Genomic DNA, 576,716 nt, shown 5'->3' with positions numbered 1-576,716 from the left:
TATTCAAACAAAAATAGCAGAACAAACTTGAACAGTTTGAAACAAACTTCGTACCTGGAATTTCGTAAAGCCTGTAAAATTTAAACCGTCCGGGATCACATTATCATAAGTTTGATCCGGTTTTATCAAGTAATCCCCGGTTAATCCGATCGCTAGACCCGGTTAAGACGTTTTGGCATAGAAATGTACTGTTTAGGTCTCCGAATTAATTCTTGGGAGTAGCAAGTTTTCTTGCGCGACCTTCGAGTTTTTCTTTTCACATAATTTGTTGTTCTTATCTGCACTGGATTAATATTAAACAGTCCGATGCTGTTCTTATTTAAATATTGAAAAAAGATGTATGTATGTATCACAATTTTAAGATAATTACAATTTATTAACGAGTGATTCAAATACCCATTTACACAAAGTAGCTGTTAATTATGTCCTAGGGCAAAATAGGAGTAATCGGATAGTATTAATTATCATTGAATTTCCATGATAGAATAAAGATTGATAAATATTTCATCCTTACTCTGTCTCAAGGAAAACCTTTTCTTTAAATCTTCTAGCGTCCTTGTAAAGTCGAGAGGAAAAGCGTACCTAAATCCACTTACGGTGTTCAATGCAATCACTGCGTACCGCCCCTTAGACGAAGCATTTGCATTTTTATAGATAGAAAACTTCTATTATTAGGGAACTGTATTTTATTTAAGCACCCACCTTCCGAAATTGCTTCTCTAAACAGCAATTATATATGCATTCAGATTCTCGAAAAATCAACAATATTGTAGACGAAATACTTTATTTTCCTTTCAAATAATACCCCAAGAACAGCTATATCGTGAGACTGAATTGCTAAGCGCAGGCGAATTTCCATACGTACACAGATCACAGCCAGAGTTATTGGCGGTCCCACGAGTCTTCAATACATTCGACTATTTTTATTTACTCGGAGAAAGCTCTCGACCGTCCCATCGCCTGGCCTGCGGACGACTGAGGAATACGTTATTTGTCACTTCTATTTTTGAATTTGGTTCACTTTTTACAACTGGCCAGCAATATTCGATTTTCGAAGAAGGTTGTATTGGTAAAAGTTTTATTTTTCTTTATCGTATCCGGCCAGTACGGCCAATGCTCGACAACGAATTATTTTTTATATTTAGCTTTTATTATTCCCGTGCGTGTCGCAACAAATTCACATCAGCAGTTTAATCTAAATTCAGTTACCTGTTGTTCGATAAAAATGACACGTAATATCCGTATTAAAACAACAGGTTCTGTTTCGCGAAATTGCTAACCATTAAATCCGACGCAAACATTAAGATAACTTTTAAAACAATTGCGTTGGGGGAAAAAAGCGCGGGAGTTTTAATTAATAAAAATGGCAGCACGAAATGTCTGCAATTCAAACATGGCGGAGTCGGCCAATGAACGGGTCCCTTTATGTACATATGCTAATGAGTGACAGGCCTCTGAATGGGATTGTCGTGTTAGTGCTGTCATTACAGCGAGGTTACAGTGTAGAGAATTGTTATTTTTGCTTTTCATTTGAATTTGTCCATAGACAATGTAGCTTTTTGAATTAGGCGCGAGGTTCCCATTTTTCGCGCGCTTATGTGCTGTTTACTTGGACGTGTTAACCCAGTTATGCTGAATAGATTTTTAATTTAATTTTATGTGTAATTATGCTAAATTCATTCGTTACTCGTGTTAAAATTAAATAACGCGTGTAATTGGGTAATTAAATGTGTTGTTCCGTGTAAGTAATTATAAATTATTAGATCATACTATCTCATACAAAAAATGTAATCTTTTTAAGCTATCTTCTTAAATAAGCTTCTCATTATACCTACACGAAGTTTTTTTTTAATTTAGCATTTTGTTAATAGATTTTACGAAATAACTTAATATGCTTCCTACAGCTACTTAACGTAAGATTTTATAAGGGATTAGATTGCAAAGTAACCTTTTTTTATTGTGGAGAAAAGAATCTTCAAAAACAGTAAATTATCGAAACATTTAAGAGTAAGAAAGTAATGAAAGCCGCCCAAATCGAGTTTGCATTTTGAAAGCTTATTTATAAAGCAAATTGTTTTCCACAAAAAAAATCCATCTAAATGTTAAGACTGGGCTTCTTTAGCTCGAAGTAGGTATATTAAAGATTCTGGTATAAAATACTATTTTAATACTTTATTAAGTTGTTAATCAATTCAATTAAGTATCAAACTATCAACTACGTAGAGTATCAATACTATAAAGTATTTGCAATGATTATAATAATAAAATAATTTCATTTACCCAACTAAATACCAACAAAATGTTTAAACGCATAGATTTTATCTCAAATAATTAAATGTTTTAGCTAATTGCAATTCTAACCGTATGCGCCCAGCAACCGGCCGCCATATTTAATTTTATTCGGATCTAGCGCTTGTAAACTAAACGAACAGGGTTAGGCTACCTGTATCCAGTCAATAAATAAACCTAGCCGTACATTCCTTGAGGATGCATGCGTTGAACTGCAACATGAGATAGTTTATGAGAGCTGAATTTAATATAAATTACGTGTTTACCGACTCCTAAACTATTGAACCGATTTTAATAAAATTGTGCACACTGTGAAATGTGCTAATTTAAAGATATGGTAATTTAAATCTCAATAACGATACCTACCTTAATAAGAATTGGACAGGGTGAGCAGCTAGTTGTTTTAAAAATTCGTTGTTTTAAAAAGTCACTTGTTTTAAAAATTTGCGTTTGTCCCTCTATTATGCTAAAGCAGTGTGTTTAAATATTTTTCAGTTATGGAATACTATAATTGTTTGATATTAACAGCTACAGCTGTATTTTTCAGCAATATTGTAAAAGAATTGCATCAACGTTATAAAACTAAAAAAAGCTATTATACAAATATACAATACAACGAAATCTATTAGTTGGCTCTCAGACTATATGTACAATATATAGTGGAATAAACAAACTCGTTCAAGCAGTGCAAGATATACGATGCGATTATAGCCCATAACTCTTGGGAATAAGAACGACATTCCCGTGAACGATTACCCTCAAATTGGGTTTCGATTGTTATCTCAGTGAAGGTATCGTTTTGTTTTGTCTTAAACGAATGCTTTTTATCTTTAAATGTAAGCTCTTCAAATGCATTGGATGTAGATCGAAGTTGTCGAGGGTTCGATTCTTGGTGGAGGCATAAAAACTGTAAATTGAAGAAAAATAGAAGATTTAGAATCGTCTTGATAAATTTCTGAATTTTAAAATAAACCTATAGGAATAAATTTAAAGTGTTTTAATATTAATTGCATCCATATTATTTTTATCAGATTTCCATAAATCTCCACAAGATTGAACTCTTAATACATTATTGCTTAATAAATGACAAAAACGTTTAAAACATATTCGAATGAATATAAAAACCTTTGAGTACAATATCACTTCCAAACAACACACATATTACACGAACTTGGCAAAAGTATTAAACTTTTGTTTTTTTCCAACTCGAAGCTACTAAATAAACCAATTTGTATTAATTCAGTACCTTATTACATAAGCCGATCCAATTTTCTTTGTTTTTTCGTACAAACAAACAATCGTATTTTTACGAATATAATATTCCTTCCAGTTTATTGAGCCTCAATAATAATGATAAAGATTGTGTCCTAACTGTTGGTGAATAGTATAAACTACGGAGTACGGAACCAATTTGGTTAGATATCCATACTTAATATTATAAATGCGAAAGTAACTCTGTCTGTCTGTCTGTCTGTTACTCAATCACGCCTTAACTACTGAACCAATTTGCATGAAATTTGGTATAGAGATATTTTGATACCCGAGAAAGGACATAGGATAGGTTTTATCCCGGAAATCCTACGGGAACGGGTTTTTCTTTGAAAACGCGGGCGAAGCCGCGGGCGGAAAGCTAGTTGCTTAATAAATGACAAAAACGTTTAAAACATATTCGAATGAATATAAAAACCTTTGAGTACAATATCACTTCCAAACAACATACATATTACACGAACTTGGCAAAAGTATTAAACTTTTGTTTTTTTTCCAACTCGAAGCTACTTAATAAACCAATTTGTATTAATTCAGTACCTTATTACATAAGCCGATCCAATTTTCTTTGTTTTTTCGTACAAACAAACAATCGTATTTTTACGTGTATAATATTCCTTCCAATTTATTGAGCCTCAATAATATTAAATGATGTTTTATGATTGTGTCCTAACTGTTGGTGTATAGTATAAACTTGATTTGTTTGGTACTTAGTAATAGTTACGTTATACAGATTATGTAAAATAAGATAATATGACCTTTTACCCAATCATAATATTTAATTAAGGACCCCACCATTTAAGGTCACACGAGCAAACCCGACCAAAGTTAGTTATATGTAATATCTGTATGACTGTTTATATGATATAAAACACATTATAAGTATTTATTTAAGTAGGTAGTGTTTTTATATAATTTCTTGTGTGAACTACTGCTTTTCCTTCAACATCAAAACGTCTATCATTCCCTAATCGAAAATAAAATTCAGTATAATGACTCCAAATTCTACGTCTTCAGATTTACCCTAACTGTAGTATGAATTAGGTGATTCTCGTTATGGTTGGATTATCTCTCCCTAACAGTAAGAAATACTTGTGTACAAGGGTGGTACTTTAATTTGTACATTATCTTCAATCCCTAAGTGACTGAGATCCTATTTGAGATTAGTACGCGTAAGTGTGGAGGTAAACAAATTATTGGGTTTTAATTTAACGGGTGTAAATCGAGATTTATTTTAATTACATACTATATTTAGATATAAGTATTTAAATCGTGTTCGTTAAGAAACTATAATTTTTATATTCAAGTAGATAATTCACGTGAAATCAACATATTGCTTGATTTAGCTTTGCAACATAGCTTTTCAAGACAAATAATTTGTCCTGAAAAACTGATTTCTAATGACTTCATATAGTTCATCATGATGTGTCCATAAACAACACCAATGATCAATCTGTTTAGGTTATTCTTTATATTTACCTTTACTTTTATTAGTTATTACTATTTATAGACCACATTCACAAACCAAACTCATCCAGTTTAATACAACAGCTATATTAATAATCGAAATAAAATATTCCACTAATTTTAATTGAAGCCAACGTACATCGGGATTTAAACCGTGAAAATGTAATAAAGCATCCGATTCGAGCAGACAGCTCAATATTTCATAAACATAGTCGAGTGCAAACGCTAAGCGGATTACTATGGGTTTTATTTCATAAATATATTAGCTTTCCGAACGTATTAGGTAAATGTTTTTTACACTACGTTTTACAACGAAAATGTTTGTGAAATTTGTGAAAATAGTTTGATTTTTAAACGTTTTTAAAAGTGTTTTGTTTTGATTCTTGTTAGCTTTGATATTTCATTAAGTTTTGTTTCAGAATGTGTGGCTGCTACATTCATTGTTTACTAACAAATATGATTATAATACCAAGGTGTACTTAGATTTCTATTACAAATATATTTTACTGTAGTGATATGAGAATAATTCTATTCTATATATTTAAATAAACACAAATAAGAATTCACCAAAACACACCAACCTTACACAAAATACAATACAAAAACACACGTAACAAAACTATTAAAACAATCGCGTCATAAATAACTCTTGCCAAGAATAGACAAAAGCGAGCGTTTTGTCAAACATTTCCATTATCCCGCAAGTAATTCGCGAGGGACATCTACAAATGACCGACCAAGTTAGCTTTAACTTTGTTCTAGCCGGTACCCAGGTGCTTCTGCCCACATTTCTCTACGTCAGAGCACAATCTAGTTTTTACTAAACAACACGCTTTTACGCTCGTACCTATCTGTGAATATGTGATGAAATATACGACGCTGTATTTCGCCAACGCCCGCTGCGAAGTCGCGTGTCTAGCTGCAATAAATATCGCCAGGATTAACACGGAATATCTCTGAAGGTAAATGTTTGTGAGAATAAAACAGCGATAAATAAAAGGGTATGAAAATGACAAATTATTGCGATATCTGTTGTTTATTTAAGCTGTAATGTAAATAAACATCGCGTTGCTATTTAATGTTTTGTTTTAAAAGTCGTTTCAATAATTTATAGCGTAGGCACAGCCTTTTATAGTTAGTTATACAACTATAAAAAGCTGTGCCTGGGTTAATTGAGAAAGTATTTCAAAAACGATACACGACTCTTGTAATTCATTACCGGAATTTTATAAGTCAAACTATAGCAATTAACTTTAAAATGTTTTAACTGAAAGTATTACGACAATGATTTAATATTTGTTGTAGAAAAGAATGACATCACATCACTTAGAAAAAGCGCATGAAAAGCTTTTAAATTTTTACTCCCAAACCGAACTGTCCAATGTCCATGTTTAGACGTAGCAATATGACCGGTCTAAAAATGTTCAAGTTTAATTCCAGTCATTTTGCGCTCCAATAACGTAGCGACATAAGTGGAGACTACCGTCCGTATGTCTCCTAAAATTTTAGTGGAACAACGGTTTAGTGTGATGCCAGGGCATAAATTCTAGTTTTTATCTTCGTAATATCTCGTCGCAGAACTTTATGCTGTGACTACGAGGAAAATATTGAATCTGCAGACTGGATTCGTATTCATTTTGCTGGTGGATAAAAACGTTTTTATGATTACGGTGTTTGGGTAGTGTTAGTTCTATATGTTAGTTGTAATGTACGAGGTATATGCTTTTTTGTGTTATATATAATAAATAATAGCAATAATTTAATCACTATCATTGCCTATTACCTAAAAGTGGATTAATGAAATCTTGTCATAATACAAATTATCATAAAGAATTGTTTAAATTTGTATAATTGGTATAATTTGCGTTTATCATGTTGCACAATGTACAATAATAAAACGTAAGCAAAAATAAGTTTACTATGCGTTGGTACATAATTCATTCGTCTACACAAATAAACATTCCACATAAGTACATACTTTCCAATAATTGCAAAAGCCTTTTTCATTAGAAGCACACGAGCGCTATACGTCAACAATTACAACTAGGTTTCAAAACAATTGCGCTGAGTTATGTACTTACTCTGACATAATTTATGTCAATAAGTTCCCTGAAAATAGGGCGAAATGAAAACCGAGGGCTGTCACCAGTTAAAAAAGTAGAGATTGCAATTTGGAAAATAGTGCCAAATTACTAAAGACTTTCGATTTGACGTTCGTTACAATAAAATAAGACAAATATACTTTGCATGCATCGACAACAGTTTGCATGATAGAAGACATTTTTTTCGATGTATATTATTATACTTAAGTTAATAAAAAAACATCAAGTAATGTCTTTATTATATATTTTCATGTAGGTACCTATGCATTAAGTGTGAAATATTGAAAAGTAGCAAGTTGGCAACCCTACTGGTAAGCAGCTTAACTTCAAGTTTCTCAAAACTTGAGATCACCGCTAATGGTTCCAAATTATAATAAGACTGTATAATATTGAAGTACAAACTCATATAAGTACCTATGAGATTTTTTGTTTGTTTTGATTTGGATATAAAAGTATAATTATATTAAGTATAGTAACTACCTACTTTCAATGGAGAGTCTAGTTCTTTCGATATAATATGTCAGATTTATTACTTAATATTTTATGTGATGTTCACGAATTGGAAGCTTAGAACTTTATAAGTTATTTTTCAGCATACAATTGAATCATAAACGAAAATGGTAAACAATAATATTGATAAAAAAAAATTTGTGAATTAAATAACTTTACCTTTTTAAATATAAGATACTGTTGAAATGTTGTACGATTTAATTTTTCGGAAATTTAAAATCAAAATTAGAGGCTAAGGATTATAAAAAATAAAAAGAGTGTAAAGTAGATACTCTAATTAAATCACACTTAAAATACGACCCACACATAAACTTAGCATACCGTACAAGCAAACAGCTCTTAAAATATTCCTTTTGTTCATTCTGTTCAAAGACAAGGCGTTTGCTTAACAAGTTACCAAAAAGGGACTCAAACTGAAAATTTTCACATGCATTTTATTCGACCGGCGATTTTCCGAGAGAAATTCGATAAATTCACTTTGAGAGGTAAAACATGAGTATTTTTATATGTAGATAACGTTTATCGTGTTTGTTTTAAAAATTTCAAAATGCATTTTAAATTGACGATAAGTTACGGTGCATGGAATAAATTATTTCGCTTTTTGCGATATCGGTTTCGTTCGATTATCTTTAAAAATACTAAGCTTCGTGTCTTATTACCTATATTGAGGTTGGTACCTATATTACTTCTACTTTTATTTTTATAGGAGTCTAAAAATATATTGTTAACAAATTTAAATTCATTTTTTAAAGTATATTTCTTTGAAGTATATAAATGAAATATACCTTAGTATGAAGATGAATGTATATATTACTTTTATTCATAGTTTAAATTATCAGTAAAAATAAGTCAATACCGCATAAATGAGTGGTTGCTTCGCTTATATCTTTTATAAAATACTCCACAAAGGCATAAGGAAATGGTCCAGAATATTCTAGTACTTATCGCATTTATGGAAATCATGCATTCCCACGTAATACTGCCATTTGGATTATTTCGATAGAGATTTGTGAGCGAAGATTTTTACGGCGTCAAATGCTTTGCACCTTTGTATTGCACTATTGCATTATTTTATGCACAAAAGTATTTTTAAGTTGTTTTGTTATTTGTACTAAGGGCTGATTTTTCAATCCTTGGTTAAAACTTATTCGTCGAATAATGTATAAAACTACCATTTTAAAAACGTATTCTTATTGCCCGTATTTGACAGTTTACGTGGCATTTTAATATTATCGTGTAATACTTTATTGGACGGATAAGTTTTATCCAAGCATTGAAAAATCGGCCCTAAATGTATTTGGGAATATTTAATCATGAAAAGATAATAACGCAGTCTCTCGATTCACGGGGTAAAAAGTATTTTACATTTAAATCTCTACCCGACGAAATATGTATGTACATTTAATACATTTAGGGCCGATTTTTCAATGCTTGGTTAAAATTTATTCGTCCAATAAAGTATTACACGAACATATTAAAATGTCACCTGTATACTGTCAAATACGGACAATTACAATATATTATTTAAATGGTAATTTAATACGTTATTCGATGAATAAGTTTTAACCGAGGATTGAAAAATCAGCCCTAAAAAAGGTTAAATGCAAAAAAAGGATACCTATAATGGAGAACTGGACAGTCTATTATTCAAAATCACTATTATACATCCAAATCAATCCCACAGTTTTGTATAAGAGCTCGATCCTCACATAATTTCCTATACGTACCTAAAACTACATAAAATTACATGTCAACGAACAAACAAAAAAACATCTACACAACGGTTCAATAAAATACCTCACCATGTTCTATATAAGTCGAAATACATACAACTATCGGAGGAAAGGTAAAGAAATAAATATTCCCTGGTAGTTAATAAAAAACAACTCGCCACTCGGCTCTAATAACACGGGTAGGTATATGACTCTAGCGCCATTTACGTCTATGAAATTTTAACCTAGCCTCCGGTGTGGGGTTTTGCGTGGTACTTGTTAAACACTGAAGCGATTTAATTTTTATAAATTACCTACTAGCTTTTGAGAATTGGAATGTTAATCGAAGTAGGAACACAATCAGTTAATTTGTATATAAGTATAAGTATTATGTAATTCGGTCCGTGATATGCTTTTTTTCGCCGAAGCGGGGGCGATTACATTTTGAATAATAATTAATTTGATGAAGATAGATCTTGATATGCTTTATTTTTAAATGATTTTTACGCTTTATTGTTAGATATATTAATATAAAAAAAAGCTTTTAAAATATTTGTTGATAAATCACGCTATTCTAAATCAAATTGTATATATAAACATTTTACCGATTCTTGTAAGGTATTTAAAAGCACTTGATAATTATATTACCTATATTCAATGTTGAAATTGCAAAATTACAGACGCCCTATACGTTTTATTAGTTCGTATTAAAACATCAACGTATAAAACTTCTGCAGATCGCATATTTGCCTTCCTGAAATCGCTAAATATTCAGTCACTACTTTGTACTTAACAGCCTTTGATCTTCTATATTATTTTTACAACACATCGCTTATAACTTGTCCCACACCATAATCGGGAATGCAGAGGTATAGTCGCTAAATTTAGCCAGGCTCCCTTTTACAGATTATGTGCTGGTTACCAACAGCATTAGTTATTACCTCTTTTTGTTAACATATCATATCTATAACTGTTACTATTTAATGCGTGACTTGTAATAAATTTATGTTCTGGAGAAGTTAGTTTCTTGTAAGAAAACTGTGGTTTAATGATTTATGTATTCTGTCCCGCGGCTTCGCTCGTTTTTCTTTCTGCACATGCCATCATCTTCTATTACAAATTTTGCGTTCACATTTCGTTTTTGCAAGATTTGCTTTCGTAAAATAGTAGTCCAGAAGTAAAAGTGTAAGGTTTCATTTTCAACAAATTAAAACACTATCCAAATCCATTCCATTGTTTAGTTGTAAAAAACCTTCTACTAATCACTTCGTAGTTTACAATTCATAATTGAAATGAACATATTAAAATTAAAACAGACAAAAGAAAATATGGTATCCTATTTATACCTACTTGTATTACATTTCTCAAAAAGGCAAATAATAAAATACGAAATTCACCCTTAAAAAGTAGCAATTCATACACAAAGTGATTTAGTTTCAGTAAATTGAGTGAAAACTGAAGCTTTTTGTACTGCAAGTGCAAACGGAATAAAACCAGAGTGGGGGCGATCCTCCAAGACACCTGCGTCCCGGGGGCATGGGCCACGATAAATGACTGTTTATATTTCAGCTCAACTAAGACTTCACCCGTTTATATAATTCGAAAGATATATTATCTTTAAGATATTGTACGAAGTTATTGTGAGAGCAATTATAAGAGATATTAAGTTTTACGTGGAAAGTACGAAGAATTTATTAAAATATTGTTGAAATCGTATCATTATTATTTGAAAAAATCTTTATCAGAATCTACTAATGCAACTTTATTCATTGTTAATTAACCACGCAATTTATGACAGAATATTATTTGATAATTTATTATTAGAATGCTTATAATTATACTCTTATTTTTTATTTATGATAGGTATATTTAGAATCTAGTAGGTAGTAGGTACTCTCTACTATTATAGGTTTATCTTTCTATTGCGCTATTTCTCACCATTTACTTTCTAAATTCCAATCATCGATATAAAAGTACCAAACCGTTCCGAACAAAACACCCCACACAATTTGTCACCCAGCAAATATGAGATATGACACCATTTAAACAGACCCATAGCATTTCTGCGAAATAAAGTTCACGCGTAATAAAACCGGTGCAATGGCCCCATATATCACGCCACCTGCAGGATCCCAGGTCCAAACGGTCCCCGGGGACACAAACAATTTTCAGGACCCTTGGCAACCTTGACAGCCTGTCGTTAGTAGGAAAATATTGGTAAGACACGTCGTAGTAGAAATTTAAGGCGACATCACGAGGTGCGATGGACTTAAATATCTAGTTATGACAATGGTAGCTGTGGTAATAAATACCATACTTACATAAGTAAGTTAAAGATATCAGTATTATTTAAAAGAGTCGCATAAAATCCTATTAAAAATAAGTATTATGTATCTAGAATAGTGCAGGATAACATCATGGAAACGCTAGCCACTACCTTCACAGTGCAAATCACTACGACATTTTCCTTGACAATTTTTTGAGAATTGAATCGAATCGAATTATATCCGGCTTTAAATTGGCCCTTAAGCTAATCTATCTCTATACCTTTTTCTATGCTTGCATGAAAGACATTCTGCAAACTTTCGTCTATCACTAAAATAGGATAAACACTAACAATCTTCATCCCACAAGTAGAAATACGATTAATAACAAGAAGCGTACACCTGGTCGTGATAGCTAGCAGTTGAGCCAGCGATGCATTTGAGGCGGTAAAAACATAATGAAAAATAGATCCAATATGTTTGAAGAGAACTATATTTTAAGTTCTTTGTCACTTCTGGAGTAAATTGTAAAGGACGTCTGGTGTGTTTTATGTTTCATTACGAATGTTTATTGTGCTTTCATTGATTGATCTAAGAAGATAGAAGCTTTCGGGTTGGACAATATAATTTTATTAAACTTATATCAAATGTTTGGATAAAGAAGACATTAATCATTTGTAATCAAATGTATAAGTATAATTTAAGCAATTATAGAGCTCATTGATATGTTAAATATTGTATTCGATAAGTTTTTAGTGTTCAAAAAACAGTATTCGCTGGTTCATCATATCCTTTACCAATAATCATGTCGACCAAACATTATCACGTGGACATAAAGCAAACTAATAAAGTTTCCTCATCTTAATAAGAATTAAAGAAATTACATATATTAGTCTATATCCACAATACGCTATACAAGAGCAAATAAACGATACCCTCAATTACCTCAATTAAGGCGTTCAATTGCTTCTCGGAACGGACAAGATCGTCAAAATCCAAGTGATGCTCGTTCCCGACACTTTATCGATCAAAAATAATGAGCAAAACCTTGTTAACTCAGTCTAGACCTGATCGTTACGGCTTAGTCCTGGGCTTTTTACCCACCTGGTGTAGAGCTATCGAAGAATAAGTCTTTAGTATTGTTGTTCCTATTCCTTTACAATATGACTTTTTTACATTTTTCTAAAAATCTTTTATAAATTTTCAAGACTTATAAAATGTTTTCAAGATGCAAATCCAGTCAATTAATTAAAAAATGGCACAAATAGAAATTTGAACGCTTAAATAGCTTAACTGCATTATTATTATTTCATAATTCACGAATATTTCTATTAAATTATTTCATACAGTATATACGTATGTACCTGTGAATATTTGAACAGTTTACAATCCTTATAAATAGTTAAATATTTAACAAACAGTTAACTAGTAAACCAGTTAACAGGGAGCGTGTAGCGAGCTTGCAAATCCGTTGATAAGATCTGTTATTTTACATTCTTCGACAGCCATTTACAGTTTAGTCACTTAACACCAGTTTAAATCCGCAATTTCAATATAAATTCTAACGAATTCTAGTTTATAACAGACAGACAAGCGATTTCTTCCCACGTTGTTTTAATATAAGGGAAATCCGAAGTTAAGTACCTACTAGAATTAAGAAGGTAGGTAGGTAGGTATCATTTGTTTCAGACGAAAGTACATATATTAAATGAAAAGAGGTGTAAAAATGTAAAAATGAACAGTATTATTGAACTTACTGGAGTTGTCATTTTATTCAAATGTAAGTACGTAAAAGTGAAAAGAAGCACAGTAATGTGGGAATTACTGTGGTATGTGTATATTTCCGTGAAAAATGTAGACCCTCTAATGTTAACAAGCATTTTATTAGCCCCCGTTTTTAAATTATCGTGTAAACTATACCAAATAGACAGTTAATATAGACCTTAACCACTAAGCAACAACGATATGGTAAGAAGAATTCTGCGACATTAATTTTCGCTCCCAAGAAAGAGAAATCTTTATGGCTAAAACGAATTAAGAAATCTTTCCTCGGTACGATACTTTTACCTTCATTATTTTAGATTTCTTTATGGAAAAACATTATTAAGCATACCTTTGCCTTTCAGTATAAATTACTTAATCTTCATGATTATATTTACCAGTTGTAAACATTATATTATTAATTAATATTATTATTAATTAATAACCATTATAATGAAAAACACATCAACTAAGAACGTGTAACATGTAAACATTGTCTTGTCAAAAACAGATTACTATACGACATATAAGATCTTGTAACAACCCCGGTCCCAGCTGATGAATGGACCCTCCCTGTCCCTCCCTGTCCCTCCCTGTCCCTCCCATGGCCCTCCCAATCTCCCATCCCGCTCTCACAATGTGTTTATTTCATTAGGTTTTTGTCGGAGAACGATAATTCTCGATAACTGTCAATTTACTAAGTGCTGTTTATAGGTTTTTCTCGCTATAGTGAATAGATATTCTGTTGTTACAATGCGATCAAATAACAAGGATTTTTTGATATATATATATATATTGGATTAGAGTGGGCTTATGAATAAATAATTGGTGTTATTCTTGCGAGGGATGTTATAAAGAAATTGTATTGATTTGTTGACAGTATCTATTTTTAATAGAGTCAATTTTAGCTATGATATCTTTATCCTAAAAACATTTTCCAAATCTCACAACTCCTTCGTCAAGGGTTCCCTATTGGCTATTGTACCAAAACGCCTTGAGTTTCCCATACTTTTTATTTTTTAATAAAGTTTACTGAAATTAATTTCCTTTCTTTTTTTACAGATGCTGTCACACGATGCGACGATTTGACCAAAGGACAAATGAATCATTGTAGCACTAACAACCAACCAGCCATGCCTGCAAGCCAAGAGGCGTTACAGCCTCTAGAGAACAGAATATGCAGCAGAAACAGCCTTCTAGAACTAAAGAATCTTCTAGAAGACAGAGGCGGCCACGTGAACCACGAGAGGCGAAAGAAAAGTGTTATAAATAGTAGTGTTTTTAAATTAGACAGTTTTAGTGAATCTAGGCATCAGTGTAGAACCTCGAGGGGACTGTGGAGGTTTAAGACTTTGTTGTTAATATTTTTAGTGTATGTTTTGGTGGATACGAGGCTGCTAGTGGAGGCAAGAAGTTCAGGTATGATCTGTTTATTACTTTATTTTATTGTATATAAAAATGTAATGTTGTGTACCTACGCTTTAAAAGCTTCAATGTCGATTGAGCTCTAACGACACTAAAATATACCTTCGACCGGATAATTTTTACGATATTTTTTCTATTTATTTACTCAATTTTCGTGAATGCAATTGTAATCGGTTATTTTACAGTTAATTTTCCCCACTTCAATAGAATGGTAAAAATGTTGACATTCGAAAGTTAAGCTTCGATACTAAAAATGTTGAACCAATGTTATTTAGCATAGAAATAACGATAATACAGACATTATTTCAAAATTCACCTGAGTCTACTTTTAAAGTTGAATTTTCATTTCATTTTATTGATGTTTACAAAAAGATTTTACGTAGAGAATTCATTTTATTACTTTAGTTAGATTCAGTGCAGTATATTGTAGAATTCGGTTGGCTGAGACCTAAATAAACGCTCGTATTTTGATCGGAATTAGGTCATTGTACATTATTGCTAGAATACTAAGTACTCATAACAAATGTTTCGTGATTGTAAGAAATTCTTATTTAAAACAATACAAGTCTTGGTGTACCTACTTCAAATAATTAAAGTCACATAAAGCAAAATAAATATAAGTGTACATATAGGTATATAAGATGATAGATTGTGCAAGACCTTCTTGTAATTGTTTTTAGGTTCATATAAGGTATTTATAATATTGTGTTTGAAGCACGTTTCTGAGAATTGATCCTGAAATTTATAATTCGGTTTCTTCATAGTAGGTACAGTAAAGATAGATAAAATACGAAATTTTAATTTTAATCGTACAGCCGCGGCCGTACAAATGAAAACACTTATACAATTTTGAGTAATATTTTTTGCAATGGGTTTGACGTAAAACGACTGATTCGATTTTTATGAAATTTTATTAATTAAATCTACTGATTTAATTAATAAAATTAGCCTTACTAGGCATGGAATAGTATACCCATCGTATTTTTGTTTAAACCTAACCAGATGAAATATACTATAGTAATCTATACGCAGATTAACTTTCCTACAATATGAATAGGTATATAACATACATTCAAGCAAAGCTACCGACAAAAAGCTAGCTATATTATATGTATGTTTACATTATACTCCGAAATGGAATGTTCAAATTGCATCACTGAATGCGATTGAAACTGTACACAAATAGTTGAACGGATTTTAACTGCAAATGTTAAACAGCGAAAACGTTTGAAAGTTTTACTGTTTAGTATTAGTTTGAGGTATTTTTGGGGTGATATTAATTATTCAATATAATAATTAGGAAAAGTTAGTTAATATAGTAGTTAGTACATAATAATTTACCTTCGAGTTTTAACACTAAAAAATGTTACTGTAACAAAATGTTATATCTACATGTCAGTTTGTCTGTGGATACGTTCGCTGTAAGTTTTTTATATACCTGTCGCGTTTAAAATTCGTCTTTAATTTTATTTATTTTTTTATTTTTTAAGATCAAATCAAAAGTTCAAACTTAGATGGTAAGGTTTTTAATTATTTACTGGAAATAGAATCATTCAAAGGTATTGTTATAAGATGCTTCTCCAAATACTGTTTTTAATTGTTTTGAAGAAATAGAATCATTGAAAGGTCTTCTATTGAACTGTTTCGCTAAATTACACAGCTAACTAATCGAAGTTTAATAATTGAACTGTTTTAAGGAGCGGTTTCTCAAAAGCGCTTATACTATTTTAAGTTTTATAATTGAACTAGCTGTGCTCCGCGGTTTAGTCCGCATTGCTCTGCTCCTGTTGGTCTTAGCGTGATAATATATAGCCTAAAGCCTTCCTGGATAAATGGGCTATCTAACACTGAACGAATTTTTCAAATCGGACCAGTAGTTCCTGAGATTGGCGCGTTCAAACAAACAAACTCTTCAGCTTTATAATAGTTTAGATTGAAAAGTAATGTATATGATTTCTAACAACATATATGATATAAGTTCACACAATGAATAACAAGAATTCATTAAAATTCGCAAGAAACGAAACTTAGTGACAATGGTGCCAAGTGGTGCCGCTTGATTCTCATAAACCTCATTTATCCAACTGAATCATCAGCTCACGTTTATTTAGTAATTCCAGGTATTTCTTAACGAAATTAACATGATCGTGACTAATCGTATTTTAACAAAAACGTCGTATATCCATTCACTATGGATTTTTTACTGGTATGCTAATTTGTGACTAATTTGAATTGTTTTGTTACTAATATTATAAATTTAAAATTTCGATGATGGGTTTATCCGTTGTCCTTATGAATATTTTGTCATTTATTATATTTGAAATACTGGTAGTTTTTGAACTAGTTTAAAAAATAACGTTTGAAAGTATGTTTATTCATAAATTACTTAATCAAAGTGAAACCGACAAGGTGCAAGTTGAAAATACATAGAAATTAGAAAGCATCGACACATGTTATAATTTAGAAAATTTGTTTTGATAAACACATTTGAATAAATTAACAAAATTTATAGACAGATGCATAAATTCTGTAATCATATATTACATACCTTTCTTAAGCGTAAATTGCACATGTACCTAGTTATATAACCAATGCAATATATTTAGAAACTAGCTTTGTCCCGCGGTTTTACCCGCATTGCTCCGCTCCTGTTGGTCTTAACGTGATGTTATAATAGTCTATTGCTTTTCTCGATAAATGGGCTATCTAACACCGAAAGAATTTTTCAAATCGGACCTAGTTCCTGAGATTAGCGCGTTCAAACTAACAAACTCTTCAGCTTTATAATATTAAATTTTTGTCTATTTTCTATATCTATTCTTTTCTCCTTAATTTTGGAATTTATCTTTCACCCTTTTTCCGACAACGCTACTTATTCCGGACCATAAGCTATCTCTACGAAATGTACGACTCAGCAATTTCGCGTGAATAACCTACATACATCCAATCTTCTGTAATGTTACTAAAATATAAGGATATTGTAATACTTAGTAACTTACAAGAAAATACTTAGTTTCATAATCGGTTTTCTGGGTACGTGAAGGGAAAAAATATATTTGTGAGTATTTTTTCCCTTCACATACCCTGAAAATCTATGTATTCTTCTTTGAATCATTAATTAGGATAAACATATTATGCTTTAATCGTTTTAAGTAATTTATAGTTGTTTATGTGTTGCATAAGTTAAATGTTTTCAAAATTTACTTTTACTTAATCAGGCATGAAAATCCCCCAAGAATTTTTATTGTTGTGGTGTGTGTAAGCCTAGCTGTAAGGCTTTATATTTAGTGTTGTGTTACATTGATAAGATTACAAAAGAAAAGATAACACCGGGACAATGAACTCTTTGTAGAATTACTCAAGATAATTGTATTACGACTAATGGAGTGTTACTTTTCTTACAAAAATAATATTATTTATACCTACTATAGTTCCTTTGGTTATCAAATATTTTATTAGACCCTACATATAGACATATCAGCCAAATTAGTTGTCTTCATATAAAAGTAATCCTTTTTCCAGTGCATTCATAATATGACGTTAAAAGTTGTAGTGAATCTTAACGTCATTATATAAATGTACAACAAAAATAGTATATGTACCTACTTCTTTCCACCTTGCATCAGTAAATTCTTGTGCCAACATTCAATTCACATGTCATATCATAAAAGATATCTACTCGATATATCATACCTTTAAAGCATTCTGCTTACACCTGCACGGCCCATTTCATCCAACAATGTGAAAACCACGAAGCAATCACTTAAAAGTGCTCCCACAAAGTGGAACGCATAAGCGATCGCTATAAACGGCGTGTTCATAAAAAATAATCGTTGTTTTTCCTAATTGCCAATACCCCAGGCTTCGGAGACAATTGAAAAGTGTAAAGTATAAGCTGGAGTGGTCCAATCAAAGCATAATCCATTAAGATTTCGCAACGCTCCGCCGAACACTTCCAAACTCCCGCGAGGTAAATATTTCAACCTTTACCCCCCGACCCATCTAGTATAATGTATTCTACCCCCTCAGACCTCATCTTTTCGCCCCTATTTTGCATGAAGGGGGAATTTAAATTGTGTAATCTAACTTTGAATTCATTCATACATTCAGCGCCATCTCTCGATGATAAATTGAAACTTGACTGACGCATTTAGTTGCATTTAGCGAACTTGCTATCGGATTTTGAAAGTTGAATGTATTGTGAATTTACGTGAGCTATTTCACGGTTGCGGTTGACACACTGGCTTAATGCTGGGTTTTGGAATAATTGCGACACGCCTTGCATCTGCATATAATTGAATGCTATTACTTCTTGGTTCTTGGTTATAATTGAAGTTGTATATTGCTTAGAATAATAATTGTTAGAGAAAGAACAGAACTTGAGAGTAATGTATCATTAAACAGCTTGTTTTAATGACTATACCAACAACTTCTCTAGTTTTTGCGCTCTACGTACACAAATCTTATTTCGCATCATTTACAGATTACAAAATCCTAGTAGCTACATTTGTAAAACATTTAAACGATATTTTAAAAGCTCATGTTATTAAGACATAGCATACCTATGTATAATCTATACTAATATTATAAAGCTGAAGAGTTTGTTTGTTTGAACGCGCTAATCTCAGGAACTATTGGTCCAATTTGAAAAATTCTTTCGGTGTTGAATAGCCCATTTCTGGAGGAAGGCTCATTCTCTATATATCATTACGTTAAGATCAACAGGGGCGGAGCAATGCGGGTAAAACCGCAGGGCACAGCTAGTTTATAAGATGTTTGATTCAAATTAAACCAATTTGATAGTTAGGGCTAATAATGTATTTATCCTAGAAGACGTAATGATCCCTTTAAAATTAATAAGAAACAAGGTTCATTTAGGTATTTACAGTTCTTTATAACAAACAGTAAATGATAGTCTTGATAACATTCTACATTTTCCATGAAAGTCCTTTCAAGTAAATTCTTTACACAAATGGATACATTATGTAACTCAACCTTCATTTAGGTGTCTCGTTTTAATATTTTTATTTCCTTGTTATCTCCATACATAACTGGATACATTGAAAGCGAGTTGTAAACATCCATTTGGAAAATTAACACGTCATATGATAGGGTTTTGGCGACTGCTTTGGGGATTTGTATTGAGGTATAAGTGTAGCTCTGTAAGACATGTATTGCATGCTTTATCTTTGTATTGGATAGATTTAAAAATCGATTTAAACCAGTACATTTAACATCAAAAGAGAATTTTTTTTTACTGACATATGTACACATAGGTTCTACAACTAATTCCACCTACAAAAAGTTGGTATTGGTTACAATAATTCATCATACAGCTTTGTATCCTCTTCTTCACTATATTGTATATGATATATATTTAACCCTATATGTTTGACTATGTCCTTACAAAATGTGACGAATAAAAAGTGGCATAACCGACAAAATATAACATAAACGTTCATAATATTAATTCATCCTAATTATAATAATAGGAAATGATAACTTAGGTTTAGAAACAAACACTCCCTTCTATTCAATAAAATCCCTTGCACCTGAATTCAGTTTTTTTTCCAAAAGCATCACATGTAACAGACAATTTGCAATCAGCCCTAATGAAAGGGATGTTGATTCAGCATTAGATTAGCCTTTGAATCATACTGAGTAAACCCTGTATTCTTATATGTATGTGGGAAGTAAAGGGATGCTGTGCTAAAAGGAGATTTTAGCTAAAATAATAGCTATAGTTTCGTAAACTTTGCTGGTTGTATGTTTTAATAAACAAAATCAAGTCTTCTTTTGCTTACAATATAAACATGTACAATTTCACAAAACAAACTTTAAAAGCAAAAAAAAATAAAACCTCGGCACTCTTATTAGGTAAATATCGCTATAGTTCTGTTATTATTGTGTCATTAAGGAAGGTGGACCCCAAAATACAGGCTGTCCTAGTTTGGGGTCCAAATGTTACATGTTTGTACCTAACCCACAAATTGATCAATAAATGATTTTTATTTTTATTTTTTTATTTTTAATATCCAGCTATTTCAGGCATTTATATAATAACATAAAAATTTAAGAAATACAAAACAAATCAGATATCAATTATACTAATAGCGCGCAAGTCATCAATATCTAATATCAACTTCGAACATTACTGAACTAAATAAAAATAATCCAAAGCAACAGTAACCGTTACATCAAAATATAGGTACATTAATATTCAGTAAATTGTCTTATTTCATTTGTAACCGAAATGAAAAAAGCCAATTCAATTTGTGAAGGTAAAAATTGTAATGCCTATGATTCGCAACCTAATTCTAAAACGAAATTCGGCGAGCTGCCAAAAGATTTGGACTTCAAGCATTTTAGCCTATTGACCTGTAACTGCTGGTTTCACCTGGCTTTGTTTGTGTTATATGATCACATGAATATGATAGGTAGAACTAAACTGTTATGGAGGTAGAATGTATCTACATGTTAGTTATGTTTTTATGTAGGTTAAAACAGAAAATATTAATATGTTCTTACTTCCGTAATTGTAAGAGTTTTTACTTAGATTACTTTTAAATGGTTTAAAGTTTTAGGTTCTAGTTCTAATAACGTTTATAATTTAGCAATACGTATTAATAATGATTCTGAAGTTCATTATTTACGCGTATTGCCAAATAAACGTTTCCCCTGAAATAAAGGGATATTACTGTATTTTACTTGAATAACATACTTGTCATCTGTATACAATAAACGCACATACACACATCTCTATACATAAAACGTAGCAGTTCGATACATAAAATATATTCAAAATAAAATTAAAAATATATCAAATATCAGGGAACGTACGTTTTGTTTCCGCTAACCTGATTTTTGGCGCGTGTCACTTGCTTCAAATATTAACAACAATAGCTATGTAAAACAATATGTTTGTGGGTCACGATACATGTTGAATTCGGGCTTTTGCCAAACTTTTTTGTATAAAAAACTAGAACTCACAATACATAGCGATGCACTAAAAAATGTATGTATAAATAACGGAATATATGTACAATGTACATAGCTATATGTAGGTATTTACTCTACCAATAAACAAGTGACATTGTTTTGTATCTTTTTAATTCATAATATCGGAATATAATAAAATAAATTTTGTTCATTGGACATAGAAGCATTAATAAATGGTCTCTTTAAAATAAAAATACCCAAGCGAAGTCGATTTTACCTTTAATATTTTATGCTAGGATCCTTTGTTTGGTATTCCAAAATCTACAAAGAAAAGATAATAAAGTATAAAACAGACGGATACCCGTGCTATAACTAGTATAAACTATAACTATTTCGAACCACTCCCAAACAAAGCTTTGTTACCTTACTTTTAAAATACTTTGAAAGCTAAGGAGATATAATTTCAAGAGCCTCTTCAGGCGCCTGTAATTGAAAATTGCTAGTAATGACCACTTTATTTCGCTCGAAAATAAACCTTTATCCATTGGAATAGAGTGTAAATTAGTGTATAGCTGCGTGATGTACAGGACAATGGGGAAAGGGGATCTTTTGACAAAGGTAACGATGATGAATAGTTTTACAATATAGATAGGTTATATAGGCTACATTAAGGTATTACGAGTTCGAGTATTGCTTAATTTAGCCAATATAAAGAGTATGAGGTAGATTTATCTTACTTGTAGAGCCTATTACTTTAGAGGCTAGCCTATTAATTTAATACAGTTAATTTGAAAACTTTAGCTTTTAATTTATTAGAAGCAGAATGGTATATACTTAAGCGATTATGTTCACGTTATATATGTTACTTTTTGCGTAATAAAAAACTATTATAACAATCCCTAAATAATACCTTTAAAGTACTTACATTGTTAAGAAATTTCCGTTCAATATTTAATACTATATTTATAGTTCACTTACTCGGAATAAAAGCGAATTCGTTAACAAAAAGGAAATTGAAAAACAATCCATTTCATTTAACCGTTTACAGAACCTTCGGGAATATTAAGAAAACAAATGTAACGCGAAAATATAATGAGGGATGAGCAAAAAATGGACAGAGACAATCACATTAAAATCTCACGAACGGCTTTCTTAAGGAAAAACATTTAAATCGCTAACAAAACAAGCTGAGAGTAAGATGTACTTGGGACGAACATAAATTTTTCAAGGGAATTCCGGGAAAGTGCGAATCGGCCTGCATTCCCCGGATTCCGTACGTTTTAGAGGTTACAAGTTACTTGTCGAATTTAAATGGGCCAGTGATGTGGCGAATTGTGGATATGTATAGGTTTATTAAATGAAATAAATAATTTTGGTGACACATTTTATTTGGCTGTGTTTGAAATATTAAGGCCGATTTTTCAATGCTTGAATAAAACTTATCCGTCATAAAATGGAACTAAGTAATAAGTACATTTTACGGCATTTTTGTTATATGAACGACAAAAATAAAAGTAGATATTTTACGTATTCGTGCGTTTTCTTCGATATTTTTACATAGATACAAATATATACTAATAAAACATTTTAATTATATATTCATACCATATTTTATATTCTAGAACCATCTAAAAGCATTCAATTATAAAAATCATAAATTAGGAGCTTTCAACAAAAATAGTACGAAAAATATTTTCTTCCTAAATTCCATTGTGGGTCGCCACGTTGAAGGTAGAAACGTTTTTTCATTTGAACATAACTAATGTAATGAGTATTTTTGACTTTTCCAATAATTTTTCATCCTAACGTAATATTCTTGGCGTTAAGAAGTGATTTATCACGTATTTTTAATGTAAGGACATTCGCTATTCATCTCTTGGTGTTTTATTATATATTAATAAATGAAACAAACTTCTTCATGAGGGAATTTCGAGGAAAATGTTCTGTTTGTTTAATAAAGCGATCCACATAGCTTTACTACGAAATAGCAATATAATAGACTCGATATTCCATTATATTTTTTTTAATATCTCCAAGAATATTTTATTGCGTAGATTGTATACAAAACAATTGAAAGTTATCATAAACAATAATTATTTATATATATGAAAATAAAACGACACTTCATTAGTCAAAAACCGTCCAGTGATTGGGGCTGTACGGCGCAGGCGTGCCAATGAAATATACATACATACGTACATACACTCGAAAAACATAACCATCTTTTCGCAGTCGGGTAAAATAGCTACATTTCACAAAAATATTCGCAGACAAAGTTTATTTCGCACCGCACTAAAGAGTTGAAATTAAGTCGAAAACTTTTTATGCGTTCGATAGACTCGTGGAGCTATTCTTATATATGTATTCGAACATTATTGTATTTTTGAACTGAACATTTAATGTTGTTGTAGGGCGATTCTGTTGTAATGAGAGTGAAAAATAATATTTTTTGAAATGTTGATAAAAGGTTTTCTTTCTTTATGTATACGAAAAAGATGGTGGCTCTACTTAGGTATTTATTTTACATCTGTTTAGTAACAATACGAAAAACTGCAAAAATGTTGCCTTTATTTATGTCAAAACTACTTAACACCTGAATTTCGTGTCTACATTCAAGTAGGCTACAATATTAAAAAGGTGACTCCTCACAAAATACATCGCTATCTCAATTTATTCAGACTTCATTCTGGGATAATGCAATAGTTTTTCTGTCTATCCGTCTGTCAATTACGCGGTTCGAGATGTTTCGTTGGGTAATGCAAAAAGTTTTAATGCATTAGTTTAACTATTGTAAAATGTTCAACGATTTTGAGGTTAGATACTGTTAGATTTATAGATAGACTTAAGTAATGAATGGATGTAATTTGTTTCATTAAAATGCTATTAATTAATAATACACGTTTAATTAGCGGTTTTATGAATGGTTTCGTTTTTTGCAAACCTCTAAAAAATTCAAATTAATCAATTAATATTCAGAAATAGATGTTACATACTTATGTATAAAACAAGGCAACGAAAATACAAAATTAGTTGATAATACTCTGAAGTTTTAAATTTTATAGACATAGGTGTTAGGTGTTCCGTAGGAACGGAAGCAAGTGAAACCGCGGCACTTACATATAGGTAGAGTAAGCTCCTATTAAGTATTATGTGATATAGGTACAACATGAATAACCTTTTAATAACCGTTATATACCTAATATAATTATATAACTATTAAAAATAAAACTTAATAGTTAATTTCGCTTCACATTAACCCTAATGCCTGTTTCATTGTACGATTTTACTTTATTTTTGTGCCGAGTCAGCACATTTGGAGGTTCCCACGGTCGATGTTTTGACCCGATGTTCGTGAACTTAATTCAGGTAACAGAGTACGCGCGTTGCAGACGCTGAGACAGACAGACAAAATTATATTAAAATATTGCAATATACAATATAGCTGTCCGCCCGCGGATTCGACCGTTTTATCTAAACCTAGTAAAATTTAAATTATAGACTTAAATCTCGAGCATCCAACTATTTTAAAAAACGCATCAAAATCCGTGGTATAGTTAAAAATCTATACATACATTCAGACATTATTGCAGACGCGGAAAGCGACTTTGCTTTATACTATGTAGTAATATCCTAACAATAATAAAATTAAAGCTTTCTACTTGGGTGGTAGATATTTAGCTACGTTAGTTAATATATTTTAACTACGTTTGATTCCTTCGGAATATTATTAATTAATTTCACCGTTAGATATAAACAATACTGTTAAAATAATATAATTTTGAATAAATTCGCTACCGTCGTATCAAAGTTGCCGACATTTTATTGTTCTTAAGTTAATTATAAATTGAATATTAAATTCCAATTTAATACCGTATACAATTTTAAATAATTTTCTATGCAAATTAATCGCAAATGTTCAAGGTTAAGATTGGTTTTAGTATAAAGTTACGGAAGTTATTCTGCTGTTGTTTTAATATTTCTTGAGTTAGTTACTACTGAAATTATAGATCAGTTTAGGAATATTATTGGCATTTGTTATGTACATAAAATTTATTACTATTAAAATAGTTCCTGAACGCTTTAGTGCTCAAGTCTGTTAAAATGCGAATGAAACATGTTAATACATTTTTTTTATTATTATTAATTGATAAAAATAGCCTACTTTAGTGACGAAAGAGGGGGTAGAAAATAATCTTTAAGCTGTTTATTTGTATCAATATGTAATTTACAACTTTTTCAAGATACCTATTGCCAAGACATATCAGGAGTAGGTGAGGGAAATAAATTTGTACCTATAGACGATATAACATACTTTTAAGCTATTGCATAGCTTCTATCGCGGGCCTTGAGCGCGGGGACCGAATCGAGAAATTCCGTAACGAAAAAACCTCACGCTCCCCACTCCGACGGACACGGTGGTGTGGCTTGAAGGCATGCTATGCAATAGCTTTACCGCGGCAGTCCCCGAGTGCCACACGTCTTTTTTTTGCATTTTCAATAAATTAACTCAATTATTATTCACAATCTACGGAAAACTACTCTGTGCAATGCGTAGGAACGGGTTGGTACCAAAATAAAAGGCTTTCTGAGTTAAACGGTGCCCTTAGATATTATAATGTGATTCCTTTGTTAGAGCCTAAACTTATGGTCATTAGTCAACCATTAGCGAGGAAACCGAATTACGGAAAAATATTTTTACGAGTTTGAATAATATTTTTGAGCTTGAAGCGTTTTTTCAATGATGTACCTTTGTTTGGGATATTTGAAGGAATTGTAAGGTGATAAATTATTGTTTAATGATTATCCCACGAATATTATAAATGCGAAAGTGAGGATGTATGGATGTTTGTTCTTCTTTCACGCAAATACTACTTAAGCGATTACAATTAAATGTGGTATTTAAGTTGCTGAACCAGATATGATACAGGCTACTTTTTATCCCGGAAATCCCACAGGAACGGGAACTATGCGCGAAAATGCGGGCGAAGCCGCGGGTGGAAATCTAGTGTAAAGATATATCCTTGGTGATTAATATTTTAACTAATAACATAAGAACAACTTTAAATAATGAATAATTCGTATTCTAAAAGGCTTGTACGCAATAAAAGCTAACTTGCATAATTAAATTAATAAACTTAATGAAAAACCTATAAATATTACGAAATAAGACAACATAAAAAGGTTATAAAATTATTAATTATACCAACACTGCGTATTATGTTTCAACCAGTTATTAAAATGTTATTATTATGGAAAAACCACAATATTAAAAGTAAAACAAATACTGTGGGGGACCACCCGCGTTCAAAATTGATATTCTCAAAACATACGTTATTACTCATTAGTGGAATATAATTTATTCGTGACAACCTTGGGATGGGATTGGGTGGGTTTTTAGTGGGATTGTAATATTTTTGTATTCAACAATGTGAAATGGGGATCGGGAACTTTTATTTTAAGATATAATGAAAACTAAAATGTTTTTTTTTTTTTAAGTTGTTTCAGCTCTATTTTATTCGAAGTTGTAATACTTCGAAGTACCTATTCTTTAGGTCTATAATGCTTCCACTAGTACATACATGGCTTTCATTGTAAGTTAAAAAATATTGTGTAGGCATTTATATCATAGTTATTTATATACTACTAGCTTTCCGACCGCGGCTTCGCCTGCGTTTTCAAAGAAAACCCGTATAGTCCCCTTCCCGTGGGATTTACGGGATAAAACCTATCCTATGTGTTAGTCCAAGTTACCTTCTCTAAGTGTGTTAAATTTCATTGTAATCGGTTCAGTAGTATTTGCGTAAAAGAGTAACAAACACACACATACACATCCTCACAAACTTTCGCATTTATAATATTAGTAGGGCTTATTTATATACTATTGAAATCGAAGGTATTCATTCATACAATGAAAATATCCTAATATAATATAATTATGAACACAAAGGTTATTTACAAGCTAAATTAACTTTATTTGAATTCCTGTTATTAACGTTCGAGTTCAAAACATATTTATGAAATGTTTTGTATGATTTAATTAATTGACTACTCGACTAAGTATTATATGCGACTTTGTTTATGTTTCAATAGTAATTTAAAATAAAAAGTAAAGACGTAAGATTGTATGTATACTCATTGTCTTGATTTCTTAGTAGGTATAATAATTTTCTGCTGGTACATCCATGATCCATATTCTATTAAAAGATGTTGTGTGATGTCAATGGTATTAAATTCCAATGATCCAGATAAATAATATTTCTATAGGAATAGTAATAGTAATAAAGATTTTCATAGAATCACCAATCGGTAGTAGCCAAGGTACGTACGTAAAAGATTTCCAGTGTCGCTATCTAAAAAGAAAAGTGTAAAATAAAAAACAGCACAAACAACGGAGAAAATAAAATAATACAAAGGAATTTGCATTCCTATCAGCATTCTGGAACGATTTTAATCGTCTCTCATTAAGCACATTGCTCTGCGTAACCACGCAGTTTTACGGCTGCCATTTTGAATTATTTTCATGAAAAAACAAAATGGCGATGCATCGAGCAATAAAAAATATTAATCGCTTGTGATATTGCGGTGGTGGGGACATAATTGTCTTTTTCTGTTATGCATAATTTAATTTCTTATGCAATTTACTGCAGAATTTGTAATACTTAGACACAGGGATAATTTTAATATTATTTTTTTGCAAACGTTATACATGCATCCTATTAACAAATAATTAATTTTACACTGAACAATTGAAAGGTGTTCTAAATACGATTTATTTTTGGTGAAATCCAGCATTTTTTATAGTGACGTACAAAAAAACAATTACATAGTTGTCTTGTAAAGAAATTTCCCTATAACAAGAAAAAGCACGCCATTTAAAGTTTTACTAAAAATAGATACATGGATTTCCAATAGACTTTTCTACCACAAACAACGGCGAGCAGCGAAGACGGTGCTACTAAAATATTAAGCAGTCTATTCCTTCACTGACAGTGATCGTTTTTAGTATTTATAGAACTGTTTTCCGGATTACATAAAGGTAATTATTTGGTAGGGTTGATTTTGTATGCGGGGAATTACCTTTTGGCATACGTTTAATATATCTATTGATAAGCGATTAATTGTAGATTGTAGGTGAAGTAATGTAAAGATGATCTTGGCCTGACCAAGTTAGTTTTAGCCGGGAAGTCATCTATCATTTTTAACTTATACTTATACTTAACTTAAATATGAACTTACATTGATAACATAATTATGAATTCATCAATAGGCAAAAGTAAATGAGTGTATTCAGACAGTTAAGAAAATTATCAAAATAAGATTATTTTTATTTAACTAAGTATGACTTTAATACCTAATGTGTGCAAAGAGAATATTTTATTCTTCCCGTGTTCTCACTATGATATAAATTGCAACAAAAACATAAAATATAATTCAACTGTGTCACATATCATGTCCCTTGTTAAAAAGTATTTACATAATAAAAAAGTATTTTCCGTTTAAACACATTTGTTTCATATAATATTCTTAAAGACGGACAGACCGTGGAAAAGCACAAATGTGAACATGAAGGTGTAATAAAAGTGTCCACTGCGTTTGTATTAGATGTCAACACTGACGGACAGGGAAACTTTTATCTGTATATACTTTGTGTAGGATTATTATTAAGTACGGAAAAACTACTTTAACGTTGTTTCTTGGTAGAATTTATATAATGTGAAAGTGTGGAGTTTTTATAGAGTTAGAACTAAACCATTTTTTTTTTGGATTTTGATATAAAAATAATACTTTCGTCTATTCAAGATATTTTTACTTCTGTCGTATATTTACCCATAACATTATGTTTATTAGACGTTTAGTAGGTATAAGTATTGAAAATATATCAATTAGATAGTCTCCCACAATTATCTAAGTATTCGGAAACATATCAACTTATTTTGTTAAAACTACAAGTTTCGTCTAAAATCTACCCTAAATTTTGTATCCAAACATTATTCTTAGGACATATGCCTCGAAATCATAACGAACTCGTATGTACCACTTGTACAAGTTTTCAGACTGCTATTAAAGATGGAGGTCGTGGAATAATTAATAAACAATTGTCTAGTACGTGCCGGCGGCTGCGTTAATTGAGTTGTGAGGACTGCATCTTCCACTTTAACTTTTGAGACTATTCCAATTTTATTGTTTACTAGCTTTCCTCCCGCGGCTTCGTCCGCTTTGTCTAAAACCTAATAAATCACATACAAAAACCATCCTTGAATCACTCTATTTATTAAAAAAAACATCAATATCCTTTTTGTAGTTTTAAAAATATTAACACACAGAAAAACGCGGGAAGCGACTTTGTTTTATACTATGTAGTGACAATGACTCCCCATGTGTAGAAATTAGGTTATAATGCGTACAAAAGGTTGTATAATAGAGCTAGTAGAAGTTAGGTAGTAATAATAATAATAATAATAAAAGCCTTTATTTGTTCCTTTTCTTACATCTAATTACATATTATTTTTTGTTAGTATTGTTAGTATTTACATTATTCTTATTTCTATTACAATTCTATTTTTAAATATTAAATGAAGTGTTAGTAAATAATAAAACAGTATGCAATTAAATATATTATAAAGGACCGCTTTTTGCGGTAAAAGCCTCCTCCAATTTTTTCCACTCATCTCTGTTTTTGGCTACTCTTGTCCATAGGGCACCTGCGTGGTTTTTCAAATCATCACTCCATCTTGCAATTGGTCTCCCTCTTTTCCGCTTTTTATAATAAGGTGTCCAATTAATAACTGTGTGTGACCATCTGTCATCTCTCAATCTGCACAGGTGACCTGCCCACTTCCACTTCATTTTACAGACATACCTTGCTACATCTCGAGCATTCGTTCTTTTTCTTATAACAGTATGTCTTATTCTATCTCTCAGTTTGATATTCATAAAGCTTCGTTCCATACCTCTTTGACAGATGCTAATTCTATTCACATGTTTTTTTGTTAGAGTCCATGTTTGGCATGCATATGTGAGACATGGTGTTAGACATATATCCATCGCTTTGGCTTTTAATGGGATTGGTAACTGACCTTTGAAAATTTCTTTCATAGCCCAATATTTGTTCCATGTTTGTTTGACTCTTCTTTCAATTTCTTTTTCGTTGCATAATTTAAATGAGATGAGATGTCCAAGATAGATATAGTCTTCAACATACTCAATGGGAGATTCATTCAATGTGACAAGTAGTTGGGAGCTGTTAGTTATAATTTTTGTTTTTTCCTCATTTATATTCAAGCCAGCTATTTTGCTATATTTATTGAGTGACTCTATCATTATTTGTAATTCCTTAACATTTTCTGACAACAAAACTATATCATCTGCAAATCTGAGATGTGATAAATATCTTCCATTGATTTTGAGACCATATGACTCCCAGTTTAGTTGGCTGAAGATATATTCCAGTACTGATATAAAGATTTTCGCTGAAAGTGGATCTCCTTGTTTGACACCTCGGTTAATCTTAAATGTTGGTCCCTGAATGTCTAGTTTTACTCTCGCATAGCTGTTTTCATATATAGTTTTTATTATTGATATATATGTCTCATTGACACCTTGAGATTTTAATGCTTGCCATATAGCACTATGTAAAATAGAGTCAAATGCCTTTGCATAGTCAATAAAGCATATGTATAAGGGTTTATTGTATTCGTTATATTTTTCTATTAACTGTTTTACAGTATGTATATGGTCAATTGTAGACATTCCTTTCATAAAGCCCGCTTGTTCAATTGGTTGCTTGTCATCTAAGATATATGACAGTCTTCTTAGTAGAGTTGAGGTAAATACTTTATATATGCATGGAATTAAGCTAATCGGTCTGTAATTACTTATAAATTTTGGATCTCCTTTTTTGTACAATAGTATTATATCCGAGCATAGCCATTGTTTTGGGAGCTTTATTTCTTTTAATACGAGGTTAAATAAATGTGTCAGAGGTTTTATTATATGAGATTTGCTCGCAATGATCATCTCGTTTGTTATACCATCGGGGCCGGGACTTTTCCCTGTCTTGAGATTTTTAATAGAATGCTCTACTTCACATTCCAAGAAGGGTGGGACATCTTCAAACTGTTCATTATTATGTGTGCTGATGGTCTTAAAATTTTTAAACACGTTACTTTGCTCTTGATTAATATCGTTGTATAGGTTTTTGTAAAACGTTGTGGCAATATCCAGTAATTGTTTTCTGTGTGTGGTAACAGAGCCTGTAGGAGTGGTCAGATGTGTCATTAATTGTTTTGTTTTCTCTAAAACCTTGTTTGCTTTTTTTATGCCACCTGTTTGTTTTAAATGATTTTCAAATATTTGTAATCGATAATTTTTTAAATTCTCCTTTATTTTTTTATTAATTGTTCTATATAGATATGTTAGTTTATATTTTTCTTCACGAGTTTTATTAGTTTTATTTCTTAATATATGTTTCTGTTGTTTTAACTTAATAATCTCCTCAGTAATTATATGACATTTTCGTGTAGTTTTAGAATTTACGCTTGGTTTTTTCAAACATTGAAGCATGTTTTTTTCGATATCGTCGTAGAGGTGCTGTACCGTATCATATTCTTGCAGACATAGTTTAAATGGGCTTTTTAATGTATCATATTCAATATGTTTTGTTGTAGATTGCGAATAGCGTGAACGCGATATTTTTCTTGATTTGGTACATAGGGTCATTCTTACCATGCGGTGGTCACTCGGGTGTATAACTCGACTTAATACACTCAAATCGCTCACATTTTTGTGTATATTAGTAATAATAAAGTCGATTTCATTTTTTACTTTATTATTGGGTGCCATCCATGTCCATTTTAAACTATTCGGTTTTTTATAGATTGTATTTAATATTTTAAATTTATATTGAAAACAAAAATCTATTAGACGTTGGCCTCTACTATTCCTTGTGCCATAGCCATATATACCTCTAACCATTTCCTCGTTATCTTCTGTTTGTCCAATTTTTGCGTTAAAATCGCCCATAATTATAACTTTCTTGCTACATTGAGATATTGCGTTTTCTAAGTCAGTATAAAAAGTTTGGAGCTCTTCTTCACTTGAGTTTTCCGTAGGCGCGTACACTTGTATGATAGTATATAAGGTAGATAATATTTTAATTTGCAGTAATGCTATTCTATCAGATATCCCAATGAAGTTTATAGTTTCTAAGTAACTTTGTTTTTTAACTAGGAATCCTACTCCTCTTTCGCCTTTTGTTTTTCCGTAGTAATATAATATGTAGCGACCTCTATTTTCAATTTTAAATCCGTTTCTTCTTACTTCCGAAATACCAATTATATCCCATTTTATTGGTGACAATGCATACTCTAACTCTAAGAGCCTGACTTCACTTGCTAAGGAACGTACGTTAAACGTGGATATGTATATATTTTTTATTTTCATGTAATTTGGAGGGTTGCAGTCTACTGCCCCCGCGGTGACTAACCGTTGTGGGGGAGGTGTATAATTATTAATATGTTGAGGTAAATCTTTACTATTTGAGGGGGTGAATGATGTTTTTGTCAAATTGGGGGGCTTTATTAATTGTTATTCCGAATCTGATGAGATAGAAGTTGTTGGTTTGATTTGGGGTGAGTTTTTATTTTTGTTAATTATATAATTTTTCATAGAATACTGGTTACTCTGAGATGGATAGGATCGAATCTTGTTCTTCTTGGCGATTTGATGTTTCTTATTATTATCATGTCCGCCTGAAAGGTAAGGTGGTGTAACTTCTAGCTCTCTCTTTTTTGTATTGTTCCCGCTGTGTTTAAAGTTAACTTTGTCTTGATTGTTTCTGTTACTTGGTTCTTTCACAATTAATTTATCATAACGAATGTATGCTATTTTACCGTTTTCTCTCTCTTTATGAAGTTGTTCCTGTAATTTTTTTCTTATTTCTAATATTTTTGGTGGGAAATCCTCCTTTATGTAAATATTTTTTTCTTTTAGATTGTGTTTCATTTTCATTATGCTTATTTTTTTTCCATATGTGCTGAAAGTAACAATTACAGGTCTTATTTTATTTTCAGTTCTTTTTCCTAATCTCTTAATGAATTGCAGTTCTGTCTTGTTACAATTTATGTTAATGTCCGACGTAATTAAGCTTAAAATAATATTTTCTAATTCTTCGTAACTTTTTTCTTGCTCTTCTACCCCAAAAAATATTAGATTTCTAATTCTTATACATTTTTCTATTTCTAAAAATCTATGCTCATTTTCAGCATGTGATTTCTTCAATTTTTCGATGTCTTCCTGAATACTTTTAAATTTTGAGTCTATGTTTTCATTAATTTTATTCGTAATCCTTTGTTCTACTTTTTTTAAGGACTCTTCGGAGTCGTTTTTAATATCAATTCGCAATTCTTTTATCAGCTGTTCTATATTCGACATCTTAACGCCCTCTCTTAGAAGTTCTCAGTACCCGTATTTAGTTACGTATGGACTTTGTTCCGTAGTTAAGGATTAATACGTTAGATGTCGCTATTTTGATATCGAAAAGTTAATGATTTTTTCGATAGATGGCGTTAATAGTTGAATATATTATTATTCTAAATGCGAATGATTATGCATATTTTCTAATAATGTCTTAAATATCTAGGATTATATACTTATTGGAGTTTGCTTGCACTTTATAACATATTATAACGATTTTTTACGATTTCACTGTTCTTTTAACGCAATTGCACTTAATGTTTTGAAGAGTTAACTGTCATTTTGAACATCAGCTGTTATTTTCACATTAGATAATGTGATAAGTAATAGTTTATTCACTTTCCACGGGTTTTCACACTTTTATTTGACTTATGCCAATTAGTTCTGTCCAATACACAAACTTTTCACTTTTAAACGCAGCGATAATATTTATAAATAATTTTTAATTACGGAGCACAATTTCAGTTGTGTTTACTTCACCGCGCCCTCTAGCGATAGAAGTTAGGTAGTAGTACCTATAAAAAAATAAATGATTTATTTATTTATTTAATTCGAGCTTCATTTAGGAAAGTATTTAGTATGATAACTATTTATGAATAGTTTTGTGTATTTCATTCTTTATTTTTTGACTCTCAAACGAATAGGCAGATTAAAAACAAACCTATTCATTTTAATATACCTAATAAGATACCTATTACAATATAAATTAAGAGAGCAGATATTATACAAAAAATTTAGCCTTTCTACGAATAGGTTAGATTTTCTTTTATTTTGCCCAAGTAAGTCGTAAGGAAAAATATGATAATAATATAAAAACCCCCGTCAACACCTCCGATTAGATTCTGTCAAATTTCGGTCCACTAGGAGGTTTTATCCGATCAAAGTAAATTGAATTGGATGTATTTCAAACTGTATTGTGTTGTGAATTAGTAATAAGATGTTGACATTGCTTGAGATTATGTGGTATGTGGGTTCGATGATTAGTCCTAAAAAATATTAGATTTCGATTTAGAAGTCTGTATACATACTACTAGAAGTATTAATTTTATAGAAGTAAAATTAATTACGATACTGCTTCGAGCTTAGTTATTAGTTTAATTGGATATCGAATACATTTAAATTAATCTATAAACAGTAGTTTATTTTAAATTTATACAAGTTAAGTAGTTGCATAAAATACTTATGAGTATTGTACAACATCCGAACTGCTACTATTCTACCGCAATAGCTTTTTATTATATTAAAAAAAACACAAACAAAGTCACAGCAAAACCCAGTTCAGTATAATAAATCCTCACACGCAATACCCTAGATATAGTGATATATCGTGGAATACCTCGCACTCGTATATGATTTACGATATTCAGAGTGGGCGGAATCGGGTGTACCAAGGAAATGTGAGCTTTTTTCAAGCATATATTACAAGTTTTTCGCAATTAGTGGATGCGGCGGTGTCGTAGCTCGGTGGTTTTTGTTTGTTTGGTTGTATAGATGGATTTATTGAACTGTTTTAGGTTTAGTGTGTCTCAAATATTGGGAATATAGCTATATTGAATCGTTTTTTTTTGTTTCAGGTAAATCAATGTGCATACTCGTACAAAGCTTCTTCGTTTTATTATGTAAGTGATATTAGGTAAATACGGTGTTGTCTGTCGCCTTGATATGTAAGTACCTGGACATTTAAACTGAATATAATGATGAACTGAATGAAATATTTAATTAAAAATACTAAAAATAGCTTCAAAAATTTTACCATTTCAAAAAATTTGATAGCTCCCCAATTAAATTGAAATAAATCAATTATAATAACCGGAGTTTTAAATTAACTCAATTTATTTGCACATTGTTACCAAATAACACAGCTTCAATCGTGGGTTTAACCAAAATTAGTTAAACAAATCTAATTAAGTTGTATCTCACGAGGTATCAAGTCTTATTGAGATTTGTGATACTAGTTGTTGCCTGCGACGTGGATTGCGAATATTCCGAAAGTAAACTGTTATTAATGTAAGGTATAAATAATTATTGTCTATATATATAAAAATGAAACCCGTTTTCCTTGGTCACGATATCACGCGTGAACGGGTGGACCGATTTCGATAATTCATTTTTTATTATATTCCTTGTAGTACGAGGATGGTTCTTTTTTAGAGAAAACGTAAATACGTATCACGGGCGAAGCCGGGGCGGACCGCTAGTACATTATATATTTTAATGAATACCATATTAAGCAGTTAGATATGAAATTGTAAAACAACATTTAATAGAATCATTTACCAGTTGAATTCTCGCAATTACGTACTTCAATTAAACTAACTTTCAAGTAATTAAATCCGTTGGTGTAACGAAATAATTCTTGTAGAAAAAAAGCCTAATAACCGCTTCAGCCATGTTTTTGAAAACGCAAACGCAAAAATGGAAATTAAAAAAAAAGCATCAGATAAATAATAACTAATTCCCGACGTTCTAATTACAGACCGGGCAATCTACAAAACGTCTAGATTAGTCATTTCGCAAACATAACTCAATTAGCCTAACGTGAAACATAGGGTTGGCAACGGCAGGTTATAACAGAAAAAAATTGTATTTTAGCATACCAAAATTAAGTTATGGAATTAAAAATCACTGAAATGATTTACGTCTAAGAAATAAAATGTACTAATTTACTAACATAGTTACACACTCATACTTTTATTCATTTATATAGCTTAAGTTTTTACATTCTAACACTTAAAGAGATAAGTGTGAATCCTTTTTCTGCATACCGGTGTCAGTGTCTTACCTCGAATCTTCTACTTTTTAAGTACAGTCGAAAGCCTTCACTAGCGAGTCCTCACGTTTTCTTATTCAACATTCATTGCACATAATATTTACTTATGTATTTATAAGTAAAAATCGATTTTAAAACTAACATTGTGACAACCCTAGCGGTCGCTACCCGTCACAGAGCTTAGATAAATGGTTGTTTTAAATTATTTTACTTTAATATTCTGTTGTAAAAGCTGTAATCTAAACTAGCGTTTTTCAAGCACATCGAGTATTTGCATATGATTTATTACTCTCTTCAGTTGGAACGATTTGAAATATCTATTGTGTTTTTGGTTATTTGTTATGTGCGAAACTATGACAATTTTAATGTATTCCTGAAATAATATGTGCTCTACATATGTGTAATAATAATCATACATAATTATTGAATTGTGTCAATATAATACCTGATAAAATAACGGAATAGTTTTCTGTAATAAGTTTATCTAATAATAGTGCCTACTATTTAATCGTAATATTTATGTAGGTACACAATTTAATTCAAAATCCATAGGAACATAATTTTACTCATTGTCATGAATGATTGAAAATATAATATCTTTCATTCATAATTTAATTATAATTTCTATAGAATACAATGAAACCACCCTTACCCTACTGCTTGTGTATAAAACAACGTTCAATACAAAAGCTGATTTGGAAGTAACACTTCTCATTATGACTATACTGTATACACGTCAAAGACTCATTTGAGATTAATTGAATTTGATATTAGAAACCAATGTCAAAGGGTTCCAATTTGAATGTCACATAGTGTCGGTTATCAAAACAAGATTCTAAGGGTTAATTAAAATTCGCATTATCGCTTCAGGCCACGAACTTAATCTTAAGAAAATGGATTCTGATGACGGGTTAATGTACTGAAATTGTGATTTTATCTGGTAACCCCGGATTGATTACAATTGCCAATTGACGTTTTAGAATAGCGTTGTGATTGGTTGAATTTATGTAGTATTGGGATGATTGATTATTGTCAATCGTATACAGTAATATTTCCTTCTCTTACTGTATAATATTACGGAAATTCAATTATTTCTTTCTACATTAGTTAAAGCTTGTAATCATTTCTTCAATGAGAATTAATCAATGACGTCTTTTCAAATAGCTCAACGAATTAAATGTCCTAGTTATGTACCTACTCTATGTCGTTTTCTTATTAATTTATTCAATAAATATTTATTATTTCTGCTATTTCATCCTAATGACAAAACAAATAAACAAAAAAATCATTAGGTACTTCGTATAAATTGCTAATTTCTCACAATTTGGCCACACCCTAATAAATATTTCTTCTACATTAAACAATAATTAGATGTCGTCCCGTACAATAATAGTTTTGTTTATTACACTTGTTTCTATCCAAGTTCATGAAATACACTAATATGTTATATTTATGTAAGTTTGTACTTAATCTCTGTAACTGGGCTACCGTCGCACGCTAAATGCACATTAATAATAAATACAGTAAAGAAGTTTTTGCTCGGTCCAAGTTATAAGAATTAGCCGGATTTTAATAGTCACTTAAAACACAAATTTAACTGAATTAAGGGCTTTTTGTTAATTAATTAATTAAGGTCTATAGGAATCATTGATTCCTAAAGACCAATATTTTATTGATGAAGTCGATGTAAATCTGACACCAATGCAATTATAGTTACCATGACTAAAATGCTGATTTTCATATGTCCTAACTTCGGCCTGAAATTGTATGTTAGAATTATTGTAGCCTGTTTACATATTATGTAAGTGACCATGTAAAGTCAGTATTAGTTTTGTTTCTTTATCATCACAACATTTTACTTCCAAATAAAATTACTCTCGTTGTCTGTCATGCGTGCTTTAAAACTTCGCAACGGATTATGATGCGTTATTCATTGATAGAGTAGTTTTCAGGGAATATTTTAGCACTTATTTCATTTGTTAAGTTTTAGACAAAGTGGTCAAAGCCGTGGGGAAAAGCTAGTAAATATTGAAATCGCTACAGCTTATGACTTATACATGTCAGACGCAGTAATTAGGTTAAATGATCGCTGGTACGGCGCGGGCGATTTGCCTAGACGCAATCAATGTTAAACTTACTAACGAGTATTTTTCTTCACTTCCACGGAAATTGCCCGCCATTAATTTTGTTTTTATGTCACATTTAAAGTTTTAATAGTGCTGAAATTATAATGGAATTCCCCTTTTCAGTTTTTGTATATTGATTGCACCCGTGATGTGTTTTAAGAAGCTTATGTTTAGTTTGCATTAGGTTGTAGTTCTATAATTTAAAAGCTTACAGCGTTTGTTGCAAAGGGTTCGCAATAAGATTTTTACTACCGTAATGAAAAAAAAATTGATTGACTTTATTTTTGACTGCGCTTCAGTATGCATGTAGGAAGCTCTGAATTCGATGCCTAGGTATTAATTATTATTTTTCACTAAGTATTTCATCTCCGACCAGTTAGATAAGTACCTACTCAGATAAATTGCTCACCATGTTCATAAACACATTACGAACAACTCAATATTTTATTAACTGTACAACTTGTTTTTACAGTTAAATCTCTGATTTACCCTAAGGGGTATTTATTAATTTATAAACAATCACTCACCATCACATTCATCGGACTTTTAATGAATACAATTAAGTCATAATCGATACAGCAGTTTTGACTGTCACAAATAGTTATCACGGTATAATATCACGGCAATTTGCTTATCAGTTAAAACAAGTGTTATTAATAATTGTTATTTTAAACTTTATATCGGTAACTGTTAGCCGTTTATTTTATTGCGTCGATTTGAACTTTACCGATTTATTTGCGAATAAATCGTATTGCAGTTTTTCTTTTATTTCCATGTTACAAATGATTCGAATAAATAAAACAGTAGTATTAATCATGAAGGAAGAAAGTTATAGGTTAATAAAATACGCATTTGAAATATTTATGGTAAATAGCTTTTAAAAACGATTTATGTCTATTATTTTGAGAAGTGTGAGTGCAATAGGTAGGTATCTAATCTAATCTGCGCGAAGATGATGAACTGATTTTGAATTTAGACGAAAAAAGTAAAAATGTGTATTGTGTCATGATATTAAAGTTTATTTTTCAGTGGTTTAGCAAAATGTTATTTTCATTTATATAGACAGATAAAGTGATTTATCATCACATCCAAATTCTGTATCATTTACATACAAGCTTAACCTAATAACTTGCTTTTGTACGAAGGAATTGAATATCAAATATAGAATTTACATGATTTATTACATTATTTATACGATGTAAGCTTGAGACTCGTATTAGATTTACTTGGACCAATGGCGGCAATGTGTTGAAGATATACGAAATTTTGATGCGCTTTAATAATATGTATTTAAATGGATATTTAACTATAGGTAGGTACTATAACTATACTATTTTCCGTATTAATATAGTTCGTAATAATTACCTCGAATTCCTGTTACATTAGAAAAGTAAAATCAATCGTAAAGTTTTCTTATATTTTCCTAATTTTCGCGCAACCGTTTTAACTTTTGATTTCATTAGAAACTTTTTCACTATAATACACATCAGAAAAGGATTAACGAAATTGGTCTAGCAGTTCACGTGTGTTGTTATATTATTGTTATAATCATTGATATAATAACAAAATTCAAGCCTCATAGGGCAAAGAATGACCTTAAACCTTTGAAGGTAATTTGGGTCGTTATTTTAGGAATTACGATTTTTTACCACAATATCAATTATTAAGGGAACAATAACTTGACATTCACTTGAGTAACTTAACTTTGACTTTTGTTTCAAAGTCATGGTCTGTATTAATCGATTATTCTACTTTGATAATATTAGTAAGTTGAAAACTTAATTATTATTGTATTGTAGTTTTTAAGCATTATTTTTTGAATTCCAAAAAAAAGAGCGTGTGTGCCGAGCACACGTGTCAGATGTGAAACTACTTTAGCAAGATTCAAAGACACCAAAATCGGCGTCCTCCATGACGTGACGGTATTGTTATGACGCGACCTTGAAATTTTACTCTCAACGCGCCTAAAGAATTTTCACTTAAAAAATAGATACCTAAGCTTGACACTTAGTCGACATCTTATAAATTTAATTAAATCTAACGATACACGAAACATATATTTTAAACACATTTTACTCTATTTTGAAGCCCATTATGATATATTGTTCTTTTAAGCATAATACGAATACCGTTTTCGTATTTAAACATACGCCTACCACATGCGAGAATCTCACTCATTATAGCTCATTATTTGGAACATTAAACTATCCGATCCATTAATTAAGATTTAGTTACTGTCTTGTAATAGACTACCATATGATATTTATTAATGTACCTTATATAGGTCAACATGAATATATGTATAGGTATAGCTAGTACAAATTATATACGAATTCGATCTGTCTATTAGATCTATGTTTAATTATTAGGAATTCTTAATAATAGATCTTTATATTGCAATAACTTTTAGAATTAATCTAGAAATAACTTTTGAGGAACTCTGCTTTAGTAAAATGTCCATTGTGAGAAATGTTATTAAATCAAAAGCTAAAATAGCCTCTTCTCTTTATTCAGAAAGTTTTTTTTATTTATTTACACTAAGATGTGCAAAACGCATTTGGATACAAAGCGGATGATAATATACCGAAAAAATACCGATTTCTAAAATATATTTTGTACTTTATAGAGTGCTAAGTGTTAAGAGTTAAGACTACATCTTATCGTTAGCACATAGGCACATTACAGCTCAGAAATGCGTTCGATTTCCAGAAATCATTCCTAAATATGTAAAAGTCAAATCAAATCAAATCAAATAATTTATTGCCTACTAATACATTTCACATATTAGAAACCTTATGCAGGTATTGCAATACAATATTATATTTAAATTACATTAATATTGTCACATACATTTCAATTTTCCAATTTTGAAAAAAAGTAAAAGGTATGTAAGGTTATGTTACAGGTAAATAAAATCTTAACGGAAATACAATGTAAAACAAAAAGTATACCATATCATATCCTCAGCCGGCCACCGTCAGATAATGAAGTGCATTTGATTGCAGCCGCTCAATGCAAATTACAAGGTATGAACCAATTAGTTCACATTGCAATACGACGCAAAGTTGCGATGATTATAGTCCCCCGGTGTAGCTAACACTTGCCACGGTGCGTTTAACTGAACAATTGTTTATGGATAAAAATATGGCGGTGAGAAACTGGGGAAGTTCTTATCACTACTTGGTATAAAACAAAGTCGCTTTCTCTGTCCCTGTATGCTTAAATCTTTAAACTACGCAACGGATTTTGATGCTTTTTTAATAGATAGAGTGATTCGCATTCGGTTATAGTATAATATAATTTATTAGGTTTTAGAAAAAGCGGGCGAAGCCAGATGTTTATAATTTGACACTAGCTGGAACCCGCGGTCACTCTCGTGGTCTTCATTCTATGTGCTAAGGTAGACAATGATATATCTCTGTGCCAAATTTAATACAGATCAGATTAGCTATATTGCATGAAAGAGTAACAAACATGCAAACATTATTACAAACTTTTGCGTTCATAATATTAGTATGATCAAATGCTCAACGCCTCCTAGTCTTAAATGTAGGTATACGATATATTATTACAAGTGAAAAATGTAACATTTTATTCTTTACAATAATATATATATTCAACCCAACATTCAATTCATACAGGTAACGTGATAAAAACGTGGGTTAATAAATAGCCAGAACTCAAATGTAAAGCATACATTATTTTTTATTTACCTCCAATAATTCAGAATTCGCAGAACTGTCACTGAAAAGGTAGGTATTATCAGTATTCAGTAAGCACAAATTTCATTATCTCAAATCCAGGTGAAATTTCATTAAATAATTCCATGAAAGTTGCTGTTAAAATCCTTACATGAGAATGTTTTTTCCGAATTAACAAAGGTGTGACTAGAAAGTTTTTGTTGTTACCACAAAAAGTAACAAATCCAACTAGTAAAATACATAAAACAATTCCCTGAAAAATAATGTTCAAACTCCCATAGAAAATGCAGTTCTGTGAACCAAATGAACACGTATTTCCTATAACAAGCTTCAAATGAAGCTACATTACACGTAGGTAGTAATTTCAGCAGCCAACTGATTCTATACTTGACTGTAGTAGTTTTAACATCTAACTAATAGTTCAAGTGTTAACGGTATCGCTTTCATTGTAACTTCTAATAAGTGGCCATCTTACATAATTGGAAGCAATTTTCTTCGTCTCAACACATTAAGAGGTGTTTTAATGATATAATGGCAGTTCAATGCTATGTTTCGCAAGATTGATCTTTCGGGTAATCATTTTTGGCGGGCATTTTAGGTTTCATGTTTTTTGAAGATGTAATTTATTACCCTTTTTAAATTTAATGTGAATTGAGATGTACACGAGACCAAGTACAAGACCAAGTACATTAATCACAATAAAATTGAATGCATTAAAATCAATCTAGACAGTCTTAAATTTAATATTTAACTAAAATAACAAACAAGAAGTCCGCAAAGCAAGTTGTATCCCCCTACTGCGGCGAAACAGTAAAGCGTAGCTCATCGCTTATAATTTCAAATCAGATATAACCGGCTAAAACTGGACTGGACCGCCTCTAACCGCCCCGAACTGGATTACAACCGGGACGTTCTGGTATAGAAACTGGATTAATCCGGTAAAGTTGTGCGCATGGTTACGCTGATTTGGAAACTTGTTCTTGTTTGTTTCTTGAGATACCGATGTTGTATTGAGTGGTCTAGAATTATATTCGCTGATAGCAGTAATTTGTAGTAGCTATATGCACTCACTCACGTAAACTGTAAAAAGAGTGTATGCTGCAGTAATTTTTACATCTATGGTATCAAGACAAAAATAATAAGAATGATAATCAGTTCCAATTTAATAACTACAAAAATGGTAGTGAATGTTTTAATCAGGCTTTAGTTATGACACACTAATATTAGAATCCATAACTATTCCGCAATATCCGATACCCTTTTGATGTAACCATTTTAGCAGTATATCAATTAGTGTTGGACATTCCATAATACCAATTCAATTAAAAATACCAAGCGAATAAGGTTCAGCGAATAATGCAATACGTTTCAGCTTATATTTAAGGAACGTATAATATTTGTATGTGTTTTATGTGTAAATGTTAACAGTATCGTTGCACACAGTTATTGCAGCAAGAGAATATTTATTCAAATATAAAGAAAATATTCCGAGTTGTATTCTTGGCTAAAATGATATTTCCATTTGAAAGAATGGCAAATGCAACGTTTTAAACTATTGAATTTTTGATATCTTGTTTGCGACAATCTTAATTTATCGCTTTGTTCATTTTATGTGAATGGCTTTTATGTTAAATATTAAGCACATTTTATGCAAACTTTTATCCGTAGTTTTGAGGATTGTTATAGTTTTTGTCGATTGGCTTGCGCTCCAGATCTTTTTTCATAGAAACTTTGTTTATTTATTCGTTATTCAGCCTACAGGCACTCCTTACACAAATAACAACATAAACAATTCATCGTGTTTTCATTTCGTTTTGCGAATACAATTTATTTTTTATATTTACAAATAAATCTTATAAATAGGTCAGCATCTTCTTATATATAAAAATGAATCGCAAAATGTGTTGGTAAGCGCATAACTCGAGAACGGCTGAACCGATTTCGATAATTCTTTTTTTATTATATTCCTTGAAGTACGAGGATGGTTTTTATGTAGAGAAAACGTAAACATATAACACGGGCGAAGCCGGGGCGGACCGCTAGTCTTATATATAAAAATGAATCGCAAAATGTGTTGGTAAGCGCATAACTCGAGAACGGCTGAACCGATTTCGATAATTCTTTTTTTATTATATTCCTTGAAGTACGAGGATGGTTTTTATGTAGAGAAAACGTAAATATGTACCACGGGCGAAGCCGGGGCGGACCGCTAGTTTGTAATAAAAACATTGCGTTTTAAATCCTTTAAAGATTTAACTTTATTATTATTATTCAAAGAAGCAATTAGCCATCTGTTAAACTTTCCTACCTCCATTCCTTTAAATCTACATCTGTATGAAAACACGTGTTCTTATCTAGATCAAACAAAATTGACGAACTTTCTTCATTATTACAATCACAAGACTTATTAGCTCCTCCGGTTTCTCATTACACACTATCAAACATACCATCTTAATATAAGTTTGCCAAAATTTGCAGAGAGGTAAATATAGCCGTTCCTAAGTTTATCTTGTGGTCTAGGCTTTATGAAGTCACCTGAGGATAGGGGATCCACGACTTTCTGGGGATTTTCTTCGTTGAATATTTTCACTCAATATAAGCAATAGTTTTGGATATATGAGTGTTACGTATTTTGCTGAATGTTTAAAGTGAGAATTCAGAATTATTTATTAAATTTTTATTTTATTGTATACCGCTTGTAAAAGTCAAGGACTGTGTAGTTAAGATGTATCTTAAAAAAAAGCGGTCTTCTAACTCTGCCATTGATCTATCAGGCAAGCAGAAAGCAAGAGCAATAACTTTAATTTGATTAGGTAGTAATATCTTACTTATGATTTCACATATTTTACAATATGGTAAGATATCGCTACCTAGCGATAAGGCCGCCCTTTGCTGTTTTTGTACTATTGTCTTTGTTATGTGTATTTATGTATTTTCAATGCAATAAAGTATAATAAATAAATAAATAAAATAAATAAATCTATACATATAATAAATCTGTAGAAGGGTCAATTCTGTACATTGAAAATATTGAAAAAATAAATAGCAGGGGGTGTTACTGGATCGATACCAAGCCCAAATATGTGATTAAAAAAATTGTTGTCTGTCTGTCTGTCTGTCTGTCTGTCTGTCTGTATGTTCAGGCATCACGTGAAAACTAACGGTTCGATTTCGATGAAACTTGGTATAATTATACCTTATTATCCTGGGCATAAAATAGGATACTTTTTATCCCGGAAAAATACGTAGAAAAAAAAATTCTATTCTATATCTATACATATAATAAATCTGTAGAAGGGTCAATTCTGTACATTGAAAATATTGAAAAAATAAATAGCAGGGGGTGTTACTGGATCGATACCAAGCCCAAATATGTGATTAAAAAAATTGTTGTCTGTCTGTCTGTCTGTCTGTCTGTCTGTCTGTCTGTATGTTCAGGCATCACGTGAAAACTAACGGTTCGATTTCGATGAAACTTGGTATAATTATACCTTATTATCCTGGGCATAAAATAGGATACTTTTTATCCCGGAAAAATACGTAGAAAAAAAAATTCTATTCTATACATATAATAAATCTGTAGAAGGGTCAATTCTGTACATTGAAAATATTGAAAAAATAAATAGCAGGGGGTGTTACTGGATCGATACCAAGCCCAAATATGTGATAAAAAAAATTTTGTCTGTCTGTCTGTCTGTATGTTCAGGCATCACGTGAAAACTAACGGTTCGATATCGATGAAATTTGGTATACCTTATTATCCTGGGCATAAAATAGGATACTTTTTATCCCGGAAAAATACGTAGAAAAAAAATCTTAATTTTTCTTAATTTTTCCGCGCGGACGGAGTCGCGGGCGGAAGCTAGTTCTTAATAAAAATTCTGTCATCGCGTGCGCTGCGGAATCTATTCCTTGAAGTACGAGGATGGTTCTTATGAAAAAAAAAACCGTAAACATGTAGGTACCACGGGCGAAGCCGGGGCGGACCGCTAGTAAATAAATTTTTTTACAGTTATTGTTACTCTACTGATCTACTTCAAGAGCTAGATTAAATGGTTTTCGAATCGAAACCAAATGTGAATATATTTTGTCTCATATTTAGGTTTCGTGTCATTATGAATAAGTGAATGCGCGTGAAACATTTACCTTAAATTACATATCTAGTTGAATCTCATATATTTAACATAATTTCTACCAATGTCTGAATTTGTAGTTCACTTTACGAACGGGTTTTGATCTAAATCTACACAAAATTGATCTAAATCAATGTTAACATTTTTGTACATTTTTTTATTGATAGGTATGCTTAAAAACTACTTCGATATACGATATTCTATCAGAAACTAATAATTCTTTCAGATACTTTTTTTTTTAGATTTATTATTAATCCTTAGTTTAAATCTCGCGGATTCGGGGCGAACAGCTAGTTACGTATATAGCAGTATCCACATATGTTTTGATGTTAAAGCTTCAACGACACCAATAAAAAGAGCACTTGTTCTAAAACCTATATAATCTAAACATACCCAGATGTTGTTCGCATGAATTCACAGACCAAGTTTCCACAGAAGCCACCGGTGCGTAAATTAATTACTATACATTAATTAGACGTGTGATCTTCAAAGGACTCATATAATGTACTTAATGTTCTTATGTAAATATACAAATGAGTTGGAGCCTCTGATGCATGGACATGTTTCAATGTTATGCCACTTTTATTCTGTTCAAAAATCTCTTCTCGGCAATTACATATTTTGTACAATATTTATTGAGTAAGATCTTATTTGGTTGATTGATTTGATGTGAAATTTATATGTTTAATTTGTATTTTATTGCATAAAAGGATCAAGAAACTAATTTTCTTCCTGCATTCCTAAGTTGTTATAACTAAACTTTTGTGTTAGCTTATTCAGCGAACGTGTACGGTGTCTATTTGCATCTCATATCGGATTCCAAAAGTTTTTCGTTTTCGGAATCATATAAAACCATATTCATGCTTTCACGCTGTTCTCACGCGAACAATTTTACAACATAAAACTTTGATTGCAGTCCTAACTTTACCTTATTAAAGATTAAATGATCATTACCAAAAATATGCCATTTCAAATTAGTTAAGTTTGATTTAATTATTTTTCAATGTCAAACGTCTAAACTGACAGTTGAACGTTTACGTGAATACGAAAGAGCAGTAGTCCAAATATAACTCCCTGTGAAACACCTAAAATCACTATACGTCCTTTAGCCCGCCAACAACCGTTGCCAATGCGGTTCTGAGACACATACCTTGGGATATATTCTCTGCGATTAAATTACCGTCAGCAACGGCATCGAGACGTGAGCACACTGAAATGACAGCACAAAGTCTTATAACCACATTATCATACGCTTTCTTACGAACGTTTTTGAAAATTTTACAAGGAAATGTTTTACAAAGTAAGTAATGTAACCGAATTTTTATTATTACATTAAAAATGAATCTTCTGAAGTAAAAACCTCGCTCATAAATAATGGAATCCCATCGTCATCCACAATAAATGTATTTTTTATTAATGGCAAAATAAACTTCAACGCTTTACATCGTTTATAACTGCCAAAGTATTGAAGCGTCGGAAGTAGAAATGTAAACAATAAACACAAAGAAATATATAAACCCCCGAAGATATATTACGATGTAAGAGCGGAGTGGAATTATGAAATTTAACCGAGTCTGGTACCGGTCGAACGGATCCGAATATCGGAGTTTACGAGTAACTTCAGCAAAGTTCCCAAGTCGCGCCAACTCTACCGCGATCGCTTTGAAAAATGAATTGTCTGCACTTCAAATATATGGTTTAAGTTGAGAAGCTGCGAGAAATATGAAGAATATTTCTTGTGAATCTTTACGTCTCTTTGTTATCATTTTGGAGTTACTTGCGCTTTTAAATTCTGTACTTTGTGGTGTGTGCTCTTTTAATATTGAAGCTTGAAATATAAAGAAACATTATATCAAAAAATCAAAACATGGAACTTTTAAAATCTGTCACGTAAGATACTTTAAGAAAAGGATTACTATTGTTTTTGTTTCTAATTGCTGTAGCTTTAACTTCAGGATTATATGCATCACCTTACTTCATCTCGCTTAGATCCCAAGGTAAGTTGCATAGCTCGGCATCTTAGATGGATACAATAATCATATGCAAAGTGATCATTAAGTATGCGGGCTGCATCTTGCTGCATGCGACGTTGAATCTAGCTGTGACATTTGAATATTCTGTATAATAAATAGCACTCCATGTGTCCCACTTTTTGTTGTGACATTGAAAGATATATTCAATGTGAATGTCATTATAATTGGAGAGGTTTCAACATTGAGAGAATTATTACGTGTGCCTTCGTTGAGCTCGCATTTGTGTTTTATCCGAGGTTTTCTCTTACCATTCTATTGAACATCGTTAGTGTATTTTTAGTAAGAATTCTGCAGAAGCTACATTTAATGCTACACTAAAATTTATATTGGTTCACGTTTTGATTCGATTGTATTGCTTGCTGCTGCTTGGTACAAACTTTATCTATACCGTAATAGTTTTTACAGATGTTCAAAAGTAATCTAGCGTCAAATTGCTATAATATTATTGCAGACCGTTTCGTCATAATCCCATAATCAATTTGACATGAATAATTCGAATTACTCATCCCAAAATTGAAATGCGAATATAATTCATGTTTTCATTATTGACGTTAAGTGTGGCATGATTTAATTTAGTTAGTTGTTTTAAATTTAAATTTATTTAGTTAGACTGTTAAGTATTTTGGTGGTTATTAGTGTGGGTTCGAATCCGGGCTCGCTCGTGACGATACAATTGTTTGTCTGGTTTTATGTCTGTTAACTGCCATTTAATAAAACCTGCGTTGTGTAGAACTTTTGTGTGAGTGTTTTTTTATATAGCTTATTTGGCTGAACCTTTCAAAGTAAATTATTTTGGACGTTTAAAAAATTATCAAAATGTTCTCCGGATTCACTTAGGCATGTTTTTTTTTCCTTTTTATAAAAGATGATTCTATCACTAATTACATTAAAAGCATTTAATATCCATAGGGGTTTCGTCCTTGCCTTTTGTATTATAAACTATTAGAGGTCTAGGAAATGCACGACGGATAACAGGTTTAGAGGAAGATGAATGTTCACAGTAGACGAGTTTGATTGATGCGCCAATGTATTGTGCTGTTAAGGTAATCTGATAAGGTATTTATGCCTAACTAAAGCTAGAATTTCAGGCATATCTGTGTTGAATTATATGCATGTATTTGCACAACCAGTTAGGCTTGTATAATGTTATATTGCAAGTGAATAATCATAACGTCTATTAGCCTAACCACATTTCAAATTTTGTTCCGGTTTTTTTGCAGAAAAAGCTTATCTATATTACTGATATTATAAACTGAAGAGTGTGTTTGTTTGAACGCTAATCTCAGGTACTACTGGGCCGATTTGAAAAATTCTTACGGTGATAGATAACCCATTTATCAAGGAAGGCTATAGGCTATATATCATCATGCTACGAACAACAGAAGCGGAGCGATTCGGATAAAACCACGGAGCACAGCTAGTAATACCATATGTATCATTTGTACCTCTCTCAAGCGTGCAATCAATCCGTAACTGCGTCCAATGTCCATAGTACATCAAAAAGTGCTCTGCCTCTATAAATGGCCTGTGCCATATTCGACCCTGCATTCCCTATAGACCTTGACCACAAACTCTGTCGCAAGCCAGAGATCAATTTAGAATTCCACAGTTTCGTTTTTCTGTCTGTCCCTTAACGGAAACGGTACGGGGCACGCATAAATGAATAATCCCGTTTATTGTTTTATTTTCGCCAGTCTAAATTTCGCGGTATGGCTTTTTGCGGTTGTCTACCGATTTAGCCTTTAATTCCGTTTTTATTTTATGTCCACGCTTTTTGTTATAAAGCGTTTACGGTGATACATTTGAATCCTTTTGCTTATTTTGATACATCGGTAAGGTAATGTTTATAGCGACCATAATGTTCATGTAAAATATAAAATTGAGCTTTTGTTCCTTTGGGGATGACATGTTCAGATTATGAACAAATCCTCTTTTTAAAAAATAAAGTTTAAAAAAAATTGAGCTTTGCAATATGAAAGAGCTTTTACAAAACAGTATTATCAAGCCGAATTCTATATCTTCCATATATTTATTTTCTGAATGTAATAATTCTAAAATACCTATTATAGGAATAGTTTTTTGGAAGTATTACTTTCATAACATAAATAGGCAAGGTCTAGTTTCTAAAAGTACACTGAAATTGCATTTTACTATAGGCATGTTTTGTTTATTGTACGATAATTCGAGCTGTATCATTTAACCCTTATATAATTCTTTTTTATGTGTCATCAGTTACGAAAACCTTGTGCAATTTTGGATCAGTTTAACAGTTATATACAGCTATTTAATTCAGCGCTCTAAGGGGTAGCTTATAAAGATGTCCACAGCGAACCGTTTTAGGGAAATGGTCATGTTTTATTTATTTCTACCTCCTGTCCGGTGTAAGGCTGGGTTTATGGGATAGAGGGGTAATATTTCATAGCTCTAAGATACGGTGTTATGATTGAGTGACGGAAATGTCAGTTAATGTGTTTTTTGACTATTCACTTATTCAGTACTAGCCGTGCCCTGCGGTTTTACCCGTAGTGCTCCACTCCTGTTGACCTTAGCGTGATGATATATAGCCTATAGCCTTCCTCGATAAATGGGCTATCTAACACCGAGAGAATTTTTCAAATCGGACTAGTAGTTCCTGAGATTAGCGCGTTCAAACAAACTCTTCAGCTTTATAATATTAGTAAGTATAGATTGATGTTGGTAAAAGTGAGATGCCTTGTCTCTAGGCTTTCTTGTTCTTATGTGATGCTTTGAATATTTATTATGTATTATATAATATAGTATTTTAGTTTTGTGCAGTTCAATGGTTAAATATAGTAATCCATATCTAATACATCCATCTTCATGGAGAGGAAATTACGGGAAGTAGTTATCAGGTGTCATTCTTAAGTAATCGAAGGACACGTACTCTGAATATAGGAGTACGAAACCAATTTAACTCCCATCTGCATGAATTTCGCCATCATATCCTTGTACAGAAACTTGATCGATTCTCGTTAAAAATTTTGTGTAGGTACAAATATATTTGCGTGTACCTACTACAATATTTGTAATGTAAGTACTGTTTTATTCATTACAAATTGCTATTTTTACGTGTTGAATGGATAAATAAAAACCGAATTACCGTCATCGCTAATTGAAAAACCTCCTTACACCAATAACTAACTTGCTTCACACATATTTTCTCGCTACGCAAATATAGTTTATATCTCCAAAACAATAATGTTCATTTTCGCTTGAATGGGTTTACATTTCTCATTTTAATGTATGGCTTCAGAGATAAATCGAGAGACAGTGGGTATGATTGATTAGAGCACATTTAAAGCGGTATTGGTCGCTCTTCTAATGGGTTGTGTATAATTTGAGTTCTTGCTCTTTTTGTATGTTTTAATGTGTTGTGAACACGGTGCAATCAATTCAATAGTTTTTTTCTTAAGTTTTCGTGCGCTAATAATGTACTTAGTTTATGTTTAAAGTTGAAATTATAGTTTTGCAAGTGCAAATGATATTATACTTTAAAAAAAAGAAAAGGTTTATGAAATCACTTCTAAGTCATATTAAGTAGTTCTAGGCAAGAAAATATTTGGAAAATAAAAAAGTAGATTATCAAATTTATTATTATTATATAATACCATTATCAAATATATACCTGGACTTATCTATATATTTTATTAAAATGATTTTCCGAAGTTGTTTATTTTATTTTCATGATATAAAATATGAACTGGGAATTCGATTCAGAATGTTGTCACATCATAAAAGCCAAATAAAGAAAAATATATCATTCAAAACAGCGGGAACGCCGCGAAAATAATAATCTTTTTTTTAGAATATCGTGACATTTATGTCTTGTCTATTTCGAATGTCTGCCGTTCAATTTCCGTGCAAATAAAATATATGTCAAGTGCAGGGGAAATAGAGGGATCTCCAAGCGTTTTCTATTTAGCAAGCAAATGTACTAAACTGATTTATCACGTATATAACTGTAGTTTAGGTTATGTACTGGGGGCAAAATTTTATCGAAATGTGTATAGTAGTTTTTGGGATGAGTTAATCAGTCTCGCAAAGTGAGCGTACGTATTATAATAAATACAAAGTACCTACATCTTAATACTATTATAAAGGCGAAAGTTTGTAAGGATGTATGGATGTATGGATGTATGGATGTATGGATGTATGGATGTTTGTTACTCTTTCACGTAAAAACTACTGAACCGATTACAATGAAATTTAGCACACATAGAGAGGGTAACTTGGATTAACACATAGGATAGGTTTCATCCCGGAAATCCCACGGGAACGGGAACTATGCGGGTTTTCCTTTGAAAACGCGGGCGAAGCCGCGGGCGGAAATCTAGTTGGAAAATAAGTTAAAGGACCTTGTTAATTGCTATATTATTTAAATGATTATTTACTGCTAATTTTATATTAGCACTAAGGTGTATTCTTGCTCGAAGCAGAATACATAAATGTGGCCACTACTCCTCGCAGGGGTTAGCCAGGTCAAATCCACCCTCGCAGGGTGTCTCTTAAGCATTTTTTGGCAGGCCCTACTTATTTCTAGTATTATAATAAGGCATTCCAGACGTAGCAAATTGAAACTATTATAATAGTTAAAACTTAAGAAGTAGGTACACTAATTTTATAGTAAAGATTACCTTTAAGAAATCTCATTACGTGTTGTTAAGTACAGAAAATCCTTTTCTAATACGTTTAATTAAAATTATTGTTTCTTTAATAAAGACTTGTTGTTACGTTGGTAAACTTCTAAATATAAGGGTAATAGGTAAAATTCCTTTTACCTGCCTTTCAAATAAAACCGAGGCCCAATTTCACAATCTTAATAAACGTTGTTCAAATATAAACGGTCGTTTATCGCGACGTTTAATATGACAGAATCCACATAAGGGTGCACTCACACACATCAGTCACCGTCACGGCACGTCACCGGACAGGATTAAAAAAAAATATGTATCAATAGTTCTAGTATGACTCTGTTCCCACACGACAGTCGCCGGCACGAAATCTATCAGTGACGTCACCGGTCAGGCACGTCAAATAATCTTTCCATACATGTATCATACTTTTATCCCCACTCACCCGGTGCCGTCACGTCTCAGTTCAGTCAGCGTCGTGCTACCGTCAATAATTGCTACATGTTCTCTAGCGTGACACACGTCTAATCACTGACTAACCTGATGTATGTGTTCAATGATTCAGTCAAACCGGCGACGTGACTGACGGACAACATGACGGTGACTGGTGTTTGTGGATACGTACACAAACCGTCACCGATCAGTCATCGGTGACTTGACGGTGACTGATGTGTGTGAGTGCACCCTAAACAACTCGTTATATTTTAACTGGTGATTTTGTTGGTGAAATCACGTTTTTATTTGAGTTAAGTAGGTCTTGCGGTAAAAAAAAATATTTTACACAATTTTCCAATTTACCACAAATAAGTGGGTAAAAATATATGTAATTTATGATGTTTTCCTGTTACATTGGTTATTATTGAATAACTAGGTACAGGGGAAGTTATTAAAATTTGGTCACTATTAAAAAACCCGCACAAATCCAGAGAAAGTGGCTAGTTTAACAATATCATATTACCACCCTCATATCTTGGTACCTAATCACTCAAGATTAATAACAAAATACTTGATTATAAAAGTATTAAGTAAAGTATTAAGAATCGTGATAAAATGTTCATTGCGGGGATCTTAGTTCGTCGAATGTGTATTAATATAAGTCCCCCTAATGACAAAAAATTTATGAGATACGAATATTTTAATGTTTTTACCTTCTTTACTGAAGATTCCTTCATTTCATCATATTGTTAAATTTCCTCTGATTGTTGGGTTGCCTGGTAGATATCGCTACCTAGCGATAAGGCCGCCCTTTGCTGTTTCTGTAGTATTGTCTTTGTTATGTGTATTTATGTATTTTCAATGCAATAAAGTATAATAAATAAATAAATTCCTTGAAATGTCGTTTATGGGGGACTGTAAGCTATTTTAAATTTTTCTGGGGGCTTTTTGAAAACAATGTTATTTTCGTATGACCGAAACTAGTTCTCTTCCTCATCTTTATTTTATAGGTGCACAATGCACATATGTAATTCCAAGTTCAATCGCTATCTGCTTATGAATCACATCGAAATAAGTCCAAACTGTAGTAGAGTTTATCGACTAAATAGACGAACAAAAATTTTACATTGTTCTAACTAGAAATAACTCCAAATAGTGTAAATAAATGTCTAGAGTCTAGACAGGCACTTTTGGACAATAAAGTGGAAACACCAATGATAATATTATATTTAGAAGTGTACTTAATAATTCCAATTAACTTAACTAGGTGCTTAAATAGTGAATAACAATAATATTCACATTCACAAAATGTCTTGTACAATTCAATCCCATACATTATGTACGAAATGTTCCGCATAACTCTGTTCGCATTAAGTGCGTTTAATATCTAATTATTTCCATTACAAATATTATTTCGTTCGATTTTCGAGCTTATTGCAATAGTGTAAAGGCGTTTATGTCGTGAAGGGATTTTCATGTAAATTCGTTTCGCACATGGCGCGGGGTGCGCTCACATGTGTTACGTTTGTGCTTAAGGGAATTAAATATTATTATCCGTGATATTGTTTCAGTGTGTTTGTGCGTATATTGACTACTGTACTTCCAAGACGGAAGTAATTTTTATATAAGTAGAAAAATAATTAGATAAAGGTCAATATTTTCGTTAAGTTTATTTTTATTTCCATATTGTTATAGGCAACTTTCAATGTTTATTAAATGACCAGAATTTCAATAAATAAATAACCCTTTTAATCCTACATCTTAAAATTTCCAATAACATTTGCAAACAAACAATTAAAACCATCTAGAATCTAGAAATACATTCGAATCTTATAATACTATTAAAATTAAAATCTTCCTACAAAGTCCATCTTAAAATGCATATTGAACCCAATCTTTCAATCAGGATCAAAAACTACAATCAAGAAAGAAGCTAAGAAATCAAACATATCATCAGAAACGGAACGCAAACCATAATTAATGTTAAAAATAGATTCGCAAAAGCAATCTCAGCACAAACAAACCAACAGATTACACGAAGTAATTGATAGAAGAGAAAGTTGGTGCATTTTTATATCTTCAATTTTACTACGGAGCATACCTTTCATATTCTGGCGGATTTTGTAGGATTTCGAGATCATGTTATTGTTGAAATTATAATTGAATTAACTTATTTTGTTTAAATGTAGTTCTCGTTTCGTTTAAAAATAGCACGTGGCTTCGTTTTTGTGTTCTTAGTTAGCCAAAAGTGGTTGTTGGCCATAATCTAGAATAATCTATCAAGAAATGTTGATCATTAACTCAAAGATTATGAAAGAAAGATTGTAATATAAGTAAACGTCTTAACACAATGAATAAATAACGTTACAATCTCTGTATAATACAACTTTATATGTTATAATAATAATATCCTATCTTATCCAAGAACAAAAGTACTATAATAAACACCATTTACATAATTATATAAATGCCGAGATAACAACATAAAATATCTTCCGTTAACAATATTATCTCGCAATTAGCAAGTCAAGAGAAATGGAGCACAAAAACCAAAGAATATTCCAGTCTAGCAAAGTCGAAAAATAGAAGTTAAAGCCGATCTCCACAATGACTCTCAGAGGTCATTAGCACCATCTTTTCATAGGATTCACGACAGTTCCCTTATATAATGACCCTTGACAACGCTACGCCGATGTTTTTGCTTGTTCACTCCAATTTAAAAATTTGGTCCGCTGAAATTAGTTTCAGTTCATATTTTGGTCAAATATTTTTTGTTGCTTTATTCGCGTACAAAGTTGCCTTTCAATTTTTTTATACAAATACAAGTGGAACGAACAGTGAGTTTTTTGCTTCTTTTTGTAAACATTAGAAAGCAATTAACGTAATTGTATTTTTCGTAATCTTCCTACGCAACCTTGACACTAAATCCTGAAAGCTAGACATCTAGACATCATTTTTTTCCACCCATTTAATATCGATACATTCTTACTAGAATACGATTGGAACAATTCAGCTGAAATATTAAATTCATTCCCAAAACTCAATGTCAGAGTGATAAATCAATTAAAGCAAAATAAACCTTTCAACAAGAACATAGAATGTAAATTGTGAAAACCGTGCGCGATGGTCCGAAACTTGCAAAAGATAATTAAGGGGGATAAAAAATCGAATATTTGGAGTCCTCTCGAATATCCGCCGTTCGACCGGAAGTATCGCCATTTTATACTGTCCTGTTTGAGTTAGGATTTTTGGCGGAATTGCTGGTTGTGTAGTGTGAAAGGATAAGTTGATTTAATGGTTCTCTATTGTATTTGTTTTAATTGGATTTTTGTTTGGTAGAAAGCTATAGTCGCTTTTTTTATCATATATTATCTACATATATATCTATCATACGGTCTGTCATGTTTATTAAGCTGTCTATTATGAAAATCGTTTTTTTTTTCAAGAACTATTTTTTATGTTATAATTTTAAACTAATTTATTTATTAACCAAGTGTTTCTACTTTCTTCATATAATGTAAATTATAATAAACCTAACCAATTTTTCTTCTTTCATTACAGGTACGTGCAAAATAGTCTGGTCATAGGTTAAGGTAACAACAGAATCGTACATCAACAATTTCTGGTGGAGTCGTGATTGCACTGCGGGCCAACATTAATGGCTAACTTAATTACGTACAGCTCTCGATAGTGACAAGTGGTCCTTTGGGATGTTGCTTTTATTTTGGCCCGCCTTGTAGCTTTGTTTGGGGTAGGATATACCTACGAGATTACTGTATTGTAAGGCTTGATTATTTAGTTAGAATTGTAGCCATGAATTGAACGTTTGGTTAGGAAGTTATAAGTGTTTGTATATTTTTAAGGGAATGTTAAAAAGGTCCCAAAACAAAAATAAGACAAACTATGAAGTCAAAATATTCATATATTTATGTAAATATATGAATATTTTGACTTCATAGTTTGTGTTCATATTTATGTAAATATATGAATATTTTGACTTCATAGTTTGTGTAATTTATTTTATAACCTTAATTCGTACATTGCAGTAATATAGTATGTTTATATTTTAATTAATAGCATCCAGAATTACACAAAAAAACAGTCATTAAATTATACTCAAGAATTCTAAATCATGGTCACCCAAAATTCTGATAGATGAGTGGAATAAATCACTCCTACCCGTAGGGTGACAATTCCGTCTTGTAATTAGGGGAATTTGAAAACTGTATAATCCGGTGTGGGCGGGGTCCATTAATATTGGGCCATATGATGTGTATTGCGCACATGGTCACCCTAGTAGCACAGATGGTACTTAGAGTTATAAAGGAAGTTAGTAATTATATGTGAATACATTAATAATTTAAGTGTTAGATAATAAGATAATATAAAGTGCATACATTCGAAAAAAATTCCTTCAATCTAAATAATACTAAAATAGTGGTTAAAGTGGTTATAGTTCGCGTATAATTCGTAAGAAATTTCAAAACCCTAATGATGATGATGTAAATAATAATATCGATTCACTATTTCAAACAGACATATTTTCTGTCAGAATTAACTCTAAAGTTCTTTTCACATTATAATAGATTTTCACATAAATAAATTCCCAATCAAGAATAAACTTAAATAAACTACAAAGTTATAATAAGTTACTTCGCTGTTATATAATGGAAGGCATTAAAACCACCTCTACCTGAATATAATCTGAATTATACCATAAAAGTGATGTATTGTTATATGATTGTTATTATTAAAACATTGTTTAATATTTATAAAACGTAACAATACACATTTATCATGCCATTCCCGTAGCTATGAAAAGGAAATTACATCTGCATTTTTACACACGATATTTTTAAAATTTCATATTTTACGAACTTTGAATTGTGTTAAGTTTAATAAAATAGTTTTTTATTTATCATATTGTTTTATAGTTCTGGATTCTGTGAAATAAGGCTTCAGAGGTTTTTTATAGGTTCTACAAGTACTTAATACTTAACTTTTCAATAATTTGCAATCTCGAATATAATGTAAATCTATACTAATATTATAAAGCTGAAGAGTTTGTTTGTTTCTTTCTTTGTTTGAACGCGCTAATCTCGGAAACTACTGGTCCGATTTTAAAAATTCTTTCAGTGTTAGATAGCCCATTTATCGAGGAAGGCTATATATAATCACGCTAAGACCATCAGGAGGAGCAATGCGGGTGAAACCGCGGGGAACAGCTAGTATTCTATAAAGTATTTATAAAGATAAAACTTTACTTCTTATATTTCTATTAATTAACATAAAATACTTCGGCGTTTTATACATCATACATATAAAATAACGAAGTATTTTTCCACGAAAATCGCAAAATTAATTTACCTATATTATACGATACATCTAAAAATATAGAATTTGAAAAGGCTTCAGTAAAGACCTGTACAAGTTATCTACAAAAATAGTACTCCATTAATAGTTCTGTACCAATTATTAAAAGAAACCTAACAAAATATTTAAACTATGAACTTCCTGTTATTTCAAAAAGCTTCAAACATTAGTGCCTAAATTCAAATCCATTCGTAGTAGCGCCTGAAACTCCGAAAATTGATAAAACACTATCAAACGTAAGCTAAGCTTGCAGTGCAATTAAGCATGATTCATAGCAGCTAACCGTAAAGCATTGTCCATTACTTACTATTAATCAAATATCCCTTATTCGATACAGGAACAAAGGACCGCCCCCCATAATTAGTTGCTATAAATGCATTGCCTCTAATGCCCGCTTGCTACCCTAACCTGCTTCGAACATTTCAAGAGAGATTGATGTATTGCAAGGAAATGTACAACTGATTTGTTTTGCCTGTAAATGATACATTGAGGCCCCGTCTGGAAATTAGAATCTTTTAATTTAGCTTCTAATTGATTAGACCTGTAAGATAGTAAACGTAAAGCTTAAAAAGCGTGCAAAATTTAAATCATTTGCAATATATTTTGTTGAACCTATATTATTATTGATTCAAAAAATACGTTGAGTAATTGAATGGTCTAAAAAATATTTTTTTTCAGGCATTTAGAACCTATCTATCCAACTTCATTTGTTATCAAGAATTAGTTAATCAATCACCCTTATAATTGTACCTAAGAGTCTTTCATTGTTAAAGCCTAACCATAAGGGGGAATATTAATACACCGATGATGACAAACCATAAAAAGCACTCTTAAGTACTTTTAAAAAATTCAATAAAACCAAAATCCTTATTCTCCCGCCATCTTTAGCACATTATTTACGTGGAAATATCGTCAAGGCGCCTCGACGTTTATTAATTTACAATTCATAAGTTATTCAGCGCTGTGTATAATAAAGATTCTATATAAAGTTGTCCTGTGTAATGAACAGGGATGGATCTGGGGCCACAGCGTTTGAAATACGTTACATAACATTTTTACCTCAACTAAAAAGAACGTGTACAACAAAACATTTTTAAACGATGATGCTTACCTCGTTTATAGGAAAATTTAATATCAAAACATCACAGTGGTCCTATTGAGACTTATATAAACAGATAGTTTTCGGCAATTACTTTTCTCTCAGAATACCTATATCTATGCTACGATCTTGTACCTGTTTTGAGTTACATCGTATACACGTCATGTCTTATGAACCTCTTATGCATTTACAAAAACCATACCATTTCTGTTTGTTTTTCCTATACATTGAGATACGTTATGAATATTTAATCTGGGGCCCAAAAAGTTCTAAGTTCGGTCCTGTAACCATGCCAGTGATCGGCTGTGTCGCTCATACATATTAATACAGCTGACTCGGTGATGCCGTGAATGACTCTCGGCTCGCACCCTGTATGTTCACGCTCAATAGACTACGTTGATTGTCCTAGTGTAAATTGTTTTTCATTTAATAGACAAGCTTTCGATATTACAGGGCCGAATTGTAAATAGATTTTTATTGGTGTTCAGTTAAAGTTCGGATTACGTTGTCTGATGGGTATGCATTTTTATTTGGATGAGAGTCTATGCAAATACATATAGGTTTATTTGTGAGTGTAAGCATGATTTAAAAGGTAGTTGACGCTTTTAAATAAATAGCTAGCAATTAACAGAATCACAGATCTGATTTCAAAGTACTTCACGAATAATAAGCTAGTATACTCGCAGATAGGCTTTTTTCGTTAACCAAATCTAATTCTTCTCTTTTTTAAAGTATCAGCTATTTCTAATATTACACCCATTAGTAGAAATTGGCCGAGAGTGGCATTAAAAAGAAATGAAACCTCACTAAATGGTGAAAAATGAAAATTAATTTCCGGGCACAACGTTGCTTGTCTAAATATAAATAAGAAAAGCTCAAGGCTTATGTCTGTCGTCGTCCTGTCGCTTCATAATATCACTGTATTGTTGACACCGCGCGCACCATTCATCCGCCATTTTCGCCCGCCATTTTAGAAGCGAAAGCGCGGGAAGCTTCTGTCATGGCGCCGAAAATAATTAGATTTCTCTCGTGAATTCTACGTTTCGTATATGTTTTAATAATTATTTCTTGGTCGCTTTTATGATACTAAAAACTTTAAATAAAATACATGTTCTTATTTAGTCCCCACGGTAAATATTTTGAGCCCCTTGCGAGGGCAAATTGATATTAATTATATTAGAGCGGACTAACCCCGTATGTTTTTCTTTCCAATCAAGTGTTGTTGGTTCTTTGCCACCGCATTCTTTACTCTATGACACTGTGTTACAATCTGTTTTCATATTTTATCTGTGCAAAAAATAATTTGTCAAATGTCGGCTAATTCTATTTTCAAATTAATTTAAATTTTGTGGCTCTGAAGGTACCTATTTAATTCAATTACCTACATTTAAATTTGTAACGTTAATACATTTCTATAGGTATAATATATGTTTTCAGTTTGATATATTATAGGTACCTACAAGAAATACTTATTAAATAACAATATACTTATTAAAGTAATAGGTATTATATATAGATTATGTGGATGTAAAATTTAGCGTAAGTAACGTGATCCAAATCGCGCCTAAAAGTTAGTAGGTATCTACATACTATTACGAAAATGTGATGAGAAAACTTTTCCAATTATTATAGATATGGACAGGAAAAACGTATCAAACCCAATAAATGTTGTTACTTGTAACTAAAGCGTTTATTTATATATTTTCCACTTCATTTATTATTGAAGAAGTATTTCATTTTTCGTGTTAAATATATAGGTACATTCGTTTTAAATATATGTTCGTGATTTATCGTGTTCTATAAGAAAATATGCATATTTTCTTATGTAATGTGTAAATGTGTAGATAGTTATTATTTATAACCTTTGACTATTTGTTGTTTGTTTCATTTTTACCTACCTATAATACTTATATCACGTACGTTATATAATATGCATAATTGATCAACTTTCAGACAGTTTCCAATATTCAAAAATAAATAAAACTTTGCAAAATTTTCTTGTTATGCCGGTGACTTTTACACTTTATAACATTTTATACACATTGTATCTCTATTGAATCAGGCTACTTTATAAATTGATTTAGTTCATCGACGATTATATTATACCAAATTTAGCACAGTTTGTTTAAAGCTTTCATATTTGACTCCATAAGTAGACATCAATACGAAGCGATCCTCCACGGAATCCTTTTGAATTTTGATAATTTATCTTTTCATTACGACAACTAATTAAGGTAAATACGTTTAAATTATTCATTAATTTTATGTCATTAATGATGAAAATTTTAAAGCCAATGGAACATTTTCAGCTTAAATCTAAATGTTATATGGAATACATTCATGAACATTGAATAAGTAGGTATGCAGTTTAAACTCTTTTATCATATTCCTTTGAGTAATTTACTAGGAGCAGGAGGTTAGCTGGTTTAGGTTGTGAAGTTCCTGATATATGTGGATATTTAGTTGACTTATGATATTTGTATTAACGGAAATGGGATTATTAGATAAATGATATAATATTTTGGTTGTAATAGGTATGGCATAAGCCATATGAAAAAGAAGTTTCTTCTACTATAATAAATATCACAATGCACACAAGAATTATAAAATAAATAGACAACAAAATAATTTAAACAAAATCACCAAATCGCTGAACACGAGCTATTTTTTAAGTGTATGATAAAAAATAAATATGAAACAAGCATTTATAACATTTTAAAAATATCAACAAACGATACTACCAACATCAAAACCGATTTCGTAAAATAATCCTGTATTAGTTTAATTAATTGACGCATCTGTGAAACCTGTCTTACAACCAAAGGTACCGGGACCAGGCTATATGACCTCCCCCCCTCCCGCTCCACCGCCGGTATAAGACGAGAGAGGGGGTGATGAATGAACATTCAGGGGTCTCGTCTGTTTGGACAGCTATATTTCCGACTGGCGGTTGGAGATGATTTTGGTGTTTGGTGTGAAAGAAAAGTTTGTGTCGATTTTAATGGGATAAGTTGATATTTGGAAATGTGTTAAGCGATCTAAAGAATGCTTTAAAAAAAGGCAACGAAACGAACATTTGGTTTTCTCTTGGTGTATGTTTTTAGCAATATTCAAAATTTTAATCCAGGTAGATAATGCTTCTTTTCTAAAGAAATCAAGAAGCTTAAAAAAATAGGAAAACGCTCGTTTACTTTCAATATAAAAAGAATTATTATTTAATTCTGAAACGAACAATTAATAACTTCTCTTTTATTATGAACACAATTAACTACAATTAAAATTAGTGTTATAAAACAATTAATAAATATAAAGTCGATAAAATCGCTATCGCTTATGACTTGTCACTTATAGATGTAACCAAGTGATACGACGTGAAAATCCGATCGCGGTTGAGACTAGCAGCTAATTAGTAAAGTCAAGATCCACTTGTCACACGCTACATCTTATGGATTAAACATTTTGTATGTCTGAGCAGAATGTCGGAATTGCTTGTCCGTTAATGATGAGATTGTTTGGTAAAATAGTTGTGATTTAACTCATTTATGATTTGTATCACTGTTTGCCTATGCGTCACAAGATTAATTTGTAGATCAGAGTTGTGTACAAACACTTACTATTATGAGTTTTATGAACCATCCTAATCGTTATATAATATTTTATACGTTTTTGTGACATTGTTTACGTAATTCAGAAGTTTCTAATCCTTTTTCTGTCCTTACCACCCTTACTACTGAACCCAAAACTAGGCCACGCTAAAACCCTTTTAAAAAAGACGCTCATCCAGAAATAATAACCAATGTTAAGCACATAGTAAGTTCTCTTCTATGTTAAGCACAAAGTTACGCAATGCCCTGTTAAGCAATAACAAGTGACCGTTGACCCGAAGGACACTCCACTATGAAAATAACTTCAAACGGCATGGGACAGAATCTGGGGCATGAATAATTTTGCGTTAAAAATATCCTTAAAATTATGGAACCCTCTTAGAACAGGAATTTTGCTATGTTTATTTTCCAAAAAAAAAACATAGACTTTTCGGAATACGTATGTACGATATTTATTGCATCACGTCAAGATTCATTTTTGAAAAGGACATAATATAATTATCATGTACTATTTCTTATGTTTTAATCTGTAACAGTCGTTTGGAAATAAAATGCAATAGGTACTTATAAATACAGAGACAAAATGTCAGGTTTGGGTAACACATTGTGTTTTTTTTTGCAATATTTTAATATTAAATAAATCAGAAATATATCAATCCCTTTATCCATTTAAAATAAACCAACAGTCACTTCGACTTAAATAACCCACACTCTTTTATAAACTACTAGCTTTCCGCCCGCGGCTTCGCCCGCGTTTTCAAAAAAAAACCCGCATAGTTCCCGTTCCCGTGGGATTTCCGGGATAAAACCTAGCCTATGTCACTCAGAAATGATGTAGCTTTCCAACAGTGAAAGAATTTTTCAAATCTGCCAAGTAGTTTCGGAGCCTATTCAATTCATACAAACAAACAAACAAACAAAAAATCAAACCTTTCCTCTTTATAATATTTGTATAGATTAAACACGTAAACCTAAAAATACCAAATCGAAAGCCAATAACACTCAATACAAGGGATTAACAGCGAATTTTCAAACCCTTTTCGTATCTTCATTAATTGTTAAAGTCCGGGAAAGCCATAAATCTAACACCTGAACATTGTCCCGTGCTATAAATTACCCACCATGATACTAGATAGACCTGTTCAAACTTTAAATTGAAAACTTTAGCTCTAACTTGGTATTATGTGCTAATACTCTCTTATGGACCATTATCGTGGTAGTTTTTTGTAGGAATCGATTAGATTACGTTTGATTTAAATAATAATTACCTTGATGATGTTTAATTAACAGTTTAAATATTTAAGCACTTTCCGAAAAATACTAAACTAAGTAGAGTATATTTTTTTATAAAGAATTTTTGAAACGTGGAAGACGTGCCAATGATAAAAAAATTATCACTGGCACGTCCACTTACCATCGCAAAATTGTAGTATATTTTGCAGTCTACACAATTTCTCATATATACCCTAAAAATATTCTAAAATTGTACCTATATCTGCGCAATTGAATAGAGATATTAATTTTAAAATATTCATAATTATAGGTACCACGCAGACCTATACATGGAGCTACATCTGCCAACAAACTGTTTTACAGTTTGGCAGAGTATTGTGATAATATGTATATATGTCTTTGGTTCTGAAATGAAAAATAAATAAATAAATAAATAAATAAATTACATTTACCCAGATTAATTATACACCAGAGGACAAAAAGAATAATTCCTTTGTAAAATCCCGAATTATACATATTTGGCAAAACGTAGCCAAGGTAAGGTAATCAATCAGCCACCGTCCCCTAATGATGATCTCCTGGGAACACTCCCTAATTGTTGATGCAAGTCTTGTTGCTACTCGTTTATTTTGTTGCTAACGATGTTGTCAAATTATCTACTTGGTTGATGGTAAGCAGTGTTACGTCAAGTGAGGAAAAGCGACGGCAATAGTCTTTTTTCTCACTGGAATAAATACTGCTATACATCATAGACATCATGTTAACGTTGCAGTTGTGTATAATATGTTTGAAGGGAATTTTTCAAATCTTCATTTAATTTGTAGGTATATGGGACTGTTTGTGAAATAGTAGGTACATGTAATTTATTCACTAATGAGATTTCTTTAGTTTTTTTAACGTAGATTTTACTCTACATTTTTTCGTAGCTTAGCTACGCCTATTCGTAGCGCTTCTTAAGTATTCTACTATAGAGGTCGAACGTTAAATAACTTGATTCTTTTAAACTTGTTATGAAAGGTATATCATTATGATAATCCACACATTGACATAATTCATGCATTGAATTTAAAATGTGCAATCAGAAATCGTCATACTACATAGGAGAGAACAGGCACAGGTTAGTGAATAGTTATTACCATGTGCCTCGGATTTAAAGTCTTTAATCATCCTACTAAAATATAAATGCGAAAGTTTGTGAGGATGGATGTATGTGTATGTATATTTGTTACAATGAAACAATGATTACAATGAAATTTAGCACACATATAGATGGTTACTTGGATTAACACATAGAATAGGTTTTATCCCGGATATCCCACGGGAACGGGAACTATGCGGGTTTTTTCTTTGAAAACGCGGGCGGAAAGCTAGTACATTATAATTTAAATTTTACGACTACCACTTATAATGAGCTAAAGGCATTCATTCAGCAATTTAAATAGTAATAAGTGGAACAATATATAATAACAAACCAAATCAAAGCCTCAGGAAGTCTTTGTGTATCCGCCATAAATCCTGTTGCCTCTCGCACACCGCTAGGCGCTAATTGTGCAAGTTTTCTCAACCTACCCTCAAAGGGTTGGCTTTTGTCTCCTTTGTATAGTCTGTGGACTATTAAGTACAGGTGATAGAGATTCGCTTATAACGTAGTACGGGGAGGAGATTATGAAAATTGATTTATTTAGAAAAATAGGAATAAAAATAACATCTACTTATTTTAAGATATTTAGATATTATTAAAGATATGTCCTATTAAAAAAAACTCTTAATTTTATATCATTGATATTGTAATAGGAAATTATTTATTTTGTTGATTATCTTACCATTATTTATCTACCATTCTAATGGAAAGATATATCATTCCAAGTAATTTATTGTATGTCACTCAATTACACTAAACGGATGCACGGATTTAGATAAAATTAATTGCAAATCACAGTTTCCTCTTTATACGTTAAACATAAAGTTTTTATACGTCGGTAAAAATCGCAATCGTCAGCTTTAGTACATACGAGCATTTTATCCATCTAAAGCCATTTTATTAGCTAGTTATGTTAGAATGAGAATAAAATTACCTCTATACTAGTTGGAAACCGTGGATTTGCTCATGGTCTACGCAGAAGCTTAAGTTATAGTTTATGTTATTTAATAAAACGTCATAAAAGTATACACATGCAAACTACAATTAAAAACTTAAACAATACACAGCAAATAATATATAACAAGAAACAACAACTTATATAAAATAACTTAATAAGTTAAAAACTATCCTTTAACAAGAATCCACAGCTAATCTTATATATAAAAATGAATCGCAAAATGTGTTGGTAATCGCATAACTCGAGAACGGCTCAACCGATTTCGATAATTCTTTTTTTATTATATTCCTTGAAGTACGAGGATGGTTCATATGTAGAGAAAACGTAAATATGTACCACGGGCTAAGCCGGGGCGGACCGCTAGTAATAAATATAACAAGAAAATACAGCTTATATAAAATAAGTATAGAGTAAAAACTAACGTTTTACAAAAACGACCGCTTACCGCCCTTTTGTAGACCCAGTGGTCGAGTGGTTAGTGACCCTGACCTGAACTATATTGTAACATCAATCTTAACTACTTGAAAAACGTTCTATGATGCACATTGTTTTATATTTTTATTAACTGGCTGTATAAAAATATGTACCTAATACCTATGCATTAAAAAAATAAATTTAAAAAAGTTTTTTTTTTTAAATCGGTTACCTATTCTCCAAGGTTCCGAATATAAATTTTGAATTTGACAGAAGTACACTTCGAAGTGTCGACAACAAGGTCGACAACCTCCGATTTTTTTTTTCAATTATTTCAATGAGCGAAGACTTCTTGCCAGTGTCAAAAAACCTCAAGCATCAATTAAAAAAATGAAACTATTCCAACTGGCCAGTACTTGACATGAGTTTATTATCCAAAGAGTATCATCGCTCATCTATTACAATGATATATATAAGCGTGTTTATGTAAATCACTAACTACTGAACTGAGTGTCGTATTACGATTTAAATTATGATGGATGGTGGATTCGTGTGCTGTAGCCATGGTTTCTAGAGCAAGAGATAATTTATTCCTGGGTTATAAATTATAGTAGTGATATTGACTTATAATATCGAAAGTAAAATAGAACGGTAACGCAGTAGGTGTATATATTCTTTGTTCTTTAACACAAACTGAAATTATTCTAGGTACGTATAGTTATTTATCGGTTGTATAATATAATATACTAGCGACCCGCCCCGGCTTCGCACGGGTGCAATGCTGATACTAAATACACTACAGAAAAACTGTGAACGTTGTACATATGTATATAAAAAAACATTTTTCTGTGATCTGTGATAAAAAATTACGAACATAGCGGCCCGCTCCGGCTTCGCACGGGTATAAAATATATAGCCGGGCGGCCGGCCGGTACCGCCGCAATCCCTACGTCCCGCAATTTTTAAATCTGTAATATCTTCGAAAATATTCACTTAAATCATACGGTGTAAAGGGCTATATAGATCTATATTAAATGAACAATGTATTCAAGGTATTTAATTGGTTAAGGATTAATGCTGTATTGGTTAAAATCGCTTCGAAAATTAACCATTAGGTATTTGTCGTAAAAAGTAAATGACAAAAAAAAGTAATTGTGGGTTATCCATAAGAGATAGACATATACCACCGCGGACTTTTCTGTAGACCTTTTCAATGTGTATAATACTTAGTACATTATTTTGATAAAACTCGTAGGGTTTAGCCTGCGTTTGCAATGTAAGCGGAAAAAATGTAATTTTTTACTACATCACATTAGAAATCTCGAAAATAACAGTACTTCTCCACTATTTAATGGATGTTATTATACATATAAACCTTCCTCTTGAATCACTCTATCTATTAAAAAAAACCGCATCAAAATTCGTTGCGTAGTTTTAAAGATTTAAGCGTACAAAGGGACATAGGGACATAGGGACATAGGGACAGGGAAAGCGACTTTGTTTTATACTATGTAGTGATTACGTATTATTTATTGTTGTGAATATATTATACGTCTATGGGAAAAAATACCATATTTAAACAAAATTGTGTATAGGTAGTATAAAATTTTAAAATAAATTGTTGTAGATTGGTATCAAAACTTAGATAGCAATCCCGTGATTTAATTACCAACATCATTTTTATAAAGAAACCACATGTATTTCTCCAGCACCTTATACCAAACAAAAAACTTAAAAATTAAATATAGCTTCGAACCTGCATCTCATCCTCCAGTAAGTACTAACCACTGCACCACGTAATACAAAACGATTCATACATCCATAGTCCATACGATACCTATTTTTAGTGACGCGCAGATATACATTCAATTCCCTTAAAAGCTAAATCGGATCTCATATCATTTGATTCTATTCATCAGTCAGCGAGTGAAGATGATAGATTATTATTTATAAATAAAAGAGTATTGCTGTTTTACTTTACTTTTTAAACTGCGATGGGGTTGTTTTATGTGTCTGTTTGTCATTTTGATAGGTTAAAGGAATACTCGCGTAAATTCAAACACTAGAAAATACTAGGTTAAAAAGGAAGCTATGAAAAAATAGGTAGTGTTTATTGGATGTCGTTGGAATTGGCATAGATCTAGGATAAAAGTGTATAAGTACATCTTAATACTATTATAAAGGCGAAAGTTTGTAAGGATGTATGGATGTATGGATGTTTGTTACTCTTTCACGTAAAAACTACTGAACCGATTACAATGAAATTTAGCACACATATAGAGGGTAACTTGGATTAACACATAGGATAGGTTTTATCCCGGAAATCCCACGGGAACGGGAATTATGCGGGTTTTCCTTTGAAAACGCGGGCGAAGCCGCGGGCGGAAATCTAGTAACTAAATATGTTCTGTAGACAAGACAGATTCAGTAGTTATAATTTAGCTTGTTTTGTATATGGATACACACTCCACACTTTCACACTTTTACAACTGTAGGATGGAATTTAAATGTCTTACAGTCTACTATTAATAACTATGTTTATAGCACTTTATATGTCTTGTTTTTGCACAACTTTTAATAATTTTCATCAAAAATTAGGTTCATTCGAACCCGCAACCCAAAGTCACAACTCAACACATGTAATAAATATTTATAGCTACAATTAAAACTATGTAATTCATTTACACAGTAATTCACAATTACACCGTAGAACCGTGAATTTGAATTAACGTGGACATTTCATTCACTTTTGACTAATGAACCGGAAAGAATAGCGTTTTATTGTATAATTTTATAGCTAAGTTAAACACTATTTTTGGTTGCAATTTTTTTCTTTTAATTAATAGAATATTTTGAAATTATGAGTATTTTCTTAAGGTAAGTAAGTAGTACGGTCTACTAATTTTTGAAACAGATATTTCCCATGAAATTAGAACGAAGTAATTCGAAATTACTTAGACTTTTCTTTATTCCTATAATCTGTACATGTAGGTATACCTATATTATAAATCTAGAATCTAGATAATAATAAAAAAAATATCTACAAAACAAGATTTCAGCAATAAGAAAAATCATGCCCAAATATTAAAAATATTTAATACACGAAGAACATATATTTTTACCTTATAATCATCAAAATAGTACGAAAAACAAATTACAGTCAAAGAATTAAGAGCACTAAAGCAAGCATCGTCTAAATAAGTGAAATAAAACCGAGAGATTAATCGTAAAATTTCATATTTCAGGATAATATTATCATTTGAAGAGACGTATGGTACATTAACGTAGCAGAATGCTGTAAAAATTTCATTAAAATAATGTTTTGGGTAATTATAAGTTTATTCTAGTCGTAAAACGGTCCGTTTGATGGAAGAGTACAATGCCCTGTGTATTTGTGTTTAAACGTATTTATTTTAGGTGTTTGCAGAAATATATTTAAGAATACAATACTTATTTACTATGCTCTACAATCTACATATTTATTAAATTGTATTTTTTGTTTGTTTCAGGTAAATTCGCGAAACGATTCAAAAACTTAACTGGTCTGGTATATCCTATTATTCTCCTACATCGGCGCTGAAAACCTTAAAGTGGTGACATAAATCAGAAACGGCGGCAAAGCACAGATAATGCAGCGGTCCTTATCTCTGCACAGACTGCATAAACGACTGTCATCGAGCAAAAAGCCTTTAAGCTGTCAAACGCCACACCCAGCGATCATTACTGTTTTCCCCGGATCCGCCCGGATTGCCTGCGTTGCGGTTAGACCACGCCATTAATTCACTAAACTCGACGGTACAAATTATCGCAATCTGATACGTAAAAATAATGGGAATATTAAGCGAAACATCGGAAATATACAGCAATTTCACGGAATAAAAATATTTAAAATACACCCGGCCCGCCCACTACGTAATATAGTGGTCACATTAAACGAGTTCCTTCTACTATAAACAACGCGCATATAATAATTATGGCGGACGAAATTTCTCTTATCACGCTCGTATTTCACCAAAGAGCCTAGAATTACTCATGAATAGAAAATACTTTCGCCTCAAACAAAAAGAGAAAGATTTATTTCTTTCGACACGATTAAGTAATAATTACACGGTTAGATGTTGTATTATTTATGACAGTCGGGAAATAATCTTCAGTTACGTTCCTTTAAAATACCGGCTTGATGTTTTCGCCATTTTAACAATTAGAAAATATTTTTCGTAAACAAATTTCTTATAATTGATTCTAAGAACTGCTATACAATGTTGTTTAAATAACATTTTTACGAACGATGTTAAAGTTAGGAGGAAAGTGTAAAAGAATCTTCGAAGAAAAGCGTAGAGCACATAATTCGGTTATAAGAATCGAAAACATTGAAACAGATGTTCCGCTGCTAATTTCTGAACGATCTTACTCGACTCGATACAAAATCGAGTTTGTTAGGTTTTATTGCTGTAGTGATCGTGTTCTTTCTTCAATGAAATGAATTTTGATTCGTATGGTTTAGATGTAACAATATTTTTATTATTAAAATACACAGACGAAGCTATTTATTAACACTATCCTTATTGTGGTATGAAATGAATTTTAACTATTAATAACGTTAATTTCTCTTGAAATATGTAATTATCATACATCTATAAGATTGAAGTAAGAAATTAAAGTACTCATAGCAAATACAATATTTCAAAGCCAAGCTAGCCCACCTTACAACCTGTACTCACCCTAATAAAACACGTATATTTTGTGTAACGTGGGTACGTAGCTCCTCTATCCATTGAAAATTTCATTTTATTTTTGTATCATAAAGTACGAACCCCTCGCACGCTGAAAGGATTGGAAATAAATCCTTATTGACAGACGGGTTGAGTGTATTTTTCTTTGCGCTGACGCTGCGTCTCGCTAATGTGTGAAATAATATTTTGAGATAGAGCCTACGGCGAGTGTCGCGTGTACGTTGGGGTAGCAATCCTACGATACTGTAATTCAATTCAGTGTACCCCAGGGTAGGAAGGTAAGCGTTGATGTATAATTTATAACGCACATGTAGACGAGACAAGGAAAATTGTTGGCTTATCAGGTTGGCTCAAATTACGCGTTGTTTTTGCGTAGTTTTGTGTTCGGCAATTGGAGGGGACTCATTCATACCAGTAACTCTGGAAATGATTCATATTAACTCAAAAGGTTAGGTTTGTTTGAATTTTTACAATAATAAAAATTATTATCGTCGCTTCTTAGACAATGTTAATTCTTTTACATTTAAAGTGTAGCTATAATAAACTTATTTATTCTTGATTTTTGATTAGACTTGATTGTGGAAGTGTCGGTTTCATAAAAATCATGAGAAGTCCGTCAATTAGTTTGAAAGCTAGTTGACAAGCGCCATATTTCATTCGTTAGCTGTATTAAACAGATCATTAGGGCCGTAACGAGGCGCCAAGACAAAAGATAAAGCCTCAATAGAAATCGATCGGCCATAAAGCGACCATAAACAAGACGACAGCGGCATCAACGTCCATAGATAAGAGAACGATTTGAAACGAATGAAAATTTTTCTTCACTTTCCTAGTGTAAAATTTATAGTACAATTCCTTACAATGATAGCGAGATTAGCTTGTCCTTTCAAATAAGATTGGAATACGAATTCTTGAAGATATATCCGTACTGGCACAAAAGAATTGGTGCGATATCGCGCGCTGTCATGTGTCGGCCATGTTGGTTCCCACCAAACGTTCTGAAATCGAACATCACTCGAGGGACGTCTTCGATTCGTGCAATTCAAAATTCAACTTCGAACATTTGTATTCTATTATCGTTTAGGAATACGGCTGTATTTTAAAATGTGTAAATAATATGGCCGTGCTGCACTGCAGGTGTTCGATTTATTTTTCTATTTTTACCAGTAGCAATTTCTTTGTATTATTTATAATATATTGTATTATTCTTATATATAAAAATGAATCGCAAAATGTGTTGGTAAGCGCATAACTCGAGAACGGCTGTACCGATTTCGATAATTCTTTTTTTATTATATTCCTTGAAGTACGAGGATGGTTCTTATGTAGAGAAAACGTAAACATGTACCACGGGCGAAGCCGGGGCGGACCGCTAGTTTATAATACAAATATTACAAAATAAATAATTACCTACATAAAGTTATCAATAAAACTGTAAAAACATGAAACTTATCGCACTAACGCGCGACCTACGAAGCCTACATTATTCAAATAACCTCGAACAAGCAAAAAGTATAAAAACAGTAATCAAGTTACATTCCTACCACATGTAAGTTTGTAACCACGCTCGCGTGACACAAAGGTATAAAAAAATTACCGAATTTGATACGTTTACCATCTCTATCTAAATTGCTGTAAAATTTTACATTTACACACACAGTTAGTAATTAATATATTTTATATTTTGTAATGAATTAAAATTTAGCTTTTAAATTATACATGTATTTTGAAATCCTATAAAAATAATGTAATAAATATAGGACTTTTCAATGAAAATCCGTTCAGTCAGTTTTAATCTAGGTTTAAATGATATTAAGAATATTAAAAACAAAAGAGAAAGCGTTTCCCATTGTCCCCTTTCTTATGCTAAATAATGATTTGTGAAGCTGCGCAATATTTCCTTTTGTATCTTTATTAATCCACCGTTTTAAAATTAAAATTTAAGAAATAATGACAAGAAAAAAAATTACATAATTACTGATAGGTGTGACAACTTAATCTAAGATTATTTTAAAATTATCGGAATATTTGTTAATTTCAGGAATTTGGGAACTAAGAAAATGTATGAGGATCTTTCCAAAATTACTTACATAAACTCTTATACTCATTTGAATACAAAGAATATTCTTTGTATATATTATTATATATATATAGATATAGATATAGATCTAAATACAATTTCCAGTACATAAAATAAAATCATTATTTCACGAAACAAGCATGAATCGTACATTGAGACAGTTTAACTGATATCTATCAAAATCAAGGGCTGGAATACATTAGCAAGGTTCAAAGCTTCCAGATTGTTCTCTGACCCAGAATGATATTAACTTTTATATTTCTAGTTTCATGTAATTTTCCCTTTTGATACAATTATTTGCTATTTATGTAGATCACTAATTTATGTATATTTCTCTATTAAGTTTTTTTTTTACTAATTTAACTTTACTGAATAGAAACATAACACGAAGGAATAAGCATTTTTATTTTTTTAATAATATCAACTAAAATAGTAGATTAATAATAGCTTGGTGGAAAACTTTCAGACTATGAAATATAAGGCCTAAGTTGGGATCTAATTGTAAATTAAATTATGAATATTCCTAAGACTTAGTTCTAAATTTAGGCTCTTGTGACAAAAAATTAAAACAATTAAAAGTTTGTGCAAAGGGTAAAATAATTAGTTTATTACTCTTTAATTTGTTCAAAGACAACTTTTATTAACTGAAAAAAAATTAAATGCTCGCTTCATATATAGCAACAGATAAAATACTGGATACTCCAAACATCTCAGTGCGCCGTTAAACCTTTTTACGTGAAATTCTTTTGAATCTGTGCACAAAATGGCGTCTCACATTCCCGCCATTTCGCGCGCTTGTCGCCGGTCACGACATCGCCGAGACTGCACACGCTGGTGTGAAAATGGGATATAATTTCGGTGAAATAATCAAAAACCGGTTCGCGTGCCCAACGGGCATTAGCGGAGCCCTACCTACCTGGAGCATGTTAATGTTGCCAGGTACAAGGTAATGAGCCGGGGAAAATTGTGCTGCCATAAAAATAATTGTGTTCTACCCTCAGGTTCTTGTGGTGTTCGATTAGTAGGACTACATTATGGGGCTGCTAAAGTGTTTCCCTTTTGTATTGAATAGCGTAGGTACCATAATAATACGGCCTATTCGCTGTTATGGTATCGTGTTGTCTGCAATTTTACATTGTGTTCATCATGTGGATAAAATATAATAGGATCGAAATAGCTGCATTTATACCCTGGTGCTTTACAAGTATTAACATTAATTGAATACCGCGTGTAATGTGTAGGTATACTTTGGGTTTATCAATGAAAATGATAACATAGATGTTTTAACCTAGAGGTGCATTAGAACAATGCTTTATATTTTTTGTATTATCATGTTTTAAAATAGTCCACAAATAAATTGTACTGTTTATTTAGATGAAGCAAACTAGAGCATTTCCATTATTCCCACTGAAACTAACCATTCACAGTATTGAAATAAAATGATTTACAATATCGTAAACGCCATAAAAATCATTTGGTCCGTGTCGGTCTCACATCCGACGAACGATAATAAACAGAGCTGCGCCCCATCAAGCGAACAGTAAATTCAGAAAACAATCAACCAAATAAACAACCGAAAATAACTTAAGGAACGTTCTCGAAAGACTAAGTATTGGAACGTAAAAGTCAACTCGGTAAGCAAACACATAAATCGAAGTCCAACTTTAACGGTGCTTTGCTGAGTCGCTACTTACTAAACTCGATGCTAAGTCGACTCTGTTGAAATTATGTAACGCTAATTTCGGATAAATACATTCATCAATCGTTTAAACGCTGTAAGAGCAGAATTTCATTCAATATATTATCTCACATATAAAACTATATTTAGTAATATACAATCTTAATATATAATAGAACAGAAAAATGGTTTGCCATAAGGAGTTATAATACCTTATAATGCCTTTTCCGACTGTATCTGTCATGTAAGGATCTATTACTTTTTCATAGCAAGACAAGGGATGGAGTCTACTATTTAAAAATATTATGTATTATTAAATAATTCTCCTATAACTCTAATTTCAATAACCAGCAACATTAAGGTAAATTAATTAATCACATAGATCTCGACAGCAACTCGATTGAAAATAGCAAACTTATAGTAATCCCATTTCGAACAAACCACGCCAATATTTTACTTTAGCACATTTTCCAACTTGTTTAATACGATTAACATAAAAATACACTAGTTGAATAAGAAAACACTAATTTAATTAGCAAATGCAGTGAAAGGAATTTATTGGAAAGCAATTTGTATTATTTTAAGAAGATCAACTTTTTTATATTCAAAAGTAACCATAGGTTATATAAAGATGAATTTACTTTTAAGATAAAAACTGTTCCAATCCTGAGTAAATTTAACTCCCACCTCTTTAAATCCCACCATGGGATTAATAAACATCCAAACATACATAATAATAGCTAAATATACGATATATCCCAACATCATTATCAATTTGTATTCATTAATTAAAATATAACTGAAATGTTCAATGTTCGTCATTAATTTTACCTTATACACATAAAGTAATTATAAAATTAAATCACAATATAATATAATTTGCTTACCAAGTAAGGGATTTGATTAAAATTCTAATAACTCATGCGAAATTTGTCTTAATTACCGTGCATTAAGATTTAATTTACGGGAAGCGACGGCAGAACGAATATGACAAATGATGGCTGTAATTTATTTGATGTAACTTTGACGGGGAGATAATTAAGTTGAGGAAAGTTAAGATTATGACAAGCGTGCCGGCCGTGTATGACCATCGCATGAAACAGGGATTCGTTATTTTATAACAAATTTAATTTGAATGATAATACTGTTGGTATCCCGTATCACCATTTATTTCTGCTGTATATTATTTCCAAATATCTCAGTTTTTTTTTAAAAACCACTCTAATACTTATTTTAACCAAAAGCATAAAATATTATTTCCCACTCAATCGACGTTACCTACAATATTAAAACCCCCTCACAATGACACTGTAACATTTTTCATACAACTCCTGTCGGGGGTTGATTATTCCCCGCCAATCAGAGCCTGTGATTCATTAATCACAATACTTGATATTAATTGAACGAGACTACAGGAATTACTGGCCCGAAAAGTATTGAACTTAATGAAATTAAAAGATCGAGTGTTCTTTATTAGACGGAGCCTGCGACTTGTGAAATTACAAATTAAGAGTTCATAACGCGACTTATGTTATTAATAACGAATTACTTTATTAAATATTAATTTATGTTTACCAAAATTTTTACTCTTGGAACATACTAAGTGCTTTTTACTGTAAGAGATACTTTTTATCGTTATTACGCGATAAGATTAAAAGCATTTTAGTGACCCATTCGTATAATAAAAAGCCTGCTATCAACGATTTTAAATTATAATTTAACAATCGGAAAACAATTAACATAAACACAGGACACGGTAAAAACTCGTAATTAATTCCAAAGTTAATTCGCACGATGGATTGCTATTATTAAATCTGAAATTATAATCAAATTCAGAATAACCCAACAACAATTGAAACTAAATCCCAACCGTGTAATGCCGACATGGTCTTAACGACCCGTCTACCAAAATTTGCAATAACCGTAATAAATTACAACCCAATCCAAGTTAGTCTAATAAGACGCGCTGAGGCTTTTGGCGCCGATTCGGAATCCAGATTCCACAGTACACAGGATAATCATTAATTTAATCGAGTTTGGGTACACTTTCGGTTATATTAAATGGAAATGTCAAGTTATATTAATACAAATTTATACAGATATTGAAGAAACCGCACTAGAGAAACATCTTTGATTTTTGTTAGCGCGAGTATATTCGTATTCACAAAGTCATCGCTCGGTTTTCCTCACTTAAAATTGTTTCCATAATGAAACGATACGAACAAACAGTCAATTGTGTCGCTTTGATACAAGCACTCGTACAAATGTCCACAAATTCGCAAAGCTAAAAGACAATTAAAACATTTCACGCACAATTTCGCCGCTGAAGCATCCACTCGGTTCGAACAATGGAACATCTCAAAAGTACAATTAAGCAAAAAATTATTCACGAAAAAGTCCATCAGACGAAAAATTATAGCTCTAAAACCATTACAACACATACTGCGGTGCATTCAAGCGGTGAAGAGTAGGGGAGTCGAGTGGGAGGGGGCTCAGACGAGGGAGTAATCCCATAATTATCGGCTTAACTCGAGACGACGTTCGCAGGTGGGTACTGCAAATGCTCAGGTGTGCTTTACGTATTTCAGGGTTATGTTGACAAATGCTAGATGATAATTGATTTATGTGGGATTTGGCCGAGCGCCGTCTGTTTGGAAAAAGGAGGGTCAAGTTTAGGGTTAAGTGCTAATGACATGATTTTATCGGTGTCTGGATTTGTGTGATTGAATAAGATTACACATACGCTTAAAAATAGTACATGTACGTATAAATCTTTATTTCAAAGGCAAATTTTGTTGAACGCAAAAAAGCTAATTTTTAAAATATTTGCGACATGTAAATTATACAGTTACCTACATAGATATTGAATGCATTCATTTGGCTTTCATTTTTTCGTTATCAATAAAATTACAGTACGTATTTAGTATTTACCCGATATCAATGATATTAATGAACACAAAGAAGAGATAGACTAATGTTATTTCAGTTGCCATGGCAACAAAACTAATAGGAACATCAAAAGTTATAAAACATCGACGGTTTTATTGTATTCGTGATCGCGGCATTCAACCAAAGCTCATTACGCGAAAATATTTCTGTAGCTACGTAGGTACATATAAACGAAATAATATTCAAATATTTAGATTAGTGCATGATAAATGGAACCTGTAATTTTAACCCGTACTATCCCCGGGCCTTTCAAACTTCGTTCTGAAAGCCTTTTGTTTTGGTTATGTTAATGGAAACTTAGTAAATTCAACGTGGTTTAAATGACCCGAGAATTTTATTATATTTATTGCTAAGGCACAAATGAGGGTTAAGTACCTTTCGTAAACATTTGAAATATTTAGTTTTATGTCGGAATGAATTTGCTCAACTTTTATTCCATTTAATTAATGTCTGTATTATCAACTTTAATTAAAAAGTAGTTGATGTTTTTGTCTAAACTAATTGTCTTTGAAATTTCAGAAATCGAAGGTTAATAGAGTTCGTCTGATATAAAAGGCTAAAACTGGTTCATTGGGATCAATATTACTGCTAATACAAAATTCTATTTGTTTGTCTTATTGTACGTATAATGAAAAGAATTACTGACCCGTTTTTAATGTTATTATTTAATATAATACATAGCGGTAGAAAATTGACAAGCATGTAAGGTTTACAGTTTAGTTTTTATGTAGGTAAGTACATGTATGGCACATGTAGACTGACTGAAAGTTTTATCTTTATTTTAATACGGTAATAATTTTCATCTGCTTAAGAAGTTTTATTTCATTTTCCTGTAACACAATTATTTGTACAACTAGGATGTATTGATTCAATCGACAGTCAAACTTTTATTTTATTAGCGAGCAATCGAACTGTGTGTGCATGTGTGAACAGTAGGTAAATCTAACCAAACAATAAACTAATTAGCATAAAACAATTTCAAATGGAATAAGTTGAAATAATCCGTGACTTATACTATCGATTTGAACCGGATCATTACTAGGCACAGCTTAAAACGATTCCCGTGTAGCGACCGGGATAACGTATGGTCTATCGAATTTTAATACCGGATTTGCCTACTCTATGGCAATATCAATCTGCGAATTAGGCAAGCGATTTTAAGCTCTCAATCGATCGTGAAAGGTTCTATATTGGTTTGGTCGTAGAGCTATAAGTGTGATAGACCAGTATGGATTGTAGAATATGGATAAGATAGTATTAAGATGTGATAGTGCGCTAATTTCGTGCACGTCTTTTTGTTTTGGCTACTGCATTTCGCTTTTAGAATATCTTGCATTACAATAGTATTGAATCGGATAAAAAATATATTTATCTACGAACTATCTTTATTTAACATAACAGCCATAGTTAACATAGATAGATACGTTTTTCGATAAAAAACAGCTTTCACTTACTTGTATTGTTCATGTGTAAACTCTACACCTATTCGCGGTCACCCATCCATTTCCAAACCTGTCGCACCGGTGCTTAACCAGCGTTATCGAGGAAACAAGGCTATAAGAGTAATTTCACACTGCCCGAATATCGGTTTACATGTAGTGAATCCGTACATACGACCACAACATTCCGGTCCGTCTGAGGTGCGTTATACCACATGAAATTTGATAATCTGTGGCGATTTTAAAAAACGAAAACATTGTTCAGGCCGTTACCGCGTGGAATTGCTGTTTTATGCTGGTATTTTAACAGAGTAAGTGTAAGCTCTATATATTTATTGATATTGAGCAGACTCGTGTACATATTTAAGAACAATTTCAACAAAAACTTTAAACACATTAAATATTAATTATTAATTAACAGTGATGCCTATTTTTAATAAGATAATAATATGATTGCTGAAAATTAAAAGCTCATAGGTGTAATAGCTTTTAAGCTCTATAAATTTTATTACAATAAAAGGTAATAAAATTTATTCCATTAATGTAAACAACAAATTTACTAGTACCACAATTTTTTTACGTGTTTATAAATATTTAGGTATTGCAAAAGGAAATCTACCTATTACGGAAATTCCATCACATTCCGTACAGCTTTAACCGTCACCGTCTGAACAAGTGCAACTAAGTTCTTAAGTTACAAGCACGTCACTTGGCACTAGACACTTAGAACATTCTAGCTTTCAATGCTTTGGAAAGTGCTTAAGTTACATTGTTAAATAGTTGTTGCAGTGAAAGTGTTGAATATAGACATTTTATAAAAGTCACACGCAATGTTATTATTTATTATTAATTTTTTTGTTTTTTTTTTATAAATTATTTCAGTTAAAGGAAGGAATTGAACTGAAAATATAAATAACATGAAGTATTGTAGAAGGATTAAATTGAAGATATGAAGTTTATGAAACATTTTAATTCAATTTGTTGTGTTTTGTAAGATAGAGTAAAATGAACAATATAATTTTATTGGTGTACTTATCTCTGTCTATAATATTTTTATTTAAAAAAATCACATCATAAAAAGACCAACCATTTTTCCTTAAACCAATAAAAAGTCATCAATACAAATTCGCTACCCTCGATCACAAAATGATACAACCAAACTTGTGAAATATCGTTTTATATCATATAAGTGGGATATTTATGAACCCCACGGTGGTCCCAAGCTATTTAGCACTTAAAAAATAATTCAACGTCGTCACCAAATAAGTTTTTCGAGGGTTGAAACCACAATGTACTTGAAGTTCTCCCCTGACATTATCGTAGGAATTTTTAATTAGACTGTCCATAAAAAAGATGAACTGAAAATGTGATCTATACATTTTGAAATGGAGGCATTTAAGCGAAAAGCGTTTTAATTAATAAACAGAATAATATTTAGGTAAATAAGATAACATTTTATAAATAACAAATGGATATAATAATATAGAAAATGTATTGTTGTGTACGAACTACAAATCTATATGATACGAATCATTGATAAAACCTTGTACATATGTTCAGCCGGTTTTACGAAACAGTAGTTTTTTTCAATTTACATCAAATTTCAAGAACATGCGATTAGATTTCTTCATACTTTATTAGTTGGCTTGTTATTTTCAAATTTATCTTATTTCTGTGCGCCTTTCTTTCATAAACTTTAATCAGCATATAAATAACTGATTTTATGTCCACCTACAGTCTAAGATTATAAAATATATCTAAATTTGAAATGTCGATAAGGTATACTAAAACATATCTTAAGTAATGTCCGGTGATCTATTATCATTTCTAGGTGAGATAACACAAATATTAAGGGCCTTTAACGATTACTATCGGTCTCATAAGTAACTGACACCGTTGAAACAAGCTTTAAATAATAGGCTATGTGTTATCTTTTATATAGTTAACAAATGTTCGTTGAACTCTTCTTCTTCTTCTTATATATAAAAATGAATCGCAAAATGTGTTGGTAAGCGCATAACTCGAGAACGGCCGAACCGATTTCGATAAGTCTTTTTTTATTATATTCCTTGAAGTACGAGGATGGTTCTTATGTAGAAAAAACGTAAATATTATGTAGGTACCACGGGCGAAGCCGGGGCGGACCGCTAGTATAATATAAAATAATGAATTCACGAAAATTTAACTGGCTTTCTTATGCATTCATAGAATTGACACCGCTTTATATTCTTCATAAAGCTGTAAATAGCATACCATTTTGCAATTGCCAATGTTTTTCAACACATAATACATACCGTAACCTAATCTAACCTCTCACCAGAAAACAGGCAATTGAATGGTTTCAAAGTGCACTCGTATCCAAGCCATCCACGTTAGACCCCGATTGAGGAAAAAATCTTATTTGACGGACCCCTGCAATTCGCACCGTCCCCTTTTCACGCTTGTATCACGTCACACGTTGGATTTGTGAGGACTTTCTTAAACTAAATAAAAACAAAAGCACGATATTCCAATTTAAACATTCGAATTTCGGAAAAACGTTCCAAATTCAAATATAATTAAAGTTAAAAAGTACACATTTGACTACTGTCAAATGGCCTTCTAATTTAAACATTACACATTGTTCCATAAGTAAATATTCTTTTTAATTTGAAAAATGGACAACAGTGATTATCAATTCGAATTTGGAAGAAGCGTTCCAAGTTCAAATATTTCAATTGGAACGTTAAAAACATTTGACAGTCCCCTTCACACACGCTTGTAAGTCGCGTGAGATGTTGGATTAGCGTGGATCGTGCGGGATTATCAGCTTTTCTTAATACTAGTATTATTGATTGGAGTACGGCTACTTCGTTTGAAATGAAAGCGGTTCGTTTTGGTTTTTAAGTGTATGTTTTATTGTTTTATCAAATACATTTATTACTTGAAGGGGTTTCGTAATGCTAACTGAATAAAGTAAATACAATGAATGAACACTAAACCAAACTATGGAAGAATAACTTAAAAACGAACCTTTTACTGACTATTCACGAAATTTGAACCTTAAAATTGGAAAAGAAAAAAAATACACAGAGTCGCAAAGGACGTCCTGAACCAATTGTCACATCGTATTCATGCCTCGAATCCCCCATTCAATCCAGAATCACCAAAAATCCGGATAATCAAAGAAATGGAAAAGAAAAACGAGTGTTCTTATGCAGGAAGCTACTTCATACAAAACGTGACCAGGGGTGCATATACGTAACTGTTAAAAAAGCCCCCAAGGGCCACATATATCCTTTATCGAACCTTACCTATTTCTTATTATAAAACGATCCGTTTTACACCTTATTCTTGACAGGCTAACGTTTAAAGTTAAATGTAAGATTCACGTCTTAATAAATTGAAGGTGCATTGTAGCGATATAATCACATTTGATAAGAGATTTGATGTGTTTATGAAAAGGCTATTATGATTTTCATTTTCATAAATCTCACGTACTGGCAACATGAGGAAGTTAATCGATTTTTTTACAGTTTCATCGTATAAAAAACACACTTAACTTGTATGATTTGTTCAATTATTATTTTAAAACATCATATCTATGTACGTACCTATAACTGTAGGTAATCCATACTATAATATTATAAATGCTAATTATGCTTAATGTAACTCTGTATGTCTGTCTGTTACTCAATCACGCCTAAACTACTGAACCGATTTGCATGAAATTTGGTATGGAGATGTTTTGATACCCGAGAAAGGACATAGGCTACCTTTTATTGCGAAATAATAATATATACCACGGGCGAAGCCGGGGCGGACCTCTAGTATATAATGATATATGTAAATATATGACTTGTTAATAAATCGATACTTTACGTTTCTAATAACTTTATCGAAATGAAAACTCGGCACATCACTATCCCGTCGTATTTCTAAATCGATGGATTTTAGCGTTAGCGCTCCGGACAAGGCAGATTTACTAGCTGCCTGGGTTCTTTTAAATTTCTAATGTCCGTTACATACGGTGAGATCGGTGATACGTTAGCGTGTCGGTAGAATATGTTTGCAGTTGGTAAAATGCGAGTTAAAAACAATTCGAATAATGGTTTATTTTTTAATAGGATTTACAGTTTTATAAGCCTGTTGTGATAGGAACTTACGTACTTGCATTTAAAATAATATATAATGTTTATGTAAGTGTGTGTGTGCTTTTTAATTATTAACGTAATCAATTAACAGTCTATTGCTTTATATTTTGAATACGTATGCACTATGTACCTATAGAGGCCAGAGGTTGTGGGTTCGATTCCCACCCGGGGCAAATATTTGTGTGATGAACATAGATGTTTGATCTGTGTCTGGTTGTTAATTATCTATATAACTATTAAAATTATATATGTATATGTATATATGTATCAGTCATCTGATTTCCATAACACAAGCGAAAGCTTAGTATGGAATCAGATCGTGCCGTGTGTGAAAATTGTCCTGAAATATTTATTTATTTATAGATATGCATTTATAAAGTTCCATTTTTCTATTCTTATAAAATACTAAAACAGTTTGACTTCAGTTTATCCAGACAAACTTCCTTTTCATTCTATCGTCGTTTGAACAAAGTCTGTTCACAACGCAATCTCACATACGTTTGTCCCGAACGAAAGCGTTTTAAATCGACGAATCAAAATTCGGCGCATCACTAGTTCAATAGAATCGATTGGTTGTGGCGTCAGAGCGGCTCATAGTGGATTTACAGGCGCACTGGGATCTTTTGAAATTCGAATGTTCCCGTGACGTATAGATAGCGAATTTTTACAGATAATATTAAAAAAAAAATGACAGCGTTTGTCTATGGCGTGACACGTTCGAAAACTTTTTTAAAGGTGTGTACAGATTACAGATGTTCGTTTTTTTTATTGTGATTTAAATAACATTACGCTCAAGTTTCAAAATAAATGTATTCGTAATATTTCTATACAACGTCTAATCAATTTAAACCTTAGCTCTATTTTAGCACAGAAACGATTAAACCTGACTTCATAATTATAAAGCTAATATATTAAGAAAGCAGAGTTCAAAGCCAAGCTATAATTACAAAGCTTTTATTCTAGACTTTCCACAACAGCTCTAGGTAACTAGACAAACTTTTAGTTAAACAAGAAAGTAACTATTATATAAACGATACCTTAAGTTTCGACAACTTTACGGACACTTTGAGAATATGTACACTCTTCTGAAGGGCCATAAACTATCACCTGCTGAAAATGCTATAGAATCTTATAGTGACATCCAGTAATACGTATAAAATCTATATAAAAAAGATTTTCCCTTGGCTACGCGTGAACGGCTGAACTGATATTGCTTATTCTTTTTTGTTGTTTTTGTTGCCAGACCAAGGTTCCTATTATGACAAAAAAAATGTATAATATAGTCCGGGATACATCGCCCATTTTTGCAAGTGATTACTATCAAGCTAATTTTTCGTGAGTAGCTTTATTTTGATGAGATGCCCAATAATTTCATGTACGAAACTCTCGATTGTGGTAGCTTACAGAGGTAACAAGGATAAAAATTTTTGATTTGACGGTTCTCAAATATTTATTGCAATTTGTAGGACAATATATCTGTTGAATTATATAAGTATTAAATAAGTGAAAATAAAAAAATCTGCTGGTTAGTAATCATTTATGATGACTTCGTTATCGATACACATTGGAAAGGGGGACTCTTTGATCAAACCATAGATTTTGTAGGACAAATATTTTTTCGAATAATTTAGATAATTATCTTGAGATTGAACAAAAAAAAAACATTCAGTTAGTAATTAATATTTGAGAACCATCAAATCAAAATATTTTATCCTTGTTTCCTCTGGTAGCTACCACAATCGAGAGTTTTGTACTTACATGAAATTATTGGGCATCTCATCAAAATAAAGCTACTCACGAAAAATTAGCTTGATAGTAATCACTTGCAAAAATGGGCGATGTATCCCGGACTAATATACATATTGGCGCGCGGGAAATTTTAAAATTTAAGAAAACTTTAAACATCCCACATTTGACAGTTCGCGCGAAGACGGGGTCTGTCGGTTCAAATAGTAAAATAAAAAATACTTTTCAATTTCTTTACGTTAAAAAGGATTGAAGGGTAATTTATGAGAAAATGTGGGATTATTTGACGATATTTAGACCGGGAGATACTGACACAAAATTTCGAGTCATTTGTAACAGGATGGCGGTTCTACAGGGTTCTTAGTACGCAATGACAAAAAGAAAAATGATGGTGTGAACGCTGGTACCGGCGGCTTAGTCGCGTGGGCGTTAGTCGAACTCATCGGAAAATAGCGAAAGTCAAACGATTTGTAACAGTATGGCACTTATTTTTCCTGTAAGTTTGCGGATCAACGAATATAAATACAAAATTTCAAAGATCTAGGTGTTGGAAATCTTCACTTATATAAATTAATAATAAATTTATTTTTCAAGTATGACAGCACTTTTTCCCCCTACTAGAAGTATGGCAAATATATTAATGGTCACATTTTATCAAATACTCTCCAAAAAGCCAAATGCAATACTGGTACAAAAAGATAGGCGAAATAAAAAAATTTTGCAGATTTTCGGCGGTATGGCGACCATTTGGAATCGTCCGAAAAGTATGGCATGGCGATTTTCGTAAATGGCTGCACGACGATGGTTACCTGTGCAAAAGTTAGCTTGGTACAAATGGTTGAATAATTGTTTTTTTTAAATCAACACATTTGCGTCGGTATGGCGGGCTGTAAGTCATACCGGAAAAGTATGGCATCACACTACCGCCTACTTCTTTTTTATGGGCTATCGGTAAATTCTAAAATTTTTGTGTTACAAATCGTTTGACTTTCGCTATTTTTCCGACGAGTTCGACTAACGCCCACGCGACTAACCCACCGGTACCAGCGTTCCCACCATCATTTTTCTTTTTGTCATTGCGTACTAAGACCCCTGTAGAACCGCCATCCTGTTACAAATGACTCGAAATTTTGTGTCAGTATCTCCCGGTCTAATTGATAAAGGTGTGAAGGACGTTTTGCAATTGAATTTTCTGATCTCTATTCTGTGTTTCTTTTTCACATATATTGTGTGGTTATGTGTTAGGTATATCATTTATATGTACCTACCTATACAAGTTTCAAATTGTTTGTCCGCTATAGACACCTAAACTACTGAACCCATTTTAATAAAATTCTACGTACTCACTGTTTTATTAGACTTGAAAGGTAGAATATTTTGTATCTCAATTACGATTGAAATAATAATAATAGTTTATTTATGTTTAACAAGTAGAGCTATCTATATTATTTAGGTACACAATTTATTTATCTGTAAAATATTTGATGATATTAGTTAATACAAAATATTTTCATATAATCTGCATAAGAGCCATTCAGTTTGTGTAACCAATGATTTGATGTTATTAAAATATTCCTATTTTCATTATATGGAATAACATCAACATTCCTGTTTGTTTTGTGTTATTGTTAAATTTGCGTTTCGTATTTTATAGTACAATCATGTTATTTATTAATTATTACGATAATATTTATGATCGTCTATTTTGATTCTAAATTATATTATAATGTAGAGAAAGGACTCTACGAGTCCTTGATGATGAAAAATAAGTACATGAAACAATAGCACATGCATAACTTGTAATATAATTTTAGGTAAAAGCACCATCTGCGCAAAATGAACATCCCCTACTTTTATTAGCTCTCACTAACGATTCGATTCAAATTCACGAATGCACAATGCGAATTAAACTAGAGACATAAACCCACGCCATACCACATGACACCATAACGATCATAATAAAATTTACCCTAATCCCATAGGCCCGTGACGACGCCGATTAATGGCTCGCAAAATTAAATTCGCACAGTCCACAGTTACGGCTTATCCTTATGAAATAACTGAAATTCAAACCTATTACTTATGCATAGTATTTATTTTCGTATGGCCGCTCGCGCTGCGAGGCGTCCGTTCACTTCGGTAGTTGGATATCAAATGACATCACATGTATTCGCTAACGAGATTCCATGATAGGGGCTTATTAACCGTTTGCAGTTATGCCGAGTGATTGTGAACTTAATCCCGTTGGAATAGAGTTGAAAAAGAATAATTTTAAAGTTTGCATTGGTAAGGAAATAGGGAGTAATGTTTGGAAAGGAATTGTTTTGTAAAACACAAGTGTAATTACAATTTTACGTGTGCGAAAGTGGTCACTAGGGATTAATGAATGACATTAGAACGGCAGTAGTGTTAGTAATTTACGCATAGATGGAAGTTAGGAGTATTGATAATTGAATTTGTTGGCAGCTCTTTATGCTTTCCGTTATTACTAATTGGCTGGATTAAATGATCTATGTAGGAAATAAAAATTTGATTAGTGTGAAATAAATTGATTTACATACACTCTGTTACGAGGAACGAAAACTTTTATACAATTAAGGAAAACTATTTTTTTTTTGTTGCAATAACTCTATTAAGAGAGAAATTTTCAACATTTAACAAAACTGAAATAAATGGAATTTCTAAAGACAGACAACATCGAGGACAGCAACTAGTATAACTAGCTACTTAACACACTTGTTCTGGGAGGCTGTGATAACTTGAATGCGAGGCTGACCTAATTTATAGCAGGCATTGCTGTTCTCACACTTAGAATGGAGAATAGAGCCTTTATAAGTGACATACTTTGATTACCTACGTCTTCATTTTTTTAAGAAGAAACTTAATGTTCTATTAAAAAAATTGGAAAGGTCAATCCGTAGATACTGCTTTGCGAATCGGTGGTAAATGTTAAAAATATGTACCTAATGACGTTTCAAAATTGCTTCTAGAAGAAGTCTAATTGAATAAATCATTTAAAATTAATATCTAGCTATAATTAACTATCTATTACAAAAAATATGAAATTCTATCAACTAATTTCGCAAAAAAAAGTTCTGCAAGAATATATCCCAACTGAGGTTCTCTTATGAGTTGAAATTACATAAATTTAAATTAATATTTTGTCAATAGGTACATGCTTAATGAGAAGGTGTTTTATTCTTCCGTTGATGAAATGATGAATGATGAAAATCAAACAATCCCTTATAATGAAATGACTATTAGCAAAACCCCAAAAATATACACTTTACGAAAATTCCCATCGCTTGAAATAATTACCCTATCCCTTTATACCTCGTAAATTGTTTTCGACCCTTCCTAACAAGCATTGGACTCTTGTAATAAATCATTTTTATATCCACCCTCCAATGGAGGGGGTTAGGTGTTATTTTCGAAAGGTTTAAAATAGTTTCGTCCATCGATCTTATCTCATATCGATACAAACTGCAGTTTCGCGTGCATTGTAGTGTTGTGCGGATTATCGATGAATTTTGATTTATCGTTATATGTTGCGTGCTGCTTAAGTGATTGTCAAGATAATGTGTCGTTTCTTTTTGCTGTGGGTGTAGGCTTTTTATGTATTGTATGTATGTATTTTATGTATTTTTATTGTATTATTGTTGGAACATTAACGTTTAGTAAAGTAACATGTTTGTATTTCTAAATCAAATCATTGAATACCACATTACACATAATCATGATAATTTAATTACACCACTTAAATAAAAATAGAGACAACATTCTTTTATAGTTATGAAATCAACATAATACGTATTTCATTACGACAATTATAAACCTATTAACGTTGAAACATAACGAATCCATACACTATCATTAAAGCATACGAATATGAAATTGTTCTTGTATTAAATGTATAATTGGTAGGGTATTTAATAATACAACGTTGACATGTTGTGTCGCCGAGACAATATTATTTATTTGTGGACGGAGGTACAGACGATCCGTCGTAATTATAGCAATTAATATCGTATATTGGATTTGTATCGAGGAGAACATCTGTCGCGCGTGATTGTCGATATTATTCATTCACATCCCTAGCAATTTATACGTGAAATGTGTCGTTATTTATTTCATTTTTTTTTATTGTGGCCGATTTGTTTGGTATACACGTGTCGTGTTGGTGCAAAAACTAATAATTGTTCTATATTAGCCCACTCATAACCTTCTTAATATTTTCGCGTAATTACATTAGGCCTGTTACATTTTTATTTATTTATTTGTGATTTGTGTAAGTCTTTTGTTATAATTAACGATCTAGTGTTTGAATCGTGCTAATTAATTCTATCGATAAATTTAAATTACGATCACATCACTACTTTACAATTTGTATTGTCATTTGTCATGCCGACTAATATACAAGCGTTTGAATCAAATCAAAGCATAAATGTACATTGTACTTATCACTCCAAATTACTGACAATGAAACAAGGTGATTATTAATTTGTAATACCTATGTATAAACTATATTGAAATAATTTGTTTGTACACATATATGCATTATATTAGAAGATAATAATTTGAATATAATATGTATTATGTACATTCTAACAGAACTTAAAAAGGTTAAATGTTGATGAATGATATGCTTATTTCAGAAAATATTTATAATTAATTATAATGAGAACTGGAATAACCTTAGGCTTTAGGACATTTTAAAAGGCCTATTCAATATATGGAGTGGATTACTGATGCCAGAACCATTTTTACTGCAGTATTAAGATATCACATGTTGTTATGAATAAACTTTACGCCTACCTAATTTCAACTGTGATTCCATGATACAGTATTACCTCAACATAAACGTGTAGAAATCTAGCCTAGAATTGAATATCGATAGTACCGCAAACATCACTAAAACGAGGGTATATTTAATATTGTTGAAGCCCTCATTTCGCAGTATGACGTAGCGAGAACGCGCATCGTCCGAGCTACCATTAATTTAAATCTTCAATATATCAGCCCAGCATTTCCTATACTTTTAGAACCATCCATACATCTTGTGATTTGCATCAAACTTGTAAACAAGATATTGGAAATTGAATTTTCATTAACATTGCAGTTATCGTTAAATGGTCAGAAATGCAATGAAATAACATGGCAGTTATTTAGCTATATATCTACAGATAGTAATAAACATTTTGGATTTGATTTTATGCGGTTAGACTCTATCTACAAATTGATTGATAAGTTTCATGATAAGTTCAGTAAGTTTCATTGTGGAATAATTTATTTGCTTTGTGAATTGAAATTGTAATGAAGTATCAAGATATATTCTAATATTAGAAAAAAACATACCTACTTTAAATACCTATTATGGGTAAAAGAAGATATTGCCATAAATTCTTTCTCAATTAAGATCTGCCATAATTAACTGAAATCAAAATATTTACCTTTTACCTCACAGTTCAAGCTCGATACATTACGAATATTCCCACACAATTGATTCTCAATACAGAATTTAGAACACTAAAACTTCGAAAACAGCAAAAACTAACATTAATTAATTATCTGCGATATTGTAAACGACATCAGGCCAATCGGTGGGCTGCAGACCGAAAAACAACGCCGCAAATAAATCCAATTAAACGATCCGATATCGTGCCCGTCGTTAGATGTAGCAATTGGTCGGAAAATATAAAGAATTGTCGATTGCAGCTATGCTGTTATTTGTCGATTTTGTTTAATTGTTGAGTTCAAATATTGGCCGGTTATGGTCAATATTGGAGTGTTTTTAATGGTTTTGTAGAGAGGGTATGTTAGGGTTATTTTTGATAAGAAGGCCTAACGATAGTGTTACCTATTAATATAATATATTTATTGATATAATTTGCAGTCAAAACGGATTGTATTTAAATACTACAGATCATTATACAGTCTTATACACATTTTTTGAAGATCAATATTTTATTATTCTCTATCTTTTAATCCTATCCATATACATAGAGAAATAATAACACATAAGTTAATTCGATCAACACTGGTTTACGCAAAATTAAAACAATTAAAACTACTAAGCAGGCGGATATATCAATGGTTTATTTTAGCAATTGACCAATTAAACCGCAATTAATTCTAATTAAATAGAGCGTTTTACGCTTGCTTTGAAATGGTAGAAATGCTGACTCAGCGTGCTACTATTAATTCTTGACATGAGTACAAAATGGTTGCTTATGACAGTGTTATTTATTATAGAAACTTAGAGTTTCTTATCGATTTAAAATTATATTTTCTACTAGCTGTGTCCCGTGGTTTTACCTACATTACACTGCTCCTGTTGGTCTTACCGTAATGATGTAGCCTTTAAAATGGACTATCTAACAGTGAAATATTTTTTCAAATCGGGTTAGTGGTTCCTGAGATGAGCGCGTGCAAGCAAACAAACAAACTGTTCAGCTTTATAATAGTTTAGATTTAAGAAATGATAGAAAATATATTTTTATATCCAGAACTATTTCTTAACTTAATATATTGCTACAATTAATTCAAAATATCGAGACGTTTTCTTATCAAGAAATATATCTCGTTTGTCCTTTTTTCCTTTCAATTAGCCGGTTGTTTTTAGGCTGTTATTTATTTATTTGTATTACTATTATTTAATGACTATTTTTTCATTATTTCTAACAAAATAATAAAATTGTAATTAATAACTTATTATTTTGAATAATAATATTATTGATTGGGCACTGCAATTGCCATCTACACCATAAATAAACTTTATCCAAATATCGTCATCGTTTTGAAATACTTATTAAACTAGATGCTAGTTAAAGTGAGCTTCGTATCTGTGTGTCAATTCAATATGTACATATTTTAAGTTTTCACTAAAAACTATATTAATTTATTATTATATGTTCACAGAACCACGGTACGAAACAGCGTACGCGTGCGAAGGGAAAACGCTCAAAATCGGGTGCGGAGAGGGCTCCGTGATCCACCTCATCAGAGCGAACTATGGAAGGTTCTCGATCACCATCTGCAACGACCATGGCAATACCGACTGGAGCGTCAACTGCATGTCCACACGGAGTTTACGGGTTTTACATAGCAGGTAAATTACTCTAAGTTACTTACTATTAATTACTTTATTAGAGCAGTGGTGAGGCCTCGGACTTCGAATCGAAATGGGGTTCGAGACCAGGCGAGTGCGCAGGAAATAATTTGATTTTCCAATTTATGTGCGCATGTTATAACATCACCACTGCTCGAGCGGTGAAGGAAAACGTCGTGAGGAAATCGACATGTCGAAGAATCAAAAATTCGACGACATGTGAGGCCCCTGTCCCAGCAGTGGGACTGAATGGGCTAATGACTATGAATATATGGGCTGATGATGATGATGATGAATTACTTTATTTAAATAATATAAATTTACATTGGTATTGGGAAAATCTGCAGGTTACACCTTTATTTATGTAAATAAAGGTTTCAGGTGAAAGGAAACTAAATCACTACATAGTATAAAACAAAGTCGCTTTCCCTGTCCCTATGTCCCTATGTCCCTATGTCCCTTTGTACGCTTAAATCTTTGAAACTACGCAACGGATTTTGATGCGGTTTTTTTTAATAGATAGAGTGATTCAAGAGGAAGGTTTATATGTATAATAATATCCATTAAATAGTGGAGAAGTACTGTTATTTTTGAGGTTTCTAATGTGATGTCGTAAAAAATTACATTTTTTCCGCTTACATTGCAAACGCAGGCTGATAATGTACTAAGTATTATACACATTGAAAAGGTCTACAGAAAAGTCCGCGATGGTATATGTCTATCTCTTATAGATAACCCACAATAACTTTTTTTTGTCATTTACTTTTTACGACAAATAATGGCTAATTTTCGAAGCGATTTTAACCAATACAGCATTAATCCTTAACCAATTAAATACCTTGAATACATTGTTCATTTAATATAGATATATATGGCCCTTTACACCGTATGATTTAAGTGAATATTTTCGAAGATATTACAGATTTAAAAATTGCGGGACGTACCGTTTGCGGCGGTACCGGCCAGCCGCCCGGCTATCTATCGGAGCGGGCCGCTATGTTTTTATATATGTACAACTTATTTATCTGTTCCGTGTGTACAACGTTCACAGTTTTTCTGTAGTGTATTTAGTATCAGCATTGCACCCGTGCGAAGCCGGGGCGGGTCGCTAGTAATAAATAACGCTTTCAAAGCGGAAAATCTAAAACCATATATTATCCCATTTACTCTGTAAAATTAAATATTCCGAACCCAATTTGATCGTGTTAGGGCGAAATTGCCAATAAAGGTCTGAAACTAACTCATGTAAATAACATTTAAAATGTTTACATCGTGTAATGAAGGAAAGCTAGTTTAACGGCAAATGGCCAGGAATTTGTAAGTGTTAAACTTGATGTTACATTGTTAACTAATGATATATTTTTAATGGTCTTTATTTTAACGCGAAGACAATCGTATCTGGTTATTGATAAATTCAGCCCTGAATCCTTTATAGGTTTTACCTTATTAAATAGAAAATAAAAATATATTACTTAATTCAACGGGTATTTGTTTTTCGTTTGTAATTATGTTTTAACTTCTATCTGTTCTGCGTAATGTAACACACCTAGTCTTAATCTTCAAAACCAGAGCGTAGTCTTTCCATCTTCGATTAATATAATATTATAAACTAAGTATTAACAAGTTAATTAATATTTTCCAGGTGTAGTATGCACCAGAACTGCAGTATATTGGCGAGTACGAACATGTTTGGAGACCCGTGTCCGAATACATTGAAATATCTCGAAGCGCACTATCAATGTGTACCTGGTAAGTTATCTAAACTAATATTATAAATGCGAAAGTTTGTATGTATGGATTTTTGTTACTCTTTCACGCAAACGCTGCTGAACCGATTTTCATGAAATTTTGCACACATGTAGAGGGTAACTTAGACTAACATATGAATAGTTTTTATCCTGGAAATACAAAAGGAACGGGAACTATGCGGATGCCCGTTCTTCTTTGAAAACGTTTTTCTTGAAAACCAGGGAGAAGCCGCGGGCGTGAGCTAGTATATTACAAATTCAAATTAAAAACATAATCGCGAAAGAATGGAAACTTAATGATCAAAGATTCTTATTTTTTCGCGTAAAAAATCTCAAATCCATGTTTGATAAACAAAAGCTTCATTTGAATGCAGCAAAGCTTTCTTGCTTACATAATATATCCTGTTTAAAATGTTTATGTTTACCTTTTGGCGGTAAAGTCGTTTTTATTATAATATGGCGTCATTTTGCTCGCGTTTTAAATGTATTCATTGTCATAAAGTAGAGTATTCTTCATTTGGAAAAGGATTTCCTTCACGATAATATACGTTTATAACCTTTTGATAGTTTCCAATATAGGCTATTAAACCCAGAAAATAAGTTAAAAATGAACCAAAACACTATTTATTATTTATTTAACAATTTTATGTATCATTACAAATTTTACAATCATATCATAATATTAAAAGAAAGGGAAAACAACTACTAAACAACACTAAATAAATACGTTCTGTCATTCGTCAGTTATGTGTTGTATCGTTGGTTATTTTATTTCAATGAAAACAAATTTCAATCAAAACATTACGTGAACTAACATACTCTAAACCCTATTCCAGCATCAACAACCAGCACGACAAGCAGACCATCACCACCCTGGCTGATCACCTCCCAACCAACAGTCTGGAGGTCTACCGCTGCCCCCGTACCCAAGAACCCAGTACAAACCCAGCAGGAGAAGAAGAAGCCGACAGTCATCACGCCACCCACCTTCAGACCTCATATTACTCTGCCACCTGAAGTACAAATGGGCAATATTGGGACTAAGGTATTTATTTTATTTATAAATCGTTTAAAAATAAAATCTTATCTTACGTAAAGAAAGAGACACATGGAAAAAGAAATGTGGCAAATAGATGCGGAGTAAAACTTTTAGCAATGCTAGATGGAATGGAATATCTTCTGAAAAATAGTCTTTCTGCAAATATTTTAATAAATAATACAATGCTCTAATGAGCATTGTATTAATTTTTCCATCGTGATAAATATAAATTTGATATTGTTTGTACAACTATACTAAAATCATATTATTGTAGCAATTAGGTACAACAAGAAGATTTAAAATTAACACACATTCGTGTTTCTGTTGCATTACATAAAATATCATTTTTTTTTTCCAGAAAACAACAACGAAAACGCCAGAGCCATCATCAGAAAAAGAACCACCTCAAGTACCTTTGGACAAAGTGCCGGTTATCAAGGAAGAGGTGCCGAAAGTAGCTGATGAGAACACCAAAGTTGAGAAGCCTAAGGAGAAATTTGACGAACCTGGTAAGAATGAAATTTTTAATAGATGTTTATTTATATTAGAGGTATAATATTATGATATGAATGAAAGAGAAGGTAGGGTAGTTATTAATAACTCTAGAAGAATTGAAATGATATTTATATTCATTTCTATAGTTTAACTAACAGTTGTTGAAACAGAGCTATTATTCGATATTCATCTAACAATATTTGCCTTCGTTTTACCTACTGAGAGGATATTTTTTTTTCAGTTCCCTTCATTTTAGAGCAATAACAGACATAGCTATCTATAACTTATTAATATTTAATAGTGGTATATCAATTATATCTATTTTGTATATAAATAAGTATGATTTTTATTTTCAGTGGCAGTAACTGACGAGACCCTGCAATGGGCGCCAAAAGACGAAGACTCAGATTCCACGCCGTCCCTCCACGGACCTCCCAAAGACAACCGACCGGACACTCCTGAAGATGATTATGATAAAGTTTACTGTACGTTGATTTTTATTTCTCTTAAATTATAACAAAGTAACGTGTTCATAATATGACAGATATTACCTTAAGGAATTACATCCTGAACAAAAAAACAGTTAAATTTGATTCGGAATTACTACCTAGTAATTTATACCTAGGTAATATTTATTTATCGACTACGTTTAATAATTAAAATCCGCGTTGCAATCAGCCTTGTATATAATATACTGTTTATTTAAATCACCTTAATACAATCAGTTAACGTCTAGAATGAAATAACATAAGAAAAATAGTGGATATTAACATACCTTCTTAAAATGATAATTCTACTGATCTATATCTTACTGATTTTCTCAATTATAATTTATTTATAATCAAGTTTTTCTCGCACACATATTTACTTAACATCATGCATTATGTACTTATCAAGATCAAATGACCAAATAAACTATATTATTATACTAGCTTACCGCCCGCGGCTTCACCCGCTTTCTTTAAAACGATTTGAGATTTAATCTATCCTATCAAGTTGGATCAAACTGCACATGGTGTGCGAATTTTATCATAATCGGTTAAGTGGTTTAGGAGTCCATTGAGGACAAACATTGTGACACGAGATTTATATATATTAAGACATTTTATAATATATTTACAGCAACAAGCGCGACACCATCGCTCGGTCGACGTGCGTACTGCCCGCAAGTGAACGCACGCGGCCTCCATTGGAACTGGACGCTCGCGGGCACGTACGCTGTGCAACCTTGCCCGGGGGGTGCCACGGGATTGGCTAGATGGAAGTTAGTATTAGTACTTGGTTTTTGAAGTGAAAACTTCTTTAGCGGCGTTGAGCACTTTTTCTGTAATGGGTATAAAATCTTAAACTCGCGTCAGGACACGTGACCTGATCGAAAAAGCGTAAGACGGATACCATTCCAAAATATCAAACATGCTCAACGTTAATAATCAAGTTTTCACTTCTGCCGGCACTCCCCCAGTGCAACCCGTCTTTTTTTATATTAAATCTATATTGTGTTTTTTATTGGTACTGATTTTGAATTTAATTGTGTATATCTGTGCATATCTGTTAAAGTAGTAATGTTAAGTGACTGTTTCGTGAATGTTACTTATACCGAATATTAATACATTCCAATTGAAGTATGTATTATAGCCGATATTCAATCAAACTTTCTTTCAACTGAATAAAAATGACAAATGTTATTTTGACTGAAAAGATTGCTCAAAGTATTTGTATTATTTGCCAAAAGTATTTTAAAGATTGTTTTAACATCGTTTTGAAAAGCGAAACGGTAATTTTTACTCAACAAGTTGTTAAAAGTGTACAATTATGTTTTAAAAGTTGTATAATGACGTTCTGAACTAAATAGTTTAAGCACCTAATACATCAGTTCAAAGCATTATTAACTAGTTAGAATGTTGCAGACAAAAGCACTTTTAACTAGCAACATCTATCAAAAATGTTGTTCCAATCCGATAAAAATCGATAGTTTAATAAATATTACAAAAACAATAGATATAGTATCCTATCTAAACCGTTATTTACTTTCAGATGTACACTAACTGCCCATCAACACATAGAAGAGGAGCGACCACACCGCCGCAGTTCCGGGTTGCAATCCGGAGAGAATTTTCACGACTTGGGCTTAGAACAACCCAGTGAGAGGCAACTACAGTTAATAAGGAGATTGGGATCGGAAGCTTTGCTAAAAGGTATACAGTCTATACTAATATTATAAACCTGAAGAGTTTGTTTGAACGCGCTAATCTCAGGAACTACTGGTCCGATTTGAAAAATTATTTCGGTGTTAGATAGCCCATTTATCGAGGAAGGTTATAGGCTATATATGATCACCCTAAGACCAACAGGAGCGGAGCAATGCGGGTAAAACCGCGGGGCACAGCTAGTATTGAATGAAAAAAAAAATCCTTGCCTACGTCATATAAAATTACGTTACGTTTTATAAAAATGCGAGTTTACCTAGCTAAAAATTCAAGAAAATAACAAAGAATGATACTTATTTTTTTGATGGGATGATATTTAAAATATGAAACCTTTGATATTTACGTAGAAAGGACTATTATATTAAATGTAGTTGTTTATACATAAACTTGTTACATTAATACAATTATAAATTAATTTCAGGTCGTGACGGTGATTCTCCAGAACATTTGATAGATTACAGAGGAAGCGGTAATTTGCCAGATGCTCAAGCGTCGAGAGAAAATCTTGCTACAAATGGCGACTATGTTTATTGTGAGTATCCAAAATTTATCATATTATAAGGAAAATATTTTTTGACTATTTATTATGTTCCATAATTTTCAACTTCTCATATAAATAACAAAATGCATTTGTTAAATATTAGTTTGAATGTTATAATATAAGAATGTACTGTGCAAAGAGCAACTGTAGAGTTTCTTGTCGGCTCTTCTCCATAGATACTGCTTTCAGAATCGGTGGTAAATGTTAAAAATATGTTATGACGATTCAAAAGTGCTTCTAGAGGAAGTCTAATTAAATAAATAAATGTTTTGAGTTTATGATTACATATAACTGCCTAATTTATGATGACGTCAGTTGATTTTTCTTTTCTGATCTATTAATTATAAAAATAATATTATTTTCCAGCGGACACAATCCCAGAATGGCATGGAGCTACTCCCGACCTTAGCGAGTGCAGATCTGTGTGGCTTAACAGCTTGGAGGCCAGAGTAAGGGAGGGGGAGTCCCTCCTCAGTATAAGCAACGATTTAGCTCAGGTAATACTAATATTCTCGCTATAGGCAGTTTTATTTATGTTTATTTTTACAGATAAACCTCCAAAAAACGTAATTATCAAGTTTTTTGTCGATTCTTCGGTAGTAACGACCTTTCGAATCGTTATAATTGAAGAAATGACCGTTATAAACAGGTTATTTGATGTAATCACTACATAGTATAAAACAAAGTCGCTTTCTCTGTCCCTATGTCCCTTTGTATGCTTAAATCTTTAAAACTACGCAACGGATTCTGATGCGGTTTTTTTTAATAGATAGAGTGATTCAAGAGAAAGGTTTTATATGTATATAATTTATTAGTTTTTAGACAAAGCGGGCGAAGCCGCGGGCGGTAAGCTAGTATACAATAAATAAAAACTAATAAATCGGCAAAAGATTTTCAAATGGTAAAAAATATGTAATAAGACTCTGTTGTTCGTTGTCATGATAATCAATACGCTTAAAATATAATAATTTCCTTCTAGTTGAAGTTCATACAAACAAAAATGGGGTGCTTTATAATAAACAGTCTTATTTTCTCAGTCTTAACAAATAATCGTTTGCTTTCAGGTGACGTCATCAAAGAAACTATACGGCGGAGACATGATGACAACGACAAGTATAATGAAAAAGCTCGCACAGCGCATGTCACAAAATGTACAAACTTTCCCCGATCCGAGACAGAAAGAGGCGATAGTCACTGATATGCTGTTGGGTGTTATTAAAACTGGTATGTATCATCTATAATCATTTGAGTAGAAAACTAGACTCATAATAACACTCAAAAATTGTCGATGCGAATGAGCGATATAATGGATTTTGAACATTACTGCAACCAAATAAGGTATTCATTTCAATGAATGTTTTGTAGAACGTATTTTTGGACATTTTTTGCTGACTATTAATGAGCGATTGTGTATCTAGTTGTTTATACTGAGTCTTAGCCAGTTCTTTTTTTCCTTCCAACATTTAGATAAACGGAGCTTTTAATTAAATGTATTTCTTTCCAGGATCGAATCTTCTAGACGAAAGTCAGCGAGCTTCTTGGTCAGATCTAAGTATGGACGCACAGAACAGAGTCGCGAGCGCGTTGTTGACGCAATTGGAGGAAAACGCCTTCCTATTGGCTGACGCGGTTACCAAAGAGAAAACTATTCTGCAAATTGTTAAGAATATCTGTAAGTATTTGTGTTAATTACTTCTGAATTTAGAAATTGTTTAACACAAGTAACTTTATTATTTACATATAAATGTTTCAACAATTATGAAAAACTGGATTGTAGGTAAACTGAACCGCTAAATTGATATATTGAACTAGCATTTTTGAAGGCCACATGTATAATACATTAATTAAAAATAATTGAATTATAAATTTTACTTTAAACTTAGACAACCATCTGATTAGTTGATACATTTACTTCTACTCATTTTTATCCCGAATAATTGAATCGCATGATTATAATAAAATATAATATCTTTTCAGGTCTATCTGTTCGAGTACTAGAAGTAAAAAACGTAGAAGACGAAACATTCCCATCTCTGATTGCTCAAGAACAGTGGAAGGCTTCGGAGGACACTATCACCATACCTAAAGCTGCATTATTAGGTATATATTAATAATTATTATCTAAAATTTCCCTAAAGAATGATACTTACAAATGCTGAAGGGGTATTGCCATCTCTGTGTTAGAAAACAAGAAAAAGATAGTTGTTAACTGAACTAACTAAAATTCGTATTTAGTTGTTGATATTATAATAATCTACAAGAAATTATTGTTTGTATTTTCGTCGCTGTTATAGGATGTTTAGCATGTTAGTGTATCTAGTAATTAACACATATGTATTTTTAACTACTACTAAAACGAGGCATTACATTTATTTATTTATTTATTTATTTAGAATTTCCAACAAAGGATACAGATTACATTTGTTACATCTAATTATTTAAGTACATGGTCTTCTGCACCTTTAATTACAGGAAATTACAGCGTTCAAAATATTTATTACAATTACAATTCGTCAATTTATTAAAAAATATTAGTTAAAAAAAAATTAAAAGAACTTAATAACATTGATTATATACCACGAAAAGTATTACAATAATTAATTACAAATAAATTACAAATTTAAAATTACAATTATATTCGTCAAAATATTAAAAATATTATATAATCAAAATTTAATGAGCACTTAATTATACATACATAATAAATAATTATTAAAAAAAAAATTACAAATTTTACTCAATTCATTGTAGACTATCTTTAATAATACATCACAAATTAAAGTAAAATCACATAAAATCTCCGACTCTCAATAATGCACCTTATAACGCTATACTTAAAGTACAAATTAAAAAACATTTTTCTTTGTATTGTTTTGCACTAAATTTTTAACTTTTTCTTTCCAGAAAACCATCAAGTAGACCTCGTAAGGATAGTGTTCTTTGCCTTCGACCGTTTGGAAGAAATATTGCCACCTACATTTGGGAAATCTCCACAATTCGCTGCATATACTTCTGACCCGGCTTCGTCTACTAGTATCAATTCTGAGAAGGAAAAGAAAAATGTCACTAGAGTGTTGAATTCTAAAGTAAGTGATTGAATGTTTTCTTTAAGTTGTTCTATACAGTAAATGACGTATTATAAATCAGATGGGATATTATGTAGTTAATAGTTATCCGGCCAAGAGGTTACATAGCAATTCATATACCAAATAATGAATCAGTATCATTTAAAAAAATACCTTCTAGTCATTATTAATTAAAATAATAATTATAATATAAAAATTAATTTACCAGGTAATATCAGCAAGTTTAGGCAACGGGCGACACATTCAACTATCACAAATGGTGCGTCTCACTATGAAACACTTGAAGACGGAAAACGTCACCAACCCGGCTTGCGTCTTCTGGGACTATACTTTACAGTAAGTTATTTATCTATTTTAATTTAATTTTAAATTAATCATCTATTTTATTTTTTTAGACTTATATTATTTGATAATTCAATGATATTGTCCTATCTTATCGGTTAATTATAAAACTTGGTGATTGAATATCCATTTAAAAGCCTAAATAATATAAACTAAAAAATATTTAAAAGATGATGAATTATAAGGAAAGAGCTTTTTTACTTTCATGTTAATAAAAACGGTATTTTCAAATTTGAAATCATCATTCAATAACTTTCAAAATACATATTTAAAACGTCTATATTGAGAAGCTTTTTTCACACTGCCAAAAGCATAATTATATTTTTTTTTGGTTTTCGTTTCGTTTTTCAATTTAATGTATCTTTTATAGTGGCTGGTCACCCGAAGGCTGTCAAGTAGAATGGTCGAACCTCACACATACAGGGTGCGCGTGTTCCCACTTAACCAACTTCGCAATATTGATGGACGTGCACGGTGTATCTCTGAGCGCTAAACACGAAATGGCGTTACGACTCTTGACGTTCATTGGCTGCGCGATATCAGCTGTTGCGCTGTTGGCGGCCATCTTGGTTTTCCAGTGCTTTAGGAATATGAAGGTTTGTATTGATTAAATTGTATTATGATTTTTTAGGCACGAGGAAAGTATATGGGCTGATGATGAAGATGAAGATGGCACGATTTGTTAGTACTTTGATAATTATTGATAATTATAATTAATTGAGTTATTTATTTTAATTGAATTATTTATTTTAATTTGTAGGTTTTTACGTCTATTGTACTTGGAAAATATAAAAAAGTTGATCATAGTGAATGAAACATAATTGTCATGCATAACAATGCAAATTAAGTATCAAACAAAAATATTGTTACAAATTATAAGAAAAAACTTTGATAATATGTATTTCTTCTTTCCAGTTTTTAACCCATTGAGCCCCGAACGGCCCGATCGGTCCACGACACAATAGATTTTCTATTGTGTCTGTGATTCCGGGGCCTGAGTTATTCAGAATAAATTGAAATATTGTCCAAAATTAGTTTTCCACCTATGATGTATACTTTTTTTTCAGTCGGACCGTGTGTTAATCCACAAGAACCTCTGCATCTGTCTATTAATTGCTGAAGTGGTGTTCATGTGCGGTATAGACCAGACGCAAGACAGGATACTCTGTGGTGTTATCGCTGGACTCTTGCATTATTTCTTCTTGGCTGCTTTCGCTTGGATGTTTCTGGAAGGTAAGTTTTGTTTATTGAAAATATATTTATTTTTGAAGGGTTGGTGACTTATTAATGTTGGAATTACATATTTTTGTTTTCGTTGGTACTCAGTAATTTTTATTTTATGTGATTATTATTTCAATTTTACGCAGAAAAAATAGTTTTAATAAAATTTTAAGTCTAATAAACAGTATTCGATATTAATTAATATTTTTTTTGTGATAACTTGCTAAACTGTCGCGTATGGTTCTACCTGTACCCGATGCTTGACGTGAAATTGACGATCTAATTTATTTAAGGGTTTCAAGTCTTAGCAAGAACTGTGGAGACATTATTAATCTCTCAATGTAGTTTCACTGTATAGTATTCAATGTGATCAAGATAACTTTGTTTGGTTCCACCTATGCGATGTTGAGGTATTATCCATGACTCTTTCTGTAAAATACATGAAGATACACTTGTTATTAGTACCGATGTTATGCATTTTCTTATAATACATAATTATTATGTAATATTGACATGATTTTAAAAGAGCAACTATGGAGTTTCTTGCCGGTTCTTCTCCATAGATACTGCTTTCCGAATCGGTGGTAAATGTTAAAAATACTTATGATTCGAAAGTGCTACTAAATAGTAGTCTAATTTAATAAATAAATGTTTGAGTTTGAATAAAATACGATGGTATGTGCTCTAATTCTAAAATATAACGTTTTAACGTGATAACGTTTTTAAAATCGTTTAGTCGGGTGACATGTTCAGAAACTTGTGTCACACCAAAACCTCACGAGCGCGATCGCAGGTATAACGAGAGAGAGACGGACCGATCTCCCGTCTCATCTCGAGCGCTGCCACCAATAAGACGTTATCACGTAAACATCTCGATCGTAAACCTACTTTACAAACAACCAATTTTTTCACAGGTTTCCACCTATACGCCATGCTGGTGGAGGTATTCGAGCCGGAGCGAGCCCGCGGGCGCTGGTACTGCGCGGGCGCGTACCTGTGCCCCGCGCTCGTGGTGCTCGGCTCGGCAGCCGCCTGGCCGCGCGGATACGGGACACCCGAGCACTGCTGGCTTAGCACCGAGCGGTATTTTCTTGCGGCGTTTGTGGGACCGGTTGCTGTGGTGCTGCTTGTGAGTATTTATTTCATTAAGGATCACCAACATGACACACACTGATAAAAGATTTTAGTAATTACAATCGTAGACTTAGTGCTGTCGCGATTATAGGCACCACTAACAAACATAACATTAAATCCAAGGCACAGTCTGCAGCTAACAACAGATTGGGTAAACAATACTTATATATGTAATATAAAAATACATATACATATTTGATTGATAATCTACAGTGGGGATGTGCCCTTATGTGCTATGGGGATATAGTGGGGCTCCTCTCGATTATCCGTCTGATAAACCTGCCTAACTTTAGCAATAACTATATGCACATGTATCTTTTAGCCCGCAACTGTGGGCTGAACCAAACTTTTAATTTTATAACATAAACTCCATTAATATATTAAAACAGCTGTGTCTCAACAGTTTATTAAGCCGCTGCTTAAGGTCGATAGGTTTATGAAGTTAAAGTTATTTAATAACCTAAATATATTTATTAAAAAATATTACCACATTTAAAGCTTAATAAATGTATACTTACTTTTATTACAGGCCAACTGGATCTGTCTAAGCATGGTTATCTACATGATGTGCCACCATTCCACAGTGTCTATAAAGGCGAAAGAAAATTCCAAATTATATAAAATAAGGTTAGTAAGAGTAGTAGTTAATTATTGTAAATAATTTTTTTAAAATTCGTCTAACAATTTATCATCATAAATTTCTTAACCCTGATAGAAATTATACCCACTTCAATCGTATACCAATCTTGAAAGATTCTCAAATGTGTTGTTTTCAAATTAACAAATAAGCTAATATCTGTACGGAGAACTATTCATGTAGTCTTTTAAAATATATCTTGCTACATATAATATTCATATTTCCAGGGTCTGGCTGAACAGTTCAGTAGTACTAGCGTTTCTACTCGGTCTCACGTGGACTTTCGGTCTACTCTACATCAACGAGCAGACCGTGGGCGTGGCGTACGCGTTCACGATACTTAATTCGTTGCAAGGACTGTTTATTTTCATCTTCCACTGTTTGCAGAATGAAGTTGTAAGTACCAATTTATTTTAATCTTAAGTGATTTTTGTTGATTATTTTTCGTGCTAATCATTGTTTTCGATAAGTTTTTATTGCTTTATATATACCGAAGGATTTAGCTCATTCTTTTTTCTATCATCATCTATTCTTCTTTGCTCAATAAACAATGCGGGTCGCTCAATGTATTTGTTTCGCATTAGTAGTATGTATTTTTATTTACGTATATTCACTGCTTTCAAAGAGTTGAATATAGTAGTGATGTACTAGAATAACACATAAGCCATAGAAATACTTGTCCCGCGGGTACAACTATAAAATAAAGTGTTTTGCATGTGTTAATGTAGTTTTCAAGGATTATGCCAGATTCTGTATGGAAAGTGAGTCTTTTTAATTTTTAGCGCGGTTGTCGACCAAATTTATTTTTAATATACAAAATTGTGTAATAAACCAAACTTGAATGACATGTATACGTCTTAACTTATTAGTTTTAGCTTTAACATTAATACTTATGTTTTTTATTGTTAACTAACAAATGGATCCGCGATATCCGAATTCTATAATCCATACTAATATTATAAATCCGAAAGTAACTCTGTCTCTCTGTCTGTTACTCAATCACGCCTTAACTACTAAACCAATTTGCATGAAATTTGGTATAGAGGTATAGCTTATTTTTAGGCAGACTGCTCGTTTTAATGACAAAGCTGTTATCATTAGCCTTTATTATGCATTTGTACGTAGTAAGCTCGAATATAACGCTATCGTGTGGAGCCCACATGAAAAAAATTACACGTTAATGATAGAGAAAATCCAACGCAAATTTTCAAGATGCCTATTCCGGAAGATGTATGGATATTATCCCTACTCATATCCATCCTTGTACGTAACGGGGATGGTTGGAATGGATACACTGGAGCTACGACGCGAGCGCGCGCTTATGGTTCATTATTATCTGCTGTTAAATAACAAAATTGACAATCCCGTGGCACTGGGGGCCTGTGGTGTGTGGGCACCGAGCTGCACCGTGCAGTGGCGCTCGCGTCCGCTGTTCGCGGAGAGCCTGCTCCGGACGCGAGCCGCTTGGAGTGCACCCACCCATCATGCACTCAATTTGTTAAATAAATTCTTACGTGCTAAATGTGAAGTGGACCTATTTAATGTTAACATTGTATCGTTTGTCTCTAATTGTACCTTATTTTTAAGTCAGACTTTGTAATCATTTTTATCTTTGTGCGTGTTGGTATGTTTTGTACTGTAAGACAAAGATGAATAAATAAATAGAGATATTTTGATACCCGAGAAAGGACATAGGCTACTTTTTATCCCGGGAAATAGGATGGGTTTTATCCCGGAAATCCCACGGGAACGGGACTATGCGGGTTTTTCTTTGACTGCGCGGGCGAAGCTGCGGGTGGAAAGCTAGTAAATAATAAATAAAAATAACGAAAAATAAAAGGCGTTATTTTCTGTAGGCTTTTGTAGTGTGGCAATAAAGTTTTTAAACAACTCGTCTTCAGTTCCAGAAAGAATGCGGTCGTGTAGCCCGACGTCACCGCTGGCTGTCGTGCCTCGCCCCGGGCGCACCACTCGACACTCGCACGGGCTCCAAGCGCCGCTACCACCACTCCGCGCCCGATACTGATGACGTGGTCGACCCGAGGGACGTCACTGTGAGTGCTTCTTGTATTGACTTGTGTGTGAGGTCGTATGGTTTTTGTATTGTCTTATAACTTGTCATTGTAAGTTCGCGTGCTTATAATGCGAGATTGTCTGGGTTGGTTGTTGATCCGAAAGTAATCGTCAGTTTGTTGCTTCTAGCCCATTTCCCAATTAATATTATCGTAACTTGCAGCCTGCAGGTAATTTTGGATGTCTGATTGTGACCGATACACAAATAGTTCATTGATTAAATATCCTGATGTTTAACCAACCTTTTTCATCATGAAGGTTTAGAACTTCCCTCTATATGCTCTTTTACCTTTTTTGGCTCCATGGTTTGATGTCGGATTATATCCTAATAATCGATCATAAAGATGTCGCCATACCCGCTATTTTATCCCTTAATTTAAATTGTAGATGCTCTGATTGCGAACTTTTAATTCGAATTTCAACATTCTCAATCAATAATATACTTGGTATTCTAATGAATTTATAATCTGTTTTATGATAAACTTATTCGACTATGCTTCGCAAATTAATCTCCAATTTGATTGTGGCAAAAAAAATTAGAGTTTATGTCACAGCTCTTTTTCATGTTGTTACCTTCTTGGTTATCTTTATTTACTCTCATTTAAATTGAAATAAAAAATAAAAAGGTATTACCAGCACTGAATGTGTTATTTTCTTTCTTATGCTTGTATGGTCAGATTGAAATGTTTTCCCAATTAATGTGCACACGATGTTAAGTCGCTTTAGCACAAGATTATAACGTTACATAAATATTCATAACGGATACATTTGTGGTAGAATAAGTGGTAGCATTAAATAAAATAACAAATTAATATATGTGTGTGATGTATTTTGGTTGGGATTTTAATAGATTATGTATATTAAATATATCTATTATATCACTCATAACTCACAACACACATCATTCGACCAATAACTCACAACAATACTTTCTGACAGAACTCAGCGAGCACATCAGTATCAGCGTCCACAACGAATAACCTCGTCATAAATAACCTAAACGTTGTCGTAAACAACAACAATCACAATAACAACAACGTTATAAACAACGCGTCAGTCGCTTCGCTGGCGGCCGCCGCGGCGGCTCACAGCTACCACTCCCATAGAAACCGTAGGAACTCCCAAGACAACCAGAACTTTGGTCCTCCAAGCAACTTTGGCCCGTCTCTCAACGCCACAAGCGCCAGTTTCGCGCACGGCGAGTCGCAGCCCATGTCGCACCTGCGCGGCCCGCTGCACGGCTCCGGCCGCTACCCGCAGGGCTACCGGCAGAACGTCCAGCAAGGTTCGTACGCACTGTTCAGAGATAGGATTTTTCCATTAAATACGTTGAACCACCAAACACCACAGCCGTAACTAATCGGTTTGCGACAGCTCAATTTTGTGTTTAACAATTGTGTTCCGCTGAACTAACATTTGTAGGCGGATTCACGGTAAGTCTATTTTATTTTATTTCAAACTAACCAACTAACGCTTATATGATTACTAACGTTAACCCGGGATGATCTAATTTCAGTGGTGTGGTGGTTGTAGATGCATGTGCCGAGCGATCTAATTTAACAAAAATAACGGATCAATTGGCACGTAATCTTAAAAGAATCCTATCTCTACAATATTGCGTATGACCTCTTTGAACTCTCGCTACTCTAGACCCGATCAGAATTTCTAGTAGATAATTAGTGTGTAGATTGTATTTATATTTATGTTTATGTATTTATATTTCCGACTACGAAACAGAGCTACAACTTGCAACCGGATTCAAGATGGAACATCCGTCCGACCGCTCCTATTTACGTCCCGAGCGACGACATACGAAACGCGCGAACGCCGACGCCTCAAAACATCCCTCATAGCTCGTCCCACTCCCAGAGCATTGCGTCGATGCATAGCTACAGAAATAATATCGAAGTGCCGAACGATTACCAGAACCTTCGGTCACGGTCGCCATCTTGTTATTCCAACAAAATGGCGGCATCCATTGGCGCTAACGACTGGGCTTTAATGGCAAATGCGGGCGGCAATGTTTGGAAGGTGAGGGGAGGGCGTAGCACTACTAGAGTGAATTAATGTACGCTTCGGTAAGATCTCAAGTTCTGGGGAATTACAAGCCGTTGGAAATCGATAGGTTAAATTGTAAAGCTATTGCGAAGGACATAAAGTTTAAATGTTGTTAAGAAGAATCAATTTGTGTAGTGCATTTTGTTAAGAAACTTTAGTCGCAATTATGTTTTAGTTTTATATTAGATTAAAACATACAGTTTAAGCAAAAACAGCTGAGGTATATATAAGCTAGACTGCTATTTAAAACTTCTTACTATTAAACAATTTTAATTGTAAAACATGAAAGCGTTGACCAACAAATAAATTTATATAAACTATGTTATGTATTGCTATTTTTATGAGTATTTTTCAGGTATCCTATTTATTTTTTAGATATTAATGGTGAAGGAACTTGCAAGAGATCTTACCTAAGTGCCATTAATTGCATGAGAGCTAACCTTAGAGTGACTGCATGATTTCATTTCACTTGCACATGTAAATAGCCCATCCCACCTCCTTCTGTACACATTCATTACGATCATAAAGTGCTCGAAATTTCATTCATCCTTTACATTGGCGTTTTTCTTAAGAATATTTTGATTAAATGACAGTTGTTGCCGCAATGTATAACGAAGCTTGGATATTATTCACTTTATATTATATTTGATTGATAAACATTGAATAATGTGAGCTTGATTTATTTTTAACGGTGACTCACAAATACGTTCTTATGTATTGTAAATTATAATTAATAAGTTCGTAATTTTTCTTGAAAATCATGGATCGTGTGCTGATAGCAATATTGCCGTATGAATTAACTTACTAGCTTGCAGGAGGTTCTCAGCATGAATTAATCGCACTATAGAAATAACAAAGCGTGGAACACAATGACATTGATATATCGTTCAATCGACATTTCTCGTGTACTGCTATTGTAAAATATCCACGAAATTGAGCTGTTAACGTAGAATTTGTTGTTTCAGTACATTTTAGGTGTCTATTTTGTATTAAAATGGTTTATCATTTTGCAGAACACTTCTTCTAAGCAACACATGGGCAACTCGTCGACACTGCCTCACCACGAGGCGAGTGCGGTGGGGGGTGCGGGCGGTGCGGCGGGCGAGGGGGGGCACTACCCGCTGGGCTACGGCACCACGCGCAGCTACCACCACGACGTGCGCGCGCCGCACGTGTTCCTGCAGCACTCGCCCGGCGCGCAGGAGATGATCTTCCGCAAGCACTACAAGGAGGAGAGCCGCCGCAAGCACCACGCGCCCGCCAACCACACGTACTCGGAGATCGCCGCGCAGCAGGCCCGCATGTACCGCCGCGGCTCCGAGGAGTTCCGCGTCATACAAGACGACCCGGTCTACGAGGAGATCGAGCGCAACGAGACGATGATGTCGGACGTGTCGGACGACAACTCGACGCCGGACTGCCGGCCGGCCGCCGGACACCACGGCTCGGCCGGCAAGTTCTTCGGCGACCACCGGCCGCTCATCTCGTACAGCCCGGGCGAACGCCACGAGCAGGAGCACTTCGCCAAGTACGGCAAGTGGGACTACGAGCCGCGCCACGCCTACCCGCAGCACGCGCCGCACCAGCACGTGCCGCACGTACAGCACGTACAGCACGCGCCGCACGTGCAGCACGCGCACGCGCCGCAGGAGAGCAACATGCGCGCGTTGGCGGCGGTGCTGAACGGCGAGAACAACGTGGTGTGCCACCTGGAGCCGCCGCGGTACGACGCGTACGCGCCGCCCGCACGTACGCTCAGCCAGCCCAGCTTCTGAGCACGTGTACAGATATAGCGAATGATTTTTCTATGAGTAGACATAGATTAGACTCGCGGGCCCGGGCCCCGGACCCTAGACGTAACTCGACTCTAAATCACTTTTTCCACTGTGATCCTATTTAGTGCGGCGGCCCGGCCTCGGCCGTCGCGAACCACTTTTAATTTTATATCTTGAGATTTAGGACTTTGTACATACCTAGACTTAGCTCGACCCGTCGGCCCGTTCGACCGCCCGCGGGCGTCCGATATCTCGTAGTGGGTACGAAAATCTGTGATGTTTCATTTATGCTTTAGATTAGGTTTTACGCGAACGGACGTCGTCACCGCCGCGAGTGTTGACGTTCTTCGTTTCGTTCTTCGACGTTTCGGCAGCTTTTTATGATTTGTCAAAAGATAATCCATCCGACCTATTTATAGACTGACACCACTGAACGTTGTGCACTCTCCGTAATTTAGTCTAGTGTTTTAATATTAAAATCTACGCGAAGTAGAGTTCTTTTACCGCCACGAATGAACTGTTAATTTTAAATTAAACGATAAGGAATTGTTTTTATTTTAGGAACGGATACGATAACCTGTATGTGTATTCATTTCTTGTATATTTTGGACCGACTAAGCAATATTGTAGACTGAAGTATTGGATAATTGTTGGCTGATTAACTTTAAAACAATAATTTATATACTTTTTAGCGTAGCCAACATTTATGAAATACTTTCTAAAAGGGGAAATATATAAGAAAATATCATGGGAGGATTATATTTTGTATTTGGGTTTACTAGTCTATTGCTCCCAATTTAAATGTAATTGTACATTGTCATGTGTATTTCTGTTATGTATTATTTTTGTTTGATTGTATTTTAATAACGTTATATTAATGTAAAGTAGGACGAACAGAATGTGTAAATAATTTAAAGTTTATATAAATAAAGAGCGGCTGTTCTGTGAGGACGACCGCGAAATTGAAACATTTCTTTTATTTCCATTCCTTAATGATGATTATATTGATAACTGATGATACTGAAAAAGGTCATATTATGAGATACACCACTTATAGGTACCTCAAAAATTATTGAACTGATTTTTTTTAATGTCTCTGAAAGAACAATAGACTGGGGTAGAAGCCTTTAAAAATAATGAAAAGATAAAAAAAATCGCAGTCGGATGAAACCCATTAGAAAAGGAGAGGAATATGATGAGAATAAAAGGAAAAATAAATTACGGTCAATCCGAGTTCGGGAAGTGGGAGGGGGGAGCTTTTAAGAGAAAAAAATGGTTTCTCTCGATTTCCGACAAAACTACCAGTCCTACAGAAAAAAGTTCAATGGCAAAGTTGTAGGTAATTAAAAGTTCTACAACTTTTGTATTCACAATTTTTTCACATAACCTCAAAATTTAGGTGAAAAATTCAAAAAACCAAGTTTTTGGTCTTTTATTTTTATCTACTTCAAAATTTATTGTTTTTCTACGAAATTTGGTGGAAACTTACTTTATTATGTCCCAAATACACTGTAATTTATTTGATTAAAAATATTTATGTTTTCGCCTTATTTTGAATTAATACCAAAAAAACAACCTAATTTTCAATCGAAAAGTCACCCGTCAAAATATCAGCTTTTTTCAAAAACTGGGGGTGCCTTTTATTCATTGAAATCTCTACTTTCATATGGTGTAAAAAAAAATAAACACCACTATAGTAAATGTTCTCAGGAAATGCATACAAACAGTGTGATAATGAGCTTTTACTAAATCAGGCACACTTCTCGAACTCTATATCTTCTCTTGTATCGGCTTTTCGGTAATATTGCAAAAGAAAAATAATTATCTGTTCTAAGTTTAATATTTTACAGCATATTCAAAAGCAAAATGATGTCGATAAAAACATTTCAGGTAGTTCGAGAAGTGTGCCTGATTTAGTAAAAGCTAATTTTCACACTGTTTGTATGCATTTCCTGAGAACATTTACTATGGTGGTGTTTATTTTTTTTACACCATATGAAAGAAGAGATTTCAATGAATAAAAGGCACCCCAAGTTTATGAAAAAAGCTGATATTTTGACGGGTGACTTTTCGATTGAAAATTAGGTTGTTTTTTTGGTATTAATTCAAAATAAGGCGAAAAAATAAATATTTTCAATCAAATAAATTACAGTGTATTTGGGACATAATAAAGTAAGTTTTCACCAAATTTCGTAGAAAAACAATAAATTTTGAAGTAGATAAAAATAAAAAACCAAAAACTTGGTTTTTTGAATTTTTCACCTAAATTTTGAGGTTATGTGAAAAAATTGTGAATACAAAAGTTGTAGAACTTTTAATTACCTACAACTTTGCCATTGAACTTTTTTCCGTAGGACTTGTAGTTTTGTCGGAAATCGAGAGAGACCATTTTTTTCTCTTAAAAGCTCCCCCCTCCCACTTCCCGAACTCGGATTGACCGTAATTTATTTTTCCTTACATTTTTATCATATTCCCCTCCTTTTCTTATGGGTTTCATCCGACTGCGATTTTTTTTTGTTTCAAAAATTATCTACTCTAGGCTACAATAACTGTAAAAGAATGTAAAATCCTTCTAAAAGTCAGCCTGAGCGGGCGAGCTAGTAATTTAAATAAGTATCTATACACATACAAATTCACGGATATTAAATTTACTATCCTTACAATGTTTTTCTTTCACGCAATACTGCGATTTAGAGAGACTAGAGGGTTGATATAGGCTACTTATTACAACAGTAAAACATTCCATTATGATACGGATTTTAATCTGCAAAATTTATAAATTCCGATAGATGGCGCAGCGTTCAAAATTTGACATGTAATTATGACAATGACTGTCAATTTTCTTTCACCATTGCTCGCTCACGGAAAGCTAGTATTTTATATAATTTTTAAATCCATACATCATTGTCCGAAATTAACAAATATACTCAGAAATTGTAACGACCATGATAGGCAATAGGCATGGTTTTAGTACTGAACTGCGTGCTACGAAAGAAGTATCGAAGATGTGGCGCTGTTGGCGATTTTAATAATGTTGCCAGTATTATTTAATTAAAATACCCCCAGATTTGGGGTAAATAGATATGAAAACAGTTATGAATTATTTAGTTCCTATCTTCATATGAGACTTCGTTTATGGGCACATCTCTATTAAATAGTGGATCTTTTATTGTTCTACAGGCGATGGGTTCGATTCCCAATTGTTTGAACATTGTTCGATGAGTATCTATAATCTATGTATATCATATAATTTAATGATATTAACACAGTAAAGTAAAGAAATAATTTGGAAAATCCAAAAGTGCACGCCTCATAATTTTTTTTTAATAAATATTTATTAATTATTATTTTTGTTTATTTAATAACAATTAAACCACATCGAATCAGACCCTGAAAAATGAAAGGGTTCTATTCCTGAGCATACTCAAGCGTAAGAGAAAAAAAAAGACTCGATTAGTAAAGTATTTCGGTCGCTATCGTGTTAACAAGAAAAAGGATCCGCACATACAGACACACGGACGTCCAAGACAGAACTTTTTTAAACTGTTTTTTAACTAGTTTAAATAACAAAAATGACATCAAAAATATCATGAACGTTAAAAATAGTGTTTTTTCTTAATATGTGTGTGTATGTATTATCTTACAAGTGCAATGTATGATACATAAAGACATTTTAAGTTTGAAAAATCAGATGTTTTGCGCGAAGTGACAGTAGTACCCACCTCAACGCTTCGCTTATGAGGCGTGCAATAGCCAATTATGTTCAGTATCAATTAGCTTTGGCTTTGCTTAGATTGAAACTAGATGGCGCTATGTAGTGCATAGGCATGTTATATTTCAGCTCCACTCTTGTTGGTCTTAGCGTGATGTTATAATACTTCTATAATATAGCCTTCCACGATAAATGGGCTAACACCGAAAGAATGTTTCAAACGGACCAGTAGTTCTTGAGATTAGCGCGTTCAAACAAACAAACTAACTCTGCAGCTTTATAATATTAGTGTAGATTATTAATTTCTTAATAAGGACTGAGCTAGCTTTTGTAATTTATAGATGTAGAGGTATCAGGTAGGGTAAAATATGTTGTCACTGCAAATATACAGTGAAGGAAAATGTGATATTTGAATGAAAATACTTAATATGAATTGAAAATTTATTTAAAAAACTTATAACACGACATTGTTAGTTAAAATTTCGACAAGTTACAGTAGACAATTCAAATAGTTCCCTTACCCCTAAATTTTGTATAAAATTTCATTCGCGATCCAAAAAAACATTGAGAGATCTTTATAAAGGCACATTAATATTCTCGATGCCCAATGAGATCTAATTTTGAAATAACGCCCGACAAAAATGTATTTTCTAAAACTTAAAATACGAAACATCTAAACAAACTACGTCATCAATAATACGATTTAAACACAGGGTAGGTACTATGTTTTAATATTTAAAAAATACTACATTTAAGCACCACCCGCTAAGCCTAAAAGAAATAAATTTTGTTCGAGATCCGAATGACGTCCAAACAAAGAGTCAAGAAAATACATCGAAATTACATAAACTACCTATCTACTTATAATTAAATTTTGATCTTGATGTGACATATCGACTTGGCGATTTTCTAGTACATTCCGTCACGGAGGCGCTACGTCACAGGCACTTGACGAATATTTTTAAAACGTATTAAAAAAAACAGATATTTTCATAAATTCCACCTCTACGTAATTTCTATGCTATGAAAAAGTAACGAACATTAGCATGAATTTGCAAATTTTATTATAGATCACGTTCACAAATATTTCCAAGACATTTTTATAAAACAAAAGCTTATTGTGTGCATAATTTTTTTTATTGTTACATTCTTGGCAAATCGTCAACTATTTATTCGCATTTTTACATCACGGACATTTTATGACCGAAGTAATTCACCGTGCCTGTGATGGTATTCATTTTCTACTTACAGATGAAAAACTTACGAAACTAAATTTTAGCACTAAACACGTAAATGCAATTGGGACGATAAAATGAAGAGAAATTTATAAAACTATTTTGCGCTAATGTTAGTCGAAAACGTGAGTGAGTTTTGAGCTCAGAGACATTCGAAAAACTATGAACGCTAGTAAGTATTTACAATTTAAATCTCTAGGTTAATCGAAATGAACCAAGAATAAGTATTGAATATACTAGTTGTACAAAAGCAAAACGTACAAGGCACACAACACACATCACAAAGAGTTTGCAGTCTTCATCAGATTTTATCACATCGCAAAAGCGACACTTCACCGAGCCCCAAGCTGTCGCAATACATCGCGGCCACCGAGAGCGGTGGATCCTGGCTACTACCGGGTGATCGCCCTCGGGGCCTACGCGGGGCGGTTGCTATGAGCAACCACAGCTCTCCACGACCATACCGGGGATAGTCCCGTAAATTATATTTAAATCGTGATCGAAATACAGCATGGATATGCTGCTCATTTTCCTCGGGGCACAGCAGGGTCCCCCGCTGCCCTGCGGCGCTGCCAGGTGCACTAAATGTGTGTGGGGGTACTTCTGCAAGAAACTGTATGGGCACTCCCCGCTGCAGTAATTCGCGTCATACTGCTTGGGCGCGATGATCCAGTCCCAGCCGAACTCTTCGAAGTTGACAGACAGCGGGTATCTGCAGCATCGCACTTCTTTGGAATTCTCCGTGCAATCCATTCCTATCATTCGTCGCGTCCTCTTGTGTGAATTGTCTCTAAGACTTACTTCTATGTATGGCATCTGGAAGAAATGGTATAAGTTATTAATAAATAATATTATCTATATGCGTTTTTTTTTTAATTAGGTACCTACGCTACGCACTAGTTATTACGAAACACATTAAATTTTATGCGACCTATTCAAATATCGAACTTATAAAGCTAAGAAAAACCTAAAATCTACAAAAATAAATAAATAGTTGCATTTAATGAAAGTTATGTTAGATAGTAGATAATAATATCCAATGACGACAAGACATCAAGATCACCACGCAGTTTTGGGATAAATTGCGAATCGACTGACCTAATTTATTCAGATAATGCGTATGGGTTATCAACAAATTTCAGCTGCCTAAAACTTCCTTTAAAGATTAACTTAATACGCAATAAAGTACTGTAATAATACCTATAGGATTGCGTCACAAAAAGCACAAAACTACATATGCTACATGTATAAAAATAAACAATTTCACATATGTTTTGTATTCAGAGACAAAAAATTACGTCGCATTTAAGTACTAATTTAGGAACATGCTAGATAAAAAAAATATGAATGCCTAATCTTTAATTGGAAGTTTAACATGTTGTGCTACTGTTTTAAATAAGTTTCACTGCTAATCACAAAAGTACTAAAAGCTAAGATTTAATGTTTTATAAGTTAATTGTGTCAGTTTTATTGATACTTGACACAAATTGACCTCAAATGACAAGGTTCGATTACGTAGGTGGGGTAAATTTGGTATTGGTTTGAACACACGTGTTTTGTGCCATAGCGTGTGCGTGTTCTTAAACTTCATGAAAAATCTACCTTTACAAGAGAATAAGACAAATTTATTTTATAAGACCATCAGAAATGCGAGAATAGGTACATCGTACATCGAACAAAAGATACATGATTATATAAAACAGTTCTATATGATATAATTTTATCACTTTTATTATGTGAATACATATGATTTATAACAGACAATGTCACGGGCACTAGCTAGCAATTCCTTATCAAAATAAATTTTCATAGCATGGTCAGATACAGCTTTGAACTTTATGCTAATTATAATTCATTTAACTTTTATCACTTATATATGTCTACTTTTATATCTAGAGTTGAATAAGTTGAACAAAAAAACCTATTAAAACTGGAAAAAATCACAATATAAATTGTCGAACAGGAATCGCTGATAAAGCTATAAATAGTTTTATTTATAGACGATAAAAATGCCGTGATAGTTTATCTTAAAGCAATAATGTCTCACCAATGCGTTATTTGATTCTGAACTGGGATGGGGTACGACCAGGCTCATTTTATTCTTCGACTCTAGTACCCTGACTACTATCGCTAAGTTCTCTCTGGGTAATCTGAAGAATTCGGCGACCATGTTTGTGACGTTCGCCTTTACCCATTTCCCCGTCTTCAACTCCTTTCTGGACAGTTTTATTGACCCCTCTGCGTAGGGCACAGAGGCCTTATTCCCTTGACTATTTCTTGTTATTCTATTGACTTGATAGTTCACGTTAAAATGGTCTTCTAATATGGTTACGTTTTGCCGCGGTTCTAACTCCTGTATGTGGATATTGAGGAAAGCTTCATCTACTTCATTCTGGAGTACTTTGTTGGTAAATCTGAAGTTGATCACTTTTAAACCTTTGAAGTGGTTGTGGCGCCGCGTATCTGTGAAGTATAGATAAGATTTAAAGCATCTTTCTATGAATTATAATCATTTGCATAGTTATATTAAAATTACATTATTTTTAGTAGTGCACAGTAGAGCCGAGTATATTTATTTATTAATAAACAAATGAAAAAAAAATCCGCAAAGATTCCGCGTAATTACATACGTCATTTATATAAATTAAGCCCTTTATACTGATTCACAGCCTATAATATAAGTACCTAATGCCTACAAATCAAAAGTATTTGTTTCACATAATATGTAGTTTCGCTTATACCTAACATCGTAAAATCCTATCATTTTCAAGCAATCGGTATATAAAGCTAGGAGCCGCCACTCCTAACCGTATTAACCCATACATTCTTCATCTTTCAAACTAATTTACAGATGTTAAGAATAATAGAAACAAACATACAAATAGTGTAACCCTAGAAATTTTTTCATCTCTACATTTTGGTACTGAAAATTTATTCCTAATTTCGAAGTTTAAACGCCTCAAAGGTTTTCAATTAATTTAATTATACATCCTTCTTGTTACGAGATATGCTTAATTTTTATTTTTAAAGTCGTTGCCGTGTCTTCCTTTCTGCAATGCGGCATCTGAAACAAGCGAAGTATTTTTAATAAATAAATATTGAAAAAATCCTTTACGTTATCATTATTATCAGTGCATTTTGGATTCATCTCCAGGGGAACATTATCGCATTAACAATAGGTATAGAGAAATCTGATAACAAGAGAAACAGTTTTAAATTCAGATGTAAAGCATTAGTGCTCTATAATTTCATATTTTCGGAAGGTAGATTGTAAAGAATTTCACGTGCATATTTGTGCAATATGAAGTGACATTCCGGATAATCTATTTAAGAAAATATCTCTATTTAACAACTCTATAAATTCAACTGTGTATTTAAATTTTGGTAGAGTTTAAGAGTTTTAATTGGTTTTTAATTATTTCGTTTAAGATTTACACACGTTCAGATAATTGAAACAAAGATAATAATTTATGATTAACAAGACGTATTTCTTCACTACGCGGACACCATACACTAACTACTAACAGCTCCAAAAACGCCCTAACTCCAAATGGACTCGCTGATTCAACTTTCCCCAACTAAATTTGCACTGAACCAGTACAGTTCGTACATATGATCTGTTAACCAGGTGTAAAGTTAAAAATACCGAGTTCGTTCATCCAGGGAAGGCCAGCCACCCACTTAATACATTTTTACGCGAATTTTGTTAACATAAGAGTGCTGATAGACATTTTGTATATAAATCCGTCGTCGATTGTTTGGAATTAAGCATCCGATTGTTTGTTGGTTTGCGCGCAACTGTTTTGTGTTAACTAATCACAGACTTGATAGATGGTGGTCTGCTCTTCATTGTGGCTATAAATTATGTTGTAATGGCAGGAAAATTAATTGCAAATGTGCCGTGATTGCATGATGGATCGATGTTTTAAAAAATGTGGTAAGTTTAATATGGGTATCCCATCGAGATAGAATGTACTACGTATCCCAGATAATCCCTGGTCATTTCATAAATCTTAGAGTTTGTATAAGTAGGTTTATATGTATCGCTTGCACCCTGAAACTTTTTACTGATTTGAATTTATTTTACACATATAGGAAGCTTACACGTTTCGTACGTATGGAGTTTATGAGACCGAATGCCGCAGAATATTGTAAGCTTGAAAAAAGCTCATATCGATTAAAACTATGCCACGGGGCCGTAAATTATATATTAAAAAAGAACTCAAAAATGGAAATATATTGTGTACAAATAAGTCGATTTATTGAATTATACAAGCAACTTTCTCTGCCTTTTATCATACGCATTGAAGCAATAAAGTGGCTCTACATTATCACTCATTATTTGATCAACATTATGTGTTCAACAAAAGCTTGTTATTAATATTTGCATTCTTAAAAATACTTGATTTACATATTAATATAACACTATCGGGACAAGATAGGGATATTGTAGTAGGATAATATTTTAATCTAGTATTAAGTAAATTGTATACTTAAATAAATATGGACATAGCTATCAAGTATCATAATATGGGGCATAAGTTCTTTATGTACTTCTTTATGGGGGTTGGAAAAAAATTTAGTGTAACATTTTTTGTTACGCGTGACATTTTTAACCGACTTCAAAAAAAGGAGGAGGTTATTACGTTACGCGCCATCTTTTTCTTATCCCTACCACGCGTGATTCGACGTATTTCTGTAAAGTTGCATATAGTAAATTATTTTTGGAAAATAAGGCCATAAAGAAGTTTCACTTCTTACGTGTGTACACTAGTACACGCACACATTTTTTTATTTTATCCATCCTCTGAATCACAAAAAGAACTGAAACACGGCACTTTACAAATGCGAGATTCAGATTTGTCACAAAAATGCGGTAGTGCGTATACGTATCAATTTATTTATGTTTCTCTCAATTACACTAACCACGGATAACTTTACAATTTCTCTTATATTGTTACATTTCCTGAAAGTATTAAAACTGTGCGATAATTATCTCTCTTTGCTAAGAATATTTGCAACTCTGGACATATTTTTTTTGTATTTATTTATTTCACTAAAACTAGGTACTCCCTAATAAGTAGGTACTTTCTTCACATAATAATTACAAATTATAAGTAGGTAAGAAAATGTTGCAATGAGGTTTATGTAAGTTTTTCAACGAATGCAACTTAATCCTGTGACTCATGTAAGATCTACGACGTTGAAACTTGAAAGTAAATAATAATAAATCTTTTATATATAAAAATGAATCGCAAAATGTGTTGGTAAGCGCATAACTCGAGAACGGCTGAACCGATTTCGATAATTCTTTTTTTATTATATTCCTTAAAGTACGAGAATGGTTTTTATGTAGAAAAAACGTAAATATGTACCACGGGCGAAGCCGGGGCGGACCGCTAGTAATAAATAAATATTATAGGACATTATTACACAAATATTTTTACATACTGCAAACATTCTTTTGCTCAAATAATATTAAACTTTTGAACGTTAAAATTTTAGACTACTTGTTTCTATGCAGGTTTCTGATGCTGTCAAAAGCTTAAATTGTTAATTTTAAAAGATTATTTTCTAAATAAAAATGCTTTATTTAATAAATTGGTATATCATTAACGATCGTTATTTTTTAGATTTGTCATCTTTACTTATTTTAATTTCAAAAATTCACATTCCTATTACATATTTATGGTTTATACATAATTTTTTAATGAAAAAAACTGTTTTAAAACTTATTCTTGAAATTTTGCAGAATTTCTTCACACATAAAATAAATGAAAAAAAAACTTTTTAAAAAGTATACTTGCAACACCAAAGGCAATCACCGTAAACACACAGCACCAACTAATTTGCCAGTCAAACTATCCGAACGGAATCAATTCGAAATTTCCGAATTCCACTTTGGAAATTTGAAAACGCGCGCGCCCCATTGCGGCCCGTGTCGAACTGATGCGCTCTGGAGATGGGCCGAGTCTGTAGTGAAGTAAATCGCGTGGGCTAACAAGGAGATTCAATCATTGTACTCACTAATTCGATCACAATAAAAAATCCACTCTAATCGCACACGTATAAGACACCATTTGCAATAACGTAATCTCAGTGCATGTACCTACTCATTTCGTTTGATAAGAGCGTTTAATTATTTTTATTAAACGTCTTGACAAGGGTCGTTCGTAAATTTTTATCAGTGTTATCTTGTCGCAGTTTTTTAATTTGTTATTAAATATTTTATATCTATGTTTAATCCTCTTCAGATAAAAATATAGGTAGCGGGAATAATTTATTTAATTAAAAATGTCTGCAGTCTGAATTATTAATGTAAACTGTAAAATGCAAGTCGTTTTTATTACATTAAGTGACATATCACACTAGCGGATTGCGAGCGGTTTCAAAGCGGAGCGGGTGCGCAACGAATACGTTGCGGTTGCGCAGCGAATTCGTTGCGGACGCGTGGCAGATGCGCAACGTTTACGTCGCAGTCATGTACACTCATTAACAAAATGGAATCCGTGCTGGTTGTTACTTATAACTTGTGATAGTATAATAATTATGAGATCATTATTTTTTACGAGTTTCATAACATGTTAATGTTTAGGGTATTGTTTTATCTATTAAGGGTGCTATAACAGATTTTTAACAAAAACCGCTATTTTACGGTACAATTTTAACTCAAAGCACTTACACGTGAGAACAAAGTAATATCTTAATTTAAAGATAATATATTCAGTTCTACGATCATCTTATAAAAATTGTACGACGTCATACAAAATTGTCACTGAAATACGATTTTCCCAGCACAATGATGGCATAAAATGCAAAAAAATGGGGTCTAAACCGGTACACTTTTAAGAAAATTAAAAGCCTAATCTATCTTCTTACCTATAAATTATTGAGGGATATATAGTCCTTTATAGATTGTGATAATTTTTTTGTATCTAAATCAAAATTTTATTTCAATTATAAGCTAAATTAAAAATACTTGTCGATTTCTTCATACATTTTGCTCTCGCGGGTCGTCAGACCGCGCTCAGAAGCGCTCTTGGAAGGACGGGTGTATCGCTCCTCGTCCCAAAAATAAAAACGAATTAGAAAAAGATTATTGTGCGTATACTGTCGTTTTCGTGATTTGAAATATTTGATACTTTATAAGAGTAAACTGTATAAGTTTCATATTCCAGTTATTTGTAATTTAAAGTTATGTTTTAAAAATTATGTTGACTGAGATCCTCTTTTTTTATGGGTTGTTGAACGGATTGGTGGGGTAAAGCAATTTGACAAAACTTAAATCCAAAATGGCGCCGACGAAAATTTGCCATCTTTTCGTCATGGGTGTCATTTTCATGGTTTTTGGGGTAGCTATTAACCAATATGAGGTCAAAAATAAAATCCAAGATGGCGCCGACGAAAATTTTACATCTTTTCATCATGGGTGTCATTTTCATGGTTTTTGGGGTAGCTATTAACTAATATGAGGTCAAAACTAAAATCCAAGATGGCGCCGACGAAAATTTTTCATCTTTTCGTCATGGGTGTCATTTTCATGGTTTTTGGGGTAGCTATTAACCAATATGAGGTCAAAAATAAAATCCAAGATGGCGCCGACGAAAATTTTACATCTTTCCGTGATGGGTGTCATTTTCATGGTTTTTGGGGTGGATATTACGCAATATGAGGTCAGAACTAAAATCCAAGATGGCGCCGGTGAAAATTTGACATCTTTTCGTCATGGGTGTCATTTTCATGGTTTTTGGGGTAGCTATTAACTAATATGAGGTCAGAACTAAAATCCAAGATGGCGCCGGTGAAAATTTGCCATCTTTTCGTCATGGGTGTCATTTTCATGGTTTTTGGGGTAGCTATTAACCAATATGAGGTCAAAAATAAAATCCAAGATGGCGCCGACGAAAATTTTACATCTTTTCATCATGGGTGTCATTTTCATGGTTTTTGGGGTAGCTATTAACTAATATGAGGTCAAAACTAAAATCCAAGATGGCGCCGACGAAAATTTTACATCTTTTCGTCATGGGTGTCATTTTCATGGTTTTTGGGGTAGCTATTAACCAATATGAGGTCAAAAATAAAATCCAAGATGGCGCCGACGAAAATTTTACATCTTTCCGTGATGGGTGTCATTTTCATGGTTTTTGGGGTGGATATTACGCAATATGAGGTCAGAACTAAAATCCAAGATGGCGCCGGTGAAAATTTGACATCTTTTCGTCATGGGTGTCATTTTCATGGTTTTTGGGGTAGCTATTAACTAATATGAGGTCAGAACTAAAATCCAAGATGGCGCCGGTGAAAATTTGACATCTTTTCGTCATGGGTGTCATTTTCATGGTTTTTGGGGTAGCTATTAACCAATATGAGGTCAAAAATAAAATCCAAGATGGCGCCGACGAAAATTTTACATCTTTTCGTCATGGGTGTCATTTTCATGGTTTTTGGGGTAGCTATTAACTAATATGAGGTCAGAACTAAAATCCAAGATGGCGCCGGTGAAAATTTGACATCTTTTCGTCATGGGTGTCATTTTCATGGTTTTTGGGGTAGCTATTAACCAATATGAGGTCAAAAATAAAATCCAAGATGGCGCCGACGAAAATTTTACATCTTTTCGTCATGGGTGTCATTTTCATGGTTTTTGGGGTAGCTATTAACCAATATGAGGTCAAAAATAAAATCCAAGATGGCGCCGACGAAAATCTTTGTTATTTTATTTTAGTTTACTTCTTTATTATTAAGAAAATTACACCTATGACGAAAAGATGTCAAATTTTCGTCGGCGCCATCTTGGATTTTGGTTTTAACCTCATATTCGTTAATAGCTACCCCAAAACCATGAAAATGACACCCATCACGAAAAAAGTCAAATTTTCGTCGGCTCTATCTTGGATTTTGGTTTTAACCTCATATTCGTTAATAGCTACCCCAAAAACCATGAAAATGACACCCATCACGAAAAAAGTCAAATTTTCGTCGGCGCCATCTTGGATTTTAGTTTTGACCTCATATTTGTTAAGAGCTACTCCAAAACCTTGAAAATGACACCCATGACGAAAAGATGTAAAATTTTCGTCGGCGCCATCTTGGATTTTAGTTTTGACCTCATATTGGTTAATAGCTACCCCAAAAACTACCCACACTTGCAAATGTGTTTGCTACGTAGGAAAAGTTCAGATTTAAGAGTATCCTAGGTAATGTGTTATGTGACGAATACCTATAATTTATTTCATTCCGACTATTTTTCGGAATAACATACATTTACTAAGAATTGTATACAATGCCGGATTTAATACAGTGCCGGTAACATCATATGTATGATAATAATTCTACATTTCTTAAAAAGCTTTGATATTGTATACAATTCATAGATTATTATTCAATGAAATAATGATGTAAAATAGTCACACTTTTTTAAGTTGTTTGAATATACTAACATACTTATTAGGATCGTACCTACCAATAAAAGTAACAAAATGAATTTTTAAAGTTCCTAGTAATCTTCTGGAATCAATTTCAATAAAAATACATAATATCAAAAATTAAAAATAATATCAAGTATGAAGATGGTCTATAAAATGGAATGCGCTATGTTTACGTGAGCGTGATATTGCCGCGAACAAAGTTACGTCGTTAGATACCTAAATTTGAGTAACGCAGATTTGTGACAGCGTCCTTAAATCTTGGTCGAAATGCAATCAGATAACTTAATTGCTCATTAAGAAAGTTCATTAGTGAAATAAATGTTAAAGCTCCTTAACTAAAACAGGGCTATCTTATTATTAGATAAATAGCAGTGAATAGAAAATTTTATCAAGCAACCAGCAACTCACTATCACTTTGCTCATAATTAGGTTCACAAAATCTCTTTATAACATACGTTGCTATGGGAGAGATTATACTGGTCAGTCGTTACATACTTTTGGAATGTATGGTACATTCTAAAAGTCCTAGTAATTCAATTTTATAGCACCTTTTTTTAACAACTCCAGTTGTTATTACATCTTTAGTTAACTGTTAAGTAAGTGCATTTCCACAGTACGGTTAAAAAATTGAGTGCTACAGAAACGATGGAAATATTGAATGGAAGTTAGGCAAGGCGGAAGGGCTGGCTTTTGTGCGAGAGTATACAAAATGACGCGTCCGCAACGAATTCGCTGCGCAACCGCGGCGTGTTCGTTGCGCGCCCGCAACGTATTCGTTGCGCACCCGCTCCGCTTTGAAACCGCTCGCAATCCGCTAGTGTGATATGTCACTAAAGGAAAATAATATTACAGAACAAAGAGATAAAGACATTTTTGAATTCGGTATTACTAAGTAAGTACATACATGGTGCTCAAATAATATTTACACATACGTAATCAGAATCTGAATTCATGACTTGTTTTAAAGTTTTGACTGTTGTTGCAAAATCTGAATTCGACATAGGTACATAGTTCAAAATTATATTTACGGCTAGCTGTTGAAGGAGGAATAAATACCACTTTAGGAAATAAAAGCAACCAAAAATCCACATATCGTACTCAAAACTTACATATTTAGTACCTACACCTGATAAATCACAATTTTATTAATGAACTTGATTTGATGAATTAAAAGTATCATTATCTGTTATAAAAATCAGTAAGAATCGTAGACGCTGCGACGCCGCGGCCGGAGCCCTGCCAACTGTTTTAAAACATTACATTGTATGGAAGTCATTGACATGTCTAATGGGCTCTATATTTTATTATACATTTTAGTAATTGAAAAGTGACATGGAAAGTAATAGTCTGTATAGGGATTTATATCCGTAATTATGTATTGTGTAGGTATATATTTTATTTACATTCTGTTGTTTTCATAGATACATATATAACTCGTAGCACAGTGCTAGTTGCCATACTCCTCGGAAACAGCTTGAATTTTTTGTGCATTCTTAATTTAGTATATTCACTGATTACTATCTTTGTAATATTTTAATAAAAGTTCTTAGTAATTCCTGTCGTAATCGTAATTTTGTGACCGATTTGTAAGCTTATTTATTATGGTTTTTCCTTAAACCAGCTTTTTAAAAACAAAGATAATGGATTAATCCTGTGACTCATGTAAGATCTACGACGTTGAAAGTAAAGTTTTTACATACTACATACATTCTTTTGTTCAAATAATTTTTTGTTTTTTGTACGTTAAAAGTTTAGACTACTTGTTTCTATGCAGGTTTCTGATGCTGTCAAAAGCTTTGCAGCCAAGCAGCTTGTTTATATCCAAGAACATTTATTTAGAGTAAGACACACAATTTTGATGACTTCATGAGCATTTTGTTCTGTGAGAGGGTAAGTATTGTAAAATTTAAGTAAAACACACATAACCCATTGTGATACCGCCAGATTATATAAAAATATGCCAAAAACAATTACGATAAACGGGTCAATGTCGCGCAAGTTAATTAGTTTTATTATCTGTGCCGAAATATCACAGATCTTACGCAATTATTCCTTTTTAATTATATACTTCATTAAAATATTATATAATATAACCGTTGTTCTTAGTAACTGATAGGTGTATGACATAATCACTAATTTGATAATATGCTGAGGGTGTGGTTATAAATTGCACTAAATATTTAAGAGAAGTGTAGTAAAAAGATAGCTATTGTTATAAATTTATGAGCTAGCTATCTTTTTACTACACTTCTAGCTATTGTTATTATACCTACTTAAAGACTACTCTACATCTCGTCTCGACTAGGCTTTTCATCTCGATTCCAATGAACAAACACCTAAAAAGCCAAGTCTCTAAACGGTTGGCATTCGAACTCTTATCACATAAAAGTGGGAGGAATTAATTAAAAATGGCATTTCTAGAAGGAATCGATTATAAACTTTGCTCTATATCTCAATATTAAATGACATTCAGTCAGATTCATTACACTTACAAAATAAATGAACTGACTGCCCTATATTCGGCAATATAAATCAATATAATATATACAATTAACGATTGTAATGAGAACATTATATTTAGTTACAGTAGGTGAATGTTATAAAAATATTTACAAAACACGACGATTATACAATTAATTGCTACTTTGTTATGATTAAGTCAAGGAGAGTTATTGTTTAACGATTATTATTATCACGTGGTTCGGAAAATTTATTATTTCTATTTTTAGACTGCCAAATTATTTATCAGAAAATTCTACGGACAAATTTAACACTGTTAAATTTGAATTTCCAAACTAATTTGTGAACATAAGTTACCGGCTATCACAAGCAAAGCATATCATTGGTATCTTTTTGTAATTATATCTTTAGCCTTTGGCCTTTATGTGTTAAATTTTCGTCATCTTTAAAAGAAATCTGCTATCCTACTAAAAAAAGACCAAAATTAGGAAATAACTTTTTATACTAGGATCATTCTGGTTGTTGCCACTTTATAAAGTTATCTAATTATTCTATGTCAATTAAACTTTTCAATTATAAGGCAAACTATTGATAAAGTGGTAATGTGAAACGACCACATATTTTTTTTTTTGCACTCTCTTCCATTCTCGAACCTTCTTTTAAGTTTTAAAGTGCATTATGTTAGTCGAGTATTTTCCCAAAATAAACAATTTCTTTAATAAGCCTTTAAGGCTATTGATCTAGACTAGTCTAGGGCTTTAGACTTTAGTGTACTCTAGAAGCTCGAGGTTGTAGAGTCCATTGTCTAGAAAAATATAATGTTAGTAGTGTTTTCTGGTAATTTTCATTTCACATATAATTCATATAATACAAATTATATTATAACTTACACATAGGTACTATTCTCTTGCTTGATTTTATAGAAAAGGTATGATTAGTTTGAACCTGAATCACTGTATCAAGCTTTGGAAATTATATGTGCGAGTTTTATTTTCACAATAATTATGATTATTTCGTTAAATATCATCAGCCTATCCACTGCAAGGACACAAGCCTTCTATGATGGTTGACCATGATCCACCACGAATCACGATGGCCAAGTGCGAGTTGGCAAATATCCGAATTATATTTTATCAGATTTTTTAGGTCTTTTACTTATGAGTTATGAGTAACATTTAAATTAATCGTATGACTAACTAATTCAAACATAAAAAATTAAACTAAAACTAATTCATACATTAAAGCGATTCAAATCTGACCTAATAATTCGGTGACACATTTCCCGGTACGAATTTTGTCTTGTAATTATTAATCCAAGTCTTGAAATGCGACCGCTTATTTGTCATGTGATTAATTCATATTCCACGTTACATTTTTTTTTTAAATACAATACCGCTAGCGGTCCGCCCCGGCTTCGCCCGTGGTACATATTTCGCAATAAAAGGTAGCCTATGTTCTTTCTCAGGGTCTAAACATTATCTGTGCCAAATTTCATCAAAATTGGTCCAGTAGTTTATGCGTGAAAACCATACATACATGCTTACATACGTACAAACCTTTCCTCTTTATAATATTAGTATAGATAAGATTAAGTCAAATTATATCATTTAAGATAAGAAACGACACCTATTTCTTTAAAGAAGGAAAAAGGACGTAGGTAGTTATATCAATTCAATTGATATTTATTTCAATTGCTGTATAAAAGTGAAGATAATATGTAGAGAGTAAAAATAAACTTATTTTTTAGTATTACAAACTTTTTTTCCTAAGGAAAAGACTATGTAGAGGTAGCGTCAAAAATTTTCACACAGTCAATAATTTATACATAATTAGTTACTTAACTGTAGTTAAGTGAATATTTTTTTATACTCTACTTCTATTTAATATTTAAGAATGAGACTGGCTTGAATAAGTCCAATACTACATAGACCTCTAGATATATTAAAAACGGTAAGTTTTATAATGAATCAGGCGAACAAATTAAATAACATTGTTACATTATATATTAACAACTATCAAATACATTTGATTAGGCGAACTTTACACACAAAAGCACCATTCACCCGCATAAACAGTATCAAAGCAACGTTAAACATAAGAAAGTATCAAGCGAACAATAATCATATCCTTCTAAAAGGTCAGCGCAAATAGTTCGCATGTCGATCCTTACAAACGGGTCCCAGTGGATAGATTTTGAGGGTCACAGACCTCTCAAATGACACAACAGGGACAACGTCCTTCTGCGGACAATTTCTTGAGTGATTTGTTTACAAGACCTCTAGATAGGTATGAGATATTTGATTTTGAAATCAGTATTATGCACGTGGTTACTGAAAAGATAGAAAAGAAGAAATAGATAGAGAAGTAAAATTGAAAAAATGGCGCTATATTGTGAATTGCATAATCAAATTATTCGTGTATAAATTCAAAGGTGATAAAAATACTACAAGTTCGTATGTATGTTTCATATTAAAGTTACCAAGAAACCATGAAAACTTAGCGGATTCAGATACTAAACAAAATGAAAAATTACTTGCAGTGCAGAAACAAAAATTTTATGTTTTATATTTTATGTTTATGAACTGGCTAATTCCACTATAAAACACAACTCAAATTTATATTATTGTATCTTCATTCATTCATACTACACCTCATAGTATCGTGTTTTGACCCGGTACTGTCACCAAAATCGGATACATTAAACAATTACCCTCAATTTTCGGCACATGGAAGGCACTACAACCTTATTTATCCAATTTGGACCCTAAATCAAAACATTTAGGTTCATATTTTTATACAATAATAGCAGAAGTAAGTATGGAACAGTTCATATGCCTAAAGTTCAAAGTCACCGTTGAATATTGCGTATTGGAGATATGATTTGAGAAGTATTTAAGATGATTTGTTATTTTAGTTCCAAAGAGATAGTATCTAAAAATACTTTTATTATATTACTTCTCGTAATAACATGATAGCTCTTTTGAAAAGATAGTCATAGCCTTTGACGTGACCCGGGATAAAAATATAGCCTCACAAAAAATACAAATAATTCAACCATTTCTTTAGAATTTCAGCTTAGATAGAGGCGCTTTCTATAAGTATATCAATACTATTTTCCTACTTTTTCTCTTAAGTATATAAAAATAGTAAGCATTATAATGGTTATTTTAATTCATAGAATATGTAATTATATTTGTTCCATCGATTATCAAGCTAAATAGGTACATAATAATATTGGGATGCGAGTTCAAAATCTCCACAGGATATAAAGGCTAAAGGAGCTTCCTGCTGACGTCAACTTAAGTTTGTATCAAATTTATCAAGACGTATTATACAGCAATACAAAATAATCACATGATCTTGCAAAATATGATTCAGTTTATTTACAGAGTCGTTTTCCTTCGAAAAAAATATGGTTACGACTGAAATAAATCATTGTTAACGTTTTACAGACTAAACTTAAGCATACTGCATATCATTTCTGATAAAAAGCAATGAATTGCGATTCAAATTCTTACATAAATTTAATGTGAAAATAAAGTAACAAAAAAAGCTCCATACATTTTTTTATTGTCCCCTATGTGGACGACAATGAAAACCAATATTTTTATCAGAATTTTTGTATGAAACTTCCTATTTTTTTGTATCATAATTAAAAAGCAATGTTTGAAGTGTTATATCTGATAGATTAAACTATTTAAATTACTTCAAATAAACGAAGAATTACATATTATAAAAATGTCCCTATCAATCGTTACAATTTCGTGACACTGATTTATTGACATATTTAACCAACTTCTTGTATCACAAAGAAGAGGAATCTAACTCTAATCATTGGCAACACTGGTCATGTAGCGAAAAGTAAGGTCACATTAACGCGCCGCCATTTTGTTCGTCGTCCAGACATGGAAGAAGTCCAGTAGTGTGCTGTGCAAAAAATTTAGTTACAATTTCCTAACGACGTATTCTCAACAAAAGTAAGTACATTTTGAAGAATTCACCTACCGCAATTGTAATATACTTAAATTATGACTAGAGTAATAGATTACACTTTCAATCTAATGGTAAATGTGATTATGTTTTGTGTAAAAGTATTTCTTAGGTTATTTTTTACATGTTACTGACGAACAATTTCTTGACATTTACTGACGTCAGTAAATTGTAGACGGTAAAGCTGTGGTCTCATGTGTAAAGTATGAAAATAAGATATTAAAATGTGTGTTAAATTAATGTAACGAATAATAATAAAGGAGAAAAACAATAAATCTCTCATGATTATTTTTTGTAACTACAGGCCATACTTTTTTAAACCATGATGTAGGGTTAGTAAAGTCGGGCTTAGGGACTTGACTTTTCCTGGGATCTGATAACTTTTTTATAGTGAAAGCGGATCAGTGAGTCTTGGCCTCCAATTTTACAAGTGGTTTCTGATGGGATAACGCTTGCCTTATTGCATTTAGTGTTGATCGCTTTTCCACCCACACGAGTGATGCTTACTTTTGTTTTTATTTTTATTCAAAATACATATATCCAACAGCTTTTTTTAGTTTCAGAATGCCGCTAACCGGTGCCGAACGGCAAAAAAATACATTGAAAAACTAAAAAAGCAAAACCCTGAAAAATATGAAAAGAAAAGGAAAAAACACCTCGAGAAAGTGAAACAAAGACAAAGAAAAATATCAGATCTTAATGACAGTTAAAAAGAAGCTCGAAGACAAAAATGGAAAGAAGCTAATGATAGAAGAAAAGAAAAGGAAAAGCAAACAGAGAATTATAAAAATTGATTGTTTGTTGATTATTTTGTAACTAAAAATATATATTTTTTTTAACTAGTGACTTCTTACTTTTTTATATGTAATATTACCTTATTCTGAATACAGCCTTACTTTTACAACTTCCTGACATTTCCTAACGAAACAGTTTACTGACAATTTCGTGACGTACAAATATTTTGAAAATGACCCTACAACATGTTTTTAAGACGAGCATAAGTCTGTAGATTTGCTTTCAATAGAGTATCCGGTACTTTATTCTTTCAAAATATTATGTATATTCATTGATAAGTTGCATTGCGACGCACAAACATAACAAAACCAGACAATCATACATACATACGAAATCGGAAATACTTTTAAAAATGTAATCATCTTAATGGATTAACACAAAGATTCACTCAAAGCTGTCTTTAGAAACAGTATTATTTTTCATCATCATCATCAGCCCATGTTTCCATTGCAGGGACACAAGCCTCCTATGAGGGTTCATGCTTCCATCCACCACGCTGGCCAAGTGCGAGTTATTTTTAGTACGGGCACAGATAATACTACGGGCAAATTTAACCGTATCATTCGCTCACTAGTGATGCCCTACCAATGATCTTGACCGTGACACCCACTCGGATCTCTAAGAACTAGTTCCCTAGATATATAATTCGCTGAAGGGAAGCGATTTCATTCCCACGGACGCGCCCGGATGATCGTATTCAGTGTTGTTTAGTGATGTACGATATGTGTATCGATGTTTTAATAAAATGTTATTTGAAATAATGTGTGTTTTATTACCTATACACTGCATCTCCTTGTCCACTACCTTATCTGCTAAGAGCTACTTAAACTATAATACCTACCGCCTGTTGGGCTTTTCTGATGTAAGATTACTTAATTATTTTACTGTATTATGCACACTTTGATACACAATACATATATGTAGATTGATAGAGTCAAGTGATAATACGAAATTACAGATGAATGGACCACTGTTTACCCTATTTCTGAATCAGTACTATCACTACTATTTCGTTATATTACATAAGGTGAAAATACTGAATGTACTCAAGTGGACGATAAAAATAAACTTCAAATAAAACAATGATAAAATCGGTAAAGGTTATCAGCTCACAACCGTTAGAGAGTGTCGCCAATGTGTCTGCTATATTTATGAATGACAAGTATTTTTTTCTTTATTTATAAAAACAAATTACATAATAGATTATAACATTATTGCTATATTAATCTGGGATAAAGAGATACAGATCCCTTTCACACTATTGTTTTCAATTAAATATAAAAATGTTAGGCAATTCAATGAATAAGGAAATGTATAAAGCTCAAATATTGTTTACAATATTTGATAACTTTTATAGGTCTCCATTCTTTAAAGTCCAACAATAGGACCATAGTGTCAGTTCGTAGTCCTTTCGATTAATTGTTATCTTGTTAAATTACTACTGTCACTGTGTAATGTGTACTTTCTAATACAATATTATACAATAAGGATAATGTTTGTGTAAAGTCAATATTATTAAATAGATTTTGATGTTTTGTACCAATATAATTGTGTTTTAATTTTGAAGTAGTTATTCACAGTCCTTCAGTATACCTAACTGCTAACAGTAGTAATAAAAAAACCATACCGAGTAGAAGATGCTCTTTATTTTATCGATCTTTATTTTTATAAAGCATTTGTAAAATAAATTAACAAAAAAGAATTATATCACAAAAAAGCTTGCGATAAATCCATCGACAGATCGTGCAGCCCTACGCAGAAATAGGGTCATTCGCCCTCATGCAACAAATCATTTTTAATTGTGTGTATTCTTCAATCTTTCCATTATACTGACCTCTTAAACAATCGCAAATGGTCGATAAGGATGGATAATCCGGTCAATGAACCCCTTTTTACTTTTTTATTGAGTCGTGGCACAGGATGTCTTTTTAAGAAATGGGTCGAAACAAATTTTCGAATGGAATAAATTTGGGTCAAATATATTTCGGGGTTGATTTATATTGACAGCTACCGCTATTCGCAATTTTCTCCACTTTTCGACTGACGTTTTATTTTAATATACACGATGTAGTTTTATAAGCTTTTAGCATGCGGATATAAACAAGCGGATTATACATTTTGTTATCTTGAATTATTGCGTTATCTGTGACATATTTGGCGTTTCGCCAATATTGCTGTTGCTAACACAATAATTGTTATTCTTGACAATTCTTTATTTTTATACAGATTTAACTGTGCGCATGATGGCCTTAAAGTCGTCATTATTGTCTTAATTCATACCTACACTCTATTTTAATAGAGTGCTCTACTTTTTTATGTACCAATAATACAACATGTACAAAAATATACAATACGTAAACCATGTTTTCATTCAACTTTGTGGACTTTACAATAAAAATATTTATGACACAATTTCTTCAACTCCATAGAACATGATTGAATAAACGATTAGAAGAGATAACAATTTAATTAAAATTACTTTTCAAATAGTGAAATACGACAGTTAATTTCAATTTAATACAAAGAATACGCCCGCATGACAGCCCTGCTCCGAGATAAAAGGAGCCAAGGCTAGCGAAGGACATTGTTCACATCCGGTGCTCGGCTGCTGTGCGCATGCGTTCACTTTCTTTGGTATACCGTTGTTTGTTTTGTAAGTATCATCAAAATCGGTTCAGTCGTTTCGGTGCGGCTTCGTACAGGACACAGGTGAACAACGTATTCAACGTATAGGAAACAAGAACCTCTAAAGTTTTTAAAATTTGATATTTTATTTGTGTGGAAAGAATGACACTATTTTTTTTTCATTCAAGGCATTTTGTCGAAACCAAATCGCAAGCATGATTATCATACTATTTATACCCATAACCCTTATAGACTCCATGACGTCACATTTCACAAAATATTATAATTTTTTCCTTTGCTCTTCATAATATCAGCTAAAGCTGTGTCTAACTGCAAAACTTTCTGAAGGCTGAATTCTTAAGCTTTTGACACATTTTATTTTTTATAGTTGCATTTTTTTATAATTAATTAGTGTACTCGTCATTTTCCACTATACATACATATTATGTAGGTATATTATTTAGTCCCAAATTTATCCCACATTTTACAGTACCACGGTCACCCACCAGTAACGTACTTGATTCCTTTGCAATGCCAATGCCACGGGAGAAGAAAGGGGAATACTTGTGGATTAATGGCCGTGCTCGATGAAACTGTGTGAGGAAATTGCTCATGAAAAGCCCTTTACTACTCATTGTTTTGATAAATACACGGGCTTTACCGTTTTGGACTTTGACCTTTGGAGTTCTGTTATTTAGATTTTGGAATACAAATTGCCTCCGTACTTCTATGGTACTAATCAATTAATCATATTACTTTGATTATTGAATACGTTTTATATGTAAAGTTCTGGGTAGGTATGTTTGCTACTCTTCACGCAAAAACGATGTATCGAATCTGAATGAAATTTGGCACAGCTATGGATCCGGATTATCAATAATTATGACGCAAATGATATCTCTTTAGATATAAAATATTTTTTTAAAAGAAGAGAGTGTTTTATAGTTATTTATTTTCTATAAAGAACGAACGTTAACATTGACGTCATCGGTACATTGTACACAAATGTTTCTTAGTTTAATAAAAAACTATGTATACTAACTAAATATATGTATAATATGAACTACGTAATAGCCTCTGGTTTATAGATGATTTTCATTTATATTTTGCAACAATGGGGAATTAGAAGATTTATTAGATGTCTACATATTACACATTCCAATGTAATTCCATTTTAATTACTATACATAATTTGCAATCAATCAACCACAAGATAGTTACTCAACCCTATAAAACTGCGTGGGGCCTATAGAGCCCTTATATAAAACGGAAACTATCTGATTATGCGGGCGACCACCCAGCTGGCCTTCCGGTTAACCCTTGGGTCTAAAATATAATTGTAATTTAGTACATATAGAAATACTATAGGTCTGTTTTTATCATTATCTATATCTGTATGATAATGGTAGGGAGCTTTTTAGGTAAGCTTATTTACATGTAAGATTATGTCATGTTTTTATCTCGACGAAAACACAGTTGTGATGAGCAGCTATATCTTACAGTTTGAAGACCAAAACTGAGATTTGTTTTAAGTAAAGTAAGTCCGTACTTACCAAAAAGTCGCATCAAGGACAAAGCGTGGCTTTTGTCGATATTTTTGTCCAGACGTCTCCAGAACGTTCGCAAGTTTCGGTTTAAATGATAGTAAAATTACACTTACAAAATAATTAAAATCTGTATGCAGATAAAAGTATTTGATTTAAGTAGGTACCTACTTCTCTGTTCTTCTGATGTTTTTTTATTATATATGATCAAATTTTGTTTATAAAGCATTGAATGTTTTATATCTTCAAGCTCTACCTAAGCTAGTCCAAAATTACACACTATACTTGTATACTTGTAAGACAACATTTTGTTTATCGTCTTCATGAGAGAGATTCCTGTAACAAAATCGGCTGATAATACATATAGTACATTCGTGAAATCAAACACTTAGAAAATGTAGTTTCATTTTCCGATAGCCTATTTTTTCCCCAAGTCACAAAACAAACTGACAAAACTGCTTCAAACGAGTAAAATTTTCAATTACATCAATAACAGCTATAAATAGCTCTTATCAAAGCGATATTATTAATAAAGATTCTATTATTACGGCCCAATAAATTATATCTCCAGAGATATGGCAATTAATTGACAGAAGGACGGACAGACAGACAGGCGGTGATAACGATTGTTTATATATGGACTTAGAAATAAATACAGGTTTCTTTTAAGACACATAATATTACGGATAAAAAAAATGTGTGCGTGTACTAGTGTACACACGTAAGAAGTGAAACTTCTTTATGACCATATTTTTCAAAAAATAATTTACTATACAGTGCAACTTTACAGAAATACGTCGAATCACGCGTGGTAGGGACAAGAAAAAGATGGCGCGTAACGGAAAAATGTCACGCGTAACGAAAAAATGTTACACTAAATTTTTTTCCAACCCCGATAAAGAAGTTTCACTTCAACAAGCAAATAAACAAATAAAATTTCTCGATTTTTACTTTATTAGATACGAATTATGTATTGTAAATTGTGTTAATAATTAATACATATTGCAATAGGTAATTTATCGTCAAAATTCTGCAAACTTAAGCGAACATATGTAGATTAATATTTTCTTGTTTAGTTAGAAATGGTAAACAACCAAATTCCACTACAATCTAGCTGAATCTAGATTTACTTTTACAAGTTCGTTGAACCCGCCGCAAAAATAATGCAAAGATGTGCAAAGCCATAAAAGTCTTTTTAGTACATTTCATAGAAACAACATATGAGATGAGTGTGGCTAAGTCAGAAGCTACTTAATATAAAAGTATTATTTATAACTAAATTATAGAGATGTGTTCATGGAAATTTATTCGTGGAAATAATGAATCGATATAATATTATATAGATACCTCTATCGGCTAAAAAAATTACAACTTAGGTACCTACTTTAAAATAACTTTTTTTCAGCACAGCTTTTTAAATTTCTTTTTTTCTTCTTAGATTATTCAAAATTCCACACTAGTAAGAAATCATTCGGTAGATATAAAATAAACTATTACATTTTATCCGCTTTCTTTTTTATCTTGGACCAAACCTCAGACAGCAAAGTGGTGGTAAAGTTGTAAAACATTTTATGATTTTAGGCGTTTATGATTTGAAGTAGAAATAGCTTAAAGGGAACTCACAATTAAATGAGCTTATAATAACTTTGTGTTTTTTCAGTTCTGCATTGTAAGGTCGTGTCATCGAATTCCAGAAGAAGATAACACTGTTCGAATCCGTGACCATAAGCTCTACATTCATGTAGGGACAATTTTCTATGTTATAAACACCATAATATCTGCTGTACATGACCTTATGTCTTACCCTACGTCCTACATGATTTACTTAAGTAAATTACTCTTATTTCATGATAAATATTGTTCAAGTTAAAATTAAAAGTGTCTAATGATCATAATGTTAAACATCTGTAAACCATTGAGAATTTCATCTAATCCAACAAAAATGTGTTCAAACATATATCACTAGCTGCGCTCCGGGGTTTCAACCGAGTGGCTCCGCTTCTGTTGGTCTTTATAGCGTGATGATATATAGCCTAGCCTTCCTCGATAAATGGGCTATCTAACACCGAAAGTATTTTTCAAATTGTACTAGTAGTTCTTGAGATTAGCGCGTTCAAACAAACAAACTCTTCAGCTTTTATTAGTATAGAATCATTATTTCAAATAATCTAAAAATAAAATTTAAAAAATGCATCCGCCATGCACGTCGGGCATCGAATCCCAGATCACGTAGAGTCTAGACGGTGATGTTATATGCAAATGTAAACAATTGTGCGGTTTTCGGGTGTCCACTTCGTATGCGGAGAGGTTAGGATTAAGGGGAAGGTTGTATGAATAATATTGATACATATATAAATCTATTTTTTGGTCCTAGCTAAGGTAATCTTATATATGTATTTCTGCAAAGTTGTTCCCAAATAAAGCTAAGTAGTAAAATCTGTGCCAATTTCATTGGGATCTAATCCTGATTACCTTTACAAATATAATTACTAACTTATCGATTATATTTATGCTCTGGGGTTTGAAAGTCAGTGTGATGAAAAGACAACGCCTTCGCTTGTCCGGGCTTGAGATGAAATTAAAAAAAAAATAGCCTGAATTAAAATAGATGGAATTAAAAATCGATCGTATAGTTTTGAAGTTAAATCGTACAAAATAACAGTAATTGGAACCTTTCCTCTTTTTTTTTTTCTTTATAATATAACTGTAAATACGTACACTGTAGTTAGATAATTAAACAGTACATATTTTACAACTAGCTCATAGTTTTTAACAATTGTAGGTATTAATTTGCATTCTAAGTTCTAACTTCGCCTTAACGCATCTAAAACAAAGCCTAGTCAAAACAATAATTTAAGCATGCCTAAATTTAGTGTTCGAATATTTAGTGTTTAGGTAACCTTGTTAGCAGTCTGGGCCAGACATACAGCCAGACGGACATCGTTACTATGCGAACACTATTTTATATGCATATATGCATGTTTAGGCGACAATTTGGCTGATAAATTATCCATTATCTATATACTAGCTGTGGCCCGCGGTTTCGCCTGCAGATAAAACTATGGACGAAAACTTTAAGCTATTTCTGTTATTTAGAGGTTAATTTGAAAAAAGTAGAGCATTTTGATAGAGCATTTTACGTCTTTAGAACTCTTAGCTTTACCTCGCCCAGTAAAAGATTCATTTTTAACGCAATAATACAAATAAATTAATTATAATTGTTTATTAACAACGTAAATAACACTAAGTACAACATTCAAACAGAAAAAGGATAATGAATTAAGAAAATCACTTTGGAAGCAGAACTTTTTATGACATTTTTAATGTATGGGGTAACTGTGTTTTACTATTATGTTTTAAAATGTGCACCTTACCCTTATCCTTTAAATAAATTGAGATTAAAATTAACAACAAATTTAACAACACCTACGTATTTTAAAGTAATATTTATAAGTATAATTATAAAGTTGATACACATAGTAATTATAATCTTCTCAATTATTAATATTCTTATAATACTTAAAATATAATTAAACATACAATCAACACACGTGTTGAAATAAATATAAGTTTTATATTATTAATCCAGTGAATAAATTAATAATACTGTTGTTAAGGAATTAATTTTACAATATCGTTTTATATTATATTAAATAAGCAATAATTAACAATTAAGTACAACTTAATTTAGTGTTCTTGTAAAAATAAAAAATGGGACTTTTTGAATACTGTAATAAGTACCTTCAAAGAAAATAGTCTAGTTGTGTTACATGTAGTTTAATTTTCTTATGTGAACTCGTAGAAATAAAATTATATTCCTTGATGGGATATATATGCAATTAAATACGATATCATTGAAGAGGAAAATGCAATAATGTTATTAATACACATATACTTTTAACTTGTTATTTCGTGCAACATGCAACAAACTTAATTTAAAAAAATGTGTGCGTGTACTATTGTACACACGTAAGAAGTGAAACTTCTTTATGACCTCATTTTTCAAAAAATAATTTACTATATGCAACTTTACAGAAATACGTCGAATCACGCGTGGTAGGGATAAAAAAAGATGGCGCGTAACGGAAAAATGTCACGCGTAACGAAAAAATGTTACACTAAATTTTTTTCCAACCCCGATAAAGAAGTTTCACTTCAAAAACTATTTTTAGTGAACCATTAAGCGTCGGTACGTTAATAATTTTACGATTTTTATATACGCAATTTAATAATTATACAGACGTAAATTATAAAAACGTAGACCAATACACGACATTAAGTATGAAAAAGGAGAAAGGGAAGAAGAATCGCGAGAACCGATCGATGTATACAGCCGTCTCTCTCCCGTTGCAGAAGGTGTCGTATTGCGGGAGCGAGGCAGATGTACTTGCGCGAGGGTCCACCGAGTTTGGGAATATGTGCTGGAAATATAGTTAATTAGTGGATTAGATTTAGATCAAAATATTTGCGCTAAAGAAATATTAGTTTATTAATGAGATTGAATTTGAAAGCAGAAGTATTTCTGGAAACAGTTAAAAATATTTTTAAATAAAATATTTGAGAAATTTTTATGGAAATACTAACATATAAGATGTCAATAAAATGTAGAGAACTAGACTAAAAAAATCTCTTTGTGATATAATTTAGAACCAAGTTTTTTGTAAGCATATATAATTATTTTTTACCAGCATATAGTGCATTATTATTCAAAGCATCTCATTTTAAATCGATTATACATAATTGAAAATAATTTTCCCCTAGAGTTGCAACAAAACTAGCCGAGTAATGTTCATTCATTACTAAAAAACTAGGTTCTAGGTCATACCACAAAGAGATTTTAGTATTTTTCAAAATACTTCTGAATTGGCCCAACGGCCCATGAATTTTAAATATCGATTCTATTATCTCAGAGTATTACATACATACTAACCTTAAAAGCGTCCAGATCCCTCGACAAATCTTCATCCGAATACCCTTTCATGGCCTTAGTAGCCACGGGGCCCATGTAATTATTGACCACAGCAAATTCGAACAAGGACAGAAAAACAAAAACCGAACAAGATGACATCCAAACATCTATAGCTTTTACATAGGATACCGGTGGAAGGCTCTGCTGTGACTGTGTGTTTTGTGTCGCTGAAATAAACACATCTTAATGCATTGATATAGAAAAAAACCTGTACCAGTGGCTTCTTATTATAACGTAAAAATTATGTTTTGACATAAAATCTTATGTAAAATAAATCAATGGAACTGAACAGTTTGTTTCAAACAGTTAATTAGGAAAAATGCTTCAATTTTTATTAGATACATAGTAGAGTGCCGTAAGGCATAAAAATGGTCAAACCTCGGAACCCAGGGCCAGTCAATGAATCTGTATATCAAGTATGAGACTGCATTATTAAAACCTCAAATAAAAAAGTTAAAAACAAAAAATTGACCGATCTCGATTTACAACAATTTTTAACAACAATTTACTGAAAAATGAGAGGCGGAAAGGGGAAAAAGTGTTTATAGTGAAAAATTTAATTTTATTTGTAATAAATTATATGTGCAGAGTAACTTCAATGTTAATTTATTAGATTATCGTAAAAAATAAGTTACAAAAAAAATTTATCATTAACTATACACATTGTTACATCATTGTACATTATTGTCGTCGTCGTCGATCTCGTTGATATAGATTGTAGGTGAAGGATTAGTGCAGCTGTCACCATTGCATTCTAAGCAAGCTGCATTGCAGTTTAATCCACTTTTCCTGCACCCACAAGATGCTCCGCATCCTGTTTTGCATGAGCTTGGTGCTTCGTTTTCACAAAAGAAGCACCTAGTTTTCCAATCAAAATCAATTGAAGTAGCTGTTCGAAGCTTTTTTTAAGGTGGAGAGCATGCAGATGTGGTGTTCTTTTCTTTTAATTAAGAATTAATGCATCCTTTATTAATATATTTTTGTCTGCATACCGAATGCACGTAGACAAAGTCGCGAGTATTTATATACTGAGAAAGTCCATCCCCTCTTTCCGCAGATGCAGCTTTTAATGATGATATGCCTCTAGTGACTTTTATAATAATAATTATCTCCTAGTTCAGAGCTTAATTCAGAACTAGATCCGATTTTATCACAAATGAGGCAATCATTGCTTGTACATCAATACTGGATGGTTCACCCATTGCGACACGTGGCTGCAACAACAAATATTAGTAATATTACTAACTAACTTTTACATAATTAATGATTTATATTATTAAATTCTACTATTATATTCTAACTTTTAACATCGATTTATTACAAAATATTTATAACTGTTTTCAAAAGCATGTAATAGAAATGAAAAACAAATACATGCTTACAATTTATGCCACTATTTTCAAAGTTTTTAAAACTCAGTAATGTTCAGTAATTAACTTTTATCACACTCACTGCACAATAATATAAACATTAATTTTTAATAAACAAAAATCTGAAATAAATATTTTTCGGAACGAAAACAACAGCTACGTATTAAGTCTAGCAAGTTACAACGTGTACTATCCACAGAGCAAGTAATATGTACTATCTTGTGAGGGCCCGCCATGAACAATACCGAACAGCTGCTGTTATCCCCTCTTTTCTCCAACCCGACCTTCATCGGTATATCTGCAGTCCCTAAAGATCCAAGATCAAGTTTTCAAGTTTGTAATAGTTGTTCTTTTTAAAATATGACTTTTGACTAATATAAATCATTGAAAACTCCAAAAAATTAATAATTGTTTATAATAATTTAAAAAAAATTGAGAGCGCGAAAAAAATTTTTTTTAACATTTTTCTATATACTATTAAAAACATATTTTCAAGGTTTATATTAAGATTCATTGACTGGCCCTGGATTCCGAGGTATAAACCTTACGGCGCTCCACTAACAGTAAAAGTATTGCTTTCATACAGAGATAAAAATTCAAGGAAATATGTATAATACTAGCTGTGTCCCGTGGTTTTACGCTCAGTGCTCCGCTCCTGTTGATCTTAGCGTGATGATAAATAGCCTATAGTCTTCCTCGATAAATGGGCTATCTAACACCGAAAGAATTTTTCAAATCTGACCAGTAGTTCCTAAGATTAGCGCGTTTAAACAAACAAACTCTACAGCTTTATTATATTAAAAATAATATTTAAAATAGTATAGAAATATAGATAGATATTGTGTGCACGCCTGATGGAGGTATTTATCTGCAATAGAAATGAATAGGCCTGATGATGATGATGATGTTTAAACTTGGTTGAACGCACGCAATCCTTAATGCTTATTACGTTTATTATAGAACAGTACCTATTACCCACCATTCATACAAGACTATTTCCTGTTATTATAAGTGGTTGCAATTTTTTGTAAAAGTTATATTTAATTACATTAGTAAATAGTTAAATTATTATGTAAGATGAATAATATAGGTAACTATAACTTTTAGAACATTCCAAAAAAAATGGTCAGTTTAATAATAGTCGTATTAAATGGCAACACTAACAAAATTTTAATAATCTATTACTTTTTTCTTATATCATTTCTAAATAATAACATAATATATTTACCTAAAGTCAAAAGAGAGGTTACACCCAAGGTAACTCTGGCAGGAATAGCCTCCGGTTTGATCCAGAAAGATATCCAGGACATAACCACGATCAGAGCGGACGGTATATACGTGTGAAAGAGATGGTAGCCCAGACGTCTGCGGAGGTTGAATACCACTGCTAGACAGGTGAAGTTGCCTGGAAATATACGTTTTGACATGTACCTGCTAGATGCAGGATAAAAAGACGTGTGTCACTCGGGAACTGCCGCGGTAAAGTTATTGCATGCTAATTGCTATGCCTTCAAGCCACACCTCCGCCCGTCGGAGTGGGGAGCGTGAGGTTTTTTCGTTACGGAATTTCTCGATTCGGTCCCCGCGCTCAAGGCCCGCGATAGAAGCTATGCAATAGCTTAAAAATAAATCGATCGTTCTAGAAATCAGTGTAGATATCGTTTTTCGGACAGATATATTTTAGCTGTTATGAAATTTTTTAGTACCTAGCATTTTTAATGAGGTAGTGATTTAGAAAAATTGGATGATTACATAAATGCATCTGATTGTCTCATGACAAATATCGCCTAGCAGTTATAGTATAAACCAAATAATTATTATTGTAACAATTATTCCTGATACCTAAAGTAGCATCTACTCCCGAACTATATTATTATAGTAAAAATATACTACAGGAAATTTTACGTTTAAGACTCGTTATCAAGCCCAATAAAATATGTATTATTGTACACAAATATGTAACTCAGTTAATTTAGTAATACTTTACCTGTGGAATACTCAATGGTGCAATCCGAAGTATAGTTATTGGATATATCCAACTGCGGCAGTTCGATGTCCGGGTTGACCACCAGCGGGTCAGTTAGGTTCCAAATGAACACTAGGTCGTGGACTGTGTGCGATACTATAAGAGATTTTTTTAATTGATCAATTAAGACTTGGTGTTTTTTTTACAGTTGAAAGACATTTCGAATTTTCGATCATTTTGAGAAAATATTTAAGAATAATTTAAATAATATGGAGCATAAGTATCATTTTAATTCTAAGCAAGACGTTAATTTGATATTAATTTTACTATTAAAAGGGAGACTTATAAAAAGAACATAATATTTCAGGCCACGATAATGGATTTTGTAATACCTACCTTACAATAACAAACCTAGGAAAAATAAAAACGCACAAATTACTTACAGCTTTCGATCATCATGGAACAACTCTGGGTATCATGGGGGTAAGATTCAAACTTCATTGCACACGACAGTACAAGGGTTAATCTGAAAATCATGGATTACAAACATAATCTTTAGTATCGAGGTATACAAAACAAGCTACATAAAAAAGGCAAATGAATAAATGTTCCTAGATCATTACCACAACGCCATCTAGTCGCAAAGTGAGCAAAGCTATATTACAAAGTTAGAAGAATTTTTAGGAAACTAGAGTCCTATGATATATAAAAAAGCTAGATACGTTACCCGCTCTCTATTTTGGCAAGAAAAAACTCAGCTAAGTGCCCGAGTTTCACTTAGTCACGCACCATTCAGCGTCGTGGCTGGACGTTCTTTTTATATTTTAATCGGCAGTTGTTATTACGAAGTACAGGAGTGAGACATGTATTATGTCTCGTGCGTGAGAGTGAAAGAGAGAACAACTGTATTGGTGATAATGCGTTAGTAAGAAGGTATGTATTAATTACGCTGTTGTTTAGTGCAATGATGTTGGCGTATGCCGCGTCTACTAGTATAATAGGTCATTGCTAGAGTCTAGACTGATAAAAATACGAGGCATATTTTTAAATACGTTCATAAAAACACACATTACAAAAACCTTTCCAGTAGTTGTAATATTTAACTTACTTTGCCATATACAGAAGCGTTTTATCATGATACAACCATAAATAATGGTTGGGAATACTCATTTCATGAAATGTAACTTTCTTCGCGTTCTTGAAGAAGCAGTCTGGTCTCCAGATGTTGTTGAGCCAGGCTACATCCAGAATACGGTATTCTTCGTGCATGTTTTCTGGCAAACGGAGACGCGGGTCCCGCCACGATTGTGCCAGAAATATGTCTGCTACGTATGTCTGGAAAAATTGAAATAATGTAATTGGAATTTCATCACACTAACGAAAGTATATAATCATAATGTAGATAATATGTTACGTTCAGGAATCGATATCGTTAATAAATTGAAAGAAAAAATAGTTTACGTGTCGTGATTGCAGTAAAGGATCGAAATAGCGGAATTCGTATTATGGCTATCAATATCAATTACAATCATAGAAAGACCACATATTAAATTCGTGTCGTGATCGACATGCTATTCAACCCTAAGATTCAACCACAACGCATTAGGTACCTATGTGCAATGAAAAAAAGGCCATGACGCGATCTTTAACATTACCTAACACGATGAATTTGTACCTTTATATTTCTTGAAACGATTTTAAATTGTTTCTCTTACAGAATTTGAAACTCACCATACTCTCTTCATTAATAGAATCCAAGGATAGCACAGTAACATGGAAATACACAATAGTGGGCTCCCCCAGGAGTTTTGGAGCTCGATTCTTATCATAGTACTTCGCTTTGACAGGCAATATGTCGCGTAACGACAGGCTGGTTTCTCCTTTCAACTCCATCTCTTGATATGATGAGTTTGCTCTGAAAGTTTTATTAGATCATTATCTTTCATAAGATTTCATACAATATTTGTGATTTTAAAGGATGCAAATGCAAAACAATACATAGGTAAATACCTACTAAATATACCTAGGACTTGTAAAACTGGGTACCTACGTTTCTGACCTAGCGTATTTCATTTTCTAATGATTCTATTAAACATATAGGCCAAGGCTAAATACACGTACAAAAAGATTAACAGTCGATAAATATGTGCATTTAAGGGGAAAATTGTCACACTTTAGTTTCTAGGGCAGCGAACTTGAAGGTCGCAAAATTGGATTAAAAATATAACAGAATAATATGTGCGCTGCCCTTGAATAATAAAACAATTTAGTTTAGTTATTTTACAATTTATCAAGTCAAGGATTCGGATTTATTTTGATACATAAGCATAAAACTTATGCCCTGGCTGCTATTATTTAAGACTAGGTAACGCTGGACAGAAAATACGAACAAAAACATCGTCTGAATATAGATCTCTCAAGAAAAATCCTCCATTTAACATCTGTACAGTAATAATAGCTGTTAGATATGGCATTGAAAGAGGTGCAATATTAATATCGTTATTCTGTAGTATTTGATTCAGCTACCTTCCTTCAGACACGCATAAAATTAATAAAAAAAAGTTTATGGTTTGTGCAGTTCACATAGGTAGCCACTTATACCAGTCTTTATTAATTAACCCAGGAAGTAATAAATCTAAATGATATAATATAAAGAAATACTTACAAGAAACTGACAGCGGCCTGCACCCTCCCAGCACTGGATATTCGTAGTAACAACAGGAGCATTGAGGAAAACGCATACACGTCCACTTTGAGTTTCATTGTACCTACCTACACCTAAATCTACACTATTTTCACACTTCAACACTTAGCAAGAGCTCGTCAGCTTTGCAACATGACGCCGATCAAAATCCTTTATTAAATTTTCTTTTACATGCCATATTTGTAAGAGAAGTCGTATGAGCCCGAGTAATCCTTTTATGAAATCATGCACTTCGAATTATAAGCAAATTATAACTTTCACAGTGAAACACTTGAATAGTAGATGAAAAGCGAAGTTAAAATATGTATTACTCTATGTAGAGAGGGTTTAGATATGCTAATTACCTCTCAATATGATATTGATAATTTCCTATAAAAATGAATACGATTGTTTTATTGTGCAGTCACTAGATATTAGTCGTATTAGTAATATAGGTATACTAATATGGGTAACAGCAGTATAAATACCTAACTATTGTACTGATTTGGTAACAGCTTTTTTCAAAACAAAATATTATAGGATAATTTTCCTACCGTCACAAAAATATACCCACTAAAAACCGCACAGAACTGTGAAAAGCTCAGATCAATTTAATCGATTGAAAGTACCCAATGAACCATGGGAAATACTAAATACCTTATCTACACAGCACTCGCACAAACAAGAGAGATTCTAAAATAAACGGCAACTACACTGGCCTCAAAGTATACCACTCGATGGCGACTTAAACACAGATAGCATTGCTAAGGCTTCTTTATGTAACATACGACATTTTAATACAAGCTGAATGGAGTTTATGATAATATACAATGTGTGAATTATATTAGGTTCAATTAGAAAGACTTCCTCATATAAGAGGCTTTGAAAACCTTTGCTTATAGATTTCCCCGATGGTTTTCTGGGCTTTCAGTTTATTCAGGGAATATTTTTCTTAACCTCGTTCTCAATATAGTTCCACGTGGTAATAACATTATCACGCAAACATTTATAATGATTTGTAATAAGCTTTATTAAAAGGAATGAGAACAAGGTTCTAAAGAAGAATAGGTATTTGAGGTAGAGAAGGCCTATTGAAATATGTACAAAATAATTTAAGATTTCCGGTTTTAAAATTTTACATAATGTTATAATCGTTTTATAGTTTACTAATTTATTGTTACCTAGCTTGACCTAGCGGCTTCGCTTCGCTGTGTTGTTCCTATATGTACCTACAAATTGCCTATGTGCTCTAATCAATCTTTGTTTCATAAACAATTTCAAGCACCTTTTTGATAAAGTTTCGTTCAAATTAAATCATTATTGGGTATGTTTTTATCAAAAGCCAAGGCAGATGTATCTAATCAGTGAACTATTGGAGAACATACATGATATTTTAGTGTTAAAACAAGAGCCAAAAATTGACAGAATTTCAATTCTTAATAATATTCAATACCGATTATAAAAATGACCTAGCTGATCTTTTTAGACCCAGCAACACATCTCTCCTGATACACATTGATATTGCCTATTCCAGAAATAAAAGTATAAGTATCTATTTAATTATTATTGAAGATAACAGGATTAAAGCCGACCTTGTGCCACATGGTACGGATGACAAATACCGACCAAGTAAATTGTATAGAATAATCGAATGACTGCGTGTAATCTCTATTTTTTGCGTGGTATGCTTATTAAATTTATCCTGCAGTATTTAATAGGTGTGATATAATACTTGACCTTATTTGAAACGGTTACTTCCTATATAATAATGGTCACATTTTTTTTACGAAATAGGTAGAAAATGCGAATCTCTTTAAATCATGACATGCATAATTGTGTACGAGCTGGCCGAAAATTGTGTTAATTTAAGAAGTGCCCTAATATGGATAGATTTTTCTCTGAATCAAATACAATATTTAACTAACTATTTAAAAAATAGACAAAAGATTAACTTTTTGAAAAGATATTATATAGCTGTGCAGGATACTTAATAAGACTCTTAACTTAATATAAAATTATTTGCTTTTATTTATAATAATAATTAAATAATATTTACAAGCACATGTAATATTACCGCAGTAAGCAATCCACTCTTGAGTTTCACCAATTAGACCGGACTCTCAGTGGAGTTTCGTTTGCAAAAATCGCGGACCTAAATCTGACTTCTGATATATATTGTATAGATCCCAGACATCCTATAGACAGATGTTGCCAACCAGTTTTGTGGTCCCCCTGCCCGCACCCCGGTAATTAAATATGGCATACAAAGAAAAAAATAAAAATTTCCAAAACATGCCGTGTGGGGTATCAAATGAAAGAGCTTATTGAGTAGGTCACGAATATATAGCATATTATATACATTTCTTACACTTTCTCTAAGATTTTTTAGAAAATTTACGAAAATGGTCCATTTTTGAGTTAATTTTAAACCACTATAGATTGAAAACTCATGAATATATTTTTTAAATTATTATTTTAAATAATTAACAATAGTCCATTGTTTACGATTCAATATTTTGTACAGTGAAATAGTTGCATGGGGGAGTGGGGGGAGCATTCAAAGATGGCGAGTATATTTTCAAGTTCATATAGTATATAGTTATTTTCATCAAATCCACCACATAGATCACTTATATTATATTACGAACTATTGAATCATAAACAATGGACTGTTGTTAATTATTTAAAATAATAATTTAAAAAATATATTCATGAGTTTTCAATCTATAGTGGTTTAAAGTTAACTCAAAAATGGACCATTTTCGTAAATTTTCTAAAAAATCTTAGAGAAAGTGTAAGAAATGTATATAGTATTCTATATATTCGTGATCTACTCAATAAGCTCTTTCATTTGATACCCCACACGGCATGTTTTGGAAATTTTTATTTTTTTCTTTGTATGCCATATTTAATTACCGGGGTGCGGGCAGGGGGACCACAAAACTGGTTGGCAACATCTGTCTATAGGATGTCTGGGATCTATACAATATATATCAGAAGTCAGATTTAGGTCCGCGATTTTTGCAAACGAACATCTCCTTGGAGCCTGCTCTAAATCATAATTCACATTTCAAAATTTATATGTAACTAGCAAACCGGGCGAACTCCGTTTCGCCACCAAATACACATTTTCTTTGATATAAACCTCACGGAGCCCGAGACCTTTCCAACGAATGCAAAACCGTGGAAATCGGTTCGTGCGTTCTGGAGTTATAGCGTCAGGAAGGAAAAGCCGACTTATTTTTATATAGTAGATGTTCATAAATTTCCCTTACTCACTGACACTCTTCTTTCCTGTACCATAAATCCTCTGGCACAGATTATAAAACCTCCACTCTTCTAACTCTTCTGGTCTCTCCTTCACCATAGTCCGATACTGCGACCTTACTTCCATCATCTTTTTAGAACAGACTAAAGGACTTTTCTTCAAAATATCTGAAGCCTCCATCCATAAATAACTTCTAACAAACTTGGGATTCTTAAATTTATCCAAATGCGCCAAATACCACGTTAACAACCGTTCCGTTTCAATATCCGTCCAAGTTTCTTCTAAATTATCTTCTGAAGATATATTCTTGCTATCTTGCAAATTCTCTCTCAGTTCATTTTCCTTAATCAATATCTCTTCTAAAATACCCCTGAATGGTGTTTCTAGACCGTTTTTAAATGATTGCTTCAAGTAATTGATTTTAGTAAACACCACATTGACAGGTTCTGATAGATATGTGGCCAGTTCAGACCATAAGTATTTCTTCTCAAATTTAGGGTTGATGAAGTCTTCTAAATTTTGCAAGTAGTATGTCAAAGCTTGCTCCACTTTGCTGTCATCTAATTGTACATCTTTGTAAACCTTTTTTTCTTCTAAATCATTATCTTTCCTCAATTTTAATATCGGCTTTAGAGCTAAAATTTTCTGCATTAATTTGTAATATGGAGAAGATTCGGAAGGATCATTTTTGTGGCGATTTTTAAGTAAAAGATACATTTTTCTGCACGCAGCAGGGGTTTTGTCGTCCATTTTATTAGCTATTTCAGTCCACATATCATTTCGGTTGATTTCTTGGTTTTCGTGCGATTTTAAATACTTCAAGTATTGTATGAGCAGTCGGGTTTTTGATCGTTTATTCCATACTTTAGATGGGTTTGACATTTTGATTACTTCAGTTTCTATAACCTCCTCTTCGTCTTTTTTCTGGTATATAAATTGCGCTTGACTCATGTCTCCTCCCTCAGGTATTACGATGATACATTGAAAATCGTCATCTGAAAATAATAAATTCGGTTTTATTTAATTGCAAGTATTGATAACTGAACATAAATTATTTAATTTTCAACTTCAAACCTAATACAATAGACAAAACACATGGTGGCCCTTACTTTTTTTTCAGTAGCTTTAACTTTTATACCTTCTCATCTTATACTATGATAGAACTAATAAAACAGTGCCTTTTTCAATATAGTTGCAAAAAATATTGTTAATATAAAAATATTGTGCCATGTAGTGTTTGTAGTCACTACATCTTAAAGCAACTTATTATTCTAATCACCTATTATTTTCTACATGTAATTTAAGATATTAAAATTTTATACTTTAAGCAATTTTTAAAAGTTAATGCAATACTGTAAATAAGTCATAACAATTATTGTAAAATAAGAACAACACATTAGTAAATATCCTATAAATATATATATTTTATGCTTACCATCCGGTACTTCAGATTTAATATTCATGTACTGTTCTTCATCTATCTCCATACCCTCAACTTCAGACTTCTGATTATTGTTATATATCGTATCCATTATATTAAAATATTTCCATGATACCTTTACATCTGGATTGTTTGCCTTCATTGTCTTCAGCTTCCTATATGATTTACGTAACTCTATAAATTTCTCCGAACAACTATTCTCGGTCCTACCAATTTCATTAGCTATGTTCGTCCATTTGGATTTGTTTTCAACATCATTGTCAAGTTCGTTAAAATTATTTGCGAAATAGTTGATTAACTTTCTAATATCTTTAGGAGACCAATCTTCGCACTTGAGTTTCGCCTTTATAGCTCTGTATCCAAATATTTTCTTGCATAGAGCGTAATAAGGCCACATAACTGGCATTTCTGGTTTATTAATTTCCCTTTGAATATAATTCGTGTACACTTGTTTGAAGTTCCTAAACCTGTGTGCACATTCTGTGGCTGTTATGCCTATCTGTTTTGCTAACGCCTCCCAGAGTAATAATTTTTTGTAATTGTTTGAGGTGAACTTGTCTTTGTTTTTGAGGTAATATTCTAGTATTTTGTAGGCTTTTGCGTCACCGCTTCGTCGTTTGGAGCGTAATGTGAAGCCTCTTTCGTCATAGGACACTTCATCATCAGAGCGATTGTCTCTATCTTTATCATCAAATTCCTTGATATGGATTTTCTTAACTGGAATAATATATGAAAAGAAAAATATTAATAAATCTAAATTAAATAATTCAATTCACATGATATTCAAATCAAAATTATATAAATAAAAGTATGAGATAAAATCAAAATACACCATGCTAGAGAACATATAAAAACACATTATTTTAACCATTATTAAAATACAAGGAGAAGGCTAAACAAAATCATTTTAGTGTGAGAATTTTTAAATAATTTTATAAAATTGTATGTATTAAAGGCATGAACCGTATTGTCATTAGTAAATAAGTGACACATACCTCCAATTTTTCCTGAATCAGGTTGTTGTTTATTAGATTTTTCATATCCAGCTAACAAATTAACATCCATGCCATAATCAAAGATTCTATCAAACAAATCTATATAACACCAATCTATTTGCATTTCTGGGTCTTCCTTTTTGTCGTCCAATATTGTTTTATACAAGGAAGTCAAATTATCCCATTGCTTTCTACATTCTACCACACTACAACCCAGTTTCTTAGCAACTGTTGCCCAACAAACATAATAACATACAGGATCTTTGACCATATTAATATTATCATAAATATACTGCACCAATACATTGAGTCTTTCCATTTGCCAATCTTCAGAGAAATAGCTTTTGCGTGGTTGATCCAACTCTACTTGAGTTTCTTTAGCAATTATATTGTCTAATATTATTTCGAGTGGAACACGACCAGTTAAGTCATACGCACCTTCAATGAGTTTATCGAAATGTGCATTTTTTAATTCTAGAAATTTCTCCATACAACAATCTGGCTTTTTATCAAGCAAGCGACCAACTTCATGCCACAAAAAGCTATTAGGTATTGTGGGATCTTGAAAGTCTTTAAAGCAGTCATAATAATATTTAGCTAGGAATGTAATTTCTGTTGTGTTCCATGAATTTTTATCTACAGTATCTACCTCAAGAGTTAACAGTTTGGGAGAAAACTTCTTTTGAAATTCTTCATCATTTTCATAAATTTCATCAAAAATGTGCATATACGGCCAATTTACACTGGCACTTCCAACCTCCAATCTTTTATACAACATTTTTACATAATGTTGCTTAAAGTTCAAAAAACGTTTGTGCCAATAGTCCACGTCTTTCTCGCCCATGTCAGATGCAATTTTTTCCCAAACTGACTTTTGGTTAACATTGCTTAAATGGTAAGTTTTGTATTGCAAATAGAGCCTCAACATTTTTTCTACATTAGCATCAGCTGAAGTCTTTCTTATATTGGTTTTATTTTCATTTGTATTTTCAATGACCTCTGGCTTGCTTTCTGTTACATTTAGGTATGAGTCTGCTTGATTTTCATCCTGAAAGGCCTGGTGGCACAGATTATAAAACTGCCACTGTATATTCTTTCCCTTTAGCTTTTCTAAATGTATTTGATAATATTTATCTCTAATTGAGCGCAGTTTATACTCACATGAAAGAGGTTGTTTACCGAGCAGCATTGTTTTACAGGCGACAGTCCATAGATGTTTCTTTTTTGTGGTACCACTACGGAATGTTTCTTTATTATCTAGATAGAAAACAATTAGCCGTCTAATCTCTTCATCTAGCCACTGTTCTGTGGCCAACTGTTCACTTGCTTGCGCCAAGTCAAGTTCGTCAGCTGATTCACTCTCTCCTGTGTCTTCGATTACATATTTAGTTTCTGAAAGCATTTGAATATCTTCTTGCTGGTCGCTCTCTACAATGCCTGCATTGGACACATCATTACTTTCTGCAAAACAAATGTCAACGGTTGTTACTTCTAAATAAACTTTTAAATTAAACTTCTAAATAATTTTTAAATTGTGGTATCGACCATCATTACATTTATTGTGTCTTGAGTAATAGATAAGGTTATCACTTACCATCCACATAAAACAAAAGAATGTCTCCATTAGGTTGAATTTCACTTTTAATTACAATTTGTTCCATATCCATTGTAAAAGATTTTTATTTTCCTTTAGTATTACTCAAAAAACTGTTCGGATGAAAAAGGAATAAATCTTAAAATCTGATGTTTGAACTATACGTACGAATGTATTGACAGTTTGGTAATATTTATTCACAATAAATATTTCGTAAAGTAATTAGATAGCCGGTTTATTGAGTAAAGTTTACAAAATAATAATCACAGATAATAATAAATACAAAACAATATTTTGACAGTGGCGGCAAAATGTTCAGAAAATCGGAAACAATGATTCACATTTTACAACAGCGCAGCAATGCTTTACATACGCCATTTTACTCAAAAATCATAGATAATGTAGACTTTATAGAGATGCATGATTTTTATAATAAAAATAAGATAAAAATATACTAAACTTGCATGTTAATATGTTACCTAGTTTTGTATAGAATTTCAAATTATTGAAGGATTTGTAGGAATGAAAGTAAAAAAAACATGACGCGTTTTTGCGTTTTTGTAAGCCAACCATGGAAATTAAGATGGAAATATATATATGTATGTACATATATTTCCGTAAAGCATTTATTTTCCAATTTCCACATGTGTTTCTTATTCCGCTGACTGACTGGGCACACTGGCTGACAATAATTATTAACTTTAAGAAAAAAAAACGATATAAATAAATTCCTTTTTTCTAAATTCAAATTCCGAAAACAATTCCATAGGAAAAAAAGGTCTTCGATAGACTTAAGACGATAGGTAACTGGTAGAAGGGTAGAGTAGAGGTGATGAGTCGCAGAAATCAGAAGGGCAAAATTAAAAGAAGTGCCAGAAAACATTATAGAAAGCCAGAGAAGGTAAGAATTAAGAAATTAACATTTTCTATTAATAAAGCGACATGATTACGTCATCTTCTAATTTGATTTTAACATGAAATTTTAATTGATTAATATTTAAACGCGACGCAATTCACTTCGTGAACTTTAGCGTTCTTTTTAAGCTATTGGGGCCGGAGGTGTGGCTTGAAGGCATGCAATATATAAATACTATATTATTACTTGCTCTGTGGCAATAGCTTTACCGCGGCAGTCCCCGAGTGCCACACGTCTCTTTTTTTAAAGTTTCGTAAAACTAATTACAGTAAATAATTAATTATAATAAGTACCTAGTTACCTAACTGAAAATTATATAAGAGGCCAAATGCGAGCACATCATTGGGCCACATTACTTATTTTTTGTACTTAATCGATAATTTTTGAAAGAAACAACGGTGATGTATTTTGAATAACTTTTCAAAGTTTAACTTCTTTTTGCGCGTTGAGAGTAAAATCTCAAGATCACTTCATGAGAATAGCGCGACCGTCATGTCATAGAGTAAGGCGAAGATTTTATTAGTACCTAGGACCTAGGTAATGTTTGAATTTTGCCAAAGAAGTTTCACTTCTGACACGTGTGCTCGGCATACACGCTCTTTTTTATCGGGCTCTTAACTTTCCATTTCGTGTAAGTATTTAAGGAAGAATAAATAAAACTATGTTGGTAGTCAATATATAATTTTTATTCACTTACTTACACAAAATTAAATCAACATTCATCAGTCAACAAAGATTTTTGCAACAAAACGCACAATAAAATTTTTTAAATAAAAATATAATGAGCAGAAGTTCCTGCTACTGAAATATAAGATTTATATCATATGGAGTAAAGTTCAAAATGAACTATATCAAATTGCAAGAATAAAGAAGAATAAATAACAATAATATAGTTAATAACGAGTCACCGTCTGCCATCACTTTCTCGAGTCACCGTCTGCCATCACTTTCAATATTTAATATTGAAAAGGCAGACGTCCATAGTCCCCATAGACCCAACCTACCGATCCACTGAACACCTCCTTCCATAACCCAGATTTTTAATTCCCAAATTTTACAATAGTCCTGCATCGGCCGCGGACTGCCCAGGGCTGTATCTCTATAGTACAGTTATGGGCAGGCTGCGGCTGGTGTCCCACAACACATTAAAATTCTCTAAAGGGCCTCTGCGTGTTGGACCTGTGTCCCCACGTAAGCCTCCCAAAGGACCGGGTATCTTCCTTCTGGTGGTACCCGTGTATTATGGGGATAGTTAATAATAAAATAGGAATTCAATAATTATCACTTATACCTTTAGAATTATAATAATATATTGGATAACAAAAATTCAACCAATTTTTTAAAGAACATAATATGTATGTGAAAATTCTACATAAATATATGTAAATTTTTTATTTGATATAATTATATCATATGCAAAACAATCGTTTCTAAAATATTTTATATTGGATATTATTATTGATGTCAATATTTATTATTACATTATGTACCTAGTAAGACTTCTCAATGAAAGATAGTAACATAAAAAGAGTAAAATTAAAAATAATTGTCTACATAACATGTTAATTCATTATACCTTCATTTTACTTTTGTTACTTTTGTTAGACATTAAAAAAATCTTGTAAAATAATACTTTTTATTTGTACAGGTGCGATATGCAAGACCTAATCGACTTTTTTCTTAGAGCGTTGGTTTAATGCTCTAAGACTTTTTTGTATTATCTTTCTCTAACAGTATTTCTTATTTTCCATGTCTTTATTACTTTTTACGATTTATTTTCAAGTTTTAACATAATGCAAAATAAGCAAGATTTCTAAAACCATAATATTGGTTATGTGGTTACCTTTTAAACATGTTTTAAATATTACAAATGTATAAAAATTCCAAACAAATATATTAATATTTCACACATCATTCATATACATACTAAGTATCTAAATACGACAGGATACATAAGCATTTTATTTAAAAAATGAACCCTACTTTTACCGATTAGCTATAAATCAAATTTATTTTATATCTTTAAAAATATAAAAACTTTTTCACATATACTTACTAATATTATAACATCCTATACGTTATAATTATAAATGAATTAACTGAACAGAGACGAAGGGAGGTGGTGAGGTTCTTTTTCCTCAAAAATGGTACAAACCCATTTTTTGAGGAAAAAAAACCTGCTTTTATTAGAGTCTGGCAACACCACTACCTTACAATGCATAGGTAATTAGTATCATCCATACTCGAAAGATATAAAAATATCTCGTCTCTGTTCAGCTTTTTCACTCATGTTATTATATTATGAAATAAATATATTATTTAATTTAATTATAACATTTAATCTTAAACTAGACTTATGCACACACGAAAGCTCTTAAACATTAAATTGGAATTATCAATAGATTATGCTTTTATTTATTTGTATCAACAAAAATATAAAACTGGAATAAATAAAATATTTTCTTAAAACAATAACAAATATTATTAAGATATTTTAAAATAAGAGATTTAAGTACATATTGCACATTTCCTTTAATGCAAGTCTACTTCTGGTTAGATATTTTTTTATATTCGTTAAATTGTTTAAAATAAAAATTATAATAATTAAAAGAGAATCATTTGCGGCCAACGCCTATCTAATAGCAAAGCTTGCTTATATCATGGACCAATATAATTAATATATTGGTCCATGCTTATATTCATTCTTTTAATATTACACCATGTAATTTAAGAAGTTATATTTTATGCTATCTAACTCCCTTTTATACAAGACTTTTGCGACACCTAGCGCTATTATTTTTAGACTTCGATTTCATAGAGGGTAAAAAGATGATAGTACTCAGTTCAAACTAATTAAAAAATGGTCTAGTTACAGAGAAGACAAGCAAGGCCTATAAAATGTTGCTATTACGTTTTTTAGAGGTTTTACACTCTATTTGCTATCTATATTCTATGATATTGAATATTTAAAGAGACTAGAAACTATTTGATTTTTGGCACAGATACGATGATACATTTAATTCTGTACTTTAATGTATTTAAATTCAATTTAAAATAATTATTACAATGTATACTTATTACTTACATGTTTACACAAGCGAAAGCAACACAACATTCAAGGCTATATTTTGTACAAACATTTGGTTCTTATTTATCTTCTATTATGTGTCGTGGTTTAAAAAATACCTCCTATCTGAAATAAATTAAAGTTTAAAATGGTAAAATTCCAATGTTATCCTTGTTGTCCTTTTGAATAAATTAAGAATATAAATAATATAGAAACATAAGTATAACATTTAATACTATAAATCTGCGTTTCTTAAATGAACAATTTTATATTTATATTATTTTGAGTAACTCAATTTGAGCGAGATATCCGTGACCCGTTGTAAGCGAAAATGCTTGAAAGCGCTCAAAACTTGCTCAAAACATACTAATAATGATTCTTTAAATAACTGTCAAACTTTAAATGCATTATTTACTTATATTTGGCTAAAAAAATGAATAATTTTTTTCATAGCTGATAGGACGGATGCCCTGTATTGTCCAGTTTAGTAGATATTTGTTCGCTCATAGTGTTGATAATAAAAAGAGAAATAATAAATTTTCCTAAATTTTTAGGAATTCAAACTCAAAACATTTTGAAAATTATACTGAATATTCATATGACTACTACATAATACATACATTTACTATACATTATAACGTTTCATCTATCTATTATAAGCATTTATAGTTACCTATTTAAAAATTATTTTGTGTTGTATATATCTATGTATATGTCAAAAATAAAATAATAAAGAAACTGGCAACATATATTATAATTCATAGTGTTGTCATTTTTAAACTTACTATTGTTTTATAGATAATTTTATGAATAATTTCACCTTTGAATAATTTATTTTGTATGCGTTTCTTTTAACCCATTGAGCCCCGAACGGCCCGATCGGTCCACGACACAATAGATTTTCTATTGTGTCTGTGATTCCGGTGCCTGAGTTATTAAGCGTCATTAAATCTTACATACAAACTCCACATCGCACATAACTTTAATCTATAAGCTAAATATTAAGTTGTGACTGCTTAGAAATGTTTCATTTGATTATGAGGCGGTTTTCAAAATAATCTTAAATAAATATAAAACGGTCTTTATACATGTTGTCTAGAACCAAAGAATATTATGTTCTAAAGAATATTAAAGTAACTATACAATTTAATTTCACATATAACTACTTTGTGAAATATAATTGTATAATCAAGGTAATAAAGAATATGTAAATTCATTGCCAGTTCAAAAAATTATAACAGAACGTTTATTATATCTATGGTCCTATTTGATTTTAGAATTGTAAGTTCTGAAGCCTTTTACAAGCTGAATGTTTGTATCATACACAAAGTTTTCATCTATTAAATCTACCTACAATATTCTGGTTTTTTTTTATTACTAGTAAAAAATTAAAGCTGTCACATGTTACCATACTTCACACTTTTGTTTAGGGTTCATTGTGGAACCTAGAGGGCATTTGAATTCCGTAGAAAATTCTGGAAGATTCGATATTGGTCCGATAACGCGGTATTTTGCTACCGTGTGGTCATCTTTTTCGATTTGCATTTTTGTCGATTCTTTTGTCATGGCGGAACACCAAACCTAGAGACAAAGAAATGTTACAAATCTATGCAAATGAAGTGTTAGTTTTTCTATGCATTGATTCTATCCTTATACGTGTAGTAAATAGTTCCATAAACAATATAGAATCGTATACTGAATTTTAACAGAAATAACAGTAGCTTTCATTTTCAAATTATTTATCATTCTTTAGAAATAAAAATAATTTGCCAAGGAAATAGTAAGTAATTCCTAGGTTCTTTTTGCAGGATTTTCTTCAAAAAGTATAGTATATATTATATACTTACAACATGCAAATATTTTTTGTCACTCATACCTCTAATATTAGAAATGAAGCCCTTTAGGAGGTCTGTGTGCATTGTTAACAAATTTTCATAAATTTTTCATTCAAATAAGTGCTAATTACTTACCTGTGCAAACGATATAAAGAACAATTGTCTATGCGAGTATTTCAATCCAGGAAGGGTGTAGTTCTTAGCTGCTGTCTTACTGTACTCCAAATACGCGTGATATGATGCTTTTAGACCACCATTATCTGCTATATTTTCACCTGGAAGAATATAAATAAATGAATCTCTGCTGTTTTCATTTTTTACAACTACCTTGATAAGTTATAACCAAGTGGGGGTAGTTATGAATGGTAATCACTTCAATTATTAATTTAAAACTATTTGAAGGTGCTGCAGATATATTTTTAGATTAGCAGATATCTAAAAAAGAGAAATATGTATAACACTGTCGGCGTTACACATACTAAATACACAGTCAGTATTATTAGTTTTTTGACGCATTTTAGAGACGGACCTATAAACGAATACCTATGTATTTACGACTACCTTCATCTAATAAAAATGTACAAGTATCAAAAAAAATAATTTCAGATAGTTTTTAATTACCCAAAGTCTGTTTCCCATTAAGCCGCTGTCCCTCCATGGAGTACTGCGAGTATTGCTTCTGTATGCACTCCGCCCTCTTCTTGAAGCGAGCTATCGTCGCGTTGTTCCACCATTGGTTCAAGTTGCCGAATCTGTATCAATGTGGCATTTTATATTAATATTTATTGTATGTGATGTTAACAGGAATCTTAATAGTTAATACTATTATAAAGGCGAAAGTTTATAAGGATGTATGGATGTATGGATGTATGGATGTATGGATGTTTGTTACTCTTTCACGTAAAAACTACTGAACCGATTACAATGAAATTTAGCACACATATAGAGGGTAACTTGGATTAACACATAGGATAGTTTTTATCCCGGAAATCCCACGGGAACGGGAAATATACGGGTTTTCCTTTGAAAACGCGGGCGAAGCCGCGGGCGGAAATCTAGTATATAATAATGGCTATATACTGTTGACCTTACAAATAAACGAGGTGCAAAATTTTATAGATATTAACTACTTAAATATGTATAACCTAAAATGGGCATATACATGACAGAAAAATTAAAGACACAGTTTAAAAGCTTTAATCCGCCCAGAAATAATGCGTGATTGTATGTTTACGGGTCAACATTTTTCTAACAGTTTACCATCTCGCGAGATAAATTATGAACTTGCTTATGGCTTTTTATCACGCTTAGCTGTACCAATGTTTGTACTTTGTAAACCTCCTTTGCAGTGGATTTTGACGCATTTTAAACGGTGATATTAAATCTATCTATATATATAAAACTCAAAGGTGACTGATACAGTGATCTATCAACGCACAGCCCAAACCACTGGACGTATCGGGCTGAAATTTGGCATGCAGGTAGATGTTAGGACGTAGGCATCCGCTAAGAAAGGATTTCCCGAAATTCTTGCGAGAACGGGGAAAAACGGGGATGCTCGTACAAAGTCGTGGGCGGAAGCTAGTTACATATATATACCATAACTTACCTATCATACTCCCGTCCCTGGTCATCAAACGCATGGGTCAGTTCATGTCCCATGACCACCCCCATGGCCCCGTAGTTCACGCACTTGGGGTTGTTCTCGTCGTAGAAGGGAGCTTGAAGGATTCCCGCGGGAAAAACGATTTGGTTCTTAGTGGGAGTGTAGTAGGCGTTCACTGTTGATGGTGTCATGCCTGTAAGTGGATTAAAAGATAATAACACAGATCATAATTAATCATTATTTGCCCAAAATTTTCGTAATTAACTACAAATTAAGTATGTCTACATAATATATGAATTGATTGAATTCTGTGCATTATATAAATCCTAAAGTTAGTTACGATTAATTTCTGCTTTAGAAATTTTCGCATTTTTAAATGTAACTTGACTACCCCAAACTCACAATATTTGATGAAACAAATCGATTATAACATGGCACAAATAATCTATATGTAGCGGAAAACAACTAAAAAATCCTTTAAAGTTCTGAATTTTTATTATAATTCAATTATGTTCTCAAGTAATTTTCCCATAAAACTATAGCTAAATTCATAATAAACTTACCCCATTTCGTCTTATTGACAGGCTGGTCAAGTTTCCTCAAGTCATGTTTCAGACTGAATGTATTAAACGCGATATTATTCTCGAAGTACTCATTGGGTTTGACTATCAGCTCTTCGTACTGTTTATCTAATTCTTCCTTGTTCAGAATGTAATCCGGAAAACCTGTAATAAAACAGGAATAATTATTATACTGAAAACAAAAAAAAAAACGATTGCTAATCTAAGCTTAACTATAAACTTAATTAAGTAAACTACCACAATTCTGATGATTGCAACGACACCTCATAAATCAAAATCCGTTCAGTAGTTTAAGCTGTAGGGCGTACCAAATAAATGCATACATACGTACACTCGAAAAACATAACCCTCAATCGTCAAAAAAGTACCTATCATATCAGCGAACTTAATGTTTATGAAATTAACCTTGTCAGTCACTACACGACTTTTCCAGAACAAAATTACCCTAACCCAAAAGACAGCATACAAGATGTACCAAAAAGACTTCTACAAAACATTTTCCCTACTATTTTCCTCAATCCTTACCAATCATATCAGTAATAGCATCTGCCTTGCTCTCCGCAGCCTCCCGCGTCTCTGCGTCCATCCAGTCCAATTGCTTGAGATGCTTCTTGAAGGCCGCTCGGATGTTGTCTATCATTATCTCGCCTTCAGTTTTGGCAGCACCGTGGAAAACTTCCCGGACGAACATCGCGCCTACTGCAAACCCTGAAAATGTGGTAAGTTTTAAATTTGTATATTTTTAAACTCATATATTTGTTTATTCAATTAGAATTCTTCTAGAAGCACTTTTAAAAATTCTGTCTAACGGTTCGGAGAACATATTTATTTTAATAGTTAAAAAATATTATAAACTATGTTGGCATGTAATTTAAATATTAGGTAATATGTAAATGATAATAAAACATATTAGACAATGCACAAACACAAAAACATTCACAAAATATTTAATTCTGCAAATTGGCGAATTTGATGTAATCTAACTAACGAGATCTAGTTAGGTAGGTAATTTCGTACAGAAGCTAACTTTTATAAAAATTTCGTATTTTTTAAACTACCCTACAATACTTCTAACACTTTAAATCTTACCAATAGCATTATTAGTATCCGTAACACAGTATCTCCAGGATTCTTCCGCTCCCTCCGAACCGAATAGTGCTTTTCTCAAAATCTTAGACGCGTCTCGGAAAGGTTTGGATAAATATGTAGAGAGAGATCTCGATACTTGCCACATCATGTAGCTGGTGATTGTTCTGGAAGTTAAATGTTTGGGGTAGTTATTCATAATATGAATGATAAGTGTTAAAACTAATTAAAAGTTAAAATTAACAAGGATATAAAAGCGAAAGCTAAATAATGGATATCCTTATCTTTAGTAAGGATTTGTCTGATCGTAGAAAACCAAACGAAGTGGAAAGTACAAGAATAATAAAGGGAATAGAATAAAGAACATTTAACTACATTGTTAAGTTTTGTTTTCAGAAATTTACTTTTAGCGTATATAAATAATGCAATTACCTTTGATCTTCTTCAGTTTTACTGTACTTTCTGAGTACTTTGGTCAAGTTTCTAAAATATTCCGGCGCGTACACTACTATTGTCTCATTGTCAGGAATCTAAAAATAAGTTGCATGTTTTGAGGAAATTTAAAAATACAATTTAAGGGCGTTTTCTAATTTTAGGTAATGTTATTAATACATAGTTACGTTAGATAATAATCAACACACAAAATTATAGATAAGAAATTTTTATCAGAACACTGCATATCATATAAAGTTCTAGTCATCGTGGATACAAATACATTTTTCCAACTCACCGTCCTATTAACCAATCTGAACGCATCATTGAAAAACACGCTCCAATTTAAAAATGGCGCCTCTCTTTGCCACTGTTTCACGGTAAACGGATTGTACAACCCTTCTTCATCCCTTCTATCCTCAGAGGGGGTTGTTATATTTGCCAATTCTGTTTCAAATTGTATTACTTTGCTCATTTGCTGCCTAGCTTCAGTTTTATTGGCACCAAGTAATACGCAAATACGAGTCATATAGTCTAGGTAAGCGTCTAGAACCTTTTTGTGAGCTGTTTTGTTTAGGTAATTGTCCCGGGTGGGTAGGTTTAAACCTCCTTGGTCGAGCTAGAAATAAAAGTTGAGTGTATTTAACTGCTTTATCTGCTTTATCCAGCAGAATTATTTTAGAAACATTAATTCGTTTAACATTAAGAAATCAATTCCATTCTCAACATTGAAGAAAAAAAGACGTGTGGCACTCGGGGACTGCCGCGGTAAAGCTATTGCATGCTATGCCATCAAGCCACACCTCCGCGCCCGTCGGAGTGGGGAGCGTGAGGTTTTTCGTTACGCAATTTCTGGATTCGGTCCCTCAAGGCCCGCGATAGAAGCTATGCAATAGCTTAAAAAGCCTTTTGAATACAACTGGGATCAGATTTTAATTTTTCTTAGTTATATTATGATAATATACAGAAGTAGCAAGCAACTAGAATATTACTCACCACTATAACATGCTTAGTTGAATTTCTGTCATCTTCTGTAACCGCCCAGTTGAAAAGACCACCCAAATTGTATCTAAAATTTTAACAAATTGAATAATTAACTGATTAATTTTTCCTTCAATTTCAAAACTAAAAAAGCTTGTAATATATTAGAATAATTATTAACAAAATAATACGTATATATAAGTACAATACTTAAGTCCATAAAATTTCATTTTATACCATTATAGCTATTTTGAGCAGATCTTTCAGGAATTTGAAATACCTACATATATCATAATACCTATATCTATAAAATTCACACTATTTAAACACTTCTAAATTTCTGAAACATAATCCTGCTATACCAAAAGCTTTCCACAAAAACCCTTACGATATATTTTAATACGTACCTATTCTGAATATCCTGCAATAGCTTCTGCAGATCCCACTTCTGCGTTCTCACAAGCGTATTTGGCAGAATATGCCATCCTCCCAGCTTCTTTATAATACCGATCAGTGGTTTATCTCCCAATCTTTCTATTGTTTCATTTGTGTCTACACAGGCGTCATAATAGATTCGAGCTTTCGCTTCTGCTCCGGTAGTCACGTTGAGGTTTATTTTTTCTGGAATTTTGTGATATAGTACATTTATTGTTTGATTGGTAACTTATGAAAGTATTGTATACTTGTAGAATAGGACTTGAAGAATTTAATGTTGTGGTAGGTATTTTTAGAGGTACATAAAACAAACTACATAATATATACTTACCTATACAATGCTCAATAGGCAGTTTATATAATTAGAAAAATTGAGGTAAATAGACCGGTTTCCCTAATATTGTTTTTGTTTATACCGGTTCTTTCATTGTTTCTTGATTTTTATCTCTTTAAAACAGGCTCGTGAAAATTAATCCATACTAATATTATAAATGCGAAGTAACTCTGTCTGTCTGTCTGTTACTCAATCACGCCTAAACTACTGAACCAATTTGCATGAAAATTGGTATGAAGATATTTTGATACCCGAGAAAGGACATAGGCTACCTTTTATTGCGAAATATGTACCACGGGCGAAGCCGGGGCGGACCTCTAGTTACCCATAAGTTCCAATGACGTCATAATATAAATATCATACTATTGTCATAAATACGAATAATATATGAATCTTTGTAACTGAATCGCACCTCTATTTATGAATGGATTTGGATCCAAATTTGGTAAAGAGACAGATCGACATACCACACAAGAGACTTTTATAAATTGAACACTTTACACAACATATTAACAAGCAATTTATTTGTATGTATATGGTATGATAAAGTATCAAATTATTTTAACAAATAAATAACATAATTCGTCAAATATTTGAATTCGCAAGGTGCCTCTAATGACATGAAAATTCTGAAAAATCACGTAAGTATACAGAATGTTGGCTTCACATTCGTTTCCATGATCAGTTTGATTTTTCCTGGTATATTTTATTTAAAATTAACAAGGTATATTTCATAAATAGTGTTTCGAGTATTGATGTTAAGAATATAATTTTTGAGAAACAAACGTTAAAGTCTCAACAACTAATTAAATATAAAATAAATCGTTTAGATTATAGAAACATCTACAGATACCTTAATGTTTCATGAGTGGTGGTAATTGCTTACGAATGACGACCCACTCTTTTTACCATACCAAAAAAACGTAAAAATATAAAAAAATCACAAGCCCTCAACTTACCCATTGCAGTCTTAATAATCAGCTGATTCTGCAGCTCTATCTGACTAAATATACCCCAGTTGGATTTCCCTTCAGGTATAGGGTTGTTTTTCACCCAACCCCCACACGCGAACTGGTAGAAATCATCGCAAGGGTTCTGTGTTTCATCCAGGGCCTTTATAACCTCGCTAGCTGTGTAGATGCATGTGCCTGATAGGCAGAGATCTGAAAACAAGAATAAGGAACAATTTTAAAACCAATAAATAATAAATAAATATCTAATGGAAATACTTCGAGGGTAGTTTCGAAGCCGCATGTACCTACGTAATTTTATTTATAGTTATATTTGACGTCATTTAAAATTTACTATTTAAAAAAATAATATTAATACACGATGTAAGAATTAAGTTGATAAAGTGTGTGCTATGAAAGCTAGGTATCTAGAATTTGTTTAAAAACTCAAACACCTGATTGTCTCATATGTTTATTATATTTTTTCAAATAACATAAATCCATTAAAATAACATTTCGCTTGAAGAATAGTGGGATAAATTAAACTGTAATAAACATATTATATTATAATCATAAATGCACGGTATTGTTACATCACTAGCTCATAGTTATATAACAATACATATAATAACACATTATGGACGTCTGTAGCAAATCGCAACCAAGGTTAATGTTAATTACGAATTACGATGCTAAGTCATTGCATGTAGAAATTCACGAGAAAATAGAATTTCATAAAATTTAAAAACGTAAAACGTTTCAATCTTGAAAACATGATGCAAAGCCAGAACATAGGTACTTTTGAACATTTAGAATAGGAAAATTTTAATGAAAGTTTTGCCAGATCAATTGACTTTTTTGCTAAACAATAACTAACATTTTAAATCCGCTACAAAAATCTTAACGTAGTTAGGTACATCGTATAAAACTAAACAATAACAAGAAAAATTTATCACATAACCTTTGCTAACAAAACATAACACCATAGCGTACTATTTACATTACAATTTCATACCCAACTCGGTATAATTTCACAGAACAAACAGACCATTCCTATGTAATATTCAAGACATTTTCTTTGCCATTACACGGCGTGTTGGCAAACAATACGACACCATAATCGCTGACGTCATCAACAATATGACATTGACCTTGCCTTGCCTTGTGTTAGCTCGGTTATTGATCTGATTTTAGGGCCATTGTAGCAAGAGCTTTTATCTGCTAATCTATGATAACTGATAAGTATTATACTTGCAAATGCTTTTGTCGGTATTGATAATATTTTTGAGGTGGTAAAATGTATGTCTGTCTGTTATGCTTTCATCGGTACGGTAAAGCCTTGGAAGAACTCATTTTGATGATTGCGAGCAAAAAACTTGAAGGATATGAATAAGCATGTAAAAATGTGTACATAGATAAATTCTACTGTGTAACAATGTGATGAACGCATGCACAACTAACCATCACTTTTGGAACGAAGAATAAATATTTTACGTTCGATCTCTTTTATAATATGTATATCTAGATTTAATTATTTTTCTTGCTTCAGTGCCCAAATATAATGTGCCTTCAGTACCCATATTCATATTCATTTATGTACTTAGAAAAATGAAAATCCCAAGCTATTGAAACGATTTCTTAAATTCTTTCACTAGTAATAAATATGAATTATTCCTAGATGCAATGAACAATATCCTCCAAACAGATTCTAATTTCTAATACACAAATACATATGGTAGGTACTTTACCGCTATCCTTTTCAACGGCTGGCACACGAGGATACGACGCTGTCTGCGTGCTGACTAACAGCGTAGTGGTCAGCATCACCATCAAGAAGAGGATCCCGCTGAAAACCAGCAGGAACCGCTCTAGCTTCGTGCGTTGGTGCCATGCTAGGAAGGTCAGACCCTGGAAAATGATAGTAGATAATATGTAATTAGAGGTATGGCTTAAAATATACATACGATTATTTTCATGTTCGTTGTATCAGAAATTAGTTTTTCTATGTTATTAAAAAAAGAAGAAGATTCAGAACTTTTGGCATATTTATAAAAAAAAATCAAATGACTTATTCACTTCGGGAGGACAATCTTGTAATAACAAAAATCTTAAAACCAGATCAGTTCGAAATAAATTATAGGCACGTAAAACAAGACATAATTAAATATTTTTTCAAGAAAAATATGTTAATTAAGTTTTAGGGTATAATAAACGTTCTTCATAAAGCTTATTAAAATCTCACCACAAAATTATTATTTTTAAATCTAGAGCATGCGGGGCCTGTTAATTAGATTCTTAATTAAATACACGGTCGAAAAGCTAATTAAAATGGATGTCATGAAAACTGTCGACAAAAGTGAAAAATGTAACATGACAAGACTCAACCTCTCTTAACATTAGGTACATATATTTTTAAGGTAATAAAACTTAATTTCAGAATATGTTTTACAATTTCATAATGTAAGTAAAAATTTAAAATCGCGGCACATTTAAAAATTACAATGTTAAAAACATAACTTCCAGTAATTATAAATATGATCCCTTAAATAGTATCTGTATACTTAATCAAAAGTAACGTAAATATGTATACGTTTCTGTATATATAAAACAAAGTAAATAACAATAACCAGGTCGGGTTAAACTTAGCTTACGTGAAGTATCGTCATTTGTATTTTTTTTTCAGGTCGACTGCTTTCATATAACTATATATAACTTATAAGTAGGTACTTTTATTTTGAGGCGTCAAAATACATTTGATTTTTTATTTTCCTAAAGTCTAAAAGGCGGTAAAAATGGTTTATATGAATAAACCATTTTTACTTTCATATTATTTAGTTTCATATCTGTGTTGCTTAAACAATATACAATAAATATCAATAATTTGGAAAATCCAAAAGTACACGCCTCATAATTTTTTTTTAATAAATATTTATTAATTATTATTTTTGTTTATTTAATAACAATTAAACCACATCGAATCAGACCCTGAAAAATGAAAGGGTTCTATTCCTGAGCATACTCAAGCGTAAGAGAAAAAAAAAGACTCGATTAGTAAAGTATTTCGGTCGCTATCGTGTTAACAAGAAAAAGGATCCGCACATACAGACACACGGACGTCCAAGACAGAACTTTTTTAAACTGTTTTTTAACTAGTTTAAATAACAAAAATGACATCAAAAATATCATGAACGTTAAAAATAGTGTTTTTTCTTAATATGTGTGTATATGTATTATCTTACAAGTGCAATGTATGATACATAAAGACATTTTAAGTTTGAAAAATCAGATGTTTTTCGCGAAGTGACAGTAGTACCCACCTCAACGCTTCGCTTATGAGGCGTGCAATATTTTCTAAAAAATAAAAGCATTAAGTATATAAAATCGTGATCTCAAATGCACGTTGTTTACTCTAAGTTCACTCAACTGCGAACTTAACAAGAAAATGACAGAATACTTAATTTATAAATTTCCCAACAGTGTCACTTTAAATGTCTATTTTTTATTTGAACTTTTGCGTATTTTCCCACTTGAAAATTTTGTTCAGTTTCATACCTATAATACAAGAATACAAGGCTTTTACGTCACAACGGGATTCCCGTTTAAATAAATATTTAAATCTGAAACCTATTTAAATAAATATACTGTGACGCTCACAACCTTTACCCTGAATATTTAATAATGTGTTTTATAAATACCTACGCTTTTACGTTTGTTATGTTTTAGAAAAACAATTTAAAATACGTTGTGTATTTAGGATTTTTAACCGTCTTAAGTGAAACAGAAAATAAATTATAAATTCTTCGCGGTACGATTTCGGAGGACCAACGCAGTTATTTTAAAAATTTGTAATATCTTCTCGACTCTCGGGTCCATTGGGAATTTGATCCAATAAATTGTAACTTTGCGGGAAATTGGGATCAGATTTCTGAACCAGACGGGAAATATTTAAACATAGAAGTATTTTATTCCTTCAAGTATATTTTATTCCTACAAGGCTACAAACAAAAAATACCTCTAGCCCTTTTTTTGCGAAGTCTGGTGGAAATAAATAAATAGTCATTCAAGTCAATTTGTGTCATTGATAGAAAATGCATGTAATAAAAAGCCATTGTTTACAAAAGTTTTCAGTTCATCACAATAAATGAAAAATGAAAATTCTATAGTGCATGCGTCTTTCCAAACTATACAAGGCCAGTACGCAACGGTGTGAAACTAATCACGTATAGTTTGGAAATAACTTTTTTACAAAGTTCTTCCAATCTATACAACAGCAGTACGCAAATACTCGCGTATACTTTGTAGTGAAGTAAGTAAGAATAGCGCTCCAAAATATACAGCGCCAGTACGCATGCGGACTAATCGTGTATGTTTCGGAGTAAGCGCGGCGTCTTTCCATTGCTCGCGTTTATATTATTGTATTGCTGTTTTGAAATCTATTATTAAAATGCATGTGTATTGTGTATGTAATGTTGCGTACTGATCGTATATTTTTTGTATCGTGGATGCTTGTGTCTTCGTTCCCGACTATACTGCACGACTTACAATTGACAATAGTACTAAAATGTAAGAATCTTATAAGTCCAGAAGAAGACGGATGCGAGGCGACGGAGCCCCGCTTTGCGGGGCTCCTATTTTTGTGTGGTTAAAAAAAACACGAACCTAACCTAACCCATAGGTAACCTTTATATCTGTTACCTATTTTTTTTTCTAAGCTTACCTAATAATATTTTTATTCCATATTTTACTGAATCAATCAAGAAGAATAAAAGTAGATAGATATAGCTGTACAATTCTTTGATTGCCTATATATTTATTATTTCGCTCAAGCGTAAGTGGTGTAGTAAGTATGTATATTTAGTTATATTTTGCCTACTGATCGTGTATAGTTTGGAACGAAGAAGCAAGCATCCGCGTTACAAAGTATACACGATCAGTACGCAAAATTCGTGTATATATTGTAATAACAAACTTAAAAACAGCATTACAAAGTATACACGAGCAGTTTCCTATGGTTGCGTTCTGGCTATGTATAGTTTGGAAATACGCATAGTGCATATTGCGCAATGTGCAATATTTTAAACAGCACAAAAACTATCATTTGACAATTATATCGGCTCAAAGAATTTGGACCTAGGACACCTAAATCAAAACCAAAAACTAAACAGAATAGATATTACTAAATTGCACGTGGTGCGTTTCAATAAACCAGATATCAATTACTAGATATGCTATCGAGTGCATAGTGCATCGATCGTAAATAGAATACTATTTATAAGTTAGGTTAATAGGAATCGTATTAATACATGACGTCCAAAGTTCAGGGTAGTGTTCTCATTGATTGATTGTATTTTTTTTTTCAAAATGTAGTGATCAATAAATTGTAAAGTACATATACACTACACTAAATTGAAGTAGAAACTATCAAAAAAGGCATTTATAATATCGTTTTTATGTTGGTCTGTCTGTTTATTCCGGATAATACTGGCTCGATAGATGTGCGGGCGGGCCTATTTGGCCGGAACGTTCAATTATGGTTCAATTACAGATAGCTTAGTAATAGATATATATTTACTAATTAAATAGTAAATACATATATCTATACTAATATTATAAAGCTGAAGAGTTCGTTTGTTTGAACGCGCTAATCTCGGGAACTACTGGTCCGATTTTAAAAATTCTTTCAGTGTTAGATAGCCCATTTATCTAGGAAGGTTATTGGCTATAATATATCATCACGCTACAACCAACAGGAGTGAAGCCACGGGGGTGAAACCGCGCGGAGCAGCTAGTAATATATACATACATATGGGCATTATAGGCTGATATAAAATTGCACATGCACATGAATGACTCTAAATTACTCGTTTAAGGCTTATACATGCGCTAATAACCTTGACCATACTAGACGGATCTCAAACTTCTCCCGCTGCACCTTCTTTTTTCCTCGCATTTTGTATTTAAAAAGATACTAATCAGTGAAACAAAAAATCCTCGTCAGGGACTGTAATGTAACTGATTATTTATTAAACATAAAATTTTCAGAGCTCTAAGTCAGCAGGTTACGAAGTTTATAGAGTATTTGCGGAAAAATCGATGACCACGGCACATTTTTTTTCTAGAAATCTATTAACTTTGGAAAAAAGTCCTCGCGAGCAATTAAAGATCAAAGACCATCCTATTTTATATATTTTTTTTGGTATTGTGCTTTATGTTGTACCAGACTTTATAGAGGTTGAACATAGCCGAAATTGCCGGGTAACGCCTTAATCTCTATTTATTTCTATGGCTTAGAACTATAAATTATAATATAATTATGTAGTACCTACCTAACTGTTAAACGGTTGAAAGAATAATCAAATAAAATTAATATTATATGTATATAAAAAGGTCTACTCACCATTTCTGTTTTCACTCACATTTGATAAACAAATATTATTTGTATGTATTTACCAGGACACCACTTCAAATAGAGCTGTATCTACTGTATGATTCTATTGTATAGTCAAACTAGTCATTGTGTAGACTGTTTAGGCTATAATGCCACAGACTAAATAATTCAGGTACCAAACTTTTAATAAATTTATTGAGATACCTTCCTAAAACAATATATTTATAACTTATAGATAAATACTGTATTTTGAAATTTAACTGGTTTGAAATAAACTGTGTACGTAATATTGGAAATAGGAACGTTAAATTTTGTTGAAGATTCGACTTTAACTGAAAAACTCACTTACGTATGGTCATTATTAAAGATTCACAGAGTTATTGTCTAAAAGAATATTTATGGATAACCATACATAAATATTAGTTAAGAAATAACTCAATATTAGTGCAATTGTTTTGTATTATCTGTGGCCCATTCGACAGTAATGTGCTTGCGTCACTGCAAATGTGCTATTAGGTGTAACTTATGTGATTAGGTACATTGTTATTTGTTACACCATTGAGCCATACATATCAAATTATTTATTACTAGCTTTCCGCCCGTGTCTTTCATCTATAACCTAATAAATTATGACTTCATCAATTAAAAGAAAAACGCATCAAAATCCGTCGCGAAGTTTTAAAATTTAAAGTTTTAAACATACATAGAAACAGACAGTTTATGACTTCTTTTTATATTATATAGTGATTTAACGTCTTAAATTATTATTTGCTAACCCCTCGTCCCAGCTTCGTTCGGTATAGTACTTAATTTGTAAAAAATATAGAGCAAAAGTAGTACGTATGTAACGTCGCATCCAATTTATTGCAATTGTTTATGCGTGGGTTCAAGACATCTTAATACTATTATAAAGGCGAAAGTTTGTATGGATGTATGGATGTTTGTTACTCTTTCACGTAAAAACTACTGAACCGATTACAATGAAATTTAGCACACATATAGAGGGTAACTTGGATTAACACATAGGATAGGTTTTATCGCGGAAATCCCACGGGAACGGGAACTATGCGGGTTTTCCTTTGAAAACGCGGGCGAAGCCGCGGGCGGAAATCTAGTAAAATATACAATGAAAATATTATTCTAACGTCTTTAGCTCTCTATTCAAGATAATAACTATTAAACATAATTTATCGTTGAATATCTCATAAGTCCTGACAGTTGTAATAAAAATGTTGCCAGGGGTCAATACCCCTGGCAACATTTTTATCTAGACTTACACCTATGCCTATTATTACGATACCTTTAGATATTATGTATAGTTGGCAATACAAAAATAAAGTTTACAACTAGCCTTACATACCTAAAACGTTTTATCTCCTAAGATCAAAGAAACATAATGAAATATCAAGAAAAAGATCAAAGAAACATATCGATTCGCACACGTGCCAGACGCTTAGATACCAATAATATGTAGGTATATATACTTAGCAATGTTTCAGCTTGAAAGATTCATTATTATGTATGTATGAAAATCTTTTATGAAATATGAGTTAGAAGGAATTTCCATGCGCGTTTATTTATTCTATTACTTAAGGAATTTTGTAAATAAATGGTTTTTACCATCGTGTAAATACATCTTTTATGGGAAGATTTATTTGTATTGAATATAGGTAAGTAGTTTTGATACGAAATTATATGCTTATTAAATACTTAAATATAGTTTAAAGCAAAGTTCCCAAAAACAACATAATTGATATTATGATTAAATAGAACGTAAGCTTTCTCGCCAGACTCTAGTTTAAGTAAATTGTTGAGGCTTGTAAATTAATAATTTCACATGTCCTTCACCTTAGTGAAAAAAACAAAAAATAATCTTATTGCCAATGCAACGTCACGGAGAAAAGTTCAACGAAGTATTCATAAGTACATCCAAGACTATTAGAGCATTATCATCAGTTAGAAACAAAACAAATGTACAGATAAAAAGTCCATTTCAAATGCGATAAACATGAAACAGTCAACGCAGTGACGTCACAGCGGTAAAGCAGACGCCATGTCGAGGTCGTTGAAATTTAACAGAGATACTTCAGCAGTTAGTACATATCTACTGAATATCAGGGTCGCCATCTTTGATCATGAAATATTTAGGAGATTTAGTAAAGGCTTGGGTTTAAAATTCTTCTGGTAGATCACACTGAGCTGAATATCATTTTGTCAAACTCAAAACTCAAGCTCTAACCCAAATATTTAATTATACAATTATCTTGAGTAGGTACAACTTTAAATCGAACATAATAATTATTGATCTATGTACAAATTAAGCCAATTAATGAAAATTACATGTGCCTTTAACTCCACAGAAGGCCATGGATGATGGAATCATACTTCTAAATAGGATAGTTACAAAGATTCCGCTCTACATTGGCTCTACAAATATATTTTACTTCTTCATATTAATGTAACTATAGGAGCTATGGATACAAATTGGTTTGGGTCATTATTATCTTTCCTCGCTTCCGTTTTACTGAAATTTATGATAGTACTATATTTTAGTACACCTTATTTTAACCATTATATAAACACAAGTGAGAGGGAAGGCTAAAATTATGCAATATTGTAAACAAATTTAGAAGTTTTGGCACGGATCTTTAATAGGTTGCTAATAATAATAATCAAGATATGAGTCGATTGATAACTTTTGGCTTGTATCTTGCCAATTGTTTCTGAGTGATATATACTGATAGATATTTTAAAACAATGCCATAATAATCGTAAATAAATACCTTTAAGAAAAGAAAATAATTTCGGGTTCTTTCTCTTTCTCTTATATTTGTTGTAGTAACTGTATAGTGATAAGAAATATTATTACGTATCTGTAGTAATATGCTCTGTTTTAAAAGTTATACTAGGCTAGGCGGTTCCGATAAAAATTCAGGATGTTAGAGCTACCTAATATATACCTAATAGTAAATAGAGATGTACAAAGAGCGGCTTTATCGCTCGTGAGCGATTTCTTCCAAGCAACTCGATGTAGATGGACATAGTGAACAAAAATTAATTATAAAACTATGTATTATCATCAACGTAACTGTTTATTATTTGAAACAGTAATATTTGCTATTTTTCTAAGTTGATCAGTTTAAGGGCCGATTTTTCAATGCTTGGATAAAACTTATCCGTCCAATAAAGTATTACACGATAATATTAAAATGTCACGTAAATTGTCAAATACGGGCAATTAGAATACGTTTTTAAAATGGTAGTTTTATACATTATTCGACGAATAAGTCTTAACCAAGGATTGAAAAATCAGCCCTAAATGAATCTCCTTTGTACGACTATCAAAAGTCCTTTTGTGTCCAAGGAGCACGAAATCGGGGCGACCTAAATATTTGCTTCGAGCGTTTATTTCTTCTTCTTCTTCTTATTTCTGCGCGTAATATTGAAAGTTGGTATTTGTGGACCTTTATATATAAACAGTAAGGGCCCGTTTTGTGGCATGATCGGACACATTTATATAAATTTCCAAATGATATCGAGATTTTTCGGGTTTGGGGAGATACTTGTCTATTGTCTTATGTATTGGGCAGGTATTTCATACGATGTACCTAACAAATAATATAAGTTAGCGCCGATATTTTTTTATAATTTGTCCATTGTGATTTGTACAATCAAGTCGAATCTAGAGACACGTACATACTACTTCAGAAGTCAGAAGTCAGAACGCTTCAGAACATCTATATGAAACTTTCTTTCATACAGATTTGTAGCATTTACACATACATGTATCTATGGGAAATATATAAACACAATAAAAATAAAAATAAATAAAAAAATAAAATATCCTTTATTGAATTATTATGTACATTAATGGACGACTAAGATCCGTTAGGCAAAAATAAAAATACAAGAGTTACATTACATTACACAGATTGAAATAACACAAAAAAGTATCAATTTAGAAGTTATTTAAATATTAACGCAGAAGCCGGGCATAAAATGCCAAGATGCTGCTACCAAAATTCGTTAAAGCATTTATAATCGAGTTACTAGAAGTAAAAAGAATATTCCTAAATCTAGCAACGCGATGCCTGATCAATGCATCGAGAACCGGCACGCGGGCTTCCGCGAACATGCTAGACGCGCTACACCAACGCGGTAGTTTGAATAAAATTCGGAACGAATCATTGTATTGTACCCTAAAAATTCGATAATTTTCTTTTTTATACCTTGTCCACAGTTGTGGAGTATATAGAGCGGTGCAATAAGCTGTGAATAGTAATATTTTTGCATTTCTTTCGCACTTATTAAACTTTCTTCCGATCATGTTCGCGCGCGCAGCCAGAGAACGCCTCTCTCTGTCTATATCGAGGTCATCTGTCAGATCATACGAAACTATATGTCCCAGGTAGCGGAAAGAATTAACAAATTTGAGCGGCTGGTTATACAGGTAAACAGGCAAATGGATATCCTTAGAGGTTGCGCCAAAAAGCATAGCAACCGATTTATCTACGTTATAGACAAGGTGATGCCTTTCAGCATAATTTTCACAGATGGTGAGGAGCTTACGGAGCGCGCCGACCGAGGGGCTCACAATACATCATTTAATACATAATTAATTATTTAATGATTAATGAGAATAAAATATATATACATCGTGTCGTAATTATGCCCATTAGGGCATGAGATTATTAATCAAAGTCGATATTGTAGTACTGTATTGTTACAGTACTATATTTTTTAATTCAATTGCTATCAACGTAGGTATTGAACAGACATACCAATAAATAAAACGGGGCCTATATCACATACGCTAAGCCAAATCGGATTACACTTCACTGCTGCACTATTAATATAAGAGCCCACGACGGCCAGACTTTCCTTTCTTTCGGAAAGTTGAAAGTTTCTCTGTATATGTCTCCGATACAGATAAGAACGACCAGCGACTATCAAGTTTGGGTTGTGGTTACTTTGGCAGGAAACAGGTAGTGAAGGTGTATAAAATAGTACCTAACTTTCATTATAGTTTAAAAGCTAAATTTTATATATGTTACTTGGGGACCTATAAAAAGACATTACCTTAAGAGCCAGACAGTTTTCATGGTTCTTACATCTAGCCAGACACATTTAAAAAATAACTAACATATCATCAAATTCACATAACTACCTAAAAGCGTAACAAATATGAAATAACCCACTAAAACATTAGTTAACTATAATTATTAAAAAAATAAAAGTATAATATATAAGTAATAAAGTTATTACTTATCTTTTACGGGGGTTTATGTTGAAATTTCACGTATCTCGATGACACAATAAAAAAGTCATCGGGATACGTGAAATTCCATCAACATAAGTCTAAGTAAAAGATAAGTAAGAACTTTATTACTTATATATTATACTTTTATTTTTTTAATAATTATAGTTAACTAATGTTTTAGTGGGTTATTTCAAATTTGTTACGCTTTTAGGTAGTTATGTGAATTTGATGATATGTTAGTTATTTTTTAAATGTGTCTGGCTAGATGTAAGAACCATGAAAACTGTCTGGCTCTTAAGGTAATGTCTTTTTATAGGTCCCCAAGTAACATATATAAAATTTAGCTTTTAAACTATAATGAAAGTTAGGTACTATTTTATACACCTTCACTACCTGTTTCCTGCCAAAGTAACCACAACCCAAACTTGATAGTCGCTGGTCGTTCTTATCTGTATCGGAGACATATACAGAGAAACTTTCAACTTTCCGAAAGAAAGGAAAGTCTGGCCGTCGTGGGCTCTTGATCTATATTTGACTGCAGTCGGCTGTTTAATCGATTCCACCATTCAAATGCAATGCACATGTTGTTCAGTAATCCCTGAGGACTTTGCATTATGTACAGCTCGCCCCCGTTTGACCCGTGATGAAAAATATATTGTCGAATTAAACTGTACTAGCTGCTTATACCGGGTTGATCCGCAATAAAAGATATACCTACATGTTACTGGTTAAAAATAGTAGCTAAAGTGGTACCTAAAAGAAATTTTAAAATCGATAGAGTCGTTTTATGTTGAATTCATAACTTACAAAAACACAAATCTCCTTATTGTTTATTTGTTACACACAAAATCTTTGTCCTTTTTAATGATTACATATACATAGTTCTTGGAGGACTTTATTCGTACAAGTCTTAGGAACAAAAATATCCTATTATTCTAGGTACCCTGTATGTTAATAATTGTTAGTTAACAGTTGATTATGGAAATATATGAGATGCCACGGAATTGAACAGTTTTCTCATTGACTCTAGCTTAATGATTAATGACGTTTTCCTCTCGTCATGATATCCTACGCAAGATTCCACAGATCTATCTATTATTCTGATGTGAATTTTTTGAACTATTCACTTTTAAAAATACAATCCTACTTATTTACGTTCATACTATTTATTAATATGTTTGACTTTTCTGTTAACACAAATAACTGCATGGTTGCATGGAAGAGATCACTATAATAAGTGATGAAACCGCCAAATAAGTTGTACTGTGTCTTTTTCTGCAAGTAGTTGTAGCCTGTAGGGCTTCCTGTTTGTACTGCTATATTAAAGTATTAAGTAAATAAATAAACAATTTCATTAAATTTAACAATAGAATTCACTCGTATTTTAATGCGAAACACGTGGTAAAGTCCTTTTATTCAGTCTCTGATAAATTTGGCACGGACTATAAACTATAAAGTGCTATAAACACGTCTAACTATATCCCGCCCGCATTCCCACATGAATTCCAATTGATTTATTTAATTCAATCTGTTTGATTTAAATTTACATAAAGCGGGTCGGTGAATGCCTACATGAGTACTATATTTTCTATTACGACGTGCAATCCTAATCCTATTCCCATATTCCTAAATTCTACTAGTAATATTATAATTGGAAATGTTTGTAAGGCTACACATTAATAACTATGTCACACAATAATATATTGTCGCATCCGTATAAATTTTGGTGCACAGATAAATTACATGTATATACTATACAGGGTGGAAGGTTAAGATGGGGCATGAAGGGCAGGTACCTTAACCGTTGTAGCTACATGAAAACGTTCTTAGGAGACTATCCTTAAATTCTTGAGAAATTTTAATCTGCATTCACAGATTTTTGAAAAAATGTACGGTCAGCAAGGAAATCGGCAGTTTTCAAAAAAAAATTTTTTGATGCCAATCGATCCAGTTTCTCATGGGGATCAAAACACTCTAAAAGACCAACTGAGGTATGAGTACTAGAAAAGTCAGAAATCGCGAAAAACTATTTCCACACATTCACTAAGAAAATAAGTGATTCAACAAAAGATGCGCTAATAGAAAACTCAATAAAATCATTATCTCTACTAAATTTGCCCCGTAACCATCTACAAAATGCAACTCTGCGTGCATAGTCCCCAGATTGCAATGCTTGGACTAATCGCCCATGGCCGTAGCATTTGTAGCCGTATTTCTTCCATGTTTTTAAAACTATCCAGTGCGAACAACCAACTTCGACGGCAACTTGTTTTGAAGAAATTTCGGGATATGCTTCCACAATGAGTGCTAAAATTGCTATCACCGTATTTTCATTCAATACGCGTGAACGACGCGGACGTGTCAAGCTTTTCTTAAATGAGCCACTTTCTGCTAGATTTTTTACAAGATTCGCAATTACCTTTCGCGTCGGTACATGTCACATTGGGTATTTATTCCTGTACCATTCCAATGCAACTGTTGGGTTTTTATTATTTAAAAAGTAAGCCTCTAACAGATCTAAACGTTCTAAATTATTTAAGGACATTTTTAGTGAAGACAGAGTGACTTCTGGTAACTTTTGTTTTCTATGTGTTATTGTTTACATAAGCCATAAAAATGTGACGTGTTCGTTCGATATTCAAATTTACATAATTTTTCATCTCGTGCACGAGCTGCCAGCCACCGCCCGCTCTCGCCCCGCGTCGCTGGCATGCTATGTTGCTGTGCCTTTGTCTTTTTACTTGTTCATGAATGAAAATAGTTTTTCGCGATTTCTGACTTTTCTAGTACTCATACCTCAGTTGGTCTTTTAGAGTGTTTTGATCCCCATGAGAAACTGGATCGATTGGCATCAAAAAAAAATTTTTTGAAAACTGCCGATTTCCTTGCTGACCGTACATTTTTTTCAAAAATCTGTGAATGTAGATTAAAATTTTTCAAGAATTTAAGGATAGTCTCCTAAGAACGTTTTCATGTAGCTACAACGGTTAAGGTACCTGCCCTTCATGCCCCATCTTAACCTTCCACCCTGTATACAAAGGCCCATTGAAAGTTTTCACTGATATAAACATGCAGTGCGCATTTAGCAATTCATGGCTTTCAGATGCTTTCAAAGGCTTGTGTCGTCATCAGTAAGAACTAAGAATTGACGCGCGTAAGATACTGAAGGAATATAGAACAAATGGTTATGTATGAATGTGCATGATATTTTATGACGTTATAACAAAACTTGTTCATGTTACGCTCAAAAACTGAAAATGCTCATATCGTGGTAAAGATCCACATCGCGAATGCATAATAATATAATAATAGGGTTCTAATGAAAACGCTCACGACCGACGTGTTGTTTCAATTATAGTAAAGAGCAAAGACCACAGTGCGAAATTCGTGCCTGTCCGACATGCTACTCGACCGAAACATTGATTAGTTTACCACAACACGACCGATGAAAATATTATAAGTTAAAAGCGTAGGCGTATATGTGATAGCTCCGGGAGTGGCACATCCTCGTGTGTTTGCCGTTTTTGAAGTTCCAATGTTGCGTGGGTAACCTATCTACACCTTTTAGGACCGATTTAGGGACTGTTTCCTCCCTGACCCTATCCCATCCTGTCACGAATCACGATAGATATAATACAAGTAAAAACAAATTCATTCACATTAAAATTAGTGAATTTAAAAGGAAGCGAGATAAAATACTTATCACAACCGATGTCATACAAAACATGATTAAAATTAATTTAGTACAAAATTTTGGCCTTGACCTCTATCAGTAATTATTTTTTTTTTACCTCCACCAGGTATCGAACCCACGACTAACGTTAACTCATTGACCACTGAACAAGTAGGTAGTATGGAAATAGGTATCTCATATCTGTATCTACATATTTAACTTCGTGACACTGATATACAATGGACATTGGCATTCATTAATTTATCTCTCGTTATAATTAATTAGGAAAGATAGCTTTCTATATTGCTATAATAATAATTAATTTGAACTAGACAATGTTGCTCTTTACCTAAATAAATTAACTTTATTAACGAATGTATGTATGTATGAAGGCAGTACTTTAGCATACGTACTATTCTTTTTGTATACCTGGAATCGAAAAACAAATAAAAATCCACACCGAATATTGAGATCGGAGTCGAATTATTTTTGAGTTTGAGTTTCGTTGTTACAATTACGAATGCATCCTAATTAAACTAATTATTATCAGAATACATAGCAACTAATTAGCGTAAGATAAAGGCTACTCCTCAATAAACTTCATATCTCTTCATCATAAAATAGTAATTAGAATTAATTCTTAATTATATAAATACGCAGTTTATTCCCATTGCAAGGCCCTAATCTGGCACATAGGGCTTTAGATTAGTAAAAGTTACGAATATAGTATTTTGTATGCATAAGCCATTTGTTTAACTTATCGATTTATTTCAAGATAAATTTTATTATATTGGAACTTTAATTTATAGTCAATATCAATGCTTACACCAAATTTTAACTCTAACTATGCAATAACCAAAGACAATCGCAGTCCTTAACATACCTAAGTATCCTTATTTACATACCTTGCTATAATTCCTAACTTCAGGTTTAGGCGCGCTTTCAAACAGATTCAATCTGGAATTCTGAAAAAAGTCCGCACTGGAGTTCTCTCTCGTAAACAGTTCAGAGGTGGAACTTTCCCTCGTCAAAGAGGGTCGGAAAGGGTTGTGACGAGCGTTCTTCGCATGTTTCAGCCAGTTGAACTTGTTCACGGCTTCAACCCCCGGAGAAGGGGTCGGTGTGTCCTCGGGGGTCGGTGTGGACTGACTATCCATATTTGACGACATTGTTTATTTTTGTTTTTTTTTCTAAACACACATCACACTTATTTCAAATTTGACATGTTGAGTTTGAAGCTATACTTTTTGTATACGCGTGTATTTCGTTTAAATTTAAATGTTAATAAATATGTAAATAGGTCGACCGCACGTTTGTAAGTGCGACGCGGGACTGTAACGATATATGAATCGGCGCCTGCGCATGTACAAACAACGATCCAGATGAAAATATTATAGCATTTCCATGTATGCGTTATGTTACTCGTGTTTATGTAAATTGTGACGGATTTCAAGAGCGCTTTTGGGAAGTAAATCCGTTTTTTTAACCTGAATATTTCTTTAATCGGTGATGTTTTTAGTTAATCTATGGCTAAAGAAGATTTTTTAATATTGTACACGTGTATGTTTATTTACGAATGGTATGCGTATCGTATTATGTGGTATTAATCTGAATATCGTGAGTAACTAATTGTGAGCGAAATTTGGTTGTGTGCGTCACAATAGCATTTATATCTACTTATAATTTATATGTATGTGCGTACATATATACAAATTTCGCGTCAATTATGGATAACTAAATCTTCACGGTGTCACGTAACACATACGTAAATTATCATTTATTAAGAAGACTTTTTATTATCTACTGACGTAGTAAAAACGTAAAGCATAGATAAGAAAAAAGCGTTGGTTGGTTTATAAAAAAAAATGTCATTGTGGTGTTTTGATTACGTGACTTAGTATTATTTTTGAACTACTGATAATTTTGTGTTTAGATCTATTTTTCATATTATAAGTAAGAAACCGAAGGCATGTCCTGACTGCCTAATTTATCTCTTTTGATTACATGAAAAGGAAGTTATGTTTAAAATGGTCCTGAAAAAATAAACAATTTTCCATTTCAAAATGTTTAGAAAGTCACATTCACGAGAAATGTAAAAACATAAAGTTCTAAAAGAGGTAGTGCGAAAGTTACAAATATACAATTACTGTTAAATAAACATTAAATAAACAAGATTTTTTTACCCGATTATACAATAATAACTAGAATCAATATACATACAAGAAATAACTAAATATGACATTTTAATTGTTAATGTTTTGATCCTAAATTTCGACCATAAAATTTTCGTAAATAAATATTCATCTATTTTTCCGATATATTATCATGCAAGAATAATAAACCATATTCATTAAAGATTAATATTGAGGAAAATGTATTGAAAATCTCGGATAATTTTTCTCAGAGGCACCTTGTACTATTTTTGGTTTCATCAACAACCATCGATCATCAAAGGAATAACATTCCAATATAATATACAACAGGTATTAAATATTTGTGGAATGTGTTTTGAAATTTTGATTTATTTACATAGTTGTGAACGTTTTGTTATAAAATATTTTCGACCGCAGTTTCTCGCGTAGTTCATCTTCTATTATTTCTATATTTTATTAAAGGCGTTAACATCTCTATAACAATAGTTTTACGATAAAAATCTGTTAGTTGTACCTATTTGTCGCTTGAATACGTGAAGAGAAAATGATGAATTCCAATACTATACATCCTATACTATAGAGTATAGACTATATACAGTATATTATACGACCAAATGCTAGTTATAAGTAGTTTTATCCAAAAAATTATGACTTAAATTATATTTTTCGATTATATATATCATAATACATATATTATATACTTTGACAATAGGTTCCTAACAAGTCCTAACAGTCGGAAGCCTTCCGCTTTGCTACCAAGGTGATTTATTACGTATATCTATGAAATATTTTAAGTAAATAATCTATGTATATAGATTAATAGAATATGCGTTAATTATATAATCTTATTTAGGAGTGTTATGGACTTTAGTGTCGAAGTATATATCATTACTAGCTATGTCCCGCAGTTTTACCCGCATTGCTCCGATCCATTGGTCTAAGCGTGATGATAATATGGCCTATATAGCCTTCCTCCATACTTGTATAGGTATATGGACTATCCAACAGTTTAATAAGCCCGTGGTTCCTGAGATGAGCGCGTTCAAACAACAACAAGCATTAGTATAGATACCTAGATACACATTTTTTGAACGCTCATTTGTAACATAGTCTTCTATTCCTTTTTCTTTTTACCATTTCACTAGATTTCCGCCCGCGGCTTCGCCCGCGTTTTCAAAGGAAAACCCGCATAGTTCCCGTTCCCGTGGGATTTCCGGGATAAAACCTATCCTATGTGTTAATCCAAGTTACCCTCTATATGTGTGCTAAATTTCATTGTAATCGGTTCAGTAGTTTTTACGTGAAAGAGTAACAAACATCCATACATCCATACATCCATACATCCTTACAAACTTTCGCCTTTATAATAGTATATAAGATAAGAAAGAAGATTGCGAAAACCAAACATATTTTTCATACGTCAGTTCCTTTACTCGAAACATACATTTGGCCTAGAATAAAGATTCATTATTCTGTCTACCTGCCAGTGAAACTTCAGGAGATTAATCTCTCGTATACGTAAAGTAGTTTTTACACGACGTTCTTTATTTTCCACGTAAATATATAAAACATAAATAAAATAATGTTTACATACTATAATTAACACGTGAGTGAACCTTATGATGCAGTAAATGATATATGTGTAACCTTATGAAGGTAACCTACATTCATTACGGTGTATTTAGCAGCGGTTCTGAACATTTTCTTTATAGCTATTATTTTGATTTGAGGAATTTATTTCCATGAAAATAGAATGTAAGGTAAGTATACCCAAGGTATACCCAAGGTATATTCAAGACTGCTAGGCTTCGGACCGGGTTCAATAAGATAAAAATAAAAAATATATGTAGGCTATAACTCTATGCTACGAATAAAAATGCGATATTCGTAGAACCTACTACGTCACAAGTTAATAATGATGTTCTTTCTTCTTAATTTTACGTATGTTATTATAGTTGTCGGTTTTATTTTACTTTGTGGTTAAGGAGTTACTCGCATCTAATGTATTATTTTAAGGGACAGCTATAAAGCCCTCAATAAATAATCAGACTTCCATAACCCTATACAATCCCGAAAATTACCAAAGGTTGGAAACCCCAGTTCCAGGATCTTTATCTAGTTCATCCGATGACGTCACATGGAAATCTACCGAAGAACAAACGGCTCATTTGACACTAAGAACTATAACAAATAGCGAACGCTAATGGGTTACTTGCGAAGCAGCCGTTCCGGATAATGAATAGGACAAACACACAGTGTGAATTTAATATTTTCACGCAAATATGGTTTGCGTACGATTCGCTTTAGGGTTCCGGTTGAAATATAATATTAATTATGACAAGAGATTGAAATATGTATTATTATACAAAGAGTTAATTAAATTAATGTTTCTGTTTATGCTGTATCAATATGTAATAGTTTTTATTGAAAAGTCTTGTTTAAGGTAGTGTTGTTTATTTTCCAGTTTTATTACTGGATGAAATATAGACTAGATCAGAGAAATCTGTCATGTGCGCTGGCACGAAAAGGGTCCAGTATATTCCTGCGAAGTGTAGCGTTAAATTAAGAAAATAGATTTTATATAAAATACAAAATATTACATTACCAAGTCGGCTACAAAGATTTTTATAAGCATCCGTTGCGACGATTCAATTGAACTAGGCTTTTAAATTAAGAATACCTAGGTATTCAAGTGCTTTCTAATTAAGTATATGAAACATGATAAAATTTATCCTAAATAATATTAAACCCTCGTCTGTCGGAACACAGATCTGAGCCAAAAATTTTGTACCCGTTGTCTGTCGTGGCACAGATCTGTGCCAAATCATCGCCGGTTGGAAATTAGCTCATTGTAACGCAAATATAGTTCAAATCTGCATAAACGACTATTTAGTTGATAGCTTATGAATTACTGAATATTTAAAGTCCATCACTTAATAATTTGACCGATAAATATTCGAAATATAACAGTAATTATGTCATACTTTAGTCGAGTAACTTTTAAATTTTAAAGTTTTAAAAAATGTAAAATTTTGCGGAAAGTTGATAAACGGTAAGTATTTATTGTTCTTTTTATTATTATTCACTATATATCCTAATGTTTATGTGCCGAAATAATGAAAATTACCAATAATTATACCACAAATAATGGCTCCAAATATGTATCTACCATTTCACTGTACGTTGCTTAGTTTTTGACCCCTGGTTTATCGTATTTTATTTTTAATATTTTATTTGTTTTTTACATCATTTTACAAGAAATTTTATGAAGATTTTTATAATATAATTCAAAATTTGATACTGTGTTCCATTTTAAAGATATTTCGTTTTCAATTCTGAACCGACAATAAATTCCCCGTAAAATTCGCGTACAGGATGTTCGCATATTGTATGAAATTGAAAAATTTAATTGTTCGTCTTCATACATATGTTTTGTTTATATTGATGGGTATCGTTTTTGTGGTATTTATTGTCCTCAGGTTTAATACGATATAATCAACTATACAAATTATAGTCCGTAACCTCTATGGAATTCCTTTAATTTTAGTATATTATGGTTAAAAGTGTATATTATATGCTGGAAAAATAGTAAAAAAAACCTACATCGGGAACAATGGTTTTCACTATGACCTATATATAGGACAAAGTGACTATGTTACTATGTAATTTGTGTAGGACAAACTGGAAAAGAAATTTAACACATTAATTGTACAACATATTCTTACCTTAATACAAATGCAACATATTATTTTTTATTGGGGAACCATATGTTTCTGAAAAAATAAAAAACCGGCCAAGTGCGAGTCGGACTCGCGCACCGAGGGCTTCGTACAAACTTATTTTTTTAATTATGCTGTAGGTATCTTTTAATTCATATTTTAGAATTCTTTATCTGTGCTATAAGACGTTGCTATTGTAAGTTTTTATAACCTTGCAAATGTCGAAAATTACGAAAATTTGCAGCATAAACGGTTGTATCTTTTGATTGCGTTGGCATATATTATGTTTGATTCTGTTTTTATTTTGTTTTTCTGTCGTCTCACAATTTCAAAATGAACGACAACACGGGAGTTGTCATTTTTGAAACCCAGATAGTCCAAAGATGTTTTTACACATATTTTGGGGTTATTTCTTTAAAACTGGAAGAATGTTTTTTTTATAGTTTTGAACCTCAATACGATTCGCGCTTCAAGGTTTCCGAACAAACCTACTTTTTATTATGTTTTAACTTCTAGTGTTTTTAGTGAATTTTTCTTTATCTGTGCTGTAAAACCTTGCTTTTAACCAAGTCCACTTAACTTTTGACCCGTAGGTTTTGATTCCCTTGCTAGTAGTTGCGGTTTTCACAATATGCCGCATATGAATATTATTTCTTCTGATTGCGTCTTAAATCTTATATCTCCATACCAATTTGCATGAAATTTGGTATGGAGATATTTTGATACCCGAGAAAGGACATAGGCTACCTTTTATTGCGAAATATGTACCACGGGCGAAGCCGGGGCGGACCTCTAGTATATGTATATAAAAATGAATCGCAAAATGTGTTGGTAAGCGCATAACTCGAGAACGGCTGAACCGATTTCGATAATTCTTTTTTTATTATATTCCTTGAAGTACGAGGATGGTTCTTATGTAGAGAAAACGTAAATATGTACCACGGGCGAAGCCGGGGTGGACCGCTAGTGTATTATAAATCTGAGTTTTTAATGTGAATATCAAGTTAATACATGTAGCCGTTCATTAGTTGTAAGTTGAAATTATTATTTTTTTTTTATATAAAGTGTAATTAAAAAAATCATGTTATTTGCGATTATTCTTATATCTGTTTTATAAAACATTGCTTTTTACCAAATTTAAAGATTTTATGTACTTGGGAAGTACCCTGTCGGTTTTGATTCCATTGCAAAAGTCAAAATTTGCTAAAAATTGCAGCATTAATGGCTGCATCCCAAAGGGTTTGGTTTTTAAGGGTCCAGAACCCTAATAGGATCACGTCTGTCCATCCCATCTGCCCATCTGTCTGTCAAGACCCATTTTCACAGGAACGCGTGATGTGACATAAAACTGAAATTTATATTGATTACTTGAGTCGATTGAAGCTGTGAAAAAATCAAACTTATAAACCAACGCAATCAAAAGATAAAGCCGTTTATTAACTCAGGCCCCGGAATCACAGACACAATAGAAAATCTATTGTATCGTGGACCGATCGGGCCATTCGGGGCTCAATGGGTTATGCTGCAAATTTCGACATTCGCAAGGGAATCGACACCTACAGGGTACTTTCCGTGTACGTAGAGTTTTGAAATTGGGGTAAAATAAGGTCTTATAGCGCAGATTGAAGAATAATTTCGAAAAACATAAAATTTCGGAGTTACAACATAATAAAAATGTTGTGTGGTTTTATGAAACCACGGTAAAAGTGAAACTGTTCGAACGGTTCCGAACACTGCCTTATACCTACTCGGCAGCCGACCGTCACGCGACATGCGCTACACAGACCAAAAAGTTTGAGACGATGTAATAAAAGTTTCACTTTAAAAATTGGTTTGTTCGGAGCCCACGGTGTGCGAGTCCGACTCTCACTTGGCCGGTTTTTTATTCTTATGTACTATATGTAGTACATTTGTAGGCCGAATGTTAAAGCTGATGTAGATCGCTGTCTGAAGATTATTTTTATTTGCATTCATGACTTTAAATAGCCTTGGAACATTACTTATTTAATAAAACGAATTAAATGCATCATTTGCAGTACGCCTGCAAATATAAATCTACCCTCTCATTTTGTAAATGACTAGCGATAACAATTATTGTATTTTTGCCTTTTGGTGTCAAAACTGCTTCTATTACCCAGAAGAAGAATGCAATTTTTCTATTTGAAGATATCACATTGCTGTTTAAACTACATAATCAATAATAACTTATTTGTTAGGTAACCCTAAAATAAACTTCCGTCTTGATATTTTAATTTTCTTTCGAAAATAAAAATTTGTATTTGATAGAATAACCTTTTCTGATTCGTAAGCATTTGAGTATCAATAAAAGAGAATTCAAATGGATCCAAACAACGATTCTTATGGCAATGGAAGACAAGACACTCCAAGGCTTACTTTAACAATAGGACGTAACAGTATTTGAAATCAAGAAATATAACTCTGTATATTTTGTCAAATGAACAGATAATAATACTAACACGATTAGTGTTTGGGAATTTACAGCTTTTAATTCCTGATACCAGGATTCTTCATGAAATTCTACACATAACACGTCTTACTTTATTCCAATCAAAATATTTTTTAAGTTTCATGCTGTTTGTGTACTATGGACTCCCTAAACTACTGAACCGATTTTAATACAATTTTACCGATTAGTTTATATCTTAATTACAATATGCTTGGAAATACTGCATGTATTGAAGTACAACTAGATTGGATAGCGTTCATCACTTTCCTGATCACATTCAAGTGGAACCTCGTGGTAATAAATCGTCGTCTCGAGGCGGTCGTTGTGTCCGAACTCCGATGTATAAGAAAAAATGAACAGAAGTTAACGTTATATATATGCTAAGTTGCAAATATTCCTATTTATTGGCCAATGTTGGCGTCAACACCACACATTACAACCACATGAGTATATAAATAGTACAGACACAAAGCTTCATAAGAATTTTTTTTTCTGTCAGTTAAGTAAAATTTATTTAAGTAAATAAAACATTTAGATGTATAATAATTGTTTATTTATTTTGAATCTTTAAGTTTATTGATTTTTATCCTTAACATAAGCTGTATTTTATAAAAAATATTTAAAACTCGAATTTCCGAAATTTTTGATTTATAATTATTAAGTTATGGTATAATTAAATGTAGATTTCACTTTTGTACAGCTTAGACATTTTTCTGTATGGATACAGTGCCTTTCGATTTGTAGTTGGACAACATTTCATTTTATAGGTACTATATTATAATAATTAAGAGCATGAAAGAAAAAAAAGCATTTCTTCATAATGCTATTGTTACCACAAAAAATATTTTCTTAATCGCTAATTTTAAGAAAAAATAAATTAAAATTAAAATTGATGTGGAGACGTTATACATACAGACGTTAGAACAAAGTCCACCATAAGAATGAAGTCATTTAGGAATAAGACGATTTTTAAACATTAATAAAAACCTAAATATTTTAAAAAAGTAAAAATTACTGTTAGTTTTTATCTAGTTTTGATTAAAATAAAAATAAAAAAAAGTAGCAAAAATTTTTGAAATGTTCTAATTTTGGAGCAGACTGTAATGTCTGTATTTGTATGAACATATGTGGAGATCGCGTCCACTTATTTTCATGCGTAAACGATGATATTCATACTCAACTTTCTCGAATTTTTATAAAATAAACCTATGTTTTTGTTATATTCACTCAAAAGATTGTCTATTCTAGTGTGAAAATACAAAAATAAAAATCTAAAATACCTTGATATTATTTTATTATGAGTATTTTTCTTAACAATGTCGTATTTTTTCAAAATGTGTGGGAAAAAATGGTTCTAATAAATAAAATAAACATGCCAGGGAGTAAGTAAGGTAACTAATATAAAGTTTGGTTATCTAGTTAGCATCAAAATTTACAAGAGTGTCACAGGTTAAAGTTTACATCACAAATTTTAATATCGAAAAAAATCGGCAAATCAGCGCCGACCGCTCGAATTTCTCCGACAGACAGCACCTTTTTGACGCGGCGCGCCGCGACAGCTGAGGGGTTAATATAGCTTTATTAAAATTTGTGCCACAAATTAAATTTAATTTTATTTAAAAAAAAATTGCACCAGTCATCCTAATGTTTATCCTGATACTTCAAGTTTTTTTTTTCTAATATGACGAAATGCAAATTACTGGCGCCACGCTTTCTGAGTAAATATTTACCAAGTGATTAGAGAAGCCAATGATATGAACAAACATAGATCTTCGTTACAGGCCAAAAACGCAGAGGAATAACTTTAAAAAATATCAAATCCGCTGCTAATATTATATCCAATAAACGTGACTCAGCTTATTTGAGAAGATATTTTGTATCTGTAGTGAGATTTATCCAAACACATATATCCTAGGGTTGCCAAAATATTGTTTATTTGTGCTAAGTATTTCATTTATAGAACTCAGAATATACATTTTACTATATTTTTAACTAAAGTAAAGAAAAAGTAGTATATTTAGTTAATCATTTAAGTTGTATATATTTTATAATTTGATCTGTATAGTAGTGTTAGAATAAAAAAAAAACATTGAACTGTATTTAACAAATGAGCTTACATTGCGAAGTATTCACAGCACTTATTGCATTAGATAACGTGACAAGCCTATGTTAGTGTTTTTACTTACAATGCTAATATTATTATTTCTAGAATATTATGTAGATCAAACGTGAGTTCAAATTATGTAAAATGGAATGTATTATTTAATAATACAATGCGGCAACCCTAGTAAGACCATCTACGAGGTCATCGAATTAATCTAAGCTGATCACTTGTTACAAATTATTTCAAATAAGCATAAAAATTACTGAATCGTTTTTAAACTCACTTTAATTTGTTCATTAAAATTCAGAAGTAATAACTCATAGCATCAGAAACAAGATAATATTTGATAATAAAACACTTCCATCAAAGCCTAGCATTTCCTCTCATAACTTTTATAATATACTTCAGTTATATACGCTACTAGCTTACCGCCCGCGGCTTCGCCCGCTTTGTCTAAAACCTTATAAATTATATACCTACTAAAACCTTCCTCTTGAATCACTCTATCTATTAAAAAAAACCGCATCAAAATCCGTTGCGTAGTTTTAAAGATTTAAGCATACAAAGAGACATAGGGACAGAGAAAGCGACTTTGTTTTATACTATGTAGTGATGAAATAAATTCACAATAACTTTCTGAACGCCTATTGAAAAGATAATGCAATGTCGCTTTCTCGCAACATGTATTATTGATTTCACGTAGGCGTTGCAATAACCGTCTGTGTAAGTTTATCACTTATATTGAAACCACTCCTTGCGGGCGGTGATCATATGTATCGTAACAATTTATTGATAGTACAGAAGAGTTATTAGTTTGGACTTTGAGAGGAAAACGGAGAGCTTGTAGCGTGAAAACTTTATGTAGTTAGCAGAAAGTTTACGAAGTGAACCGAGTTTTCCAATAAACAAACGAGTAGGGTAGTATAAAAGTATATATGTATTTTATTTTATAGGGTCGTAGCTTAAACGTGCTGTGTTTTAAACCTGAGGTAAAGTTGAATACAAAATTGCAACGCAATAACTAACTACCCATTTTCACACATTTTCACACAATATTTTACCCGTAAAAGCCTTTTATGACTTCATATTAGCAACCCAATATACAAACATTATAGTTATTCATAAAAATAAAATATTAACTCACAGTATGGTATCGAATATGCGTCCCTCCAGACCGCACTCCCTCATTCAGCTGAATGGAACTCACGCTGCCTGAATCTTCATCCATAAACCCCGTCTTCTTGTACCGCGCCATCTGAAATATATCCTAAATTAGTATGTAGTCTCTTTTTAAGTTTTTTATGTGGAACTGTTTACTGTACTTAATAGTTATGGTCTTCGAAGTTCGACACCGTTCTCTCAATAAATGTATTGAGGATTTGAGAGAAGACTAACATAAATACAAGAGATAGGTATTACAATTATTCATCAAAACATTATCCACATCACTAGACAGCCGATGAAGGAAACATCGAGAAAATTACGACATAAGTGTAGTAGGTACCGAGTACACTTGTACACACAGGATCAGAAGATAATCTCTCTTTTCATTAAATTTCATACAGATAACATATTGACAATTTTGTTTTACTGTTTTTGAAACAAAGAGTAACAAACAGACATCCGAATCTATATACTAAATACGGGAAATTGATACACTACCCGCTACACGAACCGTGACACGAAGACTGTTTAAAAAAGTTTCAGTGAAGTCGAAATTATAATGTTTACAAATTACATTTGTATCACGTAAATATATACAGCGAGAAAATATAAACTCATTTCAAAATGACTTCAAGATATTTTTTTACAGCATTGATGTAATTTATAAACATCAGTCGTAATTCTTGACATGTACCGGGCCTTTAAACGCGCCGAAAATAAACTAAATTAAACGAGATTAAAAATTCGGTATCCTATGATTTTAAAGACCGTCTTTAAAGTAAGTAATATGTACTAAGACTAATCTTAGTACATATTACTTGCTTCTCTAGACTCTATAGCTTTCTTTTTTCTATATTTCCAACAAATGTTTCAAAATTCAAAGCGAAGTACATATTCTATAAAATCTCCATAATTATGTTATTTTGTTTCGTAGCAATGCATTGTACAATGTAGCAATACAAAAGAAAATAACCAAAGAAATATTCAAATAATATGGTGTAGTTCCCTCAAACATTTTTGGTACAAAAGGCAATCAAATAATAATTGTTTAATGCAGTATAATAAAACGAAAGTTATTGTTACCAATAAAATTGAGAGCTATAAAGGAGCTCATACAAAACACTAAAAAGCGATAAATCCCATTTGGTACCAATCGAAGTTTACACCTTCATCTGCGCACGCGCGTATTCGCAATCAGGGCTGCAAGCTTTCGGAAAAATATGTGAAGAAAATTATAAATTTTAATATGAAAGTGAAATAGCCATATTTTCGTTATGATGTTCCAGTTTAAAGTACGGCTGGCTTTTCTTTGTGTATTTTATGCCACTACTCTAGTCACTACTCACTACTTACATTTTTTATAAATATTATCACCAGAACCATCGTTTCGTCTTACTTAAACTGACTTCATGTTTTACATTATATTATAATTCTCAAAGAAAGACTAATTGTTTAGATATATTTCTTGGGTTTGATGGAATTATTTTTATGATGATTATGCAGAATATTTACCGTCGGTGGCAGCCCTAATTGCAATAAGCGTGTGTGTTTTTATTACGTGCTTTTTCGTTAGAGTGATTGGTATATTTAAACTAATCGCAGATGATTTAGGGATACCACAAATAGTTGAACTATTTTAAACTTCTACCTCCCGCGAGGCGTAAATTCCTAAAAATATTGAGATTTGAGATTGTTACGCACATTGTTTTGCGATATTTTGTCGCTAACTAATACTAATAAAAACATGAATGTTTACAATTTATCGGTAAAATAAATACTTCATAATTACAGTGTTTAAGCAGTGCCGTCTTTAAGGCAGGGCCCGCAGGGCCCTGGCCCGAGGCCCCGAGGTAGGCAGGGGCCCCACAATTCTGAAAATTTTCAATATACAACAACAAATTTTATAACATAATAAGAAAAATATCAAATCACACATTTTCCATCCCTTACATAGGCCCCAGCCAGTACCTTGGCCCATAGCCTCGTTGATCCTAAAGACGGCACTGTGTTTAAGCTCTATATTTTATGTATGATGTATCGTACTAAGAAATAAATTTAAGGGAGGAGTAAACAACATCGATCCAATCAAGTTCATTGTCGAGAAATAATCCCGATGGTCTGAGTGGAGTAGATATAAAATTTAACAGTATGGTCCTTTAAGATATTTGAAATATGAGATTGGCGGATTTAATTTTGTCTTCCAAGACGAAGTATGTATTTGAAAAAATAATATCGAACGAAAGAAGACACTTGACTGCGAAATGTAATGTAAATAATAAATATATTCTTTTACAATATTGTAACTACCTTTTCTTTTCTATTGAATCAAAAAGTTAAAATTTGACCTAGTTCTAATCTGATAAAACTTCTTAATCGAAAATCTATCCTGCTTTATACAAAGTATGCCAACCGACACAACCGTCCCTAAAACCATAACCCCCTTACCGCAGTCGAGTAATAATCCCACCCTTGAAACGCTTGTAACTCACCCATATAATACACGGGAATCAAATTTCCTACACTCCATTACTCTTTACTTGAACCGTGGATGGATTTACGAGCAATTTATGGAGCAATGGAAAAACACAGGGTAAAAGCTTCGCTATTTCCTCTGGTCTTGATTTAGAGGAAACTCCAGCGGATATTATTCTTCTCTCGTATCTCATCTGATAGATATCTATCTAACGCTATGTGTCTAGACGTACTTTTTACAGTACTTAAGTTTTAATATGAATGGGTAAGTGTAGATACTAGATAGTACCTTCTTTAATTATGGACAAAGAACCGAAATAAGGTTGTTAATAGGTAGGCTATAGTGTCATCCATTTGTCTCATTATTAGGCAGTATGGCTGTCATTTATTTGACTTATAAGGAATTAAAAAACTGAAAATTATGAATATGAAGCTGAATCACATAACAAAGATTCAATATTGCTAGCAATTTTTCATTTAAATTGACTTAACTTGCACATTTTTCAACTTTATTATTCGTGAATTTATTTTATGTACCGTAAAAATAAGATTCTCTTGTATAAGTTATTCTTTTTGTATGTAATTAAAGTTGCAGTTTCAAATTACAGCATTATTGTGAAGACCACGCTCGTTGCTGCTAACAAAATCAATAAATTAAAAAATGTCGCCCTTGTAACTTGTGAAAAAGAAATTATAAATGACGACATCTTGTATTCGAATCACTTACCTATACTTGTTTTTGCAAAAGCTTTTTTTTTTATAAAAAGCTAAGTTTGTTACTACTGTATTAATTACTAGATAAGTCTTGTTTTTAGTTTTCCAAAATTAGTTATTTGCTTTAAATATCGAATAAATATCATTAGCTGACCAATTTTCCACCACCACGTTGGATACAATCGATACAATGCTTGCTGAATTATTGTTTCTAGTCTCTAGTGAAATCACAAGTGAAATGTTATGTGTGCATCTGAATATACCTAGTATCTATATCTTATATATAAAAATGAATCGCAAAATGTGTTGGTAAGCGCATAACTCGAGGACGGCTGAACCGATTTCGATAATTCTTTTTTTATTATATTCCTTGAAGTACGAGGATGGTTCTTATGTAGAGAAAACGTAAATATTATGTACCACGGGCGAAGCCGGGGCGGACCGCTAGTCTTATATATAAAAATGAATCGCAAAATGTGTTGGTAAGCGCATAACTCGAGAACGGCTGAACCGATTTCGATAATTCTTTTTTTATTATATTCCTTGAAGTACGAGGATGGTTTTTATGTAGAGAAAACGTAAATATGTACCACGGGCGAAGCCGGGGCGGACCGCTAGTCTTATATATAAAAATGAATCGCAAAATGTATTGGTAAGCGCATAACTCGAGAACGGCTGAACCGATTTCGATAATTCTTTTTTTATTATATTCCTTGAAGTACGAGGATGGTTCTTATGTAGAGAAAACGTAAACATGTACCACGGGCGAAGCCGGGGCGGACCGCTAGTTAATTGATAAATAGAGATATGAAACTTTTTTTTTTTAAATAACTACGTCATTGAGTTGCACGTAATGTATGCAACAATAGACATGGTAATATAATTTAACAGAATAGTGTGTAATTTACGTGACCTCGTAGACTCGTTAATGAATACGTCCGCCTCATAATTTGAAAACTTTACACGAATTGTAGTTATAAAATTACAAAAACACGAGAGCTTTTACTGAATAATTAATCCTGTTTATTCTGAAATAATACGTTTTTGCATTGTTATTTGTTACTATCATAAGTAGGTAGTGTACCTACACAACATTTTAAGTCTACTGTAATAATATTTTGTCGTTTGTTCTTTACTTACGACTGCTGGGTTTGTAAATTGAATAAATTTTGTATATTGTCTATCGTTTGATGGCAAGTTCGTCAGGAAGGATCAACATTTTATTATATGAATAGCAAATAGCCCATGCTTTACATTTCTCTTTCTGTTTTGAACAAAAAATCTCCTTCAACATCGGAAAAGCCGTGGAACCAGCTTGTCTTTTAAATGAAATTTCCTTTACTGTAAACGGTTTCCGAGCGAAAAATGTATAGCTAAATATCCCCCGCTGAGTTACCTTGAGCTTTACAAGGTCAGATAAGATTGTAAGGGGATTAGGCACGTTCGTTGTAAATATTAACTTTTGTCTGTATACAATTTAATTTATTACTTGAAGGTTTTAGTTTATTGCTACCCGACTACGCAAGGAGAGTTGATGTTAGCGAGGGTAAGCGAGCTGAATTTGAAATGTTGGATTTTGTGGGAAATTGGATGTAAATTAAAAAAAGATTTTTGACAAGCCACTACGTTATTACTTAGGTACTATGGAATGCAGTCCGATGGACTTAAGAAAATTTGGCTTTCAATAAAATGCCTTCGCCTGCTTATGTTACGTTTTTCAGCGAAATATCGATTGTAATGACACAAATTTATTCAAAGATGAGTCGGATATGTATTCTTAATAATATAAGTAATATGCCCATAAGTCATAACTAGGTACCTGCATGAAAAAACTGAAAAATATTTATTGAGGAGGTTTAGTCGCTATCATATAAAGTGGACAGCAAGTTAATAATATACCTAAATAAGGTTTACTATACTTATGTACGTTATATTATATTATGTACTTTACTTTATCTTAAATGAAATCATTCAACAAATAAACAGATAGTGGACACAAGAATCTTATCTCTTCATATCTGATATTAACAAAGAGCTTATGGAAAAAGCTATATTTGAAAAAGTAAACGCAAACAGTTGAAGTGTTTATTTTATTTATTTGTTTATCAATTAAGCAACGGATTAAACTTGCAATAGTAGATTAGATCACTAAAATAAACTGTACCTAAGCGTACCTATGTTTATTCATTTTTGAGTTTTAACAAAAGACATAGAAGATCATGAAAAATCATCATCGGACAATTGGTTGAGATATTACCAAAGTTTTTGACAATATTGGAAAAGATCCACTTGCGAGCTTTCATGAAAAACACCGTCTAATCCCTTTGTGATTGAAATACGACCAAGCAGTCCTGAATAAAACGACGCAAGGCAAACACTTGGGAATCGATTGAGTATTTGTTGTATATAATAGGTACATACATTATTATATAAAGAGACACTTTAGTTATTATTCTCTATTCCTACATACGAGTAGGTATTATTATTTTCTTTAATTCATATTCATATATTTTCTCTATTGGACTTTGGAATATTCTCTAATAACATCTGTAATTTATGTAGAAAACAATATTTTACATTTTGTTAAGAGACTACTATTAGTATTAGATATTATGAAGTACCACGTTCTTTATAAGCGTATAATTATAAGTTCAAAGTCCAATACTGTAAAGCTACGTACATATTAGTGTAATTACGTATGCATTCATTGTAGTTTTTCTTACAATAGAACGAAGGCCAAGACCATTTTCCGACCCTTCCAATAATGACAATTATATTTGTGTCTACATTGTGCTATACATTTTTTACACGCATGGTAACTAGGTAGTACCTAACTAGTTACCATGCGTTAATATAGGATAATTAATTTATCTTAAAATACATATAATATGAAACTCGTCTGTGAAATAGCCTTGAAGTCTCCTCGCGTTATCTAATAAGGTTTTCGGACAGCAAAAAAATATTTATTGCCCTCCAAAGTTTTAATTATATAGATAGGTATGTACTAGCACAGACTAATAATAATATACTACGTATACAAGTACTAGATAAAATAAGTCAATATAGAAAACCTTCATATAAAAGGAAAAATATATGAATGGTGGTTTAAAATGAATATGATTAATATTTATAGTTTATACATACTCGCATAAGCCCCCGGCGTCGCTTGCCCTATTCATAGATATAAAAAAAAAATAACAAGGCGATTACTAATTACCTATATGGATTTTATTTTACTGTTTACACAAAGATATTTTTTTTTTGCGGGAAGAATCAATAAACAATAATAAGGTACAGGTTTCTGATAAGGATATTGGGTACAATCCTTGGTTATCCTATATTCCTACTAATTTTGTAACAATAGATGGTTTGAGAAGAATTTCGTATCTCATAATTAGGTACCTACCTACATAATATAGGTAATCTAGATGAAACTGTATACCTACGCACCAAAGATTAACCCTAAATACCTAGGCAGTAAGCACATAGAATAGGTAGGTCTATCTAGATAAGGAGTAGTTAAGGACTAAGGATTACGAGAGACTGGATGAATTACTCAATTAATCAACGAAGATTTTATCAATGCATCTGCAAGTTCTTCCATGACTTTAATTAAAAAGGAAAGAAAAAATAATTTTGTAATTGGAGATTTATTCGCTAAACTTGGACAGATATCCGAATTCATTAAAAGTGTAACTGAGACGTGAAATACATAGGTATCTACGTACCTAAGACTAAAAGTTTTGAAAATTTAGGGATGTAACGATACATGATTTTGCCGATACGATACCGATACCGATATTTTTAGTAATGTATCGGCGATACCGATACCGATACCGATATCGATGGCTTGGTAGAAAAATAAATAGTGAATTATGCATAAAAAGTTACCAAAATTTAACAGAGACAACTGTTAATCGTATTCTTTTAAATAAAAATGCCAAATCAAAAAACAACAAAACCATTTATTTTAGTATTATTATTTTACGAAGTCAGTTAAACTTTAAGTAATACACATACAATCAGTACCTAATAAAAGTTTACTATAATTGGTAGAGCTTTTTCAGAAAACAAAGTGCGCACGCGCGGGCGGCCTCCCGCATCGTTCATTGGGCGCGGATTTTTGAATTATTTGATATCAAAAAAATTGGTTGTTTGTAAAGTAGGTTTACGATCGAGATGTTTACGTGATAACATAATGCAGTGGCAGCGCTCGAGATGAAACGGGAGATCGGTCCGTCTCTCTCTCGTTATACCTGCGATCGCGCTCGTTTTGGTGTGACACAAGTTTATGAACATGTCACCCGACTAAAACGATTTTAAAAACGTTATCACGTTAAAAATAAAAAAAATTCAAAATTATTTATTTATTTCCTTTGCAAAAACAAATTTGTGATTGGAACACTCCTAGTAAGCAAATAAAATGCTTGTGTCAGGAGGTTCCGCTTTTCCTTAACACTATTACAGAAACAGAAATAAAACAATATGAATGAATACAATGCAAAAACATAAAAGAAAAGAAAAGAAAGAATTTAATAAAAAAATATCGGTATCGGTTGATTTATTATCGGCGATACCGATATATCGGCTTGCCGATATATCGGCCGATATATCGGTATCGGTATCGGTATCGTTACATCCGTATTTGAAATTATGAATTACCTGCTGTACACTGTACAAACATACCTACATTATGTTTCAATTATACAAATACTAGAGGTCCGCCCCGGCTTCGCCCGTGGTACATATTTCGCAATAAAAGGTAGCCTATGTCCTTTCTCGGGTAGGTATCAAAATATCCATACCAAATTTCATGCAAATTGGTTCAGTAGTTTAGGCGTGATTGAGTAACAGACAGATAGACAGAGTTACTTTAGCATTTATAAGTATGGATAAAAATAAATACAGTACCTACGTAGGTACCTACATTAGTTATATCACAGACTAATAATATGTAATATACTACGTATACAGTTATATGTAATGCATTAATCCGATTTCAAAATCTTTTGTCTTATGATAAAATTTACATAATACTGGTACTTTTTAGGATTTAGAAATATTTAAGACAAAGGCACGTCCTGAAATTAGTTAGTGCCTTTTGTGCGTTTTCGTATAGGTAGGTAATATTAGTAGTAAAAAAGCTCTAGGACATAGGTAACTAATTTATGGAATATTAATAATCTGTGTTATATTATTTCTCGGCGATAAATAAGTGGTTACGGGATACCTACCTAAACGATCTTTATCTATTTATAAGACAATGCTTAAAATATGCTCCAATTTTACGTCTTAAGAAAAATATTTCACCGTTAATCCAGGCTTCAGATGTAACGTAGGCATGGGTGTAAAAACTTATACACACTTGCACTTTCCACTAGAATTGTTGATAATAAAAAAAATCCTTTCTTTTTATAAAATATACATCGTAAAAGGGGCGCGAAATCGACTTCGCCCGACACACGTTTCGATTGAATGTTTTGGTAAAGACCGGGGACGAAACGGTGCGTATGGCGCGGCGTACCCTTGTCGCAATAATCGACTTTTTTCTTTTTGTTTTTAACGCCATCTATTATCAGTCATATAAACAATCTTCATTTCTCATGCTGATTCTCTGATCACCATACAAATGGAAGCAGCGACCTGCGACACTCTTAAATAATTAGTTATTCTTCATCAAAAATTTATTTTTGTAAATAAATTGAGTAATAAAATAACTAAAATACAACTAAAATATTAATTATTTGTCATTGATAGAATCGTTCGATTTATGCAATACAAAAGTCAACGCCATCTATAATTTTCTTTCGGAACTACTTGCAATTTGGACAAGTCGCATTTCTGTTAACCAATCACAGTGAAGGACGTTTTTACGCACGCGTAGTAAAATGAACTAACTTCACTCAATGGATTTTGATTTTAATCAACAGTCAACTTCAGTGTATAGATAACCGTTTGTGAGTATTGGCTGTTGGCGGGTATATTTTGAGCATCTCGAGAAGATTGCGAAAATTTTATCGCTTCTACCGCCTACACTCGTTTTATAAATAAACAATCGTGTTTAGTGAATCTGTGAAATTGAAACAAGAAAAATGACCAACGCACCAGTGAAAAAAGTGCCTATACATTTACAGGTAATAATTAAAGCATGTATTTTTAATAGCTGTCTTATTTTAATACGATAATGTTAACATAAAATCGTGTTATTTCATAACAAGATCTATTTGGGATAGACAGTTACGAAAACCGCCACTCGCGGCCTATTTTCTAACTAGAATTAGGCCGGCCTGGGTGTTGGCATGCAGATATTTGGGTCCAGGTATTAAAATAATATTTTTTGCTTACATTCCCATTCAATTTTTTATTTATGATTGTTTTATTATGCCACACGTTTGGATTGTGATATCGTCTTATCGTTAGTTTTGCAACATGACTTATCGCGTATTTTTGTTATTAGCTCGGTTAAAATAGAATACCTATGCTTTTTTTATTTCTATGTAGTTAAATAAATCCATTTGATTTAGTTTTATTATTACATTTATTTCTATGAGTCTTTTATTTAATTCAATATTATTCTATAGGTACCTAGGTAAATTATTGTTATTGGTAGGCATCTAATGCAATAACATTTTTAAAAATAGAACCCTATGATAGCTCTTAGTAATGGCTCTTAGAATCTACCTTCTAAACAAAATCAAAACTTGCAAAAGCAAAAGATTTTAGGACATGAAAATATGAAAACAGGGTTGTTATATTTTATCTTCCCATTTTAGCAAGTCGGTACCCATACTTATTAATACAAGTAACAAAATATATGCATAGGTATTAGTAGGTATATATATATATTAATTATTAAGTGGAGTAGGGTACTCGGAAGACAGAACTACTTTCGGTCTTGCTTTAATTGATTAGGGTTGACAAAACCCCAAAAATTTCCGCCTATTTAGGGTGCGGTAAACTAACTGAATGAATTTGCGAATATAAAAATACGCACCTACTTATTCAAGTTTATCAGAATATAGATATGTTTAATAATAAAGTCTTAAAATTTTAAATAGGTAAGTATATCTACTATTTTTCTCGAAACAACCATGAAATAAATTAATGTTGTTTCAATCCCTGCAAAATAACAATTGTTACGCATTAAATCATCATTAATAAATCACATTAAAATGTTAAAATTTCTATTTTTTTTCCAAAAATATAAAATTCGATTTGTAACTAACGTAGTAGTAGTTAAAAGGTGTTTTGTAGACATGTAGTAAGTAGGTGTCATTATGGTACGTGTTTTTCTTCTATCGAACTGAGATACTATCAGATACTTTAAACAAAAGGGGAAGCGTGTCCTTTGCCTTGGTTCCGGTGAATGACCCTGTAGAATCGCTAGTCTAGTACGGTCAGCAAAAACATGAGATGCGAAAAATAAAAGGTGTTAAGCAAAAACAATTTTTAACAAAAAATATTAAGCGCCTCCTACAATTAGGTACTTATATCGATATTTCTTGGTGTAAAACTAAATAATGTCTTTCGATTTTTCGATTAATGCTGAAAATTTTTCATTTGATTTACCTTAGATTCCTTTTCGATATAAGATTTGTTGAGTGATTTCAAGTTCATTAAATAATTATTTTTTCATCATATCTTTAAGTACAACTTACAAGTATTTACAATTATTCTTTTTTTCATTTATTATTGCGTTTTGTAACACACTTAATATTATAATATTTACTTGCATTATAATTTATAGAAGAACTAACACGGAGCCTAATTTGCTGACTGTACACGTAGTGATAGTAGGGTGGTACTTGGCAACAGAACGTGACATGCGCAATGGGGTCCTTCTTATTATTAAGCTGATAATGCAGCATCAGCATTATAGGAAACCTTGTATCGTTTATAGCTTAAGTCACTTAGTTTAAGTACTTACTTAGTATTTATAATAGTGAATTAAAAAAACACAATATACTCGTACCTTATTTCAGCCTTACCTATAAGTTACTAGCTTTCCGCGGATACGTCGCGTCGCTTTGTCTAACTTAACAAATTGCACACTAAACCTCCCTCGAGGACCACAGCATCTAATAGAAAAACCGCATCAAAATGCGTTGCGTAGTTTTAAAGATATACGCATGCAGACAGTTCTATTAGATCTATACTATAAATTGAATACCTACCTACTTACTTAATTAATTGAAGACAGTAAGTGCAAGTAGATATTCTTAAATAGTTCAAAAGTTGATGTTTCGCTCAATCGTCATGACCCATTATTATATCTGTCACGGCTAAAGGTAGGTGAGAACATAAACTTAAGATTAGCCGGCTAAACTTAGGTTTATTTTCGACGAGGTGTTAATGTTAGTTTGTTCTATCTTTAGCCGGCTAAACTTAAGTGTAACCGCAGGCCCGTGGCTAAAAATGTCGGGGTGGGTAGATTTGGTTAGCGCCGGGCCGGTGGAGGGCTTGAGGGGCCCGCACAGTGCCAGAAAACACTCGCCCTGTTCCTTACATGTATTATAGTAACCAAATCTACCCACCCCGACTCAGGGCAGAAAGCTGGTGGCTAGGTTAGGTTAGGTTAGAACTCTTAAGACCCGCACGAGCCGTGCGAGCGCAGCGAGCGTGCTGCGGCAGCAGCCGGCGAAGTGCCAGAAAACACTCGCCCTGTTCCTTACAAGTATTATAGTAACCAAATCTACCCACCCCGACATTTTTAGCCACGGGCCTGCGGTTACACTTAAGTTTAGCCGGCTAAAGATAGAACAAACTAACATTAACACCTCGTCGAAAATAAACCTAAGTTTAGCCGGCTAATCTTAAGTTTATGTTCTCACCTACCTTTAGCCGTAACATATCTACTAATTACATATAAGATTTTGTTACGTGTAAATTGTTGTAAATTTTATAAAGTTTAAATTTTAGTTAAAAATGTGTCTATTCTTGTAATAAAAACCAAATAAATTTAACGTTCCGCTTTGCTGCGTTGCTTTTGTTATGGTGTTATTAATTTAGGAACTTTGGTCTTTGGTTGGTGTGATTTTTGAAGTGGAACTATTTTCGATTTTATCAAAGCTTCTGTTCATAAAAAACCTTATTTTACTAATTTTTTACAGCTTTAAAATAACGTCTCTAGCAAGGAGTAACGACCGAGAGGTTTTGGGTTTGTTCCCCGATTAATAAAAAATGTCTAATCATAGGTCTTCTTTCTAGAGGTCTCATTAGAAGGTCGTAGATAATTATTTTTGCTACGAGATATTTAACTTTGCAATTTTACCAATCACGGAAATATATTTAGGTAAGTTATAAATGGACCCAAATGTTTTTGAATATTTTAAACGAGAATTTAAAGATTAAAAATTCATAGTTTACGTAAAGTGCGTAAATGTATCAAAATATCAGACATCAACAAAAACCTTCGTGATTAAAAAAGTAGTAGCTCGTAGGTTAGTATGATTAATATTGGCCTTTTAATTTTAAATTTATACTTATTGTTAAACTATTAACTCAATACATAATAATATAAAATCCAATATGAAAGTCCAATTCAAAATTTGCACGTCATAGAACGTTTTAATTGCCTCCACAACACAAACTAAAATGAACTATACATTTTTACCTGTCGAAGAAAACTTATTAAGAAAACACATGCAAAGTCACGGAACAAGATATATTATTGGGGCCGATTCCTGCAGTTCTATTCTCGGTTTAACAAAGGGTGATAAAAAATGATTTATGGACGGAACCAGGGTGCTTAACTAAGCTTCTAGAGAAGCGGCCTAATGAGATATAATTAAGTTTATGAGTTACTTGAAAAGTAACTATGTATGGTGTTTATTACCTTACATATTTTGTGAAAATATTTCCGTCGAAGAAAACTTTTTTCCATTGTCGTATTATACCTACTTATCTACTTATTTGATTGTTTTTATGTAAAACGTATAAAAACTAAAAAAAAATGCTTATTTATATATATTTGCCGCCATTTGTACTTAGTTTAAGCTATATTTAAGTGTCTGTATTTCTTTTTTATTCTCTTTAAGTGCAATAAAGAATTTATAAATAAATATTATTATTCGTTAAACTAATCAACAATAATTTAAAATTAATTAATTTCTAATCTTTCTTTAAAGTTTAAACATTTTACCACCTCTTGCCTTTTCAGATTCAGTAAGCTCTGTGTAATCGATAAACAAACACACAAACTTCCACGTATCTATAATAGCGGATATATTTAAACCTATAAATAGTTAATACCTTGTTGTATATAAATATAATACTTTCTCCGGAATCGAATTAGATTAAGTATGGTGAGAACTGACGTCTTTATGAGGTACTTCACATGCATGTAATAAGGAAATCTTAAGTAATCTAATGTAATAATAAAACATTTATTAATAAGAAACGAAAATACAAAAGGCTAACAAGGAAAAATAAATTGTATACAAAAAAATTAAAGATTAACTTATCTATAATCTACGCTGTATATTTTTTGTTTATTATATAAAATGTGGATTTTGGATATAATATGTAATATTTTAAGGTTTAATGTGAATGATTTTAAAACTAGTATTTTCGGATAGACGAAGAAAAAAAATGTCTCGGTCTGGCAGGACACAGAAGGCTGAGCACCTACTTGTCCCTAAAGAAAATTGATCAGTGAAACAGATGTATGAATAATGCATCTGCCCCTTACCCCACTACGGGGACACGGGACTTCACACTACTATTTTCGGATAGAATAAGGAACCAAACCTTTTATTTATTGTTACTTAATCGTTATTAAATGAAATTTAATTGCTGACGATTCGTATTAATGATTTGTTTAATTGCTTCTTTTCAACCTTTATCATCCTATTATCTACAAGCAAAACATATTTTAAGTTTGTCTGTTAACAAAATCGGGAAAATATTTTTAATTTCTACACCTTTTCTTCGTGCGTTCTTTCACTAGCAGTTCCGACTTGTAATAACGATGACACACCGGGTTTTCAGAACATAATGCGTACATATGCATATGTATGTACTTCTATATGTACAATATTGCGGTTTTTGCTTTCACTCACGCAAAGGGTTTTAATTTAACCGTCACGAGATATGTGCGGTTTATATTGAGTTGTCGGTATTTTATGGACATTCCAATACTACATATTATAGAGTATAGACTGCTATCATTGTATTGTATTGATAGAAATACATATGTGAAATCTATACTTGGATGATTCGCGTAATCGCACGTTTCGAATTCTAAATTTATAGAGAGAGTTATCGTTATAGTTTATCAATGTAATAAAGTCGTGATTTATAGCCAAACATAATTTATGTAGTTCATACCAGTAAATATTAATTTTTAGGATTCTGTACCCAAAGGGCTCCGACTCGGACTTGCCCGGTTTTTCTACTAAATATACAAGCTACTCGACCTAAAGAAAAGTGTTTCAATATGTTTACATAATATGAAGTAATAAGTATCAATATCGAGTTTATTGTCTCATTAAAATAAAGATATAAATAATAAACCATCTCTGGATAAACCGGCGATAAGGTTAAGTGGCTGATAAGAAGATATTTGTTTTGTTTCCAACTTGAGTTTTGCAAACTTAATATTACAATGTTACTGTTATATGTATAAGTAGGTACATATATCTTTTTTCCCGTTGTTTTAATTGGAGCTGAGATTTAACTTTTTCAAACACAAAAAAATTGAAGTTAAAAAAATATAACTGTTGTATAGATAATATATCAAGGAAATACAAATCTCACAGAAACCTACAGCCTGATTATACACAAGATATTTGTTTATGTAAAGATGATTCTCATCTCTAATCTAAAACTAAATAATTTTGGAAATATGCGAACATAACCTTTACAATATCTAGAATCAATTTAATTGCCAAAAATCGATAATCGTTAATTTAATATTCATAATATTATATTGTATAATGTCGTAATTTGATATTATTGAATATGTATTTGAAATCTATAATAATTCTGACTATCTAGAATACGCGATTTACAAATATAACAGGAAAATTGAGACATAATGTATTTGAATCATAGATAAAATTCATTAATGATTTTTTTTGTAACTTATACAGATATACATAATATGTCTGTCTAATTAACAAATTATGTACCAAAGTCCAAAATGTAAAAAAGATAAATCTTAGGTTTATAATGTCACCTAGATAATGTTAGTGGACTATTATAATATTTGAGACACTATAACGATGTTAAAATTTTAAAAAAATCGCTTCCTCTGATATGTAAAAACATTAAGGGAGGTAAAAGTAAAAATAGTACCAATCAGATATTATTATGACCTACTATTTTGGCTAGAATTAAGAGAAAATTACAACCACATCATTACGTAAAAAATAATCGTATATTCCACAGTCACCATTGAACAGAATTTATCATTTATTTACATTAGTTTAACCTTAACCACTTCAATTAACGCTAAAAGCCACTGGGAAGATAATCATATGAGTGACACGATAAATAACGTAAGTACATAATAAAAATTAAAAACCTACGAGTATATATTGTGTAATTAATTGTTAAAACAAACGACGATCTGTTAACACACTCATTTAGTTACTATGTATTGTTGTTAGGAATTTGGCAGGCTAGCTGTACTGTGCCACCTGGTTTCACCCGCGGGCAAAACATGCGTATTTTTCCATTGATTAAGTGTTATTTTATTACAATAAGCTTCATCACTGCCAGGTATCATCAAAATCCGTGGTTTTCGCGTGATAGAATGACAAACATACAAAGGTACATATTATAGACATTCAAACTTTCGCAAAGTTGTATAAGCATTGGTCTTGTAAGTTGTAGGATTAAAATCATTTGCAGATGGACGATGGTATACATTTACAATCCTAGAGTAACAAACTAGTGCATAGATTAGTCATCTTAAAATCTTCTCGACCTATCTTCGAAGCCCCTCAGTTTTATTTCAAAGTGCGCTTCTTATCAAATTGAATGATGTTCATCATATCAGTTAGCACTATGAACTAGGTGCTATAAAGTTCACCAGACAACTTTATAAATATTTTTTCTGTGACAACAATGTATAAGTTTGTACTTAGTAGATCAAAATGAGAAAGATTAAATCCTCATTTTTTGCTGTCTTAATATTTTTTTATTTACTGCTTAGGTAACTACCTACTAGTCTGCAAATTATTTTTCTGTGACAACAATAAATAAGACCCACTATAACCCATTTTTTTGTTGAATCAATAGTTGATATTTGATAACATTACACGATTTCCTAACTAAATAAAATAATAGAATTAAAATAAATCTCTACAAACCCAGAAGGCAGAAACGTTAACTGCAGTCATAATCTTGTTTATACAAAACGCACTTTACGCGTAACCCAATTTCACGCATGCGTAACCATGGCAACTAAGAACCGTAACACCATGAGACAAAAGTCAAAACTTATCTTATTTGCTTTTGATTTCGAGTTTTTACTGATAATAATATAGGTACTACTACAGTATATTAAGTAAGAACAATGCTAGATAAGTTTGGTAACATAGATCTTTTTTCTTGTTTCGGTAATGTACACCTCTAATAAATTTTTAACTTGTTCGAGACGACTGTATTGCTTGCGTGGTATCTGGGTAAAAAAGAATTTAGTACGGATAGAGTAGGTAGTCTGTGCAATTTTTTATAGAAAATGAAACGTTTGGTTTTGACGTTTTATTTTAAGCCTTTTGCATTAAATAGTAAATAGCAGCCATAGCTAGTAAAAATAAATGCATTCGCTAGACGCCTTTGATGATTTTCCCGTTATAAAAACCGTAAATACACATTTGTGATGAAATAGGTTACGACCTAATTTTTAGAATTGGTGCTTTTGCGTCTAAAATTTACACCGATAAAATTCATTGACTGTTTTAAACATGCAAAAACAAAATAGTCTACCGCCTTGTTTGCAAATAACTACCTTTACTTAAATAAAAGTTTTAAGTGCTTACGTCTGCAAGGGGACCGCATGATATAATCGTTAGGGGGTGAGTCATAGGGGTGAATATTAACTTAGAAATATGCAGTAAAGTGTTGGAATAAATCCATTATCCAACTGATTGTTAAGGGGATACGCTTTAACCAAAGCGGATTACTGATATGGATATTTAATATTTTGTGAAATAAATCCAGCGGATTGTTAACGCTTTAACTTAAACGAATTACGGCTACGATTATTTGGATAGTGATAGATAGCGGTTTTACTGAAGTTTTTATATTGTACGACCGTACCGTGGCTCATGAACTCACGACACTGCTGAAGATTTTCATACGAACAAATACATGGTTTACGATTCTATAAAATACTAAATTTTCATGTGTTGTTTTTATTTCGTATGTAATATTCGATTTTTGAAATGTTAAAAGTTAAAATCAAATCACGTACAAACAGTTTATTTCATGTTTAAATATAAAAATTGAAGTCGTTTTCGCCAAAAACAACAAAATTAACATATCATTAAGTAATTAAATGTAAAATTAAATTCAAAAACGTTAATCAAAACAAAAAAAAAGCCAAAATGCTTATATGTAGGTATACATTGTAGTCATGAGCGTAGCGAGTTATCAATTCTTATCAATGACTTATAAATGCATACATGAAGTAAACCAATACATATGTGCCAATATCTTGCTTCTATTGTAGTTTTAATTTAAATTGTTTTTTTATAAGGAAACAAAAGTGTCAAAGTCCTTAAAACGGTAAAATGTTTTTTTGTTTGTTTAATGGACTACTTACACGTGCTGATCGTTCTTTGACAAAAGATTACTAACTGACTGACTAATTAGGTGAGAGTTTATTGTAATGAATCAACTTAAAAAGTAAAACAAACTACTTACCTAACAATTTCTGAAAAATTTTCACTATTAGTTAGCTACGTTATTGCTTTGTGATTAAAAGGTGTCTAATGAAAATCCTTTTCCATTATAAGCTACATTAGTGCTTAGATTATAAGTTGTAATACTTATGTTTTTGCCCCACATTAACACAAAATAGTAGATAAAACAGCAACATATAAACAAAACCATAACATTTAAATTTAGTTATCAATCCCAAAAGTCGAGTCCTTACAATTGAATTCCAATTGTCTGGATAACAAAAAAATTAACCTTGGATCGTCAAAAGATTGTATTGTGATATATACATAACAATTGGTTTGGTCATGTGCGTCAGTTTGGTGACCATATGTGACCATAATATGTAGTTACGACCTTGAAATAACACTTAGATTTATAGTACTTCCATGTTGGAGTGAAGTAGGTACGCCAGAAGTTTTTATGTTTGTGTGGCTCAGTTTTAGTGTGAAGAGCTTGCTCGATTTTATTAAATGTGTTGTTGGTACACACACACCTTATATAACTTATATTGCGAGAGTATAGTTTATATTATTTTATGTGAAACTAATTTAGAATTTTTCGTAGACTAGGTACGATTTTTGTCTCACAGTGAACTTGATGATAATGAGGTTTAAATTGTTTGTTTAAATGAATCACACAAAATATAATGATGATTTTTATATGTTGTTAATCCGTTATTACCCCTATTTACTACACATCAGTTAGGTACACTTTACACATCAGCTGATAGATGAAACTTTTTACACCAATAATTGTGACTAATGGGCTTCACTTGTCTTTTATCACGGGCCTCCAAATTATGTTTAGTTACATTTTTAGCTTCAAAGATCCTGACAAACTATGTTCGGAGTTAATGGTTATTTATAAGCTCACAGCGACATCTATTATCGAACCTGAGAAACATATTTATTATTATAAGTGTATAAAATACATGATTTTTGTTTCAAGTTTTTTTTATAATGCTTAAAAGCTATATATTATATTTTTTTATAAAGCTATTTATAATGTACAGACACTGTGACGCCTGTCTTTTAACGTCCGCGTCGTTCGTTCGTATCGTTTTCTATATTGTTACTCATAAATGACTTTATTTCCTAGTAAAGCTCAATTTAACAGCTGGGGTGATTAGTACATCTGGTAAATTACGCTAAACGATGCTTCAAAATTAGCGCAATTGACTATAATTATATAGTCTTCATTCGGGTCTACCATCTATGTGATTCTATTTCTAAAAAATATATTACTTATGTCGAAATCATACTATATTATGTAGAAATCTGTTAAAGTCAATTGTATTATTTCAATAGGGGCTGTACTATTTCTGATACAAATTAAACATTCAATTGAGCGTTAGACCACTATAAATTTCAGCTATGAAAAGCAACGGCTTATACACAGTATTATTAATATCACTTCGATTTATTTGGGGTGGTTTACATATCCAATTCCCACTTATCTCTAAAATGATTACATACCTACCTTGAGTGAGATTCTATGATATTTTACTTGTATATGTAGAAAGTTTCTAATTTCGCTAAAATAATCAGTATCACACCGAAATAATTCTTACAGTGTTACCTTTAAATAATTCTCATACCTATAACAAAAATTCTGTTATTTCAGCGAGAAAAATAAAATGAATCTTATTAAAGCTCCAATACTTTCGTGACTTTCGTAATAAGATAACATCAAACAAAATATTCGGCAATTTACCATAAAACCGAAATTGTGTGATTTCTCAATAACACTTTCTATGTAAAAATATAGCGGAAACTCAATACGCTTTTAGTAAAACAAACACTGATGGTTGTTCCACATTGGCTCGATTAAATGAACAACTCGGAATAATTTCCGTGTAAATAGAGAGTATTTCGCAATTTTAATCTGATATGGAAGCTTGGTGTTTGTAGTAATAATATTTGTATGAAGTAATCTTTTAAATATAAGAAAGATACCTTCTGTAATTTAATATTACAATTTACACCCAAATTTATAATTAGTTCTTACCGTTTTTTTATTAATCAATATAAAAGTTGCGTAAATCTGGTTGGGACAATGATAAAGTACCTACAGATATTGTAGATTATTTTTCCAAATTTTCAATTTTTAAAATCAATTTCATTCGATTAAAACTTCTATTAAATACTGCTTAATCATGATAATACGATAAAGTTATTGCACGAAGTTTGATCACCTCGAGCTTTCTAATTTTTTTTATAAAACTTTATATTTACATAAACTTTTAACAAAACAAACCACATGTGTCATAACCTTTACAGTTTACACTGTGTCATAGCTTATGCAAGTATGTACATACGGTTTTCTAGGACCACCTACGGAAGTTTCTATCGTTATTTCTACACTAAAGTAGTACTATTATGTATTATTTGACTAAATGTTGTTTTCTATTTTAAAACGGTGACAAATTTATTACGTAACTGTCGTTAAAACTGTACTTGCAATTATGTTTTGAAGAAGAAAATAGTTGGTTGTACCTACTTTATTAAAATAATTGTTTGTTCATGTTTTTGATAATTTGGATAATTTGCGCAATACATATTTTATAATGCATAAAATGAGACAGTTATCATTAAAATGCTGCTGGGATTAAAAATAATATAATTTGAAACTAAAATCACCAAAAATTTAGCATTCTTATGCTTCGAAATGGCAATATGATAAGAGACTTATCTCTATCAAATCTTCGATTCGAGACGATATCCAGCAAAGATAGATAAAGAACATCTCGACAGACGAGATTAGCGATTGCAAAACCGCACTCAAATCGGTGTATTCATCGCACAAAGATAAATATTACACAATATATTCCACAAATGTTATTTATATACTTATTATCCAACATTGTATTACCATACTTTTATAATTGAAGGGAATGAGAACTGAAAAACAGAAATTTGCTGATTATAAGACCTATCCGACAAACACAAAATTTCAGAAAAATTTATGCAGCCATTTATGACGGGTTTGTTAACAAATACTACTATTTCATATACCTATATCAGATAAACAATTTCGTTCGTGTTATAACGAGATCTCTAAAAATATAAAGGAAAATGTATATTTAATCCAGACGTATAAATGCATCAAAACCCACTTCAATTTATACATAAAATTACTGTACATTTATGAAAAGTCACATAAAAGTACTTGAAACATGTGTTAACCAACATTAATTAAAAAACGTCGAGTCAGCACGACTTTTGAATGCTCTCCGCGTATGAATAATAATAAACTAGATTTTATAGTAAAAAATAAATAAATTTAAACTTTAAATGTTTCCGTACTGAATACATAATTTATCGAAAATTCTATAAAGTATATAAACCGTATTTATTGCTTGCTTTTAGGTTAAGGGGATTACTATGGTCAAAACCGGAAAACACCTTATACATATTGAATTTTGTTGAGGAAACTGTTGGTACGATTGTCTTAAAAAAAATATATGTGATACTCAAGGATATAATTAACAAAGTGTATTGTTTACTTTTCAGTTTAGAACGACCTAAACATAAAAAAAATACATAGAAATCAACCCCTTTTTGAACATAAAACGCATTTTGTTAGGAAAACGGCTACATATTTATACATGAAATTTATACCAAAAAATATGTTATGATATTTGTAACAATTTGTATTGATTGTTTTTTCAATTTTCATTATTATCGTTAAATTATCAAGAAAAAACTCGAATTTATAATAAAACCCACATAAAACCTCACCTCTATTGCATATTTTCGACGAAATTTGACGGTGTCAGTTCGACTCGGACGGGGGACTGTACGTGTACTGTGGTTTTTTTTGCAAAATAACGCTAAAATTCACCGAATTGAATGTTTTGTTAAATTAAACCAGATTGTAATAGGTATTTACATGAGCAGTTCATGAAATGAAAGTTAAAAATATGTATGTAAAGATATAAAAATCTGTTTGTAAATTAGTTTTGTTTTTGAAAGGCGTCATTGAATAATATCCAGTGTTGATAATTTTTGACAGTAAAATATTATCAGAAAACACATACCTACAAAACAGTAACCAGACTTTCCCTGTGCCTTGAATATTTTTTAAAAAAGATTAATTGCTGTTCTATCATATATTTTAAGGGTCCAAAACAATCCAAAGCCGGGAGATACTGACACAAAATTTGTAACCGGATGGCGGTTCTACAGTGGTCTTAGTACGCAATGACAAAAAGAAAAATCATGGTCAGAACAGTGGTACCGGCATACTAGTCGCGTGGGCGTTAGTCGAACTCGTCGGATAAATTACGGAAGGCAAACGATTTGTAACACAAAAATTTTAGGATTTACCGATAGCCCATAAAAAAGAAGTAGGCGGTAGTGTCATGCCATACTTTTCCGGTGTAATTTTACAGCCCACAATACCGACGTGAATGCGTTGATTTAAAAAAAAATTCAACCATTTGTACCAGGCTAATTTTTGCACAGGTAATCATCGTCCAGTAGCCATGTACGAAAATCGCCATGCCATACTTTTCAGACAGTTCCAAATGGTCGCCATACCGCCGAAAATCAGCAATTTTTTTTTATATTGTATAAAATCATTTAATTTTATATTATTGTATAAAATCGTAGGAAAGTCAAAACTGACATAAACGTATAGCAACATTTTTAGCCGACGCCATTATAGGACGAAATTCTCAATTCAACTGAATTTTTTGTTGGTTCCGTTACCTCCGCACTTTTAACTGGGTGAACCGATGATTTCTTCTACACTAATATTATAAAGAGGAAAACTTTGTTTGTTTGTTTGATTGTAATGAATAGGCTCATACAGGTAAATTAGCTTGGAGAAATTTTTGCATATGTAGTGGTGTGTATATTACTCAGATCTTAGAGCGCGTTTCCACTATATCGTTCTGGCCTATACAAAAATGTTTCGATATCCTAACATTACTATTTAATTTTATACTTATTCCTAGCAACACTTTTGTTTTCAATAAAAACAAGTTTTTATTTGAAAGAAAATGGTTTTGACTTTATAAAAAAAAATATATCATTCAATTTTACGTCCTTGAGCAAACGACAAGGCGACTACCGTGAAACAATAAAATATCGTGTCCATAATAATTTGTTTCATAATTAATATTTGACCATAATAATTACGAAACAAAACAAATAAATAAATCGTCACTTGATAGTGGAAAGTGGAAACACGCACAAAACCAGAATAAACCAGTTTACGCTGTCCGCAGGTGCCACGTGCAGTCGTTTGGTAGCGTTAGAACATAAAGCACATTTCATTCAAAAATTATAATTATTATGTACGTAGTTTAATTGATAAATTTTGTATTTGTTGATTGTTGTTATTATTTGTTATTATTGTTATAATATTTGTTGAAGTGAATTACATGTCCCGCAGCCGGAGGCCCCAAATGAAAACTCAGATGTACTTAAAAACTACATTTAATAGCTAAAATGAGACTTTTACACCCATGTCTGCACGATGCAGACCGGAGTTAAAGAATGAATTTATACAGTTTAATAATTATAAAGACGTAAGCAGGGAAATCGCATCCACATTCTATTCCCGTGCGAACGGCGTATTCAGCAGTTTTGTATGAAGGCAGGGCCATAACTAGTGTTTAATTTGTGTGTAAGTGTTGTAACTTTATATTGTTAATTCAATATGGCTCCAGTGTTAAAACATGGTCGAGGCAAGCCTTTGACTTCTCAAACTAAAGAATTAAACTTTAAATGTCGTTTCTTTTTCAGGTTAGTAAATTTTTCATTTTAGTAACATTGTTAATGTAAAAGTTATATGTATGTTAAATGTGCAAATATTAAAATAAAGTCTCATCTTTTTCAGAGGAGAAACACATATAGTTTAATTTAAAATCCCTTATATATACAGGGTTACTTGTAAAACACCGGCAACCTCGCAGGACAAGATAGCTAACATCATAAGTAACAACATTTCGACTTTTGATAATTTGTTAGATTTTATTTTCATACAAAAATAAATATTCATTTAATTTTCCGTCTGAATATTATAAACTCTACACCTCCCAAAAATTACGTAAACAAAAAGCGAACGAGAGGGGGAAGGGGGCGTCGCGTCGTCCATCCGATAATTAATAGAACATAGACTTACAAATGTAAGGAGAGTACAATAAAAGTTTAAAAAATCATTTAAAAATAATTTATTGCGTTATGCCAAAAGTCGTAGAACAAATGTTGTTACTTATGATGTTAGCTATCTTGTCCTGCGAGGTTGCTGGTGTTTTACAAGTAACCCTGTATAAAATAAAAACTAAAAATAAAATGTTGTTTTATTTTATTTGCTGACCATACACTACTACAAACGCAAAAATTTCTCCAAGCTAATTTACCTGTAAACTACTGGACCGATTTTAAAAATTCCGTTCACCATACAAAAGCTACATTATCCACGAGTAATATAGGATAGGTTTTATCCCGGAAACTCCAGGGGAACGGGAACTATGCGAGTTTTTATAGATACCGACACAACTAACACTGTATTCTTTGTACGGAAGGTATGACCCATATCAGTCATAGTCATAGGCTCTGGTAACTTCAGTCGCAGGAAAATCACTCATTTTGTAATGTGTTCAAAGATAAACAGTAGAAAAAAAAACTCAGTTTAAAACACGTTATAATATTTTTGATTTGAAGCTGCTATATAGTCGATAAATAGGCACCAAACTCTTAAAGGGGTATAATATTTTAATGTTTAAAAATCGAAACACATTTTATTTCTCGTCATCATTTCAAAGACGTAAGGGATTTAAAAAATTAACCCCGAACTAACTACAAAATACATAACAAGTCGAAAAAAACGTGATTTCTTGTCCGTTCCCCTATTTTTTTCGGTGTGTGTAGGTTGCATGCATATATTCCTACTAGGTATGAAGAGATATACAGAGAACGCTAAATACATTTGCCTGGTCACCATTACCATTCGATACACCATGACATGGTAGAGGCCGTTCTATAGAATTACGTCAAATAATGTACTCCATCTTTTATATCTCTGTAGGTGAGATGTTCTCCACCCTAGCCATCATCAGGTCTCCAGAATATAGTAGAGTCCGTGTTGAATAAAATTAATTTCTAAATCGGTGTTTTCTTAACTGTTCCCCACTCTAGAACTTATAATTACTTGCTTAGTCATTTTAAGGTCTCCAGAATGGGTCATGTAGTAGAGACTTTGCTTATAACGGTTAATGTTGAAAGATGAGTCTTCCTACATTACATTTACAACATACATAGTACACAATATTTACTATTCATAAATGTAATATGTTACTGCCTCTCAGAGAAAACATAAATTAGGTAGAAACCACTAACACATTACGATACAATACGATACAGTATACAATTCCATAATCTTTGGTCGATTTTACTTCAACAACGATGTATATTTATAGAGGGCGGTTAAAAAAACAAATTCAAATGTAGTGACAGAATCATTAAGGTCGTTGAACCGTGTAATTGCCTTAAGGTGATGAATTAATTTTTCTAACATTTACGGCCCTTTTTAAACCTTCGTAATTTTTATATTATTAAAGTTGTCGTGATGAAAATTCTTGACAAGAAAGTTCAATAGTAACACAATACGTCTACCGTTTTAGAAACATGATTCCATGATATTTTCTCGATAGAAAAAAAATACAAAGTTCTCATTGTTATTTTTTTTTAATCTCTGGCATCTTCAAAATAACAAACGTAAAGTTACGACTTTTTGGATATTAACTATAAAATATACAACCTATACGTCTACCGTTTTAGAATTTTGAAATATGCGATGGTTTTGAAATAAACAAGAAATACTTGAAATTAGCGCGCGACCAGCCAATATAGCGAGAGCCGCCCTGTACCTTCCTACCCCGATCGCTGCACGAGTCATTCCCGCTACGGCCGTCACACGGGGAACTTGTGTCGCTCGCGCCATCGTAAAAAAGGGTGACAACACAATAACACAAAATGAGACAAATGGGGACAATAAAGAAAATAAGAAGAAGAAACATAAAGGTTGGAGGAAAAAGAATGCTTACAATTGGAACAAATTAATGAAGTAAGTTGGTTTTATTTTAAATTTGATGATAATTGTATTATAGACGATGTTTGATATGTACCCCTGTTTTAAGTACATAACGAATGTGTAAGATTTTTTCATTTATAGCATAAATAATCTTTTCAGAAATCCGGAATCCAGAAGGAAAATAAACCCACTGATTGTTCACAATGTGAACCCACTCCTTCGTAAGTACCTTTATTCAGTCAAAAATGTATGTTATCGACGCTCTACTGGTTTTATCGCATGATTCCATTTTTAGCAAAAAGCAACAAAGTGCAAAGAAATAAAAAATCATGGTGAACTTAGTGGAAGTATGGTGGACGTAATATGGAATTATGGAACAGGAGCTCGTTGGAGTAGTATTATATTTTAAAAAAATACGAAAAAATTTCAAGAATTTCTTAGTAGGTGGTAGATAAGTATGTTGTATAAAGAATTTGATGTTGATATTTATTTCATTTATACTTACTACACCTGTGCGGGAAATTGCTTAGTACTAAAACCGGTTTATATTCATATTTACATAGTAATGTGAGTTTTCATTTCGAAAAATTTTGTGTAAGTATATTAAATTGAGTTTCTGGGTGATCTGGAAACACAATTGGGGCCGGAGGATGGCGCTGCAGTCACTCCTCCTAATCACATGAACCGATTTGGATGAATATTTGTGTGCACATTTCATTGTTGTGGGATGATTGGTTGATTCGTTTTCACATTAGCTAATATTATGTATTTTTGTTGTTAGAAAGTAAACTTAATTTAATGTTTATAATACATTATTATTGGTATAAATAAGCCAGTGTTCGTCTCACATTGCTGTACCTGCCTACCTATCCTACCAGGGCCTAACTTTGTTCTGGCTATTTTATTTTGATTATTTGTAATGAATAATTACAATTATAATAGAGTGCAAAAAATAAATACATGCGTCAATATATTTTGTGTTTTTTTTAAACAATTTTTTTATTTAAAAAAATATCATTCCGACCGCGGCTTTGCCCGCGTGGAATTAGGTTATATCGTGAATCCTGTTTTATCCCACAGAAGTGTTCAGTTCGGATAAAAAGTATCCTATGTGTAAATCCAGGCAATTAGCTATATTTTATCAAAATTGGTAATGTAGTCTTGACGTGATTAAGTAACAACTAACAAAAAAATATACAAATTAACATCCAAAGTTTCGCATCAGTTTTACTGTATTAGCGATATCTTCCACTCTTGACTTTGACTGAGAAGAATTAGGGTTTATAACTTCTTTCAGAAATAGTTCATTTCTGGGCATGATGTAATATCTACGTCAGCATCAAATTCTATCTAAATCAATTCAGTAGTCCGCGTAATTAGGTACCATTTCATTTTTTCAGAGTAACAATATTTTTTGTTATTTTAAAGATTATTTATAACCTGTATTATTTTGTAATAAAGTAAACATTACGAAATAATAATAATTAATAATTATTAATAATGTCCAAGTAGTTGTTAAAAAGAAGATAATTTTGTGTTTATAAGCAAGAAAATAAAACCAATAAATCAACAATTAAATATATGTATAACAATATTATAACTGTATGACGACTCCATACATGTTTGTCCCGAGTCGGCCAGCGGCAGCGCGGCGAGTATACAAGAATGACTTCGCGCACACCCGCGTTCGCGATAGCGAGCTATTAGACTCCGCCCGCCAAGCAGTGGATTTTTTTTTGTGTATCGTCTTAATGCAAGTAAATAGCAAGTGATTGCTTCTTCGTGTTGAGATTTGAAACAGTGTATTGAATGCAAACTACCCTCATTATAAGCTTTTATATTAATGCTATCGATATATCGGTGAAAATTGGTATGATAGTGATAGAAAAAAAAATCAAATATTATGGGCCAAATAATCACTAATATACATTTATGAGGACACTATTTTATTTTTATCGTACCTACATATTTTATTCTATTAATTAAATGTAAACTTATAGCTAGAGAGCTAGCGCAAAGCTACCTGTATGTATTTGACCAGACCTGGATTTTTGTGTGTTGATTCCCCTATACCTACTATACATGAGATGAGGAGTCACTAAGCCCAGAGTGGTGGACGGGGCGCGCGCTCAGGTAAGACAGGTGGAAATTTTTGGCGAACTTTGAAACCATTTGACCACGTCTGCCATTTTGATATTTGAAAAAAGATTATTATTACTATCGGAAAATAACAATGGCAGACCATTATCACGCGGATAACATTCTGGCAGACACTTATGAAAGTGCTGAAAAAAATACAATTTTGAAAGTATTTGACCAGATCTGCCATTCATATATTTTATTTATTAGGGTCTTAAAAACTTATTTTCGAAACGGCAGACATTTTCATTGCGTACAGACTTCAGCAGACAACAAAACTTTACAGACTTCAGCAGTCAACAAGACTTAGCTTCTTTATGGTCAGATGTATACAATGTACTACGTTCCCTGACCTTACATCAATGATTTACTTTATTAATGTTTTTATGGTCATTTACATTTAATTTTGAAAACTATGGAATAAAATTTATAAATTTGATGATACAAAACTAAATACATTTGTAAAGAATCTCAAATATAAAGTTGTGTTGCAAATAACAAATCCTCATTTAAATATTTAGTTTATTTCTTTATTTAAGAAACAATTAACAATTACAAAACAAGATAAAAAAAACACGCATGCATTTATTGAAATGTTCATTCATCATCACTATCGTACTATGGCGTTGTGTGACTCGTCTTCATAATCCATTGAATCGGATTCTGTAAAAGTAAAACGTAAATTATATAATAAAAGAAATGAGTAAAGTCAAAAATAATTATTAAAGAGTTAATCATTATAAACTTACCTAGTAAGGCAATGCCTTTGATGTCGCACGATGCCGCCGCGCCGCCAGTGTAGGTACTTCTGCTGCTACATGAAAATATGCTAGGGTTGCAACAAATGGGAAATAAAACAATTGTGATTATTACTATTATGATGTTATCATTTATTCATATATACATTCAAAACAATTGCGATTACTAAATCTGATGTAATTATTTTTTCATAAATATGTATATAATTATTATTAATTACATAATATATTGCACTGTGAAATATTTACGTATCACTTTATTTTTGATGTTCTTAATTGTCTTTTATAAAATTTAAGTGACGCATTCGCATTGGGATCAACAATCCGATAAGAAAAGAATGGAGACAACATATACATAGCTGTGATTTCAATTCTACAGATACCAAATATACAATCTATCTAAAATGATACGACGGATGTTTCCTGCGTTTTCTCGTCAAAATACCGAATCAACGTAATTATTGTATAGTAGTTGGGCGTGAAAGTAAAAAAACAAATGAAGTGTTTTCCATATGATTATTTATTAAATTTACGCGATTAAGAATAATTCCAACGATACAATTTAGTAACCGAGAATTCAGAGAAGGATTAAAGAAAATACCTGCCTGATCATTTTATCAAACTCTAAAAGAATTATGGTTATTTCGCATCACTCGGTTTATTAATTTGGTAATAATTATTAAAGGTAGTTACAAGTTACAACCCTAGCCATTGAGTCGAACGGTAGGCAACACAATATCGACTTTGTGCGGGTACATATGGTACATTTCTTCTTGCTGTGAAGCGTAATTATTATTATTAAGATTTTTTAGGCTATTTATAGCGTAGTAATTTTCACTTTTGCATGGAAGTGATGTATCTGCTAGTATCTAATCTGTACTGAAAACATCTGGCAATAACCGTTAGAGTGGGAACCGAAAAGAGCCCTCTCAGGTATAAAACCTAGACTATTTGAATGCTAGTAACTATATAAAATAAAAATACTATAGGCTAGAGTGAGAATAATATTGATATATATGGAAAAAATAGCTACAGAGATAGTCTGACCATGTAGTAGCTAGTTTTTGTTGTCTACTGAAGTCTGTACGCAATGAAAATGTCTGCCGTTTCGAAAATAAGTTTTTAAGACCCTAATAAATAAAATATATGAATGGCAGATCTGGTCAAATACTTTCAAAATTGTATTTTTTTCAGCACTTTCATAAGTGTCTGCCAGAATGTTATCCGCGTGATAATGGTCTGCCATTGTTATTTTCCGATAGTAATAATAATCTATTTTTAAATATCAAAATGGCAGACGTGGTCAAATGGTTTCAAAGTTCGCCAAAAATTTCCACCTGTCTTACCTGAGCGCGCGCCCCGTCCACCACTCTGGGCTTAGTGACTCCTCATCTCATGTATAGTAGGTATAGGGGAATCAACACACAAAAATCTAGGTCTGGTCAAATACATACAGGTAGCTTTGCGCTAGCTCTCTAGCTATTAGCAAAAAAACAACTTTGCAATTCAAAAATCTGATGAAACTTATTTACAAAATGTATTTGAATATCCAAAAGCATGTATAAAATGTATAATAAATACAATTTATACTATGTATCGTCGCTAGAGTATATATTATATGGTATCGTTGCTTAGACGATAATACATACATATATGTATATCGGTTGCGCGGGCGCATTAATCTTGCAACTCGTTCCGAACTCGACTCGATTGAAAGTGATTCATTTCTCTCGTCTCGATATCGCCATATCAATGTTTTTCTTATCTATTGCAATTCTGATTATGGGTATGCGGTTTCTAAGTTATTTTCTTTTACTTTTTACCGTTATAATCTTGTTGTGATCTTGTTATGTTGCTTTTGTTTTTGCTGAAGAAAGTAATACATATATATATATATTAAGTACGTTTCTTTTTATTGAAAACCTTTCTTTATATTAATCAATGAATACTTGAGAAGTGATTACATATTTTGAAATAATATGATTTTTATTGATTATATTACTGAAATTCTAATATATATATTATAAAAACTATATTATAAAAAAAATGTTTTGATATTACAGCTCTCTATCTTATATATTTACTTTACTTTTCATTTAACAATTGTATTATATAATCAATAATAATTAATAAATTAGGTATAATCATTATAGTAAGAACTTGTTTAAACTAAAGGTCGTTGACATTTCTAATGATAAGATTGAGAAAACACAAACAAAAGCGGGTTCCGTATGTTTTGTACTATTTAAAGAGAGATTAGGATGAATGTACAACGGGCATGACATTTCTTTTAACTTCTACTGTTGTTTTGGGAATACTAACTAATATATATTTATCTATCTACTTATGTTTTAAAATTGAAAATATTCAGGAAGGTTTTATAACACATCACGCTACGACCATTAGGAGCAAAATCAATGGAAAATGTTGCAAAAATGGGAAAAAATATACATTTTGAGAGCAGACGACTATGGTCAGCCAATTCTATTTTAAACACTTACCCCTAAAAGTACCTTTTCATTTTGCGCCCGGCCCGGGTAAGGACCCCGGTTTGTTCCTTTTAAAAGATATAGGACAAGGGCATCCCTTTTCATCATTTGACTCAATCATTTTATTGATTTAGGTATGTCGCAAATAGACATCAATCTTTCCGTATATTAATCCCATAATAGATTTGATATAATTGGTAATTAAATTATCACGTGTCCAAGAGAATGTGAACACCCACATTAATTACTTTCTAATCCTATAAATAAACATTTTCCTTCATTAAACATTGTTTTGCTTTAAAGGTCATAAAGGCTTAATCCCATGTAATATTATAATATACCTACTCTTCCCATACGGCATACCTATTAATAGCTCCAATAACTAGTATTTAGATACGGAAGTAAGTAACCGACAAATTCGACAATAATCCAATTAATCGGGCATGCGTGAAAACATCTAGTTATGCGCAAATGCGCGCACTAAGGGGAGAAATGTTTTCTATTTCGGGCACATTTTCAGTTTCAGCTAGCGTCCCGCGGGCGGCGCGCATGTCGCCATCTTACCCGCTATTTTAAAAACCGCGAATTATTGACATTTTTGTTTTTTTTTAATTCCCGCTACTAGAGGGAAAGATGCCGGAACATACAGCCAACTCCGTATCCGGGATTAATATTAAGGTATTTTAGTGTTACCATTTTTGCGTTTTTCTCGAGCACTACCACACAACAATGATGCGGCGTTCCATTGTTATTTTTAAGTAAATATTTGCATTGTTGGTGTGTATAGCATTCTATGCTTTTAATTCGTTCGTTACAAGTTTTTTAGGTAATAAAAGTGCACCTATAAAGTGGTAATAAGGAAATAAGTCCATTTCCTAATAGTGAACGCAAATTCATTCCTAAAGTATTTTTAAAACATGCAAATTATAATAACGGTAGTGGAAACTAGGAACGCATTAATAACAATTTAAATATAGTCGTGACTGCAGTGGCTAACTTTTATGGATAACCGATAAATAGTAGTTTATAAACATAGATCTTAGTTCAACCTTCTGTTAAAACATTATAAACTATATCTCAGAAAGGAAGAAAGTTTATAAAGACATTGTTACACTATTATTCCAATTATAGTAACAATCTATAGCTACTTAAAACGGATGTCATCCTGTCTTGCAGTCACGGATTGGAAAACGTGCGCCAAATTTTCAAAATTATATTTTGTACTGTTGCCAATATTTTCGGAGAAATTCAACGAATATGAGACATTGACGCATAAATGCATTAAATGTAAACAAACTAATTTTGTACTAGCATCTGCTCGCGGGATTGCTCGCTCTAAAAGTTATTATAGAACCTCCAATCCTTGTAAAATCCCCATAGCAACTACATACACTACAATCAGTGAGTGTATTTTCGATGCATAATAGAATAATTTCAATCCTCCATCTTTTCTATATCTACTAAAAACAAAACAGACTATTACTTACGTACCTAGATATTTTTTAGTATTTAGTAATATGTGCTTTCATAGTTACTTTCACGTTTATTATTGAAATGTATCAGAATAAATAGGTAAAAGTACAAAACCGGGTATTGAGAGAGATGCCTTGAAGAGTCACGTCAAGTTTAATACTAGACTAGACTAACAACTTTATTTTCCCTTAGAAACTTTGTATTGTAAATCGATATATGTACAAATATAAATTAGAAATAAATATTTGTGTAGTAAAAAATTCGTTCCGATCTTTAGTCACTTTCTGGGAATAAATTGACTACAAAAGTTACAGAGAAGTTTTCAGAATTCAATTTTGTCCGCTTTGGATACAATTATTAAATTCTTTCCGCTGGGAAAGAGTTAAATTTGTATTTGAAAACCAACTTCAGATTCTAGTTTAGATTTTTTATGGATTTCAATAACAATTTATTAGCCTTCCTGAATTTTGCACGCCTCATAAGCGAAGCGTTCAGGTGGGTACTACTGTCACTTCGCGCAAAACATCTGATTTTACAAACTTAAAATGTCTTTATGTATCATACATTGCACTTGTAAGATAATACATACACACACATATTAAGAAAAAACACTATTTTTAACGTTCATGATATTTTTGATGTCATTTTTGTTATTTAAACTAGTTAAAAAACAGTTTAAAAAAGTTCTGTCTTGGACGTCCGTGTGTCTGTATGTGCGGACAGAGGCGGCTCGTGACAAAATTTTATGGGTGTTCACTTGAAATAAAACACTGAAAATACATGGTGTAAAGCAGTACATTTATCAAAAAAATTACTTATAAAGGAAATACATACGTCTTTCTTTTTGGTGTGCAAAAATATCTATAACTTAAAGCGACAAGACATTCGTAAATGTCTGTTGTTGCTTTCATCACAACCATACAACCACGGTGTTTTCACATAATATTGTTCGGATTTAAACACACGCGTAGGTATATGTTTTCGTTTTTGTCGTACATTTTTGCGTTAAGGTCAAGTTCAGGCCGTGGCAGTCCCTGCTTTCAATTCAAGCCGAATTTGTAACGTTTTAACACACTTTTTAATGAACGCCACATTATAATTGTTCATTTTCACACTCACAAGTAAAACTGATAACTACAGACTATTTCAACACACGTATCTTATGATTTTAATTAGAAAATTCCCGAATTTGCATTCGCGCGCGTGCATTGAAGTTGACTCGAGAGTCGAGTGTTTGTTTATAATATAAATAGTGGCAATGTCGCGCGCGGCGGTAAAAACGAACCGGCAACGTTTGCGGGAGCGGCGCACCGAATTTTGCTATCTTTCCATAGAAAATCTTCTGTTTCACGCGCTCAGGGCACTGGCAAACCATCTCTTTCACTCCTATTGGATTTCGTATTAGGAAATGTACTAAATATTTTTTCATTGGATCGCAATCGTGAGCGCTCCCCTTCGCGCGTTACTGTATAAATACAGTATTATTCAAGTGTATGGAATGATGGATATATTCATTGGTATTGACAGTAGATTTTTACGATTACGATTGATTTTAAATAGTAATAATTAATATTAATAATGAAATTAAGGAGTATGATTTTATTATAATTATTTATGGGAGTTCACTGCACCAGCGCTCCTTAGGGCGAGCCGCCTCTGTGTGCGGATCCTTTTTCTTGTTAACACGATAGCGACCGAAATACTTTACTAATCGAGTCTTTTTTTTTCTCTTACGCTTGAGTATGCTCAGGAATAGAACCCTTTCATTTTTCAGGGTCTGATTCGATGTGGTTTAATTGTTATTAAATAAACAAACATAATAATTAATAAATATTTATTAAAAAAAAATTATGAGGCGTGCACTTTTGGATTTTCCAAATTATTATTTACTTATGTCTGTCCATCTATATCGCATTCAAAATATTTTTATTCCCTTCAGCCATTAAAATATTCACTACATTAATATCTACTACCACTTTGTAAGATTATGAACTACCTCCTATCAGTTGTTCATAATGTACAACAGCATTAACAATTGCCCATCCGTTTCAGAGCTCCCAGAACCGACTGCTCATCAAGAATGGTCGGGTCGTCAACGACGATGGGATGGAAGACGCTGATGTTTACATCGAAGATGGTATTATCAAGTAAGTAATAATGAAAAAAATAATTACGAGTTTTCCTTTAGGATTTTCTTGCCCAAATGATTTTAAGCTGAGTAATGTCGATTTGCTCGAAACAAAATCTAGTGATATGGGTAATAAACTAATAAATGAATATACTTCAAGACTAGAAAAATTCTTGAAAGTCAATTGATATCAAGAAACACATTATCAGAAGTCACTAGTAGTAATTATACATTTTGGTTCTAATTATACAAAGAATAAACGTATTTCAGACTCAGAATTCATAATCTTTTATATAAAAATGAATCGCAAAATGTGTTGGTAAGCGCATAACTCGAGAACGGCTGAACCGATTTCGATAATTCTTTTTTTATTATATTCCTTGAAGTACGAGGATGGTTTTTATGTAGAGAAAACGTAAATATGTACCACGGGCGAAGCCGGGGCGGACCGCTAGTAACTAATAAGTCCACCACCACTAAGCAGAAAGCAATATCCATATGCCATAATTTTGTCCTATTTGCTTCTATTACAATTTTAATTTTTATATAGTTTGTTCACACGCTTTATAATCTTTGAATTTAAATCTAATACGATCAGTCTGTATTGCATAATTATTTATTTTCCTTTATATGGAAGAATATAGTACAAGACGAGTACAACTTCTGCAAAAGATGAAAAGCTAAGAAAAAGTATCGGAGAGTCTTGGTATTGAAATAAAAGCCAAGTTTCCATTTGTCTTCGTAAAACACCGCTATAGTATTGCACATTTCTACGGCATTCAGGGCTGCCACTTGTGAGATATATTTATATCGAGTAATGATTATACTTACATAATAATGTGTTACATTTGTATGCATTCTTTATTTTAGACGCATCATCGACGTTTGAGTAAACCCTGCCTGTAAAATTTACAATTATAAATTACGTATAAGTAATCCATTTATGTCTATCTAGGTAGAGTAAAATCTAGATTTTAGCATAATATTTTACCTCATAGGCGTTTTCGCAATGTAAATCATATCGAAAAAATCGTATTTAAATAAATATTATAACTTAACACGTTGTGAAAACCCTTACCATAGACATAATATCCTTTTCAAGCGACGCGACCGTACTTACTGCATTATATCGAACTATGAACTGAATAGAGTATCCGCTAACATTGTAAATGTCAATGTCAGACTAAGGTCTGAAAACAGACAATAGTACCTATGTTCCAAACTTTACGTATATATTTTCCCAAGAACATTTTCACGAATAGTAACTATGAAAGATTACCATTTTCTTTAAATGAAATTCTATGGCGAACGTTTATTTCATGATGATATCAATCTACTATAATAGATTGGTGACTGTACTAAATTTATAAAATTTTAAATATGGTCCTGTTCAGTGTTCTGTTCATTGAAGTTTTAATGTTAAGTACATATTAACCTATCTTCCTAATCCATACTAATATTATAAATGCGAAAGTAACTCTGTCTGTCTGTCTGTTACTCAATCACGCCTAAACTACTGAACCAATTTGCATGAAATTTGGTATGGAGATATTTTGAAACCCGAGAAAGAACATAGGCTACCTTTTATTGCGAAATATGTACCACGGGCGAAGCCGGGGCGGACCTCTAGTAACCTAATAAGTTTTAACCTATCTTCGGATCATGCCTTCATATTCATCATTTCACTATTCGAGTAAAATTCCAATCTAAATCATTTATTATAGACGGTAGTCTGCCAAGTTTCTAGATTTAAGCTTTGTTTATTTTGCTATTAATATTAATTAATATTAATTAATAGTTAATACATTCGAGTGGTAGTTGACTCCATATGTATTCTTTCTTCACTTCAAACGAATGGCTATTTTAATTTGGTGGTATTAATAAATAACTATATCGTTCATTTATTTGAATGCTCGTTTTGATGTTAACGATTCATTTAATTTGTGACACAATCGATTTAATATAATAGACAGTAGACCACCCAGGTTTTAAATTTTAGTGAATGAAAAGCCAGGCTATATGTATGTACTTTTAAAATAATGCGTGATGTTGAATTAATTTTAAAATATTTTAATATAAACTGTATTGAAATATGCCCCTGATATTTAAAATGTCTCTAATTTTTAAGCCAAGAACAGTTTAGCTCTTTACTAGATAAATATGTTTTGCACGCCTCATAAGCGAAGCGTTGAGGTGGGTACTACTGTCACTTCGCGCAAAACATCTGATTTTTCAAACTTCAAATGTCTTTATGTATCATACATTGCACTTGTAAGATAATACATACACACACATATTAAGAAAAAACACTATTTTTAACGTTCATGATATTTTTGATGTCATTTTTGTTATTTAAACTAGTTAAAAAACAGTTTAAAAAAGTTCTGTCTTGGACGTCCGTGTGTCTGTATGTGCGGATCCTTTTTCTTGTTAACACGATAGCGACCGAAATACTTTACTAATCGAGTCTTTTTTTTTCTCTTACGCTTGAGTATGCTCAGGAATAGAACCCTTTCATTTTTCAGGGTCTGATTCGATGTGGTTTAATTGTTATTAAATAAACAAAAATAATAATTAATAAATATTTATTAAAAAAAAATTATGAGGTGTGCACTTTTGGATTTTCCAAATTATTTTTAAGTTTATCGGTAACATACAAAAAATCAATTGATTTCACTTCATAATATCTACCCACGATAGAATAGTTTCTATCTCAAAACCGGTACCACAGACTACATAAACAAACACTTTCCCAATAAATGGTAAAAGTAACGCGAACGCATTGTTGCACTTTCATTGCGTTTTTTCATAGATCAATTAATTATACATTCAGTACACGCGACGCAACGGTAATTGTACGGTTATTTTTGCTCGGTGATGTAATAACAGTTCCTATTGTCTTTTGTTTGCCGTTTTCCTTCCGTTTATCTGATCGTGGTCATAGAGGTAATTTGGAATTAACAGTTTTTGGATGTTGAGTTTTGTAATAAAATTAAAGAAGGGGAGTTTTTTGTATATTTTAAAATTTGTTATTGATGTCAAAATCCAAAAATGGTACAGGTATGTACTATGTAGTACCTATAGTGATTATAAGATTACATTTTTTGTATAAGACATTGATTTAATATCTTATCTGTTTACCTACATATTTACTGAGTGATAGCTTTTTTATCCCGAGCCAAGCCGAGACGTATAACTAGTGAAAATAAAATTAATATTTAGAAAGCTTTATTATAAATATGTTATAACACGCACAAAAACAGTGCGAAAACAATAGTTTTTAATGTTTTCTACACGCACTATAACACACGTCAATTAGTCATACATATTACATAGGTCATTCGTATTAATTAATTAGAAGCAGGTGGGGTCCTGACACTCCTCTTTCGTTACAAATGGACCGTTAGAAATGAAGGTCAATATGTGTGTTTGTTCGTCAGTCATCTAGGAATGGATTTACAGTTATGAATATTATTTAAATTGGAATTATTGGCTTTGAAGATTTTTATAAGCACGTTAACTTCATTTCATTTTTTGACATCCCTGCAATAATATTTGGGCAGTTCCGTTCTTTTACTCATATCGAAAACCTAATAATTTAGGTAATGTATCAATAATATTTAGAAATAGGACTCATGACAAACAACGAAATCTATTAAAAAATAAATAAAAAAAACAATGAAATGTGAAACGTTCACATTTAACTCACAATTTTCAGCCTTAATTAGGAGCACTAGAAAATTATGTCTCAGTATAAATGAATTCTTTTAATTTTTCACAAAATTCGCACGTTAATAACGGAGCCCTCTTTATTATTCGCTGTGACCCCAACTGACGGTAGGGTGGCCATATTTGAAGGTTAAAAACGTTTTTATATTGAATATTTCCTGTGTTGACGGAATTAAAAAATTGTAAAAAATTGTGTGTTTAAAATATGTAACGGTGATATCTAATAGTAATTATTTGACTTAAAGATTTACACTAATGTTGTAAGTTTTTCATGTAATTTTTTAATAAATTGTGCTAATGTTATACGACTTTTTATAATTAGATTGAAGATAGAATGAAAACTAAACAATTGTCAATCTTGATGTAGCAATGTGTGTAAACACATGTCGAACTATAATTTAGTCTACACTGAGTAATTCTATGGAATCACTATGGGAATCACACCTAAGTATAAAGTGACTATTTTACAAATAATTCAATGTTCATAAAGAATCAAATTTTCGAAATCGTATACCCCTTACAAACTCAACACTAATAAACTATTTATATTCCCAAAAGTTCTAAATAAAATATAAAACATGGTAACACTAGTGTGCATTTAGTCTAGGTAGGGCAATCTAGGTGACTAACGAGCAGAACGTAAGCCTATTTAGACCAGTACCTAGCTCCCTCTAGACCTTGTTCATAATATAAGATACATATATGATAAATGACTTATGTTGTATGTATAAGTAAATATAGTGGAAAAGCTTATAAATATGTGCGTTTATATCTAAAATCTGTTACTAATTTGGTAGTTTTTAAAACATTCCTACGTTTATAAATTATTAATGAAACTGTCGAAGTTGTTAGGTACCTTGAACATAATAATATTATAATGTTGTTCAAAAAATAGCTACATACCTATTGTGTACCTATTTTAAATTTTCAAATCGTAAAAATAAATAGTTTGGAAAATCCAAAACTGCACGCCTCATATTTTTTTTAATAATTATTTATTAATTATTATTTTTGTTTATTTAATAACAATTAAACCACATCGAATCAGACCCTGAAAAATGAAAGGGTTCTATTCCTGAGCATACTCAAGCGTAAGAGAAAAAAAAAGACTCGATTAGTAAAGTATTTCGGTCGCTATCGTGTTAACAAGAAAAAGGATCCGCACATACAGACACACGGACGTCCAAGACAGAACTTTTTTAAACTGTTTTTTAACTAGTTTAAATAACAAAAATGACATCAAAAATATCATGAATGTTAAAAATAGTATTTTTTCTTAATATGTGTGTGTATGTATTATCTTACAAGTGCAATGTATGATACATAAAGACATTTTAAGTTTGAAAAATCAGATGTTTTGCGCGAAGTGACAGTAGTACCCACCTCAACGCTTCGCTTATGAGGCGTGCAATATTATTAGAATAAGTATATAGATATTCGTTTCCACAATTCTCGTATTAAGAATACTTTTTAAACGGAATAATACGGAAAGCGTAGTGCTCGAATCACAGCGAGTAATGAAGAAATTAATTAAAAACAAATTACATATTCATGAACAAGATATGAATAACCATTTTGGATTCATTCGACAATGTTAATCCATTTACATATTATTACGTAATTGCCTTGTCTGAGTGTCAATCACGATTCACGAATGAGCCAAGATCGAGTTGGAATTAAAAAAAAAAAAAAAAAAACATTAAAAATACTTGCATTTATCGTCGTTGCGGGAATCAAATTTAACATTATTTTTTCTAAAACATTTTTTAAAACTACTCCAGGTATGTACAATTTTATGTGTTTTTATTATATCTAAAATATTACTTATATACAAATTTATTTATCCGATTCATTGTAAGAGACCTATATAATATGTATCTTAAGGTACATATATGTATTTAGGTATATATACCTCGATGCCTACCACTAAAGTATCGCATCATAAATTATAATTTATAATAATGGTTGTAGTTCTTTATGTTAAATTAGATATAATGAACAAAAGCGAGCGAGCGAAGCGAATGCTATTATAGCGAATAGCGGTACGGGCTTTCAATGCTTTTCTTTTTCTAATACGCTATTTTAAATCCACAATGGCATAGTGGTAAGTGGCCTTAAATATTGAGTGAGGATTGCGAGTTCGATTCCCAGTATATGTGAATGATGCAAAATGTGTTTTTCTGATATGCATTGCCTCATTTATTTCATATCCATTGCCTTCAAAGTATAATATACCTAAAAGGAAATATCTAATTGCGGCGTTTAGTCAAATTGAGGCAATATTAAATATTAAACTCTACTAGATACAAAACTGTTGTAGGTAGTAGGTACAAACCACAAAAATCAAAATTGAAAAATTAAAAACAACGAGATCAACACAAACATGAACACACATCTAAAATTATCCACAATTACGTAAACGATCTAAACATAATTCCAAAAAAAATGGCGCTTACATCAATCGATGCGTGGGACAGATTAACATTACGTATTCATAAATAATGAATCATAAAAAGTGCATAAAACTTCAGAAAACTAAGTATAACGGTGCATTTACATTAAACGAACACAGAACTAGAGCTAGAGCAAGAGCATTCTTTCGTGATCTTTTAGTGTAAACGAAAACTCGTATTCATTGTTGTTCAGTATTTGAACATTGCATAGAATATTTTCGAACGCACTAAGAAAAACGAAAGAATGCTCTATAGTCTACGCCTTTTTATACTAAAATAATTTGACATAATGGAGTAAAAAGCAGCTTAAGCATTCAGCGTCTGATGTAAATGCACCACAATAGTAGCATAGTAAAAAGGCTTGATTCTCTCCGTTTTGCTAACAATGGAGGGTCAAGCACCTGTTCCAATTACGTCTTCATTGTTAGGGTTGGTAGAAAGTGCGTTTTTGTGAAAATTCACATATTAACTTGCGTGAGTAATATAATATTCTACATGTCTTGTTACGACTTAATTGTTATTGTTTTGATGTACTATAGTTGTTGATTGAAGTTTTGTTATTGTCTTTTAATAGATGACTAGCATGATGTTTAAGAATTATCAAACTAGCTACGCTACAAGATGGTATTTTTAACACGCTTGTATTAACTTCACCTGTATGTTTGTATGTTTCTTCAGAGTTTAGACCTACTTTGAAAGGACAGATTTAATTCAAACACAATATTTGTACACCTATCAAGTACGTTAATTTAATGAGTAGGTATAAACTTTTTAATTTTTTTTATATTATTACAGTTTCCTGCCTAGTTTTACAAGGAGAAATATTATAATCAATAACACCCAAAAGTAATACTACATCATAAACTAGAAGCTAAACAAACATCTATCAAACTGCTCTGATTTCGATATTTTCCTATCGTGATAGGTTTACCGTGGTAATTCAGTAATAACTTAACATCATTATCACGCGTTACACTCATTCAACACAAATAAAAATATAGTTATTATTACCAACAATGGAGTAAATATAATTTATATGACAAGCACCGTTTGATGGATGACTTTGGAGTTATTGTTAACTACGTCCCCAATAACATGAGCAATTTAAAAGCAACTAGTATTATAGTAAATATTATTGTTTCCTATCTTTCTATACTTGGTAGTTGTGGTCTATTTTTCACTTGTCTTCTATTAAATTAAACGAGATAAATGCATCGATTAGCATTTAAACGTCGTTCCAATATGTAATGAAAAATAGGTCACAGAAAATGGAATTTTTTAAAAAGTATTGCCTCGGTAATTAAGGTTAAAATTTCCTCGGGTTAAAATTAAAAGTTCGAGACTAGGTAAGCTAGTTTTGTTTTATTTGTCATGATATTATGTACTTCACTGCTTTCGTGAGAAAACCGGCAGCCAAAAAGTTCGACGACACATTGTGACATCTGTCATCCCGCACTTAGCGTGGTATAAGAGGCCTGTAGAAACAAATATGGCGATAATGTTACGAATAATATGTGTAACAATGAGGCTTTTGTTTATTATAAATCAACTGTTTATAAAGATGTTAAGTAATTTTAATTTTGTTTGATTTGAATATAATGCTTAGGTTGACAGAAACATGAAGTAGGTACTTGAAATATACCATAAGGTAGATAAATGCTATTTAGTTCTATCACATAACTACTTATCCAAATAAATAACACTACCACGCAAGCGATGAACGAAGCCGCGAACAAAATAGTCTTACGAGAACATTATTATATCAAAAAATAATTATAATAGATACTTTAGAAATTGTTCAACCCTACACAAAAGTGCTAATAGTGACCTAGACATGGAAGTGGCCCAGAAAATCTAATTAACTGCAATAGTAACGTCTTAATATTGTTAGTTATGACTCACCTTTACTCGGACTCAAAGATGCTTTAGGGCTGTCAATTTTAGTTAATTATGTTATTTATCAAAGGTACTGAGCGTAATATTTTAATTGGAAACATTGTATTTTATTTAGGAAATATTTTTACTGACCAATACAACTAGTTATCATGTTTTCTTCTTTAGATAGAGTGATTATCGAGGAAGGTTTTAGTAAGTAACTATGTACGATTTATTAGGTTTATATTTTAGATAAGGCGGACGACGCTGCGGGCGTAAAGCTAGTTAGTTAATAATGTCCAATTTACACGTAAAGAAAATAATCCTTTTCTCTTTTATTAGACAGTCATCACGTCCAATCATTCACAAACTTTCACATCGATAAGAAAACCCATATTATCCAATTTTATTTATATCACCATGCGTGATTTCTGTACTTTCGATGAAGTTATCGTGACCGAATGGTTTCCCTACTGTCGTTTTATGAACCTACTGAGAAAGAAAAGCGTAGTTTCGTGACAACATTGAGTTTGGGTTATGTAAGCTATGGCCTATGGTTAAGGTTTAAGTAATTGCTTGTAAGTGTTACTGAAATAGTTGTAGTTAAAGGGAATAATGGTATTATACTTATGGAATTGTAGAACCATTTTGAAATGGTGAAAAGCCGTTACGTATGTTAATTAGGAGGAGAAACTTACAGCTATTTATCGATCTTTTACGTGTAGGTGTACTGTATATAATATCACTACATAGAATAAAAAAGTCGCTTTCTCTGTCCCTATATCCCTATGTAGGTATACTTGAATCTTTAAAACTACGCAACGGATATTCATGCAATATTTTTAGTAGATAGAGTAAGGTTCGAGGTCGAGGAAGGTTTTAGTATTAGTATTATGTATTAGGTTTTAGACAACGCGGGCGAAACCGCAGGTGGAAAGCTAGTGAACTATAATATAGACCGCGGCTTTCGTCGATTATTGGTTTTGTGAAAATTATAATCCTAACCTATTTGGGGGCTATATATTTAGTAGTATTTGTAAGAGACATAATCTTAAGAAAACTATGACTACTGTATCAGGTTCAATTACATATTATACAATCTTGCACTGTCCGCCCGCTTGCAGGTGATCAATTCACCTGCTGTTACCCACAAACTGTATACCTACATAATGATACATAATAGCAATAAAGAGGCTCCATGAACAGGTAACTTGGTTAAAATTAACATACAACTCATAGATTATAATAATATGGCAGAAATTTAAAAAATAGTTTTTGTTTAGATGTATTAATTATTGGTATTGAATGATGCCTTTTGCAATTTAATTATAAAATTTCCTTTTTGAAATTTTACTGCAATATGTAATTGTAGATCTTAATATAAAGGAATATAGTTAACTATTTTGTTAGGAGTCAGGTCACAAGGGTCACGCAATACAATGGACGCATTTTACTTATTATTTTGCTCTTATATCGGTGGTAAATATTCAAAATATGTAATGACGTTTCAAAAGTGCTTCTAGAAGAAGTCTAATTGAATAAATAAATGTTTGAGTTTATTTAGTTTCACCCGCATAACGCATTGCTCCGCTCCTGTTGATCTTAGCGTGATGATATATAACCTATAGCCTTCCTCAATAAATGGGATATCTAACGCCGAAATAATTTTTCAAATCGGACCAGTAGTTCCTAAGATTAGCGCGTTCAAACAAACAAACAAACTCTTCAGCTTTATAATATTAGTATAGATGCGAGGCTTTATTACAACCGAATAAAATGGAAAACGGAAAATTGTCTTAAATAGAGAATGAGGGCAAATATATTCCAGTTCTACTATTATCTACGGATTTTCCTAACAATTAGCCTTATGCACTGGAAATCAGAACTTTAATATTTTTTTTACTCATTAACCACCTTACTTATCAAGATTTTCACGCCATGTCGAATACTTGTATTTCCCAAATCGAACCCAGTACTTCAATCTAAATGAAAAGCCGTAAGATACAGTTCAGAGTACCTACGATGACATCGCATGTTAGTTGTTACTACGGTTGTGAGATTACGTAAATACATGACAGACATGCAATATGCTTATAATAGATTATTTATATCGTGACCTTATTATTATAGGTGGTTTATTGAATAACCTGAATTTCTTTATTTGCATCAACACATAAATAGGAAAATAAAGGTACGAATGTATTTTTTGTATTTGTGTTCGTCAGGCGCAATAATATGCAAAATATACATGAGTCCTATTTCCTATTTATAGTCAGTGTGATTAGTAACAGTAGTCAAAGTTCTTGGTCCATGGTAACTATTTTTTAAAGCAATTTATTAATTTATTAGAGTTTAAATGTAGAGGAAGATGTTTAATGTGTATGAATTTTGTAGGGTATAATTGAATGTCATTCATATTATTATAAATGTCCATACATTATATTATATTTTAACTTCAGATCGCAAAAATACTATTTCCAACAATTCCAACATCAAACAGTACGCATGCGTAAATAGACTCATGGAAAATCAATAGCAGATGAGATGCTGCGTCCCACGGCTGGGAACTGTATTTAATTTTGTTATGACGGCTTCGAGATTCAATTACCTATGATGGATTTAGTACTTCACACGTGGTTTTAATTATTGATTGATTGTATGAATTGTAAGAACTATGAGCTGTTTATATTATCTAAGTCTGTTTATTATTTCAAGCATTGATTGTTCAACTCTAAACTTAACATAGAATTAATAAAAGATCATATCAATATTAAGGTCTGTAGAAGGATTGAAACTTAATAATAAGAAATAATATCGTCGCTTTTACGAAAATACTCAAAAACTGTTGATTGCTCTACCACTCTAGTCTCTACAATATTATCTATATTCTAAGTCTCTCTCATTTTAGCTTGAAAATAGCTAGAGAATAGCATACATTTCGAACAACAAAACCATAGGAAGAGAGAGTAAAATCAATAAAATCAAACTCTTTTTAACAAGGAAGCGTATAACAAATTAAGAGCGCAGACTGCGCACGCGTCGCCGGAAGCAGCTAATGCTAACGCTGACATCCGCAACACACTGTATATGGGTGACAATTGTTCAATTGGTCAAGTATTTTAGTATGTAAATAAGGGTATTGGACCGAAGTAAAGATATGCATTTAGGACTATGAGTTTAATGTGATGGCTGTGCCTCGCGGTTTTACCCGCGTGGCTCTGCTCCTGTTGACCTTAGCGCGATGATATAATATAGCCTGTCTTCGCGTGGATGGTTTATTTCTCCATTTTGAGTAACTCTGACAATAACATCTTATAATTAAGTAATATCTATTGGACCCAAATACGGCTAGGCCTATAATAATACTCAACGTGTGTTCGCGGTTCTACAGAACAACGTCTATGGATAAAACTGAAAAATTAAGATTATTTTTTTTCTACGTATTTTTCCAGGATAAAAAGTATCCTATTTTACGCCCAGGATAATTAATCACATATTTGGGTTTGGTATCGATCCAGTAACATCCCCTGCTATTTATTTTTTCAATATTTTCAATGTACAGAATTGACCCTTCTACAGATTTATTATATGTATAGATTTACCTATAAAATATATATGTATGATATAAACGCCGGAAGTTTCAATATTATGTTGGGTTTTGGTGGGGTTCAATGCCTTGTATGTTTCTTATATCGTCCACCATTTGAATATTCATAGATTTTATGACAAGCGTCAATTTTATTTGTCACATAGTAATAGCACGCTTGAATAGCACTAAAAACTTTAATTGATTTAAAGTCCGTTAAAATTTAATGCTTTGAATTAATTATTATTTACTGCAGTACTCAAATCTTAACCTGCATTCCTAAGAGACGAAATTTCTCAAAATAATCTATTTACTTTATCTTTTATTTTATAATTATTTATTTACTCCTGTATATTTTATAATGTATGAAGAGCGTTCCATCTTTGAACTAGTTATTATATTCTATTAAGGGCCGATTTTTAATCCTTGGTTAAAACTTATTCGTCTAATAACGTATTAAACTACCATTTCAAAAATGTATTCTACTTGCCCGTATTTGATAGTTTACAGGTGACATTTTAATATGTTCGTGTAATACTTATATTGTATACTTATATGATATTCTGTCCACATCCATCCAAACTACAGTCGAGGCGTGACGTGTCTAATAATAATCAAAATTCTTGTTTATAAACTAAACTCTACTAAGTAGATACTATTCTCGAAGAGTCAAACTAAAATCGAATACTTACACATCTAATAGAAAACTTCAAAAAAATATGCCCTTTATTACTATCTATCAATCATTCCAATTTATAAACTGTCACTAACTTTAATTATCCCCTAAAGTCTAAACTATTAGAGCAATAATGTCTTCAAAAATAAATCAAAATGGTGACTCATCACATTATATTATTAATAGACAATCATCAATCTTCATATACTTTCTTTAATGACAGAGTATTATGATAGAAATTAATTTAAACTAGTATCTATTTATGAGCTTAATAAAAATTAAACTTGATTGATGGAAGTTTAAAGATATTATGAAATGTGTTCAAATATTCTATAATAGTATGGTTAATAAAACTAAATTGCTGACTGTGCCAAAAAAGACAGAGTTTCTCAATTCGTAGCGTATTTTTAATGATTTAGAAAAGAAGAAAGCTTTTTGCTTAATGAATTTTACATAAATTAAATAAAGTAACCTTTAGCTTAGTGATTTTACATAAATAATAATTAATGCATAAAGACAATCAAGACAATCTATTTTCGAATTAGATACTATTCGTCACAGTTAAGCAAAAACTACAAAGCTATTCTAACATAGGTATATTATTAGGGTAGAGCTTTTTGTAAGTTTATATGTTCCAATTTATAGTTCCGAGTGTTGTCCCCTAAATGTTTTTATTACTTGAAAATCTTATTCCCGCATTATTTAATAAGGTCAATGGATTCCGTTAACCTATTATTTAATGTATCATACAATTGACTAAATTATATTGCTTTGTTTGTTAAACAAATCACGCCTAATGCACAAGAGAGAGTCAGCAGGAGTTTTTATGACCCTATAAAAATGATTAACAGAGGCGTTTCAAATTTGTTCCTTTATTATATTTTCTATTACAAAAATATTTAGGAAACAAAGATAATTCAAATTAAACATTACAATTCAAATTAAACTATCTTGGACTCGTTTAAAACGATAGAAAGGAGCTTTGCTTTCAGACTTGAATTAATAAGAAGCTTTTCTTACGAAATTCAGGAAATCAGAATAGAAAATCTCCACTAGATGGCACTACGTGTGTTTTGTACAGATGTAAGTCGCACTAGCAAAGTTTTTTCAAAAGTGCATAAGTAAAATTGATATCTTAATTTTCGCTAGTTGTACGTTGCTCAAATTGGGAAACAAGATTTATCTTGAAAGGGTTTAGGCGGGCCAAAAGTCCTACCTAGACCTATATAATATCATTATGTACATTACATTTACATTACGTTACAATAACATACTGTTAAATTAATATTACTATATTACTAGCGGTCCGCCCCGGCTTCGCCCGTGGTACATATGAAAAATAGATGTTGGCCGATTCTCAGACTTACCCGATATGCACAGAAAATTTCATGAGAATCGGTCCACCCGTTTCGGAGGAGTATGCAGACTAACATTGTGACACGAGAATTTTATATATAAGATATATACGTAACAACGTAATTATGAAATACTTTTGTAACTTGTAAATACGTTTATTTTAATAAAAGCTCAAAAAATAATTCATTTAGTAGTAGTAGTAGTTTATAGAGACTACCACATTACAGGAATGAAAAGTTACATGAACATCTTCTTCTTCACTGAATTTGCATGTTTGTAAATAGTTTAAGATACCGTTTCGGTTATGAAATTTATTTCAGCAGAAAAGTACACAATTCTACAATGACAGGATTCTTTTTAATCCCACGTCAACCCGAGTAAAGCAGAGACAAACGAATAGTTGATTTATAAAACAAACATTAACAAATAGCATCCCATTTTATATACTTATTGTAACTTATAAGGCAATGTAATTATCATGAGATTTACTGATGCTGACTAGAATATTAAAGACAAGCAAAAATCTATTGTTATAGCATTACAATAAAATACATAACGTTAATATCGATATAAATTATAATATATTTAATCTTTTCGACAGATACCTTCTCTACTCATAATATAAAAAATTTATTCTTTTGTCTTATTTATTTTTAAATAATCATATCCTGTATTTTCATTTTACGCGAGTATTTAGAAATTAAGGACTTTTTAACGGATTTTTTTAGCGTGGTCACGGGGAGTCTCCCCCTCCACCACGCTCGCTGTAAAGTGTTCGAAACGTCGGGAAAATAATATAATGATTAAATCGCGTTTTAAATCCGTTAAAAAGTCTTTAATTTCTAAACATATCCTGAATAAATTAAAGAGACAAACATAATGTTAGCAATAAGACCAAATTAAGAATTTGAACTTATTAATAATATTCTATTGTTTACTTATTTACGTTCGTTTATACGGCAGACAGCAGACAAATTGAGATGATCTCAACATTATCAATATTAACATTTATTCTTTATCATATAAATAACATCAACTTCTTTCCAGGCAAGTGGGTCGCAACCTCATCATCCCAGGGGGCACTAGAACCATCGACGCCACAGGCAAGCTGGTGATGCCTGGTGGTATCGATCCCCACACCCACTTTGAGCTCGAAATGATGGGCGCGAAGACGGCGGATGACTTCTACAAGGGCACAAGAGCGGCGGTGGCCGGTGGTACTACCACTGTCAGTAAGTAATCAAGTATACATATTAAATTATTTAGACTTGTAAGTTTTTTCAATTTCTTAACAGGTGTTATTCTAATCCAATTAGAGATAAATCCATAAATTATTGAAATCCGTTCGGTAGTTCTTTGGTTATAAGTGATGTTTTAAAAGATATCCGGACATGCTTTTTTCTTGAAGTTCTGGAAAGCTTTAAGAAATGAGCCGATATTTAAAAAGCTTCAAAGCACTTGTAACCTGTTTTTGGTGCCTATTTCACAGATGTCAGGTGGCCAACATGCATTGCTTACTCTACGATAAATAAAGCTCTTGTTTTGAAAAGCAGTTTAGCTAGATACAGCTATATAACAATATAAATAACTTTATAGTATTGTAATAAGTATTCATAAAATATCATGCTTAATGGGCATTCTCATAGTTTTTCTTTAACAACCCCCAATAACTAATAAAATACAATCTCGAAAACAACGATAAAACCTTTTATTTGCTCTATTATTAGTTATTATTTACTAACTTATTAACTTGAAGTAAATAGAATACTTTGCGAAAACTATTAACTTACTATTATACCATTCTTTTCCAGTCGACTTCGTTCTACCTCAGAAGGGGCAGTCTCTTATAGAAGCATACAACAATTGGAGACAAAAAGCTGACAACAAGGTTAGTTTTATAATCCATGATTTTACATAGTAGTAATAGTAATATTATCATTTTTTTTAATGTAGAGTTCTAAGATGCCGTATAAAACCGCTCTCATAACATTTTAACTGCAAGAAAATTATATGTTGTCCAAGAAATTGTGGTTCTGATCGAAATTCTGAACATCATGTATAAAGAGGGTAGCCATAAATTTTCATTTCATTTCATTTTCATTTCTAAAACTTCACTCACTTGCTTTAACAAAAGAAATGAACATTAGGTGCCTATTTGCCTATTTGTTTCTGAGATTAGCTTGTTCAAACAGAATAATGTATCAACTTTATTATATTTTGATTTGATTTTGAAGAATTTGTTGATTTAAGGTGTATATCTGTATCTTTTTTAATCTTTTTCCAGGTATGCTGTGACTACGCCCTACACGTGGGTGTCACCTGGTGGTCACCATCAGTCAAGAAGGAGATGGAACAACTAGTCTCCGAACATGGGGTCAATTCCTTCAAGATGTTCATGGCGTACAAGGGGGCGTGGATGCTGGACGATTATGAGCTCATGGTTGCTATGGAAACGTGCTCTGAGTTACGGGCACTGGCTCAGGTATCGCATTTTGCTTTAGAAATATGGATTTAAGAGTTTTTTACACATTCTTTATACGTGATAAAGCTTTTGAGTTGTAATTATAGTAAATAGTTCGTAGTTTCAACTTTCAATATATTACACAATAAAATATTGCGGAAAGTTCATACCTTATATTTTTTTTACTTATTTCATCGTAAACTTCATACGCTACTTACGAAATTATTGCCTTTCTTAAGCCGTATAAAATGTACCAATATAAAATCACAATTATTCCAGGTCCACGCAGAAAACGGTAACATCATAGCTCGGAACACAGAAAAGCTACTTGCCTCAGGATTAACAGGACCCGAGGGTCACCAGCTTTCTAGGGATGAGGAGGTGGAAGCAGAAGCCGTTAATCGAGCTTGTGTTATTGCTAACCAGGTGATTAACTTATAGAAAAATTAAAATATGTCTTTTTTCGTTTTATAGGGGACTTCGCTTAGGACATTTTTTTGGTGACACTTCAGACAGACAGATGTCTACCCTCTTTAATTTGATCGATGCTAAAATTTAAAAATACCCCGATACATTTTGTGTTGACTGTCAACTTGAATTTGATAACTGACATAGTTTGAACCACCATAGGAATTATGTTATCGACTTCCCAAACGACTTCCACAGCATTAATTTTACAATTCTATTTAAATTTTAACCCCGAGTGGCTGACTATTTTACACAAACGCTCCAGCCATAATGACTTCGACCCGGCCACGTTGTAAATTTGACGAATATTCTCAACCACCCGCTATTTATGTTATGAAAAATGATATCAAAGTTATGAGTACTTACTTTTTTAGGTTTCAAATACCTTTCAATAGATAGCCCTAAAATTGAGGGCGGAACTATATTTAGAATTTATTTTTCAACCTGTTCATAACCTCATAAATATATAAACATAATATTAATATAATTTACTTTTTTACAGGTGAATGCGCCGCTATACATCGTGCACATAATGTCCAAAAGCGCGGTCAAAGCGCTACGTATAGCTCGCTCGAGACAGAACCCGCCAGTTTATGGTGAAACTTTAGCCGCTACTGTGGGGACTGATGGTAAGATCTGCCACAAATCTATATATATATAACTCAAAGGTGACTGATATAGTGATCTATCAACGCATAGCCCAAACCACTGGACGTATCGGGCTGAAATTTGGCATGCAGGTAGATGTTACGCAGGCATCCGCTAAGAAAGGATTCCCCGAAATTCTTGCGGGAACGGGGAAAAACATGGATGCACGTACAAAGTCGTGGGCGGAAGCTAGTAATATAATAATATGGTTCTACTTATACTGGTTATATTATTGGCTAGGATTAAGGTTGATTTTGAAGAAAAAACAATCGGCCAAGTGAGTGTTGGACTAGCGAACGGAGGGCTCCGTACATGCATGTTTTTCATTATAATAATATGTATGTTATTTAAAATTTTATACTTTTTGTGATTTTTCCTATATAAGATGTACTGCTTCGTACAAAATTTTAAACAAACTAGAACATTTAATAATTATTGAATTAAACTTCTTTTAGAACCAATTTAAAATCGTCATAAACGTAAATTTATCTTTTAACAGTTCGGAAAGCAGTATTTATAAAGAAGAACCGATTAGATACGTACGAATTACGTTTCCGTTGTGTTTGTTGTTAAATAACAATAAATATGAGTCTAATTAGTAATTACACTGTAAAATGGATTATTCAACGATGTTTTTAAAATAAAATAGATCTATTACGTTTCCATCAAAGTAAACACGAAACATGCGTCTTCTATCAGTAATAAAACTAATAAATATGATATTAGAATCCAATTCACGAATGAAGTCCCACGGATACTTTTGGGACTAATATAATTAGTTCAACATTCACGCGACTACAGCGCTGCGACTTTTGTAGAATGAACTAATTTTGACGTCGTCGTCTTTGAATCTTGCCAAAGAAGTTTCACTTCTGACACGTGTGCTCAGCACACTTGCTCTTTTTTAACCGTCTTCAAAAAAAAGGAGGAGGTTATCAATTCGGCCGGTATGTTTTTTCTATTCTTTAAACGTATTATTCATATATATTTCAGGAACGCATTACAAAAACGCCTGTTTCCGTCACGCGGCTGCACATGTGTTATCGCCCCCACTTCGCCCGGACCCTGACACGCCTGAAGCCATTGTCCAGGCGCTTGCTGAGTGAGTATTACAATTTTATTGGCGTTTAATAGAGAGATGAGAGCTTTTTAACACGTTAAAAAAATTTTAGCACGTTAAAAAATGTTTTAGCTCAGAATTAGGCAAAACATTTTCAATTTTTTCAATATTTATGGTGTAAAATAAAGTATTTGAAAGAAAATAAAGAAGAAAGCAAGAAATAAAGTTTATTCAACACCACACAAAAGCAAAAAAATATGAAAAATACAACAAAAATGGTACTTATGGCTTATCAGTGTGGTCCTAAAAAGGTGTTGTAAGCGCTGCTTTTCAGTAGTACATTAATATCATTTTATTTATATAATTTTTCTGAAATTTCCAGTGACGATCTCCAACTAATCGGTAGTGATAATTGCACCTTCCATGAGAAAGATAAAGAGCTTGGCAAGAATGATTTCACCAAAATACCCAACGGGGTGAATGGGGTTGAGGACCGTATGGCTATTTTGTGGCAGAAGGGAGTTAATACAGGTAGGTTTATAGTGAAGATCTTGTTATGAGAATTATTGTAAAAATTCTTGAAGTAAGTCTCCCTATAACTTTAGGTATCTAAAACTGGAGATTTAAATAACTTTAGCAGGTTTAATTCAATTTTACCATCCAGTATAATAGACTAACGTTTGTATCTTTTCATGAATAACAAAAAATCACGTTCACGTTAGATAAACCACACTATAATAGACTTAATACTTACCTATCCCGTTTCTTTTCCATGCTATTATTTCTGTAAAATTTTACTACATTTTCGAAAAACATATTTAATACCTTGATATAACAGACCTATCTGGTCGTCCATGACTGTTATTTCAACTATGTAAACGTATGTATAATACTCGCGTAAAATCAAACACTAGAAAATACACCAACATTTAATAAATTAATATTTAACCCAGGTATAATGGATCCGTGCCGTTTCGTGTCCGTGACCAGCACGAACGCGGCGCGTATATTCAACTTGTACCCGCGCAAGGGTCGCATAGTGTCTGGCTCTGATGCTGACGTGGTCGTGTGGGACCCGCGCCTTGAGAGAACCATATCCGCTGCTACGCACAAACAGAGCGTTGACTTTAATATATTCGAGGTGAGTTCGGGTGAAAACAGGGCAATTAATATATTCGAGGTGAGTTCGAGGAGAAAAAAGGGCAATTTTCAAAGGAAAAAGTCATTTTAGGATCATTTTGCAAGAGAAAATGTCGTTTGGAAGGTCATTTTTTAGGATAAAAGGTCAATGTACAGGGGAAAAGGTCATTTTGATTGTCATTTTGTAGGATTAATAGTCATATTGTGGTAGTAAAGTGTCTTTAGTGTCTTAGAAGTACAAATAATTTGGAAAATCCAAAAGTGCACGCCTCATAATTTTTTTTAATAAATATTTATTAATTATTATTTTATAACAATTAAACCACATCGAATCAGACCCTGAAAAATGAAAGGGTTCTATTCCTGAGCATACTCAAGCGTAAGAGAAAAAAAAAAAACTCGATTAGTAAAGTATTTCGGTCGCTATCGTGTTAACAAGAAAAAGGATCCGCACATACAGACACACGGACGTCCAAGACAGAACTTTTTTAAACTGTTTTTTAACTAGTTTAAATAACAAAAATGACATCAAAAATATCATGAACGTTAAAAATAGTGTTTTTTCTTAATATGTGTGTGTATGTATTATCTTACAAGTGCAATGTATGATACATAAAGACATTTTAAGTTTGAAAAATCAGATGTTTTGCGCGAAGTGACAGTAGTACCCACCTCAACGCTTCGCTTATGAGGCGTGCAATAAACACGCAAGGATACATAGCAACCTGTACCCTGCAAACAGAGCGTCGACTATAATATATTCGAGGTGAGTTTTGAGGTATTGGCAGGATAAATAGGTAGGACGGTCAATTTGCAGGAGAAAATTTCATTTTAAGGACATTTGCAAGAGAAAAGGTTATTTTAAACATCATTAAATAAATAAAATAAATAAAGCTTTATTTGTTCCATAAGAATATACAATTTTAGTTACAGTTATAGTTTGAGTACATAGTAGAACAATTTAGACACTAATCTAGTTTATATAATTTAAATTAAGTACTCGTTAGGTTCTTATGGACCCCGTACGGGTAAAAGCCTCCCCCAAAGAATGCCACTTGTCCCTGTTTAACATTTTTTTTATTATTTCTTTGTTGGTAAGTTTGTATAATTTTTTAAGATTTTTTTTTTATCGGATTTAATGTAATCTCTGTCTTCGATTATCTTTTCTCCTAGGCGACGAACCTCGCACAAACCTATTATATCATGGTTAATATTTTCTAGTGCTGCTTTGAGCTCTGTTAGTTTTTGATCAGAAGATAATGATCTTACTTTAAGGGTGCAAATATAAAAGGTAGTTTAAAAAAAATTCATTTTTATTTGGGGGGTTTTGGTCATACTCTCCCGCGGTGACCGGCCGTACTGGGAGAGTTGAGGTTGGGAGAGGGTCTAATATGGATTGCTATTCATTGTTCCGTTTAGGTGTCGTCATTTGGCGTTGTGCTGATCCTGTCTGGGCGACGGTTAATTTGGGCTTATGAATGATGTAATTCTTCATGTTTCCCTTATTCTTCATTTATTTTAAACATCATTAGGGGTAGTAAAAGGTCATAAGAATATTTAAGGTAATAGTCCCTCATCCAGAAATAGTAAATTGTCTTGGTTAATCTATAAATACCCAATTAGGACCCAAGGTATAAAATCGCTGCAAATATAAATTAAAATTTTTATCTAAGTGTTATAAGCTTATTTACTACACAGAATAGCAGAAATTGCTTTTTTCTACATCTTTTTAACACATAAATATATCTTTTTAGGGCCAGCACGTAGTGGGCAGTCCGCAGTATGTGATTGTGAACGGACGTGTGTGCCTCGACGATGGGGAGCTCAGAGTTGTTGAAGGTAATGTGTTTATATTAATACGCTCTCTATATTAAATTAAAAGTTTTGTTAATATTATAGAGAAAAAAAATGTCAGAGTGTCTGAAGTGAAACTTCTTTGGCAATATTTAGATATGCGTGAAGGTTTTTGAAGTGAAACATCTTCTTTTCTAATAAACTTGAATACATTTAGATTGAGATAAATTAAGTTAAACATATATTTGGTACGTTCACAAAAATTTGTGACATTTTAGAAATAACTTCATTTAATAAATAAATCATCAAATAGTGTCCAAACTATAGGTAACATAAAAATCACTCATTTATCATACTTTATCTCACTTTAAACATAATTTTTCCAGGTTTAGGCAAATTCCTAACTACCCCCGCAAACTGCCCGTACATATACGGCGGGGGTGATGAAATACCCCGCACCCCACAGAAGGACTACCCTGAACCCACCACACCCCACCGGGTCACCAATGGTACACCCACTCATGGTAAGCAATTGAACAATTATTTAAAGAAAGAAATTTACGTTTTTTTTGTATTAAAATCCTTATTTAATACATAGTTGGATATCATTAATTAATTTATTATTTAAGCGTAATTAAAGTCAAAAGTTGGCTGTATGCATCTTATTGATTAATACAGGGATAAGGGTAAATAAAAATTCGTTCTTATTTCTGTAACATTTTATTATCGTAATAAATTAAAAACATTGCACATGTTACATATTGTTAGTTAACAATTAACATCATTCTACATACTATAATTACAAAATGTAGCTTTGTTTCAATTCCAAAAACTTCTTTATTTATTACAATTCCAGACATGAGCGTGGCCACAAAGCAGCTGGACAACATGTCGGTGACGTCATCCGGGTGCAGCACACCCACCGGCCGCAAGATGCGCGAGCCCGGACAGCGCAACCTGCAGAACTCCACCTTCTCCATCAGCCGTGAGTACATGCGCTGTAGCTGTAGCCACTGAACAACTAGACAACATGTCGGTGACGTCATCCGGGTGCAGCACACCCACCCATAACTGATAAAGCAGTATAGTTGAACATTTTTAATGTAATTATAATATTATATTGTTCATGCACCTGCTCAGCCATAGCTGTTTATAACAAAGACAATTCAAAAACAGAGTTAATAAAGCTCAACAGAACACGTTATTTCAAAAAAAAAAATACTTGACACAAAAATAAATATTACACAAAAATAAATATAAATAAATCACTTTTCTAAATTTTTACAACAATAAAACTAATGTATATTTTTTGTAATTACAGAGGAAATGGAAGGGCTGGAAAAGAAAACATCTGTTCGCGTGAGGAACCCTCCCGGCGGCAGGTCCTCCGGTCTCTGGTAAAAATCGGTAAAAACCGATTTTTATCTATAACCGGTATTTAAAACTGGTATCGTAATGTAAACCGGTACGGACCGCTACACTTTTGCTTGTGAAAAAATGTTAAACTATCTAGTATTTATTAGTTCTCTAAGTTGACATTTTTAGAAACATTGAAACACTATTTTTGTCTGAGTTTGTAAACTTAAGTTAGTTTTTACGAGATTCATATGAATAAAAAAAATTATTTACTTTATATGCTTAGTTTAACGAATGCTTATATGAGCTTAAAAATACACAAAACACATTAATTTCATTACTACAGATTAATTATAATAAAACTCTGGGATTTTTATTTATTACTACTTATCCAATTTGGATATTTTCTTCACAATTCAAATACTTATCTTATACCAAATATATTTTCACAAGCTAGTGTAAGTTATTTGTTTCGAATTAAATGTGAACTTGAAAGTATGTTAACATGTTTGTATAATATTTAAAATTTATAAAAAAGCTGCGAAATCTTGTAATACTGCATAACTCTTATGTCCAATAAAAAAGGAATAATCGATCTGAATACACTTTTTTAAAGAAAATGATTTTAAATATTATACAAACATATAGATTTTGTTTGACTGCTTAATTTAATGCATGAATTGATTCATTACAATATTCGTTAACATAGACTGATTTTGTAGGAAAATGTGTTATTAGCAATAATACACCGTAAACGTATTTAAATTATTCCATGTTGAAAATTCGTAGTAAAATGAACAGGTTAAGTTTTATAAATCATATTATAACCATTGATTATTGTATAACTTAATATTTTTCTATGTTTACCAAATTAAACTTTCCGAGCATTTATTTTATTAATTGTCTATGGTTTTTGTATCTGTGGCATAAAACCATACAAAAATGGAGGCAAAATTACTTGACATTTATATAACTTTTATTAGCACTTTATATTACTTGAATTGTTAAATTCACAATTATTTTTTATTGTTTGCATTTTATTTGCACTCCCATGTTCCTATATGTATTCTTTCAAATACTCTTATATGTTAATCGTTACTGTAATGGTTTAAATATACTTTGTATGTTTGTATTAGCAATGTTCGATATTTATTATATTATCTCGCTATTATCTGTAGAGCTTGTAACACAAATATTATTATGTTATTCTCTAAAATGACCAAAGTAGTATGTGCTCTACCTAATCTAACAATAAGATAGAAATAAGGATAATTTTTGACGATCATCAAACTGTAGAAAATTGTTTTTTGAGAAAAGCGCCATCTATACATAATAATAAGTACTTAAAATAGAAGAACTTTGATGTAAGTTTCACAACGGGCTAATAGATGGCGCTGGTTTAAATTCTTAGAGGAATTACGCGAAAACCACTGACCACCAGTACAAATTTTTAAAACAACTTTACCACTTCTTTTACTTACTAGTCCTCGTAATTTCATCACAATTTTATAGTATTTACAATTTTTCTAATTGCCTGTTCTTTATGCATTGTAACAATAAACAATGTAATCGATATTTACTGTGTTTTATTTTAAAATGAATACTGAATTTACCTTACCCTTTCCTTAACTTTTCCTTTGAGCAAGCCTCAATATCTTGCCAGAAGCCAAGAAGCTTTCTTGAATTCTTGATTCATCGTAAATATTATCATACAGAAATATTTCAGTTGAATATCAATGAAAATAATATTTTCTTTAACAGAAAAACGAAATCCAACCTTATAAGAGACCTTAGCATAAAGTATACACTCATATACATCATCTTATACGACACAGAAAAGCTAGATGTTCAAGTAGCCTAGCCTCTTAATTAAGCGACGCCTTCCAAATTCTAACGAGTGTTCTAAATGATGCCAGAACCTTGTCAGAACGTTAAGATATTTCTGGTTGATACCATAACGTAGGCTTATTCATATAACAGAATCACCATTCACCAAATAATATTAATTTAAAATAGATTAGGCAAAACGTTATTCGATATGTTATCGATCTAAAAATTTTCCAAAATTTAAACATTTTAGTTACAGCTTCTCATTATTAAATACATACATGCATAAAAACGCAATAACATCGACACCGTTCTAATCATACACACTCATATTTTATATTATAAACTAGAACCCGCGTAATTGAGTTTTTCTTGATTATTTTTATGTTTCTGTGGGAATATCATAACTAAAAATAAGCTCCTTATAACATCAGCTATCTGTCATACACAAAACATAACATACATAAACAAAAAAACTATGCTGTGAAAATCATGATTTATGTTTAAAATATAAATAACTAGCTGACCCAACAGACGTTGTCCTGTTTTAGTTATGTTTATGATTATGAACGGTCAAACGCGTAAAGGGTTCTAATCTTTAATAAATAATATCGCTATCTATTGAATCAATCCAGTCAGCAGATATCGCCATATTATTAGGTACCTATATAGTTAAGAATAGTTTGTAGCTAACAGAAAATTATGACTACATATTGAAGGATGTAAAAATAATAATTAACAATAAAATAATGTTACGACCATAAACTGAAATTTAACCTATCCTATCTTTTAAGTCAGATCAAACTTCACACGGGTTGCAAATCAAATAAAAATCGGTTCAGTAGTCCATCGCAGACAAAGTGACACGTACTTTTTATTTTTTGAAATATAAAAATATAAATATAAATAAGGATTTAATGAAATTTAAATCGCTTTTATTAAGATATGAAATGTGATTTTAAAATTTTCTGCTGAAAACATCCCACGGATGAAATTGTGGAGACGAGTTCAATGTAAAGTTAAAACCATTCCATGATAATGTTTAGTCTTTTCAAATGCAAATTTTCGTTATAACTACTACTTTATTATCTTAGCCGGACGAGCTAGTTTTCTTAATTACTAGGGTATTTTAAAAATCAGTTCGGTAAAATTTATTGACGAATGCTCAATGTTCTCCTAAAATTTAATGCTCTAGGTCTAGTCTAGTACCGGCCGCATTGTTTTTATACATAGTATAAATTAATTATGATCAGTATTATCACAGACTAATAATAATATACTACGTATAGAAGTATTATGATCAACTGCGAATTTAAGTAGTAAATAAGACAGGAATTAAAAAATGAAATTTTACATACTACAGCCTGGGACATACAGTTATTGTTCCTAATCATAATTTTGAAGTGTGTATGTATGTATATATAAGTGTATGTAATAGTCGAACTAACTGTTTAGCTGTTTAGATGGCGCTAATGTAACTAATTCAAATGGTTGTATATTTTTAATTTTATTTCTAAATTTTTGATAACAGACTAGATGCTCGCCCCGGTTTCACCTGGGTATTTTTTTGTTTTAAACATTTAACTGTTATTATCCTAATCTGACAAAAATAAAACTCATAAAAACCAGTCTGCTCTTGAGATATAAATGGTACAACAGCTAACTCGACTTTTATATATATTTTAAACAGTATTTAGCTGTGAATTAATATGAAGTACTATGGATATGTTATAGTTTTGCAGTATAAATGTGTAGTTAGGTTGTGAGTGGTATTTTATGAGTGACAAGTGTAGTGTACTCACTACTCAGTACTACAGATACGTAGCGAAAATCCACATATTTACTGTAAGTGTTCTAATGTAATGAAACTGGAGGCTTTTCACCTCACATCAATAATTTAGGGTTTAGGTAAGTATAGGTTCAAATAAAAGACAAGAGTACAATTTTATATTGTTTATTAAAATAATATTCGTTCAACTGAACACAAGACTTGGGTCCAGACCTAATAATTGAGTTTTCTAATTTGACAAATTTTCCCTACGAAAAATAATAATAATAATCGGCTCCATGCCGTCTGTCTTTACCATCTTAACAATAAAAACAACCTATAAAATCTATCAACATAAAGACCTTTAAGAAGAGGTATTCGGCGACGACACGCCCATTTGTTAAATTTGGCACAAATACAAAATTTTCTGTCCATTCTCTATAAAACTGCAGATGGTTTTGGCACATTTCGCACCACGTTTCTTTAAAACCAAAAATTTCTTTTTCACATATAATATCCGAAAATCCATATAATTTCAATTATAAAAACTTAAAACGTACTTTTACAGGAAAAGCTACATTACATTAAAAAAATATACAGTACCCATATAACTCCAGTATTGCACATTATATTCATGCAACTTGCACTCGATCCAATGTCAAACAATGATATCCTGTAGTCAATTTAGTCAATGATAATATATTCGGTAAGAGTAAAGATATTTGATATTTCAATCACAAGATCACGATTCTAGTCTGTTAGATATTGCCGTCAACAACGTTAAAATTCTTAATAATAACAATAAAAAAAGTAATTAACAAAAAGTCGCTGGACAAAACAAAACATTCCGTGGGCACAATTTTCTCATAATAATAGTAAATGCAATTTCTTCGCCAAAGAACGTCTAACTGCGAATTACAAATTATTTACATTAGCTCTGTTAAAAACAAGGTATACACAGGATATGTAGGGTGACTTATTGGGTTGGTATTGAACTAATATTTTTTTAAATTTCCTTTGTTTATATAGCAATAGTGTATGTATATGAATATGTAAGTAGAATAGTACACTTAGGTCTAATATGACACAGTTAGATTAACCTACACTTTATACAGTTACATCATGTACTTACACATATACAGAGATGTTTGGCAAAAATTACTCTTTTATACATACATTGTTACAATTTGTTAAATCATTCAAATATTTGCGTGTTCATGAATTTCATTACATCTCAGTGCATCATTCCATAGATTTTATAAGGCGACAACTATTAATTTCTCTTCTAGTTTTTAATAAATGCATTATATAAAAGAGGAATTTCTCCGAAACATCATGAATCACTCATACAACGTGCCTATTCTAACCTAAGACAGTCTAACGATTCCGCACAACGGAAAAACAAAAGCCCTTCGCGTTGCCTTAAAATACTATTATACACGCGCTCACTGCGAAGGACAAATAAACTAAATACTAAATCTAATGGAACCTTCTAGTGCAGGCCGTTGAGGTTAGATAGGATTATGTTTATAATCTGTGAGAGAGCGAAAATGGCGCGAAACGCCGTCTGTCCACAGATAATGTGTCAAATAAACGTCAGCACAAACTAACAAAAACCGTAAACAGCATGTAAACGTAAATACAAGCGAAATAAAATAAAAACTAAGAACATTATAGATTAACGAAACGAATAAACAAAATTCTAAGTGAATAACACATTGTCTATGAACAGTTAATTTCAACGATTTGACACTTTGTGCGATAGTTTTACGTCAAAAAGTTTAATATGGTAGTGACTTAAATAAATTCCGTCGCTCCCGAGTCCAATTTCCTCGATTTCCGTCAGTCGATGGCACAAACATGTGACTAGTCAAAGATGACACATTAGACTCGAAAAGCTCGGAACGAGAAAAATAATTACTTCAAAGTGCTTACAAATCTGAGATCAGTTGAAATGACTGTTGTCGGGACTAACATGTGGTAAGTTTAAGATAAATTTACATTAATTTGTCAATTACAAGATTATAATAATGTACACATTTCGCTTTCGGAACGGATGGCTTTTCAGAAATACCGCACATCTGGTCGGGTTGAACGTTAGGCCACGGAAGCTTACAAATCTCCACTATCGTTAATTGAAAGAGTACACTTTTAAACGGACAGATTCATAAGCGGTGTAAAATAAAATATAATACGCACTCACATATCGGTATTTCTAAAAATCACATACCCGCGTAGATTAGCACCCAATTATAACCTTTGAATACCTGAAACCAGAGTTTATTACCGTCTATCACAACCGACGCAAGTTCCGCGCCACACAACACTGCACATTGTTCTATTGGAGTCCAGAAACACAACTTGTACTCGGTTATAACTTTGATCCGGTGAGGAGAGACGAGACTCGTGTGCAGACGCGAGCGCATCAAAAGGATGACCGAGTACAGGCGGTCAGTCGGTGTCGGGCGCTCGTCGGGGGCGGTCGCGCCCTACGACACGGAGATGACCTCGTGTCCGGGCCGCGCCGCGCGGGGCCACGACTGCGACGTGAGCTGGTTGACGGACAGGGGGTTGTTGGCGTCGCGCGGGTTGGTGCCCACGGGGTTGCGGGCCGGCGGGTCGGACGCGGGCGAGGCCAGCGAGGACAGCGCGCTGAGCCCGCCCGGGCTGGACGCAGAGTTGAGCGGAGTGTCGGTATCGCTGGACGCGTCCGACAGCTCCTCTAGCTTCACGTCCTCCTCAGAGCAAGGCGACTGCGGCGTCACCAGCGGCACCGCGCCGCCCGCCGCCGCCAGCGCCTCCATGTAGCGGACGCACTTCTTCTTCCGCCTGAACACACCACATTACACATATTAATACAAAAATAACTAAGATGATGTCGCGAGGACGGTATTTGTCTCGTAGGATTAGATAAAGAAGTTAAAAAAATTACTAAGACCCTTATGAAAACGCTATTCAGAATCTACCTAATTATTCAGAATCTAATGCATCTATGGTCGAACCTGTTACAGAAAATGAATAAGATATTTGTAAAGTAACAGTAATAAAGATATATACTTTGCAATAAAATATGAATAGATATTTAATAAGGGCCTCAATATTACAATGTTTTCAACTTATAACAACAAACAAAATTAAAACGATCCTATATCAAAAGCCTAAAAAACAAAAACAAAACTGTTAACTGAAAACCATGCTGAGAAAAATGTTAAAAATAAAGAAAAACGAAAACTAATACATGACGCTCATGCCGCATAAGAAAAAAATCAACTAAAGACATCGAAAGCTAAAACTAAGTTCAACGTCGTTTCGATACACACAAACATAACCGAAAAGCATTAATTAAAATCTAAATACAATCTTTGATAATATCGTCAGACACACAGACATAAAAACCTTGCATTCAATCTATTATTACTGAAAAATAATTCTGTCAGTTACACTTGAAATCGAAACAACTAAACATCGAGACCACGATACGTCTTTAATTCATCATGAATGAGCACAGAAACAACGCTACAACAGTTGTCATTGCACCATTCGATTCTTTACAATCCAAGCTTATGTAAAACACAAAAATTGACAGTACAAATGAAGTAAAGACGTCTAAAGTCCATGCCACAAAAGCAAACAAAGTCGCGCTACGAACTGACCGTGTTTCCGGCGGCGAGAGGCCGGCACTAGAGGTTCACATAGGTGGGTTCCTGTGGGGGGCTCCCGACCAGGCTGGCGGGGGGGAGGGGGGTGGCTGGCTCCGGCCGCAGGAGCCCCAGACCACCTGATACCATTACGCTACTTGACTCAGGACTGGTTAGTCAATAATACGATAAATACGATAAGAAATTCAATATGATAGAGATACAATTTTTAGAAAAGGAATAGTAGAAAATGATGAAGAAGATAGGAAATAAGATTCAAGCAGATGATAAAAAAATGGATAAAGAGATGAGAGAGTTAATATATTTAATAATGTAAATGCATATTTAGTAATGTTAGGAAATGGGATAAGAAATGATGAAATGAATGGAGGTTATAAATATAAAAGATAAGAAATGGTTATAATAAAAAGGAAAATATATAATGTTTCAAAGTATTGAGTCAAGTTGCATACGGTAACAGTCATGAACAATAGTATGAAATATATAAAACAGTGTCACCAATAGTGCCAGCGGTATCCAGCATCGATCCGTGAGAAGCGGCAATCATGAGTGGAAAAAACACTTCGATAAGTAACAGTTTGATACACTTTAATAACATCTTAACTCTAATGTTTCGGTAATTCGTATAAAAGCGAGCGATATTCAGAAAATGTGTCAAGATTTTTTTGAAAGCTTTCTTCGACAAATGATTGCCCCGTCTCTGATCTTGTTAAACAGCTATTTCTTCTAAAACCTATTAAACTACGTCGTCCACACTTTGTCTACTTTCAAAAAAATCTATTTCGGTTCATTCTACATTCGACTTTATTTCTTTGTGAAAAGACACATTTTCTGAATTGACATCAGCTTCGCTTTAATTCAATTTCCTTATTACACTAATTGCCAGAGCGCGGCGTAACAAGATATTTAGATAACAAATATCTTTCATTGGAATAAACACAACAACAACTACTAAATATTCAATAACGTTCAGTCGATATCAAATAACCATGAAAATAAAATATATGTTACGACCAGGCTCGTCTCGCGGAATAAAATAAATACGAAAAAGATAAGCCAAGTCTTTCCACATAGAAACAATATAAATTGAAATAATAACCGAGAAAACTTGCGGTTGGTGAAATATTGAACATTTTTGAAAGCAAAAAAAATAAAATAAAAAATAAGAAAACCATCTAAATACCCACCTGCAAGGTTTACACCATTGGTTCTGTTGATCGAGACCGTATCTCGCTCGACATTTCTTCAAGTTATTTCCTGAAAGTTTTATATTTCACACGTTAGTTTCTGTTATGTTGAAATGGGAATACACGTGAAATCGAGTGAGCAGTGATGGCAAAACAAAAAATATTTATATCGCAAAATAAATCAAGAATTGTACAATTGCAGTTACGATTTAGAGGTGACTATAAATTTGCAAATTGTAATAATATAAAAGGCCATAATCGCCGTAATGAGCAAAAGTAAATGGACGGAAAATTATAATCTAAGCTTCTTAAAAGATAATGCTTAAACTAGAAATAACAAGAAAGCCACATGCACCACCACCGACATGCTCGTTAGTCAGACATGCAGGGATAGGATCGGGACAGAAAACAAAACAGGGCGTGGAAAAAACATTGGTTTAAATAGCACTCTACTCGCATATAACTTCGAAACAAAAACTCTAACTACGCTATATTGCTAATCGAAAAAAAATCACAAATAAAGTTGACGCTCATAAGCAAATTGAAGCAGAATAGGTTCTCCGGAATCAAAATAAATGTATATTATCTTGGCCAATATCATTGTGAATAAACACCGCAGACACAGAAGCATCGGCAGCTTTCGTATTAAATAAAGATTATATCAGTTCGACGGTCGGGACTCGGCGTCCAGTCCACGCTCGGGCGGACGCAATGCCATAGCAGGACCTCTTCATGCATACGGTATTTCACACTACTCCTTTGCATACTCGATATATTATTTCAAGAAGGCTGTCCCAGCCTTTACACTGAGCACATGTGTACAGTCCCTGCGAAGCGATTACTCTAGTGTTGTAATGATGTTGACTGAAACATGCACGCTCCCCGGCACGCGGCACGTCGGGCGGGACGGAAAGCCAAAAACCGGGACAACCTTCGAAGGAGTGCCACTTACATCAGGGTATGTCTCATATAGTAGCATTGTAATTACAAAAGAAAAAATAAATAAATGCCATAAATATTAAATAAAAATGCTGATATTATCTACAACCTGTACCCCTTCAACCATAGACATTCGGCAATATTTCTACATCGCTCCGTTGATTTGGAGCGAAGTTCAAAGCAATTGAACTCTGGGTGCGGCCGGGACGGGAGCGGGGCGGGGAGGGGAGGGGAAGGCAACCGACGTCTCTAGCTAATCCTTTATTAATTGACCTCATTTTTAATGAGCCTGAACGACGGCCCATCGCGTACGAGACGTCCGTTGCTGACCATGTGAGGAAAGCGGATCGTGACCGAGTTTTGTAATATTTAAATGATTCGACTGTAGCCTGTCAGCTGTTTAGCGGGAATGCGGGAGGGAGGCGGAGAGGAGTGGCTGCGGTCGTTGAAAGGCAATACCTCCATCGGTTGTCTCCTGTTTTCGTTTCCTCTTCTTGCCCCTTTGCGTATTAGCCCTAGACGACCAATCGGGATAGAGCTGCATGTGCAGTTGGCGCTCACGCCGCGCCAACTCGTAATACTTGGCTTGTTCCTCGCGGCCAAGGGCATGCCACTGTACCGAACGCCGCAATATGGAAAGAAAAGAGAAATGCACTTCGACGGTGGTTCGCGACCGCGCCCTATATCTGGTGCTAGAAAAACAGCCCGCTCTGAGCGTACCCCATTACAATTTTGAACCTACTACGCCCCAGTAATGAGAATGGCCAATTAGTTCCTCACAGAACCTATTCTGCGCTCGTGTCGCGCTTCGACATAGATCAAACCAATATAGTTTCCGATCGGCGAACGGGATTGGGAACACGAGTACACGTCACTCGACGACTACAATACACAGAACACGCAACAGCTAAAGCGCGGGGCGAGGTCCGGGCGAGTTGGGGCGCCGGGACCGCGCCCCGCGCCCTGGACAACGGTTCCGGCCGCTTTTCTAGCACAGGCACCACCGGCCGCCGTACTAACACATTAGAGTAACACCACACACGCACACTCACATACAGGGACGGGTCGCGGGTCACGGGTGCTTGTTAACGAGCCGGTTAGTTCGTGTTAGGAGCCCTGGGCGGCGCAAGCAGAGTCCCCGGGCGTGTTAGTGAGGGAGTGCGAGTCTCGCTCGGGAGGGGAGGGGTAAGCGAGTGTACAAGCGTCGACGTGACGACCCATCCCCCGGCGGGTCTCCAAGGGTCCAATACCTCCCAGTTCGGCGGGACCGCGGTCCTTTTTCCGCTTTTTCTTTTTGGAACCGTAACCGTAGTTGTCCCTGGCGCTCCAGCCGGGGTACAGCTGCATATGGAGCTGCCTCTCTTGTCTCGCTTTCTCATAGTACTTTGCCTGCTCCTCACGACTCAAGGAATGCCACTGCGTACGATGATGTTATTGTATTACGGGTTCCCCAGCGAAGTGGAGCCGTGGAAGGCCAAGCGGCTTGGCCGTCCACGCTGCTACTCTTGTTAGGAATAAGACGGTGAACGGGCGCGGTTCGGCGAAGCGCTTATTATTATTCAGAACATAGCTAGTAGATGGCGATCGCGGCCCATTGTCTCGCGACGCGGCTCTGTTTACGCGAGCGTCGGCGCGTCACGAATCGTATTCCTAACAAGATTAACAATGAGCACATCATCAAAACAGATTCATTTGGGGAATAATTCCAGGAAAATCAACATTGTTGACACAGGTGCGTGAAAAGTAACCGTATACGATTTCAAACGAATCATACGGAACGGGAGCGTATGTAAAAATAAATTTATTATTATACGGATTGTTGATTTCTGCCACAATCGAGATATCTCCATCAAATTATGTAACTATTTAAACTGTAAATTATTTTAAACTTAAAATTTCTTAAAAGAACAAAACTTCAAAAAAAAAAAATAATCATTATTCATATCAAAACAAACTCAAACTAAAAGTAATCAACAAAAAAATAAGCCTTCTCTTAATTACGTACTTTTATCATCAAAACATTAAATTTATCCTTTACTTTAACTTCCAAAAAATCATCAAAAAAATCCACAAGAAATCATAAAAAATCTCCTCTTATAGCAAGAACCAACCACCTTATACTGCACTCACCCGTCTGCCCAGTATCTGGTTGATGGCCGCTGACTCCTTGAGGGTGCACTCAGCGACCACCTTCGCCCGCATCTCCTTCATGTACAGCATGAAGGCGTTCAGTGGCTTCTTGATGTGGGGCTTCTTGTTCTGCTCTTTGGAACTGCTGGTCGCGTCTGAGGGCTTGTCGTTTGAACTGCTGCTTTTCTCTTGCGACCTGGAAGTGGTGGTGATATTGGTGATGAATAGTAACGTCATTGTCATCACCAATCTATAAAATTTCTCTGTAGAGTACAGAATGGTGCAAGGTTTAAAATACACATTTGTAAGAAGTAGGTTCATATATTTTTCTAATCTTTAAAAATTTATAGGTTCACACAGTTTATAGGTTAATCTCTATCGATGTATGAATCCAAGACCTAAGATGTATACGATAAAAAAGGAACTTTTCAAATTGATCTTACTTTAGCTGTTTTTTTTTTTTTAAACAACTTTATGACACAATTATTATTAAGCAGATACATATTTCTTAAAAGCAGTTCAATGAACTACACCAAAAATGCAACAACCAATTAATTTGAGAACCGGATAATAATCGAGAAGATAACACGAAATAATCGATGTGGGCCGAATTTCCCACATCGATACAAAATCGATTAACATAACCGAGGTGTTAACGACACAGACGGACGACAATAAACAAGCGAGCGTCCGGTTGGATAGAGGCGTTTCCGGTGTGCACACCGACATACAAACACTTGTCTGTTACACCGTACATATGGGATTTGAACTAAAGATGATGTATTCATTGAATGGACATTGATAATTGATTTTTATTTTATGTGATAATTTTATTGAAGTCGATAATATATTATAGTTAGGTATGATATTAATAATTTTTAAGTAGGATTTTTATGCATTTTTCATAGCGACTAATTTTTTATGATATATAGCTACTTAAAATTATTAACATCTAATATTGTTTTGCTAGCCAACGTGTTCTTATTTTACAATGAAGAAACAGATATGTACATTAACATGAAAAATAGTGTTAAAATTAATAATCACGAATGAAACAAGAATCCTGAATAACGACTTCCTGTGACCGCAAGAATAGAATCTATAAAATATATTGTCACCATTAAATAGTGCGCTTTTACACTGGCACTGAGATATCGAAGCGATAAATATTATTTGGGATAAAAATCTTTGTAATACTTAAGCTTGTTTATAAGAAAATCTGGTATTATATGTAATGATTTGAAGTTATGAAATACAATATGTATGTGTAAAAAAAATAGTCCAGTAGTTTTGCAGGTACAGAAAACATTTGAAGATATTATAAACAAAATTTATGATATCAAAGTTGTATAAGATCCCAACAGAACTAATTTCATCATAAACATTTCTATAATAAATTACAAAAAAATCACAAAAATTGTGTTAATTTCATTCTTGACTAAAACTTGTATTTCTTCGATATCGAGTGTGCTAGTGTGCACGCGCCCTTACCTAACTGGAACGCATCAAATATAGACTTTTCATTAGATTTGTTCTCAGAAAACACCAAATGAATGTGTAACTTCCTTTATGTGGAAGTTTAAAAATGTGTAAAACTAAAAATAATAAAAAGGAGTAAATCGAAATGGATTATAGATAGTTTCCGTTCGTTTGAATTAATATATGAACGTTATTTCTTATTAACATAACTTTAGATTATTTCATCGTATCTTTATATTCTTTATTTTTTGTTACAGTTCAGTTATTTTATAAAATATAAAAATGAAAAAAATAAATGTAAATTGAATTAATAAATTAAATGAATGGGAATACCTTATTTGTTTTTCTCCATTAATATCCTAAACACCTACATAATTAATTATTATTTACCCAATTAACCTATAATATAAGCCATGACGTCATAAAGTTAAAATAGCGAATACTTATCAGTTGATAAATTTATAGAAAAGTATTTTCCTCATAACCTTGACAAAAATTCTCCGATTAATATTGGCAAGAAAACTTACCTAATCTATGACATAAAAGGTCATCGAACTCTACGTACATATACGAACAAAAGCTAATTTTCGTAAAAATCAATGTCGTAAGTTAATCTCAAGCGGTTAGTTATCGCGAGACATTGTGCCCGTTACCTCGCTCGTCTCATATATCATCTTAATTAAATTTCTCCGACGGCAGCTTATTTACATGATTGTACCTGTGTGCGCGGTGTGAGTGCGCGGGAATGGAGATTTTTTTTTCATAATGGCGCAGATTTTTCGGTATTGAAACATTTTGTTGAAAAGCTATATTGTGAGAAGGGATTCCGTTGATGGTCCATAAATAAAATGTACCTACCTAATTTATTGACAGGATTTACAGTTTATACGTAGGTACTTACTGACTGAAAATACATAGAGTAGTTTTGTTCGTTACTTATAATCTATGAAGTTAAGTTTTTATAGTGAAACTGTTATTTTTATTTTTTGACAGACTGTTATTATTATTATTTTCTAATCAATCTCGCTAAAACTGCGGCCACACGCTCGCATGCATGTTTGGAAGCTTGCGCTAAACGAGTGACGCGTTGAGAGGTGTAATATTACAAATAACACGCCATTCACTTGTTTTCGTATGAAATATTCCTTTTTATGAGTGTTGAATTAACTTTTATTTCTGGATAAATATGTGGGATTATATATTTATATAAAAACGGTATATTTTTTGGACAAAATTATGTGTATCAAGCAAATAATTTTTTCATTACAAATATTGGGATAAAGTAAGTAAGATTGTAATTGAAAAAAATATTAGTAAAGAAGAATTAACATTTTTTAAATCGGTCCATATTAATTTTTGTATGCTGAATGAAGGCAATAATATGTTATACATAAAAAATAACGTACTGTTAATTTTTCTATATTAATATTATAATTATATCAAAACAATTAGATATGACACTATCATAATGTTATCTAAATCGTTCTCAGTCGTGAGAAAATTCACACAAATGAAACGCATGCCAATTAGATACATTCCTTTGTTGTAATTAAACACATTATGCCAAAAAGATAACGTAAAAGTATGGAATTTAGCGTATTAATGTTTGTTTTAGCATAGAAAACTGATATAAGTATAAACTAAGTCCTAGAATATATTTTATGTGTATTCTTTTAATACTTCTATTGTATGTAAATGAGAAAAAAGCTAATAATTTCTTATGATTTTAAAACGCTCATTAAAAATAATAAATTTCCACATAAAACATATTTCTTCTAAAAATTTACAAAAATTAGCTATAAAAGGTTACTTCATTTTTACTTTTCGACTAATCACCATAATTTAACTACAATTTAACGGACTATTAACTAAAGAACATGTTTAATATTTTTTTATAGAATTTATAGAATCAATTAGAATGTAAACTACAATTAGTTAACATCTGTCCCACGCCCCCGTTATCGTACACTTTGATAATATCACCCCGGCCCTAATGGATGTAATCATATAAATTGAAAAAACGGAAAACTTCAAGGCTGTCATGTTTACAAGATTATCGAATTATGAAGGGTTTTTATTTTTTTATTAAATTTTGAAAAATTAGATTTTTTTGTATGATAGATATGATTAGTTTTTCCAATCAAAGTGCGTTAGTTGCACTTTCTTCTAATATAGAGCAAATAAAAAAATGCTTGCTTCATACAACTTATAAATTAATTTTACATTTCATTGTAATGTAATAGGTATTTTAGTGTAGTTTATAATATAAATCATTATCGAAAATCCTTCGAACAAATAAAAAATCCAGCAAAGCAACGCAAGTTTGAAAAATAAAATAAATATCAAAACATAATTGCTACTTAACATTTACACATGTATTATTAGGCCGATAGAAACTTCAAAATCACACCCTCAGCTTATCTCTCCGATCACCCTTTTGCGCACAATGTAATTTGTAAGCCATCGACAAACGGACAAATTGTTTTCTATATTATTACTTGCGCGTGACTCGGTATTAAAATGCTTTACCCGTAGTTTTAGTGCTCTATTAGCTAATTTTATTGTTCGTAGAAATAGTGCTTGCGATTTTATGTATCGGGAATTAGAAGTATTAAAGATTATTTAAAGATCCATCAGTTATATAACAACTGATTTCTATATTTTATTATTTATTTCGTGAGCTTACTAAAGCGCATTAGCGCTAGGTTTTTTAAACTTAAGTAACTTATTGGAGATTATTTAGGTATTTTTATTTATCCCTACTATCCCTACTAATATTATAAATGCGAAAGTAACTCTGTCTGTCTGTCTGTCACAGATGAATGTAAATGAAATTTGGCACAGACAATCTTTAGACCCTGAGAAAGAACATAACTTTTAGCAAAACACCGCGTGGGTGAAGCGAAGCGGGCGGAAGCTAGTTTTATATATGAACATATTTGTTTACTTATACTTAATCATTCAGCAAAATGTTACTTTTAATATACGATTTCAATCAATATTATGTATTTTCGGTTTGCTCTTTTTTTGTTGTTGTACATAATTGTATTGTTGTTGTGCTCAATGGTGAACTTCAATTCATAATGGGCTGACGATAATACGATTAGCTTTCAATTTATTTCTGAAAACATCGAAATTAGTATATGTATTAATTTATTTCTCTTACCTTGAATGATGTGTAAACAGGTCAGACTTGGAGGGTGGTGGAGGTACCAGCGCTGGGCCCAGACCGAGCCCCAGACCCCCACCTAATGTCGGCGAAAACCGGTATAATTCACTGTAGAAAAAAGGATTATTAATATTTCGTTAAAATTAATAAGACTTAACAGATATTTGTTTGTCTGGCTACATGGGTAGAATCTGAATTAGAACAACGAAGTCCACATTTTGAAAATAAAACATTATAATCTCTTCTCTTTGTGATATTAGTATAGGCTGTATAGGTAATATAGGTAGATTAATTACATGAACACATTTTTTTTCTCGCGATTTCGAACAATCGAAGTATCGAACTTGTGTACATTTCATGATGTCATGTCAATTAAAATTATTTGAGTATAGGTACATACTTTATAGTAGTTCTCTCTTGCACAAAATTTCACCACCAGATACGAAACAACAATTTTAAACATACACTTTTACGATACAAAAAATGTGATAAAAGTAATAAATTACAATAGGAGTCAAAGATAAGCTGAAAACCATTTGTGAAATTAAGAAGTCGTGTACGATTCATAATTAGCCGATTATCAACATCGATAATCGTTATGATCGATGTTTTCTGCGAATTTCGAACAAATACAGTGTAAGATTATTTTTTATCTGCTTACGGAATATTTTGATTCGTGATTTTGACTTGTATGTTATAATATATGAATTCACACTGAATAGTAATGACAGGTTACGCATTTTCTCATGATGTAATTTAAAACTTAAAATAAATCATTGGCCAACTTTATAAGTACAAAAACAACCTAAGAGTAACAATAAAACGTTTTCGTGGGTTATAATAATTAGCCACATATTTTTAATTATCATTTATCATGTTCGAACAAATACTTATTAAATATTTCTAAACACTGTTGATTTTCATATAAAAGTTACAAAAACTTAGTCAGCTCTTAGTCTATCCGTCTACTCGTCTTTTCGTCTATTAGCACTTACCTTGATAGACTAGATGTGCTGATTGGCAGCGACGTGGGATACGGACTCCGGAAGCCACTCGCCGCTGAAGATATAGGGTACATGCTTGGAGTATGCCTGTGGAAACGATTAATATTGTACATTTTGACAGTTATAGTCTGAGAGCTGGGTATTAATTAATTGTGATAAATTATAAGAGCATATAGAGTGCAAAATATATACAATTTTATTGAAATTACCAGTTAGAAGTTATTTTCCGAGGTTATACTTTTGTAAAAAAGCTTTTTGTACGCATCAAGCTAACTCAGTAAACTTTTGTTCCTATTTTTCTGTAATGATAATATGATGACTTTACAGTCCAGCGACTCTTGCATCAACTAATCCGCCTTACCAAAAATGACAAGTTTTAGTTGACAATGACAAGATAAAGTATTTGTTGAATATAGAATTATTAGAAACTAAACGAACCTAATCTTAAATGTCGTACAAACTCAATATAATAAATAAAATATATCTTACCACGAGGCAGCAACCTGCGACATCTCCGGACTTAGCATGGGGTAGGGGTAGGTGCCCCCGGGGAAAGGGTACATCGGCGTCCGCGCTAGACCCGCCGCTGTAATATATTGTATATGTTTGGTTTATGTGGAATATATTAAATGTATCGTAATAGGGTCTAAATATATAGTTTTATAAGTATGGAAAAAAGGTTGACTAAGTCACAATATCAAAGGATGATATGACTAATTCCATTAATAAGTATTTCTAGTATTTTGATTTTAAATTTGCTCACAACTAAATTGTTTTTTATGTAAAAAAAATCTATGAAAAATTTGCTAGTTTAAGATTTTCACTTTAATAGTTCTAAAATACCTTCGAGCTATAAGTTGTCTGTTGTACAAATGTATTACTTGAGCATTAATTTGTAATTAACTTTTGTAAGTCAGGTTATTGGTTCTTCTATTTGTCATTTCCATACCTGTACAAATAAATTAAATAACAAAAATATTTACCCAATTTAGAGTCTAGCTGGTAGGGAGGGGGGATGCCCATGTGCGCTGGTGGGGGTTGGCCCAGGTCTCCCCCGGGGCAAAATAACGAGAGGCCACCACCCGCTGGTAGACCCATCTTGCTTGCCTGTAACAAAAAAAATATCTTTAAGTATGCTTTGTTTATCATTTAAAAAATCTTAGGACTAAATTATGATTATAATTAAAAGAATAATATTATTTTGAGATTATTTTTAACAATGATACACCTCTGAAAAATCGCGCACTTAAATTTTCGGTTTATCAGTATTTATTTTATGCATTTTTAATGACATTTGTCTACAATCGGCTTTAATTTGAAATTTTGAATACTCTATTTAATAAAATAATAGATTAAATTGTATAATAACTGGCAACCTAATCTTATAAAAAATAAAGAAATAACGAAGCAATATCAACATCGATTATTCAGTATGACACTTGAAGTGTGTGTTAATGATTAACATTTGCACAACTTGACAGTAATCAACATAACTTACAATTCCAAATACGAAACCTAATCTAAACGTCTATTCGAAACACGACAAATAACACAAAATAGCGTATTCAATAAGCTAGCTAGTTGAGCGCCAACAAGGAAGAACAAAACCGAATGGGGGGCATAGCAAGACGCGTCATTAGCAAGTAAATTGGCGACCGGCGTATAAATTTCGTTCTACCCTCCAACGCCCAATTATGCAAAATGGCGCCCAACGAGCACCATCCAGACGCGTTGCGAGTACCTCACCTCTAATTAAACTGGGTCTTCTTTTCACCACTTTATTATGCGAAATAAACGACAGTATCGCAGCTGACACTAAGGATTAAATTAATTATCGCATTCACGGGTTCCGTATGCGTTTTGTTAAACTGTTTCAAATGGGAACTGATTATAATTGCGTTATAGACTGGAGTGGAGGGTGTGAACAGCGACACTCCGATGCTATCTGCGACTCGCGCGTAACAAGAAATGCCCCATTCAAATATTTAATTAGGAGCAAAGCTTTGACCGGGACACTTGTGTCCTTTTGAAAAGATACACCCGTCTTACAATACACTTGAGTGTACGCGTGATCTTTTCAAACATCATGTAATCAGACGTCGTCAAGCCAGTTAAAATATCATAATTTCCATTCAATTAAAAACGAAACTCGTTGACAATTCCTTCACCGTTTCTTCACATTCGAGCAGGAACTGCTTATTAAGACTATAATTACCACGAACAAAGACTCTCCACTAATTAATAATAAAACACGCACAAACAAAGCCCTCCATTCACGCTCGGGACAGCGGATAAAAAAACGAAAAGAAAAAATAACCGAAACGGTGGTCGAAAAGCCTCGACATGCGAGGACGAACAAAAAGAGCCCATAGACAATGATGACAGTCGAGACGCATAATGCGGGAGCAGAGCGCGTTCTTAATTTGAAAATATTTCCATAATAAGATTTGTCTATGGCGCGACCATTAACAAAAGACCAAGGCCGCTTTGTTCATTCGACAGCGTCGCGATAATTAAATACAAAAAATTAAACCACGCAATTACTATGGCTACGATGGCATAACCTCGTAAGTTCCCTAGTTATTAGCTAAACAACTTTACTCGTTAAAACTTGCGTTTTTTGAAATTAGTAGGTTCGCGTCTTTTCAGTTCTCGGCGTGTATTGAGAAGGTCCCTAATGAAGGCCAGGTGGAGTGGCCGGCTATTGAAGGAACGTCGAGAGGGTAGTTATTGAAGGCGCATGAAAGCCGCGTGACGTCACCGCCACTCGAGCGACAAGCTCCAGTCGCTAATTGGAACTCGTGGCGATAGGACGCGAGAAATGTTACCTCAATCGACTAATACTTCAAATTTGAATGGGTTTGTTAACGAGCGGCCGGTTGAATGTTACGAATGAAGTCGAGTGCGCGGTTAGCGTTCGCTATTCGCTAACTAGGCGTTATACGTACTTACATTTTTATTGCCCGTTTCCGAGATGGAAATCTCAATAATCTCGGCAGCTGTCGATGTCACGAAATTTCCTTTCAAAATGGAATTTCACTAGCGTCGGTTAAACGGGCCCACACAAGCGTGCGGCGTACACCCCTTTGGTTCACCAATGCGGACGAAGTAGGGCGTAATATCTTGAGAGTTCGCCCCCGGGGTAGTGGGCGTGGAAGTAGGATGCTGCGTTGCCATGGCGACCATAGGGGTGAGCGTACACGTGGCTGCGACGGTGTGGGTGAGGGGGGCGCTTGTGTTAGTATGAGTTAGTCTAGGTATCAGACGACCTTGGAAGTTTTGGTCTACTTGCACTTCCCTTTTTATTTTGCTGTGTGACTGAAGAACTGACCTTGAGATACGTGTCAGTGTAATTACGTTGTGCCGTCCCTACTTTTACGAAGCATATTAAATATTAAACAACGTACTATGTTTACAATTAACAAATACTATTCTTATTAAAACCTAAGTTCATCTTCATCCTACCCATTCCTTACAAGTTTCTTTAAGAATATAAGACATAAAATAATTTACAAAACAAGAAAATTGGCGACAAAAAGCTGTAAAGTTTAATATTTAAATTCCAAAAAGCAATTTCTTATTCAATCTGTAACCGGATGTCTGGAGCGGAACTTCATAACGAGAAAACTGATTCAAGTTATAGCTGTATCAGCCGAATCGAATACTGTTTGATATTTGTTTAAAATTACTTCTAAGTATAGAAATTTTGAATTATATTTACAACTCTACTTCTGAGTTAAAAATGACGAAAGAATTTAAAAACCAAACATAAATAAATCCAACTTTCATTATATTAAAGATTGATAAATAAAAAAGTGTATTTAAAAACGTACAATCTTACGATTCTAAAAGATCGATGTATAAAAGAAAAAACAACACATCATAATACAGAAAGCCATCTCCAAAACGAGTATGGCATTTCCCATTGTGCCAGTCAAATAAAATCGTTACTTAAAAGCTATAGAATATTCAAACCCAGGGGATGAAGGGGTGGGGGTTGTTGACCTTCTTCCGGAGGCTTACACAAGGAAAGTCGAGAACGAAATTAATTTTGGAACGGGTCAGCAGAATATAAATGATGAGGTATGCAAATTTAGCCTATGAAATTATATCTTAGGCGTCCTATCACCATTACTATATTTTAATTAAATTAACAAGAAAATTCCTATTTATCATCATTCTATGAATAGCTACTTAAATATTGTATAAACACCGATATTCATTTATAAGTAAATGAGTTTAAAACAGAAATAAATAACATTTAATATTCGAATGGACAAGCTGAGATAAGGATTATTTCAGAACCGCTTTCAGGCTTTCATGGAAGTGCATCCTATAAATAACACGTACAATTATGAAATATTTATAAAGAAAATGTTTTATAAATATAATCTGACAAAAGAACTTTTATATAATATAATACTTGCATACATTTCGTTGAAACAAAAATGTAATATTATTTTCTTTTCAGTACATTTGTATGAGGGCCGCCAATTATCCTGGGGTCCGGAAGTAGAGGCTGTGGAGCCAAATAGGGGAAGTATACAATGTTATAATATTGCGTATTGTATATTTTACTTCGCTTTACAAATTAGGGATAGTGACACTCGCTTTGATGGTGTTTATTGTATAATATATTTTAGGTGATCTCATTAAATTCTTGTCTCCATGATTTTCTCTTTGAGCAAATTCCAAATTATATAAAAGCGAAATATTAAAAAAAAATATGTTTGATTTTTATTTATTCAACTAGGTATGTTAGAATATCGGTAATAACTGATTACTTGACATCCTTTTGTATTGATAATCAAAATTCAAAACGTAATATCCTGTTTTTCTTTTTATAATTAAAAAATTAACAGGATTATAAAAACAAATAATCGTAAATCCCCTTATCGTGAATTGTTTATTCATTTTCCAATTAATTCATGAAATATTTTGCATTGCATTACTTAACTCAAGTGATAACGCTGATAAAGTAAAACGTAAAACTTCAACAGCTATTTGTCTTTTTTGTTATCTTCATCAAACCTGACTTTCCCTAAGACCCTGCTAATTCTAACACGCTAAGCCCATATTAAGCGGTTTAGTCAAAAGCTCGTTACAAACAAGACAAATCAACTATATATAAAACAAACACACAGACACTTAGTGCAATAATGCATGTCGCAATTTATATCTTTCATAAGGGATGTGCCAAGGGCGTCGGTATCGGAGGATACGAAATGAGCCGGCTATCAATCTCAATCTGCTAACGTGTAACCATTGAGTCATTGGTAGCGACAGCAACGACATTGGTGTTCAAATTATGGTACAAATAATCATTATTATGTCTGTGTTTGAAGAAAACACGAGGTCAAAGCTTGTAGTGAAAACGAATTAAATGTTTTTGTAAATTAACTGAAATAAGAATCTGCCAAGTTGGAATAAAAGGCTCTATTACAAACTCCATCAAAAGTTTTTGTCCGGTACAATGTGGCAAGTCATAAAGTGTACAAGAGCTGAAAAACCTTATTAATGCTTAATGGAAATTAAGACATCAACACACTGCAAACAAGGAAATTGTTCAAAGTAAAAACACACGCTGACCGAATACAAAACCATCAACAGCTATAAGTCTAAAATAATAAGATAATATAACACGGACGGAAATTCCATCGAAAACATGGAATGCAATAAAAATAACATTGCCCATCCCTTTGTTAGCCAAAAATGGCAAGCGCTAAAACGGCGTTTATTTATTGAATTTCTTTGCTGACGGTACAACAAAATCGTTTATTTGCACATACACAATTTGTTTATTTACTTTGTCAGGTCAGGGCACTGCATCTTTTGGGTTTTATTGAAACTTTCACCGTGTACAACATATCGTGCCGCGTGCCGAGAATTTTGTCCATATCTCGCCTCTCGTTGCTATTACAAGAATTTTCCAGAATGATTCACAGTAGCTAAACTATGTCTTATCTGAGGGGTGATAGAGTTCCATTTCAAATGGGACGGTCGAGTTTAAAATTAAATCCAACTGGACGATTGTCTCCTCGGCTAATCGTAAAAATTCTCGGCGGTTTCAATTGCTGACACGTCTGCGTGTCATATGCACGGATTGGTTATCCGTTGCAATAAAACATGTTGAAGCTATATGGACTCAGTGTATTTGTAGCTAACCAAATTAAGATTTAATCATGTTAGTACACAGCTATTATACAGGATTGCCATTGAATACTCGTAATCCTAATCCTGAAGAACTAATACGAAACTTTCGCCAAACCAAACTTATATCAAAATAATTAAAGTAAAAACTGTTCCCAAAGTTAAATCTATTGATATTATAAAAACATTTAATGCTATTACCACTTTATGACACGAATTCTGTCTCGTTAAAGACAAAGTGCTCTAACTAGACGAGGCAGTTCAATAAAAACCGAAGCAACTCAATAATAGCGGCATAAATACAATCACAATAATAATGTAATTGACATGAACCTCGATCATTTAACATATTAAAGGGGCGATTGTATTTAATAACAGAGAGAGGTTAATTTTCCTAGGCAGCTAATATCCATGTCCACATTTAATTACTTATAATTTCGCTTTAGCTTTCTATTTTATGATATTGAATAGAAAAGGATTATTTTGCTGTTTAGACTAAATTAATACGATTTTGGAATGTTTTAGTTATGGATTGTCTATGACAAAGTTAGCGCTAAAGAAAACACTAATAAGACCAACAGTAGAGTTACTTCTGAATAGTTTTTAGGGTCATCGGATCAATTCCCACATTTAGAATGTGTTATAAATTTCTGTGAATTTTACCAATTAATTTTATCAATTCAACTGTATTCTCTTGTATATTAAGATCGCTTTTAAACTAATATATTTCTTAGCAAACTGGATAGTTTATACCTAATGATGTATAAGTAAAAGGTAACATAAATATGCCGTGAGAAAAAGGTTCCGTGACAAGTATCGTAGACTTAAACGGGGACAATTAAGGCCTAATACGTCAAAGGGTTAATATAAGGCTGTCCCGGGGTAATGAGGTCCGATCGACCGGTAATTGACGGGTTGATTTGTTTAGCTTTGAATGCTGTATATTCTAGTTTCCAGAAATATTGAGTTAAATAAGTAATTATGGAAATACAAAACACATGTTTCCATCCCACATTAAAGACATTATTAAAGCAAATACACTCGGTGACTGTTTTAGAAGATGAAGCTATGACACCTCTATAGCTAATCTATCAAGCGTGTTAGTAAGCTTGCAAAAAATTCTTTATATAAACTACATTAATTATTAATCTTTCTTGTTATATCAAAACATTATACATTAAACACTATTTTCTTCTTATATGAAGTAAACATTTAATTCATACTTTATACCAATTACATAAATACGCTGCACCAGAAGGCATTACATTTCTAGACTTTATCCTTTTCTTTGTTAAATCGTATTCTTACTTCCATATTACGCTTTGCAATTTCCTTGAAAGAATCCTATTAATTTAGCACAGTATATACCGTATAGATGTAATGTACAGGTGGGGACGGGGTAACCCTGCAGTTGACGGCGCCCGCGGCGAGGCTTCAAAGGAATATATAAATGTATGAATTGTTTAACGAAAATCCAGCCGCGGGCGGGTCCTTCCGACCTTCGGGAAATGTTTAGTCACGTGTTATAGTAACTAGTGGATAATCGATTGGGTTTGCAATGTTATGTATATGCTATGGTGTGGCAGTTTTTGATAATACGCCCTTCATCTTTGTGCTGATGATATATCGATCTGTACATGAGAAAAGCGGATAGTACATATTTCCTTGATAAAAAAGAACTTTTTATATAAATAAATACATTAGTAGATATAGAGTGATAGTAATATGACCATAAATCATATCATAAAGGAACAGAGCACTTTACAAAATGATATTTTTCACTACCATTTCATATGACACAAAAACTTTAAAATTTCCTACACCCACATTTAATCGAAATAAACACCGGTAGACGACTGACATCAAAAGGAAAAACTAATGCGGCAGACCTCACTTCGCTATAAATATTAACGGGGGTCGAAGCGACCGCGCCCTGTCATTTGAGGGTTAATACAATATCTCGTAATGCAGGATGGGATTCACGGATTTCGCGTATTATCCGACTTGGAACTTTTTTTTTCTGAGATATTTTTTTGGTGGTCTTTTTTTGGTAATGTTATTTATACATAATGAGCATTGTATTCTTAAAAATTCATTGAATGTTTAAAAAAAATATTTTTATTTGCAACTCATAAGTTTATAATAATCATCACAAGTTGACCTTTAAAGCTTAATATAATTAATATTTATTTTAAGATATTCAGTGACTGTGTATAATGTTTGTTCATAAATAAAACAACCATTATTATAAATATACATATGTTCAAAATATTATACAACATACATAATAGGTAAACAGTAAAACTATATTCGTATTAAAAACATCAACAAAGTAATGCAATGTTTGACCCGTTTACGAATTATCACATTGTTTGTAAATACTAAATACCCACAATCTACAACAATTATAATTATTAACAACATATTTACATTTTCACTATAAACAATGTTAAAATTTATAATAATATGCACTACATTAAAAGCTAATTTATTTGACTTTAGTCACATGAAAATAGTTCGATACGATTATAGGTACTATGAAAACCGTATCAAAATCTATGAAGCTTTTATGTCTTTGGGGAAATTTGGAATGAGAGTATTTCAAGAGCCAAAATTAACAGGCATTTTTTCCCAAGATTAAATAAGCGATAAAAGCTTTTGCCTATGGTTTTGTTCACTGTTTGTATGTTATAATAAAACATATATATATTTCACTAGCTGTGCCGAACGGTTTCACCCGCTAGCAAAACCAAGTATTTCTATAGCCCCTAATATGTTATTCTGATGTATCCATATTACTGTAAAGTTTTATTTTATCCAAATCTGTCCAGTACTTTTTGAGCCAATTCGTTACAAACATACATACAAATCTTTCCTCTTCATAATATTCGTACAGATTCGAGCTTCATACTAGATTTCCTCCTGCACCAGAACAAAATATGCGACCACAACATATAAGGAACGAATTTACAATTCTAAGAGAAATTTAATCTGCTAAAGTTATTAGCAAGCCTCATTTTCAATTACTGTTCATTAGACTTTCTCACACATAAAAACTGAGATCCATAAGGCTCGTAAGTTGTTCCTATACGGTAAGGTTCGGTGCAATAAGTCTATTTTAATTACAGCCGTCGATATCAGTAGATTCCTGTCTTGCCTACTCGGGAGCTGTGTTGTGTAGTGATGTGCGGTGTCGATGGTGTTGTCGATAGTTTTTTTATCGGTGTAGATGTGATGTGCATTGTGATGGTTTGTGGCCATTGAATGCCATGTTTAAATGGTAAATGCAAATGCAGAAATAATTTCCAGATTAATTTTTTATTGTATAAGTTCATAAATAACATTTATTTTAATTCAAATTGAATATGATATTTATATAAAGTATCGTATTAAAATTAACATGAAGGATCCTTTAAATATCAATAAGAACCTTGAATTAAAACAAACGAGAAGCGGCGCACCAATTTAATACAAAAAAAGAAAAATACAACAATAATATTAAAATTTTGATAATTCGATAACGATCCTCGAGCCAGTAAATGTGCGAAAGTGATGTTAATATGCAAATGAAATCGTTTCCACATGTAAACTTGTGCACTAATTTTAGCATAATCACTACTTAAATTGATTATACGCAGCGCGAATGCGAAATGGACATTCCGAAAACATAATTAAACATCGATATCGATGAAATTAATTCGATCATCGATTCTAACACTATCTAACACAAACAAGACTCGATAACGAGGTGAAATATTCACATCGCGAGATATACAATCAGTTTTGTAGTTGTCTCTTTCGCGCTCGGTGGTTTAGAGGGCGCGGCGGCGGGGAGGGAAAGGGACGGCGCGTGCCGGCGGCACCTACAAAGGGGTCGACTTCTCTTTGATCTCGCCGACGCGCGTGCGTACGGCTATTGGAGTCTGTGTGAGTTTATGCAGATGAGACGGAGCTGAGAATTTGATAATTGCAAAGATTTATATGTGGTTAGCGATTCTGATATTGAAATGTTTTAGAACGTTTTAATTGATCGTGTTTGTGGATGTCGTTATTCTTGATACGCTTTCTATTTCCTTATATGGTCATGATCTAGTTGGGAGTTTTATTTTAATTTCCTTATAAAAATGCTTTTAGTAGACCACGATTTCGTTTGAAGACGGAGAGATAAAAGACAGCTTTGCTTATAAAAATATATTTTTGTGATGTATATTTCTAGTTTCTACTGTGCTAGAAGTTCTACAACAACTAATAATAAATACATGACCTATTTTTCCCCAGTTGAACATTCGCAGAAATTATATTTCTTACTTTGAAAGTTAAAAAACTAATGAACTGTTTTGATAAAACCAAAAGGCAGAGGCTAAGTGAAGTTTCACTCAGTTTTGGAGATCCCAAAGCCTTTCAAGAGTACTTAGTCACTTCGTATCAAGTAGGCTTTTGTTTTGAACTGTTGCTAAATTTCTTACATACAGATTTCAACAATAATTATGATTTGAGGATTTTCTTTTATCATAATTGCATACAATTATTTTATAGATACTGTATAAATAACTAGGTAGTAGGTACCTATCAAATGATCGTTCAAACAATGTAGCTAATATTTTTTGTTTTTGAATCCTAGCAAGAAATGTTATAGTGAGGCTTTTTATATGTTTTGAGGAAATAATGTTGTCGGGTAATGCAAACTTTTGCATTTGTTGACAGAATTGATCAAGGCATTTATCGTTCCTTGCGTTGTTTGAGAGTATATGGTAGAGGCATTTCACATCTGCTTTACTGATCGCTTATCTTGATAGTGTAAGCTTTCTTTATTCCAATAAATAAATAAATGAAATTCAGGTGAATTGTTTTTGTTACCACTAGTACAGTTAGTAACCATACACATTGTTAATTATTTAGCGACAGGATATAAATTATCATCACTATTTAATCAAAATACAACTTTAATTAAAAATAATCAAAAATTTTCAAAATACATGCTATAAAAGCCTCAAAAACAAGTTTTTAGCTAGCTCAAAGTTTCAAGTTACTATTTTAAGTTACAACTCCAGAGCTAAGTGAAGCTAAGTCCATTCAAGTAATTGCTTATCGAGGCCATGTAATGAGGCGTGACGGATTAAATGATAACAGATAATCCGTAGGTGTTTCTTATCAGTAATTGATAAGACTACCTTGATTTGGATGTTTTCTGTTTGTTGTGGAAGGACATGAAGGATGAAATACTTTTTTTTTAATTAGACATAGTTTTGATTGTAGAATAAATATGAAAATTGAAAACCAGTTTTATTTCAGCTAACTTTATTTGTAAATGTGAAGAATTAATTGTAACGTAAATATTATTTTTCATTTGCTTTTGAAATTAAATTTAATAAGAAATGATTTAAAATCGAATTAAAGGAAATATCCCGGGTGAATCGAAAACAATTGGTACACAAGAATTAAAATAAAGAACACGCACCTCAAACGGCAAAACAACAACACAGAAAATTGTCGCGAATAACAACAACAGAAAAGTGTGAAAATGAAAGGCGCCGATTTCCCTGTCCATTGTCGTTTGTATTATTTTTTCATCTTATTTAGCGCTTTGTCGGCATGCCCTTTGAAGTTGTAGGGGTGGCACAAATTGCGTCACGCTCGTATTTTGTAGCGTAAACATGATTACCCCTACCGTTTGCCGCGAATTTTCCATCGAGGAAATAGTGAATTTCGCGGGTTAATCGAAAATGTTTCGAAGTTGAAATTCGGGACAGGATGAGAAAGTGTAATTTGTTTTTTGCATGTTTAGGTATGTATATTGAATAATTAATTGTGGTGTAGAATAATTTCCTATAATGACATGTAGTCAACATGTCATTATAGGAAATTATTTACTAATATCGAAGTTACTGATTGGCTAAGCAATAATACTGTAATAATTACTGATTGAATAATTGATAATTTTCAGAATAAAAATTATTTCGAACAATATTATAAGTATATACACGTATATAACTTTATCAAAAAGTTTCTTTTAATAGTTATATAATTCGACATTAACTCGATTTAAGCAAATGAGAACAAAAAGTAAGATCAAAAAGCGTTCGAGTAATCTAGGCGAATAGAGTTTAGCGTGTGTCGCGAGATTTGACAAGTTGAAATGTCAACAGTCGCTGACACTGCAATAATGTTGCAAAATATAGTCTGTACAATAATCTGACCAAAATTGGAAAAAATGCACAATAGACGAATTCACAATGATACAACATTTCAAAGTAAGTACCTTCTTATATATTTATTCACAATAGATTTTTTGGTACTTATACTACACACAGAACCTCGTGGGTAAATCGTTGTTAATATATTTTGCATAAGATACCATTATGAGACAAAAATACAGGAAATTTACACGCACACATACACAGAAAACTAGCTATGTCAATATGAAATTAAAAAAAAAATTATAAGAATCTAAAACTTATATTATTGCCATACTATTGATATTCCTTTCGATATATTTATATACTGGCAAGGTCCTACCTAAAAAACGAAAAGTATACTTAGCAAAACAAACTACATATTTGAAAAATAAAAAGATATTAAATATTTTCATCACACCACTCCAATAGCACTAGTCAAAAATAGCCCAATTTGTTTCGTGTTAAAATCATAAATACAGCAACAGCTCTTTAAGTAAAAGAAATATCTTTAAAAAAACTTTTCGATTGCGACGACACCTGTCATCAAAACAATTTGACGATCACGATCGCGATCTTATAAATATTATTTTATTAACTACACACTTTTAAATAGGTGATGATATATTGTTTAATAATTAATAGTATATTTTGTAATATTGAAACGACAACAGACCTTTTAGGAAAATATTAAAAATCCCTTCATTACATGTTGGTATGACCCCTTGTTAAAATCGTAATGGATAACAATAACTACAAAGACGAAGGGTAAGGTTGTTTTATAGACCGAATATTTTTCTTTTATAATACGGAACAATGATTCTGGTAGATGCATGAAGGATCAATCAAACCAACCTACTGTATAGAGTATAGTCATTTCAATCATTGTCGTAGGAAAAAAATTATTTATCCGAGAAGAAAATATTAATATTAGTTGCTCTGTATATATTTATAACAATAAAATAAATAAAACGCCATTTAAAAATTTTATATACCTACCTGCATAATTTACGTAAATCTTACTGCTATTCTAATATAGAAGGTAGTATCCCTAAATCTTAAAAAACGCTTTGTCATTCCCCACCACATTATAATCGTATATTTTCCAAGATTCACATAAAGATATGTAAAATATAAGTCATTTATATGCATACGTATACAGAAGCGAGATCTGAAATTAAAACCATCGATAAATCATAACACCCACTAACTAATGTGGATATAAAATGAGCAAAAATTATGAATCCACAAGTCAGGACTGCCAAATAATGTCATAGAGTCATAAATCATACATTCAAATGTGTTTGGGACACACTATTCGTTTCAATATAACGCAATAGGAAGAGTAATGTTTTCAAATAAAATATATATGTATATGTATAAGCTTAGAATAAAAAAGCTGGCTTTTGTTAATACTTTTTCCCTTTAGTATTCTTGTAACTTGTCTGTCTGTTTACATTTCCGTAGGTCAAATCATTCAAAGTTAGTAGTGTTTAATCAATCAGATTACTCAAACGTTATGTAAATAAATTATATGGTCTTACCATACACAGTCACAAGTCCAACATGTTTAAAATTACGTCAACAATCGTTCAAGGCAAATCACTTCTAATTTATGTGATATTATACTTTATTCAATACACCATTTAAATATAATACTGATTACCAATATTTACCACTCGAAATAATTACGAAAGAGAATCAACATTTTGCTAACTAATTGCCATGTAAACATCACAAGGGTTCTCCATAGCATTTAAAGACTATCCATTTATTTACATAGATATACAATCTAGATGTCCGTATGTCCTGTCCATAATAAATCTAGGCGAAACTTCTTCAAAGCGAATTTTTAAATATGCATAAAAATGTCAAATGAGATAATTGATGGCACTATGGCGCACTCGGAATGAATTTTAACGAATGATATACTCACAAAAGACGGCGAAACGATTTGTAAAAATAAAATGTGAAGACAGAAGACCGGTCGCGTATACGATATTAGTATTCCACGCGCATTTTCTTCGCAGTAAAAATTTCGCGAATTCCGCTCCGAATCAAACAATAAATTGACGAGTTTTTGTCAAACGCCAAAGAAACTCGGTCATAAAACACACGATGTCGACGATTTTGTAAAACGACCGAGATGTTATAATAACCAACTTATAAATATTCATGTTTAGCAGAACCTATAGCGAGGCAACAAACTGCTGATATCTATAAACTTAATCACGCATAATTTAAATAAGATTTACGGCCGGCAGTCAGATTTCGTCCCAGTTTCACTGACAGAAGTTGAAATGATACCAGAACAAAGTGTAGCGTTCATTCCGAATATTATGGCCTCTTAGATTTTATGGGGGCATAATAAAAACCGAAACTGGCAGCTTTTTTTAGATTAAACTGTTGTAGATTAATTTTATAGAAGTTCGAGTTGATGGACCACAATAAAGCGTTCGTTAAACGATTTCTGGGGATAATCAGTGATGAGAGAAAACTTTCGACGGAAATTATATACTGTTTAATTATATTTACCTTTTAAAACGCTTCTCTAAGAATTGTTTGAAAACGGATTGAACGAATCGAAATTTAGTATAATCCTGTTCAAATTAATATCAGGTTTTAGCCATAAAATCTAAGTATCGAGTGCGACATTTAAATTGTTTGCGTTGATAGCATTTTCCCTATCAATTAACGCGTTCACGATAATTCCACGCTTATTTATTCTCTTAAATCATGGTTAATGATCTCATAGTTATAAGAAAACAGTATCTATGTTATATTGTGATCCACTCAAGGTAATTAATGACTCATTAATAAAACCGTTTCAAATATATCAATTTAAGAGCTAAATTGTGTATATTCATTTTATTATCTTGATAATGCTTTTTATTACCTTGTTGGTTATGCAATGAGGTACCTACAGATATGTAGAAATGACCGAAAAAGAAGAAATATAACTCAATGTTATTAACCTTTATACTTGATGAATATCAAGGGTGCCTCAAGAACATGTATTTGGTCCGCTACTATATATAACATGCATTATTAACAAATCTAAAGTTCTCGACTCTCGGTTCCTCAATTAACTAATTGATCATTATTCTTCATGTTATGACCCAATTATGTTCGATCAATCCGAAGCTCATTTTCTCTTTATATATGACATTAAGCTGAAATTTACTGCTATTTATCCTATGATTAGGAGAATTTAACTACAGAGAAGTTATGAGAATCTCTTTTTATTATGGATGCAATAAATTATAAATAGAAATGCGTAATAACAGTTTAGTAAATGATATCGTGGAACTGGATGTATTATTAATACGTTGGTATGCATCTATTTGATATTTGGACTAAACGATAGAATTATTCGGCATTAGTGATGGTTTTGGGTTTATGTCCCCGTTCAGTGAAACTTTGATCAGTTAGTTTCAAATTAAATGAACAAATGTTATTGTTATTAAATCATATAAATATCTGTATTAATAATAGAAATGTTTTCGCATAATTAATTAAGAATGAATTGAAAAAATGTAAGTACATTTTGTCATCATTGTATACGAACAAATTAAATCTAAACACTGTACGAAACAAAATTTTCATAATGATGTTGTTTTTACGCAAAAATAATAAAACTGTGTAATAGATATGACATCGTAATCTTTTACAATAGAAACTAAGTATGAATCGACGACACCGCGGACAACAACTAGTATTCCTACAAGCACACACTTTGAATGCTCTTGACATTCAATACCTTATTTACTAGGAAATTTACTAGTGATTTGTATGTATGGTTTGATTTAACCCGTTTCTTATGAGACAATAAAACACCGCCTGTCTGTCCGTCGCACTTACATACTTAAATATTTTACATTTTTAGGAAATATTATAGATTAGAATTATTTATGTTATCAAGTAAATGTGATGATTGTTTTACGAACAATGATGGGTATAGTTTAGAGAAAATTTTAAGGAACAGACAAGCATACAATTTATATGTAAAAGAAGGTCAAACAAACAGACCAATTATCTGATAGCAAAGAACCACGTCATAAGCATTTACGGATAGTTACGGATGTTACATACTTTCAGTGGAATTAGAGATCTTTGTAGATACGAGTGGTAATATAATATCTATATTAGGTTACAATTTAGTGACACATTTAATTCGGTATTAGAAATAATATTCAAATAATATTATTAAGGTTCAGTTTTAAATTTAAGTATGAGTGTCAATAACCTATAACAAAATGGCGATATTTAAAACAGTCTTCTACAATAAAAACTTTGATACATAAAATTGTGACTAAAATATTACGTATTTTTCGCTCCGTCTCAATTCGATTAAATTAGTATAATTTAACACCCGCTCTATACATTCGTAGCTCTATGGCGCGTGTATTTCGGAAACTTTTGATCTTGCCGCCGCCGCTATAATGAGACGGGACGGTAACTAGCTCAAATTGTGCCTCGCCTTATGTCGCCAATCATATTTAGTGATCGTGTTTTAGATTTTGATAACTTTTCGCTGATTTTTCGTTTAATACCTAGTCATTTTTGGGGTTATATTTATAGATTTGTTTTTAATATATGAGAGAAAGTGCCAGTAGATTCAAAGCATTGAGTTTTTAGGAAAAGATTCTTTCAAAGTTCAAACCTATTTTCGAATACTATTGTGACTGATGTCTGATACGCTCAACTACGTACTTATTTCCAACGTTTTTTACTTTTTTGCAACTTCTTAGTTCTTACTATGTAGTATATTTTATAAGTACTTACATACTTATTACTTAAATATGTGCTAAAGTACCTATATATTGTACAAAGACAGCTAAGTGGCTTTTTACATTATCAATCGCTAACCGCATAACACCCACGTAACTTGCCTCAGAGTGGGATTAATAAAAGTCACAAACATTATTTATAAAATAACATTTTCCCTTTTGAGATTCTGTATTCTATACCCCGCACACACAGACGTGACTCACACATCGACGCGTGTGACGTACACACACGTCATATTTGCAAAGCTATTTTTGTATTCAAATGATCGATGAGCATTATGAATCTCATTTTCATAGACATAAATATTTAGTTTCAGACGCAATCCTAAATGATTCTACGTTAAAAGAATTTCATATCAACTAAAATAACAAAGCTGAAAGAAAACTTTAATTTGTATGGAAAGAAAAGCTCCAATTGAGCAGATTTCAATTTAAAATTAAAAACATTCAAATGCGTCAAGAACTATTGTTACGGTCGAGAAAAATAGCTTCATTTCAACGAAAGAATAAAGAGTATCGTCATTACAAAGAAATGTAAAGCATTGTTGATTGAATATAGAACAATCTAGAATAAACAAGCGGGTTTATTTTAAAGCGGGCACAGATGTAATGCCCGCTGTCAAATTCGAACAAAACTCGATAGTGAGAAATGAGCAAGCTGCAATACAAGCGTAACATTAACCGAAAAAAAAAAGAAATAAATAAATAGGAGCACGACTTTTCATTTTGTCGGGGAAAAGCAGACAATGGGTGGAAAATCATCTTTGACCGTGCACTCAAACGGCTAGCATACGTTAGTTTTTGCTCTGTGAAGAATTACTATTTCTTAAAGTTATTTACGTTCAAATTGCAACAAGTACTTTCATAACTTGGCAATAAACCAGTGCTGCAGTGAATTACATCAAAAATATCATTAAATAGTGTGTATTATAAGCGAACTAATATCATTCCGTTCAAAAGTTATATCACAATCGGATGTACCGATGTCTGCATGACTTGTGATTTCGACGCGTAGTGCGTGCAATTCGCACGGTTCCGCTCCACGCATAAGCATCATATCTGCTTGCGGCCGCGCTGAAGCATAGTCCCCGCCACTTTGCGTCAAAGAATAAGCGACGGAACGTAAGTTACTTTGTGCCTTGCTCTTGTGTGCCGCTGTGAGAATCTTTACATAGGGAAAATTCTTAAATATAAGTTAAAGTTTTCGGATTGCACTTTTAAAATATATACTATGGCTACTGGATCCGCATTATGGGGATGTTGCACAAATGACGATGATACTGGTGTAAACCAAAAGTGCATTATATGTTCATCGTGTGGAAAGTCATTTCATTATGCCTGCTTATCTATGAAGGTTCCCCCTTACAAATCTAAGGAGGAAAAATCCTGGAACTGCCCTATATGCTCAAGTAAGAACCCAAAAACTTTGAAGAAGGATTCTACTCCTATCCGTAATGTAACTTTGAATAGAGGCAATAAAAGACAAGCCTCAGGATCCCCACCACCAACTTCTCCGATATCTAATAATGAAGATTTACGTTTAATGATACAGAATATTATAAAATCGGAATTTAGCGAGATGTTAGATCAATTTAATGTTAGTATTGTCTCCATTATCAATAAAGAACTAATACCAGTCCGTGAGGAAATGAAGGAGCTCGTAAGATCGATGCAGTTTATGAATGCAAGATTTGATGAAATTGAGAAACTACAGCAGTCGGCTACTGAAATAACAAAAAAATTAGAAAAAGAAAATACCGAACTTAGAAATTCAATTGATGATCTACTCTTACGAATTAATAACCTGGAGCAACATTCTCGTTCGAATAATCTGGAAATACAATGCATGCCTGAAAAAAGAAATGAGAATCTATACAACATCGTTACTCAACTAGGCAACGTTGTTAATTGCAACATCGGAGAAAAAGATATTTTGCATTGTACTCGCGTTGCTAAGTCCAATAAATCGAATTCTCGCCCACGGTCTATAGTGGTTCAGTTAATGTCAACAAAGATGCGCGATCAGCTGCTTGCCTCGATTCTGAAGTATAACCAAAACAACCCTCACGATAAACTAAACTCTACACATCTGGGATGTGAGACACAGAGGTCTCCTGTTTACGTAATGGAACACCTTTCGCCAGCCAATAAGGCTCTTCATGCAGCGACCAGGATTAAAGCTAAAGAAATGGGTTACAAATACGTCTGGGTTAGAAATGGTAAAATATTTGTACGTAAAACTGATGGTGCTGAATATATATTGATCAAGAACAGTGTTAGTCTTAGCAAATTAATTTAGCTGAACCTAGATCGTAAGTTTTTTTTTTTATTTTATTATAACCATGTTTGAGACTTAACCTCTACAAAATTCAATAATTTAAAAATCTATTACCAAAATTGCAGGGGCCTTAGAACTAAAACCAACACTTTTTACAACAATATTTCCTGTACCGATTATGATATAATAATCCTAACCGAAACCTGGCTAAATAGCAATATACTTAGTTCTGAACTGGTTGATGATAGGTACGTGATCTATAGGCGGGATAGGGAGACGTCAGGTTTTCACCCAAATAAAGATGGCGGTGGAGTTTTAATTGCTGTTTTAAGGAAATTCAACTCCTACCGTATCGATAGATGGGAAAGTAGATGTGAAGATCTCTGGGTGACTGTTGATGTGCCTTCTAGTCACGTCTCAAATCAAATTATCTTTTGTGCAGTGTACCATCCTCCACCTGTTTCTCCGTCCTCCATCGAACATTTTATTGAACACTGCAATATAGTCATTGAGTCGACAAAAATACCAATATGCATAATAGGAGACTTCAATCTAGGTAAAATAAACTGGGCCTCTAGATCCCTTAATATATCACTTCCTAATGTGTGCAAAACATTCCTGGAATTTCTAGATGTTAGTAAACTGTCCCAATTCAACTGTGTAAAAAATATTTCTGGTCGAACTTTGGATCTTGTCCTTTCTTCGTTATCGTCATGCTCAGTAAGTGAACCTTTATTCCCTTTGACATCCATTGACGTACTTCACCCTCCGCTTGATATTACACTTATATTCTTAAAGGAACTAAATCTACCTTACAACAAACATAACTTGAAACGTAATTTCTACAAAGCAAATTATAAGAAAATTATAGAGTACCTGAATAGTCTTAATTGGAGTGAAATTCTTGGTGGGTCTAATGATGTTGATAGCATGGTCCAAATTCTTTATGATATACTAAATGAGATCATAGCTAAGCATGTTCCAACTTGTAAACCCTCATCAACTCGTTATCCACCATGGTTTAATAAAGTAATGATACGTTCATTAAAAGAAAAGAATAAGTTAAGATTGCGCTATAAGATGTACAAAAATCCAATGGATGAAATTGAACTAAAATTAATAACAAAGAGATGTCAATTATTAGCAAAGGACTTATACAGAAAATATATGGACTCATTAGAATCTAATCTATCGAAGAATCCAAAACTCTTATGGTCTTATATCAAGTTAAAACGCGGTGGAACCAGTTCCTATCCCCTGACTATGAGCGATGGCGAGACTATTTCATCAGATGCTACAACAATATGTAATCTTTTCGCTTCGTATTTTTTATCATCATACACAACTAGTCATGACAGTGTCTCTCATGTTCCTTATCATCTAGATGATATTAAAACTAATAGCCAATGCTTAATAATACCATCACTTGATAGGGACTGCATTCTTAAAAAGTTACTTTCTCTGAATGTCGGAAAAGGTGCTGGTCCTGATGGGATTCCGCCTATTTTTATATCTACTTGTGCGACAGCCCTCGTTGACCCCCTAGTAATAATTTTTAATAAGTCACTGAACTCTGGAACGTTCCCAATTGAATGGAAGAAAGCTAAAGTCGTCCCCGTACATAAGTCCGAGAAGAAGGATGTAGTCTCAAATTATAGGCCTATTTCAATTATCTCAACATTTGCGAAAGTCTTCGAGTCATTAATTTGTCCTTACATCCAACAACATTTCAAGCTCTATGTAAGTGATCACCAGCATGGTTTCATTCCGTCAAGATCAACAACCACAAACTTGGTGACGTTTACAGAGTCTCTTATCCGAAATATTGACGCAAATAAACAATTCGACGTCATCTATACAGATTTTAGCAAAGCTTTTGATAGAATCTCTCATCCTATACTAGTCTATAAACTTTCTGCATATGGCATCACAGGGTCACTATTAAATTGGATCCAGTCTTATGTTACCAACCGCGAGTTCTTTGTCGTCGTGAATGGGTACAGATCCAATAGTCACCACATTTCATCGGGTGCTCCACAGGGTTCGCACTTAGCACCCGTCCTTTTCAACATCTATATCAACGACCTGCCCCGATGTTTTCAATTTTCTGAATGTTTTATGTATGCCGATGATTTAAAATTTGCTAGAGCTATTGATGAACCGAATGACATTGCGCTACTTCAAGACGACTTAAATAGGCTTACTCAATGGTGTTATCAAAACCAAATGCAACTAAATCCAAAAAAATGCTACCATATAAGTTTTTCCCGTAAAAATTTAACCTTTCGATCGCAGTATCTAATTGGTAATGAACAAATTCAAAATGTTGACACAATCCGAGATTTGGGAGTAATTTTTGATAGGAAAGTAACCTTTGTGCCTCATATTGATCATGTCATTAAGAAGTCATCCCGAATGTTAGGCTTCCTCATCCGAAATACTAAGGACTTTAGCCGTGAGCGTACAAAAATTATGCTATACAATAGCTTAGTGCGAAGTATTATGGAATACTGTAGTATCGTGTGGAGGCCGCACTTTGCCACTCACATGTTGAGGCTGGAAAGGGTCCAGAAACGTTTTTTATGGCACTTAGCTTTTTCTAAAGGTAAAACTAAAAAGCTGCCCTCTTATAAGGAACGTCTCGGCTTCTTCGGAATGCACTCTCTATCGACCCGCTATAATATCAGCGATATGTTATTTCTCTTTAAAATTCTTAGGAATAAAATTAACTGTCCGGGCATATTGAATCTGATAAATTTTCGTGTTCCATCTAAGTATCCACGTAAATGTATTACTCCGCTGTGTCCGCCGCTGCGTAGAACGGTCCTAGGGGCAAATTCACCCATCGGCAGATTATCTAAATCCCTAAACGAATACTGTGATCTAATAGATATAAATGCAGACAGTGTGGTTAAGTTCTATAATGCTTCTCTCAAATATTTCAAGGAAAAAGAATTGTACTAAAATAATTGTTTTATTTAAGTATTTTATTGTAATTTTTATTATATTGTTATTATTGATATATATTTTTTTTTAATTTTAATATTGTAATTAATTGAATGACGATTTAATTTTTAATATGAATATGAATTGTTTACGATGTCTATAAATAGATATTTTTTCTTATGTTTGTCAAACTATATTTTTGTGTAGTATAGGTAGATATTATTAAAATTGAATTTTTGTGTCGGTTTTTATAATATAATTTGAATGCCGTTGTTATTTTAATATGAATGTTTACATTGCTGATAAATAATTATATATTATGTGTTTCGAACTTTATTTCTATATAGGTAAGATATTATTGATATAACAAAAATGAATTTTTATGTACCTATATTAATTTGATATTTTTAAATTGTAATTTTGTGTGCCGATTTTATTTTAATATGACTGACATTATTATTATTTTTTTTTTAAATGTTTTATTGATAATTTCTTAAATGTTATTTTGTGATAGTAATTTTTTAGTTCTTAAATCATAACCGTTTTTTAAAAGCATGTGGTGTTAGCCTGTAATTAATTGTTGCATTTGATATGTTTAATTGTATTTTCGTTGTATGTCTATAATTAGTGTTAACAATTGTTGGCTATCCTTTTTAAATAAATAAATAAATAAATAAATAATAAAAAAGCGGGGAAATTGCGCGTCACTCCAGCGTACCAATTTGTCAAACGGGTTCGCAAGATGGCGCCTGGTAGCGCCTTCCGCCGCGGTTTAATTAAAAACGCGCCTCATTCCGGCCCCGCGCACCGCTTAGGCTGCACGTTACAAATGTTTTAGAACTCAATCTGTTTATTGCTATGTCACTTATACACACTTATTTTTCTATATTTTTATTTCGCTTCTATAACTCATCAACGTCAAATTTAAAAAACGCCTGACATATTTACGTATTATCTATTTCCAATCTCTTCAACTCCTTAAACCAAAGAAACAATACAAAAAATGATTTAAAATTTAAATAATAGAAAAATATATTATCATATTCAATACCACCATCTAACAACCGAACCCAGGGTCCTCGCATATAAAAAGCGTTATCAACGTACGCCACCAAAAGCGAAGAGAGGAAACAATGAACAAACAATAAGTAATATTTTATTCACAGCTAATGAGTCCATTGTTGAATGTCGGTTAACTGCTCTGTGCCCATTGGGCCTTGCGGACGGAAAAATAGATGTTTACGTAACTGTGATATTCTTTATGAGAACTGTTTTATGATCACTGATGGTCTCGTAGAGGAGGGAAAATGTTTAGGATGTACATTATGCAATTTGATCTATCAAATTGATTACTATAGAAATCAGAACAAATAATTATTGAGAACATTTCGATTTTAGACTAAGCAAATAGACACGCAAGTAGACGAGATTTTGAAGTTCATATATCGTATCCCAACTTAAACTATGCTAATGTATTAAAAGATTACATGGTGCAAATTTTGTTACACCTTTTTCACACTTAAAAAAGCACAGATTACATAAGATAAAATACAATCCCTTCAATCTCAATCTGCAATCAAATTAAAAAAATAGATGAAACTAGAATCCAAAAATTCAATTCAACAAATCATTTCATACAGTACTTGACCTCAAAATAATGACCCCAAAATGTCCCATGTCCTAATCATTGAGATGTGAACGCACAAACAGTCTGCGAACAATAGTATAATGTGAAACTACCCCCGTTTCGAAAAACAAGTGGGCACACAATGGAATCGAACCTGGACCCTCGCCACTCGTAGGGCTGTGCGTGATCTGAATTAATTACCAAGTGTCGATTTATGCATTTGTTGGTCTTGGCTTTTTATTACTTACATGTTTTTTTTACGATTTATAGTCTTGAATGTATTTTCTCACGATTTCCGTCATATTGTATGATGATTTTGTTTGTATAGGATAGTGCTTTGAATTAAATTACGCTAAAAAGTAGTTAATTTAAGCAAGAAAAAGTGTTGTCAGAAATGAACATTGAAAATGCTATTTACAAGCTATAAATGATATTGTTGTTGTATCTGGATTATCCGCGGTTTTAAAAACAAATATGTACATATATCTAATGTTATGCAGTCATAAAGTTGAAGACTTGTAAAAGTTTACTCATAACTGTAAATTCTTATATTAAACACTTGACCGTAATTTGAAGCTTACTTCATTGAGAAGGTACCTAGCTTTTTCCGCCTATTTTGCCCTCTCTTTCCGTTGTATATATGCTATCTCTCTCGCACACCTCTCCACCAGGTGGCGGGGCGCACGATAATGTGCGGGCGCTGGATGTTTTTTCATTGGCGTCTAGCTTCCGCCGCGAGAAGGTTGTCTACAAGACTACAACCTTGGTGCTATTAAGTATTGCTTAAAGCAAGTGCTAAAAGTGTTAAAAAGTGTATCCCGTCGGATCGGTACAGTGAGTTATTTTTACATCTATTCAAATAATATTTTACTTAAAAATGAGTAAAAATCTTTAAAGTCAACGGTATAATCGTTGGACTTTATTTAAAATGCTGAGGTTTTTAATGAATCCTTCAGCAATAGTTTATTTTTCAATATGCTTAAATACTTAATAGCATGAATAAAGATATTTAAAATTAACGATACAACTGTTACATTTTACTTGAAATAGTAACTTTTCTTTTGAAATATTTCATTATGCAATATGTACTAATTAATATTTGAATTTTTAATACTGTGAGTAAAGCTATTTTAACGGTGTTACCAGTCTCGTCGCGGCGTTCGTGCGAGTGGTCGTGTTTTCTTTGTGGATATTCTATAGTTTATAAACTCGGACGCGCTCGAGCGTGACGGTGCACAGCGCACGGCGCCAGCATGTCGCAGGCGGAGAGTGTGTGTGTAAGTGAAGAGACGGTTTCGAGGAAAGACTTTATTGATGGTAATGATAGTGATATTTTGCCGGACGAAAGTATGGAGACGGCTATAGAATTTTATAAGAAATCTGATGATATCGAAGATGATGGTATTATGGGAGTTCGACGAGAGAGAAAAAGGGAGAGAGAAAAGGATGAGAATGAGTGGCTAGTTGTAAAAGGGAAGGAAAAAAAGCAGAGAAATACTAATAATGAGAAAATTGAAGTCTATGTATCCCACCCTGATAAAATGCCGAAGCAATTCGAACTGGCTAAGCTGTTTAAAGAGCTGAATATATCTAATGTATTAAGAATCAAATATCTGAATCCGTATCGTATTCGCATTGAATTTACCGAACATTCCCATGCTGATAAAATATTATCATCAACGTATCTACAAGAAAAGGGCTTTAAAGTACAACAGGCCATGGAAGTTAGCTATACATATGGAGTGATACGAAATGTTGAATTGAAGCTAAATGATGAAGAAATAAAGAGTCGAGTACAATGTGATTATCCAGCCCAGCTAGTGTCTGTTCAGAGATGTAAGCGGAGAGAAGGAGACAATTGGGAACTCTGCGAGACCATTCGTTTGTGTTTTAAAGGATCGTATAGACCTCCCTGCGTTTATGTAGACGGTTTGAGGGTAGATGTAGAAAAATACGTACACTCGGTTTCACAGTGCCGAAAGTGTTGGAGACTAGGTCACACGATTAAAAGATGCCCGTCATCGAAAGTAGTGTGCCCTAAATGCGGTGGGTATCATGCCAATTGCGATATAATGGAGTTCAAATGCATTAATTGCGGTGGTAAGCATATGGCGCTTTCTAAAACTTGTCCGATGTATATTAAAGAACATAAAATACGTGACATAATGGCAGATTTTAGTTGCACTTACAGAAAAGCTCTCACGCTTTACGTTGCGCCCGAAACAGCGATTGAACCCCCAAAAGAATCTGAAGATCCTCCACCTGACTTAAATTCTAATATTTTTTCAACACCGATTAAAGTTTCCGACAATACTCCTTCATATGCCGATATTGTTAAAACAAAAGTTGAAATTCACGAACAAAAACAAGAGAAAGTTATACCTAAAAAGAGAAGAACAAAAACCAGAAATAATTTTCAAAAGAATTCGGTATTGGATTGGGATTTTTCATCATCGGCATCGGAACAAGAGACTAAAGACGAAAAACCAGACGATCAGGCGGCATCTAGTAATAGAATTAGCTTTAGCGAGTTGTTATTGAAACTGAAAGATATAGTATTTTTGAGTAAACTTAGTTGGCAAGCTAAAGTAAGTAATTTGATAAAAACATGCATTGAATGGATTATACTTTTGATGGTAGAGAATGTATCAGATTGGCCGTTTGTTAAGAATATTGTAGATAGTGTATTTAAGTTTAGCAATGGATAAAAACTGTAATTTAAAATTAAACGTTATTCAATGGAATTGTCAAAGCTTAAAACCTAAGATTGTTCTATTAGAAAGTTTGCTTACACAAGAAAACATACATATTGCAGTAATAAATGAAACGTGGTTGGAGCCGGATGAAGTGATTCATATTAAAGATTACAATATATTTCGTTGTGATCGAAGTGATGGTTATGGGGGGGTAGCCATTCTGACTCATAAGTCGATTAAGGCAAGCGTAAGGCCTACTTCTATTTCTAATGAAGGTATTCAAATTTTACAAGTAAGTCTTTTTAACTGTTCATTTTTGAAAAATATCGTGTCGGTGTACTGTCCTTCATCTGTAAATACTGATTTACATGATTGGATGGAATTGTTTTCACGGGTAGAAAGTAATGCACTCATTTTGGGTGATATGAATGGACATCATAGTACTTGGTCTTATAAAACTGATCGTAGAGGTAATAACATTTTTGACGCATGTTGTGAAAAAAATCTTGTAACGTTAAATGATGGTAGATCGACTCGTTTCAGAATGGTCGATGGCTTTTTGCAGCAATCATCTCCAGATTTGGCTTTGTCGACGTCGGATATTGCAATGCATTTCACATGGAACGTTCTCAATGAATCCTTAGGTAGTGATCATTTTATAATTAAACTCTCTTCTGGCTTTGTAAATTATGCATTCAATAATATTTATCGCAGAAATTATAAAAAAGCTGACTGGCCTATGTATAAAAATTGTCTTAAGGACTTATTTGGTGAGTTCAAATTTACAAATAGCTTACAAAATGATTACAACAATTTTGTTAATTTTATTGATATATCAGCTGATCTTCATATTCCAAATTATAAAATTAATTTAGATCCAAGCCGCAACTTTAAACCCAAACCTTACTGGAGTGCCACATTATCTAAGGCAGTGGCAGAACGCCGTTTAGCATTGGGATGTTTTCGTAGAAATCCTACTCCCCTTAATTTTGATAAGTACAAAAATGCTGTTGCAGTAAGTCAAAAGCTTATACGCCAAGCAAAATGTGAATCGTGGCAAAAATTTTGTTCTGATTTAAGTAGTAATATAAGTTCAACTGAAATGTGGCAAAGAATGAGATGGCTTAAAGGCTTTCGTAGACCAACAACATATGTGGACCGGAAAACAGCTGATACCTTATTAAACAATCTATGTCCTGATTACGTCAGTAACTTGAAACCAGATTTTTACTCATCGAATTCACATATTGAAACCCCATTAACGATACAGGAACTTGAAAATGCGATTAAATCTAAAGATAGTTGTCCGGGTAACGATGGAATATCCTATTCCATGGTTAAAAATCTCCCTGATAACGGGAAAGTTATATTGCTTGAACTCTTTAATCGCTTTTTTTGTGAAGGTTTTGTTCCGTCAGAATGGCATAATATTAATATTTTTCCTATACCGAAAGCCCAAAAGAACTCAAACTCCGAAACTACAGTAAGACCGATTTCTCTTATATCTTGCCTGTGCAAACTTTTTCACTGTATCTTGAAGAATAGGCTCGAGTGGTATCTTGAATACCATTCCATGTTTAATGATAGTGTAGTTGGTTTTAGGAGGACGAAATCTTGTTTAGATAGTCTTTCTAATTTAATCACCCAAATTCAGATAGGTTTGTCGAAGGGCTCCGTAACCATTGCCTGTTTCATTGATATTGAAAATGCATACAATAACGTGGATATTACATCCCTCTTAAGAATTCTAGATGAGAACGTAAAAGCTGGAACTAAAATATGTAATTACTTATGGAACTTTTTGCAGAATAGGAGACTTCGTGTTATTAATTTTAACAATGATGTTTATAGATATACAAACATAGGGCTCGCACAGGGGGACCCGCTTTCGCCTTTATTATTTAATGTAGCAACAATAAATGTGTGTAAAGAATTACAATCTAGAACTTTAGGAATATCTCAATATGCGGATGATTTTGTTTTGTTTGTAACTAATAGTAGTATAGGTACGGCAGTTTGTGAATTACAGACAGCTTTAAATAAGTTTTCAGTTCTTATTCAGTGTTTGGGATTAACAATATCAGTAGCTAAAAGTAAAGTGTGTCTGTTTAAGGCTGGTTATAGGAGGGATGTTGTTAAGTTAACTGTGGAGGGGACTGCACTCGAAGTAGTTGATTACGTGAAATATTTAGGGGTATGTTTTGATAGATCTTTGAGATGGTCGAAGCATATCGATTATGTAAAAGAAAAAATGCTCAAGTTCACTAATATATTTAGAGCTCTTCAGGGTGCAGGGTGGGGAGTCCATCCAAAACATCTAAGACGATTGTATATATCTCTAGTTAGGAGTAGATGTGACTATGCTAGCTTTCTCTATGATAGTGCAAGTACGTTACAGTTGTCTAAACTGGATAAGGTACAGAATGTATTTTTGAGGATTATAGGAGGCTTCATAAAAAGTACGGCAATTCACGTTATGGAAAACGAACTCCATCTGAGTCCATTGCATATTCGACGTCGATATTTGGGAAGTAAGTTTTGGTTGAAGTGTAATTCATTTACAAATAATAAGACTATTGAGTTAATTAATAAATTGGCCGAAGTTGGAAGTAATCGGTATTGGAGAAACAAAAGAAAGCCGTTGTTATTATCTATTCATGAAAAATTACAGTCGGTTTCTGTAATAAAGAGTGTTAAGTTAGAACAGTTCCAACTTGAAACTTGGGTAAGCAATCTTGATATAAGTAATTTAGTTATACCACATATAAAGGAAATAGACAAACCAAAAACTTATTATCATCCTTTAAGTCTTAAATTTGTAAGTGTTCAGTTTATAAACCAAATGTATGGGAATTATGGTAAAATATATACAGATGCATCTAAGACTGAGAGTGGAATTGGAGTAGCATTTTTTAATTCAAGTAATAAAGAGTGTATTAGGCTGTCTATAAATAATAAAAATATGTCCATTATGCACGCAGAATTATTAGCTATAGCTGAGGCTTTATCGTATGTCGATTCGTTAGGAGATGGAAGATATGTTATATTGACAGACTCAAGAAGTGCGCTCCAGCATGTGACTCTTTGCACCTCTGGTCGCCGGGGCCTTCCGGTAGCTTACATGATACTTAGTTTGGTTTGTAAATTGAACACAGATAAAAGAAGGGTAGTTTTGCAGTGGATTCCTTCCCATATTGGTATTGACGGTAACGAAAAAGCGGATCAACTAGCCCAAGAGGCTTTTGAATACGGAGAACAAACTCAATTTATACCATTTTATACGGAATTGCTTAGTGAAGCAAAAAAGGATTGTGTTAACTTGTGGAAAGAATACTTTGATGAAAGATCACTCTCAAAGGGAGTTTGGTATAAGACCATACAGAACACATTAGCAAAGTGCGCTTGGATTGACAATGCCAATATGGGAAGGAAAGAAGTTGTTTTAGCCTTGAGGTTACGATCTGGACACATTCCATTAAATAGATTTGCACATCTCATGAAATTGTCGGATTCCCCTAATTGCAGCCTATGTGGTGTAATTGAAGATACGTATCACATTTTGATGGAATGTGTCCGGAATGAAGAAGAGAGGAAGGAATTATTTGATTGTCAGTTCAATTTAGGCCTTTGTAATAGTATCTTAGCTCGTCCGACTTCAAATGAAGCGAGAAAATTAATTAAAATTGTATCCTTAGGTTTAAGTAGACGGTAGATAATATTATTTTGCTTTACTGTTAGAATAATGTACTTTGTTTTGTTTTGATTTTATTTTTGAGAGTGACATGATCAAGTATGATCAAACTCTCGTATTAAATAAAGAAAAAAAAAAAAAAAAAAAAAAAAAAAAAAAAAAAAACGGTGTTACCGTTCGGCTTTACTCGAATCGTTAATATTACTTTTGTGATTATTTGATATTACTAGATATATCAAATACCCTCTCTTGTATATAGATATTTTTAATTATTTATGTCATTTTTAATAATGTGTTTTTATTACAAGGTTACAAGTGAATTTTTCTTGGAAAAATTACAATTAATACCTACTTAGTATGGATATGAGCCAACTCAAAGCTTTACAGGCATACAATCCATTGCTACGACTTTATTACATTGTCGTTATCGCTAGGAACGGTTCGGAATTCCTATAATAGTTTATTACTAAAAATTATCGAACGAGATGAGTCAGCTCCAAGAAGTCACGAGTCACGACATGTCAGAACATGTTATGATATTATTTTATAAATCGTACGGGAGTTACCGCTCAACTGAATAATGATGGATTCGCTCATGTATAGTAGATACGTACCATGAATGTACCACACATTCAAAACTATCCGTAGTCTATACGTGTCCTTTTATGAGTATTATTCTGATCCGTTTTTATGTGAAAATAGACATATTACACACGGCTAATTTGATTGAAAATTACGTTTCCTATGTTTCAAATGATGCAACTTTTTTGTTTAAACGAGTAAGTACCAAAATTTTACAATTAAATTCTTTGGTTTACTGAACTTGTGCTGAAAGGGTTATCGTATAATAATTATCGAGATACCTTAATATAAATTAGATTTAGATACATTTATTTCAAAGGATTTACAATTCACTTCTAACGTTTTAACTTGTACACCTTGACAAAAAGTAAAAAATTGCGGGTGAGTGGAGAATATTTTGTTCAATTAAATATAACGTCCTACGACGGTATGGTTGCGTTCGTAAGGAATGTTAACGGATATAAAGCAACTAAATGTTACATCGATTGCATGAACAAAAATAAATATGAATCGAAGTTCATTTTAAAATTTAGTGAATTGATTTGAATTATGAATTTATTAAATAGTTAGTTCTTTTTTATATAAACATAATAATTAATTACCATTGTCAAATCAATTCTTATTAATTCATCCTGGACAGTTGTCGCTAACATTGGAAAATAAGTTAAAGGACCTTGTTAATTGCTATATTATTTAAATGATTATTTACTGCTAATTTTATATTAGCACTAAGGTGTATTCTTGCTCGAAGCAGAATACATAAATGTGGCCACTACTCCTCGCAGGGGTTAGCCAGGTCAAATCCACCCTCGCAGGGTGTCTCTTAAGCATTTTTTGGCAGGCCGTACTTATTTCTAGTTACAAACATCCCTCGCGCAGCTGTCGCTCGCAGGGAAATGGTGCAAATATATATCGGCCCTCGCGGGGCTTTGATTACAACCGTCCTTCACGGAAAAGATGGTGCATTTGCACCATCTTTTATATATATCAGCCCTCGCGGGGCTTTGATTACAACCGTCCCTCACGGAGAAATGGTGCAAATATATATCAGCCCTCGCGGGGCTTTGACTACAACAGTACCTCACGGAGACATGGTGCAAATATATATCAGCCCTCGCGGGGCTTTGATGGCGATTGGTGCAAATATACAAAGGATTGATCATTAAAATGATCATAGATATTTGCTTTCGTCAACGAGGACCCACGAAAGAAGTTTTGGATATGACCGTATCGGATCTTCACTCTTCTAAGGTAGGTAGAAAAAGGTTTTGAAATCTTCTTCACAGTGGGCAGTATAGTAATATGACCTAATAAATACAATAAAGGTTAGAGACGTCAAATAATGGGCGCATGAAATTGATACTTCGTATCCTAAAAGTTTACGCTTCAGGAATCAGGAAACCACCATTGGTTTACCAATTATGGAAATTGGAATTGAACAAATCGTATTTACCAATGTAAAGCCTATTCACAACAAAGGAAGGCGAGTCGGATCAAATATCATCTCGCAGATGATTTGTGGCGGTGGTTTCGAGGATTGTCACCAAGCCTTGTGTCAACGGTATGTTTGGTATCGTCATTCAATGGCACTAGCCGACCAATTTTCATATAAAAACATCGGAAGAGATTTTTTAATCGCAAAGCGATTGAATGTAACAAATGACGATTGATTCAAAATCAAATTTCAAATTTCAAACGATTGATTACGTATATTTGACCTCTCATAGGCCTATTTTAGTTGCCCGGTCTTGTAGGCAATTTATTTGACTCGTTTTTCAACCCATTTGACCTCATTATTGCACCCATGAGATTTTTCTTCAGGGCTCAAACAATAAATCGCTGAGGGATTAGGATAATCGTTTGTTAGACAAGTTTCTTGTCATCCCACCAGGATTATTTTATTGTATAATAAAGTTATATACAACTATTTACGTAAAACGTTTTAAGTACTCAACGAATACTGAGAATACTGACTGTTGAGTTACATAGGATAGAGGATAAATAACGGAAAGTCAATCTATCTAAACAAAAGCCTCTTATTATTAGATATTACTTGGAACCCCTACCCTAACGAGAAAGCTCTGCCAAATGACTGTTCATTTCTTTGCTTTGAGGGGGGGGGGGGCAATAAATGAAATGCAGTAGGTACAGACTATACGGCTTTTAAAATATAAGTCTGGTAAGCGAACTAAACTTTGCTAGTTTAGTTCTTGCTATATCGCTGTCCGTGGCTGCCTCGCGTGTTTACGGATGAATAAAGTAATGTCCTGTCTTCGCATCCACAGCTAACTGTCCTATACTGTCATAATCTTAACACGGATTCATTGGACATAGCTCCCCACGAGCTCAGTTCTTCATTTTTGCACTCGCACAACTGTGGACAACACGAGAGCAATGCCTGCATTGGTAGCAGTTACAATCAAGGGCTAGCAAGGTAGGCTAGCCATATTACGGATGTTGGAACAACCGACTATATTTAGGGCAATTTTCTTTGTCCAGTGTAACGTTTAGACTGTCGTAGCATTCCTACGGAACAAAGATGGGATCAGATCTGCATCCTTAATGAAGTTAATCGAAAGGAGATACTTTCAGACGACGATAGTATTCAAAATCCACCATATTCCCGAGCATAATAATGCATAGTTAAGCTTATAATCTCTCTTGCCATTATCCTGCAGCAGAATTCCTTGGCGATAATTTGTTCTCGTAATGCTGGGGCCACACTAACGTCTAACGTCTAATGCCCTTTATCGCGATAATTATTCCGATAATTTTTAAGGCGTTAAGTGAGTGGCTACACTTGAACGGTCAACGTGAATGCCGATTGTTGGCGATAAAAACAGCGTTAATTTTACTAAAATTCTAGCAAGATGGACGTAGTGTGACCGCTTCATTGCGTTAATTCTCGCGATAAAGCTATCGCCTCGCCAAACGGCAATGTTAATGCCGTTGTTAAATAATACTGGCTACACCTAAAGTTAACGTCCATTATCGCGTTAATTAATGGCATTTCCCGTTAGTGTGGCCCCAGCATTAGAACGAGCGAGGTTGTTACGATAATATGAGAAATCCTGTCAGTTAGAGACCTGAACGACGCGATAGAGTACCGCTATTTCAGTAGTAGTAGCACCTAGAAGGGTGAAGGTATTCTGGAAAGCGGAACTGAAGGCCCGGTCAGCAGCACCAGTCACCTAATAGACAGTGTTCAGTGCTGCACCACTATAATCTGCAAAATGACTCTGACGGTATGAAAATGTGGAGTACATTTTCAAAATATCAAATGATATAGTTGGAATAAAAATCCTATTTGCCTCCGTCTACCCAAAAGACGTACGGAGTAGCTAGTAGTAGTTGGTTGAATTATAATAAGTATAGTTAAAATCCTTTATTACTGACTGGATAAATTTGGCTCTTTTCCTATCTGACGTTCGTATAGCTGTTGACTGCCTAGTGTTATGCACAAACACTATTATAAATAAGTCACGTTATGTAGTCCCGAGACTTTCGGTATATAAGTTCTGATGTAAATCATAATTATATCTTAAAACTGAATTGATTAAAAGTAACGTACTTAGCTGTAGTAATTGCAGTTTTGGGACACAGATAAGCTCTTTATCATTTTAGTCTCTTGAGTTCAGTATATTTGTTTCCAGTACAGAGTTTATGACCTATCAGTTTTAAATAAATAATTCATGCATTGTACTGAAAGTACCAGCCATGTTTAGATTATGATTGCGACGTTGGCTCTAAACATTAAAAGATACCGCACGGTTTAGTTGGATGTTAAAAATCTGTATTATAATTTAAACCATTTACCTGTTTTGTTATTTTATTGCCTTATTCAAGGGGTGACCTTTTAAATTTACTTCTGACCCCAAAAGTAAGGACCAAGGTCTCTTATTGTCCGCTTGTAGCAGGTTGGGTTAAAACTGTGTGAGTTGAGACATTTGGTAATTCTATGTTAAGATGATTCAATGATGCTTCTGCAGAGTTCTAATTGAATAAATAAAGGTTTGAGTTTGAGGTATTTTTGCCTCGTCGGGATCAGCTGTTGCTTCATTTTGTAAGTAAAATCTAAATGCGTAATTGAAAGTCGTTAGGTACTGGCGCTTTCGCAGATTTACGCTAAAGATAGTGAAAATTGTAGTAACTTTAACTTTTCAAGCCCAAAAGGTTAACTAAGGTACGCTTGAACCAATCTCATAAGTTCTAATACTTTTAATCATTATGATTAACTTTTTGGTTCTTATTTGATTAACTTTTCATCTGGGATTGTTAATATATTATATAATATAAAAATTTGTGTGATTTATTAGCTGGTATACTATCTGCACACCTTACTCTTTCAAATAAAGAAATAAGTAATTACTTATGTATTCAAATTCACATTGGCGTCACATTGTACACCAGGTGGGTAACAAACAGGTCTCAATGAAGTAAGCTTCAAATTACGGTCAAGTGTTTAATAGCTGTGTTTTACCTGAAAATAAAACACATATTAAATACTTACCTATATTTGAAGCTTACACTTAACGTCCACCTGTTGTGGATTTCGACTCAATGAAAAAACATCCAGCGCCCGCACATTATCGTGCGCCCCGCCACCTGGTGGAGAGGTGTGCGAGAGAGATAGCATATATACAACGGAAAGAGAGGGCAAAATAGGCGGAAAAAGCTAGGTACCTTCTCAATGAAGTAAGCTTCAAATATAGGTAAGTATTTAATATGTGTTTTATTTTCAGGTAAAACACAGCTATTATTTCTAATGACTACATTTATCGCATATTTTATATTACCATAAAAAGCTTTCTTTCAAAGAAAATAAAAATAAATAAAACTAAAAGGCACGTGTGGCAACCCTAGCGCCCCTCATTGAGTGTATCAATAGTTGGATTTGTTTGAATTAGGTTTTATTAATTAACTAAATAAAATACTACAGAGACCAATTACATTCGACATAAGTACCTATTCGATGTAAGGGGAGAGTATTGCTGATTTAGGGTAAAAAAAGGATTTATTAGATACTAGTTGCTCAACCCGACTCCACCCGGGTAAATGGTTAAGGTAACCTCAAACCTGGTATATATTGTTGTTTTCTATAAGTATGTATTATTATATTGTAAGTAAATATTTTTTTGTTCGTGCCAATGCGCTTTCAAACTTAAATCAATATTAAAGTTTCTGTTTATTCAAATGAGCTTTTATAAGCACATTTCAAATTCATTTGAATTGCTAGTTTGTTGATGAAGTTTTTGCTTAAAAGTTCCTAGTTAACTTTTAAATATAATACCCAACAGAATTGAAGTACTATACTCTATTTATATCAACGAACAAAGGCTGATTAGTGATTTTTGACAATATTACTACAATTCTGATTCTATCAACTCAAAAGTTACAAGTTAGAATCCAAAACATATCATAATATGTTCTTTCAATTCTACGTAATAAGTAAAAACTCTCGATTAGAGGATAACCAGCGGCATAAATAAACCGCAGTTAATGGCTTGCTGCAGGCGAAACCAAATTAATGTCCTTATAAAGGGTTCCGTATGCTTATTACAAAAGATTGCGTGATTTGCAATGTATTGGTGTAATTATCTTATACAATGTTTCAACAGGGAAAGCGGGTTGTTAGTTTCAATTGAGATGGGTTTATTAGGGGTTTTAATGATTTTCTACACCTATAGTATTAGGATAAATCACTACATAGTATAATCGCTTTCTCTGTCCCTATATCCCTTATGTATGCTTAAATCTTATAAACTACGCAATGATTTTGAAGCGTTTTTTTTTAAGATATAGAGTCGGGGGAGGTTTTAGTATATAATTTATTAGGTTTTAGACAAAGCGGGCGAAGCCGCGGTTAAAAGATAGTGCTTTATAAGTTGGATTTATTTAAGGACACCTATAAATAATATGATATTCGTCTGCAGGTGATGAACAACTATATTTATTTACAAAAAGTTAAAAATACACTCACGCAACATTCAACCAATTATATTGACACTCGACGCTACCAAAATAGGTAATGAAATTAAATACACGATAAATTATAGCTTGCTTGCATTAAAACCTCAAACTGACGAATTATGCATCTGCCTGTAATTGACGCACCGAGACAAAATGGCCACCAACGAAGGAAACCTTAGGAAAATATTAAAATATCCTGACATTTCGAACAATGTATGGGAGCATGCATTTGAATTTTAAATAGGGGCGAGATTGTTTCTAAATTAAAAAGTGAGTGCGAGCGAGACAGGTGCATCGGTAGCACCCTTCTTCTTTCCGGCACGTGGCATCTCGTCTATGAATATTGATGCGTTTCACGTCGGATGCTTGAAAAATTATTGGTGGTTTATTTTTGATTTTGGAATTTTATTTTTAAAATACGTGTTTTGTTTTTTTTTTCTTTATTTGTGTGGCCAGTATTAATTTGATTGTTAACGCAATATGACAACTCAAATAATGGGACATTCTTTGAACAATGAAAAGATGATTTACCTAGTTTCAACTTTCACTGCATATCGATTTTGTCTCATAATGCATTTTGTTTATTAGTCATTCCATTTATTATAATCATCTTTGTGTTAGTGTTAGCACCTAATTGATGTCATTTTTACAATTATTGTATTGCAGTTTTCATACTTTGAATTACAACCAGCCAACAGATTAAAAAATAACTTAAAAATATTCGCCAAAACTGTTCCATATAATATGTACAACATAAAAAAACACTATTTACGGTCAGAAATAATGAAATACAACATCAAATCGAAGCCGTCACAGGGCCTTTGAAGTGGGCTGCGGGGGAAGCCTAGCAAACCGCCCGGCTTTGTTTCTCTTAAATGATAGACGCTGCGCCTGCAAGTGACATGCTTTGTAGCGAATTACCTGCAGTTTGTGTTTATTTTTTTTGTTATTTTTTGGTTTTATTTTGTATACCCAAGGTTACCAGTTGGGCAATGTACTTATGTGTTTTTTTTTTTGTTTGTATTATATTACCTATACTCTATACTCTATAGGCTATATTATGATCTACAAAAATATGTCAGATTTTACTTTCGGTTAGTCATTTTTTATGTTCTGGTAATCCCAAATTCACACGGTCATTTATACCAAAAGATTATATTATTATATATTTTTACCCTTGGTGCAAATTAGTCCACTTTTATATAAAATGTGTTATTTCAGTGTAAACAAGTTAAATTACATTTATCTTCAATTAACCTCTACAAAAATTAAATATTAAAACATTTTAGAGTTATGAAAATGATTTTAGGCTTACATCAGATAAACTAAAATATTTTTTAACTTTTTTAACCTTTGATATGTAAATTGTGACGTGTTTTGAATGTTTATTATTTTCATTTGGCATTTTGTTTATGTTTTATGAAAAATTTTAATGTTTATCAACTAAAAAGTTACGAGTTTTAGAAGAGCCGAGCGTCCGAAGCTTAATATTTATATTTATTTTAAAATTAACAAGTTAAATTGTATACTTTTAGAATTTAACCCAAGACAGATTTTTGATATTAACGACAAACAGTATTATTGATTAGTAGATTTGTTGTTCATACACACAGAACCTAGTAAACATACCTACATCATTTCATTAAAATGAAATATCTTTCTCAAAATATATCATGTAATAAGTGAGATATTTTAGAGTTTAAAAACTTTAATCTCTATAAGTACAAGGAAATTAACTTATTTGTATAGTTACATAATAATGCTACATAGTATATACACTATACAGTACAATGTATGCATGTATTCCAGTAGTAGACAGACTATAGAATAGTACAGTCAACAATACAAGCAGATCACTTGTCTAAGCTTCCACATCTCACTATTTCGCTGGCCGTACACGCACACACACACGCTCCCCCATAAATAAAACATTAGTGTTACACGCGATAATATCAGACAATTTGCATTGAGCTAATCTATTCAAATTGCCGCTTTCCTTTGATGTTACGTTTAACCTTTGACCCCGTTTTTTTACCTCACTTTTTGATCGATTGTTTTCGGTGTACCGTGTCCGTGTGACATGTTGATAAACATTTTAGCGGAAAATGTACAAAAATGTGTAAAAGCTAAGCCCCCTGTTTCGGTTTTGTTCTGTTTAATTTGTACTTAATTATAAAATTGTTTTGCCAGAATTCGAACCTATATGAATAAAAAATAAGCTTAAAGCTTATCTATACTTATGAATACCTCCCTCTTTTTAGGGAAGTCTGTTAAATATTTCTATAATATAATATAATATGGTTGGTAAACTTACGAATATGGTTGACTCGTTCAACATGCTTACCTGAAAAAACACAAATATTATTCAGCAAAAAAATGTTCAAAAATTCACCAAAATATTTTTTTAACTGAAATATTAAGTTATATCATGCATTTCATATTGTATTATACATATACATATATATATCATTTAGTAAGCGATAAAAGTTTTCTAAAATGCCTCTACAAGTTTGTGTCGCAAAAAATAAACACGCTTATAAAAGCTCTTAATGGATTTTAGTTATTTAAATCATAGATTGAATCTCGATGGTGTCAAAATTCGGTTAAGATGATGGTTGGAGATATTATCTATAGATTCTCGGGATTCCCTAAATATTATTATTTTTTGTTCCTTTTCTTTTATTTCTCCCTTTTCAGGGGTTTGTTTGCTAGGGGCGCGGGCTACTTAGCCAAGAGACCCTAGGTAACTTATTATTGTTTATTAACAATTTTAATACTGTTGTCTATAGTTTTTCGTGTGAAAGGAAACGAATTATTCATGTAATAAAAACGACATACCTACTAAATTTAACATGCAATTACATCGCTAAATGAAGCTATTTCACTATTTAACTTGACCCTAAAATCTCTTGAAAAAAAACCACAATATATTAAAAAGCTAAAACATAATATTTCATACCAATTTGTTCGTATAAAATACGAAAGAAACTCTCGTGATTCCATAATATAATTGGAGTTAAAATTATCAGTTATTTTTTCTAGTGGGCGTGGTAGCTACCATATTACCCAATATGGTATTAATAAACTAAGATCTAGACACGCAAGCTTCTTTCACACTGTTGAATAATGTATTAAAAGAAATTATGTATTTATTAAATAACCTATAATAATCTCGTTTTATATTACGAGTAAGCGAAGCATTAATGATATTTTTTTAATAGCGTTAATTACCAATAATGATAACAGTTTATGTAGTTTATAAAATATAATGATTGAAACAAAAGATGGTGTAGAAAATTCTACGTTTAATAGATAATATAGTCCATTTTTTGCATCTGTGCATTGGATATAAATGTAATTTATTTATTTCTTTCATCTTTCATCTAGTTTTGTTTTGGGACTAACAATCTGTAAAGCATAAAAGCCATCTCAATAATTGGCAAAAATATAATTTTAAACATTGATTTTATGTTTAAATTGATCGTAAAATATTCGACTAATACAAACTAATAAATATTTATCATAGCACAGTTACTAATATGCATTTTATTATTAACGTTTTTCCGATAATTATTATAGATTAATTGCTCTAGAATGTATGAATAAATTAATGTATCAAATGAATATAAAAACGCACTATTTGCAAGCCAAGCAATACTTAACGAATTCCGCTATAATTCATAGCTATTAGAACTCAAAAACTAATGATTAGTAATCGATTTAATTACGAAAACAACTTCAAAACTATACACAGAAAACTAGCTTTATATACGTCCCGTCTTAAATGTCGATTAAAAACCTAAAAAAAACACACTTTAAATCCTGTTACAAATGACCCGAAATTTTGTGGGTCATTTGTAACAGGATGGCGGTTCTACAGGGGTCTTAGTACGCAATGATAAAAAGAAAAATGATGGTCAGAACGCTGATACCGGATACCTTAAGATACTGTAATATAAAATATTACAGTATCTTAAGATAAAATATTATAGTATCTTCACCGTGTGTGACGCGCTTTACGGTAGAGTCAACTAATATCTAAAAGCATTTTTTTTATTAATATTTCTATTGCTCAGGATAAGATTAAACTCATGAATTAATACATTCACCGATCCTTGATAAGTGCACAAAGCTTGAATTAAATCTGTCCGTTTAAAGATCAGATTCGAGTCAAAAAATTGGTTACATACTAGTGAAGCTATTATAAAGCGTGTTAAAATTTTCAAACATTATTACAAAACAATGAAAAAACTTTATAAACCTTGTAAGAACGAGCATTTATACGAAATAAAGAGGTTTTCCAACCGTTTAGCGACAAACAGAGAACTGCCAAAAGTTAAGACACCGGGAAAGCACTTAGCTCATTTCGTATGCACTCGCTTTTGAAGTCTGAGCCCGCTCTCAGCGTCTCGACGTTAAAAATTCAGTGTTAGGTGACGATGTAGGTGACGATTTAGGTGACGCGTTTATGGGTGACTGGGTTTAAGAGCTTTTAGGCTTTTGATCAATACTATTGTTTGGTTTCGTTTGATTTCTGTCGAACGACTTTAAAGACGAGTGAGGAATAAGTCGCGTTTTACTTAGATTTACTATACGACTTACTTTTTTCAGTACGTGAGTTATGAAACTCAGTGTTCAGTCTTTAACATAGAATTATAAGGTCACTAATAACGTCCCTTAAAATGTTTTAATTCTTAATTCTTCAAAGGCTACTGCGAAGTGCTATACTAATTTCACATTTAACTCTAAAAACTTGTATATGAAAGCAAGCTACGACATAATTTGATTATAAAAATTCATAAGACATTCCTTACAGTTATTACACAGTGCGGAAACGGTAGGTTATTTAAATTAAGCTTCTGTCTAGCGCAGGACATAGGGCATGTAATTAAATGCGTAATAAGTACTGGTAATAGATATAAGGGATATTTTATGATTACTACATAATATTAGAAATAAACGTTTCATAATTTAATGTGTATTTTCAGTTGATTGTACTTTTGGTTTGAGTGGTATGTCAAAAAACTTAGGAATTAGGTTCTAAGACCGAAAATAACATGAAACAAACTTATCTTTTAAGTGAGATTACAATTTTTTTTATATATGTACTACGTATATAGCTTTAAAGGTTGAAATTAAATATTGTTCGTAAAGTTTACGCAGACGCTCAGACGATAGTAAATCATTAATATGACATTATATTTAACCGGTATAGTTAGCCCGGAAGCTATCGGTATTCTCTGGCCGAAGCTACCGGATATCTGTCTGTTTTTTGTGAATACATTAATGGCTAGGTCTTATTTAAATAGCCTCTGAATAGATTATCTTGCGACAATCTTCAGACAGCGACTAAAACAGACGATTAGGTCACGTAAGTGTGAATTAAAATTATTTCTAAGCCGTCAAAGTAGTGAATTATTTTTTTTGGGATTATATCGAATTAAATAAATAAATTTAATTTTCAAACTGTCAAAGTGTAAAAATTAATCGTTGCTTTTGCAAAAGAAACACTGACAAATTAATATATCTCATACAAAAGCTTTCTTACGCAATTTGCAACTCAATCAAAAACAGAACCGAACCCACGTCCCTCATTATGTGCGATGAGTGCACGCTCATTGCACCCGTCTGAAGCAACTATACGGGCTTAATCACCCGGCGTCGCTCGCACTCGTCGCTAAGCTTGTAAAAACTTAATCCTTTTTGAATTAATTGGCAATGTGACGATGGTTTTGTGAATGGTCTTCTCTTGATATGCTCATTTGGAGATGGCTTGGTGAAAGCTTTATTGAAAGCTTAGCAAAGTATAGACTTCATAATATGCTCAGTTTATAGGATATAAGGTTAACGTAATGCTGGCCATACACCATACTTTCTATCGTCCAATCAGCATGACGCTGTAGCTTGATCCAATCTGCAGTTTGTCCATAGAGACCACACACACAACGTTTGAATTGTCCAATCGGCAGCAACGTTCAGTTGAAGCCATGGCGTCACCGGTGACAGACGACGATGTTTTAGCCGTTTTGGGCGTTTTATTCGTAAAAATGAAACAAAAAAAGGATTATATGCCGGGAAGATTGTTGTTATATATATGTACCTATTTAATGAGAAGTACCCAATGTGTTAAGTAATCTGGTACTTCATCTATCTCCCAAACAAATCTTATTCAAATCCGTAACCGTTGACATCTAAACATCCATATACTTTCATATTTATACACCAAGCGAGCGAAGCGCCTATGCTTCAGCTTGGACGAAAAATGACCAAAAAATTGACCAGACTGAAGTGACGATCGCATACCGCCATACACGGTCCAATCGACATGATCCAATCGCCATGATCAAGCCAAAAGAATCGAAATTCGATTGTTCCGTCAAGTATAACTATCATGCCAAATAATGCCAATCCACTCCCACACATGGTCAGTTCTAACTGATCCAATCGGTAGCGTCATGCCGAAGGGACGATAGGAAGTATGGTGTATGGCCAGCATAAGGACAGTGTGTGTACTTTACTATTCTATATTTGAGAAAAATAGTGTATGTGAGTTTATTAATAGTTTTTCGTGATAGATTTGCATAGTTATGGCTAGTACATTTTTTTTAACCAATAACTCAAATTAAGCTAATTCCTAATTAACATGACCACACCGTGTCGTGCACAAAATCATTTACCATACCTGAAGGAGCGTGTCACCGTCGATACGTATAATTCATTTTTTATTACCTCTAGGCTCTACCCCTGACACTGTCTGAACAAGACATCAAAAAGGGCAATAATATACCGTTGCATTGACGGGAATTTTATTAAGCGTTACATTACTGGGGCGTTATTGAGTCGAGGGTTATGATTTAAATATGAATTAATATGCGATACTTTATTCGGGCGATTTAAAATAATTCGCACTTGTGTTAATAAATGGTTTCGTGCTTTACGAGTGACTTTGTTCATTGAACGCATTATCCGGTTGGTAATGTAAAGGGGTTTATCAATATGGATTTAATTTAGTGTAGTCTATATTACAATGCAATAATTTCATGTATATTTCACCTATTTAAGTATATTGTTTTAAAATGTATTCTGAATCCTATTCATGATATTGTTATCTAGCAAAAAGGACGATAATAAGCTTTGATATTAAATATTTAAATTTTAATAAGTCTGCGGATTTTCCGCCCACGGTTATTGAATCAAGTATGCGGCAATCTGCCGTCATTCTGCCAACTCTAATAACAGCAAATCGAATTGCGTTTCACTCAACAGATGGCCCTTGGCCCGCCGGAGCGATGACAAATTTGCGATATTACATGCGGATTAATGTCCATGCACCATTTTTTAGGGTTAAATTGTCTTTTCAGGATCACCCTCGAGGCTATGTGTGAAAGCCACACGATTTTCAACTATGCGTAGATAGTGTAAAGTGCAAATTAGCGCGCGGTCATGCCCGAGTTGTTTTCTATTGTCTCGCGAAGATCGCAAAGGGTGATTCCCCAGGCTAGATGCCATCCGAACGATAGTTATCATAATCCCTCCATTGACATGATGTGATGACACATGTCGTGCAGTCGTGTACTAAAATTTCTTTTAGAACGGCCCGTGCATGGGGTCTTATACCCTAATGTCACGTTTTAAGGTTTATAAATTTTTTTAAACGTCTGTTACAAATACGTTCCCTGGGAAGGAATAGTGCGGGCGATTCACAATACGATCTTGTTTGTTTATGAAGATCGGTGTTTGTACTGTGTTCTGTTTTATTTGTTTAAGCCGTGTCTGGAGTTCTCTATTTGTGTGGGACAATCGTTTGTTCCATTCAACTTCGTAATACTCAATAAATATGGAAAAACCATCAAACAGTTTCAAAGCAATTGCCAAGACGCACTATCGCTAACATAAACCATTATGAACTTGACACGATTTTCCTTCCCAACTGAATTCACTTCCAAAAACTTATCACAACTATTAAGTCAGTTGTACATTGAAAGGACATTCACATGTCCATTCCCCAGCGTAATTCACAAATATTGTCCCAGATTAAAACTACCCACAATAGTACGGAGGGTGTAATTCGAAATTAATACGGCGAGCCCTAAGCGCAATTACATCGTCTAAAATGAGGCAAACTGCAGAATCATAGAAAATTACAGGATCCCAAACAAATGGTATAAAAGCGCCCCTCATGTCGAATACTTTTTGCGCTAATGGGGACAATTTTTTAATATGGGGTGAACTGGAAAGCTTTTAAACAATTAGAAATATAGCGTAGTTCGGTTATCAGTGATTGAATGATGATGATATAAAATTCGTGTGTATGTGAGGCAGATTTAAAAGTATAGATGATTGAAATAGTGTTTCTTACAATTGAACTTTTTGAATTGGAAATCTATTAAGATTTGTAAACAATTGTCTTTTTGTTGCAGTTGCAATGGATTGAAATTTTGTGCTGGTAACGAAGTAGTAGCAACAAAACTGAACAATCCTTTATTTCGTATACAACTATTAGGTACCATAACAATTTAGATACCAGTGAATACATCGAGAGAAATATTTAGGTAGGGAACATGTTCACATATTCATATTATATAGAGCATATTATTACACAACATATATGTACTTAGACATACTCAAAATTACAGGTAATCGAGGGCACTCGTGTCGTCAATATTTGCGCGCGGAAAATCAAGAAATCCATCAAAAGCTGCACTAGAGGCTGCACTCCAGACCCCAAACGTTACATGAACGAAAAATAATCGTACGCAAAACCCTCGCGACAAATGAACATCGCTGGAGAGGTCATTAAAACGGGGCTCCATCTAAAAATGGGGGTCCGAGAGGGGGGACTTTTGAGAACTCAGTAATTGGACCAGGGAGGGTCTCCAATCGCATTCGGAGCAGCGGAGGCGGAAAGGCGGCTCGAGCGACTATAATTAACAACAAATATGGGTGAATCGATTTTTACAAAATCCACCCATTAGGTTATTTCGCGAGCAATTACTCAAACAATAACCCCTTAAATATTAACGTTAAAACCACGTTTTGTGGGAAAAGTTCGCTCGTTGAACAACTGCGTTTGTTGTTTTCTTTCGCTTACGATATTGTTGGCTTGAGCTTTTTCTATTTTCCGTTCAAATGTTTACGTAATTGAGTATTTGTGGGGGACTCTAAACGCTTCGGTAATTTCAATTTTACAGGGAAACGTCATGCGACGTCGAATTAACTGGTAACTCAATGTAAACTGACGAGTAGTTGTTTGTCATACAAACTATTGGTGTAATTTGTTTGTGGACAAACACACATACCATGTATTTGTTTCTAAGAAGTAACGGAGGCGTCAGACCACACGGGGTCGACAAAAAGCTGAGATAAAAAGTAGTGACCGAATCACGTCACTGCGTTATGATAATAGCTTTAAGATATGACAACACTGGCCATAATCCTCTTTGTCCCCGAAATGGACACATTAGTAGGTCCACTGGGACGCCCTTTGATTTTCGATACGATGGAAATTATATACCATAACCAGTGTACATGGCCTTTAATATTAATGAGACTGGGAGGGATAAAATGAAAAGCAATATGAATGAATAAAATTAACAGTTACTCGATGTATTCCAATACTGGAATATAAAATTCATTTTTTAAAGCTATTTCATTAATTGAACACGTTGTATTGAAAATATAAATAATGGATTTTCGTTTTTTATTATTTTCAGCACAAAAGAATTAAACTGGCTTATAATCCTAAGATCTGAATCATTATGGACTTAAAATATACATCTTCGCAAATTCTTTATAAATTATACGGGCATAATTCAACACCTCAAATCGCTATTTATTAGTTATATAAACACGATTCGCTTAACGACACGGCCACAAAAAACAAATCACCGTCCATTTACAAAACCAACATCGAAAAAAACGAATGCATCTAAAAAACTAAAGGATAATTGCAGGTTGTATCGGACTCACGCGATTCCTCGTGTCAAATAGCTTGTTACTGACCCTAGCGAATAGAAATATTGCTCATAATCCCTCTTATGATGTATTTAACCTGCCATGAAATCATATTCTCAATTTTTTGAGCGCAAACAGCGGGGTGGCGGTACACAAAGACTGACGATTACAGCACAATGTATATGAGGTTATAATAGTCATAATTCGGTGTTTTTCGAGAGGATAACCGAGGGGCAATATGAATTTATATGTGGGGTAAGTTAGCAAATTGGATTTAATATTTTTGTGAGCACTTGTGTGAAATTGAACGCCCGTTTAAGGGTTATTATTGATAGGGTTAATCCGTTATAGAATGGGGATTAAGTGTATCTATAAAGTGTGTAATTTGTTTGCATTATGAATTATAATGAAGACATAACCCTTGTGAATGATTAATGTTGTATAGGATAATACTGGTATGCAAATTTAATTATGTTAGCAGTAGAACTATTTAAGTGGGCTATGGGAAAGATTCGCATATAAATAAAGTTTACTCTATGTCCTATATTAAACCTTTTTAACATAGTTTTTGTCGAATATTAGTTTCCAAATATGTAAATGCTTGATCTAAATGAAATCTTAAACATACTAAGAATTTGTCATTGCTCCTATTATTATTACATCTCGACAAATATTTAGGCTCTATTTATCTCGATGACATATTCTTGCATATAAATAATTTGATACCGAAATAATTAATGAAAACCACAAACTAATGTTATAATAATGTTCACCAAATGCGGTTAAACATTGCACTAGCATTATCTGTGGTTTAGTTGTTTGTCGATAAACAAACGAATAAACTAAATACATTACGTCATTCTTTTGACTTATTGATATGGAGATCAAATCAGCAATGTATATTTATTAACAAGGAAATGGAATGAAAATATATATGACAAACTGTCCAAAAATATATTTAAAAACGAAAAAAAATCCTGAAATGTCTGGTAATGGCACGATACTTATTTCATGCATTTTCCTATTATTATAGTCGTAACCGTTAGATAATATACATAATTTGCTATATGCATAATACATACTGAACGTTTTACGGTAACTAACATCAATTAATATTTGTCTAAACCCCCAAATCCTAACAAAACTATAGCGCACAAAATCAACCAGTAACAGGCCGTAATTAAAAACGTTACTATTACAAATTCAGTGCACATTCATTTAAAGCTAATTACCAAAATAAGTTCTCTCAAAAAATTTAAGCGGGAAAATCTTAGGCGGGGAACAAAGAGGGAACTTGAAAAGCGAAAAGCTAGAAAGAAAACAAAACGTTCGCACACAATACTCGGAATGAAGTAAGGCTGAGTAGCTGTACTACGTATGCAGCCTTTAACTAGCTAGGGTTGTGCGTAGTTTTTCTCATTAAAATGGATAAAACGTGTGCAATTTTTACGTGTATGGTTGTAAAAGTTTTATAGCATACAGATGATATTTCTCCGTAACGATATTTTTGCAGTATGATGTATGTATGATAAATAGATCGCTAACAACAATTCACTGCATCTTTTTCAGTTATTAAAAGTTGAACGTATGAATAAATAAATAATTATTGTTGTAAAATATGTAGCAACAACAAGATAGAGATAAAATTAAGCTGTAAATACACCAAAAATCAACATATTGCGTGTACATAATATTATGTCATACCTTAAAAAGAAACTTTCGTCCCTCTTCCGTGCTTCCAATCACCCTTGCCAAAAGAATATTACAGAATAAACTGAAACTTGATTACTTTCAATATCCTCACAGGAGAATCGTGTCTATAACCACATATTAAACTAAATAGCTAGAATATATTCTTTACTATTCAACCATATGTGAAAGTTAAAACGTATATATTATTTATTTAAACGTTGTGGCAGCCCTACCATAACGTAACTGGGGCATACGTAGGGAGGCGGGTTGAAATAGGACGTTCTAGGCAATTACCATGCAAGGATGGACTAGTATCTCGTAGGTCTTACAAAATGGTAAATGGTACACTTCAGAGCGAGTTTCCGTTATCTAAAGTTTAATATATTTGTGGGTTTTAGTGTTACATACAAATGTGTGGAAACGTAGATTTACCAACAAAAAAAACTTTTTTGGTGAATCTTTTCATTGCTGTTTATGTATAGTTTGTTATAAGTAGGAATAAAATTAAAAATATAAACGTACAACGTTCCTCAATGACCAAAATAACATATGAATTCCTTACTAGCTATATTTATATTGATTATTTATTTCTTTTATAATGATTTTCCATTTCCTCTTCAAGAGATAGAACTCCTTGTTAATAAGCGTCCGTTTTTCCTATTTAACGCAAAAATGCTCTACATGATATAGCTTTTCCAACCGAAATAAAGAAAATCATTACGAACACATCGGGAAAATGACTTTCCTTTCTTTTATCTATACAAAATACATATTTCTATACCGAATATCAAAATCATCCCCTAAGATAACGTTACAATCTATCTAGCGCGATCTCTCACAATAGCAAATGGCACAAAGGGGATGCTTTTAAAAGTATTACTCCCTTAACGAGATGAATGCATCTCTAAATATCTTCGATCATATATTGCATGGGGTTTAAATACAGACTAGAACGTTTGCAGAATATTTTTAAGTGTCAAATACCTATAGGAATTTTAATGGTGGATGTTAACTTCATTTGAATTGTACTATTTTTTCTATAACCGTGTAATGTGTAATGTATTTTGTAATCTGTCGATCTGTGTTCTATACCTATTACATTAGGTATAATTCGTAATCTTTTCCATGATTCAGTAATATGCAGAATTCTCTTCTATTATATCATATATGTATACGCTATATGAAATACAAAGTCGATCCTATAAGGATCATTGATGCTTATAAAACTAATGTTTATCTTATTATTCAAGAAAAGTATAAGTGTAGTATTAATACATCGGCTTTACCACGAAATACAAAGTAATATAGAGCCCCACATTTTCCATTCGCAATTTCAAACTTTAGCAAAAAAGATTAAATCTAGCCTATTTTTTTTATCAGAAATCTTAATACCACTATTCAACTATTGAGTGCCTAATCTATTCAGCTTGACCTCCATTCGATATTACGTATCTAGACAATACTAAAATCTAGATAAAATTGACAGAAAGCACTCGAAAATTTTCAGTCAAAATGCGACGATGGCAAAGTGGGACTTATTCAAAAGTGGCCTTATTTTAGTGCTCTTGACGTTTTTTAATTAATGAAGTTACAATGGGTTTTAAATATGACTATTTATTAATTATTTACAACAATGTAGGTATATAAAGCAAATTATTTACTAACTACACAATATATACCCATATGTATTATGTATACATATAAAAAGTTAATAAATAAGACATGTGTGTGACTTTTTTGTAACTATTAAAATATCACTAAAAATAAATAGCTTCAACATTAATAGAAGATTGATTTGAACGTTTTCAAATAAACTTCTGACATTACAAATTAAACCTTAAATGTACACAATTACGGTTCACAACACCTCAATCCAAACCTCGAAATTACGACCAAAAAGTTCCATATTTTTTCGCTTTTTAAACGAAATTGTTCAATAAAAATTATTGAGACGTTTCACCTGCAAAGGCTTCACATAAAGCTGTCAAGTATCACTTAGTATTGAAGGTGTGTCGGCGACGCAAAGGCGGTTGCGCACGCGCACCAAAAACAGCCGACAAAGCGAATTATGCATGTAATTCGCTTCCGATATACTGACTCCCAAGAGAAAAGATGTAGCGGTAAGACAATAGAGGATATTGGAAATTAATAGTTTAAATTCGATAAAAAAACCGATTTATTTAAAATAGATATGAATTGTCTGCATGTCTTATCTATAGTAGGTATTCTTTGGATAAATAAAAGTCTAATGAAATATATATTTTACACACACACCCGTCTTTCTACTCATGTGCACACACGTTAGTTTAGAAATAGGTACATAATACGCAGTTACATATTATGTCAATGTGTTAATGTTTATTTATAAGTATAGGTATACCAATTTATATGTTTAACTTGCGAAATAAATCATCTATGACCATCTATACTTTATCTCTATCTATTACTCACATACTTTATTCCGTCACAAAAGATCATCTCAATTCATAAATGCAAAATAAATATTACATCTTCCTCGAAGCAAATCATTAATAACGCTAAAGCTCTACATTAAACCACAATATTCAACCATTGTTATAGTTCAAGGACAGGCAAACACTGGGAATGAAGCCTAGTTTCCGGCGAAGCCTCTAGAACCATTATACAAACGATGACAGCTTGAAATATTATTTCTAACCCGTGAACTGGTCATGTTTTTCTTGGAAAGAATTTTATTTTATATGATCGAATAACATTTGTTTAGGTTTTGTTCAAAATAAAATGTTGGTCGATTGTGTGAAGATTACTATAATTAAGCGCGTCACACACGGTGAAGATACTATAATATTTGTTATATTTTATATTACAGTATCTTAACGCATCCGGTGTCAGCGTTCGGACCATCATTTTTCTTTTTGTCATAACGTACTAAGACCCCTGTAGAACCGCCATCCTGTTACAAATGACGCGAAATTTTGTGGGTCATTTGTAACAGGATGGCGGTTCTACAGGAGTCTTAGTACGCAATGACAAAAAGAAAAATGATGGTCCGAACGCTGATACCGGATGTGTTAAGATACTGTAATATAAAATATAACAGTATCTTAAGATAAAATATTATAGTATCTTCACCGTGTGTGACGCGCTTTATGTTGTCAAATTTGGATTTATAAAAGGTGATTTTATTACTAACAAATATGCATTTACATTTGGTATAACTTTTGTCTCTACTCTACGTTGATATTTCACAATAATTCACCCTAAGTTTGAAGTGTTGATTACTCCAATACATAGTTAACCAAATATATATCGAGATGAACAATAGCTCGCGCGTTTGCCATTCTTGCCGCGCAGTAATTCATTAAAAGCATCTTCAAAAGGCTGACAGAACTCATATTCCGTTTGAAAAAGAAAACTCCGCGTATTTACACATAAACCGGAAAAATCCGTGATTACGCTCCCTCCCGAACGACGCGGGAATAAAAAGAAATCTCCTAAAACGTCATTACGGACATAACTCCACTGTCCTCGGAATATATCTTCCATACAAAATACTTTAAGCGGAAACCTCATACGCATCATGACTCGACAATGGACGAATCCCGCTATCACAAGTAATAAAAGCACCGAGCGCTCACATTAAAATCTTATCCCTTTCTTAAATAAAAAATTCACGAAAAAATAAGAGTGGATACCTCCCCTCTATTATTCAAACCACCCCTGGCTCCCCGCGTTGTTACGGGCCAGAACGGGTCGGGCGCGGGCGAAGAAAACTCAAAGAAAATCTAACTCTGCTGCCACGTTGTAAAGATACTATTGCTGTATCACCTCTGAAACGCAATATATCAGAATTGAATTCTATTCCGGTGTGTTAAAGGTCGAATTCGTGCGGTGGGCAGGGGGTGTACGGCGAGGGAAACGCGGCTTAGTCGTTAGATATTTAAAATGAGATGCAGCGTAAGGGTGGGGTTCGACGAAATCCGAATTACCGGGGCGTATGTAATGATTTTCCCGGACGGAATTATGCCCCGGTATCGGAGACGAATTGGAGACTGGAAATTGGATGTTCTTTTTAGTCGGAAACGAGGGTTACCGATGGATCGATGGATGTTTCTGGTCGAAATAACTAATGCTATTGTGAGGACTTGGAATTTTTAATTGAACAGACTTTTACGTTGCTACGTATTGATTTACTTATGATTGTTTATCGAAGTATAAATGGGAGAAGATTCAGTTTTGTTTACGATGTTGGATGTACCAATAAACATTGAATGTTTTATAAATAGTTATTTGATACGTGGAAAATAAGTTATGTATGGTTAGAGTTACGTGATTGAATGTGATGATGGCAACGTTTAAATATAATTTAAATATAGAATTAATATTTATAGTTCTATGAAGAACTATATGTTAAGTATATATAAATCAAAGCAGTATTAGTTAAAAGTTAACTGACGTAAACTTTCGTACTTTATAAAATTTTAGTTACGTTTTGTAGACTAATGCGAACCACCAATCTGCTCAGCTTCGCTTAATTTTTGAACACAGTCGTCTGTTTCTTAAATATAAACGAACTGTCCCAAAACAGGGTCCCACTTAGGTCCTCACTAGGGTCACAAATCACAATAGAGCAGTTTTTCTAATTGCGATAAGAGGTCATTACCCCCGTCTCCTAGATAAGAGGTCGCTACGTGGCTCTGATGCGTCGTGGTGATATGTATAATTGGCATGGCTTGTAGATTGTGGCCTCTTGACTTGGTAACATGGTTTGAGATGTACCAAAAGCAACAGTAAAAATGATGTGTATATAAAAATAAAAGTCGTTATATGTATAAAATGTCTTGTACAGAATATATGTATATAAGCTCTTCTGTAGAAATAAGTTGAGTTAATTTGAAGTTGTATCGTGTAAATTCGATTTGTTGTCTTCAGCTATAAAGAAAATACATAATATTATCTTATGACAATTTTAAAGGCAAAATAATAAAAAGCTTAGATGTTAATTATTGATTCCTTTTAGTAAACTTAACTTGTTTGAAGCATATACAATTACCTACATTGATTTACAATCTAAGATTTTTATAATACCCGGAAATACCGGTACTAACCGTTACCGGTATTCATGTCGGTGCCAACACCGGTTTGGTGCCATCTATCATCTTGGATGTAATCCACGTTGGATCCCTAGGAGTCATGCCAAGATGGTTGATACACTGATTGTATCGTACACGACTACGAATGACACGTACAAGTTGTGGCAAACGGGCGTTTGGAACGCTGCGTTTTTCCTGATACTTCGTTAAGAGATATTTATTAGTTATATATAAAAGTACCTACTGTTAAATATCATTCAAAATAATATTAAGGGACTTCTTAACGTTAATCCTGATAGAATATTGTTCAAGAAATAATTCTGTTAAATGACTGTACATCCTGGCTTCTTTAATTTGTTTTACAATAAAATTTACTTGATAACAACATAAAAAAAGAGAATAAATTTATAGAATAAGACAAACATTTTCATGTAATTGCTGTAATCAGCATGTCCATTGCTATATATATATAGTTATCCAAATAATATGATTTACAGTACTTAAATTTTATAAGCCTCTCTTTTAAATACATTTGCAAATATATCTATGTACTAGGCCTGCAGACGTAACAAGTAGTCTAGGAACGCGACAGGAACGCAGCTTTAGCTACATTATTGCAGCGAGATTATGCAAAAGTGTACGTGAGCCACGCACACCAGGGTCCCGGTCATGCCAAGATGTTTGATACACTGATTGTATCACACACGACCACATACAACACGTACGAGCGTGTGTTGCAAACGGGCGGTTGGAACGCGACGATTTTCTGATGACGCTACAAAATAGCTGATAGCAGATAGTTTCTAAGAATTAATGAATATTATACATCTTTTATACCTTCTAAGAATTAATTAATGATGTCCTAAACATTGAAAGGTGCATGATCGCTACTTTATAATTGTTCAAATGTTTATCATAATAATTATTTTTATGTACCAGCTTTGAATATTAAGGTAGGGACAAAAATAAAATTTTAAACAAGAAAAGATTTGTTAAGCCATCCTTGATTTATAAATGGTGTAACTTACGCCACTTTGTTGTAAAGATATGAATTAGCATGTATCACATTTTTAGAATTGAGCACTCACATTGATAAAATCGTCAAGTGTTTCTATAAAAATATAGACGGGCGTTTTAATCGCGACGTTTTTACAATACCACACTCTTCAATATCATATTTACTGAGATGTAAATTAGCTATTTCGGTTTAAAAATCAAATAAGGTGAATCGAATTCTTGACGTGTGTCTTTTTGTGTATTTAAACCGAATAAAGTTATAGAGCATTTAGAATTTATGTAGTAATTATGATACAAGTAAAAAATTGTTTGCTTTTGCAAACGGGCGTTTTTAAAGCGTTTTAGAAGTAGTCTAGTGGGCGCCGATAAATGACACTTGATAATTGAATATTACCCTGTTCGATGCTAAAATTATCTCAAGAAGTAGATAAGGTTCTATTATAAGGGTTTCGATAATAATAATTAATTATTATTATCTAACTATTGTTAAATGGAAAATTACTATGGAGTGCTCTGATAAATTACGAGTACTCTTATGGTTGGACATACTTCTGTGACTTTTAAGCAACTTTGTCTGTTATTTTATTATTATTATTTCAATAAATCGGTGCAAATACAATAAATTTCATTTTAAATACAGCAAGAGCTTATAATTTAGCTTGTGAATTTGTATAACAGAATGTCACGGCTTTTAAGCATACCTAATTTTAATTTAATTATTTCATAATGTAATACTTTTTCTACGCTATTTTTAGAAAAAAAAATTATACACCATTTTCCTGTTTACAAGCTCCGTAATATAACTGCAATGAACAATCAACATCTGAATAAATCGATTCAGCATTTTACGAGAAATAACTAACCACAGTATCTTTATATCATCAGCAATTACTACAATATTCTAGCATACATCAACAAAAACTTACAGACCTCATGTCACATATTTCAAACTCATCTATTTTACATAGTCATCAAATTGCCTTCGCCGGGAACGAACCCGCGAGCAAACACGCGTGGGGAGCCTTGTTTACTGTCTCATATAAATGAAAGGGGAACAGACTGATCATTTTCATCTCATTCTTGGGGGAAGTTTTAATTCATCATTCAAATATTAATGGACTTAAATTTGCATACATTTTGTTCTAAGTATGGCTTTGGGTTTTCGTTTAAAATATATCAAAGATGTAAGCGTAGATATTGTAAACGATTTAATTTATAATACAGATAAATTTAAACTATTTTGAATACAATTACAATTCCATAGATATAAAATATGGTTGTTGTATCTACATTTTAGCTAAATATGTAGCTTGAAAAGTTGTTCCGAAAATATGTTGTGGGATCTTTACTATTGGTTCTTATAACGTTATAACTAGCTACTACTAGCTTCTGTACGCGGCTTCGCTTACATGCGAACCGATTATCCTCACGTATTTCAAATAAATAAAATAATGTTTGTTACTAAATGTCAATACAATCCGTTGATTAATTCTCATCAGAGTAACAAAACCTCGATCCTATACCGTAGACAGTGTCCTAGTATGAACTTAAACAGTAGGTATCTATACCTAGCCGAACTATTCTATAAAAATGAAGTATCAAATAATATCGCTGACACCACAAGTGTAGGCGTGTCGTGTGATTCCCATCAGATATCCGCCCATTATATAAAACTTAAGAGATAAGACACGATGATGGCTCCCTTGGTACATATCTGGTTTCCATATTGCACGTAACTTCAACTTAAATGTAGATAGTGTACATTTTTAAGTTAGTATAGCTACTTTGTTACTTGAATGGGTACTGAAAAGGTAAGTTATAAAAATGTAAATTATAAAAGTACCTACATTATATTATATTTTTTTATTTTAAAAAGTAAAATAATGTATTCTAATATCGGGATTTCTTATTCCCTTATTTCTAAATTGAAACTTTGTTTATTGATTAAAATGTATTTCAAAGATTTAAGTAAGAAAAACTCTTTTGAAACATATTGTATATTTCCTTTCTTTATGTACCAAAGATGAACGAACTACATTTAAACGGATTAAAAGAAACTACATGAAAGAGTTTTTGAAAATTTAGGTCAAAACATTCTATGAAAAAAGGTCAACCAACGTTTTAGAAATGTGAAATATTGTCAAAATTCAACATTACAACAGCGCACGCTATCTGTAAATAGGAGCACAATACATTGAAAACGTACTCATTGTACACAAAAGTTGTATCAAAAAGCTTTCATAATTTCAGGCAAGTTAATACAAAAGTCGGGGAACGCGGTCAATTTTTTCTATACCGAATAAAACTAGATGTAATCCGCAGACGAAGCGAAAGCGAGCGACCCCGAAATTGGAAGCCGCATTCATCCAGACAAAAGCTCTAAACACCCCGATGGCAAAAAGAAAATTTCCATCCCCTCCTTGATTTAAATTTCCCGCCCAGAGCGGGGCGGCGACGTGGGGGTGGCTTCCGCACAAAAGAGACGCAGCTCGACTTTCATAGAAAAGAATGAGACGACCGTATGTCCACCTGTTGCGTTACAAGTTTCATATTTTCGCGTTATCTTTTTTCTTTTCTTACGTAAAAGGATTTGAATGGCGCGCCGCGTGCATGCGTACTGGGCTTAGGTATCGAACGGTATCGATGCGCCGCGTCACGCGTACGGCCTAGCGCCTGACGCATCTTTCTTTTTTATTTAAGAGAAAGAAAATGCATCATTTATTTATTATCAAATATACTTCCAGTTTCATTACAAAATTTTTAATTTTGAAATGAGATAATTTTTGAACTGAATTGATAATTTCAAGGTCGCGTCATGGCAATACCGTCAGGTTATGGAGTAAGGCGACGGTTTTGGTATCTTTGAATATTACCAAAAATGTTTCACTTCTGACACGTGTTCTTGGCACACGCACTATTTTATGGAACCAAACTTTTATTTAGATAATAACTTGATACAGATAAATAAAGGAAGGTAGTTCTAATTCCTTGTAACATACGCATCAGTTTACTCAGGAGTCAGGATGAAGACAGAAATAAAAACTGTTTGTGTTACCGCTTCCGGTGGGTCGCGGGTTCGAAGCCAGCACGTGCTGCGGTTATTACGAAGAAATAATCTAATAAAATGTTTTTTTAGTTATTACTGTTTATGTTTATGTTCCAAGTTTACTAACTTGGTTTTTATCGGAAAATATTTTGAGCACAGTGCTAGAATTGTCGAGATATATCTGTACGATAAGCACAGATATGAAAAATATTTCGCGCATTGTAAATGCATAAATAAAGCCGTGTACACATGATCGTACAAATATAACTGAAACACAATTATTCACTAAAATTTAATACTACATCCGCTAACAATGATAATTGATATCATACCAAAAATAGTTATTTTTAAAAACAATCAATTATACGTCTAACAATATTCCCGTATCGATAATCCCGTACCATCGATCACGATTCTAATACAGATAAACGAAAATCAAATATTAATCTCCAATATGCGCACGCCTTTAGACAAGATATTTGGCAGATAGACTATCTACAGATTAGATATATAAACGGTTAAATTCACAGCTTACATGATTTAATGCCGTGTTTTAGTGTAATCGTAATAATGGACATGTTGACAACAATATCACGTGGTTGTCAATACAGCTGATAAGCGTTGATAAATCTCGATTTGCTCGCGTTTAGCACTGCGCAGTTGGTACCGTGGGAGTTTGATATTGCTGATTGTTTTGTAGCAAATGCGGGGGTTCTATCGGGAGTATTACTTTACGAACAATATAATATGTAGTTGGAATAGATTGAAGATTCTTCAATATAACCATCATACGATAACCGCAACAATATTTTTCATATAAAATTTTGCTTCACTTACAAATTTTAGCCATATCAACATATTTAAATCGCCACTTATTCCGATTAAAATTAACAATACAATTTATAATACTTCTACACTTACGTATAATTCCTTCATAAGGAAGACATATGCAAAAAGTTAATTTGCGATTTTTAAATCATCTATAATATATTTTTTACTTTAAAACTTACAAGAGCATACCTACTTGGTAAACATATTGTTATATTCTTTACTTTTTTATTTAAAATAGACACTAAACTTACCATAGAGACAGGCAGCGGGTGCGCACCACCGTTGGGGTAGGGGTAAGGCGCCATGAGGTAGCCCATGTTGAAACCGGCGGCTGGATGTGGCTCAAATTTACCTGCAAATAATATATTTTATTATAAACTGTGCTTATAAAACAAGGAAAACCTCTAAGTAAGTATACTGTATAATAAAGATATAAAATTTGTACGTATTCATCATGCAAGAACACATCCAACTGAAGTCTTATTACTTTTACTATTTTTGTAAGGAGCTTCGATAATGTGGGATTTTTTTTCATCAAAGAAATTTAAATAAGTACGCGAATATACTTTCTAGACATACGATACAGTGCGTCTTATGAGACAATTGCATATTCATCTCATGTCATCTTTTTTAGGAGTTTAACCCACAACTAAACTAAACGATCAGCAACAATCCTAGTCCTATTCTGGTTAAAAACTTCGCGCCCGAAAATTACATAGTAATTAACACAGAAAATATTCATTAAACTCTTTCAACCCAAGCCCCATATTAATAAAAATGAACTATTATTTTAAATAGCCACACTAAAATTGCTCAACATAATACGAGTATTAAAAATGTAGTAGCTTTTAGAAGGGTTGTACAGTCGTAGAGAAAATTATACCCGCACAGTCATTTACTTGCGTAATTGCACTCCTAGTGTGTATTTAGTATGTATGTATATATGTAGCTATTGTCTCGCTCTACGAACTAAATGGAACACTATTTTTGTGCATTTTCTAGGTGACAACTCTGGCAAGTGTTCAATTTTTCTAAGCTGGTCTGGAGTGAGTAAGTTTATAGCTATTGCGTTTTTAATTAATTTTAATTAAAATTAAGGTATGGGTAATAATGGTGTATTTTAATGCATGTATTTATTGATTAGATGTTTATAAAAACCGCTCGTATAAATGTTTATCGTACAACCAAGACAAACTTAACCAACTTTTAGTTATTTCATTCAGATAGAAAGGTTGCAATTTACCTGAGAGTTTCTTAAATGATAGAGACTTTCACTAAAAGTTTTAGACAATTCATCCCTTTAAGTAACTATATAAATGATATAAACCATGGTACCTACCTACCTATGTGTTACATTTTAATATTATTTTTCTATTTAGGTAAAGATATAAAAACAACGCAGTATCAATCTTTTTCTGTCCAAAAATCTTTCACATATTAGTAAAAAAACGCATAATTACCAAAAATGAACAAATATATTTGATAACGGAAATAAGAATGCAGTAGCACGGACCACTAAAACCTATGTACACATGTATTCCCGCGGCTTTGTTTGCTTAGGCCGGACCTACCGCGGATTCTTGGAAGGGCATCCTTGACCACACTATTTGTATGAGGAATACCTTGAGTTTGGGAATTTAATATCTCGAAAATTTAATTTTGAATTGGTATTTGGTGAAATAAAGTATCGGTTTAACCTGGCTAGCAAGCTGGTTTTAATAAAAAAATATCAATGTAAATACCTAAGAGAAAATTTTGTAAGTGAAACTTTATATGTGAAATATTTTTTTAAATCTATTGATTCCTACGTACCTTTTGGGAACATTGTTATAACTTACAAAAATTCAATATTATTATTTATTGTAAAATATAAATAGAAGACAATTTTTTTAACTTTATTAATTAAATGAATTTCAATATTCCTACGTACTTTTTAGAAAATTGTCTTGAAACTTACAAAATTCAATTTTTTTTTCTATAAAATATAAAAATTCAAAGTACCAGGCGCTCATGAACTTACAAGAGGCACGGAACAAACAGAGGTCACATTCAGTTCCGAACCGGACATGGTTCATATAATTTGCGCTCGACGTCACATTTTCGTTTGTTTTGGATGTTTGTCCGTGGGATCTCTCATCTCACACTTTTTTCCGCTATCTATATATATATTTCCGTTTTTGCTATTGTATTTGACATTTTCTTATCGATTTTATCTCAATAGATAATAGAGATATACCGGCAATATTTTTTTCGGATCCGATACGGTTCTGTGGTTTGCTAAAAGTTGCGCGATTATTTTTTTAAGTATGTATTTGCAATTTTTTTATCAATTATTATCAAAATACGTATTTTGAAAATCACAACTTAATATCACACGTCATAATAAAAATAACTATGCCCGGTATTTTTCCTAAACATTGCTATAACAGTTTTCATATGCCTTTTGACATAAAAATGCAATAAAAAAGTTAAACTTAATACACTTAACAGTTAAGTTAGCGACGGTAAATAAAGCTGATTTTCAGATTAGCGCGGCTACTGGTCAGCTTTCTAGGCATATTTCTTAAAACTGGTTTCATTGTTTTTCCTGCTATAATAGGATGACTAGGCTTTACAGAATCGCTGTATTATACAGTATACTTATAAATTATTATTATTAAATGGAGGAAACATTTGTTTGTAGATAAAATAAAAAGAACTATACCTCGATTTCGAATACTCTATCACTTGTAGAAGAACAAAAGTTATAGTTGTTGCAATAATATAATTTTGTTTTAAATCATGGCCAAGAGTTTATTACTATTAGTTTTAGTTGATCTTATTTTTTAATATGCAAAAATCATAGTTAATAGGTAATATAAATTTATATGTTTTATTACATCTTTCATGTATTTAAAACTTATGAAAAAATATTCTTGTATCCTCAACTTAACAAACACCCTAAGTACATATTTCAAAGAATAAAAAGTCAGACACTGGAATAAAATATTAGTTGTTTAGCAAAGAAAATATTAAATAAATCCTAACATGGGTAATTCAATTCGTTTAAATAAATAAATCTATACCTATTTAAAGAATTCAGGGTATTAATCTAGCTTTCTGATTAATTATGCTAAACTAGAAAATAAAGGCGTATCACACAATCGATTTAAAGTGCGTTTTATTCATTATTTTTAATTGAATTTTGACCTAATATTTAGGGCGATATTCAGACTCCTTTTTTTAAATTATTCCTCCCTTAAATGTTCACTTAAAATATCCTTACTTAAGGTTTACACGGTATAATAGATAACTTACGTTATCACATAATTATGGCATACATTATAATAAACAGGATATACCTATTTTTATTACATTTGAATCAATTTAATAATAACTATGTTCTTTCAAACCTGTTGACATTAAATAATGTTGTATGCACCACAACTGATAAAAACCTTTTTTATCTCATTCCAGTGTTAATGACCCGTCTCAGATCTAAAGATACATTATCTAGGTGACATTTTAAAACTTTATTAAACAAGTATCTCTATATTTACTGCGATAATTAAAGAACTATCTATGCTAAGTGACCACGTTATGCAAAAAGTGGGAATTTTTATAAAGAAGTTAATGTCTTGTTTTTCATTGGGCTTATTAGTCTCATTTATCATTGATATTTTTGATAAATGAATACTTTACGATTATATGATTATAAAATGACTTGTCATCGCTGTTATTTACATTTTACAAGTGTGAGTAGCTGTAGAAATGTACTTGGAAGATTTAAACAAATATTTTTATATTTTTTTTTTCGCACTAATCAATTAATCATGTCATGTTCATCTGTCATACTTTAAAAAAAAATCAAATTAATCTTTACTTCATATTACTACTTACAACATACTGCAAACAATATCCTTAAAGTATTATAATATAACGTAACAATATCTATCTGGCTCAAAGTATTAGGTTTAAAGTTCTAGTATGCTTCTAGTATATCTATATAGTATACTACACTCACCCTAAGTGCTATAGTAGGCAAATTTGCATAAATATAAAGTTCCTAGGCGACAGACGCTAGACAGACGAGGTACGGTTTTAAAATATGCTTAGCATTTATGGGTTCTATATATTTTATACTGTATAATATTTGATATAGTTAGTAAATAAAAAAGCTTTCCTTTTCTTAACAAACACCTTGCCTGGAAGAGATCGCTCTTAAGTGATAAGGCTCTGTGCTAGTCTAGCTATAAGTTTTACTTTTAAGAATATAGGTATTTGTATACCAGTGCAGTAAATTGTTATAAATTAACATAGGTACACCTACATAAGTAATACCTAAGACAATAAAAAAAACCTTAACGAAGTACCTATATAGATATCCAAATAGAATGTTCAACAATATTGATTAAAATAATAAGTAAGTTCTAGAATATCGGCGTATGAAATTAATAATTAAATCAATTTCCGATGGCACAATATTTGAACGCGACTTTTCATTTTGCGTGTCAATTAAATTTATATTGAATTAGGGTTGAATTCGTTGTAATTACTAATTGTATAATTATTAGATTATTGCTCTGTTTGGAATGTGCAAATGTTTTTAAGTGTAATGAGTAATCAATTTGATACGGAAATTATTGAAGTACCTACATAATTTTGTTTAATATTTGCCATTTGGATTCTTCAGTGCTTTATGTATGGGAACTAAATTCGCCATATTATGAATATAGTGCTGTTCTTTACAGTTGAGTTTTAAAAGTGTATCTGTATATGGCACTTAACTTAAACATTAAATACAAAATATCGGTTCTTATTATGTAATCTTTAGGGATTTTACTTTCCTTCTTTTAACATACATCAATGGATTCCAAGATTCAAACAAAATTTGCATCCGCAGCTACCAGGAACCCATAAAATCCCAAGAGAACAAAACGCACAATCACCCAGTGGCCACTCGCAAAAAACTCGTTAATCTAACAACCTGAACTTAATTGTGAACGCATATCAAGATCCAATTAGAAGTTGGGTATAATGACATAAAACATCAGGCTTGCTTCAACGCAAATCGTGCGAGCAGGACGAACATATTGTATCGTGTGAGAGCAAGCGAGAAAGATGACAGCGTGAGAGAAGATGTAGCATTATAGATTTAGTATGGTGTCCATGCGAATGTTGGTTCTTATAAGGATCTGTTTTGTAAGCAAAGAGTGTGATTTATGACGACAAATTGTTGTCATTTATTGTTAAAGCGATGCGTCGAGTGATGAAAAAGCTGCGTCAAGTATGCTAGCTTGTAAGTAGAGTTCTGGTAAACTACGTACTGGTATATTTACCAAGAAATAGATCAAGATGTGATTTAATTTTTTATTACATACTAGCTTCCGCCCGCGACTCCGTCCGCGCGGATGTCGGTCTTCGCGTGGATGGTTTATTTCTCCATTTTGAGTAACTCTGACAATGACATCTTATAAATATCTATTGGACCCAAATACGGCTAGGCCTATAATAATACGCAAAGTGTGTTCGCGGTTCTACAGAACAACGTCTATGGATAAAACTGAAAAATTAAGATTATTTTTTTTTTACGTATTTTTCCAGGATAAAAAGTATCCTATTTTACGCCCAGGATAATAAGGTATAATTAGGTATACCAAGTTTCATCGAAATCGAACCGTTAGTTTTTACGTGATGCCTGAACATACAGACAGACAGACAAAAATTTTTTTAATCACATATTTGGGTTTGGTATCGATCCAGTAACACCCCCTGCTATTTATTTTTTCAATATTTTCAATGTACAGAATTGACCCTTCTACAGATTTATTATATGTATAGATTCAAAATATAACTAAGTATCTGTATTGTTTTTATAAGTTGGTACCTAACCCAAAAATCAGAAAATGTTGGTAATTCCTCTATGAATAATATTCAAACCACTACCTCAACAAACATTAAAATATGTACTTAATCTTATTTATTTTTCAAAATCGTTTCATAAATTCCGGACATGACATTAAACACACAACTAACATACTTATATAATATCAATGTAGACAACTCGTATCATTCTAGTTCACGTTAGCGCCAAACATACATAAAAGTAATTTAGATAAAAATCTCCGGAATTAATCTCATTGAAACTGAGTTATAATCTGACGACTTCGATTTCTCGCATCATTAATTGGATTACTCCGAATATATTATCTTGGGTTGAAATTAATTGTATTTATTTTATATTTCAAGTCCAATTTATGCGACTTTATGTTGAATGTTGTAATAGCTTTTTATTAGTTCGAGTTGTAATAAATATTTAAAAGTTCATTAATTGTACTACTTTATATTTTTATATTTTGAAATTGTGTAACTTCTTAAAAGATGTTCAATTTCCGTTCAAAAAACCTATAGATAACAAAAATTATCTCTTTGCTATCTCTAAATTATATCATTTGGTATCTATAAATTGATATACAAACAGATTAATCTTGCAATGCAATTGACTTGAAATGCACCTCGTTGGCATAAACGAACCCGCAGGCGAAGCTAGTGGTATAATTCTATTCATAGTCAATTAGCATCTACTTCACTTATACGCACTATCCCATAATTTGTTAACCATAAAACATCAATAAGTACAGTCAGCACCACAAGTATAACTCCTAAATCAAAAGTTAAAGCACTTTAAAGGCTCGAAATTCTTGCGCCCGTTGTATTGTTTTTTTTTCCTCCATCGGTCGTGGAGACTTGATCAGATTAGACCATGGAACCGGTTACTCGAAAACATCCCGTGGAAAAAAGTAACAAAAAACAACACTAATAATAACAAATAACGAGGCGTTCGGCCCTGGATAGTGATGTGACTTGTCGATAAGTTCGTATTAGGGAATAACATTTTTTAATGTTGTTGGTGGTTTTATGTGTTGTTATGACGCATTTTTTAAGTGAAACGTTTTAAATATTTACTTTCATCAAATTTTTTTCTTCTTTAATGGTGATTTGTTTTTTTTTTAATCGAGTACCCATGCATTACATTTGAAATAAATAACAATTACATTTAATTGCAATTAATATTAATTAACTTTACCATATCACAAACGTATACTAAACAATATCACAAGGCCTACATTAATTAGCCCTCACATAAAAGCATGAAACGTGAATATAAACCAGAATAATTTCCGATATAAAATTCTTTTTCGTTCAAAGCAGTCCGTCGATGGCCCTCCACAAGAGTATTGATCGAATTCTGATGACGTGGCCCATTGACCGCCTCTCTACGTCTTATCTAGTCTGCGTTCAACGTTTAATATCCACGTAGACGAGTGGATGTGTATAATTATATGCAAGCCCTAATATTTTTAGTTCTTATACGGATATATCACGTGGATTATGCAACCATTTCTTATTAATACTGTGTATATGAGCTTTTTGAATAAATATTCGGAATTTGATAAAGTTATGTTTATAAATAGTTACAAAAAAAATATTTAGAATCTATATTCATTAATATCTGTAAGTCTAATGATACATAGCTTATTTCACAAATGACTGACATCATTATAGTCTCTATTTGCGTAACATATAAATAATTCCTAATAATAATATACCATTTTTTATGACACATATATTCTGATTTCTGTACCATTTAAATCCAAACTTTACATTTAATATCAATTTTTATACTTCAAAACTATCGATAAACACCACCACATCACTACTCGATTCGAGATGAAATTATACGAAAATATTGTAACGATAGTGACAGATGATTATAAGCTGGCGATAAAACACACATAATTCTCACATAATGGGCCCTTAGGGTCCCATTACGAGCCATTTTCACCTCAGTACTGAAATCAATTTCACATCGAATTTACTAGGAATCCTAATACTTTAGTAGGTAAATTGTTTATTGCTAAGACTGTGTAAGTTTGTGTGATTTTGAAGTTGAGAATTTTATGTCGGAATTCAACAATTCCGGCCACAACTTAGTAAACTTCAAAGTTTTATGCATTAAATAAGCATGAATATATACTCGTTATTATAAGATGATTTTTACGAATGTACGTAGTGAATGTGTAGGTACTGTCGACAGTTTTAACGTAAATTTAAATATGTAATAACAACTATGTGTCGATCAAAACAAAAAGTCTCTACTTTATCTATACATATATCTATACTTAAAATGTCTTTACATTTCAATCTTTAACATAATTACAATGTTGTACAATGTACAATGTATTTTTGAAAAATATTTTTGATTCCACTGTCAGCCCTGATTAATATGAGCCTCTGCGTTTTCCTCGATACTCGATCATAATTGTCATTTTATTTTAAGTAGCGAAATGTGATAACGAAATACCGAAATGACATCGGATATTTTGGACGAAATAAGGTCAAGATTTTATGCGAATACCTTTAGGTTCAGAGGTTTATGTCCTGGGTTCAAGTTTCTTAAATGATGCGATAGAAAATCATATTTTTCTATATACATAATACAGGGTCAAGTTATTATTAAACTAGGTTTCCACCCGCGGCTCCGCCCGCGCATCAAAGAAAAACCCGCATAGTTTCCGTTCCCGTGGGATTTCCGGGATTGCGTCATTTTTCCGGGATAAAAAGTAGCCTATGTCTTTTCTCGGGTATCAAAATATCTCCATACCAAATTTCATGAAAATTGGTTCAGTAGTTTAGGCGTGATTGAGTAACAGACAGACAGACAGAGTTACTTTCGCATTTATAATAATAATAGGGATTGGTTAGCTGTACAAAATTGTGTCAATGGATTCAAAATCGTCTGGTTATTGAAATGTAATATGTATAAAAAATTATAATCTAAAGATGTGTAAAAGGTCAAAATTGTATTTGTTTATGAAATGTCTTGCAGTTTTGACTATCTTAGGGCCGATTTTTCAATGCTTGGATAAAAATTATCCGTCCAATAAAGTATTACACGATAATATTAAAATGTCACGTAAACTGTCAAATACGGGCAATTAGAATACGTTTTTTAAATGGTAGTTTTATAAATTATTCGACGAATAATTTTTATCCAAGCATTGAAAAATCGGCCCTTAGTTATATAGAAGCTACATAATAATTAATCTATCTAACCTAACAACCGTAAACATTCAGTGAAACAGATGCAAACAGATAGGTAAAGGACCTCAATGTAATTTAACTATTTTTCAATTGCATATTATGAATACGTCAAACGTGTATTAGCGTAACCACGCGTAACTTAAAATGCCAAACATAGTCATGCACATCACCTGTTTTCTTACTATTATATAAAAAGAGGCTATTTGAAAAGGGCTTCATTACAAATTACAATATATGTATAACGTTACAAAGTATACTCTACTAGCTGTCGCCTGCGGCTTCGCTCGCGTGAACACAAATTAATAAACGTCAAGTAGGTAATATGTTCTGAGCCTTCAAAAAGCCGACTTATCTTTAGGTAAATGCTTTCTTAAAAATTGGATAAATCGTTAAATATTAAAAATTAATCATGCCAAAGACAAAACTTTCATAAGATTTTTTCTGTGTGAATTATTCCGTATCTCCAGATATGCTTACCAAAAACTGGACTGAGATCCGATTTAACTGATAATTTTCCCGAATAAGGCTCTCCGGACTTTTCCTGTGAACAATATAATTTCATATTAGATATACATTAAAATGACAATAGTATTAAACTAACACACCAAAAAGCGAATTAATAATAATTCTAATATGTTCTGCATTGGAATAAAATTAAAAAAATAATAAATTCGAATTTCTAATATTATGTTCTGTATTCTAATTTTACACCTTAATTTCTATAATATAAAAAAACATTCAAATGTTTATTAACTTTTGATAATAATATTTGAATATAATGATGTATTTAATTCCCCAATTCAACATCAATTACCAATATTTAAATAGGTACTAGATTGCTTCGTCATTCAATACCAAATCACGAGTCGAATTTACATCCCAATTCCTAACACAACAAAAACTAAAAGGGGCGTATCATGCAACCGTTCGCTTCCCCAAACACTATCCAATGTAAACTAATAATGGACATAACAAATCGTAATGTTTCCGCTATCATTAATTCGAGCACATTTCCTCTGTCAATACTCCAGTGGAGCGTTTAGAATCACGACACCTTACTGATAGTGGGGGGTTATTTTTGTAGCATGCGATATTACGATTGTCGTATGCGATTTTTTGTGATAAGATGAGCTTCGGAACTTTGGTTTTTTAAAGTGAAACTTTTATTACATCGTCTCAAACTTTTTGGTCTGTGTAGCGCATGTCGCGTGTATCGCGGCTGCCGAGTAGGTATACCTACTCGGCAGCCGACCGTCACGCGACATGCGCTACACAAAGCAGTGTTCGGAACCGTTCGAACAGTTTCACTTTTACCGTGGTTTTATAAAACCACACAACATTTTTTTTATTATTTAGATTAAACTTACATTTATGTGTTATACGTTTTTAGTTTACTTTAACTTGTAGTCTATAAAATATATCTCATGGGCAGTTTTATTTCCTACGACATTTATTAAGACGTTTATGTGAAGGTACATAAGCATCTTTTTAAAATTTATCATCATAAAATTTTAAACTTAGCTCAAAATGTTGGTCCGGGAGCCAGCAGCAGATTTTATGACCAAGTTCCTCTCAAGCGGTAATTAGTAAAATGCATCAAAGTATAGTATTATGAAGCCTCGTGAACGTCAGCTGGAGCTCGGTTGGGGGGAAGAGCGGTTGTAGCCTCCCGTATCAGCTGACGGTTTTTCCACCAAGATACAGCCAGCTGACATATATATTTATCCACAGTTACATATAAGCTATCATCAGGTAAATTTTTGTTTGAGAGGAAATAACGGAAAATAAATTTTTCTTTAAATTTAACTTTCATGTTCGAGACACCAGCTGACGTATAATACACCATGTTGTAACCAGCTGACTATTTTTTTTCGTTGAGATATTGGGTTAGCTACAATTTGACAAATTTTTAGCTGAGAGGAAATGAATGAATGAATGTATTTTTTTTCCTATGTGCGTGGGAGGCACCCCCCCAACCGAACGCCAGCTGACGTTCACGAGGCTTTATAATACTATACTCTCATGCGTCTGACGAATTATCTCTTGAGAGGAAATAGTTAACCAAATTTGCACCTGGCTCCCTAACAGCCTATAGTCGTTCGTTAGTGTAGGTAGTAAGAATGTTACCAGCATGCGAACAATCACAAGCGGTGTTCAGAATACACCCCCGCTTCTTTTACGGGGGTTGTAATTGAATAAGTCAGAATCAGTTTACCCCACTCGCCAGTGTTTACCCCAAATATCGAGGGTAATAGTCCCAATTGATGGATTCTTAAGTCATTGTCCATTTACGACCAATTTTCTACTTAACGTGGGGACTATTTGATTTCTTTATCTGGTCAAGTTAATAGAGGTAATATTTAAGAAGTTAGTTAAAACTTCGGTTCTAAATTGGTTGATTACGAAACATTTTTTATATACACTTTAGTTTTGTAGTTTTCTGTGATTTTCATTTCATGTTCGATGTTTAAAACAATTAAATGTAATTCTGTATTCCTACGAAATTGCATAACTTATTAAGATGCTTAAGGTGTTAAAAAGTTTTTAAACAATAGGAGAAAAAAATTGTAGCTCTACAATGATGATACCTTGGTGTAATTAAACTATATAAAAAAAGTCCACAAAGCATATAATTAAAACATTATCGAAGAAATTCACTAACTACCAAGCAAATACTTAGAACAGTGCTGATCAAAAGTTCTTGTTAAACTTTTGTTTTGAATTCGTCACACAAATCGGTCAGAAACACGTGGTACGTTGCCCTCTACTAGCTTATTTAAAACTGATCTTTATTAATTTGCATTAGATGCTATAATAGCTTAACGTAGTTTTACTGTGTCCTCTATTATAAAAAATACGAACACTAATAAGTATAGTTTTAAGTGTGATTGCAAATCATCAATGAAAAAGTTCTTATAAAAATATTAACTTCAATTATTATCTTTATGTATTTTGGTTCAAAATTCAAATCAACCTATATATTTTCACAAGTTAATATAAAAAATACACATACAATAATAAATAACTGTTTATATTGGCAGCGATTCTCCGAATTGGGTGTTATTTTAGGCACATTATTATGATAGTGATAATATTAATGTTCATTTAATTTTGTAGCCTTTTTCATTACAATGATGTAAATAAACCACCGAAAAGCTCGTCATTCAGTGAAATATTACGATAAAAGTTTTTATTCAAAAACTGAATAAGTAGATAAGAATTTGTGATCGGAAGTGATAAAATATTATACGATAGTACAACTACGTAAATAAACAATGAATTTTACAAGAATTTTAATCTTAATCTGTAAGAATTACCTATTCAACGTCAATTTGAAAAATACTCAACAAGTGCTATGGCACTTTTATATTTATTAAAAATAACTGTATGCAGTTATTTTCAGTAAATTAAATGTAATGCCACTTTTGAGTCGAACTTGCTGTCACATCTGGCTACGACACAAAAATCATATCATGAAATTCGATGTGACGTGAAATAAACAAACATACTTGTGCATTTATAATACAATATAATATATTATATCAGCTTTTTGCCGCGTGTTGCGAAAAACTGAACAATCTAAAACTTTCCTCCAGAACCACGCTATCCATTGATAAAGCCATATTAACAATCATTGCAGTTGTTTCGCAAACAGACGGACACGACTGACAAATTTGTTTTACATATAGTGAAGGTTTAATAGCGTTCAGTGCACGACGATCTTTATCCACTGTTTGATCGCAAGCGAGTGGCCACTGGCTCGAATGGCAATAATGAAATTCCTGTGACGCGTCACATTTTTCCAGAGGTATTTTTAAATAATAAATTTATTAAAACACACGAAAGATCGCGGAGGATTGAAAGTGTTTTGTTTTTTATTTACAGTTTTAGATACAATTGAATACGCTGTATCTTACCAAAATCGTTACAATTTGAACTACTAAAGACTTACTTAGAGATTAATAAAAAAAATTATTCTGCAAAATACCTACCCATCGGTACCTTTAGGTAATATTATAGGAGTGTAAAGGATCTGTGAAATATCAGATTTAGGTATGCTACGCATGTAGAATAGCAGCAATTATTTTCACCTCAAGTATCCTAAAATCGAAACAAATTAATGGTTAATTATCCCCACCACCAAAAAATGATTTACCTACCTTACATAGGTGTATAAAACTATATTTTCAAAATTAGTCAACAAAGTATTAAAAAATTACGATACATATCAAATATTTCATAAAGAGGTGACAAAAATAAACATAAAGCCACTGGATTATTTATTTTCAACATCTTGATGTCAAGATAAATGCAATTACAGGCCATTTAAGTCTATGTAATTGATGAGAGGTAGCGGGTTCGAAGCCAGCTTGTAATGGTGAAATAAATACTACTTAATACCGCTACTGTGTTTAATAGTTAAGCACGTAATTAGTTTTATGGTTATATAAACTTGTTAGTTTTAAGATTTATTCGTGTTGATCGTATTTTTAACTTCTTTATGTAATAGTGTAAGGCTTATTTTTAATTGTATTAAATAATAGATAGCCTGTATCTCAGCACATATTGATTTATAAAATGATTGATATGAAAGGAATCCTCTTAAAAACAGATAGCACATTCCAAATAAAAAAAACAATATAAATACAGATAAAAAACAAACTTGAGAACCTACTACAGGTAGTAATGACGTCACGAACGTCAGTGTTATCTTAAGTCTAGATATGGTCAGGTGATCGATGTAAGTACCTTTTGATAAGCATATCTTTTTCATATCTAACAGGAATCATTCTTAATATTAATCGTTATGTATATATAATTTTGGGAAAAAACTAAATTTTAAAATCACTACATACGAAAATTATATCACAGTGTTTTTAACTATATTCCGCCAAAGAATTGTGTATATTTCGTAGGTCCAAGAATTGACTGATAAAAAAAAATAATTGAAAATTGTGTCCTGGCAGAACAACAAATGGGTGAGCTCGTTATAGTACACAATATTTTTTATTGTTCCCAATTAGGTACTTGTTAATCCTCTCTTATTTACATACGTATCAATATCCAATAAAAAACAAGCAATAATAAATTACTGTCATAACTTCGATATGTTACATGTCAATTTAAAGGTTAAACAAACATAATGCCGCATTTTTATTGTGCAAATAATTTCGTCAGAATTAACACCAATATGGCAGAAATTTAAATTTAAATACCAATAACCATAAAATTTAATAACCCATCTAATGTGGAACAATTTTGAAATTCGCAATTATAAGCAAGCTTAATTTAGAATTCGATCATAATACCTAATTTGGTTTTCAATAGCCTAATAATGATAAGTTTTACGTAAATAAAACGTGGTATTTTAGCAATTTGTTTGTACTTTTGCGAATACTAGCATCAAAGCATTAAGTTTCTCTTTATACTATTCTAGCATGAAATAACATACTAAACATTTAGGTATAATTCAATTTATAATACTTATATTTAAGTTATAAGCAACATTTTTTTTCATTCTTACAATAAACAAAAGCTTAGTATAGCTTTGACTAAGCTTTTTAAATATCTTAAAATGTCAAATCGCAAATAATCCTTCCACGCAATAATACACTACAGGCCCATGTTGAAAAAATTATGGGTCATTTGACCCACCACCTGACCTATCTAGAATGATATAAGAGCATAAAATAATAAGATTCAGCACTATGACGTCACTTGTAAGCTGTCCACCTGAGTGCAGATGAGAATTCGAAGGTTCAGGTAGAGATTTTCTCCCCTTGTCTCCATGATTTTTGTACGGCGTTGCGGAATAATGGCTTAAAAGCAGTATAGAAATAATTTGGAAAATCCAAAAGTGCACGCCTCATAATTTTTTTTTAATAATTATTTATTAATTATTATTTTTGTTTATTTAATAACAATTAAACCACATCGAAGCAGACCCTGAAAAATGAAAGGGTTCTATTCCTGAGCATACTCAAGCGTAAGAGAAAAAAAAAGACTCGATTAGTAAAGTATTTCGGTCGATGGATCCGCACATACAGACACACGGACGTCCAAGACAGAACTTTTTTAAACTGTTTTTTAACTAGTTTAAATAACAAAAATGACATCAAAAATATCATGAACGTTAAAAATAGTGTTTTTTCTTAATATGTGTGTGTATGTATTATCTTACAAGTGCAATGTATGATACATAAAGACATTTTAAGTTTGAAAAATCAGATGTTTTGCGCGAAGTGACAGTAGTACCCACCTCAACGCTTCGCTTATGAGGCGTGCAATAGTATGACACAGATGCCGTCCAAAAATGGTGGTCCACAAAGTCAGAATTTATTTTTATTTTTCGACAGTTGCCGGGGTAAATTTGGTCATTTGATTTTGTACGGCATCTGTGTCATACTATTTCTATACTACTTTTAATCAATTATTCCGCAACGCCGTACAAAAATCATGGAGACAAGGGGAGAAAATCTCTACCTGAACCTTCGAATTCTCATCTGCACTCAGGTGGACAGCTTACAAGTGACGTCATAGTGCTGAATCTTATTATTTTATGCTCTTATATCATTCTAGATAGGTCAGGTGGTGGGTCAAATGACCCATAATTTTTTCAACACGGGCCTGTAGTCTATAACAAACGTTTCAATATCGAAATTACAAAATTATCAAAAAACATTAATTGTTCGTATTCCAAATCTGTTCATAAATAAACGAATTTCGAACCCTATTAACGGTCGAAATTTCCCAATAAACGAAATAAATCGTGGCATTACGAGCCTGTGGTGTTATTAATGTTACAAGTTCAATTCTCGGAACGGACTCGTGTTTTTTTATTCCTCTCAACCCTGAGTTTCGGTCACGAATCGTTTCAAAGATAAATAGTAGGTGATGACGTCATGGTTTAAGTATTTTGCGTGGAGCAGGGTTTTGGGTTTGGATAAATAGGTATGTGTTCTTTGGTTTGGGTCTTATTATCACCTTATTAATTAATAATCTCATTTTAATATATAATATGTTCACATATCAAAGACAATTTTTATTTTTTATCATATAGGAAGGGTATAGGTATTTAATTTAACATTCTTTATTTTCAATGTTCTTGATAATATTTGAATAAAGGTACCCAACATAAATATTTTAGTAGGTAGGTAACCTACATCATTGGTATAAAAGATACCCAAAAATAGGCGAAAGTTATCGAAAGTGTCTACAAATAGAAAGGTTAAGGTTAATCCACACATTCCGAACAAATAAAATAATAATATCTAATAATAGGTTATAAAAATACACAGCTATAAATAGGTATTATCATATGTTCACACGCAATTAGATCCCTGCTGTCTCATTAGCACCACCGTCGGTGCTGAGCCACATACATTTATCTCTTTCACACCTACGCAAAAACCACCGCTATCTCCCTCTAATTGATTGATTTGATGCGTCCGCAGGTTTTGTTTTTCCTTGCAGAAGCCTTGACTCTTGATTAAACTTGACAAAGATAGTTTTACAAAATATCGCTTACATTGTTTGTTTAACACTTGATTTGACGGCATTTTTTGGTTGTTTTTTTGTTTCAAATCAAACATTGGAGATGTGATTTTTCGATTGTATCATCTACGTATTTGGTGTGTGTACAATGTTTATTATAAGGGTTAGTTTACGCTGATAAAATACCTTTTAAGGCTTGAATGAATACTTTTAACTATGTCATCGTACTGGTTCGTTTACAAATGACTATTTAGTTAGAGGACACTGAGCATGCCCGACCCGAGGCTATGCGCGTACGCACAGATCGCGTATTAAGTAGGTATAATGAAACCAGTTTCCTGGAGCCGAAGCCTTTTCACAATGAACATTGCATGGTAACTCTAGTATGGTTAATAAAAAATCACATAAATAATGTAAACTATAGTAACTAGTAAAATATTTACCTAGTTGTTTATCTTATAATATTTTTCGCGTTAAAATAACACAGGAATTTTTAAATACCTAATGGCATATGTATTTGCAAGTTTTTATTACAATATAATAGTATGGAAAAAGTAATAATAACAATTGTAGTCCCCATTCATATTCATCACCTTTTTAAAGTGAAAACTAAAAAGTCTTTGTTCTCAAGTTTTAAACGATGCAAAGCGCGAAAGCTCAAGCAATAAACTTCGTACGACACTAAAATATCCCATTAGAACTCGTCCGAGCTGATTTCAATAAAACTTACGACAGTAATTTACAGTTATTATCCTCGATGACCCCGAAAACACCCACCGTACTTATGACCATTCGTCGTCACAAAAAATGAGCTAAAAGAAAACTAAAATGTTGTATGACCAGAAAAAATCCACCCCCGCGCGAATCGCGACCTTATTCACCGAAAATAGAACACAAATCCCGTTGAGAGTGTACTAAAGTGTGGGAGCATCAATCCGTAAAAGGAGCTCTATTTCAGAAGCGAGAAAGCCCAAAGTGAATTATGGAAATGATGTGGAGTGAACCGGGTTGAATTGGAACTGTATTTCGAGGGTAATAAGTGCCAAATTGGAATAACGCGCGTCTTTTTTCCAAAAAGGATCTATCTCGTTTGGCGGGCGTACCTGCGCAGTCTGTATTTATGGCGCCTGCGCATCCACGTGGAACAAGGTACTGGTATTAAAAAGCTTGTTAGGTTAACCGTTCGTTTCCCTTCATTAGCTCACGATACACGCTCCGAGGCTATAAATTGTTTGTCTAAGACAAATTAGTATTGAATGTAGTGGACTAGCACTAGTGTCAATTGTTTTAAAGACAAATTGAACAGGTGAATTTGAAGAATGTTAATGTACTGGATAAACAGGGTTACAAACATTAGTATTCTTACAATGTTGCACTTAAAATACATATAAACAAGGTAACGAGAATATAAGCAATATCTACATACCTAAAAATAACAATCCATACTAATATTATAAATGCGAAAGTAACTCTGTCTGTCTGTCTGTTACTCAATCACGCCTTAACTACTGAACCATTTGCATGAAATTTGGTGTAGAGATATTTGGATACCCGAGAAAGGACATAGGATAGGTTTTATCCCGGAAATCCTACGGGAACGGGTTTTTGTTTGAAAACGCGGGCGAAGCCGCGGGCGGAAAGTTAGTTTATTAATAAAGACGATATCTATAATGATGTTATATAGAAACTTCAGTATAAATACAAAACTAGCAACTCAGCAATGTGTCAAATCGCAATAACCTTACTTAGTTTGTTAAAAGGTTGGAAGAGTCTACATACAGCCTCGTTAATTAATATGTATAACAAACAAATCTTCTCCTAAATTTGTTCGAATGATATAGTCATATACACTAAATTCACACGAAACGGATGAAACTAAGATTGACTTATAATTTTTAGTATTTTCATATTACAAAAATAAACTATTAGTACATAATTAACATGCATAACGAATCGACTATTTTAATAATAATAAAAAATAAATGAAAAGTTAAAAATTTAAACAAATTTATTTTAACGATCGTATATCACTGGGACAAGTTAACAGGTTATTATGAAAATAATTTGCACAGAAATGCTTAGCCCGGACTCGAAGTTCGGACGACAATAAATCATCTTGCAAATGGCGCTTGTTTCCGTCCGTTTGTGCGAAATATAGTTTTCTATGTTTAGATGTTCAAAAAGTGTAAACCGTAGACCTATATATTTATAGATTGTTAGGTAGGAAGAACATTACATTGCAGAACTAGGCTTGAAGTCTCGAATCAAATCGAAATAATAAGGATTTCATCGTAGGTACATTTTACATCAACCAGTAGAGCATTAGAGATTCTCCTCAAACGCTCTAAATATAAAAATTGTATACTTATGTTATACTTTTAAACTAATATTATGTTTTTCTTAATAATAGGGAAAATCTAAAGAGTCGGTTCCAGCATTATATCTTTCAAAACACACCTACTCTAACCAAAAGCCCCTTAGTCCATTGAATGAGTCCCTCCAAGGGGGGTCTAGAGTGCATGAGTTAGTAACGTAAGATGTTTCTTCGGAAACATGTCAAGAGTCCCTAGGTAATAAACATACTAAAACCCCGGGCCACTAGGAGGAGCCCCGGAGTGGGGGGAGGGGGGAAATGGGTCCATTTTTTCATTTTTCGCTTAAATCTCAAAAACGGTACATGTTAGAGAAAAACTTTCAAGGAAAAATTGAAAGGCCATAAAATTATCTACAAGTTGTACCTGAATCATTTTTTCCTATATCCTACCGTTTCTGAGTTATACGCAGTAAAACATGATTTTGGCTCAATTTCAACATCAATCGATCAAAAAATATTTCTTTCTTCCAAAAAACTCAAATGTGCAACTTGTGACCAGTACTGATAGATTGCTCTTAATTAGGTCTATAATTGGTAAAATAAACACATTCCTCCATGGAAGCCTTTAGGAGGAATCGATTGTCAAAATATTATATTAGGGCAGTTTGAGTTACTGAACTTGATCTTTTTATTTTTTTCTTCCATAAAACTCAAAAGTGCAACTTGTGACCGGTACAGATAGATTGCTCATAATTAGGTCTATCATTGCTAAAAATACCAGATTCCACCACGGAGGCGTTTACGGGGAATTGAATTTTATCAGGGTAGTTACGATACATGAACTTTTTATTTTTTTTCTTCCAAAAAGCTCAAAAGTGCAACTTGTGACCGGTACAGATAGATTGCTCATAATTAGGTCTATCATTGATAAAAATACCAGATTCCACCATGGAGGCGTTTACGGGGAATTGAATTTTATTAGGGTAGTTAGTTAAAAAGTTCATGTATCGTAACTACCCTAATAAAATTCAATACCTCCTAAAGGCCTCCATGGTGGAATCTGGTTTTTTTATCAATGATAGACCTAATTATGAGCAATCTATCGGTACCGGTCACAAGTTGCACTTTTGAGTTTTTTTGGAAGAAAAAAAATAAAAAGTTCAAGTATCGTGTCTACCCTAATAAAATTCAATTCCCCGTAAACGCCTCCATGGTGGAATCGAGTATTTTTATCAATGATAGACCTAATTATGAGCAATCTATCTGTACCGGTCACAAGTTGCACTTTTGAGTTTTTTGGAAGAAAAAAATAAAAAGATCAAGTTCAGTAACTCAAACTACCCTAATATAGTATTTTGACAATCGATTCCTCCTAAAGGCTTCCATGGAGGAATGTGTTTATTTTACCAATTATAGACCTAATTAAGAGCAATCTAACAGTACCAGTCACAAGTTGCACTTTTGAGTTTTTTGGAAGAAAAAAATAAAAAGATCAAGTTCAGTAACTCAAACTACCCTAATATAGTATTTTGAAAATCGATTCCTCCTAAAGGCTTCCATGGAGGAATGTGTTTATTTTACTAATTATAGACCTAATTAAGAGCAATCTATCAGTATCGGTCACAAGTTGCACTTTTGAGTTTTTTTGGAGAAAAAAAATAAAAAGTTCAAGTATCGTAACTACCCTAATAAAATTCAATTCCCCGTAAACGCCTCCGTGTTGGAATCTGGTATTTTTATCAATGATAGACCCAATTATGAGCAATCTATCTGTACCGGTCACAAGTTGCACTTATGAGTTTTTTGGAAGAAAAAAATAAAAAGATCAAGTTCAGTAACTCAAACTACCATAATATAATATTTTGACAATCGATTCCTCCTAAAGGCTTCCATGGAGGAATGTGTTTATTTTACCAATTATAGACCTAATTAAGAGCAATCTATCAGTACCGGTCACAAGTTGCACTTTTGAGTTTTTTGGAAGAAAGAAATATTTTTTGATCGATTGATGTGGAAATTGTTTGAGCCAAAATCATGTTTTACTGCGTATAACTCAGAAACGGTAGGATATAGGAAAAAATGATTCAGGTACAACTTGTAGATAATTTTATGGCCTTTCAACTTTTCCTTGAAAGTTTTTCTCTAACATGTACCGTTTTTGAGATTTAAGCGAAAAATGAAAAAATGGACCCATTTTCCCCCTCCCCCCACTCCGGGGCTCCTCCTAGTGGCCCGGGGTTTTAGTATGTTTATTACCTAGGGACTCTTGACATGTTTCCGAAGAAACATCTTACGTTACTAACTCACGCACTCTAGAACTTTTTATTCAATGGACTACCTGGTTTAGAAGAACCAAAAAAACACAACACAATAAAGCCTAAAACAAAAGTACCGGATGAATATTACATACAATTTTTTCATACAAACCAGCATAGACCTATGAATTCTATAGACACGTAACCTTTCAAGTTCTCTCATTTTTTATGAATAAAGTCATAGCGCTAAATTACGGTTATTATTAGGCACGTTAAAAGGCTACATACATTTTAAGCCTTATCTACATCGTGTTTACAATGCTCCGTTTACATTAATAATTAAACAACTTCTTGCGAGCCTTCTGTGTTTTTAAATATGTCGCTTTTTTCCCTTTACAAGTTCATTTCAATAAATGCGATTACATGAATGTGAGTTTTATTTAAGCGAGTTTATTTCCCGAATTCAGCAGGTTTATCTGTCTACACTAAACGATCAGTGTAGCTAATTAGTAATAACCAATACAAAACAAGTGTATTTAATTTACATTGGACTTATTTATTAATTTAAATCATGTATTTCACGGTAAACACAATCTATGAATAAACGTTTATTCTCAGGATTCAACAATCTACTTCCTACCAAAAGATTATACGATAACCCGAACACCATTCCAAAATACTAATTCTTTTATGCAATAGAAGCCATGTCTAAACATTCTTAACCCAACAAAAGCTCGAGTGCCCAAATATTGTGCCTTTCGAGATAGTCAGAACATGAGCCAAGATAAGACGGAATTGTAAGAAAAAAACATGTCGTTTAATCGCTCACTGCCGTGGATTTAGATAAGAGGTTTTTACTCCTCTTATATTCTTGAACGCCTTTGGTTTATCGTCTTTGGATTTCAGGCTTTCGGATTTAATTATTGTTTTATGTGAAGTGTGAGAATTTCGCTTTTTTATTTGACAATTGCCAAAATAAATGTTTCTTTCTTGCAATTGAGATAATTATTTATTTGTTTCCGTGGTATTTAACCTTTATTATTTAATTCCAATCTTTTATCTAGCTTTCGTGTTAAGTTTCATAAGACCTGTACAGCCGTTTTGGAGTGATTAGTAACAAACATAAAACTTACTAAACATTCGAATTTAGCATTTACTTTTTTTTTCCTGTAAGTTATCATAAATGTGAATTTCAGAATACGAATTCCTTAATAATAATTTCATATAATTAAGGAGGTAGGTAAGGGACATGTATTAAAAGTTTTATCACATATTATATCCAATTCATTATTAATTTAATTCAACCGATTACATCTCAGAAATTCAATTCGACGCGTTGATAATAATTGCTCTTCTTTATTCCCTTTAATCGAATTTGAATATAAAAATAAAAATTAAAATTCATTTAAAAATTATAGTTTGGTGTAGTTAAATTGGTTTTGAGTGCTTTTAAAGCCTTTCAAGGATTTAAAAAAACGTTATACTTAAGTGGTTTTTACTTTCAAGATATTTTGGCTTTACTTGTAAACAGATTGTATTTAAGTTTGTGATTAGAATGGCGCTTTTAATACTTTGGAATGAAAGAAGTACCTACAATTCAATAAATAATGAATGAATTTTAAATTAACGCCTTCAATTGCAAAATTATTGAGACCTCGCTTTTACGTATAACTTTTCAAATTTAGTTTAACATTCGTTATTTATTTTTTAAACAGCATCTAAGTAAGAAAGAGGTAATATTTGTCGACAATTTTCCACACAATTCTTATTATGTACCTACGAGTAAATAAATTATAATTTCTATGATTTCTTTTGCAAATACGTATTTCAAATCACACCCGGTACCAGGCTAGCAGAAACAATAGGTATAGTTGGGAAACCTGTGGACTCCCGAACATTAACAATAGAGCAAAACAAACATAATAATCCGGATTTGAACAGAGCCGTACTTAAATCATTAGTTTTATAGCTAGTTGGAAATGATTCTTTCTTCTTCTATTTTGTGTTTTCTTCTTGTGTGTGTACCTTTTTCTAGAAATAAATGTTTTTTCTTTCTTTCTTTCTTTCTAATAGTTGGGTTCATCCAATCAATATGATGGTTATTTGTTTCTTGTAAGATATGCCATGAATTTTGTTGATAAATGTAGATTACCTACTATGTATTTCATTTCACTTAAAAATATGCAGGTACGATTGTGTACGTATTAAAAAGTAGTAGTATTTAAAAGTGTTGCCTAAACTTATCGTGATGTAAGATATAACATAGTATTCGTAATGTAATGCAGATTTGTCGTATAAGTGTTTCATGGCAAAGTAGGCTGTGGAATGCGGGTGGGAGTCGTTAGAATGGACTACATTTCGATACTAGTTTTAAGACTATATCTATTAAATTAAAACAACAACCTGTGTGTTGAATCCAGATAGAACCTTATTGTAATTTTAATAGAGATACACTCATAAATTGTATTAACACACTTAAAATAACTCGTTGCCAATTCTTTGAATGTTAACCACGACGTAATAATGGCGCCTTTTATTTATAATGTGTCAAGTCCGTCTCTGTATATACCTGTTCAAAAAAGCTCAGTTCGTTAGGGTGCATGACTGGCAATCAGATAAAACGTTACTGGGAATTGGGAATCTTGGGATATGGCAATAATAAACAATGTTTGTGTTACAATATGCAGGATTTAATTGTTTGTAAATAATTTACACACATTTTTTCATAGACTAGAGTTGATGTCAATTTATAATAAGTAATAAGTTACTCTTATTTAAATCACGAGGGACAATTTAAATTTAATCAATGTTGATTCAAGTTCTATTATTTCAATTGGCTAAGGCTCATTATATTAACAGTTAATAAGAAAATTAATTTAAAATAGCCAGCTACTAAAATATCACACATTAACATCAACAAACAAAAAGCCACATAGGTACTTTAACCTTAAACTTTAATTAATATATGCAATATTTATACAACAAAGTTACCTTAACTTGATAATAAATCTACAAATGCCGTATCTAAATCTTACAACTTCGTGACTCCTAAAGTACCTTAACTAATGTACGCGACTCGTATAATGAAAATACAATGTAATAATTTAATATGGATGCAGCTTTATAAGAGAGTATACCTTGGATCAAACTAAGAAGAAGCTTTATTAGTTATTACGAAGAAATATCTTTTGCAAATATGACATTTTTATGGTCTCTAACGCTTTTCGAGTACCTATTGAAGCTAAAGCAAGTTATTATCGAAATATATAGGCTTTATTCTAACTTTATATATTATGTATTAAAACTGGACCAACACCTCACCTAGGAGAACGTTGAATAGCAGAAAAATACCTACACAAACTAAAAAATAATTTGACAGATTTGATTTGAAGGGAACAAAATAGAGGTCTATAATTCCTTATAGAAAATTTAAAATGGTATCACATATCACTCTAGCGTAGTTTGTTTGTTATAATTAATAGGCAATATTGACTCATCGACCAGGAGGTCTAAACCCTCAGAGTTAACCCGGTACCGGTCCGCTAACACGGGAAAGACACGATGGTAAGCAACGCATGCGCATGTACCGTTCGCAAAAAAGTTTTGTTAAAATTTTGTCGTATTTCGAGAGCAAAAAATATCTTTGTGTGTGTTTGTTAAATTTTAAAGATAAAGAAGATTCAAAATCATCTTTAATTTGACAGTTCATATTTTATATTTTTTATACAACAACACATAAATAAAATTACAAACATATGAACTTTGATACAATTACTGTTTATTAAAAAATTACAATTAATCTTATCTATCAAAAAATCTATTATAAAAAGTTTTGCTGACGCTACCAAAAAAGCGTAAAGGGGGTATATTTGTACGGCTAGTGACGGCCAAACACGTGTGTGGCAACACGGTAGCTGAGCAAATAGTTGTGTTTACAGAAAGAATTCCTACTGTTTGGTGTCGGACCCTACCTGACGAACAGTGCTGCTCTTATGATACCCTGGTACATGGTAAAGTTTAACAGTGCGCTATTCCAATTTTGATAATGATTTGAGCGTCACGATGTTGTGTTTAAAAGAACGGCTAGAAGGAGAAAAAAAAAATAAATATGATTCGCTATATGTATTTTTTTGTAAGGCATAAAAATATATCACCGTGTTTGCGGGATAAAGAAATAAACATTGTAAGATTAGGTTTGACCACTATTACTCCTTATAAATTGTTGAAATATTAATCAAATTACAATTAAAAAATATAGGCTAACACACCAATATTAATTTAGTTATCAACACAAGTTTTGAACTTCCAAACTAACACCAATGTCAACATAAGATAGATATTTATAGGTTCAAAACTTCAAAGTATCGAATAAGTTTGAAGAAAAATATACTAGTCTTAATATCTCTGAATGAATCAGACCATAGTACAGACCCGATATGGGACAAGGCCATCTTGTGTGGTCCATGAAATTCAGATATCAACTAATTGTCACTACACTACGTTTTATTAAACACGTGAAGTAAATTGCTTGTGAAATACGACGTGGATTAACGACAAACAAAGCAATATAAATCTTATTTCGTAAGTATAAGACGTTATTTGGTATAACATTGACATAGTGATGTACTTACGTATATCGATATGAGAAATTACGTGATGGTGCGTTTTGGACGGATAAAAAAAGTTCTTGGGAAGTCGATGACTGGAAGAAAGTAGAAAATGAACTTTTCTCATTATTATAGGAGATTTTATCTTTGATTCAATTCAATCAAGCCAATGCTTTCTTAGTGTTCACAACTTAAAATAAGTATATGTATACGACACGACGATGGTATGTTTTAGTTTACAATAATTGAACAATGAATAAGAGGTTATGTGTTTACTAAATTTTTTTATCAAAATTAATAAAATACATCGAAGTCACTAGGGTCTCTAAACTTATGCAAAAAAAATAAACAAAATGACATCAATCCATACAAAATGCAAAATAAATTCAGACCCTTATCAAAAGACCACACAAAAAATACCATAAACGTGCATACAAAAAGGGAATTTATAAATGGCAACCCCACGATGACCCACCCCTATTAGCGGTATTATCGGTGGCACACTAATCGCTCATTAACAGGTTCCACGCGACCGGGGTTGCCACAAGCCACGGGAATAAAATATCCAATAATTGCCAGTTGTAAGCACGTTTCTAACGCTCGTTAGCGAATTTTACATTTCGAGACGCATTTGAACTGGCAATTTTGAGGGGTTTTATTGTTACAATTTTGACGAATTCGTTTCGATTTTAAAGGGAGAGCTTTCGAAGATAATTATGATATCTTTTAAAGGTTTTGATGGTGTCATTGTGATAATAAATAGTGTTAGGATACCAAGCTTTGCATAAACATAATATTTAATATTTATTAATTATTACCTTTAAATTATTTACGTTTATTTTATGCCTCGACCGACACCCATTTAACCGTTTATGGTTTAATGTGAGGACGATTCAATATTTTCAGACGGATCATAATAAACATTATAAATGATGTAACACAATCCCCGATCAAATAAAAATAAATACAATTTAAAATCGAAGCCGTTAAATTTAATTCGTAACAAAATACAGGCAATGTTTAAAATCAAGTTTAAACAATTAAAAATCGAACGTGCGTTCCATTTTGGAATTCTCCGCGACGATTGGCCGAACAGTGATTCTCGAACTTGTAATGGGTAATATTATATGGAATGGGCTTTTTACAACTAAACCGATAGACGGCCAGAACTGGTTTCAATTCCTTTTATGTCCGTTTCATTTTATTGTGTTTTAGTTCGGCTTTAATTTCATATTATTATTTTACCGCACGTTTCTTACATATTTATTTTTAAAGAGATTTAGTTTTCACAGTCGTAAAGTACCGAAGTACGTTAAACATGACTGGTACTGTTTTTCTCTTATTTCGTACGAGTTATACGTTCTTGAGCCGGGACATAGAAACAATAAGTCATAAAAGAAATTCACAGAAGAGTAATGAGTTTCCGAATGCAGTCTCCCGATAAAATGGAGTTGACCGAGGTCGACTTATAGAAAAAAAACTATTATTTAAAAGCCATGGCAGTCCGCCGTAAAATTAAAAAGACAAATTATTGGACGTCTTCGTGGAAGTCAACCTTTGTTATCTCACAAGTGTTTTTCGAGAGTTCTGTTTATCTTTTCTCCTCTTCACTCGTTCGGGAAGGTGAGTGCTTTCTCGTTTTGTCTTGTTAGCGCAGGGCGTAGAGACAGGGCGTAACTGACGCTTCCAGCGTTACGTAATTCTGACACTTTTAGCATTCATAACAAGGTCTCTTATTGTGCGCGTGTTTTTTACGGTTGGTCGATGTGTATCTCCAAAGGTTGTAACTGTTGCTTCACGTAAGCCTGATATCGATTTATGGCGTACGGAATACGTGTTCATTTCGCTTAATTGGCGTCGGTTTGATAGCTCGTTCATTTTGACACGGCGAGATTCTTTTCCAACATTTATTGGTCATGCGGTTCAAAGGATATCGGTTTGAATGTTGATAGGAGTAAAGTTTATAATTATTTGGACGTCCGCTGGAAATTATGAGGAGCATTAACATAATGATCGCATTTGACGGAGCAGGTGTTGTATATCGGTTTATTCTCGGTTTTTATGATAAAATCTCGTTAAAATACAAACTGGACTCATCTCTACATTGTTGGATTAGATATGAATATAATTTTGTTAGCTACGATACAGAGAGCGACTGTAAGTTCACAAATATTACTTTTAGCACAGATATTAGTTTCAATTACCCAACTAGAGTATGATATAGTCCCCATGAAAGAATCTAGGTGCCTTATATCTTCACGAACTGGTACACGCTCGAAATTCGTTGACAATTTCATTAAGTATTATGTTGTCGCAGTTTTCAAAGATTCAAAGTTATTTAATAACATTAAAAAATGTACTTATTCCTTGAGCGATGCCGTTTGTATTTTTAACTTAGGAAACTATCTAAATTTGTTAAACTACATATAAATAACAGCTGTAACAAATATGATGCTAGTTCATGTAAGATGAACGTCAATCATCGTAGAATCTTTAAAACTGGCGATTATTTTAAATTATAGTTGCTTTTTATCTTCTTACAAATAACATCAATACATCATCGAAATGAGATTTCATATAAATATAAATATTTCGTCAGTGTTATTTCATTTCCCAATTTTAAATACTGAATAAGAATAATAATGGTAGGTTTATTTATAATACTAAAACAGAATATTTAATACTAAAGGTAAAAATTCAGAACTCACAAGAAGATTATTATAAATTATTGAAATTGATGCAATAACATTACCATAACTGTAAAATGGATTGAAAGAAGCTCCAATTTTTTATCTTTAATTACTTATGAATGTGACATTTGTTTTAAAAGAATCCATGTTTTGTTATCTTCAGTCGTCGTTCGAACTTATCTGTTTGAAAATAGAATTTCGAATTCAACTCGTTCTAAAAATAAATTGGAAGAAGCTAGAAATATTTCTAACGTATTGGTCATATTTCAAAAAGTACACAAATTAATAATATAGTATTCAGCGTAGGAAAAAATATTGCTTACATCTAGGGCGAGAAGTGACATGGTTGGTAAGATTACAAAAATATCCGACCAAATTGAAAGATCCCTATCTCAGTTGAGTTACCATGTCCACTGAGGTCACTTCGTTTGGTCGGTTCATTCCCTCAGAATGATATACTAAAACAAACAAAATGAGTGATAACATTTGTTCAAGAATGAGTCAGGACGGCCATGTTTGTAATGATTCCTTATTCGAAATTTAAAACACGTTTCGAATTATCGAATTACGCTTTGAATATGTTAACGTTACATTCTTGTCTTTTATTGGGCATTTAATTATATGGTCCGGGAGCCAGCAGCAGATTTTATGACCAAGTTCCTCTCAAGCGGTAATTAGTAAAATGCATCAAAGTATAGTATTATGAAGCCTCGTGAACGTCAGCTGGAGCTCGGTTGGGGGGAAGAGCGGTTGTAGCCTCCCGTATCAGCTGACGGTTTTTCCACCAAGATACAGCCAGCTGACATATATATTTATCCACAGTTACATATAAGCTATCATCAGGTAAATTTTTGTTTGAGAGGAAATAACGGAAAATAAATTTTTCTTTAAATTTAACTTTCATGTTCGAGACACCAGCTGACGTATAATACACCATGTTGTAACCAGCTGACTATTTTTTTTCGTTGAGATATTGGGTTAGCTACAATTTGACAAATTTTTAGCTGAGAGGAAATGAATGAATGAATGTATTTTTTTTCCTATGTGCGTGGTAGGCTCACCCCCCCAACCGAGCGCCAGCTGACGTTCACGAGGCTTTATAATACTATACTCTCATGCGTCTGACGAATTATCTCTTGAGAGGAAATAGTTAACCAAATTTGCACCTGGCTCCCTAACCAATAGGCCTGTGTTGCCAATAGCATATTATAAGCTGAATTGACCACCTTTCATATTTATATTTGAAGCATGTGTGTTGACAAATTAACGGTGTTTTGATGTACTTTTTTCATGACTACCTACATTAGACTAGAGTAGATAATTTTTGAAACAAAAAAAAATCGCAGTCGGATGAAACCCATTAGAAAAGGAGGGGAATATGATAAAAATGTAAGGAAAAATAAATTACGGTCAATCCGAGTTCGGGAAGCGGGAGGGGGGAGCTTTTAAGAGAAAAAAATGTTTTCTCTCGATTTCCGACAAAACTACAAGTCCTATAGAAAAAAGTTCAATGGCAAAGTTGTAGGTAATTAAAAGTTCTACAACTTTTGTATTTACAATTTTTTCACATAACCTAAAAATTTAGGTGAAAAATTCAAAAAACCAAGTTTTTGGTCTTTTATTTCTATCTACTTCAAAATTTATTTTTTTTCTACGAAATTTGGTGGAAACTTACTTTATTATGTCCCAAATACACTGTAATTTATTTGATTGAAAATATTTATTTTTTCGCCTTATTTTGAATGAATACCAAAAAAACAACCTAATTTTCAATCGAAAAGTCACCCGTCAAAATATCAGCTTTTTTCAAAAACTTGGGGTGCCTTTTATTCATTGAAATCTCTACTTTCATATGGTGTAAAAAAAATAAACACCACCATAGTAAATGTTCTCAGGAAATGCATACAAACAGTCTGAAAATTAGCTTTTACTAAATCAGGCACACTTCTCGAACTACCTGAAATGTTTTTATCGACATCATTTTGCTTTTGAATATGCTGTAAAATATTAAACTTAGAACAGATAATTATTTTTCTTTTGAAATATTACCGAAAAGCCGATACAATAGAAGATATAGAGTTCAAGAAGTGTGCCTGATTTAGTAAAAGCTCATTATCACACTGTTTGTATGCATTTCCTGAGAACATTTACTATGGTGGTGTTTATTTTTTTTTACACCATATGAAAGTAGAGATTTCAATGAATAAAAGGCACCCCAAGTTTTTGAAAAAAGCTGATATTTTGACGGGTGACTTTTCGATTGAAAATTAGGTTGTTTTTTTGGTATTCATTCAAAATAAGGCGAAAAAATAAATATTTTCAATCAAATAAATTACAGTGTATTTGGGACATAATAAAGTAAGTTTCCACCAAATTTCGTAGAAAAAAAAAATTTTTGAAGTAGATAGAAATAAAAGACCAAAAACTTGGTTTTTTGAATTTTTCACCTAAATTTTTAGGTTATGTGAAAAAATTGTGAATACAAAAGTTGTAGAACTTTTAATTACCTACAACTTTGCCATTGAACTTTTTTCTATAGGACTTGTAGTTTTGTCGGAAATCGAGAGAAAACATTTTTTTCTCTTAAAAGCTCCCCCCTCCCGCTTCCCGAACTCGGATTGACCGTAATTTATTTTTCCTTACATTTTTATCATATTCCCCTCCTTTTCTAATGGGTTTCATCCGACTGCGATTTTTTTTATCTTTTCATTATTTTCAAAGGCTTCTACCCCAGTCTACATGTCTTGTACATTTATAGTTTAAAAGCAGAACATTTTTTGTATTTATTGAATTGAGAACAGGCTGCTAATGTGTACTTTAAAATTGTTACACTTAGTTAAAAAAATGTATAGACTCAAATCAAGTTTTATCAAAAATAATCGTCTTTTATATAACTCTATAAACCACGCTTCGCTTTTATTATACAGCCTGCGATGATTCAGTTACTATAAATAAAATAATTAATGCTCATTTATCCTTACAGTTTAATAGTTAATTAGGAGATAAAATAGTGCATTCTTCCATTACTTTTATAAAGGATCAACATTCTATTTATAGTATGTAAAAGGCTAAATGCATTATTCATAAAGGAAATTACAGTAAGAATTACCGCCTAGATACCTAATTTAAAGTTATTTGACTGCGATTTATTCAAATTAAATGTACTACTCACTGATTTTCGTAAGAATGAAGCAGTCGATACAAAAATAAACAGATATTTCTACTTAAAGATCTTATGGTATGCTTGAATAATTTAAATTTGAATATTTATCAAATTTAATAATTGCACCGCACTTGTAAAATTATAATAAAACATATTTTGGCCACAAGCAAGTATTTAAAAGTGGAATATTTATCATGGTAAATTTTCTTCTCTTTTTCATTTCATAACATAACTTTGTCGAATTTCTGATACTAAATGCGCATACCAAAAATAGAGAATGTAATTAAATATATTATTTCAATAACCATACATAAATGGAGTCGGTAAGTTACTTTAAGGCGAAGTTACAGCAAACAATGTGATACCACCGCACCGGTATGTTTAACAAAATGTTAAGGGACAGATAGTTATCGCTAATATTTAAAGAATTTAACTCTGAAATGTGATAACTGACTGTTTAGTGATAAACCCGTTTGTTGTTCTTTTGGTTTAGATAATTTTAAAGCTTGTTATTACTGATAAGTTTAATTTAAGAAAGCAAGTAAGCACAAGTTTCGGTAGATTCTGATTAATGTTTTCTCTCCACAGTGAAACTAAAATCAGTATTGTACTATTATTAACTAGTGTTATTAGTTATTACTAATTACCAACAATTTTAAATCGAAGTTATTACCACATATAGGTATTAACATTTGATGCGCACCCAGGATAACAGGATAACACAGGAGTTTCATGCTTTTTACAATTAACTCCATCATTTAAAAAATTCTTGATTATAAAATTATTCCTAAAAAAGCTCCCGTTAACTAAATGGTCATAAATAGTGACGGACTATAAAACGTGCCCCAAATAAGTCATCATTTGGAAAAACTCCCCGTTGGCTGCGCTTGGGCACAGCAATTAAACGCACCGAAATAGATCGTAATTGTGAACGTGGAGCGACATCCTGCGCATCATGGCAGCCTGGTAGTTTTGGAGTTTATGAATGAATAATTTAAGCTATTCAAATAATTTTTTAAAATAATCTTATTTACATTGAGATAATATTACTACGTATGGAGGAGACACCACGAACAAAATCTGTGCGCCATTTTTTTGCTCTAACTAAGTTTTAAAAATTATTATCTAGTTAGGTACTTACCGATGAAAGTTATTCCTTTGCACTTTTCCGTATTATTTGTGCAATATCGTAACACACACGAAGGCATATTTGATGCGTTTCACTTTAAAACAAATAAAAAATGAGCGTGCAGTTACGCCATATGGCGTATGTTGAGCGGAACATAAGTGATGTAGGCGGTGTCGTCTCCATATGTATATCTCAATGCTTATTTAAAATTATTTAAACTTTCAAATGCGATTTTTTAAAGAATAGAATAAAAACGATCATGAGGCGGATATGAACCCGCGTCTTTTTCCAAACCCGTGCAAAACCTATCCTCTCGGCCATCCGTGACTGAGAAGCTATGCGAATCCCGCTTCTACTTTTTTATTCTTTAAAAAAATCTGATTGAAAATATATTCGCAATAATAAATGTATCGACTACTTCCAGAAGCGTATCGACATCCTGCGCATCATGGTAGCCTGGTACTTTTGGAAAGTAAGTTATGATTTATGTAATTTTTTTTAATTCAATTTATTAAAACAATATGCTATGAATAGAACCGGCAATGCGAAATATCATGTTTGGAAAATAATACTTTGCTATTTTTAGCAGAATTTTTTTACCTAGGTACTTACATAGGTAATTGTTAACATGTTAACAATATCTGCAATGTCGAGATTCATTTCTTAATTCTTAAATAAAATCTTATCATATATTTTATATTATCATAACGTGTTCATCATAACTAGGGATGTAACGATACCGATACCGATGCCGATATATCGGCCGATATATCGGCAAGCCGATATATCGGTATCGCCGATAATAAATCAACCGATACCGATATTTTTTTAAGGAAGAGCGGAACCTCCTGACACAAGCATTTTATTTGCTTACTAGGAGTGTTCCAATCACAAATTTGTTTATGTAAAGGAAAGAAATAAATAATTTTGAATTTTTTTAATTTTTAACGTGATAACGTTTTTAAATATGATATGCTTTCATATAACGATTCCAATGGAAATCCTTACCTTATTTGCAGTTACTCGCCCTTAACCCTTTTTTAGTTAAGTAATTTTATTTAGGAAAAATTCTAATAACACTTTTTTGCTTAGCTACAAAGCAGCTAACCCTCATTTTTTAGCTAAAAGGCAGTTATCCGATTCTGGTGATGCATCAGTTTTGGGGATGAGAGTGATGATGAAATAATGTCGCTCCCAAGCAGAGTACCGATTGTTTTTGATTTTCTTTTACAAAACGTATTGTTTCTGATCAGGTTTACTAAGTTTTAAACAATCTAGCAGCTAAATTACGGAAAATATAACAAGTCAAAGTTACGAAAATTTGGTAGGTAATGGTTACGACAGTGCGAACTTTCAATCGTACTTCTCTGTTTAGACTCTGATTTGTCTCTGTAACCGAGAAAGAGAAGAAAGACAGTCTGTACTATTTAATTTTTAAAACTATTTATTAATTATGTAATTTACCCCTTGGGTGGAATTAGTAATCGACTGTCAAGCAATGTACTAGAGATGGTGATACAAAAATTGTTAGGAGTACACTACCTTTGACCCGCTGACGGGGAGTCCATTTTGCAACTATTGCTATTTTTTCTTATCTTTATATGTATTAGATTATTAAGATTTGTATTTTTTACATTGTAGCAAATAAAAAGTTTTCTACCTCCTGCTATTTTCCACATATTCTGGTATATTATATTTTCTGAATGTGGATGAAAGAGTCTTCTAATCATTTGATAAGCGGTTCTACATTATTTATTAAGAGCATCCCACATGTAAGAGCTTGAAGCCCTATTGAAACCAGGGTGTATTTTTTCAAAAACCTTGTGCACAAGTCTTAATTATTTTTTTCAGGAAACGATTTATGTTTACATTGTTTGTGGTTCTATATGTACTCACATATCCGTGACTCGTATGATGGCTTCGCAGAAGAATATTTATAAAATAACGTTAAAATTGCAATTCTAAATGAATATACGGTTCCAAAAAAGAAAAGTGAGAAGATTTATCTCAATCTTAACCCCTTAATGAGCCACTGTAATGAAATAAACGTGAACATGACGAGAAATAAAGGTTAATTTTATCGAAAACTTAAAAGAGTAATTTAGTAAAAGAGTTTAAAATACTTGTTACTCACAATAAGACGCTAAAACCATTAATTTAGATAGTGTTTAAATCCTTAATACTTAAACCTAAAAGCTTTTGATCCTTTTCCTTTCCATTGGTTGACCTAGAGGATGTAATTCCCGAGAGCAAAGCCTCAGACAGCAGCAAATTTTTAGCATTAGTAAGATTAAAATTTCGTACAACTATATAGAATCATAGTACAAAAGCATCCAAAAACCCTTAAACGCTGATTATAAAGTTTTTGAAATTTAAATTAAAACGAAAGTCATAGCTTAAAAGTAGTTATAGTAGCTTAACGACGTTTTAGGTAAGCATTTTATTACTAAATAAAATAAATCACAAAATGAAAATAAAAATACTAAATTACTTAGCTAAAAAGTCGCTATGGTTACGCTTGTCCAGTAAATAGTTAAAATTTTCAGATTATATGCTGAACTAAACGAGAAAAAGTGAATTTAAAAATAAATTATGACAGTTTCTGGGTAAAAACTAATATTTATATATAATAAAATGTCGATCGATGTATCTCACAATAATTATTGTAAGTGTCATAATTTTTAAGAAATAACGATTTCCGTGTTTTTTGCCATTTACTCGAAACTCATTTCGTGGGCTTAACGGCTTTCTAGTTAAAGGATGGCAGAATAGTAAACTTTTATTAGGTACTGATTGTATGTGTATTACTTAAAGTTTAACTGACTTCGTAAAATAATAATACTAAAATAAATGGTTTTGTTGTTTTTTGATTTGGCATTTTTATTCAAAAGAATACGATTAACAGTTGTCTCTGTTAAATGTTGGTAACTTTTTATGCATAATTCACTACATATTTATTTTTCTACCAAGCCATCGATATCGGTATCGGTATCGGTATCGCCGATACATTACTAAAAATATCGGTATCGGTATCGTATCGGCAAAATCATGTATCGTTACATCCCTAATCATAACGTAGTCCTAGAGAATTACATGATTCGGTTAGCCAAGCAGAAGTGATATCTATCACTTATCTAAGAATTATATTTAGCATTCCTAAAAATACAAGTTCATAGAAATAACCATTGATAAAAAAAATGTATTTATCAAAATCAGATTCGGAATTCTCCAGATAATCGAACATTAAAATCTACTTCTTTATAATGTTCGTAAAAACGTAATTCATTGCATAAAATAATACATAAATTCGACCGTCTAATCAACTATCGATTTTACAATCAGAAATCAAACTCCACCATAAATAAACTGTTCTAATTTTATTATCTAATTCACTCGTAATTATCCGATTAACGATATTTTGATGTCTTTCTAGCAAAATTAACATCGTAAGGAATGTAATCGATTTTTTCAATTACTTCAGCGATAAAACTGTGAAGTTCTGAACGATTAAGTCTGTTCTTAATGAAAAGCTAAGGTTTTACTGCGCTAATAATTATTCAGTAAGGCAATGCGTAATTAAAATTTAAAATATATTAAATTATAGGTACTTACTAATAATAGCGCAACGGTATGCGAATTGTTATTCTATATTTAATAATAAATTATAATCACATAATGTTATTTTATCTTACGTAAACAAAACACTACATTACGTTGAAACAAATTCCTAATTTGACATTCCAATGTCAAATAAAACCAACGCTTAAAATCAGACTATTTTTAAAAATCGAACACATGATTTCACGTAACATCTTTTAGAGAACAATAAAGTTTACAGCGTACGTTTACGAGGCAGTAAGCTAAAAATGCACAGATTAAAAAAGATTTATATAAAGCCATGCATACACTGCATCAGGGGTTGATTTATCGGACAGTTTGATTTGCTGGCCGTCGATAACTATTCCAGCGCTTTGAAGAATTAAAAAAAAAGTCTTGTTTGTATTTGGCGCCATTTAATGGTACGTTTGGAATCACATCCGCGTTTCTTGTGGATTTCATTCATGTTTTACTTTTTAAAGATTGAACGACGCGGAATTTAAGTATATATATTGGTGTATTCGTTCGGAAACAGCGTATTTATTAACAGTTGTTACACGGCATTAAAAGGTAAGCTTATGATAATCAGTTCGCTCAATCATAATAATTAATAACTCGATGAGTTATCTGGTTACAAATTAATTAATTTGGAAACCATTATAAGTTTCATTGTCGTTTATACAACATTTATTTTATTTAAACGTAACTATATATAGAAGTAGCTATGGAATAAGTAAGTATAGTATCTTTCAATGGCCAATAATAATATTATTATACAATAAATTTTCTTTTTTAACCTACTTTTAGGGATTTCCATGTTCTTCGGTAAATATACTTTTATAAAACTATTTTATTTTCAAATGAAACTATTTTTCATAGTCAATTTATACCTAACATTATTTTAATTCTACGTTTTACAAGTTTTAATTCGATGACTTTTCTATACCTACATATTTATATAGTAGTCAATTAAAACATATACCTACTACTACAATTCATACACACACACACACACACACATACGTCACACGCATGCGCAGATGTCCTGTCATACTTGTATACCGCTGATAAGCGATAAGTTATCAGCAACAGCTAGGACATTATTGATTCACTGATAAGCGTCGTGTACGTAGAACTGATTTTTAGTTACAATTTTAAGGATTGATTGGTGTAAACTACTGGACAATAGATTCGAATTGGTAGAGATTAAATTAACTTCCTAGTCAGATCAGAAACAGCTTTAGTTTTCATTCATAAATAGGTAAAAGTGTTTATTGAAATGCATGAATGCAGATATTATCACCGCAAAACTTATATACTGTGGACAATATGTATTTTCAAGGTTTTGAAGGCCTATATTATATAAACTTCTTAGTCTATGTATCTATATCAGTTTTATATTTGAGTTTGTATTTTTTATCTGTGCACCGCGTAAGCAAACCTTGCCTTGCTTGTTATCTTAAAGATTAGCATTACAATTAGTTAAATATGTTCATGATAAAACCTGACAAATCTCAATTCGAAATCCCTTATATCCTAATATTAAGCCAAGTAAATACAGTAACAATTATGGATGAAATCTGAATATAAACCACATCTATCTTTATAATAAAAATGAATGTCTGTCTGTATGTTCTTTATATAATCGTAGGACTATGCATTTGATCATGTGACGATCTTCAAGCGAAGTGTTGTGCATGAGCCATAGGTTTCTGAATTGGTACGACCAATCATCGAGACACGCGAAGCCGGGCTGCAAAGCTAGTATAATCATAAATGAATCAGTATCTTAATTTGATGTAATTACCTTGAAGTTATCTTATCTCGATCATGTTATAAAATATATTGAATCCTATAAACGCGGACCTGAGTGTTTTGCATGATACGTTACTTCAACGGAAAAGGTGTTTATTAGCATGCGTTGTAAACTACGCAATAAATATATGCAAGTAACGTTCATAATTATTTTTATCTAGACTATTTTCAGTTGGTAGATATAGTTATATTCCTAAGACAAGGAGATATGGGAAGACATTGGAGGCTGACTACTAGATTAGAAAATTGACACAAAAAAAGAAAATCGCGGAACAAATTATAATGCCTCATATGGTTGTGAAAGTATTTAAAATTTCAGACGTGTAGATATTACCATATCTATAAAATTCCATGTTTATAAACTCATTTAGAAACGTTAAAAGCCATTAAATTGTGATCTTTGATTGACACCCATAAAATTTTATTATATAAATATTGAGGACACACCTGATGTATTTCAAAACTAAGAATCAGCTATAATCAATTCTAAAAAGTCTGACTTGAGCATTGCGATCCATCTCTTATGTTTAATTTTGATTACTCATTGCATTAAGACTTAGTACCAACATATAATATTGTTTATTATCATTTCCTTTGCTATATTGCATAACATGCGAATAGCAACACTATCTTCAAATGTAAATAAGGGAGCGTCCATAAATTACGTAAGGTGTTTTTGTCCATTTTTTGACCCTCCCTCCCCCTCTGGTGAGATATCATGAGATTTTATTGAACCCCCTCCCCCATCCCCCCATCTCACGTGAGATTTTTCAAAATGTAGGTTTCTTATGTTTCTTATGTTTATTTGTCATTGTAAAAGAAAAAAAAATTGCTTCGTGCTTTTGTTTACGACTAGTTAAAAATAGTAATTAATATTGCTGAAAGTTATAATAAGGGCCGATTTTTCAATGCTTGGATAAAACTTATCCGTATATAATAATAAAGTATTACACGATAATATTAAAATGTCACGTAAACTGTCAAATACGGGCAATTAGAATACGTTTTTAGAATGGTAGTTTTATACATTATTCGACGAATAAGTTTTATCCAAGCATTGAAAAATCGGCCCTTAGTGTTATAACAATAATATTTAAATCTTATCCAGTCAGTCATAAGTCATAACAGTAACAATAGAATATTTAAATCTTACCCGTACCATTAAAATTTTAAGCATGTTACATATTTGGATTAAATGGACCAAAAGAGTATAATTTGTTTTGTTTCAATTAAAAAAAATTGCGTGATATTTGCCGACACCCCCCCTCTCCCCAACGTAAGGTTAGATGAGATTTTACTCGACCCCCTCCCCCCCTAAAACAACTCACGTAATTTATGGACGCCCCCTAACTGTAAAGACTATTTATCCAAAGTATTATTACTGAATGCAACGTAAAGATACGAATTTAAAACTAAAACCACATTCAACATTTGCATTTGTTTTTTTACTTTATTCCACATCTATTAGTTTAAGGGCCGATTTTTCAATGCCCAGATAAACAGCTAGATAGACTTTATTCTTCAGTTAACAAAATATTCAATTTTTCAATAGACGAATAGGACTTATCTATCGAATAACTACGTTATTTGAGGAATAAATCTATTTGCCGCTCCAACGGCCAGATAGCGCGCTATTCGACGGTTAGGCGTTTGAGTTGACAACTGTCGCGTCAAATTTGGGATATTTTCGTATGTCATAAAATAGAGCGTAGAATTATTAACAATTAAACCTCTTTCTATATAATTATTATCAATTAAAATCATATTGAAATTGATGTTTTTTATAGTGCTGATGACCATGCCATTGAAAATTTGCCGAACGCTGCCTTTAAGTATGTCGTTTCCATTGTAAAATATATAAATTGAAACACAAATTTAACCAAACTCTTTACTCGAATCAAAACAACAATCAACAATCATAGAAGACAAGAGAAACTTAAAATGCACTCCTGACGTGAGTCATAATGACGGTTGTTGACAAATTGCAAGAGTTGACTCTATCCCGCTCTAACCTGACTAATTTAATATGTTTGTTTCGCCACTCCGAGAGCAGAGCTGCCAATATGGAAATATTTGGTCAGATAGTTATTAATCAAATAAATCACGATTGAAAAATAGGCGAGCCGTTATGAGTTAGATAAATAATTGAATAAATCTATTCGAGGGGTAGTTATTAGACTGTTTATCTCGGGATTGAAAAATCGGCCCTAAAAAGATCATCAAATAGGTAACTTCACCTAAACTATTCTATCTTTACACCCGTACGTACTAGAAACTATAGTATATAGAATGCTACAGTATTAAAGAAACTTCCATCACACCGTACTTGCATCACCTGTAGGTGCTACGATATTAAACGTGCAATTAAATATTCAAATTTAAACCAAGCCGCACGTAACTATAGGCAACTATAAACAAATGACTGCGCAAATGCATTTAACTCGCATAGCAAATGCATTCGTGAAGGTGGCTCGTGGAATTAGTTGGCTGGAAGAGCTTGCCTTTACATAAAAATTGATATACTGTGTAATAGTTTATACTGTGGTATTTGGTACGAAGTAAATTAGGGCTACGCATGGTGTTCTAGCAAGACTTGCGTGCTTGAAATATGCTTGCTTATTTTTCGCAATAAAACAAAAAAATGCGCTTTTTAATACATATAATTTGACCAGCAATAACCTTTAGGTACCTACTTGTTAAATTAACTACCAACAAGTTACACATAAAATCAATGCTCAAATATTAAGTTACATTGTCACTGGAATGTCTTGTAAGGCGTAACAATTCCGTGAATTATATAATAACTATAATCCAGTGTATTTAGGTCTCAAATGAGACCTAGGCCAGGCGTCCTACGTCCACAGTATACATAGTTAATTAGCTATATGTCGTGATCCCACGCGAGCCAAATAAGGCTTGTGAAATTAATAACTGATCATTTTCACAGACCTTCACGGTTTGAACTTTATTGTTATGTTAATTTGTACAAGCTCGTACAAATTGCTTGGCTTGCTTCGTTAAATTATTGGAATATGAGGAAGTCTCTTAGGGTTGGAGGAAAGAAGCTATATCTTCTATGGAACTATGGAACATTGTAAATATTACAAATGTTAGGTTCATCTGGAGCCATCCGTTAATTCTTATAACATAAGAATTTTGTCCTCCCTATTGATATAAATCGATATTAAAATAATCAATAATAAAGTCATGTCACAGAGCAAATAAATAACAGTACCCGAGACGAACGGAAGCGGATGGCACCGCACAAGAGATCGTTGTTCGCTAAATTTAGACGCCGTTGCGCTTGCGCACATGTATTGGACGCGTCTTTTTATTCCTTCTAACTGTAGCCAGAAACTTAATGTTTACTTGGAGATATTTTTACGCAAACTGACCAGTTTGGTACTTCATATTTTGACACAATTATGTAAAGTTACATTTTTATTATTTCTCCCCAAGTTTAGAATTAAGTAGGTAGGTACAATATATTCAAATGGTTCCTAACTACAATTAGCTCATTTACGTCCGTTTGATGAGCAAATAATAAAAAACACTACTTATCGAGAAAGCCATACAAAAACTGGTCACCATTCAAATTAGTTAGAGCAGCCTACGGAACCTGCTCCAACTGGTTTGTTCGCGCTTGGCGGGTTTTTATCACCACATTTTGCATCAGCCCATCTATAATGACGATTACATGAAAAAGGGGTGTTTCAGCTCCTTAGATTTATGACATATGAAGAATATCGCAATACAATACGATGGAATAAAAAGAAAGGGATAGTGGGTACAGTAATGTTGTGTCAACATATCGGGCTGACAATAGCGTTCGGCCAATTAGTTTTTTCAGAGTGTTATTATTTTAAAAATAATTACGTATAATTGTCTTCGTGTTGCGAGCGTGTAAGTTTTGTTAAGTGTTTACACGCAGACTTATTGAGTTAGCTACGCTTATTATATTTGACTAAATAATGCAGCAATCGAATTAAAGCGATGCTGCTTGCTTTTGAAAAGTTAGAAAAACTTGTCTAAAAAATAATTACGTATGAAAGCAAACAAAATGGGCCAAGTACTACTGTAGAAACGTAAAAAATAACTATGGAAACGCATCCAAAAATCAAACGGCCGTAAACCCCTGACACAATCCAATTCACAAAATCGTAATCTAAAAGAAATCGAAACTCAGTAAATTGTACTCACAAAGAGCATTGTAATAGCATCACGTACGATAATCGATGCTATTATGACATACAAAGCAGAATTGCACCTAAATATAATCCAATATTTATACGATCCGTGACTGTAATGCGTCTGGATTCCTGTGCGCCTTGCGTCCCTGTCTCGCAGCCAGGGTTCCGACGAATAAAAAGCACGAGCGAGTAACAGTTCGATTCTCCTAAATGTTTGCACTCCCGCACCTACGGGCCACAGGTACCGGAGCCGTGGGAGTCCGTCTAATAATACCTCCACGCAGGTAGACGCACTATTGGATAATAGAGTTTTCGGAACGAGCAACAATGAGTCGGTAATTTATGTCGAATTTTTAGGAAATGTACCTGTTGTTTTTTTCACCATGTTTTGGGTGAAGTTCGCTCCGGTCCGTGCGGTTGATTTGTTTGTTTTCACGCACAATTTGCGATTACAATGATTTGTGTGTCCGAGTAACGAGATCATATCTTTGTTAGTCCTAATTGAGCGGTTTTCGAAATAGTCGCGATGTGTATCTCTTAGATACGAGTTCAACAACCGAGACTCATGAATATTAAGTGCGTATAAAAATTCGTTGCAGTCATAAATGGTGTTTTATCAAAATTCTCGACGTGAAATGACCATACGAACGTTTGGGAGCCGTGTTCTACGCTAATTAATGGCCGTGGGCTCATTTAATAGAAAATAAATAGATAATTACGGAGGCGGGAATGGTTAACTTGCTGATTTTATTAGACTCTCAGGCGTAAAATTGCTATAATTCTAACAATGAACTACTGTTGCGTCAAATTGCTTCTTTCAATTGGTGTATACCAGCCTACAAATCCGTACGTTTGTTGACGGGATTTTCACAAGTGCACAAATAAATATGTACCATTCAGGATGTAGAATAGAAATCAATATATTGTGTACGTATTGTGCCTTTATACGTAGAATCTGTCAATAGTGCCTACCTGGTATTGACACCTGCTGAGGTTGCACTACAGACCACGAACATCTAAATATGAGCACGCAATTTTGGCGTTTAATTCTTAAGGATAACGGATACATTTGGCTGACGACAAATTATTTTTATGCGGTGATGTTTAGCGCCGCGTGACGCATTTTAAGTATAGGTTTGAGAGCTGATTCATAATTAAAATAGACGTTTAGTGTAGCTTCATGTTTATTGCCAGGAAACGCGGACCACCTACAATTTAACATTTTTTTACGTACAAATATTTAAAGAAGTAATTGTATAAGACTGGATTACACAATTAAAAATCATTAGCATACATGAACACGGAATTTGGTTTGAATGGGAATAATGAACTCGTAAGACTATTCACTCTACTTTTAAGACTATTAACATTTTAATAAGTACAATGATGTATTTTTCTTCATCAAACAGAGCCTAGAACGTTGAAAGTCGAAAGTCCATTTATGTATTACATATGCAGCATTCTTGTGGAACTGAGTGGTTTTGCTTTCACACCGATAAATCAAGCATTTATCATACGTGCAATATTCATAACTTATGACACTTGTTGGGATCGTACATCAATTTGACCATAACATTTAATGCTGTCCATTTTTGGCATGAATGAAGTTCTTTAAATACGGCCAGCTATTTTCTTATGCCATCTATTCCTAATCAAGAGCTATTAAAACCCTTTAGTACGAAAGTAACAAGCCTATCATAGACCAGACATCATCAGTTAAGTATGATAGCAAAAAACCTTATCTAAATCAGCAATAAATGGTATCAAGTCCACCGTAGACCAGTCACAAACACATAAGTAAACATAACGATCACCTACCTCACTTTCAGTCCAATCGATGAGACTAGACTTCTCCTCCAGCAAGTTCTCCGAGCTCCTCTTCTCGTCCTCTCCGTCTCCCTCGTCCTTGAAGACCTTAACTTCGTCCGTGGAGCCCAGGTCGTCGCCGCCCGAGCTCGCAGCGGAACTCGAGTGCGCATGCGGCATTTTCAAGATCCCAACCCAACGCCCATTATCCCATCCTTTCACAACACACACTATCTGTCATCCATGACCGGCTAATACATTATCCGGGCTGGTCCTTCGAGCCGGATTGCTATGCACATTGGTCGGTAAAGTCACTTACACTGATACTAGTTTGTCGGTTCACAGATGAGTCGTCAGGTTGAGCTTAAATTGTTACTTCGCGTATCTTTCGAATTGTATCTGAAACAAGAATTATTAAATTAAATAACTTAAAATGTAAAGGTTGGATACATCATTTAAATTTTGGACATCTTGGACACAAGAAAATAAAATAAAATAAAGGTAGGTAAGTACTTAATGACCTAGTAATTACAACAAACATATCATTAAAGTTGTACAGGCACCTATCTTATCCTTAACCTTACGATAAGACTGAACCGAAAGCTATATTTAACGTTTCGCCACAAGCATTGTAGCATATTTTAGGTCAAGTGGGCTGTCAAGTATCGTTCAAGTCCCTTGGCCCGTAGCCAAGCGCTCAGAAACCCTTAGGAGAAATAAAATAACATATTGACAGTGAATAATTTATGTAAACATTAGTGGGACGAGTTACGAGGAAGTCAGTTTTCGTGTATCTGAACATGTATGGAACTGTTTTATAAAGTTTGATATGAAGTTTAAGAAAATGTAGATGAATATGAACACGATTGTAGTTAGTTACATAATATTAATTCACTCACTTATCAGTTTTTTTTTACTCTGTAGGTATCCACTACGTAACAAATATACATTTTCAAAAAAAAATAGAAATTTATTATGATACCGTGTTAATTCGCAATCCTTTACAAGTCTACAGAAACATTAATTCTTAAAGCATAACATTTGCTGCTCAAGCCCTTATCCATCAACTCAGGAAATAATGAATGCTGTTACATATTAAAACCATAGATTAAAAGCCAGTTTATGATACACGTATCATGGGCGCGTTGATATGCGCGCGCGCATTGCATTCACTATGCATATTGTTTTGAGAGAATATGACGCCTGTACTAAGCTATGCATGTCAATGTGTTGCCAGGCCTTCCTGCTAAGCCTATATTTCGTCACGAGAAATTCGTTGCCTATTGTATAAACATGAATTTTAATGAACTGAAAAAACAATTCTAGGAAGCGGTGATAGAGCTGAATTTAGAAATTATTCATGGATATTATAACTATGTAATATGTAATTTGTGTATTGATGGATTTGATTATTTATTAATAGGGCATAATCGATCAATTTTATTAGCTCATAATAACTGGCTGAGACGTTGGAAGTTTGTTAATTGTAATATATTATATCCTGAACACCTGCCTCATCATATTTTCAAACATTCAATCAAGTTTTATTTATTAGCATACCTACTTAAATTTTATTTACAAACCTACATTTATAGAATACATGGCTCTGTAAAATTTAATTTTTAAATTATTTATCTGAACATTAAGAAACTATTAGCACATAATATATGCATGTGATAAATGCGCATGCGCACATCCATTATTGGTTACTATTGTTCGAAAATGAATTATCTAGTAGTATCAAAGTATCCCGGCTCACTTTCCCGAACTATTAGCTTCTTTTGATTGTAATTCTCTTCATGCCATTTTAATTTCGGAATCCTGGCTAAAACCTTGCTTACCTTCTTTATCTTATAGTCTCCCAGGGTTCCAATTAATTCGCAATGACCGCATTGGTAGGACCGGGGGTGGAGTAGCTATCTATTTACGTTCGCATATTCCTTTTTCCATAATTAGTAGCTCTCCTCAACCTCCACCTGCTGATGCGGCTGAGCACCTTTTACTTGAGGTATCCTTATCCAACACGAAAATTCTTCTTGGTGTTTTCTACTCTCCCAATTTAACCGTTAATTACTTTTCGTCTTTTGACCACCTCCTAGATATTCATACCCCTGCCTATAAACATATAATATTTATGGGCGACTTCAACACCTGCCTTCTCAAGGATGATCTACGTAGCAAAAAGTTAATGTCCATCGTTGATTCCTTTAACCTAAAAATCCTTCCTCTTAGCGCTACCCATTCCCTTCCAAACTGTACTCCTTCTCTTCTTGACCTTATCATAGTTTCCTCTCCTGAACTTGTCGCTAAGCATGGTCAGTGCTCAGCTGATTTGTTCTCCTTCCACGATTTAATCTTCCTTTCCTATAAATTAAAGCCTCCTAAATCTAAGCCTAGAATTATTATGCAGCGCAATTTTGGTAAAATCGATGTAGATCGTCTTTGTGAAGATGCCGCTGATACCGACTGGTCAGCCATTTACTCTGCTGGTTCCATTGACGAGAAGGTTGCGTTATTTAACTCTTTACTTCTGAACCTATTTGACAAGCATGCTCCCTTGCGCCCAGTCAAGTTGAAGCATTTGCCCGCGCCTTGGATGACGGCTGAACTGAAATCACTTTTGAAAAAGAAGGCCCGTGCGAAAACAAAATTAAAGATGCACGATTCTGATGTTAACCGGGAAAAGTATCAGAGTATTCGAAATCGCTGCAATACATTATGTAGGGATGCGCAACGACGTCACATTTCTACATCGGTCGAAAACGGCGACCCAAGCAAAACGTGGAAATTTCTCAAATCCCTCGGTATTGGAAAGGCCGCGCAAAATTCCATTCCAGACACAGTTACTATTGATGAACTAAATTCTCACTTTTCTAATCCTCTCTTGGATTTTAACACAAATTCTAAAGCGCGCACCTTAAGTTTTCTTAATTCATTATCTTCTTCTGGCCATCCTCCGTTTATTTTAAGTCAATTTTCCGATTGTGGTGTTAAGAAGAGCATATTGTCTATAACTTCGAAGGCTGTTGGTAGTGATTGCATTGGTCGGAGCATGATTATTCCTATTTTACCTATCGTTAATCCTGTCATCACACACATCCTTAACTTTTCTATTTCCTCGAGTACATTTCCTGTTATCTGGAAAGATGCTCATATCTTGCCTCTCCCTAAAACCATGAATCCTGTCTCTGCTTCTGACTTCCGCCCCATTGCTATTCTTCCTTTCCTGTCGAAAGTGTTAGAACGGCTGGTGCAGGAGCAGTTAAGTCGCTTCCTTAATTCCCATAATCTCCTTAACCCCTATCAATCTGGTTTCCGCCCAGGTCATAGCACGACCACTGCACTTATTAAAATCACTGATGACATACGCCTGGGTTTTGACAATAAGCAGTTGACAATCCTTTCATTGCTTGACTTTAGCAATGCTTTTAACACCGTCGACCATGAGGTATTGTTGGCTATGCTACGCTCTATTAACATATCTCCAACGGCTATTGACTGGTTTCAAAGTTACTTGCGGGGACGTCGGCAGCGTGTTCTAGTGGAGAACCTAACCTCTTCCTGGAGCAATGTTCATGCCGGGGTTCCGCAAGGTGGCGTGTTGTCTCCTCTCTTATTCTCAATCTTTATTAACTCCATCTCCAATAACATTTCTTCTCCTTATCATATGTATGCAGACGATTTCCAACTATATTCGCACGTGGCCCTGCCTGAACTTTCTGAAGCGATTTTTCGTACAAACACTGATCTCGCAGCCATCGTCAATTGGAGCAAGGAACATGGTTTAAAGGTAAACCCCTCAAAAACTAAAATAATTATAATTGGAAGCAAGCCGCTTATGAGCAAAGTTAATTGGGATTGTTTGCCGGATGTAGTGGTCGATGGTACTCGCATCCCTATCTGCAAAACTGTTAAAAGTCTTGGATTGCACCTCGACCAGCACTTATCCTGGTCGGAACACATCAAGCAAATTCGAAAAAAAGTGTTTGCTACTGCATCCTGTTTGCGCCGCTTACGAAACTTTCTACCGATTTCCACCAAAATTGCGTTAGCCCAATCCCTTCTACTTCCTTTCCTTGACTATGCCGATTCCTCATTTCCCGATCTTTTTGAGTATCAGTTAGACATCCTTGAGAGGGTGCAAAATTTCTGCATCAGATTTATTTTTGGCTTACGTAAATTTGATCATGTCACCGAATTTCGTAAAAAACTTAATTGGCTTCCCATCCGTCGTCGCCGGGATGCCCACATACTTAACCTTCTGTACTGTGTTCTGTTTGACCCTAAAACGCCAGGCTATCTTAAAACTCAATTTAATTACCTTAGTTCAAATAATTCACTCTCTCTTCGCTCTTCTAATCTTCTGCTTCTTTCTGTACCGGTTCGCCGCACTAATTTCTATGGATCTTCATTCACTGCTCGCGCTATTCAACTTTGGAACGCTCTGCCTGAATCCATTAGGCGGGCGCAAAATGTTAAAAGTTTTAAAGCTCTTGTCAAAAATCATTTCTTATCTCTTTAATGTGTTGCTTATATTTATTTTAGATTATATTATAGTGTTTATTTTTTCGTATTGTATGTAGTGTATTTAGTAGGTTATGTATTATTATGTGTATGTATATTTATAAAATATGTAAGTAGTTTATTATATTTAAGTAAGTATATTAATTTATATACTTATTTTATTTTATTTTTATTGTTATTATTGTATATATTGTTTTTATTAATTATATTTTAATGCTTAATTTATTAATTGAATTTGCGCCAAGTCGCGTTCTAGCATACATTCCTTACCAATCAGGGTTGCCTGGAAGAGATTGCTTTTAAGCAATAAGGCCGCCTTTTAGTACGTATGTGCCGTGTGTTTTCATTGTACCTTAATTGTAATTATAGAATAGCTTATTTATGTTTGGTATATTATGTACAATAAAGAATAAATAATAATAATAATAATATCTATCCCTAGTCCCTACTGAAATGTTATCAAATCCTTAATACCGAGAACTTAACTTTCAACCAAGTCAAGACATTAGAAATGAAATTATAATATCAATCTTGATACTCAAATCGTTCCAAATTAGTTAGTTCCTTTCTTCACATAATATATTCCACAGATACAGACGACTTATAACTTCACATTCATATACACAAATGCGCTTACGTATTAATTTAACTTACCTCTTGATTAATTTTGTTATTTAAGAGCTTTTAGTTTAGTTTATAGACATGATCAATATTGGGAGAAGCCTCTGGCCCCTGAGACACAGTTTTAAACTAGTTCGGGAGCCGAAGGATTCATTATCTAGACCCTGTATAATTATTATGTCAATTAAGATTTTTTTTTTTAACTAAATACGAGTAAAGCCGCGTACTAAACCCTATCAAATAAACAATTCTAAACACAAATTACAGTATCTTATCGTTCATCTCAGAAGATAAGAGCAAAAGGATACAGTTTATCGCTTATGTGATGTTTCATAACGTGTCATTACGTTTATTTGTCTGTAACTCATGTACTACTGAATAGATATGAGTGTGACTTTTAATGTTTTGATAGATTGCCTTTTTGGTGTTTGAGTTTGTGTTCTAGAAATTGGTTTGGGAGTTTATTTTTGATAGTATTTAATAAATTATCAAAATCAAAATAAGTTACTAATTAATAATTATTTAATATCAATCGTTACTAAGGATAAAACGCATGCATTTAATCAATTAAAAATGTACTTAGATAGTGTGAAAATAGAGATCAAAATTCGTTGTTTACTCGCAATGTACAGATAAGTAGAAGATACAAAATATATTGTTAAGTGGAAATTTTTGATATTATTTTTAATTGTAATTAAAAACGAATTCTCACAGTGAGAAAGAGATGACTTATCCTGGGAATAATGAGTAAAAAGTTTTAGATTTCTATCCTAAAGACTTTTCATGAATAAATTGTATTTTCTCGAAAAGTTTGTATAATATTATAACATTTAATTAACTTAATTCATGTTCTCAAAGTTTATTTCTGATGAATAGTTATTTAAACTCAGTACAAATTCATATGTTTTGGGAGTTTCATAGCTTTTCACGAATTGATTCATCAAAATTATAAGCCAAGTGTTATTTTATTGCCCAGTTGGGTAATAACTTTTTGATGAATTTTATTTGGAATGGAAATATTCTATACTATAAAAATGAATCGCAAAATGTGTTTGTAAGCGCATAACTCGAGAACGGCTGAACCGATTTCGTTAATTATTTTTTTATAATATTCCTTGAAGTATGAGGATGGTTCTTATGGAGAGAAAACGTAAACGTGTACCAGAAAGGGCAAAAACAGGCAAAGCCGGAGCGGACCGCTAGTTATTCATACATTCGAAGATACATGCATATTTGGTTTTAAAAAAATATTTTTCACATTTTTTTAATACTTTACAGTATTATCAGGGGAAATCTTTCATTATTGTCTAAATAATGAACCAATAATAAGGTTAATGACCGTGAATATTAACGTGAGGCCTTTTCCACATAAAAATTATTTCACAGCGTAATTTCATTATTTTTTCCCGCTATAATTGCTTTAATTTTAATAAAATACGTGTTTGTTTAACTGTTGTGAGGAAATTTAAAAAGAATAATACAACAACTTAAACATTTACGTCATTTAGTTTAAGATCAATGGATAAGAATTTTTAATTAATAAATAACTCAGGCCCCGGAATCACAGACACAATAGAAAATCTATTGTGTCGTGGACCGATCGGGGCGTTGGAGGCTCAATGGGAATTAAATGTGTCATAGCAAAAACTTTCTTAGATATATATCAACCATACAGATAATTATTAATATTGCAATAACTTTAAAATAAATGTAAAAATTTAAAATGTCGATGAAAAACTCAAACTTATTCCTTAAAACTTTTCCAAGTGGTCATATTCATACATATTCATTTTTAACAAATAAGACATTATCAAAATGTAGCTGCAATTCTTATGATTAAAATGCAATCTTATATAATCTGCACATAACAGTCATACATTAGCAAGGCATATAAATGGCATAATGACGTATGTAGATGGGGGACTAGGTGTGAATATTGAATCGTTCACGCCATGTATCATTATGTTTGTTCGTTGTTACATATTCTATTGATATATATAATATGTATAGGTATTGTAATGCCCTAGGAAGTTTCTTGATGGTTGGGAATGTTTTAATGCTGTGCGATGAAGATTGGTGCTACAAATTTGATGGTTAGAGTTTTTGTAATGCAACAGGATTTATTACGAATTTGATTATGTACGATTGCTTATTGTTATTGTTTCAAACATCTCAAATATCACCTAACTATTTATTTGAGAAAATTCTAAATAGTGTTATTGCCTATTGGTAATGGACACCTAATGTAGAAGAACGCCATTTTAAATTAAGTTTTTGTTGAAATCAAACACTCGCAATGCGAAGCGTTAAAATATTTAATTTATATAGTAACTATAAATTACAATATGGAAATTCCAACTGATTATTGATTATTATCTACTAGTAATCATAACCCGACACCTCCTTTAAAGAAACTCGTACCTTTTACCATAGATAGGTATAAGTAGACAAAACCTGAATGGTAGTTAGTTTAAACAAAGGTCCAAAGACGAGCATTTCTATTTCGCAGTAACTACAGGCAGTAAAAGGTACCATTGTAATAGGATACCTAAGGTATCATTTTATGTGTTATTTTACGACGCATGTGAAACCGCGTGTTATAGTGCTGTTTATTGAAATTTATAAATGGGTACAAATCGTAAATATTCTGTATGAACTGTAGGTGGTATCTAAAGGAGTTTGTTTTACACTGACGATACAGCCACGCTTAGTAATTAGCGTAAGCCATGAAAACATTTTTGAGAACTTGGTCTTGAAGTATCTTAAATGTACACGACATTTTAATTTGACTGTATTATAATACATATAACCCTGCCAGATGGAATTGTCTATATGTACTTACTCTATACAATGGTGAAATCGTTTCAAAATTTTCAATAGGTTTTAGCGGGAAACCTATTGATGCGGATTGCGACTTTTTTATAGTTAAAATGTATGGAAAAGTTGTCAATAATATGATGGTATTGATTAAATTTTAATCACATATTGTTATCAAGATCCCAATCAAGGAAAATTTTACTGTTATTACTTTACAAAGCGGTGAAATTTCTATGTACCTACTGATGGTATACGAAACTACTGAATCGATTATGAAAATTGATTTCATTATAGAAGACATTATCCCTAATTAACACTAATGCTTATTACAATGCTAAATGACCTAAGCCCAACACATATAATTATGATTATTAATGGGAGATATTACCTACAATAAATATATTTGTAGGTACCTATACCTATAGGAGTAATTACAAAAGGTAATCTGAAGAAAATCTAATTTCTATTATAGAAATTTAGTACCTATCAAGGCTAATGTAATCGATTCAGGTATATTATAATTTATAATGAAAGTATAGAGAACTTATCTAAAAAGCTGTAAAAATTTAAGCTGTAGGTCTACTAAAGAAATTCTCGAAGCACCTTAAAGTTTGAATGTCATTTATACTTTTGTTTCATGAAGTTTTTAAAAACAAAAAGATGTTTTTTTTTTTGTATGTGAAGCATGTAAATGCCTATGAAAGTTTATAAGACGCTCACGTTACAGGAAATAACTAAGGCTAGTTTTATTTTAGAACTAGCGGATTTCCGTGACTGCACTCAATTAAATAGCCTATGTATTAAATAAAGCACAATTTGTTTATACAATGCCTCACTTTTACTTTTAAGTCCAAGAATCTAGCAAATAATATTATTGAAGCTCTACCTACTGTAGGTTCTTCCTATCAATACTTCTTTATCATCCCTACTAATATTATAAATGCGATAGTAACTCCATCTGTCTGTCTGTCACGCTTTCCCGCTTAAACCTCTCAACCGATTTTGATGAAATTTGGCACAATCTTTAGACCCTGAGAAAGAACATAGGCTACCTTTTATCAAAACACCACGCGGGCGAAGCTGCGGGCGGAAGCTAGTATCTTCATAATTCAACGCAGTAGTAACGCAGTTCCTTCACATTTTTTAAAGAAATTATAAGAATTAATTAAACCAACAATAGTCGAGTATCATGTTGTACAATAAAAATATACGCTCCGTTTATTTTTATGGGAATAAGTGTGATTTTTTTATAAATACCTTGTATAAATATTTCTCTTATACTTATTACTATTAGTCAGTTCTCTCGTGTGTAACAACCAACTTGTTTCAAACGAGAAATATATGAAGTAATGCTTTATTACCGACAAAAAAATCTTTTAAACGTCTATATAGACATATATCTATCTATGTTCCTAAAGAGGAAAAAAGTTATGAATTCGTTGCGAGTATTACGTACTGAAAAAATTGCGATGGGTTATGCCCTAACAAGCCATAGATAGCGTTAATGCTATATAGCTACGGTTATGCGAAATAAGTGCGTTCGAATCCTTTGGTATATAAGGAGCTACCAAATTATTGTAATATACATCTTATTTCATCTTCGCTATTCATTTATATTTAAGGCATTTGCGAACACAGGGCATGCGCATTAATATACACAACCATCAAAGTAAATTACGTCTAACTACTGTGAAATTCCCGCGTTATAAAATTTAAATACATATGGCTCATTAATTTACATTATCAATGGCTGTCAGGAGGCTTTAATTTAAACAGACGCTACACCTGTGTCTATTTACAATTTTATAGCTACTAAACGTAACAAAGAAACAGATTTGTCTCCGCTTTACATTGTAGCGGCAGACGCGTCCGTCCCGCGCGGTTGTTTACATGCAAATGAACTAAAGTACCACAGACTACACAACTCTAAAGCTGCATTTCCACTGCGTGACTTTTATCATGCTTTTTGTTATATCATATTTGTTTACACTTTCATGTTTAAATTAACACGTAAAGAACAAAATATAATTATGTACGTATAAAACAAAACAAATGATTAAAAAGTACACAGTTCACTGATAAGTGTTACTATCATTTATTTTTCTTTACTTAAAGACTAAAATGTCACACGTGGTCATGCTTCGACAGATAGTCTAAAGTCTAAACTAAGGAAAGAATTAAACATTAATGTAGCATTATTTTGATTCGTGGTAATTCTATTCTTAGCTTCCTCAACTGTTTTTTTTTTACTACTTCAATTACAGTTTTATTTAAATTAATGCTCGGCTACATTCCATTAATTATGAGAAAAAAATTATGACTCTCCTAAATTAGTTCAAGATTCAAAGACAAACTTTCAATTACAGAATCAATAATGTGTGTATTTAAACAACATTATTGTACAAACACATTTAATTCCTAATATTGGATAATTAGTAATTACATACATTTATTTCTAGTCCAAAAATATACGAACACCAGTAAAATCGTATTTAGTACTATCACACAAACATACCAGTTTGTGTGACATCGAGTATATCGTGAGAACTCATAGTACGATAATCTCCATCTACCCACATGTGTCTACTCTTTTTGCATAATTATCTCAATTGCTCGCGACGTTTCTATAATTGAATTTTCTGTAATGTGCTTCGAGTGTTCTGCAGAACCTTACAATGTTGGAACAAGTTACATTTAATGGGTTGTTTAAGATGTTATGGGACAGAAAGATTAACACTGATACTGGTGAATAGAAAAGTTTCATTATATAGGTTCAGCCGGCGGTTTTGCTCGTATCTACTTTAATAAATGTAGTGTCACAACTCACATTTCAACAGATCCAGTATTCATATGTACGTAGTTTATGTACGAGCATGCATTTTCTTAGATAATATAAAATAAATGGTTTATCTCCCAACATTTTGTGTCACAATGTGGAGTCATACGTGGTCGTACAATATTTCACATGCGGACTTGTCTAAAATTGAAAACACGTAATGTGCAAGCACTAATGTCCCGTTAAGTTTTACAGCGAGACACACAATTTACATCTGTTTGTCTGTACTTCCTGTCAGTTTGTGGATGCAAAAATTTATTTAGGTTTTACGAAATTCATATGGTAGCTACCATTTGCAGAAATAATGCAATGGAGATAAAAGGAAACATATTAGGCAATCTTATCAATAATCTATTTGCATACGAAATTTGAACCTATTCGATTCGAGCATTTTTGTGTTCAGTCAAAATACGATGCACCTATATTCATACAAAATATGAATTTTCTATTATTAGAATAAACTCAGGTTAATTTTTGCGATCATGAGTGTTCACTGTAAGTACCTGTAAGTAAAGGATAGTTTTGCATAGTACGTAATATCTAATTATAAATAATTAATCTATCAAGCAAATTTCGTAGAACAATAGAAAATTTCCAATAAAAAAGACTTATCCACTAGGTATTCATTATAAAAAAAGGTACCTATAATTTCAATTAATATCATTAAATTCTACTAGCAAGTGCAGTATTCTAAAACAACACCAGTTGCTAAGGAACCATCTTGTATGTAGGCAAGAAAGCCGAGATGCGCATGCGCACGCCATACAAAACCCGCCCTTATTCCCATAGCACTAAGTACCATAAGTACAGCCCCAATTTCCCATCTTCATATTACAGTCACGTCGGAACGTGATAAACAAGTAACTTATGTATTATTTATATATTAATGTTTTACACTTGTACCGGATAATGAAGACAGACAGGCAGATGAATCAATGTAAGTATAATTAGTTTGAGAAAAACAGTATCCCTTTTTGGTAATGTTGACATAGAAGTCGGTAAATAGTTACGATATAATTCATTATGATTTATCGCTTTATCATCTGTGAGTTTAATAAATCATAATTGCTGTTATGGATTTTGTACAGGATTTACAGGTTGTGAAGGAGAAATCGTTTTTTAATTAAAAGTAAACCTGCTTTAGGTATGTATTACCTATATAGATATTAGATACCTTTTAAATTAATTATTAAACAACTTTATCTATAGGTTCCTTGCCTATTTCATGGCATTTTTTACCTAAATTCCTACTTATGTTTTTTTTTTCAATAAATATCTTTAGGTAAATGTTATTTCTCCGTCCTTTATTACAAGTACATTATAATAGAACATTAAAGCGTAATAACGTACATACATACCTACTTCTCTGTGTATGTACCTACGTCAAACCAGGCACATTTATAATTTAAAGATTAAGCTAAAAATAATGCGATTTTAGCGTGATAAGAGACCCACAACCTCAGTCATTTAATTATATCATGTATTCATAAAAAAATAAGTTTGACTTTATATTTTATTTTTTGATGCTGTGCCAGTGTTTAATCTTTATGCACACAAACAATATCAAATAAAAACCTTATTTTAATTTTATCTATTCATTAAAATTTGAAAATTCTTATTTATACATTTTATAGCAACATTAATATTATAGACCAAACACATTTCTAATCGTTGTTTACAAAAGTTGGTGATAATAGCTCTAATAACATAACTCTAATAACGATTAAATGTCCCAATTAAATAAAAAAGCCAAAACATCATTATTTAATTTTAATCGTTTTAAAATTAGCTCCATTTGTGTATTTCGTAAAACAATGTCTATTTAATAAAAACATAAAATATGATATTTTACATGGATGGTACTTATAACTTTATAAGCATTAACTTTGTACCTTCATACTTAAATTCATGTTTGCAAAAACTATGAGTAGACCGTACCTACCTAAATGATCATTATTTATATTTAGTATTATTCTAAAACTATAGTAAAACAAGTTAAAACTTAAAACATAATCATCTCATTTGCAAACACAAATGAATCGACACATGCAATGAATTACCTTCATCCATATAAGAAAGAATATGTTTTACATATTGAAATTATCATTTAAATAATTAGTATCACATAGCACAATAGTATTACGTATATGGAATTAAATAATTACATTAAAAACCGGTTATTAAAGTAAAATTTAATTATGAGTAAGCGCGAAAACAAATGTACAAAATAATGATAAAATTATTTCAGTCATTAATTTCAGGATATAGGTAATATAGACAGGTAAGGATATAGGTAATGTTGACAGGTACATGTAAATATAGATATTATAGGAACAAACTATAGCTGTGCCGCACGGCTTCACTCGCAAAAAAACCAATAATTGGATTTTTTTAATAAATAAATCTTTAATTTTTTAAATTTTCTTATTAATACAATTATTGTATCTCCAATTTAATTCTTTAAGGTTACTTGTCAAAAAATCCTATGTTTGGATTGTGCTATACATATTTTAGCCGTGAAAACGCAACAAACAGATAAAAAGACTGACTAAATAATATTAGTAACTATGGATTTGTGTACTAACATTTCCACTAGGTACTATGAAATAAAAAGTGATGCGAAAGTACCGCCCCTTTTCCCATTGGTGATACAAGAACTACCCATGTTCCACAATTATCACATTTACAGCAATCAGATAAAACCACTAGCCTTACATTGCTGTTTTTGTATCACACGCACAACTAATTATAGTAAGGTAAAGAGCAATGTAAGCTACATGATTAAAACGCACGTGTTCGGCAATTAAATTCATAGTTTGAGGTATAAAAACTAAATGATATGGAGCATTTTAAAATAATGTATGGCTGCTGAAGTTATTGCTGTGGAAACAGTGCAAAAAATTAGTTACTTAAATCTTAAATATGTTTAATTGACGTACATAAAAAATATACTTTATTCGTTTAATAATATAGGTACACTACGAATGTTATTAATAAGTACAGTCAACATAACTATGTAGTTAGTTTACATACTAGTTAGTAGGTAGTAAGTACTATACTACTATATGTACAATAAAATAGTTTCTTACATTTTCACCAAAACATATTTTTTGGGTATTTTGTATGTAACCTTCATAGTCATACAATACATAGTGGGTACATAATAAATACATTAAACGTCTTACTGATTGTGTATTGTAACACCGGCAACATATTAAAATGATCAAAAAATGAATCTTTATGTTTGTCGCAATGATAAACAAAATGGCGTCCACTACCTGCGTGACCTAACGGACCCCAGGCCCAAGGGCATATCTATTGTTTACCAATACCAATTTAGGCTTTGTTCTATTTTTTCAGAAATAACAAAAATGTCTAAAATTTTATTTTTGTATTATAACAATAGACGCTGCATCATGGCACAGATCATGCAGGTAATATTGAACACAGACAGTCTAATATTTTTTTAATACCTTATTAAAAAAATATTAGACTGTAGTCTAGACAAATAAAATTACGGGTATTAGCTTAGGTATTAGGTAGTTTATAAAAACTGTTATTTAAAACTGATAACTACTTTTGATTTTTTTATTGACATTTCATATTTTACCAATTTCAATATTCAAAATAATAATAACTTACTTAGTAAAATTCTAACTGATATCTTTTCCTTCTAATTCTAGTCATATTAAAAATCAGCCATCAATTCCAAGAAATGCCACAATTCTAAATACCTACAACAAATGTATGACTAATAATTTAGATTTATAATCCCTGAATACATAAATCTTTCTCAGAACATCGTATTTCTTAGTTAATCCCCAATTCTATCCTTCGCAAATAGAATTTGACACACCCTGATAAAAATCTCGTTTATCACAATCTTGATAAAACGATTAACATTTTTTGTGTATTCAAAACAAACATTCATCTATGCAAATTCGAAGAGATATAAATGTAGAAAGAAATCTTAACACGAAACATTCATAGGTATTATAAGGAAAATTAATTGCAATAATATCGTCTTAAAGACATATTTTCAATTATATTTAGGTATTTCTCTTCATGAAGTACTCGATACGAAAGTTTGACTGGTCCCATTAGTAGTGGATGATCATCATCGATTCAGAACTACCCTCATTTAACAGTTAAACAAAAAAACTATAGCATAAATAATTAGTTCATAAAACACAAAACCACCTGGACCAATGAGCCAACTAAAAAGACGAATATCCTTAATTATAATGAAATAATTCCCGCCACAATACAAATTCCATAACAATACAGCTTTTTACCTTTCTTAATTCTCACAATTAAAGCTTTAAATGCTTAATTTAAACCCCAATCATTATCCTAAACAAAAACTTAACCAATGGTTTAAATTAACCTCGCGTTTTAAGTGTCCAACCGGTCCAACTTAAGTTACGTTTAAGTATTCAGGGGCGTCTGGATCTTGTCTGGATCTAGGTTAAGTTAACAAGAAATGGATATTTGTTGGAAACACGTCCCGGGTTACCTAGAAAGGTTATTTTTAAGTTTTGTTACAAATAAAGCATGATTTCAAAGTTTTTGTGAGAAAAAAATGTTAAGATACCTACAGGAAGAACGTTTATTGAATTCTATAAGAATGGAATAAATATTTAGTTGGTCAATAATCGCTAAGAAGCACAAAGCAATTAAAATATATTATAGTTACTTTCGTAATATTTTTCTTTGAGTACCTAATATAACAATCGATTTAAAATTTGCCAATACTACTGAGTCGGTAAAGTTAAACGGCCAATTTCATTAGCATCGAATTGAATTATATAGGATGTAAATTCGACTTTTTGCCTAGTAACTATCATGAACATCATACAATGTTAGTGAAATCGAGTTAATAGTGATAACGTGGATTAATTCGAATGTTGCATAAAATATATTCACTTTCGTCAATAGCAAAAAAACAAAGGTCGTATGACATACTCGATTCGCCAGCTGTTTCTAACGATACACAATTTTAGACTCTATTTCGTGTAAATAGAGTTGATATTGCAAGTGTACGGATAATCCAGTTTTTGTCTCTCATTTCGGGATGAGTCCATTCTAGGAATGTCTCATTAAAAGCTGATTGTTATTTATAGAGTTACGGCCTGTTCAACTCGTCCGTGTGAACTTCTTTTGGCATTTATATGGAAAATATGATAGTTTTCTATGCTTCTAAGAAAATTGAAACTTTTATAATATCAACCTACTTAGAATATTTTAAGTATTTATTTATACGAGAGCTTTTTAAATGATAAACCGCTTAGTTAATCTTCAAATTTATTAAATTCATAGGAAATCAAGTGGAAATTTATTCATTATTTAGATATTTCTAATTATTATAAGGGTTCACAAACTATATTTACTAGGAATCCCTTCCTAGTAAATAATAGTTTGTGAAGTTGGATTTTAATCTCTTTTATTGCAGTAGCTTAGCTTAAACTTTGCTTTAATTATGTTAGAACTTAGAATCCTTTATTACAAAATATATATATATATTATACTTCTATTCAACAGGCTTCTGGAAATTAATTAACAAAAATATTTAATTTCACTATCAAAACAATCTAGAACATTTATGAGTCATTTAAAAAATACATTTTCAATTTTAATTTTATCAGATCGTTCCAAAGGTAATATAATAAATCGAAAACCAATATAAATGAAATTTTAAAATGTATGAAATACACCAATGTTGATAGTAAGGTTAACTGATTTTTAATCTATAATCCGTGATTAAATTTATCTAATCCGTGACGTCATCTCTCCACTGATAATTTTTAATAATACGATTATGTTTGTTACGAAAGTAGCTTAATTTACATTGTATTGTATCTATTTAATAATATAGAATTTTGGAAGTAATATTGAGTTTATTGGTGCTATAAAGACGTCCTTTTAATACTTCTTTAAAAAAGGCGGAAAAAACTACATATTATGTATTAAGAAAATTTGACTTTTCTTTCTTAAACTTACGACCAACATTATACACTTTTATAAATACTATATCTATTAAATACATACGTATACATACCTAATGTTATAGGTAATGCATGAAACTTGGTAAAAATTTTAACAAGCCAACCATTTGAATACCATCCAATATGCAATATAACAAATTGTCTAATTTAACGGTAACAAAACTAAATAAAAGTCCACATAAAGATGATATATTTGAGTTTAGGAGCAGGCTCTATAAAAGTTTATTTCTTCATTTTTTATCAGATATTTTACGGCAATAAAGCAGTGATTCATTTGAATAGTATTATTTATAGTGTCCGACCGAAACTGGTTTCCAGGCCGAAACCGAAACCGAAACCGAATGTTCGGCCGTGGCTTCAGTTTCGGCCGAAACCGAAACCGAAACCGAAACTCACGTGGTCAAGTATGAAATTTCTAAAAATACTGAACTTTGGTGCATTTTACCTATTATTTTGCCTTAATTAGGGTATGAAATGAAAACACAGTATATTAAATTTGTTGTAATCATTTATTTAATCTATACTAATATTATAAAGAGGAAAGGTTTGTATGTATGTATGTATGTATGGTTTTCACGCATAAACTACTGGACCGATTTTGATGAAATTTGGCACAGATAATCTTTAGACCCTGAGAAAGAACATACGCTTACTTTTATTGTGAAATATGTACCACGGGCGAAGCCGGGGCGGACCGCTAGTATAAAATAAAAAATAATATTTTTAAAATATTAATAATAACAATTTTAATTTTTATTATTTTTTCAAATTAAGTTCTCAGTAAAATCAGTCATCTAAATCAAATCAGTAATTGTTACTGTTACTTTAAATACTTTAATACTTTGGATGGTTATTGTAGTTACTTAGAAGAATAATCAGTCTCTTTAAGGTACCTCTTATATAAAAATAATAATTATTAATTACACCCAGTTCCAATCTCAACATAGGTAGATAATCAAAAATTGTTTCCACCAGCGTGGGTCAACCAACCAGCGTCCGTCAAACGCGTGTGTGAACTAAGTTCACTGAACTTGCGAAATAAGTTTCGGTTTCGGCAAAAGTTTCGGCCGATTTTGGCCGAAACCGAAACTGCGGCCGAAACTTGATTTTTGGCCGAAACTCGGCCGAAACCGAAACCGAAACCGAAAGTTCGGTCGGACACTAATTATTTAGTGTTTATTCAAGGTTAGGCCCACACATACTGAATTGAGAATACCTAAGTTTATAGCTACAGGGTGTCCAAAATAAATTATTACAAAGGTTTATCCAAAATTTATGCTAATCGTATAGGTAGTATATACATATACATAGTAAACTATGTGTTATTTAATTAGTTACATGATATAATAATTGATTATTCGTTTATAACCAGCTGCGTAGAAGAAATAAAAATAAAATGAACCTTCCTATTCTTAAATTTTTACACATCTTAATTTCATAGTAAGTAAAAGAAACGGTAATTATACACTCATCTTTTGTAACAATTGTCAAAAAAAATAATTAATTTTAAGAAATTCAATTTAGGGCCGATATTTCAATGCTTGGTTAACTTATCCGTCCAATAAAGTATTACACGATAATATTAAAATGTCATGTAAACTGTCAAACACGGGCAATTACAATACGTTTTTAAAATGGTAGTTTTAAACATTATTCGACGAATAAGTTCTAACCAAGGATTGAAAAATCAGCCCTTATACGCCACATTCCCCACCAAACAAACAAACAGAACAAGTACGGTCGGCAACAAAAAGGCAAATTTGAATACAAGTGATGTACTGTAAGCATAAACATCACAACTCGATACAATTTAAATTCTAAAAACGCATGAGTCGGGAACGAGATTCGTGACCGACCATTTAGTTATTCCCATGGTTTTGCGTATTTATTATGATCCAGTATGGGGTTTTCATCTATACAAATACATACTTATTAATATTATAAAGCTGGAGAGTTTGTTTGTTTGTTTGAACGCGCTAATCTCAGGAACCACTGGTCCGATTTTAAAAAATATTTCGGTGTTAGATAGCCCATTTATCAAGGAAGGCTATCAAGGCTATATATCATCACGCTAAGACCAACAAGAGCGGAGCACTGCAGTCTGCAGGTAAAACCGAGTGGCATATCTGGTCTTTAATAAAATAAAAAATATTCTAGCCTAGCCGTTAACTAAAACAAAAAGAATTATACCTAGCCGTTTAAAACAATGCTAGCTAGCCAAAATAAGTTTATACTAAGAAGACTAGACAATTTATAAACATACAGTACCTACCTACTTTAAAATAAACATCCGGTCTCTAAAAAAATACAAGGTGCATCATCATCAAATCTAGGTATTGATAATAAAACGTATGTACCTGATTACAAATTACAAAATTAAAAAACAAAAAAAATTACAATTAACGCGTAATTTAGAAATTTTAGTTATAATTTTCCATCTCATTTCTATTTATTAAACCTATGACCATACACAATTACTACAACAACCTATTACAAATATTCACCATAGTTTAAATAAAAGCCATTTCGTATGCCATGTGCGCAGACGCAACACGACGATATTAAAATTCCCAACTCCTGCGCAGGTTCACATCGCCCGCACGCGTATACCACTCGGGTCAACGCACAACGATAAGTACCAAAACACAGTTTAAATATCTACTAATATTATAAATAAAGTAACTGTCCGTCTGTCTGCAGCTTTTTCAAGCGTTAACAGTTGAACCGATTTTTGAAAAATAGTTTGACAAAGGAGAATGGGCAAATTGGGCCTGAAACTTGGGCTAAGACCAATACACACGAAATATTGTTTTTGTGATAGATCATTACACATACCTAACGAAAAAAATAAAATAAAAAATAAATCGACCGGGTTCTTGTACAGTCAAGGTAAAAAGTTTTATTTATTTTGCGCACAATAACGGCGTTTTTAATTCGGGTGAAGTAAATATAAACCTAAATGTCACTGGAGTGACTGAGTTTAACCATAAAAAACGTCTAACTACGTTGAATTATAATAAACACGGTACAGGTACCTGTTACAAAACATAATATTAGTGTATTTTGGTTATTAGAGGGCTTCAGATTAGTACGTCTTTGTAAGTGAAAGTGAATAGGAGTAACATAAAGATATTGTCATCGTCTTGCAACAGTTATTAATTGAAAAAAATATTATACACAAAGTAATAAAACTTGATGTGACTGTACAAAAACCCGGTTGATTATTTTTTATATATATTTTTCCCGTAATGTATGTGTTATGATCTATTATAAAATCAATATCTCATGTGTATTGGTCCAACTCAAGTGTTCAGGCCCAACTTCCATAGTAAAATGCCCATTCTCCTTTGAAAGGGCATAGGTTTTAGTCAGAATATTTAAATATCTATGTAACAAATAGCATCTAAATTTGATAGGCCCTTACAATCTATTAAAAGACATTTAAATGAATGAATAGGTTGTCACAAAATAGAAAATAATAATTTGTATACAATACTTAAACAATATTTAAACCTAGTAGGTATATGTATATTACAGGTCTGTAGTCATAATGATCAATTATTATAAGTTACTTTTAAACAAGTAATGTAATTGGTAGCTTCTAAAAGTTCCTTATTTTAAATACAATGGAAGATCGGAAGACCTTCCAATAAAATATCTTTATTATAGCTATATCTATTAAGATGTAGAAACCATCTGACTTCAAATGCTCTACTTTCCATGAATTTATTCATTCAATTATGTTTATTTTATTGTAGAACATTCAGAACTGGATGTTTCATTTTGACGAATAAATATCTGGTTTTCAGTTAACTATAAAAAGCGTAAAAGTCATAAAAACTATAATCGGAATAAATGCGCATTTTAACCCGCAAAAAACATTCTACAAATTACTCTATACAACTTCATAGAAACAAAAAAATACAGCTTCAAAATTAGAACGTGTTCTTTATTTCAAAAGTTGAACCAAAAATTCTATATTTAAATTGCGTTCTATTCGTTTTGAAACGATTTTCGAATTGGCAACTCGCGACTCTGTTGTCGCGTTTTACTGCGAGCCATAAAAAGGAAAAAGAATTTTCGAAATATATTTTTTTCCGTACAAAGAATCAAGGCGTTATAAATAATGCTCTTTTTACGCTGTCCGGTTCTTACTGAGAAACGTGTGGGCACAGATTTCTCGCCATTTCAAACATTTTTATGTTAATCTCCACTTTTTGTGGTCTTTGTGTTTGTAAGGATTTTCTGATGTTATAACGATTCAGGTTTAAATTAGATTATTTTAAGAGTCCTCCAATCATACCTTCTGATAGGAGCCGGCTAACGCAAATATCATAAAGCCTTCAGATAGGCAGCAATTTTGAACTATATAAATTGTTTACAAGGGCACTACAGTTTTATGATAAAATATAAAATTGTAAGTTAAGGACATCCCAAGTTTTTATACTGCAGGTGCGCGGACACACATTTGTTATTTTATAGGGGCAAATAAAAAATATTAATGGTATTAAAATTATCGACAGGACGACAGGACAGCTCTAGATGTCATTTGTATTGTAATTCCACTTGACATTCTACTATTCATTTAACAATTTAGCAGAAATTGTTAGTGTTGCCATTTATGTACGAACAGTTGAATTTTTCTAAACGACATTCCGTTTTTTTTCGATGGGGTTGCCCTAATACGTATCATATACGTAACAATTATAGTAACGATTATTTTTAATTGACTATGCAGACGATTTTACGGTTCTGGGGAATGTTTTGATGGACTTCATTTGTTTTAATTTGCACGTCAAATTAACCGCCATTTTGTTTTTATAAACGTAAGTAAGGTTTGCTCTTTGGTTATTGTTACAAACATATTTTAATTAATGTTAAACAAAACCCGTTAACAAGGAATTTTGTACTAGTAGTTTTATGGTTTTATTTGTATCATTTTACACTTTATGGTAACAATATCAATATATTATGTTGATAATATACAGTACATGTAATTCAACAGCTCGGATTACTCGCGCTTCCATTTTAAAGTTACTTTGTATTTACAAAGTAAAAAATTTAAAAACAGTTGTTTTATATATGTAGTAGGTACCTACCTACCTTTATTTATGATATAAATGTCAGGTCTGTCAATAATATTATGAATGCGTAAATTATCAGTTTTTCAGTGTTGTATTAAGTTGAAACAATTGAATTTTTATTTGTTGTTAAATAGTATTTACAAAGGCCATCCTAAATTGATATTCGGTATTTGTTTAAATTACACTCAAACTTTTATTTTTTTAACCGACTGCAAAAAAAGGAGAAGGTTCTCTATTCGGCCCGTATGTTCATTTTTATAGGTATCATGACAGACGATTTATTTTCACATAACAAATCATAATTGAAACAGTCGACTGAAACGCATTTATTATACCTAGGTATTGCATATTATGTAATATGCGATATAATAAATAGGTAGGTAATCTAGGTAAATAAATATCATAGAATTTTTTAGAACATGTACTTTGTACCTACCTACTGAATCATATTTCAATATTTTATTAAATATTTTAACATAGCTTAGCAGTTTGTTATTTGTTGTCAGCAAAAGTTAACATACAATATTTATATATTCAGGTATATTTACACAAATCTAATAGATTAATAGTGTTTTGTGATTAAATCAATTTATACTTATCAAAAACATTTTGTTAACTAAAGATGGAATGAGTAAGATTACATATTTTGAATATTGTTAATAATTTACTTGTTTTATCATAACCTCTGTTTTTAAATAGGTATGTTTGATAAAATAAATGGCATGTTTTAAAGACCACTAAATACCTATAGATTTAAGATTACAAATGCCTAACTAGTTATAATGTGCAGTTTAGGTATATTTATACAGGTATGTATAATGTAACTGTTTTATAATTAATAAATGTTTGATTTTAAACAAGTGGTTTTTACTTATTTTTTTATTAGGGATGTTATGTATGTTCCGTCAACGTGGATTCAAGGTATACTAGGTACCTACCTATCTTTCTAATGATTAAATCGCGTTGCTATAAGTTATTAAATTTAATAATATGCTGATAATATTATTAAAGATTAATAAGCTAAAATAATAGGTATTACATTCATCATTTTAATGCTTAGCCGGTAAGATTGGTGCAGTGGAAATCGTGCCGACGGCAAGCGACACGTGGACGATAAACTTTAAAATTACGATTTTAAAGTAAATTTCATTAACTATTCAACATTTAATTCATATCCACATTATTCCCGCTTTTTTAAACCTTCATATAATATAATGTACATAAAGAAAAATATGCTATTTACTTGCGTTACAGAATGCGTTTCACATCATTTCCGCTAACAAGACACTTCAAAGAACTATTTATAAAATTCAATTGTTTTACTACAACCATAAAATTCTATTTCGAACACGCAAACAATAAACTTCTCCAGATTTGTTATTGCTTCTTTGTTTCATCTTTAAGTGGTAAGTTTAAGCTCGCCTAGTCTTATGTTAAGGTTATAAATTAAACGCTGACTAAAATGCTTAAATCACATTATTATCGTTCGAAAGTATCAGGTTGAACTAACATGCAAGTAAAGCAAATGGATGCAAAGTTCACGCTTCACGCGCTCACAACGCTTCACCGGAGGCGATAAAGTATTTAATTACATTATAAATTACACGACACACTTCTACAAGTCCGATAACGAGAAGCGAAGGCGCCAAATACACATAAAACTTGCGTATGGAAACATTCTTTCGGCCACACGCCCGATGCGACAGTAATTACGAGAGAATAATTCAAATAGCATCAAATCGTGGGCCACCGACCCCTCGCTGATGGGCCATAATTAATCGGACACATACCTAAACACGACGGTCATGGCGTTCACGCGCCGAACACCAAAAAACACGTTCAAAAACGCACTCCGTTTAACACAACACGCACGTTACATTCTTGTTATCACACACTGTTGTCGCTTGCACTCGCGATGCACGTAATGTACACTCATTATTTTGTTTATCGCCGGTAGTTTTGGTCGAGCGTGAAACAAACCACGACCGGTCGGGCTCTGCGACTCTACTGCAAACAACAATGCTGCGTCGCGCGCGAGAGCGAACTGGCACTCACACAAGATAAGGGCACGCACACTACGCCGCGGGCCGTGCACCGACGTGCGCATATAAAAAACCAACGATCGGTATGCAGACGTTCGGTTTGAGCAGGTCCTCGGCTTGACGCTGTTTTCGTCTGCGGTTCAGGGATGCTGCTTAATGAATCCGAATTACCACTCTTTGTGTGACGCTTTATTTATTTTATAAACATTGTTTTCTTTGATAAATAACAAATTTAAAAAACGAAGAAACATATTTTTCCCGATAATTTCATAAATAAGTCGTCGAATAACTAAACAGGTTGAAGTGAGCAGTGACATGTAATTAAACAATTCAAACTATCACAATTCACAATTTAATGATGTACATATTATATTCTTCTTCTTCAGATCTTATTCATAGAACATCATTCATTTTCCTTTTTCAAATAACATTTAATCTGGTTCATTAAAATTGGAATATTAGGATAAAACATAGTAATTTCGTTAAAATCTTTAAAATTATAAATATCAATTATGTCTTACGTCTAGCACAGATGTAAGCGAAAATATTGATAACGGTTCAATACCCATCAAACTTCCCCGGCTCAGGTATAAAATTCTTGGTATGGCAACATTAAAAACAAAAGAACGGCAGTCAGCGAACCTTGAGTGGGCAGGCGATACGATTCGAGCCTGCGCGCGAGTCAGCGCGCCATGTTGCTAGAGGCTAGAGCGGGATGGCGCTCTACAATCATGCGCGCGTCCCGCTCGCTCCCTTGTTAGCGTTATTGCGTGCTGTAACTATACTCGTCAGCGCTGTACCACACACCCACACGCACATATTGTTATCTTACACGAAATTTATAACGAGCAAGTCGGATTCAGTCTCAGCGGACACTCCTAAATTCTTTGCGGAAGGATTTTTTCGAGTTTCGACTTTCGACGCCTTCGCCTTGGGCGTTATAAAATTATAGGAGCTAACGTGTGGCTAACGTATTTAGTTTGTAATTTTGGTAGCATTGTGCCGCTCTGATTACGAATACAATGAATGAACGGTGAATGGCTTAAATGTTGGTAGTTAATCAGAAACGATTCACTAGTGAAATGCGATATAATGAGGGATCAGATGACAAGCTCTCGACAGCGAATGTTTTAAATGTTTTTTAGTATTGTTTACACACCTAACGACTGTTTATTTGGATAAACAAGATTATAAAATCGTGTTTTAACGTATTTCACGGTTAAATAAGTTACGTTTAAATTTAGAGCGACTGTTATTCTGAGAAATATGTACTAAATACAAGCTAAATACCTACTGAATGTTCTGTTTTGTTTTCCTTTAGGCCAGTGTTGCCACATGCCAAATCGATAAATCTGGATATAGTAGTCTAAAAATCTGTATAAAATCTGTATGAAATCAAACCGTAAGCTGTTTAAAATCTGAATGGTATGTTTGTTAAAGAAAACATTGGATTGTACTTAAAACTTTATTGATTAAAAAAATACATACTTTTATTCATTTTATTAATCAATTTCTTGTGAACATTGAGCTTAAAACATGGCTCGTTATTCAATAATTGTTTTGTCAAAATTAGCCCCTCCATCGTTTCGGTGCCTAAATGGTTCCTGGTTTTTGTTTTAATTAAATTAATAGATGAAAAAATCCTTTCATGTAATCAGAAAACGTAGTCGACTCGTAATCATCGTAATGAACGAATGATTGATTTGCAAACATTAAAAAGAAACAAATACATTCATTCGTTAACAAAATACATGTTTCGGGAAATCCCCAGAAGAATATACAATTATTGTTTGTTTGTTCCGAGGGAAATCCCCGATGTACGCCATGAATGTTGCCGGATTTAAACAACTGTATAAAAATAATATACTTAGATAATGGATTATTTTATCATAGTAGTGTCCTTATCCAAAAAAAAACAAATGTATAAAATTTACTTTGCTTATCAATTATTATTTTATCATAGTTAGTGTCCTTTACCTAAAATCTGTATAAAAGTAAAGCCAAATCTGTAATCTGTATAGTGGTCTTAAAATCTGTATAGATACAGATAAATCTGTATATATGGCAACACTGCTTTAGGCATCGATAATTTTAATCGTGTAATTGAATGTAACAAATGCTATTACAAATTACAATTATCAATATTAATTGAATAAAATGTAATTATTAACATCATATTAGTGCAGTTATATTTTTATGCATGCATTAGTGCAAAATTTGTTTGTTTATGGCTGTTAAAGAGTTACCTACCTACTTAATACAGAGTAAACAGAATACAGAGTGCAATTTCTTGAATAGAGAATAGAGATCCTTAATGTTGACTTTATATACAACTAGCTTTCCGCCCCCGGCTTCGCCCGCGCAGTCAAAGAAAACCCGCATAGTTCCCGTTGGGATTTCCGGGATAAAACCTATCCTATGTCCCGGGGTAAAAAGTAGCCTATGTCCTGTCTCGGGTATCAAAATATCTCTATACCAAATTTCATGCAAATTGGTTCAGTAGTTTAGGCGTGATTGAGTAACAGACAGACAGACAGAGTTACTTTCGCATAATTTATAATATTAGTATGGATTATGAAACTTTTAAGTTTGAATACTGTCACGTTACACTTTAAGTTGCGTTATAAATTACCCTTTGATCATCTAGATTCCGTTCGAAATGATAAAAAGTATTTATAATAATTAATTCCTATTAATTTTCCACAGTACAGTTAGTACAGATTTAATCATTTTAAGTTTTAACACATAGGTATTTTACGATACTACGATTCGAAGCATCAAAGTCTGGCGGGGTTGCGTTACAACTTTTTCAGAACCTTTTTGTCTCAATTTTTTTTCTCCTTGTTAACCACTGCGCAAACTATTATCTTTTTATTCTTATTAATAATGCATATAAAAGTAATAAATATAAAGATTATATACATACTGGATACTATATGCTATAGGTATATACAACATTAACAATGAAGTTAAAATTGAGTGTAAATCATATTTACACTGCAGGAAGACAGGTTGGGCCGTAATACACCACGCTGGCCAAGTGCGAGTTGGCATTTGTCACATGTCATATTTTTTTTGTTCTACAACAAGCAGATTTTCAGTTTTTTCTTCACTGATTTTCCTTTTATTTATTTCTAAGCTATTTTCGGATTTTATATACCTAAGTATCAGAAATAAACCATGGTAACAACATTTAGAAGTTATTTCAAAAGACAAAAGGCCTTGAAAAGGTTAACGGGGATAAAAAGTTATGAGTTTGAGTTTGAGTGATTTATGAATGAAGTGAGTTTATAGGTAGGTATATTATGTAGGTATCTATAGCTTATATTCTTTTTATTTGATTTAAAAATGTGGAATATGCCTTTTCTACTTATCCATACTAATGGTCCGGGAGCCAGCAGCAGATTTTATGACCAAGTTCCTCTCAAGCGGTAATTAGTAAAATGCATCAAAGTATAGTACCTATTATGAAGCCTCGTGAACGTCAGCTGGAGCTCGGTTGGGGGGAAGAGCGGTTGTAGCCTCCCGTATCAGCTGACGGTTTTTCCACCAAGATACAGCCAGCCGACATATATATTTATCCACAGTTACATATAAGCTATCATCAGGTAAATTTTTGTTTCAGAGGAAATAACGGAAAATAAATTTTTCTTTAAATTTAACTTTCATGTTCGAGACACCAGCTGACGTATAATACACCATGTTGTAACCAGCTGACTATTTTTTTTCGTTGAGATATTGGGTTAGCTACAATTTGACAAATTTTTAGCTGAGAGGAAATGAATGAATGAATGTATTTTTTTTCCTATGTGCGTGGGAGGCTACAACCGCTCACCCCCCCAACCGAGCGCCAGCTGACGTTCACGAGGCTTTATAATACTATACTCTCATGCGTCTGACGAATTATCTCTTGAGAGGAAATAGTTAACCAAATTTGCACCTGGCTCCCTAACCATAATAATATAAATGCGAAAGTAACTCTGTCTGTCTGTCTGTTACTCAAGAACCAATATGCATGAAATTTGGTATGGAGATATTTTGATACCCGAGAAAGGACATAGGCTACCTTTTATTGCGAAATATGTACGTACCACGGGCGAAGCCGGGGCGGACCTCTAGTATTCTATAATTATATATTTTGTTAAAAATAAGGTAGGTACCTACCTAAGTCATGCGTGAAAAGGAATTATATTTTGATCCAGTTTCAGGACTTACTGATAAAGTCACTAACTTGTAGTCAGTCAAGTGTTAATACACTTTTCGAATTCATAACTTAAACTTATAATTTAAATTTTAAACTGACATAATATGTAGGTATAAACTTAACATAGGTACCCAGAAATTGTGACAATAGGTTACTACCTACTTACTACTAATTGTTTTTAATCTTGTATGTACCTATAATAAAATTGGTCTGTCTGTTTATAAGGAAAAAACTCATTTACGCCCGAGAAACCGCGGGACGCAGATAGTTGAAAATAAATGAAACTTATAGGTACCTACTAGTAACTAGGTGCCTACTTAGCAGCTATATTCCTACATATTATAATTTATATGAAATAAAAAATCCTTTCTCCAAGCAAATAACAAGCAACTATGGGATATTACTCGTGAATAATCCAAAATTACCGCGATATGATTTCTTGTCAAGCGACGGTAACCTGAGCCGTGTTATACGAGCCAATGATGTCATTGTTTCTTACTTGGCTTTCAACGTGTTTTCGTTTTAATTCGTGATTAAATATTATAGTAGTGAGTGAGAAAGTTTATTTAAAATTAATAAGGATGAAATTTTGGGAATTCAAAAAGTTAGGTCAATTGCCTTGTCTTGTTTGATGTTACGCGAGTAATAAAAAAGAAAATAAGAGTAAAATTTTAAATGAATTTGAAGTGTTTTAATTAATGCAGCTTATTGAATAGAATTTCAGGAGAACCCACATCTAAACTTACTAATATTATAAAGAGGAGAGGTTTGTAATTATGTATGTATGGTTTTCACGCATAAACTACTGGACTAGGGATGTAACGATACCGATACCGATACCGATATATCGGCCGATATATCGGCAAGCCGATATATCGGTATCGCCGATAATAAATCAACCGATACCGATATTTTTTTATTAAATTCTTTCTTTTCTTTTATGTTTTTGCATTGTATTCATTCATATTGTTTTATTTCTGTTTCTGTAATAGTGTTAAGGAAGAGCGGAACCTCCTGACACAAGCATTTTATTTGCTTACTAGGAGTGTTCCAATCACAAATTTGTTTATGTAAAGGAAAGAAATAAATAATTTTGAATTTTTTTAATTTTTAACGTGATAACGTTTTTAAAATCGTTTTAGTCGGGTGACATGTTCATAAACTTGTGTCACACCAAAACCTCACGAGCGCGATCGCAGGTATAACGAGAGAGAGACGGACCGATCTCCCGTTTCATCTCGAGCGCTGCCACTGCATTATGTTATCACGTAAACATCTCGATCGTAAACCTACTTTACAAACAACCAATTTTTTTGATATCAAATAATTCAAAAATCCGCGCCCAATGAACGATGTGGGAGGCCGCCCGCGCGTGCGCACTTTGTTTTCTGAAAAAACTCTACCAATTATAGTAAACTTTTTAACCGACTTCAAAAAAAAGGAGGAGGTTATCAATTCGGCCGGTATGTTTTTTTTATGTATGTACACCGATTACTCCGTGGTTTCTGAACCGATTTACGTGATTCTTTTTTTGTTCGATGCGGGATGGTGTCGAATTGGTCCCATAAAAATTTTATTCGGATAGGCCCAGTAGTTTTTATTTTATAAGCATTTTTGTCTGTATTTGTAAATGTTGCAAGTGCAAGTTTGAAGTCGGTTGTTTTTAACGCAGTTATTGACTTGTATACTGGTTACAGGTACAGTAATAGGTACTGATTGTACTATGTGTATTACTTAAAGTTTAACTGACTTCGTAAAATAATAATACTAAAATAAATGGTTTTGTTGTTTTTTGATTTGGCATTTTTATTTAAAAGAATACGATTAACAGTTGTCTCTGTTAAATGTTGGTAACTTTTTATGCATAATTCACTATTTATTTTTCTACCAAGCCATCGATATCGGTATCGGTATCGGTATCGCCGATACATTACTACAAATATCGGTATCGGTATCGTATCGGCAAAATCATGTATCGTTACATCCCTAACTGGACCGATTTTGATGAAATTTGGCATGTACAGATAATCTTTAGACCCTGTGAAAGAACATAGGCTACCTTTTATTGCGAAATATGTACCACGGGCGAAGCCGGGGCGGACCGCTAGTACTTAATAAAACTAGAATACTAATTATCTGTTTGTGTAATTGACTTTTTAAATTTAATTGACTTGTAAATCTTATATATAAAATTCTCGTGTCACAATGTTAGTCTGCATACTCCTCCGAAACGGGTGGACCGATTCTCATGAAATTTTCTGTGCATATCGGGTAAGTCTGAGAATCGGCCAACATCTATTTTTCATATGTACCACGGGCGAAGCCGGGGCGGACCGCTAGTTTTCTTATAAATTTTAGTCGACACTTTAAGTTGGTCTCCATGGCAAACCGCTGGAAACTGCAAGTTTAAGATTTTGTCACAGGACAATACCTAGTTATATTATAACGGGTTGGTATAATATTTATAGGTAGGTCCTAGGACTCCTAGGACTCCTAGGCAAATTGTAGACATAATTTCGTTTACAACGCGCGCAGTTTGCTGCACAATCAGTGAACAATGAACATACCAAATATTAACCAATAAATAAAGCTAACACGTAAATCCGTTTAATGTTTATAAGTAAGCCTAAAAATATCCTGATTCCAAACTAAATTACCTACCAAGTAATGAGTAGAAAAATAAGGGCCCCGTGTTTAGCAATAGAAAAAATCTTCATTTTTGAAAATCAATGTCTGAAACCTCTGTGATAAATATTTCCATATGTATGAAATATCCATAATATTTATCTGGGGGCACGGCAGTGCCCCCGCCAAGTCGAGCAAAAAAAAGCGGCACGGCCGTACCATCCTTTTCTCGAAGCAATTCGGGCCTTTTTCGACCCCCTATAATTCGGTTGTGGATAAAGCAAGAAACCTGAATCTTCAGTAACTAATCCGGCATTGTATAAACACGGAATATTTAAAATTTCAGTCAATTTGAACCAGTAGTTTAAGAATGACAACTTGTTAAAGTTTCTAAATTTTGTCACTCACTGACTCACCGATCATCAAAAGTCCAAGGCACTTCTAGCAGACTTAGAAGCTTCATATTTGGAATACATATAGAGTTTAGTGTCTTAATCATGGGAAAACTTAAATATTTTGTAATTTCGGTCCAGTTTTCCAAATACACCAACTGCATCAATAACTTTGTAATCCCATATAAATATATGGGATTACAAAGTTATTTATGCAGTTGGTGGTTGGTGGTGGTATCAAAAAGAAAGGCTCTACAAAAAGATGTGAGATCCCATCAAAAACATCCTGTAAAAAACCCAAGTCTCGCAGCTCAGTCTTTCTACCGTCAAAAGTTGTGAGATCCATGTAATACCAAGTCGGTTAATCTATTTAGTGTCTACTTGAAGGACCTTCTGTCTTAAGTTATTACATAAGTTATTATCATGCCAATATTAAAAATATTTAACGTTTTAAACAAATAGATCGACTTGGACATCGCATGAAAACAAAATGAATATTACAATATTATATTAGATTCTTTAGTCTCTCGCGCCTCACGCGATTGAAACTCTCGTTCCTGTTGGTCGCTGGCCCGTCGTGCTGTGTAGTGTGATACATACTAATAATCAAATCAAGCGATGTCCAAGTCGATCTATTTGTTTAAAACGTTAAATATTTTTAATATTGGCATGATAATAACTTATGTAATAACTTAAGACAGAAGGTCCTTCAAGTAGACACTAAATAGATTAACCGACTTGGTATTACATGGATCTCACAACTTTTGACGGTAGAAAGACTGAGCTGCGAGACTTGGGTTTTTTACAGGATGTTTTTGATGGGATGTACTTTACGAAATATTATATCTGAATAAAACTGTTCATAAATAAGTTTTATAATATAACTTACGAAAAGCACACAACGCCATCTAGTTTCAAAATATGCAAACTTGCGATACTGAAAAGTTGAAAACCATATCTATTTGAAAAAATTAAATTGTATTGTACATATTTATTGCTATTAAATGTGTTTGTTTTTAAATTAATTTAATAAAGATACGTTTTCATGTCTTGCCTTATTTTTAATCTCGCAATAACATTGGATATTTGAATTACCTATGTATAATTTTACGGTAGAACAAAATTAACCGTTTGAAATTGTTTGAAATACAATATTTTAATATAAGAGGTTTGTCATGAAATATATACATTCGAATATATAATATTTATGCAATACATAGTATGATTTTTCATCATTTTAGGAGCGTTTTCAAAAAAAAGTGTACCATGGCTGAATCACAGACTAATAATAATATACTACCACAGACTAAATACTACGTATACAACTGAATTATATTATTAATGATGATGTGTGGTTATGACGCGCCATCTATCGTTATGTATAAGTAAACCTATGTTACAAGATAAAAAATAAAAATATGTAAATAAAAGCTTGTGAAAAATAAAAAATCATACACCATTATTTTTTTTAGGTTTAATTTTCAAATATGAATAGTTGACAAAAAGTTTTGCATTCGTTTTATAAGCTATACATAGATGGCGCTTTAACTAAAAAGATATGAAAAATAAAATAATAAGACCTCATTATTGTTATTAATCAATTTGTTCTTCTTATTTCTAAAATTGTCATTCAAAATTTATAATGGTAAGCAAGGATTAATCGTGGCTTATTTATCAAAATGTACTATATATACTGATGAATTTTGCTGCGCCATCTTGTGACAACTATAACAAAACATTTCGTATGTGTCGTCGCATACATTGCAACTGTTGCCGTAATTATCTTACAGATGTCGCTATTCAATACCCACTTTTTCGTTGTTTTATATTTTTAAAATTTTAACCTACTTCAAAAAAGGAGGTTATTAATTCGATGTGTAAGTATGTAATTATTCAATGAATAAATGTTTGAGTTTGTGTTGATTTTAATATTGCCAGAATTACACAGTTTTTTTTAATTTATATTATGTTAATAAAATACTATGTAAGTCTACAAAGACACGCGCGCTGAATTTCATAAGACTCGTGTTTTTTTTTGCATGTTTGTCCACATTGTATAAAGCTCATGTTGGTTTTTGTTGTTTTAGGGTATGTTCCAACTTAGGGATCAGTGCAAGTTTGTTCAAAATCGATCAGTGGTTTTTGAGACATATTATCATATTATGTTTACGGCTAAATGATATAGAGTCACAGTCCACAGATAATGTTATACTATGCTATACATTTCACCAGGAAAACAGCGTCACAACGTACCTAGATGTAGAAGCTTCCATATTATCTACTCTTTAAAATTTCTCATTTATAAACTATTTCAATGCTTATATAAAACTAACTAAATACCTATAAATTTCGGGTTAATTTTCCAAAATGAGATTGTAACATCACTACATAGTGTAAAAGAAAGTCGCTTTCCGCTGTCCGTACTCCGTCCCTATGTATGCTTATCTAGATCTTTAAAACTGGCAAACGGATTCTGATGCGATTTTTAATAGATAAGAGGTTCTTAAGGAAAGTTTTAGTACATAATTTGTTAGTTTTTAAATAAATCAATTCACATAAGTGACGAAAAAGTAAAAATCCACGTCAGATAGTAGGTATATAATAAAGAAGGCATATAAATGTGCCATATTTTATGGCTGTTAAAATGTATACTGCCGAATATTCATTTTTAGTACTATTCTGTGGTATAACACCTACTTTTATCTTTTGATGATGATGATGATGTGGTAAATACTTGTTATAACGGTGTTATTTAGAGTACTGGTCGACGTAATAATAATATAATTTATTAATAATACATTTGATATCATTAAATGAAATGAAATGTACTCGGTAACAAAAAAATTTCAGCTTATATCAAAAACCTGACTGTAGATTTTCTTCGTCGTTTTCTTTTTCAAACTATGTCATTGTAAATTAATTTTATAAAGACTAAGCTGGATCTCAATAATGTCATCTACTTTAGATTTTTAAAAATTCTCATCATATTGACCATAATATAGTGTTTAAAATTACAAAATAAAATCCCTCTATAATTAAAGTTCAACTTTATTACTAAAAGTGTTCATCAGACGTGTTACATTGAGGCTGTCAACAAGGTCATATGCTTATAGAACATAGTGACTTGCCGAACACGTTTATTTGTTTATTTCCTTAAAAAACTATAAAAACTGCGAATATAATATTTTATAGGCACCATATTAGTATAATGAAGATTTTCAAAGTCATCGAATTTGATAATATTAAAATAGAGATATGAAATAATATAAAATAAATGAACAAAGTCGTAATGATGTCAAACAAATTTGTTTGTATGTATGGAACTCTGAAACTACTTAAACGAAAACTGCTTTCCGCCCAGTTCGGAAAGTGTATTTTGATGATTTATGATCTTCAACGAAGTCTAATTGAATAAATAAATGTTTGACTTTGATTTTGAAATCTATTTCACCAGCCGAAAGCTTTTCCTGAGTGACATTATAATATTAAGAGATTTTTTTTCTATATTGGCTATTTTACATTAAAAATTTTCCTCTCTAAAATATTATTTGAAAAATTGTGAAAGAAAAGTAATAACACTTTTGGGATATGTTTCTGCGTAAATGGATGTACGAATATAATATGTATGAAGACATCTTTGAATATTTTTAGCATTATGTGATATTTGATCTTAATTGTGTAGGTTGAGTACACGATCTATTAATTATTATACAAACAGGATTACAAATTTTTTATCAATACATTTCTTTCTTTGTACATCCATATATGTATTATAAATTTTTATGTAATTTTATGAAATATTTTTTTCCTATTTTAGTAGAGTTCCGCTCTACAATTTCCATTTTAAACGTTGAGACGAATCACGATAAATACAACTTTTATATATTCATACAAAAGTTAATAATGATTGAGGTAAATCTTCTTAAACGTGAGAGAGTTGAGAAATTTATTTTACAATATGAATGAAGTATGTATGTAATGTTTTCCGTGCTTGTTAATAAACCGCCGGCCTCTGGGGCGGTGCGCCCAAATAGAGCCGGGATAAAAATTAAAAAGCGCCTGTTTTCAGGTATAATGTGATTTTCTATTAATGAAACAAATTTGGAAATTGATTTATTAGGTTCGTAGATATTCATCGCAACTTATAAAAGATGCTTAATTGTTTCGCACAGTGTATAGTTTAAAGTAAAATTGACTGCAGCTGCTTTTATGTAGTATGAACTTGAGATATAGGTGTAGAAATTAATAAATAAATATTCATATATTTCCTAGATTAAGATATTCTATAAATGTATTCTTTCTGCATATACTAAAATATTACATAAATATAGGCTTAAATGGTCACCGAATTTATATATAATATCTGAAATTTCTAAACCATGCAGCTAGTCGAATAAATTGAAAGTATCATATCCAAAAGCAGTGGTTGCAAACCTGTCTCCCAAATCTAGTTTCACCTAGATGACCTGAGGTTATATGTCAACATTTGCCCTATAAAAGTAAACCCCGTGGTTTGCAGCAAGTGCGAGTAACAGTTCCGTGTGTTTACGCGTCCGCGTTCGCGACCGAGTTTGAAAGTGAAGTGGGTTCGATGTGCAGGGGGGACCAACCTTTGGTACCTACTGAAATGTATAGCTATACTTAAGACTTATGTATATAAACAGGAACTAGTATGATTTTTGTGTATATGCTATAATTAAACTAACCTTGCAACATAGTGTAGCAACTTTTAAAATTCTATCATCAGTAGAAATAGATTAATAAGAATGTACACCTATCTTTATGGAGGAGAGGCTATATTATGTAATATAATAACATGTTGATAAAGACTTACTTTATAAGACTATTATGAAATTCCCTTTACAGGATTGTTTCATTTTCATAAATAAATTACAATAATAGCTACGCAACGCTATGTTAAATGAATATTTTTAGCCAAAAATGAGTTAAGGTCAATCGTAAATCGTAAATTCATATTACATATACGGCGTCGTAGGCCAAAACTTTAATTCGACTCTATAACATAATTTCTTTAAAATCTAATAAGAATATAGCTCCTTATAAATTAATCAAATTCAATCCATCACTTACATCCTAATGCACTCATTATCATTACAAATTAAACATTTTCCCAAAACACATTGTCCACTATTAACTAATTCGCAATAATCGCTTTCAAGAAATGTTTCTTTCCCCTGCATGGAAGGCGTGAGAGGTCCGATGGTTGCGTACGATCAATTCAGGTGCAGTAGACGTACGACCGTCGCCCGCGCACCAACGTTCAAGCCGCTCAAGAGATGGCGCTGTGCTAAACTGACCTGCTATTTATCTGTGCTGTGAATTGAACCATAGTATGATAGTGAGAGTGAAATGCTACAGCCTAGGTTATTAAGTGGCAGTGAAATGGGCTATATTAACTGTGTTTTATGGGGTGCAGTGGCGGTGCTTTTGTGTACGACTTTATCGACATGTCAAGGTATGGAATTTTTTTGTAAAGTTTTTCAGACGAACTTTCGGGGGAAATTGGAAATTTTTTGGGCGTGATTTTTATGTTGAAAGCTTAGTAGAATAAAAATAAAGCTCTATAATGTAATATACGTAATAAGCTCATTAGAAATGTCGAAAGCTTTAAAACTATTTTTTATGCAAGCATAATAAAGGCATATATACATTCAGAATATATAATATTAAACAAAATCGTTGCAATAATGCCCATAAGATATATAATATGAAGGCTGTATAAATGTTAGCGATCTCGAAAGCTCCGCATACAAACGACATCAACGCGCTCGACCACTTATGGTAAATTAACGATAGGTTGACACGAATAAATGTTGAATTTGTCCCACTTTCTTATGTTTGTATTTTTAATCGAGATAATTAACACTTGAAATTTAAAATAAACTAGAGAAATTCTCAGTATAGAGTTATTTTCACAAATAAAACCGTGTGTAAGCTTTTTTTTAGCTATGAAAAACATGTTTCAAATGTAAATTGCAAAATGTTTTTTTAGACTTATTTAAAAATCTATATTTCAAATAACTATTTCAACTATGATATATATCTTATTATCATCAATATATAAAATACATAAAGTCGAATAATTTTCCAATAACTTAAACACAAGATAACCGGAAAATCCGTAAGCTATTTATGAAAGGGTTTTGTAACATTACACAGAATTATTCAAAGCCAAATGAATGCGAAGTTGAATCATAATCGTTACCAAATTGCGCGCTTGTTACGCAAATATCATATTCTTAAAAACAATTGTGAAACGTCATTACATATTAATTAATAGACTTAACACGGGATTAAGTAATCGTGTGTTAGAAATAAGATTAATAGCGTAACTTTAAGACTATATATGTAATATGTATATCTTATATATAAAATTCTCGTGTCACAATGTTAGTCTGCATACTCCTCCGAAACGGGTGGACCAATTCTCATGAAATTTTCTGTGCATATCGGGTAAGTCTGAGAATCGGCCAACATCTATTTTTCATATGTACCACGGGCGAAGCCGGGGCGGACCGCTAGTCTTATATATAAAATTCTCGTGTCACAATGTTAGTCTGCATACTCCTCCGAAACGGGTGGACCGATTCTCATGAAATTTTCTGTGCATATCGGGTAAGTCTGAGAATCGGCCAACATCTATTTTTCATATGTACCACGGGCGAAGCCGGGGCGGACCGCTAGTATACCTATATATAAGTCTTCTTCAAATATTTATATTTCAAGGAAGTAGTAAAGAATGTTTTACGTGGTTCCTATCAGATACATGTTATTTCCATCGATTATAAATCCACTAATTTGGATAACTTTTTGATGCATTAAGCTTATTTTATTTAACTTAAAAGTTTTATAAATTATCCAGAATTAGAATTTGTCATTCTATAAAGCGGAAAGATCTTCACACAATATTTCTCAAGGAAAGGTTTATTTTGTTTTTTGTCCACCACTTCTATAAGTATAATAATCTAATTAGCCTTCTCTACGTAAAAGACTAACAAAATGCATTGCAAATTTAATAAAAAAGAAGACAACATGCTATCTAAATACAAAATTATCTCTATATATAATTATGTCTTTTCCCATGTATTTCAGCACAAAACCATGTAATAATATGACAAAACTTAGCAAAACAAATGTGCTACTACATTTACTTCACATATAATATGTCTTCATAGTATCATATATAATATAATATATAATTCGATAGCTCGTGTAGCAAGTTACATTTGCGCAAGCGGTGAACGGTCAAGAATCAAGATGCTAAATGTCAGGCTGAGTAACAATCGCAAACTTGCTTCTGCGATAATTTAAATGTTTTAGTCGCATCTTTGAATATTTTGTAATAAAATTTCTAGATATGCTATGAAGAGAAGGTAGGTAGGTAGAGTCCTTGAACTGCTCTATAATATGAAAATAACAGTATTAACTCCATAACCCACTAAAGTACACGGAACTTAATAAAGTTCCGTGTACTTTAGTGGGTTATGGAGTAAGGGAAGAGGGGCTAAAATAATTTATTACTTACTAGCGATATTACCCGGCTTCCCACGGGTAAACACCCGTGTATACATATATAAAACCCACGCTTGAAAATCATTTTGTGCATTCAAAAAACCCGAAATGAAACTTGTTGCGTAGTTTTAAAGCATCATAATATCATATATCTACTTTGTTATATACTATGTCATGATAGATTTACTTGCATTTAAATAGTATTCTGTTGATCTGTTCAAGATACCTTTTATTAATAAATGTTTGCACTTGGCACAGTATAATTATATTCTACGGAAAATCCATAAGTTTATATACAAATAGCAGATACTGTATCTTACATTATATTTAATCCATACCTTTTACAAAAGTATTTCTTCAAAGTCGTTACTATCTATTTAGCGAATCCATTTAGATTTCCTCGTTGGTCACGACAGAGTTACAAAAGTGAAATTATTACGTGTATTGGTATTTATTTTTGAACTTTCGATACTTTTTGAACATAATATTATCTTGGCATATACATATATAAGTAATCTAAATATAACTTTATGTTGCTCTATATCTAGTTATGATTTTACTCTAACGATTCGTATTTATTCGTAAATGTTTAAATGAATACTAGACGTTATTTTCTATTCAAACTTAATTGTAATTAATTGTAGGACAGTATAAGAATAAAAGTATAGTCTTAATACTTACCTAGTTTTCTAAAAAACTGACTCAGTAATGCAATTATATTCTTCATTATCATAAATAAATATAACCACAAAATTATGTGTGGTTAGAAAAAGCATGTCAACGTCAAACAAGTAAAAACTAAGTTATTAATCTTTATGTATATTTAAAGTAATAAAACAAAACTCTTTATGAGAGAAAGTTATAAAATTCAAATCATAATCTGTTCTAACGTAAATATTTGTAAACGAATACTGATGAAGAAAAGGTACGGTTTGAGAAAGAAACAGTTTTAAAGTATAAAAATATTAATTATTATTTTTTAATAAGTATTCATAAATGTACATACATATCTCTGTCTTGGATTTTTACCAAAATTTTTCAAATCGGCTAGACTAGTTTTAATGAATATTCAATCGTATATTATAACACGTATTTAAAATATATTGTTTTGAAAAGAATAATTCATTGAGTAAAAGCAAGTGAAAAACTTAATTTGTACGCGTCTTCATTCATTCAATAAGTAGGGCTGTGCAGAACCTGTTTTCCGGGTCAACAGGGCTCGCCCTAGTGATGTGCGGATGTTTATCTGACATTGCACAGATAAGGACTTTTTCATTTATTTACCTTTCTTAGTTTTATGTAGAACTTTTATTTATTGATGAGTTGTGAAAAGGTTGTCTATGATATTTTTGTTATAATTTATTTATTTTTTAAATTATAACGCTGAAGTAGCGATTTTTCATGATTAATAAACATTGAATTGACATTACAACGAATGAACAAAGTCGTAGAAAATTGTTATTCGTATGCTATCTTTAAACGTATTTTATGTCATGTGAGTAGGTGTTTAATTTGACATTTATTACCTTGTAATTACACTTGATATTAGTGTTACAATAGGGAGGTTCCGGGTTCGATTCCCAGTGGGCAAAAAAAGTTTGGACTTATATATAAAACCGTAACTTTAACATAGAGTTATCGATCGCACTATTGTTTTATGGCTGTATATTTAAATGTAATAAACACATACATTTCCATCATCGATAATAAATAATTATTTTCTATGTACAAACTTGCTATCCTAAACGGTTAGTTTTCGATATAATTAACGCGTAATTTTACAGTTACTATTGCTTGTATATGTCTATTAATTGCTACGAAATCGCTAAATTACTACCTAAGGTTGTAAGTGATGGGCGTAGCGAATAGCGAGAAAGTAATAGTAGGAAATGCGTTTTCGATAAAGATAATGGCGGAATATATTAAAATAGAAATAAAATTTTGCTAAATTTATAATTCTAATACATTTTTTTGTATTTGTGAGATATTTTTTCTGTTGAAACATAATTATTGTTTGAGGCACTTAATTCAAAAGGGATAAATGGCTTATTATATATGATATTTGTTGTCTTCATTGACTGTCTAGCACTCTTAAAAATCAAGAATATAAGTTGATTTATTCTAAAAAATTAACCTCATTACACAAGACATAAAAAAACCAACATTCATTCATGTGCGTTACATATTTGTTTTCAATAATTACATGCATACAAATAGTTTCTTATAAGGTAAATATGAAAATCGCTATGTACACACCTTAATACTTTCACAATCTGATGAAAGGTCAAGCTGTGCGTGTGTGTGTGTGTATGTGTGTGTTGCGTATGATGAGTACGAGTCGGCCAATGCTAGCTACTTTCTATTTTTCGATGTCTTGATGAAAAAATTCAAGGGCGCATCGGTTGATTAATAATAATCAATGTATTGTGGAAGGAATTTTCTAGACTTTTTTTTTGTACAGAATGTTCTAGTATAGGGAATAGGTTAAGGAATGTCGCTTATCCTATAACTGAGATATTTGTAAATATATATTTAATTTTTTTGAGAAATCGAGACATAAGATATAACAAAAATAATTTGGAAAATCCAAAAGTGCACGCCTCATAATTTTTTTTTAATAAATATTTATTAATTATTATTTTTGTTTATTTAATAACAATTAAACCACATCGAATCAGACCCTGAAAAATGAAAGGGTTCTATTCCTGAGCATACTCAAGCGTAAGAGAAAAAAAAAGACTCGATTAGTAAAGTATTTCGGTCGCTATCGTGTTAACAAGAAAAAGGATCCGCACATACAGACACACGGACGTCCAAGACAGAACTTTTTTAAACTGTTTTTTAACTAGTTTAAATAACAAAAATGACATCAAAAATATCATGAACGTTAAAAATAGTGTTTTTTCTTAATATGTGTGTGTATGTATTATCTTACAAGTGCAATGTATGATACATAAAGACATTTTAAGTTTGAAAAATCAGATGTTTTGCGCGAAGTGACAGTAGTACCCACCTCAACGCTTCGCTTATGAGGCGTGCAATAAACATATTTTTATAGAGATAATATTTACCCTGCATACATAACCTATTATGAATATTCATGTAAAACTTACTATGAATACGTTATGTATATTAGGTGAATATGTATAATGTTATATGAGAATTGATAAGCTGTTATACTAAAGGTAACAGTTTTAAAGATACTTTGATAAATACATATTATTTAATTGTTGCTTATCTGATGCAACTGAAATTTTCAACCATCCAGTTATTATGAAATAATGAAAGCTAGGATGTCGCCGAGGACTGAACTAACCTTTGCAAGTTCTAGGGACCTTGACAATTTCATAAGTCAAAAGCAGGAGCTATTAATAAAATCGCAAGTAGAAAGATAAGCTTGAAGAAGCTGCAAATGTAGAGATTTAGTATAAATTCGACGAATTTTCGATACACAATTGACCTATTTGGTGGTTCGATTCTACTTCTGATACAAAATATGTTATTTTCTTTTAATTAATAAATTCATTAATTATATTGTCTTTATCAATATTATTATTTCCTTAATATATTACTTTCTTTCGTTGGATACCCAAAACTTACAGGAATAGAGTTTAATCTATATTCTAATTTGAACCTTATTCCTTGTAACATTAAGTTATATGTATTTGTTAAAAAATAATATTAGAAAGTTGTTCAGCAGTTACAAGACACTCAGACGTTAACAAGACTTTAATCAATGGTCTTATTAGATTGACACATTCGTTGTGAGGTAATCGCGTACAGACTAACAAAATTGCTAGACGCGATTACGAACTGTTTTGCAATTAAATTCATATGGTGTGATATATTATTTATATTTAAATAGAAGTAGAGTAAAATAATATGTTGAAAAGGCTTTTATCAGCATAGTGGGAAAAAGACGATGTTTTTGTTTTTGTGATGTAGTAGGCTGATGATGTTTTTGTTGATAAAGTTAGCTTCGTAATCCTACTTCTTATCAAACTTTCGCGTTTTTATAGAAAGTTTCGAAGAACATAATGATGTATGTTTGTTCCTTTTTACATAAGAAATTTAGTTCCAAGTGAGATTATATTCTGGGTTAGCACAGGTTACTTTTAGGCGAGGTACCACGCGAGTAAAGCCATGAGCTAGTTAAATATCATTTTAAAAATTATACAAAATTACCTACGCATTTCAACTCATCCAAATTAGGTTCAAAGATACTCGTTAAAAGCACACAAACATATTAATTGAGATGTACATAACATGTACGACAAATGAACTATTGACATTTGTACATGACGAAAGCAAGGTGCGAGTCACTAGCGAATGGCTTCGTTATTTTGTGTTATGTCATCGTGTAAAGGTTACACAAAATGTCAGATTAGTGATGCGCAGGATGCTATAATCTTTCTTGTATTGAAGGGCAAATACAAATATACAGTGGTTTTGATATGTGAGAGATTGTCGGAAGTCATTTCTTAAATAGAAGATAATAGATTATTATGATTATGTATATGCTTAGCCGTGCGGTTACACCCGCGGACGAACCTGCAAAAAAAAAACTATCTATAGCTCATGTGTTATTATGATACCTATATTACTGTAAGTTTATTTCAAAGATACAGCCAGTTAGTCTTCTACTCTATGCCAATTCGTTACAAGCATATTTACATATATTACTAATTCCTTTATATAATATCAGTATAGTTTCTTTATTATTGCTATTATATATACCACCTCCTTTGTACAGTGGTTGACGCGTGAGCGTAGAACCGAGGGGTCCTGGGTTCGATTCTGGAGACGAAGAAAAATAAAATGTCTGGGTCTGGCGGGACACAGAAGGCTGATCACCTACTTGTCCCTAAAGAAAATCGATCAGTGAAACAGATGTATAATTCATCTGCCCCTTACCCCACTAGGGGACATGGGACTTCACTTTTATATAGATAAAAAGAAAAAGAAATAGAAGCAAAAGAAGCTACGATTTTATTAAATCCGAAGCAAAAAGGAATATAGACCAAGTATTATCCAGGTAAAAGTTCTGTTATACATGTATATGAAAATGTAAAGCTCAGTTTAAGTATATTTGACCTCAGTTTAAGTAGTAATTGAATGTTCAGATTAACAAGAGTTAAACTACAGTTAATGTAAAGTGGAGTAAGAAATGTATCCAAATAGGAACGGTTCTTTAAATTGCAAGATCACCATTATTATGTTAACGTTACTAAATCTAGGCTTATCTCTGTGGATAGAGCTTGATGCTACAGTGGTGGCTTAAATGTATCTGGAGGAAATAGGACTTAATAATTGTGGTAAATAGAGTTCAGTTTTGAATGAACTTTATTAGGAGTCTCCGGTAGAATGTTTATAGAAAATTAAGATGTTAAACAGTGGACTGTACTGAAATATCTTGATGGTTACATCAGAAAGAATGACTAAAACTACAGTTTGAATGGATAATATGGTGAATTATATTTAAAAATAAAAGTAAGAATGCCTTGCTTACGATTTGGACACAGCTTTCAAATTATTGATTATCAGTTTGCGAAGTTTCAGAAATAACATTCTCACTTAAAAGTAAACTATTGAATTTTCATGAGCTTGGCAATTTACAACTCTGGACTTTTTGTATCGTCTATTGCAATGCTTATTTCTGTTTGACCGACATCGACATAAGAATAAATCTATAATATATATTTTTATATCTTAGAAATATACAAAAAGTGGTAGGTAGAAAAGACTAGAATGATTATACATAGGAAACGACAAAAGTCACGGACAACCACTAGTACATACAGCTTATTATACAATCGACACTTTCCCATACTTGTATACAAATTAGTTTTCGTGTATCATTGAAATAAAATTGTCTTATGTATTAAGGTTATCGGGAAGTGCATTTTAGGTTATTTAAAAATTTGAAGGTCATATAAAGGTTGAATAACTGGTGTGATTATGTGTGGTTTTGTTATTTCCTTTGACATGTTCCGTTGAATGTATACTTATTAAAAAGCTGTAGTTTGTTTGTTTGAACGCGCTAATCTCAAGAACTACTGGTCCAAATTGAAAAATTCTGTCAGTGTTAGATAGCCCATTTATTGAGGAAGGCATATAGGCTATATATCATCACGCTAAGACCAACAGGAGCGGAGCACTGCGTGTAAAACCGCGGGGCACAGCTAGTTTATTATATTTTTTTAATTATATATTTATTAGCTCAAGTAATATGCTAATCATGTAATATCGGAATAGTGTATAATATACTTCATAATATGGTCTATGTTATATAACTGTTTCTGTTAAAAACGTATTAACGTTCTAGTGTAGGTAAGTCTATGAAATAAAAAACAAAATCTTATATGGCATAGTATTTTATTATCTAACATATTTTCATTGTTTTTATATTTTAATAGCAATAACTATTATATCATATTGCGTGTAAAACTGCAATTTAAATAGAAGGTCAATTAAATAGTGAATTTAGCCTCGAATCCGATCAATTACGGACCAGGAAATATTATTTGGTAGCCTACGAATTTTCATACTTGTCAACCTTAGTTTAATTTGAAAGTTGTGCAATAGATAATTATTTTAGGCTAGACTTAACTTGTTAAAATGTTTGATTAGAATCAATATTTCAATCAACTAGCGGTCCACCCCGACTTCGCCCGTGGTACATGTTTACGTTTTCTCTCCATAAGAACCATCCTCGTACTTCAAGAAATATTATAATAAAATAATTATCTAAATCGGTCCAGCCGTTCACGCGTGGTGCCATGACCAATGGAACCTAGGGATTCATTTTTATGTATTTTTGATTTCTAGAGACGTCGTAGGTGAAATTTCATTAGGGTAAGGAAAGAGCTTTTGACAAAAAGTTCATCATTACATATAATTTAAAACAAAGTAGCTGTCTCTCCGTCTCTATGTATGTTTATTGAAACATACGCAACTTTAGAAATACGCAAAGGAGGTTCTTGAGAGAGATTTTATACATATTATAATTTGTTAAGTTTTCGACAAAGCGGGCGAAGCTGCGTGCGAAAAGCTAGTTTATTATATCAAAATCAATCAACATAGATTGATTTTATGGTTGTGCTAAAATTATATACGTAGTAGATATTATAGAGGACACGTATCAATAAATTTAAGTATACCTACAATAGTATTGTGTAACTTTATATAAATCTCGTGTCACAATGTTTGTCCTCAATGGACTCCTAAACCACTTAACCGATTATAATAAAATTCGCACACCATGTGCAGTTCGATCCAACTTGAGAGATAGGATAGTTTAAACATGTAGGTACCACGGGCGAAGCCGGGGCGGACCGCTAGTGTCTATAATAAAATTAAATTGTATCTAGGTACTATTGTATGGTTTATAGTTTATACTTTAACAAACATAACATCACAATAATTCGACCGTGAAATTATAAAATGTAGTATAAAACATTTCTTATATAATAAAGAGGGAAGTATGAGTATTTGCAATAACTTAATTCTGAGGCAAGATGTAAGATGTAATGAGAGGTTTCGGAGCTAATGGCTTGACGTAACTTGTAACTGAGGTATTCATTTTCTTGTTTATTAACTATATTTAGAACGATTTGGTAAAATATTTTTGTAATCTATAACCTTTTACATGTTATAAAAAGAGGATGAATTGTAAGTTTTATTTGTAGATAATGTCAACTACTTAAAGTATTTTGAATATTATTTTACTAGGCTAGGTAGGAAATAATATTCCTGGGTAAAATTATATTAAGTTAAAGATACGAAATACTAGGAAATGTTTTTGAATAAAAATAGAGTAGAGTGCTATAAACGTTCGTTTTTTTAGCTTATATAAAGAAAAATCTCACTACACAAAAACCAAAGCGAATAAATGAATACGATTTTGTCCCCTTAGTTATACATCCTTAACACATATACAATCCGTACTAGGTGAATACGGACAACACAAGTGCGAAAAAACCGATACCGGATAACTAGTGATGTGACCGAGTGAAATGGAACCGGACAAAGTATTTGTATCGAGTTTTTATAACCGGTGAAAGTCGGTTTGAGGTTGACATCTTAAGATTGAAGATACGGTTGTATGGTTAGAAGACGAGACATATAGTGAAAAGGATTCTTAAATAACATCATAATATAACGAATAAAATATTTATGATTGTGTCTACAATTTGAGTAATAAATCTCTTTGGAGTTGCGTGAATATTCCAATTAGAAGCAACATTATATACTTGAAGGAAACTTGAACACAACTCAATTTGATTAATTATTAAACAAAAATAATTTAGTAGTTCTTCTTCTTCTTCTTTCTCAGCCCGGTTTAACCCAAAGTTTAGTATAGGCCTCTTCATGGGCACGCCATTCTTTTCTGTTTTTCGCCACTCGCATCCATTTTCTTCCCAAGACCTTCATCGTCTGCCCACCGAGCAGGCTGATGTCCAACATTTCTGCAACGACAAATATACGCTACATTAAAATATGGTGCACTAGTATCTGTGGTTCAACTAAAACAATAAATCAATGCAGAACTCATGAGCTCACGTAAACATATATAACAATGTAAGGAATATATTGCAAAGTACCTTTTAACCTATTTACCTTAGCTTATCAGGCGAACCACCAGTTCGGTTGCTTAAAAGTATTATATTATTTCCTTCGTTGTTAATAAATAATTTTACAAACCACCTGACCAACGTCTTCGTAACACTATTAAATGATCAGCGACCAACTATTGCTTGTGAATTACATAAAACATTGCACGCAGTCAACCGTAGCAGACGCTGAGAAGTGGGCAAGTGTAACGGAGATAATTACCTTAATTACCTTTGTTAATGTAGCATCATATGGGAGAAATCATGGGAACTTTATTTGGTGGGTTAGGAATTCGAATATAGTGCATATTATGTAGGTTTTGAATGGTGTTTTTGTTTAGATTTCGGGGTAGAATTTGTCTGTTTTCTTTTCAAGTTATATAGTTAATAGAGGACAATTTTGATTTCATGACGTATTTCTATACTTCGGGGCTTTGTAATCTTGTTGAAAATTATTGGAAATAATACTTTATGATACACTTTGATGTGCAAGGAGCGGATATATTACGTGATGAAATAATCTTGAATTTTTCTCAAATGCTCTATTTATAATTCAGATTAGTTAAACGATGAGATTCTTTGAAATTATTTAATTAGTATTCTTTCGGTAACATTTATAGATTATAAAGCCAAAGCTTTGCATAACACGTAAAGTATAATATCGGGTATTAAATTTACCTCATTTATCAAAATATTAAAAATGATTTAAATACAAGAAAGTAACATAAAATATTTTTTTACGTAACAATTTTCTTTTCGCTATTTATACGACTACCTTTACGACATACAACGCCCACTAAATAATAGAAAATGAAATACCATAACGAAATATGCACACAATTTCTCTACAAACAAATATTCGGTTTCTATATTAAATAAATCCGGTAAAGTGAAAGTGAATACCGGAGTCGTGGCAAGCGAATCTTGGCCCTTGACAAATTGCCAAGTTTGAGTCATCTTTCTAGATTGTTCTAGTATTTGTAGTTTTTGATATTTCTCGATTTATTTTTAAAAATTTATTACGGCCATTTTACTCATTAGGTTAAGTACTTTCGATATCAGTTTAAAGTTTTTTGATAACTGCAATAGTTACAGAATAATCGCTTGTGCACACTTAACGATTACACCCTGTATATTAGTTAGTAATGACACTACGTTACTATTTATGCGTTCTGTTAATAATTGTAGGGTAAAAAAATATAGAGCATTTAACATTTTTATTTCAGAAATAAAATTTATAAATAATCACTTTATTAGACTTTACCTAGAGCAAGATTTTAAAATTGAATTAAAATTAAAATTAAACCTCAACCACTTCAACCATCAATTTTCGTATTCTAAGAGAAAAAAGTTATTCCATTATCTTATTTTTTATACATTAATTGGATAGATATCATTTACAAATAATTTAGTGAAAGCAATTCTTATTATATTTGATATCTAACACACGGACACGTCGAGTGGTTCAAAATAATGAATCGCTTTTTGATTGACGTGTATTTTATATAATATTGTTTAGAACAATTATTTATTAGGCAATTGGTTATTGTAACGTACACTCATATATTCTTACATGCATTTTCCTCCTTACTTTTGATTCAAAATATTTTTTATTGATGAATAAAAGTACTATTTTCTGTTTTAATTCAATCACTAAGGATAAAGATAATATTATTCTTCAATTATTAATTTTTTTATTCATTTTAGAATTATTTTAAATGTTATAACTTTTAATGTATAAGTAAGTTGTTTTCGACGAAGAAATGTTATATCTTTTTTATTACAAATCGCAAAACTATTGATAAAAAAATTTGAATGTACTACGATAACTAAATAAAAAGACAATTCAAAGTCTATTAGTAAAACTTTTCTAGAACAAAAACATTATTTTATTACCTTGTTCTGACCTCAATAAAATTGACATTACATAAATATAATTGCAATAGTTACCAGTGTCAATATACTCTTATACAACCTTATGTAATTCTTTTATTCGTACATAAGTTGTAATAGTCTATGTGAATTTAATATTCGTCTTAGATTTTCTTTAGAAAATCATCATTCTATTGACATAGTGATATCTTCTCTGTATACATATAAAATTTTCGTCACAATGTTACTTACCATACTCCTCCGGAACGGCTGGACTGATTGTGATGAAATTTTGTGTATATCGGATATGTCTGAGAATAATATCTATTTTTCATACCGCTAAATCATACGGTAGATAACGTTTGCCGAGACAGCTAATATGAATAAAGTTAAATGAAGAATAATTAAAAACTAGAAAATCTATTTTTAACAATACTTTGCTTAATCCTAATGTTTCGTTTTCGCATGAAAAAAATTCACGCGAAATCTGCAATTAAAATTGGTTTAAAATTTAGCAATTGTGATACAATATTACTGTAAAAATTAATTGTTTCAGTAGCAATGAAGTTGTAAAATTTGCTTGCATCAGTTATCAATCTACAATTATTTATTTTCCCTTTATTTTCAGGTAATTGGCGGTCTTACAAAGAATTGGTAACACATAGGGTTTGAAATATAGCATTTTATTGTGTAGAAAAACAAAGACTCTATTATACAGGGTGACTGGTAATTCGACGTGATCCTTCAAAGGGGTTATACGAGAGGTCATTTGCAACAAATTAAGTCCAGTTAACCAGAGGTCAAAAATGGATGGTTATTGAGCTATGACGGATTTTGATATGAAAATTTTCTGCCTTCCAAAAACAATTAATTATGAAAAAACTACTACACTGTTAACATTCAAATTGATATTTTTTTTGAAAGCCGAAGAATGAGCGATCATATTTTATCATATTTTTATTAAATTTGTGGCATATATTCTTTTTTAAACCTAAATCACTACATAGTATAAAACAAAGTCGCTTTCTCTGTCCCTATGTCCCTTTGTATGCTTAAATCTTTAAAACTACGCAACGGATTTTAATGCGGTTTTTTTTAATAGATAGAGTGATTCAAGAGGAAGGTTTTAGTATATAATTTATTAGATTTTAGACAAAGCGGGCGAAGCCGCGGGCGGTAAGCTAGTTTACAAATAAATAATACAAACCTGCTTAATACGATTACCATACCATGATCTATCATCATCCCACTAGACTATTACCAAACAGCTACTTTAAAATTCATAAAGCTATGACTGTGTGCGTTAAAAAGCTCTTCTCTACAATAATCAATCATAACTTTAGACTTATTCAACCAAAAGCTATACAATAAGCCTTAAGCAGGTGAAGCCTACACTGGGCCAAGTGAATGACCTCAGATCGAAGTGCTTTCGCCGATGTGAAAGTTATCGGACATCTCTTACCTTTTTTGATACCTTTCGATACGCATTCTTATGTTTTTTGAGTGGTTAATATTGTATGCTTGTGCCTGGTTATATATTTTCATTATAACAAGAAATATATACCAATTATAATATAGCCTATGTGAGGAATAATGTAGCTTTATGCGGGTGTAAGAATTTTTGAAATAGGTGCAGTAGTTTTTGTGACTGGTAGGGCAAATTAGGTTGTTGTTTTATAAATAACTAGGTGCCCAAACAGACGTTGTTCTACCCCATCGCCCCTTTTTCGTGTTGTCTCCTTATTAAACGTCCTTGTGCCGTTACAAAAACGTTAAAAAATTGCCGAATTGGTTGGTTGGTAAACAACACATTTAGCGATGCACCTTATTTTATAAATGTAAGCTATATTGTTTATTTATGATATTAAATATTGTATAGAAAGAGTTATAAAGTATCTTGTAAGTTTTATAGTTACCTATAAAAGCGACCTGTTACTTATATATTATCACTTTTGATATAAATAAGATATAAAACAAGTTATTGTATTTCTGCATTCAAACCTTGAACGGCACAATTTAAAAGCGATCTGTTATTAAAATGGGCATGCCCCAGTTCTATAAATGTTTTTATTGTTGAATTTCATTAAACCTTCTAGAAGAAAATTTGTTTTATATAAATTTATCAATTGTGAAACTGTTGAGCAATATATGATTTACTTGCAAGTTGCAAGAGTTGACAGGTTAACACGTTCGCTGCGAAACAGGGCTTGAAACACCCTGTCCGTGTCTCGTCGTTATAGCGGTAGGAAAAAACTTAAACTTCTCTGTCGTGCGGGAGGCATAACTTCCATCTGGTTCAGTGTAGGAAAGTGATATCTATATATCTGAGATGTGCTATTGATTCCTAGTTCAATGGTATACCGACCTTAATACCGGGTTTCTTAGACCTCGTGCCGCACTGAACAAATAAAAATTCTAACACAGTGCGGAACGAGGTTGCGAACACCTCGTACCATCGTGCACCTCGTATCGCACCTTAAGCTAGCTTCACGCGGTTAGTGTTGTGCAACGCATTCGAGACTATTTGTGGAACAACTTATTGAAGCTTTTACAAAGAAGGACCTGAATGTGGATACAGGTAATTTTCAAACATCCTAACTACTCGTTATAATAAATATCGTTAATAGAAAGGTGAATGTGACATGTTGAGTAACTTTCTTCAAATAGGTTGATAATCATGATTACTATTAGTGTGTTTGTTCATTGAATCAACTAGCGGCAAATCCAAAACACCCGGCAATTGGTGTATGGCTCATCAAAATTTAACTCTTGCCTAAGTCAACAAGCCAACAAACAAGGCACATCATCTCTTAAACGGATCAAAGAAGAGGAGATGTGTAGGATGTTATGAAAAACTCCGCACCTTCTTAACAAGTCGTGAGGCCGACAAAAAAGTAAAGGAAATTCTCACAGAATGCACTGGTTGCAAGCAATATTCTGGTTTGGCCTGTTTTAATAAAAAACATCCATAAGTTTGATAAATAAATACAATTAAATAAAATCGATATTTCTTTTCCCATCACTAAATTATATGAAAAACTGCTATTGTTCAGTGCGGTATGGGGTACATCAGACCCCACATTTTATTTTACCCATAGAATCTAAACTAACTAATCTAACCACGGGCGGAGGTAGATTTAGGTTAATGAACTCATTGTTAATAATAATCACGACAAAAGCCGCACCCTTTGTCTTATTTGGCGCCAAAAAAAGGATTTTGGTCTCCTACGGGCGGTGGGGTTTAATATGCCTCGTGCCGCCACAATCTCTGGTATAGGACAAGGTTTAAAACGACCCGTAACGCAGTAATGGAAAGTACAGATATATCTGTGCCGCAGCGAACGTGTTAAGGTTAAAAATTTACAAGTTAAACAATTGAGGACTCACATGTATGTGTTAAGTGTTTTTACACACAAAATTATAAAATTATATACTTACGACTAATTACTTGACTACGTTATTATATGAATAGATACTGGTGGATATGCTTTTTATAAGTAACTAGATTTCCGCCTGCGGCTTCACCCACGTTTTCAAAGGACAACCCGCATAGTTCCCATTCCCGTGGGATTTCCGGGATAAAACCTATCCTATGTGTTAATCCAAGTTACCCTCTATATGTGTGCTAAATTTCATTGTAATCGGTTCAGTAGTTTATGCATGCAAACCATACCTACATACATACATAATTACAAACCTTTATCCTCTTTATAATATTAGTATAGATTAGTCGTCGAAATATGAGGGATAAAATTGTACAAATACTTTTAATTCAAATTATTAAATTTAATCAAGGTCAATGTCAATTTTTATAACTAGAGTGATGCTAACTAAATATCAATAGCATTCTCTCGTTATACGAATTAATTCACTTTTTAACCGTGAAAATTGAAATTAAACCGCTCATAATTAATTTTGTCAGTTCAAATATTTAATGGTAATGGTGTCAATCTATAAGTTAATTATTACGGTTTACATTTTTCTGTTCTGATAATGTTTGTGCTACTTCATGACCTAATTTTATCTAGATACTAGCTGTGCCCCGCGGTTTTACCTGCATTGCTTCGCTTCTATTGGTGATGATAAATAGCCTTTTTCGATGAATGGACTACTAACAGTGAAATACGCGTTCAAACAAACAAACTCTACAGCTTTATAAAATTATTAGTAAAGATTGTGAGAATGTTTATTTTTAAACTTATTATTAGGCAGATATGTTCATAAAAATACGTAATAAATAATGATGATTCATTTGGGTCTGTAAATTTTGTTATAACATAAATTATAAACGCATAATTATCTTTTATTTTCTTTTTATGTTTGTCGACCTTTATTATGCTTTATACCGTAGTAAAAAGTTTTTTATGGATATACGTTTGTTTAAAAAAATTAAAACAATTTAATAAACGGCTTCATTTAAATACTGAGCTTTAAGCTCCTCTATGAAGCTTATATTTTTTCTAATTTTCATCGCGTAAAATTTCTCTCTTCAATATAATCACTACATTGTATAAAACAAAGGCGCTGTCGCTACTACGCAACACATTCTGATGCGGTTTTTAATAGATAGAGTGTCTCTCGAGGAAGGTTTTAGTATATTATTCACATGGTTTTAGACGAAGCGAAGCTGACGGAAAGTAAACATTACATACATTTGAAACATATCCACACAAAACAAAATTACTTTTGAAAGCTAGTAAATTCCTTCACGTATTTATGCGAAAGTGCAGATGCAGCCACTTTCATCTTACAGCCCTTTCCTTTAGCACAAAGTATGAACATCCTAAGATTTCTCTCTGACGTCACTGTAGGCTTTATACCTTGGGTTTATGGGTATTGGAAATGCTAATTGTGCGGTTTAATTATAAATATGACATTTTCCTTTACTTGAAAAGGAAGTCGAAGATGCACCGATTATCTAGTCGAACTTAAAATGGTAGAGTGAAATGTACATACAGAAATAATACCAGTAAATATTGAAAATAGAGATTATTAGCTAAAAACAGTACGCTGTATAATGTTTATTATTCAAATGAAAGTAAATAATAAATGACTGGGTCAATGTATAAAGAAACTCGAGCTTTTCCCATGTTATTATAAAAAATCGTTTTTATTTTGGAGCTTAATGAACGCGATAAATATACTTACGCTTTGGTATAGAATTGTTAAATTATTTTTTGTGATCTCTCTATTATTTCCTATATTCATATAAAAATATATCACAAAGTAGGAAGGAACAGCGAAAGTATATAAGTTATTTCCTCGCTAGAAATGGCGACGGATTTCTAACTAGTTCGATATTCCGGCTTCGTCCGCATCCTCTTTAAAAACTTGCAACATTTATAAATGGTGAAAACTTGTGCTAATGATACTATTTAAGTGTTAGTTTATTTATTTTGTATTACTTATCGTTATTTTTCCGTTAGGATTCACTTCCTCTCTTTATATTCAATAATTGCAATTGAGTTTTCAATCGTGTTGGATTATCTTATACTGGTCTTATACCTATTTCTACGTGTTGCCTTATTTCCGTTAATGTTAGTTTTGGTAAAAATCTTAGAAATATTATTGAAAAAATACAGGTCAAGTTCTAAGTACTTTTGCATTAATATTTTTTGTTAAAAAGCTCCAAATAAATCTATACTAATATTATAAAGCTGAAGAGTTTGTTTGTTTTAACGCGCTAATCTCGGGAACTATACTGGTCCGATTTGAACAATTCTTACGGTGTTAGATAGCTCATTTATCGCGGAAGGCTATAGGGTATATAATATATATCATCACGCTACGACTAACAGGAGTGGAGCCATAGGGGTGAAACCGCGCGGAGCAGCTAGTATAACATATAGATAAACATTTTATTTAATCTAGTTTAACATTTTAAGTCTAACATTTTATAAAGTAGAGTGCTCTACTTTAAGATTAGTGTAATTAAACATTCATCAACTTACTTTAACTGTATTAAATACAATAAAGAAACTATAACAAATCAAAGTTATTCTAAGAAATACGTAACTTATTGAGTCAAGTTAATTTAAGTATAAAATATAGAGCGACAGTCTAGCCGTATTTGCATTATTTACTTTCAAGGTAAATAGGATTTTATTTTAATTACATTTATTATATAACACAGGCAATAAATTAAATGCCGGATAAATGCTAGGCAAACCAAAGATATTTAGGTCGTTAATACATAAACATCGAATTATATTTTGATCGGAAACGTGTAGTTTTGCACATTTTGGATTATTAATGGAGCTTTAGAGGTAATGAATGAGTCAAAGGAAGCATTTTATTTGTTAGATGTTGACGGATCTTGTAATAAAATCTAATTAATCAAGCTTTTTGACGCTATTTATATTATTATTTGATGCAAAGGTTATTCCATTAAAACGCGTGATGATATAACAGTTATTTCAGATTATTTTCAACAAATCAAAATTAAAAACTATAGTCACCCTACAGCTATGTCAATGTGTGCGTGGAATTTTCTATGTAGAGCGATACAATGTGTCCATTTTTTCCCCACATATTGAGAATATATCAATTCTTAAGATGAAATATTATTGACAGATTTTGCAATTACTATCGTTGCTTGGTACTAACTATTGGTACACTACTGTTATATGGTATTACATAGAATCAAATATAAAATAATACAGTATTCATTTCGGCAAAGTAATGTTTATTGATTCATACGAATACAATAATTCAGATAATATGTAAATTGAGGTAAAGTTTGGACTACCAAGTTAACGTTTACACACCGAGCCTCCATTACCTCCTATAAAATTCATATCTCACTACATTGCGTCATAGCACCACAGTTGCAACGTATCGCAGTTCGCACGCCGCAGTGTATGCACCAAGTGACAGGTCCAAGGTATAGGCGTCAAAAAGTGCATCAACCGGAACCGAACACGCACCAATAGCGATGAAAGCAGATCACTGAACTATTGCGAACTCCAGTCTTGTACTAAGTCTGATCTCCGGAACTGCAACCTTTTGTGAAGATTGTATCGAGCTATGTGGTAATAGTTCTTTTGAAATTTCGGACACGACTGGCATATCTCGGTTGGAAGCTAAATTGTTTGCTATTTTACGACATTTTCATTAAACAGTGGAAGAATATATAGACATCGATTTTTACTCCGTACATGATAGTTTATAGTTTATACTTTATTACTTTAAATTCTTAGGTTGAGGCTCCTATTCTAATATAAATGTATTTACATCCGAATTACAATACAAGTACGACGAAAAACATTGTGCAATATCATATCTTTCAAAAACTACTAGAAAATTGATATTACAGCAAACACATTGTCCTAATTTCTATTACTAAACGAATCTACATATTATGTTTAAAACCTCAGGAAACCAATATAAATTCCTGGATGCGTGCAATTATTTAAATGACGTATAATAAAGAGCAGTAACGGGCAACATAGCGGGTGACATGAATACTATCAATATTGGTTCAACTATAATTTTGCGCTTACGCATTTGCTTGCAAATCTCTTGCAAATTCAAGTGTTAGTTACATTATATTGTGTTTAAGTATGTGTTTTTTGTTTGCTTTCGTCGAAACGTCTGACTTTAGATAAAACTATAACACAGGTTAATATTTAAAAATACGTGTTTTTCAATTGAAATGTTTTACGCAACCATATTTTTAAACTCCTAGGTTTTTAACTAGGTACATTCTTAAGTTTCCTCGTCTTCGCTCTTCTTGATTCTTGAACACGTTCTCTAAAACGAATAAAATAATATTATTATTTTCAATCAACCGTAGTTTTATATTACCTTAAAGATATATACTAACGATACATCCTAAGATATTTCCGAATATATTTGTTTCAATTCATTTAGCGATTAAAATTACACACATTTACATAAAAGAAAATGGTCGAGATTTATTACTTGCATAAATTGTATGAAAAGCGATAAATTTCGATATCATATGTATATTATATCATTAAAGATAGTAAAACTATCTGAAAGCGAGTAATGTAAATCGTGATTTTGCTTTATGTAGTGTTAACTATATTTTAACACAAAACTTTCACGATATTGCATTTTAAATTGTTATAATTTATAGCAAATAAACATAGAGAATAATAATTTATTGTTAGTAATTAATATAAAAGCTTATGTTATATTATTTTCTTGTGAACACCATTTTGTATTGAATAAAAATAATCACACTATTGATAGTTCCAAGTATTTTTTAAAACCTTTTCGCATTGTTTGCTCGTAAGTTTGCTCTATATTTATTTCTTCAAAAATGATAAAGTATTTTTCTATTTCATTCCTTTATCTAATTTCTTAAGAGGACTCTTATATAATAATTTATTTATTAAATTAAAAAAATCTAGTTTTAACCGTAATTAATGCAATAATTTCCATTTATGTTACACTAGCTTATCGGCCGCGGCTTCGCCCGCTTTATCTAAAACCTAATAAATTATATACTAAAACCTTCCTCTTGATTCACTCTATCTATTAAAAAAACCGCATCAAAATCCATTGCGTAATTTTAAAGATTTAAGCATACAAAGGGGCATAGGGACAGAGAAAGCGACTTTGTTTTATACTATGTAGTGATGATTTAGCTCATTTAATGTTTGGTATTTCGCTTAAAATTTAATAAAATTTTATAAACTTTATTCAATCATTAGCCTTTACTCAGAAAGAACCTACATATAAATATTTCTTAGTATTTAAGCTTAATCGATGTATTTGCAAACATTATAGCATTCTACACGTTAAAATTCTAACTACATAGCTTATTTCCATGTTGAAAGATTTCTGATTAAAAATGTCTACCTCAATGTCCAATCTAGTTTGATATTTATGTCAATGATTACATGGAAACCTATGTTTAGAATTTTTAACTCTAGATAGAGTTAGGATATAAATTATTATTGAATAATAAGAGAAACAAAAGACTAAGTATAGATATCATTAATTAGCACCTCTATACTAATATTATAAAGCTGAAGTTTGTTTGTTTGAATGCGCTAATCTCAGAAACTATTGGTCAGATTTGAAAAAATATTTCAGTGTAAGATAGCCTATTTATCGAGGAAGGCTATAAGCTAATTATCATCACGCTAAGACCAACAGGATCGGAGCACTGCGGGTAAAACCGCGGGGCAAAGCTAATGAATACCAATTAAAGTAATTCGCATTAATTTAGATACAATCGTGTATAAATCCTGGATTATTTTACGAAATAAAACTGTTTAAATAGCACAGACTAATAATAATATACTACGGATAATAGCCTCAAAAAACCGCAAAAAATATGATATCCACATTTGAATACAACACTTATGTAAACAAGTTTGAATCATCACTTGACCTTTACTTCGAGTCCGGTTTAATTCAACATCATTTGAAGATATTTAAACAATAAATAAGCTAATATAATCGGTAAAAAAACTACGAAATGATCCTCATAGTTTTAATTGCAAATTGAATGGTAGATTAGATTGGTATTAATGTAAATACATAAGCCTATTAATAATAACTAAATCATACAATCAAACTCAAACATTTATTCAATTAGACTTCTTCTAAAAGCATTTTTGAATCGTCATAACATATTTTAACATTTACCACCGATTCGGGAAGCAGTATCTATGGAGAAGAACCGACAAGAAACTATATATAAACTACTTTCGGAGCTCGGAAAGGACTATGAAAGTGGAATTTGTATTGACACTTGTATTGTATAATTATTATACTATTTTATCTCCTGTGCAGTTTACTATCCAGATTGGTCAAAATTATGTTGAAATATTAATTTATATTTGACGGATAGATAAAAGGATGTTTTTTATTCTATCACGCTAAAAGTGAATAAATTTCTAAATTCTTAGAAAATTGACTCATATAATCTATAATGTGGATTTAGAAATAGATACTTTTTTTTAATTTACATACGCACTTAATGTATCTCTTAGTTACAATATTTATTTGTAACTAGCGGTCCGCCCCGGCTTCGCCCGTGGTATATGTTTATGTTTTCTCTACATAAGAACCATTCTCGTACTTCAAGGAATATAATAAAAAAAGAATTATCGAAATCGGTTCAGCCGTTCTCGAGTTATGCGCTTACCAACACATTTTGCGATTCATTTTTATATATTACTAGCGGTCCGCCCCGGCTTCGCCCGTGGTACATATTTACGTTTTCTCTACATAAAAACCATCCTCGTACTTCAAGGAATATAATAAAAAAAGAATTATCGAAATCGGTTCAGCCGTTCTCGAGTTATGCGCTTACCAACACATTTTGCGATTCATTTTTATATATAAGAAGATAAGAGAAGAAGATATAAACCTTAGATTACAAAATAAAATACAGATGGAGCATGTCAATCATTCATCGCCCTTGTCAAAGAAAATACGAAATCAAAAACGAATACGTTCCTCCGCTAGTGCTATAGCGATTCTAGTGTCATGCAATACGTCAAAAGGGGTTTGCTATTTTAGTAAAAAAATGCTGTCTTGTGATATTAAAACGCTGTAAAACTTGTACCCGAAAACAAACAAAAAGATAAAACATCGTTTTACAGATTTTCTGTAGATTATTTGGCTTATTTAATTTTGTATACAAATAATAATTTTACAAATACGAAGGAATTCAAAACTTCAACGTATGCTGCCAGTATTTTGAAAATGAATTTGCCATTTTTAGGGGTAAAATGGTTAAAAGATATTCGGGGTAGTGCTGTTGGATTTTTCGATCGTGAATGTGATTATTTGTATAGTGCAATAAAAGTTCATGGTCATTATTAGATTATTTTAAAAAGCATTATACATTTTTTTGTTACTTTTATAAAAAGCGTCGTTTTCGCTTGCGATTTAATTCATGTGAACACATGATGGATATGATGAAAATAAAATGTCCCGCATTCTCGACTAAAACCTACCGCTATTCGCATTCATATGTTTTGAAAAATAAAAACTTTTTTTAATGTAATTTATTTAATAAATTTAATGTAATTTACTTATTTAATAAAAATTGAATAAAATTATTTTGTCCATGTATAACTTTAGTAGATAGGTGATAAAATAATTTTTACAATATTATAAAATAATACCAAAAACCCGAATTTATATTAAAATAAAAATTAAAACATGACTGCTAATAATTTATGTAGCCTACGTCACTACCACCACAGCTACCTTCATAATTCAGATGATTGCAATGACACCTCATAAGTCACGTCAGTAAGTGTCAAAGAAATATTATACATACATACCTACACTCGAAAAACATAACCCTCTTTCTTCCGTAGTCGGGGAAAATTTTGGGAAAATTTTCAATATCTGGTAACATAACACCCACACAGAAGCACCGTGTACGTACAGTGCAGCGGCGAAATGACAGCACACATAGCTTTATGGAAATGACGATAAATTATTCGGTTTAGTTCGGCAACGCTCCATCTGTCTTTTATTTTGTAATCTAAGATATAAACTGACTGATTGAGATGAAATAAATAGAATAACTGACAATCTAATATAGAATTATAGTCACTAGGCACGTGGTATATGACCTAGACGTTCTTAAGGGACCTAAGTCTCTGTGGAATATTGATGAATATTCAGCAAAATGTTTGACATGATTTAGTAGCTTGTGCCTTTAATAAAATATTTCGGATCTTATTATTATGTAGGTCTTTATTATTATTAGTAATTGAGAACGTCAAAAGTAGTGGGTTCGATTTCTATAATAGGCAGTGTAATGGAATGAATAGGGTAGTAGCCTTTGAATAAATATAATACATATACATAATTTGTACGAACTTTTAGAAGAATGTAGAGGTTTTGTATTGATGTTTTTATTTATTTTTATGTATAGTGAATTCCATGGTAAATGACTATAGTAATTTACCATGCAAGTAAAGTCTTGTACTTCAACTACAATAAAACAAACTGAACAATCGAAGAGATGCCAGATGCATTGAAAACGGTAGGTAGCTCTCCGACGCTCGCAATATTTTTACATTTTATCCGTTCCGACTCGCGCTTGGCCGTTTCTCTACACACAGGTACAATATTATAAATTTTTAAAACCTTTAAACAAAGCTAATATTAACAGTCACCATTTAAGTGACTTGTGCGTAAATTTCTATACACTGACCTTGATTCGTTTGAAAGTAGTCCCAACCGGACGCGGCGTTCATACCTGTTTGTATACTAGTTAAATACTACGGTTGTGTCCGTTTTTTTATTAGATACTGAACATATCCTCCTTGGAAAAGCTTTCTATTAATCGAAGTCCAAACATTCCTGTAAAATGCGTTATTGCTAAAACTCTATTTATGTAGAGCAGTTTAGGAGTGATTGGGTTACATACATTCATAATTACTCTATAGTTGATTGCGAGATGTCAAGGTCGATATTTCCTTATTTGACAAAATGCAATATTTTACTACTTATAGTTAACTAGTGATCCGCCCCGGCTTCGCCCGTGGTACATATTTCGCAATAAAAGGTAGCCTATGTCCTTTCTCGGGTATCAAAATATCTCCATACCAAATTTCATGCAAATTGGTTCAGTAGTTTAGGCGTGATTGAGTAACAGACAGACAGACAGAGTTACTTTCGCATTTATAATATTAGTATGGATACACAAGATAAATGATTTAATAAAACTACAAAAGTGTATCAAATGTTATATTAATTGATATACCAAAGACATAAAATTGTCTTTGCCCTCCCAAAATTGACCAAGAACATAAAATTGTTTATTCCAAGATAAATTCTAAGAAATTATTGAAAAATATATCTAGAAACTTGATATAAACGAATAGCGTTGATTGGCAGAATCGATGACATTTGAAAGTGATTTTCTTAGCCAATATCTACCAAACAAATATATTAAAATACTAGCAGCGTGGTACATATTTACGTTTTCTCTACGTAAAAACCATCCTCGTACTTCAAGGAGTATAATAAAAAAAGAATTAACGAAATCGGTTCAGCCGTTCTCAAGTTATGCGCTTACCAACACATTTTGGGATTCATTTTTATATTATAGATTACTTATCTTTGACATACTGGTTTTTGTATCAAATTTAGGTGGCCTGGAAGAAATCGCTTTTAAGCGATAAGGTCACCTTTAGTACTTTACCTCGCATCCATACAAATATATATACTGTCCACTGTAATGTTAAATGTTGTGGTACAATAAATGGTTAAATAAATAAATAAATAAATAAATTCCTGATCTTGTGAACATCTTTTTGACATAAAAAGGTAAAAATAAAACATAGCACAAACATGTTTTGTCACATGATGTTGAACATCCAAAAGTGGATATTTTAGTATTAACATTTGAGTAACCTGGTAACCTTTAAATAATTATATTTCCAATATTAAGATTAAGTTAAAATTTTAATAAAAACTCTTCTATATCGAATCGATAACAAGATGAAATAAAAAACATATCAGTATCTATTTCAAATACTTCTCTGTATAATTGTATTTCTATACCTAACTATGTATACATTTTACACATTATTTTTATTACATAAGCAACTATAAAAACGTAGGTAAATTCAACCTTATTTCGAATTTAATTAAATGCAAATTATAATAATTGATCCAAGGAAGTACTTACATTACGACTAAACATTTCTTATCACGCAGAAAAGTATGAAAAAAAACAGAACAATAACATTTTCAGTTGCATTCGCTTTCTCTCTCTATCACTGGCTGATGACCTTGTGCGGAAATGAGACGAATATTCCCGCCAATTTTTTTTTGTTTTGCCGCGCTTCACATAATATTATATCTACTGTGTATGTACCTACAAATAATGTATGTACTTTCTTTAATAAGCGCGGGAATAAGGGTTATCTGAGTAATATTTTGCAAACAATTTTATTATTGCATAAGTGAAGGTTTTTAAATTGATAGGTAAGTATTTGGTAAGAGCATTAGTTTTTCTTTTCGTAAGCTAGATTACTGCCAAGTAGTATCAAAATCCATGCAGTGGTTTTCCTGTGAAAGAGTTACAAACATACATCCATGCTCACCAACTTTCGAATTTATTAAATTATACATTTTATCCTGAATTCTGATATGATCATCATTTAATCCTTCCAAGTAATTTAATAATATTCTATGTAATATACATTTTTATCTATACTTTTATATCTAGTAGAATTGAAGAAGAGTTTGTTTGTTTGTTTGTTTGAACGCGCTAATCTCAGGAAGTACTAGTCCGATTTGAAAAATACTTTCGATATTAGATAGCGCATTTATTGAGGAAGGTTATAGGCTAATATCATCACGTTAGGACCAACAAGAGCGGAGCAATGCGGGTGAAACCGCGGGGCTCAGCTAGTTATCAATAAAGTATTACATAATTATCCATTGAATAATTATTATAACACGTATTAATCTCGCATTACAAAACAGAAGAAAGTTTATAAATATATAATAAAAAAAATCCTCACGTCTGTATATCCATTAGTATCAAAACGAACGACCATATTAGTTTAGAAAGTATTTGACATCCGTGATCTGCGACTCACTCTATCGATTGACTTTCTTGTTCCTGTCTTGATTAATAAGTGTTAATTTATTCTAGACAGTATCGTAGCAATGTAAAAATAGAGATCACTAGCTTTCCGTCCGCGGCTTCGCCCACGTTTCAAAGAAAAACCCGCATAGTTCCCGTTCCCATGGGATTTTCGGGATACAACCTATCCTATGTGTTAATCCAAGTTACCCTCTATATGTGTGCTAAATTTCAATGTAATCGGTTCAGTAGTATTTGCGTGAAAGAGCAATAAACATACATAGGTACACATACATCCATCCTCACAAACTTATAATATTAGTAGGATAGGATTTCCAGTATGACGATTATGATAATATAAGGGAATCATTAATCAGTTAACACAATAAAGAAGACAGCTATTTTCATATTTTTCATCACATTAAAATTTGAATCTATACATCAATAAAAAAAATTCTGCAATATTTTGCATATTCTTGTTATTCAAATAACATTTTTTTTAAAACACACTTTTATAGATTTATAATTTATATCAAATGAGTAAACATTACCTACTAAATAATTACAGAAAATTAACTATATCCCATATGCTTATATGTTTTGATATAATTAATATATTTATGCAAATCTTACTACTTATACGTGAATATACGTACCAACTTTACCTTACTCGCAAATGTCAAGTGATTCTTGTAACATCTTTAGTTTATCTTCATTAAAATAACGTTATGGTAAAAAATGTCCCGTTTTTCGTCCATATGAAGTTGTTATGTCCATCTGTGCGTCATTTGTCCAAAATAGTAGAACCTTGGATATTATGAGGAGCAATTTTCTTGTAAAAGATTAATTTAGGGCCGTGACTTCACTCTCATTTTCTATAAGATAGGAATTCATATAAAATGTTATCCCTATGTCATCATATTATTACTACAAAGAAGAGCTTATGTGTCTTATATTTCTATTTTAAAATGTATCATAAATTGTTCAACAGTTTTGGCATGAACGAGGAATTATAATCTGGTTGGTCTATTTCCAGCTAATTTGGTAGAATTTTTATATAAGCGTTCTTAAATAATATAATTGAATTGGCCTTCTATATTTATAGATAAATACTTTTAAATTGTTACCTATTTATTTATATTTGACCTTAGTCCAATAACAACTTTGATTATTTTCTATCTGTCCTGTGTCTTATAGTATTAGTCGTTTCGATTTTTTGTAAAAATATAGTCAAAATCTGTTTTGTTCTTTATAAAGTATGTTTGTATGTCTGTTTATTCGTTATAAAAAACTTGTATTGTAGGTAATACAGATATATCTACATGTTTTTTTTGTTATTCATCTTTTATTATTAATTCATATTTACTACAATTTGAAATGTAATAGTATTTTGTGTTTGATTTCCAGTATTTAGTTATTATACTTTCTAATATAAAATACTATAAATATAAACATATATAGTTTTACTTAACACACTTGTTGACAAGCTACATTCCTAGGCTACTACTTATACGGCAAATCTAGAATCTACGTGTGCTACATTCAATGAAATATTTAGGTTTATATTTTTAATCGATATCTTGCATCTCGTTGAAAATAACATTTTATTGAAGTTCATATAGCTTGATTACTTTTATCGATTGAAAGTTATAATAATAAAATTTTATTGCCTAAGCTAGAGATTATTAAACTCTGGATGTTGTTATATAGATGATCATCACTACATAGTATAAAACAAAGTTGCTTTCTCTGTCCCTATTTCCCTATGCCCTTTTGTATGCTTAAATCTTTAAAACTACGCAACGGATTTTGATGCGGTTTTCTTTAATAGATAGAGTGATTCAAGAGGAAGGTTTTAGTATATAATTTAAAAGGTTTTAGACAAAGCGGGCGAAGCCGCGGGCGGTAAGCTAGTTCACTTATGATTTAAAATCTATCAAGACATTTATTACATAGCTTGTGTTATATAGGTTAATATTTCCCAGTAATCAATGAGTTATTGACTACAAGCGAAATATGTAATTTTCAACATAATTATAGCATTATATTATTATCTGTGATATAACTATAATGATGGTTACAAACAGTAGGTACATCTTCTTATATATAAAAATTAATCGCAAAATGTGTTGGTAAGCGCATAACTCGAGAACGGCTGAACCGATTTCGATAATTCTTTTTTTATTATATTCCTTGAAGTACGAGGATGGTTCTTATGTACAATACAATACAATACAATACAAAAAAGATTTATTGCAACCAAACAACACAATGAAAGCTTATACATTCTAAGGCACCATCAAAAAATACATAAAATTACAAAAATAAAATATATGATAACAATCGAATTATATCTAACATTAATTATATCAAACTTGCATTGTAGCTGCAAAAAGGCCCTGGCTCAGCATAATGTTGCAGAGGCAAACTCCACAACGCTGGTAATTCTGCCAGATACCCACATGACTAGTTTGCGCCTCTAAGATGGAAGGAGTATGAAATAAGATAAATAATAATAAATAGATATACAATAAATATAAAGGATAAGTTATATATATATAGGAGACAATATTTTTGGTCAAGTTTATGGGTAGTATATAATATCTATGTGTTAACCTTGAAATGAAGTCGATATAAGCAAGCAATAAGTAATAACAATATAATATAATATAATTTTGGATACGTATAATTATAGGTATTAGGTATTGTCGAAGAATATTAAATGACTAATGTTGGAATTTTAGTAGGAAAGATTTGTAAGTGCGACGAAAGTTGGACTTACATTTAAGATTTTTTATTGGAGGGGGGATATTGTTCCAACATTTCGTCGCACTATATTTGAATGACCCACGAAAGGCTGAAGTTTTATGCTGCGGAATGGATAGTTCGTGAGTTCCACTCCTTAGTTCACCCCAACAAGTATCCCTACGCCACGACAACTTAGTATACAGATACCCTGGCTGCTTAGTATGTATTGTATCGAATAAGAGACAAGCCAATAATAACTCTTGCCGACCCTTCATCTTTAAAAAGTTAATGCTGTTTAGAAATGGAGTTACATGTGATCTGGGTGGAATGGTAACGCAGAATCTTGCACAGGAATTCTGGACCCTCTGAATGAGGCGCTGTACTTTACCTGTTAAACATGGTCCGTAAACGGGAAGAGCGTAGTTTAATTTGGAAAGCACAACGCCTTCACACAGCCTTATTCGTAGATCGACACTCAGAAAAGGTCGAATATTATAAAGGACTTTGAGTCGATAAAAACAGCTACTAACTAGGTTAGTAACATAATCTTCAAACCTTAACTGAGTGTCGAAATCGATGCCCAAGTTCCGAGCAACAGCAACCCGTTCTATAGGAATGGAGTTTACACAAATCCTGATATCTTCTTCGTCCAAGTGGGAGAGTTGCTTTTTAGAACCAACAACAAGATATTTGGACTTGGTTGGGTTTAGAACCAGTGCGTTCTTGCGAGACCAGTCGGAAATGCGTTCTAAGTCATCGTTCATGTTACGGACACATTCTCCTATACGAGCTCTGTCCACAGGTATATAAATTTGCAAATCATCAGCGTATAGATGATACTGACAATTTTTTATACAAGATGTGATATCTGCCGAATAAATGATGAATAAAAGAGGCCCAAGAATGGAACCCTGGGGGACTCCTCTACTCACAGGGACAAGTGACGAAAGGGCACTATTTCCGTCATTTTTCAGCAGAACCACTCTCTGAAAACGATGTTGAAGATAACTATTGAACCAAGATGAAGAAATACAATCGAATCCATAGAAATTTAGCTTAGAAATGAGAAGAGAGAAATTTATACTGTCGAAAGCCCTAGAAAAATCAAGCAAAGTTAGAATTGAAGGTTGACCATAGTCACGAGCAGAGAGCAAGTTGTCCACAACATCAATCAAGGCTGTGCAAGTACTCCGAAGTTTTCTAAATCCTGACTGAAATTCCGGTAGGATATTATTTAATTCACAGTACTTGGTGACTTGGTTATAGACAACTCGCTCTAAAATCTTAGAGAGGTAAGGAAGGATGCTAATGGGCCTCAGATCTTTCAGAGCAGTAGGATTGCTGTTTTTTGGTATGGGCCGCACCAGAGCTATCTTCCATTGCGATGGGAAATGTGAAGAGGAAAGAGATTTATTAATTATTGCAGTAATAGCAGGAAGACTATAAGGAAGAGTTAGAAGAAACATGTCCCTGGTTATTCCATCAATTCCCTCTGCATTACTCTTGATGTCCAGGATAAGTTTACCTACATAGCATTCATTAACTCGCTCGAATTTAAAAGAACTGTTACAAAAACGATTTTCATTGAAGTAAGTTAAGTCAGCAGGGTCAGCACTATTTTGACCAGGAACGTTTAGAAAATGTTTGTTTATTTCGTCAGCATCACACAAATGTTGCGGAATCTCTCCAGTGCGTTTAAAGTCGGGAATAATATTGTTTTTAAGATTTTTCCAAAGAAGTTTTGTGTTGTTCTGATGCTGATTAATTTTATGGTCAAAGAAAGCTTTCTTCTCAAAGAATATGCTAGTGTTCACCAGCCCTTTCAACTCTTTATATTCCCGAAGATGAACGTCCAGGTTAGTATTGCGATACTTATAATGTTGCTCATCCCTCAGCTTCATCATGTACCGTACGTTACTCGTTAACCACGGATAGGATACTTTTCTTATTAACGACTTCTTTACAGGAGCAAATGTGTCAAATAATTTTATAATTAGGTGATTGAATGTATCAACCATTTGATCAGCATCGGATAAGCCCGCAATATCATTCCAGGGTAAGACAGAAACCGTTTTATTAAATTTATCTAGGTCTATATCCTTTAAAGGTCTAAACATTATATGTTTGGGGGAACACTTGGTCTTTTTTATATTAAATTCTGTAGTTATCATTGCATGAGCACCAAGGTCAGGGATGTATTCAACTTTTATTTTTGTGACTGGAGCATTTGTGCATACAATGTCAATGAGTGACTGGCTATGATCAGTAAAGTGTGTAGGCTCTTCGACATAATTAACCAATTGCAGAGATTCTAAGAATGCATTCAATCGGGCAGTATTAGAGTCACGTTTATTCAGGAGATTTATATTAAAATCACCGGTAAGCACCAGGTAGTCATAGCCACTGAACGCAGAAATAGTATCTGTTAAAGTATCTAAAAACACATCGACATTAAGCCACGGCGGGCGATACGCTGTGCCGATGATTAAGCGATGAGAGTTGATATTCATCCTCAGCCACATCTGCTCGACAGATGCAGGAGAGGAAGTAATGGCACAAACTCGCGCTGTCATACTACGCTTTACGTAGAATCCCACGCCTCCACCTCTACTGCGTACTTCAGGTGGGCGGGGTCGGTGCCGAAAGTTAAAACCGGGCAATGAAGGAGCATGTGCTTCCTGCCCATCCCGAAGCCAGGTCTCATTGATCGCAAAGATATCAGGTTGAGTGCGTTCAAATGCAACACGGAATTCATCCTGTCGTGTACCCAGTGAGCCCGCATTAAAAAATCCAATGATTAAACTTTTACGCTTAGCCATAACAGTGATGAATAATATATACTTAAAAAGATAATTATAGAACTATACGTATCCCAGGGGCGATTATTAAAAGAATATCTAGACATATACATTATAATAATATAATAAAAATTTAAATCAATTAAATGTATTCTGTAAAAATATTTACTACTGGATTTAAGTACAATATTAAAAATAGTTACTGCACACAATATAATCTCATATGGTAGGTATGTTGTAATACATAAATAATGAAATGATATTGCATGATTGTGTAAGATATAATAATATAATATAGTATAAGATTTATAAATTCTAAGAAAATTATATGCAATGATAGTAATTATTCCAATGAATGTACTGTTCAATGCGGGACCAGAAGAACTATCAGCTGTGTTGTGGAGTAAAAAATATATGCACAAAATAATCAATTTAATATATACTACCAGAAATGACCATAATACTAAGTTGAACACTAACTCAACGCAATCACAATTATCTACCACTACTTTAGTTAGAATAGCGACAAATAGTAATATTAACTTGACAAGCGATTGAGGAATAAATTTAGTTTTTACATTATAATTGCTCACAAAGTTATATAAATGAAACACATAATTAAGAAAACAATTAAGTAAAAATAAAGGGCTTGACCAAAACATAAAGTGTAAATATTTTAGTTTTGAGATTGAATATAAAATAGTAAATGAATAATTGGATAACAGAGTAATATCATGTACAAAAACATTTTGAAATTACAAAAACATTATGTAGAGAAAACGTAAACATGTACCACGGGCGAAGCCGGGGCGGACGGCTAGTTTATTATAGACAAGACACGACTTTCGACCTCGATTTTTCATTACTCTCCATATCAATAAGAATTCTACAGAGCTTTAAGCTCGTAACAGTTTTCTAAATGTATTATACGTATATACATTTGCCTAACTTCAAGATACCTCGTTGAAATGAATAAAAATTGTAAGGAATCTAAAAATCAAATACGATAAATTGTAATTAAATATCTAATTATTATTTTTTTGTTTCAGGTAAGCTTTCGGGAAACTTCAAGAAGATTTAATGAAAACTGTAAAGTAATGTAATCTTTGATAGCTACTAAGGATTATATTATTATACGTATGTACTAAAGTTTAAGATATAATGAATAACTTTATCCGGTTTTATTAATTTGAACTTATGTATAAAGTGTAGCTTACAATCCACAGATTACAAACCCAATTTCAAACAAATTATTTCAGAAGATTTTATTTAAAATATAAATCTTTACATCACTCCACTCCACTCAAATTAATCTAGTTACTGGTTATAAATGGTTTATATAACGACTCATTAGAATAATTAATATGCGTTAATTAATCTTTATTATCTAGAGTAGGTTAAAATAACGGTTAGAACACCATAGTCATATCAGCGATAGTCATGGGACGTGTTATCGATAAAATATATTTTATTTATTAATCGTGAAACTGATGCGTTGATTTTTGTAATAAATAATATTATTCCAGATGACATTTAACTATTTAATTTACAAAAACATACAATAAGTGAATTAAGTGTTACGTAAATAAATAAATTTGTATAATCCAGCTCCAACGGCCACCAGTCTGTTCCTTACCGTTCTCAGGGGTAAACTTTCGCACTGTAAAAATAAAGTACAATAATATTATAAAACCATTCTCATAATAGCATTTTTTAAAGCTGAGGACGTTTACCAAATCTTACGCAAGCAATTCTTTAAGCTACGATACAATTACGTCCTTGTACTATATCGTGACTACCCACTTTCGATGTTTCTTTGTCGATTGAAGCACAAAGACAACGTTTGAATGATCTTTTTCCAGTTCACTTGCTGTTGAATGGTATTTTCTGTATATAACAAATAAGCTATAAGTTGATATACCCACAATTCCAATACGAATCTGTCTGGTATTATAAATTCTTCAGTCTTTATGTCGGCCTGCATTCTCTTTCTGTGTTACGGTCGCACACTTGAACCACTGAATCAATTTTGATGAAATTTGGAACAGAGGCTCTATCATAGGGAAATGGAGGAAATCACCAGTTAAAAAAAATTCGATGTCGATAAATTATGACTGGGAACATCACTAGGCGTTAAAACAATGGATGATAGTGAGCATCATAGCGTATAGAGATTGCTTCCGAACTCATTGTAATTGTAACCATGTTTTTGGTGGTAATAGGTCAATGTGTATATTTTTGAAGGCAAATCCTATTATACTGTTATGTTTAAAAATATTGTGTTCTTATCATTTTAAATGTATTAGTTGAAGCCAAAAGAGCCTAAAAGAGCAGGTCAAAAATGCAATGTGGAATATGACCAATGAACAATTACTTTAAAAAACCCGTTTAAAAATATTTAAATATTGAATCCTGAGATTTGGAGACACGTAAAAACGTATTATAAATAGGAATCAATAAAACTTCCTAATAAATGCATATAATTAAAGCAAAAAATATATACACATTCTTATTACATATTAATAAATTCAACCGGCCCTTACATAAAGATTATATTATGTTACATTAGCACGGAAAGGGAATTCATAATATCATTAATTAATTATTATATATTATACAGTTATTTGTAATTGGTGTTATAAATATGAATATTGATATTAATCGATTATAGTTTTTATAATATAATGGAAGTATCCATAATTCATATACTCTACATTAATTTGTTTTAATTTCATTCTTAGTAATTTGTACGTAATTGTTTTAGCTTAGCTAGTGATTAAACACAACAAACAAATTTCAATTAAAAATAAATTATCTATTAGATGTGAAAGGTTTCTTAATTCGCATTTATATTTTAATAATTTTCAATTCGTGGCTTAATTCAAGCAACATACGCCTGTGTACTAACTTTAAATCCCGACTCTATTTATATGTCAAATTTTGATACTTGATCATCCATTTTCCCTAAATAAGTAACAAACATTTTTGCTCTACATATTCAATAACAACGAAAACATAACATTTTAAGGAAATAACACCACTCAAAACGCATTTCTACATTTATATTACCAAATTAACCAGTGGGAATATCCTGATATTACAAAAACCACATCCCCCCTACAGTCCCATGACCTACCGCACACAATTGACTTACGTGTTACACATAGCAAGGAAATTAGGCCTAATCGTATTCACACGATATTTGTTAATTAATTTTTGAAAGGTCACAGTAATGAAGAAAGTTAATTTATTATCTGTTATTTTGAGAAATTAATAAACAAAAACATAAAAATGGCTTTGTTAAAAACATCAAAATTTTCTGTAAACGGTTACTATTGTTACGAAATCAGTTTCTTGCAATATTTTGATAACTTTATCTGAAGAAAAGCTTTCATATACCATTGAAAATACTTTTCAAAAAACGTACTTGATGAGACTAATAAGATTAATGTAATCTATACTAATATTATAAAGCGGAAGAGTTTGTTTGTTTGTTTGAACGCGCTAATTACAGGAACTACTGGTCCGATTAGAAAAATTCTTTCGGTGTTAGATAGTCCATTTATCGAGGAAGGTTATAGGCTTTATATCATTACGATACGACCAACAGGAGTGGAGCCACGGGGGTGAAACCGCGGGGAGAAGCTAGTCTTAAATATAGTAATTAGTGTTAAAAAAAAACTACAAAAAATCTAAAGTTTTATTTGTTCTTGTTAAGCCTTCGTATATTTAGAACTTATAACCATATGTAAAAATAGTTAATATATTCAAGCAGTCAATTTGAATACAGTTCGTATGAATAAAGAAAAGGCAAGGTCCAGTTAGATTAAATTATCAATGTAGGTGGGACAGAAGGACAGACTTTACTTTTTTATAGCAGACTAGCTGTGCTCCGCGGTTTTACCCGCAGTGCTCCGCTCCTGGTCTTAGCGTAATGATATATAGCCTATAGCATTCCTCGATAAATGAGCTATCAAACACCGAAAGAATTTTTTCAAATCGAACCAGTAGTTTCTGAGATTAGCGCATTCAAACAAACAAACTCTTCAGCTTTTTTAATATTAGTATAGACTATGGATACCTACTACAAAGTATGTATGTGCATGTTTTCTTATCAATATTTTGGCTATATATTTAGTCGTTTGTAACTCGACCTTCTCAGTCGAGCAAATCTCAACTACATTCTTCTGCAAGCATCACGATGATACGTCTGATAAATGAGTATTGAAATACGAAAACTTTATTGAAATACGCGAATACAATCAAAACATTGAGAAATAAATTGTTTGTTATTTTCGTTACATTTAAAGCAATTATTAACATTTTTACACTAAGACAAGCTCTTCATATGTGTTTTTAAGGATATGTTCTATTAATAATTTTATATTTATTTCATTTATTCTTGCATAGTATTTCATAATATTAAAACATATTATGTTTGGTTCAACTCATACGGGATTATTGATATGAATTTAAGCAATAATTTAACTACGTTATACTTATTAGACACACACTTTGTAAATGATAGATAATAATAATTTATTCTCCCCTTAATTTTGCCGCTTATTTAATATTTACCGCCCTAAGCTTTGCCCTGAGTATGCTTTTTACTTAATCTATACTAATATTATAAAGCGGAAAAGTTTGTTTGTTTGTTTGACCAACAGGAGCGGAGCAATGCGGGTGAAACCGCGGGGAACAGCTAGTTTTGTATATTTTTCCTCTCCGTTCCACAAAATAAATTCCTTCATACGTTGAAACATTAATTATAATCCTGAACAATAATCAAATGCATAACATTAATAGTTGTTTAACTGGTAACAACAGGCTTTTACAAATGTTACCAGCCTTGAACCTGTTTTAAAATCGTTTTAATAATTCATTTACTTTGCTCCAATTGCTTTATAAAATGTTTATTCGCATTATCTTGTAGAGTTATTAGTGTTGATATATTTTAAACTTGAATTTCAACCGCTTATGCGTGAATGAAGATTAATTTGTAAAATGTACGTCATTGGCTACGTGAATTGATTGGTAATTATTTTTACTAATAATAAAGCGGAATGTTTGGTTGTTTGCTTGTTAAAAACTTTTCAGGAAACACTGGTCTGACTTGAAAAAGTATTTCACTTTTAGATAGTCCATTTATCGAAGAAGGCTATCGTCACGCTAAGACCAATAGGAGCAGGCGGTAAACCCGCGAGGCACAGCTAGTTAAGTTCATCCTAAGTATAATCTTAGAAAGAATTCTAAGCAGTAATGTGAGCTATAGTGAATTTTGAATATTTAATTACAACATTATTTATTTCAGTAACCTTTGTATCTACATATCTGTCAGTTATTAGTCTTACCTAATATATTATTAACTAGTCTTAACTATCTATTGTAAAGCTGGTCTAATACTATAAAATACCTGTATAAATATCTTAATCGTAATACTATTATAAAGGCGAAAGTTTGTATGGATGTATGGATGTTTGTTACTCTTTCACGTAAAAACTACTGAACCGATTACAATGAAATTTAGCACACATATAGAGGGTAACTTGGATTAACACATAGGATAGGTTTTATCCCGGAAATCCCACGGAAACGGGAACTATGCGGGTTTTCCTTTGAAAACGCGGGCGAAGCCGCGGGCGGAAATAACATAATTGAATTCCTACAACTATTATCTAGCAAATAGATTGAATTATTTCCATATTCTATTTTACGGTGCATTTACATCAAACGAACGTAGAGCTAGAGCTAGAGCAAGAAAGTTCTTTCGTGATCTTTTAGTGTAAACGAAAACTCGTATTCAGTGTTGTTCGGTATTAGAACATTGCATAGAACACACTAAGAACAACGAAAGAATGCTCTACGTCTTTTTACACTAAAAGAATTTGACATAGTGGATGAGCATTCGCTCGTTTGATCAAAACGCACCTTTTGTCGTTTGTCCTATTTTAAAATGGCAATATTATTTATCACTTAACAAAGTAAATAAGTTTTATTATTATAATTATATAGTTTTTTTGTGCCAAAAATCGAGTGGACTTGCGAAATATGTGACTTCAGTTACAAAACTGTAGGCCAGGGTCGGTGTGTTTTCATTTTTGAAGGTTCTGGATTGAATTAATGCAATGTACTTAAAGTACATAATGATTTACTCTTGGCTTTATATAAAAAAGGAAATACACGTTTATTATCTTCATTCACATCACATTGATGAATAAATGAATGAGAAGAGGCGCTAGGTAATTGGGGTCCGATGTCATTTTTGGAACGGTTAAAATGCTACATAAATAAAATTAAATCTCAAAGCACATAAAATAGACAGAATAGTATCATAAGTATTATGTAAAGAAATGGGAAAAATGGCAGCGTCTCAGTCGTTGCTGTAAAAACTACACGCTCAGTGCTTGATTTCAGACACAGTAAAATTTACAAATAATTTTACTTTATAACTATTATTTAAATCAACTCAAAATCAACGCCAAAATTAGATTCACTCGAGAATTAATAAAAAAACCCTTCAAAAGGATTACCTATATACGTATATATTGTACGTACTTAACAAAAAATCGTAGTAAATTACAACTTTGACTTTTTTATAATGATGACAAACATACAACAATACCTTGTTTATTCAGTACTTAACATTATTTGAAGTTATATCATCAATGTTTTTACAATTTAAACATAATAATAGACAATATTTAAGTTCTTTAGTCATAGTTCTTCATCACGATTTCGTGTCGAACCCCGCCCGGGAATTGAGAAATATGCCTTTAAAGGTTTTTAAGATGGTTTAACAATTGTTCACGTAACAAATTACGGGCTTTGTTAGAGCGGAAGTTTCCCTTTTGATAGGTATTATTTTATTGTAATTTAAAAAAAATTATGTTTGGGATGGTAGATTATTTGATCGTATGTTAAGGCGGGCGGTAGCATCTTTCTTAAAAAATGTATATTAATTATGTGTTGTTTTAAATCTATAATATATGTACGGAATAGTAACAAACATTCTTAGATATAAATGTTTCTACGAAGCTAAAAGTATATTTACTCTATTTATACGTAATTATTTTTTTTCCTTGTATTATTTATTAATGTGTTTATAGTTATAGTAACTATAATATGTTATGTGTAGGAACTTATGTGTATTTATATATGTATAATTATATTGTTATAAGTACCTATAATATTTCTCGCTTTCTATTGTATCAAATCAAGCTTCACTAAAGGCAAATAGCAGCCACTTTCGACTTTTTGGCCCCCGGGCCAACATACACTCACTTTCTCTTATTTATAGTTACGTAGATATATTGCTGAACATTTTAAGATGTGATTATGATATTTTACGCAATTAATTAATAGTCTAGTAATTATTTTTTGGTTTAGATCTAACTCTTACGTAGTACAATTAATTCGTAGATTCTTGGTATATTTTGTGATCTGTCTTTTTAATCTTGTATAGTGACGAATTCACGAATTTAATCCATACTATCCATACTAATATTATAAATGCGAAAGTAACTCTGTCTGTCTGTCTGTTACTCAATCACGCCTAAACTACTGAACCAATTTGCATGAAATTTGGTATGGAGATATTTTGATACCCGAGAAAGGACATAGGCTACTTTTTATCCCGGGAAAATGACGCAATCCCGGAAATCCAACGGGAACGGGAACTATGCGGGTTTTTCTTTGACTGCGCGGGCGAAGCCGCGGGCGGAAAGCTAGTAACTAATAAATATATATTTTTGTAAATATATTATTCATAATATTAAGTTACATTATAAATTCATCGCATCAGAAAAAACAATGTTCAAAACTTAATTTTAATAGTTTTTCAATAATAATGAGCTACAAGTCGTTTCAAGAATATCATCAGTTTATTTTCTTAAATAAGTTTAACTATTGTATAATTACAGTTATATCATTAATAGCCAATACAAACATACTTTCTCACGAATGAAACAAAATTTAATTAAACTTTAAATGTTTCTCACAAATTAAGATGAAAGTAAGCTTAAAATTGCTCTTTGTTATTTCAATTGCGTTTTCACATGTTGTTTAAATTTGATGATTTGATGAAGGCAATTTTTGTACAGATTAATTTGAGAGATAAATATCTACTACTAGATACTGAGACTTTAATAATTTTCTTTGTAAATAAACCTTTTGTAAAATATAAGATCCTTATATCCTGTTATATCATTGTATCATGTAATTTGCTTTCGTAGTATTACTAATAAACGTTTAAGATTCATTATAATCTTACCGTAAATTAACGTAATAAATTTTGGAGAAGTATATTTTGCGTGCATTCCAAGTTTCGTATTTTCGTTGCACATACAGACAAATGTATCTAAAATCGACCAGAAAAATGAAATTTGTCTTCAAGAAACGTTTTAACCGACTTCCTCAAATACCACGTAAGATATATTTATTTTCGCTTTTATATAAACGAGTTTTTAACTAAATAATAATGAAAAGTGAAAAACATATAAACAAAGAAATTATCTCCAAACAAACAGCTAATTATTTACTGCATAGCGTGATAGCATCGCAGTTACACGCTCCACAGTGCGCGTGAATACTGTCGATAAGATGATGGATTAAGATTTATTCATTCATTCATTCATTGGTACACATTCATTCATAGTTTGAGTGTATGTATATTTCCTTGTAAATAATTTTTGGAAGCTTTAGATGGTTGTGTGTGAACTTTCGACCTATGTCACGGACATATAAAAATTTGATAGATCAATAATTATTATACATGGAAAATAGGACTTTATTATATATTACGTATGGTGCTCAATTATTAAAAAAAAAAATACTAAACCGACTTGCCTACAATTTGGCATGATAAATATGGTTGAAATATGTTTATTTTATTCCATAAACATATCTTATTTGATACTTAATGTAGAGACAACAAACTTATAAAAAATATAGGAAATAGAGTACTATTACAACTATTAAAACACAATCTAAACTCTACATTTGAACATATATATCAATAAAACACACATTACAATACTGATTGCTTTCAACTGCAATTATCTACGAACATACTGTAACAGTATAGCAAATAATTGATAAATATTGAACGTTATTACGTTATTTTATAACTATAAGAGGAAGGGAAGTGTATCGGAAACGCATCGCATGCACCACGGTGCGTAATATTTATTACACCACTATGTTTTTTAGCTCAATGTTATTGCGTTCGAATAGCTATGGGAATTGTGTTTGCGAAAAAATGTAGGTATAAAAACTCCTTGTGGGTAATTTAACTAGTGCTAATTTTGTAAAGAATGGTATCAACCACACCAAATTGAACCCGTTTAGCTTAAAAAAGACATTTTAACAAACAGAAAATTTATCAAGATTTTTTTTTTTAAACCATTTATTGATAGAAAAATAAACATACATTAAGCATACAGAAGAAACACCACATAACATTCTGGTGGTGCACATGCATTCTAGACGCCAAACAAATACTAGACAGATAAATATAAATTTTGCTGCATTACATTTGAAAATTACATTTACATTATGAAATTACATTGAAAAATACATTAAGATGGCAAGTAAATTATACAACAGAAAAAATATGACGTACAATAGGGTACTTGTGGAAAAAATTATTTGCGATCACCTACTGTGCTGGCCGAGTCTTTATAAACGTGATATATAGTATGATTTTAATTGACGGTTAAAGATGTTTCAATGTCTTTTTTAATTTGGCATAAAGAGCTTGATAATTTTAAGATACGTTTTTGTATGAGAAACGAGATGATATTATGTAGATATATGAGAGAGATTTACCATATTTGATCGTGTAAGATTAATATCTCTAAGGAAGACGAATAAATATTTCGTTTCTTAACTGTTATAAATATCTTCAACAGTAATCAGGTTGTATTATTCTAATAAAAAGTAACAACCATGTCAATGATCTTGTCTCTACCTATTCGAAAAATCACTAAAATCGGTTCAGCTGTTTATAGTGTGAACACAACATGCGAAGGTATTGATACATTTGTTGGGATGAGGATGTTATTTATCTCTCTGTACTTTTTCGTATAACAAATTGGAATTTTATGTTAATCTGTCATCCTTTTTGATATATCAAGCAGGAAGATGTTTTATACCTTATACGGGTAATTATTATCGACTCATAAATTATTGAATCTCATTATTTCTTTATTTTTTACAGGTAATATTCGCGAACATTCTGTTGATTTGGGTGTGTATTGAATATAGCTTGTCGCCTGGGTTTGCTCGCATATGCTTCACTTTTTCTCATAAAAAATTTCGCTCTTGCCTTAACATAGAGATTGTTTAGATTTATGTACATAAGGATTGATTGTGAAAGTGGTCAAACTTTAATATCAAAAATTCTTCCAGATATCAAAGTTTAGCCAAAGAAACAAACAGACTGACAGATAGGTATTTACATTTATATAACTATCTTTACAAATAGAGCGAATTCCTTATAAATTTAAAATAACGTAACAATTCGCATGAATATTGAAACTATAAAAATAAGTCAAAATAAAATACCAAACCACAACCATATTAAACTTTCAACTTAAAAAAAATCAAGCATAATTTGAAATCATTAAAGTCATTCAGTTTTTAACAACATCGAGTTTTATTAAAATTAATAACCACCTTAAATTGGTACATGTATTTTTCACTAAGGAATAAATTAATCTTGCTTGTAACCTTGTAAGGCCAGTTTCGAAGCCTTGGTATTTATTTATTCTAGACCCTTCTGAGACGCATGATTGGCGGATTTTCATTGATCCTAGGAATTGATTATTTATTATTTATAAGTAACTTATATCCTGATAATATATAACTTATTTTATTCTGTATAAATGTAGCTGTATAACGGTAAAAGAATTTTGAAAATCGGTCTAGTAGTTTTTGAGATAAATCGCATGAAAGATATCAAAACTTTCGACTAAGTATATAATATTCATTTAGATTAAACAATATTATTAGCATTATTTTCCCATAAAATGTTATTTTTCATTTTGAAAAGTGTTTTCTTAGCACTTAAATAAAATGGTATTGTCCTACTAATATTATAAATGCGAAAGTTTGCGAGGATGTATGTATGTGTATTGTGTATGTATGTTTGTTACTCTTTCACGCAAATACTACTCAACAAATTGCAATAAAATTTAGCACACATATAGAGGGTAACTTGGATTAACCTATAGGATAGGTCTTATCCCGAAAATCTCACGGGAACGGGCACTATGCGGGTTTTTCTTTGAAAACGCGGGCGAAGCCGCGGGCGGAAAGCTAGTAGTTTTATATACGCGTGCGCAAGTAACACACCACATGTTACAGCGATGCGTAACTAATTGAGTTACAGTGTTTCCGTGTTAACGTCGGACAAACAGAAAAACCGTCGGTATTTATCACCTTTTATTGCAAGTGATATAAAATAATTGCTTTGATAAATTATACTTTTTGTGTTTTGAGTATAATATGTTTTGAAAGTTATGACATATTTATAGTTTCAAATAAATAAATTACTTCGTCGCTTAAAAAGTTTTATAAATTGTGGTTTTTTATTGTTTTTATTATTTTCTTTAATGACAAAATATGATCATATATTCTGTTATATTCATGTTCAGTTGAATTGATACTTGAAAGATGTCCGAGTTTAATTTTGGGTGGAGACTAAGAAAAATATAAATTATATGCATAAAATAATATATTTTCCTTCTTCTATACTTACTATTAATAGAAATATTACATATAGTAATGAGTTTGTGAGTTTGTTAGTTTGTAAATACACAAGTGAATTTACTTCTCGGCTGCACGGATTTAGATGTTTCTCAATAAGGAAGATATATTCATTACATATAACAATTAAATTCCTAAACCGAACATATCTGTTTGCTAGCAGCGGTAGCAGTTTTTTGATTTAATAAATTCAATTGTCAATCAAACAGATACGATGAGAATTAAAATCGGAAAAAATTCGCATTGTACAATTGAGTTGAAATAGACCGGGAGATACTGACACAAAATTTCGAGTCATTTGTAACAGGATGGCGGTTCTACAGGGGTCTTAGTACGCAATGACAAAAAGAAAAACGATGGTGTGAACGCTGGTACCGGCGGCTTAGTCGCGTGGGCGTTAGTCGAACTCGTCGGAAAAATAGCGAAGTCAAACGATTTGTAACACAAAAATTTTAGAATTTACCGATAGCCCATAAAAAAGAAGTAGGCGGTAGTGTCATGCCATACTTTTCCGGTGTGACTTACAGCCCGCCATACCGACGCGAATGTGTTGATTTAAAAAAAACAATTCAACCATTTGTACCAGGCTAACTTTTGCACAGGTAACCATCGTCGTGCAGCCTTTTACGAAAATCGCCATGCCATACTTTTCGGACGATTCCAAATGGTCGCCATACCGCCGAAAATCTGCAATTTTTTTTTTTCGCCGAACCATTTGTAACACTCTAATTTTTTTTTCAACAACTCCTGAATGATTATAAATAGAAGTGTGATAATGCCATACCTGTGGGAGGTGGCGAATGTGTATAAGATTTTTTTTTATTGTATGATTTTATTCGTATTTTGAACGATTTGTAACAGTATGGCATTAATCTTTCCTATAAGTTTGAGGTTCAACGAATATAAATACAAAATTTCAAAGATCTAGGTGGTAGAAATCTTCACTTCTATAAATTAATAATAAATTTATTTATGAAGTATGGCAGCACTTTTTCCCCCTACTAGAAGTATGGCAAATATAATAATGGTCACATTTTATCAAATACTCTCCAAAAATCCAAATGCAATACTGGTACAAAAAGTTTGGCGAAAAAAAAAAATTTTGCAGATTTTCGGCGGTATGGCGACCATTTGGAATCGTCCGAAAAGTATGGTATGGTGATTTTCGTAAATGGCTACACGACGATGGTTACCTGTGCAAAAGTTAGCCTGGTACAAATGGTTGAATTGTTTTTTTTTTAAATCAACACATTTGCGTCGGTATGGCGGGCTGTAAGTCACACCGGAAAAGTATGGCATGACACTACCGCCTACTTCTTTTTATGGGCTATCGGTAAATTCTAAAATTTTTGTGTTACAAATCGTTTGACTTTCGCTATTTTTACGACGAGTTCGACTAACGCCCACGCGACTAAGCCGCCGGTACCAGTGTTCACACCATCGTTTTTCTTTTTGTCATTGCGTACTAAGACCCCTGTAGAACCGCCATCCTGTTACAAATGACTCGAAATTTTGTGTCAGTATCTCCCGGTCTAAAAGTTTCTTTGGCTAATTAATTATTGTACTAGCAGGAAACCATGCGATTCCTTGACGTATAAAGAATATGTTTTTTTGTTTATCTATATATCCATACTTTAGAAGTAATAAAGGTATGCTTTTCACACTTAATCTTCTTATAATTTATAAATCTATACCAATAATGAAAGGTTGAAACGTATGTTTCTTTTTTGTTTGAACGTGCTAATCTTAGGTAGTACTTGACCGATTTTGATAATTCTTTCATCGTTGGATAATAAATAATATCCAGTGCTATAAGCTATAATATATAACACGAACACGTTAAATATAATATAGGGACTTCTAAAACTTATTTTGTTTAGGTTATCAATTTGAATCGTAACTATTTTTTATTTGTTTTATAGAAAAATTTGTTTTATAGAAATAACTGGTATTATATTATCTGTGTTGATAACGTAAATAATAGTAACAAATAGAAAAACTTATAAAAAATGACAACCTGCATACCTTGATCTCTACAAAATATCTCAACTATGTCTTTTATTTGTGCTTTTATTACACCGATCATTGAAATGGCATGATCATCACATGTGGCACGTTGTTATGACAACGGTATTGCAATTGCCAATACCTTAGTTCTTCCACATTCCAATACTAATAGAAGAGATGAAATGATTGCTAAGGGTCTGGTTATAGAGCTATAGCGATAGCTTAACGTAAGCGATAATATATGTATATACCAGAATCAAAAACCAATAATGAATAAAACAAACATCAAAAATAAGTATATATTTTGACTTTGGTAAAAAATTACGTTTTCGTGAAAATATAAAGCACAAAAAATTGATTTTTTATCCAGATTCTACTTCATAGTATAACCACAGTGTATAACTGTTAAATATACAGTTACTGCACTAAAGCTAAATAATTTGTACGTACATAACCGAAATAATTTTTGTTTTTATCGCCTTACTAATATATTATATACCGTTGTGTGTATACGGACATTCACATTAACATTTTATATACTTACTAAAATAATCTAGATTAAATATGCTCTAAATCTATATGATTAATAACTATAGAACATTTTACTAAAATAATACACAAAGAAATATGTTCTAAATAATGTCTTTTTTCGCTTCGGCGCGTCGCTCATCGCGTCGCGCAATGCTCTTAGATACTTGGTCATCAAGTGATCATCTTTGTTTGATTAGGCATTCGGAAATAAATCAGAACATCTGGCATGATAACTTGTGTTATGTCAATCGATTATTAGATCTTTCCTATAATATTTGTAGTATATAATCCACGTAAAACTAAATACAGAGGTTAAATTAGGTTTAAAAGTTTATATGGTACAGTTATAATAATCATAGTTGAGCTCAATGTAAGTTTGTTAACCGAAACATTTATTTCTAAACGACTCAATATTCAAGGGAAAAATAAATATTATATACTAGAGCTAGGGAGCTTTTAAGCCTACGCTCTACTTATTTTAAAAGAGTATTTTTGTAATGAATTTTATAAAAAAAAAATTCAAAGTTCAATCTTACAAAATATTGCAAAAACAATGCCGTGCGAGTGTCTATTACATACTATCTGATTTATTTATTAGAATAGATAACATCGTGGTCAACACGAGACGGTAACGGTATGTATAACGTAATAGCGGTATGATGGTTACGTCACGTGAATTGCAGATTTGAGCAATTTGGTATACTTTTTACATTTGGACAGATTTTTAGACTGTGTTTTTGGATTCGGGTAAATATGGTTTAACGTTTTGGTTGAATCTTGTTTGTGTTGATAGGTTTGGGAAATGTCTCTGATGAATGTGTGTGATGATTTTATACGTTATTGGGTAATAGAAATAAAATAATTTTATTGTGTAAATAGGGGTTTGAAGAAGGACATTTGGTACTTGGAGGAAATAAATGCTAATGTTATTAATTATTAAATATACACTATTTAATTTACAATGTGCATTCTTATAAGCTGCAAATTAGCTTTTATTAGAATTCTTATGCCAAGCCTTAGCCTGTGTATATTACGTAATAATACAAGAATTTTATTTATTTACATGTATTGGCCAGTTAATTTATGTTGAATACCGTGTTTTATGTAAAGAAATATTGTATTAGTTTAAGGCTAGGCCATTAAAACAGCTTTTGAAAAGTCTATGGTACGAACTATGAAGTACTCTTTTATATTTTATAGTATACAAAAAATTATTTTATTTTTCGTTTTATAAATTGAATTTCCTGTATTGTAAATAATTTACAGTTTATTAAGTTGTTCCTTTGCACAGGAAATAAAAAAAAAAAACATGGAAAGAGACAGAACACAAATGATAAAATGCCGCGCTGTTTTAAGTATTGTCTTAAAATAAATTCGTTCGCAAACTTAAAGTGGAAAAAACACAATTTTATTATTCAAAGTTGTAGACAAACTTTGGTATGTCGTAGTATTAATATTTATGTAGGTATTAAATAATATAGCACGAGCTGAAGCAGGAAATTAATACCAGTTTCTTGTGTAGAAAGTAAGGTTCTTTCGAGGTCATTTATTGCTATGCCGATATTTATATCGGGAACGTGAAATTTTTATTTAATTTATCGAAATGCTGGCCGGGTTTTGGCACGTTTGTTGGCGAGGAAAATGACCTAGAAGAAAATACAAAGCTTGACTAATAAGTCTGTGTCTCTTTTCGAAAATAGTTATTTAATCAGTAGCTTTGCGCCCGCGGCTTCGTTTGCGTGAAAAGGAAATTCCCATGGGAATGAGTTGTTCGTCCTTATTAATCTTATCTTTACACTCAAAACCATATCATGAAAAAGCTCCGTTGAGATGTGAAAGAAAGACAAACTAACACACTTTCGCATTCCTAATATTATAATATTAGTGCGGGTACAATTTTGACTGATTTTAATTACTATATAAAGAGACTAATTGCATTTAAGATATAATATACACATTTACACATGTACACATTTAATTACCTGCTAGAGAAAATACAATTGTCCTCAACTATAATAGTCGAGACAGACAAAACAAACATGATGTAGGAGCTCTATGACAATTTTAACAATGACTAAGTCTTGGACTAAGTAAATAGCATTTTTCCTGCGATTATGTACTTTTTACAATTTTACAGACATTTTAAGGACATACGCAATAGTGAATATTTTTTACAATATTTTAAATACGTAGTTTTCTTTTTAGAATACTAAGTACTAAACATTGTTTTATAATTAATTATCTTAGGTTATAAATATTAAATATTTTGTTTATTTTCAAATAACAATATGTTAATGAATGGAAAACATTATTTAATTTGATATTTCGAGGATTAAGAATTTGAAAATCTATTGGCCATTTTGATTTATAATATCCAAGTACTAGGAAAACATAATTTACTTGAAGTGTCATCCGCTGATAAATTATTGTGTTCTTAATGTGAAGGTAACACCGTGTTTTAATACCAACATAGGATGAAATAACAATTTAATAGTATTTTAACACTATATAATTTATTTTAAAACACGATTTAATATTAAAAAATACACACTTTTAATTGGCAAAAAATACAAAATTTTAATACTGCCAATTTAAAAAACATGCTCAATAAATGTCCCTTAAAAAAATTAATGCTTCTTAAAAAGGTACAGAAAATAAGAAATTCCGCAAACATTTCTGGTTTTTAATTACATCCTTTTGAATTTTAAATCTGTGATTACACATTAAAAATATTTTCAATTGGAGCACATTATTTTTATACGGTAATTAGTAATTAACTACCTACGGGTATAAAAACGTGGGTAAAATAAAATTAAACGTGTATCTAACACACTTTTGACTAATATAATTACCGTAGCTCGATGTGGTTGACATTTAAAAAGGTTATCTCTAATGTTTGTTATGTTAATTTTAATGAAATAAACATCTATTGAGTTTTTCTAAATTCATTCTTAGCTATTTCTATTACCTATTTAATCCTATCTCTATCCTTTTGAAGCTTTCAAAAATGACATAATATAATTTGTACCTCTCTTTTAACTATGTTTGTACTAAAAAAAAAACTTTCTATCATATTTTTTAACAACTAAGTATTACGGGCTAGTTGCGATAGTAAAAAATAAATAACCAATCCATCAAAACCTATTCGAACCGTTTAATTATTTCGTCTGTAAACAATAAAACAGTTATCCACAGACTATCAAAATCGAAAGTGAGACGTGTGAAGAGGACAGCACGATCGCAAAGGGGGTCAAGTGAAAAGCGCGCGAAACAGGTTCTAAATTTAAATTCGGGCGCGAATACAGGTTGTTTTCTCTCGTCACGTGTCTACAGATAACAATAAAAATGTCTCTGTTAAAAAAAAATCTGGCTTGATATAAAAAAGTTAAGGTTATGGCGTGGTTATGGCGTTTTTTTTCTTTTTTGCTAATGAAGCGGCTAATGTTTTAATTATTTTGGTCTTGAGTATTTCTTCTTAAATAGTATGAAGTAGTAGTGTATGTAGTATGTAGTATTTTGGAAGAAAAATCAATTTTTAATACTTAATCATTGTATAATTGTTATATCATCTTTACTTTATAAGTAGTTAATGATTGTATTTCAGTAATGTAGGTCAAGATCTGGTAATATCTGCGGTAAATCGGTAACCTTTTATATTATTAAATACGAGTCCAGCTTTATACTTAATGGTTTCATTATAAACTTAATGTAAATAATTTACTTAAAATAATATTACACACACAGGTTTTGGTGATAGTGTGAAATGTGAATAAAAAACACAGATAAAAAATGTTATAAAATAATATCTAATGTTATCTGTCATTTTTTAATAAAAATAATTTTTTAACATGTTATACATTCAGAAATTTCAGTCATATTTACAAATCAATATGTTTTACATAATTCGATAGTTTATAAAAAATGATCATTAATAAATCAACCATGATCCGGTTAAAATTATGTAAATAATTCTTTCACCATGACGCCAATGACCTTTGATGAAAGTGTCCTAAAATGATGATTCTATAATCGATGGTCCGTACTTGACATTCGTCACCTGTTCTACAAAAGCGTCAATGAAATTACAACCTTATTCCAAAGAATAAAGTTCAAATTCTATTGCGAATTTCCATGGCTCTATATTTTCAAAGGATATACAAATTTGCATTTTATTGCTCTACAATAAAGTGCATTTTCCAAAATCAATCGCTTAGTTCTCTGAAGAATTTCGTTTCGATCTGTTTTACCTAATTTAAATTTCGAACGCATTTTGCGAATGTGATTCGATTCTGAATATAGAACTTTCTTCGCAAAATGTCGAATAACACGTCTCGCTTTCAAATAATTGAGAAAAAGTTTGTATATATTAAACTATTTGGAAAGTAAAATTTAAAATGTAGCTCGTAAATTATGTTAATTTTGTTCACACATATTATTTAAGATGCTCATTGACTCTACGAACAATAGTACTACGTTTACATGTAAGTCATTTTAAAATATGTAATGTGCATCACGCCTTAAATCTTGGTAAACTAAAGCAAATTGATTTCTATGATTCGTTCCATATAAGCATTGTTTACACGGTTAAATATTTTAAGTATACAAAATTACTACAGTAAAAGCTTTTCATCTATATTTAAGTTTAACGGTTGATCTGCCTTGGCTATCTATACTAATATAATAAAGCTGAAGAGTTTGTTTGTTTGTTTGAACGCGCTTATCTCAGGAACTAAGGGTCCGATTTGAAAAGTTATTTCATTGTTAGATAGCCCATTTATCGAGGAAGGCTTATAAGCTAGGCGTAAATTACTATGGCAAATAAAGCAAAACCGTGGGACCACATAGAATGTGTTATAAAAGCAAAAGAATATGCGATGTATGTTTGTTACACTTTTACGCAAAAAAAGCATTAGAATCATTATAGTCTTGACTAGCTTACCGTACGCAGCTTCGCCCGCTTTGTCTAAATTCTAATAAATTATATACCAATACCTTCCTCTTGAATCACTCTATCTATTAAAAAAAACCGCATCAAAATATGTTGCGTAGTTTTAAAGATTTAAGCATACAAAGGGACGTAGGGAAATAGGGACAGAGTGAGCGACTTTGTTTTATACTATGTAGTGATAGTGATAGTGATTAGCCCATTTATTTTTATGCGAGTGACGCTGCATGTTCAAGTTAGTGTACACAATAGTATGAAAAAAGTTTCTATGAATCTGAACCTAACAACATGTTAACCAATTTACAATATCATATTACACTATGTGCAAACATAATAATTGTATATCAATTATCACTTTGATCGTGTGAAAAAAATTTAGGAATTCTTTACTTTCACCAGTTCTCACTTTCTTTGCTTCAAATTCTTTCATTGTTATCTTTTTTCTGTTTATAGTGAAAGTAAGATACAATATTTATTTATTCATAGATAAATTATTGTTGTGAAGGGAAATGGTAAGAATGTGTATGATGACCTAAAAGAAGCTTGGGTTGAAATTATTACCTAATCTATACTTAATATTATAAGGCTGAAGAGTTTGTTTGAATGCGCTAATCTCAGGAACTAATTTTCCGATTTGATAAATTCTTTCTTTTCTTAAGGATCAGTTTATCACATTAAATTTCATCAAAATAAGTACAGTCGTTGAAACATAAAATCATTATATACAGAGGGAATAAAGATCGTCTTTCTAAATAAACTTATTTTATGAAATTTTCTACAACATCATTGAGCCATATTTTTTCACACAACAATTGAAACTTAACACCAGTATATGAAACAGTATTATATGCAAACGAACATAAGTGGGCTTCCCTACTTCCCATGCAATTATACTGTGGGACTATATTTAGTATTTGCTTCTTTATTACTCTGTGGAATGAAATTAATAAAAAAGAGAATAGTAAATATATATAAAATATCATCCTACTACCGAATATAATAAATGCGAAAGTTTGTATGTTTGTTTATACTTCACGTAAAAACTACTGAACCGATTTTCATGAAATTTGACACCCACACGGAGCTTAATTTGAATTAACACATAGGATAGTTTTTTATCTCGGAAATCCCACAGGAATGGGAATGCGGGTTTTTCTTTGAAAATACGGGTAAAGTCGCGGGCGGGAAGCTATTATTTTAATATCTATTAGACTAATTGGACAAAATATGTTTTTATGTATATGAAAGTTAGGAAAGTAAATAGATTACTTACACTGCACTTAAGTTAGGTTACATAAACTTATTAATTGATTAAACAGACAGATGACAGACAGACATTAAATAAGTCCTTTTTTAAAATAAATAAGTCATGTTAATCCTCATTAATAGATACAAATATATACGTACCTCAACTTAACTGAACCTAGTACTTTTGCTGTAGTGCTAACTTAGAGTTCACTTGTAACCATACCCGCTCTACATCATGCAATAATTTTATCAAATCTGACGTAATCGTTTCGAAACCTATAGTAACGTAATTTGAGAACTATCACTTTTTTGAAGTACTTTTGATTTAAATATTTTTTGACCGGTTTCACGGCTTATGCATGTTCAAATTATCTTACCTGTCAGTTTTAATGACAAAAATGTGTGAATATAAACACAAAAAGTGTTAAATTACCTATCAGAAAAATAATCAGAAACTAATGAACTAAATAGATAGATAAATAATTAAATTATATTGAAATTTGTACTATAATAAACTAGAGAAAGTGTAAGTTCGTTTATCTCTCTCACCTAATTATTATTAATATTTAATCCTTAACAGAGATGGAATTTTTATTCGGTATTTCAGATGATTTAATTGTATGATTAACATGATTTATTTAAAAAAAATAAACTGTCCTGGCTAATAGTGAGAAAAAAGTTTCGTCAAAATCGGATAAGCCATTTAGACATTGAGCAAACGCTCCTTTTGATCATGTGTGAGCCTATGAAACACGTATGATAATTTTTAAAAATGGATGAGAATATTTAAATTAAGTAATTATTTTTTGCTCAATCACTTATTCATCAACATTTAAATGCAAATTTGTAAAATGAATAAATCCATATTATTTTTTTTCAACAATACGTTGATTGGTGTATTATGTATATTTTTTTGTAAATAGATGACCTAACGTCCTGATGAGTCATTTTTGATATGAGATAAAAACCTGGTCATCCTTGACCATCTAATTTATAATCAGGATGTTCAAAAACCGTTTATAATTAATATTATATACTAGTTAGTCATCCCGGCTTCGGACGCTGTCCTTACAATAGTATATTATATACCACAAGATTGTGGATATTTATTTGAGTTTTACGGCGATTAACTTATAATTAATATATGCTGAAATTAAAAAAAAAATTGTCTCGTATTTTTGTATGTTGATTTTAAAATCTTTTGGTCAGCAACAACAGGACTCTACATTATTAACGAGATAAAAGGTCAACTTTATTGAAGTGAAACTTCTTTATCGGGGTTGGAAAAAAATTTAGTGTAACATTTTTTCGTTACGCGTCACATTTTTCCGTTACGCGCCACCTTTTTCTTATCCCCACCACGCGTGATTCGACGTATTTCTGTAACGTTGTTCAGTAAATTATTTTATAATAAAGAAGTTTCACTTCTTACGTGTGTACTCTAGTACACGCATACATTTTTTTATAATGGGTTCAAGTTGGGCAGAGGGAAATGCGGCTAGTATATAAATAAAGTCGGTTAAAATCTTTACAACGCAATAAATGTATTCAGAATCGAATTTTATAGTATCTCTAAAGATATATTCATTGATGAATCATGACGAATTACATTATTATTTACGTCCTACTTTAAAAATAAGAACCCAGCCTTAATTAGGGTTTAAGAATTAGCGGACATTCTCTTGTAATGAGTTGTAATGTAAAACATTTCAAAATCGGTACAGTAAATTGTGTAAACATACCGGTTATCAGGCTTTCTAAGTGATCGGGCGACCTTGCTCCGTTTGTCATCTTAGATAAGCTTTATGTATTGTTTCAATTGTATTACATATAATTAATTAAATTATGTTGATAATTACTAATTATGTACTGAAATAACGTTAAGCAAGTTATTAGTTTAAAGAGAACAATTTTTTGATTAAGAATAGTTATAACTTATAATTTGTTAAAGCTGCTTACTTTCTCATGTAAAGGTATTTACTACATAGTAAAGGACATTAAAAAGGGGAAATTACTAAAAATATAATGCGGATTAATAAAAGATTACGGAGCAAAAAGTTCTAATGAAATGACAATTCTTAGATAGGAACTTATTTCCGTTGGTGCGTAGATTTATTTTAGAATGAGTTTTGATATACTCAACCTTTTATAAACAAAATAATATTTTTTACTAAAATTCTAAGTAAATTAAAAACATATTCGTTGTATTCATCTTCAAACAAAATAATTATAGAGCATTCATTTAGACTTGATACTTGATATTAATGTGCAACATATTATTATCTAATTTCCAACTTCAAATGTCGCAAAGATTTCACATTAGAAGAAACGCTTATAGGTACAAATATTTGCATTTCGCAAAAAAATCTCTCACGATTAAAATCGCATAATGGCCGGGACGCAACATTTACACAATACGACTAACTATATATCGTTTCGACATCGTGTCGGATGCGTTGCGTTAGATTGTGATATTTTAATAATCCTAGTGACAAATTTTATATTTTTAATTTTTATACTATACTAGCGGTCCGCCCCGGCTTCGCCCGTGGTACATAATATTTACGTTTTCTCTACATAAGAACCATCCTCGTACTTCAAGGAATATAATAAAAAAAGAATTATCGAAATCGGTTCAGCCGTTCTCGAGTTATGCGCTTACCAACACATTTTGCGATTCATTTTTATATATAAGATTGTGCATTCGTGGTAGATGGCGAAATTTGAACTATCAGTGGGGATATTGAATTTAAACTCATATAGCAGTTTCTGAGTACAGTGGTTATGTCATGAGCGTATGGTGGGTTCCGGGTTCGATCAAATATAAAATGAAGTCTCGATAAGATCACTTAATTACTTATTATCTTATCATTAAGCTATAACATAAAAATGAAACGTAAAATGTGTTGGTAAGCGCATAACTCGAGAACGGCTGAACCGATTTCGTTAATGGTTCTTATGTAGAGAAAACGTAAACATGTACCACGGACAAAGCCGGGGCGGACTGCTAGTCAAATAATGTACCTACACACAAATACGGCTTATGTTTTGTCAAGCATTTCATTGTCGCCGTAAAGGATTTTGGGTCAAAATCGTAAAAGTCAATTGTTTCCTTGATTTATTTGCTGACTCATTCAAACATAGTTTTGGTTGACGACTGAACAAAATGACGTCATAATAAGTTGGAGATGAAAGCACATTCTTGCGTGGTAGTAAAAGCACTGTATTTTCATCACGTATATATTTTTTACACAAATTACCAGTACTTAGTAAGGTAGCAGTCCCACTATATAAGATTTACCAATAACGATTTAATATCAAGTATAAATATTGTTTGCATTTTAAAAGTTAATTAATCGATTAAATAAAATATTGTAGAGGTTTCTTCGTAATTATAAAACGTCCAATAAAATATAATAATTTATATTCTCGCTATCGCTTTAACACGAAAACTGAAGAGCTTTTAAAAGCTTACCTACATAAATCTCTACATCAATTATTTTCCAATATAATATTAATTAAAAAAGCTATTTATTTATCAATAAATTATTATATCCCATATCTCACTTAAACTGGCATTCACTGCATTATAGACCTTGCTAATCTCATATTGTTACTGTACAGTTTTAATAAACAATATCCGTACAAACAATCTTGTCTCGTATTCCATCACAATAAATATCAAATTCCGATATCAAAATATCATCAATACTTACGCCCGTTCCGACTATTTCTAAGTGCAATGACTTCACCCAGTGACATAGTTTTTTATCTCTCTCCCACTTATATAAGGGAAATAGGTGCATATTATCCGTCCCGCTCGCGCTTGCACCATTTCATGATTCAAGTTTTTAGTATGGAAAATGCTTTCGAAATAGGATCAACTTAAGAAATAATAAACATAAATTATAAAATTGAATTTAAACTAAATCTATAAAGCAGTCTTACGTATATTTTCTATAAGTATATGTATGTCAAAACTGAAGTCCTGAAAACGCTGTAGAGTTTTTGATAGAGTTTCTTAAAAGGTGTTTTAAATACACTTAAAAATATAATTCTTTATAACCTCAAAGAAGAATAAAGTATATTTAAAAAAGCGAAAGTGACTGATTAAACATTAACTTAACTTACTGACATACATACTTGTATGTTATGTACACTCATATACATAAATTTTTAACAATATTACATGGCAAATATTAAGTATTTGCTTGATATAAAACAAAACCTAGTTTTTACTCATTACGGTGATTTTTTCGAAGCCAATAATAATAATTAATAATATGTATTTCATCTAAAAATGTATTATAAAATACCAGATGCACCTAGAGATTTTTTAAAAGAGCCATTTTCAAAATTGTTTATGGCAAAATAGACCATCGACCATTTTCAAAAAGTCATGTCATTTAATTAGGTGATGGGTTCTTTCAAAACTGTTTATTTATTTTATAAATATATTTTTTCTTATTCATAAAGTTACCGTCATTAATTTTTCAGTGTATAATTAAGACCTTATAAGTGAGTATTGAATCTAAGTCAGTAGGTTCGATTCTAAGCGAATGCAGGGTGCGTACTGACCTAGTAAGAGTTCCTGTCGGAAGCATTCCAAAGTTTTTGTCTGTTTGTATGTCAACTTTCTTTCACCGATATTTTACTTACACTGAATATAAATGCTAGGATATGAGTATATGGATATGCGTTATTAAAAACTGGGGCTTTACCATGATGTCTAAGCAGTATTGTTTCCAGTATGGGAAAGTGATGGCACTAGACGACCTATATAACTCTGTCATTTTTCCACACAGGAATTTATAGTGCTATAAGGAAGAGGAAGAAAATCCCCTGAATGTTCTTTAAAAATAGTATTACTTTCTTCAAGAGTTATGTAAGAAATATTTAATAGAAATAGAAGTGCTGATGAACTTGATGACCTTCTTTTTAATCAATTTGAACAAAATGTTATAGCTATACGATATTAGATAATTGAATTATAAGCACAACTAGATATCCGCGCGTGGCTTCGCCCGCGTTTGCAAAGGAAAACCCGCATAGTTCCCGTTCCCGTGGGATTTCCGGGATAAAAACTATCCTATGTGTTAATCCAAGTTACCCTCTATATGTGTGCTAAATTTCATTGTAATCGGTTCAATAGTTTTTACGTTAAAGAGTAACAAACATCCATACATCCATACATCCTTACAAACTTTCGCCTTTATAATATATATTAGATATTAGATAAAAAATTGTATCGATAAGTATTTAATGTTTCGACCTTGCTCTCAACTTTCCGTCCATCTAGGTTATATTGCGACATTCATAAGTAATAGAAAATTAGAGCACTTAAAATTCTTTCAATATTCTGTCGATAATTTTTAATTGTTATGGCCAATCCATACTTATATTATAAATGCGAAAGTAACTCTGTCTGTCTGTCTGTTACTCAATCACGCCTAAACTACTGAACCAATTTGCATGAAATTTGGTATGGAGATATTTTGATACCCGAGAAAGGACATAGGCTACCTTTTATTGCGAAATATGTACCACGGGCGAAGCCGGGGCGGACCTCTAGTGATATTATAAGTAAAAAGATAGATTACGACGAAATGTGGCTAATTACCCTTATGCCCGTGTCCCCGCAGTGGGAACGTATATGGGCTGATGATGATGATGATGAATGCTACTTAGCTACATTTTACTTCAGTTGTCTCTTTTTGGCTCCGATAGTTGAATTGTCTCATCTCACTTTGAGGTCTAATCGTGTGTGCGTTAGTGTGCCCTTTTTGAAGATCCAATGTTGTGTTGGTAACCTACCTTTTTACTTTTAATATGATTGGTTTTTGCGGCTAATCATAATTGAGACTAGCCAACGAGATGGGACGTGCGCAGCAAAACACTTTCTTTTTCTTACTTGATGGGAAATTGGATACGTTTTACTTAAAGATAAGGCACGTAAATAACTTTCTTTCGAAAACCGTAACACGATTTGGTACAAATAGTAACAAATATGCGTAATATGCAAAAAATTTACACGCATTAATAAAATAAACTCATTGAATTATTGTATTGTCACTGATCCTTGATAAGTGGACAAAGAATTAAAAGTGTCCGTTTAAAGTGGGCCAAAATCGGTTGTAAATAAGTAGGTTGCTTATAAATATATACAAGCATACAGGTGAAGGTATAAAAGTGTTAAAACCATTGGATTATGAATAAGGATCTATTTTAATTTATTTGAGAAAGTAACATAATAAATTTTGTTTTTTTATTGTTTACAGATATAAATGAAAACGAGCCAATAGATGCGACTAGAATAAAAAGGGAAGGAGTTCCAGAGAATAGGGGTGAGTTTCCATTGCATGTCATATTATAATAACTTCAGGTACAGATACTAAACAATTAAATAATTTTAATAATTAATAATTTTTGTATGATATCTTTAATAAGTATTCCAGTGGTATTAATTTTTAATGCATTTATTTGAAAATGGTTATCTTAAAAATATTGAGCATTTGATGATGTATCTGCACCTGTACAAAAATACTGTAAAAATATTGCTTGTATTATATTTTTCTAAATTTTCTCTATAATCTATCTTATTTTTCCGTATATCTTACTTACTATTCGTTATTTGTATTGCAATTGATGGTTTATCAATGTGATCGCATAATATGTTAAACACCTCATAAATATGTCGATAAAAAATACATTGAAAAATCATCAAACACATGTAGAGTTACTTGTACAAAATTTAGTGCTAACTAGTTATACCTATTTATATTGCTATCTATAAGCATCCTTTATTTTATTCTATCTTTATCGCATTATTAATTGTATGTTTTTTTCTTTCTCTTTCAAATCTAATCCTCGGTCGGGGTCTCCGAACTCAATGGACTTTGTAAAATAATAACGCACCCTCCTTCCTACTGACGGATGACTTCAGACCTGACAGTACTCCTCGTTAACGACCAGAATAGAAATGACTATGTCTCGAAGATTGGGCGATATCATAGCGTCAAACCGGTCATAGGCCTTCTTACCTCCACGGCAAGAACTTTCATCCAGGATGGAGTTACTACGGAATTTGCAACTCAAATCCTCGGTACTACTTTAGATAACGGACGAATTTATGCTCAAGTCCTTACCAAGTCGTCCCTCGTTCTCTATAGTAGGCCCAACGATGATACATTTGTTGTTAGTCCAACCCGTCTCCCTTCTCTTGATGGATGGAACGTCAAGCAAGATTTAGGCATTATAGACCCAGATAAATTTGTACTTAAAAATACTGATTATTTGGCGCCTAGCAGCAAAATGGACATTGTTTACGCTAGCAAACCTGCTAAAGAAAGCTTCAAAGTTTGGAATTCTCCATCCTCACCCGATAGTCAAGTTAACAATCAAATTTTCGAAGAGCCAACTGCTCGTAGAGTACAAGCTTATAATGAAATTCCAAAGTTTGAAGTCTATAATTATCTTGACGGTCCAGCCATTGAAAACGAGAAAAAGGTAGAATATGTACAACCTAGTATTTTAGATAATGTTAGTAGTTTACATCATAGGCAAAGCAAGGCTTACGAACCAATGCCAGAATCTGTCAAAGATACTGAGTTTGAAGAAGATAAAATTGATGAATCTAATATCGTTAAAGTTAAGCCCAGTTACGATTTACCAACCTTTACGATTAAGAACGAGTTTTCACCAATATTTTATTATATTGATAATGTTGAATCTCGGCAACCCGTGCAACAGGCATTACCTGAAACAAAGTCACCTAAAAAGTTGTTCGGATACAAAAGTGAACCAAGACCAAAGAAAACATTTACTTATCAAGGCTTCGCTGATTTTACGACAGTTGTTGGTGATACCGTTATCATATTTACTCCTAACACAGATATAGTTCGCGAACCTAATCCTGACGAAGTTAATGTTTTCCCATCTGCTAAACCTGTAGACTCATTAGCAACTAAGATAACATTTTTATCAGCTGATATTCCCGTTGCAACTGCAACATTTAAGTCAAATGAAGCAACAAAATTAACAACTCCAAATGGTCAAGATGAAAGATCCGAAAGACCATTCTACAATGGTGATGAAAATATGAATAAAAATCTATATCAAGTAGATGATGAAATTCCTGACTCTGTTAGCGTACAATATAATAATGGTTTTGATTTAAATTTAGACGTTATACAGCCTTCTGAACCAGCGTATACTACGACTGAGAGTACTCGTCATACAAATGATTTAGAAATTATAGAATTGATCGAACAGAATTCAATGGCAACAGAACCTTTGAATACCATCACTCCGTCTTCAACATTAAGAGAAGAGTCTAAAGAATCTGTTGTAACAGAAAGTAACAATAATGATCTTTTTACCAATTCTGTAGAAGAAACTGAAAATACCGCTGAAGAAGTAACGGAAACAACGGAGGAAGATGAAGAACCAGAAGAGGACGAAAGTACTCAAGAAATGGATTCGGAAATATTAACAACAACCGAAAGTGGTCACAGTGACGAGTCTGAAGAAATAGAAACTACAACAGAAAACAAATACAACAAGCACGAAGAAGTATTCTGCTCTGATGGTCTTGAAACTCAATCAACAATGACGACGGCATATAAAACATTAACTTACTTAACAACTTATTTCATCCCACTAGAAAGTACAGAAACTACTACATCTGTTAAATCTGATGTTGTAGTCGAAAGTAATGTTGGCTATTTGACTAATTTTGTATGTAAAACTAGTAGTGTCAATATAGAACCTACAGCTGTCATCAATATTGACGTAAATCCAACAGAACAAAGTAATATAGAAGCACCAGAAATCATTGAAAATGACAATGAAAGTCAACAATTAACTACAGCTACAGAAAAGACACCACCTACAACTCCGATGGAAAAAGAAGTATTGACTACTGTTCAAGAGGAAGAAGAAGCTTCAAATGATTCGAACAGAACACCAGAAGAAGAGCAAACTACTAAGGCCACCACATCCACCACGGCTGAGAGGGTTTCTACAAGTCAAAGCCATGTTGAAGTATCTGTTAGTACAGAACATACTCCAACAGAGCAAGTTACTAACAAGGAGGCGAATGAAGAAGTTAATGATGCAGAAAATGAAATTGATCTTATTTATAAAACCTTATACACGACCTATACATACTTTACTACATTCTTTGGGGACCAAACGTCTAGTGTAGCAAGTCATAAATCAATAGTGACGAATATTATAACAAACACGATTGACCTATCCAAAATGGACCCATCACTAATCGACGCTTTTAATGAAGGTGAAATTGCTCCAACTAATGTAGGTATTGGCAGGCCGACAGAAACCTTTGCAATTAACAGCATTATTGATTTAGTCAAAAATAAAGATGTTATAGAATCAGTTGAAGGTGGCGAACACTACAGTTCTCAAACACCAACTCCCATATTAGGTGATGATATTATAGCAAGTATAAAACCAGATGGTGTGAAAACTTATTTTACAACTTACACATTCTTTACAACAATTTATGTTGGTTCTGATGCCAATGTTTGTAGTAGAAGTGAAGTTTATACTAATTATGTTGGACCTGATGAACTTATACCCACAAAAGTTAATCCATTAGCAGTAGAAAACACGAGAGCACAATTTGATTTTAGGAATTGTAAGCAAGTGAAAGGAAAAACACCAGATAGTGATGACGAAAATGCATCTATGGAAAGTAGTGTTTCAATGAAAGAAAATAATTTGGAAGAAAATTCCAAGGAGTCGTCGCCACAACCTACACCCGTGGAAGTTGATATGTTATTAAGTATTGATTCAAATCCATTAATATCGGAAAATTCATACGTAACTGACGTTAAATCGTCATCTTCTAAAGGTGAAACAAAATATCTCGATAATAATAATGTCCTTGATGATCAAATAAGTTCGGAAAGTAATATTGATGAAATATTACCATCACCTACACTTCTATTACAAACAAGTTATACGACCTTCACATATTTCACTACAATGTACATTGGTAAAGATTCCAGTAAAGTTAAGAGTCGGTTAGAGACAATAACAAATGTTGTAACTGAAACTATAACACCAAAAATGGAACCAGAAGAGGAAAATAATTTACCGATTACCTATTACACTACCTTTACGTATTGGACTACCTTATATAAGGATAAATCTACGACAATAACAAGCCGCGAAGAAATAGTTTCAAACATAGTCACTCCAACAGTTCAAGTTTCACCTTCTATAAGTCCTATTGACACTTCGCCCATTGACGTGGAGAATATTCCCTCACAAAAAGATTTAGACGTCCTTAATATACAACCATCTGTAATTGAAGATAACTTAGAACACGAGGATGGAAAAGCAACATTTTATACTACCTACACCTATTTTACTACTTTCTATACTGGTAATACATCACAAATAAGGAGTAGCTTAGAGACTGTGACGAATATTGTTGACAATACAAAGGTTCTTGAAGATAACCAACTTGGTAGAAAAGTGCCAACTGGTGCTGTAGATAAGAATTTAATTCAGGATAATGAGAAATCGTTTATAACTCCAACTCAAATAAAGGAAGAGATTAAGACAACTAAACTTCCTGACCTGTCATCTGTATCATCTACAGTTTTACAAGGTACATACATAGATAATTTGTTTGCTGAAGTTAATCCAGAAAAAGCAGAAAAGCCTGAAACTTTGCCAGAACAAGAGAAGAAAATTCTGTTTTCTCAAGTTGCTGTTATTTCAGGCGATTCCACAATAGTAACCAATGACAATAAGACTATAGATGATACTACAACAACATCAACATCTACAACGACGACTACTACAGAAGGATCAAGTCTCCTAACATCAAATCCAGAGGTAATTGAAAGTTCCGTTTCTGAACCAGAAACTACGACAGAAACAAGATATGAATCTGAAGAAGAAGATGATGATTCAAATCCCAGAAAAAGAGGCCGTCTCAGTTTTACCACTAAAAAACCTACTTTTACACCAGTTATTATTCCATTTGCATCAAGAAACAGGCCAACATTTAGTCCTAAACGTCAACCCATACCTAACAGTGCTACAACTATAACTCGCCCGGAATTCACACCAACTATTACTGCAACACCAACACTAAAATCTGTTAGACCGTCGGGTGGCTTTGGTGGAAGTAGAAAACAATCACTCGCTGGTAGTTCATCAAATCCAGGCAGAAGATTTTCTGGTCGCAGTAGTGCGACTATAAATTTGTCTGCCAACATTCCAGCTTCTAGACCTGGTGGATTTGGTAGAGCAAGTATTCAACCTACATCTCGCCGTACTGGATTTAGATCAAGCTCAACGCGAAGCAATAGTTTGGACTTTGCTAGCCGATCGGCTGCATCTAGAATACGTCCTACAGCATCATCCCGGTTGAGAAATGGTAGACAATCCAGTTCTGTATTCTTTACAGAACCTAATGAAGCAGAAACATATGCGACTCAGCAGGAAGAAAACGCAACTGAATCATTAGATGAATTCACAGAGAGCCCTTCGCGACAAACTACCAACAATCCATTACTTAGATTTAGGAGGCCTCCTATTGGCCGGCAACCAGGCACAGCAATAACTCCACGAACAACAACACCTTCTGCAAGAAGAAGTGTCACAGCACGCGGACGTGTAACAACAACAACAACCAGGAGAACTACTACTAGAACAACTAATAATCCATTATTGTCATTACGTAGGCAACGTCCAAATGCTTTGTTCCCTCGAAGAAATCTGTTCAAGCAACCCGATCCTGAACCTGAAGAAGAAATTGGAGAAAATGAGCAAAAGGTTGATGAAAGTGATGAAATTCTTGATGAAGAAGAATTTGAAGAAGACAATGATTACGAATCATCTGACAGACGAGAACAAAAGGTTGCAACACCCGCAACACCTCCTCCAAAACGATCTAATATTGTATCCATTAGACCTTTTGGTTTTAAAAGAAGGGTTAAACGTCAAGTTGATTATGGAAATAGAAAGTTCACAAATTTCCGAAGACCGAGCACAAAGTCAGCTAGTACAAGAAAAGCAGAACCTGAACCAGAAACTGAAGCACCTGCTCCAGCTAAACCCAAACCAGGACGTTATAACGTTCGTCCATCAACAAACTCAAGAAGCACTACGGCAACAGCACCAAAATCTGCAGCCAGACAACCGTTTATAGTTCGCGGTGAAAGTAGGTCAACAACTACTTCGGCTCCTGCTTATAGGCGCGGTAAAGCGAGACCCTCGTCAAGAACAACAACTATTGCGTCGAGGCCTAAAGCTCCACGTTTATCTGGAAAGAGTACACAGTCATCGAGATCAGGAACAGGCCGCACAACAAGTAGATCTCGAGCTCGAACAACAACAAGCCGAGCATCTAGCAGACAAAGAAGTTCATTTGAAAACTTCAGTGGAGAAAGACATAATAAATATGAGAACGTTTTGAATGATGGTAAAATAACAATTACTCATCAAATTCCAATAGAAGTAACCATTCCTATAGTGAATGGAAAAATAACAGAGTACAAAAATGTACTTACTGCGAAACCTAGCATAGAAACACTTTTATTAAATCAAGTGTCTACCTCGCTTGGTCCTTTGGGTAATCAGCAATTAGTACTTGCTTTTGAGTCTACTGAATTAGCCGATAATGGAGCTACAAAAGTAACTAAGTTTGTCCTGCATGAAACACCAACCACAACTGTCATATTTACACCAACAACTATTCGTGGTCGTAAAACTTCATACTCACACATTTTACCAAGTACAGTTTATAATGTAGAACCAATAGTTCAAACGGTAGCGCCAGAAATTAACGCTAATGTACCTTTGGCTAATTTACTACTTTCACAACTTCTTTTGGGTAATCAGCAACCTGCAATAAATCCTCTTTTAGCATTACAAGGCCAAGCATTGTTACCCCAACAACCTGTAGTACAAACACCTGTAACCGAGTACAAAACTAGATCTACTACCTATGTAACAACAGTTACTGATGCAAGAGAAACTGTTCTTCCCATTACATTTAGAGGTACACCCATTTTAACCACAATAGTTGATCCAACAACAAATGTCATTACAGCCACAGAATATATAACTGATACTGTAGTTACGACACCAACAGTACTTGCTCCACAACCTCAATTTAATTCTCTTCTTTTACCCCTGCTTCTGCAGCAACAGCAGCAGCAACAACAACAACAATCATTATCATTCCAAACTGCTAATCCTTTATTAGGTTTAAGTCAATCTGACTTTAATGCGTTGTCAAATAGCTTAGGTAATAATAACATTGCTCAAAATAATTTAAACAATGACATCTTTAGTAATAGTCCAAAACCAAACATACTGCCCGATTTTAATAGTAACGAAGATTTCTCTGAAGATATACGCGATGAAGATGAGGAAGACCTCGCTCCCCCAACGCCGCCCCCTACGCGAAAAAGACCCAGAGCAAAGGCTGCGAAACCAAGTCCACCAAAACATACGAGTGTAGTAACTTTATACGTATCTGGTAAACACCCTGGTGAATTTAGCACAGTTCTGTCAACTGTCGTTACTGATGACACGCAAACTGTTAGGAAAAGAGAGGCCATATATTTCGAAGATGTCCAAATTGTACCATCTTTGCTCCCATCCGTTACCGAACTGTATGGCTCTCATGACAACAACGCGCTTGAAAACTCTATTGTTTCCGATATGGATAAATACTTTTTAAGTTCAGAAAAAGAATCGCAACTTGAAACGCAAAGCTTAGAAAGTATCGTAGGAAGTTTAAGTAATCACATAAAGTATGACGCTTCACCAACTTATGTCGTAAAATTAGAAAGCCCTTCTTCAATTAGGAATAGAAAACAAAGCTCAGTGGACGACGTCTCTTGAAGACCGAACAATTGGTTAGGTGTATAGTAATGGTGTAGTTATTTATTTCCATTGTATCATAGTAAGTTAACTATGAATAGTGCCTTATAGTTGTAATAAATAGTTTAAGATAAAATACTCTTTTGTACTTTATTAGATTTATATGTGTATACTTCTTTAGAATCACCAAAAATATTCTTTTTGTTACCAGAAATGTACCTTGGGTAACTTCTATCTAATCACTGCCTAAGAATGACTCTTGGTTCTAAGTTAATTTTAATGAATAGAATCTTAATACTCGAACATACTCGTCTTGCTTTTAATTGTAAATTGCAAAATACGACTTAAAATGTTAATAATAAATTGTAATGAAATCTAATATTTGTTTTATTTATTTTAATCATCTGCGTTTCAACCAACTTCAATCTCTATCATATACCTAAAATCTAATGGTTTCAAGTTTGGTAATACAATAAAAAATATGATTATCAAAACTATACGTTTGCTTCACTGAATCAAGACTTACAAATAAAATTGACCAGACTCAACGCAGATACTATTAAAGACACTTGACTTGATGACTGAGACCAATTCTGAAGACTTGACGAACCCACCACGGCCTGTCCAACATCCCGAGCTGATCCATCCGTCTTGGTGAGTTGACGATTTTTCTTCAATTTTAATGGACACTCTTTCACAATGGGCAGCGTTGGCCCAACAAATGATCGTCGATGTTTGCCTCATTACGGAGATTATGAATGAACACCTACAATCATAGACATTTAGGTCCTCTATATTATCGTAACTACCTGTACTCACCCAACGCTGCTCACTGTTAAGAGGGGCCCATAAAATACTAAGAATTCATAGCTTCATCTAAATCTTACGATTTAAAATTTTAATACAATTTAATACAGATTATATTATACGCTATGATTTCTAAGTATTGTGATAAAGTAACGCATTGCTAAAAATGTAAATATGTTAGCAGTGTTGATTAACAATTGACTTGAAGTCTTAAGAAATATCACTTGAGCTAAAGCTTAATAATTTGACAGTAATGTAACAATCAATTTCTCAAGACTTCGGGATGTAATTAGGATTGTAAAACTAACATTTAGTATGCACAGAAATTCGTAGTGTCTTGACTACAGTAGCACAAACAGTAGCTAGTGTTCTATGTAGATTTGTATTTTGCATGCTATTTTATGTTATTTTGAAACTGTTATTTACTAATTTATTATTAATAAATATCTAATAATATAAAATATCTAATTAATATTTATTATATATAAATTCAATTATTATTGAACCTGCTTTAAAGAGCGCACATTAATCGTTAATTTCAAGCCTCGAAGACATTAGACATTATACTAATGTATTGTGTAAATAAGATTTATACTAATTATATATTTTTATGAAGGTATATCTTCATATAAAAGGGTCGCTTTTGTAGTAAATACAAAAAATAACACTCCATTCCTATATTTTCAGCGTTTAACACAAATGCTATAGTATATGACAATACTCCATGGAGACCAGGAAGAGAATCTGATCAAGTTCGGTCGTCAGAAGATGATGAAAGGAAGCTTAAGAATCTAGCGACTCGAATATTGTCTAACGGTGTTGAAGTATTGGTTAAGGATAAAAATCATGATGGCAAACAAGAACAGGTAAATGTTATGAACAATTTTAATAATAGTATGGTCAGAGCAGAATAGGAAGTAAATGTGTATACTTTGATAATTTAATTTCGTCCGATCGTAAAGTATAAAAAAGTAGTTTCTATTGATGACACAAGATTGAGCTCTCTCACAATGGAGACTTAATATTTATTTTCTAATGTTTCATATCTTTACAAATTTGAATACACCTAAATTCTTAAGTTGCTAATAATTTTTATTACCTATTTTGCTGTGGCCGAGAATTATGTAATAAAAGCGCTGTGCTTCATGCTTATTTGTGTCTAATATTTCATATTTCGAAGTTAAATTAATTTCATTGCAGGATGATCTCTTTTACTATCATTTTGTCTTTTTCTCAGCGTATGCTTAAGTTCATGCACATTACTTCAACAAAACCGCACCACTCCGGTACTACACAAAACAAGTCACTATTATCATCAGCAGTTGCTACCGTTGTAAATCAGCAACAAATGAGTGCTTTTTTTCCTATGCATCACCTCAGGCAGCACAATTATATCATCAAGACATGTATGACAACATACACATATTTGACGACAATAGTACAAAACAAGAGAAGTGCTATATCTACTTTTGAAACTATTGTATCCGTGGTCACTACGGAATCGTTAACAAACCTTTATGCAACAGACGTTTTGGCTGAATTAAAGCCGACGAAAGTAAGAGTAATTTCATAACCCAAATCCTTGGGAGTGAAAAAAATATCTGGGGTTGAATGCTGGTATTCCCCAATATTGACCTGATTAACATTTTTCTAACTTAACATGATTTACACAAAATATTTACGATGGATTTTCCAAACCGTAACTAGATAAATCCATGTACCAAGTAACGAAACCTTTATCAAAATAATTACGCATGCATTTACCCTTATCGTATATTATCATTGATTTGTCACCTATCCCGGTATTTTATTAAACATTATTTTGAATGTAACACTAACAATTTTTTTGTTTATTTCAGACCAAATACATGGAAGTGAAAACAATACAACCAACAGAAGCAAATAATATTTACCTGAATAATCTTGGAAAAATCGATAAACGTATAGATCATGACGATGACAGTATGTTTGATTTGATACAACCATCAGAAGTCAATCATGTCTCTTGTACTACAACGTCGTGTTCTTGTAGTCATACTAAAACTGAAGGTCTACAATCGAAATACACAAATATGAGGGACTCAGATGTACCGTCTGATAAGCATGCAATAAAAACGACGAAAAGAGATGTGCCTAAAGTTGATATCAAAACCACAAACAAAGAAACTCTATCTATGAAAACAAAATATCGACCATACGACTATGAAGTAAATTCTCCAATTACACCGACTGACAGAATTGTGGAAAAATATACGGAGGTAATAAGCGATTATTCAGATGAAAAAGATAACAGTCCTTTAGAAGCAAGTGATCTTCTGACGAATGAACAAGCCCCAGGTCCAGTAAAAACTAACAAAACTTCAAATAATAAAGCTCCAGAAAAGGCAAAACCGGACAGGCCTCAGAAAGTAAACAAAAACAAACTGGTTGTTGCGGAACTAATAAAACTAGGTTCTTTAGGTATTAAAGGATTATCCCAACTAGCTCCTGTTTTTGAAAAGATGACAGGTAGTTTTATGAAACGACAAGAAGTTAATCAGACCACAACTTCAACAACTGAAAAGCCGGTTACAAAATTAACTCCATATGCTGCAGATAAAAGGGTTGATAGTGAAGAAACAAAACATGGAAACTTTCCAATTTATATACCAGTTGACGAAATGGAAACCGCAGAATCACAGGCATCATTCAGTAATGTATCATTTCACAAAAACTATCCATGGGCTTTTGACCACAAACATTCAAAAGGTCATTATATTGTTCCACCCAAAATTGTTCAAGAAAGTCCTTTAGTGAATGGTGGAATACCTATAAGTCCCGGTGAAATAATTCGCGCAAATTCCGATGTTATCGTTGGGAAACCTGCTATCGGAGGGCCATTAACGTTAGCTGCTAGCGGAATAAAGTTCCATAACCCCGTAAACCGACCTCCTGTAGATAGTTATATGGCTGATAGTGAACAATATCCTGTTAATGAACAATACCCTCTAAGTCTTCCGCAGAATAAGAAGAAAAATGTGGCACATGCAGACGATTCATTTGATTTGAGGCCTCCTGAACCACCTAAAACATATTCGAAACCATTTAAAAACGCATTAAGACCTTCACCATCTCCTTCCTATTCAAATCAAAATTCCGGTGGCAAAGTGACAGGCCCCAAGGATCAATCTAATAAAGTAAATGCCGGTGATGTTCACAAAGATCATGGGCGACCAGTATTTTTAGATTATATTCCATCGTTGGCTAAGCCATCAAGCACTAATATACCTCTAGAACATCATATTGAATTCCGACCGGTTGAAGAAAATCGCGATGGATACGAAGTAATGGACAGTAGTCCAAGTTCTTCTGAAATAGTTAGCAGCAAAATTGAAGCCACCGATGAAGATATATCTGATTCTTCAGATGCTATTAACAAACCTTTCTTAGTCGATATTCAACCGTCGAGGGTTGCTAATGTATTAATTCCACATGGAAGTTCAACCGCGCTGGTTTTCGCTGGATCTTCTGAACCTCATAAAACTGGTGATTATATAGACGATCCTTTGCCATATCCTGAACCAGGGTACTTTGGAAGCTTTAGTATTGATGCACCACAAATGACAAACGTACATAGCGTAAATCCTAACAAAGGTCAACTATTGAAAAAACCAAATATAAATTCACCTTCAGATCATCAATATGATAACCGAAATGTACAATTCAATGAAAAGGAATCCGAAACAAATAATAATATTAGATTGAAATGGGAAAATAATCAACGTTTTAATTCCAAAAACATACCTCCACCCATGAGTATACAGGAGTCACACGTACGAATTGGACCACAAATTACTGTATATAAACCAGATAATTATAACGGAGACTTTGAGAAGTACAAACAAAATAAAAAACCGTTAAAATCTAAGGATGGTAAGGAAATAATCGATCGAGAGTACGAAAACTACTTAGCAGTTCCTCCTCCACCTCTAAAACAATACCAGGATAATCATCACTCTAAAAATAAACCTTATAACCAAAGACCGATAGTTCACAATAAGCCAGTTCAAGATATGAAAGTATTTTTGAACGTACAACACCCGGTTCCAGAACAATTACCTCCTAAGATTACGTCTGAAATATATTTTGCGTCACAACCTCATAAAAATGTTCAAAATCCTACTTTTACTGTTCACATACCCAAACTATCATCTGCAAACGATGCGCAAAATAATAATCATGTAAGTTACCAACCATATAGGCCAAACAATTTTGAAAGCAATTCCTTTTCGGTTATTACATCACCGAACATTGCAAATAAATCTATCACTACTAATATTAATAATGACAATACATTCAGTGTCACACTAAATACTGCCACTGGGGTAAAAAGTCATGGAGGTTCTAGTCATACCATCGGCACAAGTATAACGGTACCTTTAAGTGCATCTGAACACAACGGTGAAATAAATGCTAACATTCCAATTGGTACCAATTTTGCAATTAGAGTTGAAGATGATCCTTCTAAATACGATACTGTTGCTTTGAACGGTAAACGAGATCCCAGTTTAATGATATATGACAAAACTATTAAAAACAATATTAACAATACTTCTTATAAAATATCTTCGAATGAACCTAATGTAACGAAAAATTATGTTCTTGTGCATAAAAATAATAAAGATATGATTGAATCAGCACCACCTTCTATTAATAGCCACGCTAATTTCCCAATGATAAATGATAAAACTTATAAGACGAACAATAAGGAGAAACCAGTAACAGAAATAATTGATGATATGGAGTCGCATGAACAGAGACGTCCAGGAAAGATTATTTCTCATATACCAACTAATTCTCATGGTTGGTATTCTAGTGTGCTTAATGAAGGTAATTTGAAGCATATTAACAACATTAAGGTTGAAGGAACGACTAGAAAAGTGATACCTTTAACGTACGAGTTTGATAAAGATCGTGTACAAGATTTTGGCCCTAAGATAACAACCGTAGGTAAACCTCCTACCGACTTTTTGGACACAGGTGCAAAGCCTTCACCCAATAAGTTTAACATTGGTAGGCCGTTTTCAAAGCAAAAAGATTCAGACAAACCTGCATCCACGTTTACAATCAAACCTAGTTATATACCATCTATTTACGTTTCAAATCAACCTGTTTATAATATACCAATCGTTGATAACTCGGATGAAGTACGTAATAAACCAGCAGAAAATGTGAAACCTGTATACGAAACTTCAGAGGAAATTTACGATGGCAAAGAAGGCATTGAGGAATCTGATGAAGAAATGTCAGGAGAGGTCAGTTCAGAATCAATGAAAATTCCGATAATTACTTCATCGAGTGAAAATAATACCGTCTCAAAATCTACGAATGAAATTGTACCGCCGGTAAATAAGGATAAGGTGGATCTTGTTAAATTTAACCCCGGTACTCAAACAGAAAAGCCATTCAGATCTGCTAATAAGACAACGTTCCACTCTAATAATATGAATCCGATATTCAATAATAATCCTTACATGAAACCCAGACCTTTTACTGTAAATAACGCAATACCTCTTGACCATCAATTACAACAACCGCACTGGCAGATTAATGAAATGATGGAAAATAGTACAAATGCATCATATGAAGACAGTTTTGAACTGAATACAGGAGAAAAGATGAATGACAAACATTTGAATAAATCAATGGGTTCCGTCAATGAGACTAATGTTCATATCTATGAAAAACAAAATGACTCTAATATTATAACGTCTACAATTCACATAAAAGATAAGAAACCATTATTAATAAAGATTCCAGATAGATCTACTTTGCCTACTTTTACAATAAATACGGATGACGTGAATAATGCAACGGTAAGTGACATAATTGATTTGTCACCACCTCCTCAAAGAACAGATTATAATGTACGACCTTTACAACATAACGATTTAATTATGGGTATGAGTCCACCACCACCGGCTACCATCTCGATCAATAGACATCCTACAAGAGCTCCTCAGACCGCTAGACCTGTTCCTGTCCGAACACCCCCACCTTATAGAAATGTACCACCAAGAACGTTGCCACCAAGACCTAACGCTCAACGGCCAGTTAAGAAACCAGCAATTCTCAACGATGAAGTATCAACTTATAGGCCAACAAATGATATGTTTAATAAATACAAACGACCTTACTTTAATCGTGACCAACCGTCATCTACGTTATTACCTCCTCCTCGTGAACTTCCAACAGCAGTTCCTTCATTTAATTCAGAACCTGCAGCTACACTTGCCGCGTCTTCTGTGTCTAATGTTATTTTCCCGACACCTACTTCATCAGGATGGTTAACCTCTTCGGGAGTAGAATTTTCGTCTAGTTTTAAATTTAATCCCACATCTGTTCAAGATCCGGAAATAATAACATCGTCTAAATCAGACTCTGACTTGATCTCATCGGATACATCCGCTGAAAATTCCTACTCTTATGAAGATGAGTCTAGTCAATCTAAATATGATAGTTCAGAAAATCCTGTAACCGAAAAGAGATATCCTAATGCTCCATCTGATGAAGAGCCTATGACACAATCTAGTGAAGTCAATAATAATACAGCTAATAATTCATCATCATATGAATCAAGCCAAGAAGATAGTACAACTGATAAAATTAAGATAACATCAATTATGGGTTCACGAAATAGAACACGTAAGCCATACCCGATTCGATCTGATGATAGAAAAACAAATAAATATAAACCCTCATCTAAATCAAGCGCTATTGCACCGACCAGGACATTATCAAGACCAGAAGTATTATATCCTACTAGACAAGTTTCCATTAAGAAAATTATAAGGCCAGGTGTAAGCCGTTACCCCAATACCCAACAATTCCATATGATAGAAAGTTCAGAAGCACCGCTCGAGGAAGATTTTATAAAACCTACACAATCTCTTAATATGTTTGATGATAAGTCCTCTGTTATACCTGAAATAACAGCAACAATTCAAAAAACTGTTACTTCTACATTAACAATTAATAAGAACCCAGAACCAACACATGTCGAAGTGTTGCATCATGCTGGCAATGAAATAAGAATATCAGACGAAATTGTTCCTACTAAGACCGAGTTTAAAACTACCGTAGTAACTCTAACAAAAACTCTTTCTGAACCTCCGAAGACAATATCAAGCGTTGGCTATGTTAATCTGACACATACTCTCACTGTCACACATACGAAAACAAGTCTTGTTAGTCAATCAGAAGGGGCTGTTACACAAACTTTAGTTTTGACTAATACCCATACCTCGACTGTCGTAGACGTAATAACGGAAATTTACACGCAAGTCCAACCAACCACCATAATTGAAACAGTAACAAAACACATTCCTATACCACAAGTTGAAGCCACACCTGTTCAAGAAATAACTTCAACAAAGATGGTATCTCTAGATGATATTTCTATGTCTTCAGAAGAAAAGGAAAACTTTATAATTAAAGATTCAGATGCCACAGAAAATATTCAAAAGATTGAGGCTGATGAAGACAAAGACAATGAGAGCTTCTTTGTCGTTATGAACAAGTCGCAAAATGGAGGTAAATCACCACCAATAAGCACAGATATCGAAACTGGTGACTTTGATGGAATAACAAGAAATGAACAAGTTAATAGCAACGGCGTATCTCAAGTATTATTCGGTGAAATATTGTTAGCCGGAACACCTTATTTGGAGACAACAAACATTGGTCATGCCGGTAAGTTTATAAAGTCTTTGAATGATTGTTAAATAGTTTTAGTTGTTCATAAAAATGGTAAATGATTTCAGGAATTGGTTTCGGCAAAGAATGTCAGCCAGACTGCAAGGCATCAAGAAATGAACGTTGTCAAAGAATTGATGGTATGATGAAGTGTGTATGTAGGCCCGGCTTTGCTAGAATGTTCCCAGACAGACCGTGTAAACGTAAGTATTTATTTATACAATTAATGATTGAGTAGCTATCAAACTGAATATAAAGTACAAAATACTTTTATGCCATAAGAAGATAAATCAAATATTTTTAAATATACCGCATAATATCCAACTTTGTTTCTTTGAATTACATTAGAATAATTCACAATTCAACTTTTCCTTCCAGCAACCTACACGTATTCAGTAAGCCTAGTCCTAGCATCGCAAGGTAACAAGCGGCTCAAGTTCCACCCCAATCTAGCAGATAATTCTACCAAAGAATACCACAATCTCGCTATAGCTACGCACGAGGGTATAAACAGAATGGTGATGCAATCAGACTTGAGAGATGTATTCCATGGTGTTCATATAACTGGATTCCATCCGATTGAAATGAAGGCAAAGAATAAAGAAGTTTATCAGGGTGTTGTTAATGATTTCTATGTACAGGTAAATAAAAGTTGATTCATTGGTGAATAGTAGATAAGAATTAAATTGCACCAGATAATAAATATAACAGAAATAGTAACTTTATTTATAGAAATTTAAAGTAAACAAATTACTACGAAATAATTAAGTTAAAAACATGTAAATGTTTTAAATGTAATTATTCCAAAAAATTGCCAACTATATGCGAGTTTTTAAAGAAAAACCCGCATAGTTCCGTTCCTGTTGGATTTCCGTGATAAAAAGTAGCCTATGTCTTTCAGTTAAGTACCTATATCAAATCTCATTATAATCGGTTCAGTAGTATTTGCGTGATAGAGTAACATCCATCCATCTATACCAGGGATGCACAGACTTATTAAGACTAGGGGCCACTCGGGCAAATTATGAACTGATGGCGGGCCGCCGGAAGTATAGGTAATTAAAGACAATAAAGAATTGATAATAATATATTAAAATTGAAATAGAATTTATTAATTTACTTGTAGCAACACGTAAAACTGCTTCCAAACTTTCGTTTGCAAGGCGGTTTCGATTTTTTGTTTTATTATTATTTAATATCGAAAAGGTTAATATATAGATAGAATCAAATAATCTGGCACATTTCAGAGCGCTTATGCGAAACTCTTTATACATATTTTTATCAATGCAGCGGTAAAAGTTCAGCAAGTCTCCTTCGTTGAATTTGTTGCGTAAATCTTGGTCGTTTTGAATGTCGATAATTTCTAACTGCATTGACTCTGGCGCATTTTCATCTGAAATCGTGAAAGGATTGCTGAATATGTTCAACAGAGGTTTCACTTTTTTAAACTCTGAAAATCTGTCTTGAAAAGCTTGAATCAAAATATCCAGCTTTTCTATATAACTGGAATTAATCGCAGTTTTGTTGAATTTTTCAGCCATTTTCTTATAATTCTGAAAATGGTTGTAATTTCCAGAATTCAATTGCGATCTGAAAAGTGTCAGCTTGCATTTAAAGGATGATACATGAGCGTAGAGCTGGGATAACAGTTGATTTTTGCCTTGAAGCCGTGTGTTCAAGACATTCAAATGATTTGTTATGTCAACTAAAAAAAGCCAAATCACACAACCAATCAGGATTTTTAAGTTCCGGTACATCCCTTTGCTTTTCCGCCAGAAATATTCAGTTTTATTCTGGAATAGAATTCAATATTTTTCGAATGTACGAGAGTATTATTTATGCTGTCGGCGGGCCACCAGAATTCAACCGGCGGGCCGCGGTCTGTGCATCACTGATCTATACAAACTTTCGCATTTATAATACAGGGTGTCCAGCAGCAGATTTCAATGTTTGAACGCTTCTAGTTTTAAAACGCGACGTGCGAAGGGGACGCGGGGGGTGTCATTCAGCAATCAGCGCGTGAGCCGTGAGCTGAGCTCTGCGGATTTTTTAGTCGCCATGGAGCAGTGGAGTGGAGTGCATCGCGCTTATGCTATTGAGGCATACTTTTCGTGTGATTTCGCTGGCGAAAGCACGCCGTCGGTTTAATAACCATTATCAAATTCATCGTTTAAGAGATGGACCTTCGATAAATTTGATACAGTCGTAGGTAGCAAGGTTTAGGGCTACAGGTTCAGTCATTAATAACCCTAGGCCGGGACCAGCACCATCAGTATCCACGATAGAAAACATTAAACGTGTTATGAATTCTGTAATTGAAAATCCTTGTTTATCACTTCGCACACGTTCGTCGATATTGGGAATTCCTAAATCGATTTTACAGGTCATTATGCGAAAAAAGCTTAAGCTCCATCCATACTAAATTCAGATTATTCAAGATTTGCTACGTGTCATACTGCTAATGTGTCAATGAATTCAGTGCGGCAGTTATTTCTTGAAAAGCACATATCCCGAAATGGCACCATCCCGTGGCCACCCAGGTCACCAGACCTAAGTCCATGTGACTTTTTCTTGTGGGGCTATCTAAAAACTGTGGTTTACCAATCAAATCCAACAATCATAAGACGACTGAAGGAAAATATCCGGGCTGAAATAAACATAATTCCCAGTTCTCTTTGCAAACAAGTTTTTCTCAACATGCGGAATAGATTGAGGAGTGTGTGAGAGTAGAAGGGCGGCATTTGGAAAATGTAATTTTCAGGAGATAAAATCCGCACTCGTCTTCTTTTGACTTTTATAAAAATATTTTGTTTAGAAATAATACTTCTTTTTTTACAAGCCCGCAAACATTGAAATCTGCCACTGGACACCCTGTATTAGTAGGATATTGCTGTAAAAGTATAAAACATGTTAATCTTTCAGCTCTCCGACAATGCGCATGAATACAGATTGAAGGAAGTTATTGAAAAATACTTAAGGAATAACAACTACAGTCTCGGAGGAACCGAAGTGCATGCGGCAGCTGATCTAATCGACAGGCTTAATGTTAGCGGTAAGTTTGTTTTGATAATAATAGGGCCTTTAATAAATAAAAAGATATATTTATTTCATAATTTATTGCACACACATTAGAAAAAGAAATACAGTTTGAACATAAAATATAAAAATATATGTACGACTGACCGGTTGGCTTGGTTGGTAGTGGCCCTGCCTTTCAAGCCAGAGCTCGTGGGTTCGATTCCCACCCGGGGCAAATTGTGTGATGTTTGCTCTGTGTCTGGGTGTTAATTATCTTTATAAGTATTTATTTAAAATTATATATGTATGTTTATCAGCCATCTGGTTTCCATAACACAAGCGGAAGCTTAGTACCTATGGGATCAGATCGTGCCGTGTGTGAAAATTGTCCCGAAAAATATTTACAAATGCGGTCTTATTGCTGTAGTAGAGTGGTTTACCTAAAGTGTTCTTATATTTTTAAGTGATATTTAACAAAATGGTTACTGTTTGAGGTGAGGCTGTGGCGTTTATATATCTCTACAATTTACTCAACATATTTTTTAATTGGTCTGTTACATTTTGTATACTGCTAGCCGTAGGTGTATGGCCTTAGTCTTTATGTAGCTCTAGAATTTATATGTAAAAATAAATTGCAGACTTCGACGAATGCCTCAGCAGCCAATTCCACGACTGTTCAGAGCACGCCAAGTGCTTCAACCTCCGAGGCACATATACCTGCAGTTGTTTAGAAGGATTTGCTGATTTAAGCGTCAACACACTGTATCCTGGCAGGATTTGTTCTTGTAAGTACTATAATCATATTGTGGGATTTTGTATATTGAAAAGTAAAACATTTATTTTAGTTCAAAACTCTTTATTTCTTTAATATATACAACTGTATGCTAGAATACTTATAAAATAAAGACGAACATTTGCCAAAAACTTTTGAAGAAAGAAATTTACTTCATTCCTTTAGATTTTTTTCTCCTAACTCAATAATGCGACCACTATTACATAGTTTTAGATAAAACATTGTATACGTAGCATATTATTATTAGTCTGTGCCTATACCTTACTCTATTTACACTTATAATACTTATTAATAAGATGTTATTACATTCACCTTGGGGAGGCCTATGCCATAGAGCAAGACAATCATAAAACCGGTGTCTAATACAAATAATAATATTAAAAAAAAAAAAAATCAAAATTATTTATTTCTTGCCTTTACATTAGGTCTTAAACAAATTTAATTAAATATTAATTATTATGTTGCTTCTATAAACTTACATGTTAATGTTAAGTAATACTTAAATAGTTTTTTGAGAAGAAATGTAACATTTAAGATTGTTAATAACGGCTTTATTTATTTCATTCACAGCGGAAGCAGTTGGTTGTGACACTTGCAACTACCACGGTACTTGCTTCGACAGAGAGAGTGCTGTCATCTGCGAATGCTTCAAGTGGTACGCTGGGAGGACCTGCCAGATTAATCTTAAAGGTAAAGTAATGTATTATTAATAAATATATGTAATAATAATGTAAGTAGGATTAATTCTTAGTTAACAATATGTTCGTAAATAGATAGTTGAAATGTAGAGCCTTCAGGATATTTAAAAAAATAAATCGTCAAATATATTGATACTCCTATTTTTATGTTCAACTATTCAAAGGTAAACCTGCATAGTTCCCGTTCCCGTGGGATTTTCGGGATAAAAACTATTCTATTGTCCTCTATGTGCATGCTAAATTTTATGAAAACCGGTTCAGCAGTTTTTGCATGAAGGAGTAACAAACAAACATACAAACTCACATTTATTATATTAGTAAGTAGGATTAATATTTAATATTTATTCATCTTTTTCCAGCCGTGCTGATAACAGTGACCGTCAGCGGTCTACTCATAGTAGCGGCGGCTACGATCTACGCGTCACGGCGCTGCTGCGCGCCGCGCTCGCCGGCCACACAGACGTTCGTGATTGGCTGCATGCAGGGCATGCCGGGGCTGCATCAGGTATAGTGGCTTGTGATTGGTTGAAATTTCATTTGTTTATTGCGTGAACGCCGAACCTATTGTGCGTTCTAGCCTTGTTCTAGAAGACTCATCGGCTACACAGACGTTCGTGATTGGCTGCATGCAGGCATGCCGTGGCTGCATCAGGTATAGTGGCTTGTGATTGGTTGAAATTTCATTTGTTTATTGCGTGAACGCCGAACCTATTGTGCGTTCTAGCCTTGTTCTAGAAGACTCATCGGCTACACAGACGTTCGTGATTGGCTGCATGCAGGCATGCCGTGGCTGCATCAGGTATAGTGGCTTGTGATTGGTTGAAATTTCATTTGTTTATTGCGTGAACGCCGAACCTATTGTGCGTTCTAGCCTTGTTCTAGAAGACTCATCGGCTACACAGACGTTCGTGATTGGCTGCATGCAGGCATGCCGTGGCTGCATCAGGTATAGTGGCTTGTGATTGGTTGAAATTTCATTTGTTTATTGCGTGAACGCCGAACCTATTGTGCGTTCTAGCCTTGTTCTAGAAGACTCATCGGCTACACAGACGTTCGTGATTGGCTGCATGCAGGCATGCCGTGGCTGCATCAGGTATAGTGGCTTGTGATTGGTTGAAATTGCGTTTGTTTATTGCGTGAACACACGAACCTATTGTGCGTTCTAGCCTTGTTCTAGCAGACTCGTCGGCTACACAGACGTTCGTGATTGGCTGCATGCAGGGCATGCCGGGGCTGCATCAGGTATAGTGGCTTGTGATTGGTTGAATTTGCGTGTGTTTATCGCGTGACGCATGAACATATTGTGCGTTCTAGGCTCTAGCCTTGTTCTAGCAGACTCATCGGCTACACAGACGTTCGTGATTGGCTGCATGCCGGGGCTGCATCAGGTATAGTGGCTTGTGACTGGTTGAAATTGCGTTTATGAGTGAATGTACAATGTAGGTTCTAGCTGTGTAGCAAACTTGTACAGAACCTACGCCGTGTACCTAATTGAATAGATGATGTTGCGGGGTATAACCACGTATAACAATACAAAAGCATAATATGAAGAAGCCATTGAAATTTACATTATATTGGTCTCTTCTAAAAATTAAGCATTTGTCAATTTTAGAATTGCCCAGTTTTATTCTTGACGCTCTACATCCTAAATATTTAATTAAAATATGTAATAATTTCAGGGTAACATGCCAAAACAGAGAGCTGATCGACGGGCACTTATAGCTGAGCGGGAGACTGCTGAGACTTGTAGCGTTCAGAATGCTTCTCTACCTTATATACCAACAAAGGTAAGTTTTCTTTATTATTAAATAAAACAATATCCTTAATTAAGTCATAGAGCTACCTATGGGTAAAGTGAAAATCAAAGTACAGAAAGTAGCAACAAATCTGAGTTGAGAGAATGTTTAGTACTTATACTTAAGCAAAATTTTGATGTAAATTTTAAGATGCACCTTTAGGTTGTATGTATAATATGATATTATTATGTTCGTGTCGCGTTGTAAGCGTATATAAAATATGTATAAAAGAGCTAAAGTTCAAATTTCGCGATATGGAACTTTTATTGTGACCACAGCACACTGTGAGCTATGCTTTGGCTCAATACCTACCACTTGTAACTGATTTTTGAAGTCGAAGACTCTCAGAAAGAAGCTTCTCAGTTTTAAAGTAAATTAACATTATAAGAATGAAATCTATGTAACAGCCTTGATAATTTTTTTTTATCTACAGCAACGTTCCCGCGCCAGCAATAAGATCGCGATGTCGGAGCCTCCCGCGCACTCCCCGCCGCCGCCCCCCGCGCCCGCCGTGCTCATCCCCCGCGCTCGCCTGCACCCGCACAGCGATAGGTCAGTACTATGCTACAGTAAAACTGTAAATACTGTTAGATTACAATTTCGCTGGATAAAAATTACGATCTGTGACATTTGATTGAATTATAACGCATTATTTTTCGATAGATTATGATTGAACTGTCGCCAGTTTGCTCGTGAGTTAGATTGTAATCGACCGGTTTTTACAATCTTACGGCGACATATTATGTATCAGAAATAAAAAAATATATGACAATGTTTTAAGGCGTAATAGATAATAATAGATAATAATTATTAACTCAGCAAAATATTAGTAAAAAGAAGGAAAATAAGTGTAAAATAAATGAAATAAATCTTATTTAAAACTTCAATGTTTCAGCCGCGATAACCTTTCCCGAAAGAAGAGTCTAGAAACATGTGCCGAGGCGAAATTGATCAGTTATTTAGAATCCGGAGCAACTAATGTCACTGAAGAGGTATAATTTTATAATTACTTCATTGCAATCATTCCTACTAGTTAAAAATAAATAAATAAATTCATTCAATATCAGCTTGTTCTAATTTAAATATTTCTCGATTTTGTTCTCCCATTGTATCAGAATTCAGAGGTATTTACTAAATAATAAATATAAATATTCAAATTTGTTTTCAGATGAGAAGAAAGCATAGTTTAGAATCGTCATATAGCGCTAACAAGGATCGACATAATAAACAAGGTACATTTTTCATTATTTCAATGAAAATGATTTTTCTATTGAAACGTCTACTGTTTCTAAAAAAATATCTCAAAAATTATTTTATTTGCTTTCTCTGGTTTTTAGAAATGTATGCCATCAATAGTTTTTTTAATAATTGTTATCTTTCAAGGTGCTTTAGTATCAGCGGGATTTAAGGTATCAACAACGGTCCGTCCTGAAGATGGAATGAAAGAAGATGACGCTTCTTCGATAAACAAGACTGACGTTGATGGACAACTGTCGAGATTTGATACTTTAAGGAAATCTTATTGGTAATATTTTACTTTGACTAATATAATTTGGAAATCTGGTTCTGTGTACAGATTTTTGAAACTTTGAAATAATGTTATTTGATGAACAATTTTATGTGGTTGATAAGAAAGAATGAACTTTACGTTGTTACCGTATACTAAAATTCAGAGAGATATTATTTTTCATACATGTTTCGACTTTCATTATTTTTATCTAAACGTTCGAGCTTTAAAAAAAACAAACAATACTTATGCATAATGCTATTTAAGTGTTTTAAACCTATTTTCTTTATTTCAGCCAAGACGACAATATGTCTGAATGGACGGACGCTGAGCGTCGTTTGGGAGAGTTGTAAGCATTGAGCTATAAGGCTGACATTTTTAATATTAATTTATATTTGTAGGGGAATTAAGTTTTAATTTATTTCCTCTGTATGTCTATTATTAATAATGATCGTTTAATATTAAACTAAACTACGTAAAATATTCACAGAGGTGGGTGTATCACCATCACTGTTGATATTTCAATATTCACATCATAATATAATCAAAGAAAAGCTCATTAAAGTTTCTATTCATTTTACGAATTTAAAACTTTAGCTGTAACCTAGGTTCTATAGAAAAAATAAATAAAAATACAGCATTCCTTTTTCAAATGTTATTTTTGTCATAATAATTTAACAACCAAGAAGCTTATATCTAAGAGCGTATACGCACTATGCGGGTAGCCGTCCGGCTGACCGCAAGCACAATTATGTACGTAATATTCATTTCTATGCGCACTGCGATGCGGCTACCGCAGACCGCACAGTGCGCATAGAAATGAATATTACGTACATAATTGTGCTTGCGGTCAGCCGGACGGCTACCCGCAATGCGGCTACCCGCATAGTGCGTATACGCTCTAATACACTCGAGATTTCAGTATGAACATTAACTTGTAACATGTTGCCAAGTTAGGTGTGAAAGGGATAAAAAACATACAGGCGTCATTCAAGGTCATATTTTCTGTTCATACTGAAATCTCCAGTGTATTAGATATAAGCTTCTTGTTTACAACATAACACGGCTGGGTTATTTCCCACTTCCAAAACCCCCCGCTAGATGGCGCTGAAACAAATTGTGTTTCAGAACGTTGTCGGAGGCGCGGTCGGTGGGCGGCACGCTGCCCGCCAGCACGGGCCGAGCTGCGTCCTCCACACGACTTACACATCAGGTTTGTTTAGTATTTCATGTGTAAATATAAAAAATATACTACTATGTAAATTTTGTCTCATATTTAGCTTAGCATATGCATTACTGAAGATGTATAGTCACACAATATTTCAAAAATTTTAATGCGTAGGTATGTACTTCGAGCCTTGATAATAAACAATATTGATAATAATATCATAATGGGGCACATGGCAATAAATTTCTATTGAATGGAATATATTATATCTTTTCATAATCTCTTCATAATAGGCCCTCAAAATCGCCTTATTGTATATTAAAACTTTTCATAGAAATAAAATAGAAACTCGAAATTAAAATCTATTTACTATAATATTATCTATCTATACTTTTACTGCTACACACACTTTAAACACAAATAAAACTAGAATTATCTTATGCCTATTATATATTATAATAAAAGCTCTTTCTATACGACCTCTACAACCATTCGATATACCTACCCAGCATGAAATGCTATTTACCTGTAGGTACCACAGATACTATAATACAACATCCATATAATATTATTCACTATTTATTACCTGTACTATATTTACGCACAAAATAACTTGTAATCCAGGAAGTGAACACGATGGCCGAACGGGACCTGGGCTCCACCTTCCTCCTGCCTCACGTGCACCTTTATAAACCTGATCCTGTGGGTATTTCTTTTAAACCACCCTGTTGATATGTACAGCGTGTTCTTTTTTATTAAAAAAGCTTTGTCCAAAACCTAATGAATTATATACTAAAACCTTCCTCTTGAATCACTCGTTCTATTAAAAAAAACCGCATCAAAATCCGTTGCGTAGGTTTAAAGATTTAAGCGTACATACATAGGGACATAGGGACAGAGAAAGCGACTTTGTTTTATACTATGTAGTGATGTTGTATTCAGAAAATTAATCACATAGATTAAATGTAAAAAATAGGATTAAAAAGAACACGCTGTATACTCATAAATTTTATGATCGCTGTAAATGCACTCAATATGCACAATTTATTTTGATTTCAAACAATTCTAAATATAAATATTTTTGTACGGTTTTAATATTCAAAACCTTTTCTATACTTTGATATTTTTTTTTACTTTTATAAATATTAAATACACACAACTAATTATAAAATTCTTTATGATCTTTTTAGTCCACATTATTATGTTTTATCGAATAGGCTTCTTTTGAATATTACTTTTTCATTTTCAGACTAGCGACGTATCCGAGTTCGACTCTCTATGAAGAAACAAACATTAGACTGAAGAATCTGTATTATTTATTTATTTAACTTATTTTCACTTAGATATCTAATCCATCAACTCGAGGCTTTATCACCAAAACTATTTATTTATTTATGCTAGTTTTAATCATTTTTTTCCAGTGAAAAATCTTTCTATATTTTGATTGATTAGTAATGATGTATATATTTTCATACAAAATGTAGAATGCCATAATATATTTAAGAATCATTAGATTTAAGAAATGAAAACAATTTGAAGAAGAGATCGAATAAAGATCTCTTATTTGAAGAGTTTTCGTTTAAATTATTTATTGTGCAACGAAATGTGCCAATATTAACGGAATTATTATTAATGATATAACGAGAAGGTAGTGGGTTCGAATCCCATCGCAAATAAAATTAATAGGATTTTTGAAACATTAAATTGTGTACACTGTACAATTTTCTTTTGCGTCTTCATTATGAACTTTATATTGTAGAGGCTAGATCAGTGTATATAGATATTATTTATTAATTATTTATGTATAATATATATGTAAATATTCTAAGTAATTATAGAGTATTTTAGTACTTTTCATCACTGATTCTGAATACTGAAAGTTTAGATTCCAAGTTTTTATATTTAAATTAACTTCTATTGGCCTCCAATAACAAATATACCTAATTATCTAATTGAATAAAAACCCTGTCGTTTGTTTCATTTTTATTGTCTACGAAATATAAAGACCCAATCCTTTTATTAATTTATTTTTAGGTAGGTATTGAGTATTGTAGTTGATAATAATTCAAATGGCACAATTGTTTTTATACTTTTTGTTAATTTTTAATAAAATATTTTGTCATAAACCTTGGTTTCATTTTAATCACTTCCAAACTATATCCTTATTTACATGAGAAAAGAAAGCATTTCCTAATAAAATAATGAATGTTGGATTAAATATAAAAAAATAATATTATGACTTAATAACCTACATATTGAACACTCACACCTTGGCTCTATAATATGGTACCGCTTTATCAATTTTATTTTATAGACACCGATCTTGATAACTTACTTTGACTGACCGGTTGGCTTGGTTGGTAGTGGCCCTACCTTCCAAGCCAGAGGTCGTGGGTTCGATTCCCACCCGGGGCAAATATTTGTGTGATGAACATAGATGTTTGCTCTGTGTCTGGGTGTTAATTATCTATATAAGTATTTATTTAAAATTATATATGAATGTTTATCAGCCGTCTGGTTTCCATAACACAAGCGAAAGCTTAGTATGGGATCAGATCATGCCGTGTGTGCCTTGTCCTGAAATATTTTATCTCTATGACGATGTCTGTTTTACTTATAAAGAAAGGGAGCGGGTACATTTAAAATAAAACAACAAATGAATATGAGACATAGCATTTTATTTCAATATTCAATAATATTATTTATTGATAGAATATTCAGCATTACAAATACAACGTAAAACAATCTAACGTAGCAAATTATATATAAACTTAATACGACAGCGCCCTAACTTGGCGCCAGCTTAATTAACATTGACTTAAGCACACATACTTTTAACATAATTCACTATATAATATTTATAAATAGCTAATTTTTGAGCATTACAGTCAAGAAAATTCATTCACTCAGTAATTGAATTCACTTAGTTATATAACGAGAAATGTAATTGCAGTGCAAGAGTGAATATTTTACACATTTAATATTTATAATAAGTTCTGTTACCTCTGCATAGAATTCTGAATCTACTGCACATGTAAATACGGCTGCTTCTTCATTACCAGTGACGGAATTCTCTTGCCCATAATGCTGTAGCGAAGAGCTTAACAGCTCTTATCGATATGAAACGATTGCCTCGCAGCTACTGTTGCGCTAAGCAAGTCCATCGATATACACCCCTAGATGTTCAATCAGTCTCTTGTATAAGAACAATTCTTTCTAGAACATTCTTTTATCTATGCCGTTTTATATAAACTGGAAGTGAGCAAGCCGTGTTACATTACGACCAACTTTAACAATTTCATGTATGGCAACAATTTTAAGAAACATAGTGCTAATGCATAAGCACTCGACTTCGAAAACATCAAATACCTAAAATTTTAACAAGTATGAATACACGACAAAATAAAACTATGAGACTTTGTCTATGTAAATAAAAATCGTGTTTCAACAAAATAAACGAGCCTTAATAAAGCAAGTCGGCCGTACAAAATACATCTTAACCTAAATTTTGTACCTCTACCTAACTACTTATGAGAAATTGTGCATGAGTAGAAACGTATTAACCAACAGCAATCCAAATAGGACAGATTATGTAGGAAATGTTTCAATCCAGTAGTCAAAAAATCTTTCAAAATCTGACGTTGCTTACATATTGTTAAATCGTTCTATATTAGTAAGCGATATTTGAAGACTAGAACTAAGCTATCTATAAAGTCTAGGGCATATGACGTTTTGTGGCAACACCATTACTCTAACTCATAAAAAAAATAATAAATATTAAGTACAAATAAAGTTAAAGACTAGAAATAATAGCAGAACCATTTCTTGTGACTAAATAAATAGAAGTGAATAAATAACGAAATGTACACAGGAGTATATACATAAGTACAACAATAAGAATGTACAGATAGCTCCAAAAAGGGAGTACACACTAAAACGTCGATCTGGACCACTAGACTTAGGTCGAAGTTACATGGACAGTCGGCCAACGACAGTACAAAAGTTAGTACCAAAATATTAGTCTAGTACATTTAACGAAATACATGTCGAACATCTACTAGTATGGCTAAACATTGGGATCAAAACTTGGGTGTAATAACTTGTATTATTGATTACACATTAAAATAGTAGGTCAAATTCATTATGGAATTTGATTATAGTCTCAGTGACGGATTGTCCCAAAAGAGTAAGTCCTTTAAGTGTCGTTAGAGTCTGGCCAGCCAAAGCTGAACCCAGTAAAGGGCGGCAAATTTAAAAAATATGGACCTGGTAACATCGGCTTCAGTAGGAAAAATACATTTTGATACTTTTGATATTCATAAAGGTGATCATAGTATATAGGTACATTAGGTACACAACACAGCAGGATTTAAACGTTATTAAAGCAAATGATTTGAACCGTTTTCAACAAAACTGACAACTAACTACGCAGAAACGCCATGATGACATTCAAGATAGTGTGGCCGCCACAAAAAACACTGGGTTCAGCTTTGGCTGGCCAGACTCTATATCATGGCAAAAGCTTGCATTAAAAATAGTATAGTAAATATCCTTAATCAATATCCTATTTGATATAGTTCATTTCTCGTCAATCATCTCAATTTATCAATTACAAATTTAAATAAAAAAATATTCATCTGTTTTTTCGTTAAATAAAAAGATCAATTTGATAAAACCGTAAAGAACATGATTTTAAGCATTATAATACCGAAGTGATATAAGTTTATTAAACTAAATGATAATAATCCGTATTTGAGAATAAATTTTGACTTTCTTTTAATAAAGATGACGGTATTAAGAAAGTAAAAATTTATTTCTTGACAGTGTCTTCTAAACTTGAGTGCGGTGATTTTGCGAGCATTGTTAATGATCTGAAAAATAGCAAAATTAATAAATTATAACTCCAGTAAGTATCTTACTTCTTCACCAAAAGCTAAGTGTACATGATGTTTTTCCCATATCACGATAATAGGTAATATATCATTCCATTAGGCTAAATTATCACAATACAGTAAATCTTATAAAACTAAATTTCATATAATATCAAATATGTAGTATTTTCCCATCATCAGAATAGGTATTAATTTTAGAAACAAAACAATAGACAACATAAACAAAATGAGCTAAAATTAAGACAAAGCAGAAATCATACCTAATAGACTAGAGTAGATAATTTTTGAAACAAAAAAAATCGCAGTCGGATGAAACCCATTAGAAAAGGAGGGGAATATGATAAAAATGTAAGGAAAAATAAATTACGGTCAATCCGAGTTCGGGAAGCGGGAGGGGGGAGCTTTTAAGAGAAAAAAATGGTTTCTCTCGATTTCCGACAAAACTACAAGTCCTATAGAAAAAAGTTCAATGGCAAAGTTGTAGGTAATTAAAAGTTCTACAACTTTTGTATTCACAATTTTTTCACATAACCTAAAAATTTAGGTGAAAAATTCAAAAAACCAAGTTTTTGGTCTTTTATTTCTATCTACTTCAAAATTTATTTTTTTTCTACGAAATTTGGTGGAAACTTACTTTATTATGTCCCAAATACACTGTAATTTATTTGATTGAAAATATTTATTTTTTCGCCTTATTTTGAATTAATACCAAAAAAACAACCTAATTTTCAATCGAAAAGTCACCCGTCAAAATATCAGCTTTTTTCAAAAACTTGGGGTGCCTTTTATTCATTGAAATCTCTACTTTCATATGGTGTAAAAAAATAAACACCACCATAGTAAATGTTCTCAGGAAATGCATACAAACAGTCTGAAAATTAGCTTTTACTAAATCAGGCACACTTCTCGAACTACCTGAAATATTTTTATCGACATCATTTTGCTTTTGAATATGCTGTAAAATATTAAACTTAGAACAGATAATTATTTTTCTTTTGAAATATTACCGAAAAGCCGATACAAGAGAAGATATAGAGTTCAAGAATTGTGCCTGATTAAATTGAAAATTAGGTTGTTTTTTTGGTATTAATTCAAAATAAGGCGAAAAAATAAATATTTTCAATCAAATAAATTACAGTGTATTTAGGACATAATAAAGTAAGTTTCCACCAAATTTCGTAGAAAAAAAAAATAAATTTTGAAGTAGATAGAAATAAAAGACCAAAAACTTGGTTTTTTGACTTTTTCACCTAAATTTTTAGGTTGTGTGAAAAAATTGTGAATACAAAAGTTGTAGAACTTTTAATTACCTACAACTTTGCCATTGAACTTTTTTCTATAGGACTTGTAGTTTTGTCGGAAATCGAGAGAAACCATTTTTTTCTCTTAAAAGCTCCCCCCTCCCGCTTCCCGAACTCGGATTGACCGTAATTTATTTTTCCTTACATTTTTATCATATTCCCCTCCTTCTCTAATGGGTTTCATCCGACTGCGATTTTTTTTATCTTTTCATTATTTTCAAAGGCTTCTACCCCAGTCTATAAGCCATCACCCAAAATCAAACTCAAAACCATAATGATCAAACAAAAGGCAAATAAAAAATGGACGATACAAATGAAGCAAATAATAAAAAGCAATACAATAAAAACAGTGTACCTATTTTTCGGTCTTGTCTTGGGTGTGACTTAAACAATAGCAGCTGCAATGATATAATCATATATTTAGTTTATACAATTAGCATATTTTAATATCAGACTAATGATTTTTATAATATATGCTAACGTACGCAAGCTATAGGTGATAAAAAATTCGTGTGGCACTCGAGGACTGCCGCGGTAAAGCACGTCACACACGGTGAAGATACTATAATATTTTGTGTCAGTGTTTCGGGTCATTTGTAACAGGATGGCGGTTCTACAGGGGTCTTAGTACGCAATGACAAAAAGAAAAATGATGGTCAGAACGCTTATACCGGATACCTTAAGATACTGTAATATTTTATATTAGAGAATCTAAACATAAAATATTATAGTATCTTCACCATGTGTGACGCGCTTAAAGCTATTGCACAGCATCACTTCACTGTGCCGGTTGGAGTGGGGGTTAGGTTTTTTCGTTACGGAATTTTTATATTCAGTCGCCGCGCTCAAAGTCTAAGATAGAAGCTATGCAATAGCTTAAAAAATGTAACAGCTGTATTCAATGCTAAAATAGATGACAAATAAAAGAATGATAACAACAAATAGATACAACTAAGCGTGATTAAAGCATTGAAGATTCAGCGCAATCAAATAAATTGCGTAACTTAAATTATACAGCTAGGGCCAGTAATGCCTAACATGTAAACGAAACAATGAAGGAAAACTACTTATAGAAAGAAGACATTGAAATGAGAGAAAAGGGTTAACTAGACAATAAAATATGCAGCAAATTCTTACCTTCTTTGAGCAGGAATGGGCGGGGATGCTTGTGTGGTCGGTGGTAATGACGCCGGACAGCTTCCAGATAAAGTGGTAGGTTGGTCTTCATCTTCGCGATGGTCTCCTAATATCATCATAATTTGTTATTGCATGATAGAATCGAAGTTACTTATTTCTAAGGATAGAAATATCTTATTTTCTTAAGACATTTTAATTGGTGATATTATCAGGCTAACTATTCTTTTGACTATGTTTATATTTTTTGAAATAATCTGAACCCCCTTGTTTATTTTTGATATTAGATTGAAAATCATAATATAGCAGACTGGATTAAGTTTTCAAATTATACTCTCACATAATATTATATTATCCGATATAACATGCTTAGAGCTATAACTAAACTTTTCTCTTCCTATTTCTACTTCAATACAAATCCTAATTATTTATATTACCTCTAACAATAGGTGTATCTCCAATATAGAATGTAGCAGCTGGTGCTTCAATAATAGCTTCTTTCACCGAATTATCGCCGCTGACTGCGCTTAGTGTGTCCGTGCTGTCGAACATTATTGTACGTTCCTTTGTTTTGGGGATACGGCCGTCTAATTCCTGAAATATTGCTGCTATTATATGACTAGGAAAACGTTTATTTATGAGGGTTTTTTTTCCTTAAAATTAGAGTACTATATGTTATTAGATTTGACATTTTCTTGGTATTTTTTGTGCGTACATCAATGTTTAAAAATAAGTTCGACAAAGATATTGTCCATCATTCAAAATAAAAGGAGTAAATTTTCACATCTGTACTAATATTATAAAGCTGAAGAGATTGTTTGTTTGTTTGTTTGAACGCGCTAATCTCGGGAACTACTGATCCAATTTGAAAAAATTCTTTCGGTGTTAGATAGCCCATTTATCGAGGAAGGCTATAAGGCTATATATTATCATCTCGCTAAGACCAACTGTAGCGGAGCACTGCGGGTAAAACCGCGGAGCACAGATAGTTTGTAATATGTAAGACATTTTTTTTAAATCGTGCTTTTTCCAGACGAGATACGCTTTTACGTTTGAGTACATTATTTTCTCGATCAGATTTAAATATAATAACAATTATCCATCAACATACCAATCTTTCTGTATCAGAGTCAGGTTCGTGAACTTCAAATTGTGAATGATGTTCGCTCGTGGACTGATGCTCAAGGCTCTCCATTTGTACAGCCGTTACTGGGTCCAGGGTATCAAGGGATGAGACCATGGTGTTCGACCCTGGAGGTGGTACCGCTGTTATCTTTCTGATTAGTAACAAGCTTGGTGGGGTAGCAATGTACATAAAAATAATTAGATTAGAAGCAAGGATTAATGCTCATGACATGAATGATTAAAGAGCCGATCTTTATTTGTATTTTCTTTTTTAATTCTAAGCATAAAGTAAATGTATTCTCGTATGTAATAAATGCACATAAAAATCGGTTCTTATAGAAGAACGTACTATGCTTGTTAGTCTGGTACATAATATAGCAGTTATGGTAAGGTAAGAATTACTTTATAGAAATATGAAATGAATAAGGTTATAGCTCTGATGTTGAAGAGGTATTAGCGATGATATTAAAATTTACATATTATAGCGTTTTATAAAGCTTTGATTATGAATGCGTAATTTAGAAATATACATGTTTAGGATGATATAGATTATTGGAATCTGGTAAAGCATTAGGACATGTTACATAGAAATTAAAACAAAGTTTTAAGACAATTTATTTGTAATATCACAGAATAATAACTAGTAGGTAATATCTACATTATAAGGATTATTTATTTAATACCCATTTAGTCAATTAAATAAATTCATATATCGTTTAATTTTCTACAACATGTAAAGTTTATTCAAATTACCTCCAGAAGTAAGGCTTCCTGTCATCGGTGTGTCCACTTCGTAATTGTAAGTAGCTCTTGTAGCATTCGAGCTGGTCGCCTCCAAGCTGTCCGTGCTGCCGAGCATCAAGTCTGCACGAGCCCTGTTATAAGTATGTTAGTTACAGAATAATAATTCCACAATTATCAGTCTTATTTTACTGTGTAGTGAGTAGTCCTATTTTATTTTTACAAATATGTATTACCGTTTAGCCCTTTTTTTATAAATATGTAAGAAATAATATTTTCAGAAATTTAAGCATGAATTAAATATCTTTAAGAGAGTTTTGTCTTTATTTGATTTTTATGAAATTGTCATGTGACGTGTATTAAAACAGGTGGTCCATGCAATCGATGTATTATAATTTTAAAATAATTTACCTGCTAAAACTTCCAGAGGAACTGAGTTCCTCATCCTGTGCACTCCAAGAGCCGCTAGCCGGATCTGTGAATTGTTTTCCTGACACAATACTGTGAGCTATAGACCTCCCGGAGGAGGGCGATAGCTCACGTATTGCGCTTCCCTCTCTAGAGAAATCTAAATCTTCTGGTCTGTCCGCAGACACCGTTATAGTCTGCCTAGAGTAAGTTACAATTTCACCCTCTGTAGTCTGCCTTTCAACTACAGTCATTAAACTATCCAATTCGGAAGGTTGAGATGCTAATGAAGAAGACATTTCTGAGCCCAATGACATGCAACTTTCATCATATTGCACTGTCCGTACTGGAATATCAACTGCACCGTCACTCTCTTGCCCAGTTACTTTTTCCGATACTTTTTTTCCATCAACAAACCGTTGTTGTATTACTGTTGTGGTTCTAACAACTTCTATAACACCACCTTCCGGTAATTTTGGAACTTTAGGTTTATCTTTAGATTTTTCTTCTTGATCTAAAAGTTTCATCATTTCCTCGCAATCTCCGGGGATTGACTCAGCAGAGCCATCACTTGGTGCAGATGCACACACAAAAGATGAAGATTTAGTACATTCTTCAACTACTTCGCCTGATTTTGGTTCTGAAGATTCAGGTTCTGGTACGGGCACAAAGAAAGCTCCTTTGTCATCATATTTCTTTACTGTAACTATTTTAGGTCGCGCCTCTTGCATACGTTGTTCTAAAGCCAACTGTTGATCGATTAGCTTTCTGATTGCGGCCGAATCTGCCAATAATTTTTGAGAAGGACTACCATAACTTCCAACTCTTTGCGATGGACTTCCTCCACCTTTCTGCGAAGGGCTACCACTTTTCTGGGATGGACTTCCTGATTTTTGACTTGGGCTACCACTTTTCATAGGTGGACTACTATCAGAGCTGCTGTCATATGAACGTTTTTCTTGCTCTAAGAAACTACCACTTACAACTTTAGGATCGGCTAATAATAATGCCTCTTTTTGTTTCGCGAGAAGTTCAGCTTTAAGTGCTTCAAGACAGGCAGATTCTAGTCCTTCAAATTCTTTCAGACTTGAAATTTCTATTTCTTCACCTTGGCTTTTGCTTAATATATAACGACGAGGTAAAGAGCCATTAAGTGAGTCTTGAGAAGATGATGAATTTTGTTGGTATTGCTCCATTAATGCCCTTTCAAGATTTTCAAATTCTTGGAGTGAACTAATAGAAATATCATCATTTTCCCCTTTGATTCTAAATCTCATACGAGAAGCCATTTCTGATTCCGATAAACTTCCATACGAATTTCTAAAACTGCCGAAGCTTCCGATGGATTCTTTTTGAGAGCTAAGACTACCAATGCGACTAGCATCAAAATCTGTCATCTCCTCTTCCTTGATATCTTCCAGGGGAATTCGTTCATAATCATATCGTGGATCACCTTCAAATTGCATTTGAATCCAGCGTTTACCAGCTTCAATTTCGGCTAATTCTTGAGCTTGTAGTCTTCTTTGTTCCATTTCATATTGCATATCATCGTCCGATGACCCGGACGTACTGCTTGCACTTTCTTGTTTCTTAGTTGTTTTAGATAAGTATTCTTCTACTTCAGTATCATGGCGTGCCACATATATTTGTGACTTTATCTGCAGGCTTTTACCTTCAGGATCGCTTTCTTGAGCTTCCTTTGCAACCTCCTCAATCACAACAAAATCATCCATTTCACTGGGTTTGTCAACCATTTCAAATTCATCACTTGTTGGTGAATCTTGTTCCTTTTCATAATTACGTAAGGTTCTTTCATCAGTTGTAACTAAAAGTTCTGACTTACTACTTTCAGTTATTAAGTCAGATTTCAGTTCGGGTGTTTCCGATATATCATAAATATCATCTAAAATATATTCACGACCATTATCAGTAGAAAGAGAGCTTTGACTAGGCGCGGACAGAGGTGTATGTGGCGTTGAAATATACTCGTGAGTTTTTAAACTTGAAGCTGAGCTTTGTTTGCTCTCTAATGCTTTTGATTCGTCTGATATAACAGTTGCTTTCTCAGCACTAGTTTTTGGAACAGAAGAATCACTTTTAGATTTCAATATTTCTTCATATTGTTTTGATCCGACAGGTATAATTTCTTCTTCTACATCAACAAATTCTCTTTGACTCGGGGGTCTTTCCATTACTGGAAACGGCACCACACTTATATCTTGCACAGTTTTTTTAATACATTCTTCTTTAATTTCAAGTGGAGGTGCATCATCAGATTTGACTTTAGGGATGCTTGTTTCCTCAGGAATAATAGTCTTTTCAATAGCTGTTTCTTCTTTCGAAGATTTTGTAGTGGATTCAGTAACTATACTGCCAAATTGCTCGATTTCTTGATATGCAGCAGAACCAACTGGTATTATTTCACTTTCAATATCAACAAATTGTCTCTCTGGCCTTTCTATTTTTGTAACAGAGAACGGTTTAGCGTGTTCCGAATACGATGAAACTTTTGTTATTGATTCTTGTACTTCCTCTTTATCTAAATCAAGTTGTGATTGCGAAGATGACATGTCAAGTTTTGAGATTGACGATGATAAAATTTCATCTGTCTTAAGCTGACTGGAAATTGTTGTATCAGATCCTTCTTTATCTTTTAGTGAATCTTCGTCAAATTCAGTACTCTCTGATGTAGTTTCTAGCGGAAAGTGTTCCGGTATCATATCTTTGGGTTGAAATCTCATTTCATGTGACCTTTTCATCTTCCCAACTGGTTCAACAGTATCACTTTTGTAATCTTCTTCTTCACCAGAAACTTCTTCATCACTAGTTTTCTTTGTAAGATCCTTTTCAGATTCATGAAGAAATTGTTCAACATATGTACTACTTTCCATTAGCTCTTCTTTGAGTTCGTGAGCTGAAGGTACTAATGTTTCCGATGCATCTGAAATATCAATGCTAGCTACGTGACTTGAACCATCGGAATCCAAACTTCTCATACTATCTCTAGATGCAAGAGAACTGCATGCTGTGTAATAATCTTTTGAAGTTCTGAGAGATTGTGATGATACGTCATGACTTGTTAAAGCTGTTTCGAATTCTGTTGCACTTTGCGCAGTCATCATAACTTCAACATCCGACGATAGCGGTCTACTTTCTGAATGTTCAAAACTATGATAGTGGCTTTCTCCGGAACTTGACCAACCTTCAATTTCTGAGGCTGAGCGTCTCTCAGCAACACCTAATTTAGATTTAATGTGTTTTTGAACTCTTAGTTTAACTTCAGGACTACCCTTAGAAGATAAGTCTTTATCAGACATTATGTCACTTTCAGTTTCTAAAATAGAGTGAGGTCCACTGTCTGATTTAATTGATATATCTGCATCTAAAGGTGGGCTTGATTCTTTTATTTGAACAGTTTCCTTATTATCTGTATCAGACAATGTTGTTTCTTCTTGAGAGCTTACTTTATGAGATGTGCTATCAGATATTTGACTTTTTTCGTCTTTTTCTTGTGTTGGAGCACTTTTAGTAGCATCATCACCATGCTGAGGCTCCTCAGTAATGACTTCAGGTCTATCAGGGCTTATAAGTATTTTGAATTGGAATTCGGATGGCGACTGTTTATATTTCATACTACCATCGCTTTTTTCACTTATGATTTCGACTTGAGCAGCTTCAATGGACTGCTTAACTTCATCTATAGTTTTTTCTAAAACCGATAGATCCGTTAGAGGTGGAACAGTAACTGAATCTAAATCTACTCTTTCCATTTCTTGTTTCGCTGCATGGAATTCAGCAGATGAGAGGTCTGTGTCATAACCACTGCTACATATATCTTCTAAACTTTTTTCTTTGATAAGCTTCATTTCTTCTTTTTTATGATCGGTTCCAGTGAGAAAAGCTGAATCTGCTTCTGTTGAAAACTCTGATGGATGTAAAGTTTCCGCACTTACTGTAGAGTCCATGGACTTTTGTAAAATCTCAGCTTCATGAGATTCCAAGGATTTTATCATACATTCTGTATCTACGCTATCAGCAGATTTTATCATTAGGTCTTTCGAAGTGCTCATTTCTTCAGAAATTTCTATTGGACCGGGAGACACGTCAGTCTTAGTAGGCTTAGTAGATATATCAGTCTTAAGATCGCTCGCGGGCTTTATTTCTAAAACAGTACCCGTATCAGAACTTTTAATTGCAGTGGTTTCTATTATGCTAGATTTCAGTGACGCTTCTGTTTTTTGTTGTACTGATACTTCTAAAACTTGATCTTCTAATTGTTGCTGGGGAATTTTTACAGGAGATTTAGTAAGTTTTTCTTTTTTTGGAGTATCGGCGTCATGAGGCAGTTCAGGTGCAACTTCCGATTCAGAATGCGTGTCCTGACTTCCAGTACGGCTAAAAGTGCTCTTTATCGGAGACGTAGATACTTTAATTTCCTTAATGAAGTCCACTTCATAAATTTCGTCATCTTTCTTAAATGATTTAGATTTGCTTTTTGGACTACTTTCCGTGGATCCACGTCTCTCACCAGATTCACTCTTGAAACTTGGTGCGTGTGATGCATCTGAACTCAAGTCATCGTGTTCTTTACTTTCAATTACAGATTCTTCTTTGTGATGTTCTACTTTAGAACTTATTACTTTACCCTTTTCAGAAACTTCAACACTAGACACTACTTCGTCTTTTTCAACAATTTTTAAAGTTGAGTCCACGAAAGCGACCTTAGTTTTTGTGTCATCAACCTCATGTATGTCTTCTAATTCACCAGGTTGAGTAAAATATTCTTTTCCCCATTGTTCATGTGATAAGTCTCTTTCTGATATTTTAACTTCAGTTTTTTTCTTCACTGTTTCGTCTTTTAATGCAGTCATGCGTTCTTCTGACTTAGTTTGTCTTCCAGTATATAAACCTTGTTCAGTAAATTCTCTCTCAACTTTAACTATATCCGTATCATCAGTACTTTTAAAGACTGTTTTTGTTTCCATATCCGATCTCTTAGCAGTCGCTTCATGGGCTCTTTCCATTTTCTTTTGAGACGTTTCAGTTTGTTCTCCATCTTTTCGAATAACAGTTTTTTCTTTGATTTCATGTTCTTGCCCCCTTAGCTCATGACTAGTTTTTGTTTTTATTACAAGTGAGTCATCATCGGAAGATGATACCTGCTTCGTCTCAGAGAAAAACTCTTGTCCCGATATTTTTTTAGTCTCAGTCTCTTTATGTGAAACTACAGTACTGAATTCACTTGTTGTTCCAAATTTAGCAATCATATCTGACATAACTGCATCAGGGTCTATGTTTTGAAATTTTAGTTGTGACCCTTCAATGGTTTTATGAATAGAAGACGATGAAGTAGATGTCTCTACTCTCGATTCTGAATAGAAAGTATCAGAAGAAGTAGATCTCTGCATTTCCTCCATTTTGACGGCAAGTTGTTCCTTCTTAATTTGATCAATTACATCAATACTTTTCTCTATCGTACGATCAACTAATTCTATAGCTCCAGTTGTTATAGTGGGCTTGTCTACATTTACAAATGCCAAATTGTCGGCAAGATGTTTTGATGGTGATTTTGGTATGGCGGCAGCGGTTAGAACCTTAGATGCTTCTGTTAAAATATCTGAAAAAGAAAATATGCGTAAGGAAAATATTGACAAACACTCGAACATAGAAAATGTGCAACATCGATATGTGTTAAGAAATTTTTAATCAAAGCTTTGTCCAAAATCAGTATATTATAGAAATTTTATTAAATTCGATCACCTATAAAATATTATACATTTAAGCACTTTTTTATAAATGAACTAAACGCCAATAAGAGATAAAAGAAGTATGATACAAATGTGGCAAAAGCTTGTGTAATGATTGAATGTAAAATAAACAAGAAAGATTTGTGAATCAAAGCGAAACGTTACTCAAAAGTGATGAAAAAATGTTCAAATAAAACTGTGATGCATAAGATATAAAATAATAATAAAAGTACCGCTAAAAAGAAGCGATAACATGAAATCATTGATTCCGTCACATCATGGATCCACTTACCTAAAGCAACGTAAGGGCTCCGCAAGAAAGAAAGTAAAGTTTACTGTGCTGTTCAAATTGGCATACTATTACGGTGACATTTGCAACACAAATATTATGTTTGGGACTGATGGTATTTATGTATTAACGATAAACGTGTTTCGTATCATTTCATGGTTGTGTGTTCCAAGCCATGTAGCTGGCTGTGCTCATTCTGAATTGTTTAGAACAAATCACACATATATTTATTTATAGTATTATTGTGTAAATGGAATTTGAGGTACACATGCGATAATTGGCATAAACAAAAGGTGTGGCAAAAATAATCAATCTACGTTTCGTGTCTACCTGACAATGAGTAAAGTTTCGCCATGACACTACAATACTTTGCCACTACTGACTGCAAAAGCTTAATCGTTTACATATTAGCAATCTTACAAAAATAAATTTTAGGGTATTTTTTTCTTGTCTCCAATTAATTAAAACCATTTCATTAATAAAATATTTCTGCTGTTAGATTTTCATATATTTTATGATGTGCATTTGTATGATTATTTTGTAATTACATACCGCTTTGATGAGCGTCTGTCTCGCTTATTTGACTGTCACCTCCAGATGATGCTCTTGGCGATTGTCTACTTGCATCCAGATATACTGTTTCGGAACCTAATAATGTAACAGTGCAATTTAACAAGTAAAAATGAAATTTATCTGAAACTTATAACAATAACAGTGGAATATGAATAAATGTCCGTTATTAGATTAATATCATACGATCCCTTACGCTTTAGCTTATTAAAATACACACTTTTAATTTAAATTATTTGAATGACTAAGTACAAGTTGAACGGTTGCAATAAATAATTGCAGTCCAAGTGATATCCGCGTAAGTTTTTATTTCTAATATTTCAAATTTAAAATATTTTAAATTAATAACTATACTCAAGAAAAATACCTGTAAGTTGTAGCCCGGATTGCTTTTCCGCTATACTTTCAGCAGCTCTTGCTTTATCTCTCATAGTTAAATCCACCGGGGAAGGCGGCGGTGTTTTAGAAAGTTTTGATGCTAGTTCTGAAAATAAAAATCTTCTTTAATCCTTATTTAAATTGAACATTATGAAATAGCCGCTTGATATGCTTAAAAACATAAGAAACAAAATACAATATTACCATGTGTTATATGACTTGAATCAATTCGAATAAGTGCCCCTTGCGATGATATATCTTCTAGAAGGTTCGAACACCTTCTATTCAATTCTTTAATGTCCCTGACTTCAGATTCCTCTTCATCAGGCTTTGCCACTGTTTCACCTTCTTTTACGTCTTCCGTAGCGGCCTGCTTGGCTTCATCAATCTTTGCATATAATTTAGATTCCAACCGCCCTTGAGTTTCAATTTTTTTCTCTGATTCCGATTTTAGCTCTGTACTTTGTTCGGTACTATCAAGAACCTTTGATTTATCTTGTGATTTCTCTTCATATTCACTCAATTTACTTTCAGTCATCATTGAAGTATCATGTGAAGAACTAGATGCTATTTGAACAATTTTAGATGTCGACCTCTCTTCTTCAATAAATTCTTTACTGAGAGTTATTCCATCAGATGCATCAGATGCTAATGTTTTCGATACGTCCATCGATGAATGATCTTCTGAGAATGTTTTTTCATCTATAGATCGTGAAGTTTCTTTTACACTATCTATAGATACTTTTGAGAAATCTTTGGTTAAGTCCACTGTTGAATCTTTTGACAGTTCATTGGTAGCAAAGTCTCTAGACGTATCCTTACTATCGATTGAAGATTTTGAGTAATCTTTGGTCAAGTCAAGAGATTTTTTTGACAAATCAGGTGTTGCACGATCTTCAAATTGTTCCTCTGCTTTGTATTCATCCTTATGGTCAACTGAGGTTTTGGATGAATCTTTCATTAAATCAGCCCCACTCATCTTAGAAAAATCTGCTGATGTTCCTTCTTCTATTACAGACTTTTGATCGTCATCTGAAGATTTAGTTAAGGTTGATACAACGGTAGTAACAGATGATTCCGTCGTGGACTTTGAAATTAGATCTGAACGTAAAATGCTATCAACGTAGTGAGTTTTCTTGACAAATTTTTGAGGCATTATCTCGAAATCTCTTTGCATAGTACTGCTAGGCCCAGATTGTTGTTCAATGCTAACTCCATCTGAAGAAACGCCAGGATCTACTGGTTTTCCTTCTTCAAAAAATTCAGCCTGAGGAGATTATAGTAAAGATTTGTTAAAATAAATATTAATTTATATATCATTTGTATTTATTTTTCAAAGAATGAACCATTATTATTTTATTTTTAAACTGCCTACCTCTTTTTCCGGAAAATCATCTGCATCATCTAAAGAATCGGTACGTTTTGTTTCAAAACTTGTAGGAATTATTATTCCTTCAGCATCTGATGAAGGCTCAATAATTTCTAATACCTTAGCTTTATCCATATCTGCAAAGAAACGTCAAATTATAATAATCATTTATTGAATCGTGAATAAACATCAACCAAAGTACAATATAATCAACACTATCTATACTAATATTATAAAGAGGAAAGGTTTGTATGTATGTATGTATGTATGGTTTTCACGCATAAACTACTGGACCGATTTTGATGAAATTTGGCACAGATAATCTTTAGACCCTGAGAAAGAACATAGGCTACCTTTTATTGCGAAATATGTATCACGGGCGAAGCCGGGGCGGACCGCTAGTATAATATAAGAATAATAAATCAAAATAATATACCTGATTCAGAATCCGTATAAATCTGTTCTTCAATTTCGTCAGGAGAACTTTGAACTGAGAAAGTTCTGGCGTGCTTTTTCTTTGGTAATATTATTATTTCTCCGCTATCTCTGGATAAGCTTTTCATAAGAGCAGGTCTTTCTTTATGAATTTTGGTTTCTTGGGGTACAAATTCTTTTTTAATTTCATCAATTATTTTTTCTTTTGATTTGCTGATTTCGGTTTCATCAATTTTATCATCTTCTTTTGTGATTTCTTTCTCAACTTCTTTTTCATAAACGGGTTCATCGGAAGAAAGATCTACTTCTTCAGATGCTTGTTTGATAATAATTTCAATATTATCGGCCATCTGCTTCATTGCGGAATCGGATTTCTTTAATTCAATTTTAGTTTCACTTTCAACGAATTTAACGGTTGCTTTCGGTTTAATTATATCTTCTTCGCCTTCAATTTCAGATTCAGCAATTCTTTCCAATGATATGGCTGGGCTTATACAAGAATGTCGTCGTTCTTCTTTATGGGGAACTTTAGCGTCATAAGTTCTTTTCTCAGTTTCTATTGTTTCTTTACTTTTAAATTCTTTTTCAATAGTTGGACTACGAGTCGCTGCTACAATAGATCCTTTTTGTAATATATCATCAATGACAGGCTTAATTTGCTCTTTTGTAATCTCTTGGGTATCTATTATGGGTAGCTCTTTTGGAATTGATTTTTTTGTTTCTTTAGTATCACCCATCAATTCGGCAATTTCAAGTTTACTCAGAGTATCGGTTCTTATTTTAGTAATGTCAAATTTAGGTTCACTTGTTTTTGCTTGTTGTGTTTTTATTTTCTCGTGTCTAGATTTCGTTTCCTTATTAGAAGTACCCGGGATGCTGACTAATTCATCTAGTAGACGATCATCTTCTATGTCGTTTTCATCAACGATTTTCTGGGATTTACTAGAAACTTTAATTTCTCTTGAAAAAGAGGACCGTTTGCGCTCTGAAACTTTTGTTGAACCGGATTGTCTGCCGTCGGGATATTTAATGGTTTCTGTTATTGTAATCTTTTCTATCTCTTCACCAGAAGGCGTTTTAAATACTTCTGTAACCGTAGTTATTGTTATTTCCTCTCCCGCATCACCAATTTTTGTATCAACTTTCGTAGACGTTGTGTTATCTTCTTCATTGCAAGGTTCACTTTCTTGGATATTATATTGTTCGTCATGACTTATTAGTTGTTCTAAAAGCGCACTTGTAATATCTGTTTCTTTATAGGATTTAACCGATTCCAATACTTTCGTCGAGGTTGTCTGTTTGCCAGAGGGATATTTGGTTACTTCCGTAATTGTAGTTTGAATTATCTCATCTCCTGATGGAGTTTTATTTTTTTTAGTTTTAGTGGTGATTGTTATAATTTCGCCTGAGTCACCAGTTTTTGTCACAACATCGCATGTGCAACTTTCATCGTCTAACGTCACTGTGTCATCAAACTTCATTTTATCTGTTTCTTGTTCAACTTCTTCTTCTTTACTAGTCATAGTTTCATGACGGTAACATGTTACAGTTTCTGAAACATTGGTAGCAACTATTTCATCACCGCAGGCATATTTTGTATTTTCGGTAACAGTAACTCTCGTAACTTCGTCACCATCCGGAGTTATAACAACTTCTGTCAGGGTCGTAGTAGTTATCTCTTCACCATCAGGTCCAACGCGTGTTTCAGTTTTTGTTGATATTGATTTATCTTTTTCATCTGATAGTGTTTCATCAAAATCAAATTCTTCCAAATGCTTCATAATTTCCGATAAATCAGTTTTCGTTTCTGGTTTACCAGATTGTATTGTTTCTGAAACACTCGTTGATGTTGTTTCCTTACCAGAAGGATACTTTGTATTTTCAGTAACAGTTTTCGTTAATTTCTCCTCCCCAGTTGGTAGTTTTGTTAATTCAGTTTTTGTCGTTATTGTTATTACTTCTCCAGATGTACCTGTCGTTGTTTGCACATCTATTGAGGTTTCATCTGCATCTGTTGACTTTTCAGTGGACTCTTTTACTAAGTCAATTTCTTCCTTAAGTGACGTAGGAATAACACGAGTATGTTTTTCTTCATTTTTTTCTATCTTGGCGAATTCTACCGTTTGACTTTCAGGTATCTGTTTTATTTCTGAAGATGTGTCCAAAGACGTTGATTCTGATGGTTTTGTTATAATTATTAGATTACTCTCACGTATGGACTGTTGTTCGCGTTCGTTACTCAAAAATTTATCTGTTATCAATTTATCAGAACTGAAATATAAAATGATTACAGTAGTAATTAGTAAACTGCAATCCAAACATAATTTTATATTGCAAACATATTTCTTACCTGATCTCGGCAATATGTGGAAGTTTGTGAACGTAGTCAGCGACATGATCTTCAGGGAAAGCTTCTACGTCATCAAGTGAATCACCATGTATAAGTTTTGCAACTTTAGATGCGTCTGATTTGCCTTAAATTGAAAAAAATATGCCTGTTATATTAATATGTTATATTAGTTTTTTAAATATTGTTCTTTCCACATTCCTGTCTGCAATAGTAGTTCTATTTTCGATTTGTTTCCGTATGTAATATAAAGTATATTCAATTAGACTAAAAAATATATTTAAATTAAAGTAATTAATTGAATTAAATCCAAATAAAATAAATTATTTATCGAAGTATAATTAATATTTAATTACCATCAACAATATTATTTAAATATTATAGAAGATTAAAAATTAAATACCCAATGACTTCTTGCTTTCAACTTCTTTAACGTCCACTTTATCTTTTACATAATCGACGTGAGTTCCTTGCGTTCTAATATCGTCTTCGGATTCTTCAAACGTATAATCTCTAGATTCTGTTAAACTCCGAGCATCTGATGGCCGTTTTTCTTCCAAACGAAGTTCACCTACAGATCCCGACTCTGCGGATATTATAGATTGCCGTTTTGCATCTGTAACAAAATAGATAATATTTACTTTGCGATTGGTACAAAACGCTTTATGATAAGATATAACAGCATACCTTTATCAATGGAAATATCAGTTTTCTCAAAATCTTTTATCATATCCTTTACAGATTTTGCTGTTTCTGTCTTATCTGGTGCATGATCACTATCTTTTTGTCCTTCTTCTTCGGACGATGTTTTTTTATCAGTTACAGCATCTTCTGAACTTATTCTATCAGAGATACCTTCAGATGATTTTCTATCAGAAATTTCAATCTCTCGACTGCTTTCTGAAGAAATTTTATCGGAAGCTTCGTCTTTTTCAAACGAATGATCTATTTCTTCAGCTTCAGTTACAATCATTTGAAACTCTTGTTTTGATTTTTTTGATTCAGAATCAGGTATTAAATCACTCAATTTAGATATTGAAACAGATTCAGTTCTCGAATGTCTTTTTGGTGTAACTTTTTTAAATATCACGTCCACGTCTTTTTCTTCGCTTGTTTCCGTACTTTGTTTATCGGAATCTATTACTTTAGGATCAATCCGCATAGATGTAAATCCGACACTTTCTTCAAATTTCTCATCACCAAAACCACTTCCTGAATCGGCTGTTTCTTCATATTCTGCTCTTTCATCGAAATCAGAGGATGAAACCTTTGCTTTCATATCAGACTGATCTGATTTTAAGGATTCTGCTTCGGAATGACGCCTTGAATCTGTATGTTCAGAATCTTCAAGAGAGTCTGAGTAAATACGTTTGGAGAAGAAACATTCTTGAACTGAATCATCTTCTGGGACCGTTTCTATAAATTGACGAGCCTTTGCGCTAATAACAGGTGATTCTTTAAGAGGGACCTGATAATAATATAAAGAATAAATGTTAAATGTTAATAAGACATTGGTAGGTACTTTAAAAGAAACTACACAACAATAACTTTTATCTCGTCATTGAACAATGGTAAAAAAATGTGACCATAGAATTTAATGAAATTATTTTCATACCTTTTCGGGCTCCTTTTGGCCATGTGTACTGATATGACTACGAGAGGTATATTCAGTTTCATATTGTAAGAATTCTTGAGTTTGAATCTTTGATGATTCAATTTTGATTGCAGCTATCTCTTCTTCCGGTTCCTCAACCTGTTTGTCCAGTGTTGGCTTATGGGCAGGACTCATTCCAATTTGATCTTCCAAATCAGAAAATTGTGACGATTCATCTAATGAATCGCTTCTGTGCTTAGAATAGACCTGAATAAAATGTATTATTATTTAACCTCTATTTAAATAATAGTAATTATAAGCGAATCTATTTCTAATATCTAATCTAATATCTAATATATATTATAAAGGCGAAACTTTGTAAGGATGTATGGATGTATGGATGTTTGTTACTCTTTCACGTAAAAACTACTGAACCGATTACAATGAAATTTAGCACACATATAGAGGGTAACTTGGATTAACACATAGGATAGTTTTTATCCCGGAAATCCCACGGGAACGGGAACTATGCGGGTTTTCCTTTGCAAACGCGGGCAAAGCCGCGGGCGGAAATCTATCTAGTATATTATAAAGGCGAAAGTTTGTAAGGATGTATGGATGTATGGATGTTTGTTACTCTTTCACGTAAAAACTACTGAACCGATTACAATGAAATTTAGCACACATATAGAGGGTAACTTGGATTAACACATAGGATAGTTTTTATCCCGGAAATCCCACGGGAACGGGAACTATGCGGGTTTTCCTTTGCAAACGCGGGCGAAGCCGCGGGCGGAAATCTAGTAATCATATAAATTTTACCTTAGATTCTGTCTGTGATACAAAACTGATGTCCCTTTCAGTACTTTGTTGTAAATCCGCCAATGAGTCCCCCTTTTCAGCTGCAGATGGTGACTCCTGTGTTAATTTACTTTGTATTTCAGAGCCAGGAGAATCTGTTTTTGTTTTGCTTATTTCCGATTTTGCACTTGTTACTGATTGAGTTTCAATCTACAAAATTAAAATTGTAGAATAAAAAGATTTATTAATGATACATTTTATTTAAAAAAATACTAGGTCTTATTTAAGAAGTTAATTTCATATTTACCCTTTCCTTCGACCTATCATCCATAGACACATCTTTTTCTTCAAACGTTTCTGTGATTTCTTCGTCACTTACTTTACTACGCAGTTCATCAGTCAATTGTTTTTCTAAAGTTTTTCCTTTGAAAGAAATAGCTCCAGCTCCTTTTTTGTCATCATCGTCTTTCTTGTCATGGTCGTCTTTTCTATCAAGACCGTTCTTTAGTTCAGATTTTTTGTCAAATATTTGTTTCCCAAGATCAAACTTTCGTAATTTATCCTTTTCAGCTTTAATAGTTGTTTGAGATTCAGTTTCCGTTTCAGAGTCGGTAGATTTCTTTAAAAATTCACTATCTTCCTCAGAAGATACTTGGACTATTGTTGAATCCGTCCTTGCCGATTTTGTGAAAGATTTTGATTTATCTTCAAATTTAATTTTCGAGTCAAATTGTTGTATCGTCTCCTTGACAGATTTAACAACTTCGGTATGTTTAGTAGATTCAACAGAAACTTTGTGAATTTCTTGTGTTTCTATTTCTTGTTGTGTTTCCATTTGTTTTGCCTGCTCTCTTACAAATTCTTGAGTATATTCTACAGCTTGGTCATGCTCCATTGTATGCTTTTTCAAAGCTTCTCTAGTTAATTTTATTGTTTTCGTAGTATCTATTTGTGGTTCCTTCGATATCTTTGTTTCAAAAACACTAATTTTGTCTTTTAAAGTAGCCTCCGCAACATCTCTCTCTTCCATAACGAGTTCAGGTGACTTTTCTCCGTCCTCAAGTTTCTCAGCAACTCTTGCACTATCAATTTCTTTCTGAGAAATAACATCTTTAGAAAACGAGTCTTTTGTTTCTACCGTTTTAGTTTCAATAGTTTCTGACGTCAATGATTTTTTCGGGGTAATAACTATGTTTGAGAAATCACCCGATGGAAAACGCATGGAATCGTTACGCATATGCCTTTGCAAATGTTTAGGTGTAGGTTTTGCAGGAGACGATGGGTCGAATTTTCTGAATTGTTCCACCTTATGTTCTTTAATTTCTTCTTTCTTTTCCTCTCGAACTTCTTTTAGAACTTCAGTTTCTTCAACTTCAGTAGTTTCAGGAGAAGTTTTAGAACGTGTTCTCTCTAATTTAGGTTCCTTTTCTTTTACCTATACAGTAATATAAAATTATTAAAATGAAACGTAAACTAATTTATACATTTTAATTTATTTAAAGGGCTTTATCGCTTTGCCATCGCCCCTAAATTATACATATAAGGGATGGAAAATAAACTTACCTGTTGTTCTATATCTTGGAATTTCTTAATATCAGGTTTTATTTGTGTTTTAATTTCAATTATTTCTTCTCTTATTTCCTTCTTTTGTTTCGATGCTGGTATTTTACTTGAACTCAATTTTTTAGTAATTTGCTGTTTGCGTTCTGCAACGCTACGTTTGACATCTGTAAAAATGATTATTTCTATCAATTTGTTACACCTTAAACTATTTACATTGTTGTTTGATAAATATACTTTTACTACTAAAATGATATTATGTCGAATTGAATTTTCCATCTGTATAAAATTACATATAGGCACACCCCGGACACTCCATACAAAATTATCGTTTTGACAGTCACACTGTAGAGACTGCAAATGTGTGTGTTAACGCTTTATGGTTGGCACATTTGTGACTAGCAAACAGCACAATATCTAACCATTTTCTACGAAAAACGATTATCACAAATCCAAAATAATAAAATTACTTTGAGTCAATTTGATTAATGTTGTCAATCTTTCTTTGCGTATCGTCCTTGTAGAAAAATGTGGACCATTTTTAGACTGATCGTGCGGGGTGAGGTAAGTGTTTAATTTTGGCGGGAGGCGGAGAGTGTCCGTTCTGTAGCGTTTAGCTACTATAATAGTAGTATTCTGTGATATAGGTATAAAAAAAACAACTGTTACCTTCGTCTTCCTCACTCTCTTCACTAGGTGTAGGTGTTCTCTCAACCTCGCTCTTATCAATCACAGATTTTTCTTCGGGAGAATATTTAGCCTCATCTTGATCGAGATCTTCAGTGCGCATGCGTTCAGATATATGACTATCATCGATTGTCTCTTTAAGTTTATTGTCTTCTTCAGCTGTATAAGAATACGTTTAAAATGTATTTTATAAGATTATATAAATTTAAAAGGTTATTAGAATACGATAATATATATATAGTTTTTATGTCATAGTCGGCAAAGGAGCTGGTGGGCCGAAATGTTTTTAAAAATTTGCAGGATTGTTGGCTTTTAATGGTATATGATGTAGAAATGATTGACAAGGAAAGGACTGGCAATGAGATGGATTTAAGTTATTTTAGTAATGTAATTTTAATTAAATTATTATTAAATATTAACTTTTATCATATGTTTCGTAAAATTGTAACACTAGAATATTGGCTAACAATAAAATTTATGATTAGTGCATACTGATACCTTTGTAAGCCTCAATTTCTTCAGATTCTTGTCTCTCTTGATAAATATTACGTAGGATACGTCTCTCATTAGTGCCTTCTGATTGTGGTGCAATAATGTCATCTCTACCGATACGGCATAAAGCCAATTCTAACGAATTATCTGAAATAGGAGCTTTATGCAATAAATATCATTTTTACAGGTTCACTTATTTTCTGTAATTTAATTTAGAGTCGGGGTATTAATAATATTGTAATATCAAGTTTGGCAATATTGTAATATCAAATGAAAACTAGCTTAGTATGCGTGTAATAAAATAATACCAAACTTGTAGAAAGCTTATTATTTGATGTAACACATGATATTATTAATGTATTTTACTGGGATTATGTTACAATAAATAAAAATAAAGAAACGAATATAATCATAAAGATATGTGGTAGATAATTTGCGAATTTTGTAACAGGCAACATAACGATAACCATAAACCCTTAAACTATATTTCTAAATATTTTTAGATTTATTTAATAGTCCTACCTTGAGCCTTAGTACCAGACTGTGTCTTCCACAACTTAAGCATCAACTGAGCCTGTTCTGCTGCTGTGATCCGTTTCGCTTGTATCTGGTTGACCGTAGCCACGCTAACTCCTAGCTCGTAGGCTAACGCTACCCAGTCTTTTCCTAGCAGGGTACAGATGTCTTCAAGCCTATGGAAACAAAGGATAAAATATTTAAATTTGGGAACACATTTGAGTATGATTTCCATAAATACACGTTTAAAGTTAGGAATATATTTCAAGCTATGGTAGCTGATAACTGGATCGATTTCAGAATGCACATTTGAAATTATTTTATACCTTTTATTTATTGGAATAGATTACTTACAATATTTTATATATATTTTTTTTATAATAAAGAGGCTATAAATGGTTATAATACAATAATTATAACGGAATTTAAGTTACCTTTTTTTCTTTTAGAAATAAAACATACTTTTTTTTATTGCAATGCACAATAGTGCATATTATAGTATACGGGTAAGGATGGCTAATGTATTAATTATTCATAATATAGTAAATTACTAACTATTATTAATAATAATTACCTTGGGTCACTGAGCCTCTGTCTCCATATTAACTCCTGCTCTTCAGTGCGTCGCGGCAATGTGTCCGATTGTATTGGTGATATCCTCTCTGATGGGATGTCGTCTGGCACCATGATGTTAAGCACGGCAATCTGGAATAGGTGATTAGTTTAGTTATAATTAGAAAAATGGTCAGAATACTGATGTGACAGTTTTCTGGCCATTTTTCCAGAAAATGGCAATTCAGTATTCTGGCCAGTTCCTGTTTTATTTTTGGAAGCCTGAATGTGCAATTCACAGAAAGTTCTTTTTGCAGATTGCATTTAATACAATAATGTTACATCAATTTTTAATGATGTTGGAGTAAATATCCTTTTTAAGGCTATGCCTCTGTAACTGACTACTTGCGATTTTATCTTTTGGATATTAGTTTGAACATTACAAAAAGCGAGCACATTAAAATTTCATTCAATATTTCAAAGACAATATTTTCTTAAGACGATCTAATCATTTCTGATAAGATTTCAATAATAGAAATTTAACTTTCAATTAACCCATTGAGCCCCGAACGGCCCGATCGGTCCACGACACAATAGTTTTTCTATTGTGTCTGTGATTCCGGGGCCTGAGTTATTACCTAAATAACAATACAAACCGGTGTTGGCGACGGTTCCCCTTTCGGAACCTTCGGGTCCCTCATGAACTGGCAGCGGCAGATCGGCTCCAGATCCTGGGTCTTGATCATCACGGGGAAGGCCACCCGGTTCTCCCGGAACGCTCTGAACGGTATGGACAGCTGTTCACCGGACTTGGCCACTGGGACCAGGTTCCCGCCGAATTCTAGGTAGATTGGTTTGCCTTCGTGTACCTGATGAATTTATGAACTTTAGGTTAGTATGGGATGTGATTTTAAGTTTTTAAGCGTGATAAGTATATTACTCTTACAAATAATGCAATTTTTAATACCAACTTAGTAGAGAAAAGCCCATTTCTCTACTGAGTTGGTATTTAAAAATGCATTTATAATGAATACGAAAATTGGAATCGAGTGTCTAGATAATTATTCCGTCATTGGTAGATGAAGTTATACAAATCATTTATTTCAATTAAATTGGGACATATGGCTACTTTTCTGTCAACTTTAATTGCGTGTGGTTTTTTAAATCCTACTATTAGTCAGTTCTTTAAAGAAACGAATCTTCAATGGCGGCGCTTATCATTCCCTCTCGCTCACACACGGCCGTACGGTATGCAAAAAAAAATAGGGTAAAGTAAAATGTATTTAAATTTCCCTGTTATAATTTTTGGAAGAAGTGTACAAATACAACCCTCGAATTTAAGGTTTTTGTGGGGGGGGAGGGGAGGGGGGAGTGGTGGGAATCCCTCCTCCAAAGGGGGGGGGGGGGTGAGGAGTCACTTAGTTTCTGAGATATTGGAGTTTAAAGTTTTGAGAATTGCCTTGAAATTGCAAAAAAAAAATATGGACAAGAAATAATATGAACTTTTCACAGTAATATCACCAAGTTTCAAATCGTGGGTAATTATTGTATCGGCGAGCCTAATTTTTTTTTTTTAGTTTGTAACATTTTGGCCATTTATATTTAGAATGACAATTATGTATTTGCTATAGTAAATAATATTTTCTTTAATAATATATTCTTTGGGGAAAGTTGTTCAGTTTATGGGCTAATTACGAGACTACGAGTATTAATGGGGATTTTGTTGCGTTCTGTATATGTTATTTGATAGTTCATATAAATACACAAATATCATAACAAAACAGTTTGTCAACAAACAAATTAAAATAATTAACAAAATAATAAATAAAATAATTATCAATTTACGTTATTATATCAATTTATTTTCTTTTTTGCTGATCCTACCATCTGTCAAAGTCAGCTTTGGCCGCCATTGAAGATTCGTTTCTTCATTGAACTAGCTAATACTATTATAAAGGCGAAAGTTTGTAAGTATGGATGTATGGGTGTTTGTTACTCTTTCACGTAAAAACTACTGAACCGATTACAATGAAATTTAGGACACATATAGATGGTAGCTTAGATTAACACATAGGATAGGTTTTATCCCGGAAATCCCACGGGAACGGGAACTATGCGGGTTTTTCTTTGAAAACGCGGGTGAAGCCGCGGGCGGAAAGCTAGTATAGCATAAAGGAATGTCTTAACTCGAAACTCAATATTTTATATTTATATTATTATCATATATTTACCTCAACATCTCGGCTCTTAGCGACCTGTATGAACCGTTCTATACGTTCCAGAGTTTTATCTTCCTTATCATCAGTAACGCAGAACATTCGCAACTGAGCTTGTGTTTCATCTGTACGTTTAGCATATACTACGAAACGGGCCATGAATGGAACGTGTATCGCTTCCCTGTGAAGAAATAATAAACATATTCTGTGAATAAACATATTTTTACCAAATAATATATTTGGTAAAAAAATGACATTATGATCGCATCATATTTTTAGTGGTAAAACACTTTTAAAAACCTTTAAGATGATGCTTCAGAAGAAGAGCGTTAAAAATTGAAAATTTACATCCACATTATGTGTACCTGTATAACTCTGTTGCCATTTTCGTAGCATCTTCAACATGCCTGCAATCGATGAGCCAATATCGAGCAGACACAGTTGTCGTGAAAGATACGCAATCGTTCACGAATGTCAAAGGCGTATTTTCCGTAACGTCCTCCCAATGAGCGCGATTTGTTCCTCCTAACATGAATAATTGCTTGTTGAATTCACAAGTCACAGGTCTTTAATTGCTTACAAGTTCTCTTTGAAATAAAGTAGCTATAAGGCAGAAGAGCGGCTTTTACGCTTTTCCTATCTGCCATATGTACCTATATCATTACGCATGCAAGCTTCAATCTACCTCAAAATACTTGTACTGAGCAAAATACATAACAACATTTGTTTGAGAATTCGTGTTTCTTACAATTCATTCGACTTGTTGAGTTTATTTCAATAAAACATGATCAGGTCAGAAATTGAATAGAAAGGTCAACAAATAAAACAAAAAATGTTCCAAAACGGCCTATAGCAAACACACAACAAGCAAGGACGGCATACCACAGAAAAAAATAAAATAAACAACATACCGTTTTCAATCTTTGTCATGAAAAAGTGATTAGATGTGACACACTCTTATATGGTAAAACCTGTTAAGCACTGTGCTGTATTTTTAAAAAATAAATTAATGATTTTGCATTCTGATTAATAAATTTTGCAGTTTGTAATTTCGGAAAACAGATCTCTCGAAGGACATTCACTGGAAAAAATAAATAAAAAACAAAAAATCCAATTGGCGTGCGTCATTTGGTCCAGATTAGTGAGTAAAATGACAAATTAAATGATACAAAAAATATAAAAGATGAAAACGAAAGAACATAACTGATAGGCCGTTTTGGAAAAGAATTATCAGTATAAGCAAAATAACGAAAATCGGGAACACTGACGCAGAATGAAATGAAGATGATAAATGAAGTAACTGAAGAACAAGAAACATTATTTTGTATAATTTAAATACCGATGCATTTGTGTTTAAATATTTTACAGTGTGCCAAAAGTTCTTAATAAGTAGGAATACTATTGTTACCGCACTGATCCTAAATCGTAAAATAAACGTGAGAGAAACGAAGTGCATCATTGTTGAAAACTCTTTGTTTATGATACAGAGTGAATGTGACTTTAAAAGCGAGAACTTCAGCCCGTGCAAAGAAGAATTATGTAACAAAAGCAAAGATGGAAAAGCATTCAAAAGTGAAGAGGTTAAAAGAATATCATAATTGATAATTATACTCGTTAATACAAAGCTCAGAGTATAAATATCAACGAAAGAAACGAACGTGAGAACAAACAAAAACGTAAAAGGACAAATAAAATATAATTCCAACAAAAATGTGTAACATAATTTGACATATCGATTTGGATTTATTGTATCTGTATAGTACCTCTAATTGTTTTTACCTTCGAGAGATCTTTTGCGAAATACCCCTGTTGGTGCACGCCGAAAAGGTGGCAGCGTATTAATTTACGCCACACACGGTGAGCGTGCAACACACACAAACACACGAGAACAAAGACATGTAGACACGCACAAAACGCACACATAGGGATGTATCCCTTTAGCTGCTTTGTGTATTTGCTATAAGCGTCATTAGTTGGCATGTTTGCCTAACAGTGGGCCTTATCAGTGTTTGTTAAGAGTAATATATATTATGTAGTTTATATAAAGAAATTTAATTCTACACTAGTCACCGATTAACATGCTGTTCCCATTGAAGACCACGATGGGATAGATATGTACTGAATACTTAATCAAGTCTAGTTTCGATAAATTTAAATACTCTAATCTATATCGTTAGACTTTAGCAGCTATTACAATTTACAATTAATATCGAACTATAATTAAAACGAAGTCATTCGAATTATAAGAACTATCGGCTACCGATATTTTCGAGACTAACAAATTACGAACTGTTTAGAGGAGAATTGTTTTAACTAATACTACATTACCTGCAACTGTGTTGTAATGGAATATCAGTGAATCATCAATTTATTTTTATAACTCAAGCAAATACTTCATATTAGCTTTCCTCATTTTAGCTGAACTTACCTCACGTTTGTATGCAAAGCTTGATTTTTAATCTCGTCAAGATAGCAAACACAAGCCATACTCCATTGCAACACTTAATCATATTTAATAGATCATGGAAGTCCATTACGACTCTATGGTCAAGATAATACTATAAAAATACATAATATTTCGAAAGGAGACTTAATTTTATTATATTATGTTGTACACAACAATCTGATGGTATCCCATACAAAAGTCGTAATGTTCCAATCGCTAAATTTGCAAGAAAATTTACGGAAAATGTAAAAAGTGTACCTGAAATGGAGCAAAGTAATCTTAATGTTGGAGCTGATGATGTGCTGTATTGATTCGTCATTCCCTGAGTATGAGGTCGTGGAGCCGGCATGCTCAGTGTTATGGCTTTGTGGAACTTCCTTCGTCTTGGCTCTACTGTCACCACAGGAGATACAGCCACTCCCCTGCCCAATAGTTTGGCAGTCAGCTCAGAATCAATTATTTGAGCCTGTAAAAGTATAATATTTAATTCATCTGGTGACTTAACATGTATGGCTAAAGACCAAACGCGAATGGCTATAAATCATGCATTAATAGCGCGAACAGAGGTGCATATGATAGAAAATAAATTGCACTTACCCTCATTCTACAGAAAACAAAAGAAAGTATACCACAGAATCCTTGCGCAGGTTAATCGCACAATAAATCACTATGACGATATTGTAAAATAAAAATGGATGGGTGAGGTAGAGCAGACGGTGCATAAGAAAGCAAATATGAAAAATATGAAATCACAGCAAAAGCAGTAAGGAAAAATAAATTCACACTCGGTATTCACTCATTATTTCTCACACATGCGCTTTAAACTCAAGATGCACACAGTATGCTAGAACATAAGCTTTAAATACTAAATAAAAAATTGCAAAAATAAAATATATTTACATCATGCAAATCTCACGTTTGGTCTTTAGGGGCATACGATACATTTCAAACATTCAAATATAATCGATATTTCATTGAAGCATAAATGGAACAATAACCCAATAAATTTAGCAAGTACCTTAAACATACATACAATAAAATACGTCACTCCAATTAACTGACGACAATTCCGTAACATAACTATGCAAGTTTTAACACAATAAGTATTCAATACAAATAGCATGCTTACGATCTAACCTAAAGACCAACAAGAGAATACAAGACAAGTCATTCAAAACGCGTCAAACGCTGTGTGAGAAAAGTCTAGAACACAAACTGTTTCGGTGATTTCATATCGCTCAATACTTGCTTCAATTGAAAACAAAGTATTCACATTGTATGACTTTTATTCATTTTCATCTACATATATACGCAATTTAAGTCAATTTCTAAATTTATTGGGTACATGTCTATAGAGGAGTAACGTATTGAAATTGAACCAATTGTAAGACGAATTACATTCACATGATTTTCAAGGTGTGTTTTTGAGCAATTTTGAATGTTACTTAAACTTTTAGATACATTGGATCAGGATAAAGTAATATTTCTTAGTGTGAATTAAAAGCATGATAAAATGTGAATATAATCTGTCTGTGAATAAATCTCAATATTGTTATATCACAATTTGCCTTACATCTTCAGTTTCTAAATAGTTAATACAAATAATGTTGTTTTGGTTTGCAAATTAACTTCAGCATATTTCTCTAACTCGGTAGCTTTCCAATTATTCAATTCCGTAAAAAGTATTTTTTTACATTCTCATTGAAGCTTATTAAATATAAGAATTGAGGATAGATATTATATAATTATTTTTAATAAAATAGACTATTAGGTATAATTATGCATAAATAAGTTTAAGGAGAGGTGAGAAAGAATAGATCAGCAATATATTTGCTCAAAGGTTTCAGTATATAAAACTATTCAAGTAAAACATCTACGATACACGCTCCACTATTTAATACAATACTAGCTTATTCATAATAGAAGACGAGAAGAAAACTATAATATATGCTTTACAAAGGATCAAAGAACAATAGACGTGTTTAATAAAAATGCTAATCGTATAAGAAGGAAAGGTTTTTATTACTTAAAATGGAAGTGGTGTCAATTTGTCAACTTGTATTGCTTTCTGTCTAATAATGTTGTAAGGTTGCCTGATAGAAATCGCTACCTAGCGATAAGGCCGCCCTTTGCTTTTTTAATTTATTGTCTATTGCTTTTTGTTTTTATGTCTATAGCAATAAAGGATTTTCATTTCATTTCAATGTTAAGAGAAATAGGAACTCAAGCTCCAAGTATAATTTATATTTGTTATGAAATATATGTTTGTTACTAATTTTTAGTCTCGGTTCGGATTTTACGGGTAGTTTATAAAAGTGCTGTCTTTAAATTATTGTCTTCCTTCTTACTTCAACATTATTAGAAAGAAGCACAGTTATAAAGATTTTGTGACTAACAGAATTGACACCGATGTCTAAATTCTAAACTATTCGTACTGTTATATTATTTTGGCATTCGCTTTGTACTCTTGTTTTATCAGAGTTTATAGAACACAATACATTTGGCAGTCGGGATAAATAAATGTAAACTGCAAAGGTCGCTAAACACACATACAAATAAATAATTCTTAAAAATTAAACAGTGATTCAAAAATTTCAAACACGCATAAATATTTTTCTATGGCTTAAGTCTATGGTAACTATAGTAACTATAAAATGTAAAGTATTCGATACAATATCATAAGTACTGTTTATACCGACTTGGTCGGTTCTAATTAATACTGACCGTATACTGACTTCTATTTTTATTTCCAAATGCTTTGTTCCCTAACACATTTAAAATATCGTAGATTTGAATTTCAATTCATACATGTTTATTTGATATTGATATGTTGTACTTCTAAGGGCCGATTTTTCAATGCTTGGATAAAACTTATCCGTCGAATAATGAATAAAACTACCATTTTAAAAACGTATTCTAATTGCCCGTATTTGACAGTTTACGTGACATTTTAATATTATCGTGTAATACTTTATTGGACGGATAAGTTTTATCCAAGCATTGAAAAATTGGCCCTTAATAGAAGTCAGTAGAAATCCTGGGCATGGTAGAAATCCTACCAAATTAAAGAGAAACGTTTCTTCTTAGACACATTATTGACAGTGATCTTTTTCAAGTTTTTATCCTTAACTCCTGTGCGGGGTTTAAAGAGGTTTACCTGTAAGCCGACTTTGATCTTCTTGGTGAGAGCACCTTGCGGGAAGACGGCTTGCACTTGCGGGACTACCGAGCTTGATACCATGCCACCTGCAAGGAAATAAATAAATTAAAAAAAAAGACGCACTCGGGGACTGCCGAGGTAAAGCTATTGCATGCTATGCCTTCAAGCCACACCTCCGCCCGTCGGAGTGGGGAGCGTGAGATTTTTTCGTTACGGAATTTCTCGATTCGGTCCCCGCGCTCAAGGCCCGCGATATAAGCTATGCAATAGCTTAAAAAAAAACTTTAAAATTGTTGACTCCAGACACCAGCATATAATCTGGTTAAAAGACAATTTATATTTTTATTTCTAAATTGGCTTGGAAATTCAAGGTGAGAAGACTGGATATACAGGATGTGGCCTAAAGAATAGATAATCTGATAACTGGAAATAGGAATGTTGTGGCGGTTCAGAAAAATGCATATATGAATAATAGAAAAAATGCATGTTTAGAAAAATATATATCTCGAATACCGACGGACTTTTATTTAACATACACAACATACATATTTAGTTACATATTATCTGAACTAACCTAACGTCTTATATCTCCAGTTACCAGATTATCCATTACCTTGTATATTAGAATATTACGCAAAGTTTTTGGAAATATTTAAGTGACTTACCTTCAGGTCCAATAGCATGAACCTCCTGTCGTATACGCGATATCACAGCGAAATATTGAGGGAAGTCGTGGGTCAGAATGCGTGTGACCCGCGCTGCTTCCCAACTCCTCTCTTCCTCACTTGTATCTAAAGAAAACAGTTAAATAATAAATTAGTATAACATAGTAAAAGAACGAATCTTATATTTAAAAATAAAAGACAGGTTGCATTCCGGGAGTGCCGGCAGAAGTGAAAACTTGATTATTAACGTTGAGCATGTTTGATATATATCTGTCTTACGCTTTTTCGATCAGGCCACGTGTCCTGACGCGAGTTTAAGATTTTATACCCAACGCCGCTAAAGAAGTTTTCACTTCAAAAAAAAATACTTTGAAAATCCACCACCATCTATATCCCAATTGGATAAGGAAGAAAATTGAGATTTTCAATCTCAATTGATCAGATCAAGATTGTGGAATTGAATTTAAATTAGCAGTTACCTCCAAAAAAAAAACTCAAATTACATTGGTCGATAGTCTTATCCATAAATATGATTGTGTATCAGTTTCGGAAATCGAAATTTTACTCAAACGTTACAGCATCTCTAATCTTGAACTATTTAAAAATGACATTCGAATGATTCTAGACTATTCCAGAACTACCTTCAATTTCCAGCGTCTCATTCAATATGTCCTGTACGACGTCATCAGTCGCGTCCGCGTTGTGTTCCCGCCAACTGCTCCCGTTGTCCGAGCGCAGTATCACGATCTCGCGCTCTTTGCCGCGTAGCGAGGCGTAATGCGGCACTTCTAATATTACGGGCCTGGAATATTTGGGATAATTTTATTTTTTTTTTTTCAGGACAATTTTCACACACGACATAATCTGATAGAGATAAACTACGATAACATGGCGCGCCCCTCCAAATTACTGTTTCAATGTGTGTAGTGACATCCTTACGTAGGAGTTTGTATGTAGTTGTACGTATTCGTCTTTAGTACTTTAGTAGCAGGTAATATCTCACTTATTACCAGATTTGTTGGTCAACTAATCATAAGTTGCCGAGCGCCCAAGACAACGCACGTGTCGTTTTCATAGAATACGTCAGTGCAGCGCCATTACTAATAATAATGAGCGATTAGAGCGTGACTAGTCGAGCAACAAATCCGTGGATTTGTTTTTGTTTGACGGCCGTCTCATTACGCACACATGCGTTGTGAATCTTGGTGGTGCATTGTAAATACTTTCACAAATACTTTCAAACGTTTTGAATTTTGGAGGGGCGCGCCATGTTATCGTAGTTTATCTCTACCATACTAAGCTTTCGCTTGTGTTATGGAAACCAGATGGCTGATAAACATACATATATAATTTTTAAATAAATAGTAAATACTTGTATAGATAATTAACACCCAGACACAGAGCAAACATCTACATTCATCACACAAATATTCGCCCCGGGTGGGAATCGAACCCACGACCTCTGGCTTGGAAGGCAGGGCCACTACCGACCAAGCCAACCAAGGTCAGTCAAATATTAATTGAAAGCCTTCAGTCATATTTTAAATTGATTCTGATATTAACTTCGGAATTTTGTTCTGCAGAAGGCTGATCACATAATATATGTTAGTATAGGAAATCAATCGGTAAAGCAGACCTTTAATGAATGCTGAAGCCTATATTTCGTATCGATCGTTGAAGTAGATGATGCTTGTTTAGTAAATGCTGAACTCTAAATAGTTGGTGTACATTAACGATTTTTTAATTGAAGTAATTATTATCTTTCAATCGTTTAATAAAATTAAACTGAAGAGGTAACATTAATTTTCCATCTAATATTCACGCCGATTTCCTGAATAGATTTGAAAATGAGTCATGAATAACTTACCCCAAAAATTTAGCAGAAACAGGTCCCATCTCCAATACTCTTGCAGCCAAAGCTTCTCCTTCCATCAGAGGTGGCATGTGGTTTATACGGGATGGCTTTAAATATCTGGAATAGTTATAAATTAATTGACATGAGATAAAATAGTACTCTATATAGTAGATGCGGCCTTTAGACATTGATTTAATTTCAAACACCGTTTTGAGAAAAAGTCTATCTTATTCCTAATAGGCTGTACTATTAAACGTTTTACTAGCGATTACAGAGATTTGAACACTAAAATATGTATATTTTAGTTAGATACAGTATAAACGATAATTTAATGAAACAAATTATTTTCGTAAATATTGATTTTATAGAATAATGTCAATCATTATTATAGGTATTTCAAGTAAAACTACTTATTATTTCTAAACCTCCCAAGTACCAGGGCAGCATATTCACCTGCAAGTGATCCTAGTAGGCTGCTGAGCAGACAGCGGCGGTACGATGACCCGCACGCCGCCCCCCCGGCACCCGCGCAGCGCCCCGCCCCGCGCGTCCACCAGGAACGATACCAGGAAACTAGGAATTGAAGGAGTAAGTATAGTATGGAAAATGCATGTTACATTTGTTTATGCTCTCTCTGTATGTATGTGTCTATCGTGTGTGAAATAACATGTAGTTTTTTGCATGAGTATAGGTGTTTTATTCATAACTTTAATAGGAATAATTAAAGATATAATTTTATTTAATTAAAGATATATAAGTAATAAAAATAGAATTATCGAAATCGGTCCACCCGTTCATGCGTGATGCCGTGGCCAAGGGAAATAGCAATTCATTTTTATATACCTAGAGATAACATACAAATATTATTTTAATATAAGTACTTACTTCTTCCACTGTAACTTTTTCCTGTAATTCCATATCCAGTTAGCATGTGCATGAAGAAACTTTTAATTATTAACACCAATACATCTGAAATTATTTGTAAAAATAATACACTGTCAAATATAACTATTCAAAAATTCTGTACTTAAATAATGAATCATATAAAAGAAAGACACATTCTATAATTCATATACACAAATTTAAAAGATCGGATTCGAAAATCTTATTTCAATTGACATAGGACAATACTTGTAAATATGGAAGTCTACAAAGTTTGAAATTAAAAAATAATCTTAGCCACATAAAACCAACTATAAAAACAATACTGACTTAGGCAACGTAGGATCGACGTTGTAACAGTAGCCTTCTGGCGCATGCGCAGTGCTGTATCGGCTGATGCTCTTTACCACCACCTCGCTTTGCGGCTGGAAGCCTAGCCCGTTCACGGATCCTGGTAAAATAAATATTATTTTCATATTAATGTATTATAAAAAAATATTGCTAATGAATCACAAAAAATCTATATAAAATGTATTTTTTTTTCGAAATTATGATGTTTAGTATTTACAACTAATAAATATAGAAATAACTCATTGTTGCCACTCAGCTATGCGTCAAAAAATGATACATGTTAAAAATTTGAACATCACAAAATTAAATTTCAGTCTTACTATATCCATTTGTGATTAAAATCAAATAAAAGGTAACGATTTTGAGTTACTCCTTGTTCTTTTAAATAAATTTGAAACCATGGATCATAGTATAAAATAATTACTAGCATACATTGTATTACACGCGAATTATTAATGATAGAAGAGTAATAAAACTGACCCTGCGAAATTTCCATAATATTCTTATGACTCATGGCGGATTCCGTTCGCTCATCCTTGGTCACATCAATAGGTAGGGAGTCATCGCCGAGGGACTTCATGTCGTCAGCTGTTAGATATCTGTACGGCTGATCGTTGAGGATTGTGTCTTCACCTGAGGAAATATAGATTACTGCTTTAAAACAAGTGGAGGATTTGATGAAACTAGTTACGGTAAATATGGTTTATTGCTTTAGAAAGCTGGAGAATTTTATAAAAGGCTTATATGCGTTGTGAAGCATTGAGCAGTTTTGTTAATCTTACAATCTGATGGAAGATTGAACAATTCATTCTTATAGCATTAGTAGGTAATATGCTGATTTCTATTTTAGAAATTCTATATTTAGGAACAGTTACACTGATTTGATTTTAAAAATAAATTTATGTCTTTATTGTTAAGATTAGGTTTAAAGTAAAACCAGCAATTTTACACTACACTACAAATTCTAATAAGATTGATTTTCTGTTATGCAACATTCAATTAATAATTCTACCAGATCATGGTTAGAATTAAACTTCTTCACATATTTTAAAGCACTATAAAATGACCACGAAATTCAAACCACAAGATTTATCTATTTCAAAATATACCATAATAACTACATCTGATCCCCATAAAACCCAGGCAATTAACCCACCTCCCTCCTCCTCGGAATCCGACATAAACGTCTCCAGCATGGTCTCCGGGGCGACCACCTTATACTTGTCCTGTGACGCAGGGGCTAGAGATGGCTCCGATACCTCCTTGAGCGTCTCCATGACTGTCACATAGCCGAGTTTGGATGCTATGTCCAGGGGTGTTTGACCGTTCTGTAAAAAAAAATTTATTTGTTTATGAAAATTAAATTTTATCAGGACATGGATGATTAATGTGGCTAACACACGAAATTTTAGTGTATGTATTTTATTATATGTAAGTATATATTACACAAAACAAGTATTTAAATATTTTATCTTCTCATTTATATAGGAACATATATTGGAGTGTAATGTAACAAAAATTAAAATGGTCTTTATCTAGGTCCAGGTAAGTTTATTTTCTATCTATATTGTCTAGCTAGTAAGAGTGTAACAGTAGAACAGTCAGGTAATAGAAATATTGGATCAAACACATATTCAACACACATTTTGACCTACCAAAACATAAAATAGGTAGGTACCTACCAACATTTCTTATAATATGTCTTTATATTATATGGATGAATCAGGATTCACTTTCATAATTTATTAGACTCATGAATTCAAATAATATATATACTAATATTATAAAGCTGAAGAGTTTGTTTGTTTGAACGCGCTAATCTCGGGAACTACTTGTCCGATTTGAAAAATTCTTTCGGTGTTAGATAGACCATTCATCGAGGAAGGCTATAGGGTATATATCATCACGCTAAGACCAACAGGAGCGGAGCATTGCGGGTAAAACCGCGGTGCACAGCTAGTCTATTTATTATAAAGTAAAGACCAAATTTTGAATATAACAATAACGTAATTAAAAAATCACTCAAAAGTCAAAAGTCAAAATAATCACTCATCACTGACAGTGACACAATTAACAATATGACGTTTACAATTGTTGCCAGCAACATAAATAAAAATGTTTACAGGTAAATTAGCTTGGAGAAATTTTTGCATATGTAGTGGTGTGTATATTACTCAGATCTTAGAGCGCGTTTCCACTATATCGTTCTGGCCTATACAAAAATGTTTCGATATCCTAACATTACTATTTAATTTTATACTTATTCCTAGCAACACTTTTGTTTTCAATAAAAACAAGTTTTTATTTGAAAGAAAATGGTTTTGACTTTATAAAAAAAAATATATCATTCAATTTTACGTCCTTGAGCAAACGACAAGGTGACTACCGTGAAACAATAAAATATCGTGTCCATAATAATTTGTTTCATAATTAATATTTGACCATAATAATTACGAAACAAAACAAATAAATAAATCGTCACTTGATAGTGGAAAGTGGAAACACGCACAAAACCAGAATAAACCAGTTTACGCTGTCCGCAGGTGCCACGTGCAGTCGTTTGGTAACGTTAGAACATAAAGCACATTTCATTCAAAAATTATAATTATTATGTACGTAGTTTAATTGATAAATTTTGTATTTGTTGATTGTTGTTATTATTTGTTATTATTGTTATAATATTTGTTGAAGTGAATTACATGTCCCGCAGCCGGAGGCCCCAAATGAAAACTCAGATGTACTTAAAAACTACATTTAATAGCTAAAATGAGACTTTTACACCCATGTCTGCACGATGCAGACCGGAGTTAAAGAATGAATTTATACAGTTTAATAATTATAAAGACGTAAGCTTGGATGCTAACTAAGGGAAATCGCATCCACATTCTATTCCCGTGCGAACGGCGTATTCAGCAGTTTTGTATGAAGGCAGGGCCATAACTAGTGTTTAATTTGTGTGTAAGTGTTGTAACTTTATATTGTTAATTCAATATGGCTCCAGTGTTAAAACATGGTCGAGGCAAGCCTTTGACTTCTCAAACTAAAGAATTAAACTTTAAATGTCGTTTCTTTTTCAGGTTAGTAAATTTTTCATTTTAGTAACATTATTAATGTAAAAGTTATATGTATGTTAAATGTGCAAATATTAAAATAAAGTCTCATCTTTTTCAGAGGAGAAACACATATAGTTTAATTTAAAATCCCTTATATATACAGGGTTACTTGTAAAACACCGGCAACCTCGCAGGACAAGATAGCTAACATCATAAGTAACAACATTTGTTCTACGACTTTTGATAATTCGTTAGATTTTATTTTCATACAAAAATAAATATTCATTTAATTTTCCGTCTGAATATTATAAACTCTACGCCTCCCAAAAATTACGTAAACAAAAAGCGAACGAGAGGGGGAAGGGGGCGTCGCGTCGTCCATCCGATAATTAATAGAACATAGACTTACAAATGTAAGGAGAGTACAATAAAAGTTTAAAAAATCATTTAAAAATAATTTATTGCGTTATGCCAAAAGTCGTAGAACAAATGTTGTTACTTATGATGTTAGCTATCTTGTCCTGCGAGGTTGCTGGTGTTTTACAAGTAACCCTGTATAAAATAAAAACTAAAAATAAAATGTTGTTTTATTTTATTTGCTGACCATACACTACTACAAACGCAAAAATTTCTCCAAGCTAATTTACCTGTACTAATTAATTATTGATTAAGTAAAAAATGTTTTTGTTTTATAGAATGACCTAAATAAATTAAGATGTGTGTTAAAAAAAATGTGTTTTACATCAGAGTTATTTACATTTGAATTCAATGAAACTAAAAATGAAATAATATAAACATCGATTCGTAATAAATGATAATAAATTCGACTATTTTACTCCTGACAACACTGACAATCTGCTTGATAAAGACCGCGCGGTAAACACATGAACTTTTTTTTCAAAGATTTGTTTTCCAATTGAATCTTAAATTGAATATTTTACAAATAATTATTTAAATTAACATAAATAATGAATTTTAAATATAAATAGTATGATTTCTGTAACAGTTAGGTCCAGTTTCGCCATTCTCCTTTAATATTTTATAACATAGTCGCGGTTTAAATTGCATTGTATGCGTACCGCGACAAAAATATCAATAATCCAGCGGGTAGGCAAAAATATGTTACTGGTAAGTTATATTTCATTTTTTACACAATTCAATCTTAGCCATTGAATGCGGCTCATGTATTGTCAGTGTTTTAAGTTTTATATTTTACGTTCAAAGTGTGTGTAGTACAATATAATATATCCTTTATTTTTCTCTCTGGAGTAATAAACTATTGAAATTGTGAGTGTATGGTTATTTGTTCACATCAGGTACACATCAACAAGGTACTCTGTACGTTAATATCTTTATTTTTAATATTCATTATCCCCACAATAAAGATCGGATGAGAAAGAACTATAAGTACCTAGTTATTTTTAAATGATTGTGATTGATAGATGCAAAAGTATAAAGTTCATTGTTATAGCTTCAATATTATATTGATGATTTAATATAAATACCAAGTTAATTTAATTGAAATGTATTTGGATATTTCTTGAATAGGAAAAATTGACTTTCAACAACACACTTTCAAGTAATGAGTAAGAAAGAATATTCTCTGCTATAGGAGGTCTCTGGTTGACCCCGCACATGTTTTCCTAGTGGCTTAAAGAGGGATTTAAGACTTAGGTATGTGAAATTATGTATAAACATTGTGGAAAAAAATTTTTTTTGAATTTGTTTTGATTTACAAAGAAGGTCGATGATGTTCACTGTTCACATGACGTTATTAAAACATCCGAATGCGTCGTGATATATAGGTACCTAAATGATTTCTTTCTTCTTTCAAATCCCTCTTATATTCTTCCTATTCTTTAAGAAAAATCTACTCACCACAGTAGTAGCATTAGCGTCAGCTTTGTGCTCCAATAAGATATTGACGATGTTAATGTGGCCTTGCTGCGCGGCGTGATGCAAGGCAGTATAACTGTACAAATAAATAATGTTTTCAATATATTGAATTAAGTAATACCTAAGAAAAGTTTGCATATTATAAAGATAATCTTTTTTACGTTTAAAATATCATATCATCGTCATATCATTTCTTTATAACAAGTCACTAAAATTACGTTATTCGTATTTTTATTACTCTATCATTTTATGCATACCCATGAGAAGTCTGAGCCTTTATTGATGCGCCACTCTCCAGAAGATAGCGCACCATGTTGGCCTGCCCGTAGTGGCTGGCGATGTGTAGAGGTGTGTACCCGCCTTTAGTGCAGATATCCACCTAGTTATGAAAATTAGAAATGGAGGTTTATAAAAAGAAAAGGATAAGATAACGAATAAACAGAATTTTTTTGCTTACAGCTTTGAGCATATTCGGACAAATTGGATTTAAAATACACAGTAATCATTTACACAAATTAACAATAAATAAAAAAGTGAAAACCTAAACCCCAAAGGAAAGGCAAACATAAAATTGAACCTTACTCTTATTTGCCAATTTTTAGGAAAATCGATTTGGTACACGATTAGCAAAAAAGCAATCAGCAAAAATATCTATCATCACATCAAAATCCTAATATTTCTTTATTATCTTATATATTTCTGACCTGCGCTCCATTCTTAACCAGCAGTTGGGCGACCGGTACTCTGTCCTCCTGCGCGGCGAGGTGCAGCGCGGCCAGACCGTTCTTCGCCTGGTGGTCCGCCTCAGCGCCTTGCTCCAAGAGCAGCGAGCACATTTCCACGTGACCCTGGTGATATGAAGTAATTAGTAATATGATAAACGGATTTTGACGTGACAACGTCTTATAATTCGATAGCGCCGGCTGCACGCACGAAAAAACATGACTCATGCGGCGTTACCTCGCTCTGAGGCGTTCCATGTAAGGTTTGAAGTGCAAGCGAGAGCGCGGAACGAGCGACAAAGAAGCACAATTGGACGTTTTCACGTTCAACTTTCGTCAGTACACCGACTTTACAGACAACCAATTTTTTAACATAGACTGAATATTTCTTCCAATGGATCTTTTCTATCAGCGCGAGCTTTTTAGCTTTTTAGCTGAAGTTTATTTGTAGGGATTTTTTAACTATAGATTTCGTGCCCTGAAGTATGTCAGTATGTGCCCAATGTATCAATAAATTTTATTAATATTTCCTTCGCCGATTTTCACTGAGTGTGGTATTCATAATGGAAGATGCATGTTATGTTATAGGTAATATATTATTATGTAACAAATTTCCTGATATTCTATTCCATTGAGTACTACATACACCCTCCACTAATTTTCTGTTACTAAATTAGCGAAATTCTCAATCTATCAAATTACTTTACATACAAACAATTTCCTTTATCTGTTTTTAGACATGAAAGTCTCAAAAAAAAGTTTTATTTCTAAAAGGATAATAGTAATTACCTGTTGGGCAGCCAAATGCAGTGGCGTGAATCCAGCTTTGGACTCCGCATTGGTAAGAGCTCCATATTCGAGTAGTGTCGCCGCTGTCTCCATTTGGTTCTTACGAGACGCGATGTGCAGTGGTGTGTGACCGTTTTTAGCTATTGCCTGTTCATTTGTAAATAATTAGTACTGAAGACAAGTACGTAGTGATGCTTGTAGGCATTTGAATCTAGAGTGGAAATATTAAATGGTTCTTTAACTTTTTTTCTGGCGTTTATTCGGAGATGTGCAGTTGTCCGAATTGTTTCATTTACATTAATTCATCATATGATATAGAAGATAGTGTGTTCTCATGATTCAATCAAACGAAAGAAAGCACATTCCTCATAAACCTTTCGTAATCTTGCAATATTAACGAAACTTTTGTCTTCATCAGAATTAACAGAATTTATTTAATCTTATTAGCTATTTAGTATTTACCTTAGCATCAGCCCCTTTCTCCAACAATGTGTTAGCTACAGCCTGCTGATCGTACTGGGCAGCAACATGCAGCGGGGTCATGCCGTTCTTGCCTGCCTGGTCTGGTGATGCTCCGTTTGCCAGAAGAAGGTTTGCCACCTGTTTAATAGTTTTTTTTAGATTATATTCTTCTTGTGATTATTATAAGTATTGAAGTATTATGTAAAATATGTGGAATTTTGGAAAAGGTTTATTCTTCTAATAATAGACAATAGAAAATAGTTATAAGAAAACCGAAACGTAGCCTTAGGCCGCGTTTCCATCTGCAAGAAAACTTGCGCTAGAAATGTCCGACAGTCTGTCTGACAGCAGCTTGCGAGTCTACTTGCAGGTGGAAACGCGGAATTTGGCTTGCAAGCTACTGTCAGACAGACTGTCGGACATTTCTTGCGGAAGTTTTCTTGCAGATGGAAAGGCGGCCTTAGATATATTGTGTGACATAATTAGTGATGGCTTATTTACAAGATTTACTTTATAGGTCGTATTAGTTGAAATGCTTACCTTTAGGTTACCATATTTGGCAGCAATATGCAAAGCCGTGAAGCCTTTCTTGGTGGTCGCAGTCAATGGTGCATTATGCTCGATCAATGCAGCTGCGACCTGTGGAATTAAAATAACATTATGGTTTATTAATTAAGAAATCACTTAAAATATGCCGGAAAATAATTTTTTAAACAATTTTCATAATTGCAGCAGCAGTAGGTACTAGTAGATACTGCTAGTAGATACTGCTTTCCGAATCGGTGGTAAATGTTAAAAATATGTACTTAATGACGTTTCAAAAGTGCTTCTAGAAGAAGTCTAATTGAATAAATAAATGTTTGAGTTTGAGTACTGCAATGTCAACGTTGCTGACGCTTCCTATCACTTACATTAGGGTTATTTTGTTTTGCCGCAAAGCACAGCGCGTTGTAGTGTTCAGTAGTGTTAGCGCGGACGTCAGCGTTGTGCTGCAGCAGCAGAACAGCATGTCAACGTTGCTGACGCTTCCTATTAGATACTTACGTCATGATTATGTTGTTTTGCTGCAATGTGCAGCGCGTTGTAGTGGTCAGTAGTGTTCGCGCGGACGTCAGCGTCGTGCTGCAGCAGCAGAACAGCATGCCAACGTTGCTGACGCTTCCTATTAGATACTTACGTCATGATTATGTTGTTTTGCTGCAATGTGCAGCGCGTTGTAGTGGTCAGTAGTGTTCGCGCGGACGTCAGCGTCGTGCTGCAGCAGCAGAACAGCATGCCAACGTTGCTGACGCTTCCTATTAGATACTTACGTCATGATTATGTTGTTTTGCTGCAATGTGCAGCGCGTTGTAGTGGTCAGTAGTGTTCGCGCGGACGTCAGCGTCGTGCTGCAGCAGCAGAACAGCATGCCAACGTTGCTGACGCTTCCTATTAGATACTTACGTCATGATTATGTTGTTTTGCTGCAATGTGCAGCGCGTTGTAGTGGTCAGTAGTGTTCGCGCGGACGTCAGCGCCGTGCTGCAGCAGCAGAACAGCAATGTCAACGTTGCCGAGGCGAGAGGCGATGTGGAGGGGTGTCTGCTTCTCCCGGGCTTTAGCTTCCACGGCCGCTCCGTTGCGTAGGAGTATGCGGATTATGTCCGTCTGTTTGGAGTTATTTTGTGTTAGTAATGCGTTTATTAATTCCAGTATAATTATCAAATGTTTTGTTACCGTGACAACTTAAATATCATCAGTTTTAATATGTTTACTATTAACTCTTCGGTTATTAAAAGTTATGTAAATACATATACACAACATATTACATAATTATTCATAACAGTTTTATTATAAATTACACGCTCCTTCCATAATCTTCTTTCCTTGTTTGATTTCCTACCTGATTTCCTTGTTTGATTTCCTACTTGATTTCCTACCTGATTGGCCCTAGCAGCCAGATGCAAAGGCGTTTCTCCCCTCACAGTGGGCACGTCAGGGTTGGCCTCGTGCTGCAGCAGGTATATCACGATGTTCATGCAGCCCATGAAGGACGCCACGTGGAGCGGTGTCAGCCCTGACTCTGTGGTTGCTTGGATACCTGAATATTTTGTAGGTATAAATTACTTTTGAATAGATAATTAAATGGCAGTGGCACTATGGTTTTAAACTTTTAAGATATGAAGGTTAAATGCTACGATATGTTTTGTGCATTTTGCCTGCCTTTCCGGCAAAATACTTTCGATGACTGTTTTATCATCATTAAATAAAAGAAACTTCGAGAATGGCTTAACAAATTTTAATGATTACGGTTTGTTAGAATTTTATCTGCTTCGATAATCGATAATAACATAAACTAAAAACAAAGTCTACCCAGGCGCATCCGGGAGCAGCTAGTTAATAAATAAGGTGATAAAATATTTATATTAACTCACTTGCACCATACTTCAGCAGCAATTCAACAACTTTAATTCTGTTCTTTTTGCAGGCAATGTGCAGAGGTGTGAATCCGTTAAGGGCTCTGGCGTTGGCATCGGCATTTCTGTAAAACAAATTATAGTATAAGAGCAATATACTTAACTAAAAGTAAGAAAATTATTTGCTTCTTATTAATATTAATAGCTTGTAGTTGTTCGATGAATACTACACAAGGATTTATTTCGAAAATGTAAATTCGTCAAAATTAAAATATTTCAGTAAAATGAAATATTCACAAAAAAGAAGACGTTTATAATATTATAGGTACTAGAAGTAAGAAAACAACAAAAAAGGAATCAAACTGGCTGTTTTAAATGTTCTATCTGTCTTTTTTTCTGTTATTTCAAGCTTCATGAAAGCTATTGAATCAATTTGAATGCAGATTTCTCAGACGTATTGCGGTAACTTTAAAATAAACACAATATGAATATTTTGTCGTAAAATATACATTTCGAATTTATTTTTGTTATTGTACTTGTATTGTACCATTGATGGTATAAAAAAATTATTATTTTATAAAGAATGTAGTATTCATACAATCATACATAATGCACAGGGCACTATACAGTATGAATAAAAAAACAACTAGGTATGTTTAATAACTAGACAAAATCCCGAAAATACAGAAAACTTTGAACAGCACGTATGTAAAGTTTAATTTAAAGAAAATAAAACAACAAAACGCACCGATCCAACAAAAGTTTAGCGACTTTAGCGTGCCCACAATGCGCGGCCACGTGCAACGCAGTGAGATAGTCCACAGTGACGTCATCAACTGGTGCCCTGCGCGCGAGCAGTACACGCGCGGCGTCTGAGTGGTCGCCCTGTGCCGCCATGTGGAGGGGCGCTAGACCGTTCTGGAATGTTCGAGATGTATGAGATTTGTATGGAGAATAGCAGCAGATTGCAGTTCTTGATTGCAGTGCAATGTTGCAGAATTTTTTTTTTTAATTTTGTATGGAGATGAACAGGTCTAAAAATGGTGACTAGCCCTTTTGCATCAGAAGTAACTACGGCAATAATGAAATTCTTCCACAGCATTGCACGAGAACAGTCTTAAATAAGGTGATTTTTTTTGACAAAACATTTTTAATGCATTTTTATGAATACTTTGAAATAATAAACAAACATGATCGCAGCGCAACGAAATGGCAACTCTTCTTTCCAATGAAATAGGTTACTAACTAGCTATTGCATTCAATCTGTAAGAAAATTACGTCCAATATTTTGGTGAATTATACCTCTTACATACCTTACTCTTACTAGTGATAGGTGCTCCTCTATCCAACAGAGCCTCCACCACTCTATCATGGCCGGATCTTGCAGCGCAGTGCAGTGGCGTGAGGCCATCCCGAGTGCGGGCCTCTACGTTCGCCCCGTTGTCACATAGCAGGGACACCATGTTGTCTTTGCCTTTGGATTAAAGTTGCTCTTTATATCGATATTCTGGTGTATAGGTTTGTTTGGGTGTGTGTCCTCTTGTAAACTGTATAATCTATTGGGCTAAACGGTAAATATTTAAGGTTCCCCAGAAATAAATTATGCTTTCTTCTTTGCTATACTTATACAAATATTAAACGAAACGCGTTTAGGTTAATAACATTGTAATTATTGTCATAATAGTATATCTACTAAAATTAATAATTTATCGTAACCAAGACCAATTTTTCATTGGAATAAAATAGGGATTTAATTTTAATTTTTTAAATTTACAAAACATTTTTTTCTGGAATATCGAATATTATAAAACATATCAACACACAATCTATACGATCGTTTTAAGACGCTAATTCGAATTTTTCTCTTCTTGTTTCGCATATTATCTGTGAGCAGTGAGATTATATCTTTTAAACTGTACTCACCCCACTTGGCAGCAACATGCAGCGGGCATATATTATGTTTAGCAGCGCAGTTGACATCAGCTCCTTTTGCCAGTAAAAGCCTGGCGACGGCTTCGTTGCCATAATGCGCCGCTATGTGGAGCGGTGTAAAACCAGACTTTGATGTTACGTCTGGGTTGTGTTCGTTCTGTGGAAAAATGACTTAGATTACAGAAGTGTAAGTGGTAAGGGTGTATTATGATAAATTATGTAAATATTAGATCTTGCTTTAAAACAATAAAATTTATATAGTCGCCTATACAATTTAGTCATATGACCAAACCTCCAGTAATAAATTGGCCGCCTTAACATCATCTTTCTTAGCGGCAATGTGGAGGGCTGGTAAGCGAACCCTGCCTCTGGTGTCAGCTTCAAGCAGAACAGCTACCACTCGCTCATGGCCTTGCTGCATGGCAACTGCCAGGGGTGTGAAGCCATCCTAAAACAAATAAAACCATAGAATGTTTGTATGTTTTTAAGTCTATGTTTGTGTGTAACAGACTCATATATAAGCATAGGTTACCATAATTTCTTGATTAAAATATAAACTTAAACATTTACTGAATATTAAAATAAACATATCTACCCACACACATATACACGTACGCATACACACACACACACTCTCAATACTTAAAATGGCTATTATTTGTTTAAAATATATATATTTCTTTTTTGTTGTTCGTTATGTAATATGATGAAAGAGATTGAGCCTCACAACACAGGGGATCCTAGTGTGGGGGGTCAATGCAACATATGTAACAATATTATGTAAAAAATTTTTTGAAACAAATAAAGAAATTTTTATTTTATTTATTTATTTTAGGTACCTACATGTTTAATTCAACTTATCTTAATTTTAATTCAACACTTATCAAGGATCGGTGACATACAATAATTAAATTAGTACATATTCTTATTATAGCGTGTTTTTGAGTTTTTTAAATGTAGGTAAGGAGTATTTATCTTGATATTATTTATTATTAGGTACCTACCATTGATTTCATTACTAATGTACGTAGTTAAATTATCGATAATTTTCTACTGAAAGTATTGATAATTCTGCAACAAATATTATTAAGTGAGGGTAGTTGAATAGACAATTCTATGTGAGTATGCGCCGTGCAGCGTGCTTCATGCGTCAAACATGGCATATCAAAAGAAGTTCGTCAAAAAGATGAGTTGTATTTTTTATTCTTCTATTTTTGATAAAAAATGTAAATGTGTTCCTTAATCCTTAGGTTAGGTTTCTATAGGTTCTTCAATTCGAAAAATTTGAAAAAGTTTGTTTGAGTGTGAAAAACGCGCGTTTGTTACCTAAAAGTTAACTGTATTGCAATACATATATTTAATTATTACCTCTGTAGCCAGACTCTGGTTGGCTGCGTTGGCGAGCAGGAACCTAACCACTCCATCGTGGTTTTCTTGCGCCGCCATGTATAGTGGGGTGAATCCATTTTGGGATTGGATGTTTACCTGGTAACAATCAACATTTTCATATTTAGTTTTATAGCATTCAAACGAATATTTGAGAAATTTTTAAAGTCCCGGTAAGTAGGTAAGGACGCGGGTTGAAATCCCGCTCCGTGATTGTATTTTTCTATTCTTTAAAAAATTCACAACAATTTCCATTTTATATTGTTAATTGTTATAAAACAGTTAATATGCAAGTATAATATCACAGTATTTCATGATCATAATATTATGAATAGTAGGTATTCTTGCGTCTTGCAGAAGTAAATATTTATTGAAAATTGCTTTCGGCGTAAATACTTTTTCTTTACTTAAAGAACGACGAATAGCATTAACTTAAAAAACTAGTAGGTAAATTATTGGAGTGTTTTGATTTCACAAAATATCGTTGACAAAAAATTGTAAACAACTAGAGGATGTTTTAGTAGAAATGGCACCATGTTATTCGAATAGACTTAACATTCTTTATTCAAATATTCGTAAGTTCTAATTTATTTTTTAAAATAATTATCTTTAAGTTCTGTTTTACGTAGGTAATAATATTTTGTATTTATACTATTAAATATTATTGCGAAGTTCATAAAAATAAAGGAAAAATATAATAAGTTATATAATATGATTTCTACGTAAACAAAACATTTTCTTCGCATTTAACAATTTAAATAACCATGTTCGAGCAACTGATTAACACCCTCTACAAATCAACACTCAAATCAAAAACCACTATAACAAGAACTCACTTGAGCTCCATTCTGCACCAGTAAGCGGACCACAGCCTCCTGGCCGGCCAGGGAAGCGATGTGCAGCGCTGTGTTTCCCTTCTTAGTGGCTGCATCAATGGCTGCTCCTCGCTGGAGTAGTTCTCGTACCACCTCCACGTGACCGTCTTTGGAGGCAAGGTGGATGGCATTCAGACCGTTCTGGAAGGAGGTTTTGGTTAGAACAACTAGTTCAAACATTAATTTATGGAACTAGACTATTTTTAGATTAGTATTGCTATATGAAATATAAATTATTCAACGCTAGTTTGGTAAGTAACGAAGGAATAACCCACACAGAACTGTGATCACAGAAACTAAAGGGAGATATGGTTAGGGGGTGGGGCCGGTGTCGCAGCAATATGCCCAAAAAAAGAACAAGCTGTAGCGGTGCTGTATACGTACGTCACAGTTTTTGTGTGATGACACACACACAACGCGAAGTATTGTTTTGATTTTGTTTACTGCAGTTGTGTGCGTAAATTTTTTATGAGACACGGTTTCGTACTCAGCGCAAGCGATTGGCATCTCTCTAGATCTCTATGGAATAACCTATTTAATTATGTGATATGTGTATGAATGCATAGGTAGATTTTTAGCAATATTTTCGTGAAAAACAAAATGGAATGAAAGTTAGGAATAGGTAATTCGTGATCATTCCACATTATTATTAACCCACTAAGTATAGTAATTCGAATTCCTTCCGAAAGAATCTGTAGTTGATTGAGATATCACAAAAAAATTGTTCATCTGGATTCAAAGACAATTTATTTTGCGTTATTACGGTTCAATGAAGCCTAGAATTTACCGCAGTCTTTCGCGTGATTATAACATATTGTACCAATATTAACATTCGTGACTAAATCGCGTGTTCTTAGCATTTCTAGGAATTAAGCCAGCAAAATATTATAATAGACCTTTTTACTGTCGAACCGTAAAGCTATTGTGCAAGTCACGCTTCACTTATTTCAGCTTAATTTAGTCAAATATTATTTTTGCATGCGGCTTTTCTCCTGTATGTAATAGGTATATATTGTACGTATCTTTCTTACTAGATATTTCCCATGTTTCTCTATTTAAATCTTAGATAACGCGATAAGTAGATAGATAAACAAGTATGTATCAATAACATATGGAGTACCTATTCAGAAGCCTCAAACTGTATGTGACCAAATTTCATATTTATACGTATTTTAAATATTATAGGGCTCTATATTTTTTACAAAGATACAAAAGATATATCTTAAACAAGCGCTAATGATTATAGCACCTTTTTGATTTTAATTATTTATATTATATTTGGAAGCTCATCATTAGTCACCTCTATTATGTAAAATTTCTGATATAACCCTATAAATAAGTAAAATATAATACTTACAGCATTGCTAACGTTGATATCAACTCCTTGCTCTAGCAGGCTGATGATCTTGTCAATTTGGCCTGCGCGTGCGGCGCGTAGGAACGCGGTGCTGGCGTCCGCCTGTAACAAATAATTAGATTAGTATTTATAATATTAGTAGGATATACAACATAAGAAAGCTTAGTATTTTAACCGACTTCAAAAAAGGAAGGAGCTTCTTAATTTGTGTACATTAATATTATAAAGAGGATTTGATTGTTTGTTTGTTTGAATTAGGATCCTACTGTATTATACCCGATGAATTAGGCAATATTTTATGATTTTTTTTTATATTGTATCTATTTTATTTTGTATTTTCATGTTTCAGAACTATCGACTGGGTGAACCATATTCAATCGAATTTGATTTGGATGTCGAAATCAACGAAGGAATCGATTTATGGAATAATGTTGTATGTGGATTGACTGTTTGAATAGGTGGTTAGAGATATTATTATTATAATATTTAGAATAGAGAATTTGGTAGTTAAGCTCAATTTAATTTAACTTAAATTCCGCATTTTGGTACTAACATATAGGTAAGTAAAATCCTTATAGTCATAAAAAACCGCTTTAATCTAAACAAAAACTAAGCTTGAATAAATTTAAAAGCATCAAAGTGAGACTATCGTAAACGTATAAGTCCAACCCTTATTACTGTGAGTTCAAGTGTACCTACCTACAACCCACGGAGGGCTTAAACAAAGGCCAGGGTAAAGACATAATGTACAAGTGTTCTACACTTTGTTATATTTTTTATATGTATACTTGGAAAAAGTAGTTTCGGATTGGACTATGTAAATCACCCGAACTGTCTTTTTTTCTTAATATTTTTTCTTTGTCGTCATTGTGGAACACAAAAACGCGCATTTTTTTCTGTATTGGGTGGTTATAGGTTTCGTGTGTGGTGTGACGTATTCTGTGTTCCATGTTCTGTTTTAAAATGCATGTTTTAAGTTTTAAGCAACCTTTCGTTAATAATCCTAACTATACTAACCATCTTTTAAAATGCAAAAATGTGTTTGTTTGCTTGTGAGCTTATCGTTCTTTCACGCTACAACGAGGTGATTTTATGGTATGATTTTTGTTTTATCTCCATTTAAAATAACCACACCGACCACCGTAATGTTTGGTGAATCTCATTCTAACATTGATCGGTGAGCATAACAAATTTTGAAAATATCAAAAATTCGAATATCGGTTTTTAGGAACCATGACGAAACTAAGTAGAATTCCTGAAGAGTGAGTGAGTGAAGTAGACATTTTTATTTATAGGATGCAATTTTTCTTTTCACTCAAATTGATAACATGGATCCTAAAAAAGGCCTTTTAGTTCATTGAAAAGTTACATTTGGGGTTGCATTTTTTAGAGGACGCAATTTTGGTTTTTTGATGTGTAGGGGGGGTCAGTGTGAAGCTATCACCAAGTTTGTGGGGTCGCCACCCTTGTCCCACGGCCGCCATCTTGAAAATAGTGGTTGAAATGGTTTTTACGATATATCCCTTAAACTATTTATCTGATAAAAAAATATCGTAAACATTATTTGTTGCAAATTAAATTCTTTACAACTTTGGTCCTGTAACTTTTTGTCGTAGAACTATAAATAAAAAAGTTATAAGCGAGAATGTTCAGAAATTAGAGATCTTTATATTTTTCAATAAAACTTTTTTTTATTAATTTACGAAGAAATGATTTCAGACCATTTTTGTAGATTGTTTTTCAAGGAACAACTTTTATGTACAACATTTTTTCATTAAGTAAATAGCTAAGGTTTTACAGCGCTCCAAAGTGAGTACTAATTTTCAGTACTCTGAACTATACAATATACTTATATTATGTGTGTACTAATAATAATTTGTCATCAGTAATTGTTTTTTTTTTGTTATTATAATATTTTTAATAATTAATTTTGCAATATTATTAATAATTAATCATTGAATCTTTTCCCCACCACCCAGGAGGTAGAGTCTGGAAGCGCGTTTTTTTTACGTCGAAAAGCAGGGCTGAAATGTTCTGCAGTGTGCTTCTATTGTTCTGGAGTATGGGAAAAGAGCCAATAGCCAATATACGTACAGTTAAGAGTACTGAAAAATAGTACTCACTTCAGAGCGCTGTAAAACCTTAGATATTGACGTAATGAAAAAATTTTGTACATAAAAGTTGGTCCTCGAAAAACAATCTACACAAATGGTCTGATATCATTTCTTCGTAAAATGATAAAAAAAGTTTTATTGAAAAATATAAATAGCTCTAATTTCAGAACATTTTCGCTTATAACTTTTTTATTTATAGTTCTACGACGAAAAGTTACTGCATCAAAGTTGTAGAGAATTTAATTTGCAGCAAATAATGTTAACAATATTTTTTTATCAGATAAATAGTTTAAGAGATATATCGTAAAAACCATTTCAACCGCTATTTTTAAGATGGCGGCCGTGGGACAAGGGTGGCAACCCCACAAACTTGGTTTTAGCTTCACACTGACCCCCCCTACATATCATAAAAACAAAATTGCGTCCTCTAAAAAACGCAAGGTTAGGCCTAAAAATGTAACATTTCAATGGACTATTTGTAATACATACGTCTAATAGTTTACAACTTTACCTTTATACTTTATAAATTATTATATAAACACAACTTTTTAAATGAAAAAAAAAACGGATGATTCACTATCACCATGATAACTTCAAAGGGCGCAAATCATTAAAACTCATTAAAACTAACATGAATCACGCACTTTTTTTTAATTAAGTCACACGTGAGTGTTATACACAAATATAGACAAAGTCTGGCCACGCGAGCAATTATTTCTACCCCTCGTCTGTGGTAGCTGGGGTAAATTACCCTTAAAAACAAGGGTACAAATATTGCTATGTTGGGCCAAGATCACTAAATGGGACTAAATTTACCTATGTAAGTATATATTTTTGAAAATAATCACAGTAGTTTATAAAAAAGTATTGTTAACGTTAATCGTCATAATCTTTCAACATATAGTCCATTGAATAAAAAGTTCTAGAGTGCGTGAGTTAGTAACGTAAGATGTTTCTTCGGAAACATGTCAAGAGTCCATAGGTAATAAACATACTAAAACCCCGGGACACTAGGAGGAGCCCCGGAGTGGGGGGAGAGGGGAAAAGGTCCATTTTTTTCATTTTTCGCTTAAATCTCAAAAACGGTACATGTTAGAGAAAAACTTTCAAGGAAAAGTTGAAAGGCCATAAAATTATCTACAAGTTGTACATGAATAATTTTTTCCTATATCGTACCGTTTCTGAGCTACACGCAGTAAAAAATGATTTTGGCTCAAACAATTTTTCAAAAAATATTTCTTTCTTCCAAAAAACTCAAATGTGCAACTTGTGACCGGTACTGATAGATTGCTCTTAATTAGTTCTATAATTGGTAAAATAAACACATTCCTCCATGGAAGCCTTTAGGAGGAATCGATTGTCAAAATATTATATTAGGGTAGTTTGAGTTACTGAACTTGATCTTTTTATTTTTTTCTTCCCAAAAACTCAAAAGTGCAACTTGTGACCGATACAGATAGATTGCTCATAATTAGGTCTATCATTGATAAAAATACCAGATTCCACCACGGAGGCGTTTACGGGGAATTGAATTTTATTAGGGTAGTTACGATACTTGAACTTTTTATTTTTTTTCTTCCAAAAAACTCAAAAGTGCAACTTGTGACCGGTACAGATAGATTGCTCATAATTAGGTCTATAATTGGTAAAATAAACACATTCCTCCATGGAAGCCTTTAGGAGGAATCGATTGTCAAAATATTATATTAGGGTAGTTTGAGTTACTGAACTTGTCTTTTTTTTTCTTCCAAAAAACTCAAAAGTGCAACTTGTGACCGGTACTGATAGATTGCTCTTAATTAGGTCTATAATTGGTAAAATAAATACATTCCTCCATGGAAGCCTTTAGGAGGAATCGATTGTCAAAATATTATATTAGGGTAGTTTGAGTTACTGAACTTGATATTTTTATTTTTTTCTTCCAAAAAACTCAAAAGTGCAACTTGTGACCGGTACACATAGATTGCTCATAATTAGGTCTATCATTGATAAAAATACCAGATTCCACCACCGAGGCGTTTACGGGGAATTGAATTTTATTAGGGTAGTTACGATAGTTGAATTTTTCACCTTTCATGGGATGTAGCTCGAAAACGGGTACGAATAGAAAAAAATGATTTAGGTACAACTTGTAGATAATTTTATGGCCTTTCAACTTTTCCTTGAAAGTTTTTCTCTAACATGTACCGTTTTTGAGATTTAAGCGAAAAATGAAAAAAATGGACCTTTTCCCCCCTCCCCCCACTCCGGGGCTCCTCCTAGTGTCCCGGGGTTTTAGTATGTTTATTAACTAGGGACTCTTGACATGTTTCCGAAGAAACATCTTACGTTACTAACTCACGCACTCTAGACCCCCCTTGGAGGGACTCATTCAATGGACTAATACTGTATATTACTGGCAACGACTGGCCGGTTGGCTTGGTTGGTAGTGGCCCTGCCTTCCAAGTTCCAAGCCAGAGGTCGTGGGTTCGATTCCCACCCGGGGCAAATATTTGTGTGATGAACTATGTTTGCTCTGTGTCTGGGTGTTAATCTAATATGTAATATCTAATATCTAATATATATTATAAAGGCGAAAGTTTGTAAGGATGTATGGATGTATGGATGTATGGATGTTTGTTACTCTTTCACGTAAAAACTACTGAACCGATTACAATGAAATTTAGCACACATATAGAGGGTAACTTGGATTAACACATAGGATAGTTTTTATCCCGGAAATCCCACGGGAACGGGAACTATGCGGGTTTTCCTTTGCAAACGCGGGCGAAGCCGCGGGCGGAAATCTAGTTATCTATATAAGTATTTACCTATTTAAAATTATACACGTATGCCATTTATCAGCCATCTGGTTTCCATAAGACAAGCGAAAGCTTAGTATGGGATCGTGCCATGTGTGAAAAATTGTCAAGATTATTTATTTATTTATTATCAGTATTTGTAAGCTTAAACTGATAGAAGAGATGCATTTTCGCATTTACGCATTACACATAATATTACGTCTCTGATAATGAATCAGAGACGTAATATTATGTGTTACTCTTCATAAGAGAGAATAGCGTAGACAATCTGCCTTTTTTTTACTCTATATATACATATCTTGTAGATACCGATACCTTTTATAGATAGACTAAACTGCACCTTTAGGAAATGTATAAATTTCCAAGGATATGCGTCTAATGTCATTTATCTATACATACTTAATATTAATATAAAGAGGAAAGGTTTGTATGTATGTATGTAATATGTATGGTTTTCACGCATAAACTACTGGACCGATTTTGATGAAATTTGGCACAGACAATCTTTAGACCCTGAGAAAGAACATAGGCTACCTTTTATTGCGAAATATGTACCACGGGCGAAGCCGGGGCGGACCGCTAGTTTATAATATTTTAGGAAAAATAGGTATACGATACGTATTCCTATACGATTACTGGAATTACATACATTTCCTAGGAGTTTTACAATTACTGGATTCAATACATTTTCGGTAACATATAAATACACAACTACTACACACTAGAATTGACTATCGTCTCTTCCATCACTTAAGTCTAAAATGTCCGATAGAAGGGCAATATAAAATCGTATCAAATCATGTGAAAACGAGGGTGAATATTGTAAATGCACGAATTTTGTTTATTTATACAATAAAATGCAATGTAACAATTCACCCTAGTTGATATTTACGACCATTTGTTCTGAATATCGATCGACGTTTTAGTTTTGATGACTTTGCAAAAATAAAATACGTAGTAAGTAGTAAAGATTTTGGGGCGCTTAAATTGACGGTAGTAAAATGGTGCCGAATTAAAAGTAGGAACAAGCTGAAACTTTGTGATTTAACTCGGTTATAACTCTGCCGGTTTAATAATTGATGCTTATAAAGTCGAAAGTCAAAGTCTATTCTTTTTTAATAAAAAACGGGTAGTTATATGAGCTTAAGGGTGCTTAAGGGTCGTCTGATTGTAGACAATCACAAAAGTGAGAAGTGTATTTATTACATGTTATAAACATTAAACACATAGAACGCTGATTTCTTTATAAATATTTTGTGAGAACTTAAATTGATTGCCATTGTTGATTTCATATTAATATACATCATATTGTTTCCAAAAAAAATATTATTTGTATTTACTTTCTTAATTATGATATTTTTCTTTTGCAGATTTCTTTGTATCAGGTATAGGAAACAAGCAAGAAAGAAGTAAACGAGGACTTCATTATATCATAAATTGTTGCAATATCTACATTTTTGAAAGCTCTTCTGTGCTATCGACATTTTTGCCCATCTCAAAGAAAATACACCAATTTCCCCAAACCCTATAGCCACAATAATGATATTCCAAATTCTAAGAACCCCATACCTACCCTCTATCCCCTAAATGTCATTGTCAACCCCGATGACGTCACACAATGGCTATCGATAACAAACAAATGGGGTGCCTTTTTCCCGCTTATTTTCGAGTAGCCAGTCAATAAAATACGGTATTACCAATCCTATTTAAATAGATGTGAAAATTTGTTTATTTGTAGCTCAATTACGCAGGAACTCATGCGTTTGGTACACACACGTTTTATTATATTATGGTCAAAACGTGAACCTCAAAAGTGAGTGGTAAGTATTTAGTCATGTTTTCAAGTTTCAACTATTTACTCGAAAAATATCTATTTTTTACTATCGTAATAAATCTTTATAAATTTAATAAGTGTATAATATGACTACCTATGTAAAATTTAAAATATTATGCTTTTTAATCAACTTTTGAACCTTTAATTTTAACACGGTTAATAAAAGTGCTCACTACGAATACAAAATTTTATTAATGTATATTTAAGAAGAAAGAATAATGAGAATCGCTTAAACTTTTGTAAATACTATTTAGCTTATAGTTAAACGAATAGATACTCTGTCTAGACAAATTTATCATCCCCTAAAGTCGCTTTCAAAATTGAATGCAAATCCTTAAATCTCAAGACTCTACACCCCATCCGACAATAGCGAAGGGAAATAAAGTTAGTTGACACAAGGAATTATAGCAAGCCAGGTTTTAATTAAATAAAATGTAAAAGTTGTTTTAAACATAATATACCTAACTAGTAAAAAATATCATAATATATTTAACTCATCTCGGTTGACCCAATTTGTAAATAAAAGATAAAATATATACAGCTTATGATTTACGGTAAGTATGTATATGTACCTTTTTAATTTTTTCAATAATTTTTTAAACAGTGAAGTTTGAGTTAAATCGAAAAAAATAATAAAAAAAAAAATTTTCGCTTTATTATTATAAGAAATACTTCTAGTTTAGATATCTATACTTATATTATAAAGCTGAAGAGTTTGTTTGTTTGAACGCGCAAATCTCAGGAACTACTGGTCCAATTTGAAAAATTATTTCGGTGTTCGATAGCCCATGTATCGAGGAAGGCTATAGGCTATATTATATCATCACGCTAAGACCAACAGGAGCGGAGCCACGCGGGTGAAACCGCGGAGCGCAGCTAGTTATATGTGGTTGTACGAAATCTCCTTTCTAGACCTTACCAGAGTTTATTTGCTATCTATCTTCAAATAACAAGCTCAATGCGATTTATCTACAACTGAATACAACAATTACCTATAAAAAAACTTATTTTTTCTTTGAATGACGGTAGATGAATGGATTATTCATAATAGTTGACATTTAATTCATATAAAATGTTAAATCCAGCTTCAATCAATCCAAACAATGAACCTCTGATGTTTTCATTAAAATTGTGCTGAGCTACTGAATGGAAATAAGCATTGTATCTTTTACATTATGTTCATTTTTATGAACAATAAACTCTATGATAGATGGCTTACATAGTATTTTATTTTTATTTATTTTTATTTATTTATTTGACACTTCATTACACACATTATTTTATAAAATATAAAAGTAAATAATAAATCACAAAGTTACAGCTTTAATATGTGTAACGGGGCGGCCTTATCACTTCAGAGTGATCTCTACCAGGCGACCCCTCAGGCAAAGGACAAGTGTTTGCTGTATAAAGGGAGGCATCAAAATTTATTTAAAAAAAAAAAAAAAAAACTAAACAATATTTTACAAACATACATATTACTATAATTAATAATATATACCTACTAAATGATAAACATACACATATAAAAAAAAATAGATATTAATAGTACAAAGTATTAAGGTCACTACTCGGAGCCATATTCCAGATCTAAATAATATTTATGTATTAGACGTTTATAAGAAGTTAAAGATTGTGCACGTCTTATATCCACAGGTAAAGAGTTCCACAATCTTACAGCGGTTGAAGCAAATGAATAACTTAGGAATTCAGTTTTTCGAGTAGCCACACGCAGTGCGAGTCTTTCTTTCGACCGTAGAGTATAAGTTTCATTCTGGAGGAATTCAAAGTTATTCTTAAGATAAGCAGGCGATTTAGGGTCAAAAAGTACTTGATACAAAAGACGGAGAAAATGTATATTACGACGAGATCGGATTGGCAGCCACTTGAGTTTTTTCCTAAAATACGAAACATGATCGTACTTCCGAAGCCCAAAAATGAAACGTATACAAAAGTTTTGCAGTCGCTCCAGTTTATTTAAAAGCTCCTGTGTAAGATCCGGACAGCAATTAATCTTTTTTTTCAGCAGAATGGCAAATGTTTGACGTCAATAGATAAGGAAACTATTCATAACATATATTTAAAGTTAATTGATAAGAAAATTTCTACGCTTGAGTTAATAATGTGTCTTCTTCAAAATGTATTTTAGGTTTTAATTTTTCCTAAACAATAATATGAACACACGTTTTTTTATTTTTTATTTTAGAAATTGTAAATACTTAATAGTATTATAGTCTTATTATTCTTCTGGTCACTAGATTGTACATTATAAGTGAATCAATATCAATGGTTACAAAAAAATGTAAGCATTGAAATGAACCCTATAAAACGCATATCCTGCTTCTAGCATCTTCCTAAAACGCATGCGTGTAACCCTAAAGCGCATGCGTAAATCTATTTCTCTACCTTTGTCTCTAATCCTAATTTTAGCGAGATCATGAAATTGTATTTGACTATGTTAAACTCATTATACCATATTTAGTGAGACTGCGTTTGACCAATAATACGCTTATTGAGGCTAAGTGGTTAAGATATTTTGTATCAACAAAAGAACCAATGTATGAAGAAAACATCTACAAGTTATAGTATGCTATTGTTAATATGAAACTTTTTTTTTTAAATCTTATAGAATAAATGCGCCTTTGCCAATATATAAAAAACCTAGCAGTAAATATTTATGTCAATCACTTGCAATCTAACGGTGCATTTAGATCAAACGAGCGAATGCCTCAAACCCTAATATATGTAATATGAAATTCTTTTAGTGTAAAGAGGCGTAGAGCATTCTTTCGTTGTTCTTAGTGCATTCGAAAACGTTCTTTACAATGTTCTAATACTGAACAATACTGAATTCGTTTACACAAGGTCACGAAAGAAGAAGAGAGAAGAGTCTTGCTCTAGCTCTATGTTCGTTTGGTCTAAATTCACCGTAATATAACCAGTCGATCTAGAAAACTCAAACACATTAAATATTCAATCATCAAAGGGCTATTTCATGTAATATCCAATAGAAATGCTTTATTGTATGTTCATACGTCATTATAGGTATTGATCACAAATCTTTATATAGACATGTTCTCGACCTAATTCCTAGGTCGTGGTGTTTATAATAATAATAATAAATATACCCTCAAGGACTTTATAGTTAAGTCATTAAAAAATGGAAACTTTTTGCAACCTAAAAATGACGAAAGAAAAGATTAGGTCCATCCTATAGGTATTAGGCTTAGGTATTAGGTATATTCCTAGTGTACCTATATACATTTGTATTTTTCTTATGATTTTATGTTAAAGAAATAGTATTTGACAAGTATAAGTTAAACAAGTTACTTAAAAAAAAAAGAAGAAGGATTTATAATTGTCTAGTTAATATATTTTATCATTCTAATGTTCTAAATGCATATACAGGGTGTAATCGTTAAGTGTGCACAAGCGATTATTCCGTAACTATTGCAGATATCAAAAAACTTTAAACTGATATCGAAAGTACTTAACCTAATGAGTAAAATGGCCATAATAAATTTTTAAAAATAAAACGAGAAATAACCAAAAATGTTACATTAAACGCTCCCATACAATTTATTTCCCATAGACTACAGGCCCGTGTTGAAAAAATTATGGGTCATTTGACCCACCACCTGACCTATCTAGAATGATATAAGAGCATAAAATAATAAGATTCAGCACTATGACGTCACTTGTAAGCTGTCCACCTGAGTGCAGATGAGAATTCGAAGGTTCAGGTAGAGATTTTCTCCCCTTGTCTCCATGATTTTTGTACGGCGTTGCGGAATAATTGATTAAAAGTAGTATAGAAATAGTATGACACAGATGCCGTACAAAATCAAATGACCAAATTTACCCCGGCAACTGTCGAAAAATAAAAATAAATTCCGACTTTGTGGACCACCATTTTTGTACGGCATCTGTGTCATACTATTTCTATACTGCTTTTAAGCCATTATTCCGCAACGCCGTACAAAAATCATGGAGACAAGGGGAGAAAATCTCTACCTGAACCTTCGAATTCTCATCTGCACTCAGGTGGACAGCTTACAAGTGACGTCATAGTGCTGAATCTTATTATTTTATGCTCTTATATCATTCTAGATAGGTCAGGTGGTGGGTCAAATGACCCATAATTTTTTCAACATGGGCCTGTAGTCTACCATACATTTTGTATTCATAGTAGGTAGATTTTCGAAGTGACGTCCTTATTGTGCAATACAATGAGGAGGTCTATTTACAGTTTCTAAATGAACTTCCCTCCAAATTTGCGAAGTAATTAAAGCAGAAAACCAAAAAAACAAAAAACAAGCTAAAATCTTTCATATTAAATGTATAGGTTGATCCAAAAGTAATGATAATTGGGTATTTCCTGTGCACATAAAAATATAAAATAAATGTTTTATGCTTGCTCATGTAATCACTAAGTTATCACAAAAAAATTATATCTACAGGCCACGTTTCCAAGTATTAACATTAATTTTAATGTGAACAGTGCGAGAAGAAAAGAAAAGAAGAAACAACGATTCGACATTTAGAGGGTGAATTTCTAAATTTTTAATGAGATCAGGATAATTTTTTGTCACGATTTGTGACCATGGGCGTTACCTGGGTTCACCATGTTTATGCTGAAACCAAGAAACAATCAATGGCCTGGATGCGAGCTTCCAAAGTGACGGTGAAGATTTTCAAAGTGAAAATTAGTGGGATAGATTAAAGCCGTAGTTTTTTGGGACGCTGAAGAAATGTGGAATATTTTAAGAAGGTAGCCACTACTACACAGGGCTCTTACTACACAGACCAAATTAAAAGATTGCGGGTAGGTTAGTAAGAAAAAGAGACATGGCAAACTTCGGTCTTGAATGTTGGTTCACCAAGACAACGCACCAGATCACAAAGCGTCAGTTGCGATGGCTGCCAATCAAAAATCGGCCTTGAAAATGCTTGAACACCCACCCTGTTTGTAAGATCTAGCTCCTAGTTAATTCTATCTCTTACCTCGGCACAAGAAACATCGTCGATACAAGAAATTTTAAGACGACAGCGAAGTGATGGCCGATTTTGAGGGGTTTTTGTAGATGAAGTTTTTTTTTTCTAAGTTAAGGAAAAAAAATATCGAAGTATTATCTAGTTAGAAGACTATCTAGAGAAATACATAATTATTTTAACTGTAATGACCTTGTTTAATATTGATTATCATTACTTTTGGATCAACCCATGTACATGGGATATTCATATCTCATACTAAATGTATGGGAGGGCTTAAAGTTAATTTTTTAGATATTTCTCGTATTATTTTTAAAAATTTATTATGGCCATTTTACTCATTAGGTTAAGTACTTTCGATATCAGTTTAAAGTTTTTTGATATCTGTAATAGTTACGGAATAATCGCCTGTGCACACTTAACGATTACACCCTGTATAATAGCGTTCTATAAAGAAAAGTTGCCATAACTCACTTTTAATGACGCCTAAAGCTCTAAATATTTTATGTCACATCATTCAGACCTCAGATAAAAATGTAAGTTTCCAGGTTAACAGAGACAAAAGAAATTGTATTTCCTAAGCAAAAGAAAATTGTCGCTCAGTTTTATCTAAGTATAAAATGTCTAGCTGTGCCCCGCGGTTTTACCCGCAGTAGTCCGCTCCTGTTTGGTCTTAGCGTGATGATTTATAGCCTAAAGCCTTCCTTAATAAATGGGCTATCTATATTATCTAACACAGAAATATTTTTTTAAATCGGACCTGAGATTAGTGCGTTCATACAAACGAACTCTTCAGATTATGGTATAGATTAATTATTTTTAGCAAAATACCAAACCGCCACCGAATATAGTTAAAACTGGACAAAATTCTTAAGGAAATCCTAGTGGCTATCGAATACTTACAAAAGAATCATCAAAATCGGTTCACCCAGAAAGTTCTGAAGTCACAAACCCAAAAAAAAAGAAAAATACAGTCGAATTGAGAACTTCCTCTGCGCTTGAAAATTAAAATCAATATTTAGTAAAACTGATTTACTAAAACTAATGTCGTGCATAAAAGCAATTTCAATGCACCCTTCGGGTCGTTGCACGGCAAAGGCTGATAATAGCTGATAAGCCCTTTGATTGATCAATCTTATTTGATTATAATATACATAATTACATATTATGTTATACGTAATATTATGTAAATTTTATTGCATAAAAATGTATCGCATAGAACCACAATCGACAACAAACTTTTTTTTTCGTGAAAACACCTAAAATAAGGTCTCCAGTATTTTAACTTTCTTCTGATTAAAATAAATTCAAACTCAAACAAACTCAAAATTTCTGGACGTAAACTAAAAATAGTCAAAAAAAATTTAAAGTATCAAAATAATTATTAAAACATTAATACTTTGCAGACAAGGAACGGTAAAACGACAATAATTTCATGTTTAACAAATATTAACTTGTGACCATGACGCTCCCGAAATATCAACATGTTCTAATTAACTATGTAATTAATTAAAATTGTCATTATATTTATTGGGCAGCAAAAGTAGATTAGGTCATAACATTAGGGTCATTTGTTTTCATAATTTCATAAACCTACGTATAAACCCATTTGAAATCATACATTTGAATAAATATTAATAACATAAAGTTTAGAATAGAAGATAGTGTTTTATCGACTTGGTTATATCATTATTAAACTAATGTTACTATTTAGAAAAAAAAACAGTTAACTAAGTATGTTACATGTATAACCGAATACTTGTAAGAGTTAGGTTAGGTACCATTTGATTTCCACAAAGACATAACCTAGGTATAGTATTTGTGGTATTATATTATCTGTGACATAAGTTAACCAGTATATTTTGGTTTTGAAGCATCATGGGAACTTATAAAGTGAAATTTCATGTTCCCTTGTGGGTTATGGGGTAAATATTTTACCATCAGTACTAGGAATTCTCTTTATGAACAAGTTTTGATATAAAATTCAAATATTCAAATGTACAAATCCTTAATAATTACGAAAGATGAAAGAAGTAATACATATTAAGTAGAACCGATGATAACTAATTTGTCCATAATATATTTTGTATTTCTCCTGTCTAAATATTTATCACTGAATTCCTAAACGGTTGACCCGATTTTAATGAAGCTTTTGTCTTCAGGTAAATTCATGAATAGTTTAGATTTACAATATCAAAATTAAAATCTAGAAATTATATTATGTTATCCTTTATGTTCCTTAAAAATAATCTAATTCATAGGTTTTTTTGCTAAGTATATTAATGCTCCAGTTTTTAAAGAGTTAATACGACATATTTCTCATATTTTAATAGTATTATATTCTAAACATCCAAAGAATGTGGCAGGATTGTGGGAAGCCATACAAAACGGGACAAGGGAATTCGATACGAGTCAAGGACGAAGGAAATGGATGGTAATTGTATGGTGCCCTTTTTAAATGAATCCTTTTAGTCATACAAATAGATAACATGTGTTGGTATTTCCTTTGACTTGTCTTATAAGTGTGTGCCTGTGGGCCTAAAACTCATGGATGTATTTTGATATAGGTAATGAAATTTATTATGGCTCTTAAACTGCGTCATATTTTTAAGCTGGACAAAGCAGTGTGGTAGAAATTGTTAAATTTTTTTAAGCAAATTTCATTTAACTTTTCGCAATTCCACAATTTATTTTGATTTGTGTTGTAGTATCGCTCCAAATGCTAAACGGTGTAATATTATGGGTTATCTACAAATACATCCCTCGCTACGCATCCTCGCACATCTCTTGTGGACAAGCACATATTTAAATAATGTATTATTGACTAGCTGTCCCGGCGAACTTTGTACCGCCCTGTCAATGAATGTTGTGTTACCTTTTAGCTGAACTAATTTAGGCTTTGATGAACGTAATACAATGATACAAAATAAATATTTATATGGATTGATATGTAATAGTATTTTAATTTATTACTTCAAACACGTCTCAGAGAAAAATGATTGAATTTTAATAAGCTGTGCAGCATGGATTAACTCTTTTCATTCTTTAACTGTTATCGACCACGCCATCGTTTCGTTTCACTTTAGTTGTGATAATAATTCTACCATTATCATTGGGCGATCGACGCTGATACAGTGGGTAACCATCGCTGCTTGTGATGGTCTCTGCCATCAATTTTCGTGGATACCTTTTGGTACACTCGCTGTCAACCATGCATGGTGTTTGTTGGTTGATGTTTCACACGGTCCATGAATCATATTCGTGATAAAAACGTCATGTCGGTCTGGATCGGTTTTAGGATTAGCAATCCCCGCACACTCATATATTTTATTCTTTCGACTAACCAAATTAAAATGTGTGCATGCTGCAAGCCAGATTTTCGTCATTCGATTGAATACATCCATCATTGAATAATCCCAAAGATGTGTTCCTTTAATGTAACTCATCAGTGATCGGATTTTTTTCTTGAAAACACGTGTGGTGATGACGTGCCGATCACTTGATATTTGTCCGGGAAGCAACAGTTGAATAATTTCCATCCATTTCGGATTACATATAAATGTAATGAATAGATCTGGCCGACCATAATGACGAACATATTATTATGTCATTGCATCTTGCACATATTCACTTGGGCTACCTGTGTATGTCGCCGGTAAAATAATCAATAGACCAACATTTTCTGCATCTTCTTCTGTGCTAATTGCATCGCGTAAATGGATGCAATCTTCAAAACGCAATTTAACTTTTTTATAGCTACGCAATATTGTTGACGCAGTCGACGAAAACGCAACAAATAATATTAATTTTTTACATTTTTATTGAATTTTTTTTTTATTTTAATTTTTTCTAGCTGGCCCGGCGAACTTCGTACCGCCCAGTCAATGAATGTCGTGTTACCTTTGGGCTTGGAACTAATTTAGGCTTTGATGAATGGAATACAATGATACAAAATAAATAAAGATATATAACAGCATTTTATTTCGATGAATAACACATAGGTATAGGAAAAAGAATAAAAAAAAACAATAATTAGATACTTGATTACTTCATACACGTGCCAGAGAAAAATTATCGAATTAAACTACGTTTTGCAGCCTGCGATGCATTCGGATTAACTCTTTTCATTCTTTAACTGGTGTCGACCACGAAATCGTTTCCTTTCACTTTAGTTATGATAGTTCTACCACTATCATCTTGTTGCCTGTGATAGTTTCTACAGTAAATTTTCGTGGATTCCTTTTGGAACACTCGCTGTCAACCATGCATGGTGATTGGCGGTTGATGGTGCCACACGGTCCATCAATCATATTCGTGATTACAACATAATGTCGGTCTGGATCGATTGAATACATCCATCATTGAATAATCCGAAAGATGTGTTGCTTTAATGTAACTCATTGCTTGAAAACACGTGTGGTAATATAGCACCTAAGCACCTAAATAGCCCAATATTTTCTGCATCTTCTTCTCTGTGCTAATTGCATCGCGTAAATGGATGTAATCTTCAAAACGCAATTTAGCTTGGTTCAATCGAATGAGCCAGGCCCTCCGTTTCAATTTTAACGTTATAATATTATTTCAACGCAATATTGTTGAAGCAGTCGACGAAATCGCGACAAATAGTTGTCAGAATTTTTACATTTTTAGAGATTTTTTTTTAAATAATTAATCGAACTATCCTTCTTGGTTAGTTTCCTCACCGAAAATACCTTATCAACTTCTGAAAGCACGCGTAAACACAAATATTTGAGGAATTTTTATGTATCTGCTTTAATTGCACTTTTCAATAATTGATTTAAAAAAAATACAGACAATAGTTTATTCACCCTTTTTACTTTTTAATTATTTTACACAAAATACATTTTTGAACGCATGAATGTCAAACAATATTTTGACCGTATTCAACCGTATTTGACTGGATTGACAACTAATGATTGACATGTACGAAAATCAAAATTATTTTTATATAGTGGCCCGCCCCGGCTTCGGCCGTGGTACATATTTCGCAATAAAAGGTAGCCTATGTCCTTTCTCGGGTATCAAAATATCTCCATACCAAATTTCATGCTAATTGGTTCAGTAGTTTAGTCGTGATTGAGTAACAGACAGACAGACAGACAGAGTTACTTTCGCATTTATAATATTAAGTATGGAGTATGGATAAATGAATGCCATAAATTCATTAATAACAGCTGAAACTCAATAATCAAGATGGAACCTCCCTCGACATAATATATTCCCTACCAGACAATCTACTTTTTTCTTATGTAATACCAAACAAGATAGTTAAAACTTTGTCCAGATTCAAGAAACCTGCATCACACAAAAAAGGAAACAGAATACTGCGCAAATCATAACATTGGCAGACAGCCAAGTGAATTTTTGAAAGGCTCCAGCCCATTTTCTTTTCAGGTCGTCATTGTCGGTTACTAAGGCAAAGGGTCTATTGTAATGAACCCTTGAGTTGCGAAAGGTTAGCAGAACTGTTTGCTACTATTGTTAACTGTGTAGTTTATTCATTGTTTTAGTTATGCGTTTAAATACAATATTTACTTGGGCGTTAAATCCTTTTTGTGTTGTACGCGTTGAACTATAAAATTTGTAAGCTTTTTATGAATGCAGTTTTACCACTGAAATTGATATTTATTTTTATAGCATTCAAATACTTTAAAATTGAGATTTTTTAAATACAACAAATTATATTTTATTTCCATTTATAAGAATTTCTCTTCTTTTTTTTTCTATGTTCTCAAAAAACATTGAGTTTTTCGAAGAAAAATGTGAAAATATAAAGCTATTGTAAAACATACAAATGTATATTTGTAATCTAGTAGCTTTCCGTCCGTTGCAACTTGCATAGACATCACGTTATCGCGATACAGAGGTCGTTCCCCTTGCAAATTTCCATCCCCTATATAATTCAAGATACCACAAGTAATCTTTTAAGTTTTATATTCTCAAAAATACGATATTATTAAGTATACAAGGTGCTAACTATGTATCTCTATGCTGAATTTCGCCAACCCACAATTTTTACTTTTTTTTGTCAAGGTGTACAAGTTTATAATATCTATTATTTTAAAACGATAGAATGTGAATTGTAAAATTCTTTGAAATAAATGTCTCTAAACCTAAACATAATTTCAACAATATTAGATGATTTTAAGGGCAAAGACTATTGGACGAATATTGGACATGATTTTTTGATTATATTATTTATCCCGTCGACAAACTTTTCTAATTGTATTCAATACTAGCTGTTCCCCGCGGTTTCACCCGCATTGCTCCGCTTTTGTTGGTCTTAGCGTGATGATGTATAGCCTATAGCCTTCCTCAATAAATGGGCTATCTAACACCGAAAGAATTTTTCAAATCGGTCCAGTAGTTCCTGAGATTAGCGCGTTCAAACAAACAAACAAACAAACAAACTCTTCAGCTTTATAATATTAGTATAGATACTTGCCTAAAATCAACAACAAGAAAATACTCATCAACTTAACGAACAGATAGACTCACCGTTTATATGTATAAAATATCTCTAAATATTTATCAAATTATTTCACCCTACACCTTAAGATAACATTCCAGAATCTAATGGAATTAGACCAATATTCCCAATTTCGGTTCTGTGATTGTCATGCGGAAACTCGAAGCGGCGACAGATTCCATTAGCCACTTTCCGATGGATCATTCGATTATGGGATGCTGGAACGGTCTGGAATGTTCCAGAAGGTTTAGGAAATAATATTATTAGGTTGGTATTATATTGAACACGTATTGGATTTATTTTATTTGTTGTAATATTTTTGACAGAAAAATTAGTATGGATAATTTTTGAAATTAAGATTGCCTGTAGGTACCTACCTGCCTGTGTGTTGTGTAATCACAGTGTGTAATTGTTTAAGGTTGGGTTTTTATACTCTTCAATAACTATATCTTGCGGATTTCGTCATAAGTAAAGAAAAATGTCTTGAAATTCCAATTCACATAAACATCCGATATAAAATTAAAATAAAAGGATTATAAATCAACGCATTATACTCCATAAATAAAACAAACAGACAAGCCATATATCTGATTGTATTGTACCATATAAGTACTGATTAGTTAATTCAATTAATATTAACAGATTCTCATTATGCTTCAGAACCTAACTCAAACTCAAACATTAAGTTAACCAACTACACATCTTAAACTTGCTTTTTTTATCACACAATGTACAATTCTAAACCGTCTAAAGCGATTCGTAGTAACTACACGACATAAAGAAAAAATAATTTACATTATACAGTTCAATTTTTCCTTTTAAGGTGCTTTTCAGCCAATAATGTTCGAGGACGTGTAGCGAGAAATGTTATTAGACAATACTATCGCCACAGAATACATAATATGTAGTAGCTAAACGCTACTATCGCTTCAAACGCTAACCGTTTCAAACTTAAAACTAAATGATTGGTTCTTTACAAACATAATATTATATCCTCGCACATTATTGGTGGATAAGCACCCAGACTTGACACAAATCTTAATACGTGCTTCCTATGAGACATCACGTAGTCAACTTATAGTAGGTTCGCTTTATATTAAATCTGACTACCCGCATACATGATAAATGTGTGAGCTTTTTATTATGTACATTGTACACGCTTAAATTAAAGTATTGCAAAACACTTTAGAAGAGTAATTTATCGCTCTTAGGTATAAAATAAGTTTAAATGTAGATACATCATAGATGATAAAAGAAAATTTTACTATTGTCGTAGATATAAAACCTATATGATTTCATTTACTTACATTCAATAAATCTTTTAATTACCCATTTTTAGTGTAAATATTTACTTCTTTAATTATGCCTATAAATGAAATAGTAATCATAGCTGATCGCTATACAATAGTAAAAGATACTAAATACTGATCATAAAGAGAATTAACAACCAATAAAAGCGGCATATCATTAATGAGATTATGGTATTAATTATTTACGACTTCAGTGTCTAATCAAATAACCATGAACTTTGACCTGGACTGTTTAATATGTCTGACTTCTGATTTAGGAAGATAGAAACTGAAGGTTCATTGTAAATTTAAGGAATAAACTTGAGAAGAACTGTAGACGCCATCTTCGATTTGAAAGCTTACGTTTGAATAATTGAAAGCTTACGTTACAATGTTGGCAGACACAGACATTTCTTAGAAACTTCTAGAAATTTTATACACTGTAGGTATGAACTTATGCTATAGTCTGAAAATTGGACGAACAGATATTGTTTAAAAGAATATTTTTTTTTAATTTCAGTTTTTATTCTTTTGAACAGATATTGTTTAAAAGAATAAAAACTGGTAAAATTCATACAGCGGTACTGAGAAAAGAAATTATCATGTAAATATCTTTAAATAGTTAAGATACTGCGTCTCAGCAGCACGTGCCTTTCCATATATTTGACTAATAGTGTTCACATCATAAATTCAACATTATAATTTATGAGGAAATATTAATTTGCTTTACAAGTCGCGTTATCCAGCATGTCTCTATGTATAAGAAAAGTGAATAAAGCAAGAACCTTTAATATATACTTTATTCGAGCAACAGAAGCTAAAACGAAAATATTTTTTTATTTTTGCCTCTTATCTCACAAGCTTTTTAAACGTTGAATTTCATGCCGTTTTCACTAATGTAGAGATGTAGAGCTCTGGCATAAAATACTTATCTATGCTCGTTTTAGAACATGAATCTTGTTACCTGTTACCTGGTGTAGTATAATATTATCTGTATTTCTACATAGACGAATACACAGGCAGAAGCTAGTAGGTATATCATCCTCGTTCTGAGTTCTCCTAATATTCCGCAAAAGGTTTATCAGTTCTATAATTTTAGGGGCTTACGGTGTAAAGCTAATATTAATTGTGATTACAGTCTGGCTAAAAATTAACAGTGGAAAATCAGACGCTTCAATAAATTCAAATAGAGTTAGAAATATTAAAAATAACATCAAGAAGGTGTAAATAAACTGTAACCATTCCAATCGATTTCCTTCATCTTATATATACTTAATATATAGAACTGATATTTTTTTTAAACGGAATGTTAAATGTTTTACATACAATCGCTAGAACCGTGGTGGTGTAAGATTGAAAAGTTCAGGAAAATTGGTGTCATTTATAAATTAATTCAAATTAAAACAATTACAAATTACATACTATTTAAGGTTCAAAAATTCGATAACAATTTATATAAAAGATTGAAGTTAATAAGGAAGAAAATGTGAAAACTTATTATTTTATTTTTTATATAAATTTATTTTTCTCCAATGACTACGATCTAAGAGCTATTCTTTGTGTTAGCATCAAAGTCTAAGTTAAATGAAACGGGGCATCTTATACATATTAATTAGGAAATTACGCATAAATCAATAATCATTTTATTGATTTATAACATAACATAGTTTTTAAGGCCAATTACTAACAATTATATGGATACTTTATCTGAAATAAATGAAATAAATAAATAAAATAAAATAAATTTTAATAATATATCAATATAACTAACTCTACATCAATATAAAATATGCTATTCTATTTATACACGCTTTAAAGCATTCAAAAGCACATTTGAAATGTAAAAATTAAATGTATAAAAAATCAATCGCATATTAACTTTATCTCTACCAATAATTTAAATGATATCTACATTTCAAAATTCGTCATTGCATATATTAAAACCTGTCATTAAAACTATCTATCTATAAATAGAAATCAAAATGGATCCGACAAACAAAGGCACACGCAGCTTACATAAGACGAACTTTAAGCCTGTCCTTGACCGGGCTGCGGCTTGCGGCTTAGCTACGGTACAGCTACGCTGGCTACGGCTACGATAGGCTACGTAGGCTAAGGCTTACCTGGTTCGGCGTAGCCGTCTCCGTGGTCATGGCGGCTTCGGTGACAGTAGCCTACTGGTTTTCCACAAGATTACAACCAGCAAACTACGAACGACTCAGCATACTATCGATTGCCTAGTCCTTCCACTAACGCGGTCCGATCAAAGAGTCCACACTGTCATACCTCGATACTACAATATACCCGACGCGAGCTATTCCCGAGAGCGTTCCGCCATTTTCTTTTTGGCGAACGTTAAACCGACGAATTAAAGTACAATACAAAAACACTAAGCGACAATTAAAGCTGAAGCGTACAGACACGGAGCGTTATAGGATACATTTTAATAATTTTTCTCTATTTAAATCGTGTGAGAGCGAACAAGTTGTTGCGTTTGGGACGTAACCACGGGGGTGTAAGAGAATTTTGCCGGCGGACAAGTGATTCGGGTGGGGTGGGTGTAGAGCGCCTGCGCGAACGAGCTTGTGTGCGTGCCACGCGTGTGTAGCACGCCGACCAGCATACATAGACCTCCCCCTCGCGAACGAGCCCATAGTTCTCAGGGAATATACGCTAAATTCACTGGGCATAAGAGCTCAAGTTGTACTGGTTTTATTCACAAATACAATCGATAATGCAGACAGCTCAGGAAATATCAGACACGGTGTCGGGAGGACAAAGCAAAGCGTTCGCAAAATGTCAGATGTAGGTGGATTTATGTTGGGTTTAATCCAGATTTGAATGTGTTGTAATATAGCATTAAATATTAATATACTTTAATAAGTATCGTGAAAACCGGTGTTTAATTATATTTTTGAACTAGCTGTTGCCCGCAGCTTCGCTTGCGTGGAAAATATAAATTTTCATGTTATAAGTTTTCATCCCCTATTTTACCCCTTTAGGGGATGAATGTTCTAAAATCCTTTCTTAGGGGACGCCTACGTTATGACATCTACCTGCATGCCAAATTTCAGCCCGATACGTCCAGTGGTTTGGACTGTGCGTTGATAGATCACTATATCAGTCACCTTTGAGTTTTATATATATATAGATTATCATCATGCAATTTTTAAGAATAAATCTTAATCCTGAAAACACCTCATACGATAATTCATAATGAGAACTACATGTATGTTTTGTATACTTATTTGTTCCTTTACAAATAATAACCCTCTTATAATATAACAATCAACAAAAACAGGATAAGTATATGATATTGCAAAAGACTAAAATCTTAATCCATACTAATATTATAAATGCGAAAGTAACTCTATCTGTCTGTCTGTTACTCAATCACGCCTTAACTATAGTTAAACTGAACCAATTTGCATGAAATTTGGTATAGAGATATTTTGATACCCGAGATCATAGGATAGGTTTTATCCCGGAAATCCTACGGGAATGGGTTTTTCTTTAAAAACGCGGGCGAAGCCCGGGCGAACGGAAAGCTTATAGAGATATAAGATATATATAAATCTCGTGTCTTAATATTTGTCCTCAATGGACTCCTAAACCACTAAACCGATTATAATAAAATTCGCACACCATGTGCAGTTCGATCCAACTTGAGAGATAGGATAGTTTAAACATGTAGGTATACCACGGACGAAGCCAGGGCGGACCGCTAGTATCTCTATATAACTTAGCTACACTCATCGAGATAGTATGTACAGTACATATATCTCGATGGCTACACTCTAAAATATTTAAATATGATCATTATTTTTGGAAAAATAGGTCGTCTTATGATATATTATTATTATCATGTATCTAAATAACTACTTATTAGTAAGTTTCGTAGATTTCATCTTAAAAACTTTGTTCATAATCGATTTTAGAGTTTCTTTAATTTTTTGCATCGGTATTGAAAAAGCTTGTAAAAATTAATTACCTCGAAGTAACTACGTTATTTTCAATACTCGTTCTTATAAATCAGAACAAAAAGTATAATATGAATTAATATCCTTTAACTACTTTCAAAAATTTCAAACAATATTCGTCTTTACTATTCACAACTTAAAGTACAATTTTTCGTTCAATTTTCAGTAAATTAGTTCGCGGAATTTCTATAGAAATTCAAATGAAAGGGCAAATTAAGTTGAACAGCGTCGAGCCGACGTCGAATTGCAAAAACTTGATCGTACAAACATATCATATTAAAGACTACTATGTATATATGTTTCATATTTGATTTGATTCTTTCAAAGGATGGTTTGATTTATAAATTAAATTAATAATAATTAGGTATATCTAATGGTAACGTCTGTTAATATTTTTTAACGTTGTGAGTAGTAGTCCATTGAATAAAAAGTTCTAGAGTGCGTGAGTTAGTAACGTAAGATGTTTCTTCGGAAACATGTCAAGAGTCCCTAGGTAATAAACATACTAAAACCCCGGGACACTAGGAGGAGCCCCGGAGTGGGGGGAGGGGGGGAATGGGTCCATTTTTTCATTTTTCGCTTAAATCTCAAAAACGGTACATGTTAGAGAAAAACTTTCAATGAAAAGTTGAAAGGCCATAAAATTATCTACAAGTTGTACCTAAATCATTTTTTCCTATATCCTACCGTTTCTGAGTTATACGCAGTAAAAAATGATTTTGGCTCAAATAATTTCCCCATACCGATCAAAAAATATTTCTTTCTTTCAAAAAACTCAAATGTGCAACTTGTGACCGGTACTGATAGATTGCTCTTAATTAGGTCTATAATTGGTAAAATAAACACTTTTCTCCATGGAAGCCTTTAGGAGGAATCGATTGTCAAAATATTATATTAGGGCAGTTTGAGTTACTGAACTTGATCTTTTTATTTTTTTCTTCCAAAAAACTCAAAAGTGCAACTTGTGACCGGTACAGATAGATTGCTCATAATTAGGTCTATCATTGATAAAAATACCAGATTCCACCACGGAGGTGTTTACGGGGAATTGAATTTTATCAGGGTAGTTACGATACTTGAACTTTTTATTTTTTTTCTTCCAAAAAACTCAAAAGTGCAACTTGTGACCGGTACAGATAGATTGCTCATAATTAGGTCTATCATTGGTAAAATAAACACATTCCTCCATGGAAGCCTTTAGGAGGAATCGATTGTCAAAATATTATATTAGGGCAGTTTGAGTTACTGAACTTGATCTTTTTATTTTTTTCTTCCAAAAAACTCAAAAGTGCAACTTGTGACCGGTACTGATAGATTGCTCTTAATTAGGTCTATAATTGGTAAAATAAACACATTCCTCCATGGAAGCCTTTAGGAGGAATCGATTGTCAAAATATTATATTAGGGTAGTTTGAGTTACTGAACTTGATCTTTTTATTTTTTTCTTCCAAAAAACTCAAAAGTGCAACTTGTGACCGGTACAGATAGATTGCTCATAATTAGGTCTATCATTGATAAAAATACTAGATTCCACCACGGAGGCGTTTACGGGGAATTGAATTTTATTAGGGTAGTTACGATACTTAAACTTTTTATTTTTTTTCTTCCAAAAAACTCAAAAGTGCAACTTGTGACCGGTACCGATAGATTGCTCATAATTAGGTCTATCATTGATAAAAAAACCAGATTCCACCATGGAGGCGTTTAGGAGGTATTGAATTTTATTATGGTAGTTACGATTCTTGAACTTTTTAACTAACTACCCTAATAAAATTCAATTCCCCGTAAACGCCTCCATGGTGGAATCTGGTATTTTTATCAATGATAGACCTAATTATGAGCAATCTATCTGTACCGGTCACAAGTTGCACTTTTGAGTTTTTTGGAAGAAAAAAAATAAAAAGTTCAAGTATCGTAACTACCCTGATAAAATTCAATTCCCCGTAAACGCCTCCGTGGTGGAATCTGGTATTTTTATCAATGATAGACCTAATTATGAGCAATCCATTTGTACCGGTCACAAGTTGCACTTTTGAGTTTTTTGTAAGAGAAAAATAAAAAGATCAAGTTCAGTAACTCAAACTGCCCTAATAAAATATTTTGACAATCGATTGCTCCTAAAGGCTTCCATGGAGGAATGTGTTTATTTTACCAATTATGGACCTAATTAAGAGCAATCTATCAGTACCGGTCACAAGTTGCACATTTGAGTTTTTTGGAAGAAAGAAATATTTTTTGATCGGTATGGGGAAATTGTTTCGGGTCAAAATCATTTTTTACTGCGTATAACTCAGAAACGGTAGGATATAGGAAAAAATGATTCAGGTACAACTTGTAGATAATTTTATGGCCTTTCAACTTTTCCTTGAAAGTTTTTCTCTTACATGTACCGTTTTTGAGATTTAAGCGAAAAATGAAAAAATGGACCCATTCCCCCCCTCCCCCCACTCCGGGGCTCCTCCTAGTGTCCCGGGGTTTTAGTATGTTTATTACCTAGGGACTCTTGACATGTTTCCGAAGAAACATCTTACGTTACTAACTCACGCACTCTAGACCCCCCTTGGAGGGACTCATTCAATGGACTATAGGTAGTAGTATCTACTAAATTCGTGATACATCGAATAATCTTATGTTCTCGTGAATAATAGATTTCTTATCTCAAATAATATATCAAACTCATACCTATTAGAAGAGCTCTATCAGTTTTTAATTGTCGATAGCATTTTACAATTAAAACGCTCTTGTTAAGAACTACTAGGTATCTATCTCTTTGATGCTGTTTGTCCATGTTCTTTGCTGATTTATTTATGTAAATTTATTTTCTTCTCTTCTAATATTTGTATTCCAATACTGCTCATTTCTCTTTTGTTTTTGTATAATATTACATATTTAATTCTTAAGATAAATGTCCTATATATATATATATCTATGTATAATTACAGTTTTATGTGTATTTATTATTATTCAGTATTGTATGTATAAGCACTATCTACCTTTTTACTGATTTATTTTTTCTATATCCCAAGGTTGCCTGGAATAAATCGCTTTTAAGCGATAAGGCCGCCAAATTGTACATTTATTTTAAGTTACCTATTGTTTCTGTAAATGTTGTTTTAGTGTGCATTGTACAATAAAGTGTTTTCTATTCTATTCTATTTCTAAAACGGCTTAACGATAGAGAGTTTATTTTTATACAATTTTAATGAAAATACTTTAGACAGTGGAAATTTACAATACTGTATTGTACCTACTTGCATAATGACTGTGTATCTTGATAATAGATACTGTAGTGCTTCACAAATTGAAATATATTTTGAGTTTACATCACAAGCTACAAGTTTTAAATTATCTTAATCTTAATAACATAGTATAAAACAAAGTCGCTTTCTCTGTCCCTATGTCCTTATGTATGCTTAAATCTTTAAAACTACGCAACGGATTTTGATGCGGTTTTTTTAAATAGATAGAGTGATTCAAGAGGAAGGTTTTAGTATAATTTATTATGTTTTAGACAAAGCGTTATCTTAATATATCATACTAACAAGATGTTGCGGCTTCACTTGTGTAATTCGTAGTCTATTACAGTGCAAATACAGATTATAAATTATCTTTGTACGAAATTCATGGATCAAATCAGTAAAAGTTCATCCATACCCACAAACTTTCATACTTTTTATATCTTTTGGATGTAGGAGACGTGGGATAAGATAGTCTGTACGTAAGTCTGTACGCAGGTACATCCGGTCAGTGAACTCATAAAACGCATGCTAAAAGCTCTGAATAAAAGATGATTCTAGAGCACCCTTGTCGCGCCAGCGTGTTCATACATACCTCGTATATACGAAATAAGATACATTTGTGGTATATTTTCATATTGAATTGCTTTTTTAAAAATATATTTTTTGTCAGATTGTACCAAATAAGCTCCGAAACTACTAGAGTGTTTCTCGAAAAGCCGGGTGTTATTTGAAAGCTACATTATTAATTATAAATAGCAGAGACAATTTATATAATAATCATTATAGACCAAAGAACTATAAAATAATACATATTTAAACAAACAAGACTATCGTTTGAATAATCTAAAGAGTAAAAATTATTTAATTTCGGATCATCCGATTAAAATGCCACAAGAAAACAAAAATATTAAACTTATAACACACCTCTAGGCTTCCGAGAGACATTAAAAAAACATTTCTATTTAACCATGCCGATTCTGAAACCTGTCCTTTTTTTCTTTTTGTCCTTAAATATAATTTATAGAAACCAGCCGTAAGTATTTTTCACGAATACCTCAGTGTTCAAAAGACAAAACATTTTTTTTTAATTATCACACACATTAATGAAATCAAAATATTATTTAGGATACTTTAACATTATCTTAGAATTATGTTACTTAGTTCTATAATCTATAATTCTTTATCAAAGTTTGTTTATATACGTGTATTTTTAGACTTCAAATTATAGACCATGAAAGAATAGTAGGTAGAGTCAGGTAGGTCATGCGACAAATTGCCTAGGCTTGAAACGAATTACGTAAGAATAGGCTGGATCAATACTAATGTAATTACAGTACTTATGTTTTATTACCAACTAGCGGTCCGCCCCGGCTTCGCCCGTGGTACATATTTACGTTTTCTCTACATGAAAAACCATCCTCGTACTTCAAGGAATATAATAAAAAAAGAATTATCGAAATCGGTTCAGCCGTTCTCGAGTTATGCGCTTACCAACACATTTTGCGATTCATTTTTATATATAAGAAAGAATAAAGTTGGGAATGACATTAATACATTGGATATTGAAGTAATAAACGGGAAAGTTCTGTTTCTTATACATTGTAGTGATGTCTTTCGAGATATCACAACTACGCTCGTAAAGTCTACGGAAATGAAATGTTCTGAAGATGATGAATAAACGATGAATAGGTACTTAAAATAAAAAAAAATCCAGAAATATAGGAAAAGAAAATTATATAAAGACGTGAAAAATATGTGCCCTGTGCTGTGAGCCCGATGATATAATTTTAGAATAATAAATCGTTGAATATCTTTATCGTACTAAAAATACATGAATCGAAAAATCGTTTCTCTTGACACGTAATAATCTTATCACGCAGACTACATCAAATTTTAAGATATAATCTAATATATTATGAGGTCGAGACAGGCTGGTTCAGAAATAAATCTTTAAATATCAACATGGTTTTTGTATTATATTACTAGCGGTCCGCCCCGGCTTCGCCCGTGGTACATGTTTACGTTTTCTCTACATAAGAACCATCCTTGTACTTCCAGGAATATAATAAAAAAAGAATTATCGAAATCGGTTCAGCCGTTCTCGAGTTATGCGCTTACCAACACATTTTGCGATTCATTTTTATATATATAAAGATTAAATGATATTAATTGAAAAAGTTTATTTAGTATGTATTTTACATTACATTACTTTTCAAAAAAGGCTCTATTAAAATTATTTATTGCCGATTTTCATACCTCGCCAGTATTTATATTATGCTTTAATAAATAATATTACAGAATCGAACAAACAAAGGACAAGTAACTAAAACCAAAAAAAAAAATACAGGAAGCTGTGAATCCAGCTTTTTTTTAAAGCTCCTACAGTATTGTAGAGAAAGAGCGATTTTTTTCTTTAAATCGCTCTTTCTCTACATATAAATAAGTGATTTTTACATCAGCCAGACAAAAACAATAAAATATGTATAACAGCAGAAAGAAATGTGACATGTAATAGTCCTGTCACAAGAAAGAGAGAGCCTATTTCTATCTCTCTCTGTATGAACTTGTCACTTGACCT

General features: G+C 32.5%; 11 protein-coding genes and 1 long non-coding RNA gene across 18 annotated transcripts in view; 5 read left to right on the top strand and 7 right to left on the bottom strand.

Annotated features, from left to right (window-relative positions):
• Cirl (Calcium-independent receptor for alpha-latrotoxin) overlaps positions 1-113,075 on the top strand; it is a 245,505-nt gene extending 132,430 nt beyond the window's left edge. The window contains exons 2-24 of one of the 3 annotated variants that reach the window (XM_090115708.1): positions 14,437-14,793; positions 93,562-93,751; positions 95,394-95,500; positions 96,336-96,544; positions 96,897-97,047; positions 97,390-97,518; positions 98,156-98,297; positions 99,068-99,228; positions 99,662-99,772; positions 100,148-100,278; positions 100,846-101,005; positions 101,286-101,453; positions 101,759-101,881; positions 102,686-102,867; positions 103,076-103,203; positions 103,580-103,805; positions 104,277-104,442; positions 105,345-105,559; positions 106,094-106,191; positions 106,429-106,597; positions 108,103-108,255; positions 110,012-110,305; positions 111,346-113,075. In XM_090115708.1, the coding sequence (XP_089971834.1) occupies positions 14,475-14,793; positions 93,562-93,751; positions 95,394-95,500; positions 96,336-96,544; positions 96,897-97,047; positions 97,390-97,518; positions 98,156-98,297; positions 99,068-99,228; positions 99,662-99,772; positions 100,148-100,278; positions 100,846-101,005; positions 101,286-101,453; positions 101,759-101,881; positions 102,686-102,867; positions 103,076-103,203; positions 103,580-103,805; positions 104,277-104,442; positions 105,345-105,559; positions 106,094-106,191; positions 106,429-106,597; positions 108,103-108,255; positions 110,012-110,305; positions 111,346-112,107 (4,494 nt within the window). In that variant the 5' untranslated portion in view covers positions 14,437-14,474 and the 3' untranslated portion in view covers positions 112,108-113,075. Of the gene's footprint in view, positions 1-14,436; positions 14,794-93,561; positions 93,752-95,393; positions 95,501-96,335; positions 96,545-96,896; positions 97,048-97,389; positions 97,519-98,155; positions 98,298-99,067; positions 99,229-99,661; positions 99,773-100,147; positions 100,279-100,845; positions 101,006-101,285; positions 101,454-101,758; positions 101,882-102,685; positions 102,868-103,075; positions 103,204-103,579; positions 103,806-104,276; positions 104,443-105,344; positions 105,560-106,093; positions 106,192-106,428; positions 106,598-108,102; positions 108,256-109,213; positions 109,560-110,011; positions 110,306-111,345 lie in introns of all 3 variants that reach the window. The other 2 variants (XM_090115710.1, XM_090115709.1) reach the window with 2 other exon arrangements.
• Positions 33,325-34,697, bottom strand: LOC149897916 (uncharacterized). Its single transcript, XM_090115864.1, has one exon. The coding sequence runs from the start codon at positions 34,168-34,170 to the stop codon at positions 33,325-33,327; it is 846 nt and encodes a 281-aa protein (XP_089971990.1). The 5' UTR covers positions 34,171-34,697.
• Positions 113,076-116,242: 3,167 nt separating the features above from the next.
• On the bottom strand, positions 116,243-119,365 carry LOC149897914 (growth/differentiation factor 8-like). The gene is made up of 2 exons (XM_090115936.1): positions 119,102-119,365; positions 116,243-117,870 (listed from the first exon to the last, which is right to left on the bottom strand). The coding sequence occupies exons 1-2, from the start codon at positions 119,222-119,224 to the stop codon at positions 117,487-117,489; spliced, it is 507 nt and encodes a 168-aa protein (XP_089972062.1). The 5' UTR covers positions 119,225-119,365; the 3' UTR covers positions 116,243-117,486.
• Positions 119,366-142,107: 22,742 nt separating this feature from the next.
• Positions 142,108-148,967, bottom strand: HisCl1 (Histamine-gated chloride channel subunit 1). 2 transcript variants are annotated; one of them, XM_090115764.1, is made up of 8 exons: positions 148,870-148,967; positions 147,936-148,119; positions 147,313-147,539; positions 146,648-146,730; positions 146,226-146,360; positions 145,467-145,643; positions 142,830-143,050; positions 142,108-142,320 (listed from the first exon to the last, which is right to left on the bottom strand). In XM_090115764.1, the coding sequence occupies exons 1-8, from the start codon at positions 148,965-148,967 to the stop codon at positions 142,147-142,149; spliced, it is 1,299 nt and encodes a 432-aa protein (XP_089971890.1). In that variant the 3' UTR covers positions 142,108-142,146. The 2 variants fall into 2 exon arrangements, with proteins under 2 accessions (XP_089971890.1, XP_089971891.1); XM_090115765.1 differs by having other exon boundaries at positions 142,830-143,035.
• A 2,980-nt stretch (positions 148,968-151,947) lies between these two features.
• LOC149897912 (uncharacterized) lies at positions 151,948-156,443 on the bottom strand. The gene is made up of 4 exons (XM_090115859.1): positions 156,186-156,443; positions 154,592-156,052; positions 153,591-154,313; positions 151,948-153,150 (listed from the first exon to the last, which is right to left on the bottom strand). The coding sequence occupies exons 1-4, from the start codon at positions 156,256-156,258 to the stop codon at positions 152,159-152,161; spliced, it is 3,249 nt and encodes a 1,082-aa protein (XP_089971985.1). The 5' UTR covers positions 156,259-156,443; the 3' UTR covers positions 151,948-152,158.
• A 4,666-nt stretch (positions 156,444-161,109) lies between these two features.
• On the bottom strand, positions 161,110-185,050 carry Nep3 (M13 family metallopeptidase neprilysin 3). The gene is made up of 14 exons (XM_090115938.1): positions 184,635-185,050; positions 170,157-170,316; positions 168,418-168,621; positions 167,097-167,310; positions 166,705-166,777; positions 166,007-166,327; positions 165,709-165,806; positions 165,280-165,443; positions 164,716-164,898; positions 164,173-164,334; positions 163,613-163,802; positions 162,625-162,755; positions 162,139-162,278; positions 161,110-161,749 (listed from the first exon to the last, which is right to left on the bottom strand). The coding sequence occupies exons 1-14, from the start codon at positions 184,896-184,898 to the stop codon at positions 161,573-161,575; spliced, it is 2,481 nt and encodes an 826-aa protein (XP_089972064.1). The 5' UTR covers positions 184,899-185,050; the 3' UTR covers positions 161,110-161,572.
• Positions 185,051-204,424: 19,374 nt separating this feature from the next.
• On the top strand, positions 204,425-253,948 carry CRMP (Collapsin Response Mediator Protein). Of its 2 annotated transcripts, none has more exons than XM_090115773.1 (14): positions 204,425-204,656; positions 230,369-230,463; positions 245,167-245,351; positions 245,931-246,007; positions 246,404-246,601; positions 246,860-247,006; positions 247,551-247,677; positions 248,690-248,798; positions 249,139-249,287; positions 249,710-249,897; positions 251,651-251,735; positions 252,077-252,214; positions 252,547-252,675; positions 253,012-253,948. In XM_090115773.1, exons 1-14 carry the CDS (start codon positions 204,615-204,617, stop codon positions 253,089-253,091), a joined length of 1,749 nt encoding a protein of 582 aa, XP_089971899.1. In that variant the 5' UTR covers positions 204,425-204,614; the 3' UTR covers positions 253,092-253,948. The 2 variants fall into 2 exon arrangements, with proteins under 2 accessions (XP_089971899.1, XP_089971898.1); XM_090115772.1 differs by lacking the exon at positions 204,425-204,656 and adding an exon at positions 227,359-227,521.
• On the top strand, positions 220,909-222,428 carry LOC149897910 (uncharacterized). Its single transcript, XR_016458126.1, has 3 exons — positions 220,909-221,490; positions 221,617-221,678; positions 221,753-222,428. It is a non-coding gene; the product is annotated as an uncharacterized LOC149897910 (long non-coding RNA).
• Positions 253,949-256,811: 2,863 nt separating the features above from the next.
• Positions 256,812-396,800, bottom strand: pan (transcription factor pangolin). Of its 2 annotated transcripts, none has more exons than XM_090115909.1 (12): positions 396,545-396,800; positions 372,880-373,266; positions 338,285-338,348; positions 328,975-329,075; positions 271,192-271,315; positions 270,698-270,794; positions 270,200-270,295; positions 269,202-269,312; positions 264,557-264,752; positions 262,886-263,039; positions 261,488-261,557; positions 256,812-259,470 (listed from the first exon to the last, which is right to left on the bottom strand). In XM_090115909.1, the coding sequence occupies exons 2-12, from the start codon at positions 373,045-373,047 to the stop codon at positions 259,131-259,133; spliced, it is 1,521 nt and encodes a 506-aa protein (XP_089972035.1). In that variant the 5' UTR covers positions 373,048-373,266; positions 396,545-396,800; the 3' UTR covers positions 256,812-259,130. The 2 variants fall into 2 exon arrangements, with proteins under 2 accessions (XP_089972035.1, XP_089972034.1); XM_090115908.1 differs by lacking the exon at positions 262,886-263,039 and adding an exon at positions 263,677-263,842 and having other exon boundaries at positions 396,545-396,799.
• Positions 375,272-376,655, top strand: LOC149897908 (uncharacterized). Its single transcript, XM_090115681.1, has 2 exons — positions 375,272-376,315; positions 376,545-376,655. Exons 1-2 carry the CDS (start codon positions 375,272-375,274, stop codon positions 376,653-376,655), a joined length of 1,155 nt encoding a protein of 384 aa, XP_089971807.1.
• Positions 396,801-409,257: 12,457 nt separating the features above from the next.
• Positions 409,258-495,951, top strand: LOC149897906 (uncharacterized). 2 transcript variants are annotated; one of them, XM_090115733.1, is made up of 19 exons: positions 409,258-409,493; positions 468,904-468,969; positions 477,992-478,170; positions 479,164-485,035; positions 485,107-485,241; positions 485,417-485,679; positions 487,961-488,090; positions 488,695-488,841; positions 489,420-489,539; positions 489,907-490,052; positions 491,227-491,334; positions 491,777-491,895; positions 492,239-492,335; positions 492,512-492,575; positions 492,727-492,868; positions 493,146-493,199; positions 493,979-494,063; positions 494,643-494,720; positions 495,268-495,951. In XM_090115733.1, exons 1-19 carry the CDS (start codon positions 409,388-409,390, stop codon positions 495,298-495,300), a joined length of 7,944 nt encoding a protein of 2,647 aa, XP_089971859.1. In that variant the 5' UTR covers positions 409,258-409,387; the 3' UTR covers positions 495,301-495,951. The 2 variants fall into 2 exon arrangements, with proteins under 2 accessions (XP_089971859.1, XP_089971858.1); XM_090115732.1 differs by lacking the exons at positions 477,992-478,170; positions 479,164-485,035; positions 485,107-485,241; ... (12 more) ...; positions 494,643-494,720; positions 495,268-495,951 and adding an exon at positions 469,569-476,876.
• Positions 495,952-496,675: 724 nt separating this feature from the next.
• LOC149897905 (uncharacterized) lies at positions 496,676-569,072 on the bottom strand. The gene is made up of 52 exons (XM_090115679.1): positions 569,043-569,072; positions 547,400-547,501; positions 546,004-546,183; positions 545,150-545,266; positions 544,074-544,229; positions 543,773-543,938; positions 543,163-543,323; positions 542,598-542,767; positions 541,868-541,974; positions 541,373-541,533; positions 540,897-541,100; positions 539,994-540,092; positions 539,454-539,591; positions 538,992-539,138; positions 538,185-538,328; positions 537,738-537,859; positions 537,463-537,556; positions 533,688-533,859; positions 533,012-533,164; positions 532,511-532,631; positions 532,184-532,204; positions 531,752-531,871; positions 531,311-531,415; positions 530,085-530,245; positions 529,444-529,569; positions 528,776-528,864; positions 525,877-526,084; positions 523,538-523,697; positions 523,188-523,353; positions 521,613-521,825; positions 520,979-521,109; positions 520,411-520,580; positions 519,895-520,035; positions 519,379-519,555; positions 518,713-518,876; positions 517,457-518,584; positions 517,171-517,359; positions 516,370-516,615; positions 515,442-516,222; positions 515,158-515,370; positions 514,758-514,881; positions 512,409-514,678; positions 511,979-512,109; positions 510,808-511,870; positions 510,593-510,709; positions 510,208-510,303; positions 503,623-509,236; positions 503,224-503,345; positions 502,457-502,596; positions 501,783-501,939; positions 501,349-501,454; positions 496,676-498,889 (listed from the first exon to the last, which is right to left on the bottom strand). The coding sequence occupies exons 1-52, from the start codon at positions 569,070-569,072 to the stop codon at positions 498,829-498,831; spliced, it is 17,454 nt and encodes a 5,817-aa protein (XP_089971805.1). The 3' UTR covers positions 496,676-498,828.
• Positions 569,073-576,716: the final 7,644 nt, after the last annotated feature.

Source organism: Colias eurytheme, chromosome 24 (genome assembly GCF_061535395.1).
Source record: "Colias eurytheme isolate Ceu_HAF_F1 chromosome 24, ilColEury1 Martin Lab GWU primary, whole genome shotgun sequence".
NCBI classification, from domain to species: Eukaryota; Metazoa; Arthropoda; class Insecta; order Lepidoptera; family Pieridae; genus Colias; species Colias eurytheme.
Note: the sequence above shows the minus strand (reverse complement) of the source record. Positions and strands in the feature narration are given on the sequence as shown.

What these genes read in the sequence shown, in the direction of transcription:
- LOC149897916 (XM_090115864.1), bottom strand. Translation starts at nt 34,170, where the DNA reads ATGTCGAATATAGAACAGCTGATAAAAGAATTGCGAATTGATATTAAA.
- LOC149897914 (XM_090115936.1), bottom strand. Translation starts at nt 119,224, where the DNA reads ATGGTCGCCGAATTCTTCAGATTACCCAGAGAGAACTTAGCGATAGTA. An exon ending in CAGAATCAAATAACGCATTG is followed by an intron (nt 117,871 to 119,101) that starts GTGAGACATTAT and finishes CATTTCTTCCAG; the next exon opens with ATGCCATACATAGAAGTAAG.
- HisCl1 (XM_090115764.1), bottom strand. Translation starts at nt 148,967, where the DNA reads ATGAAACTCAAAGTGGACGTGTATGCGTTTTCCTCAATGCTCCTGTTG. An exon ending in CAGGCCGCTGTCAGTTTCTT is followed by an intron (nt 148,120 to 148,869) that starts GTAAGTATTTCT and finishes TAAAACTTTCAG; the next exon opens with AGCAAACTCATCATATCAAG. An exon ending in ACGCTTCTGTATATGGCAAA is followed by an intron (nt 146,731 to 147,312) that starts GTAAGTTAAATA and finishes CATGATTTTCAG; the next exon opens with ATTAACCCTTGTACTGTCGT.
- LOC149897912 (XM_090115859.1), bottom strand. Translation starts at nt 156,258, where the DNA reads ATGGATATGGAACAAATTGTAATTAAAAGTGAAATTCAACCTAATGGA. An exon ending in TGATTCAGGAAAAATTGGAG is followed by an intron (nt 154,314 to 154,591) that starts GTATGTGTCACT and finishes ATATTATTCCAG; the next exon opens with TTAAGAAAATCCATATCAAG. An exon ending in TAAATCTGAAGTACCGGATG is followed by an intron (nt 153,151 to 153,590) that starts GTAAGCATAAAA and finishes TATTATTTTCAG; the next exon opens with ATGACGATTTTCAATGTATC.
- Nep3 (XM_090115938.1), bottom strand. Translation starts at nt 184,898, where the DNA reads ATGTCGTCAAATATGGATAGTCAGTCCACACCGACCCCCGAGGACACA. An exon ending in CAACTAAGCATGTTATAGTG is followed by an intron (nt 166,328 to 166,704) that starts GTGAGTAATATT and finishes TTTTATTTCTAG; the next exon opens with CTCGACCAAGGAGGTTTAAA. An exon ending in TAATGGGAAACAGACTTTGG is followed by an intron (nt 162,279 to 162,624) that starts GTAATTAAAAAC and finishes ATATTCTTCCAG; the next exon opens with GTGAAAATATAGCAGATAAT.
- CRMP (XM_090115772.1), top strand. Translation starts at nt 227,477, where the DNA reads ATGCCGGAACATACAGCCAACTCCGTATCCGGGATTAATATTAAG. An exon ending in ATCGAAGATGGTATTATCAA is followed by an intron (nt 230,464 to 245,166) that starts GTAAGTAATAAT and finishes ACTTCTTTCCAG; the next exon opens with GCAAGTGGGTCGCAACCTCA. An exon ending in GCAGAAGGGAGTTAATACAG is followed by an intron (nt 249,288 to 249,709) that starts GTAGGTTTATAG and finishes TATTTAACCCAG; the next exon opens with GTATAATGGATCCGTGCCGT.
- pan (XM_090115908.1), bottom strand. Translation starts at nt 373,047, where the DNA reads ATGCCGCATGCGCACTCGAGTTCCGCTGCGAGCTCGGGCGGCGACGAC. An exon ending in ACCAGATACTGGGCAGACGG is followed by an intron (nt 263,843 to 264,556) that starts GTGAGTGCAGTA and finishes CATCGTACGCAG; the next exon opens with TGGCATTCCTTGAGTCGTGA. An exon ending in CAATGGTGTAAACCTTGCAG is followed by an intron (nt 259,471 to 261,487) that starts GTGGGTATTTAG and finishes TGGTGTGTTCAG; the next exon opens with GCGGAAGAAGAAGTGCGTCC.
- LOC149897908 (XM_090115681.1), top strand. Translation starts at nt 375,272, where the DNA reads ATGCAGCGCAATTTTGGTAAAATCGATGTAGATCGTCTTTGTGAAGAT. An exon ending in TTAACACCGTCGACCATGAG is followed by an intron (nt 376,316 to 376,544) that starts GTATTGTTGGCT and finishes ATATGTATGCAG; the next exon opens with ACGATTTCCAACTATATTCG.
- LOC149897906 (XM_090115733.1), top strand. Translation starts at nt 409,388, where the DNA reads ATGCTACAGCCTAGGTTATTAAGTGGCAGTGAAATGGGCTATATTAAC. An exon ending in GACTTTATCGACATGTCAAG is followed by an intron (nt 409,494 to 468,903) that starts GTATGGAATTTT and finishes TATTGTTTACAG; the next exon opens with ATATAAATGAAAACGAGCCA. An exon ending in CTGCACCCGCACAGCGATAG is followed by an intron (nt 491,896 to 492,238) that starts GTCAGTACTATG and finishes TCAATGTTTCAG; the next exon opens with CCGCGATAACCTTTCCCGAA.
- LOC149897905 (XM_090115679.1), bottom strand. Translation starts at nt 569,072, where the DNA reads ATGACCACGGAGACGGCTACGCCGAACCAG. An exon ending in TGCATTTGGCTGCCCAACAG is followed by an intron (nt 538,329 to 538,991) that starts GTAATTACTATT and finishes TCATATCACCAG; the next exon opens with GGTCACGTGGAAATGTGCTC. An exon ending in TATTATGGAAATTTCGCAGG is followed by an intron (nt 532,632 to 533,011) that starts GTCAGTTTTATT and finishes TTATTTTACCAG; the next exon opens with GATCCGTGAACGGGCTAGGC.